This window comes from Dromiciops gliroides, chromosome 5 (genome assembly GCF_019393635.1).
Source record: "Dromiciops gliroides isolate mDroGli1 chromosome 5, mDroGli1.pri, whole genome shotgun sequence".
Classification (NCBI taxonomy): domain Eukaryota; kingdom Metazoa; phylum Chordata; class Mammalia; order Microbiotheria; family Microbiotheriidae; genus Dromiciops; species Dromiciops gliroides.
Window position 1 is genome coordinate 213,065,570 of NC_057865.1, and position 564,630 is coordinate 213,630,199.

General features: G+C 38.4%; 7 protein-coding genes and 3 pseudogenes across 14 annotated transcripts; 3 read left to right on the forward strand and 7 right to left on the reverse strand.

Annotated features, from left to right (window-relative positions):
- Nucleotides 1-8,444: 8,444 nt before the first annotated feature.
- On the reverse strand, nucleotides 8,445-45,081 carry MRPS35 (mitochondrial ribosomal protein S35; the record flags this gene model as incomplete). Its single annotated transcript, XM_043967632.1, has 8 exons — nucleotides 8,445-10,639; nucleotides 21,863-21,932; nucleotides 24,985-25,094; nucleotides 34,798-34,937; nucleotides 36,720-36,780; nucleotides 39,966-40,133; nucleotides 40,631-40,671; nucleotides 44,907-45,081. Coding segments are annotated over 8 exons (1,035 nt in total), but the record flags the coding sequence as incomplete, so codon positions are not given.
- Nucleotides 45,082-59,011: 13,930 nt separating this feature from the next.
- REP15 (RAB15 effector protein) lies at nucleotides 59,012-59,900 on the reverse strand. Its single transcript, XM_043967885.1, has one exon. It carries the CDS (start codon nucleotides 59,880-59,882, stop codon nucleotides 59,172-59,174), a length of 711 nt encoding a protein of 236 aa, XP_043823820.1. The 5' UTR covers nucleotides 59,883-59,900; the 3' UTR covers nucleotides 59,012-59,171.
- Nucleotides 59,901-62,241: 2,341 nt separating this feature from the next.
- PPFIBP1 (PPFIA binding protein 1) lies at nucleotides 62,242-301,506 on the reverse strand. 8 transcript variants are annotated; one of them, XM_043967877.1, is made up of 31 exons: nucleotides 301,294-301,506; nucleotides 224,040-224,133; nucleotides 131,133-131,237; nucleotides 129,188-129,393; nucleotides 110,318-110,404; nucleotides 109,339-109,452; nucleotides 108,334-108,465; nucleotides 101,336-101,428; nucleotides 100,937-101,029; nucleotides 99,032-99,146; nucleotides 97,443-97,475; nucleotides 95,138-95,199; nucleotides 94,126-94,210; nucleotides 88,802-88,950; nucleotides 86,072-86,187; nucleotides 84,573-84,605; nucleotides 81,785-81,845; nucleotides 81,364-81,393; nucleotides 77,936-78,107; nucleotides 76,252-76,284; nucleotides 72,743-72,893; nucleotides 72,225-72,353; nucleotides 70,121-70,271; nucleotides 68,969-69,080; nucleotides 68,738-68,826; nucleotides 67,073-67,195; nucleotides 65,832-65,957; nucleotides 64,800-64,988; nucleotides 63,601-63,780; nucleotides 62,468-62,533; nucleotides 62,242-62,384 (listed from the first exon to the last, which is right to left on the reverse strand). In XM_043967877.1, exons 3-31 carry the CDS (start codon nucleotides 131,194-131,196, stop codon nucleotides 62,298-62,300), a joined length of 3,081 nt encoding a protein of 1,026 aa, XP_043823812.1. In that variant the 5' UTR covers nucleotides 131,197-131,237; nucleotides 224,040-224,133; nucleotides 301,294-301,506; the 3' UTR covers nucleotides 62,242-62,297. The 8 variants fall into 8 exon arrangements, with proteins under 8 accessions (XP_043823812.1, XP_043823814.1, XP_043823813.1 ...); XM_043967879.1 differs by lacking the exon at nucleotides 100,937-101,029; XM_043967878.1 differs by lacking the exon at nucleotides 97,443-97,475.
- Nucleotides 92,232-92,860, forward strand: LOC122727966 (annotated as a pseudogene).
- On the forward strand, nucleotides 199,800-201,237 carry C5H12orf71 (chromosome 5 C12orf71 homolog). The gene is made up of 2 exons (XM_043967633.1): nucleotides 199,800-200,447; nucleotides 200,932-201,237. Exons 1-2 carry the CDS (start codon nucleotides 199,800-199,802, stop codon nucleotides 201,235-201,237), a joined length of 954 nt encoding a protein of 317 aa, XP_043823568.1.
- LOC122728933 lies at nucleotides 277,117-277,363 on the forward strand (annotated as a pseudogene).
- Nucleotides 301,507-306,758: 5,252 nt separating the features above from the next.
- LOC122728934 lies at nucleotides 306,759-307,610 on the reverse strand (annotated as a pseudogene).
- Nucleotides 307,611-371,549: 63,939 nt separating this feature from the next.
- On the reverse strand, nucleotides 371,550-387,100 carry SMCO2 (single-pass membrane protein with coiled-coil domains 2). Its single transcript, XM_043967635.1, has 5 exons — nucleotides 387,084-387,100; nucleotides 384,082-384,231; nucleotides 381,431-381,536; nucleotides 374,884-375,056; nucleotides 371,550-371,748 (listed from the first exon to the last, which is right to left on the reverse strand). Exons 1-5 carry the CDS (start codon nucleotides 387,098-387,100, stop codon nucleotides 371,550-371,552), a joined length of 645 nt encoding a protein of 214 aa, XP_043823570.1.
- Nucleotides 387,101-449,471: 62,371 nt separating this feature from the next.
- Nucleotides 449,472-512,381, reverse strand: RPAP3 (RNA polymerase II associated protein 3). Its single transcript, XM_043969283.1, is given in 18 exon segments — nucleotides 449,472-449,854; nucleotides 455,865-455,965; nucleotides 456,592-456,689; nucleotides 458,399-458,594; nucleotides 459,708-459,946; nucleotides 463,229-463,330; nucleotides 463,423-463,495; nucleotides 473,853-473,972; nucleotides 484,143-484,270; nucleotides 491,645-491,770; nucleotides 492,522-492,592; nucleotides 493,342-493,463; nucleotides 497,750-497,877; nucleotides 499,179-499,301; nucleotides 510,565-510,576; nucleotides 510,578-510,706; nucleotides 512,228-512,287; nucleotides 512,289-512,381. Coding segments are annotated over 18 exon segments (2,007 nt in total). The 3' UTR covers nucleotides 449,472-449,768.
- A 23,842-nt stretch (nucleotides 512,382-536,223) lies between these two features.
- ENDOU (endonuclease, poly(U) specific) lies at nucleotides 536,224-561,942 on the reverse strand. Its single transcript, XM_043968950.1, has 10 exons — nucleotides 561,888-561,942; nucleotides 555,544-555,666; nucleotides 549,285-549,350; nucleotides 548,504-548,638; nucleotides 547,919-548,090; nucleotides 545,592-545,791; nucleotides 541,759-541,872; nucleotides 540,907-541,013; nucleotides 538,077-538,219; nucleotides 536,224-536,344 (listed from the first exon to the last, which is right to left on the reverse strand). Exons 1-10 carry the CDS (start codon nucleotides 561,940-561,942, stop codon nucleotides 536,224-536,226), a joined length of 1,236 nt encoding a protein of 411 aa, XP_043824885.1.
- Nucleotides 561,943-564,630: the final 2,688 nt, after the last annotated feature.

Here is a 564,630-nt window from a genome sequence, read left to right on the forward strand (position 1 = left end):
AATGCAGAGAGATAAGTTGTAGAGATACTTTTTTAAGTTATACTCTAAAGTAATATTCTTTTGGTAAGACAAAAAAAAATCAATGCTTTAAATAGTCTTTCTATAAAAATTAAAATAATTAAAAATCCATGTTTTAGGGGGCAGTTAGGTGGTACAATGGATAAAGCACCAGCCCTGGATCCAGGAGGACCTGAGTTCAAGTCTGACCTCAGACACTTGACACTTACTAGCTGTGTGATCCTGGGCAAGTCACTTAACCCTCATTGCCCTGCAAAAAAATTTTTTTTAAAAATCCATGTTTTACCAATATGCAGGGAAGAGATAGGGAGAAAAATCCATTAGGTCATTAGGTCATCTCAGTCTAGGTACAATTACCCTATTTTACGTGTTTCCCTGCTTTGCTTTTTGCCTGGGTCTAGAGGGTCAGTCCCCCAATCTCCCTCTCTTAAGCCACAGCTGTTGAAATCCTTTAAAGCCAGCTCAAATGCCACCTTCTCCAGGAAGTTTTACTGATTGATCCTCAGTCAGACGTTCCCTAGCACAAATATCCTATAATAGTTTACAGACATCTCTTTTATGCATTCATCACATAACTTTTGTATTATAGTTATTTGTGTATAGATCACATCTCCCTACTGGACTGTAAGCTTCATGAGGGCAGGGAATATATCTTAAACTTTTTGCTTAACCCAGGGTCTAGCCTTCAGTAGGGCATGGATAAATGTTTGTTAAATTGAACTGTTGAGATAAAGCTTTGATTCTGTCATCAAGTCAGCCATCTTTCCAAGCTTTGTATATTTGGCAAATTGGATGAGAATGCTGTCTTTGTTTTCGCCCAGGCCATGGATAAAAATAGTGAACAGGAGTCTCAATATAGATTCCTGTGGCATCCCACTTGAGACTTTTTCAGGTTGACATTAATAGGTTGACCTGTTAATTAACATTATTTAGCTGTGACTTCTGTTAGGAAAAGAAATGTATTTTATTTAATCTATATATTTCTCTTCCTGTTTGACATAATATGGATGCTTAATAAATGTCGAAGTGTTTTATAATTGGTGTAGATCTTCTAATGACTTGAATGATTCCATATCCTACCCTTTTTTGGAAAGTGTTCTGTTAAAAAGATTTGTTTTCACATGTTTCCTGGTCTTTAGGTTTCTTTTCTATTCTCAATTGATTTATCTTAACCAACAAGGAAAAACCAAATAACTGTGCTTTAGAATTTAGAAGTGAGTTTCTGAGTTTTCCATTTGTTTATTCATTATTCAAGAAATATATATATGTACATGTGTGTGACTCATGTGTGTGTGTATGTATATGTGTTGAGGCTTTCCCCACTATTTTAGAATTGTCATATTAGTATGACAATGGGAGGAAAAAGGTGCCACTTCTGGTTATCTAGGCAATACAACATCCAGGGTCCTGTGAGCTAAAAAAGCAAGTTAGGTGCTGTCCCTCGGTTTCTGTCTCCTCTTTGTGACCTTGCTTCACCTCAAAGTAATATTCCTGTTTTCAGCTCTGTGCAGAGTACTGGTTCAGTGCTAATTCCAATGGAGGCATGTGATACTGAGCTGGGGTAATTACCTCAAGAGGCTCCCACAACATTGGCAACATTTGTCTAACTGGAGCTTCCTGTGAATCACCATCAATCACACTGCACCCAATGACCAAGTCCTTAGCAGTCCTCTTCTTTTGGATCTTAGAAGCTAGAGAAGCTGTAGCCAGCATTAGTCCTACTTTGAACTAATTGCATCTACTGGCTGACTATTAAAGGTAAATAAGCTCATCAGCTACAGTTTGAGTTGTACAGACCCAGAGTACTTTTGAACCTGCAAGCAATTTCTTCCCTGGAGATTCAACATACCATGGTACAAGTTGAGGGGGTAGCCCCAGAGGAGGAACTACAAAAGAAAAACAAGAGGGTGGGAACTGTTTTGTTCAGGGTTTGTATTTTTTTATTTGGGGTTCGATTGGGCTGTATATAAACAACATTATCAGATAGATATGAATAAATCTAAGGGACAGATGAGCTTCCACTGAGGCACCTTGGCCAGGAAGAAGCTTGTAAAATGTGACCTTTTATATCCCCACCAAAGGTTAAAGGAGTTTCGAGGATTGTGACCCCATTGTAAATGAAAAATCTAAGTATTAAAGGGCTAACAAAGTTTTAGACATAGTCGGATGCCTCATCCTGACATGGAGGTGACCCTGTGCTTTCAAATGGCAGGCAGAAAGTAACAAGCTGGAAAACCTTCAAGTATGTATCTGCTTCCCAAGGACCAATCTAACTATATATGGAGAGTCTTGTCACTAGAAGGTTGGTGCCAATGAGTTGGCATGAGGAATTAAACCATGCTCGTACTGATGCTTTTGTTTTGGTAAATGAGAACAGAAGACATATTGTAGTTGCAGCAAAATGGAAGGATAGCTTGCCATTTCTCCTCAAAGCTGTAAACCAGAGTTTAAGGAGTTTGTTAATCATGCACTGAAAGGGAAACATAATAGTAGTCATTTCATGGGGATACTTGGCTTTTTTTACACTGCAATTTTCAGTACTGAGCTCAGGAATAAACAAAGTGAAGCCACCACAAACATCTGCATTGTTTTGTTCTCAACATCTGTTACAGATAGATGAAAAAGAATAATTCTTTTTTTTTCTTTTGTGAGGCAATTGGGGTTAAGTGACTTGCCCAGGGTCACACAGCTAGTAAGTGTTGTACAAACAGAAACAATGCATCCAAAATTAGAAGGGAGGCAGAAAGCTGGGAAACAATTTTTGAGGCCAGTACTTCTGATAAAGGCCTCATCTCTAAAATATATAGGGAACTAAATCAAATTTATAAGAACCCAAGTCATTCCCCAATTGAGAAATGGTCAAAGGATATGAACAGACAGTTTTCTGATGAAGAAACCAAAGCTATCTATTCCCATATGAAAAAATGCTCTAAATCTCTAATGATTAGAGAGATGCAAATTAAAACAACTCTGAGGTACCACCTGACACCTATCAGATTGGCTAAAATGACAAAAAAGGAAAATAATAAATGTTGGAGAAGCTGTGGGAAAATTGGAACACTAATTCATTGTTGGTGGAGCTGTGAACTGATCCAACCATTCTGAAGAGCAATTTGGAATTATGCCCAAAGGGTGATAAAACTGTGCATACCCTTTGACCCAGCAATACCACTTTTAGGTCTTTTTCCCAAAGAAATCATGGAAAGGGGAAAGGGACCCACATGTACAAAAATATTTATAGCTGCTCTTTACGTGGTGGCAAGGAATTGGAAGTTGAGGGGGTGCCCATCAATTGGGGAATGGCTGGACAAGTTGTGGTATATGAATACAATGGAATACTATTGTGCTGTAAGAAATGATGAGCAGGAGGAGTTCAGAGAAATCTGGAGGGTCTTACGTGAGCTGATGATGAGTGAGATGAGCAGAACCAGAAGAACATTGTACACAGTATCATCAACATTGAGTGTTGATCTACTGTGATGGACTATATTCTTCTCAGCAATGGTACAGAAGAGTTCCAGGGAATTCATGATAGAAGAGGATCTCCAAATCCAAGAAAAAAAAAAAAAAGAACTGTGGAGTATAGATGCTGAATGAACCATACTATTTCTTTTGTTTTTGGTGCTGTTGGCTTTTTTTCTATTTTGAGGTTTTTCATCATTGCTCTGATTTTTTCTCTTATAACAGGACTAATGCAGAAATAGGATTAATGTTATTATGTGTATATATATGTGTGTGTATAGATATATATATTTATATGTATATAGATATATAGATATAACCTATATCAGATTACCTGCTGTCTAGGGGAGGGGGGAGGGGGGAGGGAGGGGAGGGAGGGAGAAAAATCTGAAATTGTAAAGCTTGTATAAACAAAAGTTGAGAACTATCTTTACATGTAACGGAAAAAATAAAATACCTTATATGTAAATTTTTTAAAATAAATAAATAAATAAATAAATAAATAAATAAATAAATTCTTCCCCTCTCCATAGATCTGAAAAGTAAACTATTCCTTCCTTTTCTAATTTGCCTATGGTATTACCCTTTATGTCTAGATCATGTATCCATTTTTACTTTACTTCAGTGTTTGGTGTAAGATGTTAGTTTCTGCCGAGTTTCTGCCATACATTTTCCAGTTTTACCAGCAGTTTTTGATCAAATAGTGAGTTCTCATCCTGGAGGCTAGAGTCTTTGGGTTTATCAAACAGCAGATTTCTATATTCATTTACTGATGTGTTTTGTGTGCCTAACCTATTCCACTGCTCCACCTTTCTATTCCTGAGCCAGTACCAAATAATTTTGATGGTTACTACTTTATAATATAGTTTTAGATTTGGTACAGCTAGGTCACCTTCCTTTGCATTTTTTTAATTTGCATCAGTTCATTCTAGTCTCCTCAGGTTTTTCTGAATCCATTTCCTTCATCATTTCTTACAGCACAATAGTTTTCCATTACATTCATATACCATAATTCGTTTAGCCATTCCCCAATTGATGGGCTTCCTTTAAGTTTCCAAATCTTTGTTGTTTTTTAAATACTATTTTTTCCAATTACAGGTAAAGACAAATTTTAACATTAATTTTTTAAAAATGTATGCACTGTTGGTGGAGTTGTGAACTGATCCCACTATTCTGGAGAGAAATTTGGAACCATGTCCAAAAGGCTATAAAACTGCACACTCTTTGACCCAGCAATGCCACTCCTAGGTCTATATCCCAAAGAGATCATTACAAAGGGGAAAGGACCTACATGTACAAAATATTTATAGCTGCTCTTTTTGTGTTGGCATAGAATTGGAAATTGAGGGGATGCCCATCAATTTGGGAATGCCTAAACAAGTTATGATATATGAATGTAATGGAATGCTATTATGATGTAAGAAATGATGAGCAGACAGATTTCAGGAAAACCTGGACTCACATGAATTGATGCTGAGTGAAATGAACAGAACCAAGAAAACATTGTACACAAAATCAACTTTGTGTGATGATCAACTGTGATAGACAGCTTCTCAGCAATACAATGATCCAAGATAATGCCAAAAGACTCATGATGGAAAATGCCCACCACATTCAGAAAAAGAACTATGGAATCTGGGGGCGGCTAGGTGGCACACTGGATAAAGCACTGGCCCTGGATTCAGGAGGACCTGAGTTCAAATCTGACCTCAGACACTTGACACTTTCTAGTTGTGTGACCTGGGCAAGTCACTTAACCCTCATTGCCCCACAAGAACTATGGAATCTGAATGCAGACTGAAACATACTATTTTCACTTATGTTGGGTTTTTTAGTTATTGTTTCTTCTTTCTTATGTTTTTTTCCCTTTTGTTCTGATTCTTTTCTCACAACATGATGAATGTGGAAATATGTTTAACATGAATGTAATGTATAATCTATATCAGATTGCTTGTTGGCTTCAAGGAGAGGAAAAGAGGAAGGAAGAAAAATTTGGAACTCAAAATCTTTCAAAAATTAATGTTGTGTGTAAATCAACTGTGATAGACTTGATTCTTTGCAGTAATGCAATGGTCCAAGATAGTTCCAAAGGACTCATGATGGAAAATGTTCTCCAAATCGAGAAGAAAAAAAAAACTGTTGAATCTGAATGCAGATTGAACCATACTATTTCTATTGTTTTTGTTGTTTTTCTTTTTTGAGGTTTTTCCTTTTTGCTCCGATTCTTCTCTCAAAACATGACTAATGCAGGAATATGTTTAATGTGATTGTACATATATAACATATCAGATTACTTGCTGTTTTGGAGAGGGGGGAAGAAGAGGAGGGAGGGAGAAAAATTTGAAACTAGAAATCTTATAAAAACAAATGTTGAAAACTCTCTCTAAATGTAACTGGAAAATAATAAAATATTTATATGGTAAAAAAATTAATGTTGAAAACTATATTTACATGTAATTGGAAAAAAATAAATACTAAGGAGAAAAAATATATTTTTTATTTCCAAAGTTTCTATCTCCCTCTCTCACCTCTCCCTAAGATGGTAAGTAAATTGATATAGGTTAAAAATGTGCAATCATGTAAAACCTATTTCCATATTAGTCATGTTGTGAAGGAAGAAACAAACCAAAAGAACACACACGCACACACACATACACAATAAAGTGAAAGTAGTATCTGCATTCAGACTCAGTTTTTCTCTGGATACGGATAACATTTTTCATCATGAGTCCCTTGGAATTATCTTAGATCACTATATTGCTGAAAATAGCTATTCATAGTTGATCTTATATAATGTTGCTGTTACTGTCTACAATGTTCTCCTGGTTCTTACTTCATTTTCCATCAGTTCATGTCTTTCCAGATTTTTCTGAAATCTACCTGCTCAACATTTCTTATAGTATAATAGTATTACATTACATTCATATATCACAACTTATTCAGCCATTCTCCAAGTGATGGGCATCCCCTCAATTTCCAATTCTTTGTCACTACAAAAAGAGCTGCTATACATATGGATCCTTTGTCTCTTTGATCTCTTTGGGGTATAGATCCAGTAGCAATATCACCAGGTCAGAGTATATACACTTAGAAGAAAGGATCAATAGTTTTTGGGAGCATGATTTCACAGTTCCAACAGTGCATTAGCTTGCCTGTTTTCTCATATCTTCTCCAGCATATCATTTCTTTTTGTCAGCTTAGCCAATTTGATGGGTGTGAGGTGGTACCTCAGAGTTGTGTTAATTTGCATTTCTCTAATTATTATTTAGAGCATTTTTATATAACCATTGATAGCTTTTTATATAACTATTGATAGATTTATTCCTCTGAAAATTACATATTCTTATCCTTTGATCACTTATCAATAGAATGGCTCTTGTTGCAAATTTGACTCATTTCTCTATATATTTTAGAAAAAAGACCTTTACCAGAGAAACTTGCTGCAAAGATTTTTTCCTCTGGTTTCCCACTTTTCTTCTGATTTTTGCAGCATTGGTTTTGTGTAAAAACCTTTTAATTTAGATAATCAAAATTACCTATTTTTCCTCCTGTGAACCTTTCTTTTGACCATGAACTCTTCCCCCATCCATAAATCTTAACAGGTAATTTCTTCCATGTTCCACTAATTTTCATATATCACCTCATTTTTCTAAATCATGTACCCATTTTGAGCTTATCATGTTATGTAGTGTGAGACGCTGGTCTATGCCTGTTTTTTGTCAGACTACTTTCCAGTTTTCCCAATAGGTTTTTCCCCAATAGCTGAAATCTGAGTTTATCAGACACTAATGCTCATTTGCTTTTGCATATTATATACCAAACTTGTTCCATTGATCAACCTATTTCTTAGCCAGTTACAAACTGTTTCAGCAATTATAGCTTTGATATCTGATATTACTAGGACCCCTCCTTCCCATTTTTTTTTTCATTCATTCCCTTCATATTCTTCACCTTTTGTTCCTTCAGATGAATTTTGTTATTTTTTCTGGAAAATGGGGATATTAAGAACACCTACCTCCTAGGGTATAACCCTCACTATTCCTCTGAATTAGTCTACTTCAGGACACTTTAGTGGGGTGGAATTTAACCTGATCTGTGGGTGAGTGAGCAAGTAAAAACTCACCGAACCCACTATCCATCTAGCCAAACCTATACCACGTTTCATATTCTGTCTAGTCATCCAACCAGGACAGCAGGGACATATGGTACCTTGCTACTTGTACTGCCATGAAGCTGTAGGTATACTCACCTCTTCCTATTGCTCTGGGAACAATATTCAAATCACTACTTTGTGACCATATACTGCCAGAGAGTTCCACGCACAATCTCTGATTGCTTTAACTAAAAATCCCTCCCCTGGCTATCACTTCCCTATACTAATTGTACCTCCCTTGTATCTGTCCTGGAAGACAGGATTTATTTCAGTTTTATCTTTGTATCCTCAGTACCTAATGCAATCTCACGACTTAGTAGACATTTAATAAATACTTGTTGATTAAGAAAACACCTGGGGCAGCTAGGTGGCGCAGTGGATAGAGCACCAACCCTGGAATCAGGAATACCTGAGTTCAAATCTGGCCTCAGACACTTAACACTTACTAGCTGTGTGACCCTGGGCAAGTCACTTAACCCCAATTGCCTCACTAAAAAAATTAAAAAAAAAAAAGAAAACACCTATGGAGGTAGCTAGGTGATACAGTGGATAAAGCACTGGCCCTGGATTCAGGAGTAACTGAGTTCAAATCCAGCCTCAGAGGCTTGACACTTACTGGCTGTGTGACCCTGGGCAAGTCACTTAACCCTCATTGCCCCACCAAAAAAAGAAAAAAAAAAGAAAATACCTGTTTATCAACTTTGATAGAGAAAAGGAAATCAAGAACTTCTTTGTCTTCAGGAATTAAAACAGATTATGAATCTCTCCTTATACTCTATTTGGATTTGATTCAGCAAGTATTTATTAAGCACCTAGTATATGCTAAGCACAAAACATGAGGACAAAAATGACAAAGACCCTTAAGGAGACTACATTTCTTATGTGTTTTGATTACCCATGCAATTATGCTAAATGTTCTGGCAATAATTATTAAAGATTTATGTGAAAAATGACTGCATTTCAGTAGCAAAAAAACTCATTGTCTAGCCTAAATGATAAAAAGTCTATTGAGATCGATTCACGACTTTCCTCCCATTATATTAGACTTAAAATTATATTTCTGCCCTTTCAAAGATACGATGATGAATTCTTTTAATCATACATATCTCATGGTGTCTTTTATGCTACTTCTCCTGCCTACTTGAGTCCACAGTGGGTTTTTTTGGTAGTCCTTTGTACTACTTATAATTTTGATTGTTACAATATCATGGAGGTCCACAATCCACAGTTGTAGAACTTCAAGAAAATTTTGCTGGTCATGATACTGGCCTTTGTAGCAGTGAGCAACTTTGGATGAATGAAAACACTATACAATTTTCCAAATTCAATCCAATCTGAACTCAGTTTCAAAGTTATAATATTTAAAGGGCCGAAGTTCTAATATAGCAGTTTCATATTTAAACCTGAATTAACTAATTATTCCTGAAACTATAATTATTAATTACCAGCAAATGCAATCTAGAGAGCCTGCACTTTTGGCCACCTTTTTTTTTTTCCTAGAAAGTTTTATCCATTTATAAATCACAATAATTTTCCAGCATACCTTTGTTCTTTTTTCCCCATACAAAGACAAATTTTTAAAAATTCAAGCAAAATCAACCATTACAGTACCCTGACCTGAAGGTTCTCCCACCAAGAATAACTTTCTTTAGGATATCTTGCATGATTTATAGCTTGAAAAAATTCCCATTAAGCCTCAATTAGTACTGCCTATTAATTCATTATTACATGTGCTTCCAGGCGCACTAATTAAGTGTTTAATTTTCAATACTTTGCTTTTCTATCTTATTTTTGAACCTTTGATTTCTTCTTTTTACCACTTCACAATTTTTCCTTCAAATTTTGAAATGTAATATTTCTTAAATTATTCTTTTTAAAAAACATAACCCAAGCCAAGTAATTATCCTATCTTACAAGTGGTACATAAGTTAATGGAATATAATATAGTGCTGGGTTTTTTTTTCTTCTTTTGGCACAGTGTCATATGACAGGGCCATTATTATATAAACTGCAGCTTGTCAACTTAAATCTTCATTTTATAAGAATCTTATGGTCAATTATTTTGGAAAGCCCTTTGATTTCTGTTCACTTTTCAACTCCTCTGTCAGACGTACTTAAATCCTGAAATCTGGCTTGTGGTCAACAAGTCCCTCATTCTGACTCTTGCTGACTTTTTTTTTTTTTGCATTTGCATTTGCAAGAAACAATTCAAAGATTTAAGAAATACAGACTAACCAACACTATCTTCTTCCTATCAATGGTGTGAGGATTTTAAATTAAATCATGTATCTTTGCACAGTGTATTTGTCTCTCCAGATCCTAGCACAGTGCCTGGCATGGAGCAGGTGCTTAATAAATGCTTTCTGGCTGAATGTATTCCAAATTTGAAATTCAGTTTTTATCATTACTATTTGGCAGAGACAACAGCTTAATCCTAAAAAATAGTCAAAGGCAAACAACATATATCATATTAAGGGACAGGAAATGTAATCTGCAAAGTCTGAAATAATGAAAAAATCAAAGTTAACAGTGATAACAATTTCACTTTTAATTATTACTAATATTAAAAATTAGCTGTTTATATCTTTGAGAGTGTGAAGTGATTCTAACTCCAGAATAAAAGAGTGTCTTTTGATATATTATTTTAAAATTGTATACATCATCACAGGGATCAGACCATCCAATATCTGATAACAAATTATGACTAAGCAAGAGGCCCCTCCCAGAAAATCACAGTCATGTCAAATTCAATAGCTTCTTTACAGCTTCTTTATACTGAGAAAGGTTATTTTCAGTATCACCCTCATTTTTCAGCGCAACAACAGATTTTTTGTAATTCTCAACTTCTTCAGAGCCAAGGAGCTCCTCCTGTGTGACTGCAGCAGTGTTTTCTGAAGCTTTAATCTGGAGAAGAGTCTTCAGGATATTTTTTTCTGAGCGGCTCTTCTCCCATACATACTCTTCCATGTCTTCTTCACTCTTCTTTTTCTCCCACTCTTCGGTTTTCTGGAAGAAAATGGTTTTGAACAAAAATTCAAAATTCTTGAATGCAGATTTAAAAAACTTGAATTGTAAAAATTTACCACGTGGAAATCGGCAAGCCACCTAACCTCTCTCTGAACCTTAGTTTCCTCATCTGTGTTTCTGGAATATTTTTTTAAATCTGTGACTGTCAGGGCGAGCACCTCCTACACCCACACATACTTTCTCTTTCCTATGAACTGATGTGGGCAAAAAATTGTCACCTTGCCACAGGTACTGCATCTAACTTGTTGAGGCTGGTGCTCAAACCATGGATAGACGGTTCACTGTACAGGACTGAACTGAAAACTTGCTAGGACTTGGAAGACATAGCACATCACTGGCACTGTCTTCAACTCCATGCCACATCCTTAAAGTGGGGGCAAGAACAGTAATAATAACAAGGGGCAGCTAGGTGGCGCAGTGGATAGAGCATCGGCCCTGGAGTCAGGAGAACCTGAGTTCAAATCCGGCCTCTTTCTTTTTTTTTTTTGGTGAGGCAATGAGGGTTAAGTGACTTGCCTAGGGTCACACAGCTAGTAAGTGTCAAGTATCTGAGGCCGGATTTGAACTCAGGTCCTCCTGACTCCACAGGGCCAATGCTCTATCCACTGTGCCAACGCCGAGGCCAAGAAGAGCAGAGAGAAAGACTCACCAGCGCTGCAGGTGGAGCTAGGCAGCAAAACTCACAGAAGAATGTGCTGAAATCACCTTTTAACCAAGAATGGTTTGGAAGGTCAGAAGGAGGAAGCTGCTGTGCTGAGGCCCAACCCCACAGTCACCCTGACACAGATCCAGTCTCAGGAAGGCCTCACCAGAGAAGGAGACCCCCCCCCCCCCAGAGCCTCTGAATCAGGTGTAGCACCAGTGTCATCTGGAACTAAGCTCACAGTCTGGTGAGTGGGCTGAGCCCTGGGCAGGGAGGAGACTACAGGGGTCTATGCTGGTGCTGAGGTAGAACTTGGATTTTACACCCCTACTGAGAGCCAGGAGGTAGGCTCGAGTAGAAGTGGTCCAGGTGGGGGAGGGGCAGAGGCTCGTCGAAGCTAACAACCACAACACACAAAGCTGGTTGATTAGCAAGTTGGTCTGGGGTCATCTAGGACCAGGAAACAGGCCAGGCAAGTGGAAGAACCTGATTCTCCTTAAATCATACCACCTGGGACTTCTTAAGCTTGGGATACTGCAGCCTGGAAACAGTGCCTCACTTTAAGGAGCTAAAAGTCTAGTAAAAGAAAGGCAAGATGACCCGACAGAGAAAGGTGAGGACCATAGGAAGTTTCTTCAGTAACAAGGAAGACCAAGGGGCACCCTCAGAGGAAGATGTCAACATCAGGGCCCCTATATCTAAAGCTTCCAAGAAAAATATGAATTGGTCTCAGGCCATAGAGGCGCTCAAAAAGGACTTTGAAGATAAAATTAGAGAGGTAGAGGAAAAAATGGAAAGAGAAATGAGGGTGATGCAGGAAAGACATGAGCAAAAAGTCAACAGCTTGAAAAGTCTATCCACTGTGCCACCTAGCTGCCCCCCTCATTGCCTCTCAAAAATAAAAAAAAAAGTATTAATAGCAACGACACTGATGATGGTTAATAGTTCTAGTAGTTGCCTCCCAAGGTCATCATGGTTAGAAACTTGGGGCAATACAGGGCTGAGAGGGGAAAATAAAGTCATTGGTGTGTACTTTCATAGAAGTTTCCTGCTTGTCTTTCCCACCCCCATTGCAAGAGTGGCTACAAGGGAAAGTTTTAAGGGTCTGCAATTCTTTGGGTGGATTTAGGAGTGCTAGGAATTCAAGGCTGTATATCATCCAGCTCAGTGCTGTAAGTGTGACAACATGGAACAGGAGGCTCTGGTAATGTTGAGAATGTTCTGGGTAAGCATTCATGTGATATCAGATAACCAAGTCAATGCAGCTATATGTGAATGAGAAACTTGGGAGCCTTGACAACGTGTTTGGGACTTGGAATGAAATCTTTACTCATTTTTGTTTTGAGGTAACACTTCTAAGAAGTTGACTTCTTTTTATAGATTATCTTCCTATCACACTGAAATGCAATACACAAATTGCAAATTAGGTGTAGTTTTCCCTGCCAAACTTTAGTTCTTAAAAATGGTTAAGATACTGCCAACAATCTCATACAGCTTTTTTCATGTCTAGGCAAATGCATTTTTTTTTCCTTAATCAAGACACAGAGACAACAAGCACCTCATACAGGTATAGTGTTTCTCACGCATAATGGAAACTAAGTGTTGCACCTGGCCACAACCAGAACACAAAATTTATCCTTATTTTCTGGAGTCGTGTCCTAATTTCAACAAAAAGATCATTGTGAGGTCTTAGACAGCTTTGAGTTTCTAAAGCTTTTCACCTGATAAAAGTTTGGGTTGGTTTTTTTTTTGAGAAAATCCTTTTTTCCTCTTAATCTGTAACATCTTTTCAAACAGATTTTATATAGTTTCTATTTTTATATCATCTAGCTTTCCCCTTGTATTCCTCTTCTTACCTCCCAGAAAACCTCTCTTATAACAAAGAAACTTTTTTTTTAAATAAAGGAAATGGAAAACCCAGGCAAAATAGATCCACACACAACAACATCAAAAAAATCTGATGCTATCTGAAATATTCTATCTTGGACTGTGATCTCTGCAAAGGAGCAGGAAGATGATTTCTCATGTCTCTTTTCTGGGGCCATGCTTGTTCTTTATAATTTTGCAATATTTACTTCTAATTGATTCAAGGTTGTTGTTCTTTACATAACACTGTAGTCACCCATTATATTGTTTTCTTGGCTCTCCTAACTCCACTTTGCATCAGTTCACATGTCTTTCTATACTTCTCTGTATTCATCACATTTGTTGTATATTACAGCATATTAATATGACATTTGATGTATGTACTACAACTTGATTAGTCATTTTCCTATCTATAGATATCTGCTGTGTTTCCATTTCTTTGTACCAAAAAGTCTGCTGTTTATTTTTCTATTGATTTTTTTTAATTACATTTTTTTTTTGTGAGGCAATTGGGGTTAAGTGACTAGCTAGTAAGTGGTAAGTGTCTGAGGCTGGATTTGAACTCAGGTACTCCTGAATCCAGGGCCAGTGCTTTATCCACTGCACCATCTAGCTGCCCCATCTATTGATTTTATCTATCTTATTTATTTATGCTTTCATTTACTTTTTAAATCAATTACCTCCTTGGGGTACATACCTAATAGTGGGATCTCTGAGTCAAAGGGCATGGATATTTTAATCACTTTATTTGCATAATGATAAAGTGCTTTCCAGAATAGCTATACTAGTCAATACTACTGTGAGAAAATGATGGGATTTGGTGGATACTCAAAGGCTCACCTGGAGATTAATCTAAACTGATTGAATTAAGTGAGAGTGATTGACTTTGCTGATTAGCCTACTTCAAGTTAATTAGATTGTAACCACACCTGGCTGGCCCTTAAGGAGGTATTGTTCTCAGAAGAGAAGGACTTTGAACTCAACTGGAGATCACCTTCAAGTCCAGTGAACCAATGGATTTGGATGCCACTTACCAATCAGCTTGAAGCAGTGTGTAAGGACTGCCTCTACTCCAAACCTATAAAAAGCTTCTACACTCAGTCTGAAAGGAGTCCATGGTTGAAGCAGGCTCGTGGCAGAGTGCTTGAGGAAGCACCAGACCAGGCTGGAACTCTAGGCTAGATAGGCCTTTTCTTAACTCGATGTGTTCTTTTTTTTTTTCCTAATACCTAGTATGCTTTAAAAAATGCTTAATGCCCAAAGACCAGTGCTAAAGCTTCTAATTTAAGGTGACCAAACATTTAGTTTTTAAATGACACACTACCAATAATGTATTGGTGTGTTTATCTTTCTACAACTCCTCCAACTGCTGACTATTCCTATTTTTTGTCATTTGGGGCATTTTGTTGGGCATGAGAGGGAACTTTTGGTTTGTATTTCATATTTCGTATTAGTGACATGGACCTTTCTTTCACATGGCTGCTAATAGTTTGCAATTCTTCTTTTGAAAACTTTTTGTTCATATCTGTTGATCACTTCTCTATTGGAGAAAATGACTAAATGAATGACTAAATGAGACTAAAATAAATGGCTTTTAGTCGCACATGTTTCTGTTAGTTTTCTGTATGTTTGATACCAAACCCTTATCACAGATTTCTGATGGATTTTTCTTAATCAAATGCTTCCTTTATTACCTAGACACATTAATTTTGTTTGTGTAAAAGTCTTTCAATTTTGTGCAATCAAAATCTATCTTATCTTTCAGAATTGTCTCTATTATTTGGTTAAGAATTCATCTCCTACCCATGGCTGTAAAAGACATATTGTGGGTTTCTTTTCTAATATTTTTATGTTGTGATCTTAACTTTATGTTATGATTCAGAGTATGTATTAATTTTAAATTTATTGTGGAATGTGGTTTAAAATATTGACGTAGGACCCATTCCTGACAGACTACTTTTCATTTTCTATCAGGTCTTATCAAGCAGAGGCTTTTTTCCTAGATAATCTGTGTTTTCCATTTCATGGGTTACTGAGTTCTATTATTTCTTATCCTTCCTTGTCAGAACTGTCCCAATCATCTATTTTTCTATTTTTTAACTAGCACCAAATGGATTAGATGATTGTGGCTCCAAAATAATTTTGAAGATTGGAAGTCCTATTCCTCCATCACATCTACCCTTTTTTTCCATTATTTCCTTTGACAGCCCAGATCTTGTTTCTCTAAATGAATTCTGTTATTATTTTATCTATATCTGTAAAAGATTCCTTTGGTAACTTGGCTGGTATAGCACTTAATCTCTGTAAATTAACTTTGGTAGCACTGTCAGTCTACAAAATTTCAATGTTTGTTAACAAAATACAAAATAAACACAAAGTACCAAGACAGGGAATGTAGAGAGAGAAGAGAACAAGGCATAAACAGAATGGAATCGTGTGAAACAAATACAGTTGCGGGGCATTACATAGATGATTAACCAGCAAATGAGAGTGAGGAATGGTTAGATGTGTAATAGAAGAGTGAAGAGAGAAGAGTGTCAGTAAAGAGCAAAAAAGAATTGCCTGGGAGGAGAGAATGTCAGCAGAGTCTGATGCTGAAGAAGGATGAAACAAAGATTATGAAATCTGGCCATTAAAAGATCACTGGTGACTTGGGATGGGGCACTTCTAGTGCAGTGAGGAGGTGAAAAGCCTGGGAAGAGAGGAAATGGAATTAGTAATCACAGACAGCTTTTTCCAGGCGTTTGACCGAGAAAGTGAGGAAAAATATAATACAACAGCTTGAGGGAATGGTAAGGCCTGGTGAAAGTTTTTAAGGATGAGAAAAACATGTTTGAAGAAAAAAAGCATGTTTGAAGACAGTATGGAAGGAATCAGTAGGAAAGGAAAGAACTGAAGCTTACAAAGAGGGAGGGGATGATTGAGGGATCAATCTTCTGGAGAAGATGGGAAGGGAAGGAAAGGGAGGAGCACACTGAAGGATTTTGGCTTTGGCAAGAAAAGGAAGACAGAGTAGAGGATGATATTAAGGGGTTTTGAGATGAAGAGAAGCGTCTCAAAAAGGAAGCTCACATAGGCAAAAAGCCTCAATTTTTTCAGTTAAAGTTAAGAGGTGAAATTCTCAGCTAAGAGGATGGGAGGAGGGGCTTGAAGAGAGAAAGTCTGAAATAACTTCTGTGAGGAGGAAATCGAATCAGGAAGGAACAAAAGCATTGCTATTTGTGAAGAGGGTCTAGTTGAAGGCCAAAAAAAAAAAAAAAAAGGGAGCAAGAGGGTAGGGAAGTAGAGGGAGAGGAGGAACAATCTCCAAGCCTGGCTCATGGGTGTGGACACCAAACTGCTTGGGAAGCCATTAAAAAAAAAGACTTAAATGTCAGTGTGCTATGGTTCTTCATGACAAAAAAGACCATACCCCGACCATAAATAATTTGAAAACTACCATTCTAGACACTATGGCTCTCTTACATGGTTTGAAACTAAAATGGAGGTTAATTTTGTGTTAACTAATAGATTCCCACTTTACAAAATAAATGCATTTCACTTCCAAGTATGTTAGAAAGTTTAACCATCTTATCCATGCCTCCAGATGAAAATAAATTGGAATCAGGATTGAACTGCACTTACTCATCATCTATACCAAAAATTGAAGAATACTTTGAAGCAAAAGAATTCCAACATTTTTAGAAAAGTAGCATCCAAATGAAATCTTTGCACTTCTCATCAGGAAAAAAAATAGGCTGTTTGGATTACTAGGGACCCAAGAAACTGAATTTTATCTTACCAACTCATTTTATATTAAATGAAAATGTGGAGAAACTAAAAAAATAAAAATCTAACTACAGTGGATTAAACGTGGAACCAGGACTGAGTTGCACTTATCCATGATATACATCAATGATATGAGAATTTTTCAATTCTCAGAGCACAAGAATTCCAACTAGATAAACTCGATTACTACGGTCCAAATAAATTGAATCATTTTAGTAATTTTGCATTAATGTATCAATGAGAGCTTAGAGAAAGTTTTTGTCGTCCCCCGCAGCCCCCCCCCCCCAATCAAACTAAAGGGAAGGAAATAAGCACTTACTTACATAGCACCTACTATATGCTAGGTACTATGCTAAGTGCTTTTACAAATATTAATTCCTTTACTCTGTACCTAACTTATTATTATTATAATCACTTAAGAGAAAACTAACCCCAGTGCCTACCTCCTGTTCTCTAAGCTCCATTCTCCTCATCACTCTCTCATCCATACCCTACTCCAAACTGCCCACTCCCTCCACTGGATCCCCCAGAAGTCTCATTTCAAAATGAACAAACTTCCCTTCATCCTGACTGCTTTGTCTCACTCTCCTTCCATCTATTAGCTCCACTTAGCTCTGGCTCTTTCCCTTCTGCCCACCCCCCTCGCCACTGTCCCCCTGGCTCTGCTCCACCACCACCACCCCCCCCCCCGCCCCAGGCTGCTTTTACTCTCTCTCTCTCTCTCACAAACACACACAGACAAAAACAAGCACATGTACATGCACACATGCACACACATTCACAGACACACACCCAGCACATTAGTCTTGGAGGGGGAATGCCTACTTCCATTTCCAGATTCCCTTTACCACCATTACTCAGCAGCCTTTCTTCCTCAGTGGTTCACAGTATCCAAAATGTCTATGACTATGGTAGTTGAGATTTACTTTCTTCTTCTCTTCCCCATCTCCTGCTCTGAGCATTCTCCAAAGCCATGACTTACCTCTGTGAGATTCCAGGCTTGGTTATACCGACTGTTCCACTTCCCTCTACATCATCCCTCCTAAACCTTTTCATGGTCCTCACTGTGACCTCCAAGCTGTGCTCCTCACTTGACAGCCACTGTTTCTACTCTGATCTGACTTGTCCCCTTCTCCAGTCTGGATGTGTCTTCTGCTCTCCAATCCTGCGTCCCTTTGTGCTATCACTGCTCACTGCTTGCACTGTGGGAGTCACCAAACTGACGCTCTCTGTCCCTCACACAGCACCCTCCACATCTCAGCTCCCTCTCCTGCTCTGTCCATCTACCATAAAGCTGCTGTCCGTAAGGGCTAAAATTCTAGCTAGACTGTCTAAAAATCTAATGAGTGGTTGCCATAAATTATAAGCTTTAGCAAGAGTTTAGACTTTTAAGTATTTATTAAGGAGCATAAGAATTTGGTGAGGAGACAAAAAGAGGCCAAGGTTCCTTCATCTATCTATCTAAGGGAGCCAGCATCTCTGCTCCAGCCAAGCCAAGGTCCCAGGCGAAAAGAGAGCCCTTGCCCCTTCTTCATCCCAGAAGCCTCCTGCAAAAACAGAAACAGGGCCATCCACACATACACAGCTCCAAGCTAATTGGCTGGTAGCTTTGATCGACAGTACCCACAAGCAAATGTCACTTGGCGTCAGCCACGGCCACGTGGCTTGTCCTCAGGCCAGAGCTCACAAAATGTTCCTCCCAGCAGGAGGCGTTATTCCAGCTCTCACACTACCATGGCTAGAATGTGCTCTCATGCCTTATCAAGTCCCTCTCTTTTATTAAGACACAGTCCAGGGGCAGCTAGATGGCGCAGTAGATAAAGCACAGGCCCTGGATTCAGGAGTACCTGAGTTCAAATCCAGCCTCAGACACTTGACACTTACTAGCTGTGTGACCCTGGGCAAGTCACTTAACCCCAATTGCCTCACAAAAAAAAAAAAAGAAACAGTACAGGTACCATGTTCTGCATAAAATTTTTCCTGATCCCTACTGACTGCTCTTCCTCTCAAACTACCTTATAGTTATAATTTCTTTGAATATATTTCTATTTCTTGACTTTATATTTATGTTGTTTGTATAGATTTTTACACATACTTATTGGCCTCTCCATTTGAGTGCAAGCTCATTGCAAGTAGGGATTATTTCATTCTTTTATCTCATAATCCTAGAGCTTGGGACAGTGCCTGGCACACAACAGGCTCTAATAATTAACTTGTTGATTGACAAGTCAATTGATCCCCTTGATCTATTGTCCTATATCTCCCTTCCCTCCCTCTGCCAAACTAGCAAAAGCTGATTTCACCACCTTTCCTCAGACTCACTCTTTGTAATCTGGCTGAATTTGATTGTGGTAAAAATTATTTGTGGTAAAGATTAATATCGAAAGTTTTAGTTGAATCATTTTGGAGGGGCCACACCTGGCCCACCCTGAGATTATGTATGCTACTGAGAAGGACCTCCCCTTTTGGGGGAGGAAAAGACGGAATGTGACCGGAAGGGAGGCAGGGCATGTTCAAAGAGTTTGCACTCTTTCAGCCTGGCAAGCAGTCTGGTGGTGCTCGGTGTGGCAGCGTCATGTTAGCGGTCTGGGTTTCAGTGTGGCACTGGAAAACTGCATACTGACCCTGGGGTCGGTGAGTCACTTACAGAAAACCCTAAATTCCTTTGAACTAGCTTAATTGCGAACTGTCTGGGAGTGAATAGGTTAAGTTTAGAATATTTCTCTGTATTTCTATTTTCCTATTTCCTTATCTTTGATTTTTATTAGTTTCCCTTTTGTTGTTTAATTAATTCCCAAGTAATAAAACCTGATCCTTTATGAACTAAAGCTCAGAGGCGCCTTTTCTTATTGGCCTGGGAGGAATATATAAAAAGGAAGGTCCAAAGGGGAGATTAAACCTAAAAGAGTCCCTCATATTTCCGGGACCCCAATATTAAGGCAAGTCACCCTAATAACGCTCCATATATCAAATTTTGGCCCTCACAGTTTGAAAAAGTCCTCTCTAAAGTTATCAAACTTGGACAGTCTTCCTTATCAGCTTTTCTGTAGCATCCAACACTGCTAAACTTCGATGCCATGCTACACTGGATCTCAAACTCAACACTTCTTCTTAATCCTTCATTTGCCCCTAACTTCACACTCTAAAAGTCACCAAATCTTATTTTTCCTTCTTCCACAACACCTCTTGCATCCAACAGCTTCTCTCTGCTCCTATAGTTAACATCGTAGTTTATGTCCTCATTACCTCTCACCTAGATTACTTCCACAGCCTCCTAATTGGTCTTGCTGCCTCCAGTCTCTTCCGTACTGCCAGCAACATGATTTTCCTAAGTAGAGATCCAACAATGTCACTCTCCTACTCCCAAAACTCCAGCCAGTCTCTGTTGCTTCTAGGATCAAATATAAACTCTGATGTTTAGCTTTTAAAGTCCTTCACTAATTTGTCCAAACCTATGTTTCCAGACTCATTCATTAAAATCATTTCCCTTCTTGAACTCTGTGAGCCAGTCCAACTGGCCTTCTCTGTGTTCCTCACTCTATTTCCTATCATCTGGCTGTCCCCACACCTGGAAGGCCCTCCTTAATATCTGCTTCAGAAAAACTCTCCCTTCCATAAAGAAAGCTTTTCCTGATACCCTCAACTGCTAATGTAATACCTTTCAAACAACTCTTATTTAAAGATGTAAATAAATGTACTTATAGTTACTCTCCTCAGATTTATTTTCTATATACTTATAGGTATCTTTGTTGTCTCCCCTGTTAAAAGTACTCTCCTTGTAAGGATTGGTTCATTCATTGTATTTGTATCTATACTGCTTAGCACACAGTAGGTGTTTCATAAAGATCTACTGATTAAGTGACTGATAGACAAGAATAAACACCAATGAGTTGAAAAGGACTAGAAGACAGAACTCTCCTTCACAAAATACTAGGTGGTACCATTGAATTTCAGATATAAATTCCACCTTAATAAAAGAAAGGACTGCAATTCATCAAAAATTTAGTTTAACTCTGCATATTTTCATGGCTCATCTGGATTCTCCAGCTCAAAGCTGCTTCACTGATGGAACTTGTTGAGAAAGGATCAAGAGCCAAGTTTTAATACAGTCATTCTTTAATTACATCTACTCACTCCAGCCTTATGTTGCTACTCTGGCACCAAAGTAATTAACCTGCAGATCAAAGGCTCCTCACGTGATCCCAGAATGCAAGCTTATTTGGAGAACCAGAGAAAAAATCTGGTACGTCAACTTTCACTATATTTGTGCATGTCATTTCCTTTGGCACAAATTTATTTTACAGTCTGTTGGCAAAATGGGAAAGACACCAAACCACTTGCCATTGACTGTTTTGAGTTCACTTATGAATTTGCACTTGAGGCTGAGCTCTATTCACCAGGCTATAGGTCCTAAAATGACCTATAAAGCAGGATTACAATCCTGCTTCATGTATAACCATTATTTTTAAGTTTAACAGTTTCAGGCAAGGGTAGCATTTACCTTTGCTGCCATTCTAATCCAGTGGATTTTACACCCAGCATCAAACTCTTACTAGTTGTATGACCTTGGACAAGTCATTTCACCTGTCTGCATGAGTTTCCCCATCTGTAAAATGGGGCTGACAGCTCTCAGGGTTGTTGTGATCATCAAATGAGATATTGGTAGAAAAGCGCTTCGCACAGAGCCTAGCAAAGAGTAGGCGTATGCTTCTTCCCTTCCCTTCCCATATGGTAGAGGGGCTCCCCTTTGTATTTTAACTACCTTAGTTTTAGTACAACAGCTACTAATGACATTCTAGACCATGTTTGTGTTTTAAGTCAAAAAACGCTCAATTTAGTCTTTCTTCAGAAGGCTGTGTGAAAAGTTAACAGCATTTGAACACAAGCTTGCTAAAATGTTAAATATTCAAAAGAGAACAACTTACCCATGATTCATGGTATAAAACTGTCAACAGATACATGGCATAATCATAATTCTGTCTCTGTAAAGGGCACCTTTAAAAGAGTAAGAAGAACACTAATTAAAATCTCTGTAAGCTGAATTTTTACAACCATCTATATAGTAATCTACACTTCTTATTCCTCATCAACATTTCAAAATTCAGTCTTGGGGGCGGCTAGGTGACGCAGTGGATAAAGCACCAGCCCTGGATTCAGGAGTACCTGAGTTCAAATCTGGCCTCAGACACTTGACACTTAGTAGCTGTGTGAGCAAGTCACTTAACCCCCATTGCCCCGCAAAAAAAACCCAAAAAACCAAAAAAAAAAAACCCCTCAAAATTCAGTCCTTTGCTTGGAAACTTTTTACATTGCTTTTTATGTTTTAATCATTGCTGATATATACTTGATCTGATGTCTTATGTATAAAACAAAGTTTATTTTCTTGTGTCATTTTCATTTAATTCAGAGTATCCACTTGCTTCCTTCTTTAATGAAACTGTTTTGCTTAGTAATTGTTTTAAACTTAATGAAGTTTTAAAGAATATCTCCAAATGGAATTCCATAGCATTCATTCTCTCAGTGATGAAATTGCATGACTGCCTCCAGGATTACAGGAGCAAATTGTTGAATTCACTAAATTTCTGTCTACTTATAGTCTCAACATTGAAAAAACTTTTCTCAAATCTAACTTTAAAAAGTTAACTAGAGGGGTGGCTAGGTGGCGCAGTGGATAAAGCGCCGGCCCTGGATTCAGGAGTACCTGAGTTCAAATCCGGCCTCAGACACTTGACACTTACTAGCTGTGTGACCCTGGGCAAGTCGCTTAACCCCCATTGCCCCGCAAAAAACCCCCCAAAAACCCCCCCAAAACCCAAAAAGTTAACTGGAGTACATAATCTTATTTTTTTAGTGTAGATAATCATCAAGCATTAGGTAATCTTTCCTTAAGTTTGAGATGTGTGTATCCTGTTAAATTTTGTATAAAAAAAGGAAAGCAGAAAAAGAAATAAAATATCATTTGGTTTATTTAAAAATAGAAATATGACTTTTTTTTTTAAAACCAGGTCTGTGGTTTCACTGGTGTAGAGCAGTGGTGTTAAACTTAAATAGAAACAGGGACCACCAGACCATACATAAGGATCTCTGCGGGCCGTATATTGACTTTAAAAACCACTTATGTTTATATATTTCTTTTTTTATTAATTAATTTATTTTGTTAAGTATTTTCCAATTACATTTTAATCTGGTTTGGGCCGCACTCAGAGTGTTGTGGGCCAAATGCGGTGTTTGACACTTGTGGTGTGGACAAGTCCTGATGAGGACACTCCTTCCACCAATACTCTGCAATTTACAGTGCCTGAGGCACCAAGAGAATAAGTGATCTGCCCAGGGCCACACAGCAAGGATATGGCAGAGGCAAAACTTGAACCCAGGTCTTTCTAACTCTGAGGCCATCTTACTATACATCACACTACAGCGATATAATTAGTACATAACAAGTTGCCTGAACCAAAGTCTTCCAAGTATATTTACAACCTTTTACTGGAAATAATTGCCATAAAACACATACATATAAACACAGACTATAATTATATTACAATTTATGTGGGAGGGCAACTAGGTGTTGCAGCAGATAAAGCGCAAGGCTCAGTGAGGAAGACCTGAGTTCAAATCCAGCCTTATACATTTCTAGCTTGTGTGGTACTGGGCAAGTCACTTAACCCTGTCTCCTTTAGTTCCTCATCTGTACAATGAGCTGGAGAAGGAAATGGCAAATCACTGCAGTATCTTTGCCCAGAAAACCCCCAATGGAGTCCCAGAGTCAGACATGACTGATTACTGACTGTAATCTTAAACATTTTGATGCTCCCATAATGCTAAGGAGTGATAATGGCTAGAAGAGTTTCAATTACAGGCCTCACAATGGATCTACACATCTCTCATCCAAATGCTAGCCTAGCTGAATTTGGAAAGGCTCATCATTCAAAGGATAATCTCTGACCACAACCACTAACACTGATTCTCTACTAAGTTAGGGCAAGGGCTGGTGTGTGTGAATCAGTGAATGAGTACCCTCAACCCTTCTCTCCCCATATGGAACCTTGAAGTACTGAAGTAATGTTAAGCATAATAAGACAACATTAAGCAAGATCTTAATCACTAAAACTTAAAAGAATTTATTTTCTAAGTTATACAATTTGAATAATAACCACATATTTATTTTCTTCAAGAGGGGAAATAGAAGTGAAATGTCAGGAATCAATCATTGCCAATAAAAATCCACCATGTAACCATTTTTTTTTGTTAGTACTCCCAACGTGAAAGTCAAGGAAATACTTTGATGTCTTTTTCAAGGCTCATTATGTTTTAATGTTCCCTAACAAAGAAAATGAGTCAATAATGAATTCAAATAATTAACTTTAAGTAAGAAAACTTGGCTATTTTATATTTGATGCATAAGATTTGTATTTTTATTTAGTTCAGGTTGAACAAAACCTTTTTTTCTCTAATGCCAAAATACATGAATTTTAAAATTAATCATTAGCAACTTTAGTCTACATATTGAAAATATCCAAATGTTTGGCGACTTACAGGATCAGTTTTCTACTTTACAACTTGTGTGTTTGGCAGAGTGTAGCCATGACCTTCATACTGAATTAAAATCTTCTAGGATCTAACTTTGACCCTACTTCTACCTATCAAAAACTGAAGTTCAATGTGTTAAACCAAAGTAAACATTGATGATATGACCTTTAATTCTGGCCCTGAATCTTAATTATTACTTCCAGAAGATACTTTGATAAAGGAAACTATTACTAAGGTGAAATATTTAAATTATTATATATTTTAAATTATATGATGCTTACTTCTTTTGTCTTTGCAAAAAGTTCACAGATTAAAATGACTAATAAATCCTAATTTCATCTTCATGAAATGACCCACTGATGAATGCATAATAAACAGGTAAACTTAAAATTAACAGCAGTGCTGGCTAAACCTAAATCTGAGGCTGCTGTTAAGATAAAATGACTGCCTCTCTCCACCAGAAATCATTGTGGCACAAAGTTCTACAACCAGCTGATAAGAGTGAGGTTTTTACCTTTACCTGTCAGTAGTGATGGTAAGCAAATCTGTTTTCTTACAGTACCGCTCTCCGACGAGTTTAATCAATTTCTTCTTTGCATGGTCATCTAAAGTCAGGTTGGAAAGTTTAATCTGAAATACCCAAGAGGTAATATATTCAGAAAAATTAGTTTAGATATATTTAACACCAACAACAACCAAGAGCAGGTGATAATACTATTTAGATTTATATTTTTAAGCCAACTAGGATGGAATCATGTCAGACTCTTGTTCTAAAGATAAAATCGTATGTTGGCACATAATAGTAGGCTTATCCTATTACTCATAGCAAGAGGCTAGGGAGCAAAATCATGTCAAATTTCTTTGAGCTTTCTGGCTAGTCTATCCATTGGGCATCTTTCCCAAAAGATCAAGGGTCGAGTTTTCTGGGAAACTGAGAATTTCCTCCAGGAAGTTAATCTACCTAATTCTCATGGGTGGAATAGGATAGGATAGCTAGGAAGACTAGGATATAGCAGTACAAGATAGTTCTGTGAAAACTACACAAATATTCCATTATTCAATGGTCGTAGGATCATAGAGTAAGGGCTGAAAGGGACCCCAGAGGCCAATTAGTCCGATTCCCTCGTTTTACAGGTGAAGAAACTGAGGCTCAAAGAGATTAAGTGACTTGCTCAAGGCCACACAAATAATAAGCATCTGACATAGGACTTAAACCCAGGTCCTCTGAATGTAGATCTACTGATCTTTTCTCTAGAAATGGGGGTTGGGGGGCAGCTAGGTGGCATAGTGGATAAAGCACCAGCCCTGGATTCAGGAGGACCTGAGTTCAAATTCCACCTCAGACGCTTGACACTTACTAGCTGTGTGACCCTGGACAAGTCACTTAACTATCATTGCTCAGCCAAAAAAAAGAAAGAAAGAAAGAGAGAGAGAGAAATGGGGATCGTTTCATTCTTTGCTTTTGTATCCCCAGCACAGTGCCAGACAACTAGAAACACGTTACTATATCCACTATATTCACTGAACAGGAGTAAGTTAGAGCTTGGAAAAGGTTAGAAACAGAACCTAAGGGGGGAAGAAAATTCTTAGTGTAGCAATCTGCAGAATGGGCACCTTCACTATGCTTTATAGAGATGTGGTTGTTCTCTATGAACAGAAAAAAAGGCTTGAAGCTATACAAGGCTTGTTGAAGACATAATGGACAAACTTTTGTAAAGAGAATACTAAATGCAAATGGATTTTCCTTATAAAGATATTTTAAAAAACAAACTAGACTCCTATCTATAGAATGGCTTGAGTGATATCTGTCTGGAAGGAGGGAAAAAAGATTAAGTGACTGCCTTTCTCTATCCTTTCATGAACCATTTTTCATTAATTTTAGTAGATTTTATTTTTAAAAAGAATTGGGAGGCATTTTCTGGTTTCTTAAGAAATACCCAAATAAAATAGGTTTTATTAGAAACACCTTTTAAAATAATAAAGGGGGAAACAAAAAAAGGCAAAATAAAGTTTTTAAAGGCACTTGGTAATAATATTGACCTTTAAACAAATCTGCCAGCCAAGAACAATGAATACATTTGAAGTACTTTATAAACGTAAAACTTATAAAAATATTTAATAACCACCATAATTTGGATGTTTATCTAAGAAATATAAAGAAAATATATATGTATAGCTGCAAATCCTTATTATCACAGTATTATTCATGTCATTCCTTATTCATGTTCACATTAACATTTTAGTGTTTCAGCAAAATTGTATAAAGTTTATACCATAAGCTCATAAATATTTCACAACAGCTTCATGGCACACTTACGCCACCTGCTAGCACAAAAAGGCATTGCAAGTCTTAAATACACTGACACAAGCTCAGGTAGCTCTCTTCTTCATTGTTTTAATGAAACTATCCAAAAAAGTTTTTAAGGTTTCTCTGTTTCAGAGTATAAAAATTGATTTATTAGTATTATAGCAAAGGTAATATGGAACATTTCAAATTCCTTTCAAGTTTGATATGCACAGGTGTTTGTGTTTTCAAAAAAACATTCAGCAAGATGTAGGGGAGGAAAAAAAATATATGTATATGTATAAAATTCACAAAAGCTAACATTTTAAAAGTATTTCTTCTTGTTGATTCTGGGCTACTCCCATAAAACAGAAGATCAAGGGAATGAATAAGAAACAAGCTATTTATTTCCTTCCTCTGTAGTAACAGTTCTAATGTCCCAAGGGCTATTTATAATGGATACCAACAACAGGTTGCTAACAATAACACTGTCCTAACCTGGAGACTGTGAACTTATTTTTTAAAATATTTTGATAATTGTATTTTACTGTAATTGGTTTGCTCTGCAATCTCTTGTATTTAATTGCTGCCCAAGAGGCTCATGATACAAAAAAGGTTAAGAACCTCAGTTCTATGCTAATCCTACTGTCATCACTTATTCATATAAGCCATACCCCTTCCCTCCCCAACCTTTACCTCTAGTTCTCTCATTGCTACTTTTCCCTTCCATGAATAACAAAACTCCCTTCATTTTTGTCCTCCAGGCTCTTTCCATCTTCTCATGCTCATATTCAGTCCATCACTGGCTACACTTTCTCTCACACCCACAAGAGCAACACCCTGGTCCTAGAGGGAGAGTCAGAATTCTCGTGGCTACTTTCAGACATTCCCTTTGCTGTCATCAGTCAGCAACCCGTGATTCTCTGGGAGTTACACCACTGGATGACTCCACAGTCCCTGCCATGACTAATCATATCATGAGAAGGTCCAGCCCTGCTGTTATACTTCAGGCTCATTCTATGGCCTGATCTCCTAGCCCCTCCGCTCTCTTCCAGGTTTTCCAGCTCCGCTTCACGTTTTGTCTTCAGTGTATTCAAATGTAAGCTACTCGAGTAGGGACTGTTTGTTTTCTTGTTTTCATAAGCCCCAGCACTTAGAACAGTACCTAGCACTGAGTAAGTCTTTAGCTAGTTATCCCACAATCCAGATCCTAATATCAATGATCTATTTCCCCTGTCAGTCGGTTTGCTCTCAAGAAATCCAGCACCCCAACTTCTATCTGTCCCTATACTAGACTTTTCTCAACTGCTATGATCTATGTCTTCTTTCCCCCTCAGTACAAAAACACAGGAATGGGGACATCCTTTAGTTCACCATACCCACAAGCAGAAAGTCTTTTTATCAGATTGTATCTGTTCCATTTCTCCCTAACCCTTCCAAACCTAGTCTCTGACCTCACCAGGATCACTAATCCCTCCATCCTTCAGTTCTCCTCTGGGCCATTGAACCTTTTCAATTTCAACTCTATACCATCCTTTACTCTTGAATCCCTTGCCCTGTCTGTTTTTATGCTTTGGCCTTTCTAGACCACAATCCTGGATTATGACATCTGCTTCCTTTGCTCCTACTCTTAGGCTCATGAAAGGAGCCGGAGGAAATCAGGCAACTGTGTTATCTGGGTCCACTACAAATTTATGTTTCAGTCATGTTTGACTCTTCATGACCCTATTTGGGTCCACTAGAGTGGTTTGCCATTTCCTTTTTCAGCTCATTTTTACAGATGAGGAACTAAGGCAAAGGGGGTTAAATGGCTTGCCTGGGGTCATACAGCAAGTATCTGAGGCCAGATTTTAACTCAGTAAGATGTCTTCTGGATTCCAGGCCCAGTGCTCTATCCATTGAACCACCTCATGCACAAATTTGTGTTACCTAAACTCAATAGAGTCTTCACAACAGAAAGACAATCCTTTCACTTCTGCCTAATCATTTCTCTGTCACTCCCCAGAGACTTTTCTAAACTTTTTCTTCTTCTCTAAAGTCCTATATTCTCTCAACCAAGGTCCTCACCTAATTTACAGACAAAATCAAGACCACTTGCCATAAGTTCTACAACTCAAAAACTCTTGCCATGATCCCTCCTCACTCTTCCTTTACTCATTTCTGACAAACTGCTATCAAAGCCAATCCCATTACATGCTCTCTTAACAACTCTATAGCAATTAATCTCTCTCACTAATCTCCAGGTTCTTCCTATCCCCTAGGTCCTCCCTTCCTCCTTACAAAACAGCCCAAGGTGACTAATACTAGAACAAACCCTTGCTCTATCTTATCATTTCCTCAAATTCCATGTCTCTCCTTCCTTTTACAAACTCTTAGAAAAAGAATTCTTCTCACACTCACTTCTTGGTTCTTTGTGATCTGGATTCCATCATCATCACCAAAGCTGTTCTCTTTAAAGTTATCAATGACGTCTTATTTTTTTTTAAAAAACAAGGAATTATTCTTTATTCAAATAAATTATGAAGGATTTTGCATTGGGAAAACAAAAAAGTTTTAGTTTTAATAGCTTGCACTGCAGAAACTAGTTGAAATTCATATTAAAGTTGAAGTATTAGTTCAATGTTCAATATCTGATACCATGATCTTCACTGTAAGGTCTTCCTTAACAAGATCTCAGCTGAAATACTTAGAAGTGCTTGATTTCCTTACCACTACTCCTCTACAGGCTTCTGGTGTAATCCCACTTAACAAGCATCATTGTAATACTTCAGAACCAGCCTCCACCTCTAAAGCCCTGGGGCCTCTTTGTTGCTGGCTACCTCCTTTCTCACCACAAATGCCCCTAGCTCACTCACCTAATAGGATGAATGCATAATCCTTTAGTTGCTTCACTCATCATTCCATTTTCTCAAACTGACAAAATGTTTTTCTGTCTTCTTGACAGAGATGCATACAAACAGCACATCTGCCTTTCTGGATCTGGCTCATCCCATTTGACTGCCATCTCCCCCTCATTCACTAATGTCTTTGCCTGAGCAGCAATTCTGTGATCTTCATACTCAAGGAAAGAAAAGCCTTGGTTCTTTTTTCTTGGTTGCACAAATTAAAATCTTTGTAATTTCCTAATTCCTTCAAGAATCTACTCCTTAGATTTATTCTTAGGAGTAAATCCTAACAAAAAGTCCATTACTGGTGACCGAGATGCAAATACTGATGTTTTCTCAAGCAAATTTCATGAATGTTAGATGGTTTTAACAGCCTCCGGAGCCACTTTGCACAGAAAGCTATAAAAGCAAATACTTTATTTAGATCAGTCAGGGGATCATCAATAAGTGCAGATCCTAAGTACACCACATTTTTTCCAATAATGGAACAAGTTCATCTTCAGTTATGTGCCAACAAAAAGCTGCTGTCCAGAACACCATGAAACTAGAAAAGGTCCCTCCATCCAGTGGTCACCATCAATTGTATAGACTATACTTTCCAAATCTGTCTTCATTTTTACCAGATCTAGTCCTTGGCTGGAATCAGCCATTTTGGTTTCCTGTTGCTCTCTTTCTCCCTATGTGTTTCCACGACTTCACATAAAAAGGTATTTTTGTTCTGAATTATCACTGAGAGATATGAGAGCAGTCTTTAAAGTGTTGAAGTGCTGTCAATGGTTCAACTGGATCACTGTGTGCAACCAAACCTCCAACATAAATTTCAACTAGTTTTTTTATTTCATTTATTCCTTTATTTTTAGCAATTTTCTGTGATAAATCAGCATCAAGTAATGTTTGGAGATGCTCAGAATGAGTTAAGTATCCATAAGCTCTTCAGTATTATTCTCATCAACATGTTTGGTAGCCATGTTTCCAGACATCTTCCCATCGGGATTGCCACTACTAAATCTTGTCTGAAAGGATCAGGTTTTGGGAATTGCATGTTTGCTGCTTCCTATGTCCAGCACAAGTGGAGTTGCTGACATCGACCTCTTTTGGGGGGGGGGGGCAGGGCAATGAGGGTTAAGTGACTTGCCCAGGGTCACACAGCTAGTGTCAAGTGTCTGAGGCCAGATTTGAACTCAGGTCTCCCTGAATCCAGGGTCGGTGCTTTGTCTACTACGCCACCTAGCTGCCCCCAACATCAACCTCTTAAATGCCAAACCTTATGGCCTTTTCCCAATGTTTACCCATCTCAAACTCTTTGCAGCACTTGGCACTGGGGACCACCTCCTGTCCTGCATACTCTCTCATCTCTTGATTCTTCTCCTACCTATCAGATTCTTCCTTTTCAGTCTCCTTTGACAATTGATCATCCATATCATGACCCTTAACCAGGAGTGTTCCCCTGGGATCTTTTTTCAACTGTCTTTAATATCTAATTTGTTCACATCTGAGGGTTTTACTTTTCATCTCTATGCAAATGATTCTCAAACCTCTAGTCTCTCCTAAACTCAAGGAATACATCTCCAGCTGCCTGCTGGATATTTCAAATTGGCTGTTCCAGAAACATTTTAAACTCAACATGTCCAAAATGGAACTCATCTTCCCCAACTATTTTTATTATTATAGTTTATTTAGTAACATGATTATTGCTATCTTGTTGCTTTGAGACTACGTCTCCCCATCTTACCTAGGCTGTAGCTGCCACTCAGGAGTTGATCCCACTTGTTGATTAGCACAAAGGCTTCTAACCTGGGCTTGTCTACCCATCCTTAAGCAGCCAGTTGTGCTCCTGGGAGCTCACCAGACTGATGCTGGATTTAGTGTAGATCTTTAGTGAAGACTGCAGCCCTGCTGCAGTTCAGAACTCAAGCTCAAGTAATCCACCAGCTTCCTCTTCCCCAGGAGCAGAGATTATGATGCACCCCCATGCCCAGTGATAGCTTTTGTTTTAATATCACCCAGAAAATTCCTCCCCATCCAAAAACTCATCCCTTTTTAACAAAGAATATAAAAAAGAAGGGGGAAATTTTTCAGCAAAACAAAACAATATAACAACCATGTCTAGTATTATATACAGGGTCTGTAGAACAATCTAGAATTATACTAGACAAGTTCTTAAACTGAATATGCCCTTTGTCCTAGGAATAGCTTTACTATTCCCACATGGAGGTAAAAGACAAAAATAAAAGCTTTATACATGCAAAATTATTTGTAGCAATACTTTTTGTGGTTGCAAAGAACTGGAAACAAAGTGGGTGGCCACTGACTGGAGAATGGCTGAACATACTGTGGCAGATGAATGAAATGGTCATTTGCTGTGCCAAAAGAAATGACAAAATATGAAAAATTCATAGAGACTTGGAAAAACTTGTATGAACTAAAGAAGAGAGAAGTCAAAACACTAAAACAATTTACCCAATGACCACAATAATATAAAGTAAAAGAAGGCTAGAAAGACATCAGATTTCTTTTGCTTTTATATCACCTTCATTTCAAAATATATTCCTCCCTTCTCCCCAACATAGGAAGCAATCCTTTGTATAAGAGAATCTCTAAAAAGAGGGGGAAAAAAGTGGGTCAGCAAAACCAATCAACTAATCGAATGAATCTAATAATATATATATATATATATATATATATATATATATATATATATATATAATATTCAATACCCATAAATTCCTCCACCTCTGTAAAGAACGGAGGGAAATGTATTTTTTCAACTCTTTTCTCAGGCCAACCTTCTTGGTTATTATGATTACAAAGCTTTCATTTTTTTGTTCTTTCTATTTACACTGATGGAGTCACGTTATGTAGCTATTCAATCAATTAACAAGATTTCTCCATTCTGCCTCCACAATACATCTCACATTGCCCCTTCCTCTCTACTGACATGGACACCACTCTAGTTCAGGCTCTTATCACCTCTCCTTTGGATTACTGCAATAGCCTCCTCAATGGGTTCCCTCCCCCATTTCTCTCCTCTCCAATCCTTTCTCAGCACAGACGACAAATTATTTTCCTAAAGCCCAGGCTGACCATGTCATTCCTGTAGTCAATAAACCTAATAGCTCAAAAAAATAAATAAGCAAAAAATTAAATAAATAAATAAATATGTTTTTTTAAAAGTTAGGGGCACCTAGGCGCAGTGGATAGAGCACCAGCCCTGGATTCAGGAGGATCTGAGTTCAAATCCAACCTCAGACACTTAACACTTAATAATAGCTGGGTGACCCTGGGCAAGTCACTTAACCCCAATTGCCTCACCAAAGGGGAAAAAAAAAGTTATAAAAATAACAAACCTAATGGCTCACAAATGCCTCTGGGACAAGATCCGTTCTTCTGGTTGGTTTGTAAAGCCCTTTACAGCCTGTGCTCAACATACCTTTCCAACTTAATTATGTCTTATTCCCCTTCCCACATGGTCATGGCAAATCAGTCTTCTCTGGGTTCCTTACATAGAGCATACGTCTTCTGTTTCTATGACAGGCTGTTCTCCATGTCCGGAATCTATTCTTTTCTCACCTCAGCCTCTTAGAATCTCTCATTTCCTTCAGAACTCAGCTCAAACATCACCTTCCACATGCAGTCTTTCCTGATCCCTTCAACTACTAGTGTCTTCTACTCCAAAATTAGCAGCCATTTATTTAGTATATGTTGTGCATTTAATAATATATGTAGGGCAGCTTAGTGGCACAATAGACAAAGCAGAGGCCCTGGATTGAGGAGGACCTGAGCTCAAATCCGGCCTCAGACACTTGACACTTACTAGCTGTGTGACCCTGGGCAAGTCACTTAACCCTCATTGCCCCATGCCAAAAATTAAAAAAAAAAATAATATATGTACATGTTATCTCCATCCCCTGCCCTCACCCCCTGACGCCCAAATTCAAGTCCTTGAATGCTCCTGAGTATAGGGACTGTTTCATCTTTTTCTTTGTATTTCTAAGGCCTACTACAATACTCAGAACACAGTGGGTGTTTAATAAATGCTTGCTTACTGATTGATTGCTTACTTCCCTGCATTGGTTCATATGTCTTCCCATGGTTCTTTGAATTCTTCATATTCATCATTTCTTATACCATAGTAATATTCTTTTACCTTCATTTATCACAAACAGCAATTTGTTTACCTAATTGGCATTTCCTTGTTCCCAGTCCTTTGTTACCAGAAATACTGTCGTGAATATTTTGCTGTATATGGAACCTTTCTTTGGAAGTCTGTGACCTCCTTGGAGGTATATGCCTAGCAGGTATGAGTACTTTAGATAATTTTTAAAAAGCTACTTTTCTTATTTTTAAAAAGAATTCCAAACTGCCATCCAGAAAAGTTTATCTAGATTTAAGGAAAGCATCTGACTGCTTTCTTGTAGAAAAGACCCAATGATGTTGGCTAGACAATAGTGAGGTAGATTTGGAACTAGTTCAATTACCAAAAAAGTGGACACTAATGGGTAAATGTCAACTAAGAGAGAAATCTCTATTGAAGTATACCAGTGATCTGCAGGTGGCCCTTACTCTTTTACATATTTACCAATGATCTGTATAAAGGCTGATACAATACACACACACACACACACACACACACAAATTAAAATTGCAGATGACACAAAACTGGGAAGGATAGTTAATACAATGGACAATAGAATCAGAATTCAAAACAATTTTAAAAGGTTAGAATGTTGGGTTGAATATGATAAGAGGAAATTTAATTACAATTAATGTAATCTTATACTTGGGTTCAAAATATTCACTTTACAAGCATAAGATGTGGGAGGTATAGCTAGTCAGAGAAAGATGTGTGGTTTTTGTAGATGGCGAGCTCAATATGAGCCAACCGTGTGACATGGCAGTCATGAAAGCTAATTCAATCTTAGACCACACCAAGAAAAGTCTAGAGCCCAGGAGTAGGTAGGTCCCCATCACACTCTACCCTGGCCAGATGCCACCTTAAGTATAATAGTGCTTAAATGTGACATCTCTAAAATTAGCCATCAGTGAAGTAGTTTGATTAAACAATGTTAATTTATTTAAAAGGTGAGCCTAAGAAATTTTGGGTTCTCATTTCTTAAGATAAATATGGTACAATGCTTCTTACTTTTTCTAAAAGTTCTCTTACCTTTAATGTTACAACTCTTGCTTTCGGATTATGAAGAGATGGTCCTGCTGAAACATAACTAGCTGTCTCAATTTCGATGGGAAAATGCTTCTCACATTTCTCATCACTGTCCAGTGCACTTGGCCAATCTGTGCAGAAATCTGGAAATTTCAAAGTAAGTTTATTTCAAATATGGTTATGTGGAGAATATGGAGTCCCCACCAGATTCCAATGGCCTTCGTTTACCAAAGTACAAAAATAATCATGACTTGGTTTATAAAATAGTTTCACATACATTATCTTATTTGATACTCATATTAAGCTTGTCATCAAATGCATGTAAAATGCTTTGCAAACCTTAAAGTACTATAAAAACGTAAATAATGATGGCAATGAAGTGAGAAAGCCAAAGCAGTCAATATTATCCCCATTTAAAGATGAAAAAAATAAAGCTCAGGAATATTCAGTGACTTACCCAAAATCATACAAGCAAAGCTCTGACTAGAACCCAGATCTCCTGGCTCATATTTCTGTGTTCTTTCAGCTAAAGAACTTCTCTTCCAGAGCTCTCATCCTGTCCATGGCCTTTCCTCACTTTCTCCTCACTCCTATTCTTCCCCTTCCTTTTCTCCCCACCACCCAGTTCATTACAGTCTAATACATAATCAATTCAAGGGCACAACTAATATTTACAAGATTGTGAGGGCATTTAGGGATAAAAATGAATTATAGTGAAATAGCATACAAGTATTATTTTACATTGCTTAGTTAACTTGGCAGAGGTTTAAAGCATAAAGAGTCTCTTCCAGGCACCTCCCTGTAATCATTTCCCTCCTTCTCCAAGTTGAAATTCCAGATACAGGCCAGATCCTCCCTTCAGAAAGGGTGGAACTTTGGAAAGAGTATGTCTATTCTTTTTGGTGCTACTTTCTGGGTATGTTTGGCCTAGGGCCTAAACTACTGATCACAGCCAATGAGAAGTCAGAATCCAATAGTGAAAGCCCATCCCAGATTGAGGTGGGAACAGGAGCACTAGGATTACCTAGCATCTCTGAAGCTTTGTTCTTCGGTCTTTGCTCTCAAGGCTCTTCTAACAGGTGATTCCCTCAGGCCATTCCACTCTGTGATCAATTCAACCTACAATATTTTTTATCATTCTTGAATTCAATTTCTCTAAAAAGCCAGTCACAAATTTGTCCCTGGCTATATATAGCCAGTCTACTTACTAAACCTAGAGGTCCTCTTTCCCTTGGAAGATTCAACATATTTCATTCTTGTTGTTTCACTTAGCCTAAATACTCCTTGACATATATTTCTTCAATTTTTACTATATTAAATTTTATTTAGTAATGCTACTCTCTAAATGTTTTATTTTGCCTTTTTACATATGGATTTTCTATATTAACTAAACTGTAAGTTTCCTTAAGGCAGCAGGGTCTAGAACAGGACACTACAGTATATAGTGTTTATATAATTTAGTGTTTACTAATTAGCATTTACTTAGTGCTTTAAAGTTTGCACAGTTCTTTACAGATTTACATACTCAATTGATCCTCACAACACCCTATGATGTAGGTAGCTATTATTATCCTCATTTTATAGATGAAGAAGCTAAAGTTGAGAGGTTAAGTGACTTGCCCAGGGTCACACAGCTTAGCTAAGTGGCTGAAGCAGGATTTTAATTCAGGTCTTCCTGACTCCAAGTCCCATACTCTATCCATAGTGTCACCTAGAGTTTATCCAATAAATTCACTAAATACAGCTAAAGGACTGGTAAGAAGCATGGGAGAAATAATATCAAATCAAAAGAAAAGGAGAAGTTTAACAAAAATTTTTTAAAAAACAAAAAGGTTTTGCAGTGTGTTACAGTTATATTACAGTTTATATTTTTTGCACTATTTACATAAACATTAATTTGACTGTTTTCTTAAATAATCACTCACCTTTAAGAGCTGCACAGTGCTTTTTGATTGCTACAGGAGTCAAATGTAAGAAATTGGGGATCTGAAATGAATCCACATTCAAGCAAATAAGTTAATAAAATATCTTTAAAAGATTCTTTTAAAGATTTGTGGAAACTAAAGCAAAGCTGTGGGTTGCAACACCATATGGGGTCACAAAAAATCTGGCAATAATAAAAGGGGTTATGTATACCTATTTTATAAACCTATATACCGGGGGTCGAGTAAAAATTTCTCAGGTGAAAAGGGATTGAGTGGAAAAAGTTTAAGAAGCCCTGAACTAAAAAGAATACTACCTCAATGAACTTTCTGATATACAACAACAGCGTTTCTCCTTCAAGTTGCTCTCAATCTTTACTGTTTGGGTTAGGTCATTGAACCAGTTCAGAATCTACCTAAAATTCCCAAGCCAGCCCACATGGTTATGGGAAGAGTCTTTATCAAATGTGTTAAGGGCTAAAATTCTAGCTAAACTGTCTAAACTATTTAATGAGTGGTCGCCAATAAATTATAAGCTTTAGCAAGAGTTAGACTTTTAAGCATTTATTAAGGAGAATAAGAATTTGGTAAAGAGAGAGAAAGGCCTACATTCATCTATCTATTAAAGGGAGAGCACATTTCTAGCCCCACTCTCCACCAGCGTCCTCAGGAAAGAGAACCAGACAGAGCGCTAGTCTCTTCCTTCTTCCTCCCACTAGCCCGCGTCACTTCTTTTTCCAAAGAAAAGACTCCTGGTCTTGCCCTCAAAGACCTTCGCTTCATGGGCGGAACTCTTCTACAGTAAGTCTCCAGCAGGTGGCGTCATTCCAATCGTTACAAATGCTTTGCTAAAATTCAGTTATGCTATATCTACAGCATTCTTATGAGTGACCAGTGTGACAACACTGGCAAAAAATAGTAAGTCCAGTGTAGCCTTTTTTTGCTTTCTTTTGTGGAGAAACTGTTCTATTAGCTCAAACCATCAATAAGCATTCTGAAGCATTTAGAAGACAATGTGTGATACAAAGAGGCCCATCTGTGACCAATGACTGGCTTCTTCACCATGACAGTGCTCTAGCATACAGAGCACTTTCTATGATGCCATTTTTGAACAAAAATACCCACCTTACTCAACACATATTGGCCCATACTGTTTTGTGTTATTTGTAAAATTCAAAGCAACTCTCAAACATCAAAATTTTGTCACCCAAGGATACTGGAAAGAATGCCCTGTGAGGATCATTCCACAAAGAAACATCTGAAAATTGTTTTCAGCCATGGCAGCATCACTTAAAGCATATGGCCTCCCAAAGTGACAATCTGCATGAGAGATATGGCAGATAAATCCTAGCATGTTGTTTTAAAAATAAAAACCTAGTTAAGTTGCAGTCACACTCGTTTCCATTACATTTATCGTTAATCTCCTTATTAATGCATCCACTCTTCAAGCCAATTCCCTATGTATGTCTAGTCATAGGGACTGGGGATAAATGCTAGACCTGTGATTCACTGATATGGAGAACTCCCAGATGAGGCAGTTCCCACAATCAATGCATATCTGCAGCTTCTCTTCAGCTCAAGAGTCTTAGAGCATTTCCTAAAGCAGTAAGAGGTAAAGTGGTTTACCCTGGGTCACATAGTCAATGTGTCAGAGGCAAGATTTGAACTCAGGTCTTCTGGACTCTGAGGTCAGTTTTCTATCTGCTATGCCACGCTCCCCAATGTGCATATACATGAAATAAATCTTATCAAGCTTCCCTGTCATCAGGAGCACTTATAATTTCTTAGCTCTAGTGTAATTTCCTTAGATCCCTTCGAACATATCCTTTAAAAGGTCAATCCAAAATTTTCTTTTTTTTTATTTTAGTGAGGCAATTGGGGTTAAGTGACTTGCCTAATGTCACACAGCTTGTAAGTGTTAAGTGTCTGAGGCCGGATTTGAACTCAGGTCCTCCTGACTCCAGGGCTGGTGCTCAATCTACTGCGCCACCTAGCTGCCCCAATCCAAAATTTTCTACAACTATTACCATTAATTTTTCTCCAAAGCTCATTTCCAGCATTCTCATTCAGCCAACTTTCTTTCTGAGTCAAAAAGAATCTCATTTACCAAAAACTCACATTCACAGGGTTCATTAAGTTTTTTCTCTATAACCCTGTGAGGTATATAGTACAAGTATTATTATCCCTGCTTTATAAAAGAGGGAAATGGCTATGAAACGTTAAATGACTTACTTCAGGTCACACGGCTATGAAGTATCTAAAGTGGGATTTGTAACGATTGGAATGACGCCACCTGCTGGAGACTTACTGTAGTAAAGCTCCGCCATGAAGTGAAGGTCTCTGAGAGCAAGACCATGAGTCTTTTCTTTGGCATCAGGAAGTGACGTTTGCTGGTGGGAGGAAGAAGGGGGCGCCTGGCTCTCTGTCTGGCTTCTTTTCCTGGGGACCCTGGTGGAGAGCGGAGCTAGAAATGTGCTCTCCCTTTAATAGATAGATGAATGTAGGCCTTTCTCTCTCTCTTTACCAAATTCTTATTCTCCTTAATAAGTGCTTAAAAGTCTAACTCTTGCTAAAGCTTATAATTTATTGGCGACCACTCATTAGATATTTTAGACAGACTAGCTAAAATTTTAGCCCTTAACAGATTCAAAATGGTTTAGTGTACCATAACAGACATAACACTAGTTAGTTACAGATACTATTTAAAAGAAGAAATCGTCTCCAGTATAAATCACCTTAGTAGCCCTATTTTCTTTACAAAAATAAAAAATCCCATGGTTCACATATCATTAAATATATAAAGGATCTGCTCACATATTATAGTTTTTTATCAATCAAATTATCAGTGTGGAACCTCACTGTTTCAGGAGGGAAGAAGTTGGGGCTCACTTGGTTCATCAATACTATCTTTCTGGAGGGTGAGAAAAAGGGAACTATCTGGACCTAGAGTAGAATTTTCACATTCTTCTCTCTGAGGAAATGTCTCATTTCTTCATACTTTACCTTCCTAGTCACACAGTGAAAGCAATAGAGATAAGTAGTATGGGTAGCAGCTCCATTTACTGAACTTGGATTCCTATGGCCCTGCCTTCTTGGGATAATTAAGAACATACTACATTTATTACATGGGCACATAGTAAAGTTAAATCTGAGGATATTACACCTTAGCTCAGCTACCAAATGCAAGTGAACATCCCTTTTTTTTCCTTTTTTTTTTTTTTTAACCAATAGAATTGAAGCTCATTTTACCTTTAAAAGTTCCAGATTTCCCTCCTTGGCCATGGGCACTCCTTTTTCTACCGGATAGCCCATCCGAATAGGAAGAGGCACTGCTGAGGGTTTAAATGGTGCTGCAGCCGGGTAAACACTCATCCAGTCCTGGTCAACTGTCATCTTTGTTGTCCTAGGACTTAGAACCTAAAAGAATAAACATAAGTATTTAAACAGGAATTTATTTGTTCATGTTTAATTTTTTTCTTTTAAAAAGGATTTTTTAAAAAAAGCAGTGACAAAATAAAGTGAAATATCTGCAATGGTGAGCAGTGACTTGGGTTTTAGTTTCAGAAATTTCATGGAATAAGAGGTACTACTTATCCCTTTTTAAAACAATATATCAGAATTTATCCATCCCACTGAGGAAGAATATTTCACTAAAGTACCATTCTCACTGTCTCCTCAAACTCTAAGTAGAGGACTTCACCTTCCCTTACTTCCTTCCCTGAAAATTATTCCCCTCCATTCATTAATTCACATTATATAAACATATTTTATAATTGGGTTATTATAGTTTATTTTATTTGAAACAAGGAGGACAATCCTTGAAGTAACTATATATCAAACATATATGTAAACATTTAGATTTCCCAAAATAATTCCTCAAAAATTTCTTGGTCAACATTACTTTTATTACTTACCTGTTTTCTGTTTTTTCCATCTTTCGATGTTTTAATGCTTTCTGTAAAATAAAGAATTTAACTATAAATTCATAAGGCAACTCAAAGTTACTTAACATTTAAAATTAAAGGATAGTAGAGATCAGCAAAGATGGAGAAGAAGGAAGCAATGCAGTCAACTCCTCCCTAAACTGGTACAACAAAGACTTTAGAAAGCGCATCAAGTCAAGACATGACTGTGAAATCCAAGGAAAAATCATGAGTTATTCTTCTGGCTGAGGTCAGCATAGGTCTGAGGGCAGTAGGGACTGGATCTAGCCAGGAAGATGACAGGCAGAGCCTGCCAGCACCAAGACTGAATTGGAACCTACATGCTAGGACCCAGCAGTTCTTGAAAACAGCTGGGTCAAGTCTGATGGGGGCAGGAACAGATCCAATGTGGACTGAAGAGGTGATCTACACCTTTAGATGATAGGTTTGACAGAGGGCAAGGAAAAGGAAAAGAAAGCTGTAGTTATGTGATTTTGACCTCAAATGTCACGGGCATGTCAAATAAATCAAATTACTAATATCAAAAATGGAAAAAAAGGGCTGCTAGGTGGCACCTAATACCCAATACCTAATACCCTCATTGCCCCGCAAAAACAAAAAAAAAGAGAAAAAAACATGAAAAAACAACTGAAAAAAAAAATGAAGACTCAAGGAAATCATTAGAAACTATTTCACCCAACAATATGCCTTTAAAACCAAAACCAAAACTTAATTTTTTTTTTAACAGGGCAATGAGGGTTAAGTGACTTGCCCAGGGTCACATAGCTGGCACCTGTTAGGTGTCTGATGCCAGATTTGAACTCAGATCCTCCTGAATCCAGGACCAGTGCTTTATCTACTGTGCCACCTAGCTGCCCCCACCCCCTCCTTTTTTTTTTTTTTGGTTAACCAAAACTTAAAGGAAATGAGTGAATACTTACAAAAATATAAAATACCCAAGTTAATAGGGAAAAAAAATCAAATCAGAGAATTTAAATAACCCAATCCCAGAAAAAGAAATTGTACAAACCAGAAATGACTCTCCCACCCCCACCCCCACCCCCGGGGGGGAAAACAACCCAGAAACAAAGCAATTTATAAAGGAATTCTGCCAAACATTCAAAGAACAATTAATTCCAGTATTGTTTAAACTGGACAAGCTATGGTAATGGAGAAATAACAGATTTGTGTGGGAAGTACAATATTCTAACTATTTCTCCATGTAAGCTATTTTCTTTTTCTTAAAAAAAAAAAAAAAAAAAAAACAGGGGCGGCTAGGTGGCGCAGTGGATAAAGCACCGGCCCTGGATTCAGGAGTACCTGAGTTCAAATCTGGCCTCAGACACTTGACACTTACTAGCTGTGTGACCCTGGGCAAGTCACTTAACCCCCGTTGCCATTAAAAAAAACAAACAAACATCTTTTGACACCTGATTGGTTTAGGGGACTAAAGGCTCAAGCTGTTCCTGTTACCTCTTGGTCACCTGACTACAAAACAGTCAAAAGGTAACTCTAGGGGCAGCTAGGTGGCGAAGTGGATAGAGCACCAGCCCTGGAGTCAGGAGTACCTGAGTTCAAATCTGGCCTCAGACACTTAACACTTACTAGCTGTGTGACCCTGGGCAAGTCACTTAACCCCAATTGCCTCACTTAAAAAAAAAAAAGGTAACTACTCTTGCTCTGAGGTTTGTCTGGTGAACAATGAGAAACAAAGACACAGGAACCTCAATAAGGTGAATGAACTCAAGGTGTCCTCTTCCTTTTAACTGTTGAATGACCTATGATCTTTAAAAAATTAATTTATTCCAATTCTATCCCTTATTTTATCCCAATATCAAACCCAGATTACCAAAGGACTGGCCTGAGTCTGGTTCAGCCCAAAAGAATTGGCTTAATTTGTAGGACTGGTATAGAATGATCTCACTGAAGTAGATGGGCAGTGCAGAAGTTTATGGTCTGGTGGTGGAACCTCTAGAGATGGTTACAGCTTACTATGAAGTGCCTGGGGGAATGGAGAGTAAACTGTCTTTGACCATTAAACAAGTGTTCTGATAATAACTGCCTTTGACCATTAAACAAGCAGTCTGATAATGATAACTATGATGAGTCTTTTAGGCTCACCAGCTGAGCTGGCCTGTCAGCCTGGTAATTTAAGCCTCCTCCAACTTCTACTCAGAAATCATTGAAAGGGATTTTCAATCCCTTAGAATAGGGATATTCTAATTGGGGGGGGGGAAGAAATAGAAAATAGAAAAGGAATCCTCTTCTATTTCTCAATAAAAAAGGCAAATGCCGAAGGTGAAGTACCCTAGGACCTAATGCCTCTGAACACTAATGGTTATCACCTAAGTTCTCAGTGGGAGACTATGGAAAGAAGACCCGTTCCAACTTTAAGTGAAATGGGGAAAGAACTGCTTGATTTTGAATGGCTTTTCCGGAAATGCATGGCAGCTGAACAAGCAATCCTCAGTCCCATAACAGTAAACAGATGGTCACTATATCGAGTAATGGCATGTGAGACCTCAACACTGAAAGAAAAATGCAAACTAAGGTAGATCCTTAGAATTGTAGAGTTGTCTAATAACTGTGCTAAAGGAGGAAAATGTTTTGTTTTGTTTTGTTCTTATTTGGTAGTCAAGAAAGAAATCTGTTCAGTCATGTCTGACACTTTGTGACCCCATTTGGGTTTTTCTTGACAAAGATACTGGAGGGGCTTGCCATTTCCTTCTCCGGCTCATTTTACAGATGAGGAAACTGAGGCAAACAGGGTTAGGTGACTTAGCCAGAGTCCCACAGTAGTAAGTGTCTGAGGCCATATCTGAACTCAGGAAGATGACTCTTCCTGATTTCAGGCCCAGTACTCTATCCACTGTGCTACCCTACCTGCCCATCTCAGAGACCAAGCATAATTTTGCTACTTGGACTTTGTTGTGAATCTTTGGTGTTAAGTCACTTGAGGAGGTCCTTGAAAGGACAATGTTTAATTCTCCCCAGGAGCCCAGCACACCTCTGGCAGACTGAATTACCCTATTCTCATATTCAATGCACCCTAACCTAGTTCACCTCGGTTTATATAATGAAGGGTTGTCATTTGCAGGGGGTATTAATCTTGTTTTTGCTTGGATCTAGTAAAGCATCCAAGGACCTGGAAAAATGCAAAGTTGCAGAGAAAAGGCAGGTTTCAGGGACACTGGCTTCCTTGTTCCATGAACAAGACACTTTGTCTCTTGCCTATTCACATTTTTCCTCACTGTCCTCCCTGCCTGAAATGTTCTAACTACTGGTCTCCCTTTCTTCCTTCAAGTGCCAACTAAAATCCTAAAATTTTACTAGAGGGCTTCCCCATCTTTTCTTCATTTTGGTGCCTTCCCTCTATTTATTATTTCCTATTTATCTTGTATATAGCTTGATTTGTCCGTATTTGTTTGTATATTGTCTCCCCCATTAAACTGTATATTCCTCGAGGGCCGGGCCAGTCTTTTGCCTTTTTAAAATATTCTCAGCGTTTTAGCACAGTGCCTGGCACATAGTAGGTGCTTAATAAATGACAACAGGGGGCAGCTAGGTGGCACAGTGGATAAAGCACCGGTTTTGGATTCAGGAGTCCCTCAGACACTTGACACTAGATGTGTGATCCTGGGCAAGGCACTTAACCCTCGTTGCCCTGCAAAAATTAATTAATTAATTAATTAACTTAAATTAATAAAATAAATGAATGGACAACAAATGAATGCCTGATTTCAGCTGCATAGAAGCAAGCACTTCAGTTGGTTAAACAAAAGGGGCGGAGGCTCCTTCCAGAAACATTGGACCAAGGGTTTGGAGCAGGAAGGGTTACCAGGGGCTTTCTTTCAAGTCACAGCTGAAAGCCCACTTTTTCCAAGGAAGCCTTCCTTCCACAGTGCTCCTTAATTCTGGCGTACTCCTCCAGCGACGGTCTCCAATTCGGGCTGCGTATACCTCGTTTGTACATCGGCATGTGGCCTCTGCCATTTGACTGTAAGCTTCTGGAAGGCAGGGCCTGTCTTTTGCCTTTCTTTATCTCCCCAGAGCGTTCCGCAGTGCCTGGCACACGGCTGCTGCTAGTCAATGCTCCGGCCCTGGCCACGCGGCGGGGCGCGATCAAACCCTAAGCCCTCAACTGCTCCCGTCCCCTCTGCCCCAAGCTAGCCCAGGGAAGGACTGGGGGTCGGGAGAGTCAAAGTCTAGAAGGGACCGCGGGGGAAGGACACGGGGGCGTGTAGGGGGGTGTCTGTATGGAACTCACGCGTGTTCGGAACAGGCGGGTCGCTGGCCGGAGAAAAAACCGTAGCGAATGTGCGCACAGCCCAGGTCTGGGGCCGCATAGCACGGCAGAGAGGGAACACGGGCGCCGCCATCGTTTCCTTCAAGCGCAGGGGACGGCAAGCCGCAGAGGACATACGTAGTGACAAAGCGAAGGGGGGCGGGGATTACCGCTGTCTGCGTTTCCTGATGCAGTCCCAGACCCGCCTGTGGATAGATATTATAAAAGATTGATTGGGGGCAGCTAGGTGGCGCAGTGGATAAAGCACTAGCCCTGGATTCAGGAGGACCTGAGTTCAAGTTCGACCTCAGACACTTGACACTTACTAGCTGTGTGACCCTGGGCAAGTCACTTAACCCCAATTGCCTCACCCAAAAAAAAAAAAAAAGATTGATTGGGGGCAGCTAGGTGGCACAGTGGATAAAGCACCGGCCCTGGAGTCAGGAGAACCTGAGTTCAAATCTGGCCTCAGACACTTGACACTTACTAGCTCTGTGACCCTGGACAAGTCACTTAACCCCCATTGCCCCACCAAAAAAATTGAAGGGATGGTGGTAATGATGAGATTGTTATCAAACTCTTGACACTCTAAGTGTGAAATCCTCATCCAATAACTAATGAAGAAGTTCACATACACTAGAAAAAAGGAAAAAACTCAGGCCCTGCCCTCAAGGAGCACACATCCTAATGGAAGAGACAACTTGTAAATTACTATACATATCCAAATAATTTGTACACAGAGGTAATCCCAGGGAAGACACTAGCAGTGGGAGAAGAAGGAGGAGGGCCTGGGAAAAGTCTTCTGCAGAAGGGGAAATCTGAACTGACTCTTGAAAGAAGGTAGGAGTTGGGGGTGAGGAGGGAGAGCATTTCAGGCATGGGGTTCAGCTAATAAAAAAAGACTCAAAATCCTGAGATGGAGCATTGTATGTAAGGAATAGCAAATAGACCTGTGGGTTGTAGAGTATGTGGAGAGGAGTAAAGTGTTAAAAGATTGGAGAGGTAGGAAGGGAGGTTATGAAAGATTATGAAAGGCTTCAAATGATAGGGAATTTTATATTTGATCCTGAAGGTAATATGGAGCCACTAGAGTTATAGAATAAAGGGGGGAGTGGGGAGGGGAGACAGTACATAGTCAGTTCTGTGATTTAGGAAAACCACTTTTGTGGCTGCCTGGAATGGGAAAAGATTTGAGGCAAGAATAATGGGAGTTATGAGTTATGAGTTATGAGCCTACATGATGATGGCAGCTGTATGAGTGGAGAAACAGGAACATGTATGAGATGTTGTGAAATTGGAAATTACAAGACTTGGCAAAAAAAAAATGGATATGTAGAGAGTGAGGAGTTGAGGATGACAGTAAGTTGAGGATGAGTGACTGGGAGGATGGATTATTATTGAGGGAATTAATTTTTTATCCTGTATCTTATATTTGATGTTATACTATAGCAATTCTGTTAAATCTGAAGCCTTTTCTCTCAGTTTTGAGTGGAGAAGCTTACATATGCAAAAGTACAAACCTCCCCATCTCTGATGTCAGATACCAAGGATACAATGCTGCTAGTTAAAGAAAAATTTTGTTTTCAATACTCTCCTAAAACACTGTCTCAGTGTCTCCTGCATGCTTTGTGGGATATTCCTGAGAAACTATGACAACCTGACCTTGTCCCATCTTTAACAATTAAGAGGGTCTTATTGAATTCCCCAGTTGCCAGTAAGTCTTCCCATATCAGGGACCTCAGTGTGGAAGGGCTGCCTCTCCTCTGGACCCAGAGGATGCTTACACATGGAGTTTGGCTCTCAGACAGACTTGTGGTGGAGGACTTGGAGGAAGAAGCAGGCCAGGCTGAGCTCTTATCTCTCCTCTAGGGTAGATAGACTTCTTAACTTTCTGAGCCAAGTGTTCTTTCTTTAATAATATTTGGTATGCTTTAATAAATGCTTAATGCCCCAAACCGATGCTAATGCTTCTAATTTATAAGTAACAAATATATTAGAAACCCCAGATAATTTTCCCTAAACTTGGGACAGAAATAAGGTGACCACATATAATTTTACTTGCCACAGTTTATATGCATATACACGTATATGTATGTATGAGTGATTTGCGCAGGGATAATAATTAATGATATCATTAAATGGGAAACTTCAGTCATCTTGCCTTGTAAGATAAGCATAATGACTTCCATCAAAATAGTTATCTGTAAAAGAAAAATTATATGAAGAACTTGACAAGATGCTCCCAACTAAGTCAATATAACATTGATACTCAGAATTCAGAGCAGAGTGGAACACCAGACTCATGGAGCCATAGCTAGTTCTCATGTTTTCCCTCTCAACATGCAGCAGTCTTCAAAAATCATATAAAGGGCTTACCTATAAGTCTAGTTTTGAGGTTCCAGCATAAATGAATGAAGCATTTATTAAGTGCCTACCATGTACAAATCATTGTGCTAAATGTTGGAGATACAAAAATAGACAGTCCCCATTTTCTTTTCTTTTTTTGTTGGCAGGGCAATGAGGGGTAACTGACTTACCCAAGGTCATATAGCTAGTGTCAAGTATCTGAGGCTAGATTTGAACTCAGGTCCTCCTGAATCCAGGGCAGGTACTTTATCTACTGTACCACCTAGCTGCCCCCTACAGTCTCCATTTTCAAGGAGCTCACATTCCCAATGAGGGAGTTGCAAATCAGATGGAAAGATCCCATGGTCCTTGGGGTGTAGTGGCAATGTAGGGGTTAATGCCTCTTCTTTAATGCTATTTCACTTGATAAAATGATATGTTTTCGATGTTGAATCACTTGACAGTGCCAGTCAATAAACATTTGTTAAGTGCCTACTGTGTACCTGGCCAATGGTCTTTGGTGGCAAGAGCTTTCTTTTGTGGGTTTTCAACAGCTATGGCTGTAGCCCCTAGAGGAGTAGTTGCTAATCTGAATCTCCCAAGGGTTTGGTTCCCAAGATGATAGCTAAGGGCACCAGACTGGAAGCATTATTATTCCCAAGGCACTTGGCTCCTATGCTGTTTCCATCAAGATCTGAGGGGAGATAGTGGTCAAGGTTTTGATGTGTAGGGCACGTGGTACCTTGTCTCTCCCTCAGGGTGACTTGTTGTTCCATCTAGACTGATATGCCTGGTTTATGTATGGGGATGGCTGGACTTCTGTCTACATGATGACCATGAGAGCTGGGCTGGAAGCAGAACTATTGGTCTGGGAGGTACTGCCCACTCCCCCCAGGGCTTCTGGACCCATGCTACCGTTGGAGGCAGTTGGTCCATAGCTGCCCTTGGTGGCAATGAGGAGAGTGGGACCCCTTCCACAATGGCCTAGAGGATATTACTATTACCATGCTCTTGGGCTCAGGATCCTGGGCCTTCTCCACCAAAACCTGAGCTGAAATGGTGGCTAAGGTGATGTGGTTGTTTGATTCACCTAGCACATTGTGATAAAATAATGGAATTTGGAAGATGCCCAGGGGTCCCACCTGAATGATCATACTGGTTGGGAAACCAGCTAGGGATGATTGGATATGGGCCTCACCTGGCCTGCCCTAAGTGACATACGCTGCTGATGTCAGCAGGGGAACCACTCTCCATATCCAGCTTGAAGGACCTCCCTTTTGGGAGAGGGAGAGTAAAAGTAGAAAAAGGAACGCTGGCTAAGGGGATCTGATCCTTTTCCTGTCGGTGAGCTTCAGGGGGGAGACTGCTGAGAGGCCACACAGTTGTTTCCTATTGAAACTACGGACCCCAGGTGGTGAGTTAATAAAAATGAATTCAACTCTTTGAATTAGCTGAGCTGGAAGCAAGTGTGGGGATTGTGTCACCTTTGCTAGAGCCGGGGAGATTATCCATTTTCTATTTTCCTCTTTCCCTATTCCTATGTCATTGGCTTAATTCATTTCACCTTTGCTGTGTATTTTATTCCCATTAATAAAACCTGATTTGTTTGTGGAAAAGAGGCTGTTGATCCCTTTTCTTATTGGCCCAGGAGAAATAACTAAAAAAGGCAGTTCGGAGGGGAGGAAACATTGGACCTAGAGGTCCTTCATTATTTTCTGAATCCCAATATTACAGTGAGCCACCCAATTAACTCTCCCTATATTAAATTTGGCCCCCACAACATGCTGCCTCATCTCTTCCCCTAAGGCTTCTCTCTGCTATTACATCATATCACCTTTGGAGCTATGTGGAATGAGTGGCCTCTTGCTTGTGCATCAGTATTCCCCAGCCCTCTTCATCTTGAGCTTGCTTCTCTTCTGGTTTTCACATGGGCAGTTAGCTTTATGAGAAAGTTCCTTCTAACTGTGTGGTTATTTTCAGAGGGGCAGCCTGCTAACCTGAAGCTCCTTTTTGAACCCCTTTTTGGAGATTCCAATTTACACCATCTCTTACCATCCCAAATTGACTTTCTGTTGGCAGCATTTATTTATGTAGAAAGGGCAGCTATTTTGATACCAGGACTAGTTGACACCCCACTCGTCTTGTTAAGTGAAGCTCCCAAGGTGAATTGCATAGACCCTATGCATGTTGGCAGGAATATAGACATCCCAAGTAAAAGATTAGACTGATCTCAAAGAATCGCCACTCAGAAAGGATAAAAAGGGGTCAAAATACAGAATTATCCCAAGCCTAAGTGCTTCTGTTGGTTGTGGATAACACACACAAAAAGCTAACTATGGCCAGAAGAGAAAGCTCTTTGAGGAAAAAGCTGCATAGTACCAATAAATTAGGTTAAAGGCCAGAAGATGGCAGCAGAGGACCAAGAAATACCCTTTCTTCTGTATCCAGGATTTCACTGATCTACTTTTTGATTTTGTAACCAGTACCAGAGAGATATGATTACTGTTTCTTAGTCGAAGTTGAAAAGTGTATTCTTCTTTCATTCCTAACTTTTATCATTATTCTCTCGAGATTCTACAGCTTTTCTTCTTCCATATTGTTGTGCAAGTTAATGAAATGTTTTCTGCTTTGAACTAATGAGTTCTCTGGTTGGTCTGAGAAGAGAGAAACACTGGTCAGAACTTGTGAACTATGGTTTTGAATCTAGACTGACTCAAAGCCTGCCTTGAATCTCATGCAGTTTTGAGTGGGGAGACAGGCTACCTTCACATATGTGAGCAATAATGCCTCTGTTTCCACCTAACATTGCATCTGTGCCTAGGGAAGAACCAGGATCAGGACTGGGCACAAATGCCAGGGGGCTGATAAAAGTTTTCCTACAGACAATAGGGGAGTGCTTAGTTTGAATCGAGGGCTCTTATGACTTGAGTCTCTGATTCTGGATTTTGTGACATCTTAAGAAAGTACTTCAGATGTCTAATGGACTGAACCCCAGGCCTGATACTGCAAAGACTGACTCTGCTTTGGGAACCCAGAGCTAAATGTGACTTGATAACCACTCTCAACTTCCCACAGTTTAGAGAGGTAACACCTTTCCAATGGTACTTTCCATCCTCACAGGGCCCTGAAAGGTTGTAAATCAGCAGGTTCACTTTATAGCTAGCAAATATTCATGTCTGGCTCCCCTATTCCTAGTGACTCAGAATAGCAATCTACAGTTCAAGGGTAATATTTTATATCAAAGTAATGTGGATCTCAGTACTGTGGCTCAGCTCTTGGAAAAAGTTAATTTTTCTCTGAGGTCCATTTCTCTGGGAAGCTACAAAACTGATTCAAAGCAAAGCACCCCTCACAGCTAGCTTCCTGCTCTTGCTGACTCATCACTTCCCCCCCCCCCAAGCCTTAATCATCAGATGTCAAGAGAGACATGTTCTGGATTGACGATTCAGATGGATGGGGTAGAAAAGGGAGGAAACACATTATTTCAATTCAGCTAATATTTGCTTATTTCTTTATTTCTTTTTTTGGTGGGGCAATGAGGGTCAAGTGACTTGCCCAGGGTCACACAACCAGTCAGTGTCAAGTGTCTGAGGCCAAATTTGAACTCAGGTACTCCTGATTCCAGGGCTGGTGCTTTATCCACTGTGCCACCTAGCTGCCCCTATTTGCTTGTTTCTTGAGAGCAACATGGGGCTGCTGCTGGAAAGAACTGGGTATAGGAGTCTCCAATTTAAATCTTGCCCCTGATACTTGCTGTATGATCCCTGGGAAAGACACTTTCCTGCTGAACCTTTTGTTTTCTCATGTGTAAAATTAAGACATCTACTTTGTTGAATTGTCAAGATCAAAGATAATGTGTCAAATACTTTAGAAACCCTTTAAGTTCCTTATCAACTCAACTATTATTCTTCTCTACATCAATCAGTGCTCATACTTTAAAAAAAAACAACAACTGTGATTTCATTGGTATAGGAGCTCCTGGTGAGGGAATTTCTCTATTAATGCAGATGTGCATCTCTTCTTCAACTTTGGAAGTTTTATAGGGTTGTTGGAGGTCATTGAGAAGGTGACTTGCCCAAGATCACAAAATATAAGACTTGAACTCAGGTACTCCAGGCTTCTAGGCAAAAACTCTCTGTTCACCACAACACTATTTCCCCTACTATATGATGTTATCAAAGGACAAAAATAATGACTATATTTGTGAATAAATACATTTATAGTGGCAACAGTGTACTAAAGTGTACTAGGTACTAGGTACCTAAGTTTGTAGATGATAACTACAAAATTTACTGAGAATTTATTCCCCACCCAGTCCCCCCTAACCAGGCAGGTGAATTCCCTGGGGCTAACCAATCTTTTGTCAATCCCAGACTCTTGATTGACTTTTAAACCTTCCCCAAAGCAAAATGAGCCCTGCCTTACTCCCTGGACTTTGTTATTATGTAAAAAGGGTCCACCTACATTAAGCAGTTTCTATAATGTCTATAGTTAAGTAGCATCTATACTTTACTCAGGAGCAGTTTCTATAGTTCTATAGTTAAGTAGTGGCTATACTTCATTCAGGAGCAGCTTCTATAGTTTCTTTTGTTAAAAGTTCATTTCCATTAAGTAATTAGTAGTTTCTGTATGTGACTCTTCACAACCCCCCAGAAGTCTTCTGGTTCCCTTTTGTTCTCTTACCCCATAAAAACCCTGTTCTCGGTTCACATCTTTAGGTATTCCTAGCTTCTGGCTTTGCGATACCACAAGCTATAGTTTCTCTGCCCCTATTAAAGACCTTATTTTCTCCTATATTGATTGTTTCCTTAATTTACAGGTTAACAGAGATATGACTAATCTTTCTGAATTGGTTTATTTGGAGATGAAGAAATTGAATTAAACATTAAAGTTCCTTTCCAGTTTTAGTATTCTATACTTCTAAAAGCATTGTAATATAATAGAAAGAACACTGGACTAGGGGAGTCAGTAGAACCTGATTCTGGACCTGATTCAACCACTTACTGGCTTATGTAGATGATTCATTTCTGGCTTTGGCTTTTTACCACCACCAGGCTCAGAAAAAACACTGCCCCTGTGTCTACATGAACTTGAAGCTTGGTCACACCACCCCTACTATAATCTGGAAAAAATCAAGTCTGGGAAACAAACCACAGTTTGTTTTGACCAACTGACCTTCCAAATGGAGACAACCCTATCTTTCCCTTCTGTTAACTTGTGTTCAGAATCAAAGGAATGCCCATCAATTGGGGAATGGCTAAACAAGCTGTGGTGTATGATGGTGATGGAATATTATTGTGCTATAAGAAATGACAAGCAGGATGATTTCAGAAAGGTCTGGAAAGACTTGTATGAACTGATATATAGTTAAGAGATACTGTTTGATGAGGAACTGTGAAAGACTTAACTATTCTCTTTTCCTTTTTTGCGTGTGTGTGTGTGTGTGTGTGTGTGTGTGTGTGTGTGTGTGTGTGTGTGAGGGAGGCAGGCAATTGGGGTTAAGTGATTTGCCCAGGGTCACACAGCTAGTAAGTGTTAAATGTCTGAGGCTGGATTTGAACTCAGGTCCTCCTGAATCCAGAGCCGGTGCTCCATCCACTGTGCCACCTAGCTGCCCCGACTTAACTATTCTCAACAATACAATTGTTATCGCTAGATGGGTTCTTAAAAACATTCCTCTTTCAAAGGATTACTCGCCCACACAATCCATCAAAATTTAAGTAAAAGTTTTTATTATTTGGCACACAGAGGCATGGCTGGGAGAAGAAGCCTAGGCCTCAACTCCAGGGGAGGTACAGGTTTATGGCATGTTCTTTAATCAAACAGCCATAGACCTATGGTTGGGAGAAGAAGCCTAATGTCAACTCCCTGAACAAAGGAAAAGATCACAATTTTATAGAGGCGAGAAGGGCGTGGGGGTAGAAACCTAAGACTGAAAAGTGACAGCAGTTTGAAAATGACCATGTTAGCTATTTGCATATATGAATAATAAAAATTCCATATTTCTAACTTGAGATTGTCACTACCTGGTCCGAATCACATAGCAAACACGACTGACTCCAAACTAAGATCATGTTGTAAATTCAAGGAGCCCAGCTTTCTGGGTGGCTGCTCTATTATCTGTTTGACCAACCACTATCTGGTTAATTAACTACTTTGCTTCTCCAACGAAAGAGTAATATCTAACTGACCCCGGAAAGCTGATTAACCGTATTTCACCATGTGTTATAGTGCCCCACCCTCAGGCCCACCAGGCTGCTACTACACAGTGATCCAAGACAATCCCAAAGCATTAACGATGAAACATACTATCCACCTCCAAAGAAAGAACAGGTATCGATGGAACACAGATGGAAGTATGCTATTTTTCACTTCATTTTCTTTATTCAAGTTTTCATATACAAAATTACTGATATGGTAATGTTTTACATAATCATACATGTATAACCTATATCTGATTGCTTACCACCTCAGGGAGGGGGAAGGGAAGGAGGAATAAAAATTGGAACCCAACACACACACACACACACACAAATTTGGGGTAGCTAGGTGGCGTAGTGATAGAGCACTGGTCCTGGACTCAGGAGGACCTGAGTTCAAATCCGACCTCAGACATATGACCTGTGTGACCCTGGGCAAATCACTTAACCCCAATTGCCTCACCCCCCAAAAAAATTGGAATCCAAAAATATTAATAAAAATATTTATTACTTTAAAAAACCAAATAATTTTTTAAAATCCTTGTACCTAGACATGTATACTTTTCTCTTCTGCTTTCTGTAAATTTCTGTTCCTGCTTATGTATTCCAATTTTATATATCCCATTACATATTGCTAAATGTTCTTGGCTCACTGATTTGTGTATGATTAGCTGAGCCTGAGCTCTTGAGAGTAATAAAATCACACTTAACAATCTCTGTCACTGAGTGGATGATTGACAGCAGATACTTTGTATCTCAGTAACTGAGTAAAAGTAATCAAAACTAACTTTTACATAAGACTTTAAGGTTTACAAATCTCTGTACACAGATGATCTCATTTGATTCTGACAATGGCAGGTACTACAGGTACTCATTCTATAGATGAGGAAACTGAGGCTTTAAGAGATTAAGTCATTTGCCCCAGAGAATACATTCAGTATTTGGTCAGAGCTGGGATTTGGATCCTGGACCCTCCTTGCCCTGTGCTCCTTTGTCTGTACCCCATTGTAAGACACTTAATGAAATTCTATGAACTGGTCCCTAAGGCCTATTTCAACTCTAAAATGTCATTTTGATTTATGATTATAATAATAACTAATAGGGCATAATAGAATTAGACTTTAAGGTCAGAAATTGATGCCACTTCCTAGATGTGTGACCTTAGACAAGCGGTAACCTCTATGAGGCTTTTTGCTTTTCAAATGTGTATAGTAGGTTAATAATAGTAACTGCCTTTAGGCAAAGAGTTATGAGGATCAAATGAAATGATACTTACAAAAGTGCTTTGTAAACCCTTTCCACTACAGAAAAAGCACTACAAAAAAGTGGGTATTGAGACTTCTAAAATGATAGTCATTTCTGTTTCAAGGCAACTTTTTATGAACTTTGGCCTTTTTATTGAGGCTTTTAGAGGTTAGCAAGAACTGAAGTCCTTCCTATCATCTCAACATACACTTTCCCTTCCTTTTCATTTTCTATAATGCTAATATATTCACAGTAATCACTGATTATCAGAAACTCCTGGCATATTATAATTTTTATATAACTTTCTCTATATCAGCTCCAACAGCTGGGTCTATATCCAGGATAATAGCTTTAGAGAAGTCTCCTGGGTTGATGTGAAACCCAGTACTGAGAAGGAAGTTGGGATGCCTCTTGACTTTTGGCTTTCTGCAGGTGAGTACATTCCATAACACTTTACTCAGTACTTAAATTTTCTTTATTGCTAAATTCACATACAAATCGTCTCCTTAATTTATTACGCTAGGTCAATTCACTTATTTCCTTCCCCTTTAAGACATTCCTGTCACACCCACACTCCAGGGCCCCACATGCTTCCAAACAAGAAAGATGACTATACTCCCAACAATAAATGAACCTCTCACTCATCAGTAGAAACCCTGCTTTCACTTTCTAAAAGTGCAGATTTGGTCATGCCATTCCACTGGCTCCCTATGGATACTCACCTCTAGGATACAAGATGACTCCTTCTGTTTGGCATTTAAAACTCCTCACATGTGGCTGATTATACCCGTTACTCCCCCCAACCACCACCCCATTATCCACTCTATATTCTCCTTTCTGTTACCCATATACAACATTCTATCTCCCCTTTGTGTACCTTTGTACAATCTGTACTCACACCTCTTGGAACCCTTAGCTCCCTTCAAGGTTCAGCTCAAGTAATATCACCTTCAAGAAGGCTTTCCTGATTGCAGGCTGTTAGAGAAGCTCCCCCTGCCTCTGTTTGTATTAATTTTGTATGGATTCTGTACTGTATTTACTATCCATGAACACAGGCTTCTAGATTTGATGCTAGAGTGGACTTTAGAAGTCATCTATAGGGGCAGCTAGGTGGCACAGTAGATAGAGCACCGGCCCTGGATTCAGAAGGACCTGAGTTTAAATCCAGCCTCAGACACTTGACACTTGCTAGCTGTGTGACCCTGGGCAAGTCACTTAACCCCCATTGCCCTGCCAAAAACAAAACAAAAAAACCCACAACATAAATCATCTATTCCAATTCCATTTTAAAGATGGGAAAACTGAGGCTAAATTATTTATTTAAGTACATACTCTTGTGCTGAACCCCTCTCCCCTACCCCCCATCCCCCCACATATAGTAGCAGAGCTGGGATTTGAGTCTAGGTACTCCAACTCCAAATACATTCCACATTCCAATGTACCATGTTCTTTCCCCACAGTAAAATATAAACTCATCAAATTCCGGGAATGTTTTATCTTTGTATTTGCATCCTTAATACACAGCACCTGTTACACAGCAGGCTCTTCAGTAACTAACAGCTTAATCGATTCACTTCAAAGGATAAAAATGATAATGCCTTTATATTACACTGACAGGATTCAAGATAGCTCAATTATAGCACTAAGAATTTGCCACCAGCAAAAAGAAATAAAAATCTTTACAAGAATATCAAGTTATTTACCACATTTAATAGCCAGTTATTTAAAGTTACTTTAGATGGACGCATGAAATTACTTAAATTGTGGCCTTGTAGATAGGGACATTATTTAAGGAAGGATAACTTCAAGTTATTATTACGCTTCATTGAACATATTTTTTTAAATTTCCCCTTTTAGAGTATGAAGATTATAATAAAATGTACATTATATAATATATAAAACCATAAATCATAAAATGGTATTCAGAATAAATATAATTCAAGATTTTTTTTCAAAAAGAGGCAAAAAGATCTGAGGTCTTGTTAGGTTATTTGTTCATTTGAATGAATCAAGGAGCAGTGATCTGGTATTCAGAAGTAAGACAATACTTAAAGCTCTATAAAAACTTTGGATCGGGAAAAGGACCCACATGTACAAAAATATTTATAGCAGCTCTCTTTGTGGTGGCAAAGAATTGGAAATCAAGGGAATGCCCATCAATTGGAGAATGGCTGAACAAGTTGTCATATATGAATGTAATGGAATACTATTGTGCTATAAGAAATAATGAGCAGGCAGATTTCAGAAAAACCTGGAAAAACTTAAGTGGACAGATGCTGAGTGAAGTGAGCAAAACCAGGAACACATTGTGCACAGTAATAGCAACATTGTGTGATGCTCAACAGTGATAGACTTAGCTCTTCTAAGCAATACAATGATCCAACACAATTCCAAAGAACTCATTATAGAAAATATTCTCCACATCCAGAAAAAAGAACTGTGGATTCTGAATGCAAATTGAACCATACTGTTTCTACTTTTTTTGAGGTTTTCCCTTTTGTTCTGATTCTTCTTTTACAATATGACTAATTCAGAAATATATTTAACATGATTGTACATATTGTGACATTTAAAATCTAATGTGCGATCGCCTTGTTTCTACCCCCAGTTTGGGGGGAGAACTACCTAGGTTTTACTTATAAGCTAGAAACATCAGCACCAGTTTTGGGCATTAAGCATTTATTAAAATATGTTATAGCTTAGGGGCAGCTAGGTGGCGCAGTGGATAGAGCACTGGCTAGAGTCAGGAGTACCTAAGTTCAAATCCAGCCTCAGACACTTAACACTTACTAGCTGTGTGACCCTGGGCAAGTCACTTAACCCCCATTGCCTCACTAAAAACAAAACAAAACAAAACAAATGTATATATATAGCTTAGTAAAGATAGAACACATGGAGTTCAGAAAAAGAAGCCTATCTTCCCTATTGTTCAGACTGGACTCCTTCTCTTTCAGCCACCAACTGGAGGAACAAAAAAGACCAGAGCCAAGAAGCTAGCCTCACTTCCTACTTCCTGTCCCCCTCCCCTGGAAGGGAAGGTCCTTCAAGCTCATTGGTTGAGGGTGGTCTCGTGTTGATGTCGGAGTCCACAGGCTCTGAGAACAACACCCCACTCAGGGTCTGCCAGTGTGGTCTTGATTTAATCAATGTTAAGTAGGCTCTCAGTCAGTCTCACCCAATTCAATCAATTCCAAATCAATCTTCAGGTGGGGCCCCTGGGCGTCTGCCAACTCCCATTATTTTCTCACAATATATAACCTATATCAGATTGCTTTCTGTCTTGGGGAGGGGTGAGAGAATGAAGGAAGAAAAATTTGGAACTAAAAATCTTATGAAAACAAATGTTGAAAATTATCCTTACATGTAATTGAAAAATAATAACTTTTATGATTAAAATTTTTTTATAAAAAATAGAAACTTTGGATCTTGGAGTTCATGTTTAATTCTCAAATTTAAAGTTGTCCTGGCTTATTTATCTTTATAAGAGATCTTGCCATCTGTATTAAGATGATTTTAAAAATTCACATCATTTTGCACACTATAGTTCCCTGAAAAGAACCCAGAACATGGGATCACAGGACCTGAGTTCCAATTCTGTATCTGCTGATAACTACCTCTGTGATCTTGAACAAATAAACCAAGTCTCTCTGGGCCTCGTTTTCCTCATTTGTAAAATAAGGAGGCTAGTCTATATCAAAGCGTCTTAAACTGTGGTTCAAATCCCCATTGGGGGTCACATAACTGAATGTTGTGTGTGTGGGGTGTCACAAAAATTTGGCAACAGTAAAAACTTATATAGACCTATTTTATACACCTATATACCCAGGATCACATAAAAACTTCTTGGGCAAAAAGGGATCAGGAGTGGAAAAAGTTTAAGAAGCCCTGGTCTGGATGCCCTCTAAGGTCTCTTTTAGCTCTAGATTTGTAATTTTATGAGTATTATGGCAATCATTATGAAATGGAATGATTAAGTTTGCATAATAGACACGGGCATCAGACAAATCTCCTCAAAAGGGTACACTCCCGCTTCCCCCAGATCCATTCTTTATGCACTGGGTAGATCATGGTATACAGGGGAAGGAAGCAAGCCTTTGCCCAGTTTTGTGTGGGAACCCAAGTTTTAAAATGGTTTGTGTATTTTTCTTAAGCTCAAACCTGCTCCACCTTCCCCACTCCCAACTAAGGAAGACAATACACACACCTAACAGTTTGGGTAAACACAATCCTAACCTTATTTCAAATAACAGACACACCTTCATTGCAAAGCAAACTTTTAAAGTTGTTTTATTGGTTTCCTAAGCAAATGAACAAAAGTTACATGGAATTATGCAGAGGTTTTTTTTTTCCACCTGAAGGTTTCTTTGTGGCTTCATTAAATAACGCTCTTATGCTTGAAAAGAATAAAATCCTTTGCTTTGACATATCTGCTTGGCTTACTTATCCTATCTAAAATTCAGAGAAAATTAATATAAACCTTGCCCATCTTATTCAGTCTATCACTTTTACACAGGTAGTTTTCTAACAGTTCTTTGGTAGACAGACAGTTCTTTGTGTTTAAGATAAAATATTTGACAGCCTTTTCTCCTGACAGGAAGTTCTGAATTTTCTCATTTTTAATACTGTCCAAGAGAACTCCTCTGATGTCTTTAGGCTTTCCTGGAACACCAAAGATGATAAGTAAACCCAGACAGTCCTCACCTATCAAATCACAGAATTCTTCCATCTTCTCAAACCGATTTCCCCCCCTCGAACGCACATCTACTGCCGCTTCCTTGCTGAGCAGGTCACAGGGATTGGATTCGATATGGAGGGCTGTGGACATCTGTAAAGTCTGTACAGCCAGCTGGAATAGGATTTCTTTATGAGGTCCCCAGAAGGTCCAGATCCAATCAGCCCCAAACAACAAGGCCTGATTCTTGGTCATTTTATTGGTAGTAATCTTCTCATCCATTCCATTTTCGTGGCAGAAACTAATAAAATGAATTAAAAAGATCTCATTCAGTGTGTTGGAATCTGGGGACAGTTTGCTTTGAGGATCTTCAAATCCAAGATAGTCCTTCAGTTTCTGAGCAGCATAGACCACAGCTCGACTGAAAATGTCACACACAGCAATGAGATCAGGCTTGTCCTGCTGAGTCACTTCTTGGGATGGTTTTTGGCCCATCTTCTTTGCAACCTCTACGACAACTTCCAAAACGCCCAGAATGAGATGCCGTCAGGATAGATTCCTTTTCACAAAATAAAGTTTTGTGGATGGTAGTGAAGTTGCACCAGTCATTGTACATGGTCATCTCCGTTTTCCAGCCCTGAAGCACTAACTATATAGCCAGGAACAGGTAGATAAATTATGCTTCCTAGTTTGTCAGCTGGGTGTGTTCTGTTTGGACTGACTCAGACTGGTTTCACAAGGCTTGGTAACTAACAACCACACAAAGCATCCAGTCTTCCCTAAAATCCTACACTTCGCTTTTTTTTTTTTTTTAACTTTATATGCTCAATATTTGCTTCCTAAACAGTTTCAAATTTTGAGTTGAATTCAAATTAGCACCTTAATTCCTTTTCCATCCTTCCTTTCATAGTACCTCTTTTTGCTTCCTAGAAATTGCAGGTGATGCCAATGAGTTTATTTTTCATATTTCTACCCCCTCACGCTCTTGACACCCACCATCAGTCCAGGTGCCTACATTCTTTTTATTACAAGCAGTAAAACATCCCAAGTCATAGTCTCACATTTCTATTTTTTGGCATGTATTCTATGTCTCTACAGCTGTCACAAAATAAGTCTTGTAAGCTAAAAAAAAAAAGACTATAAGAATTGGAATACATTGAAATTTCCAATTTACTTTTTTATTTGCTTTTACATAGAAATACCCAGTAGTGCATGTTGTCATAATTTTTTTAAAAACAGTGTCATAAAAAATAGCTAGATTGTACTAAATGAAGATAATTTGGCATTTATATCATTCTCCAGATATTATTATTTAGGATCAAAACAGGAAGTTGGTAATACGCAAAATGCACGGCCATTTGTATTTATATTAAAATGTGAACACAGTACATTAATAACGGTGTCTGGTGCCATTATCAAATTATGAGTGGTAGGGTTAAAGGTAGCATAATAATATTCTAATCATCTCACGTAGTTATAAATAAATAATCTAAAACTACAAGATCTAGGAAGAATCTCCTAGTGAAAATGACAATTTTATGTCTCTGATATTTAAATAAAATTTACAATTTATGTATCCTAATAGTATTTATGAACTCCCTTAAAATTCTGGAGCAGGACTATTTCCCAAGTTGTCCTACAAAATAAAGGAGCAAATGTGTACTCATTAGCATGTCAATATATGTACATACATTAATGGTTCAAAATTTTTCCAAAACTTAACAGCTTAGGTTCCATTTAACATCACAAAACTGGCATCTCAAACTACTTTTCCAGTATAATATAAAACTGATTGGATAGACTTCTATTTTGGAATAAAACTCCAGGGAAGTTGTCTGTTTTAAAAGCTCCATTCATTGGTAGCAGGAAGGGTTTACAAGTAAAATAGACTTGGCCACCTACTGATAATATGTTTACAGAAGGAAAATAAAGAGTGTAATACTATGAAGTTTTCTGTGTTTTTTAAATTTTGAAATTCTTTCTAAATAAACCGTTTGGAATAATAATAATTTTAAAAAAGCTATTCTAGTTGCAGAATAAAAAATATCCCTATAATTCTTTTCAGGTAAAAGAATCCTGGATTTGAAGTCAGAGTCTGAAATAGGGTAATATTCCAACCCAGGGTAGAAAAATAATTCTTGGGGATTTCAGATTTTCTAACTTAACATATAACTAATTTTGTCACAATGGTCAACACTGTCAGCATTTGGTAAGATAAGAAAGTCCCGAGTTCAAAAAGTCTAATCTTTCCAGGAACCAGCTGGTACATAGGCAAATGGCAATCAACACTTGTTTAAAAAACAATAACAACAATCTTTTCATTATCTTCCTATGTTGTAAAATAAAAGTTCTGTTGGTTATGATTTAATATATTTAAGTGTGTATACATGCTTTAGAAAAATGTACAAAAATAAGACAGCAATAGTAAAAAGGCATGTAAGGACAGAACTGTGACATTCAGGCAAACACATTTCATATTTAAGGAATTTTATGTATTGATGAAATCTGTAAGTGATCACTTAATTTTTGTCTAAAAAAGTCACAGTAAATGAAACAGAATACTTTACTTAATAGTTCATTTTTCTTTCAAAGTCTTCTGTTAATGTGAAGAGGAATAATATAGTAACATCATTTAAAAAGCAATACTTTAAATATGACACAGAATTGTACATTAAATAGAGTAAAAACCATTATACTACCACTCAACAGTGTTTCATTGTTCATGGCAACTTCAGAATAGGCACCTGCCCAACCCCCTCCCTTGTCCCTTCGGGGGAAAAAAAAATCACTTCTTAAACAAGTAGAAGTGAGCACAATAGAATGAACAATCTGTAGCCCAGCACACCTCCTGAAGGTGTTTCTGAAACAGGACAGAAAAGAGGACTCCTAATGGGGACCCAGCTGTAACTGTCACACATTGGAGTCTTCATCCGTAATGCTAGCACTAGGAGAACGTGTGGCAAAGTCTTTAAACATGTCATCTTCTTTTAACATGTGCTGGAAAACAAAGAACAAGAGTCACACATATTGTGAATCAAAAGCTGAATCCAGGCTATCCGAAAGGCCTATTAGATACTTACTGTTAAATTGTTGATGCCTTCTGAAAATGCCCCAATTTGCCTTACTGTTCCTTCTGAATCTTCCATCTGCATGAAATAAATCGTCAGAGGCAGATGGATTTCAGAAAAATGCAGCAATTACCAACAATCTAACTAGTAATACCACATATTATACCTACTGAATAAGTATGGCTATGACAATAAACTTGGGTCCAGAGGAGATTGTAGTAATATCAAATGGGGCAAACCCAACCTCCATACACAAGTATTTTCTCCCAGAATTAATCTACAGCGAGCAATCACTTCTTTAAACATCTGCATGCACACATAGAATTAGTATCTTAAGAAGAGCTTTAAATATAGTCAAGTACCCAGCACTTAGCCCAGTGCCAGGCACAAAGTAGGCACTTAATAAACGTTTAACGTTGGCTAACTGTTAACCAGCTCCATATAGGTAGAGCAGGAAGAGGAGGAAATGGACTTAAACAGTATCCACAACGATATAAATGAGATATAAGGAAGAATATATAATAAAAGATTTGTATGAAATGTATCAATAAATAAGAAAAGTCAAGAAGATTAGAATGATGGGCCTCTCGGCTCACTGTTCTATTGTTTTTCTTTGACAAAGGTACCAAAAGATTAACTTTTGGTTGAGTGAACATGATTTCCTTTCAATCTGAAAAGGTCATGGACATACCCTGAATATCTCTGGCTTTTCTTACTATCTATTCATATGATGATGAAGATGAAAGCATTTATGGTTCCTACTATGTTCTAGGCACTATACTAAGCGATTTACAAATATCTTATTTGACCCTCACAACCATCCCCGTTTTCTAGCTGAACTGAGGTACACAGGTTAAGTGATTTCCCCAAGGACACACAGGTGTGTCCTTTAGCAAGATGTGAACTCAGGTCTTCTGACGCTGGGCCCAATGCTCTACCTAGTAGCTGTCATGTTATTCAGATGGAGAGAATAAATGACATTTGTGCTGGGAATCATACTTGTGAATAGTATTACTACGATCTATGATTATAACATTATGTTATCATGTTATTAACATGCTCTAATCAAAACATAAATATCATTATAACTTCTTATCTTAGAACTCACAGGCTGGTTAGTAACAACAATTCACAATCTCATTTACCTGTTCTAGTCGGTCCAAATCGTCGTCATCATAAAGACCAATGTCCAAACCAGAACTATATCCTTTCTTGGCTGCATTTCTTGATGCCTGTCCCAGTTCCATTGGGCATATATATTCCTCCATATCTTCTTGTTTCTTTTTTCTTAGATTCCCAAAATTGCTAAAGGTGAGTTTCTTTGGCTTTAAAAGAAAAATGTGAAACTAGTAAAATCACTTAGGGGCTCACGAGAGCTGATACATTCATTATTTAATTATGAGCGATTTACAGAGAAGAAAATTGATGATTAAATCTGGGCCCAATAAAGGAATGACTGAAGTCCCTAACTTCATGCACCTAAAGTTGTCTTAAATCTCCTGACACTTAGGTCAGATCCCTACTTTGCCCATGTCTGTCTATCTCTTTTTTACTTTGGACGGTGAGGACCAAGATGGGTCTGTCATTAGATCTTTATCTCCATTTAAGCTTAGTAAAATACCTTGTTTGGAAAATAAGAGAAAGAAATGGCCTGAATCGACAAGAATCTGATATCATTTAAGAATCTACCTAAGGTGGCAGACCTCCCTGATATAGTTCTTTAGCCTATATATTTTTTAGCCTTCCTTCAATATAAATGCATTGTTTCATTTTTCAGGTGCCTCTTGAAACCTTACAGTCCATTAGGCAGCTGCTGTTCAATAAGGAAACACCCTCCTTATCTTCTGGATACGGCCACAGAAGAGACTAGAAACCCTCTAATACTTTGTTCTAGGCTATACAGTATCCTCATTAACAATACAGTGTTTATAATTAAAGCTTGCACACTATAATTCTGGTGAAATAACAAAGGTTTAATCGACTAAGATCCCTTACATCAGGGCTTCGTAAACTTTTTCCATTCGCAACCCCTTTTTGCCCAAGTCATTTTAATGTGACCCCAGGTATACAGGTATATAAAATAGGTATAACTAACTTTTTGCTGTTGCCAAATTTTTCACAACCCTCACATTCAGTTATGACCTACAGTTTAAGAAGCTTTGCCTTGGATTGGTAATTCACATATGTCAAACAGTATTCTATGTGTTATTTAGGTCAGTCAGTTACAGACTAACATTCTCTTCTCTGATGAAAGGAGTATGCCCTATGAACAGGATGCCCTAATGTGATTCCAGGTAGAATATTGGTTGCTTACACACACTCAGTGGTGGGAACCTAAACTTACTTTCACTTTGGCGGTGGCTGTTAGAAGCACATAATCTGATGACTCCATCACTTCACGCTTCTGACGTTGAGCCTCAACACCAATCAATAAGTTGAAATGGGTGGCCAGATGTCGTCTCAACAGTGTTTTATTTGATGGAATGTTTAACAACTGAGCCATTGTTTCAACATTAAAACGAGGCTCCAGAACCTGTAAGCAAATTTTTGTCAATGACACTAAAAACCAACATTCAAGGTGCAACATCTGTCTTTACATATCGGTAGATAAGCTTTCAAATACAGCAAAGATTATTACATGGAGAATGGTGGCTAGGTATTATCCAGATCTATATAGGACAGGAAAAGGATGTAAAGTCTATTCAAAATTATGTAAATTAGCTATAAAGAAGTTATCTTTAGAGTAAAAAATTGTTACCCACTAAGATGTAACAATAAGGAAATTTATAACTGAGAACTGTAATCAAATCAAGGCTACCATTCCTTCTGGAAAGGACACTGTTCTACTCACTTTCCCTGTGACTTTTCAGATCAAAACATCATTCCTTGGTCCCATAATACTCCAAGGAGATAAAGGTAAAAGACAGAAAAGTCAGCACAATCTCTGATATGTGGACAGGGCCTGTCAGGGCCATGCAGGGGACAGAGTCAGCTTGTGCAAGGAGAGATGGCAGATTCCCTCTCCTTGGAGGTCTTCACTCAGATGGCACTTGTTAGGTCTGGGATAGTGGGGTATGGATGCCTTCAGTATATGGTGGTTTGGACTAGACTCAGGACCCTTCAAACTCTTGGGATTCTATGATTCTTCCATGAAGATCTCTAAAAATTGAACCTGTCTGAGATGAGTAGTTATATTTTTCCCTAATAGCAGTTGGCATGGACCAAGTGATTTTAAATACTATGAGGATTAATGTTAGCAAACTGATAGCATTCTATTGATTCAAAACACAGGAAATAAATATATGCTATGTCTAACTTTTTAATTGTCTAGTGCTTGTGTTCATCAAATACATTTTAGATTGAAACACAGCTTTACCATGAGTCCACCATGCACACCACTCCCTCTCAAATTTGGTGCATACTCTGCTAAATCTACAGAACGTAGCCATTCCATCACTCGATGATTGGTCCATTGAGAAACTTCCGAGGGAGTGATATTATTCTGTGGGAACAAACAACAGTTGATATTTTTAGTTGTTGACATAAAGGTTCCAGCCTTAATTAACTCTTGCTATTTTGTCAATAATTCCCCACCCTGTCTATACTATCAAATCTCCACATCCAGACACACACCCTCTATGGATTGCAAATATTCTTGCTACTTATAACAAAGACTGAAGTAGTAGTCTTTTAAAGACATAGATAATTTAAATTCTCTTCACTAAAAATTATACATATATTTACATACTTTTTCATATACATGTATATTTCACATTATTTCATTTCTCATATGCACATCCCATATCTGTGTATAAGATTACCATTATTATTAAAACATCACCATTATTATTAAACACATTGCTTTATTGGAAAAGAAATTGCCCAATATTGCCTAAGTCTCCTGACTCCCTAGTTCAGCATTCTAAAAGCAGAAAGTTGTTGTTGTTGGGGGGGGGGGAGGGAGACTCAATTTCCTCATCTGTAAAGTAAGAATGGGTTTAGATAATCTACAAGCTCTCTTCCAGCTTTAAAATCTATGACAGGCTATGATCTGTTCCAAAGAACAGATTTAAAAAAAAAAATATATCATCATGGGGGCAGCTAGGTGGCGCAGTGGATAGAGCACTGGCCCTGGATTCAGGAGTACCTGAGTTCAAATCCGGCCTCAGACACTTGACACTTACTAGCTGTGTGACCCTGGGCAAGTCACTTAACCCCAATTGCCTCACTTAAAAAAAAATATCATCATGGAAAAGAGTAGTATAAAAACATAGATTCAGAGCCAGAAGGCACATCAAAGGTGATCTTACCCAATCTCTTCATTTTATAGATGAGGAAATGGAGGTCCAGAAAAATTAAACCATGTGTGATGTAGGTATTAAGTAAGAAGCATGGTCCTCTAACTTCAAATCCAGTATATATGGAGTTGAGAAAATGAGAAAACTATGTTGTTGTTGTTGTTGTTGTTTCCTTATAAGCTTTGAGAGGGCAAATATATTAGGTTTTTGTAGTTACTTTTTTACAGCTATTTTTTTAATGAGTGCATAGGCATTCAGATATCTGGTAAGTACAAGTAGATTTTTGTTATGTGCTGTCCGCTTTAATAACAAATGTTACCTCATCTGATGGTCGCCTCCGTAGACAGTTGGGTTCAAAGTTATTTATCCTTAGAACCTGGATGGCTCTTTTGATACTAAGATGGTGTAGCACACTAACAACCTTCAAAGACAACAAATCATCCTTGGAGGAGAAAAAAGGAAGAAATACTTAGCACGCTGGATTATAATAAGAATTTTTCCTTTATCAGGAAACAGGCTTTAAAAAGTAAAATTCTCTATAAGTCTCACAAAATGAAGTTGGCCAAGTTAGTGGAGTAACCACAGCTAAATTTCCAAAGTCTCTAAGTACCAACAATCTTTTGACAAAGCATCTATTAACTACTATTGAAGGCAACCACACTATCTTCCCCCCTCCTCCCCAAGAAAAAAAATACTCAGGGAAAGATCAGATGAGAGGCATTTTTTAACTAGAAGAGAAAAGGAAGATTCCAATAGCTATTGCTTTTCCATGAAAATTCCCTAAACTTTCAGCTATTTGCCACCTCCCATTCAATCCACAAGAAAGTAGTTGAAGAATTTGGCCCTAATCTTTCATGTCAGGCTTTGAAACAGTTTTAGAAATACAGTACTAAGTAGGGTAAAGACTTTGGGGATATCAAAATCTCTTCTTCATTAATTAATCAATGAATCGCTGGATCATAACACTTTGCAAATCTTAAAGATGTGTGCAAATGCTAGTGGTGGTGGTGGTGATGATTGGGTAGAGTTCTAAAATGCCACAGAAAAGACTTTATTTCAGGGAAGGTAATTTTGAAGGCAGTGCTAAAATAAGCTCTGGACCCACCCCAAACACCTGCAGTATGTGAAAAAGGAAAAAAAAAAAAGCCATGCTAGGCACACCTTACTGATAACAGGTGATAAGAAGAGGAAAATAAGTTTTTTAACTGCCTCAGGGTTGTTAAATTTTAAAAGGAAAAAAAAAAGGAGGAGGCATGGAACATTGGTAACTATTTTCAATTTCTGTGGTTGTCAGTGAAGGAGATTTTAGCTTTAACTAGATAAGTTTTCTTGAAAGACAGTATCTTGATATAAGGGTATAAAAACACATTTAGCGTGTTACTAGTCAAAGACTTTGTGGCAAGATGTTATAACTTATGCCCTTATTTCTATTTTGCTAAATGCTGTCAGAAAGATGTAAGGCAAGGAAAGGAAGTACATTTGTTATCCTTAGATATCACTCAGACTTGATAAGATGTGATTCTTGAACAGATTATAAGAAGGAAATGGTATATATTATTCAAAAGCAGCAGACTGGAAAAAGAGATCAGTAAAGTAACATTATACATTAAAAACTCCCAGTGAGTAAATTCTTCAACCTAAAATTTTACAAAGAGAATTCTACAGGGTTCAAGGAGAGGTGTGCCACTCTCAGGAACAAAATTCTGAATACAAAAACTTCTAAGAGAGAATTAAAAAGGGGGAAGTTGTCTAAAAAGTCATGGGAGTGAAGAAAACTCATCAACCAATTAAGATTTCTAAAAGATACAAGGAAAATGGAAACAAGGGTAGGTCCCAATATAAATGCAAAAGACTAAGATGATTTTGTGAGAATGTCAGGAATGCTGAAGCCTAGAAAAAACAGAGTCCTATCATGAATGGCATCATAAGTGGGACAAAATGGGTTTTGACAGCTTTGCTGGTGGCAAAAGGAAGAATTACTTACCACAGTCATATAATGTAGCATCCGACCATCTACCCTTCCTTCATCAAACTGGGTCTTATATTGGGGAAGACCAATGTCATCCAACCACCCTAAAACAAACAAACCAATACTATTAGTTCTAACTCACAAAACTATGCGATATTTATTAAGGATTTATATAACAAAATCTATTTTCCTGCAATTCAAGAAACAAAATTAGCAGGAGCTTTTATAAGAATCATAAAATCTTACTGGTAACCCAGTTGAAATCCAGCTTTCCATGATTAGTTTCCTCTTCAGATCCCAGGGCTTGCAGAGCTAGCTGTAGCTTCTTTCGATGAAGCGAATGTTTAATTCCTAGTTCCTAGAAGAATAAACAGACAAATTTACTTCACAGTTCTAGCGGCAAGAATTGGCTGTTTTTGACAAAGAATGAAAATTCATTTTCCCCAAAGTTTTCAAAATCCCAGACCTACACAGAATCAGGAAAGAAACTCAGTCTTGCAGGCTGATTAGAACATGTAGCTCAGTCCTTGAGAATATATTTTGTAAAACCACACCCACCAGAATTAGAGTACTTTGGATGTTCACTTATATATAGGTCTCCTTTACAGAGCAGGGCCTATAGTGCCTGTTATGGGAATTTACCTCATTATTTTATTCAAAATATCAACACTTCCAATCTGTGATTTCATTGGTAAGGGTACTCTCTCTACCTATGCAGATTACAACTAATCTGTGCCTTAGTAGATGGTTTTGTGAGTTATTCTAACAAAAAAAAAAATTCAGCACCTTGTAGCCAACTTTCTGGTCATAGACATTTATGGAAATCGCTAGGTAGGAGAGGATGATCTTCATATAACAATCTTACGCACTGTTGCTGAGCACATAGAAAAAAACCTTTCTTGCTTGGAAGGACCTGCCAAAGTTTGCACTTCACTGGCGAAGCCTTTCAAGAATGCAGGCTCACCACATACCACAAGATATGTCTAATTAATGGAGCCTGAATCTGAAGCATGGATCCCAATTACAAGGTGCTGTTGAGAGATGACTATAGGTAAGGCAGGGTGACTGGGAGTAGGGGTGAGGAAGGGGCTATAATCAGGAGACTAGATTATTATGGTCATGCCATTATTTAACATTTCATGCCCATGCTGGTCTATATCCCCTTTATGGTACCTTAAAAATTTAGTCTTTACTCTCAGAGACATGAGATGAATAAGGAACACTACCCACAGGCTTACTCAGAAAACTTTAGGCTTCCCCCTTTTCTTATCTCTGTTCTAGAACATGAAACTTTTTTTTCCTGGGGCAATTGGGGTTAAGTGACTTGTCCAGGGTCACCTTTTTTTTTTTAAATCAAAGAATAATTTAGCTAAGCAAAATAAAATAAAAAACCTTCACCTTTTCCAGATCTTGCTGAGAAGCCTGCAAGAGAGTTTGCCCAGATGCAATCCAGTGTTTGCCTGAATTCATGTATGAACCTAATCCTTGGTCCAGGAGCCAGTTGCAAACCTGCTCTTTTGTCCATTTGGCAAATGGCATATCCAAGTCACTAAAAGGAAAATGAAAATATTACAAATTTAAAAGATTCAGATTTATATTTTCACAATGAGCAATATCTTTGTTGATCAACTGGAATCCCTTTAGTCAATCCCCTACTGGCCAAGCAAAGAACAAAATGTGATTCATTCTTTGGGAAGGAAGTGGACCAGCAGAATTAAAAGTTGCCTCTCCTCAGGCCACACCATTTACTTAAATCTGAAGCAATATAGGCTAAAAGGAAAGTTTCCATCATGGTTTAGCCAAAGACAAGGTTTAAAAAAGCAATCAAGGGGCAGCTAGGTGGCGCAGTGGATAAAGCACCAGCCCTGGATTCAGGAGTACCTGAGTTCAAATCCGGCCTCAGACACTTGACACTTACTAGCTGTGTGACCCTGGGCAAGTCACTTAATCCCCATTGCCCCACAAAACAAAACAAAACAAAAAAAAGCAATCAAGCAAACAGGTGGTACTTTTTTTTTTTTTTAAGTGAGGCAGTTGGGGTTAAGTGACTTGCCCAGGGTCACACAGCTAGTAAGTGTTAAGTGTCTGAGACCAGATTTGAACTCAGGTACTCCTGACTCCAGGGCCAGTGTTCTATCCACTGTGCCACCTAGCTGCCCCTGGGTGGTACTTTCTTAATCCCTCCCATTTCTTGTTTGAGTTTTACCAAGAGGAACATATCCCTCAGAAGACTGAGATGCTCCTAAATCCAATTGTGATAACTTTAACAAATGTACCAGAAATTAATCAATGAGAAAGAATTAAATTAGAAGAGAATAATACATAATTAAAGGAATACTAAGGGAGAATACTTTAATTTTTGCTTAATATATTTAAGTGTCCAAATAAAATTTCTATTTAAAAAGAAGTTTAGAAATGACCTTCTGGGGGCAACTAGGTGGCACAGTTGATAAAGCACTGGCCTTGGATTCAGGAGGACCTGAGTTCAAATCTAGCCTCAGACACTTGACACTTACTAGCTGTGTGACCCTGGGCAAGTCACTTAACCCTCATTGCCCCGCAAAAACGAAAAAAAAAAAAAGAAATTACCTTCTTTCTATGATACATTTGTACTCCATAAATTCCAGAAGACCTTTATAACACAGAAAGATCCTTTGCTAAGTGGGGGGGGGGGAGAGGGGAATAAAACATGGTAAAGAGTACAGGAGGCAAAGAATACAGGACATTCTAGTCCATTGCCACTGTTAAAAATCCTTGTATTCATGTCTTAGACCAGACATTTGCCAATTCCACCCTTCTTTTTGCAATAAACCAGTTGAGTAGCCTAAGAAAGAGCCTTGAACCATGATGTGAGAATACAAAACTACTCAGCCTTATAATATTCAAAATAATTACTTATTGAGACATTTAAGAAATCCTAAAAATCTTTCAGTCTTCCTGCTTTCACAGGCTGCAGCAGCTAATGTGCTATACTATCCAATGAGACATTCCCATACTTGGACCACTGATTATGGCAGCTTGAGTCCCTGGAATAGATCACAATATCTTTACCTTCTTCACAGTATCTTATTGCCCTGCTCCTAAGACAAATAGGCGAATGATGATGCATACAAGAGTGGACATTTCACTACCCACTTCAATGAACAGGGTCTCCAAAGCTGTTGAAGACAACATTCTATTCACTTACAATATCATCACCACCACCACCACCACTAATATTTATATAGCACTTACTATGGGCCACACACTGGCCTGTTTTATAATTATTATTTTACTTGATTCTCAGAACAACCTGGTGAGTAGGTACTGTCATTATCCCCATTTTACAGATAAGGAAAGTGAAGCACAGAGGTTAAGTGACTCATTCAAAGTCATATAGCTAATAAGTGTGTGAGACCACATTTGAACTTGGGTCTTCCTGACTCAATCTACTGCACCACCTACCTGCTCATGAATAAGAGTGGAAAGCATGATTTCTACCAGTTCATTTTGTTTTTCTTACCTGTTAGATTGTCCTAGATCTCTAGACCAACCCAGACGGGGCCCAGCAGTTGCCCTTGTTCCTCCTCTTTTGAACTCTGGCTCAGACATATCATCTGGATTGAAAGTGGTAGACTGGCTCCTCCTAAGTCTGAAGAATTGACAAAACAGATACAACAATGTAAAATGTCTGAGAACCTTGCAGTTTACAGTTCTAGAGAGGAACATTTTAAATTAATCTGTAACTCGTAGCTTCCTCTCTCCTTTATCTACTTAGAAATTTGGCTACAAATGAGAGTAGATGGGCTGAGTTCTAAGCTACTCTCTCTTTTCCATATACCTCAAAGAGATCTAAAATACTACCTTCCACTGTCCAACCTCAGCTAAATTGTCCATTTATAGCTTTTCTTAGTCAAATTCACAAATATTTGTTGAGTCTCCTCTAAATATAAGATATTTTCCTGGCTATTTGGGAGAAATAAAGACATTTCAGTCCTGGAGCTATTCATGAAGAATCCTAAATTTCCCTCTTTCACTTACTTTCCAAATAACTTCATGATGCCCCTGGATTTCTTTCTGGAGTCTGGAGAAGGTGGAGATATCTGGAAGGGACTGGTGCACTCTCCATCCTTTCCTAAGGAAGATAAGCCAGCCAGAGCTGGGTCCTCTGCAGTTTCCTTTTCTGTTTCAGCTATTCCAAGGGCAAAACAAAAAGGCTCATTGAATTTAAAATTGTGGAAGAAATTCAATCAATGTTACCTTACTTAGTTTAAGGAACATATAACAATCTCCCCTGCTAGTATCTTCATAAGTTACCACACTATTGCTCCCAAAAGATAAACCAAGAATGAGTTCTTATCTAGAGTCAACTATCTGAATGAAAATAATTTAGAAACCTTAGATGAAAAGGGTTAGAGAGGTGTCATGCCTTTTATTGGGAGAGGGGGCAGATTTGGGGACATGTGTTGAACCTAGCTGTAAGCTGTTGATTTCCTTTAGTTGTCAAATCTAATGGTCTTTTCTAGGTCTTTATCATCTCTGTAGCATTTAATAACTGCCAAAAATCATTCATGGTGAAAATTCCCCGACACTGCATTATCTTGATCATCCTTTTCTCTTGGGCTGCCCTGTCATTTTCTCCTTTGTCTCTTCCTCCTGCCATTTAAATGTGGACATTCCCCAAAGTTCAGTTCTGAGTTTCTTTTTCCCTTTCCCTTTCCCTCTCTATTCTCTCCTTTAGTGATCTCATCCTTTTCCATGGCATCAACTACCAACTCTATAGTAAGTCCAAGATCTCTTGTTCCTCCAAGCTCCCATCCCATTTTCAATTTCCTCTTAGTTGTCTGCACTTCAATAACCTTCGATGACCTTCAACAACAAACGTCCCAAACCTAATTCATTCTACCCCCTCCTAATGATATTACTATTACACAAAACCTTGGTGTCACCTTTCATTCTTCTCTCCCATGGCTCTGATGCTTTTATCAGTCACCAAATCAATCTTCTCAATATTAGATATGAAATGTATCAAATTCATCCCTTTCCAGAACACTGTCACAACCACTACCCCAGTGCAGGGCATTTATACTTATTGCCCTGACTACTGCAGTAGTTTCCTAAATTGATCTCCCAAGGCCACCAGCTCTAATTATGCCACTCAAAAGCCCATTCTTCCCTATTGCCTACCAAGTCTGAATTCCTTAACTTGAATTTATGAATACAACCTACACTGTCAAGTTAATCTTCTCACATATATACACTACCGAATGAAACTAATCATCATTCTCCAAACACATACTGAACTTTCTCACCTCCACAATTTTGCTGACACTATGCATATTGCCTGGAATCCCATTTGCTACCATATATTAAGACCTAAGTTCAAATTGTACCTTTTCCAAAAGTTGAATCCTTTTTAAAAGTAGTCAACTCCTCAATTCCTATAGTACTTTTTATTTTTATTATCTCATTTGATCCTCACAAACACCTTGGGAGGTAGGCTCTATTATTATCTCCACTTAATAGAAGAGGAAAGTGAGACAGAGGTTAAGTGACTTGCCCAAGGTTCACACAGGCCTTTCTAATTCCAGGCCCAGAAATCCATACCACCACTGTACCACTGAGCTGCTAAGTCATTTATTTAACCATCTTATTCTCCTCTACCAGACCAAACACCTTATGGGTAGGAACTATATGTTTTTTTCATCTATCACTCTCTTCTACTTACTACTGTGACTCACATATCAATAGCCACTCAATAAATGCATATTGAATGATCCCTGAAAAATATTCTTTTGAAAATTATGCATAAAGTTGTTTTTTGTTTTATCCCAATCTAACACTTCAGGAAAAGCTCAATTCTATTATCTGACTGTTGCAGATTTTTGGAGGGGGTGCAGTTGTATCTATGATTTTTCACTGGTGAACAAATTCAACAAATTCAACAAATTACACACCAGTAACTTATAAACCACTGCTATGGGATGCTTTTCTCCTCAGGAGCCTTCGACTACCTTTTATATCTAAAGAAATCCTATGATTTCTATAGGCTTTAAAATCATACAAATAGTCATTTCATGGCTTGTCCTAAAATCGACAACAAAGCAAAAATTTCTCCTCTTCTAAAGGGTTAACTTGAAAGGTGAACATTCACATGTGCCAGGGGAAAAGCAGCCCATCCTGCTGCTTCTTATGCTTTCATTCCCAATGGTCTTAGGTCTCTAAGTAGAACAAAGTTTCCTCTATGTGAAGATAAGGAGTATGGCTACTTCAGTGTAATACTTTACATTTTTCAAAGGAAGGAGAATATTATCCAGAAAACACATCAATAGCTGCTTGAACAAGATCAGAGAAATTGCAGAGGTTCATTTCCTATTGAAGCAAAGCTGTGATGGCAAGGTTATTATGGATAAGCAGCATATGCCTCTCAGCAAAACCAGAATGTATTCCAAAGAAAAGATAAAAAACCATTTGAAAATAGATGGCAAAAGGGGGTCAGGTTGGTGCCTTCTTGCCTTTCCCCACCTCCACCCCCACCCCTGGCCCCAACACACACACAGCAGTGCTCAGTCTGGCTCCTAAAAATGACAACATGAGAGGTCTCTTGGTTTCTCTTGAGTATTTATGTCCTACTTCTGCCCTGATCTATATACAGAGATAGGGAGGCTTACACATGAAAATGGAAATGTCCAGAGGGGGAAAAACACAAAGAAAGCTTTTTTTAGTTCCTCCTCTAAACCTGCATTAGATTAAGGGGTACAGATTACCTTTGTCCTCCTCAATTACAGTAGTACAATCTCATTTGCATTCTTTATTTTTCTTTCTGTAGTGTCTTGCTACTTGAAAGTCAAGGTAGCTTTTGCGTTCTTCCCTCCCCAATTCTACTTCTTTTTGTGATGAAAGTATTTGCTTTCTGATCTGTTCAGACTCACTGAAGTAAGCTGATTCCTCATCTCACAAACTCTCTTCAAAAATCCATCAAAAGTATTACAATAATTCACCCCCTAAAAGATCTAAGATAAACCTAAAGGTATCAGCTGTGGGGTTTTCCAAAGACTTCTTTCTCTTCAGCTGGAAAGTTCAACATATATGGAAAAGACCACAGAACCAGGGAGGTAGAGTGTTTAATAGTTAATAATTTCTCTTCTCATTAAGGAAGGATGTTTTTGTGTGTGACAGTAATGAATACATAATGGTATCGAAGCTACTAAGTACCCAAGGTGGAGCTAAAGCTGGTAAAGGCTACCTAATGCATGTTCCCATTCTACTTTACCACCTTCTGAGAAGAAGAATGGACTTCTAAGTCATCGCAGGTACACTCACAAGAGGTCTCATTAGTATAGGTTATGATGAAACAGAAGAGAAAGCTTGGAAGCTGTGGGCGAGGGTTAAAATAGAAAACTCCTTTTAGTAAGAGGTGGGAAGAACAAAGAATCTTATTTTCTGATTACTGCCAGCCTACTTTCTAGTAGTTGCACAGGCCAAAATCAGAGGTTAGCTACATTCAAAGGCACGGCACTGGCACAGGCTGGCATGCAGAAGTACTATACCTAACGTAGGTGCACTGGCACTTCGGCTACGATCTTCAGATATCCCAACAATGCGTAAAATCACACGCAGCCCAATGGCAGAGAACACAAGGAATAACAAAACGAAATACAAATCAAAACTCCAACTAACAAAATTCATACCATGGGAAGAAAAGGACAAGAAATGCATGCCCACTCATTCTCTCCCCACCCTCCTGGTAGCATGGATGAAGATTTGGTTAAGACTGTCAACATCGAGTTACTTTATTTACCACCAAAATGGATGTGAAATGGGTCATGATGAAGACAGAAAAAGCCTTAAGGTATGTTTTTCTTCTCTTTTAACTCAAAAGTCTAAATCACAAAGAAGGAAGTAGGTTAAAAGGCTCATGTTGAATTGTCACAGAATCTATCTGTAGCCATTTTCAAAGAGCAGTATAGTTTGTCTTTCAGCATAGATTAGCAGACTAACATTTCATTTGTTTGAACCACTCATTTCTACTTCTGTGTAATTTTTGTTCTAACTGTAAAGATTATATTGTATCTAAATGCTCACTGACATAACTTAAAAGAAAAAAAGTCTTTAAAATTGCAGGGGAGGGGCAGCTAGGTGGCGCAGTGGATAGAGCACTGGCCCTGGCTTCAGGAGTACCTGAGTTCAGGTCCGGCCTCAGACACTTTACACACTTACTAGCTGTGTGACCCTGGGCAAGTCACTTAACCCCAATTGCCTCATCAAAAAAAAAAAATTGCAGGGGAACAGTTAGGCATATACCCCAAGAAAGTCAAGATACACACATGTATATATGTATGCATGCATGTGTGTACGTATGCATGCATGTATGCTATAATTTAATGTATGTGTGTGTTGTTTATTGTTGTTCAGATGTTTTCAGTCGTGTCCAACTCTTCATGATCCCATTTGGGGTTCTCATGGTGACGATGCTGGAGGGGTTTGCCATTTCCTTCTCCAGCTCATTTGACAGATGAGGCAAACAGGGTTAAGTGACTTGCCCAGGGTCACACAGCTAATAAGTGTCTGAGGCCAGATTTGAACTCAGGAAGGTGAGTCTTCCTGACTCTAGGCTTGGCACTCTATCCACTGAGCCACATAGCTGCTCTTTTGTATGCTTCTCATATGTATGTGAGTATCATATATATTGAGAGATCCCTTATACCAAAATATTCATAGTAACTACTTTTTGTAGAAGCAAAGAACTAGGAAAAAAGGGTGTCCATTAATTGAAGAATGATAAAATAAATTGTGGTAAATGAAATATTATTACACCATAAGAAATAATGAATATGAGGAATTCAGAGGAACATCGGAAGACATGCTAAGAGTCAGGAAAACATTATACACAATTACAACAATGTAAACGGGGGAAAATAAACTAAACATTGTTTAATTAGAATGCCCAAGCTTGGCCCTAGAGAAGAGGTGGGAAAATATCCCTCCTTTTATTAAAGAGGTGGGTGTGGAATATGCTCTCATTCACAGTGGATATATTTGTTGACTATACTGAGCCATTTTCTTTGATCTTTGTTTTAAGAGAAGAGTCTCTGGGCAGAGAATGGGTACATTTGGAAAAGGCTGTGATTTAGAAGCAATAGACATCAAGGTATGATGTCAGGTTTGTGTGACCCAAATATCCGTAGATGCAAAGAGGGGATAGGAACAGGTGTGTATTTTGACCCTACATACCCAGGTTTGGTGCACTTGCTGTCCTCTTGTTGTTTTTAATCTTAAAAAAGCCCCGTCCAAAGGAGGATCGGGCCTTTCTTGTGCCAAACGCATTGTCATCTGCTGAAGGGCCAGGTCCTTGGACTTTGGGAGGGAGGCTTCCAAATTTGCTGATTTGCCCAGGAGGTACTGTCTAAAGAAGAAAACAAATTCAAACTCATTAATACGGAATGTCAAATATATTGCTAAGATGTTAAAAAGTTAATTCTGCAAAACAATGAAGGAAATGATATTTGCACTGGATCCCAGAACAGAGGTGAGTTATTCCTTTTCCTAGAATGTCTGGTTAGTATATGCAGGGTTTAAAAATATTTTGGCATAGATTTTTTCCCTTTAATTGAGGAGAGGTGGGATCTGGATCTCTGATTACATTGGTATCCAGTATTCCCGGTGAGGAAATTTATTCAAATAATGCAGATAGACAGTTATTGTTTTGGTTTTTGGTGAGGCAATTGGGGTTATGTGACTTGCCCAGGGTCACACAGCTAGTAAGTGTTAAATGTCTGAGGTCAGATTTGAACTCAGGTCCTCCTGAATGCTCTATCCATTGCACTACCTAGCTGCCCCGGCAGTTATTATTTTAACATGTTTTTAGAGAGTTGCCTTGGAGCACTGAGAAGTTAAGTAATCACTTTTGGCCAGAGATTAGACTTGACCTCAGGTCTTCCTGACTCTATCTGCTGCTCAGAAGGCCTCTTTTGGCACAAATATACCACATTCAGTAATGGTAGAATCCTGGCTGCTATAATAACTCATTATCACAAAAGTCCTTCCTCTCTAAAGCAAAACTAAAATACAGTAAAATCAGTGTAGCACGAATAGTTTCTGAGGCAAGTGTGGCAGTTCTGCACTTCAAAACCAGATAGAATTCCATTTTGTTTATCACAAAGATTTTGATGTGTAGTCTACAGACATATACTCTCAATTCCTATTTGTTGAGAAGAGTTTGGGAATAGGATGCTCTAATTTATATTTCAGCATATGCCACTTATGTATTATTACATTTCAAATCATTAGAATCCAGCAAATTATGCCTAAAATGAAATTATGCTAAACAAATATAATCTTTCTTATGGGATTTAGAAGTTACTACAAACCTCCATAGGTGCCTTAGGATAATCATCCTAGATAACAAGGATAATCTACAATATTATGGAAAAAACATTCTTGTCTGAATATTTTGATTGTTAGCATGTGGAAAAGGCATTTGTATTATCTTGTATGCTATAATGCTTAGCTAGCACAAACATGACTTTTTTTTCCCACACATCTCAACTCTCTTGTCTTTGAAAGATAAAATGTAGATATTGTGTGGAATAATGTGGATTTTGTGGTGACAGAAAGAGGAGGGCCTTGTACTTCCCTTCTCTTGACATTACAAATTCCATTTCAGAATTAACTTCCACTTCAGTGTTATTGGATCTCTAAGTCAACAAACAGTTAGATTATTAAGTCTCTGCCTTTTCTCCAGGAATACAACAAAATGCCCCCAAAGCCAGTGGCTATCTGTAATTCTAATGTTAATATAATTTTCTATAGATTACAGAAACCAATGGAAAATGGCTTGTATTCGGGAGCCTGCTTGCCTCACTAAAGACTTTCCTATTCTGTGGGCTACCTGATGTTTTTCTGTGGATTATAGCTATGAATGCAAAAAAGATAGTTACTGCTTTGTACCTTAAATTGTTAAGTAGTTAGTTTTCTTTCCATGAAAATATTTTATTCTACCATGTTAGGACATGATTAAATGTTTGAATGTACTCCAATTCAGTAAATTATGCTTTTTTTTTTTTTTTTAAGTGAGGCAATTGGGGTTAAGTGACTTGCCCAGGGTCACACAGCTAGTAAGTGTTAAGTGTCTGAGGCCAGATTTGAACTCAGGTACTCCTGACTCCAGGGCTGGTGCTCTATCCACTGTGCCATCTAGCTGCCCCCAGTAAATTATGCTTTAACATCAACATCAAAATCATTCACCTCTGCTTGACAAAGCCACTGAGATTTCTCTTTCCTCTTCCCTGCCATCTGATCTGCAGATTTCCCGCCAACTGAGACAAAGAGGGCAGGCAAGGTAGGCTGGCAGGCAAGCCACCATGAGACAGGAGGTAGCATGTGTCAGGCAAATTAAAGTACCATCAGCATGTTGATCACCAGCTTCCTCAGAGCTTAATGGAATCAGCTCAGGACCATGAACCTAGGAGCCTTGGGAACAGCTATGCTGCCTATCCAGGACCCTCAGCCATCACCATGGTAAGAAAACCAAGATGCTGCCTGGAAACTCCAGGTGCTACAGCCATAGCTACTGAAGACCCATAAAAGAATTCTTTCTATCAAAGTCTTTGGCATTGTCAAATGGTTCAACATTAGAAAGAGAACCCAGGGACCACAGGACTTTTCTATCTGATACAGCTGAAAGCTTCCATATGTGTTGTCTACCCCTTTACAATGTAAGCTCTTTCAGAGTAAGGATTCTTCCTCCTTCTCCTTCTTCTTTTCTTCTCCTCCTTCTCCTTCTTTTCTTCTTCTTCTTCTCCTCCTCCTCCTCCTTCTCCTCCTTCTTCATGAGGCAATGAGGGTTAAGTGACTTGCCCAGGGTCACACAGCTAGTAAGTGTCAAGTGTCTGAGGCCGGATTTGAACTTAGGTCCTCCTGAATCCAGGGCCAGTGCTTTATCCACTGTGCCACCTAGGTTCCCCAAGGACTATTTTTCTATTTGTATCCCCTACACTTAACACAGTGCTTTGCACATAAAAAGCATTTGATAAATACTTCAATCATTTGTTCACTTATTAACTCCCTTTCCCCTCAACACTTCTGCTTCTACTCTGCAAATAGACACCACTCTGCTGTCCCTAAACTTTCCCTATCCAGAGGCTTCTAACCCTTTTCAGCTACTACCTCCCCTCAATGCTGAAAATGACTTGTTTTAGTATCTTCCATTCCCCAAACCAGGAAATAGAGATCTCTAGGAAGACTGCTAGGCCTTACTTTATAACCATATAAAGTTTTTTTTTTTTTTAAATAAAACAACAGTAAACACTACTGGACCAAGGATTAACACCAGGGACAATCTAGAAATGGAGTAACTCATGATGGCTAAATTTAACATGCAAAGGACCCATGGACTTTGGGAATATCTCTACTGAGGATGGTCATACAGGAGCCAATGGTGATGGAGGGGGAGAGTGGGGTTTGTGAAATCTCCACAAGGAAGCCCAGTTATGCTCAATATAAACATGAGGCTAAGAGCATATGTTTGGTTTCCATGATGACATTTAAAATTGTCCAAGTACAAGATCGTTTCTCCCCCTCTCCTATCTCCAACTTTACATTCTGACAAAAGTGTTTAACCTCTTGATTTATCAGTTATACTAATCAAGGCATAAAATCACCTCTGGAGGCTTCTGAAGAGGCTCCTTTTCCTGTATGGAAAGGAAAACAAATAGTTTTAGAAAAAAGAACACAATTTGCAGCATGCATTGTACAGAATACCACTGTTAAAAATGATCTTCTATACCTCCTCGTGCTACCTTTTAACAAAATCCCAGCACCATTTCTAACAAAATGCCTGGAATATATGTTATAATAACTTTTTCTTTAATGGGTTAGAAAGCCTGCTGAAAGTATTGCTTTCAACTTCCCTCCCTTCCAAATAAATGAGTGACTTTCAATATTCACTCTTGCTAAGCTTCTCCTTAACTCAGGTATGAGGTAGAGAAATGGCAACACTAAAGACACCCTTTGTAGCTTTCACTTGTAAAATGGGAAAAATATTCCTGTTTTCAGGATAAGAGAAATTATTCAGGAACCAACCGTATCAGGTTCTTCTTTCTTCAGATTGCCGAGACTGCTGGATTTTTTCAGAGTTGAAGATCTAATAATAACAAAAATAAGAATAAAAGAGATCAATCAAATTAATTTCATACTAATATCTTTTCTCATGTAAGACATCTTGGAAAAAAAACCTTAAAACTCTATGTGGGGGGTCAGCTAGGTGGCGCAGTGGATAAAGCACCGGCCCTGGAGTCAGGAGTACCTAAGTTCAAATCCGGCCTCAGACACTTAACACTTACTAGCTGTGTGACCCTGGGCAAGTCACTTAACCCCAATTGCTTCACACACACACACACACACACACACACACACACACACACACACACACACACAAAATAAAAACAAAAAACAAAAACAGAAACTGGAAATTTACTATGTATTTAATTTATTTAAAACACCTAGCTTTTTAAAAGCATCTTACTAACAGGAACTAGTTGACAAATCCTCTTGCCAAATGTCTCAAATATCATGCACATTTCAGAAATGTCTGGAAAAGACCTTGAAATAACCATTCCAATGTAGATGTAAATGTGGTAAAGCGGCTTTTGAAGGACTGCCCCTTTTGGGGAGGAGACCGTGACGAACAGCCGTGTGCCTGCTGCTGGCGGGAGAGCATGGCCAAGCGTGCGATACTTCCGGGACACCAACTTAAAACTGAGTAGTAGAAGGGAAGTTCTTGTTCGGTCTCCTCCCCAAAGGAGGCGGTCCTTCGAAAGCCGCTTTACCACATAAACAAGTAGTGTACAATTATAATTTCTGTTGATCCTGAATGTATTTGCAGTATAAAAGAATGGATAGGGCATTGGACTTGTAATCAAGAGGACCTAGGGGTGGATTGAGTCTTCTCTGAGAAGAGAGGTAATGGGTTCAAGGTGTAGGAAAAAACAAACAATTGTTCAATATGGCCACTATGTGGATTAATTTTGCTTGACTATGCTTATTTATTACAAGGCACTTTTTCTTTTCCTTGGATCTTTTTCAAATTGGAAGAGGTATTGGGAGAAGAAGGGATTTAGCAACACACACACACACACACACACACACACACAGAAGACCACTGAATGGTTGCATTTTTTTTTAAATGAGAGGATGCATTTTTTAAAAAATGCACAGAAAATAGACAAAAGTTTAAAAAAAGAAGCACTAATTACTGAGTAGGATACTTTTGAAAGTAATGTGGGCAATTTACTGTATAGTTTGTTTTGTTTTGTTTTGTTTTAAAGTAAGCACTAAGAAATAGAAATTCAGTTTCATGTAAAAATCTTTTTGTTTGCTGCTGTATATGTTTCCATAACTCTTTTTTTGTTTTATTTTGTTTTGTTTTGTTTGTTTTTTGCAGGGCATTGAGGATTAAGTGACTTGCCCAGGATCACACAGCTAGTAAGTGTCAAGTGTCTGAGGCCAGATTTGAACTCAGGTCCTCCTGAATCCAGAGCTGGTGCTTTATCTACTGCGCCACCTAGCTGCCCCCTCCATAACTCTTTGTCAATTTTCTTCTGTTCAGGTACACAGTAGCATACTCTGATGACAAGATTACTTCCATTTCTACCTCTTTTATCTTTGCTCACTTAATTCTCCTTCACATTTCCATCATCTGATTAATTGGCTTTCCTCATGAATGCATTTTCCTTTAATACAGTAATAATACCTCCCCGCCCATATTTTGCTTATTCTTTTCTTTTAAAAAAGTTAGAACTCCCATCATTTACTATAAAAACCATTTGATTCTTGAGAACAAAAATAACACCTTCAATGATTTTCATGAGTGATAAGACTGGATTTAGAACCTAAAGACTCGAGTTCATGTCCCAATTCTACTTAATAGTTTGGTCATTTGAAGCAACATCTTTACCTCCTCATATCTATCAAAATGGGGATAAGAGTTTGTATTGCTTGCCTCACACGGTTATTATATCAAATTGCTGTTAGATCTATCTGACCTACTCCAAACTCTCTGCTGACCTCCAATCTTGCATCTTCAACTGCCTCTCAGTAGATATCTCAAACTAAACATGTCCAAAACTGAACTCATTATATTTCCCCCTGAACCCTCCCTACCTCCTACCTTCCCTATTATTGTAGAGGGGGAACACCATCCTCCCAGTCTTTTAGGCTCACAACCTAGGTATTATCTTCATTTCTTCACTATCTCTCCATATCCAACTTGTTACTAAGGCCTGTCAATTTCACCTTTGAAACATCTCTTGAATATACTCCCTTCTTTCTTCTGACACTGCCCCCACCTTGGTATAGGCCCTCATCACCTCACACCTGGACTACTGCAACGAACAGACTGCTGGTGGGACTGTCGGCCTCAAGTCTCTCCCCACCCCAATCCATCCTCCATTCAGCCACCAAAGTGATTTTCCTAAAGAGCTGGTCATATCATGTTATGCCTCCCCATCCCATACAGTAAACTCCAGTGACTCCCTAGTGCATCCAGGAATAAATATTAAATGCTTTAACTTAGCACCATCCTACCTTTCCAGTCTGCTTATACCTATTCCCCACCACATACTCATAGATCCATTAACACTGGCCTCTTTGATGTTCCATAAACAAGACATTCTACCTCTTATTATTAAAAAACAAAAAAACTCTGCTTAGGACTCCCAAATTACTTGGTCAAAAAATATTCATTGTTAAGTCATCAAATTCTTACTTATATTAATGTTAGTCCTATCTAACCTGAGGTGGGGGAGGGAGTGGGAGAAGAGGTGTCTTTTTTTCCCTCTATAAAAAAGCATAATTTTAAGATATTACTTACAACAGATTATCACAAAGTTGCACTTCAGCATCACTGAAAGGCAAAAGAATTTTTTATTATCAGTGAAATCTCTTGACTCAGGTCACGAACTAGATCCCACTGTTTAGGAAATGGATAAAATCTATGCTTTGAGCTTGTGAGAGTTTCCCAATATAAAAAGTAGCTTTAGATAGAGGTCAAAGAAAGGGAGCTACCAGGTAGTATAAACAGACAGACCCTCTGTTGGTATTTTATTCAACAACAGGATAAGCCTACTCATTCTATTTTCAAGTAGGTCTCCACCATCATATCTAGATATTTTGATGGGATTAACAGGAGACTTTAGGTCGCACCAAGAAGGTCTGATGGGGTCAACTACAGAGAAACATCCCCACCAGAATAAACCTGATTTTTGGCAACACCAGAGAGGCAAAAGTTAGCAAGTTACAACCCCAAGGTTAAGCCATTCTTCTCTCCCCCTCCCCCAATCATCTGGCATCCTGTCCCTGTTACTCATCCTCCCAAATAAGAAAAGTCACTAAGCAGTCACACCTGGTAGGCCCCTTTTACAGTCTGTAACATTGTCCTAAGGTTGGGTAAAACCCTATATATGCATTTATCTCCCTTTATTCTGAGAAGCTGATGGCCACCTGCCAAGGGCTGATGCATAATTCAACATTTTATCTTTCCAGTCAAATTGACCAAAGTGGTAGGAATTAATCCCCAGGAAGGATTTTAGGATCTCCAGGCTGAAGAATCTCCCAACATCATTTAACTAGCATTTTTATAGAGAGCTGAAATGCTAATAATCTTTACAGCTTTTTAAAGGAAAATTAATTGCATGATATCATGATAAATCAATTTTCTATTCCTAGTTACAGTGTTAATTACTTTCTAAAATTTACTTTTTAATTACTGACATGGGAGTTGGGAAACTGGTCAACTAGCTACCAGGATGGATACACTTAAGAAGTAGGGGGAGATTAAATTCTATAGCAAGAAAGTCAGTTAGGCGTGGCTACTAACTGAGCTAGGAGACAGAGATATCTCCAGAGGTCAGGACTATCATTTCAAAAGAAAATTTCCCTGCCTCTCAGAAAGCTTTTCCCATCCCCAAAGAGAACTTTCTATTGTCAGGTGGTGGTCATCCCATCTGCTGTCTAGACAGGCTTTTACCTTTCTTCAGTTTGAGGAGAAATGAGTCTCAGAGAATCATGTCTTTGAACCATTTTCTCCCTTCTAGGGAAGTCTTTGACTTCCTTCTTGGTCTCTTTCTCTAGTGCCCAAATAAAAGACTATTTTATTCTAATTGGATTTGTGTGCAAGAGGGTGTAATTCTTTAAAGAGGAATACCTAAGGACCCCTATACCACCTATTTCCCCCATTTAAAAAATCACTTTATTTGGGAACATGCTATAAAATAACTTTGTTTCCCCCATACTTTAAAAATGAAACATAGCCTTTGGTTAACCTAGTCTATCACCATACCCGTAGACTCATATCCTTTAAAGGTAACATACTTCATATCAGCTGAAGTCTCTGATCTGGGTGGAGATTTTGACTTGTCAGATGTTTCTAAATCTTTGGATATTGTTGAAAATGAAGGCATTGAAACTTGCAAGATGCTCATATGGAGCTATAATATAAACATAAAAAAGAAAATTAAAATTAAAAATATAGCGGTCAATATCAATGAAAAAATAAACCAAAACAGTGGTTATTTATTAACATTTATTATATCCCATCTATGGAGAAACTTGCCTCAGTTTGCTTTTGTTGAATTTTACTCTCAACATTTCCTTTCCTTCCCCTTTCCCTCTGATCTGGCCAAATCAGAGGACAAGAGAAAGTTTATAAAAATTAAAAAACAAAAACCAAAACCAACCCATCCTTCTTGTGTTTGAAATTTGTAGAAAACAGATTACAAGGTCTTTTTTATGACTACACAGAAATAGAAAAATATACCAAAATTAGGCATGACCTTTTGAATCTAAACTTGCAGCTTATTATGGGGAACAAAAATAAAGTTTATACTGAACTTCATAATGAAGTTTCTCTGGGTTTTCTAAAGATTTAAAAATTCATAATTAAGAAATTAAAATATTTGCAAGTCTCTGTCTCTCTGTCTCTCTGTCTCTCTCTCGGATATGATAGGCTGTAGGAGTTTTCTTATTCCTTGCACTGACTTTATGCATCTCTTATATGACAGAGATGCTTTTTGTACAGATTAAGTCCTGGAATGGAAAGGGCATTTAATTGCTGTCTTCTCTCAGGTAAACTATATTCAAAGTGATTTATTCTTCTTTAAATCCTTACAAGTTGCCACAAGGAAGGTGATTGGGAAAGTGGGAGCAAAGAATTGACAGATCTAGCTCTAAGTCTTTAAGCACTTAAATGTAATTAGGTTAAAAAAGGCAAATTTTGAGAGGAAACCTGGAAGTTTTTTTCTCTGAAAACTTTGAAAAATAAAGTTACGTAATTAATATAAGAAATTCTGCAAAACATATTCTCCATAATGTAGTGTAGCCAGAGCATGAATGTGCTTAGATATGGGAAGAAAATATTTTTGAAAGCATTAGTGAAATAGAAGAATTTACAGAAACTTTAGACAAATGGTGGGAAAAGGAAAATTAGAACTAATGCTAAAAGGAAACACAAGAAACCTGATTTGAAAGCAAAGGAGCATAACGTCAGTAGTACACTAAAAAAAAAAAAAAAAAGATGAAATTTCAAGGAAAAAGAAATGTGCTAATTTGTAATGGAACTAATCTGAATTCCAGGATATCTGTAAGCTACTGGAGATTCAGAAAACTGAAAAGATCAAAGTGGGGGGTAGTGTGTGTGAAGAGGGATAGAAAAGCTTCTTTTCTAGTAGAAATGTTTGTCTGGGGGACATAGTGCTCCTTCTGGTTTGTGAATGTATAAACATTATTCCCTAATACATCAACAGCTGATTTTTGATAAACAGTACAAAAGTCCTTGAGAAGCTAAAAACAAAAATTGAATAACAACTGAGTGTTGGCTTGATACCCTCATACCTCAACTACAACTTTTAGAAAAAGGAGTTATAGGTAGAAGATGGGAAAATCAGGACACAAGAACTGGGCAATGAGGCAGAAGGAACTTGAGAACCAAGTATGGAAATAAACAGTTGCCCAAAAATAGGCAACAAGAGAGAGCCAGACTGGAGGTGTGAACTATGCTATGTGTGACCCAAGTGAAACAGAGTGCCAGGATCCATGCCTCCCTGGCAATGAGAGCTGGTAACGTCCCTTCTAACTCCTAGCCACTTTTCCCTCTTAGCTGGGCCTGCAAGTTTATCAGTTCCTTATCTGTTGCTGTCAACTTAAATCTCAATTGCCTACTGTAAAACCCTGCTGGCCAAGAGAAAGGTTAAGTGTGTGCATGTGTTTTATTCTGAGCTTACAAATAGAGAGAGGACAAGAGAGAGTGTGCTCCTTATACTAGAGAGATTTCCTGTGGTGGGCTGGGTTTGAAAGGTAAGCTACTCTTTTGAGGGAGAAGGGAGAAAGAATGTCATGACTCCACCAAGGAGGAAGGGACTTTCTTCTGCCCCTTCCCTCCGGACAAGTCAGACTTAGCTTCTGGTAGCCCAGAGGTAGAGAAGAAGGGAGAGCATACAAAAACCCCCTTCTTCTTTCATGGAGGCATAGCTTCCATTCCATCCCCTTTCTACTCAGGGGAATGGCTTGTCTACAAACCAAACCTGCTGATCTCACCAGCACAGAATTTATTTCTGGGAGTATCTGAATGTGAATTCATAGGCCAGAGTTGAAGTTTAACACTTTATCCTAATTGCTTCTCTAGATCTTCTCCTGCTGATCAAATCTTTTGTTTCCCTATAATAAAGGAATGTTTTTGCTCTTTCTCTATTTGTAAGCTTACAAAGAATACACAAATAGCTTAGCCTTCCTGTTGGCCAACAGGATTTTAGAGTTGGTAACTCAGATCTAAATTGAAAGCAACAGATAAGGAACCGATCAACTTATCCATCTACCTAATGAGAAGAGATCTTTCTTCTGCTACTCTCTCACTGTTCATCTCTTGGCAGACAGAAACATTTTGAGTGCTCAGCTCCAGTTCCTTCTTCCTCTTTGCCTGGCCCTAATTTCTTCTCTTTCTCCCAAAGCTCCTTTTTCCAATGTTAGGGGGACTGATGAATTAACCCTTCCCTAAATCTCTTGGCTCCAAAGGTAGGTTATGCTAAATTATATTTTGAAAAACGATACCTCTTCTGGAACACTTGTGTTCAATACATCATGGCTGGGAGATCCTGTAAGTGGAGTAGGAGGTGGACTTTTCTCCAGATCACTGACACTCTGCATTTCCAGCAAGGCCGAAATTGAGCTAGGTAATTCTTCATATTCACCTTCTTTGCCTAGGTAAAGATGAAGCATAAGTTCAGGTCAATACTTAAATGAATGATCTCTAATCAATTCCTGAAGAAGGCTTATAAATAAGGAGATGAAAATAATCATTGTAGACTTAACTCTCCACTGCTGGATCTATGATTTCACTAGTGCTGAGAATTCCTGGTGTGTTACTTCCCTCCAGAGACAGAAATAGGAACTCCTCTGTGACTAATGTCTTAAAGAATTGTCTGGGGGTACCGAAAGGGACCTTAGAAAGAGGAAATGAATCCAGGTCTTCCCAGCTCCTCAGCTAGCCCTCCATCCCCTAAGCTATCCTGCTTCTCGTCAGGTCAGGAGGATGCAAACTGTACCAAAATTCCAAATTCTAGGAGTCTACACTTCCTGCCAATGAATGAAAACTTCATCACAGTTGGAATGAAGCATAGCTCTATGATCTCTGGGTAGAGATGCACTTGGCTCATATCCATGTTCAACTCTTTGTGACCCCATTTGGGGTTTTGTGGGTAAAGATACTGGAGTGATGTGCCATTTCCTTTTTCAGGCCATTTTGCAGATGAGGAAACTGAGGCAAAGTGACTTGCCCAGGGTCACACAGCTAATAAGTGTCTGAGGCCAGATTTGAACTCAAGAATCCAGTGTACTGAAGCACATGCAAATTTGTTCTCAGTTTCCATAGTGATCGCATCCCCTCTACCAATTAGTTCCATCTTGTGAACTCTCCTATAGAATTACACTCATGAAGTTTAAAGGTAGAAGGCATTTTATAAAGGATCTACTCTGCCTCCTATTTATTGAGGATATAGCATTAGGACCAGAGAAGTGAAGCATCTTAATTTGGTGGATTAAGAAGCAAATCCCAGGGGCAGCTAGGTAGCACAGTGGATAGAGCACTGGCCCTGGATTCAGGAAGACCTGAGTTCAAATCCAGCCTCAGACACTTGACACTTACTAGCTGTGTGACCCTGGACAAGTCACTTAACCCCAATTGCCTCACCACAAAAAATAAAAATTAAATTTAAAAAAAGGGGGGGGGGCAGCTAGGTGGCACAGTGGAAAGAGCACCGGCCCTGGAGTCAGGAGTACCTGAGTTCAAATCCAGCCTCAGACACTTAACACTTACTAGCCGTGTGACCCTGGGCAAGTCATTTAACCCCAACTGCCTCACCAAAAAAAAAATTATTAAAAAAAAGAAGCAAATCTCATCCACACACACAGTGAACAAGTTTATACTGTGATGTTTAAAATCTAAATTGTGGTTGCCTTAAATTAGAAGCTTCAGCACCAGTCCTTGGGCATTAAATATTTATTAAAGTATACAGATATTCCCATGGAGTTCAGAAAGTTAAGAAAAAATAGCCAGGTGTGATTACAATCCAATTAACTAGAAGTAGGCTTAATCAGCAGTCAATTACTCTCACTTGATTCAATCAGTCTTGATTAATCTCCAGGTGGGTCTTTGAGTATCTGCTAAATCCCATTATTTCATCACATTCCCCCCTTTGTTTCTTCTAGGAATAGGTGTTCCTTGATGAAACAGTAAAAAATAATTAAGTCTTTGGAAGTCTTTTCTCAGTTATCTTGTCTTCTTGGAGTGGTAAGATGTCATCAGGAGGAAGCTGGATTCTGGTCTGGAAAGCTAGATTCTTCTTCTTTAACTGAATTGCTGGATTTTTGACTAAACCTTAGCATAGCATTGTCACTGATCAAATTTAATACATTCCATTACATTCCTTCCTTTATATGATAAAGGGTTGAGGTAGTTATGCAATCTATAACACTTCTTACCACCATGTGTCTGGATCAAAGCCAAATTTAGTAATGTATTCATGACACCTGAAAATGTTATGGAAAGGTTATCATACCACATCTCATGGTTTTGAGACATCCAGTAATTGTGCTAGGCCACAGGTGGATGGATTCTGACCATGCCATCAGACTTAGTGAAAGAAAAAGAAAACTTTTAGAAGGGAGAGAGGAAGAAACTGGACTGTGTCCAGCAATTGTGGTCTATATAGTTGCCATCATAAGCAAACCATAGACTTACATGTACCTGTCTCTCCTCCTGTTGTACATATATTCTCTACAGGGCCTATATCAAACTCATTGTAAGAGTGGTTAGTCTCTGAGATGATAAGTTTCCATAATTCATAAATCTCATATTAATTTCACCAAAGACAGTATGATGGTAAAAATGCATGTTATGCTGCATAACTAATACTTGTAATATATACAATAATTCCAAACCACAGTATACATAGTCACAATGACATGTAAATGATAAATGAATGTAAATGACTGATAATATTAGACATTATTACATAATCTTCTTTTAGCAAGTAAACACATTATCTTATACATGAATTCTCTCATATGACAGTAACAGATACTTAAAGTGATAAACAATTTATCAAAAAGAAATAAGACTCATTATTCAATATGTCTATTGATAAATCAAGCAATAGGTTTTAAACATAATACATAAACAGACTCATTAAACTCATGGTTCAAAAAACAAACAAAAAAAACAGTTTACCTGCAGAAGGAAAAGCTTGTTAAGGTTAAAGTATTTAAGCAGTCAGAATTTGGGGTATGCCACATTGTTTTATCTATGTTCCATTCCTTCCCAAGACATCGTCATTCCTGTGTCCTCCTCTGAGGGGGACCTTGGTTACCATTATTCTGGTACTGCCTTTTTGTTTATTTCATCACATTATTGAAGGTAAACAAATTGGTGGGGGCTTATAAGATAGAGCTTTAAGAGTGTAAACCCAAAGTGTACCTTAAACCTAGAGATAGTTGGCCCTCAGTAACCCATCCTGTGACTGGGCTAAATAGGCTTTTTTCTTAACTTTCTGAACTCCATGGGAATATCTGTATGCTTTAATAAATATTTAATGCCCAAGGACTGGTGCTAAAGCTTCTAATTTAAGGCAACCACAATTTAGATTTTAAACATCACAGTTTGGCAACCACGAAGGGATAGCCAGGTGTGATTACAATCCAATTAACTTGAAGTAGGCTTAATCAGCAGTCAATTACTCTCACTTGATTCAATCAGTCTTGATTAATCTCCAGGTGGGTCTTTGAGTATCTGCTAAATCCCATTATTTCATCACAATACTAAAGAACACTAGTTCTAATTCAGTCTATACCTAAAGCTTCTTAGCAAATACAACTTAAGTTTTTGTGAAACTTGCATGAATATCGGCCATAGGAGACTAAAATATAAACTGAACAAATACCAATGAAAAGCTCATATTTTCTCCCCATCCTCACTTCAATCTGCATGAACTTTGGGAGAAGCTCAAGGCCAATTTTTCCCTGTGGTCCCCAGGGTGCTGAGGATAAGTTTGTGACCTCCACTGAGACCAGGTGGGAGACAATCGATATCTCCAACGTGATTGTCCTGAGGTACGTTTTGATGGATTCCTTGCCACCTCTTACTCTATCAAGTATCCTGAAAGAGTCAGACACTTCATTTTGGTGGATCCTTTGGACTGACCCCAGTGACATCTTGGTACCCCCAACTTACCACCTTTGTCCTGGGGCATTCCAATCCTTAAACTATCTTAAGGGTGGCTGGACCCTAAGGGACTGGCCTGGTGTAGTGATTCCATCTTGATTTTAAGTGAAAATTTGCTGATTTCTTTGATGATGATAATAGTATATCTACCACTATAATGCCCAGAATCCCAGGTGTGAGACAACATTCAAGGTTATAGTGGAGTCCTTTAGATGGGCCCATGCTGGAACAAATCCACCTAAAGATGTTCCTGTCATCATTATCTATGGAGCCAAAATGAGAAAGTAAAACTTCAGAGCTCGGGCTCTTATAGAAGGTCAATTCACAACCATATCTATGCATACCAACCAAACAGTACTGTGGTGGGAGAGATCTGTGAGTCAGTTGACTGAGTTGCCATCCTCAGAAGAAGGGAAAAAGAGCACGGAAATTCAGCCCTCAGCTCCCTCTCTGCTTTCCTCTCTCCTTACCCTTACCAATTAATATTCCACCTAAGAAGAATCACATAGTCTTCATAGGGTGTGACAGGACAAGGGTCATGAACAGCTAGCTCCTGCTGAACACATTCTGGAGATGAGGCAGTAGTGGCCACTACTTCACCAGATAGTCAAAAGGATATGTAATATATAAAAAGGTTAAGAACCCAAGCCCTGCCCTTGAGAACAGGGGCCATATCTTCTTAACCTATTTTCCCCAGTGTTTGTAATACCCTGGATTGTTGTTTTCTGAATCCAATTATTGGGGAAAAAATGTGGCTAATCTCTACTGTATACAAGTTACAAAAGTAGACCTCATTAATCTGCTCATAATTTTAGGACTATCAATTATACTTTCCTCTGCTGAGGGATCCACTGAAAACTGGGGGGAGGGGTAAACTACATGTCTTCTAGCTTTCTAATTCTATGAGTCTATGATTAAGAGAATATTTACTGAATAGTTAATGTTTAATGAATAGTTTACAATTTTTGAAGCCAAATAAATAATCATTATGAGTAGGGTGCTTAGCTCTAAAGGCAAAGAAAGAACTCATAAACTAAAGCTACAGGATATTGTCAAATGACTTTTATTTGTTTTGTTTTGTTATTGCGGGGCAATGAGGGTTAAGTGACTTCCCCAGGGTCACACAGCTAGTAAGTATCAAGTGTCTGAGGCCAGATTTTGAACTCAGGTCCAAGGCCTGTGCTTTATCTACTGTACCACCCAGTTGCCCCTGTCAACTGACTCTTTTTTTTTTTTTTTTGGTGAGGCTATTGGGGTTAAGTGACTTGCCCAGGGTCGCACAGCTAGTAAGTGTTAAGTGTCTAAGGCCGGATTTGAACTCAAGTACTCCTGACTCCAAGGCCAGTGCTCTATCCACTGTGCCACCTAGCTGCCCCCAAGTCAACTGACTCTTAAAAAAAGATTTCAGTGCTCCCCTCCCCACAAATAAAATAATGAACAGAAGTTATATGGAGACATATTTTGGATCAATTTGAAGAGGAGCTTTCTAAATTCTCCAACAATATAATGAACTGTCTTGATGGGCAGTATACTTTCTGTCACAGGAAGTATTCAACTAGGGACTACATACAGAGATAATAAAAAAAAAAACTGAGGCAAATGCATAGATAAAATAATAATAAATACCTTCAATTAAGCACATTGGACAATACTCTACCTTTTTTTCCTTGAGACAGTATCACCATATCCTGTACTTTCTTGTATCTGCTTAAACATTGTCTAAGATCTTCAATTTTTCGATCCTATGAGAAAATAATATTGGTAACTTTGATACTATGAGAAAGGGCATTTATGGCCCTAATTAAGGACTGAACTTGGACAGTTATTCATACTTTTCAATAAAGGCTTATTAAATTTTTACAAAAGAAGTGTATATGTATATCTGTATATATCTATGTATGTATTGTGTATGAGTTCAGTCAATGAGCAAAAATAACAGCAGAGAATAGAAGAGTAGGAGGAAGAAAAATAGACATGAGAAGAAAAATAGGTCATTTTGTTTCATTGGAATAAAAATTGTGAATATGATGGAGTAAGAGAAAAATAAACAAATTGGGAACTGATAAGATAATTACAACAAGGCCTAAAAAAGGATATGACCAACTCAATACTTACTAGCAAAATGCTAATGTAGCATAATGTCACATTGTATTTTTTTTCACATTGTATTTTTAAAATATTACTTGTGCTCAGACTCTCAGATAACAGGGAGATTTTTATAATTTAATTCTTTCTGCATTCAAAAAAATGGGTGTATCGGATTGGAGATAGAGCCAAGTTTGACTCATAAAAGTTAGTGTATCTGGCACTTTCTTTTCCCATCTTTTTTTTTTTTTTTTTTAGTGAGGCAATTGGGGTTAAGTGACTTGCCCAGGGTCACACAGCTAGTAAGTGTTAAGTGTCTGAGGCCGGATTTGAACTCAGGTACTCCTGACTCCAGGGCTGGTGCTCTATCCACTGCGCCACCTAGCTGCCCCCTTCTCATCCTTTTTCACAGAGCCACAATTGAAACTGTGGAGATGGAGATAGAAGGAATCAGTCATTAGCTCTGACTAGGTTTCCTGTATGTACGTACTGCCATTCATTCGCACAAGAGAATACTATGACTGACTGAAAAGGGAGGCATCTGTAATGGCAACAAATGAATATTTAATTTTGTACATAGCTACCTTTTCTTCATTGGCTGCCATCAGGGACTCCATGGATTTTTTCATTTTCTGTACTTCGATATCTGAAAATAGACAACACCCCAGGAGTCAACCTAGGTACCAATACTGAAAATGGGTGAACTGTTGGCAAATGGGAAACATACAACTTCTTCAGTTTTCAAATTAAAATGTTGTAATATAAGCCTATTAAATGATTCCTTTTACTTAAAAAAAAAACCTGAGCTTAAAATACACAAATACAAAAAAAACAAACAAACACATACACACTATGCTAAACAAAATCTGAAAAAGTCAAAACTGAAGACAATCAGCTTTGCCCCCTCCCACCACTCCTAAAACATGAGAGCTACAAAAATCTACCCAGAAGAATGAAAGCAAACTTAAAAAAAAAAAGTTAAAAACTTGATTTTTTAAACCCCCCCAGAAAGCAAAGTCATTTATACCAGGCAATGGATGAAGGTGATGGATTATGTCCAGAATAAGATAAGAACTAATGATGTTTAGTCATAACCATTACAAATGTTCGAATGACAACAGCTTGGTGCAGTGGTAGTGGTGAGTATTGAGATAAACACACATGCTGAATGGTGACTCCTTGAAAAGGTGAGCTATTATTAATGTTCCATAGGAAGAGATAATAAATACTTTGCTTCATCTATAAACTTCCAGACTATTTAAACAGTTTTTATAGAACAAGGATCTAAGTAAATGGGACAGATGCACCCCATATTTCTACCCAAGTTTATCATAATAATAAAATGACATAGCATTTTAAGGTTTACAAAGTGTTTTTTCTACAACAATCCAATGGTATAGATTTTGGGAAGGGCAAAGGTGTAACCTTTGAATTCATCGGTATAGGGAACTATTAGCATGGAAAATCCTTCCACCAATACAAACTGGCACCTGGTCTGTAACTCAGCTACCTGAGGCACTGAGAGTTTAAAAGACTTGTCCATGGTCACATAGCTGAACCCAAGTCTTCCTAACTCTGTAATCATCCTTTTAGTCACTATATGAGATAGGAAAGGGCAAGTATTATTAGCCCCATTTTATAGGTGAGGAAACATATCCTCTGAGAGTGACTATAGTCACACAGATAGATAGCTGGGCTCTGAATCCTGTTCTCCTGATTCTAACCTAGTTACTTTTGGTTTTTTTGCTGGGCAATGAGGGTTAAGTGACTTGCCCAGGGTCACACAGCTAGTAAGTGTCAGTGTCTGAGGCCAGATTTGAACTCAGGTACTCCTGAATCCAGGGCTGGTGCTTTATCCAGTGCACCACTTAGCTGCCCCCAACCTTGTTACTTTTTCCAGCATATCGTTCTGCCTGAGGCAATCTAATGCAATGAATGAACCAAGGGGCTGGCCACGAAGCCAGGGACACCTAGGTTCAAATCCTGCCTGTGAGCTGTACTAGCTATGTGACCTTTGGTAACTCATATATTCTCTCAAGGCTCTAGTCAGTCTTGCAAGATGAGCCATCCACCTGAATTAGTAAAGGCTCTTCATCTGTGAGTTCCCTATATCAATGACATTCCTGGTCCAGTCTTTATCTAGTCCCTAAACCTAGTCCTATCATTCTGCTTTTATTTGAAGCATCCTTCCTTATACATACAACCCTAATACTGCCAAGGGATTATACTGTTCTTGTGTACTGATGAGGGGATATGAGGTAAGCACTTAAAAGGCTTTCTTTTTCCGATACTAAATTTTTAAGTCAAGTGTAATTTACTATGTTATGGGCAGCAGTACCAGAAAGAGTTCTGGGTTTTGAGTTAGGAGATAGAGCTTAAGAACCAACAACCTCTTTGGACTTCAGTTGCCTTCTCTATAAAATAGGGTTAATAATCTACTATGTAAACCTTAAAGTGTTGTATAAATGAGTTATTCTAAACTTTAGTAGAAAGATGGAATTCTTTACATCTTAATTCTCCAAGCATTAAGGGAGTCCTATGTATGAGGCAGAGGGAATGGTATTCAGATCTCTGTAGTGTGATAAAGCCTGAAGGCAGCATGAAAATGTGAGAGCCTTCCAACAGAAGTACCAATTGAAGACTTTTTTTCCTTTCCACTACTGTGGTGGTGGTTCACTGTGAAAGGCACACTCTTGGTGCTAGAACAAAAGATGAACCTGAATGTACAATTATAATTCTCTATCTTCTGTTTTGTTTAATGCTATGAAGCTTATCGATGAAGCAACTTGACAGGTTTGGAAAAAGCAACATTTTAATACACATGCAAAGTTACATGGATCACACTTCTGAAATGGGTAAATGTTGATGTAAAGATTCCAAAAACCTTACTTTTTTCTTTGAGCTTCTTTTTACAGTTTTCATCTGTGCAGGAAAACCCAGTGGATTGGAAGTTAGCTTAAGTTATAATAGGAAATTATATTTTTAGCCTTTTCTATTTTGTGATCATTACCAGTTTCTAAAGAGTATCAAAAACATGACACTAAATTCAATCAAACTAACTTCCTAAAAGATTCTAGCCCATGGGTCCGTTCTGTTAGCACTTCAGTCCTGCTATAGCCAAAATACCATTTAATGGATCACAGTTAAAAAACTATTGGCTTTGGAAATCAAGACTTCTGGCTCTTCCACTAACTTGTTTCTTCATATATATGATGAAAGGGTTCTATGACAACATCTAAAGTTCTAACATTTCATGACTGCCAAATTTTTAGAACTGGAATGAACACTGCATATATATATATACACACATACACATATACATGTATGTATGTGTATGTATCTCCATCCCGTAGGAACATTCAACTCTATACAAGTCACAATAAAAAATATAGTAAACTGACATTTTACAATAAAAGTTGGAAAATGGGATGGTTTGATTAATTGAATATTCAACTTGATAATTCTCACACACGTGCATTACCAACTTTGGGGGGTGGGGGCAGAGCAATGAGGGTTAAGTGACTTGCCCAGGGTCACACAGCTAGTAAGTGTCAAGTGTCTGAGGCCAGGTTTAAACTCAGGTCCTCCTGAATCCAGGGCCAGTGCTTTATCCACTGCACCACCTAGCTGCCCCCAACTAACTTTCAAAGAACATGTTCCAGTATTCATGTTAGAAGGCATTATTTTGTGTAATAATCTCCTATTGTAAGTCAGACTGGTTCTATCATGATGGACTGTCCTCAATCAGGCAGGAGTACCTCATGGGGTTATCAAGGGTAAGGAAGAACATCTCTCCCTTCTTCCCAAAGAAAAGAGGATTCCACACCTCTTCTCAAGTCTTGTTCTTCATGCCATGCAGAGTGGGGCATGATAATGGTCTTTTACCCTTCAACACTATTTTGTATTATGTATTCACTAATCATAGGAATTTACTAGTTCAATAATTCTGTTAACAAAATACAAACTTTGTCAAATTGAAGTGAACTACTAAGAGAAGCAACTGGCTTTTTTCTCCTAAATTTATAGTTATACTGGGCTATTCTAGAGTCAGTTTATACTATTGTACTGGGAGCCAATTGTGAAATTAAGCATATAAACCTCAGGAATTGGCAAATGCTAAAAATCAGGGTTTGATTATTATTTTGGGGGCTAGGGGTAATCTAATTTTAAAGTGATGGAGAAAACATTAATGCAAATTAAACTTAGAAGTGTGTTGTGGGTATTTTTTTTTTAATGAAGAGCCAGGTTTTTCTTTTTTGTTTTGTTTTGTTTTTTGATAAGAGCCAGTTGTTAAACATTTTCTGGCATTCGCTGGCTTTCTATATCTTGAAGGATTTCACTATAGGACACACACACACACACACACACACACACACACATGGAAAAAGCAATATATGTATGTATGTATGTATGTATGTATGTATGTATGACCCCTGGAGGTCTCTTCTTGCCTCTGTTCTAAAAGTACTCATCCTCACCTCTATCAATCACTTCAATTCCTTCTCCTTTCATTTTGCAAACCAGTTTCTCTTGTAATCTTTTTACTTCAGATTCTTTTTCTTCCAGCTGTTCTTTTAAAGATGTAAGTTCATCCTGAATAGAATACAGAATAACTTGTTAGAAATACTTTTGTCGTTTAAAAATATACACCACACCTATTTTAATATTTTGGTCAAACAAAAACTTTCCAAGAATTTAGAGTCAAACCTCAGAAATCAGCCAAATACATGAAAGATAGGCCAATGAAAGCATGACCAATCGAAGATAATATAGCTACAATTCTATTAAATGATGCCAGAAAGTAGGCTATCAAATGGAAGTAGGAGAAAGTGATAGGTCAGGCTTCTCCAAAGTTTGAATCTTATACTGGATAATGGGCTCATTGCATATATTTTGGCAGCAAAGTTGTAAGAAAAAATAAATGGATTGGATGTTTTAAGTCAAGAAAGCAAAATATAATAGAAAGATGCTAATGCTAACAACTCATCAGAATAAGAAAGCATCCATACTTTTACAGCTCTTTCACACATCAGGCCAGCTTCATCAAACACTTATAACCAAAGCAAATGAAAAAAAGCCAAGGTAACAATGGAAAAATGCACTAATTAATAATAATATGGAACACTGCATATATCTTCAAAAATTTTTTGATGCATTGACCATGTGCTGATTTTTCTTTTATTTTCCCTCTTTAAAAATACTTTTTGTTATATGGAATGACTCTTGGGAAGGGAGAAGATACAGGGATACTTGAAGAAACTTAGGCAATGTAAAAAATGTCAATAAAATGTATTTTTTTTAAAAAAGGTTAAAATAATGGCTAACATTTAGCAAATGGTCAGTTATCAAGCTTAATATCAGTTGCTTCATTTTTTTCATTGTACAGCATTTTAGGGGAAATCTTTTAAGCTCTATTAATTCTAAGACTGTTTTGGGGTTGTTTGTTTTTGGCAGGGCAATGGAGGTTAAGTGACTTGCCCAGGGTCACACAGCTAGTAAATGTCAAGTGTCTGAGGCCGGATTTGAATTCAGGTACTCCTGAATCCAGGGCTGGTGCTTTATCCACTGCACCACCTAGCTTAGCTGCCCCCTTGGGTTTGTTTTTTAAGAGATTTAAACTCAGAGAGTGAAGCCTGTCTAACCCTAAGAAATATAACTTTTATCTTCATCATGTAAAACAGCAATAACAAACAAACCTCTTGATAGGATAATGCTTTTTTTTTAGTACACCAGCAGGTGGATATTTAATGTGATACTCCCCATATAATCAAGATTAAAGAAGATATTTGGAGCCCCTCAAAGAAGGTCCTATTTTAAATTTTTTTAAAAAATTTATTAAAGGCAATAAAAAGAGCAGAGAAAAAAAGTGTTTAAAAGAGAGTGGAAAGTAGTACTATTCTCCCTGTTGTATGAAATAATAATTATGCCAGACCAAGAGCATCTAACTTTCCATCACCCTCACTGCATTTCCCCACTATCCTCTTTCAACAAGATGTACAGATGGTAGAAATAAATACGGTTTACTATGAAGATGAAATTAACTTCTTTGGAAGGTAAAATTTTATTGCTTAAAAAACTAATAAGTAGAAGTCAGGTCTAATCCATGTTTAAGTTAGATTTAACTTTCAAATAAATTTTCCTCTCCCCCTACACTGTTCACTTGTATGTTGTTGCCTTAATTTTTGTTCCAAAAATTTTCTGAAAAAGGTAGGATATGATCATGCTTAAGGATGTTTTAATATATAGTTTATGACTTTAAAAATAATCAGGCTACATGGCACAAAGAAAAATTAATGCACGTTAGAGAGCATGCCAGTCACATGGAGACATAAACACAGTGTAACGGGAAACATAAAGGTCCAACCATCCATCGTCTACTCCACCTTTAATGTCTGGCATTTTTGTTCCAGCCGCTGCTTTTCATACTGCATCTGCCCCACCTTGATTTTCATGCTAGAAAGTTTGGCCATTAAAGACTGGTAACAGAGATAGAGCAGTGAAAGAAAACTAAAGATAGAAAAAAAAAACAAAGCTAAGTAGCTAAGAGTTTACAAGGAGGTTAGATAATCAGAGAAATGACAAGTTAAGATTTCTGTGATAAATCAGATTCTGATTTTCCTTTGGGACCACAGGGGGATCTATAAAGGAGGTTCCCATTTGAGGGAACTCTCTTTTTTCATATATGTTATTCTTCATCACCCATTATTTTTATATTATTGGGAAGAGGTGAAATCTGAATTGACACATTTTAGGACTGTGTACAACAAGTAAGAGCCACTTACTTTGGTAGATTTAAGCTTTTTCTCATATTGAAGTCTCTCACTGTCCATTTCACCAACTCTTAATCTCAAATCATTAATTTCCTGCATTAAGCCCTGTTACAAAAATAAATAAATAAATATACATACATACATATACACACACACACATATATATATATATATATGGGAAAAGCAATAAAGGAAAAGTCATCAATCAAGGAAGGAAGAAAAAACAAGGTCAAAAGTGACAAAATTTTGAACAAGGCAGGAAGAGGACAAAGAACAAAGGCATTTATTAATTCATTTTGTTTTGTCTTGTTAAAAGCAAAAGGATTTGTATTAAAATCTTGACTCTTTGTTATATATGTTTATCACCAGGCACAAACTTAGCAATATAGACTTAGAATTGGAAGGGCCCTTAGAGGTCAACTAGTCCAACTAATCCCTTCATTTAACATAAATAGCCCAAAGAGGTTAAATAATTTGCCCAAGGTCACATTGCTAGTAAATTGGCAGAACTGAGGTTTGAACTTAGATCCTCTGTTTCCAAATGTAGATCCTCTCTTTCCATTGTACCACATTCTTTTTTATTGACAATTATTAAGTTTATCATAAGAAAGAAGGAAGGGAGTAAGTGAAGGATGGAAGAAAGAAGGGAAGGAAGGAAAGAAAGGAGGGAAGGAAGGAAAGTCATTAATCTTGAAGTAGTCGCTAAAAAATTAAGGGGAAGAAATCCCAGGAAAATAAAACAAAAGAGAAATACAAACCAGAATGTAAAGTGACTATGTTACAGTTAAATGAATCTATTATTTGTTAAGCTCACAATTACATTAATGGCTCCTTGATTTCACCCTTGTGCAGATCATAACCTCTCCTTCTGGAAGAGATCCAGAGAATCAGACCATGTTGTATCTACTGTTGATGCTTAATAGCTACAGATTTCTTAAATTTCACAAAAGTAAATTAAACAAAAACTAGTTTCTCCATCTTTTGAATAATATTTGATTTGTAGTCTTTTGAAGTAAGGCAGCATATGTTTCTGGAATACTAGTTACTATTATAAGGTTATTTTCAGTCCTATTTCTTAATCAAATATTGTTCTACAGTACTAGTTATATGAGGGAAAATCTTCCCTCAGTTAAAAAAAGTTAAAGACTTTAATACAACTAAAATTGCTAAAATATAAAAGATGAATACAGGGTAATTATCCCTTTCTTTGTCAGGCATTCCTGAATAACAAATGAATATATTTCCTCCTAGTCTTTCATGATTAATAACAAAATTAATACCTGAGAGGTGCAGCCTTCTGAGGTGGTCTAGCCTGACAAGATGGGGATGTGGTAGATGAGGCACACTCAGCATATGCCCAACATGATGGGAGATAAAAGGCCTGTCAATGGGTTTTCCAATCAATAAAGTAGGTGAGTGCTTAGTTCCTTTGTAAGATTTTGGAGGACCCATATTATCTATCTGGTGTCCTTACCCTCATTTATACGCAGAAACAATGGAATTTGAACATTTCAGACAACCTTATGATCCTCCACCTCCACCATGCTTAACACAGTTTCCAGTGAGTCACTAAGGGATGAGGTCCCTGGGCAATCCTGGGCCCGTGACTCTGCCTTAAATAAGGGAAAAGAGAAAATCAACATTTATGGAGACTCCTGGACTGTTGCTATGGGTCTTGCACAGTGGTTGAGAACTAGACCATCAATGGGGCTCATTTTAGGGGGCCATGTTAGTGCTCCTCAGTGCCCAGACAGTCTTTTGGCAGAATGAAATAATGCTGTGAACAAACTCACCGACACCATTTCTGTGCCTCGTTGCAAGCTTCTTCACTCTGGCCATGGATGCCAAGCACTACTGGGCAAAGGATCATTTTATCCTTTTGTCCCTGATGAAGTGATAGTTGCCACTACCAGTACTGTCACATTCCCCACAGAATTCACAGAGCTCAGGAACAGTGAAAGCTGACACTTTGTCCTCTGACAAACAGCACTGGTAATTTCTCAGGGAACGACAACATTGTGACCACTTGGCTGTAACTACCATAGAGGCACTGATACCTCTCCTTTACAGTCATCTTACTTCTGTTTCTTCTGATCTTGATTCATTCCTTGGAATGAATTTCACCTGTGTAGGAGTAGACTAAATTCCATAACATCACCTTGCATTTAATTTCATTTGGCCTTCAGGCAGCAAGCCTGACTGAGCAATAGAATAGACTTCTATTGTTTGCTGGTTCTGATCTTAGCCCGCACTTCTTGTGAAGTGTGTGTCTGTTCTCATCAATCTACTAAGTGACTTTCCTGCTCAGTCCTCAATACAAATCATAGGCATGAAGAGGTGGATGGTGAGTCCTTAAGTCAAGTCAGGCACTGTGCTAAGCAATGGGGATATAGTTCCTGCCCAAGTGGAGCTCATATTCTAATGGGGTAGACAACATTCAAGCACCTGTGAAAGATAGGAGGGAAATAATATGTAATCTCAGAGGGAAGGCATTAAGTTTTTGTTTTTGTTTTTTTGGTGAAGCAATTAGGGTTAAGTGACTTGCCCAGGGTCATACAGCTAGTAAGTGTCAGGTGTCTGAGGTCGGATTTGAACTCAGGTCCTCCTGAATCCAGGGCCAGTGCTCTATCCACTGTGCCACCTAGCTGCCCCTTAGGCATTAGGTTTTGAGGGCACTTTGGAGAAGGCTTCTTGTAATTGATGAGATTTTAGCTGACACTTGAACAAAGTCAGGAGCCAGAAAAGAAGGGAGAACATTGTAGGCATGGGGGACAGACAGTAAAAAGTCATGGAGATGAGAGAGAGAGCATGCTATGAGAGCAAGCAAGGAAGCCAGTGTTCCTGGACTGTAGAGGACATGGAAGAAGGCAAATGACAAGAAGACTGGAAAGGTAAAAAGCCACTGCAATTGGGAAGGGCCGTAAAAGCTAAAAACAGGATTTCTGAGTTGATTTGGGGGCCACTGGAGTTTACTGAATAAGGGGAAGGATGACATGGCTTCTGGAAGATCATTTTGGCAAATGAGTGGAGGATGGAGTAGAGTGGAAAGACCAACCAGATAAAAATACATTCCTAGTCACTAAGACGCCAGTACAAGTTCAAGAAGAAAAAATTTTGCCTCTATTTTTTTTCCTTAGGAGTTGGAAATACAGATACCTACAGATACCGTGTTCCCCCTTACATCATGTTTATCTTTCCCCCTGTATAGTTTGGACAAATCACTTCCCTGAAACTTTAAGAGGGCTTGGCAGTGGAGGGAGTGGACTCTAATGATACAGAAGTAAAAGTGACCCAGCATACCTGGGTAAAGGAAAAGTGATAGATGGGGAAGGTTTGGGCCTTTCTACACATTCCAGAGGTAAAAATTAAAAGGTGAGCAGTGGGACTCCTAGAGAAACATGGAAATTACTGCAATACAGTCTAGAAAATTCTGAGGTCTGCTTTTGGTAATGTGAAGAATCCCACTTAAATCAATACCAAGAAGGAGGTAAAGTTTTCCCCATCTGATGGAATTCTGGTTCCCAAGTAGGCTACAGATGCCTAGGTGCATCACTCTGTGCCTGGAAGTGGATAACCTGGAGAACTATGCCTGTCAGTACATATCCTTAAGTATTTGTATCCTTGCTGTTGCTATCCATTTTAAAAGACCCCCTCTCTCCCCCAACTGCTCCAAGTTCTATCGTTCTTTCTTTCTTTCTCTCTTCCTGTCTTCCTTCCTTCCTTCCTCTCTCTCTCTTTCTTAGCTAACTAGCTAGCTAGCCTTGTGATTTCATCAGTAAGGAAAGGTGGTATCTCTGCCAATGCATATCTACACGTTTTTGCAACTTAGAGTCGCGGAGAGTTGCCTGACACTAGATAAGTTAGGTGACTTGCCCAGGGTCACACACAGTAATACACCATAAATAAATTGTGAATCCATAATGGAAAGTGCATAATTCTTTGATAAAGTGCATAATTCTGTGATCACACTGTTTGTCTTATATTGTGTCATATAAAGTAATTGTCCTTACATAGTATGAGTGCTTAATGAGTTATAAATATAAATCTTACTCTAAAAATCCTGATAAACATTTTGTAAAAATTCTCCACACATATATATATTAAGCTGCCAAATTTATATTTCTATGTGGAGTTCTATTTTTAGCAACTTCCTTAGAAACAAAAGGGCTCTGACAAAATTACCAGAGGTCAAATAATTTAAGAAAGAAGACATAATATTATATAATATATCCTTAAATGAGTAGTTAATACTTCTATCACAGCCAATATATATATGTTCTAATACATTTAGATTAATTCTGAAAATAGCACCTTAAAATGCAGGTTGTTTCCTTGGAAAGGTAATTCACTTTTCAAAGGAATGCTCCTTGAGGGTAGGGGCTATTTTATTTCTGTCTTTTTGTGTCCCCCCCAACCCCTACTCCAGCACAGAGACTGACTCAAAGTGAAGTGCCTAATAAATGCTTGCTTCAAGATTGATTTCTTGAAAGAAGTTCGCCTGCTGCCTCTCTAAAAAGAAATAGATAAATGGAAGTTAGTGTAAACCTTTCCACTCTTAATATCAAAGAGGATCTAAATCGTTGATGTTTGTGTCACTGTCCGACAGGTGGAGCTACTGACTAATAAGAAGAAAGGAATCCTAGGAAAAACATTGCTAAAAATATTGACAGAATCTAAACTTTCTAAAGAGTTTTTGAAATATTTATGTTCCTATTTCTTCCTTACTCAGAAGCAAAATCTTCTTAGATTAACTGCACAATAAAAACAAAAGAATCTCAGATTATGGGATCATAAAGGTCATCCATCTGCTATGATTTACCCACATGCTTATGGTTAACATGGCAGAACTAGAATTCAAACCTAGATCCTCAAACTTCAGAGCCAGTACTCTTTCCATCTCGCCTCCACCCAAGTGGTTGGTCACAAGGGGCAAACTGTTCTGAGAGTCATAAAATGTCCAAGAACTAATTTTGCTTCTAATGTGGGGGGAAGAAAGTATTGGGGTTTGTTTTATTTATTTATTTATTTATTTATTTTTTTAGTGAGGCAATTAAATGACTTGCCCAGGGTCACACAGCTAATAAGTGTTAAGTGTCTGAGGCCGGATTTGAACTCAGGTCCTCCTGACTCCAGGGCTGGTGCTCTATCTACTGTACCACCTAGCTGCCCCTGGGGTTTATTTTTTTATATTTGATTTTAAATTTGGAAAATTTTTTCATCTTAAATGAGCTCATCTAAAGATAGGTACATGTACTTTGGGATCCTCAAGACATTATAGAAATGTGTTATTAAAGTTTTCAAAATAAGATATGTTATATATTATATGTTATTATATGTTATGTTACATTATGTTATGCTATATCATGTTATGCTATGTTACATTATGATACATCATATCATGTCATATCATAACTTCTCCACTGTTAGGCATGAATATGTTAATAAATGTTCTGAAGTAAGAATTGTGTGATGATTCCTCCTTGAGACATTTCGAAAGAGTTTAGGTTTATTTGGACTCTGTGGACAAGAGCATGCCATATGTGACTAGGGACAGGCTGAGTAAGAGGAGAAGAAAAGAACTGTTAAGGAATTTCAACCAAACGTACAAGCAAATAAGGAGTGTAAATGTTGCAATAGAGTTTTACTGGACCCATGAAAGCCCTTTCAATGCATTTTAGTTTGACTATTTGGTTAGAGTCATATTTTGCACCTCAGGAAATCTAGTGGTAGTCATGCACAGAGATTAAGCTTGGCCTGGGATTGTGGTGCATAATGCAAAAGGTCACCTCTTGATCCCCGTATTGTAACCTCTTCTCCTGGAAGAGAGCTAGTTCCACCTCCACCTTCTCCATCTGTTGGCTCAGTTCTGTTATTAAGTTATGTAACGACTGTGGGGTTGAAGGAAATAAAAGGAGGAAGAAAATAGGAAACCATTTTGAAAGACCAGGAGAAGATAAGAATTTAGAAAGAGGTTGACTCTTTTTTGGAGTTCTGTTTTAGAAAATCAAGCTAACACATTATAGATGACTGGAAAAAAAAAAGAGAGATAATGGGAGATGTAGTGGAATAAAATCTGAACCAACTCAAGAAGCCTTTATGAAACACCTACTAAGGCATTGTACTGGGCACTAGGGATTCAAAGATTCATATTTCCACAGCTAAAGAAGGAATGGAATTTACATTTAAAGACTGTGAAATAATGACATCATGAGGAATTACAAGAGAGCAGCTAAAATGACTAAAGGGTTCTAAGGTAAAATCTCCAGGGGAAAGTTAAATGACATGGAATTACTTAACCTTGGAAAGAGCTGTGGAATGATCTCATAGCTTTCTGATTGATGAAGGAGGTTTTATAGAAAGGATGCTGAGAAGTTGATTTACATCTCCAAGTGGGATGGGGCAATAGTAGTGTAAGGGATTTAGTTGAGATCAGAATTGAAGGGGAGGTGGGGGAGATAAAAGAAACCTAGTTCCCTAACATTGTATAAACCAGTATAAACTAGTTTGTTGTAATTTCCTTCTTCCCTCAAGGTGTCATGTGCACAAATAACTAAAGAGGGTAATTAGAAAGGTGGAGAAGAGAAGCCAAGTCAGAGAGACAAGAGAATTCAAGTACCCTCTTTGGTGGCCGTCCTTCCAGAATGGTTTCATTTTGTTCATAAGATATAAATTGATAATGAAGATTGTCAAAAAAAAAAAGACATGGAACACCTGTCTATCTCAAGTCTTGAGTCAATGACAGAAAAATATCCTGGTGGTGACTATTACCTACTAAAGAGCTGGTGGAATCAACTCTGTTTTTTAATACTTCAGGATAAAATCTTATCTGACTTGTTTAGGTGTGGTTCTACTCAAAGGCTAGAGGCCTCTTAAGAGCTCTGTCAATCTGTGACTCAGCAACTAACACAAGGTATACCTATATAAAAACTTCCATTTGAAATAAAATAAATACACAATGCATCTGAGAGGAGGGAGAATTGATTGGTAATAAATTGTATCGGTACACTCACCTCTGTGTCTCTGAACCTATCTTCGTAGTCTAATCTGTCCTTCTCTACAGAAGTCAATTTTAGCTTTAAGTTAGATACTTCAGCCATGAGGTCCAATTTCTGAGTTTCTAGAGATGTTCTACTCAGAAGTTCCTGATGAAAGAAACATTTTAATAATTAATTACATTTAGTTCTGTGTTGTATATACAAGATTGCTTCAAAATAAAGCATTTTTCTTTTCTTTTTTTTTTTTAGTGAGGCAATTGGGGTTAAGTGACTTGCCCAGGGTCACACAGCTAGTAAGTGTTAAGTGTCTGAGGCCAGATTTGAACTCAGGTACTCCTGACTCCAGGGCTGGTGCTCTATCCACTGCGCCACCTAGCTGCCCCTAGCATTTTTCTAATACATTGTAAAGTTGGGCACCTTTATCAGGACAACTTTTTGAGTAATGATTTAATTTCTAAAATCCAAGCACCCCTTTCTCCTACAAGGGCTTATCTAACCTTAAAAAAACACAGCAAGTGAGGCTCTACCACTGAAGACTAAACTAAAAAATAGACAAGAAAAGATGAGAGGAGCTGGCTGTGAGGTATGCGATTCCCCTCCTTGCTTGTTGCTGAAGATTGACCTAAACCTCTCCCTCCACTTAGTCTTCTAAAGTTCTTTTCTGAAGATGGGCTGCTATTGTTTTAACCTCTGGAAAAGCAGCAAAGATCTGGCAGATGATAATGTATAAGATCATAATGTCAAAATGGATTTTTAAAAATTCCCATATAGGAAAATAATCCGAAAATTTAGGAAACAAAGTATATGCACAAATCAGAATTTTCCAAACAGGATTCTCTTTCTTCACTTGCTCATGGGCTGGCATACAACTACTCCAAATCTTTTACCAAGATTTACCAGGCAAACTGAAGCTCACCAAATAGAATTTGGTGCACCAACGGACCCAACAATACAACAGATTAATCACCTCCCCACAGTGAGCAGAAAATCTTCTGTTAGTGGTTAATTCTCTCTCCATACCTGCTGTAACATTTCTTCCGTAGCATTTAATTTCTCTCTGTGCTCTTCAAGACAAAACTCCAAATCACGAATCTTTTCTCCCTGAGCTTCCACCTGATCTGTTAATACGCTTACCTGAAAATATAAAATACAGGCATAAGAAAAAAAGAATTGTGCATTTCTCTCTACTTCTCAATTCAATTCATAACAATATACATCCATCTCTTAATTTCTCAAAATTAAAAAATATATATCATTTACTCAACATTATGATATGAGCAGTATACATCACCTACACTTACACATTCCCTTTTGTTAATCCCTTTATTCTGAAGAAGTCCAAAGGGTTGCCATTAAAATAGAAGCCATTACCAACCACTTATGTGTAACAATTTCTATATAAGACTTGATAATTCTTTTAGAATTTATGTAAATCATCCTTTGACAAGAGTGAAATGAGCAAATTAGATAAATTCCTGCCACTCAGGAAGAATATGAGAAAGACTTCAAAAGATTTTATGGCATTAAAGACCATAATGTTTTTAGGTGTATGTTTTTTAGAGTATAGTTAAATATTCCTCCTTGAGCATTCAGTTTTACATTCTGTAAGTTCAATGAAGGTACTATGAATTTTAATTTCACACATCAAATAATAGGACTTAAATCTACTTGGATCACAATACCAAGGCATGCACACGCGTGCGTGTGTGTGTGCGCATATATGTGTGTGTGTGTTTGTGTGTAAACAATGTGTGTGTGTAATATATATTCATTCCTTCATTCTGAAGAAGTTCAATGGGTTGCCATTAAAATATGTACTTTATACAAACATACACACAAATGTGCTAAACATGTATGCGTATTTTCTATATACATACATGCAACACACACATATATATGTATACATATATGCTAAATATAAAGACTAGAAACTGCCTTGTCATTAAGTTAAAACGACATCTTTGTGAATATACTAAAAGAAAAGTTTGGAATAAAATACCTGTAGAACCAGAGATTCTTTATCATTTTCTAAACGTGCTAGCCTTTCTTGATATACATCTCCATTTCCAGATATACGTCCATTGGTCTGAAAGAGAAAATGACCAGATAAGACAAAGACCCTTCAAAACTGGCACAATGTGAATTTGGTGTCCTAGCCCTCAAATCAAATGCAACACAGTTGCCTCTGGCATCACCCAAAATACATACAAATGAGTATAAGTTGATTCATAACACCCTTGATCTCAAAATAGATTCTGTTGGCATGAATAAACATGTCAAGTATTTCATTCTTTTTTATTCCCCAACCAGTCTAAACAGCGTCTTCTGAAGCAGAAAAATATGACCAACGGGAACAACAGTTCCTTCCTATTGATCATTACTGACAGGTAATACCATTGTTCTTCTAGATCTTGTTACTCAGCAAGTATTTATTAAGCCCTTAATAGCAGTTCCTGCCATCAGGAAGCTTAGAGTCTATGGGGGAGACAACAAGCAAATAACCATATACCTATTTTCTGTGTGTGTGTGTGTGTGTGTGTGTGTGTGTGTGTGTGTGTGTGTGTGTGTGAATGCGTCTCTCCCCACATATATTTTATATACACACACACACACACACACACACACACACACTAACAGCAAATATGGAGGTAGAACAAGCACTAGATTATTTTCTGTTAAATGTTGGGAAATTTCAAATCTTTATATTATTGCATTCATTGTCATACTGAATTCTATTTGGTGTGCTTAAGCCTTAAGAAAAGATTTGGGGTAGTTGTGTGCTAACCCATGAATGATAGATATAAATGGATGGTAATCTCAATGGGAAAGCACTAACAACAAGGGTGGGATGAGGATGGGGACAACTGGGAAAAGCCTCTTGTAACAGGTGAGATTTAAGCTGTCATCTCTAAAATCCATCAGTTTTTTCTATTGCTACTAGGTCTGGATGTTAGCCATGACATCAATTTCATTTTCATACTCAATCATATGAAATTTTTCCTTAGGAAAAAGATGGGTGGAACCCACAGGCCATCAACTACTCTCTGACAACCCAAATCTCTTCTACCCTCGAGGCTCAACTTAACTCCTTCCTCGATGAAGCCTTCCAATGGATATTTCCCCTTCAGTCTTAGAACTCTTCTTCTTCTGAATTCTAGCAGATAATATTGCCAGTAAGTCATCATTGTCGTTTGCCTAACACAATTTATGCTTTTCATTGTTTACATCTTGTTCACAATGAAATCTTTTCTTGCTTTTTTTTTTTAGTGAGGCAATTGGGGTTAAGTGACTTGCCCAGGGTCACACAGCTAGTAAGTGTTAAATGTCTGAGGCCGGATTTGAACTCAGGTACTCCTGACTCCAGGGCTGTTGCTCTATCCACTGCACCATCTAGCTGCCCCCACAATGAAATCTAAATTGTGTCTAGCACGGAGTTAAAAGAATTGAAGGTGTTCAGAAAATGTGCTAATAAATAATTCACTTGTTATTTTAAAACATTTACCAAGATTTTTGTCTATAACATTAAATGAATTCAGGATATTTCCTTCTAAAATGGAATGTAACACTATTATGTGGGAACTGACCAAGAGTCAGGTGCTAATTTAGTAAATATATGATAAATACTTGGAGATCAAATTAGCAGCACACTCCCATTTAGTTATTACAACTTAATTTTGTCCTTTAAAAAAAACTGTAATGGCCTGAATTAAATTATCTGAATTCTCAGCAGTTTCCTTGAGTGGTTTGAACGAGTATTATCTCTAGGGGCTTCCATGAAAATGAGAAATGCCTCTCTTGGGACTTGCCCTTGGAAAAAGAACCAGAGTATGTAAGACAAGTTTTTAATTTGAGAAAATGCCCAGATTTGTTAAATATAGTTATGTATGATTATCTTTAATTACAAGAATTAATTGCCATCTTAAAAACCTAAATACATGAATCACATTTTCTGAATAGACACACTACACTGTGTGGAGTTTGTTGTTTTGTTTTAATGAGGCATGGAAATCCTATTAAAAACAGAAATCATTTTTCATTCTGACTAAAGTCCATTATTGAAAAAATAAAGTGGTATTAGCAATGCTTTGGGAATCCAAGGGGGCACACCTGATAAACAAAATGAGATGTTATGGAACTACTCCAGAACACTCTGAAAGGAAAAATAGAAGGACTAAAAATGGCCTGAAGAAAAAACAAAATTTAATTTCTTAAGACTAGTCTTACATCGAATTATCTCCCAAGGAAATAGTGATTAGATGTAAGAAAAAACTAATGACTGCTACAGGAAAACATGGAAAACTAGGCTCTACTAGAGGAATAAAGCACTATGTTTTTGATATTTAAAAATACTTACGCTCATAATCTAGAGCTTGATGGGAACTCAGAGGCAATTTAGTCCCTTATTTTACATATGAGGAAACTGAGGCTCAGGAAGATTAAGAAACTTGTTCAGGGTCACATAGTTAATCAAAGGCATTCCAATTTTGTGAGAATGGGTGAAAGTCTCTTTTTTTAATGGGGAGGAAGATTTGGTGGGGGAGAGGAGTAGTGATAATGTTATGAAAAAAAAAGAAAAGAGGGTCATTGAAGTATTTAAAGGAAATGCACCAAAGAAAACAGTCTATCAATAAACATTTATTAAGAACATACTATTTGCTAGGCACTGTGCTAAGCATTGAGGATGCAAATACAAAAAAGATAGTGCCTACCCTCAAGAAGCTTAAAATCTAATGGTGAAGACAACACTAAAAAAAAAAAAAAGCTGAGGAGGTAGCCAGCATTGCAGCATGATGTATAAGTTGAAAGGAGTACAGCTAGGTAGGAAATGAAAAGATGGTTGGCTTGGGCATTCTCATGAAAAGGAGGTTCCAGGAGATCTCTCCTCTGATCTCCAACCAGAGAGGCTTTAGGGGCAGGTGCTACTGATGAGGTGTGAGTTCCAGGGGTAATAATATGAACTGCAGAATGAAAGGGTTCTTGGATTGGGCATGATAGAAAAGTTCAAAGGAGTAGGAAATTAGGAAATGCCTTCCTTCATTTTCTGCCCCCTTTCCTCCAGCAGTGAACTCCTAGCTAGGGAATTCCCTCTATGAATGCAGATCAGCAATGGTTTATCAGCTTACAGTCTTAAGAGTTATATGAGGGTACTAGGAAGTGAAATGATTTGCTAAGTGTCACACAGCCATTATGGGTCAGTTAAGACTTAAACCTGACTTCCTAATTCTAAGGCTAGCTGTCTACCCACTTTACCAGGTTGTTCCTCTCCTCTCTCTCTCCCTTCCCCCTCCATAACCCCCTCCTTCTCTCCCTCCCTCTGCGTCTGTCTCTGTCTCTGTCTCTCTCCCTCCCTCTCTCTCTCTGTGTCTTGCTCTCTCTCCCAAATCCACATCTCTTAGTCTTAAACTTTCTTCTGATTGTGGCCTCTTGCCACATCAAGCAGGGAGGCCTCTGGGGGCAATAAAGCAAGTAAATCTCTGTCTTTAGTCACATTCTGGCTTATTGCCTATTCTCTGCCCCAATGTCTGGAGAGTGCTTTTTCTGTCCCTCATCAGCATTTCCCACTGAGTGTGAGAGTTTAGAAGGGTGTCTTTGCTTTTATTCTATTGTCTCTCTGCATCCCATCTCCTGATGCAGCAGAGATAGGTTATTCAGATTTTCAGGGTTGCTTCCTGAAACACAGAAAATAGAGAGAGGAAGAGAAAAAACTTATCCTGAGAAGAGGTAAGAATTTGGAGTTGGTTACTGCTACAGTTCTATATTCACTTTACAAGTACCACTATGAGTGAGTAAAGTGTCTGTATCCTTTGATCCAGAGATTCTACTATGAGGCTTATACCCCAAGAGTTCATTGAAAAGAAGAAAATCTCTATTTACACTAAAAATATTTATAGCAGAACTTTTTTTTGGTAGCAAAGAACCAGAAACAAAGTAGATGCCCATTGATTGAGGGCTGGCATGTGAATGTAGTGGATTACTACTGTACTATAGGAAACTATGAATGTAATGAATACAGAGACACATGGAAGGACTTGTATGAACTGATGAAAAGTGAAGTAAGCAGAGCCATGAAAACAATCCACACAATGTAAAAGAAAGAACAATCACAAAACAATCAAAAGCGAACACTGTATAAATAAAAAGAACAAGCATGGTCCCAAACGAGAAATGAGAACACACTTCCCCCAACTTCACTGAAGAGGTGGGAGGTCCACTTGTGTGGTACACTGAATTTATTTTCAAACTTTTAATGTATTGTTCAGTTTTTCTAAGGGTTTTTTCTCTTTCTTTAAAGAATTAAAAAAAATATTTCTTACGGCTTTGCAGCTTTATGTACAATCCTTGTTTTCTGTTCTATATATGGAAATGCTCATCTTGTTTCATGTTTTTTAAGAATAAAAAAATTAATTATAAAAATATTTCTTATATGGGATGGCTAGGAGATAGTAGAGGTAATGGAAAAAATTCTAGTGATATAAAAAACAAAAGATATTAACAAGAATTTATTTAAAACTATATAACAAAGAAGTATCCATGAGTAAAATGCTACTAGAACAAATTTTCTAGTGAATTTTGTCTTTCCAAAGATTATAATCTGGAAGTGGGTTTGAGGAGGAAGAGACTCTAGTTCTATCCATGATCCTTTTAGAAATGCAATACAGGGGCAACTAGGTGACACAGTAGATAAAATACTGGGCCTGGATTTAGGAGGACCTGAGTTCAAATCCGGCCTCAAACATTTGACATTTACTGGCTGTGTGACCCCCAGGAAGTCACTTAACTCTTATTACACCACAAAAGAGAAAGAAAGAAAGGAAGGAAGGAAGGAAGGAAGGAAGGAAGGAAGGAAGGAAGGAAGGAAGGAAGGAAGACAATACTGTGGAGGACCAGAGAGAACACTGGATTTGGAGTCAAGTCCTGGCAGTCTCACTTATTGTATGATTGCAATTCACTTTGCTTTGTCCATTAGTTATCTCATCCATAAAAGGAGGTGTTAATACTTATATAACCTAATATACAGGGCTATTGTGAAAATCAAATTAGATCTTTTGCATAAATTATATAACTACATAAAGGTGATCTATCATTTTTTAAAATAACAAACATTTTTATTTAAAGTTTTGAGTTCCAAATTTTATCCCTCCTTCCCTCCCTAAGGTGGTAGGCAATCAGATATAGGTTATACATGTGCAATTATGTAAAACATAACCATATTAGTCATTTTGTATAAGAAAACTTGAAGAAAAGTGAAAAATAGCATGCTTCAGTCTGTGTTCAATTGATATCAGTCCTTTCTTTAGAGGTGGATAATATACTTCATCATTAGTCCTTTGGAATTGTCTTGGAACATTGTATTGCTGAGAATAGTTAAGTCATTCATACTTCTACATCAAACAATATTGCTGTCACCGTTGCACAACATTCTCCTGTTTCTGCTCACCTCACTACAAAACTCTATATAAGTCTTTTCAGGCCTTTCTGAAATCATCCTGCTATAGCACAATAATATTCCATCACCATCATATACCACAGCTTATTTAGCCATTCCCCATTTGATGGGCATTCCTTTGATTTCCAATTCTTAGCCACCACAAAAAGAGCTGCTATAAGTATTTTTGTACAAAGAGGTCTTTTTCTCTTTTTGGGGATGTCTTTGGAATATAAACCTAGTAGTGGTATTGCTCGGTCAAAGGGTATGCACAGTTCTATAGCCCGCTGGGCATAGGTAACCTATCGGGGGTTTTTCCATTCTTAAGCCTAATTCAAATTTCACCTCTTCTAAGAAGTCTTAATACTTTTTCTTCCTCATCAATAACAACCCATCCCTCTAACTTCACATAGCACTTTGAGCCCACTTATCTAATGTACTCATGTGTTTTTTTATGTGTTGTTTTCTAATATACTATGATGTCATATTCCTCACTAGAGTTTCATGAAAACACATTATCTCACATAAAATCTAATGATAAACATTTATTAAGCACCCATTATGTGCCAGGCACTGTGCTAAGCACTGGATTTCTCCCAGAGCCCAGCACACATGCTCTTTATACATTAGGTGCTCAAAATGATTTGATTAATTGATATGATGTTCTCAAAGATTTCTTAAATTTGTGAACATTCATGCTCAATTAGTTTCCAGCCTTTCTTATCATACTTAATTTTACCAAAAGCAGTTTAAAGCAAAATTAACTAACTCATTAATTTAGTAGTCACCATGGAGAGGACATCAGGAACAGTCACTATAGAAGAACTCAGCAGTTTCAGTGATGATATTATTATTTTGCTTTAAAGTAATACATACATTTTAAGATCTAAATATAGTAACCCAGCTCTTTTGACACAAACTGATGATTGTCGTTAGGTTATACCATGAGAAACACCTGTTCTCAGACCAGATGAGTTCACAAGGGAATTGTACCAAATATTTAAAAAACATTTAATTCTAATACTATACAAATTGTTTGAAAAATTAGGTGGAGTCCTGCCAAATTTCTTTTATGACACAAATATGGTGCTGATACATAAACCAGGAAGAGCTAAAACAGAAAGAAAACTACAGACCAATTTCCCTAATGAATATTGATGCAAAAATTTAAATAAAATGCTAGGAAGGAGATTATTGCAATATAGCAGAGGATCATACACTATAACCAGGTGGGATTTATACTAGGAATGCAGGATTGGTTCAATATTAGAAAAATTATTATCATAACAAAACCAACAGAAAAAAATACAGCACCGATTCCTATTAAAAACACTAGAGAGCTTTCCTTTAAATGATAAATAATATTTATCTAAAACTACCAGCAAGCATTATCTATAATGGGTAGGCTAGAAGCCTTCCCAATAAGATCAAGGGTAAAACAAGGATGCCCATTATCACCACTATTATTCAATATTGAACTAGATATGCTAGCTAGAGCAGTAAGAGAAGAAAAAGAAATTGAAGGAACAAAAGTAGACAACGAGGAAACAAAACTATCACTCTTTGCAGATGATAAAATGGTATACTTAAAGAATACTAGAGAATGAACTAAAAACCTGCTTGAAATAATTAACCACTTTAGCAAAGCTGCAAGATATAAAATAAACCCACATAAATAACCAGCATTTCTATATATAACCAACCATCTTTATTAATCCCTTATATCACCTTAATATCTTAATATCCTTTTACCCTCCCCTCCCCAATAAGCCATATTTTGTAACAAAGATTAAATAAGAAAGGAGTTGGGGAGGAGGAGGGGGAGGAAGTAGTTCACTCACATTAACCAGTTCATCAACTCTATCTGACAGCATAGGCAAAAGTCCTCAAAGGAGGGAGCTACATATTCTTAGTTCTTTGTCTGAGGCAAAGTATATTCAGTATCAGTACACAACATTCAATTTTTGCTATTTAACTGGTTTTCTTTCCACTTATATTGTTGTAATTATTGTATATATACACACACACACATATTTGACTCAGCTTACCTCATTCTGCATCAGTTAATATAAATTTCCCATACTTTTCTGTATTCTAAATAAATATTCATTGTTTCTTAGGGCACTCCATTATATGCCATTTCCCAATTCATGGGTATCTATTTTGTTTCCAATTCTTTGCTAGCACAAAAAGCGTTGCTAGGAATGTTTTGGTATACATGGGGCCTCACTCTCTTTGACCTGCTTTGGGTAGGTACCAAGTATGTCATCAGTTAGATTTCTGGACCCCAAATGGTATGGAAATTTGAGTAATTTTCTTAACATAATTGTATTCTAGAATACAACTTTATCAGCAGCATATTAGTAAACTTGTCTTTCTAGCAGCATTGGTTGTAATCTGCCAGTTTGCTAGATGCAAAGTGAATCCTCAACTTTTAAAAAAATATATTTTTTGATATTATGATTTCTCTTTGTGATCTGAAATAGTATTTAATTATGGTTATTAATAGTTTGCAATGCTTCTTTTGAGATCTATTTGATACTCTGACCATTTATCCACTGGGAAATAGTCTTTGACCTTTGTGTTAATTCTTTATATATCTTGGATATAACATCTTAATTACAAGTATTTACTAAGCAAGAATTTACAGTATGCCAGAGAATAAAGCAAAACCATTATCAGAATAATTTGTACAATTTTTTTCTCTAGTTGATACTTTATTGTAGGTGCACTGATTTTGTTAGTGATTTTTTTTTTTTTTTTGGTGAGGCAATTGGGGTTAAGTGACTTGCCCAGGGTTACACAGCTAGTAAGTGTTAACTGTCTGAGGCCAGATTTGAACTCAGGTACTCCTGACTCCAGGGCAGGTGCTCTATCCACTGCGCCACCTAGCTGCCCCTAGTGATCATTTTTTAATGGTGTGACCTTTATTCAGGCTTCTGTCCCAAAAGTCTTAGTTTGACTATTCAGGCTGTATATCCAGCTTTATCTTAATTGTTTTTTATGATATAAGATATGGTTTTTCATTTCACTGTCTGCATGACCCTGAGCAAGTGACTTCTAAGTCTTTTAGGAAACTCTCAGAAGGGAATTCCCCATACCAATGAAATCATAAATCCAGTCCCTAGCCCATATGTTAGCTTAAATCTAATTTCTGCCAAACTGTTGTCCATTTTCCCCATTAGTTGTGGACAGATAGAGAGTTCCTTTTCCAATAATTTATGTTCCTGGGCTTACTGAAGCCTGAGCTAATGAGTTTAATTGTTTCTGATTCTTCCTTAGCTTAGTTTGTTCCATTGACATACCTCTCTGTTTTGTTAACTCTAACCAAATATTAATGCTTAAAATATAATTTGAAGGACAGAAATTCTTTCAGCCTCCCCTTATCACTGTGTTTTTCATTTTTTCCCTTGAAATTCTAGAACTTTTGGCCTTCTAACTATATTTTGTTAATATTTTTGTTTAGCTGCATCAAGCACCCCCTCAGTAGTTTGGTTAGTATAGAAGTAAATCTGAAGATTCATTTAAGTATTACAGTCATTTTTGTTATACTGCTGTAGCCAATTATGAGCAATGAATCTCCCTTCAATTGTCACTTTTAGTTTCTTTAAATAGTGCTTGTTATTTTACAAATGCAATTCTTATATTTAAAAAATCCCCTCTATGCTTATGCTTTGTAGGATTTTTTAGCAAAATAAGTAGAATTTGTGAAGAGTCTGTGAAATCAAATTAGATTATTTTAAATTGTGTGTTCTCACAACTTTTGAGAATAACTTGCATAGCATGGATATATAATTCACCTATAAATGTGTGTGGAACGGAGATTTCTTTTCCTCTGGTAGTTCCTAAATAGAGTTTTACTGGCGCATTCAACAATCTGAATGAATGAAGAGAATAAGATAGCATGAATTTTCTTTATCTGAAGAATAAAACAGTCTGGGATGTGAAGGTTCATTGCATAACATTTCTTCTGCTAGCTAGAGATAACATAGTATACCAGGGCTCTTCACAGTTTGTTTGTATTTTGCCTTTTTTTCATGAGTGACTTTTTTTTTTTTTAAATAGAAGCACACAGGATTGTGGAGAGGAATAGGGAGCATTTTGAAAACTTTTTTTAAAATGACGAGGTGTTTTAGGAAGAAGCATAGACATTTTTCAAGGTTTTTTTGTTTTTTTAAGTGAGGCAATTGGGGGTTAAGTGACTTGCCCAGGGTCACACAGCTAGTAAGTGTTAACTGTCTGAGTCCAGATTTGAACTCAGGTACTCCTGACTCCAGGACCAGTGCTCTATCCACTGCACCACCTAGCTGCCCTCAAGTTTTTGTTTTTTTTTTAATTAAGTGAGATATAATTGATTAGAAATTATTAACATTTTTAAAGTTCCATTTGTTTTCTCATTTAATATTTTACCTTCCTCTTCTTTCCCTCTAACCCTCACCCTTACCCCTTACTTAGCAACTACCATTTTGTGAGAAAATAATGCGGTTTTGGGATTCTCAGAGACCCCCTCACTTGAGGGCCTAACTGCCTGACCTTTTAAAACTGGCCCAGGGAGGGGCAGCTAGGTGGCGCAGTGGATAGAGCACCAGCCCTGGATTCAGGAGGACCTGAGTTCAAATCCAGCCTCAGACACTTAACACTTACTAGCTGTATGACCCTGAGCAAGTCACTTAACCCCAATTGCCTCATCAAAAAACAAACAAACAAACAAAAACAAATGGGCCCAGAGTCAGCCAAGTGGGACCTGGAACTGTGAATGGGAATTAAAACCACACCCACCTGAAAGCCTTGTTCTCACCAGGCCAGAGGCTCTGTTCTCTGGCCTCTAACATCTGCACACACTGCACCGAACCACCCTCAAATTCAGTGAACCAATAGATTTAAATGATGCTAGCCAATTAGCTTTAAGCAGTCTCTCTGCCTTCCCTCTGAGAGCTTACAACCCAGGATCTTGGTGAGAGCAGACACAGCCCCACTACAGTTCCCCATTTTCTCTCTCCTCCCCTAGATCCTAGCTAGGTTTTCCTATCTTTCAGAGCCATGTGCGCTCTCTTTATTAATATGCTTTAGTAAATGCTTAATGCCCCCAAAATAGCCTCTGTGACAAGTGACAAGTAAAAACTAAATGTGTGGTTGCCTTATTCCTGTCCCAAGTGTAGGGAAAATTAGCTAGGGTTTCTAATATAAATTAGAAGCTTTAGCACCAGTTTGGGGGCATTAAGCTTTATTAAAGCATACCAGGTATTAGTAAAAAGAGAACACCTGGGTCAGAAAGTTAGGAAAAGGCCTATCTAACTTAGAGCTCCAGCCTGGTCTGGTTCTTCCTCAAGTCCTCCACCACCAGCTGAGCAATGAACTTCCGAGTAACTGTGTGTGGAAGCTTTTTGTGGGTCCGGAAGAGAGGCAGGCCTTACACACTGCTTCAAGCTCATTGGCTAGCATCAACCAAATCTATTGGTTCACAGGACTTGAGGGTGGTCCCATGTTGAGGTCAGAGTTCACAGCTTCTGAGATCACTTCCTTTTGGGAGTCAGGCAGGTGTGGTTTTAATCAAGTCAACTTTTAGTGAGTTAATCAGCAAAGTCAATCACTCTCAGTCAATCCAATCAGTCCAAATCAATCTGAGGCCTTTGGGTGTTGGCAAAAGCCCATTATTTTCTTACACCTCTAATTTCTAAGTAACAAATATATGATAAACCCCAGCTAATTTTCCCTAGACTTGGGACAGAAATAGGGTGACCACACTTAATTTTACTTGCTACAATTGCTTGGTTAAGGACAACATTTTTAAAGAGCTTACTATATGGTTTTTAAAAAAATCAATTAGTGATGTAATGTTAGATAACCTTAATGATTTTTTAATATTGGCAAGATAAAAAAAAACACATAAAAGAGAACAAAGTGAATTTGGGAGATCTGGAAAGAGGGGAGTAGAAGATGTTAACTGTATATTAATGCAAACTAACTAAGCTAATTAAAAATGAGAAGAAAATAGATGTGGATGCTACATTAAATACATATAATAAACAACTGGCTCCTGCCTGAAGAGAAATTATTGGGAGGAAGTGAATGGTGTGTGCCTGTTTTCTGTGGTTAACTACAGGAAGAGAATGGGTTCTTTTTTTAAAATAATATTTTATTTTTTCTAATTACATGTAAGGAAAAATTTTAATGTTCATTGGAAAATTTTGAGTTACCAATCAGCTTGCTCCTTTCCTTACATTTTTCCCTCCCTAAGATAGTAAGCAGTCTGATATAGGTTAGTTATATGCCACTGTGTAAAACATATTTCCTTATTAGTTATATTGTGAAAGAAGAAATAGAACAAAAGAAAAAAAAACTTAGTAAAAAAAGTGAAAATCGTAAGCTTTGATCTGTATCCAGATTCCATCAGATCTTTCTCTGAATGTGAATAGCAATTTTCGTGGTGAAACCTTTGGAATTGTCTTGGATCACTGTATTGCTGGGAATAGCTAAGATATATTCATAGTTGATCATTGTACAGTGTTGCTGTGTGTACTATATTCTAGTTCTTTTCACTTCACTTTGCATAACAAGTTCATGTCTTTCCAGGTTTTTCTGAAAGCATCCTGTTTATAATTTCTTATAGCACAGTGGTATTCCAGTATATTCATACATTCCATTACAGCTTGTTCAACCATTACCCAATTGATGGACATTTCCTCAATTTCTAATTGTTTGACACCACAGAGAGCTACTATAAATATTTTTGTATAAAAGGTCCTTCCCCGCCCACCCATTTCCCTACCTGGAAAAATAATTTTATGGAAGCTTTAGATAATGTAGCATTTACAGATGAAAGAGACCTTAGAGAACATCTAGTCCAACCTCCTCATTTTACAACTGAAGAATTTAAGGTCTAGAGAAGGGAAATGACTTGCTCAAGGTCACACAGGTAGGGAATTGCAGAGCTGAGGTACAAAGTGATAGTCAGCTGGTGGGTCTGCCTGCCACAAGTCTCTCCCTATGCCAGTTCATTCTCCATAAAGTTATTTTCATAAAGTGAAGGTTGAACCATATCATCACCCCTCCTCAGTCCCAATTCAATAAATTCCATTGCCTCATTACCTCCCTTATCAAAATCCTCTATTTGGTATTCAAAAACCCCTCCCCTATCCAGTCTTCCTAAACCTTCCAAACTCCCCCCCCACACACACTACCACCACCATGTACTCTTCTGCCCACATACTCTTTGATACAATGACATTGGTCTCCTTGCTATCCCTCTGACAACATTTTGTCAGGGCATTTTCTCTAGCTCTCTTTCATGCCTGGGATGCTGTTCCTTCTCCTTTCCACCTCCTGGCTTCCACATTTTCCTTCAAATACAACTAAAACCCCACCTTCTAAAATTCTAGTGCCCTCCCGCTTTTCTCTGTTGATTATTTCCTGCAGTTCCTGTATATAGTTTGCTTATCGTCTCCCCCATAAGATTGTGAGCTCTTTTAAAAGCAGAGACTGTATCTTTCCTACTCTGAGCATAGATGTACCAGGCACATAGAAGGTACTTCATCATGATAAGTCAAGGAAGGAAGCAGTGTGGAACAGCAGGAAAGGCTGTGGCTCTGACCTAGAACCAAATCTCATTTCTGATGCTTTCTAGCTGTTGGACCTTGAACAAGTCTATTAACCACAATGGGTCTCAGATTCTTCATCTGTAAAACAAAGGGGTTGGATTAAATAGCTTTGGAGATACTAACTCTGTGTCTATGAGCTTAAGTAATTCCCTATTATTTACTTATATTAAAAGCACCCAGTAGTTATCTATCCACATAAACATTACACAAAAATCTACTTTAACTTTTATATTAAATACTTTATTAAATGAAAAAGAGCTTAAAAAAATACCAAACACATGAGAAATTCTTTTGTATCTAAAAGAATACTATAAGCCTACAGGCTAGACAGAATCAGTTCAACCTTGAAGTCATTATCTTTTCATGTAAAATGTTCTTAGCTTTATTATTTTCCAGTTAACTTATGAAGTTGCTCGTAATATAAAGTCTCTTAAAGAAACAACAGAAGTTACCCAGAAACCACACATTCCTACTGGGAAAGAGAAAATTAATTTTTTGGGAAGAAACAAGGGTGAACGTAATGGGAGATTTGCCTTAAGGATGGAAACACCCAAGTTAGAAAGTACCAAAAATAAGTGAAATTTTAATTTTGTTTTTTGGGTTTTTGGGGGGAGTGGGTGTGGAGGGCAGCTAGTATATACAGTGTATAAAGTACCGGTCCTGGATTGAGGAGGACCTGAGTTCAAATTTGACCTCAGACACTTGACACTTGCTAGCTGTGTGACCCTGGATAAGTCACTTAACCCTCATTGCCCCACAAACAAAACAAAACAAAACAAAACAAAACTTATTGGGAATTTGTTCTGAGTGTTGAATTTGCTATTCCCTGTCTTCCTGAATATATTGTAGGTTGATTTTTGCATTCTTCCACCATGACTAAAACCTACCATTCTCACTACTAGGATGAGAAATTATAAAAATGCTATAATTTTTTTTCCATTCTGTTTCTTGGAGAGTGTTAACTCCGTTTTCTAAGCACTTAGCTACATTTCCAATCTCATTTTCTTTAGGTTAGGAATTCTAAGTCTGAGCACTCCTTGATGCCCAAGGGATCTGAGAACTTGAAATAAAGCATTATTTCGAGAATTCCATAGGCTTCCCCAGACTGTGAAAGGGGTCCATGACACAAGAAGATTACGGATCTCTCTCTCTTTTTTTTTTTTGCAGGGCAATGAGGGTTAAGTGACTTGCCCAGGGTCACACAGCTAGTTAAGTGTCAAGTGTCTGAGGCTGGATTTGAACTCAGGTCCTCCTGAATCCAGGGCCAGTGCACTATCCACTGTGCCACTTAGCTGCCCCCTATTTTATTTATTAAAAAAAAAATCTGGTTCACCAACTTCTTCAAATGGAATTATTAAGAAAGTTTTTTTATCTTCTTATACCATGAGGAAATGATCCTCCTTTTTCAAAGGCTGAAGGAGGAGGTAGGGAGATTCATCATCACAAACTTAGGATGACAACTTCTACTCTGTAATAACCCCAAACAGCTACATAATCAGTGGCCAACAGAGCATTCATTCTCCTTCTGAAGGCCAGATAAGACTGTTTTTGAAAAGAAGAGAATGTTGCATATTGACTAGAGAAAGGAGATATTGTTGGTTCTGAGAACAACATATAACAAAGACAAGACTAATAGTCTTACTATAGAGTGTATATAGTGGCTACACTGACAGCACGAACCATTCACTGCCCTCAACATTTCTTCCAGTGGCTCCAGTCTATCAATGACTCATAGAGGATTCCTGCATATACAATGATAGGACAAGAGATGCTTTTATGACCTTATAGAGGAAAATTAATTTGAATTCTTAATTTTACACCATTTAAAGCATAGATCCATGAAATAATGGTGCCTTTTAAAATAAAACAAGAACCCAATTCTGTCATTCACAATTACAAAAAGTTTCAAGAATCAAGGGGTAATTTGGGGGAGAGGAAAATGCAAGAGTGAATAAGCAGCAGGCAAGGACAACAGCAACAAAATGACAGCCAAAACTTATTTCTTTTTTTTTACAGGGCAATGGGGATTAAGTGACTTGCCCAGGGTCACACAGCTAGCAAGTGTCAAGTGTCTGAGGCCGGATTTGAACTGAGGTACTCCTGAATCCAGGGCCGGTGCTTTATCCACTGCACCACCTAGTTGCCCCCAAAACTTGTTTCTAAAAGTACATAAGGAGACAAGGGTGAAAGTGAAAATCTGGTAGAGGTAACAGTGAAGAAGAAGAAACCTGGTGATGCCCTGCCTACCAGGTAAGTGCTTCTTTTGTGGGACAACATTACAACCTGTGAGGGTTCATGAAAGGGAAAGGGATCAGGAGGACAGAGAAGACTGTGTTATACACTAGCTCAAATCAAGGGCTAGCAATGAGGAGAAGTGACCTCTGTGCTTTCAGAAGAGAGAAGAGCCTACAGGGTAATGGTAGCAGGTGAAGGGGAAAATATTGGAGGGGAAGAAGGGAGAGAAAAGAGGAAGTGGGAAGGGTTTCTACTTATAAATGCACCTATGGGTGAAGGGAGATGAACACTTTGTTCTGGATGAGATCTGTGGGATTTGGTGCTTGAAAACTTGTCCTGGGATGAGTGAAGTTGGAACCCCCTGGGACAACTGGCACCTGGAGGAGTAGGAGAGTATAGACAGAGAGATTTCCAAGCAAATGTAGAAAAAAATTCATCTCTACCATGGGACAGTGTCCTTTCTGACACTTACAATAATTGGCATTGTTCTGATAGGGAGGCACAATGAAAAAGAGATAAGCCCTGCAAGGCAAGTGCAGAAAGTGCCTAGCAAAGAGAGCCTCGAATGGATACCTCAGAAGCTTTGATTGTATGAAGAATACAGAGAAAAGAGAGACCATATGATGACAGGAATCATGAATCAGAGAATGAGGTCTACTGACAGAAAAAGAAGACCTTTAAAAGAACCAAGGGGTAGTAATTTTTATTATGAATTAAGGAACTGCCATAGAACATGTGCTGGCAGAAAAGTAATTTTTTAACAAGAATTAGGAAAATAGCCAATTTCCAGATCCAATTTGCAAACTAACTATTTCAGATTTCACATTGCATGGTGTCTCTACTTATAGCCTTATAGAATATGCCTTGCATTGCATAGAATATATAAAATATGCCTTGCCTTGCATAGTGGAGAAGGGCTAGCCTTGGAACCAGAAGGATCCGGTTTCAAGTTTTAATACTGTCATATATAAGTTGTGTGCTTCTGAGAAAATCATTTCACTTTTCAGTTTCCCCAGGTAATGCTCCACAAGTTAGAGAAAAGTTGTATCAAGGGAGGAGCTTTCCACATAAGGGAATTGCCCACACTGATGAAATCACAAGTCTGATCCTCCCCTCCCTTACTAATGCCTATTAAGTAATATTTCCATGACTATTGATAGCTCTCTTTTAAAATTATTATATCAAGGGGCAGCTAGGTGGCGCAGTGGATAGAGCACCGGCCTTGGATTCAGGAGTACCTGAGTTCAAATCCAGCCTCAGACACTTAACACTTACTAGCTGTGTGACCCTGGGCAAGTCACTTAACCCCAATTGCCCCGCCCCCCAAAACATTTTAAATTATTATATCAAGATGTTACTACCAATTATTACCAATAAGTACCAATTATTCTTATGACAGTAAATAACAAAAATACCTAAAACATACTTTAAATGTCAATTTACTTGTAAAATAACCCTTTCTAGAATCTATAGTCTTTAGGAAGTTCTTTCATATGCTCAAAACACATACTAGTTTACTAATGGGTCATAAAGAATATTAGCCTCACTTTACTGATGAAAAAAATTGAGGGATAAATTGGATAGAATTTTCCAAAGTCATACAACCAGTAAAAATAGGAATGAGGGAAAATAATCTAAATAAGAGTCTAATTACTCTAGAATTTTATATAATCATTCTAGGTTTCCTTACCTGAATTAAACATGCTTGAATTTGAGATAAAAATATCCTGTAGTAAATTTCTGTGAGGAATCAGACAAGGAAACAATTTGGGGCCCAGAAATGACAGGTGCTTTAATAATAGACTAATGTTAGAATTCAATTTGATATGCTAAGACTCTCGGGTGTGGTGACGTGGGTTTTTTGGTATCAGACAAAACTACAGAATTCTTTGAGCCATACATATTAACTGTTTGATATTCATATTGGGCAAGCTGCTGGCTTATGTTTTTTTATAGAACACAACTGTCATAAGCATGTTGGCAGATTGGGTGATTGACAAGGAGTTTGGTAGTAGATTGATGATGCTTCCAGTAAATTTCAAAAAAAAAAAAGAGTAGCTTATTTAAACTTGTTTCATTCAAAGACTTGAATCCTCAATAAAGAATAAGGATCAAGGTTATATGGCTGCACCATCCACCATCAAAAGTTTGAATTCAATGTTTTCTATTCACTGGTAATGGCAGAAAGGGAATGGAAAATACATTGTAAGACTTAACAGAAGCTAACTGGCATTTAAATCATTACAACACAGAATAAATATAACCCAACAGCAATATATACTATTACTATGGAAATTACAATCATTAGTTTTTTGAACCCTGAAGGTCAAAAGGAAATTCCCGATCCTCTAAGCAGTTTTTCACCATCATCTTAAGGACAGTTAGTCCTGCTAAAGCCCACAATCTTGATGACATCATTGAGTTGGGGGTGAGGAACAGGAGCAAAACTGACTCATGGCCAGGTTGACATATCATTGTAATGTGACTGTATGGATTTCCTGTCCAACGCTGATGTAAATGTGGTCATACACCAGATCCACCATGCCCCTTCCTGATTCAGCTGCACCAGGAAGGCTATGGCTTTCAGTACCTCATCTTATTGATATTTTAAAAATCGTCTTTCAGTAAGTTTTATCATGTCAAAAAAAAAATAAATGCCACATATCTTTTCTATTTTGATTTATGTTTCTCTTGGGTTCTTTCAGACAGTAGCAGGTTCACTAATACATGGCAATGGTGCTTAGAAACCATCAGTAGATGAAACATTTCTAAGCCGGTTTCCTGACCATCACTCTTCTAACACACTGTCTTTTAGCAAATTTTTACTTCTTCACAAGACTTTCACATGCAAAATTCCTTATGTTCTCAAACACTATAGTTATAAAATGGATTCCTACCTCTTTCTTCTCCATGAGTCCTGTGTCTCCCAGCTGGGACTGTGCACCCCCTCCCCCAACGTCTCAGCCCTACCTCCTAAACTGCTACAGGCAAATGAGTGAAAAGTGAGGAAGTCCACAAAGAATTGAGACATTCTGCTGGTATGTTTTGTAAAATGTTGGAAAACATTGACTTAGTTCAACTGCAAGTATAGTAATATTCAGTCTATAACTGTAAATATTCTATGCACTGCTAAATGGAATTTAGAATAAAATTCAAAATAATATATTGATTAAAAAACATGCACTCATTTCATGCTTTAGATTACTTGCTAATGGCCCTAATAAATAATCCTTGAGATAACTAAACAATAAATAATTTAATGAACAATATTTACAAAGCAAAAACAAGCACAAGATAGGATTGTCTTCCCTCAAAGAACTAGTCACTCCTCTCAAGATGTATAAATCACAAGAAAGAAAAAAGCTACTCAACCACTCTGCTACAGTCTGGTCACTGGAATTTTATATATGAGATCTAGTGGCATGGTGGCATTAATGAAACATAGCTATTACAATGATAAAATCTTACTATTATAGATAGCTAAGTGGTGGGAAAACAACTAAGGAAAGTTGCTAAACAAAGCTCTCCATGAAAATTTCAAAATGAAATCATCTAGCTTTCCCATTACTAAAGTCATATAAAATTCCAAATTAAAATACAAGTACCCTACCATTTGACTCTGAAGCCATTCAATCAGAGTTTCTGCTGTTGAGTCAGGGACTTGACATCTCAAACCTTCCTTCTCATCCGTTTCCATCATCTCCAACAAGCCACGAAGATCTTCCACCAGATGTAAGGCTCTCAAGCTTCCCATGAATGGGGAGGTTGGAGATTGACAATCAAAAATCCCATTAGAATATTCCAAGGCCTTAGAACCTAGAAAAAGTGAAATGAAAGTAATGAAGTTTACATAAATCCAGCTGTTTTAAAAGATTTTTTTAAAGTTTTTTTTTTTGGGGGGGGGGAGAATGAGGGTTAAGTGACTTGCCCAGGGTTACACAGCTTGTAAGTGTCAAAGGTCTGAGGCCGGATTTGAACTCAGATCCTCCTGAATCCAGGGCCAGTGCTTTATTCACTGCGCCACCTAGCTGTCCCCAGTAAGCTTCATTTCAATTCCTGGTCAAATTCTAGATCAGACCAATCGATAAAAGAGATGATTGCTGAATGTCTAGATAAGAAAGCTGTAATTACAAAGAACCAACACAACTTTATAAAGAATGAGCCATGCCAAATGGATCCCAAACTAGTAGATGATGAGGATGCTTTGGATACAGTTTACCTAGAGCATTTGCAGAGCTAAAAGCTCCCCACCAGAAAGATTTACCCTGAGTAAATGAATTCTTATATTGTTTCCTGACTACTAGACTTACTAGAGAGTAAGAAAAATGAAGGCCTGGCCTGGGTTGGGTTGGAGATGCCGTGGAATACACATATCCTCTGACCCAGATACACCAGAAGGAAGGAATTTTATGAAGCAAGGACATTTGGCATCCTCTGGGGAGGAAAATATGTACAGTATTGGAATGGTAACATCAATAAATAACTTCTGAGGCAAAACAGCCCCAAAGAAAGATACCACAATTATAGAACAGAGAATCCATAAAGAAGTCCAACTAAACTTGGGGGAAACGAGGTAATGGAGAGAACACTGGCCTTAGAGTATGAAGAACTGAGTATCCCAGCTTCAATGGTAACTAACTCTATAAGCCTAGGGCCAGGGATTGTACCTCTTGGATTCTCAGTTTTTTCATTTGTAAAAGAATAATAATAATGTTCATATCACCTGCTTTACAGGAGTGTAAGAATGCAATTTTGCAAAACTTAAAAGCATAACAGAAATGTGAGTGATCACTACTGTTATATTTGACTTAACATCTCTATCTTCTCTCACTTTCATCTACCGATTCTGGAACTATCCTCTAAAAGAGTAGTTCTCAAAGTATGATCTTGGGAGCCCTGGGAGTTCTTGATCAAAATTATTGTTATAATAATACTAAGACATTTTAATTTTTTTCTCTTATGAGAAAAATATTGATAGATATAGCCCACATTATAAACAAATGTCCTTTGGGTAGGGGAGATCCTCAATCATTTTAAAGAGCATAAAGGGGCCCTGAGACTACAGTTTGAGAACCAATGATCCAGAACTAGTTAGACTAGGTCCAATCCTTCTTCCCAATAACAACCCTTCAAATGTTCAAAGGCAGTTTTCACATCCCTTCTTCCTCCTAATTCTTCTCCTCTACTTCTTCCTCTACCTCTCCTCCCATTTCCTTTAACTGGCTCTCTCAAGCATCTCACCATTGTGATCTCCCTCCTCTATGCACCTCTTCCAATTTAGCAAAATTTCTCTTAAAATTTGGAGCCCACCATTGGACACTCCGTTGCAACGGTCAGTCAATAAATCATAGGCTATAGGAGCAAGAAGGGAACTAATATTTTTCCCACCCCCTTTTTGTATAGACAGGAAAACTGAGATTTAGCAAGGGGAGGTGATGTGTCCAAGATTGGCTACTATGTGGTTGTGGTGAAACTAGTCAAGCCAAATATGATCTCCTCCTTCACAGAAACATTTGAGCAGAGTCTGTATATTAGAAGCCGGAAGCTGTTCTTACCTGCTATGATACCATCCATCTGCTCCAAAGCAGCCGCCAGCATATCGCTGGCATCGCTCATCATTTTCTAGTTTTGCAAATGGAGAGTGAGGTCACAATCTCAATCTGAAACAGAAAATTAACTACACTCAGAAAGGTATAAACTCCTACTTGGCAAATGATGATGTTAATAATCAGCCACCTGTGCTAAGGGGAAAGTCCTGATGTAAATTATTCACTTAATTCATTCAAGAGATATTTGTTAAAGACGACATATCAGGAGGAGATAGAGTTAATACTATTATTACTACTACTTTACTACTAATAGTTTATATTTATATTACTGTAAGGTGAGGAAAGTGCATTACATACATTATCTCATTTGAGCTTTACCCTAGTCTTGTGAGTTAGATACTATTAGTGTTCCATTTTCCAGATAAGGAAACTGAAGCTGGAGAAGTTTAAGATTAAGTGAATTGCCCAGGGTCACACAGAGTCTGGGTCTGCAACAGAATTTTAATCTAGATATTCTTGACTCCAAAGTCCAGTACTCTATCCACTAGGCTATATATATATATATAGCACCTCACTCCAGTTTGTAATTCCTTTCTGTGTGGTCCCACCCTGATTAACATCTAGAACTATTAAGACTTTCTAACATTTTGGGACAAGGATACACTGTCTATAGCCTAACCCAAGGTCCAAATCCAGTGAACTACCTGGGTTTTTACATTTTAAAATGCAATAGCTTAAAATGTAGCTCTAGGGCAGTCTAAAAACAGGCAGCAAACATTTTTTCCTCTATCTGGACTGGGCCATCCCTGTTTTAGGGAATCAGTTCTCAAAAATTTTCATTTGAGGACCCCTTTAAACACTTAAAAATTACTGAGGGGTAGCTAGGTGGTGCAGTGGATAGAGCACCGACCCTTCTTTGCATAATTCCAAACTGATTTCCAGAATAGTTATACTAATTCACAATCCCGACGCTTGTGCATTATTTGCCTGTTTTTCTACGAGCACTACAACTTTGATTATTTTTATCTTTTGCCATCTTTTCCACTTTGTTGAGTGTGAGGAGAAACCTCAGAGTTGTTTTGATTTGCATTTTTATTATTATTAGTGAATTGGAATTGTCTTTCATACAGTTGTTAATAGTTTGTAGTTCTTTTGAGAACTATAAGTTCATAGCTTTTAACCACTTACCCATTGGGAAATGACTCTTTTCTTTTAAAATATGTTATAGTATTATTTTTTACATCCCAGTCACTTCTCAGACTTCTATCCCTACAATTCTGCTCATCAAATCTTCCTTTATAATTAAGAAAAGCAGATAGTGTATACAAAAATCCATGCCTAGAATTTATCACATCTCTACCAAAGGGAGGAGAGTATGTTTCATCATCAGTTTTCTGGAATCAAAATTAATCTGCATTCTGATATACTTTGGTATTTTCATTTGTGTTATTTTAGTTATATAATTTTTATATTCATTCTGTCTTCTTCAACTGCATTACTTCGACAAGTTAACCAAATTTTCTCTTTTCTCTGAATTCTTCATATCACCATTTCCTTCCATTGCATTCATGTACAACAATTTATTCAATCTCTACTTGATGGGTATCCATCCCGCTTCCAGTTTTTTCCTATCACAAAAAGTACTGCTATGAATACTTCATTAATAAATGCTTGTTGGTAAATGGGAGCTTTTCTTTGGTCACCTTGGGATGTATGTGGATGTGAACAGTGTAGTATCTCTTCTCACATAATTGCAAACTGATTTTCAGAATGTTTGGACTAATTCATGTCAGCAACTGTGGAATAGTCTGTCAGCCTTCCCACAGCCTCTGCTACACTTACTAATTCTGTCTTGGATTACCTTTGCCTACTTAATGGCTGTGAGAGAAATCTTTAGAGTTGTTTTAATCTATATTTTTTAATATTTAGTGATTTAAAGCATTTTTCATATAGTTGTTGATAATACCTTTCTTTTTCTAAACACCATTGGAATTTTACCTTTTGGGGGGAAGCCTTCCCCAACTGAGCCTGTTTGATAATGCCAAACCTTTTCTAATTTCTTGCTACCAATGGTATCATTATCCCTACACTGATAACAGATAACAACTTCCACTTTACTTAGAAGACTGAGTTCACCTTCTACAAACTCCCTTATTTCACTTCACAGTGGATCCTTTTTCTTTCCTTGAAGTTAAAAACATCCACACACCCCTTGTTTCCTACCTCCCTCTCTAATGATTCCCTTATCCAATGCTTTCAATGGTTGCCAGAGCTCTGTCCTTTGTTCTCTTCTCCTTTCTCTTTTTGTTTTTGTGTGGCAATGGGGGTTAAGTGACTTGCCCAGGGTCACACAGCTAGGGAGTGTCAAGTGTCTGATGCCAAATTTGAACTCAGGTCTTCCTGAATCCAGGGCCGGTGCTTTATCCACTGCGCCACCTAGCTGCCCCCTTCTCCTTTCTCTTTATTCTCAATGGAAATCCTATAACTTCCGCCCAGCTTCAACTGTCATCTCTAAGAAAATGGCTCTCAAATCTCCACTACTCATCTGTCTTCTGATCTCTAGGCTCCTATCTCCTACTACTTTCAGGACATCGTTATGTAATCAGTACTCTAACCAAACTAAAAAGTTTTCTGGCCCTCAAATATATTCTGCATTCTCACATCTCCTTGCTTTCATTCCCTATACTTAGAACAGCTTTTCTTTGACTGTTGAATTCCTACCATTCCATAAAGTCCGTTTGGTGAAGACATCTCTGATCCCTTGGTTGGTAATGACCTCCCTTCAAGTATCTTACATAGCACTTTGTTTTGTAACCCATACTATTCTTCCTGTTGCATCTTCCCCACTTACTAAGATATAATTTCAATTAATCAGCATTTATTAAGTGCCTGCTATGTGCAAAAAAAAAATAAAATAAAAATAAATGCAATCAAGGAGTTTATAATCTATCTTAACTAAATTTTATATTCTCTAATTGCCTAGCAATTATTGAAGAGCTTTTGTTTATGTAGGTTATATCTATTGATAAATTAATTTTAAAATTATAAACCCATTACATATTAGCATAACATTTTTATGAAAAATAACTATATTTTATAAAACACAAAAATTTAGTAAGAATTGTCTTACATATTTTTGAAAATTCCTTTAATGCCTGTCTTAATAGAAGACAACTAACTGTAATTTCATATCTGCTTTTGCATTCAATCTGTTGTGATGTGTTTTTTGGCTGTGAAATATATGGAGAAAATTTGGCCTCACACAGATATATAGTTAGAAAGGGGAGGAACATTTTAATAGACAATGTCTTGGGATCATTATGAAAATAGTTTGATATCACCAGAGGGCCCAAGGACCCCACTTTGAGAACTGTTATTTTAGAGGATTCTGTCAGGGTCACTGAAAGCACATGAGTTTGTGTATACATGGAATCAAGCAAAACTATTCATCTGTGCTGGGGGAAGGTATTCTGATATGGCTTTTTAAAAAGATATGGTCACTATAATGAGATGGCAAAAAATGCACAAAATATCTTAACTAAGCAGACTTGAATGAAAAGTAAATTCTTCAAACAAAATTTGGAAAAAGTGTTGTATTCACAGATGAGGTAATTTGAGCTTTTCAAATAGAGAAGTCTTGAATAGGGATGTGGGTTGATAGCCTGGCCAGGATATAAAACAAATATTTTCTTCTTCTTTCAGCTGCGCCATTAATTAGTTTTTAACTTTAGATAAGTAAGTTCCCCTCTTTGGATCTCAGTTTGAAAAAGATGTTTGTTACACTGTTGGTGGAGTTGTGAACTGATCCAACCATCCTGGAGCGCAATTTGGAACTATGCCCAAAGAGCTATAAAACTCTGTGTGTGTGTGTATGATCTAGCAATATCATTGCTAGGTCTATATCCCAAAGACATCCCCCCAAAAAGGGGAAAGGATCTATTCGTACAAAAATATTTATAGGAGCTCTTTTTGTGGAATTGGAAATCAAAGGGATATCCATCATTTGGGGAATGGCTAGACAAGCTGTGGTATATGATTATAATGTAATATTATTATGCTATAAGAAATGACAAGCAGGATGACTGCATAAAAATCCTGGAAAGCCTTACATGAACTGATGCATAGTGAAATGAACAGAACCAGGAGAATGTTATACGCAGTAATGGCAATATTGTTTGACAAAGAACTGTGAATGACAGCTATTCTCAGCAATACAATAATCTAAGACAATCCCAAAGGACTAATGACAAAGCATACTATCTATCTCCAGAGAAAGAACTGATAGATTGAATACAGACTGAAGCATGCTATTTTTCACTTTCTTTCATTTTTTTATTTGAGTCTTCTTGTATAAAACGATGATAAAGAGATGTTTTACATAATTATTGTACATGTAACCCAACCTATATCTGATTACTTACCATCTCAGGGAGTGGGGGGAGGTGAGGGAGGGAAGGATAAAATTTGGAACTCAAAACTTTAAATAAACTTGTTTAAAAACTGGGGGAAAAAATGGATAGATCACTGGCCCTGGATTCAGGAGGACCCGAGTTCAAATCCAACCTTAGACACTTGACACATACTAGTTGTGTGACCTTGGGCAAGTCACTTAACCCTCATTGCCTGGCAAAACAAACAAACAAACAGAAACCTGGAAAAAAACTGGGGAAAACCCCCATAAATTTTCTATATAAAAAGGTTTGTTGCTAGGTTTGGGGGGGTTTCCCCTGGAGAAAAAATTAGACTGATTTTGTGACATTTCCATCTCTAAAACTTCATGTCTCTATGAGTCTATGAGAATGACTAAAAGTTTTGGGGTAGTTATTTGTGTCTGTTTCTAAGCAGCTAGATCTCATCTCTCATTTGAGCTTCACAAAAAGGTATGCAGTTGTGGTAAACAGCAACTTCTCTATGCAAATACCACTTCCACTTTATTATATGGAAAAATTAGGGCACAGAGGAGTAAAATCACATGTGTAAAATCACATGGCACATCAGTGGTAAAGTCAAACATAGAGCCTAGCTAAGTGTATTGTTGCTGTTGGATATGGTGCAAAGAGGTAGATTACAATTTTAAATGTCAAGCCTTAGAGTGAAAAACCCCAAACCAGAAGAAACCTTAGAAGAACAAAAGTATAAGATAGTAGAACTATCTCTGAAGTTCCTTCAATCTCTTGATTCTGTCATTAAATAGCAAAAAAATCCCTGTCGTTTTAAGACAAACATATCCTGGAGGTATAGATAAATTTGACAAGTTATTAAACATGACTAGACTCCACCCCTGTCAAACCCAAAACAGAACAGTCAACATCTACACAAAGGAATACTCAAAAAGAATACTATTAAATTACTATTAATTAAAAAGAATACTCAAACTTCACATAAAACTAGAAAAAAGAAATACTTATATATCCCAAGCCCAAACCTTATCAACGAGTTCCTATTTTCTAAATGGGGCAGGAAAAACTTTCCATTTGGAGCAATTGCCTATTTCTTTCCTATTTCTAATCCTAGAGACATTTCAGGTACTGTACGATTGGAGGTGTGGCAAACACTGGCCTAATTATTGCTTGTGCTATTTCTAATTTAATCAAAGGACCTTGGGCCTTTGATTCCACCCTTTTCTCAGGCACTCATTTAGTATCAGTGGAAAAAAACCCAAAGTGCATTTCTATTCTATATGGCTGGTGAGTCTATTATATATTCAGGTGGTTGAAGCTGCTGAGGTAAAGAGTACTGATGCTAATATGCTCGTGGGAGCTATTTTATTTCCAGGGTATTCCTGGGTGTGAAACATGGGATCAAGAAGAGACTTTATTTGGTTTAAGTACACTCACTCAATAATAACAACAGCACCTGGCACTTTTCAAAATGATTCCATAATCAATCATGTCATTTGAACCTTACAATGGCTCCATGAGGTAGGCTGGTCAGGTATTATTTTCCCCATCCTATGGGTTAACAAACTAAGAATCAGAAAACTAACATGACTTGCCCATGTTATACAACTAATTAGTGGTAGAACCAGGACTGGATCCCACGTCTCCTTACCTCTTCTGCCCGGAGAGTTTCAGAAGGCAAGATTTTTCTATTACCTTAAAGGCCATGATATTCCTCTATAGAGGAAGGAGCCTATGAGAGTTTCATAACAAACAGAATTGTTAGGCCTGCCTGGAATAAAAAACAAACTTCTCTGCATGGGGATCTGCCTTGGGTGCTGTACAGAGCCCACATCTTTTACTCAGTATCATCTCAGTCCTATCACAGAGGCTTACTCAAAGGTGCTCAATCAATATTTATAGAATAGAAGAGTAAAAAGCAAATAAAAAAGAAACTCTCTCTACCCTCCAGAAACTTGCCATATTATCAATGTATGGCAATAAATAAATGGGTCATATCCATAAATAATTATATCATCAATGCTATTAACTTCAACAATGATTGCAACTCACAAGGTTTTTTTGCTCTTCAACAGAATATTCACAGCCACACTATAAGGGATATGAAGAATCTGTATAAAGTAGTACCTCTGTCTATTATCTCCAATATAAATCTTTTTATTCCTATCTTTGTTCTGGTAAAGAATAAAGTCATAGAAAGGACCTGTGTTTTGAATACCTCCTTCCTTCACCCTTCCCCAACACAAGCACACACTACTATTATTATACTACTATTTAGCTGGGTCAGGAATATTGAGCAGTAGATTACCCCAGAAATGGGTGAGAAGACAGACCAAAAGGAAGACAGGTTATAAGTTTGATAGCAGCAAGCAAAGAAAATCGGGAAAAGGACCTAGCTTTTTAAAAAAAAAAAAAAAAGGCAAGAAGAGGAAGCAAAACAAGCGATTTTTAGAGGAGACCATAGGTGCTGCACCTAAAGTCCAACCAGACAGGCCCTTATTTTCCTCAAGGAGGAGTGAGACAAAGAGCAACTAGTTACATAAACAGAGAATCAAACAGGTTGGAACTGAGAAGACAAACTTAAAATTAAACTTAACAAAACCAGTCTTTAACTAAGCTGTATATTTCAACTATTTGTATCTGAATAAGCTATAATAAAGTAATCCAGGCACTGTCAATGTCTGTCTAAGAGCATGAGAGGACTCTCTTGAGAAGTAAGGATGCTCTTGAGACAAACGATAGAGATAGAGGGAAAATGCAGGGCAAGGTCTAAGTCCAAAGAAGACCCTTTCTCCCTTAGGGAGCAACAGTAGGAACTACCCATTGCAGGGAGAGCTGCCTTTCTTTTAAGGAATATCTGCTACAGTCGACATAGTCTAAATGCTTTATTAAAAATGCAGCTTAACTGATGATGAGTGAGATGAGCAGAACCAGAAGAACATTGTACACAGTAACATCAACATTGAGTGTTGATCTACTGTGATGGACTATATTCTTCTCACCAATGCAATGGCACAGAAGAGTTCCAGGGAACTCGTGATAGAAGAGGATCTCCAAATCCAGGGGAAAAAAAAAAAAAGAACTGCGGAGTATAGATGCTAAATGAACCATACTATTTCTTTTGTTTTTGATGCTGTTGTTTTTTTTCTATTTTGAGGTTTTCCCTCATTGCTCTGATTTTTTTCTCTTATAACATGACTAATGCAGAAATAGGATTAATGTTATTATGTGTGTGTGTATATAACCTATATCAGATTACCTGCTGTCTAGGGGAGGGAGGGGAGGGGAGGGAGGGAGAAAAATCTGAAATTGTAAAGCTTGTATAAACAAAGGTTGAGAACTATCTTTACATGTAATGGGAAAAAAATACTTTATTAATTTAAATAAATAAATTAATTAATTTTTAAAATGCAGCTTAGCAAGGCCATAAAGAAACAACATAAAAAAAAATAAAGTATAGATGTTACTTTTAAAAAGAGGGTGAATAATGAATGTCAGGCAAAACATGGATTGGAATCAACATTTACACTATATACTATAATTAATTTTAACTTAATAAGCAATCTCAATATGCTAGAAAGGAAGGAAGGAAGGAAGGAAGGAAGGAAGGAAGGAAGGCAGGCAAAAAAACCCTAGAAAATATTTTTTCTCAACTGTGGAAAAGTGATATTTTTATCTGTCAAAAATCAGTACTCATTGTGTTTGCTTAGATTTGCTTATAAGGGATTTTGAACAACAACAAAAACAATCCTAAAATTTAAAGTAGATTGAAAAAAAAAAGAAATTATATCAACTGGGGGCAGCTAGATGGTGCAGTGGATGAAGCACTTGCCCTGGATTCAGGAGGACCTGAGTTCAAATCTGGTCTCAGACACTTGACACTTACTAGCTGTGTGACCCTGGGCAAGTCACTTAACCTTCATTGCCCTGCAAAAAAACAAAATGAAACAAAACAAAAAAACCAAACAACCTGAAAATATATCAACTGAAGGTTTGAATTTCAGATTCTATAAGGAACTTATGTGTATCTGGAAAACTAATATATTCTAAAATAGAACATGGATATTAAAGGATAAAGGATTAAAAGATATCATCAGTTTCTTTTTTTTAAATAAGCAATCGTATTTATTTATTCATTTTTTAGTTTTCAACATTCATTTTTGTTTTTTGTTTTTGGGGTTTTTTTGCTGGGTAATGGGGGTTAAGTGACTTGCCCAGGGTCACACAACTAGTGTCAAGTATCCGAGGCCGGATTTGAACTCAGGTCCTCCTGAATCCAGGGCTGGTGCTTTATCCACTGGATATCATCAGTTTCTAAAGGCAGAACTACACACTGCTAATCTGCAAAAGGATGCTTGAAACCTAATAGAGAAATAAAAAGCAAGACAACATTAGGATACAACTTTATGTCCACTAGTATGGCAAAGATAATTTTTGAAATGATAAATTCTAATGCTGGCAAGGCTTTGGGAAAACAGGTCCTTTGAAAATGTATTATTGGGGGCAGCTAGGTGGTGCAGTGGATAGAGCACCGGCCCTGGATTCAGGAGTACCTGAGTTCAAATATGTCCTCAGACACGTAACACTTACTAGCTGTGTGACCCTGGGCAAGTCACTTAACCCCAATTGCCTCACTAAAAGAACAAAAATAAATAAGGAAGAAAGGACAAGAAGTAGTATTTTAAAAAAGAAAAAGAAAATGTATTATTGGCAGGGTTGCAGCTTGCTGCAAACATTTTAGAGAGAGCAACATGTTGATATGCAATAAGATTCACAAAACACCTTTAGGGTTAGGGTTAGGAGCTGTGATTAGGAACCTTTCTGTTCCTTTGCTTAATAGTGGGAGAGGGATTCCCATCTGTACTAAAACCTCTATTTGTAATGGCAAAAAATTAGGAAAACTCCATATATCTAACAATTGGAGTGAGAGGAATCAGATGTTCAGATCTCATGACTCCCACTGACCCCCCCCCCCTCACCTGGCCCCTATCTCTAAAGATGTTCAACTCGAATAACAGGAAGAGTCACTCAGGTATTTCAGCATTGTTTTGTAGTTGTGTTAATTTTAGAAGGATGACAGGTTTAAAATTTATCTTCGGCTATGTTGAGAAATCAAAGAAATCAAAGGTTTGACCAAATAAAGAATAAAAGAATACCCTATTGTTGGGACCCTAGGGTCAAGGGGATTCTGCTCTGAGAAAGGAAAATGTGTCACAAACCATCTGGTCTCAGCTTCATTATCACATCCTGTGCTTGTTTGCAAAAAAGTATAAAAATTGCTTGACTTATTGCTTTGGTGTGTCACATGTCCTAGTGGCATGGGCACCTTCTTTCGAAAGAATAAATGAGCTCTATGCTTTGGCCTCCTTTCTTCTTGAGTCCTGAGTATTGATTTGGTGGGCACATTCCCCAACCCACTCAGAAGGATGGTTGAATAAATTATGGAATATTAATTTAATGGAACTGAGTTTTTGTTTTGTTTTGTTTTGTTTGAATCTAGACTTCTGGTTTCTTGGGTCTAAAGAATTCCCAGTAAGGAAAATCCCTATCTACCAATGAAGATCAGTAATTTATTTTCTTAAAGACTAGCCCTGAACACATGAGAGATCATAGATCTGAGCAAGATGGGATCTTACACTTGAGAAGTCAAGTCAAGTCAAGAAGCACTTATTAATTATCTGCTATGTGCCCAGAACTGTACAAAGAAAGAAGAAAAAAACAGAAATCCCAGACCTCAAGAGCTCACAGTCCAGCAGCAGTGACAACACGCAAACAACTACGTATAGACAACAGATATACAGGACAAATGAAGGGGATCAGGAAAAGCTTCCTGAAGGAAGACAGGAAAGTCAAGAGATGGTGATGTGGATGAAGTGAATTCCAGACCTGGGTGAAGGGCATTGAAAATGGAGTCTAGATAGAGATGGAGAGTTTTGTGGTAGAACAGGTGGGAGGCCAGCATCACTGAATCACATAATAGGAAGGGGACGGGTGATGAAGAACTTTAAAAGCCAGAGAATTTTATACATGGCCATGGAAATAATAGGGAGTCACTAGAATTTATTTAATTATTAGGAGTCATCTAGTCTGAACTCCCCATCTTACCCCACCCCCATTTTTGAGGATCAAAGAAGTGAAAGGATTTGCCCAAGGTCACAAGTAGCAGAACCAAGATTTGAACTCAGGGCCTTTGACTCTCTTTTCTTTGGATCTCAAGAAATTCTCTTGTCCAGGGTCACACAGAGAGCATTTGTCACAAGAGACTCAAAGACAGATCTTCCACAGAGACCAGTTCTCCGTCTGATATGCCATATTGTCTTGGAACACGATGGTGCTCTAGGGAAGCTAGGTGGCCCAAATGATAAGAGTGCTGGGCCTGGAGTCAGAAAGATTCCTTTTCCTGAGTTCAAATCAGGTCTTAGACACTTAGTAGTTGTGTGACCTTGGGCAAATCACTTCACCCTGTTTGCCTCAGTTTCCTCATCTGGAAAATGAGCTGGAGAAGGAAGTGGCAAACCACTCTAGCATCTTTGCCAAGAACACCCCACAATGGGTCACAAAGAGTCAGACACAACTGGAAAAAAAAAAGACAATCAGTATGAAACAGAAAGAAATATATAACAACCCATATGAAATGACAGATTTAAAGAAAGAACCAGAACTGATTTTTCCTTCTCTTCCCATCCCTCTTTAAATACATGCATATACATATATATACATACACATATACATATATACATATACACATGTTTATATATGAAAAAAAACAGACTACTATTAAAAAATAATCAAAAGAAGGAAGGAAGGAAAATCAAGCCAAAAGTATTAGAATTCCCTGTGGGCCTGGAAAGGGACACACAAAAATGATATCTTGCTTGTTTGCTGTTTGTCAAATCTTTTGGGACTGATTCCTCAAAGGCTAAAAGGGTAGAATTTTGTCCTTTGTTTTGAATGAGTTTTTTGACCTATTGATTTTGATGACAATTTTTAAGTTTACAATAAACCAAATAACTAAGAAAGAAGGTGTCAGTGCAGTGGACACAATTAGTCATCTTAGGGTGTATTTCAGGCATGACCATTTGGAGTCGTCTTGAATTGGAAACAGCTTTCCTAAGGAGAGAAATCCACCCAGGGTGTGGTGGCTCCGGGATTGGCAGGACACCCCCCCTTACTGCCCCCCCACCCCCAGCTGTGAGCTCAGTGAATGACTTACTTTTAGGTCAGGCTGCCTGCCCAGGCTCCCAGTCAGGGAGGGACCAAGGGGGAAAGGGAGGGGGAGAGAACATATCGAATGTTATATATTCAATATTTATAGGAACACATATTATTTTCCACATTTTCCATTTCTCTTTTTAGGTGAGATGCTTCTTCCTAGATTTACCTTCTACTTGAGACACAAACCTAGGGGGGCCAGTAAACAGGAGAGGAAAAGCTTCCAGGAGGAGATGGGATCCCCTCCTCTCTCACTTAATACAACAAACAGGCCAAGTTGGCCTAAATGAAGCATCCTGGCTCTAAAAGCAGGGTGAAACCCTCCCATACATTAGTAACATATTTCTCACAGAGGGCTGAAATGAAATTGTTTCTCAGAATATGTGAGAAACATACAGAAATATGATCTTTAATAAACTAAATAGTTTCATCAAATGTGGAAAGGAATTCCTTTCTAAATATAAAACATCTAAGAAAATGGAAAGAGAAATACTATGGGAGTACTAACACCAGAGGCCCGCTCTGGATACATGCCTAGGGTTGTGCATGGTCTGAAGCTAGAGAAGCAACAGAAGTGGATTGTGTCAGAGGTGGGCTGGGACAGGAAAAAAATATATGGTCGTCATATAGAAGCCAATATAAACACAGTGGGCAGGGGAGGTGAGTAGTAATTATTTTTCCCTAACTTCATTTAGAAAAAGTTTTAACCAGAAACTACCAATCTATAAAAAGGCCTAAGGAATTGTCTCTCTTGAACATCAATCAGTAAGTCCTTATGGGAACAGTCCTTTCTCTACAACTAATAGCTTACATCCACACTTCCCTTTCATTTTGTCCATATCTACCCTGAAAAGGCACTAGCTTGGGAGTCAAAGAGTAAAGGTTCAGATCCCAAATCAGAAAGCTTACTACCTGTGTGACTCTAGGGCAAGTCACTTAACCTCCATGTGCCAAAGTTTCTTCAACTGAGGACACTCAAATGAGGGTGTTAGACTAGATGGCCTCTGAGCTTCCTCCCACTCCTGGCCCTGTGACCCTATGACCTTCATCACTTACCTAGCCAAGCCTACCCTATTGCTCCCCAGGAAATCTAGTTAGAACTGGGAAGGTTAAGAGCTGAAAAAAAATTTCCAAAATTTATTTTAAAATATTTTCTAAAATGCATTTTGTCTATTTCCTATACCTCACATTTGTGTCTTTGTTGTAACTGTCTATAACTTTAGTTCCCAGAAGAACTCTAACATCTTTCATGTTTTACTTTGTTTAGCATAATCTCATGCTCACTCCAGGGGCTCAACAAATATTTACTGACCAACTCAGATGACCCTGTGAAGAGATAGACCATCTGGATAAATACCAAATGAAAGAGGGCAAGGGAGGGAGGTTACAAAAACAACAACAGGAAAGGCCTCTCACTGAGAGTCACTCTGTCCCTGATACAGACAGAGCCTTAATAAGGACACATGCTTAAGACAGACTATCTTGAAACCTATGTATCAGGAAACAGTAATTTCTCTTGTCCACAAAAATACTGGGCCAGAAGAGGAGGATTAATTCAGGAAACAACTAGCAAAGTGAAATGGCAGGAGATGAGAGCTCAAAATGAAAAGGGGTGTGGCGCTAATTCAGACTCATATTTATGGCTGGAAAGACTATCCCTGGTCCACATTAGAATGTTAACTCTTCCAGGGCGGGGATGGGTTTTTGTTTGTTTGTTTGTTTTTTTACTTTCTTTGTATATCCTCAATACTTAGCACTGTGCCTGGTACATATCTCTTAATAAATGCATTTTGATTGACTGATCCCTCATTGGACTTTACTAAGACCATCTACCTACTTCTCTTCAGGAACTTTCCTAAGAATATTGTCATGGGGCGCAGAGCACCCCAGAATTTCTCTGGGGCACACCGAGGAATCTTCTCCTTGAGAAACTAAACCAGAGAACAGATAACGCCTAGAGAGATAAGCTGAACCAAACCGGACTGAGCTAGCTTCGGATTCCTACCCTTCATTCTGGTCTCCCTTACTCTGGAGAGATAAGTTTGGGTGTGGCTTCGGCCTTTGTGTCCTGAAGAGGGATCCGTAGCCACCCCTCACCCAATTCCTTTAGTCACTACCAGTGGGGGATGGTTCTCCACTGCTCACCCAATTCCCCCAGCTACCACCAGTGGGGGATGGTCCTCTCTCACTAAAGGAACTTTTCACGGGCAGATGGTCCACCCCCATCAGTCCTCTATAAAAGTACCTTCCGGTCTCCTGTTCGAGGAGATTTGGTACCTCTGAGCCATGTGCTTTATGCCAAATCTCCCCATGAAAAGTCTAAGGATTTCTTTCATGGTTTCCCTCCCCCCACCCCACCCTTCCCTTGCTCCTAAATAAACTATCACCTTGTTCTAACTAAGTTTTGTGTGCAAGAGGGTGTAATTCTTTAAAGAGGAATTCCCAAGAACCCCAACCCCAACCCGTACCCCAATTTCCACTATATCATCTGGCGCCCGAACGTTGTAGGGACGTGGGATTTTCCTCTTTCCTCTTAGCACATAAAACTGGGGGGTGGGAACCTCCCTTCTGGGTTTCCTTTCTCCCTCTCCCGCCTGACTCAACCTCCCGTTTGAGTCACAGAGAGGTAGAGAGAGGGTCAGCTTTCGCACGCGACAGTGGAGGGCAGCCTGAGTCTCCCTCCCTCGCTGAAAGCTCAAACAGACGTCTGGACCACGCTTGGCACAGAACCTGGAGGTAAGGCCCTACCTTCTGGGTTTCTCTTCTCCCTCTCCCACCGGACTCAACCTCCCGTTTGAGTCACAGAGAGGTAGAGACGGTCGGTGTCTGCAGGATAGCAGAGAGCAGCCTGGGACTCCTAGATGTCCGAACCACGCTCGGACTCTCAGACTACACGTTTCTGGGTAAGAACATTTATGCTTATGTGTCTATCCCTTACCAGCTCTCTGCTCTTGGTTCAGACTATTCTCCTTAGACAGTAGTTATGGGACAGAAAGGGAGTGTTCCGAAAAATTCACCTCTGGGGTGCATCCTAAGAGATTGGACTAGACTGGAACTTAAAAACCTAAGAAAGAGATGTATGATACATTTTTGTAACAATTTATGGCCACATTATCCTCTAGGAAGTGAAGGAAATTGGCCTGTACACGGCACCCTTAATTATAATACCATCTTGCAATTGGACAAGTTTTGCAAGCGTGAAGGGAGATGGACAGAGATTCCATACATATCGGCTTTTATGAGTTTGAGCCAGAAGTCAAAGAGAAAGGATGAGGTCCCCTTGCCGGTTGAGAATCACCACAAGCCCAAGCAATTCGCTAACTCTTTGGGCACCTACTCTGAGACCTCAGCCTCCCCTCCTCCTCAAACTCATTCCCTACCTGTTTCTCGTTCCACTCCTTCTCCGCCTGCTTCCATACCTATGGGTCAACCACAGTCATATCACTCTATGACTGAGACCTCTCCTTGCCCACCGGCTGATCTCAGAACCAATTCCCTGTGCCACACGGGGAGTGGATATCAGTCTCCTTCTATCCTGCTCTACCCCATTTACAATCGGGGGGAACTCCAATATGTTCCCATTTCTCCTGTTTTTTCCATTCAGCCGACCCCATCTGCTTTACCTAATCTGCAGTTACCTACGGCTATCTCCCTTTCCCCATCTCCACCCATGCTGCAGCCAAAGACTGTTTCCCCTCCCCCACCTACTCCACAGCCAAAGGCTGTCACCCCTCCCCCACTGGGCCCTGTGCCCAATCCTCTGTCTCCACCTGAGCTATCTCCCCAACCCAGGTCCTCACCAGCGTCTCCCACTACTTCCCTGCTTCCATTAAGGGAATTTCCCATTGGGAAGGGCACAACAGTAAGGCATGCCCCTTTTTCTATAAGCAGGTTATCTCAGATTAAAGAGAAATTGGGGAGCTACTCAGAGAACCCCACAAAGTTCATAGATGGCTTTAAGTCTGTGACACTGGAGTTTGACCTTTCCTGGACTGATTTGCAAATTATTCTTGCCAGCTGTTGTACCCCTGATGAGAAAAAAAAAGATTTGGGACCTGGCGGTACAAGTTGGGGATGAACACTCGCAGGTTGGAAATTGGGTTGGGGTCCCTGGTTTTACAGCTGTCCCAGTCATAGAACCGAGATGGAACTATGATAACAGGGAAGACAGAGCTCGTAGAAATCACATGGTCACCTGCCTAGTTGAGGGAATGAGAAGGGGGGTTAAGAAACAGGTCAATTATGGAAAGGTGAGGGAGATAACACAGGGGTCTGATGAAAATCCTGCTGTCTTCATGAGCCGCTTAGCAGACTCTCTGAAGAAATATACTAACCTAGACCCCCAAAGAGATGTAGGAATTACTGTCCTCAATATTCATTTTATCAGCCAGTCTGCTCCTGACATTAGGAGAGAGCTCCAGAAGTTAGACTGGAGTCCCCAGATCCCATCCTCACAACTCCTTGACATTGCTTTTAAGATTTTTAATAACAGGGACCTTGCCGTAGCCAAAGAGAGAGAAAAGATGGCTCGTGCCCGCTCCATAGACCAAGCTCATATAATAGCAGCAGCCATCACCACATCTGCTACCAGCAGAACTCTGGCTGGCCGAGATTCTGGCAGCTGCAGTAAACCGGAACACAGAAGTGGGGGACGCCGCACGAAGGTGAGGTCAGCTCTCCTACCTCTTTGTCCCCAGGGCAGCACCCGAGAGATCGGCTTAGCAAAAATCCAGGGCTCTGCAGCTTGCTCTCCTGACCAGCATCGTGTCAGGCCTATGGCCAAGCTGGATATAGGAGGCAAGCCTAGGAATGGTTTTGGGGCGACCTCTGTCTTACTCTCTGGTTCAGGTCCTAGCATACAATCAAGGCACAAAGTGGGGATGGGATAAAAGGACCCTTAATGTAGACAGACACTGCCTATCACAGAATTAGGTTTGAACTCCCTCCTGTAAAGCAGGCCACACCCTGTCCTGCAAAAAGGTCCCACTTGACTCCTGATCTGATAAAGTCCCTTTTCCCTTTTGCTCTGGTCAGTTTTAATTTTTTTTGTTTAAGTCTGTTCCATCTAGGCTCAAGGATTCATGACACTGTGCCTACGTGTTGCCTCTGGACTCTCTGGGCCCCTCACAACTCCGAGCATTCCAGGCCTTCTCCACTTCTCTCCCCTCCCCCTCCCTTGCGCCGTGATTTCTTCGACCCCCGGTCAGCATGAAGCAGTTTCAGAAGAATCTTCGTCCCCTTTCCTTATATATAGAGAAGTGGGGAATGTCATGGGGCGCAGAGCACCCCAGAATTTCTCTGGGGCACACCGAGGAATCTTCTCCTTGAGAAACTAAACCAGAGAACAGATAACGCCTAGAGAGATAAGCTGAACCAAACCGGACTGAGCTAGCTTCGGATTCCTACCCTTCATTCTGGTCTCCCTTACTCTGGAGAGATAAGTTTGGGTGTGGCTTCGGCCTTTGTGTCCTGAAGAGGGATCCGTAGCCACCCCTCACCCAATTCCTTTAGTCACTACCAGTGGGGGATGGTTCTCCACTGCTCACCCAATTCCCCCAGCTACCACCAGTGGGGGATGGTCCTCTCTCACTAAAGGAACTTTTCACGGGCAGATGGTCCACCCCCATCAGTCCTCTATAAAAGTACCTTCCGGTCTCCTGTTCGAGGAGATTTGGTACCTCTGAGCCATGTGCTTTATGCCAAATCTCCCCATGAAAAGTCTAAGGATTTCTTTCATGGTTTCCCTCCCCCCACCCCACCCTTCCCTTGCTCCTAAATAAACTATCACCTTGTTCTAACTAAGTTTTGTGTGCAAGAGGGTGTAATTCTTTAAAGAGGAATTCCCAAGAACCCCAACCCCAACCCGTACCCCATTTTCCCACTATATCAATATGAATACAAGGAAGAAGGCTGGTGGATACTGAATCAGAATAATGGATCAATTGATCAATAAATAAACATTTATTAATCACCTACTATGGGCCAGCCACTGGGGATAAAAAAACTGTCAAAAGAGAATCCCTGGCCTCAAGGAGTTGAAAATTTAGTTGGGGAGACAGCAAGCAAACAAATATGTACAAAGCAGAAAGGCACTAGAATTAAGAGGGGGAGGTGGTTTGGGAAAGGCTTCCTGTAGAAGGTGGGATTTTAGTTTGGAAGCCAGTTAAAGGAAGCTAGAGTTCAAGTGAAGATCAAATGAGATAACATAGCAAAAGAATGTACTTGATTGCTATAATTTGTAAAAAGGATGCATGTAAAGAGAGATTGATCTTCCTTTGTACCAGAAGAGATAGTTAGATGTTAAATAGGAGTTTTAAAAAAAGACAACATGCGAAGGCCAGCATACCACACAGAAAAAGTTTAGAAACTCAGAAATGCGACCAAAATTCCCATTTAATTTCTTATGCCAAGTCGCAATACATGGAAAACTGCAATGGGGAAAGTCACAATGTAGAAGAGATAACTGTATTCTTATTGATTCTTTACTTCATTCCCCACAGCAACTTTTTGATGTCAAGCCCCCAACCTAGAAACTTCTAATTTACTAGAAGATGAGATCAGATAAGAGGAGCTCCTACAACTCTTATTCCTCTACATACTTGACCACTTCCTTCCTGTCTCAGAGGAAAGTATCTCCCCCCCTTCTTTGATCTTCACCCCCGCTTTTGAAATAAATACACTCCCATCTCTTGTCTACTAAGCCACTCACACTATTCATGGATGCCTTCCCAACTACTTTACTCCTTAATGAATCAAGTTTAAGAATCTGTCCCTGGGGATATTTTCTTCTCTATTTATTTTTGCCCTTGGCAATCTCCTTCATTTTTACAATTCTAGTTTTTACCTCTACATAGTTCTTACTTCTAAGTTTCATATTCAAATTCCCAATTGCCTTTCTAAGACATCTCCACTTGGAAATTCCACCAGTACTTCACACTCAGCAGATAAAAAAAAATGAGTTTAAAATTTTCCTCACTAAATCTACTTCTTTTGTCTTTGCTGTTTTGGTCAGCTACATCATTAAATCACATAACATCCAACATCTGAAATCTTGGCATTACATTTTTAATAATAATAATAATAATAACAACAACAACAACAACAATAGCTAACATTTATATGGTACTTTTAGGCATGCAAAGTGCTGTATATGTCTTAACTCATTTGAAACTCACAACACCATTGTGAGGTAGGTGCTGATATTATCCCCATTTTTTTTTTTCCATAAGAAAACTGAATAGCTGACTCACATTTCAAACTCAGGTTTTCCTGACTCCAAGGTCTCTTACAACTGTGCCACCTAGCCTGCTTCCTTTGTCCCTTATCTCTCATTTGCAAGTGATTGTCAATTCAATTCTACTGCCTTGATTTTTCTCGCTTTTATTTCCTTCATTTCTATTACCATTAATATAGATCCTCATTCCACCAGGAAGTGGCAAAACTCTCCTAATAGGTCTTCCCAGTTATATTTCATAATCCCACCTTTCTACCCCCCCCATCCAGCTTTCATATTTTGTTGTTAGATTTATCTTATACATTACTATAATCACGTTACTCCCTTAAAAAAATCTGCAGTAGTTTCCCCTCTTGACTAATGAATAAATTATTTTGCCTGACATTCAAGACATAATCTTACCTTTCCAGCATCATTACTCCATGTATTGTATAGTCCAACCACCCTGGTATTCCAAAGACCTGACTTTTATGATCTCAGAGAATTTATAAATGAAAGGGAACTCAGTAACAATCTACTCCAACCTATATCCAAAAGGAATCTCTACTATAACATAAAAAATGGTCACCTAACCCCTTCTTGAAGACTTCCAAAGAGGGAAATCTAACACTTCCTGAGGCAGGAGATTATACTTTTGGTCATCTCTATTTGTCAGTATGGCCCCAAAGAAGATCTAAGAGAAGACACTTTCTATCACTCCTTTGCAGAGGTGGGAGGTCCATGGGTATAAAAGATTATTTATTTTTTCAGACTGGTTTGATGTACTGATCAGTTTTGTTTTTTCCTCTTTTTAAAATTATTCTGTCAAGTGTAATGGTCTCTATGAGAAAGGGGAGATGAAAGGGTATTGGGAGAAATTTAGGCAATATAACAAAATACATATAATAAGGAAAAATAGAAAAAATCATTTGATCTAATTTCCTGCTTTAAAGATGAAAAAACTGAACCTAAGAGAGGAGAAAGTAGAAGAAGCAGTATTTTAACCTGTATCCAAATACAATGCTTTTTCTGTGCAAGTTCATTATGCTGAACTTTTTTGCTTGAGTTTTACCATAAGGGATAAGAGCAGTGCTTCATTCGGGAGGCAGCAATTACATATATGTATAGAATGTGTGCACAAAGCACAAAGGACAAAGATACCCTGATGGTTATTGGGGGTGTGGGGGGAAGCAGTCTTTTTGCACTAAGCTTAAAACACTCATCCATGAGCCTGAAAGGTCATTAAACATCACGTGCTAATTCCCCAATCTTGTGCTATATGTGAATGCCAAGTTAAAATTATATTGGGTCAGCCCCATAAAAGTACCGATATTATAGTACTCCATGAACTGTCTCTTTGGCCAATCAAATCTCAGAGTCATAGGCAGGTTCTCAGATTGGTGAACTGCATGTTGAGTGGATGCTCAGGAGAAAAATTGTTTGTGGCACCTAAACCATTCGCAAACTTAAGTTAGCTGCCCCTAAAGAGTACTTTTATGGGGAAATTATTTTAGTCCATCTTTCCTTATAGGCAAGCATATCCAGTGATGGATCCCATGCTAGCACATTCAGGAATTTTTTTCATGAACATGATATGCGGAGAAAGACGCATAGGTTGAACATATTGTCTAGAATTGATTCTGATATTGGATTCTTTTTTTTTTTTTTTTTTGCGGGGCAATGGGGGTTAAGTGACTTGCCCAGGGTCACACAGCTAGTAAGTGTCAAGTGTCTGAGGCCGAATTTGAACTCAGGTACTCCTGAATCCAGGGCCAGTGCTTTATCCACGGTGCCACCAAGCTGCCCCGCCCCCCCCCCCCATTCTGATATTGGAAAGTCTGGGTAGGATGGTAGCACAAACATTCCAGACATATTAGCATAAACTTCCAAAGGTGTTGCTTTTGTCATGGAAAGTGAGCTTTGTCAAGAATACAAGGTGATTTCCTAGAACCATTACAAGATAACTTTCTAATTACAGTAGGCTTCTCAAAAGGGGCTAAAAGTAGTTTTAGTTTTGTCACACAGCCTTTTCTAAAGTCATCATCTCCGGCCCAGGTATTGTGATCAACAAATTGCCAGATACAATGATTTGTAGGCAGCTAGTTGCTGGAGTGGTTAGAGCACCCAGACTGGAGTCAGGAATCATCTTCCTGAATTCAAATGTGGCCTCAGACACTTACTAGCTGTATGACCATGGGCACTTCACCCTGTGTGCTTCGATTTCCTTATCTGTAAACTGATCTGGAGAAAGAAATGGCAAACTGCTCCAGTATCTTTGCCAAGAAAACTCCAAATGGAGTCAAAGTTGGATACAACTGTAAAGACCAAACAACAACCACAACAACAACAAACAAAAGCATTTCTATCAATGGACTCACATTTGCCTTAATTTATTTTAAAGATAAAAGTAGGAACATTATCAGAACAGGTATTATCATGCCATAATACCCTTATACAACTATTTGTCTTAAAAGAATAGTCTCTATCACCAAAGATGTTTTAAAGTGAATTGTTGGAGATGGAGCAACAACTGAACTCATCAGATATCTCATCATTCATTGTTCACAGGATCACAGAATTCAGTGCTAAAGAGACTAAAAAAATCATATAGTCCAATCAATCAACAAGCAGTGATTCAGCATGTGCCATGGGCATTGTGAGAAGTGTTACATCCAAACCCTCATTTTATCGAAAAGAGGAAGAGATGGGAAGCAATTTGCCCAACATCTCTTAGCTGAAGAGTCAGCATTTGAACCCCAGTCCTTTGTCTCCAAATCCAGGGATCTCTCCCCTGCAGCACATGGTTTAACAAAAAGAGTCAGTCCATTGAATAATAATGGGGCAACCCTCGTTTCTGTTTAACAGAAACATTTGGAGCTGCACTTAGCTGAGGACACACAGGATAAATAATGGAAGCAATAATTATTCTGGCCCCAACTGCTAAAATGAAATCATCATGCTTAAAACAGAACTAACCTTAAAAGGATACTATCCCCTACTCCTTCTTGATTAAAGAATTACATTGACAGACGGATACCCCCAACGAGGTAAAAACAGAGAGAAATATATAATATATACCAATATATTGATAGTGACACTTTTTATGGTATTAAAGAAGCGGAGACCAAACAGATGTCCACCAATTATGAAATTACTTAAAATGTGGCCTATTAATGTAATGGACTATTATTGTGCAGTAAGGAATTAATTGACTTATTTTTGTTGTTGTTTGTTTTCTTGTGAGGCAATTGGGGTTAAGTGGCTTGCCCAGAGTCACACAGCTAGTAAGTGTTAAGTGTCTGAGACCGGATTTGAATTCAGATCCTCCTGAATCCAGGGCCAGTGCTCTATCCACTGTGCCACCTAGCTGCCCCAGTGCAGTTATTAATTAACACTGAGGAATCCAGAAAACATAGAAGATCTGTATGAAGTGATACAGAATGAAGACAATCTACACAATGATCACCAGTAACAAAACAGAAAGAACAGTTAAGAAAGCCATATGCTGAGTAACTGCAATATCTAACCTTGGTTACACAAGGTAGCCAGTGAAAGAAATCTCTCTCTTCTTGCAGAAGAGGAGAAAATGTTGCTTAGATTGTGAGGTGCAGTCATTGAAACCACTGTTTTCATTTTATTGTTTTTATTTATTATAAGGAAAAGCTCAATTGAAGGGGAGAGAGTAGGTACTACATCCAGAAATAACAAAAGGTAGCAAGAAAACTTAATTAAAAATCAAAGACTATGCTAGCCAACGAGCCCAGGGTGTTCTTATACATTGAGGAGCAGGGGCAACACACATGTGCTGTGGTGAAATGTTAATGTTTGTGGCTCTTTTAAATTGATGCAACAATTTCAAGTTCTGTAATTCCAAGAAAGGTCGTGGCTGCCATCAAAAATTTGTTTTAGTCATGTAAATAAGACCTCATATATTCACCTCAGACAAGCAAAAACTTCCTGGCTGAGAACAATGCAGGTAGTAGATGAATGCAGCTTTTCAGTAACTAAGATGTGTGGTTAAATTTAATTGAATTCCACAATCATTTATTAAGCAACAGCCATGTTCCAGGCACTACTGTTAGGGACGCAGGAAACAAAGATGAAAAACACCATTCCTGAAGGAGTTCAAATCTAATAGAGGGAATAGACCTAGCCATAAGTAACCATCATACAGGTTAAGATGTAATAAGGAAAAGAGTTACAGCTGAAGGAATCGAGCAAAGCTTCTTGCACTGATGTGGCCACTTAAGGAAGCAAACTAACAGGTGGAGACACTGTGTGTTCTGGACCTGTAGAGAGACAAGGGAGGGCAAGATAAGATGAGATAGGAGAACAACTATTAATGCAGATTTGCTGCAATGCAGATTTCAGGAAGGCAAGTGGTGTGGGGAGTTATTTTGGAGGCAAATTGTGGAAGACCTCAAATACCAGATGGAGGATTGTACATTTTATCAATAAACTGACAAGTATTTACCAAGCGCCATCTGGATGCCAGGCATTGGGCTAGGTGCTAGGGACGCAAGCACAAAAGAGTAAGACAGTCTCTGCTCCCAAATACCTTTCAGGGGAGACTCTTTATTTGTACAGGTATGTGCAAAAATATACAAAATACACGTCATTTAGAGGAAGACGGTGTCAGTAGCTGACAGGATTAAAAAAAAATGCTTTATATAGAAGATAGCATTTGACTTGAATCTTGAAGGAAACGAGATTCTAAGAAGCCAAGAGGAGGAAGAAAAGCATCCCAGAAGCGGCGACCAGCCACTGCAAGGGCACAGAGCCAGGAGCTAGAGTGTTGTTTATGACAGAGCACACAAAGGCTAGGTTGGCTGGGCCATGGAATGTGGGTTATAAGCAATAGGGCTAGAAAGGTAGATTTATGTGCTAGGTCAGACAACTTTGCCTATTCCTCGCTCTTGACAAGTAAAGACTGCAGGAAAATTATATATACACACACATAGATGAAAATTAAAATAAAATTTCATAATTAAACTGAATTTTCATGTAGTTAAAAAAATAAACTAGATTGAAAACTAGATTCTGGAGATGTATATACATAGATGTATGTATGTATGTATGTGTATGTATTGTGTATGTCATATACAGGGTGTCCCAAAAATCTTAGTTCAGGGGGCAGCTAAGTGGTGCAGTAGATAGAGCACCGGCCCTGAGGTCAGGAGAACCTGAGTTCAAATCCGGCCTCAGACACTTAACACTTACTAGCTGTGTGACCCTGGGCAAGTCACTTAACTCCAATTGCGTCACCAAAAAAAAAAACAAAAAACTTAGTTCAGTTTTAAGCTTTAGGAACATACTAAAGCTTACATATAAATAATTTTAAGGGGCAGTTAGGTGGTACAGTGGATAGAGCACCAGCCCTGGATTCAGGAGGACCTGAGTTCAAATCCGGCCTCAGACATTTAACACTTACTAGCTGTGTGACCCTGGGCAAATCATTTAACCCCAATTGCATCACCCAATAAACAAACAAACAAACGAATGAATGAATGAATAATTTTATACACACACGTAAACTTTATGTGAGGGAAAAGTAACCACAATGAACTTAATATAGTCATTTATGTTGTGTTTTAAAAAAAAAAATTCGAGTTGCTTTCATTAAATAGATGTGCCCAGAATTAGTGAATAATGTGAATGCAATAATTTCCAAAAATATGAAGTATTTCAATTTTACGTTCTGAGTGAACAGCGCCAATTTTTAAAATTTGAGCAAAAAGAAAAATCCAAAACAGAAAAAGGGGAGGGGGAAGAATATGCTCTCACTTTTCAAAAGTCTATTCCAATCCCATTCAAATACTCTGACCAACTAACCTACCCCCTTTCTTACTCCTCTTATTGATGTAGAACATCAGCACCACTTTCCTTCACCTAACAAAATAAAAAGTCAGAGGTTAGGAAGGCTTTGGGATAGCTCACTGAACTAACACTCAAGTTCAAGCATTAGGAAAGGGTTTAAACTCTTCTTCCATTGCATGACCATGGGGAAATCATTTAACATCTCTGAGTCTCAGTTTCCTCATCTGCTAAATGTGGATAATAATAATACCTATAAGCACCTACATCATCTGGTTGTTGTAACAAAATGCCCATTGTTTTTCTTGTTATTATCATTACCATTTGAGGGATGTTCAGATAGAAGCTGTCTTAGGATAAGATAGATTTCCTGTTATTATTCTTTTATAGTTAATGTTTTATGTATTATTAGACACAGATAAAAAAATTGGTTATTTGTAGTTGAAAAACATTAGGATATTATATAGATAAAAACAAGTCAAAAATAAGAAAAATTATTTTGTATACACTCTCCATTTTCTGTTCTTTGTGGAAATGCTTATATTTGTTGGTGCTTGTCAAGTTCATATCTGTCTATCTATATTTCATTTAAGTATTGGATCATCAGCTCATCACCATCATTAGAGAATCAGTGTGACACAGTGAGGCTGAACCAAATTCAAGTTCTGCCTCTAATACCTAATGTCAGAGTAGCTCTGGACAAGTTACTTAATCTCTTAGTATCCCAAGCAATGAACTCTTTAAAATTAAGCTGCAAAATACACAGATCTACATAAGGGGAGGGACTTTCCTCATTTGGGAGTTCAGGAAAAAAAAAAAATGAAATCACAGGTTAAGATCAAAATAAATAACAAGCAAATAGATACACACATATATGTATCATATTTGTCATATGCATATACATAAAATCACCTAGTATTTACTGCTAGGCAAATTATGACTAGGTTAGTTGTCAAATTTTTAAAATCAGAAGTTTTTTGTATCTATCAGCACAGATGTTTCATTGAATCACTGCTATGTAATGGCCATGCTTAATGTAAGTGTGATTTCAGGGGGAAAAGCATACAATCACTTGTTCATTTAATGGCACACAAAACCTTTCATTCACAGATCAGAGATAAAAAGCTTTGAAATGCTAATGTTTTGGTGTGGATGAGTTTGCAGGCAAAGGATAAATGATCCAAATTAAGATAAAAAACACAAACTCCTATTTAGCATTTTAAAGCCCTTCACAACCAGGCTCCAGCCTCCCTCTCTAGACTTCCACTTTATTTTCCCCTTCATGACAAACTAGTCTAACTTGAAAATCCCCACTGGTAGCATAACCTCTCAGTTTACTTGCCTTTGCTCTCATCCACATATGAAATAATTCTCCTTCCTCACTTCTGGATCTTGAGAAACCTCGGCCCCCTTAAAAGCTCAGTTCAAATGCCACTTACCTGAAGCCCTACCTAATCTCACTTGTGCACCCAGCTCAGTGTTCTTCCCAATTGCTGTGTGGATTTACCTTGCACACACTTAGTATTTCCTTAGATGTGTACGTATGGTCTCTCCTGGTAGAATGTGAGCTGTTTAATAAACGCCTGTTGACTGATTGAGATCACATCTTTTCCATTTTGCACAGCAAAGATTAAAATGCAGGAAGGTACAAGGAGCCTATACTGGGGAGAAAAGGAATTAGGGGTGGGGAAAGGAACGCTAAAAACACGAGTGAAAACTTTTCTGTGTACTTCACAAGTTTGTTGAACATGCTGTCTTCCTTTGTTAAAGAATAAATAGAAGCTATAAGAGTGTACATGTCACATATAACCATGAAGGCTTTACCTAGCTGCCCTCTGTATGTTACTTTCTAACAGACATTTCTTGCAGTTGGAATTCAGTGATCTGAAGGTGTATAAAAAAAATGGAAGTAGGAATGAGGAATCTTGGAGTGGTGTAAAGAGCCCTTGGTTGACTGTCAAAATACCTGATTCAAGTCCTGATCCTGCCCTCTTATTTCTTGTGGCTTGAGGCTTTGGGGTTCAGTCTTTTCATTGGTAAAAGGAGGATAGAAAGGTTTCTTTCAGTTTTGACATGTGATACATATCTGTATGTTGATCTATATATCTTCATAGATATCTATTATATCTATTTATCTATATCTGCAAGTTATATATATATATGTTTCCACAGAGAATGGCTCATAGCAGAGAAGAGCAACATATTATTTTTTTAATTGATGGGCAGCTAGGTGGCACAGTAGATAAAGCACTGGCCGTGGATTCAGGAGGACCTGAGTTCAAGTCCAGCCTCAGACACTTGACACTTACTAGCTGTATGACCCTAGGCAAGTCACTGTCCCCCCCAAATTGGTGCCTTTTGTATCACATTCCTTTCTTGTTTTTTACAATTTAAAGACATTTTATTGATATAGTTTATTTCTTTGCATCACCATGCCTATTACCAGTGTCCCTCTTCCTCCTCTCCCATATAACAAATAGTATTTTTTTTAAAGAGGAAAAAATCCAGCATAACCAAGGAATACATGGGGGGGGGCAGGGCAATGAGGGTTAAGTGACTTGTCCAGGGTCACACAGCTAGTAAGTGTTAAGTGTCTGAGGTCGGATTTGAACTCAGGTCCTCCTGAATTCAGAGCCAGTGCTTTATCCACCACGCCACCTAGATGCCCCAAAGAATACATTTTTTAAAAGTCTGAAAATGTGTGCAATGTGCAAGGCTTGGGGTCCTCTTGCCATTCATTTCTGAATATATCCCTCCTTGCTTCCCCTACTCAGAGAATCTTTCCTTGTAATAAAAATTTTAAAATAAAAAAGGAAGGCAATTGGATATTAATGGATTATAGATATAGATATAGATAACCTTAATGGGCTATTCACTTCTTGATCCTACTACATGCTAAGCACTATGCTGAGTACTGGGGATACTACAATAAAGAATGAAGAAACTCCTATTCACAAGGAGTTTATATTCTAAGGTAGGGCACAGGGACAGTAGGTACATATATGTAGGTATATAGCAGAAATATAAATAAATGCAAGTTATTTGAGCACTTGAAGCTGGGGGGTTGAGGAAAGGCTTCAGTCATGTAGGAAGTTATGATTTGATCTGAGTCTTGTGATAAAAGAGATTCTATGGGGGTTGGGAGGGACATGAGAAAGGAGTGCATCCTGGGCATGGAGGATAGAGATGATAGAGACAGTGTCATGTGTAAATTGTTTTTTCCTTTTAGTAAATTGCTGCCAAGTCCAAAATTTTCAGAAAAGGTAAAGGTTAAGTTAGGAGGGGAAAGTTTAAATGATTGGCTCTAATGGACTTGCAAATTCACTTTTAATAATAATCATATTTATAGCAGCTCTTTTTGTGTGTGGCTAAGAATTGGAAATTGAGGAGATGCCCATCAATTGGGAAATGGCTGAAAAATTTGTGGCATATAAATGTGATATAATATTATTGTGCTATAAGAAATGATAAGCAGGATGGTTTCAGGAAAAAAAAAAACCAACTGCAAAGACTTACATGAACTGGTACAAAATGATGTAAGTAGAACCAGGGGAATATTGTACACAGTAACAGCAATATTCACAGCAAACAACTGTGAATGATTTTAGCTATTCTCAGCAATACAATGATCCAAGACAATCCCAAAGGACTCATAATGAAAAATGCTATCTGCATCCAGAAAAAGAACTGATGGCATCTGTATACATAGTTTTTCTTTTTACTTTTCTTGCACAAAGTGATTAATATGGAAATGTTTTACATGGTTGCACATGTTTGCCATCTCAGGAAGGGGGGAAGAGAGGGATAGAATTTGGAACCCAAAACTTTGAAATAAAATGTCAAAAAGTGTTTTTACATGTAATGTGGGGGGGAATATTTCTTAAAATAACAGTAACTAATTTCTAACTTCAAGATTTTCATGTCATTTAATTTTATGTATTTATATTTTATTTTTACAATATCTATCACCGCATTTGATCTTAGCTATTTGTCACAGTAGCTAAAGTAGGGCTACTACACAAACCATTAAGTACACTAAGTGCTGTATCCTGCAGGACTGGAGCCAGGAAGTAGCTATGTATTTCCCATGCCTAATTCTAGTTTCTGTCTCATAAACTATCCTTGTCACCTTTTCTAACACTTTATATCAGGTAACCCTAAATTTGAGGCATCTCAAATGAATCTATACTATTCCGGACACAGGTCCTTCATGAAGCCTTACAGGTTAACCATAAAACACTAACATGGCCAAACAATATTTGAGCCCCAAAAACAAACATTTTAGAAGTTGGGAATTACTTTAATTTTTTTTTTTTTTGCTAGTATACGCCGTCTTTAATATATATCCTTAGGTCATATTAACCTCTCTTTGTCTCAGTTTCTGCCTTCTACTAAGTGGTAAGATGGAGAAAGCTCATTTATAAAGAACCTTTGTATATCACAGACTAACTCATGTCTCATGTGGTAAAATGATAGATGTTGGTGGGGATATGGGGAAACTGGTACATCGATGCACTATAGCGGTATCTGTGAATGGGTACAATCATTCTTGAAAGTAATGTGGAATTGATTATACTCCAAAAGTTATGTTCTAGGCCAATGCTAGGCCTAGATCAGCTTTCTGTGGTGGCAAAAAAAGCATAAACTGAAAGAATGCCTGTCAACTGAGGAATGGCTGACTAAGCAAAAATTTCTTTGAACTGTGGTCAAGTGAAGGGAGTAGAAACAGAAGAATAATTTCTACTATGACATCAATATTATAAAAACAATTTTGAGGACTTTCATAAACAGAACCAGGAGAACAACAATAACAACATTATAAAGACAAACAATTTTGAAAGCTGTAAGAGCTATGATAAAAACAATTTCCATCTAGGATTCCAGAGCGCCAATGATATGATAAAACATACTATCCAACTCTAAACAGGGAAGTGATAGATTTGGGGCATAGAACAAGGCATCTATTTTTTAATACAGACAATGAGGGAATTTGTTTTGTTTTCGTATTTGGTATAAGGATTTTTTTTCTTTTTCAATAGGATAGAGAATAAGGAGAGAAAAGAAATTTCTGTTATTGTTTTTTTTAATTGAGACAGGACATGATACAGATGTGGAATCTTGTATGCACTTTCAGATGAGGTCACTGTATTGTTAGTTTTTCTTAATTATTTTACTTTGTAACAAGAGACCTAGTGGAATGGGGGTAATCTGGAAAAGTAACATAAAAACAAAACACAATGATTTTTAAAAAATTATTTTATAGGATTTTTTTTAAATATGAAAGAAAAAAGATGAAGATTAAACCAGATGGCTTCTCTACAACCTCCATTGTCACAAAACAAGTACATATCTTAGATGAATAACATGCTTCTTTTGGCTTTATGACCCATATCCTTTATTGCTTCCAATTTCAAAAAAACCCTTCCAATGCAGATGCTTTATAAACTGATGAAGAATGAAATGAGCAGAAGCCAGAGAACAATTATTAAACAACATCATAAAGACAACTTGGAACCCTGTAAGAATTATCATCAATACAGAGGATCACAAGCAATCTGTTTAATTTCCTGGGCCTGGCAAAAGTTCACTTTGAATAATAAAATACAAACAAGGCTACCTTTCTCTAGGACTTAGGAACCAAGAGACTATGTATATGCCTCACTGTCTAATCATTCAGGTTAGAGATTGGCCACTCCCAATATGTACAAGTGGACTAGTTAGCAAAGGATAGTGTTCTATCTGACAGAATCTTTTTAAATTATGGAATTCTGTTCTGTTGATGCTTCAGTTAACTTTTGTTAAAATGCTAGTTAAATCTTTTCCAAAAAATCAATACATGAGCTTTCTCAGAGAGTCTGCTTAGATTAAATGATTACGAAACAATCAAAACCTTCATTTACAGCAGCTTTAAAACAGTCTGTACATGCTACCGAATACTACAAATTCCCCTTTTAATTAATTTTTTTCTAGTTCCTTCTATTTAGGAAACAAAAGTTCCACTGTTATTTGGGGGTCCCTGAAAAAGAATCTTTAAAATGGCCCAACATGCTTTCCCATTTAATGAATAGTTCTGTAAGTTTAAGTTGCTAATGTGATTGGCATCCTGTCCCACATCATTTCTTCCTCCCTTGATTCTTAGAAATTGAAGCTAATTAAGAAATTGTAGGGAATGTCATCAAAATTTCTACACTATTCACTGACATAAGGGAGCCAGGCCTGGAAAGTTCTTAACATTATAGTTTTGGGGATTTTTTTGTTTGTTTGTTTTTGGTTTTTTTTGCGGGGCAATGGGGGTTAAGTGACTTGCCCAGGGTCACACAGCTAGTAAGTGTCAAGTGTCTGAGGCTGGATTTGAACTCAGGTACTCCTGACTCCAGGGCCGGTGCTTTATCCACTGCACCAACCTAGCTGCCCCTAACATTATAGCTTTGAGAGACTTTTGAGAACATCTCAGGGGGGTCTCCTTAGACAAGGTCTAGAGAAGCCAGGGATTTTCCCCAAAGTCATCTAGATTTCATTAATAGCAGAGGAGGATTGAAAGCCCAGAGTGTCTTGATGCTCATGCTCCTCCCAAACACAGGTTATTTTGGTCATGTCATAGTGAATGGTGGATGGTCTCAGACATTTATCACTCACTGAACAAAGCGGTATTCAGTTCAATTCAACTTAAACATTAAATACCTACTAGGTGCAAGTGACAGTGCTGTGTGTACTCTGGGAATGCAAAGATAAAAATGAAAGCATTCCTGTCCCCCAGAAACTTAAATTTGAGAAGACGGGAGGTGGAAAGAATATAGTGTGTATATAAATAAGTGAGAAACCATTAATGATTTGAGGAAGGAGTAGAGGTTCACATGGAAGGCTGCACCTGAGTTGAACTTTGAAAGAAGCTAAGAATTCTGGGAAGTAGAGGGAAAAAATGGAGGGCATTTCAGACTTAGGGATGGCTTGCGGAAAGTACTGAGATAAAAAATTTAAAAAGAAAGAAAAGTATTGAGATAGGAAATGAGATGTTGAGTTTGAAAAATGGCTGGCAGCCCAGTCTGGCTGAAGCATAAGATACACAAAGGGGAATAACATAAAATAAGACTAGGAAGGATAAAGGTTGGGATACAAATCAGACAGAATCCTTGAGAGAGCACTGGCCTTAGAGTAAAAGACCTAACTAAGGCCTGCCAATTGACTATAGGATTCTGGGCAAGTCACTTAACCTTTCAATGATCTAAGTATCTCATGAATCCTGTACATTCCAGAGGAAGTGCCAGCCAACTGGCAATGGGAAAGAGAGTTTCCTTATCTATAAGTTTCCTGTGCCAATAAAATCACAGGTCCAGTTCCTCTCTTTATTCCTAAAATGCTAAGCTGGGGCAGCTAAGTGGCACAGTGGACAAAGTACCAGCCCTGGATTCAGAAGGACCTGAGTTCAAATCCGGCCTCAGACCCATGACACTTACTAGCTGTGTGACTGTGGGCAAGTCACTTAACCCTCATTGCCCCTCAAAAGAAAAAAAAAAAAGAAAATGCCAAGCTGAAGGGTTTGTATTTAATCTTAGAAGCATTTGGGAGCCACAACATACTTTTGAACAGGAAATGGACATGGTCAGACCTGAAACGTAGGAATATTCATTTGATAGCTGTGTCAAAAAAGAACTTGAATGGGAGATAAATTGGAAGTGGGGAAACCAAAATTAGGAGTATATTACAATGACTAAGATGAAAATATATTTTGCAGTGGTAGAAATAGTTAAATGTCTCTCTCTTTTGAAAAATATGATGTTGCTTAAAGTTATAATTTAAATTGTTTTTTTGAAAAAACAAAGCTGAAACTTTCTAGGTAACATGTTAGAAAAGGATTTTGAGTGCCTACTATGTGCAAGACACCATTCTAAGCTCCTAGTAAGGGACATTTCAAAATATAAAGCAAAGCAATAGGATGACTGACAGACCTTTTAAAAGCAATAAATTGGAATCAATTTCATACTTAATTGATCTATATATAAGGTCTAATGCCAGACAGGAATTGGCTGTCCTCCTACCAGGTTTCAGACTTATATAGTCACAATGTTTGGTTATTCTAGACAATTCATAACATCATCCTCAAGTGAACTCAAGTTGAATTTATTAAGCATTTCCCAAGTACAAGGCATGTTCTTGTGTATTTCCTTTAGGAATAGGAAGACAAAAACTTTGTAGGGACTCATGTCTGTCCCGCCCCTCCCCCCCCCCACCTTTTTAAGCCTTCTAGTAAGACAATTTTGGAGGGCTAAGGGAAAGGATACAAAAGCTGTAAGCTCTAGGACCCTATGAATAGCTTTCTAGTTGTAGATACACAATTTCAACAAACATTAAACCCCAACTGAACACAATGCATTGTTATGAAAAGCTCCAGGTTATTTGTAACGAACAGTAAATAATAAATACTTTCACTGAATATCAATATAGTACCTAGCAAGGGTAGTGCTTTGAAGTGATGAGGCCATTGTTGGGGGGAGGGAAAGGAAAAGAGGAATATATGGACACAAATATATAAATATATATTATATAATATTAATATATAAAGTTTGAAAACTCATTAAGATGATTTCACAATACCTGGTTATAATCACCTTATAGGGAGGGGAAATTACACTGGCAATAGTTAATAGCTATCAAATTTTTTTTAAAGCTCTATGCTAATAAAGGAATTGTCTCATAAGATAAGCCAACTCTGTTTTACAAATCCATTTTAATGCTAGTAAACCATTTACTAATCAGGATCTTAGAATTGCAAGAAACCTTAGAAGCCATCAAGTTTTCCTTCTACACTAACCAGGAATTGACCGCTGACAGGTGGTCAACTAATCTCTGCTTAAATATTTTCAATAGGGGAAACTCTGGAACTAATAAGGTAGTATAGCCTATAATTGTTCAGCTTTAATTATTAGAAAGTTTTCTTATACTGGGTCAAAATCTACTTTTCTAGTGGATAAAGCACTGGCCCTGGAATCAGGAGGACCTGAGTTCAAATCCGTCCTTAAACACTTAACACTTACTAGCTGTGTGACCCTAGGCAAGTCACTTAACCCCAATTGCCTCACCCAAAAAAAAAAATCTACTTTTCTGTATAATCTCTGGAAGAACACAATCCACTCATTGATGTGAAAGGATCATCTAGATTTGGAGCTTAAAGGTTTCTTCCTTCTATCTGTAAAATTGATTTCCTAAACACCAAGCTTTATATTTATTCCTACTAAGTTTCATCTTGTTAGTTTCAAGTTAGTTTGCTGCCATGATCATTTAAAATATTGATTTTGTTAGTGAACTTTTTTCAGATTGCCTAGCCCTGTGTTATCTGCAAAATGGATCACAAATCCTTATTGTTTACTGTAGCATTTATGGAATTAAAATATAGGATGTCAGGTATAAAAGGAACATGACAAAAGTGTTACCAAATATCAAACTACTCTATTTATAACTAGCAACAAACACATTGTTCCACAGTCTAAAATATTTCCTGGGATCACAATCAGAGACACAGAAAACAAAACAAAAAACCCACACACAAAGAAAAGGCACTTTCAAGCCAACACCAAGCAGTTATTAAAAAGCACGTTACATAACAGGCCCAGAAAGAACCTAAAAGACAAAGTGTATTTTAAATGGTTGTATTTACTGTATGAGACAGTTTGAAGGCAAGAGTTTAAAAGAAAAAAAGGGCAAAAACTCCCTTCAAACGGCATTAGATCTTGTTTTTGTTTATTTTTGCGGGCAATGAGGGTTAAGTGACTTGCCCAGGGTCACACATCTAGTGTCAAGTATCTGAGCCTGGATTTGAACTCAGGTTCTCCTGAATCCAAGGCCAGTGCTTTATCCACTGCACCACCTAGCTGCCCCCAAACGGCATTAGATCTTAAAGCACTTTTAGCTTATCTTTTATCTGGCAGGTAATACATTCAAATTGTTTTTAGGCCATAAGATTGTTGTTTTATCTGATTTTCATCATGTCATGGACACAACCTATCTAATGTCAATGAATGAGAGTCACCTCAAATTCTTCTAAATGTGTGCATTCTTAATTTACATCAACATCTTTGTCCAATCAATCAATACACTTTTATTGAGTACCTACTATGTGTTCATCACTGGGCTAGGTGTTACATGCAAAGCTAAGCAGTGACCATAACATAGTTTCTAATTTTGGGCCCCAATGTAGGCCAATACAGATGTATCAAGGATTACCTAACTAACCTCTTGAACAAAGAGTTTGCAGCCACAGAATCGAGAACGTGATTGAAGTTTAAAGAGGCCTCAGAAAGACATTTAGTTCCAATCCTTATCCACAAGGTGTTTTGAGAATCTCAAAATACTATATAAATACAAACTATTATTATGATCATGAATCTCATCTCTGGCATCTGCAACAAGTGGTCATTTAGCTCCTGCCAAAGACTTCTAATCATAGGGAATTCACTCCCTCTTGAGGCATCCCATTCCTTTTTCTGGACAGATCTAATTGCTGAAATGTTTTTCCAATGTTGATCCAAAACTTGATCTCATTTAATTTGCACTAGTCTTAGTCTTATAATCAAGTAAAAACAATTCTTTTTTTAATTTAATTTTTAATTTTTCTCAATTACATGTAAAGATATTTTTGAGTTCCAAATTTTTCTCCCACCCTCCCTTCCGCCCCACCTCCTAAGGCTGGCAAACAATTTGATATAGGTTATACATTACTATCAAGTTAAACATATTTCCACATTAAACAGAACAAAAGGAAAAAAATAAACAAGAATAACAAAAGAGCAAGAACAAAGGTGAAAATAGTATGTTTCGACCTGTGTTCTGACTCCATACTTCTTTTTCTGAATGTAGAGAGCATTTTCCACCATAAGTCTTTTAGCATTGTCTTGGATTGTTGTATTACTGAGAAGAGTTTCAAGTCTGTCGCAATTGATCATCACAAAATGTTGATACTGTGTACAATGTTCTCTTGGTTCTGATCATTTCACTTACATTCAATTCATATCTTCCCAGGTTTTTCTGAAATCCATCTGCTTATCATTTCTTACAGCACAATAGTATTCCATTACATTCATATTCCACAACTTGTTTAGTCATTCCCCAATTAATGGACATCCCCTCAATTTCCAATTCTTTGCTACCACAAAAAGAGCATCTATGAATATTTTTGTACATGTGGGTCTCTTCCCTTTTTTATAATCTCTCTGGGATATAGACCTAGTAGTGGTATTGCTGGGTCAAAGTTACAGCCTTTTGGGCATGGTTCCAAATTGCTCTCCAGAAGCAAAAACAATTCTAATTTTTCTCTAGAAAAAAAAAAAAAGAGATTGAATGGATCTGCCTTTATCCATACCTAGGAAAAAGCTGAATGAACTTATGCCAAGCACACTGGGCCTTCTAATTGTTTGTAATTTCAACTGGCTTTCTTTTAACAAATAGCTGATGCAAGAAAAGTCTATGATAAAAATGTAAATGTAGCATGATGTTGGATGATTTATTTTAGAGGCCGTATGGTACTGTTTTTTTTTTTGTTTTGTTTTTGTTGTTGTTGTTGTTGTTGTTGTTGTTGTTGTTGTTGTTTTTTAGTGAGGCAGTTGGGGTTAAGTGACTTGCCCAGGGTCACACAGCTAGTAAGTGTCAAGTGTCTGAGGCCGGATTTGAACTCAGGTCCTCCTGACTCCAGGGCCGGTGCTTTATCCACTGCACCACCTAGCTGCCCCCCGTATGGTACTGTTAAAAAAAAAGTGCTAATTTGACATCAGAGGTCCTAGACTTAAACCCCAGTTTTGCCACATACCTTATGAGATCTTGAGCAAATTATTTAAATATCTCTAGGCCCCATTTTCCTCAACTGAAAAATAAAAGAGTTGGACTGCATGACCTGTAAAGGCATCTTCCAGGTTTAAATATATGATGCCCAGGACTATAGGATGAAGCACCAAAGAACAGAAAATGAGGGGGTAAAGGCCAGTGAGAATACAAGTTAGTGAATGTTAGGACATTTAACTGCCTGCTATTTCCTAAAGCTTATTCGATGATTTTGTCTCTGCCTTTGTTTATCTCTGCTTAGTTATTTTCTCTATTACGTGACTATTACTTGTTCATAGGATCATAGTTTTAGAAGTGGCAAAGGACTTCAGAGGTCATCTAGTCCCTCACCTTACCTTCATTTTTTTTTTTTTTAGTGAGGCAATTGGGGTTAAGTGACTTGCCCAGGGTCACACAGCTAGTAAGTGTGTGTTAAGTGTCTGAGGCCGGATTTGAACTCAGGTACTCCTGACTCCAGGGCCGGTGCTCTATCCACTGTGCCACCTAGCTGCTCCACCTTACCTTCATTTTTACAGAAAAGGAAACTGAGATAGAAAAACACTGGATGCCTCATGCCAAAGCACAATCAACAAACGCTTTTTATGGACCTGCTATGTGTGAGGGACTAGCCATAAGAAAATAAAAACTAAATAGTTCCCACCCCAAAAGAAGACTCTTAGGTGGTATAATGGATACAGTGCCAGACCTGGAGTTAGGAAGACCCGAGTTCCAATTGTGGTAAAATATGAAAGTTTTTAACAGTCGGTTAGGATAAGTGAAAGACGCCAGTTTTTCAAGGACCACCCTTTTGGGGAGGAGATGAACAGTCTGCCTGCTGCGCATGTCAGACTGCCTGCCGGGTACAGTCCGCCTGCTGCGCATGTCAGACTGCCTGCCAGGTACAGTGCGCCTGCTGCGCATGTCAGACTGCCTGCCGGGTTTTTTTGACTTCCGGGGTGGAGAGAACGGGAGTAGCCTTTTTTGCCGGCTTGGCGGGACTCCGGGCGGCGCGGCACAGACGGTCTGACTCACTCCAAAGGTGGCCTAAATCGGTTTGGTGAGTTTTTATAAGGAATATAGACAGCCTAGATTTAAGACGATTTGTACTGTATTTCTGTTTTCCTATCCTTCTAATCAACAACACCTTATATACAATAAAGGCTCTATCTAGAAAACCAGAAGCTTCTTCCATTTACTAGTCTGGGAGATGAATTAAGGGAAGGGTTAAGTAGGGGAGATTTATGATCTAATATCCAATTTTAAATCTCACAGTTTGGCGACCCCGAAGGGACCTTAAGGACCCTCCCACCCTCCCTAGTTTGGCCATAAGCCGGCTAATTCGGTGGATTTTCCAAATACCCCCCCCCCCCCCCCCCCGCGGACTTTCCCTTTGTCTAATCTCCCTTAAAGACTTTAAGCCTCTAAAAGTCTTGCTTTAAACAGAAAAGCCAGCCCAGTTTAAAGGGCAAGATGCTCGAATATTCTACCATCCCTTTGATTTTTCTCATCGGAATGTATTGGGACAGCATAACATCCCGACTTAGAGGAATAGTTTATTCAATGGTCCTTCATAACATTATTGGTTTTTTCCTCATTCAGGCAGCAAAAAGTTTTTTGTATAATAGTATACGTGAGAATCTTTGGGAAAATACGTTTAATATAAGTAGAAATTTTATGCCTGCAATTGAAATACCTTTTAATACCACATCCATAGTTCATACGACTAAGGATTTTATTTTTTTTTGTTGTTTTTTTTTTGTTTTTGTTATTATCATTGTTTTTGTTATTATCATTGTTATGATGTGGGGGAAACTCTCACATATGGAGAGAGACCTCAAAATGGCTGTTTCTACTAGAGATGATCCAAGTTCAGAATCAGATCAGCAGAAACTACTCCCTCTGCAGGAAGCTATAGAACATAGTAAGAAGGGAGTGCCAATTCAAGTCAGAAAATATAGCCCCTTTAGACCAAGTGACTTGAGCGCATGGAAATCAATCATCCCTAGTTTTGAGAAAAATCCAAACACTGTAATTTCACAGTTAAGGACTATATTTAATGCATATCAACCCAGTTGGGCTGATGTTACTTGCCTTTTGGAAACTTTACTGTCCCCAACTGAGATTACAGATATTATCTCAGCAGGAAATGCCCTTGTTGCGAAAGGTAAGGCCGATGTGGAATGGCCTCTAAAGGATCCAGAGTGGAATTATAATGATGATAGGGATTTCCAAAGATTAAAAGATGCTAGAGAAACACTTCTGAAGGGAATGGAATCTTGCTCTAGAAAACCGGAAAACTGGCAGAAATTTTTAAGCCTACCTCAGGAGGCTAATGAAAGACCAAACAGATTTTATGATAGACTTTGTGAGGCCGCTAGACAGTACACCAGATTGGATCCAGTAGATTTAAGAGATTCCTGTATCATTCTCAACACATTTGTTTATAATTCACTGCCAGAAATACGCAGATACTTTCTGAAACAATGTCCAGACTGGAGAAATCTCTCAGTAGATAGAATTAAGGAACTTGCAAATTATGTCTTTGACTCACGTGAGGAAGATCCAGATCACCCTAAACAGAGCATTCTGGCACCAGCGATTCCTAGTCAGCCATGTGGACACCGGAACAAGGACACTAAGGTGTGTTGTTACTGTCGTAAGGAGGGGCATGAATTGAGAGAATGTAGGACTTGGAGAAGAAATTCTAATTCTAATTACAGGCGAAATCAAAATAGAAATAGATCTTTTTGGAGGAATACAGAAAGGCAGTACCAGAATAATGGTAACCAAGACCCCCCTCAGAAGAGGACACAGGAATGATGGTGTCTTGGGGAGGAATGGAACATAGATAATGAAAGCCATATATTCCCAGATCCAGATTTTTTGAATGCACTTGTGCCAGTCCATTCACCTCCCCAGAGTAATGAACCACATGTCACCTTAAAAGTGGGGGAGACTTATTATGATTGTCTGCTAGACACAGGAGCCTCTAAATCAGTATTAGTAAGCAAACCAGATGCTGGGTGTAGACCTGTAGGATTTTTGAATGTAGTGGGAGTCTCAGGAAAGAGCCAGAGAGTGGCAAAATTGAATCCTCGCATGGTATCTATGGGGCCCTTAACAGTGGAACATTCATTTTTACTCATGCCTGATGCCCCTGTAAATTTATTAGGTCGTGATCTCCTTTGCAAGCTTAGAGCAACCATATCTTGTGCTCCAGATGGGGCTGTCTCCTTACAATTGCCAGAGGATACTGTTCATTTATTACCAATTTTACTTACAGAAGCTCAAGGAACAGCAGGGGAGGTATCCAAAATCCCCTCTGACATTCCTGAGTCTTTATGGGCCTCATCCCCTAATGAGGTGGGGCTCCTTAAGTCTGCCATGCCTGTTACCTTTAAAGTTAAGGGGGGACCACCCCCCTCCATTCCACAGTATCCATTGTCTAGGGAAGCAATAGAAGGGATCACCCCTATAATTGAGGCTTTGAAAAGCCAGGGTATTATTATTCCATGTCATCACTCTCCATGCAATACTCCCATTTTGCCAGTTAAAAAACCCAAGCCTGGGCCAGATGGTAAACCTGTTTATCGCTTTGTGCAAGATCTTAGAGCGATTAATAATTATGTTATTCCTAGACATTCTATAGTCGCAAATCCGGCTATGATAATTTCCTCAATTCCCTATGAATCTACATGTTTCACAGTGGTAGACCTTTGCTCTGCCTTTTTCTCCATACCAGTACATGAGGACTTCCAATATTTATTTGCTTTTACCTGGAAAAATAGACAGTGGACCTGGACTAGACTCCCACAGGGATTTGTAGACAGTCCCACATTATTTTCCCAAATTTTACAGCAGGATCTGGCCTCTATTACCTTTAAGGGCTCCACACTAGTACAATATGTAGATGACTTACTTTTGGCCTCTCCTAATGCTGAAATTTGTCAGGAAGATAGCCGTCACTTACTGCTGGAGCTGCACAAGAGAGGACACAAGGTTTCCAAGACAAAGGTACAATGGTGTTTGCCCCAGGTAGAATATTTAGGATTTATTTTGGCTGCTGGAACTCGCTCTGTCTCTTCTAAGAGAGTCCAGGCCATTCAACAACTCTCTGCCCCCACTACTAAGAGGCAGTTGAGAGCCATTCTGGGAGCAGCTGGGTACTGTAGACAATGGATACCCTCTTTTGGTGAAATTACTAAACCCCTCATAGCTCTTACAAAAAGTTCTGTTCCAGACAGTTTACAGTTGGATCCCCAGCATCTCTCAGCCATAAAAGAATTAAAACGGGCCTTGTTATCAGCACCTGCCCTAGGACTGCCAGATTATAGTAAGCCTTTCACTCTCTTTGTGCATGAACAAAGGGGGGTGGCTTCTGGAGTCCTGACTCAGTCACTGGGGCCTAACCAACGTCCTATAGCCTACTATTCAATTCAGCTGGACCCTGTAGCGGCTGGAGCGCCACCTTGCCTTAGAGCAGTGGCGGCCACAGCGCTTTTGGTAGAAAAAGCCTCTGATTTGGTCCTAGGTAACCCTCTAACTGTGCAATGCCCTCACGAAGTGGAGGCTCTCTTACTACGTCACAGGACACAAGCCTTTTCAGATCAAAGGCTGGCTAAGTATGAAATAACCCTGTTAGGTAATGAGAATATCACTTTAAAACGCTGCACAGTTCTTAATCCAGCAACACTACTCCCTAACTTACCATTCTCGGGGGAACCGTTGCATGACTGTGCTTCTTTAGTTGATATGGCTGAAAAACCCCGTGATGATCTTTTTGATACACCTTTAGAAAATCCTGATCTTGTCCTCTATACAGATGGTTCCTCATTTATGAGAGAGGGAACCCGTTTTACTGGAGCTGCTGTAGTTTCTGATTATGACACCCTCTGGGCAGCTTCTCTGCCTTCCCATTTTAGTGCACAGGCTGCTGAACTTGTGGCTCTTACACAGGCCTGTAATATAGCTAAAGATAAGAGTGCCACCATTTTTACTGACTCGAAATATGGCTTTGGCATATGCCACTTTATTGGTATGATTTGGCGTCAACGAGGCTTTCTAACATCCTCGGGCAAGGCTATTGCCAATGGGGACCTTATCAAGGACCTCTTAGATGCCCTAAAACTGCCTTCTTCCCTAGCCGTTGTACATTGCCCTGCCCACACAGGGAATAGTGATCCTGTTTCAAAGGGAAATGCACGAGCCGATTCTGCAGCCAAGCTTGCTGCATTAGAAGCTCCTGAACATGTATTTAACCTTTCACCTTCTGAGGATATTCCTTCCAACCTAACCTATGACGATTCTGAAGTAGAAAAGTGGAAAAAGAAATTTAAGGCGAAACAGATCAATGGCATCTGGGTGTCTCCGGAAGGTAAGCCATTTCTTCCCCGGAAATTCTACCACCAGGTATGCCTCTCTGTTCACAGAAAAGGCCATTTTGGTACACAAGGCATTGTAGACTCTATTAAGAGAACCTGGATAGCACCAGGTGTGACTAATACAGCATCTCGAATCTGCTCGGGCTGCTCCACATGTCAGTCTTATAATCAGTATGCTTTTAAGGTCAAAGCTTATGGAGGGCGTCCTCTAGCATATACACCTTTTGAGCACTTACAAATTGATTATATTACTATGCCAAAAGCAGGACATTATAAATTTTGCCTTGTTATAGTTGATCAGCTCACTCGGTGGGTGGAGGCCTTTCCCAGCCCCCGAGCCACAGCTGCCTTTGTTGCCAAAATTCTTCTTAAAGAGATAGTACCTCGTTTTGGCCCACCAGCCCGCATCGATTCTGACAAAGGCACACATTTCACTGATTCGATTTTATCCCAAATCTACTCTTTCTTGGGAGTGACTCCAAAATTCCACACGCCCTACCATCCACAAAGTTCAGGCCAAGTCGAACGTATGAATAAAGAGCTTAAGAGTATGATTGGCAAATTATGTACTGAAACCCATTTGAAATGGCCTGATGTTCTACCATTGGCATTATTCTATCTACGAAGTAGACCAAGAGGAGAACTTCATATATCTCCTTATGAAATGCTTTTTGGTCACCCTCCTATCCAAGCTAAAACTTTTTCCCCAGTTTATACATCACTGGTGGGAGGTGATACTTCTGTTGCTTCCTATATACAGGAATTACAGACCAGGCTACGTGAACTCCATGAGGCAGGAGCTGTGGTCCAGGCAGGACCATTAGACTTTTCATTGCATAACTTCAACCCAGGAGATAAAATATATGTAAAGAATTTTCAGAGAACCAGTGGAACTCAACCTGCCTGGGAAGGACCTTTTCAGGTATTATTGACAACTCCTACCGCCATTAAAATTGGTGAAAAAGACTCATGGATTCATTGCTCTCATATAAAGCCTGCACCATTCATAGGTGAAGAGATTTCAGATAGACCTGAGGTAGACGCTAAAGAGGTAAAAACCCTAACGATAGCAACTGTTAAAGAGCAAAGAAAGTTCAGAGGAAACAGGAAGTTCCCATTTAAGAATCCCACTGATCAGTTAAATGCTTTGGGACTCAGTCTTCGTAAAGTATCAGGAGACGGAAATTGCCTTTTTAGGGCTTTAGCAGACCAGCTAGAAGGTCACTGTAGAAATCATCTCAGACACAGACAAGAAGCTGCTTCTTATATGATTAACCATAGACAAGAGTTTGAGTCTTTTATAGTAAATGACTCCCCTTTTGAAGAATATGTTGATGAATTAAAGAAATTTGGAAAGTGGGGAGGAAATGATACAATTGTAGCATTTGCTAAGCAGCATCAGCTGAATGTTGTGGTTCATCAATTAAATCAGCCTTTATTGAAAATCAGTGGCACAGACAAAACTGATGCTACAGAACTCCACATTTTCTACCATAAAGAACATTATGACAGCATTAGAAAGATCAATGACAATTCAGAAACCCCTGCCACTTTGGCATGCAGAGAATTGGGGAACCAGTTAAAACAATGTGGCATACCCCAAACTCTAGCAGCTTAAATACCTTATAATTTAACAAGCATTTCCTTCTACAGGCAAAAGCACTGAAGTACATGGCCTAGTTTTCTGGCCTACCTCAACTATTTTTTTTTTTTATTAATTTTTGGGTTTTTTTGTTTTTGTTTTGACTTTTGAAAGGCACTGAAAAGACCTGGAATTGACTGCACCTTTAAGTTCTTTAAGAGCACAAAAGGGTGCTTAGCGAATCTTTTGCTTTTTATTTTTTATTTTTGGTTTTGCTTTGGTTTTTTTTTTTACTTTTGTTTCTTTTGCTTTTCTTTAAAACTAAATTTTGTAAACTAAGTGATTATTCAAAGACATTTTAAGTATATGCTGTGGGTGAGGCTATCGGGCCTCAGAAGCTACCAGAATTCTTCTTTTTTTTTATTTACTCTTTCTTTTTGAGAGAACCATGAGTTCTAATGAGTTTTGTTTTATTTATTTATTTTTCTCCTTTCTCTTGTATGTTGTTCTGTTTAACTAAAAAGTACCAGAAATTGCTTGATACCTCACTGAAAACATTGAATATTGAATCTTGCTAATTGAAGTCTTATTTCTTTTTGATGAATTAATCACCACTTTAAGTATCTGCTACTGTTATACCAGAGAATTCATGTATAAGATGATGTGGTCTACTTGCTAAAAGAAGATTATGTAATAATGTCTAAAAGAAGATTATGTAACAATGTCTAATATAATCAGCTATTTACATTCGTTTATTATTTATATGTCATTATACTCTGGGTATGGTTTGGAATTATTGTATATATCACTAATATATTCTCAGTTATGCAGCATAGCACACATTTTTACCATCATATTGTCTTTGGTGAAATTAATGAGATTTCAGAAATATGGAAACTTATCATTTCAGAGACTAACTTGCTGTGAACTCTGACGCAGGCCCTGGAGAGAATATATGTGCAACAAAAGGAGAGACAGGTATACGTAAGTCCATGGTTTGCTTATGATGGTGACTATGTAGAGCAAAATTACTAGGCACAGTCCAGTATTCATCCTCTCTCCCTCCTAATTTAACCTAATTTAACTGAACTTATTTATCTTTTTATCTCACTCAGTTGAATTCACCTGTGGCCTAGCACAATCACTGGCTGTCTCAGAACCATGAGATATGGTATGATAACCTTTCCATAACATTTTCAGGTGTCATGAACACATACTAAATTTGGCTTTGATCCAGACACATGGTGGTAAAAAGTGTTACACATTGCATAACTACCTCAACCCTCTATTACAAGTCTAACCATATAAAGGAGGGAATGTAATGGAATTTATTAATTTGATCATTGACAATGCTATGCTAAGGTTTTAAAAATACAGCAATTCAAACAGTTAAAGAAGATAATCCAGCTTTCCAGACCAGAGTCCAGAATCCAGTTTTCCAGACCAGAATCCAGTTTCCTCCTGATGACATCTTACCACTTCAAGAAGACAAGAGAACTCAGAGACTTTATATGAACTGTTTTGCTTTATTAGCTTTTACTATCTCCTTTCTGTTATATACTATCTGTAACATGTACTCTCTGCAGAGGCTCTCCCTTTGCAAGACTAATGTCAAAGCGTCGGTTCATGAGGAAAAAAAAAAAATCGCCCCTCTGGACAAAACTTTCCTCTCTTCCTTTTCTGTATTGTTGTTCGCATATTATTAGTCAGCAAAAGTTATTATATTCTTTTTACTGTTCCATCAAGGAAACATTCCGTTTCTTGAGGAAGCAAAGGGGGGAAATGTGGTAAAATATGAAAGTTTTTAACAGTCGGTTAGGATAAGTGAAAGACGCCAGTTTTTCAAGGACCACCCTTTTGGGGAGGAGATGAACAGTCTGCCTGCTGCGCATGTCAGACTGCCTGCCGGGTACAGTCCGCCTGCTGCGCATGTCAGACTGCCTGCCAGGTACAGTGCGCCTGCTGCGCATGTCAGACTGCCTGCCGGGTTTTTTTGACTTCCGGGGTGGAGAGAACGGGAGTAGCCTTTTTTGCCGGCTTGGCGGGACTCCGGGCGGCGCGGCACAGACGGTCTGACTCACTCCAAAGGTGGCCTAAATCGGTTTGGTGAGTTTTTATAAGGAATATAGACAGCCTAGATTTAAGACGATTTGTACTGTATTTCTGTTTTCCTATCCTTCTAATCAACAACACCTTATATACAATAAAGGCTCTATCTAGAAAACCAGAAGCTTCTTCCATTTACTAGTCTGGGAGATGAATTAAGGGAAGGGTTAAGTAGGGGAGATTTATGATCTAATATCCAATTTTAAATCTCACACAATTCAACCTCAGATACTGTGTGACCCTGGGCAAGTCACTTAACTCTGTTTGCCTCAGTTTCCTCATCTATAAAATAGGGATAATAATAGCACCTACCTCCCAGGGTTGTTATGAGAATCAAATGAGATAATAATTAGACCTTAGCACAATGCCTGGAACATAGTAAGCTCTATATGTCAGCTGCTATTTTTATTATTATTGAAAACATGTATAAATATAAATATGAATAAATATATAGAAAATAAACAAAATAATTTTGGGGTAGAAGGATACACTTGCAGCACTGGGGAGCAATGGGATTAGGGGAGGGTCTATGCAAAGTCATAGAAACAGGAGATGAAACATGCATGAGGCACAACTAGTAAGTGAGTGTGCTAGGGCATAGGGTGAGTATGTAAAGGGAAATAACACAGAACACATATGAACAGATAGGATTTTATATGCCAGAGTTTATATTTAATATAAGATGCAAGATGGAACCACTAGAGTTTCTTGATAAGGGGAATGACATAGTCAGACCTGCAAAAGTATAGCAAGAAATGATGAGAGCAAGAAGTAGGACAATGGCTATGTGAGTGGACTGAAGATGATGAAGGTGAGATAGAGGTGGAGTAAAAAAAGACTTGACTAGTTGGAAACAGAGAGCGAGGAAAGGTGAAGTATTGAGGATGACTCAGAAGATGCAAGATCACACCGACAGAAAGCAGCAGATCCCGTACAGGAACTCAGATCCTCCAGAATCAAAACCGACTCTCTTTCTAAGGCATCATGCCCCCAGGCTGCCTCCTGTTTGCTTTCACAATGGTAAGTTTACCCTTCAAAAAATGGAGGGGGGCAGTTAGGTGGTGCAGTGGACAGAGCACCGGCCCTGGATTCAGGAGGACCTGAGTTCAAATCCAGCCTCAGATACTTGACACTTACTAGCTGTGTGATCCTGGGCAAGTCACTTAACCCCAATTGCCTCACTTTAAAAAAAAAAAAAAAAGAAAAACCAAGTTAAGGAGACAAGTAGAATTTAAGGAAAGTTAGACATGAAGGACCTCTGGAGAAAACTGAATGGGGAATAGGAAGAAGTTTATCTTTTTTCTCAGCTGTACATGGCACCTTCAGAAAAATTAACCATGAACATAAAAACCTCAAAAATGCAGAAAAACAGAAATATTAAGCTTACCCTTTGAGAACCATAATGCAATAAAACATACATTCAACAAAGGACTGTGGAAGCATAAATGAAAAATTAATTAGAAACTAAATAACCTAATCATAAAGAATTAGTGGGTGAAAAAAATCTAAGAAACAACCAATAATTTCATTAAAGATAATGACAACAATGAGATAGCATACCAAAATTTGTGGCATGCAGCCAAAGCAATACTTAGGATTCCATATCTCCAAACATTTACAATCAAGAAAAAAGAAAAAGAGCAGATGAATGAATTGGGCATCCAGGTTAAAAAAAAAAAAGTAGAAAAAGAACAAATTAAAAATCCCCAATTAAACACCAAAATAAGAATCTTAAAAAATAAAGGACAGTTTAATGAAGTTGAAAGTTAAAAAATAAAATTAGAAGTTGATTTTATTTTTTTTAAATCAATAAAACAGATAAACCATTGGTTAATTTGATTTTTTTTATAAAAACCAAGGCAATTATTAGGAATTATTTTGCCCAATTATATGCCAATAAAACCAACAATCTAAGTAAAATAGATGGATATTTACAAAAAATAGGAATTGCCCAAATTAATAGAAGAGGAAATAGAATTCTTAAATAACCTTATCTTAAAAAAAGAAATTGAATAAGCCATAATGTGTTCCCTAAGAAAAAATACACAGGACCAGATGGATTTAAAAGTGAATTGTACCAAATATTTAAAAAACAATTAACTGCAATTTTACTTAAATTATTTGTAAAAAAAAAAAAAATCGGTAAAAGGATCTTACCAAATTCTTTTTTACAATACAAATAAACCAAGAAGAACAAAAACAAAGAAAAGTATAAAACAATTTCCCTTATGAATACAGATGAAAAAAATTTCAATTAAATACTAGCAAGGAGATTATAGCAATATACCACAAAGATCATACACTATGACCAGGTGGGATTTATGCCAGGTTTGTAGGGCTGGTTCATTATTAGGAAAATTCTCATGATAATTGATAATATCAATAACAAAAATAATAAAAATCATTTGATTACCTCAGTAAATACAGAAAAGCCGATTGACAAAATACAATGTCTCTTTCTATTAAAAATACACTAGAGGGGGCAGCTAGATGGCGCAGTGGTTAAAGCACGGCCCTGGATTCAGGAGTACCTGAGTTCAAATCCGGCCTCAGACACTTAACACTTACTAGCTGTGTGACCCTGGGCAAGTCACTTAACCCCCATTGCCCCGCAAAAAAAAAAAAAAAAATACACTAGAGGGGGCAGCTAGGTGGCACAGTGGATAGAGCACTGGCCCTGGAGTCAGGAGTACCTGGGTTCAAATCCGGCCTCAGACACTTAACACTTACTAGCTGTGTGACCCTGGGCAAGTCACTTAACCCCATTGCCTCACTAAAAAAAAAAAAAAATACACTAGAGAGCACGGGAATAATTAGAATTTTTCTTAAAATGATAAGTAAGCATTATTTGTAATGGGGATAAGCCAGAAGCTTTTCCAATAGTAATTATACTACTATTCAATATTGCATATACTACTATTCAATATTGCATACACTACTATTCAATATTGCATTAGAAATGCTAGTTCTAGGGGGCAGCTAGGTGGTGCAGTGGATAGAGCACTGGCCCTGGATTCAGGAGTACCTGAGTTTGGATCCAGCCTCAAACACTTGACACTTACTAGCTGTGTGACCCTGGGCAGGTCACTTAACCCCCATTGCCCCGCAAAAAAAAAAAAAAGAAATCCTAGTTCTAGCAATAAGACAAGAAAAAGAAATTCAAGAATTAAGACTGGGAGATGAGGAAACAAAACTATCACTCTTTGCAGATGATGTGATGGTATACTTAGAGAACCCCAGAGAGTCAACTAAAAAACTAGCTGAAATAAATAACAGCAGTAGCAAAGTTGCAGGATATAAAATAAATCAGCATTTCTACCTATTACCAACAAAACCCAGCAGGAACAGATAGAAACAAATTCCATTTAAAATAACTATGGACAGTGCAAAATCCTTGGGAATCTATCTGCCAATACACACCCAGGAACTATATGAACACAATTAAAAAAAGACTTCACACAAATAAAGATAGATCTAAACAACTGAAGAAATATTAGTTGCTCATAGTTTCTGAGTCACATAATAAAAAAGACTAATCTACCTAAATTAATTTACTTAATCAGTGCCATACTGAAATAATTGTTTTATAGAGCTAGAAAAAATATAACAAAACTTATCTGGAAGCAACACAGGTCAAGAATATCAAGGAAATCAATGAAAAAATATTTGAAGGAACAGGGTCTTCTATCAGTACTAGATTTCAAATTATACTACAAAGCAGTAATCATCAAAACAATCTGGTCCTGGCTAAGAAATAGAGTAGTTGACCAGTGGAATTGATTAGGTACACAATATAAAGAAGTAAATGGCCATAATAATTTAGTATTTGATACCGAGGTGGCACAGTGGATAGAGTGCCAGGCATAGAGTAAGGAAGATTATTCCTCTTCCTGAGTTCAAATCTGACCTCAAACTAGCTGTGTGATCCTGGACAAGTCATTAATCTTGTTTGCCTTTGTTTCCTCACCTTTAAAATGAGGGGAATTGGATATGGCAAACCCACTCTGGTATCTTTGGCAAGAAAACCTCAAAAAGGGTCACAATGAGTCAGACACAACTGAAAACAATTGAACCACAATAACAAAACTCAAAGATCTAAGGTCATTATATTTTTTCCCCATTTTGTTTTGTCTTGCTTTTTTCCCCAATACGGCAAATATGGAAATATGTTTTGCATGACTTCACATGGATAATGGGTATCATATTGCTTGTCTTCTCAATGAGTTAGGGAAGGGTTGCAGGGAAGGAGAGAATTTGGAACTCAAAATTTTTAAAAATGAATGCTTAAAAAACTCAAATCATGTAACTAAATAATATATATTACTTAACAATTCTGTTTCCTTGGTTTTGCATTTCATTTAAGATACTATATGATATCATGGGTATGTTGTTTTTAGTAATTTCAACATAAATAGTAATTCATATTTACACAGCAAGTTTGCAAAGCATTTTATTTTACATTTACATTTTGCAATTTTGAGACAAAGGATGTCCTAAAATTCTCAGACAAGTTTTAAGTGATTTTGATCTTTTTGATCTTCACAACACCCCTTTAAGGTGTTATTATCTTCCCCATTTCATAGATATGAAAGTTAGGGCTAAAAGAGGTTAAGTAACTTGGCTAGTGGCACATGGCTTTGTTTGATAGAAAATGCAACCCCAGGTTTTGCTAACTCCAGGATCAATCCACTATGTCATGCTAACTCTCAGTCAGTCAACAAATACCTTCTTTCTACAAAGCCAGGCTAAGCACTAGGGGTGCAAAGAAAGTTAAAAGATAGGCCCCCATCTCAAGAACCAAAACTGGGGGAGAAAACACGCATATTAACTATGAAGAAACAAGATACCTACAGGATAATTGGAAATAATTAACAGAAAGAAGGCATTAGAATGAAAAAGGATCAGGCTTCCTGCAGAAGGTATAATTTTAACTAGGACTTGAAGAAAGTCAGGGAAGCCAGAAGGCAGAGGTGAGAAGGGAAAATAATCCTGGCATGGAGGACAACCAGTGAAAATTCCTGGAGTCAGGAGACTGTCTTGTTGGAGAAACAAAAAGAAGGCCAGCTCAGTGGATAAAAGCACCAGCCCTGAATTCAGGAGGATCTGAGTTCAAATGTGGCCTCAGACACTTGACACTAGCTGTGTGACCCTGGGCAAGTCACTTAACCCTCATGTAAAGTACAAGAAGACTGGAAAGGGAAAAGGAAGGGGGAAGGGTGGAGGTGTGGAGGTTATAAGGGGCTTCTAATGCCAAAAAGGATTTTTTTTATTTGATCCTGGAGGTGATAGGGAACCACTGGAGTTTATTGAGTAGGGGTGAGGGGACATAGAACTGCTAGGAAGTTCACTTTGGAAGCAGAGTAGAACCACTGGAATGTTTTTAATGGGGGTGGGGGTGGGTGGGTAACATATTCTGACCTGTGTCTAGCAAGATCAATTTGACAACTGAGTGGAGGATGAAGTGGAGTTGGGAGAGACTTATGGTAGGGAAACCAACCAACAGGCTATTCGAATAGTCCAGATATGAAGTGATAAGGGCACCAGGCTGGTGGCAGTGTCAGAGAAGAGAAAAAGAAACATGCAAAAGATGTTGCAAAGGTAATATCATCAGGCCTTGGAAAAGGGGTTGACATGAGGTATGGGAGGTTCATGGAGGTAAAAGAGAGGAAGGATGATATCTAGCTTGCAAGCCTGAGTGAATTGGAGGGTGATAGTGCCCTTGACAGTAATAGTAAAGTTTGCAAGACAGGAGGATTTAGGAGGAAAAAAGGGAGGTCAGTTACGCATATGTTGAGTTTAATCTGTCTCTGGTACATCCAGTTCAAGATGTCTAATGGGCAGTTCAAGTGTTCTAACCCTTTGGGGTAATTTTTGTTCGTTTGTTTAATGTCAACTGAAGCTATGACTGATTTATTGTTCCCCTTGACATTTTTGATAGGAAAAAAAGATTTCTCATCCCTGACCTATACATATAATTCAAACAATAACGTGGAGACAGCTTCCACATATTCAGAGGAAGCAGTATGGCAAAATAGAAAGTGTTGAATTTAAGGCAGATGACCTCAAGTTTGAATTCTGACTCTGTTCCTTGAGACCTATGTAACACCCTGTTATGATAATTTAGTTTGTTTTCAGCCTGGGGAGCATTATGATGGACCATTGGGAGCCATTAAAAAATAGTGCACTTAAATTTTTAAAGGACTTGATACCAGGTATCAAAAATTACCTCCTAACTAAAATTGACAGTTCAGTTTATGGAATATTTTTTGAAGCATCTAGAAAGTGGTTATCTCCTGGATCTATCTGGTCCAGTCAATTACTCCCTCTTCAGCTTTGGGGAGTGTATTCAGAATGAAAAAATGATGAGTTCCATCACAATAACTCCAAGTCCCCAGTTAGAATACTTCCTAACATTAGGAGATGGGAATCTCTGCCTGACTCTACATTTATATCTTCCTCTAGCTAACCCATGGCCTCTTTGTGGTTGAGGCAAAAGTCACTTTTTACTGGAAACATTTGGGTAATAAAGCAGCAGATTACAGTATAAGGTCTATGGATAGACAGTCTCTAAGAAGGGAAGTTTGGTAAAGAACTGACATTTTCTTGGGACTTCCCTCCACTTGCGTCTTCTGATTTGAGATGCCTATGAGGTTAATGACTCTTCAAAATCCCACTTCTCTGCCACAGCTCAGTCTTCCCTCTGATCTTTAGGAGTGTGTATAAATGCTATGCTTGCTTCAGCCTCCCCAGACAGATTGCTCCTCCTGGTTCTGAGATAGCTGTTTCCTTTTGTACAAATTCCTTACATTTAAGTGTTGAGCCTGGGTTACAGCACTACCACATAATTGCTCACTAGAGAGTCATGTGCTGCCCAATGAAGGAAATGAAATAGGGAGAAGAAACTTATCAAGTTACTCTCTCATTTTCAAAATTTCAAATTCTATTCCTATTACTGTTCGAATTCAGAAATCCCTCATTCTAATAGGTACAGTTAGTAGTCCTGATTTAGGGAGCTGTACTAGCTGATCTTTAAAGATCTTTCCAGCTCTAGAGATGGATGATCCAATGAATAAATATTTGCGGTATAACATATATAATATGCTGTCTGATAGGTTCTGGGGTATAAACATAAATAAGACAAGATTACCTGCCTTCAAGAAGCTTACAATTGATGACCATTATCACCTATATTATTTAATATTGTACTAGAAATGTTAGCTATAGCAATAAGAAAAAGAAATTAAAGGAATTAGAAGAGACAACGAGGAAACAAAACTATCACTCTTTGCAGATGATGTGATATTATACTTTAAAAAATTCTAGAGAATCAAGTAAAAAAAACTGCTTGAAATTATTAACAACTTTAGCAAAGTTGCAGGATACAAAATAAATCCACATAAATCATCAGCATTTCTATACATGACCAACAAAGTCCAACAGTGATAGAAAGAGAAATTCCATTTAAAATAACTGTAGACAATATAAAATACTTGGGAGGGCACAAAAATGTAACAAAATATGAGACTAGAAGCAGGATGGATAATTTTCCATGCATTTTAAAGGATAGTCTAGAGGATAAATTCTGCAATTAAAAACAACAAGTTTTCTCTAGAGAATTACTCTGAGGTCATCCTCAAGTCCTCATTCTATCCATATACCATCAGTTGTCAAGTATATGCCCCTCTTCTGTGTTCTCACACTGCTACCACCCTTATCACCTCACACCTGGACTATTGCAATAGCCTGTTGGTTGCTCTTAATACCTCAATTCTCTTCGTATTCCAATACATCTTCCACTCAACTGTCAAATTGTTCTTATTGAAGCACCACTCTTAGCATGTTACTCCCCATTCAAAGAATTCCATTGGTTTCCTATTACCTCCAGGATCAAATCCTGTTTGATTTCCAAACTCCTGCATAACCTGGCTTTTTCCTACTTTTCTAGTCTTCTTGCATCTTGCTCCCATCTACACTTTCTGTGATCCATTGACACTGGTCTCCTTGCTGTTTCTCAAACGTAATACTCATGTCCTGACTCCAAGCATTTTCACTGGCTTTCCCCCCATGCAGAGAATTCTTTCTCTTCTATCTGTCTCCTGGTTTCCCTGGTTTCTTTCAAGTCACAGCCAAAGTCTCACCTTCTGTAAGAAGCCTTTGCTGGGGCAGCTAGGTGGTTCAGTGGATAGAACACCAGCCCTGAAGTCAGGAGGACCTGAGTTCAAATCCAGATTCAAAAATATTAACTCAGATTGACTCCCCTTTCACCTCCTCAAAAAGAAGCCTTTCCTCATTTTCCTCAATCTTAGTGCTTCCCTCCGAGGTTGTCCTTGATTTCTTCTATATATATATATTGTCTATACATAGCTTATTCACATGTTGTCTCAGTCCCATTAGACTATGAGCTCCTTGAAAGCAAGGCCCTTTATTGTATTCCCAGCACTTAGCATAATACCTCGTCATGGTAGGTGTTTAATAAATGCTTGTTGAGAATAAACCACTGACCCTTGATTCAGGAGGACCTGAGTTCAAATCCAACTTCAGACAGTCGACACTAGCTGTATAACCCTAGGTATGTCACTTAACCCTCATTGCCCTGCCCCCCCCAATTTTAAAATAATAAACGTTTTTTGACTCATTGACTGAACTGAAGATCAGGAAGACATGACATCATTAATTATGTGAGCTTGGAAAAAGTATTTAGCCTCATTTTTTTTTCATCTGAAAATCACCTTCAGTCCTGAATTCTTTATGGAGTTTTTGAAGAGATGATCCAATTTAAAAACCATCACAATTTGGCTGCAGCCTATCTTTTGTTTTTGTTTTGTTTTTTGCAGGGCAGTGAGGGTTAAGTGACTTGCACAGGGTCACACAGCTGGTGTCAAGTGTCTGAGGCTGGATTTGAACTCAGGTCCTCCTGAATCCAAGGCCAGTGCTTTATCCACTGCACCATCTAGCTGCCCCCAGCAGCCTATCTTTTAAGACTTATTTCATCTTACTTGCCTTCACACACTCTAACTGGGACATTAGAGTATTTTAGGGAACATCAACATGTTGCCCTAGCATGAGGGTAGGAATTGGGATAGAAAGAATGTGACTAAGATATCGAATAAAGGAAGGAGGGAAGCTGATGGATAACTGCTACCAGGTCAGAGATGGTCTGATAAATCTGGGTAGTGAGAACCTGAAAGGAGGAGAGGTGACTACAGATAACTAGAAGGGAAAGAGTCTAAAAATGACAAAGAGGGATCCAGTAGTATTCTGACCCTTTCCAGCCCATAGTAGAAAAAGTGGCCAGGCAAAAAGGAAGGATCCGGGTCTCAGTGAATGTTAGAAGATGTAAAGAGTGAGGAAGGAAAGAGTTTAAGATGAGGCAGGGGGGCAGCTAGGTGGCGCAGTGGATAGAGCACCGGCCCTGGAATCAGGGGTACCTGAGTTCAAATCCGGCTTCAGACACTTAACACTTACTAGCTGTGTGACCCTGGGCAAGTCACTTAACCCCAATTGCCTCACTAAAAAAAAAAAAAAAAAGATGAGGCAGGAAATTCATTAATAATGCGGGCACAGAGGGAAGGGGCAGGCAGATCTGGAGTGGGACATGAGGAGGAGGGTGGGGTAGAGAAGAATGGCTAAAGAAGAATGGAACTAAGCTGGGAGTTTATTCCGCTGAATGTTCTGAATCACTGGTATTGAGAATGGTTGGTATCAGGAAGTAGGAATATGCTAACTATTGTGAAAGTACCAGACCTGTGTGCTGTGAGGCCCCAGGAAGATGAACTAAGAGTAGGTAAAAGAAGAAGTAGAGATGGCCTGTGATGAAGCTGGTGTTGGCTGGGGGTCCTTCTGGAAGGTGAAACTTGAAAGGTAGGTGGAGGTGTCACTACCCCTCAGTCACAAAGGAGCTAGGCCAATGCTTAGAATGACATTCAAGATTCTGGAAAGCAACCCAAGTGATAAAACAGCAGAATAAGAGGTGGGGAATAAATGGATAAGATGTTGAACAAGTCAGATTCGTGATGCAGAAGTAAACAGTCCAAGAAAGCTAAAATCATTTCCCGGGCTAGAAGACAAGCTTCCTTCCAGGATGGGATAAAGAATTTAATAAGACATGCTAGGGATTTGCAAAGTTGCTACACCTTTGCTGTCACTTGAATTTTTGAATCCAAAGTTATCCTCTTGTGCATAAAGTTTTAAATGGGCAAACACAAAATTAAAAGGAGGGATTTTTAAAATTGTCATTATAAATATTCAAAGGCAACATGGTGAAGTGGAGTGAGTCCTGGATGACTCAGATTAAATGCAATTCCAAAGGACAGATCATAATAGGAACCTTCCTGTTCCAGGTAGAGAAACAGTTGGGGGAAGACAGTACAGTTGAGGGAAGACAGAGTGATGACTGTTAGACACCCACTGTTGCATATGTTGACAAAATAATTAACTTTTTTTTTCTTTTTTTCTATTTGAAGGGAGAGTGTTCTTGGTTGGGAGAGTGGGAAGGAGGAAGGCTGTGCTGTTTAAAGAAAAAACACTAATAACACTTTAAAAAAGAAAAAAATGGGGGTAAGAAGAGACGTGGTTTTATAGACCAGCTCTGACACTTACTGTGTGTGGATAATGTCACTTGGGTGCTGTGAGCCTCAATTTCCTTATTTTCACAGGGTTTTTGTAAGGTACAGAGCTTTGTAAACCATAATGCATTATATAAATGTCTATTAATTACTATTAGTAGTGTGGCTCATCTTTTTCATATTCATTGCAAACCAATGTTTTTTTAAAATAAAGAATACATTTTAATGTATTTGTCTCTTGGAGGGTTGGGGGAGAGCTAGGCAGTGGAGGGAGAGAGGTCACCCCTCAGATGATCTTTTTTCCCCCCCTAAAGGCTTGTTCCAAACCTGGCTTAGTAGTCATCACGCTAAAAGTCATTTTCTCCCTTACAAATGTTTATATTTAGTTCATAGGATTTAGTTTCCATGGATAAAGTTACAATGTACATTTCTCCCCCACCTCCAACTCCAGCTGCATGGAAAGCAGCTTACAAATTCTATTCTAGGCTCCCAGGATCCTGGAAGACAATCATGCCGCTTGGCACTGGGGGAATAACCTGGATCATCCGAAGTATAAATGAAATAAAGGCTGATCTAATTTAGGCCTGTCACAGAGGCATCTGGGCACTTGTGAATTTGGTATCATTCTTTTTTTTTTTTTTGTGGTGAGGCAATTGGGGTTAAGTGACTTGCCCAGAGTCACACAGCTAGTAAGTGTCAAGTGTCTGAGGCCGGATTTGAACTCAGGTCCTCCTGAATCCAGGGCCAGTGCTCTATCCACTGAGCTACCTAGCTGCCCCTAATTTGGTATCATTCTTAGGCTATCCTGTGAGGTTTTCCTGTGGTATGACAACTGCTCAAGTCTGACTGCCACAGATCCCAAAGGCTGGCTACTTTAGATGGTGTTAGGTTGAATCTGATATAAGGACCCCCAAGAATGCAGATGAAGGCATTGGGCAAAGGAGTTTATCTCTCTTCTTATCAACCAATTAGCACATATTAGTTGTTCACCTGAGGATGGAGACAGGGAAGGGAGGAGAACAAAGCCAGTATAGATGGCTCCAAGAATGATCTGAGAAAGAACTGTGGGTGGAAGGAATGGAAGGCAAGATGAAGATGAAGGACAAAATGACAGGTCACAGGGCATAAGGAAAGAAAGAGTAGTGAAATGTTGTGGTCAGATAAAGGAATTTCATTGTTTGTGAACAAAGAAACACTTGTAAGTGATGATTAGATGATACCTGAGGATGAGTTTGTTCACTGACAGCAGGGGTTCAGAATCATTGGGATAAAGTGAATAAAAGGGAGTGGGAATATGCCAACCACTGGGTAGAGTGTCCAGGAACAGTAACAGTAGTTGGAGATTGTTGAGGGAGGCAACATGTGTTCTGGATCTTTCCCTGAGATTCAATCCCCTGGCACATGGAAATACTGTCCCTTGAGATCTCAGCACTGAAACACTGAAGTCACAAAGAAAAGCAAAGACAGACTTCAAGGAGCTCACAACCTACCAGGGGAGGCAACATGCAAATAACTATGGACAAATGGAAAATAATCAATAGATGGAAGACACTAGAATTAAGAGGGATTGAGAAGGTAGTTTTTCAGCTGGGACTTGAAGGAAACTAGAAAGCTGAAACGAGGAGGGGAAGGCAAGGCAGGGAGGACAGTAGTGGAAATGCCCAGAGCTGAGAGGAGCAGGCAGAGGTGTGGGACGGCTGGGACCTCTATGGATGGTGGGAAGGTACATCTTGGTTGTCTGGAAGAAGGTTCTACAGAAGCAGGAGATGGAAGAGATTTTGTCAGAAGAGACCAGCCTATTGGGAAAGGATACCCCTGGACTCACTTTGTGATGCAGGAGATGACTCCTGGCATGCGGCCCAGCACTGGAGGTAGCTTGTCTGGAAGAAGCCTGACAACAGGGGCTTCCCTCACATGTACAAACCAACCCTTAGCTGGGGACATCACCAACAGTCTTGCAAATCTTTATACTGGCATTCTAAATTCCAGTGGCTCCCTATTACCTCTAGGATCCAAGTTCCTCATAAGATAGGTACACTAGTCCATTGTTGGTAGAGCTATGAATCAGTACAACCATTTTTTTTGTTTTGCTTGTTTGTTTTTTTAGTGAGGCAATTGGGGTTAAGTGACTTGCCCAGTGTCACACAGCTAGTAAGTGTTAAGTGTCTGAGGCCGGATTTGAACTCAGGTACTCCTGAATCCAGGGCTGGTGCTCTATCTACTGCACCACCTAGCTGCCCCAGTACAACCATTTTAGAAAGCACTTTGGAAGGATGTAAATAAAATGACTAAAATGCTTATTCCTTTTGAACCAGAGATGGGCTTATACTCCAAGGAGACCAGTGATAAGAAGAAAGTCTCCATCGATGCCAAAATATTCATATAGCAGTACTTTTTGTGATAGCAGAGAACTGCAAACAATGTAGATGCCCACTAACTGGGAAACACCTACCAAATTGTTGCACATGAATATGATGCAATATTCCTGTGCCACAAGAAATGACATGATGAATACAGAGAAGCAAAGAAAGAGCTACATGAACATCTTACAGAGTGAAATAGACACAGCCATGAAAACAATATGTACAATGGCCATAGTGACGTAAATAGAAAGAACCATCCCCCACCCCAAAAAAAGCAAATGTTGCAAAATTATTAGCATGGCTCAAAAGAGATATGAGAAGACACTCCCAACTCACCCTTTTGTGGAGGTTGGAAGTGCACAAGTGTCACACAGTTTTAGACTTTTTATACATATATACATATAACAGTACATATATTGATTAGAACCGATTTTAATCTCTTTATTTTGTCTTTAAAAATTACTACTTGTTATATGGGATATTTCTCTGGGAGGAGAAGGGGGAGGAAAGCTATGGGAAACTATGGTGATGTAAAAAAAGATATCAATAAAACCACATTTTAAAAAAGGAAAGTACTTCATAACCTGGTACCTTCCTACCTTTCCAGTCTACTTCTACTTACACCCTTCTATGTCCTCTACAATCCAGCTGCATAGCCCCCATTCTTATGCCTCACACATAATCCTCCATTTTCTGACTCCTTGCTTTTTTTGCACTTTTTTCCCCATCTATTCCTAGTCTCTTCTAGTGTGTTTTATTAGGAATGGGTGTTGTATTTTGTCAAAAGCTTTCTCTGCATGTATTGATATAATCATATGATTTTGGTTAGTTTTCTTATTGATGTGGTTGATTATGTTAATAGTTTTCCTAATGTTGAACCAGCCCTGCATTCCTGGTATAAATCCCACCTGATCATAGTATATTATCCTGGTGATCACTTGCTGTAATCTCCTTGCTAATATCTTATTTAAGATTTTTGCATCAATATTCATTAGGGAAATTGGTCTATAATTTTCTTTCTCTGTTTTGGCTCTGCCTGGTTTTGGTATCACCACCATATTTGTGCCATAAAAGGAATTTGGTAGGACTCCTTTACCTTTTTTTCCCCAATAATTTGTATAATATTGGAATTAATTGTTCTTTAAATGTTTGGTAGAATTCACCATCTGGCCCTGGAAATTTTTTTCTTAGGGAGTACATTAATGGATTGTTCAATTTATTTTTCTACTATGGGTTTATTTAAGGATTTAATTTCCTCTTCAGTTAACCTGGGCAACTTGTATTTTTGTAAATATCCATTTCATTTAGATCGTCAAACTTATTGGCATACAGTTGGGTAAAATAGTTCCTAATTACTGCTTTAATTTCCATTTCATTGGCAGTAAAATCACCTCTTTCATTTTTGATACTGGTAATTTGGTTTTCTTCTTTCTTTTTTTAAATCAAATTAACCAATGGTTTATCTATTTTTTTGTTTTTTTCATAAAACCAACTTTTAGTTTTATTGATTAGTTCTATAGTTTTCTTGCTTTCAATTTTATTAATTTCCCCTTTAATTTTCAGAATTTCTAATTTAGTATTTAATTGGGGATTTTTAATTTGTTCTTTTTCTAGCTTTTTAAGTTGCATGCCCAATTCAATGATCTCCTCTTTCTCTTTTTTATTGATATAAGCATTTAGAGATATAAAATTTCCCCTAAGCACTGCTTTGGCTGCATCCCATCCCATAGATTTTGGTATGTTGTCTCATTATTGTCATTTTCTTGGATGAAGTTATTGTTTCTATGATTTGTTGTTTGACCCACTCATTCTTTTTTTTTTTTTTTTAAAGTGAGGCAATTGGGGTTAAGTGACTTGCCCAGGGTCACACAGCTAGTGAGTGTTAAGTGTCTGAGGCCAGATTTGAACTCAGGTACTCCTGACTCCAGGGCTGGTGCTCTATCCACTGCGCCACCTAGCTGCCCCGACCCACTCATTCTTTAGGATGGAATTATTTAGTTTCCAATTAATTTTCAGTCTACCTTTCCATGGCTCTTTATTACATGTAATTTTTATTGCATCATGTTCTAAGAAGGATCCATTTACTATTTCTGCCTTTCTACATTTGACTATGAGGTTTTCGTGCCCTAATTACATGGTCAATTTTTAAATATGTGCCATGTACCACTGAGAAAAAGGTATATTCCTTTCTATCCCCATTCAATTTTCTCCAGACATCTATCATATCTAACTTTTCTAACATTCTATTCACCACTTTAACTTCTTTCTTATTTATTTTGTGGCTAGATTTATCTAATTCTGAAAGGGGAAGATTCAGATCCCCCACCAGTATAGTTTTGCTGTCTATTTCCTCTTGTAAATCATTTAACTTCTCTTCTAAGAATTTGGATGCTATACCACTTGACACATACATGTTTAGTATTGATATTACTTCATTATCCATAGTACCTTTTAGCAATATGTAGTTTCCTTCCTTATCTCTTTTAATTAGATCTATTTTTGCCCTTGCTTTGTCTGAGATAAGGATTGCTACCTCTGCTTTTTTTTTTTTAAAGTGAGGCAATTGGGGTTAAGTGACTTGCCCAGGGTCACACAGCTAGTAAGTGTTAAGTGTCTAAGGCCGGATTTGAACTCAGATACTCCTGACTCCAGGGCCGGTGCTCTATCCACTGTGCCACCTAGCTGCCCCCCTAATACCCCTGCTTTTTTGATTTCAGCTGAAGCATAATATATTCTGCTCCAACCTTTTACCTTTACTCTGTGTGTATCTCTCTGCTTCAGATGTGTTTCTTGTAAACAGCATATTGTAGGATTCTGGTTTTTAGTCCTCTCTGCTATTCACTTCTGTTTTATGGCAGAGTTCATCCCATTCACATTTACAATTATTATTACTGTCTATTTCCCTCCATTCTATTTAACCCCTTTGTACTCCCCCCACCCTTCACCTTATTCCTCCTCACCAACATTTTGCTTCTTACCTGGCAGGTGAGATTTCAACACATATTCTCTGACTCCAAAACCATTGTTCTTTCTACTATATGATGCTATGGCTCTCTAAAACTTCTAGGATCATACATCTGGCATTTAAAGCCCTTCAGAACCTAGTTCCAACCTACTTTATTATATCCATCACTTTCTATCTTCTAGTCTGTCCATACTGGCCTTCTTCTCTTCCCCACAAAGAACATTCTGTCTTGTCTTAAATGTCTTTGCACAATCTGCCCAACATGCTTGAAATGCACTTCCTACCCATGTCTTCATCTTAGAACCCTAGATTCTTTCAAAGTTCGACTCAGATTCGTATGGGAGGACTTTCCTATTTTCCCCAGCTACTAAGAATCTACCCTAGAAAATTCCCTCATATTGATTTTTTGCATACTTTGAATGACAGATGGTTCCCATTCCACTCATCTTGAGACCCTGAGCAAAAACTACTTAACTTCTCGGTGGTTTGGTAACTTTCTGGGATTATATAAATTTGCAGAGAAGTTGTCTACCCTGTACTACTTCACTTGTGTCTTTGTAGCCCTAGCACCTAGCAAAATTTCCTGGCCTAATAAACACTTGCTGAAGGATTGTCTGAATAACATTCTGGGCTTCAGAATCATCTTTTGTAAAACAGGTCTCTTTCTAACCTAAAATTATATGATTCAACAGTAACCTACTCTTACCACATCCACTGGTCCTTCATTTTGGCCCTGTTTAAGGTCCCTTTCCCTAGTTAATTTTTCGTACTGGAGAAAGACAGAGAGAGACAGAGAGATTGAGAGATTTTAACTATGTCATTAGAAATCAAAACAAACATTTGACACAGGAGGGGCCTTCTCAGAGTGGAAACTCCCTCCAAGATCACAAAGATAAAAACCTAAGACTGAAGATAACTCAGTTAATACTGGTAAGAGAAGGATTTAAACCCAGATCTTTCTAACTGCATGTTCAGAATTATAACCACCAAACTAAGCTTCTACTACTTTCAGTAATATGCTTGCTTATTATATAACTGAAGAAATTAAACATAAATTTTTCACTAAGCATGTTTTATAGTTAGCTTTGGTTCAGTTATTCTATTTAATGAAACTAAGCTGAGAGGTTAGATTATATTTTCAACCAGAAAACATATACATATCTAGTGCCCGCTATAAAGAAAGCCCAATATCAATCCCCAAATTAAAAATAAAAAATAATAATAATAATAATAATAATAGGGGCAGCTAGGTGGCGCAGTGGATAGAGCACCGGCCCTGGAGTCAGGAGGACCTGAGTTTAAATCCAGCCTCAGACACTTAACACTTACTAGCTGTGTGACCCTGGGCAAGTCACTTAACCCCAATTGCCTCACTTAAAAAAAATTCCATTATTTTTAAGTTGGAGAATTTTTAAATATCCTTCAAGAAAAAAAAAAGTAGTTTGGAGATAATAATTGTTAAACCCATTTATCGAAACTGCAAAGGAAGTCAAGACATATCCACTGAGAGATCATTACAAAATAGGATTTATTTTTGTTTAAAGCAGCTAGGGAGTTTTAAAGATCTTTTCTGATCCCATTGTTTTATTTCAACCATAAAAATGTTGTTAGACATTGAGTCTATTTGGTACAGCCATTTCTTTCTTATCTAAAATAACTGACCGCAGGAGAAAAAGAAAAGGGATAATTCAAAAGCTACTTATGTGTTTGGCTTATGTGAGGAACATACTCAACCATGCATCTGCACACACAGCCCAGAACTTGGCTGTCAAGTTGGGTCTGAGACCTTGAATCAGAGATAATCAAAGCAAAGATGAGGAGTAAAATGTACTCCTTGAAATGACAAAAGGCCTTGAAATTAAGTTAAATATGCTACATGGTCCTTTAAAGGCATCATTCCTACTGCAGATTCTCACAAGGCTTTTTTTTTTAAATCATAGGAGTATTTTATTATTTTCCAGTTGCATGTAAAGATAGTTTTCAACATGTGTTTTCATAAGATTTTTTTTGTGTGTGAGGCAATTGGGGTTAAGTGACTTGCCCAGGGTCACACAGCTATTAAATATCAAGTGTCTAAGGTCAGATTTGAACTCAGGTCCTCCTGAATCCGGATCCAGTTCTTTATCCACTGTGCCACCTAGCTGCCCCCATAAGATTTTTTGTTCCAAATTTTTCTCCCTTCCTTCTTTCCCTCCCCCCTCCCCAAGACAGAAAGCAATCTGATATAGGTACAATCTCATTAAACATATTTCTGCATTAGTCATGTTGTGAAAGAAGTATCAGAACACAATGGAGAAACCTCAAAAAGGAAAAAACAAAAGCAAAAACGAAAGTAGAAACAGTATGGTTCAATCTGCATTCAGAATCCACAGGTTTTTGGTTTTTTTCTGAATGTGGAGAACATTTTCTATCATGAGTTCTTTGGAATTGTCTTGGATCATTGCATTGCTGAGAAGAGTTAAGTCTATCACCATTGATCATTACACAATGTTGCCGTTACTGTCTCACAAGGCTTTTCAACTTTTTGTAGTGATGTCTTAAAAACCAAACTATGTTTTTTAATGACTCCTCCTTAAGAAATGGAAACAAAATAGAGGCTCAATAATGGGGGATGACTAAACAAACTGTGAAACATGAAAATAATGGCATATTACTGTGCCATAAGAAATGATGAGTAGGAGGACTTGTGAGGTATCTGGGAAGATTCAAATGAATGGTGTAAAACGATATAAGCAGAAAGAGGAAATGACATAAGCAGAATGAGGAAAATCATATCCACAATGACTATAACAATGTAAATATAAATCAAAACAAAAACCCCTAAAGGATGTATAATTATAGTGACCTCCTCCCCTTCTTTGTAAGATGAAGAATATGGCTACAGAATACTGTTTATATTGTCATACTTGGTGATCTGTTGGTTAGTTTTATTAAAAATGAATTTTTCCCCTCTTTCTCATGTTTCTCCTGAGCTCCAGTCCCATATCACGTGGTTATTTCAAACCACGTGTCCTGTAGGCATCTTGATCTCAACATATCCAAAACTGAACTCATTATCTTTCCTCTCAAACCCTCCTCTCTTCTAATATTTCCAAGGGTAATCCTATCCATCACTCAGGTTCACAACCATAATGTTTTCCTTGACTCCTCACTCTCACTACAGTCTCACTATATGGGGTGCTACATAATGAATCTATTATCAAATCTTGTTTCTACCATCACATTATCTCTTGTATACACTCCCCCTTCTCCCTCCTCACATAGCCACAATTCCAGTACACACACTTATCACCTCTTACCTAGACTATTACAATACCCCTCTAATTGGTTTCCCTAATTCAAGTCTTTTCCTATACCAGTCATCTTCTACTCAACTGCCAAAGTGATTTTACAGACACATAGTTCATCCCCTTCTCTTAACTCAAACTCCTCTGGGGCTCCCTATTACCAGACTCTGATACATTCCTACTTTTCTAGTCTTCTTCTTTCATACTTGTTTCTTAAACGCACTGGACTATCTCCTGATTGCATGCCCTAATACTAGCTATCCCTAGTCCCTAGAATATTTTGCTTCCTTAGCTCCATCTCATCTTCCCTAATAGAATTCAAACTCCTTGATGGTAGACAGAGGTTGTACTTTTGATTTTCTTTGTTTCCCCAGCACTTAGTACACTGCCTGGCACAAAGTAAGAGCTTAATAAATGTTTTTGGATTGACTGAGAAGGGATGGCTTACTGGGGAGGGAATAGGAGGATGAGTGGTATTTGGAAATGAGGGTGATATTAAAAAATAAAAGAGATCAATAGTTTTAATCACCTTTAAATTATTTCTAAAAATCCTAAGAAAACTACACATTTTCTGAATTTCATTTTCCTTATTACGAATTATATAATGGGCAAACTTGGAACCATTTGAATTTAGACAAGAAAATGAAAAGGAATACATAAGACTCATTACTATATTGTACTTTGGAATTAAGGACTTTAAAAATATTCTCTTTTTGACAGTTGCAATTAGTAGTTTCTCCTACCCATTTTTTGCATCACTATCTATTATTTCCAGTTCTGCTACTGGAAAAAATTTTCCTTTTGAACTCGGTTCTTGATTCCAGGTTCTTGATTCTGTTGTAGCCGCTTAGATCCCTCCCAAAATTTCTTTTTGGTGAGATAATTTTTGTACTCATATCCCTAATGCCATAGCACAGTACCCAGCATGTAGATAAATAGTTGTTAATTGATTGTTGATTCTATGGAATTCTGGGGAATGTATAGAACTTAATATGTTTTAAATTTTTTCTATAAATCCCATCAGTTTTGAGATATGGCCCAATTTCACTTTGGTTCAAAACATGCTCTCAGGAGCCATTAATCTAGAATTACTGTTTGAATATGTGTGTGGTAAAGATAAGGGATGGAGAGGGGCTTACTTCCCACCTCCTTTCCATCCCCTCTTATTAAAGTAAATATATGGTCTTCTTAGCACCTTAATATATGCCATATTATTCAGTAGTTTCAGTTGTGTATGACTCTTCATGACCCTATTTGTTTTCTTGGCAAAGATACTGGAGTGGTTTGCCATTTACCTTCCTAGCTCATCTTACAGATGAGGAAACTAAGGCAAACAGGGTTAAATGACTTGTCCAGGGTAACACAGATAATAGGTGCCTGAAGACAGATTTGAACTTGGGGAGATGAGTCTTTCTGACTCTACTGCATCACCTGGTGGCCCTATATGGCATGCATAAGACAATACATAAAACTGACTCAATATAAATCCTTCAGGGTTTTAAGAATTGAAATTTACTGATTCCTTTAAATAGGAAGATTGTCCCTTGAGACTACTACTGCTAGCTTTTAAAAGCACACATATTCAACCATGTCAAACTATATCAACCCCTTGGAGAGATCCAGATACACTTAAGTAGGCTGTCCTTATACAATAATCTCCCTAAAAGACCAAAATTAGCCACTTCCATCCCTATCAAATTGTGTCTTCAGCTTGATAGGAAGAACAACTAACCACCAAATTTTAAAAAGAGTTCATTCTCCTTGCTATAAACACTTTGAGCATGAGTTAAATTAGATTATTGGAAAGCATAAATGCAAAAATTTAAGAATCAGCAGAAAATGAGTTGAAATTCTACTTCTGATATGCATGTACTGAATGAACTTGACTAGCACATCACCTGTATAAGATGGGGGTGATAAAAATGCCCATAGTTATCTACCTTTACAAAGTTGGTCCCAACACCAAATTAAATAATATATGTAAAAATCTTCATAACTCCATAATGAAGACTCATTAACACAGTGACCAATCATTACTTTGGAAGACTGATTGTGATTGACAAGAGCCATAGAAGGAGATGGACATTCTGAGCCATGGTCATTGTGTTGATTTGTTTTACTTTACTTTATTATAATTATTTCTTATAAGGGCTGGCTTCTATTTAGTGGAAAGGATGGGTTAATGAGACAGTTAGATGGTGTAGCGGATAGAGAAGCAGTCCTGGAATCAGGAAGACTCATCTCCTTGAGTTCAAATCCAACCTCAGACAAGTATTAGCTGTATGACCCTGGGCAAGTCACTTAACCCTGTGTACCTCAATTTTCTGTAAAATGAACTGGGGAAGAAAATGGCAAAACCCTCCAGTATCTTTGATAATAAAACCCCAAATAGGGTCACAAAGAGTCAGACATGATAGAAAATGACTCAACAACAAATGTGTCAGTGGACAGTGATAGGCACAAAGAAATAAAGAGTATCAATAAGATATTTTTAAAACATACAAAAGAGAAAGAAAAATAAGTTCAGAGGGGATACAAACTGAGCAATTATTACTACCTTATTATATTTAATATACACTTTTAAAAATCTATGTAATAAGGGGCAGCTAGGTGGCGCAGTGGATAGAGTACCGGCCCTGGAGTCAGGAGTACCTGAGTTCAAATCCGGCCTCAGACACAACACTCACTAGCTGTGTGACCCTGGACAAGTCACTTAACCCCAATTGCCTCACTAAAAAAAAAAAATCTATGTAATAGAAGTTACCAGATTCATATATAATTCCTTTTCTTGTTCTTAGTTATATATTGAAATATTTGTTAATGATTATTAAGGTCAAAATATAAATTAAAATGACAAAAATAAAATATTTTATAAACTTACATTACTACCTGTACATCTATGTTTTTTTTTATTTTTAAGAGATTAGAATTTCTTCCAAAAATAATTTTGGTAAACAGTGATAACACTCTTGAAGGAACCATTGATAGAAACAACATAATTCTGAAAGGAATTAAGTCACATTTCTTATTTTCCCTAAACTTACCTCATTCAGGTTGCAAAGAGGGTCCTCTTATCCTACTATTTTGGATTTGATGAATAAGTCAATGTGCAATTCATATCTATATCATATTCATGATTGTATAGATTTTGAGGAGGGTATGATTTCCCCCATCAACCTTCACTTTGTCAAATCTAACAGTCTTGGTATTTTTTAATTTGTCTTCATAAAGTACTGCTCCCCAAGGGGATACAAAGCTGCCGTTTCCCTCCCCATCTGTAAATGAAATGGCTCTCTTTTCAAAGTAACAAGAAGAGACTGTGGTCACCATACTAGTGAGATCTTTACTGGTCTCAAATGGTATAGGGTTCACTAGTCTGGAAAGGTATAGGGACAGTGAAACAAAAGAACTGATGCTATGTCCCTCTAGCAGTTCCTTATAACTTAACAGTCCAGTGATTTGTTCTCTGCCTCTCAGGCCTGATTTCTGAGTTACTCTTTAGTTCCTTAGGTCAATAGGTTGCCGTGGTAACCAACGGTCTGAGAACTTCCCCCTGTGACAGTTGGACTTTAAGCAAGTGACTCTCAGGATCCAAAATAATTTGTAGCCCCTCACAGTTACTAACTCAAAAACCTATAGCTATTCTCCCTGATGTGGTCTCCCACTAGAGCTTTGTACATCAAAGACATATAAACTGTTTGTTCTTGTAACTAAAGTTAGAAACTATAGCAAGAGGAACAGAGTCAAGATGCCAGGAGAAACATTCTAGGGAGAAGGGCCGCTACATATCACAATGGGTTTAAGGAAGGTAGTAGCCTCCTTTGCCTGGCAGATGAAGAGTACAAACCCCTATGAGTATGGGATGGCATTCATGGGAAGCATGGAAATGGATGATTACTCAAAGAGTAGAAGCAAAGTATTAGCGACTTTCTGCAGTTTCCTCAGATGAGGAAGGTCTGAAAGACCAGACCCAGGCCATGAGGTCTGAGCCCTTTGACACTATGGCATCCCCATCCTCCCAGAGTGATAGTGCCGACACAGAGATTAGCAGCTCTGAGTCCAACTTCAGCCTCTCTGTGGGCTATTTTCCCGCACAGGACACAAACTCCTGTGAGGAAACAGGCCCAGAAAGTGATTTTATCCATTTCCTCCCCCCTATCCAAGGAGCATGGCTAACTGAAAGCACAGGGAGATCTAAAGGAAGATATAGCCAAGTTCACACCAGCCCAGAACAATTTTCCAAGCTTAGCATTACCCTAGCATGGGATATTGATCTGGGCCCTGACCAATCAGACTCAGTATCTGACTGGGGTTTAAACAGAGAAAATAAGTGGGCAGGCATTAAGCGAGAAAAAAAACCACACCGGACTATGGGAAAGCTGGACTATTTTGTTCAAGAGCTGGAAACAGACACTGGGAAAGAAGACACTCTTATTCCTGGGTCACTTCCAACAGAAGACTCCCAGATCACCACGGTTTCCCCTCCAGAAACCACTAAAACCACCACTATGTCCATCCAAGATGACAGTATGTCTCCAGATTCTCCAACTGTTCAATCTCCAGAAGCTAGACATCTGGTCCAACCAGTCATGCCACAGGAGTGCCAGCTCAAGGAAACAAAAGAGGTTAAGTATACATAATACTCTGTGGAAGTTGCACTGGGAAATCACTTTCCAAAGGGCAGAGGTGAGCAAGAGGAGCTACCAAACAAGACGAAGGGGACAGAATGAAGGGTTGCTGTGGGAAAACCCAAAACAGAGCCTTAATCTCCCCAGATGGAGCAAGCTGTCCCTGCTGAAGAGATTGGGGTGGTGGGAAATTACTGACAGAAATAAGGGTGAGGGAAATGATTATTCTTCCAAGTAGAAGAAAGTAAGAATTGAGTAGGAAGACAAAGGGTACTAGAGGGAAAATCTCAAGGAAATAAATATGAACTAGGCAGATTCTTATGGGATTAGATATTAAAATACTAACATGAAAAGGATGGATCAAAGACTATGGAAATTTCCTCCTTTCACAAACATTGTCAGAACACTTTAATGAGGCAAGAGGAAAGTCACTTTCTTCCACACTCCTCTCAGGTGATGTAACTCCTCATTTCCTTGGCAGATGGAGACTTGTCAATACAGTAAGGAAACACCAAACTACAAGAACAAGAGAAGCTCTGAGGAATCTTCCTCACTCTCCACAGGAAAGAGGGAGTACCAGCCTCCTCCTTCCCCAGGTATACAGTCGCTGTCCTGTTTAAACATAGGCCGGCTTCTCCGGTGGTTAAGGGAGCAAGTCATTTCCTCACTCTCAGGGAGGGAGCAGTCCCAAAACAAGACCACTGAGAGCACAAAACTGCTATCCCAGAAAAGACAGCGTTCATGCAGAGTCCAACCCGAGGACACTCCAAAATCTAACTACCAATAGCCACTGGACTTCTGAACTTTGTAATAGCAATTCTCCCAACTTTCCCCAAAGGGTCATCTTTTGCTCCAATAAAATACACCTAAATTAATTTTATTTTTTCATGTTTCCTTACTACTGACTTACATTCCTTTACTATTTACATTTTTTTTTTGGTGAGGCAATTGGGGTTAAGTGACTTGCCCAGGGTCACACAGCTAGTAAGTGTTAAGTGTCTGAGGCTGGATTTGAACTCAGGTCCTCCTGACTCCAGGGCCGGTGCTCTATCCACTGTGCCACCTAGCTGCCCTACTATTTACTTTTTACATTCCTTTACTATTTACTTACTAGGTTACAACTATTGTTTCTGATTAGTTAACTTTATTATTTAAACTACATTTATATAATGCTTTAAGAAATGCTTTCTTCATAAAGTAAATAGGTAACTATATATTACGGTATTACAAAGTAATATAAGTCTTTATAGCTTGGCCTCTTCTCAGGTATTTTTTAACTTAGAATTTGTCTAAACCAAAGGTTTTCTTGCTCCCCCCCTTTTTCTTCCTCTTCTTTCCTAACCCACAAATTGTTCAGTGAGAAACTCCTATGCCAGAAAACAAGCATGACCAGTCTGACCCATTGATGTTTTTTACAACACAAAAGTTTTCCCCAGTATCCTTCCCCTGTTTTTAAACAAAAAGAGGAAAATAAATCAGCAAATCTAATCTATACATTGAAAAAGTGTAAAAATTATCACAATTCAGAAAATACTCTCACTTTCACAAATCTTCTTTTGAACCATTGTTGTTCTTTATAATTTTGCAACCCTCATTTTCAATTTTGGGGAGTAGTTTTTTCCCCCAATTTACATTGTTGCAGTCATTGTGTACATTGTTTTCTTGACTGTATGTATGTCACTCCTTTGGTTCATTTAGATCTTTCCATTCTTCTCTGTATTTTTCATATTTGACATGTGTGTGTTTTTTTCTCTAATGGTATTTTATTTTATCCAATTATATATAAAGATAATTTTGGGGGGGGGCAATGAGGGTTAAGTGACTTGCCCAGGGTCACACAGCTAGTAAGTGTTAAGTGTCTAAGGCCGGATTTGAACTCAGGTCCTCCTGAATCCAGGGCTGGTGTTTTATCCACTGCGCCATCTAGCTGCCCCCATAAAGATAATTTTTAACATTCATTAGAAAAATTTTGAGTTCCAAATTTTTTTCCCCTCAACTTGCCCTCTTCTTGAAACAGCATATGTGCAATCAAGTAAAACATATTTCCATATTAGTCGTTTTGAAAAAGAAGAAATAAATAAAGGAAAAAAACTAGGAAGAACTAGTGAAAATAGTATATTTTGATCTGCATTCAGACTCCATCAGTTCTTTCTCTGGATGTGGATAACATTTTCCATTTTGTGCCCTTTGGAGTCTTGGATTGTACTGCTGAGAAGAACTAAGTCATTCATAGTTGACCATCACATAATGTTGTTGTTACTATGTATACCATGTTCTTCTGGTTCTGGTCATTTCACTTTGTATCAATTCCTTTAACTCCAGGTTTTTCTGAAATCTACCTCCTTGTCATTTTTTATTTATCAGTAGTATTCTATTACATACTACAACTTGTTCAGCCAAACCCCAATTAATGGGCAACTCCTCAATTTCCAATTTTTTTTATCAACACAAAAAGAGATGCTATAAATATTTTTCTGCATATAGATCCTTTTCTTTTTTTATGACCTCTTTAGGATATAGACCTAGTAGTAATATTTCTGGATTGAAGGGTATGCATAGTGTGATTGCCCTTAGGGCATAGTTCCAAATTGCTCTCCAGAATGGTTGCATAAGTTCACAACTCCACCAATATCACATTAATGTTCCATTCTTCCCACATCCTCGCCAACATTTATCATTTCCCTTTTCTGTCCCATTTGATAGGTGTGAAGTGGTACCTCAGAGTTTGTTTTAATTTACATTTCTCTAATCAATAGTGACAGATATATCTTCACATAACTAGTCGTAGTTTTGATTTCTGGGGTTTTTTGTTTTTTGGGTTTTTGCGGGGCAATGGGGGTTAAGTGACTTGCCCAGAGTCACACAGCTAGTAAGTGTCAAGTGTCTGTGGCCGGATTTGAACTCAGGAACTCCTGAATCCAGGGCCGGTGCTTTATCCACTGTGCCACCTAGCCACCCCATAGCTTTGATTTCTTCATCTGAAAACTGTCCATATCCTTTGACCATTTATCGATTGGGAAATGGCTTGTATTCTTATAAATCTGATTCAGTTCTCTAAATATTTGAGAAATGAGGCCTTTATCAGAAACACTTGATGTAAAGATTGTTTCCCAGTTTTCTGCTTTGGTTTTGTTTCTTCGAAATCTTTTTAATTGAATGTAATAAAAATTATCTATTTTATATTTTGCTCTTATTTGGTCATAAATTCTTCCCTTTTCTATATGGCTGACAGCTAAATTATTCCTTGCTCTCCTAATTTGCTTGGTACTTTTTAATGCCTAAATCACATACCCATTTTGACCTTACCTTGGTATATGATGTAAGATGCTGGTATATGTCTAATTTCTGCCATATTATATTCCAATTTTCCAAGCACTTTTTGTGCTTATCCTAGAAGCTGAGCATCTGGGGTTTATCAAACACTAGGTTACTATGGTCATTTACTACTGTGTCTATTCCACTTATCATCATTCTATTTCTTAACCAGTACCAGATAGTTTTGATGGTTGCTGCTTTATAACATAGTTTGATATCTGGTATAACTAGTACCCCTTCCTTCACATTTTTTTTCCATTAATTCCCTCAATATTCTTGATCTTTTATTTTTCCAAATGAATTTTGTTATGATTTTTCTAGTTCTATAAAATAATTCTTGGTAGTTTCATATGGCACTGAATAAGTAAATTAATTTAGGCACAATTGTCATTATAATGGCTCAGACTACCCATAAGCAATTGATATTTTTTTCATTTGTTTAGACCTGACTTTATTTGTATGAAAAGTGTTCTGTAATTGTGTTCATATAGTTTCTGGGTTTATCTTGACAGGTAGACTCCCAAGCATTGTATATTGTCTATAGTTATTTTTTCCCAACTTAATAGTATTTTATTTTTTCCAATCATATATATCTATATTTTTTCAAGATTCATTTTTATAAGATTTTGAGTTCTAAATTTTTTCCTTTCCTCCCTTCCCTAAGACAACAAGCAATCTGATAGAGGTTATACATATATAATCACATTAAACAATCCCATATTAGTCATGCTGTGAAAGAAGAATCAGAAAAGGAGGAAACCATGAGAAAGAAAAAAACAACAACAAAAAAAGTAAAATTAGTATACTGTGATCTACATTCAGATTCCATAGTTCTTTTTACAGAATGTGAAGAACATTTTCCATTTCTTTCTCACCCCTTAAATTATCTCAGGTCCTCCTTTTATTATTGCTTTCAGGTAGCCCAGTGATTCTTAAATTATCTCTCCTTGATCTATTTTCCAAGTCAGTTATTTTTCTTATAAGATATTTTACATTTTCTTCTATTTTTTTCATTCTTTTGATTTCGTTTGAGTGATTATTCATATCGCAAAGAGGCATTAGCTTCCACTTGTCCAATTCTAATTTTTAAAGAATTATTTTCTTCAGTTAGCTTATGTACCTACTTTTCTATTTTGCCCATTCTACTTTATTAGGAATTGTTTTCTTTTTCTAAGCTGTTGACTCTTTTGTCATGATTTCTTGTATCACCCTCATTTCTTTTCCCATTTTTATTCTACCTCTCTTATTTGATTTTTAAATTCCTTTTTCAGCTTTCCATAAGTTCTTTCTGGGCTTGAGTCCAATTCCCATTTTTCTTTGGGGTTTTACCTGTAGGTGTTTTAACATTATCTGTTGGGGGCAGCTAGGTGGCACAATGGATAAAGCACCGGCCTGGGATTCAGAAGGACCTGGGTTTAAATCCGTCCTCAGACACTTGATACTTACTAGCTGTGTGACCCTGGGAAAGTCACTTAACTCTCATTTCCCCACCCCCACCCCCCAAAAAAGACATTGTTGTCTGCTTCTGAGTTTGTATTTCTACAGTCAGATTCTTTTTTGCTCATCTTTTCCAGTCTTTTTCCTTACTTTTAAATTTGAGGTCTGCTTCTGGGGTGGAAGGGGCGCTGTCCCAAATTTCTTGTGCAGGCCGTGGATGTTTGCCTGGTCTTGTACTGAGGACATGGGTTGGGGGTGACAGGTGGCTGGTGCTGCTAGAAGCCACAGGGGTCTGAGGCAAATGGGATATCTCTGAAGTGGGGTCTGTACAGTTTTCCAGGGCTACACTGTAACACATGGGGGGTCCTGGCACTGAAATCTACCTTTTCACTTAGTGCTCTCCTGAGACCCTGGTATTGGTGTTTGCCTTCTTGCCTGACGCAGCACTGGGGCTCAGGGTCTCCCACTGGTTAACTGTGGCTGGGCCTGCTACTGGTTTTCTGGGATACTTCTTGTCCTGGACAGTAGCATGATTTGTTTAGAAATTCCCCAATTCAGGGACATCCACTTTGTTTACAATCTTAATTCATAATACCAGTTTTTTCTCTAATTGAAAGTGAAGATTGGTGAGCTCCCTAAGGGGGGAAAAACTCCAGAACCATGTGGATTTACAAGTTAATTCTACCAAACATTTAAAGAACAGTTAATTCTAACACTATGCAAAATTTTTGAAAAGATAGATAAAGAAGGGGTCCTACCAAATTCCTTCCATTACACAAATATGGTTTTGATACCTAAACCAAGAAGAACAAAAGCAGAGAAAGAAAACTATAGACTAATTTCCCTAATGAATATTAATGTAAAAATTTTAAATAAAATATAGCAGAGAGACTATAGTAATAAATCACAAAGATCATATACTAGAGCTTGGATTTATTCCACAAATTCAGGGCTGCTATAATATTAAGAAAGCCATAATTGACTATATCAATAATAAAAACATCAAAAACCATGGGATTATACCAATAAATGCAGGGGAAAGCTTTTGACAAAATACAATATGCACCTATTAAAAAACAGTAGCATAGGGGCAGCTAGGTGGCGCAGTGGATAGAGCACCGGCCCTGGAGTCAGGAGTACCTGAGTTCAAATCTGGCCTCAGACACATAACACTTACTGGCTGTGTGACCCTGGGCAAGTCACTTAACCCCAATTGCCTCACTAAAAAACAAACAAAAAAAACAAACAAAAAAAAATGAGAAAAAAAACCAAACAGTAGCATAGAATAAATAGAGCTTTTCCTTTAAGGATAAGTAATATCCAAAACTAAGAGCAAATATTATCTATAATGGGGATAATCTAGAAATTTTTCCAGTTAGATCATGGGTGAAGCAAGGATGTCCATCAACACCATTATTATTCAGTATCATACTAGAAATGCTAGCTTTAGAAAGAAGACAAGAAAAAAGAAACTGAAGGAATAAGAATAGGCAACGAGGAAACAAAACATATCACTTTTTGCAGATGGCATATTTAGAGAACTCTAGTGAATCAATAAAAGTGAAGATTAGAAAAGGTGTCAACATTGGAAGGAATCTAGGAATGTGAAATGTAATAGGGATAAATATAAAGTCTAGCAATAAGTTCAAAAAAGACAAAATGGGAAGGAATATCTAGACAGAAGTTTATTTGAAAGAGATCTGAGAGTTTAATAAATTGCAAGCTTAATATTAGTAAACTGTGATATATATATATATATATATATATATATATATATATATAATATCCCCCAAAGCTAATGGAATAAATCATTGACTGCATTACGAACAGCATGGTGTACACAATTAGAAATGCGACAGTCCCTCTGAACTCTGTCCTAGTCCAAGTGCATCTGAAATATGACATTTATTTCTGGGTGTCATTTTTTTTTTAATTTTTTTAAGTGAGGCAATTGGGGTTAAGTGACTTACCCAGGGTCACACAGCTAGTAAGTGTTAAGTATCTGAGGCTGGATTTGAACTCAGGTACTCCTGACTCCAGGGCTGGTGCTCTATCCACTGCGCCACCTAGCTGCCCCTGGGTGTCATTTTTTAAGAAGAAAATTGGTCAACTCAAAAATAATGAAAAACCTCAAAAGCCATATATGGATCCAGCTGGTGACAGCCTAGAGAAGAGGAGATTTGGTGGGGGGGAGGGGACAGAGCTGTAGCAGCGGAATGGAATATAACTGTCTTCAAGTATTTGAAGGGCTTAAGCTGCATGTGGAAGATAAAATAGCCTTATTCTGCTTGGCTGAAAAGGGCAAAAGTAGGAGCAATAGGTAGAAATTGTATGCAGACAAGTCCAAAATAATTTATGGTATTATATTGTATGTATTCCTGCACTCACCTCCCAGGGTTTGGGTTACTATCTGGAATGATCGAGGGGGTACACTTTAGTTCACCCCAGAATTATCCTAGATTAATAGGAAAATGACCAACACCTTGGAGGGGAAAGATTGAAAGCTAGTCTTAGCACCTGCTATATCCCAGGACACTTCTCTATTCCCCAGGTTACTCTCTATGGGAATAGATTCCTCTTAGAAGAATTTTATGAAGAACCATGAAGCCCAGGGTCTGGGTGAGAAGAGATTGAACTTGAAATTCAATAAATTGAAGATTTGCTACATTTGATTTTTATCAGGGCCACAGTGAAATAGTTGGAGAAAGTGAAGAGAGGGTAAAAAAAAAAGGCCAGGGAAAGGTAAGTTGAAATGACAAGGGCTACCAGAAACATTGGCAAGGCCGTAGCTAAGTCCTGGCCCTTCCTGAGGGAGAGACAGGATGAGATGTGCCAGGCAATTCCTCTCCTCATATCACTGATAGTAAGCTTGAGACCCACAGCCATCATTTATGAGAGCAATTATTGTGGAGAAAGAATCCGTTTTCTTTGTGACACAGGCACCGCTGCTGTAGGCACAGAAAGATGAAGACCCTGAAAATAAAGTTGTCATCAAAGCCCTTGGTTACTGTCAAATGGTTCAAAACCAGAATGGATATAATTATCAGTAGAAATGACATTAAAGAACATGCATTACCATTTGCTATGCCTCTGTTCCCTAAGGCCCAAGGGATCTTTTTATCTGACTTGAAGCTGAAACCTCTCATATTTGTTATCTACACCATTAGAATGTGAGTACCTTAAAAACTGAGACCAACTTGCTTTCAATTTAATACGATGCTTGCCACATGGTAAGCACTTACTAAATGCTTTATTCTTTCATTCCTAACTAAAATCATCGTTAAGAAAATTAAAATTTTGAAGCAAAGGATTTTTAAATGTCTCCCCCTTGTATACTTAAGCTAAGCTCAATCAGTTAGACAGGCAAAGTAGTACATCCAAATTGGTAAAACCAGACAGCTTCAAAGATACTGCCAAACTTGAACAGGAGGGCCTAGTATTTGGTTGCATTTCTGACATATTTATCGGCCTTGTATAAACCTGCTCAACAGGAGTCAACCAGTCTTTCAAGATTCAAATAATGATCTTAGCAGAACCAGAATGCTGGCAATTCTCTCAACAATACTCTTGGGGTCCAAGTTCAACAGATTAAAAAACATTAGATAAAACCAAAGGGAGACTGACAGATGGCCTTCAAGGTCCTTGTTGGACTTGACTAAGTCCATTCCTGTGACCTGAGCTCCAGAAGAATCAGAGCTTGGCCAGTTGCTTTTAGAGTCACTTCATGAGGGAGTTAAGTGGAGTAAAGGAGAGAGGACCTGTAATCATAAAAATCCAAGTCTATATTCTGCCTCAGTCACTTTCTGGCTGTGTGACGATGGGACAAGTCATTAAACCTCTCTCATCCTCAGTTACCCTCACCTGTAGAATGGGCTGAAATTGTATCTACCCCACAGGATTGTTGTGAGCATCAAATGAAATAGTATAAAGAAACCACTTTGCAAAAGGTAAAGTACTGATGTGCTTGTTCTCACTGAGAAGCCTCACATTGATACAACATATCAGCTAAACAGGGAGCTGTGTCTCCTATTCATAGCTTCACTCTCAACTGTCAGGCATAGTTCTCTCTCAAATTTTATCTGAGAAACTACACTCTTTGTAAGGGATAACAGAACATAGTCACATGGTCACATTGGTAATGAAAGATGCCTCTTGTCTCTTGGCAGAAATTTCACACACACACATTTTAGGACATGACCAATGTGTTCATTTGTTTTGTTTGACTATATGTATTTGCAGTGTGGTTAGTTACTGAGTATTGTAAAGCACAAAAAAGAATATCATTAAAACATTTTAAAATAGGCAGAAGAAGGTTCAGACACAGCATTGCTATCATGCTAAATGCAATACTTTCTTAAAAATTGTCCTTAACAGATATTCCCGAGTTCATAAACATTCCTATTTTTGACGTTTAATTTCATAATAAAAGAAATTTTAATATTTAAAAAAGAAAAAAATAACATAGCTCATAGTTCAACCTCATATCCTAAGGCCAAAGTTATTTTTCCAGGGACTAGACTCTACAAATCTCAATGAACATAAAATAATCTTATTTTTACAAAAACAAAGTAAGATCCGCATTAGATAAAACTCACTATGGGACCTTAACTGGGAAGTCAAATGCTTTGGATCATTTCCTAAAAGATTTCTTGGCCTAGATCAAGGTATTACAAAAGGCAGTTTCTATTTATTTACATCCCTCTGTCCCAAGAACTTCCTTTGTAAAAACCCTTACAACTCATTTTTCAGGATATACTATATACTATCTTTATAATATGGTGTTTTAATCAAGTTTTCAATCATGGAATTGCAGAATTTTTTCCTTTTCTCTATTCTGAAATAAAAAATAACACTATTATAAAATAAAAAACAAAGTAAAGGGGCAAGCCATGATGCTCAAAATAAAATGCCATGTGTGTTGCTTGAAACAGAATTTAGAAATCTCTTAATATAAATAAATAACAAAAACACAATTTTGATATGAAGTTATAATTAGATAGTTGATTGTAAATTCCTTGAGGGCAAAGATGACTTGAGATTATATTACTTTTAGGGGGGCCATCTTTGTATCCTGACACATATCAGGCACTTCAATTTTTATTGAATTGAATTATATTATTCATCTGTGATTAAAAACAGAACAATTCTTTTATATAAACACATTCATCCTGGCAACTAGTAGATTTCTAGGAAGCTAGCTGGGAAAAAAATGTTACAAAAGAATGCAGTTCTTCAGCATTCCACTGACAAACAGCAAAAGAAGTGTCAAGAAGATAACAGAAACCTTCAAAAGAAAAACTGCTGGGGGGGGGGGGGCGGCACGGGAATCACTGAAAGCAAGAGCAAGTAAAAGTTGTAATGTAATGAACAAAAATTATTTTTATTATTTTGGCCCAGAGGCAAAGGCAACTGCTGATGTTATAAGATTTACCCATCTCAAGAGTATAAAAATGTTATGACAATAGCTTTGAATTCCAGGTCAGCTGTCTGAATGACTTCCATGTATTCTTCCAAATTTCCACCATTTACAAATTCGAAGAAAACACATAAACAACTGGCCTAGCATTCAAAATTGATAACAAGGAGTTTTAATCTCACTGGATTTTAAAACATCAATTTATCTGGAATTGGATAAATAGGCCCTTCCCAAAAGAGGAACTAGATACTTATTCAATAATTTTTAATTCATGGGTTTTTTTTTGGTTTGGGGGTTGGGTTTTTTTGTGGGGCAATGAGGGTTAAGTGACTTGCTCAGGGTCACACATCTGGTGAGTGTCAAGTGTTTGAGGCCGGATTTGAACTCAGGCCCTCCTGAATCCAGGGCTGGTGCTTTAATCATTGTACCACCTAGCTGACCCCCTTCCCCAGTTTTTTTTTTTTAAATAATTTTTAATTCTAACTTGAGATAAGTAGAATAAAGAAATTCCCACCCAAGGGGTAATCAAGCCTTTCAAATTTATCAAAGCAAAGCTCTTAAAACACATTGATTATTGTTTGTTTATTCTATTTTAAAAGACTCAGAGTGTTCTCCTTTTCAGAATATGGGCAGGAGCATAGAGGCTCACCCACTAGAAAAGGGCAAGTAGGCTTTGATAAAATCAGACTTTAGACTTTATCTTTAAAGGCTAATCAGTAGGTAAGAATATAAATCAGGTCAATTCCAACAACAGACCCATCGAGAACCAGTGATTCCACAGATGAAAATCTTAACTAGTCTTTAATTTATGGTAATAGTTTCCAGAGGCCCAAAGACTTGCCTAAGTTACATAGCTAATATCATTCAAAGATAGGACTTGAACCCAGGGTTTTTGTTTTTAAATTCAAGAGCAGTACTTTACACAGCTAATAAATTACTCTGTAATGCCCTATTTAAAGCACTTTAAAATTCATTATCTCATTTTATGTTCATAATTACCAAATGAGGTAAGGTAGTCCAACTATAATTAGCCCACTTTACACTTGAAGAACCTGAGATTCTGAAAGGTTGTGTCATTTAATGTGGCTCCATAGCTATTATGTATGGGACAGGGACTGCACTTGAACCTTTCTGACTTGCATTGTTGTGTTTTTTCCTACAACAGCTGAATGGTCAGCCTTCAATCAATGAATGAAAATTATTTCTATCATGAACTTCATAATTTATTCATTCAAAGAATATATCACAAAATTTAATCTTGTGATGATTTAAAAATCAACTCTCTGCACTTTAAGACAAAAGAATAACAATGAGGGAGAGGGCACAAAAAAGATGATTCCCTAGGAATATTCACAAATTTATCCAAAACTAGTTTGTTATTAAATATATTTATTAGGGGTGATATAATTTTAAGTGATAAGAAATATAGTTTATGGAACATATGCATACACATATATATACACATATCACACATGTATATGTGTGTATATTTTATACATATATATGTGTATAATGTATGTATGTATTTAAATATATTCTACCAATTAACAAGCCCCTGCACTGTGCTAGTCACTGGGGGTACAAATGTAAGTGTTAATTCCCTTGAGTTTATCTTCTAATTGAGCAAGCCATCAAAGAACTCCCTAAGAAAAAAATCCCTGGCCAGATAAGTTCACAAGTGAATTCTAGCAAATATGTAAAGAAAGATTAATTCCAAAACTATGCAAAGTCTTTGGGAAAATAGACAAAGAAGAAGTCCTACCAAATTCCTTTTACAACAGAAATATGCTGATGATACCTAAACAAGGAAGAGCTAGAACAAAGAAAACAATAGACCAATTTCCTTAATGAATATTGATGCCAAAATTTTAAATAAAATACTAGCAAGGAGGTTACAGCAATATATCCCAAGGATCATACACTATCACAAGGGGGAATTTATACCAGGAATGCAGGGCTAGTTCAATATTAGGAAAACTATTAGCATAATTGACCATAACAATAATAAAACCAACAGAAATCATGATTATCTCAATAGCAGCAGAATAAGCTTTGCAAAAATACAGCACCCGTCGCTATTAAAAACATCAGAGAGCATAGGAATAAATGGTGCTTTCCTTAAAATGGTATTATCTGTAATGAGAATAAGCTAGAAGGCTTCCCAATAAGATTATGGGTGAAACAAGGATGCCCATTATCACGACTATTATTCAATATTGTACTAGGAATGTTATCTATGGCAATAGAAGAAAAAGAAATTGAAGGAACAAAAATCGACAATGGCAAACTATCTTCAAAACTATGCAAAACTGTCACTCTTTGCAGATGATACGATAGTATAATTAGAGAATCATAGGGAACCAACTAAAAAACTAGAAAGAATGAACAACTTTAGCAAAATTGTAGAATATAAGTTAAACCCATATAAGTCATCAGCATTTCTTTATATGATCAACAAAGCCCAGCAGCAAGAGATAGAAAGAGAAATTCTATTTAAAATAACTGTAAGCAATATAAATACTTGGGAGTCTACATACTACAAACCCAGGAACTATATGAACACAATTACAAAATACTTTTTATACAAATAAAGTCAAATCTAAACAACTGGAAAAATATCAATTGCTCGTGTAGGCTGAGCCAAAATAATAAAAATGACAATTCTGCCTATACTAATTCACTTATTCAGTGCCATCTCTATCAAAACACCAAAAAAATTATCTTAAAGATAATGCTATCACAGATAATTCTATCTTATAGAGCTGAAAAAATAACAAAATTCATCTGGAAGAACAAAAGGTAAAGGATATCAAGGGAATTAATGGGGGGAAAATGCAAAAGAAGGTAGCCTAGCCAAAACAGATTTTGGACTATATTATAAAGCAGTAACCATCAAAACTATCTGGTACTGGGTAAGAAATAGAGTGGTAGATAAGTAGAATAGATTAGGTACATAAGACACAGTAAATGACCATGGTATGACAACTTAGCATTTGATAAACCCGAAGACTCCAGCTTCTGGGATAAGAACTCACTATTTGACAAAAACTGCTGGGGAAATTAGAAAACAATTTGGCAGAAACTAGGTATAGACCAACATCTTACAACCCTGACTAAGATATGGTCAAAATAGATACATGATTTTGGACATAAAGGGTAATTCCATAAGCAAATTAGGAGAGCAAGGAATAGAGAATGGAAGAATTTATGACTAAATAAGAGATAGCATTACAAAATGTAAAATAAATAATTTTGATTATATTAAATTTAAAAGGCTTTGCACAAACAAAACCAATGCAACCAATATTAGAAGGAAAGCAGAAAGCTGGGAAACAATCTTTATATTGTGTCTCTGATAATGGCCTCATTTCTCAAACATATAGAGAACTGAGTCAAATTTATAAAAATACAAGTCATTCCCCAATTAAAAATAGACAAAGAATATGAACGGGCATTTTTTTCAGAAGAAGAAATCAAAGTTATGTATAATCATATGAAGAAATGCTCTAAATCACTATTGATTAGGGAAATGCACATTAAAAGAACACCAAGGTACCATCTCACACTTATCAGATTGGCTAATATAACAGAAAAGGAAAGTAACAAATGTTGGAAAGGATATAGGAAAACTGGGACACCACTGTTGGTAGAGTTGTGAACTGATCCAACCATTCTGGAGAATAATTTGGAACTATGCCCAAAGGGAAACCAAACCCCCTTTTTTAAATAATAAAAATTTTTATTTAAAGTTTTGAGTTCCAAATTCTATCCCTCATTTCCTCTCTTTCCCTCCTCACTCCCTGAAGTGGTAAGCAATCAGATATAGGTTATACATGTATGCATACTTTTTTTTTTTTTGCGCAGGGCAATGGGGGTTAAGTGACTTGCCCAGGGTCACACAGCTAGTAAGTGTCAAGTGTCTGAGGCCGGATTTGAACTCAGGTATTCCTGAATCCAGGGCCAGTGCTCTATCCACTGTGCCACCTAGCTGCCCCTATGCATACCTTCTGATCCAACAACATGATTACTTGGTCTGTAGCCCAAAGAGATCACAAAGGGCAAAATAACCAACATGTACAAAAATATTTATAGCAGCATTTGGGTTTTTTTTTTTTGTGGTGGCAAAGAATTAGAAATTGAGGGGATGTCCATCAATTGAGGAATGGGTGAACATACAAATGTAGTAGAATACTATTGTGCAATAAGAAATTATGAGCAGGCAGATTTCAGAAAAACCTGGAAAGGCTTACATAAACTGATGCAAAATAAAGTGAGTAGAACCAGAAGAACATTATACATAGTATCAGCAACATTGTGTGATGATCATTTATGGACAACTTAGCTTTCTCCAAGCAATACAATGATTCAAGACAATTCCAAAGGACTCACACTGGAAAATGCTATGCACCTCCAGAGAAAGAATTGATGGAATCTGAATGCAAATTAAAACATACTATTTTTACTTTTTTTTTTGGTTGTTCTCTTTTCTTGGTCTGTTTCTTCTCCCCAACCCCCGGACAGTGAGGGTTAAGTGACTTGCCCAGGGTCACACAGCTAGGTAAGTGACGAGTGTCTGAGGCCAGATTTGAATTCAGGTCCTCCTGAATCCAGGTCCGGTGCTTTATCCACTGTGCGACCTAGCTGCCCCAGTCTGTTTCTTCTTGAAAAAAGTCATTTCCAAATGACTAATATGGAAATATGTTTTACATCATTGCACATATATAACCTATATAAAATTCTTTACCATCTTAGGGAGGAGGCAGTGAGGGAGATAAGGAGATAATTTGGAACTCAATTTTTAAAAAAAAATTAATGCAAAAGTTGTCTTTACATGTAATTGGGGAAAATACTATTTTAATAAGAGTTTACATTCTAATAAGGGACTGCAACATGTTCATAGATGAGTATATATGTAAAATAAAGAATGATGGGGGTGGGGCATTAAAAACTGGAATAATCAGAAAGGGTCTCTTGAAGGAGGTGGCCCTTGAGCTAAGCTTTGACAGGAGAAGGGGATTCCATGAGGAAAAGCTGAAGAGAGAAAGCATTCCTGGCATGGAGTATTGTTTTTGCAAAGGAACAGAAGCAGGGATTAGAAAATCGACCTTAATGACACAGAGCACAGAGCAGAAGCGGGAGGCTAATGTAACATCCCTCTGGAAAAGCTGGCTGGAGCCAGATTGTGAAGGCTTTAAATGATAAACAGAAGAGTTTGTGTTTGATCCTAGAGGTAACAGAGAAACCCTGGAGCTTCTCTTCTAAAATTATTTTCAGATCCTTAACTCCTTTTTTATTTACCTTCTTGTTATACTGCTCCAGGTCTGAAAGGGGCATATGTTAAATATTTGTTCTTTATTCTTCTTTACAATTCAATTGACTTTTCCTTTAAATACTTGATAGAATGCAATTCAGTGCATGTTGTGTGTGTGTGTATGTGTATACGTATGTATGTGTGTGTATACATATATACACCCATATACGCATATATAATGTACATGTATGCTCTATGTCCCTCCATTATAACCTTATATTTCCCCCCAATCCCCACTTTATTAAGGAGAAAAAGAAATTTGATTAAAACATGTAATCTATCATTGAAGTAATCAGTTATACTCCTCCGCTTTGCCTCTCTTTACCAAAACCAGACCCTAGTCTCCTCTCTTTATTTCTTTTTTTTAAATCATCTTTTATAGAGAAATTAAAATTTGTTTTGCTTGTGTCTCTTCCCTCCAATTCTATACTTTCTTTTAAATCTCCCACCCAAGTGGTATACCAAATTCACTTAAACTATCAAATACATGTATTTAAACATCCAATACAGTTAAACTATCCGTCCTAATCCAAGATGAATGATACTTGAGATGATATGAGATGCTTACAATTCCGTTCCAATATCCTTTTCTCTCAAATTCAGTTTAAAGTAAGCTCCTCTATCTTCTTGCTTAGTGGTATTTCTTTTCCCCTTCCTTTTCTTTCTTCTCTTAAAATCAATAAAACAGAACAACAAAAAAAAAACTACATCTAGGTCCAATGCTTTTAATTCCCCCTAAGACTCAGGAAACAGAACATTTTTTTTTCCCTTCCCCCTTGGGCATTTCACTGATGCAGTGTATACAGCACTCAGGAATTCAAATTTGGATTCAGACTTACTAGCTGTATGATTGTGGTAAATGTGCTTAGCCTCTGTTTGTCTCAGTTTCCTCATCTGTAAAATAGAAATGATAACAGCACCAACCTCAAAGGGTTGTGGTATACATATATACATATATGTTATATACATACATGTACATACACGCATGCATGCATATATACATGTATATGTATACATATAAATATAATGCAGTGTTCACAAAATGAGTTATTTGTAAAGTGCTTAGTGTTTTACATATCATGCCAGACACATTGTAGACACTACAGAAATGCTTAGTCCCTTCTCCTTCCCCTATTACAATGTAAGCATTTCATTCAAACCTTTCCACTAACTCAATTGTGTTTACCCTTTTTTAAGTTCCACTTGACTCCTGTGTGTGCATTTTCAAAGTTTCTACTCAGTTCTGGAATAGTGGAAAATCCTCTGTTGTATTTAAAGATTCGTTATTTTCCAACTGTAGGATTTTGCTGTTTTTCAGGATAAATTACTCCTTGGTCTTTGGCCAGTGGTCTGTGGTATACTCCAATGACATTTCTGTTTCTCCCTCATTTGGTCTCCATCCAAATACTCCCCCTCTGGCTCCTGAATTTCTTTGAATGAATAAAGCTTCTTGAAGGCAGGGACTGTGTCTTTTGTCTTTCTTTGTATCCCTGGAGTCTAGCACAAGTCCCTGGCCCATTGAAGGTGCTTAATAAATGTTTGCTGGCTAACTGGATGAAATGAATATACTTTCTTAATACACAAATGTTCACCCCATCCCCTTTCCTGTTTCTTTTGAAAATATGAACCTATTTCACAGTGCTTCCATAGATGAAATCACTAGATCATGTCTCTAATGGGCATATTTTGAAAATAATTGTTGAAAATAATTGTTGAAAATAATTTTTAAAATATGTCCATACGGAGCCATGATCCAGGTGGTTTCATCTATGAAATCCTTTGAAAATCCTCCTTATTGATTAAGATTCCAATAAATTTACCATAAGATGCTCTTGTTAGAGGTATCCAATCCAACAGCTTTGTGGAGGGGAGGGAACAAGACTATGTCAGTTTGAAAATTTCTCTCTCTAAGCTAGAAATAATTGGATTTAGAGTAATAGTAAATTAATTAACAATTGTTTCTAGAAAGTGTGCCTAAAACACAGAGAAAAGTATTAATATTTTTTTCTTCAAGATATCTCACCAAGTCTCAGTGACATGTCAGGTCAAATTTGCTTTTAGTATTAGGACCTGAGGTTTGTCTATGGAAGCCATGGATTTTACTAATGGCTTCTTTCTGGGGTTGTGTCACCTGTGAATTTGGGGGGATCTCACCTGCTTTTTTTCCCTTCTTTCTTGGAGACTACAGTCATTAGGCTAACTCTTTAGTATCTAATGTTGGAGATCTACAGTAGCAGTCTTCTTCATACTTCATCTTTAAAGTCTTTTTAATTAGATTTGCAAAACTCTGAAAAATTTTGGTGTGTAAATCTCTGGCTGGCAAACTGAAAACTGTGTAGGAAATTGTGATCCATAAATCCAAATCCAGATTCTCAGAAACCAGCCTTTTAGCTCGCTATTCACTTCACAATTTCATTTTTTTAAATCTCTATCCCTGGTCTTCAAAGACCAGCAGTGAGGGAAACCCAATCTTTGGTTGCTGCATAATCTTTGGAAATGTTTTTTAAAGTTCTGTTTGGTAGTTTCACTTATATCCATGGGAAACATCAAAGTGAATAATTCTTATTTATTTTTGTAAGTCTCAAGTCAACCAGCTTTTATTGAATACCTATTAAGGTGCCAGTTACAAAGAAAGCCCCCCCCCCCAAAAAAAAAAGTCATTGTTATCATTGAGTTTATAAACTAAAGGGCAAACAACTATATCCAAATGAGATATAAGCATGATAGACTGCCGATAATTTTAGAGGGAAGGCACTGGCATTAAGGAGATTGGGAATGACTTCTTGCAGAAAGTAGAATTTTGAACCTAAAGAAAGCTAGGGAAGCCAGGAGGTGATGATGAAGAGGAAGAACATTGCAAGCATGGGGAACAGCCCTTGAAAATATATAGTCAGGAGATGGAGCATCATTTACAAAGTCCAACAAGGAGGCCAGTGCCACTAGATCACAAGGTACATGCATTATAGTAACTGGAAAGGTAGGAAGGAGTCAAGTTAGGAAGGGTTTTAAAAGTCAAAGTATTTTATATTTGATCCTGGTAGTAATAGGGAGTTACTGGAATTTATTGAATGGAGAGTAGAAGGGCAAACATGGTCAGACCGGAGTCTAGCAAGATCAGTTTGACAGCTGAGTAGGGGATGGCCTAAAAGAGAGAGATTTGAGAGAGAGAGAGAGAGAGAGAGAGAGAGAGAGAGAGAGAGAGAGAGAGAGAGCACAGCCAGGCCATTGCAAAAATCCAGGTGGGAGATACTGAAGGTCTGCACCAAGGTGGTGGCAGTATCAGAGAAGAGAAGGGGATATATACAAAAGATGTTACAAAAGAAGAATCAACAGATCTGGTTAAATGATTGAATATGGCAGTAGGAGAAAATAAGGAGTTGAAAATGATATCTAGGTTTTAAGCCTGTGTGGCTGAATGTTTGTTTGTTTGTTTTGTGGGGCAATGAGGGTTAGGTGATTTGCCCAGGTTGAACTCAGGTCCTCCTGACTCCAGGGCCAGTGCTCTATCCACTGTGTCACCTAGCTGCCCCTTTTTGTTTGTTTGCGTGGTTTTAATTTTTTTATTTAATTTTTTTTTCTGTGGCTGAATGGATAGTGGACATGTTGAGTTTAAGATATATGTGGGACATCCAGTTTGAGATGTCCAGTAGGCAGTTAGAGATATGAGACTGGAGATCAGGAGAATCTGAAGATATAGATCTGAGAATCATCTGAATAGAGATGATAATGAGGAAGGTGTTATTATCTAAATTTTACAGATGAGAAAACTGAGGTTCACAAAGGTTAAGTGAGTTGCCCAGGGTCATAAATTTGGTTTCTAAAATGGGATTCATAGGGGGTCTTCCCCAAACCAAATAGCTCAATTCCATGTTTAAATGAGAGCTAAGTAACATTTAGAACCTAAAAGAATTCTCTAAACAAACAATAATGCCTTTTAGTTCTTAATTTTTTAAATAGAATAACAAATACTCTCTACCAATGGTTCAGTCTAACAATGAACCTTTGAAAGCACTCATTCAAAGGTTCTCTGAATTTAGTCTGTAGAAGGAAGTAGATGTTGTTGTTGTTTGTCCTTCATTCTCTCTCTCTTTTTTTTTTTTTGGTGAGGCAATTGGGGTTAAGTGACTTTCCCAGGGTCACACAGCTAGTAAGTGTTAAGTGTCTGAGGCCGGAATTGAACTCAGGTCCGCCTGAATCCAGGGCCAGTGCTCTATCCACTGCACCACCTAGCTGCCCCGTCCTTCATTCTCAAAGAGGACCATAACATTGGGGTGATGTCATGACTTGCACCGAATTAGATTTCAGTGAGAGAAGGCTTTCACCAGCCTCACTTTCTCCTCTAGAGCCATCTGGGTCCAGTGGCAAAATATGTTAAGGGGAAGACTTGGAATGGCCCTGGATGTTTAAGGCAAGTGGGGTTAAATGACTTGCCCAGGGTCACAGAGGTAAAATATCTGAGTTCACATTTGAACGCAGGTCCTCCCAACTTCATGGCCAGTGCTCTATCCACCGCATCACCTAGGTGTCCCTCAAGAAGGAAGCAGATAGCATCAGATTGAATAATGATCAAGAAATCCAATTGGAAACCCCAGTAAATGACTTCGTCTATCCCAGAATTTCACCTAAAACTGTTGTGATGGGTTTCTAATTAGTTATTCTTCTTTATCTACACTCACTCCAAACCTTCCTCAAAACAGCTTTCAAGGCCATCGAGGTGAAGCAGTGGATAAAGCCCTGGAGTCAGGAGGGCTTGAGTTCAAATCCAGCTTCAGATACTTACTAGCTATGTGACCCTGGGCAGTCATTTAACTCCTATTGCCTCCACAGCAAACAAACAAACATCTATCAAAGCAATTTTCCTAAAATATAATTCTGACCATGACCTGAGCTCTCCTACTTAATAAACTCCAGTGTCTCCCTGTTATTTATAGGAAAAACCAAAATTCACAACTCAGACCAGCTACAAGTTTTATAGTGGCTGTCCTCCATACCTAGAGGACAATGCTCTCCCTCCCAATCTTAGCTTCTTAGAATGTCTAGTTTCCTTCAAGTTTCAACTCATGTATCATCACCTTCTGCATAAAGCCTTTAATATCCCCCCAAAAAACTTCCCTCCTCCCCTCAATTCATATTGTAACTACTTTGAATATGTCCATTTTATTATTCTGTTCCCCAGTAAGTTTCTTGAAATCAGAAACTGTTTGAATTTTGTCACTGTTTGTCATTGCCAGCACAAAGTAGGTGTCTAATAAGTGGTTGTTGATTGCCGATTACCTTGTAACCTCCATGACAGAGATCATGTTTAATTTATTTTTTTAAATCTCTAATTTATAATAAATGTATTCTCCATTGATGAATAGTCTGATATTTTCTATGTGAGGGACCGTGTCATGCTATGATTTATGGGCCATATGAAGGGGCAAAAATAATAGTGCCACATAAATAAGAAGTTCCAGACCAACTATTAACAAAACTAATATGTCTTCCAGTGGCAATGGGGGAGCCCTATCAACCCACATCTTTTTGCATAATCTCTTTTGTATCTAAGGTCAAATTTTCATTCACCGAACTGCTAGTTGGAGTTAATTATACAACCTATGAAACAGTGCATGAAGATAAATAGAAATACTGAACTGGGAGATTTGCCCTCATTGGCACTATTATTTAATGGCTCCAAAATGCTAAATATTTATTTATTCTCCATTGAGAAAGGATGAATACATTATTTTCTCCTTATTTGTGGCTACTTGAAAGGAAGCAAGCAGCCTAGTTCCCTACCTACACCAGTGAAAACCTAAATATAGCAGCAGATCAAATAATTATCAACAAATACAATGAGAAACCACAGTAAATGGCCTTCTAAGTTTCACTTTTAGGCTAGATAAGTAAGATATATTTGCTACAATCTAAGCCTAGTCATTAACTGTTAATTAAAACAAAGGACAGGGGCAGCTAGGTGGCGCAGTGGATAGAGCACCAGCCCTGGAGTCAGGAGTACCTGAGTTCAAGTCCGGCCTCAGACACTTAACACTTACTAGCTGTGTGACCCTGGGCAAGTCACTTAACCCTAATTGCCTCACTAAAAAAAAAACAAACAAAAAAACAAAGGACAATCTGAGTCCATCTGGAAAGGGCCTGAGTGTCCATTCGAGGGCCAAACAGATCAGACCACCATTTCTTAGAGAAAACAAATTTTCTGTTGGTTTCTCCTTTTGTTCAGGATTCCGTGATAATGCATCTCACTGGTATCCCAGGCTTTCCAGACTTTTGATCTACAAATATGCCTAATTTGAATACTCAAGTTACAGTGAAGAAGATTCCATAAGATGGGAAGGAATAGGAAGGGATTAGAAGGGATGCGAAAGGATGGAATGGGATCTTAGATCTGGAAGAGAATTTGGAGATCATCTAATCTAACTCTTTCATTAAAAGATAAAGAAACTAAAGACCAGAGAGGTCGGGTGATATGCCCATGGTCATATAAACCAGTGTGGAAGAGCTAGACCTAGAACCTCCTTTTTACTGCCAGTCCAATGTTTACTCCAACCCACCACAAATGCCTTTCAAACATGATAATATGCACTTGTAACTCTGGTAATTGTGCCCACAGCAAAGGTTTAAGAGGATTATCATCATAATTATATTGGGGGTGGGGGGGAGTCAATCAGGCAACTTGGCTTAAAGCAATAATCTTTAAAAATCTGGAGGACAGGGGAAGAAAATGGTACAAATTGTAAGGTGTCAACTTTTCTCTAAGATTTAGGTATCAGTCTAATTCATTTTTTTAAAAGTGCAGACCTAAGATTTTTATTGATGTAAGGATTCCCTCTACTGATGCTGATAAGCAACTGGTCTGTAATTTATAATGTTAAAGAATCACCAGGGGAAATTAAAGATTAAGTGAGTTGCCCAAGGTCATGGCCAGTATGTTTTAGATGCATAACTTAAAACCTATCTTCCTAACTCCAAGGCCAGCTCCCTAGCTGTGGCTCTTGAATTCCAAATACCATTTTGGAAATAAGTCTGTCAAAATTTAATGTTAATATCCAGGGTGCTTATTAAATATAAGGTCAACAAACATAGTTTTTGAATTTCATTCATACTCAGGGAATCAGCTAAAATGCCAGCACCTAGGAGAAGATTCCTCTGATTCCCAAGAAGACTCCTGTATCATATTGTTTGTCTGCTCAAAAAATCTGTCATATCCTACCTTACATAACAAGTATTGATATCCATTCCTTCTCCTGAGCTGTAAATTCCTTGAGGGAAAGAGTTATGACTTTTTTTTTATTACTGTAGTACTAAAATACTCATTTTGCATAGTAGGCAATCAATAAAGATTTGTTATATGAATAAAAGAATATTTTTTTAAAGTGCTGAAAGGGTCTTTAACATATGTATGGTTAAATTCTTTGAGTACAGGGACTAATTTAATATGCATAGAGTATTCTGTACCTTTGGGAAAATTAATAATTCTTTATTCCTTTCCAGCTAAGAGATTTCCAAAAGAATAGGATTTTAATGACTGTTAAATGACCATAATACAAAATAAGGTTTTAAAACCAAGAAGAAAAGTTGGGGGAGGGGAGAAATAATTTTATAAGTTAAATTTCATTGCCCACCCAAAAAAAAAGTTCATAAATTAAATTGCCAGAGACTTAATGCTATACATAGAAAGATAATGTTATCATTAAGTGTGTATTACAGGATAATCTAAATTAATATTTGTACATCTGAAGGGGAGTTACTCAAGGCCAGAATCAATTTACATCTAGAGTAGAGAATGTAGTTATTACTTATTATATCTTAAGGAAGTAAATGATAGTCATAACAATGCCAGAGAAAAGAAACCAAGAAAGTGACTATAGTTTTTTGTTGTTTGTTTGGGGTTTTGTTTTGTTTTGTTTTTGAGGGGCAATGGGGGTTAAGTGACTTGCCCAGGGTCACACAGCTAGTAAGTGTCAAGTGTCTGAGGCTGGATTTGAACTCAGGTACTCCTGAATCCAGGGCCGGTGCTTTATCCACTGCACCACCTAGCTGCCCCCGAAAGTGACTATAGTTTTAAAAGATTCAAGGAATGAACACTGATTTCAAGATGGAGACTACTTACATTCCAAAAAAGGACTTTAATACTTGATCTTTGCCAGGGCTCTGTGGATCTTGAAGATGATTAATAAATTAATCCATAAACTCTTCACAATGAGCTGAAGAAAGAACACAAAAGAGAAGAATGTTGTAGATTAAAATATAGGGTCATTCATTTACAAGCAAAGACAAAAGAAAACTTGGTCTTCGTGTAATATGAAGAATTCTGGTCCTATAGGTCAACAATGATAATCATCCTGAGTATCTCATATATCTCAATCCAAAGCCCAAAAAGAGGATCTTTCTTAAAATGAGACAACGAAAACACAATTAGATATATCATACCTAAAATGTGATATATCCCATCTCCCATAATAAAATTTCCGATATTTCATTCCATCCCAATAATAAATTTATGCATATTACATTTTTATACCTGCCTTTCCCAAATGCATATACAGGTCGGGCTACAGAGCAAACTGTGACATATGTATCTTTGCTGCCCTTCTTTCTAGTTTTTTTATGTCACTTTTAGGAGCTCTTCCTGAAGGCAGAAATTAATTACTTTTGTCTTTGCATCCTTAGCACTTGGGGGGGGGGGTGGCTAGGTGGCGCAGTGGATAGAGCACTGGCCCTGGATTCATGAGGACCTGAGTTCAAATCCGGCCTCAGACACTTGACACTTACTAGCTGTGTGACCCTGGGCAAGTCACTTAACCCCCATTGCCCCACACACACACACACACAAAAAAAAATGTGCTTACTGTTGATTGATTCCCTTTGAAGGAAGGCAAATCAAAAAGCTTATCAACATTAAGGTATTAGGGACTTAGTATAATCCTTTCTTAGAAGAAGTTACTTTTTTTGTGTGTGGGGGACAATGAGGGTTAAGTGACTTGCCCAGGATCACACAACTACTAAGTGTCAAGTGTCTGAGGCTGGATTTGAACTCAGATCCTCTTAAATCCAGGGCCAGTGCTTTATCCATTGAGCCACCTAGCTGTCCCCAAGAAGTTACCTTTTTAAAAAATGCTGCTGGGGCAGCTGGGTAGTGCAGTGGATAGAGCACCGGCCCTGGAGTCAGGAGTACCTGAGTTCAAATCCGGCCTCAGACCTTAACACTTAATAGCTGTGTGACCCTGGGCAAGTCACTTGGCCCCAATTGCCTCACTAAAAAAAAAAAAAATGCTACTGTACCTTGATGGAAGAATAAGGTATTTATAGGAAGTCTTGTATGAACTGATACATAGTAAAATAAGCAAAATAACATTCCTGATCACTACAATAAGGCAAACAAAAATGCAACTAAAAAGGAAAAGGAACTGATTTAATTTTAATGATCAACCTCAGATGATTAGACACACCTTCCCCTTGATAAAGACATGGGGGACTACAGATTGCAACAGTGGCACATATGCTACCAGTCTCTGTGTCAGTTGCTTTTTGTTTGTTTTTGGTATCTGAAGGACTCTGAACAGTTCACTTGTATAGGATACAAACGTGATCAGAGAACTAAGAAGTAGTTACTGAAGGTAGGGTGATAAGTTGTAAAATAAAGAAGTGGAAAACTTATAGGTTAATAAGTAGGAAAATATAGACAACAGAACTGTTCTATGATTATGACTTTAATAAACATTTTCATTTAAAGTTTTGAGTTCCAAATTTTATCCCACCATCCCCTAACCCCTCCCTGAGGCAGTAAGCAATCAGATATAGGTTATACATGTGCAATTATGTAAAATGTTACCGTATTAGTCATTTTGTACAAGAAAACTTGAATAAAAGAAATGAAGTGAAAAATAGCATGCTTCGGTCTGTGTTCAATCAATATCAGTTCTTTGGAGGTGGATAGTATCCTTTGGGATTGCCTTGGATAATTATATTGTTGAGTCATTCTCAGTTCTTCATCGGATAATATTACTGTCTCTGCGTACAATGTTTTCTTGGTTCTGTTCACTTCACTACACATCAGTTCATAGAAGTCTTTCCAGGCCTTTCTGAAATTGTCCTGCTCGTCATTTCTTATAGCACAGTAATATTCCATCACCATCATATACCACAGCTTGTTTAGCCATTCCCCAATTGATGGGCATTCCTTTGCTTTCCAATTTTTATCCACCACAGAAAGACTTGTTATAAATATTTTTGTACAAATAGGCCCTTTTCTCTTTTGGAGGATGTCTTTGGGATGTAAACCTAGCAGTGGTATTGCTGGATCAAAGAGTATGTAGTTCTCTAGCCCTTTGGGCATAGTTCCAAACTGCTGATTATGAGACAAATTTAAGTTACCGCATCACAGACAGAAGATGAGAACAAGATAGGATGGGGTCATTTGTGGAGAATTTCCAAAGTCTGAACCCAGAAAGATAAGAAGGTATAAGGACAGATTTCAGAATTGTGTTAAACAGAGACTATAATGCTCTAGGTACTGTCATTTGTTGCCAGTCAAACTGTTAACGAATAAGACCCTGTAGTGCTTTCTACTCCCACCTGCTATTGAGAAGAAGAAATAGAAGAAATACTGTGCTCTATTAAGAGTAATGGGGGAGGGGCAGCTAGGAGGTGCAATGGATAAAGCAACGGCCCTGGAGTCAAGAGTACCTGAGTTCAAATCCAGCCTCAGACACTTGACACTTACTATCTGTGTGACTCTGGGCAAGTCACTTAACCCTCATTGCCCCAGAAAAAAATAGAGTAATGGAATACTATTATGCTATGAGAAATGATGAAAGGAATGATTTCAGAGAAACCGAGGAAGACATATGAACTGATGCAGAGTAAAATGAGCAGAACCAGTAGAATAATTTATACTATATTGTAAAAATGAAGAATTTTGAAACTGAACTCTGTTCAGCTCACTGATCAACCATGATTCCAAAGGACCAATGATGAAGTGATAGAGTGAGACACACATTTTTTAACATGGATATTTCCACATGGGATGTATTCTGCTTCACTCTGCATATTTGTTACAACAGTTTTCTTTTTGTTTTTCCCAGGGGATAGGAGGTGGGGGAGGATTATAGAAGAAAAAAAAAGCTTTATAACTGAAAAAAATTAGATGAAATTGGTCTAGACAACCTCTATAATCCTTTTCATTTCTAGCTCCGTGATCTTATATTCTTTGTACTTTATAATGTGACTATAAAAGTAGTGAGTTCCTATAGAATATCACGTTAAAACCTGCCTGTTCTCAGGCTTTCATCAAGGATGTGCTTGATGCCATGTGTAGATTATCATGCAAATTTAACAGTAATGAGAATGTACTGCTAGTTGTTATTTTCAATTGATTTTTAAAGAACTCAACATCTAGAATTCCTAGTATTTGGTATCCTCTCCACTTTCAGATACCTTGATATTTAATCTCCCAATGATTTCAAAATTATGCTGCCTCCAAGACTGATCTTCTCTGAATCTTTGGGAAGACCAGATAGATTAGGAATCCTTGTTTTCTTCAGTTCCACTATCATTTCCTCATACTTTCTTCTATCTGTATTCAATTACCATCAGTTCTTTCTCTGTAGATGGATTACATTTTTTCATAAGTCCTTCAGAGTTGTTTTGGATCATTACATTGCTGAAAATAACTAACTCATTCGCAGCAGATCATCTTACAATATTGCTGTTATTTTGTATACAGTACATTTCACTTTGCACTTTCCAGGTTTTTCTGATAGCATTTAAAAAAATAATAAACTACATTTATATAGTACTTTAAATGGAGATTTCCTTATAAAACACCCACTTCCTCATACTTTCAACAATTTATTACAAAAACTTTTATATATTTTTCCTATGTTTTATCAGCTTGTTTCCCCTTCCAATTTTATCCTTATTTTGAATATATTGTAGCTTAATTAGGCATTTTGCCAGGTTACTCTCCACAAATTCATTTTGTTTTATGAAGTGATACTGTTCATAATGATCTTCCAACTCTTCTATATTTTCCATGAGTGCTTACCAGAACTGTTGCTAGGAATTTTTGTACTTTGGGAAGGTGGTTGATGGAAGCAAAAGGGAGGGGGGTAGAGTTGCCCTGAGGGGCAGAAGTGTTATTGCCAGAAGAGAGGAACCAAGCTCTATGCTGCTTAAGAGGGAGGAAGCATGGTCCAAAATTAGGATGCTACAGTAGCTCCTGTGCCCTAGGAGTAGGGAAGCTGCTTGTCCTTCATTTCCTTTCCTTTTTTTTTTTTTTTTTTTGGTGAGGCAATTGGCGTTAAGTGACTTGCCCAGGGTCATACAGCTAGTAAGTGTCAAGTGGTTTAAGGCAATTGCCGTTAAGTGACTTGCCCAGGGTCACACAGCTAGTGTCTGAAGTGAGATTTGAACTCAGGTCCTCCGAAATTTAGGGCCTGTGCTCTATCTATCGTACCACCCAACTGCTCCAGGAATACGGATAGATAGGGGAGGAGGCACACATATCAGGATCAAGCTGAAGGGGGGTTAGCATCCAAGTAAACTAGATAAATTCTAAATTTTCTGCCCTGGAGCAAAACCCAGATGGCCCCATTCTAGTCACAATCCAGGATTTGCAAAGAAGTTTGTATTTCAAATGGAAATCATCCCGAGCAGCCATAACTTTCTCCTTGGTAATGTTTTAAAGAAGAAAAACATGCCCAATATCTGCATGACTTAATAGGGCAGGATATTAAGTGCTCACTGAGCACAAGATGAGAAAAATACATTTTTGCCTGAACTTGCTCCAGAGCGATCCCCTATATTTAATTTAGGTTAACAGGAGAAATTCGATACCCTCAGTCCTCCCATCAACCCAGTGCTCCAATTATCTGACCCGTCAGCAGCTTAATACATGAAGCATTTATAAACACAGAGAGATCATTATTTTTTGTTTGTTTCTCTATCAGAGGCCTGATTTAAGTCAGTCAAAGATATTCTTTGTTATATAGTTTGGGGAAAAAAAGCAAGTGACTTGAGTTGCTTCCTCTGAAATGGCCCTCATGCTATAAATGCTAGCCCCCAAACAGAAAACCACTGACAAGTCTGCATAATGACATGTTTCATCTAAAAAGGAGAAAACATTTTTGTTGAAAAGGAAACCATTAAGAAGACCAACCCCCCCAAAAAAATTCTTAACAGAAAATCTCATTCTAATTACAAATATCATCATAGATTGCTTTCATTTGTCAAAAACTTCCCTGTACAATAAAGTCTTTGTATTATTTTTATTCATTTAATAAAACACAATTTTTTATCACCCTATCCATGACCTCAAATTTCCAATATCAAGGAAAACCTTCAAGGACAGAATAGAATAGCTACTTCTATACCCCACCTTGAGAAACACATGTTTTAATAATGATTTTGTTCCCCTATTTTTACTTCAGCCTCAAGCATGCTTCTTATTACTCTGAGTTGTATTGACACTATTTCATGAAAAAATAAAACCCTAGAAGTTTTATAGCTTTGAAGTACTATTTAAGCATAATTCTGCATATTAAAGCAGGATACATAAAACATATGCAAAAAACCTCTGAAATTATTCAAAAAGTTGGACAAAAATCACTTCTAAGGTCCTTTTCAACTCTAAGATTCTAGGTTTCAGTGAATCAAAATAAAGGTCAGAGTCTCAGAAACACACACACACACACATATCCACACACAGAGGGATCTTTATCTAAAATAGTAAACATTACAAAATATATTTACAAGACGAGTTTATCAATTGATAAACATCAATTATGAAGGCCTGTTTGGGGTTTGTCAAAGGCTTCCTGATTTAAAGATAGGCAATCTCAGTTAATAAACTTTAAAAAGTGTCTCATTCATCCCTCATTTTGAAGAGGACCAATGATATCGCACGGTCATATTGATTTGCCCAAGTCATCTGTCTCATTCCTTCTTCCAGAGTCATCTAAGTCCAGTGGCTAGACAAAAATCAAGATGACTGGAGATAGCCCATAATGCAAGTGGATAACCTTGGCATCTAAGCGCTCCACAGCACCTGCCTCAGCTGTCTTCAAGGCCATTGTTCTCATTCACTCCTTCTGCTGAAGGAAGTCTTCACATTCTTGAGGTAGATATCCCTCAGCTCCCTAATAGATTTGAGGCCTGTCAGTTACTCTCAACCTGGTTTAGCCTACCCGCTAAGGTTTTTCACCTTGATGTGACTGCTTCATATGCTATTCTTGATGAGAGATGGGTTATAGGTGGACATCAAAGGTGGATGTGCAGCTCTGAAAAAGACTCAATAAAACCTCACATCAGAGGTGCTACTCCTCCCTGAACTCCCCATACATCCAGATAGGTGGCTTAATAGAGTTCTGGGCCTGAAGTCAAGAAAACCTGAGTTCAAATCTACCTCAGACACTTACAAGCTGTGTGACCCTGGGCAAGTCACTTAATAAGTGCCTACTTTGGGCCAGGAACTATGCTAAATACTAGCAACACAAAAGGAGGCAGAAGACAGTCCAGGCTCTCAAGGAGCTCAGATCTAATAAGGGAAACAACAAACAAGTATAAAGGAAGTCAGCAGAAAGGTTAGAGCATAGAAGATGGTAATTAAATTAATGGGAACTGATGAGATCACAAAATGAAGTACTATAGAGGGAGAAGAGAAGGCGGCCCAGGACAGAATGCAGTAGGACATTTTTAGTTTGAGACTGTAACCTGGATGAGAATCTGGCAAAGGAGAATGAGAATAGTCTAATAGGAGGGAAACCAGGAAAGAGTGGTATTCCAAAAACTTAGAAAGAAGAGAGTGATCAACAATACCAAAGACTGAAGAGAGGTCAAGAAGAATAAGGGTTGAGAAAACATAACTTGGCTGAGAACAGTTTTGGTGGAACATTGAGGTCTGAAGCCAGATTGTAAGGAGTTAATAAAGTGAGTGAAAGGAGGTAAACTGGAGGCAGCTATTATAGACAGCCTTTTTAAGGAGTTTGACCACAAAAGATAGGTATGGAAGCATCAAGTGAGGGCTTTTTGAGGGTAAGAGAGACATGGATATTTGGAGGCAGTACGGAAGGAACCAATAGACAGGAAGAGATTGAAGATAAGCGAAGCATAGACATGACAGAAGGGGTAATCTGTTGGGGAAGACTGGATGGAATGGGAAATTCCAGTGCAGGTAGAGAGGTTGGCCTTGGTAAGAAATAAGGCCACCTCTTTAAGTGAGATAGGGGTAAGGAAAGAGCTAGTGACAGAAGGTATCCTAGTGATGATACTAGAAGAGGAAGAGGGAGCTCAAATGACCTCATTTTTTTTTCCATAAAATATAAAGCAAGGTTCTCAGATAAGAGGGTGGGGCAAAGGGGACAAAAGGGAGGTTCGAAAGGGGATGAAAAGGTTTGGAATAACTGCTGTGGAGAGAGGGATAGGGATTTGATAAGGGAGGCATAGAAGGGTTGCCTAGCAGCAGTGAAGGGAGGCTGTGTAGAATAAATTCATAGTGGAACCAATCAACCCAGTGAGTGATTTTTCTCTACCTGGTTCAACAACTTATAGGTAGGAATGAAGGCTGCTGATGGTGAGCGTTATCCAAGGCTGAGATTTGCAGGGCACAATTGGTGATATGAAAAGGGGCCAAGAACTCAACAAAAGAGAACAGTATGATGTGGAGTCCATTCACCAAGAGGTTAGATTGGATAAAGGAACAGAAAGTAGCTAGTGCAGAGGAGGTAACCTGGAAGAAAATTGATGGGATGAAGGACTAGAGGGTGGGAAAAAGAGTAGAGTTTGGTAAGGGAAAGGAGAGGGACAGGTTGGAAGCCAACAGGTTAGGGTCAGAGAAAAGATTTGGGAATTCTTAATCTTCTTAATCTCTTAATCTTTGGGCCTTGCTACTATCTAACCCACAGGTTATTAAACATTTTTTGTATGTCATAAACCCCTTTGGTGTTCTAGTGAAGCCTAAGGGCCACTGCTCAAACTGTTCATTGCTTACCTTCGTCATTTAAGGAAAAACTAAATTTCAGCTAGACGTTAGTGAAAATAAAAATCTTTTTATTTTCCCCATCCAAGATCAGGAAACCCATAAAATCTGTCCATAAACCTGGACCAGAGATTAAAACTCCTGGTCTAGAATTATCCCTTCCTCTTTTTCCACCTAGAGAAACATTTTGCCTAGAGAAAGGGAGAAAGAACATCAAAGATAATATGAAAAAAATGTTCCTCATATCCTGTCAAGAACTGTTTAAGAATGCAGCTTATTAAATAGCTAGCAGTCTTTTGTGAAATTCCCCAGGAAGTGAAGGAAAAAATCATTTAACCCAAATATGATACATCACAGCCCCTTTAGTTTTCCCTGAGAGAATGGAAATAGTTCCAAGTAAGAAAAATAAAATAATAAGTCTACCTAATATTTTAAATAAATTTAGATTTGAAAAACAAAAAATTTTACTTGAATATCTGAATTGTTTTTAAAATTTTAATCTAGATGCTAATAAAGATAATTCTTTTTTTTCTTTTCTTTTTTTTTTTTTTACAGTGGAAAAAACACACACACATTCCTCTAATCTAAAGGGATAACCCTCAATTACCCATTTCCTCAGCCTCAGGGCTGAGTCTTAGTCAACCATTATTTGGTCCTCCACAATCTAACTCCAAAACCTTTTATAAAATGTAGTGCATAAAGCCCTTTCGAAATCAAATATACAGAAATGTTATATATCACTACTTTTTTATTGTTCTAAATTCCAACCTCTCTCACTACTTTCCAGCAAAAACCATCCCATACTATGATACTACCTAGAATGTGCTGGGCTCATTCTAATCATCAAGAGTTTTTGGATGCTGTGTTCCAAAGTGGAAATTTATTTCATTGTAATCTATGATCATCCAATTCCTACCTATCCTTCAAGATTTCCTTCCCTCCTTCCTCTCTCTACCCTCCCTCCCCTTCCCTCCTTCTAACCACATAGGGAATTATACTATTACCTAGGGATGTTCTACCCAAAGAAATATAAATTTTGATCACTGAAATCTCACAAGTTATCTTGGAATTTATGGGCCAGATTTCTTTTTTCTCTTCCCTACTTATTTATTCTATCATTAAGAAAACAAACAAAAAACAACCAACTGTGACAATTAACTTTCTTGCCCCAAGTAGTTTCATTTATGATTTCTTGAAACAGCTTTGGAAACACAGGCTTTGATAAAGCCAATTCGAATTCAAAAGAGCTACTTGACCATATCACTCTGGCTCAAACTGATTGGCCAACAATAGGTCCAGGCCCAAGACTCACTTGGCCAATGTTTGGGTTTTGATAGCTCAGAGTGAGTGTAAATAGCAGTTGTTTGTGTTTTGGCCAGAAACCCTGAAGGTCTTCCTCTCCCAGATTGACTTTTTTTTTTTTTTACTAAGTAAAAGGCCACTTTTTGTCTCATTTCTTACCTAGCCTTTTTACTTTTTACTTTACCTTGGCCAAACTGAAACCAGGGAAAGACCTTAACTTAAAAAGGCCAAGGACTCCCACTGCATCTAGGAGAGTGAAGCTGGTGACTTTGAACAGCCCTGCCTAACTTAAATCCAATTCATTTGCCAGTCAAGACTTCACCTTCCTAATGTTATTGTTCCTCTTCAAGAAAGGACAAACAAAAACATCCTTCAAGATCAAACTCAAATTGTACTTCCATCATGAAAGCTCCCCAACAAAGCCATTCAAAATGGACATTTCTCTCCTCTGAACATCTGTAGCATTTATTGTACATACCACTAATTTAGGAACTTGGTGCAGAGCAAAAAAAACTTTGGACTAGGGAGTCAGAAGACCAAAATGTTAATCTCATCTCTGACAAATTAACTCTGTGACCATGGTGGGGCAAATTCCTTCTGGGACTCAATTGCTTCATCTATAAAATGAATTAGTTGGACTGGATTACCAAGCAAAGACTGTATGTCTACTTGCTGGGGATATTATAAAGAGAATTCTTTGAGCTAAAGATCCTTTCAGGTCTCTTCCAACCATGAAAGTCTGTGATGAATCTTGAAAGTCTTTTCTACCTTTAACATTCAGCTATTTGTGAAATAGCTCTATTACTCTCTCCCATTGATGCAAGGCCTTCCAACTCCATATGAGCTTCTTCCTGAATATAAAGAAGTCTTTGAAAATGAAGCAGACACTTATCCTTTGAGGACCAATGATGTAGATCCACCAGAGGTTATGTCAGTTTGGAAGAAGAGACGAATAGTAGTGGGCTCCCTGTGAAACAATACTGAGTATATCTGTCTCCCTGAAAATAAAAATAGAACTTTCAGAAGAAAGGGACAAATACTTTAAAAAGTACAAAATACCCAGATTAAAAGAACAAGAAATAGAGAATTTAAATAACCCAATTTAAAAATAAATATATATAAAATTGAAAAAGCCATAATGAACACCCAAAGAGGACCAAATGGTTTTACAAGTGAATTCTATGTGACACACAAATAAAAATTCTAATATTACACAAATTGTTTCCCAAAACAGGAAAACAAGGAATCATCAAACTGATTCAAAAATGTTGGGTATATTTCTTACCCAATAGGGAAATAGGAGGGAAAGGAGATAAGAAAAGGGGAGATTGGGGATAAAGAAAAATTGGGACACTAAGGCACAGTTGGTGGAGTCATGAATTCTGAAGAGCATTTTGGAATTATGGCCTAAGGGCTATAAAACTCTTTGACACAGTAATACCACCAGTAGATCTGTATCCCAAAGAGATCAGAGAAAAGGGAAAAGGGCCTATATGTACAAAAATATTTATAGCAGCTCTTATTATTGTGGCTAAGAATTAGAAACTAAAAGGGTACCCATCAATTGGGGAATGGCTGAACAAACCGTGGTATATTACTGTAATGGAGTACTAATGTGCTAGGTGATGCAATGGTTAGCTCCAAGCCTGGAGTCAGGAATCAAATCTGATCTCAGACTTACTAGCTGTGTGGCCCTAGGTAAGTCATTTAACCCTATTTGCTTAAATTTCCTCATCTTTAAAATGAGCTGTTGAGGGAAATGGCAAACTACTCATCTTTGCTAAGAAAACTCCAATTGAGTCATGAAGAGTCAGACACCACTGAAACAACTGAAAAACAAAAACAATAACAACTATTGAAGTTGAGAAAACTGCTATGTACCTAGGATTCTTTTTTTTTTTTTAGTTGGGGCAATGAGGGTCAAGTGACTTGCCCAGGCTCACACAGCTAGTATGCGTCAAGTGTCTGAGGCCATATTTGAACTCAGGTCCTCCTAAATCCAGGACCAGTGCTTTATCCACTGCTCCACCTAGCTGCCCCCATACCTAGGATTCTATACTGACGAAGAATGAAGCAAATTTTACATTTCAAGTGTCATTTTACAAATAGAAAAGCTATACCATGAATTCGGAAGAACTTAGTGCCAGTCACAATAGCTCCAAAGAAACATGAGATGTGCAAATTTAGACACATATACTCTCCCAATGTTCATATAGACTATTTGTGCTCAACCTGTGATAGAGCCTTCCAAGCTCATTGTTGGTCTGATCAGCCGCACCGTACCTTGACTCCAACATAGCGATGTCACATTGTTCCTCTTTAAGCATGAAGGACAATTAACCAGTATATGTATTATCTTATTTGATACAATAAATAGCATTTATATATTTTCTATGTTTTATCATCCCTATTTTTTAAATGATAAAAATTATATTCAGAAAGGTCAAACAGCTAGTTAATGTCGGGATTTGAGCTATGATAACATTTCTGTTCCCCTTTTCTCCACTTTAGATAATGACATATTTCCCAGCTCCTCATCTTTACTCTAATAAGAAACTACTGTTGATTTGAGAGGTGGGGGTGGGGAGAACTATGGAATTCTCCCTAAATCATTCTAAATGTGACTAGTGTGAGGCAGTATAGTTGTTATAACAACCATTTCATCGAGTATAATACCAGATATGGTCCAGGTCTAAAGTTTTCAATAATTTCCACCTCTATCTCAAGAATGCCAAAGCATTTAACAACATATAGCAATGTTAAGTTTCAAATTAGCAAGTCTGAATGTTGAAATTTGGCAAATGAACTTGGCAAAATTTCTATCTAACTATACACTCCCAAGCCATCAGAGAGACAGAAGACATTCTGAAGGACTTTTAAGACATCTGCTTTCCAAGGAAAAACAAAAACACCACCTCCTCTCTGGTTTATGATCTCCCCCCACCACACATATGTCCATACCCTTCAAGACATGTTTAAGAATATTTTCTTAGCAAATAATGGTCTCCAGGAATCTGTATAAAAAGGGACTTTAAACTGCCTATTTATTCATTCCGTGCTCCAATTATCTACAATTTATCCTGTATATATTTTGTTTATACATGTTAGTATTTTGTCTTTCCCATTAGACTTTGAGCTCCTTGAGAGCAGGGACTTTTGTCTTTTGTCTTTTTTTTGTATCCTCTGTGCCTAGCACATACTCAGTACTTAATAAGTGCTTATTGCAGCAGAACCTTCTCTAGTTTTGATCAGAATATTTTATTTATTTATTTTTTAATTTGGGGGGTGGGGTGGGGCAATGAGGGTTAAGTGACTTGCCCAGGGTCACACAGCTAGTAAGTGTCAAGTGTCTGAGGTCACATTTGAACTCAGGGCCAGTGCTTTATCCACTGCACCACCCAGCTGTCTTGATCAGAATATTTTATACATTACTTTCTATGTTTCTATAATTTTTTTCCTTTTTTTTTTTGTGGGGCAATGAGGGTCAAGTGACTTGCCCAGGGTCACACAGCCAGTATCAAGTGTCTGAAGTCAAATTTGAACCCAGGTCCTCCTGAATCCAGGGCTAGTGCTTTATCCACTGTGCTACCTAGCTGCCCCTGCTATAATTTTTTTAATAGAATTTTATTTTCCAAAATATATGTAAAAACAAAATTTTAACATCAATTTTTTTAAAACTTTGTGTTCCAACTTCTCTTCCCCACCCCCTCCATTCACACCCCTCACCCACAAGAACTCAAGTAATTCAAAATAAGTTATACATGAGTAGTCATGGAAAAATTCCCATATTAGCTATAATTTTTAAAGAGAAAAACCTTCAATCACAAATGTGGCTCTCTCCTGCTACTACCCATCTAAAGCTTTCAACTTCAATGAGATCTGCTATAGGTTGAGAAAACTGCTATGTAGCTATACTGTTATGTAGCTATACTGATGACAAATGAAGCAAATTTTACATTTCAAGTGTCATTTTACAAATAGAAAAGCTATACCATGAATTAGGAAGAACTTAGTGCCAGTCATGGATGTTTCTCACAAGCCTTGTTCAAAACAATTCATTTAAGAGGGAGGAATGCAACAGCTGCATGTGATTTAAAAAAAAAAAAAAGTCTTCCCATGACCTGAAAAACATGAAGGAATTAACTAGGCTCCTGTTGACTGAGTGCCTGAGCATTGATGGTAATTGATAATGGTAGTTCTTGAATTACCACCCTCATTTCCCTTCAAACCCTAATGGCTTCATCACTTAAGTCTTCCCGACAGACCCTGATACTTCAACCCCTAAAGAACCATTTAGACTTAGTGTATTAATTGAGTGATAGCTAGAAAAAGGCACACATTAAGAAGTTTGTGTACCTTTAAAATCTCAAATTCTCTCAACACCTTGAAGTGAGGTGGGGGGTGGGGAAAGGGGAATTATTAGCTTTGACATCCTCTTAACAGCCAGATAGTCAAGTTGATGAGTTTACCAGATTTTATTTTATTTTGGAATAGCAGTCACTTATTTAGCACATTTCCATCCAACAGAATTCTTGACTGTTAGAATAACCCTTCAGGGTAGGTAAGACAAGTATTAGTCCCACTTCTCAAATGAGGAAAATGAGACTTAAAGAGGTTACATGACTTCCTCAAACATCTGAAGCTAGGAAGGAGGAGAATTAGAATTTAACCTCATACCTTCTGAATCAAATCTCATGCTTCTTCCATTGCACCACAGCTGTCTTCTTTAAGGTTATTAAAAGTACTATTAGTTAAACAACAATCACCATGATATAATTCTTAGATTTAAGGCTTTCAAACTACCTCCCCTCTCTCTCTCCCTCCGTGTCTCTCTCTCTCTCTCTCTCTCTCTCTCTCTCTCTCTCTCTCTCTCTCTCTCTCTCTCTCTCTCTCACACACACACACACACACACACACACACACACACACCTTGCTTCAAAAAAAAAAACCACCCTAGATGTGATTTTTTTTTTGTGAGGCAATTGGGGTTAAGTGAAGTGTCAAGTGTCTGAGGCTGGATTTGAACTCAGGTCCTCCTGAATCCAGGGCCAGTGCTCTATTCACTACACCACCTAGCTGCCCCCTAGATGTGAAATTGATTAAATAACTAAATCATTTAATACTCCTTTTTGAGGAAATAATTGAGTAACTGTTTTCAATGATGCTTCCAAATAATTATTATCTCTTTAGTGGGAGTAAAGAATTGGAGTTTAGGCATGAAGTCCAGAAGCAAGAATTCCAGACAATGTCATTCCCTTCTTCCCTAGTCATTTTCCTCTCCACCTCTAATTATCCACAGACACAATCATTAGAAGTAGAAACGGCCTTCTCAAAATTCTGGCATGAGTTTGATGACTTCAAAGTAAATGGCTGGAATGTAGTATGGTGAAAGTTCCAGAGGTAAGGAACTAGAACCCAAGAAAGTGCTAAGAAAAATATCAATCAGCAGCTCTGGTCATATTTAACCAATAATATGTGAACGATCTCCAATCCTCACAACCTCCAAAATAGGCATTAGTCATAGGAAATAAAGTAATCTCATCCATCACTCCAGTCTAATGAGACAACAATTCAATGAACTAAAAACAAGGAAGGCTAATTCCTAATCCATAGCATTTGGCATTGGCCACTTTGTAGTGGGGCACAAGGCAACCCACAGGCTTCCCTCTCATTGTCTCCCTCCCTCTCTCCCTGTAGAATCTTGCCTCCTTGGGACAGAAGGGTGCCAGTACACTTAGCTACAATAGTACTCAGCCAGAAAACTGAGGAACAGAGAAAATTGCAGCAAGATGCTATTTGAGTAACTCACCAGGAAAAGGTCCTGGCATACAGGTGAGGCCAATTCTATTTTCTCCAAAAGTCACCTGGGACATAAAGTGAATTCTCCATGATGGGAAGAGTCTGAGACAATAGTTTTTCATCCTAACTCCCAAGAAAACCCCCCCAAAGGGGGAAGGAGCCAAAATGTGAGGAATTGAGGAAAAAAAAAGAAAAAAAATAAGACTGAAATTACCAAAAGTCTCAGGAGGAACAAAACTCAGTTAAAGATTGAGCATAAGCAAATTATTTGCTTATTAATAAAAGAAGGTAATATGGTCTTCAGATCATCAAAATGAGTTTAGGAATCTCTGAATATAAATTTCAAAACATAGGAAAGTGAATCAACATAGGATGGGGCATAGAATCCTGTGGTTTTCTAAGAAGGCATGGAACTACAGTAAGATGTTCCTGATTTAAGAGAGAAGTAAGAATTATGAAAGCAGAAACTGTGGCCTATACAGCAGAAAAAAATTGACAGGATTTTTTAAAAAAATTGAATCCATAATGGCAACCCCCCCACACACACACAGAGTAATCAATGTATTGGGAATGCAAAAACTCAGCAGTAAAAGAGAATCTGGAAGAGAAGCTCAAATAAAATAAAATAATAAAAAATTTTAAAATTTTAAAAAGAAGAAAAGCAAAAAGTATTAATAATAAAAGAAAACATGATCTCTACAAAAGTAGAGATCTCCAAGATCTGCAAGAAAGGATACTCAGACTCAACCTTAGGAATATATAGGTCTCCCAGAATAAATGACAAATCAAAAAATCTGAACAACATAATGCAAGAAATCTCCCCATAATTTCAGAACACAGAAAACAAAGTGCTAAATGAAAAAATCTACAGATGTGGGGGGAGGGGTAATCCTAGGCTACAAACTTCAACACACATGGGAGGGAGGGAAGGAAAGAAGGAAACAAAAAAGGAAGGAAACAAAGGATGGATGGACTGGCTAAGCACCTACTATATGCTAGGCACTTTACAAATATTACCTCATTTGATCCTCACAACAACCTTGGGAGGCAGGTATGATCATTACAATTATTATTGCTACCATTTTAAAGCTCAGGAAATTGAGGCACCCAGAGACTAAGTGACTTACCCAAGGCCACACAGCTGGTAATTATCTAAGACAGGATTTGAACTCAGGCAGGCCCAGGGGGTCTGTCCATGGGGAATAAAACAAATCACCCCCAGAAAAAAAAAAAACAAGGAAAAAATGGGGTTGATTAATAACTTCAGCAAAGTTACAGGCCCTCAAAAAACAATAGCATTTCTACATAATAATATCAAAACTCAAGAAGCAATAATAGAAAAAGAAATCCCATTCTAAATAGCTATAAAATATCTAGTGATTAATATACCAAAACACACAAAAGACTTGTATAGATTAAATTATAAAATTGCTCCTTAAAGAAATAAAGAACTACTTAAATAATTGAAGGACTCTTTGGTGCTCAAGGCTAGTTGTGCCAATGTAATAAAAATGACAATACTACAAATACAAATTTGCTGTTTTAATGCTATATCAATCAAATTAGCAAAGAGATATTTTATAGAACTTCATAAAATGGTAACAAAATTCATTTGGAAAAATAAAAGAACTAGAATATCAAAAGAATCTGGTCACTGTTCTTTGTTCCCAAAGAGGACCAAAATGACATCACTATGTTGGGGTTAAGGTACAGTATTTCCAACTGTGACTTATCAGACCAAAAAGAACTTGAAAGGTTCTTCTACAAGATAGGCACAAATAGCCCGTATGAACATTTGGAGGGGAGTTGTCTCTAAATTTGTGCATCTTATGTTTCTTTTAAGCTACTGCAATTCTACTTTGCTCATAGAGCACAGCGCTTTCTTTGAAGGGTATATGAAAAGAAGTAGGGACAAAGGAGACACTTTCAGACTTCAAAATATATTATAAAGCAGCAATCATCAAAACTAGCTAATGTTGGTTAAAAAATAGATCAATGGAACAGACTAGACAAGGGAAAATCAGAAACCATAGAACTCAATAATCTAATGTTTGATGAAGTAGAAAACATAAGTTACTTAAGAAGAAAACTTATTTGATAAAAATTGCTTGCAAAGCTAGAAAGTAGTCTGACAGAAATTAGGCTTAGATCAATACCTTACACTATATAATACATTCTAAATGGATACACAAAAAAAGATTGTCATTCATTTATCCTACTCTCCAGAACAGCTTGTGGAAATCTTTTCATCCCCTCTCCCTTCCCTCTCAGCAGAGAACCTTGCTTCATATTTTACAGGATCATTCAGGTGCTTCCTGTCACTATCTCATCCCTGACCCATACAAAGAGGCAGCCTTTCTCTTTTTTTTTTTTTTTTTTTTTGCAGGCAATGGGGGTTAAGTGACTTGCCCAGGGTCACACAGCTAGTAGGTGTCAAGGGTCTGAGGCCTGATTTGAACTCAGGTCCTCCTGAATCCAGGACCAGTGCTTTAACCACTGCGCCATCTAGCTGCCCCCAAGCCTTTCTCTTTAATAAGACCAAACCCTCTACCTGCACAAGTGATGGCAGTTCCATTGCAACTCCTCTGGTAGAGTCTGGTAGACTGTCCCCTCTGTCATTCCTAATCTCTCATTTGGTTGAAGCAACCTCTCCCTGACTAGTGGCTCCTTCCCTACTGCCTACAAAAAATAATAAGTCATTCCATGCATCAACTTATGCTCCAATCAGCTACTAAAGATTTTTCCAAAAACACAGCTTCCACCATGTTTCCCCATTACTCAATAAACTCCAGTAGATCCCTATCACCTCCAGGATCAAATACGAAATCCTGTTTGGCATTCAAAACCCTTCTAAACCTAGCCTTCACCCCTCTACTTCCTTATCCCACATAATTCCTTTTCAGCTTTCTTCTTCTTCTTCTTTTTTTTTTTGCGCGGGGCAATGGGGGTTAAGTGACTTGCCCAGGGTCACACAGCTAGTAAGTGTTAAGTGTCTGAGGCTGGATTTGAACTCAGGTACTCCTGAATTCAGGGCCAGCACTTTAACCACTGTGCCATCTAGCTGCCCCTTTCAGCTTTCTTCTTATGCCTAACCCTAACCCTAACCCTTACTCTCAAGCACATACTTTCCAGTCCAGTGACACTAGCCTCCCTGATATTTTCCTTTTTAATCTCTTTTCTTTTCTTTCTTTCTTTCTTTTTTTTTTGCAGGGCAATGAGGGTTAAGTGACTTGCCCAGGGTCACACAACTATCAAATGTCAAGTGTCTGAGGCTGGATTTGAACTCAGGTTCTCCTGAATCCAGGGCCCGTGCTTTATCCACTAGGCCACCTAGCTGCCCCCTCCCTGATATTTCTTGAACAAGATGCTCCATCTTTCCACTCCAGGCATTTTCTGACTGTCCTCCATGCCTGGCATGCTCTTTCTCCTCATCTCCACCTAATGGCTTCCCTAGCTTCTTTCAACTCCCAACTAACATCCCACTTCCTACAGGCAGCTTTTCACAACCCCTCTTAATTCTGGTGCCTTCGTTCTTTTAATTCTTTCTTATTTAACCTGAATATAGCTTGTTTATTCAGACTTGTTTGCTTATTTTCTCCCCCACTTTGATTGTAAGCTCCTTTTACAGATGAGGAACTGAGGCAGGCAGGTTAAGTGTCTTGCCCTGGGTTCACTCAGCTAGTATTTGAGGCTAGATTTGAACTCAGCCCTGACTCCAGACCTGGTGCTCTATCTAGCGCACCACCTAGCTCTCCATAGTCTATGTATAGTCCAGCCAAATTGGCTTTCTTGCTGTTTCTCATACATGACACACCACACCTCCATTTCTTTCCCTTGCACAAATTATTCCCAGCCTTAGAATACACTCCCTTCTCCTCTCCTTTTAGAAATCCCAGCATCTTTCCAAATTCAGCTCAAATATCCCCTCATATATAAAGCCTTTCCTAAGGCCTCCCCATCCCCACTCCCCAGATGCTAGTGGTTCCTTCTCAAAATTAACTCATTTCATCCATATATTTTGTCCTTACATGTTTTTTGTTTTGTTTTGTTTTGTTGGGGCAATGAGGGTTAAGTGACTTGCCCAGGGTCACACAGCTAGTAAATATCAAGTGTCTGAGGCCAAATTTGAACTCAGGTCCTCCTGAATTCAGGGCTGGTGCTTTTTACATGTTCTTTCTAATTAAAAATACATTTCAGGGGCAGCTAGGTGGCGCAGTGGATAGAGCACCGGCCCTGGAGTCAGGAGTACCTGAGTTCAAATCCGGCCTCAGACACTTAACACTTACTAGCTGTGTGACCCTAGGCAAGTCACTTAATCCCAATTGCCTCACTAAAAAAAAAAAGATACATTTCATATATGCTCCCTCCTCTTCACTTACATAGCTCCTACGCTAGTTCAAGTCCTCATCACCTCTCCCCTGCCCTATTATATAGTCTCCTAATTGGTGTCCATGCTTTAAGTTTCTACTCCAACTCCATCCTCCTCACAGCCACCAATATGTTTTTCTCAAAGTACAGGTCTGATTTTGACATCCATTCTTACTCCCCCCAATCAATAAACTCTAAAGGCTTCCTATCATCTCTAAGTTAAAATATAAATTCCTCGGGGCAGCTAGGTGGCGCAGTGGATAGAACACCAGCCATGGAATCAGGAGTACCTGAGTTCAAATCCAGCTTCAGACACTTAACACTTACTAGCTGTGTGACCCTGGGCAAGTCACTTAACCCCAATTGCCTCACCAAAAAAAAAAAAAAAAGAAAAGAAAATATAAATTCCTCTCTATTTGGCATTTAAAATTCTTCACCACAGCAATTCTTCACCACCTTTCCAAGCTCCTTACATATATCATTCCATACTATTTCCTTCTTAAATTCTACAGTTCAGATCTTTTGATCTTCTTGCTGTTCCTTATAACATTCCATCTCCCAACCATATGCCTTTGAACTGGGGATCCCCCACAGTCTGGAAGGTAATCCCTTCTCCCATTTCTCTTTAAATCCCTGCTTTCAAAAACTGTGTTCTAGCACCACATTCCCCACTAAGTCCCCCTACCTGATAGTGCCCACTCTACTAAGATGTATTTTGTGTGACAGACTTTTGGAGACAGGCCATTGCAGGCTTCCTCCACTTTTAAGATTTTAGTGACATTCCTCTCAGGATAATAATATCAGACTTCCCTCTCTCTTGGCAGGACAGAAGTTGATTCTAAAACTTATCTCAGGGACAGTTAAACTTCTGTTTAATTCATTTGAATGCATTAGATAAAGATCTATTCCTGGTGATTCACTATCAGGAAAGAGGAAACAGAGATCAAGGTACCAATCAATGGCTTATGGTATGTAGATTTTTTTTTTTAAGTGCCAGACTTTTTTTTGGTTGCGGGCATTATCCAAATGAGAGAATGTCAATGAGTTTGATTTACTGACATTGGATAAATATCCTGAAGCAGAAAAAAGCTGGATCTTGGAGTTTTGAGGGTGTTTTGTTTTGCTTTATTTTGTTTGTTTGTTTGTTTTGTTTTCTGTTCTGAGACTAAAATGAGTCAGTCAATGGTCATTACTGGGAGGAAGGTAAATGAATAAGAAGAGCCACAGGAAAGTTCACTCCCTCCATTTTCCCCTTTCAAAGTTGGTTTATCTGAAAGAGAGAGGGATAGAGTGGAGACATTGACTAAAGTAGTGTCACACTCCAAGGGCCAGCTAAGGGCGGAGTTGGGAAAGAGTGACTCAGCTCATGTTCCTAAGTGGCCCAGGCAAGAGTACTAGTTGGTTTGCCAGTTATACTAACCACCTCCAGCTTCAGCTGGTAAAACAGGATACGTGTGTGTGTGTGTGTGTGTGTGTATTTATTTGCTCCTCAAGGGCAAGACCTGTTTTGCTTTTATCTTTGTATCCCCAATGCCTAGCATAGTGCTTGGCACAGAAGGGACCTAATAAATGCTTCATTAATTGATCATAGAGGAAGTCCTAAGCAGAGTGCAAATAATAATATAAAAAAAAAAGATCCTTTATAAGGCAAGTTTTAGTTGTTTCAGTTTGTGAATATTGTACTACTTGCATCAAGCCTCAAAATAGCACTGACTTTCCTCAACAAGATTCATGACTACTCAAAAAAGATAAGCCTAAATATCTACAAAGGAAAAAATCAAATAGATGAAAAATATATTTTGTCCAGACTGAGATGCAGTTGGATATGCCACTCACTGAGTGAACCGATCAATACATCTATCTTGTACAAAGTATCACAGATGGAAAGTGACCTGGGTCAACCAACAATTGATGAGTATGAAGACAGTGGGATAGATTGCATTTAGAAAACTGAAAAGGGGGCAGCTAGGTGGCGCAGTGGATAAAGCACCGGCCCTGGATTCAGGAGTACCTGAGTTCAAATCCGGCCTCAGACACTTGACACTTACTAGCTGTGTGGCCCTGGGCGAGTCACTTAACCCCTATTGCCCTGCAAAAAAAAAAAAAAAAAGAAAAGAAAACTGAAAAGCATTTTTCAGAATCATAAGTTGCAATTTGACATATTTTTAAAATCATTCATTTCTGATCTCCTTGCAGATATTTCTCTACTTAGGCAGACCTACGATTTTTAAAAATCTCATTCTTTAAGTCTAGGTTCAGTAAAGTCAACACTCTTAATATTTAATTAGTAGGACTGTAAAATAAAGGATTATCAATTGCAATTTTAAAATTTAAAAAAAATTCCTGCATTTGAAAGTGAATGCTCTAGATAATTTGAAAATTAAATAAATAAAGCTATTTAGAGCTCCTTAACAAATACTTCTGAGGTCTTGTTTTAGAAAGCACGCAAAGGTATAAAAAGCATTTCTACACAATACCTAGCTACAATATCTACCTATCAGGCCAAATTCTCTCCCTTGAAGAAGAATCTGATGCCCATTACAACATATTTTATTTAACCATTAAGCAAAGTCTCAGCCACTAGCATTAGACCCTCCAATTTAGCTGACAATTATAGTGCTTTATCTTCTGAGGGGGAGGAAAAAAACTACTTTAGTTTTTTCCAATCTATGTGTCCTCTGTGGTGACTGTCAATGGTCTCCAATAACATTCATTTTTCATGTAGGGAAATAGCAGGGTTTGTTCTCTTCTGGTGCTCTGTATGTGAATAGAAGTTCCACCATTTAATTTTCATGTCTGGAAGAAGAGTAGCATACAATTTTACCATGAGGTATAACCATAATTAGGTTTTCAAATATGGGAGGTGCTTTGAGGTGCCAATAGTAAGAAAACAAAGAGCTCTGAAACTAGTTCTTTTCCACCAGTGTATTCCTCAAAAATCAGAAAGCAAAGAATTATAGGAATTGCTTATAGTTCAAAATATTTGGCTGATTGTGCCAAAGCTATCTTAAAATAGCATCTACTCTTTTAGCACTGGGAAGAAAATAAACAAGAAAACAACTAGAATGGTTTTCCTAACTTCAAAGTGAATAGGAGCTAAGCTAATAAAGTACTAGTAGCAAATAGTAAATTTATGCACCAGCAAGAGTCTTATAAAAATTTTGTTAAAAAGAAGCATCTGGTTTGATATCTGGAAACCTTTCTTACATTAAGGAAGTTAATGGGCTAAGATTGTTTACCATTATTATAACCCATGATGCTAATAAAACAACTTTGCAATAATATGTCCTCCAATTTGAATCCCTAACATATACTTTTAAGTAACATTTATACATATACATGTACATTTAAGTACTATTCCATTTGTTTTGTGGATAAGAAACGACATGAATTACGAGGTTAACTCAAGTCCCAACATTACCATACGTAAGAAAAGAGGTCATTTCTTCTCCCTCTCTCCTTATGTAAATTTATTTGATTTCTTTTCCTTTTGCCTTCCTTTTATACACACACACACACACACACACACACACACACACACATGATCAGAAAATGATAAAAATAAAAACAAATAGACAAACTAAAAATGAATTTAAAGTTTAAATATATTTTAACTTTTCACTTGAAAATGTAGACATGAGCTCTTCATAAGAAAATAGACTCAAAAGTATAAGGAATCTCAAAGGGCATCTAATCTAACTCCCTCAATTTTCAAAGGAGGAAACCAAGACCCAGGGTCAAACAGATAGTAAGTAGTAGATCTGGAATCTAAATCGAAACATGTTTCTATTTTATTGGTTCAAAGTATGTTGATCTGAATGGCAGAGTTACGGCTAATCTACATTTCATCTGAAAAATGTAGATATTTGTGAGTTTTTGTGAAATGCAAACTCCATGAGTTAACAGTGTAACAGCAGTCAAAATAGATAATCTGATTCAGGACTGCATCAAAAGAGGTAGATTAGCTGAGAGTTCTAAGTACTTGGACCTCTTCAGACTTCATCTGGGAAGCCTAGACTTATAGTTCAACATGGTCTTGGTCTAGACTTGCAACTTGATTGGTTTAGGGAATTTCCATCATAGAAACTCCATCTATTGAGATAAATATCTATATAAGTATATGTGCTTACATACACATGCATGCATATTTGTATGTATATATGTGTATATGTATACACGTATTTGTATATTGGCAACTACTTCATAATTATAATCTTAGAAAGTTGTGTAGGAATACTGAGAGAGAAAATTAATTGCCCATGATCATGGAACTATAGTATGCATCAGAAAATAAAACAGAATCCAGGTCTTCCTGATTCCAAGGTCTCTGTCCAATATTTCATGTGACTCAAGGTTTGCTTGAGTATAAAGTAAAATCAATATAAATGAAACTATGGGAACAAACAGAAAAACAAACTGAAGGAAGAGAACAGTTTTTATCTACCAGATGGATCCATGGGGCTGCCAAAGAAACATTTCATAACAAAGTATTTTATTGCTCAAATTCTGTAAAGGGTGTTTCAATTCAGACAAACTTAGTCCAAAATGTATGCAAAACTACACATGGAGTCTTCTTATGAAATGAGATTATTCCTCAGAAAATTTCAAATTCAACAAAAATAAACCATGTAGATTAATCAATAAAACACATTATAACTTGTTTTGTGCCTTTTGACATTTTTTTTCTTTTGTGAATGGATAGAAAAGTTCTAAAATACATTAACTCTTCAAAGGAAAACAAAATAAGTTCTTTGTGTATATATGACATATAAATTCAAGTCCATTGCCTTTTTTTTTTGCAGGGCAACGAGGGTTAAGTGACTTGCCCAGGGTCACACAGCTAGTAAGTATCAAGTGTCTGAGGCCAGATGTGAACTCAGGTCCTCCTGAATCCAGGGCCAGTGCTTTATCCACTGTGCCACCTTGCTGCCCTCAGTCCGTTGCTTATTAATATCAAATAACTCCAAGATGTTGATAGATGATAATCTTTATTACCTTCAATCTGAAAACTGAAGGTAAGGGAGGAGAAATAAGTCTCATATAAATCAAGTCTGAGTGACTTTTGCAAATGACTTAATCTTGTTTATAGTCATTTTAATCAAGGTAGCTAAAGGTTTATTGATTCTTTTGGTCTTTTAAAAACTGTTTTTAATTCTTGTTAGTCATTTTGAGTTCTAGTTCAAATGCTATCTGCATCTCTTCATTTAATAATGCTTAGACTTCCAGAGCCTGTAGCCTGCTTGCTCATTCATTCATTCATTCATTCATTCATTCATATTTATTAAATTCCTACTATTTACAATACAATTATTAATGCTAGGAAAAAACAGAAGGATTAAATGATTTAACTCAACAAATATGCTTCTACATCCTTCTACAGCACTGTGACAAATACTAGGAAAGATAAAAAGATTAGTTCACATAGGTTCTCTACCCTCAAGAATCCTAAAATGGGTGATAAAATGTATAATATAAATAATATTTTTCAAAAGAATATGAGCACAGGGTGTCCCCAAAAGTCTTATACTATGTTTAGAACTGCACTAAAACTCTCAAAACGTGCTGTATAAAAAGAGAATGTTGTAACATTAGATGAGGAAAGGATCATTTCCAGATGGAAGAAATAAGGCAAAGCTTCATTAAATAGCAGCATTTCACCAGGATCCTGAAGGGGGTCAACAGGAAGGGAGAGAAGAATGAGAGCAGATATGAGAAATAGTGTGTGAACAAAAGCATGGAGATAGGAGATTATGGATGGGATAAGTTCAAAGGGTAACAAGCAGTTTGGCTGAAGCACAGAATACATAAAAGGAAACAGTAAATAGATGAAACAGTAGTTTAGGGCCACATTTTAAAGGGCTTTGAATTTCAAGGAACCATTGAAAGATTTTGAACATGGAGTAACATGACCAGACCTGTTAATTAGGAAGATTAATCTTCCTATATCTTCCTACAGCAGACAGAGCAGAGGTGGAAAGCCTAGGAGACCCGTTAGTAGACTTCAACCTTCGGGGAAGGGGAAAGGGAGAAGTATCTTTAAGAAAAGTTTGTATTGCCAATATAGAGAGAATAAAACAGATTCCTTATTTATTCAGTAGATAATCCAAATCTTAGATTAGCTGGCTCTGAGTTCACAAGAGAAAGGAAAAAAGAGATGTGTTCTCTCCTAGTATTCTTTTGGCATTGACTTGGATCATTGTATTGCTGAGAAGAGTCACAGTTGATCATCACACAACTAACATTCCTTTCTTAAAAGAATCTGGGGGCAGCTAGGTGGCGCAGTGGATAGAGCACCGGCCCTGGAGTCAGGAGTACCTGAATTCAAATCCGGCCTCAGACACATAACACTTACTAGCTGTGTGACCCTGGGCAAGTCACTTAACCCCAATTGCCTCACTAAAAAAAAAAAAAAAAGAATCTGTACATATCGTAATACATGTGATGTAAAATTTTAGAAATAATCAGTTGTAATTTACAAATTTAGAGAATCTCGGATCTTTTATTGCTCCTGCCTAAGAATATTATACTCACTCCAGTATAACAAATATTGCCAAGTAGGGAAACTGTTAATAAAATTTGGGTTCCATACAACATTCAATCTAGTCACTAAGAATTCATGAAATGTTTAGCCAGGGGGCAGCTAGGTGGCACAATGGATAGAGCACCGGCCCTGAATTCAGGAGGACCTGAGTTCAAATCCGGTCTCAGACACTTGACACTGGGCAAGTCACTTAATCCTCATTCCTGCCCCCCCAAATATTTAGCCAGCTACTCTGTGAAGTACATAATAAAAAAGGTATACATACATAAAAGTATACATACATAAAAAAAGTCCCTACCTTGAAGGAGCATACATTCTAATAGGGAAAGACAACATAACTAATTACATACAAGATATACACAGAATAGATGAAAGATAGTCTGAAAGGATAGACATTAACAGCCTGCAGGAAGGCAGCAGGGAGGTAATAGACTGGGAAAAGGCTCTTGCAGACTTGGGACTTGCCTTGAATCTTGAAAGAACCCAGAGAAACCAAGAAGTGAATAAAAGAAGGTATGGCAAAGACAGGAGACAGCATGGAATCAATGCAGTGTCTGAGGAACTGAAAGAGCTAGTGTACCTGGATCACAGACTACATTGGAGGGGAATAAAGTAGAAAAAGACTGGAAAGACAGGAAGAGAACATCTTATGAAGTATCTTCCAAGAAAACCCCAAATGAGGTCACAAAGAGTGCACATCATCATATCTCCAGCACTTAGCACGGTGTCTGGTACATAAGAGGTTTGGAATAAATTTAAAATAAAATAATAATTTGAATACAAGTTTATTGAATGACTGGGGGCTTCAGTAAGGACCCACTTGTGATTAGATAACATAATTTTATTGTGGGTTCAGTCTACATGGTTCCATGATTTCCTCTAGTTCTGTTCAATATGACCAAAAGGTATGTTCCCACTTCTCTCCATTCCTAGACATCAGATATAGTGTTCTACTGCTATATGCCATGGCCATTAATATGGTGCTAAGACATGCATAAATCAAGAGTCCTAGGCAGGTACTCACATACAAAATCCAGTCAATCTTGGAACAACATAAATCCCTAGTAAAATGCTAGAAGTGAAAGCTTGTATGCTACTGTGCAAGTATGGGGTTTAACTCAAAAGAAATAGACTTGTTCAAGAAGACTTATATTGACAAATTCATAATTCATAAATACATAGTATAAAACTTCTGAAATAAGTGGCAACCAGCAATAGGATCAATGAGAAGGAAATGAGTGCTTGCTTTCAAACTCTCTAGCTATTGGCTAGCTAAAACTGTATCACTGTATGTGAAGTGGTAGCCAGGTGGCTTTGTGGCAAATGTGGCACATACATTTTAGATATTTAGACTATAAACTCCTTCAGTAGAAATTTCCTCATATTTGTATTTAATATTATCATTAATATATTTTGATTGATTGATTGATGAACTGATTCAGAAACACCTGGGTTCAAACATGCCACTTGTTAGTTGTGTGGGAAAAACACTATTTCAGCCTCAGTTTCCTCGCCTGTAAAATGAAAATGATAGGACTAACTTTACAGGGTTGATGTGAGATTCAAATAAAATATTTGCAAATCTAAAAGTGCTACATATCAACTACTACTATTACTAGGTACTTTCTTGGGGGGGGGGCGGGCAATAAGGGTTAAGTGACCTGCCCAGGGTCACACAGCTAGTAAGTATCAAGTGTCTGAAGTCGTATTTGAACTCAGGTCCTCCTGAATCCAGGGCCAGTGCTTTATCCACTGAGCCACCTAGCTGCCCCAAGTTAATATACTTTCAATGGGAGTAGTGCTACTTCCTTCTTATCAATAGATCTGGACCACTGTTCTAAGAAAACAATTTTTAGCAACAAAAATAATTCTTACAAAGGATTAGTCCAGGGCAGCTAGGTGGCGCAGTAGATAAAGCACCAGCCCTAGATTCAGGAGTACCTGAGTTCAAATCTGGCCTCAGACACTTGACACTTACTAGCTGTATGACCCTGGACAAGTCATTTAACCCCCATTGCCCCGCAAAAATAAACAAAAAACAAACAAAGGATTAGTCCAAAAAATATAATTTGTTCAAGACAAGTGTTACTTATCTTCTTGGGGCTTCCCAATTGATATATAGTCATACAGACTTGATTTTTCTAAGAGTTACGTCAAAGTACATTTTTCTTTTTCTTTTTAGTTTTGTTGTTTCTAATTTGTTATTTATTTAATTTGGCATTCTTTTTATTTATTTATTTATTTATTTATTTTTTTAGGCAATGGGGGTTAAGTGACTTGCCCAGGGTCACACAGCTAGTAAGTGTCAAGTGTCTGAGGCCGGATTTGAACTCAGGTCCTCCTGAATCCAGGGCTGGTGCTTTAACCACTGCGCCATCTAGCTGCCCCCATTTTTTTTTTAATTTTTGAGTTAAAAATTCTCACTCTTCCTCTTTTCCTTCTTCCTTCCATTAAAAGGAGGCAAGAAATGTGATATCAATTATACATATGAAATCATGCAAAACATTTCCATATTAGCCATGCTGCAAAAAAAGAAAGAAAAATAAATAAAATTTTAAAAAATTATGCTTCAATATGCATTCAGTCTCCATCAATTCTTTCTCTGGAGGTGGATAGCATTTTTCATCATAAGTCCTTTGGAATTGGCTTGGATCATTGTATTGCTGAGAATAGCTAAGCCATTCACATTTGATCATCATACCATATTGCTGTTACTGTATAGATTGTTCTGGTATCAGTTCATATAAGTCTTCTCAGATTTTTCTGAAACCTCATAATTTCTTTTTTTTTTTTAACAGGGCAATGAGGGTTGTGACTTGCCCAGGGTCACACAGCTAGTGCCAAGTGTCTGAGGCTGGATTTGAACTCAGGTCCTCCTGAATCCAAGGCCAGTACTTTATCCACTGCGCCACCTAGCTGCCCCCCATAATTTCTTATAGCACAATAATAATATATCACAATCATGTACCACTACTTGTTCAGTCATTCCCCAACTGAAGGGCATTTCCTTAACTTCTAATTCTTTGCCACCACAAAAAGAGCTGCTACAAATATTTTTGTATATGTCCATTTCAATTTGATCTCTTTGAGATACTGACCTAGTAGTGATATTGCTGGGATAAAGGGTATGTACAGTTTTATAGCCCCTTGGGCATAGTTCCAAATTGCTCTCCAGAATGGTTGGATCAGTTCACAATACCACCAAGAGTGCAGTAATATCCCAATTTTTCCACACATCCTCCAACATTTATCATTTTCCCTTTCTGTCATATTAGCCAATCTGATAGGTATGAGGTAGTACCTTAGTTGTTAAATTGCATTTTTCTTTCAGTCTAGATTTATTATTTCTTCCACTAAAAAGCATTGCTTCTGCCAAGAGAAGGCTAAGAAGGCTTAGCCTTTGCATCAAGAAACTCAAGTATTTTTTGTGTATTTTGTATAAAATAACTAGTAAGCCCACACAAAACAGGAAAATAATAGAACAAGAGATCCACATTCCTGGCAGCATTCCCCAAATTAAGGAATAAAAAAAGAGGAACATTTATAGAATTCCTAAATGTTCTTTCAAATAATGCCAGAAACAAGTAGTTTCACAATTTTATACTTCTTATGACCTATTTAAGGCATAGCCCCTTTCAATGTGAATATATTGGCTGCTAAAGAGGGTAAGGAAAATTGACCAAAAAAAAAAAAAAACTTGAAAAGAAACACTGGATCTCATATAAAATGTTGAGGAGAAACACAGACCATAATCATAACCAGAAAGAGAACCACCTTTCCAATGAAGGTAGGCAATGATGGCTACCAAGCATTGTTGTCCATCAGCTCATCTCCAGGATTTAGGAAAGCAAAGGATCTTAGGATAACAGATTAGAGTGGAATGGGACCTTAGAGGCCATAGACTCCAAACCCCTGATTTTCTTTTTCTTTTCTTTTTTTTTTGTTTGTTTTTGGTGAGGCAATTGGGGTTAAGTGACTTGCCCGGGGTCACACAGCTAGTAATTGTTAAGTGTCTGAGGTCAGATTTGAACTCATGGTCTCCTGAATCCAGGGCCAGTGCACTATCCACTGCACCACCTAGTTGCCCCAAACCCTTAGTTTTATGGGTGAAGAAACTGAGGCAAAGAGAGGCCCAGGTCCCACAGTGTCTGAGGCAGGATTTTAATTCAAATCTTTCTAATTTTAACTCTAGCACCAGAGTTTTATAAAGTATATAACTGGGGAAATTATCAATCCAATAACTATATAGAACTTGAATTTCCCATAAATTAAAGATGAGTTACTTTTTAGGAGATGGCCCTGAGTTGAGGGATTAGAGGCTTTAGAAATAAGGAGAAGAAAGTCAGTGGGGCAGGAGATGACCAGATGAAAACAGAAACAGGAGGGAAAGGTGAGTGCAGAAGTAGGTGGAGAAAGAAGATTCAATTGCTTAGAGAAGACAGAATATAAAAGCAGGGAGGGTGTGAGTCAACTGAGAGAACAAAAAGCTCACTGGGAGAGAAGGTTGATTTGTAGAGCAGCCTGAGCTTATTGCTCTCTAGCACCATCTCAGGAATGCCTTTCCCTCTTCTGTCTTCCTTGGTTTGAGAGAAAGAGAAACAGATAGGGAAAGAGAGACTTTGCATCTGCTTGACTAAGAGAAGAGGTGTGAGAACAGATAAAGACAGATACCCTGCTATTTGAAGAATCTACAGCTTTGGGAGGGGGAAACTCCTCAGAGATTCAGAACAGATCTGAGGAGCTAGGCAATTCTATAGCTTAAGGAAACTACTAATTACTGAAAGAGCATAACAGTCAATGCCATAATATAATGTTGCAAGCTAAAACAACTTGTCACACCTTAAATGGTCCAAGTGAAGTAGAGAGGCAACTTTGCCCAGCAGGAGAGCTGTGAGGAACAGACAGGGAAGTGACAGCAGATAAGGTTTTGCTCAGCAGGTGAGATGTGGAACAGATTATTATTTAAAGAGACTCAAGACTACAAATCTTGCTTTGCAGAGTTGTCCATCTATCCCAGGCAGATGGGTTTCAATACTTGTACCCACTCTATCCCTTGGACATTTTGTGCACTAATGGGAGAGTGTAAACCAGGTTTCTTTGTTTATTTTGATTATTCCTGTTCTTGTCTTCTATTGAGTAGATGTTAAGAAACTGAGAGAATAAGTAAAGGTAAAGAAGAAACAAAAGTATTACTTTGTGCAGATGATATGATGGTGTAATTAAAGAATCCTGAAGATTCAACTAGAAAATTAACTAAAACAATTAAAACTTCAGCAAACTTGTAAGATATAAAATAAATCCATCCAAATCACCAGCATTTCTATGATACCAACAAAAAACCAGCAGGAAGAGAATAAAATTGCTACATAAAATATAAAATATCAATTAAATATACAATATCAATATCAATATAACTACACACCACTGTTTAAAGAAATATAGACCCAAATAAGTGGAAAAACACTAATAATACCCCACTTTGCATAAAACCCCCAGACCTTTAATTATGAGAGCAGGTGGGATGACTGTACCATTCAATAGAGAAAAGGGGAGTACTGGTGCCCCACTAGGTGTTCGATGTGCCCCATTGCTAATTTGGCATGCCTGAGCTATACTTATATAATATGATTTCCTTCATTTTGAAATCTATATAAACAGCTAACACTTTTAGTCCTTTGATATGTCAATCACACCAGTGTACATTGAAGGGGTATACATAAGCATTCAAGGATTAGGTCTGATCATAAGGACACTGGAACTGTGAACAATGTTTAATAGAAACTTGCAGGTACCTGGAAAAGTACCTGTCTTCATGCTCGGCTCTAGGAGACATACAGGTTTTAGAATGAGATACAACTTTTTCCTAGAAATCAAGTTGAACTTTGTTATATGCAAAATGTATCTAATATGGTGGCATACAACAGGCATGTTCAATGAAATTCCCTGATGATGGGAATTTTATCTTCAAAGTTATTTTTGAGTGCCTCTATGGCCTGAGACCAATTCATATTTTTCGTGGAAGCTTTGGATATAGGGGCCCTGACAGTGGCCCCTACATCTTCCTCTGAGGGTGCACCTTGATCTTCCTTTTCACTAAAGAAATTTTCTAGGGTCCTCACCTTTCTCTGTCTGCTCATCTTGCCTTTCTTTTACTTGACTTCTAGCTCCTTAAAGTGGGGCACTGTTTCTAGGCTGCACTGCCCCAAGCTTCAGGAGGTCCCAGGTGGTATGATTTAAGGAGAAGCAGGTTCTTCACTTGCCTGGCCTGTTCCCTGGTCCAAAGATAACCAGTGATGGGAATTTTAGTTGAGCTTCCTAACAAATTATGAAATTATGAACATGTTCTCCTTGCCCCCAAAAAGGCAACCAAAAATGGAGACTAAGTGCCAAAAGCTATGAATGGGTTATGTGAAATCTGAATAGCATGGACATTAAATAAACATTATCAGATCAAAAACTTAGACCCTAAACATTACTTATAATAACCCATAATTCTATAAAACTCATTTCAGAAGAAAATTTATTTATCATAAGCTTAGTAACTTGAATATTTACCTTTTTCAGCAGTCAATGAACCATATAATCTCCATGGGTTCAACACTAGATATTTAGGATGGCAGAAATATTAGGAGAATACAGTTTTCCTTCTATTTTATACTTAGGAATAAAAATTAGGGGGCAGCTAGATGGAGCAGTGGATAGAGCACTGGCCCTGGATTCAGGAGTCCCTGAGTTCAAATCTGGCCTCAGACACTTAACACTTACTAGCTGTGTGACCCTGGGCAAGTCACTTAACCCCAATTGCCCCACCAAAAAAAAAACTAGCCTAACTATCAAGGTTAGTATATGAAAAAAAAGCCACAGTATATTAATATAACAGAATATTATTAAACAGAAAGCAATAATAAAAATGATGGTTTCAGAGAAACTGCCAACGATTTATATGAACTGATACACACCCAGAAGAACAATTTAAACCATAACTATTTTTTTTTGCAGGCAATGGGAGTTAAGTGACTTGCCCAGGGTCACACAGCTAGTGTCAAGGATCTGAGACCAGATTTGAACTCAGGTCCTCCTGAATCCAGGGCCAGTGCTTTATCTACTGCGCCACCTAGATGCCCCCGTAACAATATTTTTTTAAAAACAACTTTGAAAGACTTAAGAACTCTGATCAAGAGAAATGACCAAGCCATGTTGAAAAAGCTATCCTCTTCTTGGCAGAGATTGATTCCAAAGTGCAAAATTTTAGGTCATGGACAATATGGAAACTTGTATTGTTTGACTATTCATATTTGTTACAAGGACTTTTTCTTTTCTTTTTTTCTTTTTCCAATGGGGACAAGAGAGATATGGGATATAAAATAGATTTTTAATTGAAAAAATTAATTTCAAAATCAGAAATAAAAGAATACTTCCTACACAGGGCCTTTCTTGATCTTTTGACTCCACTATATTAGTGTTTCCTTGTATTTGCTTTCAGGTGTTAATGTATCTGCTACAGTTGTTTTTACTACTTAGGTTCTGCAAGTTAGTCAAGTTAGTTAAGTTAATCAAGTTAGTCAGATAATTCAGTAAATATTTATTAACTGTACTAGAGGAAAATGTAAAATCAAGGTAAAGACTCTGTCCCCATGGAAACTAAAAAACCACAGTATTATATCAATAATGCAACCATGGGATCTTAAAGAGAATCAGGGAAAATTCCATGTGTACCAACTGTTTCACATAGCTCTCCCACAAAGACAAAGATAGTAACAGTTTCTTTACAGTAAAATAAAATAAAAAAGAAAGAAGTTAAGGAGATGAAGAATTTAAGGAAGGTTGGATGATTGGCCTTGGGAGAAAACTGAAGGGGAATAGAGAGATATCTCTTTTGCTCAGCTGTACATGATACCTTCACAAAAACTGATCATGTATTAGGGCATAAAAACCTCACAAACAAATGCAGAAAAGCTAATATATTAAATGCACCCTTCTTCAGATCACAATATAATAAAGATTGCATTTAATAAAGGATCATGGGAATGAATGGATCAAAGAACAAATCATAGAAACAATCAATAATAATTTCATTAAAGAGAATGACAATGATGAGACAACATTCCAAAATTTATAGAATGTAGTCAAAGTAGTACTTAGGGGAAAGTTTATATCTCTAAATGTGTACATCAATAAAATAAAGAGTAAATCAATGAATTGGGCATGTAACTAAAAAAAAAACTAGAAAAAATGAATCATAGATTCCCCAATTAAACACCAAAATAGAAATTCTGAAAATCAATGTAGAGATTTTTGAAAGCTAAAAAAACACAGAGAGGGCAGCTAGATGGCGCAGTGAATAAAGCACTGGCCCTGGAGTCAGGAGTACCTGAGTTCAAATCTGGCCTCAGACACTTGACACTTACTAGCTCTGTGATCCTGGGCAAGTCACTTAACCCCCATTGCCCTGCAAACAAAACAAACAAACAAACAAAAAAACCACACAAACCATTGGTTAATTTGATCTTTAAAAAAGAACACCAAATCACTAGTATTAAAAATGAAAACAATCCAGATGAAATTAAAGCAATTATTAGTAACTTTTGCCCAATTATAAGCCAGGAAAACTTGTCAGTTTCTAAGTGGAATATATGAATAATAATAACAGGGGCAGCTAGGTGGCAGTGGATAGAGGACCAGCCCTGGATTCAGGGGGACCTGAGTTCAAATCCGACCTCAGACACTTAACACTTACTAGCTGTGTGACCCTTAACCCCAATTGCCCCACAAAAAAAAAGAAATAATAATAACAAAGATATCAACTGCCCAAATTAATAGAAGAGGAAATAGAATACTTAAATAACCCTATTATTTATTCCTTTTTATAGAGTTAGAAAAAAAAAGTAACAAAATTCATCTGGAAGAACCAAAGGTCAAGAATATCAAAGGAATCAATAGGAAAAAATGTTAAAGATAGACTAGCAGTTCCAGATTTCAAACTATATTACAAAGCAATAACCATAAAATTATCTGGTACTGGCTAAGAAATAGAGTGGTAGATCAGTGCCATAGATTAGGTACACAACACAGAGTAATAAATAACCACAGTAATCTAGTGTTTGATACGTAATCCATTCTGCTTCCATTTTATGGGAGGATTCATCTCATTCACATTAACCATTATGATTACTAACTGTATTTCCCTCCATTCTATTTTCTTCCATGTTTATTCTCTCTCTCTCTCTCTCTCTCTCCAAAAATTCAGAAAACACCTCCACATGACGACAGGAAAAATGAGGTACAAAAGCTAACTGAAGAAAATTATTCCTTAAAAATGAGAATTGGATGGACAGTGCTTCTGATAAAGGCCTCATTTCTAACATATATAGGGAACTAAATCAAATTTATAAGACTCCAAGTCATTCCCCAATTGAGAAATGGTCAAAGGATATGAACAGACAGTTTTCTGATGAAGAAAACAAAGCTATCTATTCCCATATGAAAAAAATGCTCTAAATCACTACTGATTAGAGAGATGCAAATTAAAACAACTCTGAGGTACCACCTGACACCCATCAGATTGGCTAAAATGACAAAAAAGGAAAATAATAAATGTTGGAGAAGCTGTGGAAAAATTGGAACACTAATGCATTGTTGGTGGAGCTCTGAACTGATCCAACCATTCTGGAGAGCAATTTGGAATTATGCCCAAAGGGCTAGGCAGCTAGGTGGCACAGTGAATAGAGCACCGGCCCTAGAGTCAGGAGTACCTGAGTTCAAATCTGGCCTCAGACACTTAATACTTACTAGCGGTGTGACCCTGGGCAAGTCACTTAACCCCAACTGCCTCACTTAAAAAAAAATTTTTAATCCAAAGGGCTATAAAGCTGTGCATCCCAAGGAGATCACAGAAAAGGGAAAAGAACCCACATGTTCAAAAATATTTATAGCTGCTCTTTTTGTGGTGGCAAGGAATTGGAAATTGAGGGGTTGCCCTCAATTGGGGAATGACTGAACAAGTTGTGGTATATGAATGTAATGGAATTCTATTGTGCTATAAGAAATGATGAGCAGAAGGAGTTCAGAGAAACCTGGAAGGACTTGCATGAACTAATAATGAGTGAGATGAGCAGAACCAGAAGAAAATTATACACAGTATCATCAACATTATGTGTTGATCAACTGTGATAGACTGAATTCTTCTCACCAATACAATGGTACAAGAAAGTTCCAGGGGACTCATGATGGAAAAGGCTCTCCAAATCCAGAAAAAAAAAAAAAAGAACTGTGGAATATGGATGCTGATTGAATCATACTATTTCTTTTGTTTTTGGTGCTGTTGTTTTTCTATTTTGAGGTTTTTCCTTATTGCTCTGATTCTTCTCTTATAGCATGACTGATGCAGAAATATGTTTAATGTTGTTATGTGTGTGTATGTGTGTGTGTGTGTATGTATCATACACACACACACACACACACACACCCTATATTGGATTGCCTGCTGTCTTGGGATGGGGGGAAGGAGGGGAAGAAGGGAGAAAAATTTGAAATTGAATATCTTATGGGGGCAGCTAGGTGGCGCAGTGGATAGAGCACCGGCCCTGGAGTCAGGAGTACCTGAGTTCAAATCCGGCCTCAGACACTTAACACTAGCTGTGTGACCCTGGGCAAGTCACTTAACCCCAATTGCTTCACTTAAAAAAAAAAGAGAGAGAATGGGGGGGGGCAGGCAGCTAGATGGCGCAGTACATAAAGCACCAGCCTGGATTCAGGAGGACCTGAGTTCAAATCTAGCCTCAGACACTTGACACTTACTAGCTGTGTGACCCTGGGCAAGTCACTTCATTGCCTCACACACACACACACAAAAAAAAACCAAAAACCAAAAACAAAATATATTGGGGCAGCTAGGTGGTACAGTGGATAAAATGCTGACCCTGGATTCAGAAGTTTATCCACTGTAAGTCACTTAACCCACATTGCACTGAAAAAAAAAAGAGAGAGAGAGAGAGAGAGAGAGAGAGAGAGAGAGAGAGAGAGAGAAGGAGAATTGGGCAAGTGGAAGATAATGATTCAAAACATCAAGATCAATGGAACAAAATCAAAAGAAGAAAAAACAATAGACGAAAATGTGAAATATCTCATTGGGAAAAAAAATGACCTGGAAAATAGATGAAGGAGAAATAATTTAAGAATTATTGGAATACCTTGACATCATACTTCAAAAACTTATCAAGGAAAACTGCCCTGATATCCTAGAATCAGAGGGTGAAATAGAAATTGAAAGAATCAACTGTCCAAACAAGAGGTAGAGAATATTATGAAAAGCAAGATGGAAGACTTTGATTACATTAAATTAAAAGGCTTTTGTACAAACAGAAGCAATGCAGCCAAAATTAGAAGGGAGACAGAAAACTGGGAAATAATTTTTACAGCCAGCATTTCTGATAAAGGTCTCATTTCTAAAATATATTGGGAACTAAATCAAATTTATAAGAATCCGGGGGCGGCTAGATGGCGCAGTGGATAAAACACTGGCCCTGGATTCAGGAGTTCCCGAGTTCAAATCTGGCCTCAGACACTTGACACTTACTAGCTGTGTGACCTTGGGCAAGTCACTTAACCCCCATTGCCCCACAAAAAAAAATTTATAAGAATCCAAGTCATTCCTCAATTGAGAAATGGTCAAAGGATATGAAGAGGCAGTTTTCTGATGAAGAAATCAAAGCTATCTATTGCCATATGAAAAAATGCTCTAAATCACTATTGATCAGAGAAATGCAAATTAAAACAACTTTGGGGTACCACCTCACACCTATAAGATTGGCTAATATGACAAAAAAGGAAAATAATAAATATTGGAGAAGCTGTGGAAAAATTGGAACACTAATACATTGTTGGTGGAGCTCTGAACTGATCCAACCATTCTGGAGAGCAATTTGGAACTATGCCCAAAGGGCTATGGGATTCTTCATACCCTTTGACCCAGCGGTACCACTGCTAGCTCTATATCCCAAAAAGACCATAGAAAACGGAAAAGGACCCACATGTGCAAAAATATTTATAGCAGCTCTCTTTGTGGTGGCAAAGAATTGGAAATTGAGGGAATGCCCATCAATAGGTGAATGGGTAAACAAATTATGGTATATGAATGTAATAGAATACTATTGTGCTGTAAGAAACAATGAACAGGAGGAATTCAGAGAAACCTGGAAGGACTTACATGAACTGATGCTGACTGAGAAGAGCAGAACCAGGAGAACATTGTACACAGTAACAGCAACATTGTGTGATGAACAGTGGGGATAGACTTGGCTCTTCTCTGCAGTGCAATGATACAAAACAGTTTCTTTTTTTTTTTTTTTCAGTGGGGCAATGAGGGTTAAGTGACTTGCCCAGGGTCACACAGCTAGTATGTGTCAAGTGTTTGAGGCCAGATTTGAACTCAGGTACTCCTGAATCCAGGGTCGGTGCTTTATCCACTGCTCCACCTAGCTGGCCCCCAAAACAGTTTCAAAGAACTCATGATAGAAAATATTCTCAACATCCAGAAAAAAGAACTGTGAATTATGAATGCGGATTGAATCATACTGTTTCTACTTTTGGACTGGTTTTTTTGCTTGTTTGAGGTTTTTCCTTTGTGCTCTGATTGTTCTTTCACAAGATGACTAATGTAGAAATATGTTTGATGTGACTGTACATATACAATCTATATTAGACTGCTTTCTGTCTTGGGGAGGAGGGAGGGAAGGGAGGGGGGAAGAAAAGAAAAATTTGGAACTAAAAATCCAGTGTAAACAAATGTTGAAAACTATCCTTATATGTAATATATAGCTGGAAAATAATAAAATAAAATTTTTTTAAAAAGAAAGTCGGTGCAGTTTCAATGGTAAAACTTGCACTAAGACTTTGGGGACACCCCATACAAAACTATCAATAAAAATTCAAATTATCCATGTCCAAAAAAAAAAAAAAAGAATCAAGTGATCACTTCTGGAAAGAGATCCCAAAATGAAAACTCTCAGGAATATCACAGCCAAATTCTGGAACTCATGGGTCAAGGAGATATTAGCAACCAGAAAGAAACAATTCAAGTATCATGGAGCCAGAGTCAGGATTACACAGGATTTAGCATCTTATACATTAATCCGAGGGCTTTGAATATGATATTCAAGAAGGCAAAGAAGTTTGGATTATAAACAAGAATCACCTATCTAGCAAAATGGAACATAATCCTCCGGGGGCGGGGGGAATGGGATTTTCAGTGAAATAGAGGACTTTCAAGCATTCCTGATGAAAAGACAGTGAAAGAGAAAATTCTATTTTAAATACAAGATTCGAGAGCATAAAAAGGTAAACAGAAGGAAAGAGAAAACATAAGGGATTCGATAAGGTTAAACTATTTACACCCCTACATAAGAAGATGATACTTGTGACTCTTAAAAACTGTATCACTATTAAGGCAGTTAGAAGGAAAGTGTGGATATAAATTGACTCTGATGGGATGATATAAAAAAAATTAAGGGATGAGAAAGAGGATTTTGCTGAGAGAAAAGGTAAAATGGGGTAAATGACCTCACATGGAGAGGAGCAAAAGACCTATTACAGTAGAGGAAAAGATGGGGGCAGGAAGTGACATCACTTGAAACTTACTTTCACTGGAATTAGAAACTAAAAGAACAAATTAAAAATCCTCAATTAAACACCAAATTGAACTGACTCAGAGTGAAGTGAACAGTACCAGGAAAACATTGTACACAGTTACAGCAATGCCATACTATGATAAACTGTGAATGACAGCTACTCTCAACAATGCAATGATCTAAGACAATTCCAAAGACTCATGATGAAAAATGCTATTCACCTCCAGAGAAAAGAATTAATGGAGTCTGAATGCAGATCGAAGCACACTATTTTTCACTTTATTTTTTTTTCATGTTTGACTTTTCCTTTAGATCTGTGTCTTCTCTCACAACATGACTAACATGGTAATATATTTTGCATGATTGAACATGTATAACCTATATCAAATTGCTTATTGTCTCAGGGAGGAGGGAGGTGAGCAAGGGAGGGAGAAAATTTGAAAGGATGAAGGGATAGAGATAGTTATCAAAAAAAGAATCACTTTAGATTGGCTTTTAAATTCACAGCTGAGAAGGAAAACTAGATGGAAATAAGGCTAGCTTTAAAATTTACATATACACTTAAAAGCAAAAGCAAGCTACAACTTATTCATGATGAATGAATGAATGGTAAAGCATTTATTAAGGACTTACAACATCCTTTTTTTTTTTTTTTTTTGCTGGGCAATGGGGGTTAAGTGACTTGCCCAGGGTCATACACTAGTGCATGTCAAGTGTCTGAGGCCAGATTTGAACTCAGGTCCTCCTGAATCCAGGGCTGGTACTTTATCCACTGTGCCACCTAGCTGCCCCTCACTTACAACATCCTTGAAAAAAGGCAAGAACATAAGAAAATAAAGCAACACAAGCAAAAGACAAAATTTTCAAGAAATGGATTCCTTTTTAGTCAAAGCATAAGCCATTATGATCCTTAAAAGCATTTTTGGAAATAAAAGAACTTACTTCACATCCTAGAGCAGAGTGTGTTAGGTTAAAAAAAAATCCAGTTTGGCTAGAGTACAAACTGTGGAAAAGGGGAATAATATGAGATAAGCTTAGAAAGGTAGTATGGTAAAAGAGTGAAGAAGGCCTTGAATGTCAGAGGAAAAAACTTTGAGTATTACTCAACAACTAATGTCTGAAGTAATTTGATTTCCAACTTTATCATGAGATGTTTAAGTAGTGAATTAGAAATGGAGATGGGAAAAAACAAAACCCCCCTCTATGGTACAGGAAAATAAGATTTTTTAAAATGGCAGTTCACCATCCTTAGTAAAAAATTAAACTTTCTTAAAACATTTACATTTTAGTGAAATGTCTTTACAGCCACCTCTTCTCCCAAAATATTATTATCTGGCCATTCAATTTGATGTAAAGTCAAGCAAGTACTAAAGCTTAATGTAAAAATAATCCCATAAAACCACAGATAAAAGAAGGATGTTGAGAAAGTAACTTATAGATTGTTTCTAGCTACCCACAGGATGGGGGTTGGGGAGAGGGGGAACATTTTTGTTTTTAACAAAAGCCATAAGGCACAGTTTCTTGTAGACAAAATCTGTAACCTTCTTATCTAGTGGTTTCTGTAAAGTAGGTATCTGATAATTTGAAAAAAAAAAACAACCTTTTGATTGAGTCTAAGATAATAGGTTTGCACAGTTTTTAAGATTACAATAAAATTCAGACAAACTCTAATTAACATAATGATCAAACATAATTTCTGCCTTTCAGTAAAGAGGTGGTGGACTAAGGATATAGGATATAGCTTATACTATCAGAAATGATCATTGGCTGATTTGGTATAATTTTGTTAAATGTTACAATGGAGAGTTCAAGATGAGGGGTTAATAGTTAAGAATGTGATATAATAATAATTTAGATAGGTCATTCAAATTCCAGTGTAAAAAAAAAAAACCCAATATGACAAGTTAAGAGAGCCTGGTGAAGAGAAACAATAGGGTTCATTGTAGCAGCAGGAATTTTGCCCATTCAGGTCACAGCAAGGGATCATCCAAAAATACTACAAAGGCTTTGGAAGATAAGAGAAATTCCATCAAAAGGTCACCAAATGGGATCCTCAGAATATTTACCATGGCATAAACCTGAAAAGTAAAAGCAAGATTTACTAAAAACTAATTCATTTCTCTTCAAGTCATCATCTATTGTGGTTTTTTTTCAGGTCATTTGGGAAATCAAACTTAATTCATTTCCTACAGAAGGGTAAAAGACACCATTAAAATTAACCCATTAGAAAAAGATGAGCCCCAATCATCCGCAGTGAATCCTGTGAAAGCTGCCTTGACTTTCTTCTTCCAGCAATTCACAAAATCAAGCTTCATCCAAGGCTGGCAATGCAGGCAATCAACCAAAGGCTTGCAACTCACATTGCCAGCACACTGTTGTTAACTGAAGTTCTTCAGAGGACTAGCAAAGAATGCAACCCAGCAGGACACAAAACTGTATTCAAACAAAGCACTAGTGAGCACAATATCCCACACAGCTGGACAGAAGTCTACTGTTCAGGACTGCAGGAAAGATCAAACAAAAAAAGTCAGTCAGAGCACAAGTCTCACTTCTCTTCATATCACTGTGGGTCACATGAAGTTAATTCTTTGTCCGCCATTTTTTCCTACATTGGGACAGTCTCCAGATGCTGAATTAAGAGTTAATGCCAATAGTCTTGAACAGATGGGGAAAGGATCATAAGGAATCACAGTTTATACTGAGAAACTCAGAATGACTAAAGCTTTAATACAAAGGAGTATGTTTGAATGCCTCTTCACTCCCCAAACTTCCTTTTAGAAACTGAGGACTTGGGACTGCTTCACTTTTGTCTTTGTTTCCTCAGTGCCTGGTGCATAGTAGGTACCTGATAATGCTTGCTGATTGATATGAATATTTATTCTATCTTGAAGTGAATAAGCAGAACCTGGAAAACAATATTCAGAACTCTAACAATGTAAATGGAAAAAATCCATCACTACACAAAAGAAAATAAAGGTCGCAAAACTATAAAAAGAAGTATAGCCCCAAAGAAGAGATACAAGAAGATGCCTCCCTTCCCTCTTTTGCGGGGGGGGGGGGGGGGGGGGGGGCGGCGCGGGAATCAAAAAGTGTGCAACACTGAATATTGAGTAAGATTCCTTGTCAATACATTGATTAGGTTTTTGTTCTTTTTTTCCTTTTTTAAAAAATTATTTGTTATAGAAAATGTCTTTCTGGTAGGTAGAGGGATACAGGGAAGTAATTTTGAAAATGCAAAAAATAAAAGATATTGATAATTTTAAAATATATATATGTAATATTTTATCAGGATTAATTAACATAATAAGAAATATAATTTCATTGGTTTTTTATAATTTATTCCTTGATTTACATCCCGTGGCTTACATGCCCTGCTTGCAAGAAACTTACAATCAAATGAAGAAAACAGCATGCAACATGCAAACAAAATATATAAAGGACAAATTGGAGATAATCTCAGAGGGGAAAGTGCTAAGATTAAAGACTGGGAGAGACTTCTTGCAGAAGATGGGACTTTATTTGAGACTTGGAGGAAACCAGGAAATTTAGGAGGTAGAGATGAGGAGGGAACTCAGATTCAAGAGATGGAATGTCTTGTTCAAGGAACAGCAAGGAGACCAGTATCACTAATCACAGAGTACCTGGAGGTGAATAAGGCAAAGGGTTGGGAGGGGTCAGGTTATGAAAGGCTTTAAAAGGCAAGGATTTTATATTTGATCCTAGAGGTAATGAGGAGTTACTAGAGTTATTTGAATACAGTAAGACCATTTGATGATGAAGTAAAAGATGGGTTAGAATGGATGAAAACTTGAAGCAGGGAGACCTGCCAAAAGGCTACTGCAATAGTCCAAGCATGAGATGAAGGCCCGAACTGAAAAAGTGGCAGTATCAGAAGGGACATCCATATTTAATAGGAGTGAAGGAGGAGATAGTGCTAGAAGACATTTGAGTGATATGAAATGAAGAACAGGGGAAAAGAGAGAATTCTCTGAGAATGGTCAATTTATTTCAGTGAAATATGAGGCAAGGTTCTCAGTTAAGAAGGTGGAGAGACTATGGGAGGCTTAAGAAGGGATTAAAAGTTCTGGAAAAGCCACCATGGTGAGTGAAGTAGTGAATATTTGGAAATTTCACATCTGAAATGTAACCCATTTAACTATAAGCACTTCCCCCTCCCACCCCAACATTGCTAAAGGATGCTGATGACCAGTGTACCTGCATAGGCATGTCAGAAAAGCACGGAGGAGAAATGTGCACAGACACAAAGATGAAAACATTCTTACCCTTCAATTAAGATGCCACGGAATCATCAAAGATGCACAGAATCACAATGAGTCATCAAATTCCTTCATTTTCCTCTCTCCTCTAAGAGGAAACTCTAACCCATGTGAATACTCACTCCACAGGATTGGCTTTCTCCCTCAATAGCCAAAGACTAATGAGCCAAGCTAATTTCCTTCAAATCTGAATAACCCATGTGTCTCCTCTTCCATCATTTTCCAATGTAGCAAACTGACAGATCATATCACCTCACACTTAGTTGATTATCCAGTCTTCTTAGGTCTTCAGAACACTCACAGATACACAATTTTTATCCAGTGCCTTGTCACCATGGTAGCTAAAAGGCCCATTCAGTCTATGAACAAAAAATACTGACCTATTTCTCATCTCTCTGTTGTATCCATTACGGTAGCAAGTTAGTAACATCTCCCATGAAATTAGTGTGGCTTTATAGGCTCTAGCATCAGTCACGACTTAAGGGAAGAACAGGAACTCAATGACTAAACACAGAACTGTATACTATAGGTTGGATGAGCTTTCATTCCGGCTCCCAGCTGCTCACTCCACTCTCACCTTCGCCCCCCTAATTCAGTCAGATTCTTCTCCATTTTACAGTCAGCTGTATTGAGCCTTTTAACTATTAAACATTACCCTGAAGAAGAGACCCAGGACCTTAAGTACCCTTCTTTACTTTCTGTAAAGACTTTCTCTGGGCCTGAAGGATAAGAAGTGTCTAGGGAGAAGGATAACAAGGATAACTTGAGCAGACATGATTTATATGGCAGTTCTGCATACATTTACTCATGGTATGCACAGCGAGAAATATACCAATCAATTTCTGAGATTCCCTTAATAGGACTTTTCTTTAGGAATGCAGCTTTTAAAATATTTCATATCCTAACATTAAAAACACTGAATTTTAAAGTTTCAATCTCAAATCCACCAGAAGTAATGCCTTCTGGGATCAGAGGATTATAGATTTAGAGCTAGGCCTGACTTCTAAAAAGCCTTCTAGTTCAAACCCCTCATCTTACAGATAAAAACTGAGGCTCAGAGAGGTTAAGGTTAGGCCCAGGGTCACACAAGGAATAAGACAGAACCAGGATTAAACCCAGGTCTTCATTCCAAATCTAGCATTTTTCTTTGTAGAGCACCACAATATGCCTTTCAACCACAGAGATACATCACTACTATCTATGAAGACTGTGACAGACTGAGGTGCCTATCAGCTTAACAGCGTCCCAAGATACCTAGAAATCTAATTTCAACCAAGTCAAATCCTCCTCCAAAATACTACATATATCAACATTTAGTCATTTTAGCCATACCCTCTTAGAATCTCTATTTGCTGAAGTTCAAGGCTGATTCTTTGCAAAAGGAAATGGAGGGGCAGCTAGCTAGGTGGCGCAGTGGATAGAGCACCAGCCCTGGAGTTAGGAAGTACCTGAATTCATATCTAGCCTCAGACACAACACTTACTAGCTGTGTGACCCTGGGCAAGTCACTTAACCCCAACTGCCTCACTTTAAAAACAACAACCAAAAAAAAAAAAAAAAGGAAATGGAGAGTAAATGAGAAGCCAGAGACCATTGAAGTTAGCAGCCTCTTTTTTTCTTTATAGAGGGAGAGGAACTGGTCCTGTGGTTGCACTAAAATAGAGGAACTCCAGGATTAGGAAACGCCCTCTAGCAATGCAGGTCAGCAGCACCTTCTCTGCAATTTAGTTGCCTAGATCATTGAGAGGTTAAGTGACTTACCAAGGTCACCCAGCTATTATATGCCAAAGGCAAGCTGTGAATCCATGTTTTTCTGGATTCAAAACCAGCTCTCTATCCATTACATCACAGCTGACTCTTCATTTGTCAGTACTGACCACTTGCATAGCAGGAACACTCTTTCATTAGAATGTAAGCTCATTGTAGGTATGTTGTACATAGTAGGTGCTTAATAAATACTTGTCAATTGATTGAAGACTAAAAATCTGTTCATAGCTGTGAGACTTTGGGCAAGTTACTTAATCTATTTCAAAACCTTTTTCCTCAGCTAAAAAGTGGGAATGATAATAACTATCTTCACAAAGTTGCTGTGAGATGTATTAATTTATCCATCCAATGTCCAGTTAATGTTTATTGAACGGACATTCAGCATTAGCTGCAAAACAGGAGAAAATCAACTTCCCCGAGGGTAGCTCCAGCCTAGATCCAGAGAAAGAATGATAGGAATTGAATTTCAATCCAAATAGTGACAATGGGATCTGAATTGAAGTTCTTGAGATAAAAATTGAGTTCAAGAACATGGAATGTCATTTCTCTCCCACTGGGTCAGAATTTTCTTCAGCTTTGCTTCTTATTAGTGATATTTAATGATCTCACCTCTCTCTCTCTCTCTCTCTCTCTCTCTCTCTCTCTCTCTCGCCTCATTCATGTTTGACTGGATGCACTGGAGCCTCAGACTGTTCTAATCAAGTGTAACTGCACACATTCCTCCTCCCCACCCCCACTCACACCAGCCCTTGTAGCAGCATTGCCATGTTGTGTTCCTGAAAAGTGCACGAGGGGAAAATTCAATGGTTCACTATCATGAATGTTGCATGGCAGCTTTATAATTACACCTCAGAGCCTGCTCAGAATATTAAGCAGTCTCCCACTATATGGCTATAAAAGGTACAATTTCTATGCAGAAGTCCTATTGTGGAAGACTCAATCGTTTTCTGGAACAGCACATGGTGCACTGGGACACACTTCAAATTTTTGGTTTGTTGATATAAACTTCAAGCCGTCTTTATTTACCCACTGATGTTTTGTTGGGAAATAAGAAGGAAATGGCTGTGAGTGTAGGGGATGGGGCATTAGTTAATTACAGACTTGGGCCAAGAAAGTTGTTGCTAATGATCTTAGTGGCTTCTTTGTCAAACTATAGCCAAGATGTGAAATTAAATCTGTTGTATCTTTTAATTTTATGATGCAAAGAAAGATTAAAAAAAAAAAGGTATGTCCCTAGCTTCTTTGCTGGGATGGAGGTCCATGAGTGTGGAAAATCACGAATTCAATTTTGAAGTATTGATTGGTTTTGCCAAACTGCTTTTTTCCTATTTTTTTTTTTTTAGAAAAATTTACTGTCACTATGGATGACTTGCTGGGCAGGGAAGAAATGTGGGATATATTTGGAAATGAAGGTGGTATGAAAATAACCAATGAAAATGTTTTCAAATTGAGCTAACTCATTAAAATATTAAGGACCTCCTATGTGGCATGTACTGAAAGCCAATGAAATAATACAAGTGAAAGTATGCTGAAAATGATATAGAACTCTACAGAGTAATACATTATTGCTATGATGATATTAAATGATAAGAAACACTTTCACCATTTAAAATAAATGCCTGATATAATGAACTCAAATCCCTTTAGGGATATGGACTCAAATTGTGGTTCCTGAGGTCTGTAAGGAGCAAGAGGTATAATCTTTGTTTCACCAGAGTGAAAATATATATCATATCAACTTGATTTAACTTGATTAATACCATCAGATTAAATACTGTCAGTGTAAACTGAGACTAGCGGAATTTAGAAATAAAAAACTATTTCCCTTATCACTGAAACAGGAAGACCCAAGGTATAATTTCAAATGCCTTAGAGCTCAAAATGTGGCCTAACTTATCTGAAAAGAATAGTAGTAGCTATTCTTGTTATTCAGTCATTTCAGTCATATACAAATTTTCACGACCCCATTTGGAATTTTCTTGGCAAAGATACTGGAGTGGTTTGTCATTTCTTTCTCTAGCTCATTTTGCAGAGGAGGAAACTGAGACAAACAGGGTTAAGTGATTGGCCCAGGGTCATACAGATAGTAAGTGTCTGAGGCAGGATTTGAATTCACTAAATGAATTTTCTTGTCTCCAGGCCTTGCACTCTATGCAAACTAACTATAGGAAAATGCTGAAATGAATCTTGGTAACAGTAGCCATGTTGCCTAAAACCAAGAAAGAGGAATAAAAGGAATCACTTCTAGGAGTTTGAGCCAGATTGTTGTATTTGTAGCATTTATAGAGTTACTAATAATTCAACTGATAAAAAGAAACAGAACTTAAAGCAGAAAATTTAAAACCTCACTGGCACAAGTCTTTTCAAGACTGCTGATGACTGAAGGTAGAAAAAAGAAAGATACGAGAAGTGAACATATGATTAAGATGACAATATCAAAGAACAGGATTTCTGTTCTTTGAGGTTCTTTGAACCAACCCTTAAAATATAGGAATAACAGACTTCTGACCAGGGATGGAGTATCACTAATGAAGCCCAGAGGGGCTGTATTTGTTTGGGTACTTCTGAACTAATCACAAGACATTTAAATTGAGAATATTTTTATCGACTTATGCATTCAATATTTGTTATGTCATCACACAACTGCTTAGTCAGGTCCCATAGAAAAGAGCTGGTTTGACTAGGATGAGTAGCAAAGTAGATTCTCAGGAATTTAGAGAAGAAAATAAATATGAAAAGTGACAGTAATAGCCCTCATAATTTCAAATGTCAATACATAAACACACCGTATGTGGATAAAAAATGTAGGGAATATGGGATCTTAATACAAAGATGTAAATTTGATCTTCCAAGCATCACTTGATAATTGGGATGTGATTCAACGCTAGACTATGGCAATGGAAGGATATGTCTCATTCAAAAATATCAGATTACTACATGTAAGAGAAATACTTAAATAGAATTGTACATCAAGTAAGATTCCAGTGTAGAAATACACAGCACGGAAGGGAGGAAGCATGGTGGCAAGAGAAATACAGGTGATACTGTGCATGTAGTATAAGGATGGGGATCTGGAAAGAGATAGGGACTAAGCCTGTGATTTCTCTAATATAGGAAATCCCTTCTCCCAATGTAGCCAGTAAACTTCTCTGTAACTTGGAGTCTTAGAGAATTCCTGGGAGCACTCTTAATTAATTAGCTATTCACCTTATTAATTAATCCAAAATCCTTCTGCCAGTATGTGTCAGAGATAAGGCCAGTTTTCTATCCCCTATTCCATGCTGCCTTTCAGATTGAAATTGCTGTCTAGTCTCAATGTACAGCACTGTATCATAATGTGGTATATTTAGTCAGAACAAAGAAATGGCTGCATTCCAGAAGTAGATCACAAAGCTCAAATTCTGGTGGTCAGTCTCTCACTGCTAACAGCCAAACAGCTAAGGCACTCTTGACTTGCCTTGCTAATAACTTCATATAAAGAGAAAAGACTGAGAACGGCTGTGCTGGACTTGACTTTGCTTAATCAAAATTATATATTAAACTAGTAAACCAAAATAACAAAAACCTTACCAGAAAATGTCACATTACAGTTCCTGATAGATAAAGAAGGGAATGTCTGGCATTGTATGAAGTATCCCCCAGGTTTAGGGAAAAATAAATTTTAAAGAGTTCAAAGAATAGAAAGGTTAGATCTGATGGCTAAAGGTTCTAGAGAGGTCAGCTCAAGAAAAATAGGATGCTCTAAAGGAAGAAATTCTTGAAACTACTCAAAGGATTCCAATGAGGAAGAAAAGGGAATATTCACTAAAGAAATGGATTTGCAAGGGGCAGGTAGGTGGTGCAGTAGATAAAGCACCAGCCATGGATTCAGGACAAGCTGAGTTCAAATCTGGCCTCAGACACTTGACACTTACTAGCTATGTGACCCTGGGCAAGTCACTTAACCCTCATTGCTCCATAAAATAAATAATTAATTAATTAATTAAAAAAAAAAGAAATGGATTTGCCTATACAAAAAATTAAATAATCAGGTTTTTTAAAAGACAAGTACAGAAAAAGGGAACAAAGCCAAGTAGCCAAGGATAAATACAAAATTATGGTACTCATCTCAAACTACTTACAAATACTGCAAATTAATATAGTCTCAGAGAGTTTGCTAGAGAACTGATAAATTCAGTGACTTACCTAAGATCACAATGTCAGTATGTAGCACGTCGGGAGGCAGCACTTGAACCCATATGTTCCTAGTTTGAGGCTAGCTTTTTATCCCATATCATCAAAATGATTACCAGTTAAGAAAAAGGAGACACCTAACAATGGAGCAGATTAGGAACACAATATATAAATAAACAGAGTAACCTAGTGCTTGATAATCATGAAGACTCCAGCTAATGCAGTAAGAACTTACTATTTGACCAAAATTTCTGGGGAAAAGGAAAAGCAATTTGGCAGAAAATAGGTAGAGAAGAATATCTCACCTAGAGACCAACACCTTCCTCTGTGTACCAAGATCTCAGGTCCAAATGGATACATGACTTAGACATAAATGCAAAACTCTGAAGTACAAGCTCACACCTGTCATGTTGGCAAAACTGACAAACAAAGGAAACTTAACTGTTACAGGGACGATATGAAAATGTTCACATTCGTTCACTCTTTTTTTTTTTTTTTGCAGGGCAATGGGGGTTAAGTGACTTGCCCAAGGTCACACAGCTAGTAAGAGTCAAGTGACTGAGGCCGGATTTGAACTCAGGAACTTCTGAATCCAGGGCCGGTGCTTTATCCACTGCGCCACCTAGCTGCCCTCTTGTTCACTCTTAATTCAGCCATTTCTCAAGCCATTTAGTACCATGCCTCAAAGTCAGTCAACTGTGTAGAGCCATTAACAAAGCAAAACCACTACCCCCAAGAGATCATGTAAAAGAGGAAAAAGGGCTCTATGTACAAAAATATTCATAGCAGCTCTTTTTTTTTTTTTTGGTGAGGCAATTGGGGTTAAGTGACTTGCCCAGGGTCACACAGCTAGCAAGTGTTAAGTGTCTGAAGCCGAATTTGAACTCAGGTCCTTCTGAATCCAGGGCTGGTGCTCTATCCACTGCGTCACCTAGCTGCCCCTAGCAGCTCTTTTTGTGATAGCAAAGAACTGGAAACCAAGGGGGTCTCTATTAATTGAGGAACGACTAAACAAATGATGCTATATGAATGTCACAGAATACTATTGTGCTATAAAAAATAATAAAGAGGGTGGTTTCTAAGAAACCAAGGGAAACTTGTATGAATTAATTCAAATTAAGCAAAACCAGGAGAACAATTTGTAAAATAATAACATTGTTAAACAAACATCTTTGAAACACTCTGGTACTCTAATCAATGAAATAACCAAGCGCAATCCCAGAGGACTCATAATGAAACATACTATACACCTCCTGACAGAGAGGTGACAGACTCAGAACATTGTGGTACATTTATTTTTAGACAAGGCCAATGTGGGAATTAGTTTTGCCTGACTATGCACATTTGTTACAAAGTTGTCTCTTTTTTTTTTCCTTTTGTGGGGAGAGAGGGAGGAAAGTGGGAGAGAAAATTGGTTTTTGTTCACAGGAAAAATAAATGAAATATTTAAAGTTTTAAAAACCAAAATAATGGTACTATTTAATAATAATGTCAGGAATGCCATCCTGAATGAACTGAGGATTGTGATGAAAGCTAAAAACAACAGAAGGGGCTTTCTTGTTTATATTGGAGGCAAGAGGAAGATCAAAGGGCTAGGACTGATCTCTAGGGTTTATGGAATAATAATGGACTATCAAAAAAAAATAATAGCTGAGTTGCTCAATTCACATTTTGCATGCTCTTCCCCAGCAAGGTAAATTTCCTTATTTATTAACCAAATGAGGCCTTGAAAAGAGAACACCTAGATATCCATGGCAGCCAAAGATCCCCAAAGAATATGTAGATGTAATTAAGAAGCTACAGGTCAATGACCTTTGGGAAAACTGTGGTAAACAAAAGAGGTACTAAAAACCCAGAGATAGTAAACATCCTGATCTTCAAAACGGGAAAAAGGTAGGATATATATACCTGGGTGGGTAAGCTTGACTTGGCAAAATATTTTATAAGTCATTATTAAAGGAAGAGTTTATGAGCAATTACAAAGAAAAGCAGTGATCAGTTGAGGCAACATAGTCTTACCAATAATATCTCTCTTTTTTGACAGAGTAATAAGGTAGGTGGATGTAGGGAATGCATGTCTCTCTGGATCTCAGCAAGACAGTGAGCTCAATGAGAATATAGTTAGGCAAATCTCTGTGTTGCGCTCTGCCTCAGGTGAATGAATTACAGCTTGTGGTCATGCTAATAAAAGCTAATTATTGCGTAACCCAGGCAATAGCATTAAAAATGCTTCATAAAACTTATTCTATTCTTACTCTCTCAGCTTTATTTTAAAAAGCTGGGGCCCACCATTTTTTAGATGTCATGATGCTGCCCTACTGGGTGTTCCTCTCGAGAACTAGGAGAATGTTTTTTTAATTCGTTGTACCCCATGAATCCATTTGCTAAGTGAAGTAACATTAATGTTACTTAACTATACCTGCTCGACTACTTGCCAAAATGTTCCTCCTTTGACAAGAAGTTATGAGATAAAGCTACATTTCATTTACTATTATTGGGATTTCTATGGGGCCATTAGGCTAGACCAGAGCTATTTTTTTTTTAATTTGAAATTTGAGAAGGCAGAAGGTAAAGTGAAAGTCAGCTGTTTACTGGGTTCAAGTTGGGCAACTCCAACCAACTACTGTCCCTTGCTTTGATTTTACACAAAATATGAATTATGCAAATTCATTCAATAAACATTAAATAACTATCATGTGAAGACCCTAGATACAGTGCTAGTTGCTAGACTACAAAAGATAAATATGACAAAGATTATACATATCCTTTAGGAGTTTGCAATCTAATTGTGGAGAAAGACAAGACCACAGGATCATAAATATAGAGCTCGGCATGTAAACAAATAGTTATGGTACAAAGCAGCAGATTATATAATTATATATATTTTCCTTTCCTTTTCCTTTTTTTAGGGGGCAGGGGAAGGCATATGGGATTCAGTGACTTACCCAGGGTCACACAGCTACTAAATATCTGAAGCTGTATTTGAACTCAGGTCCTGACTCCAAGGTCAGTGCTCAGCCCACAATACCACCTAGCTCTCCCTTGTCTGTATAATTATAAACAAGGGGAGGAGGGTAGAGTACTTATAAGAAATATGAAGGAAGAGGGTAGAGCATGTGTGTCAGAAAAGTCTTCCTTGAAGGAAGACTCAGAGAATGGGGAGTGGGAATGGAAATAGTGGTGAAACTTGTGCCAGGAAAAGACACATAAAACAGGAACAAAGGTCCAGATACAAATGGATAAGAAAACAAAGTATGAAGAGTAAATCAGGGTTGTGATCCAGTTGGGAGGGGGGTAGGGGGTTTGGCTGACAGTTTCTGATTCCGGCTCAGGTAGTAAGCTTTCCTCCAAGTGGTTACATGTCCTTTGGATCTGGAGCATCAGTTGTGCAGATAGTCACAGATCAGGTGATACAATTTGTTGAACCTAGTTGACAGTTTGTGAAGTACTCAATTCGGCTTGTCAAAAGATGTATCGAGACAGATAGAAAAGAATTCCAGAAGATCACTATGGCAACAAGCAATTGGATTTGCTATAATGGGATTCATTGGGTTTTTTGTTAAATTGATCCATATCCCTATTAATAACATCATTGTTGGTGGCTGAATACTTCTGGAAGACATTTACTGCTTCAAGCTTGATGGACAAGTTTGGGGTTGGGAAGGTGTTGGCTTTGTTCACTTAGCAAAAATTTTGTCTTATGTGGTTTACCTCCCTGGTATTTTCTTTTTCTTTTTTTTTAATTTTTATTTATTTATTTATTTATTTATTTTTAAGTGAGGCAATTGGGGTTAAGTGGCTTGCCCAGGGTCACACAGCTAGTAAGTGTTAAGTGTCCGAGGCTGGATTTGAACTCAGGTACTCCTGACTCCAGGGCCCGTGCTCTATCTACTTCTTCACCTAGCTGCCCCTCCCTGGTATTTTCAATGTCTGAATTAAAATAACTTTTACAAAAAAAAAAAAGAGTAAATCAGAATCGGCATTCACCTGAAAAGTGTCAAGATTAGGAGTCCATATTTTATTTAATGGGCAAGGGGGAGCTACTGAAGATTTTTGAATAGTGATTTGATCAGAGCAGGGCTTTAGAAAATGGTAGAAATGACAGATTGAAGAAGAAATTGAAGACTGTTATTAGTAGTAGCAGCAACAGTAGTAGCAACAGTAATTATATTAATAATAACAACTAACTTTTTTTTTTTTTTGCAGGGCAATGGGGGTTAAGTGACTTGCCCAGGGTCATCCGACTAGTAAGTGTCAAGTGTCTGAGGCTGGATTTGAATTCGGGTCCTCCTAAATCCAGGGCTGGTGCTTTATCCACCTGCGCCACCTAGCTGCCCCCAACAACTAACTTTTTCAAGCCAAAAGCTACTATTACTATGCTCATTTTACAGATGAAGAAAGAGAGAAGCTAAGTGACTTGTCCAGGCAACCCAGAATCTTCCCAAATTCAAGTCTGATTCTCTATACTTTATACTATCTTGTCTCTTCAATGGTACAGACAAAGAAAGGTAATGAGGATAACTAGGAAAGAATGAAAGTGACACATTGCCAAGGTATAGTCAAAAGGATTTGAAAATCAGTTGGATGAAAGAAAAAAAAAATCAGTTGGATGGAAAGGATGAAGGAAATAAGAGAGTCAAAGAGGAATCCAAGTTTCTCAGTCTAAGTAACCAGAAAGAAGATGGTATACTCAATAGAAGTATGTGAATTAAGAGAAGTGATAGATTTAGGGGAGAAAGATGAATTTACTTTTGGGTATGTTGAGTTGGTCCCAAAGCAGATTTCAATGTCCTTTTTCCTCATGCCAGTCCTGAAATTCCTATTTGTAGCCAAACCTAAAAAATTAATTTATAGCTTAAACTTTCTAAAACTTAAAAAAAAAATAAAGTGATCGTAAATCCTGGTTTCTAGAAAAAGTAATTTTTGAAAACAGTTCCAAAATATTTTAGTTACTCATTTAGTATAAAAGTAATAATAACAATAATAATCCTTTATTTGTCAAAGGGTGCTCTGAGATATATTAGCTTGTTCAGCCCTCACAAAAAATAAACAGCAGAAAATTAGATGTAAGATTTTAATCTGGAAAATATTTAGCATCTCTTGCCTTTGAGGGAACACCTCAAAATAGATGCACTATAGATATTCAAAAGCATGAAAGCTTCCGTGTGTTGCAACAAAAATAAACCAAACAATACCTGCAGACTTCTTGTGTGGTTGGTTATACAAGAAAGACCAGCCAAAACTAACCTGCCTTTCATCTAGCTAATAATCTTGCAGATTGACATGGCAGCTTATTTTTTCATTCTTTTCCATGAAGCATTTCAGAAATTGGTTAGTGATGCCATGCTACCTGAATAGTTTTTTAATTGCACAGACATGTAGCAAGTATATAAAGTAATGACAAAAACATCAAATATGTGTAAAGAAATGTGTTTAGGTGACAGCTAGGTGGCACAGTGGATAAAGCACTGGCCCTGGATTCAGGAGGACCTGAGTTCAGGTTCGACCTCAGACACTTGACACTCAGTAGCTGTGTGTCTGTCACTTAACCCTCATTGCCCCGAAAAAAGTGTTTATATGTTTTCTTTCCTAATCATATTCCACTTACCATTTATATGCTTTTGCAAAGAAAAAAATAATTTTATTTGGACTGAAATGGCTGCATAATGGTAGAGATTTATCATGAAATTCCTAAAGTCAGCGGGCAGAACAGTGGACCACATTATCTTGGCAAATAACAAAGCAAAGCACAGAAATGTTTTACAAAGGCAAACTGCTAGGCAATTTAATAGGTAGCTGAAATAAAAGGGAAATTCTCCTGGCTTCCCCAATATGTTACACATGAGAGAGCTGTTTTTATTTATTAATTTACTTTGGCCACAGCTATATGTTATGGGGTGGGAGGATGGAAGGGGTCTAGTGCTAGACTTGGAGTCAGGAATTGGGTTTGAATGAGGTTTGACCCTTATGTACTTATTAGCTATGTTACCCTAGACAAGTCACTCAATCTCTCTCAGCCTCAGTTTCCTTATCTGTAAAATGTGGAGGCAGCATAGCATTCTGAATATAGAACAAAGACCCTGGGTCAGGAAGACCTAGGCTTACGTCCTGCCTCTGACACAAACCAGCTGTGTGACTTTGGAGACTGAAGTACAAAACAGCTGGCAGCCTTCCTAGGTAGAGGGCGGTACCTTAGGGATAGTTAACTACATTGATGAAGTTGCAGGTCTGGGCTGGACCAGAAAAACACGGAGAATCAAGAGATAATCTAAGTCAGGGACTTTGGCAGAAAAAATTTTATACAAATGCCTGTTGTTATTATTATTGTTGTTGTTGTTATTTCAATGCCAATTCAGAGATCTAGAGCTTTTTAAACCAGAAGAGCAACAAACTCTTCCACTTCACATGCCAACTACAAAGACAGCACCATCAAGCAGTTCTACTTTTCCCTTGACTGACAAACCAGGTGGATAATTGTGGAGTCTTTCAGTTGCTAAAAGCTCTTGGTAAACACTCTGCTGGAGCCTCCTTTATAGGCTTCCCCACCCACCTGGCCTACCAACATTGCTCTGGGTTACTGTTTTCAAGCACTGTTGCCTCAGTGCAGAGACACCTCCCTTACCTATGGGAGAAAGAGAGCAGGAACAAGTTCATTTCGAAGCAAAAGAAGGTTGGAGAGGCTTTGAAGTGAAAAATCTACAAGACTGAAAATGAGTCACAATAAAACCTAAGAATACCACTAAAAGCAAACCCAGGGAAAGGAATGAACAAGTTGTCAAACACTAAGACCATGCATCCAGGACTTGCAAAAACATACCAGCTTTCCAAATGTGAAGTAATGGACTCCAGAAGCCCTTATCGAGACTTATTTTGAAAATTCACTCCCTAAAGAGCTATCAGTGGAATGTCTCTGTCTTTGTCTCTGTCTCTGTCTCTGTCTGTCTGACTCACACACACACACACACACACACACACACACTCTTATCTCTACAGAACAAATTGCTTAAGCAGGAAGTTTACTAGTAACACCCTAAAAAATTAGAATTGTTTTTCCAGCTCTGATAAGCTCCTGCCAGCTCATGTTAGTACACAGTGCAACACAAACAACTCTCCTGCAAAGCTAGTTGGGCAGTCATTATCTGACTAATTTCCACATGTCAAGGAGCGAAGATTGTTCTCTGGTAGTGCCCCTTCAGCAGTGCAGATCACAACCACATTGCATCTGGTTAGGTGTTCACAGATGGCCTTGGCCAAAAAATTTCATCGCCTAGTGAGGAGCTTTTCCAAACTCAATTAGGCTGGTCTTTGGACTGTCTGATACTGTCTGTTGTTCAGCCTCTACTTGAAGGCTAAATGGTCTAATGTCTACTGACAGCTAAATGGCCCAGTGGATAGAGTGCTAGGCCTACAGTTAGGAAGTACCTGAGTTAAAATCCTGCCTCAGACTTATTAGCTGTGTGTCCTTAGGCAAGTCACTTAACCTCTACTCCCTTAGTTTCCTCATCTGTAAAACAGAAATAATAATAGCACCTATCTCCTAGGAAGGATGTGAAGATCAAATAAGATAATATTTGTAAAACACTTAATAACTGCTGATACATAGTCAGTGCTATATAAATGCTAGCTGCTACTGTTATTGTTGTCCTCCAAGAAATTGGGGTCACCTACAAACATAAGGAGATACCAGGGATTAAATTCTAAGCCCAAATTCCTTCTTTCTTTCTTTCTTTTGGGTGGGGCAATGGGGATTAAGTGACTTGCCCAGGGTCACACAGCTAAGTAAGTATCAAGTGTCTGAGGCTGGATTTGAACTCAGGTCCTCCTGAATCCAGGACCAGTGCTTTATCCGCTGCACCACCTAGCTGCCCCAAGTCCAACTTCTTTCAAATCAGAGTATCATGGATGGCATTAATACTAAACTTCCGTAGACTAAGCAGTGTCAGGATCTTCAAACATTTACTAAGCACCTAATATGTGTGGAGGCAAAGAGATATGAGACTGCCTCAAGGGGCTTATAGTCTAGTTAGAGAGATAAGACATACACATGAAGAAATAAATTAACATTAGGAGGTTTAAGAAATATACAATATGGGGCAGCTAGGATAGAGTACTGACCCTGGAGTCAGGAGGACCTGAGTTCAAATCCGGCCTCAGTCATTTGACATTTACTAGCTATGTGACCCTGGGCAAGTCACTTAACCCCAATTGCCTCACAAAAAAAAGAAAGAAAGGAAGGAAGAAAGAAATATACATTACAAGAAATATGCATTACCAATGAACAGTTACAAGGTTTAAGAAAAATGTCTTGGGAATTTAAATGAGGGTGTGATCACTGATAGCTAAGTCTGGAAAGGCTTCACAGAATCTCAGAGTTAGAAAGGACCTGAGAAGCCATCTAATCTGTTATTTGTCCGTGTTCTTGAAGAGGATCATGACATCAGGGCGATGATGTCATGACTTGCAGTGAAATGACTTTAAGTGAGGGAGGGCTGTGCAAAGTCACCAACCTCACTCTCTTCTCCAGAGCCATCTAGGGTCAGTGGCAAGACATACATCAGTTTTACATAATTGCACATGTATAACCTATATCTGATTGATTATTCCCTCAGAGGGGAGGAGAGGAGGGAAGGAAGGAGTGATAGAATTTAGAACTCAAAACTTTATATAAAAATGTTTTTTTATTTTTTTAAAAGATGGCAAACAATATATAAATATCCATATATACATGTGAGAACCAGGGGTGTCACCCCCTGCCGAGAAAACATGAGGTGACTTTTCTGAGGTTTCTAAAGTCAAATTGTTGTCCCGGAAGTCATGTCACAATTCATAGACCTAAGTCATGTCAATCGATGGACTTGAATGCTACCAGCCAATTAGCTTGGAGTTGTGTGTGGGGAGCACCCCTCTTCCTGTTTGACAGGGGGCTTCCAGGGTAATTGACTGGAACTCTCTCTCTTTTAGGAAGCATGACTGGCTAGGTGAAGGAGCTCTTTTCTCACTCTCTCTCTCTCTCTCTCTCTCTCTAGCATAGATCTGAGCTGGGGTTTTTCCATTCTTTCAGAGACATGTACTCGCTCTCTCTCTCTCTCTCTCTCTTTACTAACTTCTAATATACTTTAATAAATGCTTAAAAGCCTAAACTGTTGCTGAATTTATAAGTAAACCCTAGCTGGTTTCCCCCCACACTGGGGGGCAGATAAGGACACATACATTAGATTTTACTTGTCTCCCACACACACACACACACACACACACACACACACACACACACACACACACACACACCAGGACAACTGGAGATGGTCCTAAATGTTTGAGGTAATTGGGGTTAAGTGACTTGCCCAGGGTCACACAACTAGTGTCAAGTGTCTGAGGCCAAATTTGAATTTAGGTCCTGACTCCACATTAGCCCAAGTACCTAATGTAACGATTGGAATAACGCCACCTGCTGGAGATTTACTGTAGAAGAATTCCGCCCATGAAGTGAAGGTCTTTGAGGGCAAGACCAGGAGTCTTTTCTTTGGCGTCAGGAAGTGACGCAAGCTAGTGGGAGGAAGAAGTGGGGAGCCTGGCGCTCAGTCTCACTCTCTTTCCTTTGGACTCTGGTGGAGAAGGGAGCTAGAAATGTGCTCTCCCTTTAATAGAAAGGAATCTAGGCCTTTCTCTCTCTCTTTACCAAATTCTTATTCTCCTTAATAAATGCTTAAAAGTCTAACTCTTGCTAAAGCTTATAATTTATTGGCGACCACTCATTAGATATTTTAGACAGTTTAGCTAGAATTTTAGCCCTTAACACTAACAACCACTGATAACATAGTGCTTTACATAAATAGATGCCCCATTAAAGTTTTTAATAAGTATAGTATTGTTTCTATACAGAAAATGTGAACTTTTGTAACTTTAGTTGAACTTTTAGATATCCAAGATATACAAAGATCTAACATAAGTCTCTAAGTCCTGGTACCATTCCCCAGTGGATAAGTAGTCAAAGGATATGAATGAACAATTCTCAAAAGAATTAAAAACAACAATCATATGCAAGGTTGTTCCAAATTACTAGTATCTGTCTATAACTGAGAAGGAGTAGAGAATAAGGAGTTTAGAGTTTAACAGACTAGAGAATTCAGAAGGTACTTGAGAGAACATCAATCAACATCTATATAGAAGATGAAGATTAGGCACTGAAGTGCTGAAGTGAGGAAAGAAAGTGAATATCCTAAAGGTCAGTGGATAATGGCCAACAGGTTCTGTACTGAGTAATAAACGTGGATAGTGTGAACCTCAAAGGAGGAGAGACTGCTGAGGGAGAGCGGTGTGAAGAATCTGGATGTGACAATGAAGAAGGAGGAGTATTCTGAGTGCCCTGCTTTCACCAGAAGTGCAAACAGTACCAGAAAACCTGACCAAGGATGCAGAGTCATCAGAAGAAAGCTTAGTCTCAATTAGTGCCAGAAGACGGAAGGAGTAGTTTAATTTGGGAGAAAGTTTGTTAATTATGGGACAAGTATCAAAGAGGGCACAGTGGAAAGAGAGGATAGATTTGGAGTAGGACATATGAGAAGAGGGCCTAGATGAATGGGAATGAAGTAGGAAGATAGGTATTCAGTACCATTAGAATACGGAGAGTAAAAATGGGGGTAAAAATGTTCTGACTTTTTGGGAAAATAATCCAGGAAAACTACCTGTGAAGAATGGTGATCATTTGAGGAAGATAGGTGATTGGAAGGTTCAAAGTCATCCCCTGAGGTACCTGGTCACAGGCTTTGTTGCTATGTCTTGGGAGGTCTCAGAAAGTCCACCACAGAGCAAGCACTGGCAGAAAGAGGTAGGCTCAGTGACTTCATTATCAACCACTATGTACAAGACACCATGCTAAGTGCTAGGGATACCATGTCATAAGGGTGTATTCCTTGTTCTCCATATCTAGCTGATGAGACAAAACAGATGAAATAATTACACAACAAAGCAAAGTACAGACAATTTGTATTCATTTTTGGTAGAAGACAGCCACATTTTCTCAAACTGAAATTGGGATAGTCCTGGAGGAGATGGTACAAAAGAAAATAGAAAAGATAAGTTGTGGAGACCTGAATATTGAGTTCTAGTAGAAATAGCAAACCAAAGGCTAGATAAACAGGATCAAGTTGGCCACCTTTACTTTCTGGGCTCTCTAAATATATTTTCTTTCTTTGGAAGATTTTTAATTTCTTCCTAGCTCAAATAAAAAAGAATCATAGGCCTTTATGGAAATGGAAAGGGCATGAGTTTAGCATTCATTATTTGACTCAAGGTGTCCTCAAGGGTAGGGAGAGAACATAGCGTGGAAAGGTTTGAAAAACAACTGCCAAGTGGACCATTTTTAAATTTTGCAAAGTCACAGCAATATGAGGAAAGGGAAGCATTTCCAACAGTTTTCAAGGAGTTGACACAAAGAGGAAAAACACTGAGATCCAGGTGACTTCACACAAATCAAACTAGCAGACTCACAGGCTCAATGAAAGTGTTTGCTTTGAATCTTCTTACATTCTCTCCTACTAATGTAGATAAGTACAAGAGTATGTATCTGACTCATCTCATTCATAAGAGAAAGCAGAGCAGGTTCAAGTTTTCATTCAGACAAAACAAAAGCTCTTTTGTGCCATGTGTAGTTAGCCATACTGTGCAGTTATCTCTAGAAAAAGGTATCTGTTGCATGCATGTTATTTTATGTCCTGTCATATGCCTTTGTTCTTACAATTTTAAAGAAGGGACATATAAAGTAGGAGTTCTTTACTTTTTGTGTAATGAACTCTTTTGACAGTCTGGTAAAAAGCCAATGGGGACCCCTTCTCAGAATAATGTTTTTAAATGCAAAAATACAACAGAGATAGGCAGCTAGGTGGCACAGTGGAAACCATGCTGGAACTGGAGTCAGGAAGACCTGAGATCAAATCCAGATTCATATACTTACTAGCTGTGTGACCCTGGGCAAGTCATTTAACCTCTATCTGCTTCAATTTCCTCAACTATAAAATGAGGATAAGGATAACACCTACCTCCCAGGGTTGTTGTGAAAATCAAATAATATTTTGTTTGACCCTTAGTAGATACTTAATAAATGCTTGATCCTTTCCTGTTTCCCCTATATCAAAATATTTTTTAAAGAAGTTTATGGACCCCAGTTTAAGGATCTATAAAGCTATAAAGCTTTAAACTTAGTTTGCTTTAGCCTTAATCTCAATAAAAGTTTAAAAATAAAATTTTTCTCATAGAATAATAAATATACACCTCATATGTATGTTAAGATATAATTGGGCTGTGGGCAGCTAGGTGGCACAGTGGATAAAGCACTGGCCCTGGATTCAGGAGGATCTGAGTTCAAATTCATCCTCAGACACATGATACTTGCTGTGTGACCCTGGGCAAGACACTTAACCCTCATTGCCTGGCGGGGGGGGGGGGGAGATATAATTGGGCAAAGCATATTATACAGAGCAAAATAGATGTTGTAATATTGTAGAAGGAATACTGATAGCCCAAATATTGTACTAGTACTGATACACTGGTAAAAGACCTAAAGGGAATTACAGTATGTTGGCCAGATTCTCTATTTGGAGAAGACATGAACATAAATCACATAGGATAAAAAGTCATGGATATTGTAATGCACAACATTGGAGGGAGAGTCCACAAGAAGGAGATCATAAGTCCATTTAAGAAAGTACTCTATTTCCTTAAATTAAAGGTGATGTTTAAATACCAAACATTCTTCAACACAAAGTAGACCAAAATCAAATGCTTTAAGATCTGTCCCTTACCAGCCCCGACCCCTGATATTATAGCATTTGCTCTCTTCTTTTCTTGATGGCTTTTACATGATTCATATTTTGTATGCAAGAAATTTGCCAAAAGGAATAACCTTTTGATTAGAATGTACACAATTCCATCAACATCATAGACATTTTTTGAGTGAGCAGCTATAGGTAAATCCACAGAAAGCACAGACATAATCTTGCCATTCTACAGTTATTATCCTTGCCAATGAAAACATGCGTGTGCATGTCAAAAATGTGAATCACTCAGTCTCTGGGGGAATGTATAACCAAGGCTCAGAGAAATACACACCCACCTGGGCTACCATGGTGGCCAAATTCAATATTTAAAGTAATAAGGGCTTCTAAATCAAAGCAAATGTTACCCTTTTAGCACAGAATCTTTCCCCTCCCTTAAATGCCATTGCACATTGCCACAGATCACTGCCTAAATATGTACATTTAAAATCACTGTAAGGTCTTTGTTTACTTTTCTTGAAATTCCATCGTCCAATTTCTTTTTTATTGTTTACAAACTAAGAAGAGTCAGGTAAGTTGCTTCTAAAGAGACTTAAAATAAATCTTGGCTGACAATATCAACTCACTAAAAATTTATTGGTGAGTAACAATGCTGGGTAGTGAGTAGAAAAACAGAGTCAGGAAGACCTCAAGCAATAGAAGCAAGGTACCTTGTAGGAGAGAGACAGGAGACAGCCAGTCCAGGGCAAGTTAAACCACTATCACCAGTAGCAGAAGCAGCTGCAGCAGCATCACCTCTTTGACCACTATCTTGACTCTGATCCCAATGGAGATAGCCCAGAACCCTGAATCCCCAAGAATACTAGTGTTCCTAAATGACTAGCCCTGTTTCCAGCAATCATCATTCACAGGAACAACTATTGTGGAGAGGGAGACAGCCATAGCCACCAAATGATGGCCAACTGCGACTTGTGGAATGGAGAAATCAACCTTGCTGAAGCAGAAACCCACCCTGATGAAGAGATACTGAGGTAGCACATGCCAGAAAAATCAAACTGCACCATCACTCTCTCCCCTCGTTCCACAACAGAGATAGTGCAGGATCCTGAGTACAAAAACCTTGGTAATAGCAGTGTCCTCCAGATCACAAGTCCCAATTTCAGCCCAGGCCCCATAGCCATAATAATGGGGAAAAACCACTGTGGAGAAGGGCCCCACCTTCTTCACCACCAACAATACCAACTGATGACCAATTGCCACCAAAAGCCAAGGGTAGGTCAGCTCAAGAGCTCTGGAAGTGGGACACTAATCCTTGCTGCCAAATTCCTTGAAGGTATCAAATGGTTCAACATCAGAAAATCGTACAATTTCAATCAGTGGAACTGACATTCAATATGATGAATGACCATATGCTTTGCAGCTGCATTACATATGACTTGCAAAAGAATTCCTCCGTACATGTTATCACCTCCATTAGAATATGAGCTCCTAGAAAGGAGATACTGTCCTTACTTTTCTATTTGTGTCCCCAAAGCTTAACAGTGTTTTGCAGTTGGGCCCTAATAAATACTTTCATTCCTTCATTTATTCATACTGCTGGTTTGACCCCAAGGACATCATTTAACCTCCCAGTGCCACGGACAACTCTCTAAGACTATAGTTATGGAACATTTGAGAACCTCAAGATCTCTTATGGGTAGGAATAGTTTCTTTCCTACCCTAATTTCCTAAATAGATGAAAAAGTACAGGTCAGACCAAAATTGTGCCAATTATACCTAGTACAAGTGCTAAGGGTATATAAATACAAAAAGTTCTTGTCCACAAACAACTTTACCTTCTACAGAATATGCATGTGGATGTGCATATATACATATGAAAAAAATGATTATTTCTCTCTTGTATTAATAACTAATTGAATCAGAAGCAAGGTTTTCCCTCTTTTCTACTTCCTCATCCAGAAATCAACCAGTGTGGGAAATCCTGCTCAAAAACTAATCCAGGCTAAGATCTGGTTTTTTTCTTTTTTCTTTCTTTGGGTGAGGCAATTGGGGTTAAGTGACTTACCCAGGGTCACACAGCTAGTAAGTGTCAAGTGTCTGAGGTTGGATTTGAACTCAGGTCCGACTGACTCCAGGGCTGGTGCTCTATCCACTGAGCCACCTAGCTGCCCCACCAGGCAATCTAATCAAAGACAGTAAAAAGAATTCTAAGTTTGGGCTAATGGGAGAGCATTCCTGCTCATTGTTTTTACTAAATCAGGTCTGGGAAGATGTTGATTCTCCCCTTTGTCAGACAGGAGATATGGAAATTGATAAATCTCTTTAAACAAGATTTGGGTAATGCAGGTCATATACCCCAAGATGCCCATTGTACTATAGCACAGCTTCTCATTGTAATATGCATTCTCTCATTAATTGTTAACCAGAGTTCATTGCCAGATCATTTATGTTCATATATGAAGATTTTTATGTGGGTATGTGTGTTTATTATATATACATATATATGCAAACTTGAGTAGCAAGGAAGGCACTGGAGCTGAATCTTGCAGAAAGAAAAAGATTTTGAGGAATGTGTGGATTATTAAAGAGGTGGTAAATGAAAATCTAAAAAGGGAAGTAATGATTACAAAGACCCAGGAAGGGAAATAATGAAAAAATGGTAGAAATGAAGGCCAAATAACATTTCTAGATCTCAAAGTATAATATAAAATAGTATCCATCAAAACTATTTGGTACTGGTTAAAAAATAGAAAAAGTAGATCAATTAATAGAGTAGACAAGGAAATAATCAAAAGTAATTGAACCCAATAACTGAACTGATGGCATTTGAATACAGATTGAAGTGTTCAATAAACTCAAAAATATTATCTAGGAAAGAACTGCTTCTTTGATAAGAACTTTTGGGAAAACCATAAAACAGTCTGGCAGATACTAGATTTAAACCAAAATCTCACACCTTATTCCACAAATAAATTCAAAATGGATGAGTGAAAATCTTAAAGATCATACCATTAAAAAATTGCAAGACATGAAGACCATATATCTTTCATAGTTATGAGCGTGGGGAGGGGGTGAATTCTTAACCAAACAAGGGACAGAGAATACAAAAGATAAAATAAATCATTTTAAATTTATGAAATTAAAAGCTTTTGCACAAAAAATATTTGATATTGAACATGTAAAACAGTGAATTGAGAAAACAAATTTCACATCAAAATATCTCTGATAAAGGTTCAATATTAAAGATATATAGAAAAGTAATTGAAATTGCCAATGGTCAAAGAATATGAACAAATAGTTCTCAAAAGAGCAGCAAACCATTAACAAATGAAAAAAATGTTCTAAATCACTCATGATAAAAGAAATGCAAATCAAAACAGTTCTGAAGTTTCATCTCACACTCCATAAATTGGTAATGGTGACAAAAGATGGGAACAGTCAATTTTTGAAGAGTTTTAGAAAGACTGGCAGACTAATATATTATCAGTGGAGTTGTGAAGTATTCCAATCTGCAAAGCAATTCAGAATTGTGCAAAGAAAATAACTAAAATGTCCCTATCTTTTGACCCACCACTGTGAGGCATACACCCCAAGAAGGTCGCTGACAAAAATAAGGATTCATATACACAAAAATATTTATAGCACCACTTTTTTGTGGTGGCAAAGAACTAAAAGAACTGAATTACTAAACAAATTTTGGTACATAAATATGATAGAATATTATTGTTACAAAAAATGATGGGGGCAGCTAGGTGGTACAGTGGATAAAGCACTGGCCCTGGATTCAGGAGTACCTGGGTTCAAATCCGACCTCAGACATTCGACACTTACTAGCTGTGTGACCCTGGGCAAGTCACTTAACCTTCATTGCCCTGGAAAAAAAAATTAAATAAAATAAATGGGACTTGGGAAAAAAAAATGATGAAGACAGAAGTATGGAAAGATTTAAATGACCTGATGCAAAGGAAAGTGACCAGAAGCAGGAAAACAACATAGGTAACTATCTTGACTTTTTTTTTTTTGGTGGGGTAATGGGGATTAAGTGACTTGCCCAAGGTCACACAGCTAGTAAGTGTCAAGTGTCTGAGGCTGGATTTGAACTCAGGTCCTCCTGAATCCAAGGCCAGTGCTTTATCCACTGCGCCACCTAGCTGCCCCCCCCATAGGTAACTATCTACACAGAGAGTGTCAATGTAATGAACAACCACCATAAAACAATGGAAACAATGCTATAAAATGATAATCACCAAATATAGTACCAAAGAAAAGACGCAAAAACACTTCCCCTGTTCCTTTGCCAATGTGGGGGCCCGTGAATGCAGAACCTTGCGTATCATGTCAAACTTGTTCAATTATTTTTTCCCTTCCTCTTTTTGTTTCTTTTGTTGCTCTGAGAAAGACAAGGGCAAGGGATACCAAAGGAAAAAGTATTAGTTAACAAAAGATATTAATGAAAATCTATTTTTAAAATAACTTTAAAATAACAAAAATAGTGCTGGCAAGACTGAAGTGCACTATTTATTACCTTTCTCAAAGAGGTGCAAGTTGGGTGCAATTTGGGGTGAAACAAATTTGTCAATATGCTATAAAAATTAGAAAACTGATCATATCCTTTCACCTACTGATCCCATTACTCAGAAATTTTCCTAAAGGTGTAATTTAAGATGAAAAAGAATCATCTATACAAAATATCTGTAACTGCTTTATTATCAACAGTGAAAAAGTCTAACACATGTCTAATAGTTGGGTAATGGTTGGAAAAATTGTGGCACATAATAACATGCCATCAAAAATGACAGACAAGATATAAACATATGGAAAGACAGGCCGAATGATGAAAAGCAAAGACAGCAGAATGGGAAAAGCAGCATAAATATCATTTGTGACTAGGTATATCTCTGTTATCTGTGTAAGTATGCAAAAAATGACATCAAAAGACCTAAGTTTATTGTTATTAAAGAATGTTTTAACAAATAATTCTGATCCCATGGTTATATTGGTGTTTGTTTTTACTTATTTTCATTTGGTTTTATTGATATTGTTTTAAATTTATAAGAAAAAAATTATTTTCAAAAAAACAACAAAACAAAATCTAGCACAGTCAAGAACATATCATGCTGGACTAATCTCATTGTCTTTTCTGATAGCACTACTAAACTTGCAGATGAGGGAAATGCTTTGCATAGTTTGCTTAAACTTCAGCACGGCTTTTGATACAGTAGCTTATTTATTGTGGCGTGGATAGATTTAGAAAGAGAATAGAGACTGGAACTGGGATTTCACTGGGAGAGGGAACTCCTAGGGGAGAAAACTCCCTCAATTACAGCAGATTACATCCTTTCTGCCACTTACAATTCTCAGAGAGCTATACAGAGCAAGGCTTTTTAAACTTTCTCCACTCTTGATCCCTTTTCACCTGGGAAATTTTTATTCGACCCGGGTATATAAGTATCACATCAAACATTTGCTGCCAATTTTTTCTTGACCCCCACATTCAGTTATGCTTTGGTCTAGAGCACTGAGTGGGGTTAAAGTGATTTCTTCATTCACAAAGACAATATGTTTCAGGGGTGAGACTTGAACCAAATTTTCCTGAGATGCCTGTTCACTATGTGAGAATATGATTAAATGGTTGAATGACTAAACTCAAGGTTAATCGTTCAATGTCAATGGGGCAGGAGGTCTTCAGCATAGGATGCATAGGATCCGTGCTTGGTCTTCTGGTGTTTAACATTCTCATCAGTGACTTGGAGAAAGCCAAAGATGTCAAGCTCACCAAATTTGCAGATGATACAAAGCTGGGAGGTGAACACAATGTCAGAGTGTATTTTCAAAAAGATCCTGACAGATTAAACACTGACCTGAATCTAATAAGATGGAATCCATTAAGGATCAATGCAAAGTCTTACAGTTTGAATTCAAAAAATCAACAGCATAAGTTTAAGATGGAAAAGTCATGTTTGGGCAACAGTTGGTCTGAAAATGATGCAAGGGTTTCCATAGACTGCCAGCTCAATGAGTCAGCAGTCTGATCTGACAGTCAAAATAGCTAGTGTGATCTTAGACTATATTAGAGAAACAAAGCTATCAAGAACAAGGAGGTAATAGTCCCTCCACTTTCAACTATTCATCAGACTTCATCTGGAGTATTGTGTTCAATTCTGAGCATTATGGTTTTAGAAGGGCATTGATAAACTAGACTGTCTAAATGATACCAACCAGGATAGTGAAGGGCTTTGGGTTTGTGTCCTATGAAGATCAAGAACTAAGGAAGGAAAAGAGGACTACCCTGAAGAAGAAAAGACTCAGGGGAAATAGGATAGCTCTCTTCAAGTATGGATTATTAGACTTGCTCCATTTGGACCAAAAGGGCAGAACCGAGAACAATCGTCAGAAGTTGTGAAGAGGCAAATTTAGGGAATGACCAGTGTTGAGAGATGGTGGATTCCTCTCCTTGAAGTCTTCAAGCAGATGCTGAATGACTACTTGTCGGGGTATGTTACAGTGTGGAATCATCTAGTGAATAGGTTGGGGAAAAAAAGAGATGGCCGCTAAATTCCCTTCCAATTGAAATTCTGTGATTTTGTTATCAAGTGGATACTCCAAGAGAATGGAGATAGGTAGCAGATGGAATGTTGAATATAGGAACAGCTAATATCCTAGACATTGCCAGGACATGTGTAAGACAATGACAAGAAATAAGGCTAGAAAGATAAGTTCAAACCAGTCTGTGAAAACATTTAATTGCCAAGCTGAGGGGTTTGTATTTTATCCCAGCTACAGTATGGAACCACCAAAGATTTGGGGGCCTGGGAATGCCACAGTCAGTTCTAAACCTTAGTGTCTTGCTCAACATTAAATGTCTAATATATGGAATTCACAGAGAACAAGAAATGGGGAGTGGCATTTTGTGGGGTGGTATTTTTGTTGGGTAGTTTTGCAAATATTTAATTTAACCCAGCAGTATCATCATCATCATCTGACAAAAATGTAACCCACCAAAATAATGAAAGGAACGATTTTAGAAAAACCTGGGAACGTGTGTATGAAATGATAGCATGAAGGGAGGAGAACCAAGAGAACAATTTATAGGATGACAACAATAAAGATAACTTTGGGGCAGCTAGGTGGCACAGTGAATAGAGCACGGGCCCTGGATTCAGGAGGACCTGAATTCAAATCCAGCCTCAGACACTTGACACTTACTAGCTGTGTGACCCTGGGCAAGTCACTTAACCTTCATTGCCCTGCTCCCAAAAAAGATAACTTTGAATGCAGTGACCAAACAGTTAATAAACATGTATTAAGCACCTACATGTGCCAGGCTAGGGATAAAAAAAAGCAAAAGGGGGCAGCTAGGTGGCGCAGTGGATAGAGCACTGGCCCTGGAATCAGGAGGACCTGAGTTTAAATCTGGCCTCAGACACTTGACAACTTACTAGCTGTGTGATCCTGGGCAAATCACTTAACCCCAATTGCCTCACCAAAAAAAAAAAAAAAAAACAAACCTTAAAAAAAAGCAAAAGACAGGACAGCCTGAAGGAGCCCACAACCTAATAGTGGGGACAATAAACAAACAAATATGTACAATCAAATGATACAGAAGATAATTAGGAAATAATTGAGAGGGAAAGCACTAGAATTCAGAAGGGTTGGGTACAGCTTTCTGAAGAACAGAAGATTTTAAGAGGAAACCATAATTCCAGAGGACCAGTGATGAAGAAGCATTCTATCCACCTTTTGACAGAGAGGTGATGGACCCAGTATAGAAAGAGACATTTTTTGCACATGACCAAAGGAAAAATTTATTTTCTTTGACTATGTGTATTTGTTAAAAAAGGGTTTTCTTTTTCTTTTTTTTTTCTCTTTCTTAATGGAGGGGGGATGGAAAGGAAAGAAAATAGATTTTTTTAATTAAAAAATTTAAAATTTAATTTAAAAAATACAACCAATACTTCTATTTTTAAAAAATACAACCCACTGAGCTTTTAAATTTTTTAAGAATTTAAAGAATTTTTAAGAATTTAAGAATTTTTTAAGTACACTGATCATCCAGGAAAAATGACATAAAGCACTACTAATGTGCAGAACTGTATACACCCAGAGCAAAACTATCAGTTCTCCAACAAGCAGTTTCTATTCCAATGTGATGACTGATTTATTAATGGAACCAGCCAAACTTTAACAAAAATAAAAAGCTGATATGACAACAGATACTTTGTTTCATTCAATTCCCAAAACAACACACAGTCCTGCTAACTGTACCAGCTCCAGCTGTTCAGTCAGGAGAGAACATAAAAGTCATACCTCCCTAAAATACATTCACAATCAGTTTCCCCAACTCAAAATACGTCTATTTGTTTTAGGAACAACGGGATTTGGGGACAAACATCTGGAAAGACCTTCCCGTTATTGCTTCAGGGTTTTCCCTTCCAAATACCTCCTGAATGGTGTGGTTGGACACAAACAGTAATTGAGTAGATGGAGCTCGGTCACTCAGTGCCTCCAACTTTTGAAAGAGGACAAGAGTGAGGCTTTGCTCCAACGCTATCTCTTTCTCTGTTTCTCTAGTTCTCAATACTGCTGGGGCAACAGTTCGCTTTGTCCGCCACCAAACTGAGATCATAAATTTGGTTCAAATCAGCTTTGTTCCTTAGCATGTGTAGCCGTGTATCTGATTAAATATGGACTTGGACGGTTGAGTGGGGAACGCTTTGTATCTTCCGTAGCATCCTCAACAATACCTTTTACATGGTGGATATTTAATAAATATACCAATTTTCATCCAAGTTATATGGTTGAAAAGAACAACAGTCTTGGAATCAGAAACCCTGGGTTCCAGTTCCAACCCTACAACTTACTAACAATAATGTTTGCAAAGCACTTTACAAATATCATAGCATTTGATCCTCACAACAACCCTGGGAAGTCAATTACCTCCATTTTACAGTTGAGGAAACTGAGGCAGACAAAGGTTAAATCGCTTGCCCAAGGTCACACAGCTAGTGTGTAAGGCAGGATTTGAACTCAGGTCCGTCCGACTCCAGTTCCATTGCCCCATTCACCACTGTGCCACCAAGCTGCTTGTGACATTAGGCAAAACATTTCTCTTGAGGCTGTTTCTTCATCCACAGAATGGACATAACAATAATTGCTCTGGGCCGCTCGGTGGCACAGTGGATAGAGTTCCGGGCCTGGAGCCACAAAGACTCATCTTCCTGAGTTCACATCCAGTCTCAGACAACTAGCTGTGTGACCCCAGGCAAGTCATTTAACCTCGTTTGCCTCAGTTTCCTCATCTATAAAATAAACTGGAGAGGAAAATGGCAAACCCCTCCAGAATCTCTGCCAAGAAAACTAAAAAAAAAAAAAAAAAGATCAGGAAGAGAAGGACACAAGAGAAAGGACTAAACAACAACTATTATCTCACAGTGTAGTCATGAGGAATGTAAACTATTGTTATTATTCAATTAAGCGACTCAAAAATCACAGCAGCCATCACCTGGAGGGACCCTAGCTTTAAAATTCCTGAGGTTGAATATAAAAGTAGGCAACCAAAAATAAAACCACCAACCAAGGTCTTAGAAGAGGCAGTAAGTAAGCCAGGGATGCACTGCACGGAATCTTTCCGTTCTGAGGCTACAAACAGTGCCATGGGTGAGATAGTTTCACTTTTACTTCCTATTTCCTGTCCTGCTCTGTACTCCAGCTGAACTGGCAGCTGTGCACGTACGAGGCATTCCTTGTCTCCCCTATCTCCATGCCTTTGTCTGCTCCCCCCACTCCCATCCTGAAATGCAATGTTCTCCCTTCTCAGCCTCCCACAGCACTGGGTATTGGTTTGGTCCATACCCCATATTTATTATCTCTGCACAGGTTGTATCTCCCAGTACAATGTGAGCTTCCTGAGGGCAGGCACTGTTTCTCTTTTTGTATTTATAATATCACTATAATCCTTACAAGGCCTGACCTGTGACAAATGTTTAATGCGGTTTAGTCATGTCCAACTCTTTGTAACCCCATTTGGGCTTTTCTTGGCAGGGATACTAGAGTGGTTTGCCATTTCCTTCTCCAGCTCATTTTACAGATGAGGAAACAGAGGCAAACAGGGTGAAGTGACTTGCCCAGGGTCACACCGCTAGTAAGTGTCTGAGGCCAGATTTGAACTCAGGGAGATGAGTCTTCCCGACTCCAGGCCCAGCACTCTATCCACTGTGCCACCGAGCTGCTTGTTTCATAAATGTTTGTTAATTCATTGATAAAAATCATCTCTAGATGCTTGAGGACTCACCTTAGAGGTACTGTACCTTGGCTATTCCACAAACAAGACATTTCATCATCTGTCTGCTCAGGGCATTTTCTCTGAGTGTCCCCCATGCCTTCTCCCCTCAGGACTGACCCACCTGGATTCCTTTAAATCTCAACTGAAACCCTATCTTCTATGGGAAGATTTGTCCAACCCCTCTTCCTTCTGGCGCTTTCGCTTGGTTAATTATTTCCTCTTTATCCTATAATTAGTTTGCTTTGAATATATTTATTTGCATGTTATCTCCCCATTTGACTGTAAACTCCTTGAAGGTAAAGATTGTCTTTTGCCTCTTTTTTTTAATCCCCAGCTTAGTACAGTCCCTGGCTTATGGGTGTTTAATAAACGTTGATTAATTGGTTGATTGATTGATTTTAATCTATCTGCTTCTCAAACTTTTTTTTTTTGTTGGTTTGGTTTGGTTTGGTTTGGTGAGGCAATTGGGGTCAAGTGACTTGCCCAGGGTCACACAGCTAGTAAGTGTTAAGTGTCTGAGGCCATATTTGAACTCAAGTCCTCCTGAATCCAGGGCTGGTGTTCTATCCACTGAGCCACCTTGCTGCCCCTCTGCTTCTCAAACTAACCCACAGCTCCTACTTCTTCTCTCTGGGCCTAAGCAGAACAAGCCCAACCCTTCTCCTACTGAAAAGTCCTTCAAATGCTTGAAGACAGCTCCTCCTGAGACTTCTTTTTTTCAGGTTAACTATCTCTTATTTCTCCATCTCATTTTACACATCTGTAAATTGAGGCCCAGAGAGGTTAAGTTACTCACACAAAGTCACATAGCTAGAAAGTAACAGAGCCAAAATTTGAACACAGGGCCCTCTGACTTCGAATGCTACACACCACTATCCCAGACTACCTCTTCACTATAATTCAGATACTATCTAAAGAAGAAAGGTAGGAACAGGGCAAGTTATGGAAGGGCTTTAAAAACCAAGAAGAGAGGGGCAGCTAGGTGGTGCAGTGGATCGAACACCAGCCCTGGAGTCAGGAGGACCTGAGTTCAAATCCGACCTCAGACACTTAACACTTACCTGCTGTGTGACCCTGGGCGAGTCACTTAACCCCAATTGCCTCAGTAAAAAAAACCAACCAAACAAAAACAAACAAACAAACAAAAAAACCAAGAAGAGGATTTTACATTTAATCCTGGAGGTAATAAGGAGTCATTGAAGTTTACTGAGTCAGGGAGATACTTGTACTATAAGATCACTTTGGTAGCTGAGGAGAAGATGAACCTGAGTGGGGAGAGTCTTAAGTCAGAGAGACCAACAATTGAACATAAAATGAATAGTGCAATAGGAGGTGATTAGGAGAGCACGGCTGACCTGATGGAACCTGAGCACCTCCCGTGAAACTGGACATGCGTGTTCTAGCACCAAGGGGAGAAACGCGGTGCTCTGGCTCAACACCTAAGGCCTTGTGCTTGGGATGATATAAGCCATGCCTCACCGGTCCTCATGGTCCAATATAGAAAAGATTTTCTTTGGAAAATCTCTTTTACAAAGATGAGGTAGAGAACACTAGAGAAAGCCTGTTCTCCTCCTTTGGGGTCAGGATCGCCCAGGACTGAATCCAACTTGCATGAGTCCATGGCAAGAGCCCCCTGGGCAAAGTGGCATCTTGGGAAAAGCTATTAGAATGCCAAGCCACACAGTCAAAAAAGAGGAAGAGAGAAAGAGGTAGAGACACTAGAGTTTCTTTTTAAGATTTCTGAGTGGGTGGCTCTTCCTAGTTTTCTAACCCATCTTCTTTGGCACAACCCCAATAGTGGGAACTATGAGGACCAATAAAAGATTGCTACATCATCCCAAAGCACAAATCTTTTCATATATCTCTCTCCATATATCTCTCTTCAAGAGATCTGCCTCTCCAGATCAACCCCTTATTAGCTAGTCAGTCAGCTAAATAAAAATAAGTTGCTAACATTTATATAACATTTGCTATGTTCCAGGCACAGTGCTAAGCGCTTTACAATTATTATCTCATTTGATCATCAAAAAAGAATCTGGGAAGTAGGTACTATTATTATCCGCATTTTACAGATGAAGAAACTGAAGCAAACGGAGGTTAAGTGACTTGCCTAGGGTCACACAGCTGGGACTCTTATCCACTCCACTCCCTAGCTGCCTCTGTCTAGCTAGCATTTATTAAGTGCATACTACATGCCAAGCACTGCTAAACACTGGGGATAGGAAAAAAGGCAAAAAATGGTCCCTGCTTTCAAGGAGCTCACAGTCTAATGAGAGAGACAACATCCAAACAAGATACATATAGGATAAATTGGAAGTAATCTCAGAGGAAAGACATTAAGATTAAGGACTACACAGAACTTTAGCTGAGACAAGAAAGAAGCCAGGAAAGCCATGAGGTACAGATGAGGAGATCATCCAAGGCACAGGGGACACCCAGTAAAAGATGCAAGTATGAATTAAAACAAAAAGTGACACCTGTTTGGAGAGGTGCAATGACCTAAGCCAGGAGCTTTAACAGAAGGCATAAATCTGGTTTGGGTGCATCAAGGCAATTTATTGAAAAACAGCTTATGGGTTGTCACATAAATTGGAAGAAATTCAACATAACTGACTTTTTTGCAGATTCATTCTGTGGCATGAAATGTAGGATTACACTTTTCCCTTTACAAAAGTGTCAGTCGTAATTTCAATGCACACATGACCTTCCAGAAAAATTCTCCATCATTTCATTTTCTCTGAGAGAAGAAAGAATGACACTGGAAATGCACTAAGTTCCTTTTTAATTCAGAACCAACTATTACTTCCATTTCTTGTTGTATCAAAATACAAACTCTACCATTTCAAAGGTATCAACTCCTGTTGCCTCAAAAATGAAACTATTCTGATCTTTCCAGAAGGGCATGTCTTTTAACATAAACTCAATCTTAATCATCTTGGGCAGCTGAATTGCTCTGGGTGGTACAAATACAACAGACAATCCAACTCAGTTCTTCCATAAACCAACCAACTAAATAAAATCTCACACTTTCTTATCCAGAAGTCAGTCACTTAACTAGAAAGATGAAGGATTCTTTTAATATAGTTTATAAACATCCTCAACCTCAACACTTATTAACCAGGGGGTTACACTGTATAAAATCTAGATTGCTTTCTTTCTCCATCTACTGGTTCTCTTTAATACAGGACACTCTGATGCCCAAGTCTAAGAACCAGCTTTATTCACAATGAAACCAATAACATTTTTCTACTAGCTGGCATCAAGGGGTCATGCTGCTTATTATGCTCTAAGGAACAATGTCCAATGCAAGGAGAAACTACTCTTGATCATCATTCCATAATAATTTTTTTTTTAAAGAAAAACCTCAAATGCTGACTGCTGATGACTGATTCAGCCTCTGGGTTAAAACGTCTGGCAGACTGCAAATCACAGCTTCTTGGATAATGATGAGAGTTCACAAAAACAAATCTCTTTTTAGAGAGGCAGGAAAACCAAGTCTATATTCTCTGCTTCCAAAAATATATTTTTCCCCTCTATATTTGATCAACCTCCCAGTAAGCTAACATGGATCTAGGCATGGTGTTATTCAAAGGAGACATTTGTTCTGGTCCTACATATTTGAAAATCTTGTTCCCAATAATCACGTAGAGTGTACCCTTCCAATTCACTCTTCATTAGTGAGGTACCATACTCTAGAAATAAGTCAGAAAGAGACTCTGTAAGTCAATGGCTTCTTAAAGCCATTAAACAAACACACACGGATTCTGTAAAAACTCTCTTGATTTAGAACTTGGCAACAGAAAGTTATCCTGTTTTAAAAGATATGGAGTAGAGATGACAGAATTGTTCACGAGGTTTTAGAAAGGTGCTTCCAAATGAAGTATTTAAGCATAGTATGTACTAGCTGATGAAGTCCCCAAGAGGGATATGATTCAACCTCCTGAACTACATTTCTCATATCCTGTCTGGTATAAGACGCTATGCATAGTGGAAATAGAAAAAGGGGGGAAAAACAAAGAAACTTCTTTCTTGAAAAGTCAAATCTCTAAATAACTGACTGAGAAGAGACTTAGAGGCACCCCTTTCTTTTGCTCTTGATAAAATTATTTTCCTCCGCTTCACAACACCTCCCCCAGAATGGGGTGTGGATGATCCGTGGGTGGGAGGGCTGGGAGGTAGGAATATGAGGGGCAAAGCCCGAGAGGACAAGAAGGGCAGAACCTTGCATTTCCAAACCTTCAGGAATTTTCCATGTAGCAAAGAAAAGCAAAGCAAAGGCCAGTGGTTTAAACTACACCCTTCCCACTCTCTCCCCCACCTCCCCAAAGTGAATGTTCCCGTTCAAAAACAGGGAGGAAATTGGAGAAGGAAACCAAGCCTTGGAAGAGGAGGAGCGGCAGCTGCAAAGACCAGCAGCTGAACACACGCTATCCACACCATGCCACTTCCCTCCCTTCTCCCAAAGTGCCACAAAACAAGTTTACCTGGGTGTAAAATCGCCAGCACTGCTGCAAAACTTCTAGTTCACTTCCCCTGAGGGTTCATAAGCTCTGCACTCTGGTTCTCTCCTGGCTTGCAAAACATTAATCCCTTTGCTTCTCCTTCCTGGGCTTTCCCACCCTCTCTCTCTCTCGCACCATGTCAGGAATCCGGGAAGGCTGGGAGCTGGGAGCTGACATCACTCCCTGTTCCAGGTACCTCCCTCCTCCCACTGCCTCCTTCTCTCCTCCCCCCCGTGGGGACTAGCCAAAGAGAGTCAGGGAGCGGGGTGGAGTTGGCCGTTCCTAAGCCCCAGCTGATTGGGCCCATGAAAAGTCACTCAGAGAGAGTCAACTCATTTTGTACATTCCAAGCTGAGCGATAGTTCTGCTGGAAGTTGTGGGTGTTGATGGAAAAAAAAATGTTGGTTTTCCTGCCATCTATAAATGGGGGGTGGGGAATGGTCTTAGGGAAGACCTCTGTCCAAAAGTTTTGAACTTCATTTGGTTTTGTCTCCTAGCACCCAGAGCCAAAATAAAATTAAACTACCTAAATCCCACTTTCAAGCAGCAATTCCCTCTGTGCCATGGGAAAATGTCCTGGTCTTTCTGGATATAGAGAAGGGCTAGCTTTAACTGTCATGCAGACAAAGACAATTTCAGATCATCTCTCCACCTAATATCCTTAAACATCTGGATTTTCCCCAGAGAAGTAATTAAACACAAAAACAAAAAACAAAGCAAAAAAAAAAAAAACCCACCTCATCACAGGAATCCATGCTCTTGTCTAGTGATGTCTGACTAGGTAATCATGTGGCTGCCTTTGCCTTTTAGCAGTAAAAACACAAACACACACACAAACAAACAAACAAAACACATCTCCCATGCAGACACCGGAGGAACCTCAGGGAGAATAACTGCAATGATTTACCTCTTTAAAGACTATTATTAAGACTGTCATTTTAATGCATTAGTGAGGGAGTATCTAACAACTCCAGTCAACAACCCACATGAAAGTAATTGAATTTCTGGAGAACCAATTGAGGTTGGTAGACTATCACTTAAGGAGAGACCAATTTGTGCTTGACAGTTCTCACACTGTATAATTCTCCTGGAGAGCAGAGGTGAGCAGATTAGGGTTAGTCCCAAAAGGGATGTCTTTCCATTTATCTGAAATCTCATTAGCTGGCTTTTAAATACACAATCACCAGTTCTAGACAAAGAGGGGAGGGGATGCTCACTGCCAGAAAAAAAATTTTTTTTAATTTTGTAACTAATGTGTTTACTATAATGTAGTGGGAGTTGAACTAAAGAACTTCCCATCAAGCTGGCCTTTTCCAGCAGAACAAGTGAGAGTGGGGTCAAAAGTGTTTGAGGAGGTATATAAAGTCTACACATGCAGACAACCCTTGACTCTGTCAACTCTCCCTTGGATTTGAGGGAGGGTAGTGGCATGGATTTCTCTCTCCTTTCTTACTGGCAGAAACAATACTAGCCTAGTTGAGCCAGAGCCTGGACCTCAAGTCCCTATCTCCATTTCCCCTAGATCAGCAATCCCCAAAGATGTGTCACAGGTGTTGGGGGGGGGGCCCCGCGCGTCCTTAGATATTCCTCTTTTTTTTTTTTTTTTTTTAGGGAGGCAATTGGGGTTAAGTGACTTGCCCAGGGCCACACAGCTAGTAAGTGTCAAGTGTCTGAGGTCGAATTTGAACTCAGGTCCTCCTGACTCCAGGGCCGGTGCTCTATCCACTGCACTACCTAGCTGCCCCTACTTATTTATTTTGAAGATATAGCAAGAACAGAAGCACGGAGACCAGAGAGTCAGGAAGTCCTTCCTTCAATATGTATCAGCTATGCGTTCCCTCAAAATCTCAAAGGCCAGCCTTCTAACTACTGTGCCATAAAACTGCTTTCTCCCTATAATGTAGGTATTTAATAAAGACTTGCTGGATTAATGTGATGTGAATCTTCAAGTTTGTACAACCATGGGAATAAACCCGCTGATTCTTTACTCGGGTGCATCTGTCAAGAGAAATAAGAAGCATCTGTCTAATACTTTTCATGTGCAACCATAAATCCTAAAAAGTACAGCAATATGATCCACTGTTGGTGGAGTTGTGAACTGATCCAACCATTCTGGAGAGTAATTTGGAACTATGCCCAAAGGGCTATCAAACTGTGCATACCCTTTGATTCAGCAATACCACTAAGTTTATATCCCAGAGACATCCCCAAAAAGAGAAAAAGGCCTGTTTGTACAAAAATATTTATAGCAGCTCTTTTTGTGGTGGCTAAGAATTGGAAATCAAAGGAATGCCCATCAATTGGGGAATGGCTAAACAAGCTGTGGTATATGATGGTGATGGAATATTATTGTGCAGAAATGACAAGGAGGATGATTTCAGAAAGGCCTGGAAAGACTCATATGAACTGATGTATAGTGAAGTGAGCAGAACCAGTAGAAAGTTGTATACAGTGACAACAATATTGTTTGATGAAGAACTGTGAATGACTTGACTATTCTCAACAATACAATGATTCAAGACAATCCCAAAGGACTATTTATGAAACATACTATCTGCCTCCAAAGAAAGAACTGATATTGATGGAACACAGACTAAAGCATGCTATTTTTCACTTTCTTTCTTTTTTTCTTTTATTCCTTTTCTTATACAAAATGGTAATGTTTTACATAATTACACATGCATAACCTATATCTGATTACCACCTCAGGGAGGGAAGAGGGGAGGGAAGGAGAAAGGGATAGAATTTGAAACTCAAAACTTTAAAAATGTTAATTTTAAATACATTAATCATTGCAACAAAGTTGTTCTCTCTTATATGTCCCCTCCTCTATACTCCCATTTTCACCACCCTGGTACAGGCTCTCATTACCATCCTAATGCAATAGTGTTAGCCCAACCAGTCTTTCCCCCTCTTCTTTTCCCACCCCCTCACCAATCCATCAGACATCTACTGCTTAATCTTCATAATGCATAGATTTGATTGTGTTCCTCTTCTGAACTCTTCAAGGGAGGAGGAAAGGATTATAGCCTTGTCTTCCTGCTCAGCCACAAAGATCCTAACTTGCATCCCTTCCACTCTCCATCCACTCCTGCCCATAGTTCTCCTTCATGCTTGCATGAACCATTATAGTTCTCCATCAGCACTTCATGGGAGTTTCCCTAAGGTTGTCCATCATGCCATCCTTTTCCTAGCAACCCATTCAAGGTCAAAGGCAAGTCCACCAAAATCTCAGGAATAGTGGGGAGTCTGCCCAAAGACCAGTAGGCATAACCCTTCCTGCAGTCCTAAGTTCCCATTAAAAGACAAAAACATCTTAACAGTTAGAAATGACATGTGCAACACTCAAAGGATTCACCGGCTGTGAATGTCTGGAATGTTGCACAGGGAATCTATCCTTTTCCAACCCTATGACTCAAGACCTGTTAGTCATTGATGTTTATATCTAGCTGTCTTTCCTTGCTGGCTTTGTGTAGTAGGTGAAAGGACAGCTAGGTGGTGCAGTGGATAGATCACTGGCTCTGAAATTGGAAGGACCTGAGTTCAAATCTGACTGCAGACGCTTACTAGCTGTGTCACCCTGGACAAATCACTTAAGCCCAATTGCCTTAAAACATCTGGGCCTATCTACAGTTGTCCTGATGTATATCTTGCCACTCACTGTACCCAGATGGCTCCAGAGGAGAGAGTGAGGTTACACAGCCTTTTCACCTTTGCACAGCACTCCCTCACTTAAATCTAATTCAGTGCAAGTCATGACATCACCCCGATTTCATGGACAAACAATGAAGAACAAACAACAATAACAACAGTTGGATGAATACTGAACTTAGGGCTCCTAAAAGTCAAAAATTCTAGGGCTGAAGGATGATGTTTCTTCTTTCCCCTCCAGCTGCTGAAAATGTCCTCTCTGCCATCTAAGCAACTTTCTCTTCTTCATCCAAACAGGTTATGAGACCCCACCCATGTGGGTGTTTTTTTTTTTTTTTGCAGGGCAATGAGGGTTAAGTGACTTGCCCAGGGTCACACAGCTAGTAAGTGTCTGGTGTCTGAAGTCATATTTGAACACAGGTCCTCCTGAATCCAGGGCCAGTGCTTTATCCACTGCACCACCTAGCTGCCCCCTATCAATTAATTTTTACAAAAGGATGTTTATTGAGAAGATAGAGCAAACAAAGAAGTTATATTTCCCCTCAACATCTAGGGGGACACACTCTGCTCTATAATACTTCAGTCCCTGGAACAGGGAAGGGAAAACATATTAATATAGCACCTACTATGTGCCAGGCACTATGCTAAGCACTTTTACAAATATTATTTCATTTGCTCCTCACAACAACCCTACAAAGTAGTTGCTGTTAATATCCCCATTTTACCGTTGAAGAAACTGAGGCCAAAGAAAAAAATTTTTTAATGACTTGCCCGGGATCACACAGCTGGTGTCTAAGGCTGGATTTGAATTAGGTCTTCCTGACTCCAGACCCAGAGCTCTTTCGGCTGTAGTTTCTAGCTGCTTCAAATTGAATAGTTGTTTGTCGTTCTTTCTCAAAGAGGACCATGAGATCAGGGTGATGTCATGACTTGTAGTGAATTAAATTTAATCAAGGGAGGGCTATACAAAGTCACCAGCCTCACTCTCTCCTCCAGAACCATCTGGGCTAGTAGCAAGATAGGTATCAGGAAGACTGGTGATGGCCCTGGACATTTTAAGGCAATTGGGGTTAAGTGACTTGCCAAGGGTCACACAGCTAATAAGTGTCTGAGGTAAAATTTGAACTCAGGGTCCTCCCAGCTTCAGGGCCAGTGTTCTATCTAAGGGACCACCTAGCTGCCCCCTCAAGTTGAATAGGCTCCAATTTAAAGCAATGTCTACAGTATATTTTCCATTACCACCTTTCTTCCATATTAACTAGACAAGTGTCCTGCAGGTCATTCCTCAAAGCCTTGCTGCTAAGCTGAATCCCACAAGTCATTCCTTGGAACCTCAATGGTTACAAATTCCAGAATGGCACAGAATGCCACTCTTTTTTTTAAATAAGTAATTGAGAAATATTTAATGAAATAAATAAAAATATACCGGGGGCAGGGGAGGATAAGAGTGTGGCTTGGAACACTGAGAGGCTAGTGTCACATATTCAGTACATGGGACTTGAACCCAGGTTGTCCTGACTTTAAGGTCAGCTATCTACTATACACCATGCTGCATGTCCGAATCACCCTGATTCACATTCTCTGACTTAGATACCCTACAATTCCTTCTTACTCCCAAACCATTTGGATATACAAGAAAAGCACAGTATGGACAACAACCTCAGGGAAGAGCTCCCAGGGAGTTAGAAGCCTCTAACCTATTGTGTTTTGTCCTTGAAAGATGAAGCGGGCCAGGATGACTCTAAGGGGACATCTTGCCCCTTCCAGGACCCCTGTACACTTGATGACTCAGTCCTTCAGTAGATGCCATAGGTGGGTTCATCGCTGTGTCGGTATCGATCCAAATATCGAAGTGGTTGAAGATGAGGGAACTTCTTCTGTGGCGGATGGTAGGGGGATAGTAGGGGGGGTGGTGGGTGTTCAACCTCGAACACTGGCTCCCGCGTGTTGAGCAGGTGGTGATAGACGTGGGTGATGGAGTCATCCCAGCGGCACTGGAAGAAGGCCAAGCCAGTTGGGGTCATGGAGTCCTGGTGCTTCTTATAGAAATCAAATGTGTGGAAGGTTCTCAGAGCAAGACGATAACAGAGAGTGGGGCGGATATCATCAGAAAAGCCAATGGGCTCATGCTGCTTGAAAAGCAGGAAAGCGAAACGGTGAAAACCAGTTCCTCTTGAGGGGAAGGGTGGGAGGTAGTGGCACAGCTCCTGTCCTGCAGACACATCGTTGCCTGGGATGTTGGTCACCAGCCAGTAAATGGATTCGGCATCCTGTTTCTGCGAGTGTCCATCCAAGTTGATGAGCAGCAAAGTCTACAGTGAACGCTTTTCTGCCTCATATGTCACCTCTGGTGGATTAGTGGCCTCAGTCGGGGTAACCTCATTGCCCTGGAACACAGGCATCACCATCTCTTCTCCCGGGTTGTAGGCAACATTCAATGGGACCCAGGGCACAAATGTGGCACCGAGGAACAAGTCGTGGTAGAGGCCATAGTACTCAGCCAGCCGCTGCTTATGGTAAGAGCCAACGGTCTTCTCCCAATCGGTCTTCACCTCTTCCAGAGGGATCAAGGCATTGCGGAGGTGGGGAGCCTTCTCCTTCTTAGCCCGGTTCTCCCGAAGGATCACGTCGATGTCCTCTATGGTCATGGGTCCGGAGGGGCACAGGACTGCCGCGGTGCGGAAGCCGCCAGCACTCTGCGTTCAGTACACCGTGACTCTCCACCAGGGCGCCGCCATCTTCTTTAGTGCCGCAGCGTTAGCGCCGCCGCCAGGATCTAAAAAAGGCCACTCTTGTGGCACAGTGATTGGGGGAAGAGGAATTGAGGTCTCTTCTTCTCCAGAGGCTCACAACATGTCCCTGTCACACAAGAGAGGCAGAAACCAGGCAGAAAAGGGACAGAGGCAGCCTTTCACAGGTTAGTGTCTTTTGCATGTATCTCATTTCTGGCTCAGTAAACAATTAATAATGTGTCTTTTTGCCACAAGGTTAGCAGCCTAAAACCAGTTATGGAAAGTCTGTGCATGCTCCAGATTAGGGAATAGGGCCTTCATTACACAACATCATACCTCCCCAGTCTCCTCTTCCATGTGAGAATGACATCAGTTCTATCTATATGTTCCTCAGATTATAAAGGGTGTGAAATTGTAGTAGCCTATTTAAATTTGAAAAATTCAGGAAGCAGATGAAGATTGAGCTCCAAAGAGGACTGGCTTGTCTGTGCCTTTTCTCTGTCTACTCCCTTAAAAGTGGGAAGTAAGAAACTTGGTTCAAAGCCAAGGAAACAACTATGCTTTGGAGAAGAGCTGTGGAGTAGAGGGTCTAGTGCTTAAGGACCCTACTCTGGAGAGGACCAGCCCCAAAGAAGAGACTCCTGCCACCCCTAGGATATGGAAAACAGTTCTTTCTGTTATGAAAGAGGTGTTGACTACAGCCAAGCAGTGGATTGATCAGATGATAAGCTAAGGTTATCATTAGAGCAGCATCCATCAGTGACCAATGGACTCATTGAGAAGATACCAGCAGACCTATAGTAACCAAGGCATGAGCTGCAGCTCCTCTTTATGCCTTAGCTTCATATGTACATCTCTTGGAAAAAATGTGTGTCTACTCTTCCTCTTGATGCTATGTGTATTCATGGAAGAATGTGCCCTGGGTTTATGGGGAAGATGTCTTGTTGCTACTATTCTTACAGTTTTATTTTAGAAATTGCCTTTCTTTAAGCTATTACGTTCTCTTGATGAGTGGCTACAAGTTAAGGATACAGGTGAAACTATAGCCCTAAGAGTGTAATACCATAGAGAAACTTGAACCTGGGGTGGTCATCCAGCTAAGGTACCATCTATGAGAATGAGTTGGGGAGAATATATCCCAGAGCACTACATTGTGGGGACTCATCCAGGATTTAAAGGACTGATTCCCACTAACCCCAAGTGTTTATTCTCTTTTAGGGAGCCTTATACATTTTCAGGGCTTATCTGAATCTGTTCAATTTCTTTCAGAGCTAGCCTGCTTGCCCAATAATCAGGCAGATCTGGACCTCTATTTGGATGCCTTAGATTTTGCAAGGATCCACTGGAGAAATGTTGTTTTTTTAAAGCATTTGTAGGGTATCACTGGAGAAAATTTTATCCAGACTTTCATCTGGAATTACTCTTTGTGTTATAGGGGGATCTATTGGGGAACTTCATGGACTATCTTATGTGCTAAAAGGAAGCGTGGAAGGAATTTTTTATCCAGGACGCTTTGGTTTCTTACCCAAATATGAGGAAGTGACTTTTAGATGATCCTCAAATCAACAATCCATGTTGGGAGAGCTCTTTTGTGACTGAATCTGTTCTTAAAATAAGAAAGTCTAGCTTTATTTTTCTTTTCTCTTTATCTTTTTTTGTTGTTTCTGTCTTTGTTTCTTTTTTTTTTTTTTTGGTCTTTTCTAATTCTCTTCTGGTCAAGTCAAGTCTTGAAAAGTATCAGGCCAACAATAACATATGAGGACTTTGTAAAATGTTTGTTGAATTTCTATAACTTTGTATTTATGAACAAGTGAAATCTCTTAGGCCCATATGCAATGCATTCCTTACAAAAGAATTTTTCGGGATTATCTGAGAATTGAATGGAATGCTGGGACTCTGAATAACATGCCAATAAGAATTGGCCAATAAGAATTGTTCCTTGTGAATGTTGTGGAGATTGTTTTTATTTTATTTTTATGTTTTTTGTGAGGCAGTTGGGGTTAAGTGACTTGCCCTGGGTCACACAGCTAGTAATTGTTAAGTGTCTGAGGCTGAATTTGAACTCAAATCCTCTTGAATCCAGGGCTGGTGCTCTATCCACTGGGCTACCTTGCTGCCCTGATGTAGAGATTCTTTAATGCAAAGCACTGGGGAAGACACTTAAAAGAAGAATGTCTCAACCCCCCAAGGTCCCCAGAGAACTGTCCAGAATTGGAGATATAGTTTAACATACAGTAGAGCCCATGTCAATTTCCTGGGCATAGCAAATATTTAGCAGAGGGGAGAGTATAGCAGGAATGATTCCTAGAGTGGAACATGAACTCTTTCTCTTAAGCAACATTCTCTTTCTAGAAATGATACAGTAACTCATTAGTTGTTTCTTTAACTGCCAAAGATGATAAGTTATCAGGAGGGGCTGCCCACTTGGTGGCCTATAAGTGAAACTGAGGGAAAACAACTCTCTCTTTTTGGTACTCTTCCAGCATTTCCTTTCCCTTGGATTTCCTGCAAGATGGGGAAAATTTTTCTCTCTCCTTCCTTACCAATGACAGTGGCAGCTAAAAGTCCGTGGTTGTGATAATACTGGGCATGCCCAAGTGAACCTTAGTCCTTGGATAACTTCTGCTTTATATTTTATTCCCTGAGCACAGACCAATAACCAGCATTCTAAAAATGGACATTTCCAACCCTGGCAAGACTCTCATGAGTTTCTGAGTTGTTCTTTAAGCATTTTCCATAGTTAAGGAAATAAACCACTGTTCTATACCTTGTACCTTTATTGTACTTTGAATACCCTTTCTAGAAAAGACCTTGTCACTCAATTTGGGGGAGACTATATATATAAACTATTCCTATGTTTTGTTTTAGAGTTTTCCCTGGAGCTACTTTGGGATGGGGACAAAGAGACAATGGATCAGAGCAAGAGAGAATTGACCTTTCCTTGTTTAGGGATCAGGACCTCCTCTGGATGAACCTAAATCCATAGCTGAAACTACTTTGTGGGAGGGGACTCTAAGCTATGAGTTATGCTTGTGCTACCTGCCTCACAAGGTTGTTGTGAGTAAAGTCCTGTGCAAAACAGAAAATGCTATACTCATTCATTTGCCCTGCTATTGTATAGATTGTTGTGCTACACATAGATGACAAGGTTGACACACATTGCCAGAGGTTGCTTAGTGTTTAGGAGGCTCTGAAGGAGAGTGTGGCAAAGAAGAGGTATTAGGCTGCCTACCAAACTGAGCTGTTGTACTGACTCTATTGTTGCATGCCTGTGAAACCTGGACAGGATACCAGTGCCATGCCAGGAAACTGGATCTCTTCCATTTGAATTGTTGTAGAAAGATTCTGAAGATTGCCTGGCAAGACAAGGTACTGAGGACACTGAGGTCCTTTCTCATGTTGAACCAAGAAGGATTCAGACTCTACATCAGGGAGGGCAACGCTGATGGGTTGGCCCTGTTGTTTGAATGCCAAACACGTTTGCCTAAAAGACCATTTTATGAAGCACACAAGACAAGAGATGACAAAGAAGTCAAAAGAAGTGATACAAGGACACTGAGGTCCTTTCTCATGTTGAACCAAGAAGGATTCAGACTCTACATCAGGGAGGGCAACGCTGATGGGTTGGCCCTGTTGTTTGAATGCCAAACACGTTTGCCTAAAAGACCATTTTATGAAGCACACAAGACAAGAGATGACAAAGAAGTCAAAAGAAGTGATACAAGGACACTCTAAAGGTCTCTCTGGAGAACTTTGGTATCTATTGTGAGACATGGCAGGTACTGGCACAGGACCATCCAGCATGGTGCACCAGCATCAAAGAAGGTCCTGTGCCCTATGAGCAAAAGCAGAATTGCAGTAACTCAAAACAAAACAAAATGTGAGCTATGCAGATTTAGAGATCCAAATGTTCATATGGCTGGGGCAGCTAGGTGGTGCAATGGATAAAGCACAGGGCTTAGATTCAGAAGGACCTGAGTTCAAATTTGGCCTCAGACACTTGACACTTACTAGCTGTGTGACCCTGGGCAAGTCACTTAACCCCAATTGCCTCACCAAAAACAAACAAAAATGTTCATATGGCTTTTTGTGTCTGACCTGTGGAAGAGCCTTCTGAGCTTGTATTGGTCTGATTAGCCAGAGTTGGACACACCCTACATTAACCCTGACAAAGTGATGTCATTTTGGTCCTCTTAATTAAGAAGGACAACAACCAACCAATCAACTGCATAAGCAAAATTCAATTTTTCTATAGTGTCTCATGATTCATTTAAATTGAACTTATACTAATTAACCAACATATTCTTGAAACTGGTATATTAGCTTTACTCCCTTTTTTCAAGGCAGTATCATAAATCACTTTATGTGATCTCCTTTAATCCTTAACTAGACTTCTAATTAGAAAACATCATGTTAGACTCTATTACAGAGGCTACTGTTTAACTAGGACTGCAAAGAATGAGTTTTGGTTCAATATAAATGGTTTGAATTCTTTCTTCAAAAACACTTTCCAGGCAAGTTGAAACAAGTTAATGATAAACTAATCCCCAGGACAAAACATCTTATCTTCCAACTCCTATAAAAATTAAGTTCTGTCAATCCCCTAGTGTCATTTTTCTGAAAAGTTGTTCTACTTCAGTTTGCTGACTATAAAGCATGAGTGCTGGGGCTAGTTGCAAAAACACAGGTGTTAAGGAAGCAAAGAGAAACTATAATGATTAGGGTAAATCTTGGTTGGAAACTATTTTATTTTATTTTTCATTTATGGAATAAAACAAGCATTTCCACAATATAGTATGATAAAAAAGATAATTATACATGAAACTGCAAATCTACTATGTGAAATTTACTATTGCTTTCAAATATATAACAAAATTATTGTGTAAATTTCTTTTTTTTCTTCTCTTCCCTCCCCACCCTAGAAATGGCTATCATTAGACACAAATAGGGATGTGTGTGTGTATGTGTAATTATTCTGTACATACTCTCATTTATTAGTTCTTCCTCTGGATGCAGATAATGTCTTTCTTCATATGTCCTTTATAGTTAATTTAGGTATTTATAATAGAAAATAACTTATTCACTCAAAATAGTTCTTAAAACAAAATTGCTGCTACCATATACAATGTTCTTTTGGTTCTGCTCATTTCACTCTTCATTATTTCCTGCAAGTCTTTCCATGTTTTTCTAAAATCGTTGAGCTCATCATTTCTTATAGCACAGCAGTTTTCCATCATAATCATATAGTACAACTTGTTCAGTCATTCCCCAATTGATGGGCATCCCCTCAATTTCCAATTCTTTGCCACCACAAAGAGAGCAGCTATTAACATTCTAGAACATATAGGCTCTTTTTCCTTTTTCCCTAGTCATCTTTGGAAATAGACCAAGTAGTTAAAGGCTCAGTTTGCCTTTAAGAAAATTTCTGCTTTTCATATACTTGTGCCTCATGGAGGTTTGAAGATGATGCTAGGTTATTAAAAGTGGAATATAACTTTTGGCAAGTCTTACCAAGTTGGAAAGGCTTAGTGCATGGAGTGAGTAATGGTTTATACCTTTCATCTTAGGGGTAGACTAGCTTCCACTTCTTAAAATCCCAGGGTCCTTCAAGATGAAGTCTACCTACCATATCCTACTGGAAATCTTTCTTGATCTCTTTTAATTGTTAGTGCTCTGTTTCCTCCTCAGATTGTCCAGTATAAACTTATCTGTGTATGTGTTATATCAACTAATCCCCATCACCTAAGTAGTAAATTCCTCAAGGGCATGACCTGTTTGTTTATTTTGTCTATGTATCCTGAGCTCTTAGCAGAGTTTGCACTTGGTTTGATAGGCACTTAATAAATCCTTGTGGCATTGGATTGGAGAGGTTTATTCCATGCTGACTTCAAGGTTGCAAGACCATGAATTTTGCACCCACAACCATTCTCAAATACCACTTATTAAGTCACAGAAGAATAGCAATCTGTGTATATGGAGGGTAAATTCACATTAAACATGCCCTTTTGAAAAAAAATACCAACTTGATAATTTGTGAATTTCTGACTCTGAATTAAATGTCATGTAATTGATACACTGCTGTCCTACATCCTTGAAAAAGATATACTGAAAAAGAATTATAACAGTTCATATTTAAAATATTATTTTTATTTACAAAGTACTTTATATAAATGGCCTCCTTCATGTATCACCTCTTATGGGACCAACCCCTCTATTTTTACTCACATTTATAAGTTGAGTACTGCTTTAAAAGTTCTAATATAATCCTTTGGGATTATACTTCTAACACTGCAGCTCCTGAGCCTAGTGTGATTCTCATTAACAATCAGCCAGTTGACTTAATTAATTAGAAAAGACATTTACTGAGATTATATGAGAACAGTTAGTACAAAACATCCCCACCCCAAAAAACCTGGGCTATATGCTCACTAAAATACATATATACATCACACAAATACCTTGCATGGTAATGATGGACTCAAATTTAGAGAACAGAGGTACACACATAGGGAATAAATGTGACAAAGAAATCATTCATGACTCCTGCTCCTGGAAATAGATTTTCCCTTTGTAGAGTCTTCATGCAGCCCTGCTTAGGTACAACTTTCTCCTTGGTGGGCAGCTGAACTGGGCTTTTAGGATCTACTCCTTTCCTGAGTCTACAATTAGAGTGTTTCTCTACCATTAGGGATCCTGTTCCCTGAAGCTGCCTCCTCACTGATGACTGTCTCTCCACATCCATCTGTCCTCTGCTTGGCCATTTCCTATGTGTGCTTTGCTAATGATCCATTCTCTATAATGTATGTAGACTATGAGGGAGTAAGAGAGGAGGGAAATCTCTTCTCATCTCACCACAAGAGTGATTCCCTCTTAGGAAACTGGTTCCCCAAACTGGAATTTTCAATTGCCAACGGATTGGTGAAGTATTGAAATTCCTCCAAGGATTTAAAGCCCCTATAGGTATGGTTACCATGTTTGGTTAGCTAATCACATTACTTCCTTCTTGACACAACCAAAGACACTCTATAAAGGGATTTCAGGTCATAGGCATTAAAGTTTCATCATGTGTGACTACATTCCCTGATTACATTAAGTGAACTGGAGGGAAATCAGATTTCCCCCATTACATTTGGTTTTATCAGCAACCTTGTGAGAAACCCAGGCAAAGTATAATTATCCTCACAACATATAAGGAAATAGACTCTCCACCCAGTTAAGTACATTACTCAAGGTCAAAGAGCCAGTTAGTAACAGAGACAAAACGAAAACTGTATTTGTTGTCATAGAGTTTTTTGTCTCCCGTACTTGCCTGCTGATCCATATCATACATGCAAGACACCATAATTATATAGTACTGAACAGCCTTGAGTGCATTTTTAACAGAATTTTTTTTCCAATTACATGTATAAAGATAGTTTTCAACATTCATTTTAAAGGAGATTTTGAGTTCCACATTTTTCTCCTCTCCCGTCCCCAAGATGACAAGCAATCTGATATAGGTTATACACGTGCATTCATGTTAAACATATTTCCATATTAGTCATGTTGTGAAAGAAGAAACAGAACAAAAGGGAAAAATGAAAAGAAAAAAAAGTTAAAATACTATACTTGAGTCTGCATTCAGACTCCATCAGTTCTTTCCTTGGATATGGAGAGCATTTTCCATCATGAGTCTTTTGGATTTGTCTTGGATCATTGTGGTACTGAGAAGAGTTAAGTCTGTAACAGTAGATCATCACACAATGTTGCTCTTACTATGTACAATGTTCTCTTGGTTCTGCTCACTTCACTCAGCGTCAGTTCATGTAGGTCTTTCCAAGTTTTTTCTGAAATCCACCTGTTCAACCCTTCTTATAGCAAAATAGTATTCCTTTACATTCATATGCCACAACTTATTCAGCCATTCCTAATTGATGGGCATTTCCTGAATTTCCATTTCTTTGCCACCACAAAAAGAGCTGGTATAAGATTTTTGTACATGTAGGTCCTTTTCTCTTTTTTATCCTCTCTTTGGGGTACACGCCTACTGGTGGTATTGCTGGATCAAAGTGTATGTACAACTTGATTGCCCTTTGAGCATAGTTCCAAATTGCTCTCCAGAATATTTGGATCAGTTTACAACTCCACTAACAATGCATTAGTGTTCCAATTTTCCCAAATCTTCTCCAACATTTATCATTTTCCTTTTCTGTCATATTAGTCAATCTGATCGATGTGAGGTGGTATGTTAGTTGTTTTAATTTGCATTTTGAGTACATTAACCTGTTTACTGTATCTCTTCAGTCATGTCAGATTCTTCATGGCCCCATGGACCACACTGTGCATGGGGTTTTCTTGGCAAAGATAAGGGAGTGGTTTGCCATTTCCTTCTCCAGTGGGGTAAGCGATTTGCCCAAGGTCACACAGTTAGTAAGTGTCTGGGGTCAGATTTGAACTCCTGTCTTCCTTCAAGGCCCAGCACTCTGAACCATCTAGCTGCCTCCTGTATTCATATGCAAGAATAATAGAATTACTTCTATTCATGCAATTGCTCGGTATGTCTTTGATAGGTAGACTCCCAAATATTTCATAACTTCTGTAGTTATTTTGAATGTAATTTATCTTTCTATCTCTTTCTGCTGAATTTTGCTGGCAATATACAGAAATGTTGATGATTTTGTGGATTTATTTTACATACTAAAATTATGCTGAAGTTTTATAGATGGTGTTAGTTATATCTATATAGTGGTATCTGTTTTATTCATCAACTGAACAAAAATATGAATATAAATTTGCTTGTCTGTGAATTGCTCATGGTTAAGCTGAGTTAATAAAAATGACAATACCATTTAAATTAATTTACCTATTCAGTGTTGATATGGGTCTGGCCTAACTCAGAGGTTTTCTCCTTGAGAAGTTAAACTGAAGCACAGACACACCTGAGAAGTAGGGGGAGAAGTAGGACAAAGATAGCTCCAAAAGTTAGGACCACGGCACCTCATTCAAACCTCTCCAGCCCCACTGGGAGATAAGCCCTTTGGGCATGGCTGCTACCAGAGCTGTATCTGAGGACAAAGATACCACCACCCCTGATTCAAGCCTTTCCAATCCCACCCCTCATTCAAACTTTCTCCACCCCCAAAGGGAACTTTCTATAGTCAGGTGGTCACTCCCATCCATTTCCTTACGATCCACCTTTTATAAATGCTTTGGTTTCCCTTCCGGTCAAGTAGAAAGGTGACTCAGAGAATCGTGTCTCTAAACCATTTCCTCCCCTTGAGGTGAAGTCTTTGACTTCCCTCTTGGTCACTTTCTCTAAGCATCCACATAAAAGACCATTTTATTCTAATTGGATTGTGTGTGAGAATTGTAATTCTGTAAAGAGGAATACCTAAGTACCCCCACCACCCATTTCCCTGTGACAGTGTCATTATTCTAATTACCAAATCAAGACTATATAAAGTTTCAAAAGTTTTCAAAATTCATTGGAATTTCAACATTCATCTGGAAGAGCAAAAGATCAAGAATATCAAGGGAAATAAGGTGGGAGTTGGGGGGACAGAGTGGGAATAGGGAATTGATTGCAGTTCCAGATTTCAAACCATGACAAAGCAGTACTGGTACTGGTACTGGTTAAAAAATAGAAAAGTTGATCAGTGGAACACATTAGGCATACAACAAAAATTTCTGGGAAAACAATTTGGCAGAAATTCTTTAGATCAACATCTTACACTAAATGTCCTTTAATAAAATTTGCTAGAATATGCAAATCCTCAATCTCCCCGCCATGGTTTGCTATCTTTTATTTCTCTCATGTAGCCACTGGATCATTTAGAAAGCATTTGCTGTAAAGGGTGGAGAAGGTGGACAGGAGAGCCTAAACACCTCCCCTGCTCCCCTGCCCCCCCCCAAATCCTCTGTAAACTGACAAACTAATAAGAGCCTAATGTGTTATACCAGGCTGCCTCCCTTGTGATCATGAGTAGGAGTGGCCAAATAGAATGAAAGGAAAAGTTCTATTCCAGGCATATATAAATGTGAAATAAAGTGCTCTAGTCAAAGTTATAAGACCTAAAGAGAAAATTTTAGTCCTGCCAGAGATTTTCTGTGTGATGATTGGTACCTTACTTGTCCACCCTGTGGTTTAGCTTCTCCATATTTACATTCACAAACATTTATTAATATCAATAATTAACATTTTATATAATGCTATAAAGTTTATAAGGTGCTTTTTTCACAACCCTGAGAGGTATAAATATTATTATTCCCATTTAACAATTAGGAAACTGGTGTTCAGAAAGGATGACTCACTTTCCCATAGGCTCAAAGGCAGGAAGTATCAAGGACTAAATCCAAGTCTAGCATCCCATACCTTGTACTGCAGCCTTCATTAAGCACCTATTATGTTCGGAGAACTTAAGTGCTGGGGGGTGGGGGGTGGGGGGGTGGGAAGAGTAATACAAACTCTAAGATAAAAAGATATCTCTACCCTAGGGCAGCTTACTGTCTTTCTAGAGATATGTCACAACCACAGATATAGGCCAGCAAAGCAGAATTTTAAGGAGGCAAAGACAAAGATAATGAAATGTCAAGGTAAGGCCCCTTTAGGTACAAATGAAATCTGGCCTCAGACAGCTACTAGCTGTGTGACCCTGGGCAAAACACTTAATCCTGTGTAAAGTGTAAGAAGACTGGAAAAGTAGGAGGGGGTTAGATTGAAATGTGTGTGTGTGTGTGTGTGTGTGTGTGTGTGTGTGTGTGACAGACAGACATGATCAGACCCATACCTTAAGAAGATAATTTTAGTGGCTGAATGGAGGATAGACTAAAGTGGGGAGAGACTTGAGGCAGGCAGACCCATCAGCAGTCTGTTGCAGGAGTCCAAGGTGACAGGACTTGCACCAGGGTGGTAACAGTGTCAGAGGAGAGTTTGATGTGTATAGCTGCCCATCAAATAGCAAACCCAGGAAGTCCAGAGGATCAATCCATGCAGGAGAAACAACACACTCTGTAAAGAGCCAGCCCAGAAGCTGAGCAACCTTCCCAGCCAAGACTGGAAATAGTTATTGCTGGTGACCTGCCCAGCCAGTCTTCACAGCAGCCTCACAGTAGAGTAATCTTCCTGGCACAGCCTAGCAACATATCTGTACATCCAACAATTATCATGCCTTTTCAGGAGCCAGCCCACCTTAGCAGTGGAGCAATTTATCCATCACTGGCTCTACTCTGCACAAAGAGCTTCAGGAAAATTTTCCAGAGAAGAAGAACATAAATTCTAAGCAGTTGCATAATTGTCGATTGCCTTGGACACACATATTCTCTTCTATATAACTATCATTGGACTCTAAAGTTCATCATGCCTCATTTCATTTCTCACCCAGATTTGTATATTTGTGGGAAAGCCTGGTAACCACAAAGCTACCCCTGCTTTCCCCAGCTAACCCTTTGGGGCCCTTCCACAAGCATGAATACAAGCAGAAAAATAAACCCCATGTCATGGGCTTAAACTGGGTAACTGATAAGAAGACTCGAGGATTATTATTATTTTAATGGAAATAAGGTAAAAAATGTTCTAAAGCTCTATCTAATCCAGTGGTTAGAGCTGAAAACCCAGAATTTCTCAAATGTGTTCTCTCCTTCACTCTTGTTTTTTCTACCACACAGTAACACTATGGGAATTTATTAGATGTGAACATATGTAATTACCATTACTTATTAATGACATACAATTATATTAATTACAGGGCCCTGCCCCACCTACCTCCCTAAGGATTAGAGATGTTGTGATTAGAGGTGAAAGAAGCAATGGGCTGCTTGAAACTGAGAACTCGAATTGGGCTTGGCTCCATGAAAGGGACTACACAAGAGGCATTTGGACGGGGATTTTTCTTGGCTCTGGAAAGAGAACAAAGCTTTGGCCCAGCCTAATTGCTGCTTCTATCTATACAAGGCCCATCTCACACGGCACCTCCTTTAGGAAAGCATCCCTGATCCCTGCAGGCAGTAATGACCCTTCTTCTTGACTTTCCCAAACATTTTATTTTCCATTTCTATAAGACATTTATCATACATTACTGTATATTATAGTTTTCTGTATTTATCTTATGCTCTTACTGGACTGTACTTTAAAATATATATATATATATATATATATATATATATATATATATATATATATGGTAAGGAATCCAGTCTTTTCTAAGCTTGTAGTACTTCTGATGATCTGTACACAAGAGGTACTTAATAAATGGATGTTGAAGATAATAGTATTTAGAACTGGAAGAGACCTGAGATCATTTGATTTGATGAGACCTAAGATCTTTTGATCTGAGATCATTTAGACTAACTAAATTGAGTCACTCTGCAGGTGTAGAGAAGTGTGCTTGGAGATTTCCCCTCTCATCTACCCCCTCCTCCACTGAGCATCAAGGGTGCTGGTCCTGTGCTCTGACTACCTCCAGTCATGTACTTTGTCCTCTTGTGCAACAAGGGTCTTCTCATTGATTCCCATATGCTGCCTTCTCCTATGCTGTGAGGCAGGGGATGATGGGGAGGTGGGAGGTTGGAGTAATACAAATACTGTATTAAAGAGCTACCCACTCGGTGCACTTTAACACTGGTGGTGACTTCTACTTTGTTTTTTCTCCATCTCTTTTGTTTATGTGGCTTGGCACTCTGAAAATTCTCTCTTGAATTTCTCATTCACAGGAATGGAGAAAAAGCATTTATTAAACACCTAAAATTTATAATTGATAAATGTTATCTGATTTAATCCTCACAAAAATTACAGGTAGCAGGTACTATTATTATCCCTATTTTACAAGTAAGGAAACTGAGGCAAACAGAGGTTAAGCAACTTGCGCAGGACTGTGTAGCTAGTAAGTGTCTGAGTTCAAATTTAAACTCAGGTCTTCCTGACTCCAGCTCCCGCACTCTTATCTACTAAGCTACCTAACTGAATTAAGGGGCAAAAGAAATTTATTCTTCTCCTACTCTACCCTCCACAAACTTTAGTGAATCTACACATGTGGTAACAAGAGCATGTGCTTGGTGGTTGTTGTTATTCTAACCCCATGGACCGCAGCGGGCCAGTCCCTTCTATCCTCTATCTCTTGAAGCCTGTCCAAGTTCATGCTCTTTGCTTCCATGACACTATCCACTTCATTCTCAGCCATCTCCTTTTTCTTTTGTCTTCATTCTTTCCCAATATCAGGGTCTTTTCCAATGAGTTCCATCTTCTCATTATGTGACTGAAGTATTTAAGGTTCAGCTTCAGCATTTGACTTTCCATTCAATAGCCTGAATTAATTTCTTGAAGTATTGACCGATATGATCTCCTTGATGTCCAAGGGACTCAAAAATCTTTCAAAAGTGTCTATTCTGTGGTGCTCAGCTTTCCTTATAGTCCAATTCTAACAATCATGCATTGCTACTAGACTATTTGGACTTTTGGAGGCAAGGTAATACTTCTGCTTTTTAGTATGCTGTCCAGCTTTGACATAGCTTTCCTTTGAAGGAGCAATCATCTTTTAATTTCATGGCTGCAGTCACCCTCTGCAGTGATCTTTGAGTCTAAGAATATAAAATCTGACTCCTTCTATTCTTCTCATCTATTTGCCAGGAACAGATGGGACAAGTTGCCAAGATCTTAGTGGTTGTTTGTTGTTGTTGTTGTTGTTTTAATATTAACCTTCAAGCCAGTTTTCACACTCTCCTCTTTCACCCTCATGGAGAGGCTTCTTAATTCCTTTTCACTTTCTGCCATCAGGGTGGTATAGTATTCATATATGAGATTTATTCTAGCTTTTGATTGATCCAGCCTGGCATTTTGCATGATGTACTCTGTGTATAAGTTAAATAAATAAGGTGACTATACATCCCTGTCATACTTTTTTTCTAATTTTAAACCAATCAGTTGTTCCATGTTTGGTTCCAAAAGTTGCTTCTTGGTCCACATACAGGTTTCTCAGGAGATAAGTAAGATAATCTGGTACTCCCATCTCTTTGAAGATTTGCCACACAATTTGACTGTGATCCATGCAGTCAAAGCCTTTAGTGTAGTCAATGAAGAAGAAGTAAATGTTTTTTCTGGAACTCCCTTGCTTTTTCCGTAATACAGAGAATGTTAGCTATTGGGTCTCTAGTTTCTCTGCCTCTTCAGAAACCAGCCTGCTTTTCTGGTAATTCTTGGTTTGCATCTTTCTGAAGCCTAGCTTGCAGAGTCTTAAGCATAGCTTTGTTGGTGTATGAAATGAGTACCATTGTTCAGTAATTTGAACATTCCTTGGAATTGCCTTTCTTTAGGATTAGGACATGAACTGATCTTTTCCAATCCAATGGCCACTGTTGTGTTTTCCAAATTTGCTAGCAAATTTAGAATAGCATTTCCACTTCATTTTCATAAGGGACGCTATTTAGATCATACCTGCATGGTCTGATGGTTTTCCCTACTTTCTTCAATTTAAGTCTGAATTTTGCAATAAGATCATGAGCTGAGCCATAGTCAACAACTTCACAGTTGTTTTAACTGACTATCTAAAGCTTGTCCACCTTCAGCTGCAAAGTATCTAATCAGTCTTATTTCTGTACTGATAATTTGGTGATATCCATGTGTAGAGTCACCTTCTGAGTTGAAAAAGAGTGTTATGACCACTGAGCTATCTTGTAGTAGTAGTAGGCTTCCACCAGTCGCGGATGACCATGGATTAGTGCCTTGAAGAGCCACAGGCCACAGTGTGGATTGTGCAGTCTGATACGGGAGCCGCAGCTCCTGCCCCAACGAGGACATTGGAAAACTGCGCTCTCTGTTCCCCATCGGTTCCTGCGTCTCATTCGTTTTTCTTCCTCCTGAGCTCGAAGGCCGTCTCAGCTGCCCGTAAGCTACTCCTGAGTACTGAACTCCATCAGGATTAAGTGTTTGGCCATCTCCTCCCAGCTACTGATGTCTATTCCCAGAGCCCTCAAGTCTCGCTTGCATACATCTCTGTAGCGTAGCCGGGGGCATCCAGCAGGTCTTTGGCCTGAGGCTAACTCGCCATAGAGTAGGTCTTTAGGAATAAGCTATCTTGACCAAACTCTATTAGTGTTTTCCTTGCTTCACATTGCACTCCAAGGCCAAACTTACCTGTCATTCCAATTATCTTTTGATTTCCTACTTTAGCATTCCAATGCCCTATGATGAATGTGGAATCTTGTTTTTTTGTTTTGTTTGTTTTATTTCTTGAAGATATTGTAGGTCTTCATGGAACCGATCAAGTTTGGCCTCTTCAGCATCAGTTGTCGGAGCACAGACTTATATGACTGTGATGTTTAACAGTTTGCCTTGGATTTGAACAGATATCATTCAGTCATTTTTGATATTATGACCCAGTGCTGCTTTTCTCACCCTTTTATTGACTGAGAGCTATTCCATTTCTTCTTCCTTTTTTTTTTTTTTTGGTGGGGCAATGGGGGTTAAGTGACTTGCACAGGGTCACACAGCTAGTAAGTGTCAAGTGTCTGAGGCCGGATTTGAACTCAGGTACTTCTGAATCCAGGGCTGGTGCTTTATCCAATGTGCTATCTAGCCGCCCCCCTATTGCATTTCTTCTAAAGGATTCTTGTCCACAGTAGTATATGTAGTGGTCTTTGGAATTAAATTTACCCATTTCTGTCCATTTAAGTTTATGGACACCCAAGATGTCATTGTTTAATCTTTCCATCTCCTATTTGACCACATCTGGTTTATTTTGGTTCCTAGATCTTACATTCCAGGTCCCTTTATGATGTTGATCTTTATCGCATCAGACTTTCCTTTCATCACCAGATGCATCTGCAGCAAAGTTTCCTCTCAGCTTTGGCTTGGCTGTTCCATTAGCACTGGAGCTACTTGTGGTCCTCAACTCTTCCCCAGTAGCAGTACCTGAAGGGCTCATCTTCCAATGTAATTTCTTTTCTTTCCTTTTTTTTTTTTTTTTTTTTTTTGCGGGGCAATGAGGGCAAAGTGACTTGCCCAGGGTCACACAGCTAGTAAGTGTCAAGTTTTTTTTGTCATTTCTTTTATCATTTTAGTATGTCTATGGAGTTTTCTTGGCAAAAATACTGGAGTGATTTGTCATTTTCTTCTCCGGTGGATCACCTTTTTTCAGAACTCTTCACTCTGACCTGTCTGTCTGGGGTAACCCTGCACGGCATAACCCATAGTTTCACAGAGCTATGTAAGCCCCTCTAGCATGAAAAGGCAGTGATATAAGAGGGAGGGGAATCTTACTATGTGCCACTTATGTTGTTCAGTTTTGTCCAAATCTGCATAACCCCACTTGTGGTTTTCTTGGCAAAGATACTAGAGTGGTTTACCATTTCCTTCTCCAGCTCATTTTTTACAGATGAGGAAAGAGAGGAAAACTTGCCTGTGGTTAAACAGCTAGTAAGTGACTATGGTTGGATCTGAACTCTAGAAGACGAGTCTTCCAGACTCCAGGCTCAGCACACTATCTACTATACCACCAAACTGCCCTAAAGTTTGATCACTGCCTTCCTATTTTGAACTCTCAAGTTCCTAATTTGGATTTAGGTTTGTATAACACTACTATTGTCCTGCCCCTGGTTGGAAGTTCCAGTATATTGGTGCAGAATTTGAATGCTATCAGCTAGCTGGAAATCTCAGCTAGTTCAGAAAGACATAACTGCCAGTTCCCTGTTGGTCTGGGATTCCTGCCCCCATTATTCTACTACGGGTTTTAAACTGGGCTGATGGATGGATCTCAAATCTCACTCAGCTCCTGGGGCCAAAGTAGAGTCTCCACTGCTCCTTACACTGGAACTCTACCCCTAAGCAGAGGTTCCTTCTCTGCCTCAGATCTATGACCCAGAACTGGTTAATGAATGACAGTGAGCAATTGGATCCTGTTCCCCTATCTTGCAGAAGCTTGGAGTCTCCTATGGGTCTGGGACCTCTTCTTTCCTTGGTGTACCGTCCTCTTTGAGTTGCTGGTGTGCCCCTAGCCAGACCCTGTCCCCAGTGTTCACAAACACTATGCCAACTCAGACTAGAAAAATTACTCCTTCTTATTTTGTTTGTCTTAGATTCCCTGATCAGGATTCAGTATAGTACTTTTTCTCCCCAAGGGCAATGAGGGTTAAGTGACTTGCCCAGGGTCACACAGCTAGTAAGTGTCAAGTGTTTGAGGTCAGATTTGAACTCAGGTCCTCCTGAATCCAGGGCCAGTGCTTTATCCACTGTGCCACCTAGCTGCCCCCTATAACGCATTTTCTATGAAAGAGTTGTTCTAGAGGAGCTGGATTATCCTTCTCCTTACTACTCCATCATCTTGACTCTACTGCCCCCCCACCCCCACTGAAAGAATACAGTTTGAACAATGACTTTCCCTTTAGTGAGAAAAAAGCCTATTATAAGCAAAGCTCTGAGGACAGTCTTCAATGGGAAAGAAAGTGGCTAAGAATTATTCCCTTGTCCAATGACTGGGTATGTACCGGCCCTACCATTCTAAAAGAACTTAAACTAAAATCCTTTCCCCCTAAACTAAAAGACAGGGGGCAGAGCTAATTCTTTTCTTGCGGAGAAGAGTTAGCACCTCATTTAAAGACTCCCTTTAAAACCAGAAGCCAGAAGCAAAGGATAGCTGAAAAATGCAAGCACACGGAAGCAACGACTGTCAGTGATGAAGGGACTGGTGAAACTGTCCAGAAAGGACAACAGGTAGCATATTCCAGTAACAATTATACTCTACAATAGGTAGGCCTCCATCAGTCACAGACGACCATGGATCAGTGCCTTGAAGAGCCACAGGCCACAGTGTGGCCATGCAGTCTGATACGGGAGCCGCAGCTCCTGAGTGACTTATAACCAGTAACTGCCGCAGCTCGTGTTGTATCTACCCCATGAGGAGTAGCTGGAGTGTCCTCTCCAGGGTGCTGGCCTGGGTGGTTCAATATGGAAAACAAGCTGTTGCCCATGCAGCAGGTTTTCCCTCTCTGAGACATTGGTGGATCCAAAGGAGAGACAGAGCCAATACAGTTTGGCACCAGTGCCACCACAGGAGTTGCCAGAGGGATGTGATGTCCAACATCCAACTGCCTAAGGGACTCTGACTCCTGATTTTTCCTCGGGGTTAACTCCTGAAGCCTTTCCCATATATGGGTATAGCCGCAAGGCAGTGGAGGTTCAAAATCAGGGTTTCCTTCCCCTAGGCGGGTTGCTGCCAAGGCTAACAAGCCTCACCTGCCCGAAGCTACTGGTTTTAAGGTGCCAGTGACTCTCCTTCGCCCCTTCTCCTGTTAGTGGAAACAGTTCCACCATGAGAAGGCCAGGAGTTGGGCTTCAGTTGTCAGAGGTTATTTGAGACTATTTTGTCATGCTGGGGTGGGAGCGAGGATAAGCTCCCACTCTCTATAAAATGCTCCAATAGCGTGCATCTCTAGAATAGGTAGAGCCTGCAAATCTAGCAGAGGATGCATGTGACTCCAGACTGATGGAGAACAGGTCCATCAGGAGCAAAATGGTAACATTCCCAGAAAATTTTAGGGGTTCTGCTACATCAGAGGCCCCTCCACAGTGTGCTTGCCACTTGTGCTTGTATTCTTAGGTGTGTGCCTCCACATTTGGGTCCCTTTGTGTGTGCGCCTCTCTACCTGTGTCCTTTAGGTGTACCCACTTTTTTCACCCATGCTATATGTATTTATGAAAGACTATGCCCTGGGTTATATGAGCAAAATTGCAAATTTTACTCTGCTATTTCATTAAATGCCTTTGTCAATTAGTAAAAATAAAAATACGTAGCCCCTCCACTAGAAGATAAGCTCTTTGAGGGCAGACTACACAGTTTGTTTTTAAACTTTCTTCATATCCCCAGTGCCTGGTACATAGCAAGCATTTACCAAATGCTTGTTGGCTTGTTAACATCATTGGGGTCTTGTGAGCTATGGTTTTGTTTGTTTGTTTTTTTAACAACTATAGACCTAAGGAGTACTGTGGAACTCAGGTAACTTGTCTGGGGAGCATGTGCACTGGGGAGTATCCTCTAGGTGTCATATATCCTTTTTTTTTTTTTTTTGGTGAGGCAATTGGGGTTAAGTGACTTGCCCAGGGTCACACAGATAGTAAGTGTCAAGTGTCTGAGGCTGGTTTTGAACTCAGGTCCCCCTGAATCCAGGGCCAGTGTTCTATCCACTGTGCCACCTAGCTGCCCCTAGGTGCCATATATTCTACTGGGAGAAACAGTGGCCTAGATACTTCTCCCAGTGGCCTGGCATCATGGGAATTTGTCCATACCACTTTGTGGAGGTGGCCCCACCTTTGTTCTCATTTATCTCCTTTTCTCTACAACCATTCTGCTACCACCTCCCCCCCCCCCCCCCCCCCCGGCAGAACTGTAACAAATTCAGGACAACCTAGCCTTTCCAATAATGTGCAAACATTGTTGTGCTTTCTCCCCCACCCTATCAAAAAAAATTTTTTTTTTTTGGTGAGGCAATTGGGTTAAGTGACTCCCCCAAGGTCACACAGCTAGTAAGTGTCAAGTGTCCAAGGGTGGATTTGAACTCAGGTCCTCCTGACTCCAGGGCCAGTGCTCTATTCACTGTGCCACCTAGCTGCCCCATCAAGATTAAGAGAGATAAGCATCCTCCCTACAGCATCTTTTCTGGACAATTCGGGGCATTAAAAGACTAGAAATCAGGGAGGGCTACCATGTGGAGGAAGCACCCCCCCATGTCAGTGTCCTGGAAGGAGGAAGCAAATACTACCTACCCTGAGGTTCTCACCCCTAACTCCAGGCCACCTTCAGTCCATTCTGCCCAGATTGCCTGCAGGAGCCAGCTTCAAGGTGTTCTAGTCTATATCTTTCCAGCTGCCCTGTGAACTGGATACAGCGTGCATAGCATTACCAATGACATTTGTACATAACAGCTATTTCTTGGGCTTTTTATCTCTCCTCATTCCCCATCTCTTCTATCCAGGGCTGAATTTCTCCCAGGTGTCTGAATCTCCAATTATGGCTCTGTTAATTGCTACAATTAACCTCCGCCTCTTTCCATTCTTATTGAGTGCATTCATCAGATTTCAAAATGGTTCAAATTTGAATACAGTACTAAGCAAAAGCTACATGTATTGTTGTTACTTTGGTCCATAAATGATGCTGTGCTGAGTTATCAGGAATAGCCTTCACCAGTAAGAGAGCACTTTAATGAGTTCAAGTCACCAGGGCCAGACAAAGGATATCACAGACTACTGAAATGACTATCAGATATAATTGCAGAGCTGTTGCCAGTGGTGTCTCGAAAACTGTGGAGAATAGGAGATATTCCATAAAATTGGAGAACTAGAGAAAGGCATTTTCAAAAACCACAGGAGAATACCTGCAATTTACAGCAAAATTCTAGAATATAATGTTAAAAGGATAGTTGGTAAATGTCCAAAAATGCAGTGATCACAGAAAAACAATATGACTTCATCCAGAACAGATCATGCCAGTCAAATTTCATTTTCTTTTAACAGATTGATTAAACTTGTGGGTCAGGGGAAGGCTACATAGTTTACCTGAATTTCAGCAGTGTATTTGACAGAATATCTGATAGTATCTTTGTTAAAAAGATGGAATGGCTAGAAGATTATTGTTGTTTTGGTGATTCAGTCATTATCTGACTCTTTGTGACCCCATTTGGGGGTATTGTGGCAAAGATACATTTTACAGATAAGGATAATGAGGCCAACAGGGTGAAATGACTTGCCCAGGGTCACTCAGCTAGTAAGTATCTGAGGCCAGATTTAGACTCAGAAAGACTCCAAGACCAGAACTCTATCCACTGTGCCACCTAGCTTCCCCAAGCTAGAGGATAGTATGTCTAAATGGATTTGGAACAAGTTGAATAGCTAGACCCAAGATGCAACTTGATTTCATGGCAACTTGGACAAAGATCTCCAGTGCACTATATTGTGCTTATGCTGTGCTATGCTGCTGAACATTTTTATCAGTGACTCACATGAAAGTAGGAATGTCTTGCTGAGCAATTGTGTAGATAACATAAAAATAAGAGAGTTAGCTAGCATGTTGCATAACAGAGTCAGGGACCAAAAAAAAAAAAGATCTTGACAACTCAAACATTGGGTTGAATGTAAAATGATGAGATTTAACAGGAATAAAATATTAAAAACTCACATTTTTGGTTTTAAAAATCAATTTCACAAGTAGAGGACTGGAGAGGTATAGCAATCTAGCAGTTCCTCTGAAAAAGAACAGGGGATTTCAGTGGACTACAAGCTCAGTGTGCTAGGTCACTTAATTGTTAGTATTTTTTTTGTGTGAGGCAATTGGGGTTAAGTGACTTGCCCAGGGTCACACAGCTAGTAAGTGTTAAGTGTCTAACTCCAGGGCCGGTGCTCTATCCCCTGCACCACCTAGCTGCCCCTTGCTAGGGCACTTAAGAAAGCTAATACAATCTTAGGGTATATTGAGTGAGGCATAGCATTAAAGACTAGAGGGGGACAGTCCCTCTGTATGCTGTCCTGCTCAGTCCACGTAAGGAAAATTTTGTTCAGTTCTGAGCACCACGTTTTAGAAAGGCTACTGATAAATGAGAATATCTGGAGGAAGGCAAGTAGGATGGTGAAGGGCTTCAGGCTTATGTCATCTGAAAGTCAATTGAAGGAACTAGGGCTATATAGAGTTAGGTGGCACTGTGGCACAGGACATGGAAGAGCTGAGTTCCAATGCAGCCTCAGACACTTACTAGCTGGGCACATTCACTTAACTGTCTGCCTTAGTTTCCTCATCTATAAAACAGGGTTAAAAATAATAATAGCACCTGTTTCCCAGGGTCATTGTGAGGATCAAGTGAGATAATCATTGTAAAGTGCTTAGCAGAGTACGGGGCACATAGTAAGTGTTAAATAAATGTTAACTATTATTATATAGAAGACGGGAAATATGATAGCTGACTTCTGTTATTTTAGGGCTTTCGTGTGGAAGAGGAAATAAGTTTATCTTGTTTAGCCTAAAGAGAGCAGAACTAGGAACAATGGGGAGAAGTTTCAAGGAGGCAAATTGAGGCTGGCTAGGAAGAAAGAGTCCTAACCATCCAGAGGGTCTAAAGGAGGAGTGGGTTGCTTTGGGAGGGTATTGGTTTCTCCCTCAATTAAGGTCTTCAAGCAAAGACTGGATGTCTACCCGTCGGGTTTGTTGTACTGGAGATTTCTTGTTCAGGTACAGGCTGGAATAAATGACTTCTCTTCTGAGATTCTGAATCCCCGTCTCCTTCCAGACTTTCCTACTGCTGTTGAGGGCACCACCATCTCGTCAGGCACCCAGGCCTCCAATCTAGGTGTCAACCGCAACTCTCCACTCTCATCTGTTGCCAAGTCTTGTTGATTCTGCCTTTGTAAGATCCCTGGAATACACCCCACCTATCTCCTCTGACAGGGCCCTCGGTATGTCACGCCTGAATTGTGCCATAGCCCGCTGGCTGGTCTCCCTGCCACAAGTCCATCCACTCCACTCCATCTTCCACACAGCTGTCGAAGTGATCTTTCTAAAGCATTGTAGTGACCGTGTCACCCTATATTCAGTCAACTTCAGTGGTTCCCCAATACATCCAGGATCAAATATAAAATGCTGTTTGGCGTTTAATGCCTTTCATAACCTGAATTCCCCTCCCCGGCCCCCACATATACTTTTCCAGCCTTCTTCCACCTTCTACTACCTCATGTAGTCTTTGATCTAGTGACATTGGCCTCCTTGATGTTCCTTGAACAAGACACTCCATCTTCCAGCTGGGTATTTCAATAACTGATACCCACTCCTGTAATAATCTCCCTCCTCATTTCTGCCTCTTTGCTTCCCTGACTTTCTTCAAGCCCCATCTAAAAGCTCACCCTCTACAGGAAGCTCTTACCAATCCCTCTTTATTGTAGTGCCTTCGGGGCAGCTAGGTGGTGCAATGGACAAAGCACCAGCCCTGGATTTAGAAGGACCTGAGTTCAAATCCAGCCTCAGACACTTAACACTTACTAGCTGTGTGACCCTGGGCAAAGTCACTTAACTCCAATTGCATCGCGCCAGAAGAAGAAGAAGAAGAAGAAGAAGAAGAAGAAGTATTCTAGTCCCTTCCCTCTGTTGATTATTTCCAATTTATCCTGTATATAGCTTGTTTGTACACAGTTTGCATGTTGTCTCCCCATTAAACTGTGAACACCTTCAGGGCAGGGACTCTCTTTTATTGTTCTTTCTATTCCCAGTGCTTTAGCACAGTCTTTGGCAAATAGTAAGCACTTAATAAATGTTTATTGAATGACTAGTTTAAAGTTGGACTAAAGTTTTTGGTCTGAATTTCAAACTTTATATTTTCTTTGGGAGATTCTTCTTTCCTAAAACATAGCTGTGGACGGTCTGCTCTAATGCCTCCAAGGTAAAAGTTCACAGAAGAGGACAGAGCAGAGATTGAAAGACTTCTTAGAAGTAAATTTTAAAAGTAGAAGTAAACTTAAAGGCACAACATTAAAGTATGGGAAGCAGTAGGGAGGACTATATGCCCTGTGGTAGGGCTGTTTGAAGAGCATCAGATGACTGGGAGAAAAAACTAAGATAGTATCAAAAGACAGTCACAATGGGTGGGATCTGTAGGTGGCTGTGTGTAGGTGGAATGTGTGGTTCAAAAATCATTCATTCCATTCCTTTATTCAATAAATATTTACTAATAATTATATGTATTGTTTGCAGAGCATTGTACCCAGTCCTTGCTGAGATGTAAAGACATTAAATAATACAAGATACTTTCCCTTTTGGAGCTGGCAGGTTAATAGAATTAGTTTGTTGTCCCACCAGAAATGAAAGTTCTTTATACATAAAATCCTCGATTGGGAAAAAAAACACCAAGAGTATAAAGGACACTATCATAACCCAGCTCAATGCAGGAGATTTCATCTCAAAGAAAGTGAAATGAGCTTTAAAATGAAATGAGCTGGCATAGTTTTGAGACAGCCTGATACAGCAGTAAATCAATGCTTTACACATGGAGTCAGAAGACTTAATTTTGAATCTCAATTCCTTCACATTCTAGTTGGGTGGCTTTTGCAAGTCATCTCACCTCTCTGAGCCTGAGTTTCCTCATTTATAAAATGGGACTAATGCTACTTGAACTCTTTGTTGAGTTTCTTATGCTCTATCAGCAAGGCTCCAGTGGGCATGACCACATTCCATCGGAAGGGGCCCCTTTGATGCCTCCAAACCAAGGCTCCTAATCAACCTCTTTTCATAAAATGCTCTTTTATTATGTCAGGTGTTAACTCACACAAGAGAAGGCATAAAATGTGTTGAGACATTCAGGGGCTCAGGCATGGGGGAACAGGAATAACAGAGTAGGGGTTCCAGAAAAGGAGGCGCTTAGCTTTTGGAAAATGGCCAAATAGATCATTTAATGCATGCAAGCATGAATGAATGAAAAAGCACCTATTGAGTGCTTATTATATATTAGGAATGGTGCTAAGCATTGGTGATACACATACAAAACCAAAGACATTCCTTGGTCTTAAGAAACATACATTCTAGTAGGGGAGAATCAACACATACAAGGGAGTGGTGACCAAGGAGGAATATTTTGGTTTAGAAAGTTACAGAACTGGTGAGGCAAAAGAGAATGGAGAGACCCACTTTTCCCAGGGGCACTGATGGCATTGACCTGTGTATGGATCCCAACAGCTAAAGCACCAGGGCACCCTGAGGGAGAGATAGGAGGCAGCATGGGCCAGGCAAGTCAAAGTACACCACCATTTTGACTAGTGGAGATATTCTAGGACCATGAATCCAGAAACCTTGGCAATAGCAATGTTTCCAGCCCAGTGCCCACAGCCATCATCTTGGGAAGCAACTCATAAGGAGATACAACCTCTCAATTGCTCCTGCAGGTGCTACAGTCACAGCTTTTGAACTCCAAAAAGAAAAGATCTTGCCACCAAAGTCCTTGGTTCAACATCAGAAAATTACATGATTTTATAAGTGGAAATGATATAAAAGAAGACTCATTAACATCTGCTTTGCCACTAAGGACTATAGGACTTTTCTAGCTTATTTAAAGCTGAAATCTTCCATATGTGTTGCCTCTGCTATTAGAACGTGGGCTCCTTGAGAACAGGAATTATCTTACTTTTCTATTTGTATACCCAGTGCTTAGCATAGTACTTTGTGTATAGTAAATGCTCAATAAATGTTTTTTTTTTTAAATTGTTCCTTCACAGGGATAGTAGGAATAACAGGAGCTACATTTGCGCGGCACATAGGAGGTGCTTAATAACTGTTTATTAATTGGTTGGTGACTGGTAAAGAGAAGAAGTTAAATGAATTTTGGATGGTGTCTGGACCTAGATAGAGTGGGCAATAATCAATTAGGGAAGTGATGCCCAGGTTAAGCCTTCTAGGCCTGAAAAGATCCTGTCTTCTAAGGCTTGATATTTAGATGAAGTTGCATGGTGGCTAATGAGGAGAATTTTGGGACTCAAGAAAATTTTGGTGGAGTCTGAGTCAGATATAGCAGGCAATTTCAGCAACCCTAAAAAATGAAATATTACCACAAAACACACACAAAAACATAAACATGAATCGAGAGAAATCATGGGAAGACTAAGATGAAGACCTACTTGGAATGATCTCTTTTCAGCCCTTTCTCTCCAAACCCAGTTCAGGTGCCACCTTTCATAGGAAGTCTTTCCTGATCCTGAAATGACTACATTTGTTCTGTGTAATCACACTAAAAGCTACAACTAGGATTTATAAAGGAAAAACAGATCAATCCCAAAGAAGGAAGAAGGAAATGAGCATTTATGTAGCACATACAAATATGATCTTTTTTGATCCTTATAAAAAACCCTACAGAGAAGATGTTATTATTATTCTCATTATGTTGAAGTTGAAATTGAGGTTGTGACAAACAGCTAGTAAGTGTCTGAGGACATATTTGAACTCAGTTCTTCCTTACCCCAGGCTTAGTACTCTCCACTGTGCCACCAGGTGCCTCTAGAAGAGATATAAGAAAACACTTCACCCCAATTCTTTGCAGATATAGGAAACCTGCATATATTTTCAGACTTTTCTGAGGTATTGGTCAGTTTTGTTGGTTTTTAAAATCATTTTCTTTTTTATTTTTCTTATCTTTTAAAAATATTCTTTGTAATGCGGGATGATTCTCTGGAAAGAATAAGAAAAATTCTGAAAGAAATTTAGACCATGTAAAGACAAAATACATAAATAAAATTTTGTTTTAGAAAAATAACCACAATGGTGGAGTAAAGGCAAGGGATTCATCTGAGTTCTCCCAAAATCTCCTCCAAGCAATGTTAAAATAATGACTCAAAACTAATTCTGGAGTGGCAGAACCAACAGAAGCACAGGATGAAATAATTTTCCAGCCCCAAGACAACTTAGAAGTTCAGCTGAAAAGGTCTGTCTCAATGGGGTGAAAGTGGAATGTGGTCCAATACAGGAAGCACCAGCACAGGCCACACCAGCCAACCTAGTCTCAGACCTTGGAGGTGACTGAATTAATGGCAACAGCTTTTAGACCTCTCAGCCCACAGATGGCAAAGGGGTCAGACGAAGATTACAAGGAACCCTTGGTGGCCCTAGGAGTAAGACTCTGCTGCATTGCTCATACATGGACTTGGGATGCAGTCCCAAGGCCAGGTGAAGCACTAGCAAGAATGAGCACCCTCATCCCAGTTCCTGGGTGGGAGAGTATATTTCTAGTCATTCACAGACCACAGGCCAAGAGAGCAGTGGCCACACCTCTCCTTAGATCACACCACTTTGAAAAAAACTGGAAAATTATAGACTCTGAGAACTATCTTTGAAAACAGCAGCATAAAAAACCCGAAGCTTAGGACAATTCCCCCTTCAACTCCAGGATAAGAGCTCAACTTTAACATAAAGTTAAAAGTCAATAATAGCCTAGAAAAATTAGCAAACAACAACAACAACAACAAAAGAACCTGACCACTGAAAGTTACTATGATGACAGGAAATATCAAAACATAAATTCAGAAGACAAGAAAATCAAAGCACCTACATGCAAAGCCTCAGAGAAAAGTGTGAATTGGTCTTAGGTGCTGCAAGAGCTCAAAAAACATTTTTTTTTTTTTGGTGAGGCAATTGGGGTTAAGTGATTTGTCCAGGGTCACACAGCCAGTAAGTATTAAGTGTCTGAGGCCAGATTTGAACTCAAGTACTCCTGACTCCAGGGCTGGTGCTCTATCCACTGTGCCACCTAGCTGCCCAAAAAACATTTTTTTAAATCAAATAACATGAAAAATTGGGAAAAGAAATGAGAGTGATTTTTAAAAATCATGAAAAAAGAGCCTACAACTTGGTAAAGAAGGCACAAAAAATTCTAAAGAAAATAACTCCTTAAAAAATAGAATAGGTCAAATGGTAAAAGAGGTACAAAAATCCATTGAAGAGAAGAACTCCTTAAGAAGGAGAATTGGCCAAATAGAAAAGAATGTACAAAAGTTTGCTGAAGAAAATAATTCCTTAAAAATTAGAATTTGTCAAGTGGAAGCTAATGACTACATGAGACATCAAGAAACAATAAAAGAAAATCAAAAGAATGAAAAAATAGAAGAAAATGTGAAATATCTTATTGGAAAAACAACTGACTTGAAAAATAGATCTAGAGATAATGTAATAATTATCAGACTACCTGAAAACCACAAGATTTAGCAGCTTCCACATTAAAGGATCAGAGGGCTTGGAATATCATAATCCAGAGGGTAAAGGAGCTAGGATTACAGCCAAGAATAACCTATCCTGAAAAACTGAGTATAATCCTTTGGGATGGGGAGCGGAAATGAGCATTTAATGAAACAAAGGACTTTCAAACATTCCTGATAAAAAGACCAAAGCTGAATAGAAAATTTGACTTTCAAATACAAGACTCAAGAGAAGCATAAAAAAGGTAAATGGAAAAGAGACACCATAAGGGATTCAGTAAGGTTAAACTCCTTACATCTGTATATGGGAAGATGATATTTGTAACTCCTAAGAACTTTATCACTATTAGTTCAGTTAGGAGTATACATAGACAGAAGGTACAGGTATGAGATGATATAAAAAAAATTAAGGGGTGAGAAAGATGTATGCATTGGGACAAGAGGAAAGAAAGGCAAAATGGGGTAAATTATCTCATATAAAAGAGGCATGAAAAAGATTTTATGGTGGGGGGAGGGGTGGGCAATTCTTGAACCTTACACTCAGTGAAATTGGCTCATAGAGGGAATGACATACATACTCAGTTTGGTATAGAAATCTATTTTACCCTACCAGAAAGTAGAGGGAAAATAAGAGAATGGGGGATGGGGCACTAATAGAAGGGAGGGACAATTGAGAGTGGTGGTAGTCAGAAGTAAAACACTTTTGAAGAAGAAAAGGGTGAAAGGGGAGAGAGAGAGACAGAGACAGAGAGAGAAGGATAAACGGGGGGAGGCAGGATGGAGCAAAATATACAGTTAGTAATCATAACCATAAATGTTAATGGGATGAACCCATCCATAAAATGGAAATGGATAGCAGAGTGGATTAAAAACTAGAATACTACAATATCTTGTTTACAAGAAACACACTTAATTAGAGAGATACACACACAGCAAAGTTAAGGGGCTGAAGTAAAAAAAAAGCAGGGGTAGTAATCATGATCTTAAACAAAGCAAAAGCAAAAATATATCTAATTAAAAGAGATAAGCAGGGAAACTATATTTTGTTAAAAGGTACCATAGATAATGAAGTAATATCAATACTAAGTATATATGGACCAAATGGTATAGCATCAAAATTCTTAAAGGAAAAGTTAAATGAGTTATAGGAGGAAATAAACAGCAAAACCATACTAGAAGGGGACCTCAACTTTCCCCTCTCAGAACTAGATAAATCTAACCAAAAAAATAAAAAATAAAAAGAAGTTAAGAAGATGTGTGGGAAAAAAAAATGTGTAGAATTTTAGTAATGTTAGACATGATAGACCTCTGGAGAAAATGGACTGTGGATTGAAAAGACCATGTAAAGACAAAATACATTTTCTCAGTAGTACATGATGTGTACACAAAAATTGAGCATATATTAGGCCATAAAAAGTCACAACCATATGCAGAAAAGCAAGAAAATAAAATATATCATTTTCAGATCATAATGCAATAAAAATTATAATAAAGAACTATGGAAACTGTCATTTAAAATATTGTGGGACTAGCCTTTTTCTGTCTAAATTATTGGAAAACTAGGCTGGGGTTTTCTAAAATATTGCTACTTATAAACTAATGACTATTGCACCAGTTTTGGCAGTAAGCATTTATTATTAATTAAGATCTCATATATTAATAAAGTATTGATCACGTGTCTGACTGACTTCCCCACTAGTTACAGGCCTGAACAGTTACATACCCAGCACGAAGAGTCCCAGAAAAAGAGCATGTCGCTAGTGGCATCTCCAGTGCAAGAGAGCAAGCTTCTTGTGGTCCAGTCCCCTTCCTCCTTTGATAGAGGCAGCTCTTATACACTGCTCAAAGATAATGGGTTAGAACCATTCAATTCCATTGGTTGACATGACCTGAGGGGTGGTCAAGGTGTGTTTCCTCCCCTAGCTAGTCAGAAAGGTCAATCTGCATTTCTTTTGTTAAGCTGAAGGCCCTTTCCAGCCTGGGGAATGGAAGAGAGCAGCTTCTGGGTTTCTCCCAGAAATTCATTATTGATAATTATTTTCTCACAAAACATAAATTAAAAATTAAATGGAAACCAAATAATCAAATCCTAAAGAATGAGTAGGTCAAAGAACAAATCAGAGAAACAATAATTTCATTTAAGAGTATGCCAACCATGAGACAATATACCAAAATTTATGGGATGAAGACAAAAATTAAGAGAAAACATATCTCTAAATGCTTACATTAATAAAAATAGGAAAAGAACAGAACAATGAATTGGGCATGAAGCTGAAAAAAACTAGAAAAAGAACAAATTTAAAACTCTAATTAAATAAATTGAAAATTCTAAAAATCAAAGGAGAAATTAATAAAATTGAAAATAAGAAAACCTTTGAAATAATACTTAAAACTAGGAGCTGGTATTATGCAAAGAAAAACAATAAAATAGATAAGTCACTGACTCGTCTGATTTTTTAAAAAAGAAAACCAAACAATCAGTATAAAAAATGAAGAGTGCATTCACCACTAATAATAATAAAATTAAAGCAATTATTAGAAACTATTTGTCCAATTATATGCCAATAGCTCTAATAATCTAAGGGAAATGGGTGAATATTTACAAAAATATAAATTTTCCAGAATAACAAAAGAATACATAGAACACTTAACCCTAAATTAGAAAAAAGAAATTGAACAAGCCATCTACAAACTCCCCAAGAAAAAATCCCCAGATGGATTTACAAGTCGATTTTTACCAAACATTTAAAGAACAATTAATTTCAATACTACATAAACTATTTGGAAAAATAGGCACAGAAGGAATCCTACCAAATTCCTTTTATGACACAAATATGGTGTAAAAACAGAAAGAAAACCAGAGACCAATTTTCCTTATGAATTATCAATGCAAAAATTTTAAATAAAATACTAGCAAAGAGATTACAGCAATATATCACAAATCTCATGTACCATGACCAGGTGGGATTTATTCCAGGAATGCAAGACTGATTCAATATTAGGAAAACTATCAACATCATTGGCCATATCAATAACAAAACCAACAAAAATCATATGATTATCTCAATAGATACAGAAAAAAGCTTTTGAGAAAATAAAGGACTCATTCCAATTAAAAATACTGGAAAGCTTAGGAATAAATGGAGGTTTTCTTTAAAATGATAAATAATATTTATCTAAAGCTATCACAAGTATTATCTAGCTAGAAACCTTCCCAGTAAGTTCAGGGGTGAAGCAAGGATGACCATTATCACCACTATTATTCAGTATCTTACTAGAAATGCTAGCTGTAGCTATAAAAGAAGAAAAAAGAAATTGAAGGAATTAGAATAGGTAATGGGGGGGAGGGGGGCAGCTAGATGGTGCAGTGGATAAAGCACTGGCCCTGGATTCAGGAGTACCTGAGTTCAAATCCGGCTTCAGACACTTAACACTTACTAGCTGTGTGACCCTGGGCAAGTCACTTAACCCCCATTGCCCCGAAAAACAAACAAACAAAAAGAATAGGTAATGAGGAAACAGAACTATCACCTTTGTAGATGATATGATGGTATACTTAGAGAATTCTAAAAATCTACTAAAAACTAGTTGAAATAATTAACAAATTTATCAGAGCTTCAGGATATGAAATAAACTCACATAAATCATCCACATTTCTATTTTTTACCAACAAGTCCAGCAGCAAGAGGTAGAAAGAGAAATTCCATTTAAATTAATTGTAGACAATATAAGATACTTGGGAGTCTACCTGCCAAGACAATCCCAGAAAGTACATGAACACAATTGCAAAACACTTTTCACAAAAACAAAGTCAGATCTAAACAACTGGAGAAATATTAATTGCTCATGGGTAGGCCAAACCAACATATAATAAAAATGACAATTCTACCTAAATGCCATATCAATCAAACTACCAAAGAACTATTTTATAGAGCTAGAAAAAAAATCATAACAAGATTCATTTGGAAAAAAAATGCAATGTAAGATTGCCTACCCATACTAAATCTCAAACTTATTTATTACAAAATGGTATTCATCAAAACAATCTGGTGTTGGTTAAGAAATAGAGCAGTGAATCAATGGAATAGATTATGTACACAATACCATAGTAATTTAGTATTTTTTTAAGTGCAATGTCTCTCTCTCTCTCTCTCTCTCTCTCTCTCTCTCTCTTTCTCACACACACACACACACACACACACACACACACACACAAATCCTTTCAAATTCAATCAGTTTAGGTTTAGCTCATGTGTAAGGTCTCCCCCCAAAATAGTTGAAAATCATTGTATGATATAAATTAGTTATTGGACACCTATTTCCTCCACACTGTTAAGGGCTAAAATTCTAGCTAAACTGTCTAAAATATCTAATGAGTGGTCGCCAATAAATTATAAACTTTAGCAAGAGTTAGACTTTTAAGCATTTATTAAGGAGAATAAGAGTTTGGTAAAGAGAGAGAAAAAGGCCTAGATTTCTATCTATTAAAGGGAGAGCACATTTCTAGCTCCCTTCTCCACCAGAGTCCAGAGGAAAAGAGCGCCTCCGTCTCCTCCTTCCTCCTCCCACTAGTCCGCGTCACTTCCTGATACCAAAGACTCCTGGTCTTGCCCTCAAAGACCTTCGCTTCATGGGCAGAACTCTTCTACAGTTAGTATCCAGCAGGTGGCGTTATTCCAATCGTTACAGTCCCCCCTGTTGTTCCTCAAGAAACAAAATGTTTCCTTGACGGAACAGTAAAAAGAATATAATAACTATTGCTAACTAATAATATGTGAACAACAATATAGAAAAGGAAGAGAGGAAAGTTTTGTCCAGAGGGGCGATTTTTTTTTTGTCCTCATGAACTGACGCTTTGACATTAGTCTTGCAAAGGGAGGGCCTCTGCAGAGAATACATGTTACAGATGGTGTATATTATAACAGAAAGAGAAAAAAAACAACAAAAACAACAAATCAAAACTGTTCACTTAAAGTCTCTGAAAGTCTTTTCTCAGATGTCCTCTAGGTGTAGTCGTGGAATGGAAGTCTTTTCAGGGGTTGATGTGTGGATGCTGGTAATCAGCCAGGAAAATTTCCTACAAAATTGAGCTTAACACAACTTTAAAATAGCTTTGTCAATAATCAAATCAAACAATGAAAGTTCTCAAAAACATGTCTAAGGGAATTCAGAATCTTAGTTGTTACACATGAAACATATAATAAAACAAAAATTGAACCATTCTTTAAAATTATAATATTACTATAGTCCCCCCCTTATGGAGGGTAATTGAGAAGACAATTGCTACGATATTAATTATTAAAAATAATTTTTATCTTTGTTTCATCACTTTTTGCATCATCTGCCTAATTATCCTCATGCCACTATGAGAAATTAAAAAATCTAATATAATTGGTAACAGGTGTCAAGGCCAAATTCAACACTGTATTTATCATGACACCTGAGATAATTATGGGGGTTACCATAAAAGAACAGAGAAATGATGGGATATGAGCATTCCCACACTTGAGCAATATGTACTGCCCATACAGTATGCCAGGCTTAAAATAGGTGGATGGAATATATGTCCATGCCACTGAACATATTGGAAGAAACTGAGTCAGACTTAATCAGATGCATGGGATTGAGATGTCCATGGCATCAGGCATATAGGAGGGAGCATAGAAGCCAGGTGTAGAAGTGAGATGGGTGGGATGAATACTTCCAGCCATCTGTACAATATTGTGGGGAAAAATAAAATAAAATATTAAACCAAGAGAATCCAACCTCAACATTAGTCAAAAGCCGTTCCCTCGGCCATACCTTGACTTCATGCATGTCTCCCCTCATGTGACAGTTCAGTGTCTGCTCTTGCATGTATTTCTCTTGTGATTGGATGGCATCTTGGCCAACTGGCATCTGATAACTCAGAATAAAGGCAATTAATGTCTTAAATGATAAATTCCCATAATCCAAGTCTCATATGGATTTAAAAATTGAGGATAATAAATGATTGCAAAAAATGTGAATACATCTTGACTCAGAACACAATATATAATTATGCAACAATTTCAAATAATACCCCTTTTTTTAACTTAGTATACAATTACTTTTTTGAAAAATCTGAACATATTTAAATACAAGTTAAAGCACAACACAATCTCAAAGACAACTTTTACAAATGTTCCCCTCTTTTTTTTTTTTTTTTGGAATATGCTTATCAAAAATAATACTTCTGGAATCAATTTACACTTGCCATGGCAACCAATTTGCCAGGGAAATGCTTTAAAGAATTTGATCAAATAATCAGTTGAGAAAAAATAACAAAAACAAACAACTCAGAATATGGGAGCACGATACTCCTAGAATTAACATTGTATTATGAAATCAAAACCATCTTGCAATGTTTCAAAATTAGATAGACAAATGAATAGAAGAAAATACACATGGAACAATAAAAGACAATGAAATTCAAACTAAGGAAGTCTAAATGAATGTGAACTTAATATTAATAAGAGTATTATAAAATATAAACTTGATCACATGACTATAAAAAGCTTTTACAAATATTCTCCTTGTTTTAAAAACTAAGTATAAAACACAATCTCAAAAGCATTAAAATCTCTATGAAAATAAACCTATACCATTAATTCCAAAATGTATATGTAATAGCATAGAAATCCTATGTAACCTCTGAACTGACATTAATAATCTGAGTGAATTCAGAACACTCTTGATTCCGATATCTAAAATCCCCAATACTCATATCAATACCTTGCTGCTTACTTCTACATTTCTGTAAAATATATACCCTTCCATGGCAAAAGAAGCAGAGTCTTGAACTATGTTGATTGTCATTCTTATTCAGCTTAAGTTTTTCTTCTTTAACCCCTCTATATTGTCTGTCAGTCTTTTCACCATACAAATGCTTTATAAGATTACTAATTAAAGACAAAAGCAGGTTAGCAAAATTATGAACAAAACGAGCATATCTGGAATTTAAAGGGCTTTCTAAGGTTGTCTCAGAAGCACAGCCAGGCTGGGGAAGGGCTGAGCCTGAAGCTGCAAATGTAGTTAGAGAAAGTTGAGCATGCGCATCAGTTCTCTGGACTTCCCAGGCAGGGGAAGCAATGGGCTTGGCCATGGGAGGAGTAGAGGGTGGGGTCTGGAGAGGAGGGGAGGGACCAGAGCAATTTGAATCAGACTTGATTTTGAACTCAGGCCTGGATTCCTCTTCCCCCACTTTGCCTCCAGGTGCTAGGGGATTAAAAGCTTCAAGAGGGTGGGTCATTGCCTCCAGGCATGCAAAATTAGAGCAACAATTACTGTTAGAACTGGGAAAAGCTGCGGGAATCTCTTCAGGTTTCTCTGAAAAAGCATGGTTGGGAGAGTGGGAGATATTTCCTTGTGTGAGTAAGTTGCTGGCTCTTTTAACAAAAATAAAAAGAAAAATAGAAAATCCACAAAAACAAAGCATTAACATGATCTTATCTCCCATTTGTCTGGTTAAACAGACTAAAATAAAAAATAGGGTAATTAGGGAGTTTAAAAGGTCCATTTGAAAAAATTTAAAGGAAAAACACAGCCAGTACACCAGTACTTAGCAGTTAAAGGGAGAGGGAGGGGAAATTTCTTACCCAACCAGAAGATCAGAAGAAGACTAAGGGTTAGCTTTCCTCTTCGTGGTCAGCCATCTGTTAAGGGCTAAAATTCTAGCTAAACTGTCTAAAATATCTAATGAGTGGTCGCCAATAAATTATAAACTTTAGCAAGAGTTAGACTTTTAAGCATTTATTAAGGAGAATAAGAGTTTGGTAAAGAGAGAGAAAAAGGCCTAGATTTCTATCTATTAAAGGGAGAGCACATTTCTAGCTCCCTTCTCCACCAGAGTCCAGAGGAAAAGAGCGCCTCCGTCTCCTCCTTCCTCCTCCCACTAGTCCGCGTCACTTCCTGATACCAAAGACTCCTGGTCTTGCCCTCAAAGACCTTCGCTTCATGGGCAGAACTCTTCTACAGTTAGTATCCAGCAGGTGGCGTTATTCCAATCGTTACAACACCAAAGAAATGGAAAGTTAGGTGGTGTAGTAGACAGAACATTGGCCTTGAAGTTGGGAAGACCTGAGTTCAAATTTGGCCTCAGACACTTTCTAGCTCTGTGACCCTGGGCAAGTCACTTAATCACAATTGCCTTAAATATCCAGGGCCATCTCCAGTCATCCTGATATATATCTTGTCATGGCTCTGAAGGAGAGAATGAGGTTGGTGACCTTGCACAGCCCTCCCTCACTTAAATTCAATTCACTGTTTTTTTGAGTGCTTCTGTGGTTTGAGACCAATTCATTTTTTTCTTGGAAGCTTTGGATGTAGAAGCTTTGACTTTGTTGTCTACTTTGAAGGGTGTATTTTGATTTTCCTTGTCACCAAAGAAACTTTCTAGGGTAAGCATCTTTTCTGTCTGCTCATTTTGCCAGCCTATTTCTTGACTTTTAACTCCTTCTTAAAAAGGGGCACTGCTTCCAGGGCACACTGTCCCAAGCTTCAGGGGGTCCCATGTGGTACAACTTAAGGACAGGCATGTTCTGTAATCTCCTGGCCTGTGCTCTGGTCTGTAAGTAACCACAGGTCTGCTTGCTCTTTAACCCGGGAACAGATTTCTGTTTCACTGTGGTGGCAAGCTCAGGCATGCCTGTGCCCATCCCCCACCTGGGCCACCACTCAAGACTGCTTCCTGGTTCTGAACACGGGCAACATAACAGAGTTCTGCCTCAGTGTCAGGAGAGACCCCAGCAATCCCACCCTGGCCAACTACTCAACCCCCTCACCAGACCATGAGCTGAGTTCCAGAAGTAGCTGCTGCTGCAGCCAATTCAGTCCCCTCTGGCACAGCCTGCTTGGGGCTGGATCTGTGTAGTGTGGCCTAGGGCTGGATCTCTGTTGGTGCTGCCCAAGTCTGGGCTCTACTCTCACCCCAGTACAACAGACCTTTCCTGCCTACCTTCTAAGCCATCTTTGGCTGGAAAATGATCTCACCCTGTCCTTTTGTGTGTTCTGCTCCAGTAATTGTCTTATGGTATTATTTGGAGCTATTTGGAGGAGTCTTGGGGAGAGGACTGGAAATTTACTGCTTTTCTTCTGCCATCTTGGCTCTGCCCCTGGGGTCTCCAATTCACTGCAAGTCATGACATCACCCTGATGTAACTATCCTCTTCGAGAACGAAGGACAAACAACAACAATCAAAGAAATGCTTAACACAAAAGAATCATCAGTGCTCATTGATGGTGACTTAAACATCAGTGATTTTATTGCTATTGTTATATTATCCCAAGAGGTTGATACTTAAAACTTCAGAGTGTTTTGAAGGATGACTACTTTTTCTGTCACTAGTCATCTTCTCCTCAAGATGTATGCCTGTAGCTATTAGGAGGCACTTCCTATAGTGTAATCTGTACCTACTAAAGAACCCATGACCTCTTGAACTCACAAAATTGCTGAAAAGTGTCCATCTCAGGATCATTCCTCTTTTACCTATGCTCAAGAAAGGATCATAAAGCAGAAATATCAGCTAGGGCTTAAAATTTTTTAAAAATACATTTATTTATTTTATTATGAATTTAAGGAATAAAACAAGCATTTCCATAATAAAGTGGGATAGAAAAATAGATTGCCTTGAGAATGCAAATCCACTATGAACAATTTGCCATTCCTTTTCAATATACTACGCAGTTACTATAGTCATTTACTATAGTGTAATTTGTAGCTATTCTAATCCACTGGTCCACCTATTTCTTTTTCTTTTTCTTTTTTTTTTTTGGTGAGGCAATTGGGGTCAAGTGACTTGCCCAGGGTCACACAGCTAGTAAGTGTTAAGTGTCTGAGGCCGGATTTGAACTCAGGTTCTCCTGACTTCAGGGCCGGTGTTCTATCCACCTAGCTGCCCCCACCTCTCCATTTCTTAGCCAGTACCAGATTGTTTTGATAATTACTGTTTTATAATACAGTTTGAGATCTGGTACTGCTAGACCACCTTTCATATTTTTTTCATTGATTCCCATGATATCCTTGAACTTTTATTTTTCCGGATAAAATTTGTTATTATTTTTTCTAGCTCTATAAAATATTTTTGATAGTTTGATTTGCATAGCATTAAAAAAATGAATTAAATTCGGTAGGATTGTCATTTTTATTATATTGGCTCTGCCTACCCATGAGCAATCAATATTTTTCCAATTGTTTAGATCTGACTTTATTTCTGGGAAAATTGTTTCGTAGTTCTGGTCATATAGTTGCTGTGTCTGTCTTGGAAGGTAGACTCCCACGTATTTTATATTGGCCACAGTTATTTTAAATGGAATTTCTCTTTCTGTCTGTTGTTGCTGGCCTTTATTGGTAAAATATAGAAATGCTGATGATTTATGTGGGTTTATCTTGTATCCTGCAACTCTGCTAAAATTGTTAATAATTTCAAGTCGCTTTTTTGTAGATCCTCTACGATTTTTCTCAGTTATAACATCATATCATCTGCAAAGAGTGATAGTTTTGTTTCCTCATCACCTATTCTAATTCCTTTAATTTCTTTTCTTCTCTTATTGCTATAGCTACCTTCCTAGTACAATATTAAATAATAGAGGTAATAATGGGCATCCTTACTTCACCCCTGATTGTATTGGGAAGGCTTTTAGGTTATCCCCATTACAGATAATGCTTGCTGATGGTTTAGATAAATAGTACTTATCATTTTAAGGTAAGGTCCTTTTATTCCTATGGTCTCTAGTGTTTTTACTTAGCAATCTTTTTTTGTTTTGTTGGTAAGGCAATTGGGGTTAAGTGACTTGCCCAGGGTCACACAGCTAGTTAAGTGTTAAGTGTCTGAGGCCGGATTTGAACTCAGGTTCTCCTGACTCCAGGGCCAGTACTCTGTCCACTGCACCACTTAGCTGCCCCTCTCTCTAGTGTTTTTTTGGTTTTTTGTGTTTTTTTTAGTGAGGCAATTGGGGTTAAGTGACTTGCCCAGGGTCATACAGCTAGTAAATGTTAAGTGTCTGAGGCCAGATTTGAACTCAGGTCCTCCTGACTCCAGGGTGGGTGCTCTATCCACTGCGCCACCAAGCTGCCCCCTCTCTAGTGTTTTTAATAGGAATGGGTGCTGTATTTTGTCAAAGGCCTTTTCTGCATCTATTGAGATAATCATATGACTTCTGTTGCTTTTGTTATTGATATAGTCAATTATGCTATGGCTTTCATTTTTTCTATTTAGAATTTAAATTTTTTCCAAATTACATGTAAAAACAAATTTTGACATAATAAAAAAAAAACTTTTGTGTTCCAGCATCTCTCCCTCTCTCCCCACCCCACTCCCCAAGAACTAAAGCAATTCAACATGAGTTGCAGATGAGTAGTCATGCAAAACATCTTGACATTAGCCAGGTTGTAAAAGAAAGCAGACAAAAACAAAACTTCAGATTAAGGAACTATCAAAAAAAAATACACTTCAGTCTGTTTTCAGATACCATCAGTTCTTTCTCTGTAGTGATAGTTTTCCAAATATTGAACCAGCCCTTGCATTCCTAGTATAAATCCCAACTGGTCATAGTGTATGATCCTTTGTGATGTATTGCTGTCATCTATTTGCTAGTATTTTTTAAAATTTTGTATCAATATTCATTAGTGAGATTGGTCTATAATTTTCTTTCTCTGTTTTGGCTCTTTCTGGCTTGAATATCAGCACTATATTTATCTCATAAAAGGAATTTGGTAGAACTCCTTCGATTATTTTTTCAAATAATTTCTATAGTATTGGGATTAATTGTTCTTTAAATGTTTGGTACGATTCACTTGTGAATCCATGTGGTCCTGGGGATTTTTTTCTTAGGAAGTTCTTTGATGGCTTGTTCAATTTCTTTTTCTAAAATTGAGTTACTTAAATATTTTACTTCTTTTTCTGATAATCTGGATAATCTATATTTTTGTAGATATATCCATTTCATTTAGATTGTCAAATTTATTGGCATATATTTGGACAAAAAAGCCTTTTGTTCTTCCAAATAAATTTTGTTATTATTTTTTCTAGCTCAGTAAAAAAATTTTGGTAAGTTAATTGGGGTGTGTGACAGGTAAAATCTAATGTGTAGTCACCTTATTCCTGTCCCAAGTGTAGGGAAAACTAGCTAGGGTTTACCTGTAAATTAGAAGCTTTAGCACCAAGTTTGGCATTAAGTATTTATTAGTGAAAAAAGAGAACACCTGGGTCAGAAAGCCAGGAAAAGACCTATCTAACCTAGCATCCTCAATTTTCACCCACCAACCACAAGTTCAAGCCCTGAACTCTGTGTGTCCAATCCCCTTCCTGCATCCCTGGAAGAGGCAGTCCTTACACCCTGCTTCAAGCTAATTGGTTAGCATCACCCAAATCCATTGGTTCACTGGACTTGAGGGTGGTCTGTGTTGAGTTCAAAGTCCTCAGCTTCTGAAAATGATACCCTCTTGAGGGCTGGGCAGGTGTGGTTTAATTGAATTAGCTTTAAGTGGGTTAATTAGCCAAGTCAATCACTCTCAGTCAATCTAATCAGTCCAAATCAATCTGTGACCTTTGGGAGTTGGCAAAAAGTCCATTATTTCTTACAGATGGCATTGATTTTGTAAATTAATTTTGATAAAATTGTCATTTTTATTATATTGCCCCTGCCTACCCATGAACAATTTATATTTTTCCATTTAATATTTATATATCATATATATAATATATTTATTTAAATCTGCTTTTATTTGTGTACAAAGTTTTTTATGGTTTTGTTCATATAGATCCTGGGTTTGTTTTAGTATATTCCCAAGTATTTTATATTGTCTAGAGTTATTTTAAATTGGGTATCTCTAGCTATCTCTTCTCACTGGATTTTGTTGATGATATAAAGAAATACTGACTATGTGGGTTTACTTTATATCCTGCTTCTTTGCTGAAATTATTAATTATTTCTATTAACTTTTTATTTGAGTCTTTAAGGATTTTACAAGTATATTATCATATCATCTGAAAAAAGAGATAGTTTTATTACTTCATTCCCTGTTCTGATTCTTTCTATTTTATTTTCTTCTCTTATTGTTATTTTATTATTCCCAATAAAATATTGAATAATATTGATGACTGTGGGCATCCTTGTGATCCAATCTCAAGCTCACTTAAGCTAGCATACATAGTAGCTGCCATGGGCCCACATTTTGCCATTTCTCTTAGGGTGGGAAGGTCAGGTTTGAAGATTTCTGACATACTCAGCAAAGAAGAAGAGAGGGTAGAAACATTTCTTCTACAAGTCTTCCTCACTCAGTGATCCATCCTTACTATAGCAGTCACTTTCCTTTGCTGACATTAAAGAGACCAAGTGACAACCCAAAGTTTGCTGGGTCATCATCCCAAAGCTTTTAGCACTAAGCTAGCACAGATGGCCATCTGGAAATGCAGACAGTCTCTGCCTTGCACAGGATGGAGAGCATTACATCTTTATATGCTTATTTGTGTACATATTGTTCTTCTAAGAAAAAAACAAACTCCTTTTGGAGGAGAGAGGAAGCTGGTTATTTTTGCCTTTCTATAACCACTGCCTTGCCCCTGGGTCTACAATGTGGGGTGGTAGCTCAATAAATGCTTGTGGAATGGGATGGAGGTGGTTGTAAGGACCAGAGGAAAAGACTTACTAAAAAATATAACTACAGAACATTGTGAGCAAATAACAAGATTGCTAAATTTAGAAGTTAGAAATTTGGTTCTTGCCATAAAAAATTAACCATGTAGTGATTAAAAATTTATGGAGTGCCTATATCTGTCCCAAATTTTAGAGAAACTTAGCTGGGGTTTCTACTATATTGCAGCTTAGAAATTAGAGGCTATAGTTTTGTGCATTAAGCATTTATTAAAGCATATTAAATATTAATAGAGAGCGCACATGGCTCCAAAAGTTCTGAGGGGAAAGAGATAGTGAGCTTTGTGGCTGCTCCTTTAGAGTTTCAGCCCAAGAGAGTGTGAGCGTGTCTCAGTGGAAGCTTCCTGCAGGTCAGAAGAGAGGAAGCCCTTCCACACTGCTTCAAGCTAATTGGCTAGCATCATTCAAATCTATTGGTTTACTTAGACTTGAGGAAGGTGGTCCATGAGCTAACTTCCTTTAGGAGAGGAGTGTCTCCTAAGCCAAGGGTGAAAAAAGCAAAAGACAGCACCCATCAGAGCCCAAGTGGGCCCAGAGTTTGGTCTGTGATTGAGCTTAAGAAGGGTCCTTCTCTAGTGACTTCCTGGAGCTCTCCCCAACCATCCCTCCAAATTCCTTCAAATAAAGAAGGGTCCTTCTCAGTGGGTCCACTTATTTTTTCTCTTATTTTTGCCTCAGTTCTACAGCCAAGGGATGTGGTAAGGCAGCCAAGGAGGGAAACTTCAGAATTCTCCTCTACATTTCTTTTGAAACTCTCCTGACTCTGAGCTCGCCTTAAGAAAGGTCAGGCAAGGCTATTTGGGTTAGGCCCTGGAGCAGGGCCTTCTGGGACACCCAAAATCCCATTATTTTCTCACAACCACCTTAGAAAAAATTATCCCTGGATCAATGAGTCCTTTGGTTTCTGAATCTTTTCAGAATGGTGGACTAATGGCAAGGAGAATGATGAGCCCTTTCAGATACCTTCCCTTGCCATTTCCCCCTGAACCAGTCACTCACCCCACTACCATCCCTGAATCTGCACAGAGATTACTATCATAATATATGATGAGTTGTATTTGTCCTGTCCTAGTTTAGACTAACATGGATGAGTTCACTTGCCTTCTAAAGCTTAAATTATTTTTAGAATAAAGGAGTTATATGTGTGTAAATAACAGCACATTTGTCAGAAAAGGAAAACAGAGGAACAGCAAAGCTCTAGTCTGAAATGCAGCTTTTGACAAGTGTCTGCTTCCTGCACAGGAGAAGGAGGAAGATGGGTAAGGAATTGTATGCCCTGAAGCTAAGCCAATTTAGACTATAAATAAGTGAATTTTCTGACAGTCTGAATGGTTTTGCAAATTGTGTCTCCCAGTTCTGAAATTTTCCTCCTTGGCTGCCTTACCACATCCCTTGGCTGTGGAACTGAGGCAAAAATAAGGGAAAAAATAAGTGGACCCACTGAGAAGAACCCTTCTTTATTTGAAGGAATTTGGAGGGATGGTGGGGAGAGCTCCAGGAAGTCACTAGAGAAGGACCCTTCTTAAGCTCAATCACAGACCAAACTCTGGGCCCACTTGGGCTCTGCTGGGTATTGTCTTTTGCTTTTTCACCCTTGGCTTAGGAGACTCTCCTCTTCTAAGGCTGTTACAAGGTTTAGTGAATAGAGTGCTGAGCCTGGAGTCAGGAAAACCTGAGTTCAAATCCAGCCTTAGACACTTACTAGCTATATGACCCTAGGTAAAATCATTCAACCACTATTTGCCTCAGTTTCCCAATCTTTAAAATAAGGGTAATATTATAATAAAATAATAATAAAAATAATAAAATAAGTGCACTTATTTTTCAAGGGCACTGTGATGAAAAATATGTGATCATAATTATAAAGTGATTTATAAATTTGTAAAGCACTATATAAGTGCTAATTAGGGTGATTGTAATGATGATGCTTATTTTCACACCTTACAGCTTATTATAACTCTCTCTAGGAATCTTGGGGAAAATGTCTAAAACTAAACCTTGATTTGGCTCAGGTTTCCTCAGCCTGGAGATTAACAGGTTGAATAAGTACAAAGAACAGATTGAAGGTACTCACAGTAGATAGATAGGGGGGCGGAGCCAAGATGGCAGAAGAGAGGCTGTGACTCCCACAAGCTCCAGATAAACCTGTTCACTCACTCCCAAATAATGCTGTAAAAAACAAAAACAAAAACAAAAACCAGAGCAGCCTAATGCACATAAGAACAAAAGAGGGCAATTGTGATCGCCAGCTGATCTGGCTGAACAGCTCAGTGCATGGTCTGGACCCAGCCAGGAACAGACATTGCTTCCTGCATGCCTCAGCATCAGCGGCTTCTTCTGAGGCTCAGATCACGGACTTGGTGAGGGGGTTCGGCGGTAGGCCAGGGTGAAGTAGAGGCAGTCTCTGCTAGAGTTGGGGAAGAGCTCCCTGGTTCTGAACCAGTAGGCTGAATCGAGTGGTGGTGGCCCAGTGGGGGAGGGGCACAGGGACACCAAGCTTCTGACCATAGAGAATCAGAGTTCAATCAGACTTCTGTTTCCGGGTCAAAGAGAAAGTGGCTGTAGTTACTCACAGGCCAGGCAGGCTGAAAAGAAGCCCAATCACCCCCTGGGCCATGCTGTAGCTTGGAACAGTGTGTCCTAGAAGCAGCACTACACTTTAAGAAGAAATTAAAAGCCAAGAAATAGGCAGCCGAGATGAGCAGGCAGAGAAAGCAGCAGATCATCGAAAACTTCTTTGGGGGAAAGATAGGCCAGAATATACCTTCAGAAGAAGAAAATAATAACAAAGTCAAAGCTCCAACATCCAAAGCTTCCAAGAAAAATATGAATTGGTCTCAGGCTATGGAAGCACTCAAAAGGGACTTTGAAGAGAAAGTAAAAGAAATAGAAGGAAGATTTAGAGAGATGGAGGAAAGAATGGAAAGAGAAATGAGAGCAATACAGGAAAGTCATGAGAAAAAAATCAACAGTTTGAAAAGCCAAATGGGAAAGGAAATAGAAAAGCTCTCTCAAGAAAATAATTGCCTAAGAATTAGGATTGAACCAATGGAAGCTAGTGACTTTATGAGAAACCAAGACACAGTAAAGCAAATCCAACTGAATAAAAACATAGAGGGTGATATGAAATATCTGCTTGGAAAAACAACTGACCTGGAAAACAGATCCAGGAGAGATAATTTGAAAATCACTGGACTACCTGAAAACCATGACCAAAATAAGAGTTTAGGCACCATCATCCAAGAGACTGTCAGGGAAAATTGCCCTGATATTCTAGAAGCAGAAGGTAAAATAGAAATTGAAAGAATCCACCGATCACCTCCTGAAAGAGATCCCAAAAGGAAAACCTCCAGGAATATTATAGCCAAATTCCAGAGCTCCCAGGTCAAGGAGAAAATATTGCAAGCAGCTAGAAAAAAGGAATTCAAATACCATGGAGCTACAGTAAGGACAAAACAAGATCTAGCAGTATCTACATTAAAAGACTGTAAGGCATGGGCTATGATATTCTAGAGGGCAAAGGAATTGGGACTACAACCAAGAATCATGTACCCAGCAAAACCGAGTATCATCTTTCAGAGAAAAAAAAAATAGGACTTCAAGGAAAAAGAGGACTTTCAGGCATTTGTGATAAAAAGACCTGAACTGAAAAGAAAATTTGACTTTCAAATACAAGACACTAGAGAAGCATAAAAAGGTAAACAGGAAAAATAAATCATGAGGGATATTAAAAGATTAAACTGTTTACATTCCTACATGGGAAGAAAGTATTTCGAACTCATAAGAACTATCTCAGTATTAAGGAAGCTGAAAGGAATATAATTAGAAGGCACAGGTGTGAATTGAATATGAAGGGATGATATCTGTAAAGCATTTTTTTTGTTTGTTTATCCTTGTTTCTTGTAGAGTAGGCAGGGTGGGGTGGCTTATGTCTGTGGACGGATATGGGCTCAGGGCCTCCTGGGTCCAGGGCTGGTGCTTTGTCCACTGTGTCACCTTACTGACCCATGATGACATCTTCAAAATAAAGTTAAGGGGTAAGAGGAATGCACTGGAAGAAATGGAAAGGGAGAGGGGGATTGGGGAAAAGTAGTTCACATAAAAGATATAAGAAAAAGCTTATGGAGTAGAGGGGAAGATAGGGAAGGAGCAGGAGAGTGAGTGAGCCTAACTCTTATCAAAATTGGCTCAAAGAAGGAATAATTTACACACTCAAGAGGGGATAGTATTATATCTTGCCCTGTGGGAAAGTGAGAAGGGAAGGAGATAAGGCGAGGGGAGAGCAATGGAAGGAAGAGCAGATTGGGGGAGAGGGCAATAAGAAGCAAAACACTCTCAAGGAGGGATAGGGTGAAGGAAGATAGATAATAGAGTAAATATCACAGGGAGGGATTAAGATGGAGGGTAATACAGTTAACAATAGTAACCATGAAAGAAATGATGAGCAGGATGCTATCAGAAGGACATATGAAAAATGCAAACCATCAACAGGGATAGAACTGATGGTATTTGAATACAGACTGAAGTATAATTTTATTTATTAGCTCTTCTTTCTAAAGGTATTTTGTCTATTTTCTTTCACAACCTGACTAATGAGAAGATGTTTTGCATAACTGCACATGTATGACTTATTGAATTGTTGGATTTCATAGGGGGGTGTAATGATTGGAATGACGCCACCTGCTGGAGAGCTCCCCCATGAGCAGAAGGCATCTGAGGGCAAGCTATGCGGCTTTTCTTTGGTGTCAGGAAGTGACATTTGCTTGTGGGAGGAAGAAGGGGGTGAGGCTGGCTCTCTTGTTCTTTTTTGCCAGGACTCTCATGGAAAGTGGAGCAGAAGAACTGTAGCTTCCCGAGATAGATAGCTGAATCTAGGCCTCTTTCTCTCTCTCTCTTCACCAAGTTCTTATTCTCCTTAATAAATGTTTAAAAGTCTAACTCTTACTAAAGCTTATAATTTATTGGCAACCACTCATTAAATATTTTAGACAGACTAGCTAGAATTTTAGCACCTTTACGGGGGGTGGGGGGGGATGAGGAGGGAGGGAAGAAGAAAATTTAGAACACAAACTTTAAAAAAATCAATGTGAAAAGTAATGATGAGCAGGGGGAGTTCGGAAGGACCTGGAAGGACTTACATGAATTGATGCTGACTGAGAGGAGCAGAACCAGGAGAACATTGTACATAGTAAAAGCAGCATTGTGTGATCAACAATGGTGACAGACTTGGCTCTTTTTAGCAATGCAATGGTCCAAAACAATTTCAGAGAACTTCATAATAGAAAATGTTCTCAACATCCAGAAAAAAGAACTATGGTTTAGGAATGCAGATTGAACCATACTGTTTCTACTTTGGGGCTGTTTTTAAAAATTCTTTTTTGAGGTATTTCCCTTGTGCTCTGACTCTTCTATCACACTATGACTAATGAAGAAGTATGTTTAATGTGATTGCACATATATAACCTATATTATATTGCTTTTGGTCCTGGGGAGGAGAAAGGGAAGGGAGGGTAGGAGAAAAATTTGGAACTGAAAATCCTATGAAAACAAATGTTGAAAGCTATCCTTATATGTAACGGGAAAATAATAAAATACTGAACGACAAAAAAAAAAAAAGCTAAAGGTAAAAAAAGAAGAAATAATCATCAAAACCTCTTATTATTGGTTTCAACTAGATTTCGGAGAATCAAAACAATGGAACTCAATAACCAAATGTAAAAAAAAAAAAAGAAAGTAATAGATATCAGCTATATGACAGTTAATTTATTTCTTCCATTGCAAAATAAATGCTTAAAATACAAAAGACTCATAAATACACATTTACAGATATATAAAATATACTCTCCTGGGAAGGAAAGCCTCTCAGTATTGTTGAACAAATTCACTTTCATCACAACCTGCACTGTCTGAGTAGCAACCCCAGATCCCAGCCTCCTGACTAGCCAGGGCATGGCTCACCTTCCTGACGATGGTCATCACTTCCTCCAAAAAGGGTGTCATTGCAGGAAGCACCTCCCTTGGATGACCAGCACCCAATTCAGAGACAATTGGAACTCTTAAAATCATGGGAGAACCGCAAAGACTGGACATTTATATCTTGCAGGCTGTTTCGTGACCTGTGCCAAGGGAAATGCCCCCTCATTTTTTGCAGGGCAATGAGGGTTAAGTGACTTGCCCAGGGTCACAGAGCCAGTAGGTGTCAAGTGTCTTAGGTCAGATTTGAACTCAGATCTTCATGAATCCAGGGCCAGTGCTTTATCCACTGTGCCACCTAGCTGCCCATGCCAAGGGAAATGCGAAACAAGAGGTCAGATCTAACCTCAGGCTTGTCTAGGCATACCCATGTGCTTGTTGCCACATGCATGTAATTGCCATTAGTGGGACAGAATGGGATGGAAAATCCCTTCCCTCCTTTGTTAGAAGTCCAAGAGAGAGCTAATGCTGACTCTGTCCAACAGAAGCTCCTCCCTGAAATATTAGATGACCGTTGGCTCAGTCACTAATCCTCTTTGACACCTACCCCTACACAGGGATCACAGAAGTCACTATGTCCATTAGCAGGGGATCAGAGCACATGTGACCCACCAGAAAGGATCGGGCAGCAGGCCCATCCTCGTACATGGAAATACTCCATGCCATCTAGAGACTATAATAGGTTCAAAACTGGGTCAATCAGATTCATTCATTTGCTAAGCATTTATTTAGCATCTAGGATGTGCCAGATATATAAGATACAACGCCAAACCCCAAATAACACTGCCTTCAGGAAGGACCTGACAAATTAAAATATATACAAAGTAATTTCTGATGGGAGGTTATTAGAAATTGACAGGGTTTTGGAGATGTTTTCTGGTAGGAAGTACCACTTTATGGTGAGCTTTGAAGGAAGGTTGAGATTCTCCAGGGTTGAATTGAGGAGGGGGTGCATTCCAAGTATAAGAAATAACCTGTGCAGAGACATGGAGAACAGATATGGAATGTCATTTATGGGAAACAGCAACTAGTCTAGTTTGGCTGGAAAATCGAGTATGTAAAGAGAGTAATGCAAAACAAGCCTGGAATGTAAGTTAGAGCCAGGTTGTAAGACTTTAAAAGCCAAACAGAAGAGTCTGTATTTTATCCCAGAATCAATAGGGATCCACTGGAGCTTCTTGTACGGGGAAGTTATGTGGTGAGAAGTGAGATTTAGGAATATCAATTTGGCATTTGTGTGGAAGATACACTAAAGAAGGGAGAGACTTGGGCAGGGAGGTCATCACAATAGTCTTGTCATGCAGTGATGAAGGTCTGAGTTAGGGTTTTGACTGTGAGTGGATGTAAAGGGATAGATCTGACATATTGTGGAGGAAGAATCCAAAAAACTTGAGAACTGATTGAATATGAGGAGTGAAAGAAAAGAAAGATGTGGCAAACCTGGATGATTGAAAGCATGATGATGTTACCCAAAAGAAATGGTAACCTTAGGAAAAGGGGAGAATTTTGGAGGAAAGATGATGAGTTCTGTTTTAGACATATTGAGTTTGAAATAACTATGAGCCATCCATTTGGAGATTTTTAATAGGCAATTGGTGATACAGGGCTGAATTTAGAAGAGAGAGATGGACTAGATGGAAAGATGATAGGACTAGAGTTCCCTGGCACCTGATTGGCCCCTGCCTCCTTTGAGGCAGGTTCCTGGTGACCCAAAGTCAGTAAAATGTCCCATCTACATGAAGTAGGGGCTTCTCCAATTTATTGGATTTCTAAAGACCACACAAGTCTTCAAACCCTGCTCTGGTGCTCAGATCCATTTTCATGTGGTGACAAGGGGGGCTGCATCCAGAAAAACAAAGTCCCACTGTGTCTCTGTTGTATATCCTTGGTGTATTAGGGTAAAGTAACCTCCATTTGATAACTATTCCATGACTTACAAATGCCTCATTTCATCTCAACAACCAGAGCTACAGTCATCTCATACCAGGCTGGGAGAGACAGTTGTTAAATGTTCAGTGTGAGCATTTACATCTTGGAAATCAGCAAATGTTATAAAATCAGGCCTTGTTGTACTGTTTTCCTAACTGTTTAGACTTCAGAAAGTGATGGGGAAATGTTAATAATGCAGATTAAACTTAAATATATGTCCCATGTACATGTTTTTCTCAAAAATCTGGTTGTTAAACATTTACCAGCACACCCTTGTTTATCTGGGACCTGAAATAATAGACAATGGCTTCTCCGATGTTTCATCCTATTAAGGAAACTTTTTACAAGAGGTCTTGCGCTGGAATGCTAAAGCCCAGGATTATATAAGGTAACATCTAAGACTGGGAAAGTCCAATTCTGAAAAATTCAAATATGACCTGTGCTCAGATAAGGAAAGAGAAAGGGAGAAGAAGGAAACCAGGAACTAGAGGTCCAAGAACTCCTTCGAATTTTAAAAGTTCTCTTATAAGTTGCTATTTTCTACTTGGGGGAGAGAGGGTAACGAAAGATAAATCCTCCACACCCCCAAACCTCTCTGCCACCATTTAAGATAGAAAACTGATGGAGTCTCCCCGCAAAAAAAAAAAAAAAAAGCCTTAAAGCAAAGATTCTCCCCGCAAAAAAAAAAAAAATGAACCTTAAAGAAAAGTGATGGAGAAAAGGTATGTAAAAAGTGGCCAAGCCTTTTACAGATTAATTTTACAGTTCATAGGGAAAGGATTACTCTTCTGCCAATATTCCAGGCACCTTAGAGACAGGTAAAGTTCCTTGTGTCCTCAGAAAGGTGCTAGAGTGTTTAGCTTCATGAGAGGTGCCCTCATGCCTTGTAATCTCAAGTTTGTTGGGGAAGACCCATAAAATTTATCAGGGTCTTTTTTTCAAATATATAATTTAATTATCAAGGACCAGGTCAATAGGATTGTACTGAGGTGGAAAATCACACGTAGCCTCTGACCTTGTCTGACTCAGACAGACCCTGGCCTTGCTGTATCCCAACTGCAAAGGTAATCTCTGCTTTCTGACCTTATCTGTCTCAGACAGGCTCTGGCCTTGAATCCCAGCTGCAGTGCCAGGCCTCCTTTGTACGATAACTACTGACCTCATCCTTTTGTATTTTGCTTTCCTGTAATGATGACCAAACCACTAGGTGCCACTATGCATCCTTTGTTTGGTGACTACTGATCTCATCCTTATTTGATACTCCTGTATGTATCTTGCTGACTATTCCACTATACCATGCCTACTCTTTCTGTATATAACCAGGTGGGCAACAAGACTAGGGGCCCATTGTTGGAGGTTTGACCCCCACCTTGGGCCCACACATAATAAGCTCTCTCTCTCTTCACCTTGAGTACCTGGCTGAGTATTTTCTGTGTTGATCGTGCCATAGGGGCAGCTAGGTGGCGCAGTGGATAAAACACCAGCCCTGGATTCAGGAGGACCTGAGTTCAAATCCAGTCTCAGACACTTGGCACTTACTAGCTGTGTGACCCTGGGCAAGTCACTTAATCCTCATTGCCCCACCAAAACAAAAAAGAAACCATCTAGTCAATTGTGCCGTAACAGTATGGCTTCCCCCATTGGTACTCAGTAGCAGATATTCATATCATTTATCAGGGCTCAATCAAAGCAGATCCTCAAATACTAGAAATGCTTTATGGTTGTTGGCATGGGGCCCAAAATGTCTTAATATTTCCAACTGAATCTCTCTACATTAGGGTGCTGCCTAAATTCTTAATCATCCCTACTCCACAATCCTTACATGAAAGTTTGATCAAGAGGATTCCTTAAAACCTTTAGGTGGGCAGCTAGGTGGTGCAGTGGATAAAGCACCAGCCCTGGATTCAGGAGGACCTGAGTTCAAATCTGACCTCAGACACTTGATACTTACTAGCTGTGTGACCCTGGGCAAGTCACTTAACCCTCATTGCCCTGCAAAAAAACAAAAAACAAAACAAAACAAAAAACCTTTAGGAACCTGTACCTAAAGTCCTCAAATACTCCCCCAAATTTCCTAGGTGTCTGTATCCTCTCCGCACTTATATGAACTTAGAGCTGCCTCAACTTACACTTAGTAATGATGCCAATCAGTCTCTATATCACTGTCTCCCAATACAAATCACTCCAGGCTAAACTAACACCCAGTCTACACTCTGCTACATACTTCAATCTCTTCTTTCCACATAATCCATTATGGACCCAGGTTCCAGATATACCTAAAGTACTGATTACCAACATCAGAATAACATCCTCCCATTTAATGTTCTCATAGCCTGATTGGTAATTTACTCCTATAGACAACTTCAAGTCTTCTTCTTTTCTTTTTTTTCCTCCTTTTTTCTTTTTTTTGCAGGGCAGTGAGGATTAAGTGACTTGCCCAGAGTTACACAGCTAGTAAGTGTCAAATGTCAGAAGTCGGATATGAACTCAGGTCCTCCTGAATCCAGAACCGGTACCTAGCGCCACCTGGCTACCCCCAGCTTCAAGTCTTCTTAACTTCAGTATATAGCTGCCACTTCAACACTCATCACCAGGTCTTTCTTGTGATGCCAACATTCAATTCTGCAAGAAGTTCATTTTAGATTTTAATATCAATAATAGTTCAAAATTTATATTGTACTTTGTGCTTACAAAGAGGCTTAGCTATACATTTCATTTGATTTTGGCCCTACCTCTTTGAGGTAAGCAGTGCAGGTTTTATGATGTCTGTCACAGGGGGAAATGGGTGGGAGGAGATAGGTATTTCAGATTGCTTCTCAAGGTGTGTCTGTTCTTTAGTTTAGCTTCTCAAGGAAGCTGAACCATCTCCCCTTGAGAGAAGTCTTTGGTTTCTCTCTTGGTCTCTTTTCTCTAGCGCCTAAATAAAAGATTATTTTATTCTAATTGGATTTGTGTGCAAGAGGGTGTAATTCTTTAAAGAGGAATACCTAAGGATCCCCACCCCACCCATTTCTCCTTAAACAGGAGAAAAGCAAAAGGTTTTATAGATGGTAGATGGGGTGATCACCTAAGAGTGGAATGTCCCTTATTGGGGTGGGTTGGAAGAAGCTGGGTGAGGGGTGGTTGTTGTGATTTCTGGAACTATCACTGTCCCCCAGTGCCGACCAAGCAGCTTCTCAAGGTGTGTCTGTCCTTTAGTTTAGCTTCTCAAGGAGAGTTATCCCAGACCCATGTCCTTTAGTTTAGCTGGCCAGTTTAAACTTTAATAGTTCCAAATTCCTTGATATGTCCCAACCCCATAACAATTTCCATTTTACAAATGAGGAAATTTAAGTCTAGGGAAGTTATGTGACTTTCTTAAGGTCACATAATTCTGAAGAATCAGCACCCAAATTCAGATTTTCTGATGTAATGGTTGTTACCATAACTGTTGATCTTTTCAGAGCCCTCAGTCATGAAAATGACCCTTCCTAATTTGCACAAGACTTTTAGAAAGCCACAGGTTGCTTAGTCAAATAGATACTTAGAGTCTACCCTCTTATGTAGAAGCTGAATTCCTATCCCTATAAACCACCTCTGAGACAAACTACTTCAGTGAACTCCAGGAAAGAGCTTCAGTACCTTGCCTAGTCAACCATTTAAAGGTAGGAGTACCAATTATATTACTACAATTCTCAATTTTTTCCTTGGTTAATGGTTAAGGAATTGAGAAGTCTAATAGCAGCCTTCTAAGGCTGAAAGGTTTTACAATCCCATGTCTTCCTACTCCTCAGAACCTTTATTTGATAAAGTATGATAGCCAGCCCTGCTCACTCTTCTCCCAGAGCTCCTTTCTCAGACGTTTTCCCCCTCTCCCTCCTAACCCTCACCCATGACCCTTTGCATTTCCTTTTTTATGTGTTGTTTTCTCCTATGAGTATGTCTTTTCTTTTTTCTTTTTTTTTTTTTTTTGCGGGGGGGGGGGGGGCGGGGATGGTCTGGGAGGGGCAATGAGGGTTAAGTGATTTGCCCAGGGTCACACAGCTAGTAAGTGTCAAGTGTCTGAGGCCAGATTTGAACTCAGGTCCTCCTGAATCCAGGGCTGGTGCTTTATTCACTCTGCCACTAGCTTCCCCTGTCTTTTCTTTTGCTTGTATTGCTTTATATGTAGTAAGTGCTTGTCAATGTGAATTTTAAATGAAAACAGTCAGTACAACAAAATGGAGGTCTTTAATTAGGGCAAGTGAGTTACAGGTTGGGGTGTCACACAGCAAGTGGTAGGGTACTCAAGGAGGGAACTGGGAACAGGGTTTATATAGGGTACTAAGGCAGAGAGAATGACTAGTCTACAGGTGGGAGGGGCTAGGTGTCTCAGAGTCTCACAAAGTAAGTTGTCCCAAAAGAATGTTTGGGAGAGTTTGGGAAATCTACAAAATAATCAAAGGCTGGAAGTAACAATGTCCCATCAGCCCCAGACAATTCATTGGCCTGAGAATGGAGACCAGAGCAGCTTCCACAGCTTCAGCCATTTTCTCTCTCTCTCTTTCAACCCTCACTGCCCTGCAAAAGAAAGAAAGAAAGAAAAATGTTAGCTATAGCAATAAGAGAAGGGGGGCAGCCAGGTGGTGCAGTGGATAAAGCACTGGCCCTGGATTCAGGAGGACCTGAGTTCAAATCCGGCCTCAGACACTTGACAATTACTAGCTATGTGACCCTGGGCAAGTTACTTAACCCCCATTGCCTCGCAAATAATAATAATAATAGAAAAGAAATAACCTGTTTATTTTCCCCACCTACTCCCTTCTCACAAGTGTTTTATTTATAATCACCACCTTCCCCAATAATCCCTCCCCCTTCTTTTATCACCATCCCTTTTTAAACTTCCCTATAGGGTAAGATAGATCTCTGTATCCAACTGAATGTTTGTTGTTCCCTCTTTGAGCCAACTTTGATGAGAGTAAGGTTTAATCTTTGCCCTTGCCCCCCATCTTCCCCTCCATTATAATAATTCTTTTATGCTTCTTTGTGTGTGGGGTGGAGAGGGACAATTCACCCCATTCAATTTATCTCCTCCTTCTTCCATGCAATTTCTTTTTACCCCTTTATTTTGTTTTCTGGGGTGTTGTTCCATCAATGTCACCTTATAACCACACCCTCTGTCTACATAAACTCCTAATTATTCTTATAGTAAAGTTGTTAAGACTTATAAATATTATCATCCCTTCAATATTACCTTGTGACCACATCCTCTTTACATATACTCCTAATTGCTGTAATAATTGCTCTTATAAGAAAGTTATTAAGACTTACAAATGTTATCATATAGAACTAGAAACAGTTTGACCTTATTAAATTTCTTACAGTTTTTGTTTCTTTTTATCTTTTTATGTTTCTCTTGAGTCTTGCATTTGGAGGTCAAATTTTTTATTCAACTCTGGGCTTTTAATCAGAAATACTTGAAAGTCCTCTATTTCGAGAGCTGGAATAGATGGCGGAGAGGAAGCAGCAAGCCGCCTGAGCTCTCCTTCTGTTCCCTCAAAACGAACATTAAATCAAGCCTCTGGACAGATTCTGAAACTACAGAACCTGCAAAGAGACAGAGAGACACAGTCCTCCAACCAGAGATAATTTAGAAGACTTCAGGAAAAGGTCGGTCTGACTCGGGCAAAAGGGAGGCCCAGCGCAGGGCAGCAACCCAGCGCCGAGGGGGTCGGGGCAAGTCAGCAGGAGCTGCGGGCCACAGCCGAACAACTGAGGCTCCCGGAACCTGGCTCAAAAATCTGGTGGCCAAGGACAGTGGAAAACCCTACCTGCACCGGCCGAGAGGGCCACGAACGGCAGGATCAGACGCCGGGGTCTGGCGCCTGGCTGGCCAAGCACAATCAGACAGGAAGTGCAGGGCGGGGGATCTCCACACACCATAAAGGCCTCAGAGTAAAAGCCCGGTCACACAGCACCTATACACCTGCACAAGAAGCCCAAAACAGGGACCCTGGTGCCCCCAGAGCAGACTTCAACTTAAAGAATAAATAAATAAGCTGCAATAATGAGTAAGAAGCAAAAAAGAGCCCTCTCCATTGAGAGCTTCTGTATCAATAGGGAAGAAGCCAACACAAACTCAGATGAGGACAATAGCCTCAAATTGTCTACATCTGAAGCCTCACAAAGGAAGGTGAATTGGTCGCAAGAACAAAAAGCCTTCCTGGAAGAGCTCAAAAAGGATTTTAAAAATCAATTGCAAGAGGTAGAAGAAAAAATGGGGAGAGAAATGAAAGCAAAACAAAAAAACTATGAAAAAAGAATCAGCAGCTTGGAAAAGGAAGCTGAAGAAAACAAAGCCTTAAAAAATTCATTTGGCCAAATGGAAAAAAAGCTGCATAATCTCACTGAAGAAAACAATACCTTAAAAAATTCACTTGGCCAAATGGAAAAAAAGGTGCATAATCTCACTGAAGAAAACAATGCCTTAAAAATTAAAGTGGGACAGTTGGAAGATAAGGAATCCATGAGACACCAAGAATCAGTCAAGCAGAATAAAAAAAATGAAAAAATAGAAGAAAATGTGAAATATCTCATTGGAAAGACAACTGATCTGGAAAACAGATCGAGGAGAGACAATTTGAGAATCATTGGACTGCCTGAAAGCCATGACCAGAAAAAGAATCTAGACACCATATTCCAGGAAATTATTAAGGAGAACTGCCCTGATATCATAGAATCAGAGGATAAAATCATCATTGAAAGAATCCACCGATCACCTCCTGAAAGAGACCCCAAAAGGACAACTCCAAGGAATATTGTAGCCAAATTCCAGAATTATCAGGTGAAGGAGAAAATACTCCAAGCAGCCAGAAAGAAGCAATTTAAATATCATGGAGCCACAGTCAGGATTGCGCAGGACCTGGCAGCTTCAACATTAAAGGACCGCAAGGCTTGGAATATGATATTCCGGAAGACAAAGGAGCTTGGATTGCAGCCGAGAATCTATTACCCAGCAAAAATGTGCATTTTCTTTCAGGGGAAAAGATGGACATTTAATGACATTGGGGACTTTCAATCTTTCCTGGTGAAAAGACCAGAACTGAATAGAAAATTCGATCTCAACATACAAGACTCAAGAGAAGTTTAAAAAGGTAAACAGAGGGGAAAAAAAAAGTTACCCTATTAGGTTAAACTGTTTATATCCCTACACAGGAAGATAATACTCATAACTCTTAAGAACTGTAAATGTATTTGGGCAGAGAGAAGGACTTTATATAGAGGGTATAAATATAAATTGTCTTTGATGTGATGATACAAAAGAATTAAGGGGATAAAAAGGGAGTCTATGGGGAGGAGAGGAAAGGGGAGGTGGAATGGGATGAATTATATCATATGAAGAGGTGGAAAAAAACCTATTACAATAGAGGGAAAGAAAGGAGGGGGGAACATGGTTTCAACCCTATTCTCATTAGATTTGACTCAAAGAGGGAATAACATATACGTTCATTGGGATAAAGAAACTTAACTCATTCTTTAGGGAAACAAAAGGGGAAGGGAAAGGGGGGGACTGATAGAAGGGAGGACAAAAGCAAGGGAGAAAAGGGTAAAGAAAAGGGGGGGTGATAAAAAGGGAGGGCAGATCAGGGGAGGCAGGGGTAAGAAGTAAAACATCGGGGAGGAGGAATAGGGTGAAAGAAGGGGGGAAAAGTACAAAGGGGGTAAATAGAATGGAGGGGAATAGACAGTCAGTAATAATAACTGTGAATGTGAACGGGATGAACTCTGCTATAAAACGGAAGCGAATTGCAGAGTGGATTAAAAACCAGAACCCTACAATATGCTGTTTACAAGAAACACATTTGAAGCAGAGAGATACACACAGAGTAAAGGTAAAAGGCTGGAGCAGAATATATTATGCCTCAGCTAAAGTCAAAAAGGCAGGGGTAGCAATCCTTATCTCAGACAAAGTGCAGGCAAAAATAGATCTCATTAAAAGAGATAAGGAAGGAAATTACATCTTACTTAAAGGTACTATAGATAATGAAGTAATATCAATATTAAATATGTATGCGCCAAGTGGTATAGCATCCAAGTTCTTAGAGGAGAAGTTAAATGAGTTACAAGAGGAATTAGATAGTATTACTATACTAGTGGGGGATCTGAATCTCCCCCTCTCAGAATTAGATAAATCTAGCCAAAAAATAAATAAGAAAGAAGTGAAAGAGGTGAATAGATTACTAGAAAAGTTAGACATGATAGATGTCTGGAGAAAATTGAATGGGGATAGAAAGGAATATACCTTTTTCTCAGCAGTACATGGCACATTTTCAAAAATTGACCATGTATTAGGGCACAAAAACATCATAGTCAAATGTAGAAAGGCAGAAATAGTAAATGCATCCTTCTCAGATCATGATGCAATAAAAATTACATGTAAGAAAGTCCTCTATTTCATCAAATATCCATTTTTTCCCCTTAAAGAATATATTCAACTTTGCTGGGTAGGTGATTATTAGTTGTAAACCTAACTCTTTTGCCTTCTGGTATATTATATTCTAAGCCCCCTGATTCTTTAATGTGTAAGCTGCTAAATCCTGTGTAATTCTGACTGTAGCTCCACAGTATTCGAATTGTTTCTTTTTCGTTGCTTGCAATACTTTTTCTTTGATCTGTGAGCTTTGAAATTTAGCTATAATGTTCCTGGGAGTTTTCATTTTGGGATTTCTTTCAGGAAGTGATTGGTGGATTCTTTCCATTTCTATTTTGCCCTCTGGTTCTAATATTTCAGGGCAGTTTTCTTTGATAATTTCCTGAAAGATATTTTCTAGGCTTTTTTTTTGGTCATGGCTTTCAGGTAGTCCATTATCTCTCCTGGATCTATTTTCTAGGTCAGTTGTTTTTCCAGTGAGAAATTTTACGTTTTCTTCTATTTTTTACTTTTTTTTTTTTTGGTGAGGCAATTGGGGTTAAGTGACTTGCCCAAGGTCACACAGCTAATAAGTGTTAAGTGTCTGAGGCTGGCTTTGAACTCAGGTCCTCCTGACTCCAGGGCCAGTGCTCTATCCACTGCGCCACCTAGCTGCCCCTATTTTTTACTTTTTTGATTTTGTTTTATTATATCTTGGTGTCTCATAGAGTCATTAGTTTCCATTTGTTCAATTTTAATTTTTAAAGAATTATTTTCTTCAGTGACCTTTTGTATTGCATTTTCCATTTGTTTTTTTATTTAAAGTTTTGAGTTCCAAATTCTATCCCTCTTTCATTCCCTCCCTCCTTCCCCTCTCTCCCCCAGGTGGTGAGCAATCAGATATAGGTTATACATGTGCAATTATGTAAATCATTACCATATTAGTAATTTTATATAAAAAGAATCAAGTAAAAAAAAGAAGAAATACAAAATAGCATGCTTCAGTCTGTGTTCATTCAATATCAGTACTTTCTCTGGAGGTGGATAGTATGCTTTCTCATTCATTAGTGCTTTGGTATCATCTTGGATCACTGTATTGCTGAGAGTAGTTGTCATTCACAATTGCTCATGGAACACTATTGCTGTCACTGTGCACAGTGTTCTCCTGGTTCTGCTCAGTTCATATAAATCTTTCTAGGTTTTTCCAAAATCATCTTGTTCGTCATTTCCAACAGAACAATAATATTCCACCACAATCACATACCACAGCTTTTTCAGCCATTCCCCAAGTGATAGGCATTCCTTTGATTTCCAATTCCTAGCCACCACAAAGAGTTGCCATAAATTTTTTTGTACAATTTTTTGCCTTTTCTCTTTTTCATAGTTATTATTGTTAACTGTTTCCCTCCATCCTATTCCCTTCCCCATGATATTTATTCTACTATCTATCTTCTTTCACCCTATCCCTCTTCAAAAGGGATTTGCTTCTGTTTTCCCCCTCCCCCACTCTGCCCTCCCTTCTTTCACACCTCCCTCCTTATCCCCTTCCCCTCCTATTTTCCTGCAGGGTTAGATAGATTACTATACCCAATTCAGTGTGTATGTTACTCCCTCCTGGAGCCAACTCTGATGAGCCAATTCTGAAGAGTGTAAGGCTCATTCACTGCCTGTTTTAGATAGATTACTCCATCCAATTGAGTATGTATGTTAATCCCCCCTTAAACTGATTCTGATGAGATTAAGATCTTTGAGCCAATTCTGATGAGTGTGAGGTTCATTCACTGCCCTGCTCCTCCCCATCCCTCCCCCCACTCCATAAACCCTTTCCTGTTTCTTTCATGTGGAATTTCACCCCATTTTACCACTCCTCTTCTCCCTCCCCCAGTGTAGTCCTCTCACCCCTCAATTTTACCCTAAAGATGTCATCATGGGGCAGCTGGGTGGCACAGTGGATAAAGCAACCAGCCCTGGAATCAGGAAGACCTGAGTTCAAATCTGGCCTCAAGACACTTGACACTTACTAGCTGTGTGACCCTGGGCAAGTCACTTAACCCTCATTGCCCTGCCCCCCCAAAAAAGTTTTGAAAAAAAAATCTGGTTTTTAGGGAGTTATTTTCCTCAGTAAATTTTTGTACTTCATTTTCATGGTTCTCTTGCATTATTTTCATTTCTTTCCCCAATTTTTCTTCTACTTTTCTAATTTGATTTTTAAAGTCTTTTTTAATTCTTTTTGGGCCTGAGACCAATTTGCATTTTTCTTTGAAGGGTTACCTGTTGCCATTTTGTTACTGTCCTCCTCTAAGTTAATGCCTTGATATTTCCTATCAACATAGTAACTGTCAATAGTCAAGCTTTTTTGTTGTTGGTTTTTTGCTCATTTTTGTGCTTTGATATTTTTATTTGATTTGAGCTCTCTTCCTAAACTGTCCCAAGGTTTGTGCTGAGACTCTGGGGCTTATTGGTGGTTTTCATTGGGCTTCAGGGCTTAGCTGCTTGATTTTGCTAGGTTGCTAAAGATAACAAAGTTTTTCTGGTGGCTTACCCTGGAGGAGTGATCTTGTTCTGCCCCAGGGGTGATGCCTTGCTGCTGGGTTACTCTGGTAGCAGGATATCTCTGTTAGCAGGCTCTGGAGGAGTAATTTTGTTTGTAGGGAGGGGGGAAAAGGGGGTGCCTGCTGCTGGGTTGCTATGGTAACCAGTCACTCTGCTAGCAGGCCCTGGAAGGGTAATTTTGTTGTGATCTGCTGAGTCCCTGGAGCTGGTTTGCCCTGGAAACAGTCTCTCTGCTGGGAGGTCACAGGGGTCAGAACTTGCTGTTGATCACTCTTGGGTGGGGCTTCACTACTGGTCAGCAGTGGGGTCAAAGCCTCCCTTGTGGTCTCTGCTAGCTGTGGGGTGCCTGGTGAGGGTCCCTGCTAAGCTGCCCAGACTGCTCACCTGCCCAGGGAGCTGCTGGTTTGCAGGTGGGTGGAGCTTCTCTCAAAGCTCTGCTTCAGACCCCCTGCTGTGAGCCTGGAGGCTGCTGCTGCTGCTGCTGCTGCTGCTGCTGCTGCTGCTGCTGCTGCTGCTGCTGCTCCTGGACCTCACTTCCTTCCCACCCAGGTAAGACAGACCTTTCCTCCCAGGATGGCAGGCTGCTTCCCTGCTCGTGGGACAATCCAGAGGCAGTTTTTTGTCTTCATCACTCGGCCATCTTGGCACAGGAAGTCTCTAAGCTTCTATTATGTGCTTAACTGAAATGTGGCTGAGAAGGCCCCAAATGGAAAGGGTCCAAGGGAGCATTACTCTATTGCTGATGGCCATCTTTTTCAAGGGCATTGTAAGTGCTGCCAATTCTTCTACTTCTACCAGTTAGCTCTGATCAAAAGGGAAAAAAAAAACCCACTTCTAAATCTCTTGAATTTATAGGGTTGCCTCCAAGTCTGGACATGTCCACTTAGAATACTCATTCCCCTAACATAAGGAAAACACACACACTCTCACATGATCAGTGGGGTACAAAAGGATCAGGCTTACCTGGGGAAGATATGTTCTCATGAAAACATGGAGACTGGGGGATATTCACATAGAATAAAAGATAGGAAAATCTACCCCTCCATCACCCCTCATGGGAAGTGGCTTGAAACAGACCAACTACTGAGTCATCAGCAATTCCTGCTTAGCAATCAATGAGGGGACAGTTCTCATCTCAAAACAAATGTCCTTTAGTGATCAATCATACATGGCTGGAAGTAGACCCCAAAGCTCCCATATTGGTCAACCAGAAACCAAGGATAGCATCTTAGCATGCTCCATGGGATTGGCACTATTCACGTAACAATATATTAAGAGTTTTTTGTCATTCATTTTTTTTTCTTTTGAGTCTTACAACAACATTTAAAATCATCTTTCTAGATATTATTAATCTGATTTTACCAATTAAAAAATAGAGGCTATGGGATATTAAGTTACCTTGAACACATTATGGCTATACCACATATAGAATTCAATCCCAGGCCTTCCAGATCCAAGATTTTTTTTAAAGTCTTAAAATTTGAATAACAATTCTTATCCACAACAAGACTGCAAGAGAACATAAAATCAAAATCATTTTGTTACCATTTTGCAAAACCACAAAAGGATTTTTCTGAACCATTGATCTTCAATACATATATTACATTTTAACTAGTTCTGGTCTGAGGACAGCAAAGTACTAAATTATTCTGCCCAAGAAATGCCCCAAAATGCCAATAATACAATAGGAGCCTTTTCATTTTTCCATTTGCAAGTGTTAATACAAGTCGTTTAAACATATTGGTCATTTGTAGAACAAAACATTAATGCAAGTCAAATTCTCTTTGAAAAAAAAATACTGTTCATTCTTTTGTGTTAGTGCAGAAATTTGTCAAAAGAGTGCTGGAGGCCTTAGACCTAACTAACTAGATCTATCAAATTCTGTTAAACATCAATGTAGAAATGTAGAAATACTTGTCATTCAAATTCTAACAATTCACACTCGTTTCAAAGGAGGAATACAAAGTCAGGCCTGTCTTCTGGTAGTTTAGGTCCCAAACTGTAATGAAATGAAACACTTGGAATGTATTTAACAATGAATAAAATGGGGGTTTACTTATCCATATTAGGGGAAAGATGTTTAAAGCATGTAAGAAATAGATGTCCATCCAGAAAAAAATAGCTTTCCACTCCTGTTCATGCTGCTGGTCTATGATCTAAATAAAACCTTGGATTACTGGCCCCTAGCTAGCTAGCTTCCGGGCTATTTTGTATCCAGATGATGAGGAACGTTCATCAGTAGCCCCAGTTTTAGTCCCTTCACTCAATCAAATGTCAAGGACAATTTCAACACGATTTAAGGAAAAACATGGCCTAAGTTTCATGTGAGTCAAGAGTTGTTTGGAACTTAGGATATCGTTTCCATTAGAAAGAGGAAAGGATTTCTCTTTGCTACCAGGAAATTGTTTCTGCTCTTTATTCTTCTTAATTTGAAACCAATTGCCCATCAATTGGGGAATGGCTAAACAAATTATGGTAGATGAATGGTAGCAGAGAGAGGATCTAGAAGAAAGAATGAGGAATAAGGAGTATGCTAACATATCCTCTTGGCCCAATAGGGTTCAATGAGAAGAATGGTCATTATTCCAGAGTACTAAGGCATGAAGTGAATTTGGGAGAAATGACAGTAGAAGGAATGTGAGAGGAAGAGACCTAATTTTTAAAAATTGGTGTTTTGAGGGGGCGGCTAGGTGACGCAATGGATAAAGCACCGGCCCTGGATTTAGGAGTACCTGAGTTCAAATCCGGCCTCAGACACTTGACACTTACTAGCTGTGTGACCCTGGGCAAGTCACTTAACCCCCCATTGCCCCGCAAAAAAAAAATTGGTGTTTTGGGGGCAGCTAGGTGGCACAGTGGATAAAGCACCATAGCCCCGCAAAAAAAAAAAATTGATATTTTTGTTTCTTATTCTGAACTTAAACATAAAAAAAGAATCCCAGGGCAGCTAGGTGGCACAGTGGATAAAGTACCAGCCCTGGATTCAGGAGGACTTGAGTTCAAATCCAGCTTTAAACACTTGATACTTACTAGCTGTGTGACCTTGGACAAGTCACTTAACACTCATTGCCCCGCCAAAAAAAAAAAAATTTTAAAAAGAAAGCAATATGAAGGTGCCTGTGTCAATGGGGTACCCCAGGTGCAGCACTCTTACAGAATTTGGGAAGGAGGGATTGAAGAAGGTAATGGTGACTGCATAGAGATTAAATGGAAAAGGATGCTGGGCAGCATGTTCTAGGGTGCACTCAAAACCTCTAGGAGGCCCTTTCAGAGGGATCTAGGGGTCAAAACTATTATAATAATACTAAGACATCTTCATTTCTAAGGCAGTACATATTGACAGATAAAATCCACATAAACAAATGCTCTTGGTCCTCAGTAATTTTTAAGAATGTAAAGGGATCTTGAGACCAAACAGTTTGAGAATCACTACTCAAGGGGAAGTCCTTCTCTTGCATAATCCTTCATCATTAACTACTTGAGAGAAAAGGGTTAATGGTTGCATAAATGTAGGGAGTGAACATGGTAGTCAGAGGGTGGAATAAACACATTTTCTCTTGCTAAGTTAGAACATGAACACTTTATTTTTATTCTAAAACAGTATCCTATTAAAAACAAATAACAACAATATAACAACAGCAAAAAATGTTAATGGGAAAAAGTTACTAGGCTAATGGCATATGCCATATCTTTAAGTAGGCAACAACTCATCCACTTTCAAAACCAGAAAGGGAGAAATGAGTGCTTTTAGGTCCCACATTGTTTGGCGTCCAAAAATCATAGGGATCATGGTGTCGAAGATAAATGTAGGGTCAATAAGAAGCACATAACATGAAAAAACAAAGATGGTGAAGACATAAAAAATCAGAAAAGTCCGTAGTACACGTTTCCTGTAAAAAAAAATAGAAAATGTCATTGTAAACACAAATAGGCAACGTAACTTAAAAGTATAAACATGATCTGGATATGAAAGTACGTGATCGATCTTTGTAATAGATGCAATAAATTTGTGAAGACCAAATATAGACTCAAACTCCCAACATTTATACTGAAAAACTTATGTAGGCTATTAGAAAGGAATCAAGTGAGGAAAGCAAATATGAGAGGCTGAACAACCCTGCTTCCTGGCCCACCTGGCATAGCTGAATAAATGAATGGATATGGATGAGGGAGTAAGTGAATAAATAAATCCAGCTCTCACTGTCTTTTAAGATCAGAGCTCATGCCTTAGGCCAGACCTCCTTTTGCAAGAGGGCCAATATTAAGGGGAGAGTCTTGAGGATTTCTTCTTTCCAGATATAACAAAGAGAGATATATGTTAGTCACTGTGATAGATGCTATCCAGCATAGAGTCCATGTGAAAAGGGATTTCCTGTGGTTGGTAAGGGTCTTCAGATGCTCCTATCTATGTTGCAAAATCTTCTAGAAGAGAGAAGTCATCACTCAAAGGAGTTTAGCTTGGCTATCCACAAAGGGAACACCAAGTGGATGAAGAATTTCTTCACCAGTATTTCAATATGTGATCCTGTCCAACAGAAAATACATCTGGCATAGACAATACAGATTGTTAAGGGCTAAAATTCTAGCTAGTCTGTCTAAAATATCTAATGAGTGGTCGCCAATAAATTATAAGCTTTAGCAAGAGTTAGACTTTTAAGCATTTATTAAGGAGAATAAGAATTTGGTAAAGAGAGAGAGAAAGGCCTAGATTCCTATCTATTAAAGAGAGAGCACAATTCTAGCTCCCTTCTCCGCCAGAGTCCAGAGGCAAGAGCGCGAGACTGAGCGCCAGTCTCTTCCTTCCTCCTCCCACTAGCCCGCGTCACTTCCTGACTCCTGGTCTTGCCCTCAAAGACCTTCGCTTCATGGGCAGAACTCTTCTACAGTAAGTATCCAGCAGGTGGCGTCATTCCAATCGTTACAAGATGGATGAGTTCAAAAGGAGGAAAAAGAGTGGGATAGATTGCTTTTGGAAATTGACAAGCCCTTTTACTGACCCCAAGCTTCCCATGAAAGCAAAGGCCCATTTAAAAACATTAACCTAGTGTTGCTATATGGCAGCCAGATGTAGAACAACACTGCCCTTGAAGAACTCAAGGTGACTATCACATGGAGAGGAATAGAATAACCTGTGGGGATTGGGTGCAACATACAAACAACAAGGAACTCCAAAAAATAACAGGAGTAAAAGACGTCATCCTTGAATTGGGTAGCTTCATGCACTGGTTAGGAGAGATGGCTGGTACCAGCGCAGCCAGAGGGCTCCCTTTGCAGTGTGGAGAGAAAATGAGGAAGGCTCTGAGCACATTCCCGGCCTCACCCTCCCATCCCTACCTCCTCTTCCCCAACAAACTTTGGAGAGAAAATAGACTAGAGTCACTCAGGATTGGCAAGTGTGCATGAGTTACGACTGTATGTATCACTGCAAGGGATTACCAGATTTATAGGTCCTAGAGTGAGCATTGATTATTGGTACCCATGTTGTATTTCAAAAAGTAAAAATTAAAGTTGTTTAATCTTTTTGGTGATCAATTCAATGAGTTTCATGAATGCAATCAAATTTCTTGGCATTTCCTCCCACTGTTTATCTCTTTCATAGGCAGCATGGACTAGTAGTATCTAAAGAGCCAGCCTCAGAGTCAGGAAGACCTGAATTCAAATCCTGCCTCTGGTCAAACTTCTCATTGCCCCAGGAAACACTCAGAGACTGTGAGTTGCAGAATTGATGCTGATGTGCTTTGGTCAAAAGAAGTTGCTCACTGGGAGTTCTCTATAGTCACAACTTCTATCCATAATGTATCTCTTGGCAGTTATGCTAGATTTTAATGTAAACCAATGAAGAATATCATCAGATTTTTTTTTCACTCATTCACTTAATAAAACAACTCTAGCCAGGCCTGAGAGGTATTCAAATTGTAGTTAGAGATTGAAGGTACCTCTCCAGAAGTGACTTACAATCCTGATTCATTCTCTCATGTCAGTCTGCCTTGTGTAAATGAAAAAAATTATTCAGTACCCCCAAAGTATTTGTCATCATAGATACAATTTTCCCTTTCTGATTTTCCAAAGAACATTGATTTTTTGTAAATATTGACCTGGACAGGTTTTATATTGAAGCCTTGATTTTTTGTATTTCCCTTGATGCAATTTTAGCTTTTTTATTTACCAGTTAAGTACAGTGGTATATGTACATTACATATATATATATGTGTGTGTATATACATATATTGCTTTTCATTTCCAAAATGTCTTAGCTCTTTTTTTTTTTTGAGGGGTAATGAGGGTTATGTGACTTGCCCATGGTCATACAGCCAGTAAGTGTCAAGCGTCTGAGGCCAGATTTGAACTTAGGTCCTCCTGAATCCATGGAGGGTGCTTTATCTACTGTGCTACCTAACTGTCCTTGTCTTAGCTCTTAAATGAAAACTTATATAACCAATGTAACCAAAATTACATCTTGTGAGTACCCAAGAGCACCTATTGATTGATTTTAAAATAATACTTTTATTCATTTTGAAAATGGCTTTTTCCACCCTGAAAAATCAAGATTCTCTTGCATTTTAAATATATTTTTTTCTTTTTCTTTTTTTTTTATCCCTCAATCCTATTATGGAAAGCTTTCTTGGATTGTTCTTTTTCAAGCACAGGGTACTTTAAAAAAACATTTTATTCTTATTTTTACATTCCAGGTGGAAGTTTTACAATCACCTCATTTCTTTAACAGATGGCAGCATTTAATGTCCCATTCAATTCAATTGAGCAGGTACTTTTCTAATGTCTTTTTCGTGGATGGCACAAATACCACCCAATCTCTGCCCTTAAGGATTTATATTCTGAATGTGATGCTCACATCAAAATTGTCACTGTCTTAAATTACTAGAGTAAATATTCATCTTATTTGCCCTCAGTCCACATGGACTACCCTGCCAAGATATGGCAGTCATTAGATAAAGTAGTGTCCAAGTTTGAACTGCTTTTCTGACTTTGTTTTTTGAAAGCAGGATTTCATCTTTATTCATACTTACCAGTTAGTAGAGCGAGATGAAGTATTTGTCTCTAAACATGGCTTTGGAGGAGACGGTGGCTTCATAGCTTTAATAACCCTCATTTTAATCATTTCAGCCTCTGTCTCCTCTTCTTGTCTCAATTGGTATTTCTTCATCTCTCTATTCATCACAGTCATATCCTTGTAAAACTTCTAAAAAGAATAATAAAGAAAATTTGGAAGCACTGGTTGATACAAGATCTTTCTGCCTCTGCTGGTTTTACTTTAGGAGAGAGTTATGTAAAACTTTTATTCCCAAGGTAACCATGGGTCATGTCTCAAAAAACAAAATCTTTTAAATATTAACGATACTCATAATTATATTAATAACTCACATTTGTTTAGCACTGTAAGATTTATAAAGCATCGTTCTCATAACAACCATGTGAAGTAGATAGAGCAAGTATTGTACCCATTTTACAAATTAGGAGATTGAGGCTTAGGGGGAAAATGGCAGGTCCAGGGTCACATAACACTTGAGTATCAGAGTTGAACCACTAGACTCTCACATCCAGTCCTCTTGTATCTTTTAAAGTGAGTTGAGAGAGGAATAGAGATTGGTGGAAAGGAATTAGGATGGGCTGGGAATAGGGAGTGGAGGGCAACATGGAGGTGAATTCATACTTTCCTTCTAATTCCACAAAATGGAAAACTAAACAAAGAGGACTCAAGATTAAACTTTGTACAGTGTTTTTACAATTGCAAACTGCTTAGAATCCTAGCCTGTAAGGGACCTTAATTGTGCCATAGACTACCTTCTTCATTTCACAAATGGGGAAACTGAGGTATAGACAGTAAAGTGACTTGCCCAGCATCAGGCAGGTAGTCAATTGTTTTGTTTTTTTCGATTTGAACCCACATCTACCATGCCACACTGCTTCATTTGACGACCTCAAAACAAGTAGCATCCTCTTTTTTAGAGGTGATGAAACTTAATTTCAGATTATTAACTTGCCTAGAGCTTGCACAGTTAGTAAATGTCTGAACTGTGGTTCAAACACAGATCTCTTAACTAGTGCTTTTTCTTCAATGTGAGGCAAAGTCACAGTATCTAAGAAAGTAATTGAAATGAGCCACATATAGCAAGCTCTAGTCACTAGACCTTCTAAAGTGGGAAGAAGAAAAGAATTGCCCCAGGCTCAATTTTCTGTAAAAACAATTTAAAAATAACATGACAACAAAGTCATTTCTACACAACCTCTTTCATTCTGTTTTAATGAATCTGAGGCAGTGTGGTCCATTGGAAAGAGCATTGGCTCTGAAGTTAAAGCACCTGTGTTCAAATATTACCTTTTTCCTGGGTGACCTTTGGCAAGTTAAAGGAACTTTTCCTTAGCCTCAGTTTCTTCTTCTGTAAAATGAGGGAGTTGGACTTGTCTTTTCCATCTCTAGGTCTATGAATGTTTGAATGTAAAATCTTACCTCTGTTTTGATGATTAGTTTCCTCATTTGCTCCTGAGCTTCATAATAAGCATTTGCCTAGAAAAACCACACACAATCATAATCCTGCATAAGATCAAAGAATTGTTTTACAGTTTATATATAATGAAACTTCACTTGTTCTGACTGTACTAATTTGGGAAGGGAGCCTGGCTGAAATGTATTTTTGTTTAAAAACAACAAACTTTCTTCATCCATAGTTCAAATTAGTGGTGTCACTACTAAGTGAAGATGCAATATTTAAAATACTTCAAAAAAGCATACTACTTTTATGGACTTTGGAAACTCTGTTTATATACTACTACTTTTACTACCACTAGTACTAATTGTAATGGCAATTACAAATGAAGCTTTCTTTTAATTAAAACTGATGCCTTAATGAACCTGCTTAGGTTCATAGGGATTACTTTATGCTCTTGAAGTGATAAAATGATTCTTTTAAAAAATATCCTATTATTCAGAGAAATCATCTTTATAATTAGGTTAAATAAATAGTCCTATGTCTTAACAGAAGAGCCATATACATGGAAACCTAGCTTCCTTTTCCTTCCATAACTGCAATAATCACTCCAGTTATTCATTCAACAAATATTTAAGGAGTGAGGAGGTAAAGCTCTTGACTGTATCCCACTGGCTTTCCCGGAATTGACTTTTTCTTTTGTATGTGAATATAAACTTTTAGACCATTAAGGTCAGTGGCCTAGTACTTTTCAGAGCATTAATGCCAGTGCCAACTACTTGAGAAGTCAAATGATTTTACTTTATATATTTGGTTATGGGGAAGGTGGGGAGGAGGGAAGACTAATCAGTTTCTACTCCTCTTAAAGAAATTTTAAAAGTGTAAGGGCTAGGTAAAAGAGACAGCCAGATATTAATGCATTAAATGAAATGTAAATATAAAAAGGTCTGAGTTTTGTCCTCCCCCTTCTAGGAAGTGTGAAGTTTTCCCATGAATTTGTTGGAATTAGGGAAGCTAATCATTGACTGATTGAAGCTCAGCCACACCTCTGCTGCTCCTTTTAAAAACAAGACTCTCTCTAGGGCAGAGATTCTTAACCTTTTTGAGCATCATTATCCATGAATGAAACTAACAAGTTCATAACCCCCAGGTTAAGAACCCCTTCTCTAGTCAAGTTATTCTGGAGTACTCTATGTGTTTCTCTTAGTAGGAGAATGTTCTTTAGGTTTATATGATTTATATGAATTTTTTCCATATGATTTCTTTTCAGTAAATGCCTTTGCTTTGAGTTGTGTCAATTGGCTAGCTATCCAAGGTAAATGCAACAAGTGGGACCTCATGAGTTATAGTTATGAGAGTGCACATCCAGAGGGGACCTGGAATTCCAGGTGTGAGTCTCAGCTTTGCTTGTAGGGAGTCTGACTGTATGTAGTTTCTCCATGAAGGTACAGCAGGGACTACAAAATTTCCACTTCCTAGAAGTTTACCTGGGAAGGCACATTGGACAAGTGGGAAGAAAAATCTCCTAATCTCTAGGCCAAATAAGTGATTTCTGATGGCATTTCCCTTTGCACCTCTGAAGTACCTAGACTCAGAAACCAGATAGCAAAGAGCAGCGAATGGGGACAGCAGGAGTCCTGCCAGTAAAAGTTAATTGAGACAGAAAGTTCATCAACATCTCCTGGAAAGTGAGGAACACTGCAGGTTCAATGTCATGGTAGGTGTGGCCCAACCTGAGAAGGGAGCATGGTAGCTTCAAAGAGAAACATGTACCCTGGCATCCTTACCCAGTGGACTATGAGTGACTTGAGGCTACCCTGGGTGCCAGGGGAAGTATTGCTCACTAGGCTCACTATATTGTTATTTTCTGGAATGTAGGTTGATGTATTCTTAGGCTTGTAAATAAACTTATTCCTTCCTTAAATTTTGTAAACTTGTGTATTTCTAAGGGGGAAGCTGAAAACTGTACATACCCTAAGGGAGTGTCCCACTGATGCTCACAAATTACTGGGGGTGAGGGTGAGCATGCCTCAGAAGTAGAAACCCCCAAAATATAACTAAGCCCTTCATGCCAGAGGAGATACTCCAGCAAGGTTTAAAGGGCTTGAGGATATGCTTGGCTCATAGTGTTTTGGTTCAGAGATTTTCTAAAAGAATCCATATTTCCTTTGCAGCCTAGAAAACTTTTATTACCTGAACAAAATTCATTTTAATTTCTTTTAAGTGTCTTTTAATTTTCGTGATCTTCTCCTGTGTAAAGAAAATATGAGATTGGGTTTGCATTAAATCAACTGTAGAAAAATAGTTCATTCTTAAGAAAAAAAAAAGACTCTTGTTAAGGTCGCTTGACCAGAAGAACTGTGTTTAAACAAGTAATCACTAATGTTTAAGGCAGATTACTGCTACTGAGTGCAATACTTTGTTAATAACCCATTTTCCCCAAAAGCTCCAGCTGCTGATCAACACTGAACTTTATATCAAATGTATTTCTTTAATGTATATTTTGTGCATACTATAATGTATACATTTTTCCCTAATAGAATGCAAGTTTTTTGAAGACAGATTTTTTTTTTCCAATTTAAAAAATCTGCATCCCTTAGAAGGTACTTAATTTTAAAGTGCTTGTTGTTTGATTGATTGAAATGAAGATTGGCTTTACTATATGTCTGTTACATGCATCACGTTGTGCTAGGCTCTACATGGAAAATACATTCATTCCCTGCCCTTTGATTTCACCAAGTTCATTCTTCTCTAGTACAACTTCTGTGAGGCATGACTCACCATGGAACAATCACATACCATTTGGCTTCCTGATTCCCCTGCATGGTAAGGCTATGTATCTTTATCTATCAATATGATGATAGTCAGAATAAGTCAGGGTTAGGAGGAAAGGCTCTTCACCATTGTCACTAGCTTTGATTTCCATCTCAATACTCCTGTGAATATACATACAACTAGGGGCCTACACAAGTAACTTCACAATTCTATCATCATGCTGAATGTTTCTCTCATTTATTCTCAATGTGCTCTTTCTTGCTAACATGTAATTGATGGCCTTCACTATACCTCCCCCTTCCCTTTTCTTTTCAGCTGATTTAGTTCTCTTTTTTCCATTCTGTTCTTCTCTTTTTTTCCTCTTTTCCAGCACAGTTTGTAGCTTGCATCCTTTTAGTGGCGTAATCCCCTTAGTTACTGTTGTATTTAGGCATTATTATTTATGCTGTTGCATCAAAGGAAAAACTTGAACACAGATCTTCCTGATTTCAAAATCAGTCCACACACACACACACACACACACACACACACACGTATGCCAATTTGTAAGGGCAAATCTCTTAATCTCTCAATGGTATGGTCCAATAATTCTAAAACTTTTTACTCTTAGGATTCCTTTATACTCTTAAAAATTATCAAGGATCCCAAAAGCTTTTGTTTATCTACTAACAAGTACTGTTAGAAATTGAGACTGATTAAGTTTTAGAATATTTATTAATCCATTTGAAATAAAAACACCATATAATCATCATAAGATAAATAAGTTTTATGGAAAATAAAACTAAATAAAAAAATAATTTTAAAAGGAGTGACAAGCCAATTAGTCAAAAAAGTCTGGGCTTTCCTAGGAATACAGATGGCTTGGGATGTATATTAAATAGCACAAAGTCACTACTCACAGAAATTGCTGGTTAATAAAGGAGATGATGTGGGCACACCTACATGGAATCATTAAGTAGAAAGGATCTTCAGAGTCATTTACTCTACTCTTCTCACTTTATAAATTAGGAAACTGAACCCCAGAAAAGATAATGGAATTGTCCAACTCATAAAGGTAGTTGCTCTATAGTTTGTTTTGTTTTTTCCAGTGGCAGAGTGGAGAGGTAGGTGGGTGAGAAAATGGATTTTAATTGCCTACAAAAAGCAACTTCTTGTTAGTCACTTTTATTATAATATTTTAAATGCAGAGATAATTTTGCTTGGCACTGCCCTTTTCCTTCTTTCATATTTCTATATTGAGAGCTACAAAGGATAAAACTATATCAAACCTTTTTTGTATGAGGTTTGTCATCTGCTTCCCAAATTCATCGATGTTCTATTCCTACCTCTTTGATTGATCCATCTCTTTTCCTACCGACTTCTTTTTCTTCTCCTGTCTTCTAAATGTAAACATTGACACAGTTTTTATCCTCTCTTGGCAATCTAAGGAGATCTCCTTGCTTAAACTGATATCTCTATGTAGTAGATGGGCAAATCTGTAAAACCATTCCTAATCTCTCTGAACTGAGGCGCACATTTGCAACCAACTGCTGCTAAACATCTCCACCTAGAGGTCCCAGTAATATCTGCAATTTGTGTCCAAGAACAAACTCATGGCTCTATAACAGATCAGTTCTTTGCCTCAACTTCTTGATTTTTGTTGATGACATCATTCTCCCAGTCACTTACGATACTCAAACCTTTATATAGTCTTTCATCTTTGACTCCTACCAGTTTAGCAGTTGCCCAGTATTTAAAATTCCATCTGTACACTATCTCTTGAATCTGCCCCTTCTTTTCTATTCCCATTGTCACCACCCTAATTCAGGACCTCATTCCTTCTTGCCTGGATTTCTGTCGTGATAATCCACTTATGAAGCACTTTAAGGTTCACAAAGCACTTTACAAATATTATTTAATTGAAATCCCACAACAACCCTGGGAGGTAGGTGCTACTTCCATTTTATTTTATTTTATTTTATTTTATTTTTTTGCAGGGCAATGAGGGTTAAGTGACTTGCCCAGGGTCACACAGCTAGTAAGTGTCAAGTGTCTGAGGCCGGAATTGAACTCAGGTATTCCTGAATCCAGGACCGGTGCTTTACCACTGTGCCATCTAGCTGCCCCTGCTACTTCCATTTTAAAACAGAGGTAGACAAAGGCTAAGTGGGATTAAAAGCACTGACAACTTCCTCTCTGTCCTAGCCACTCGATCCTAGAATTTCCAGCTTTGTTAGGAGATTATTGTCAAGTTTGTGAAATGTCCCTAAAGAAAAAAAAAAGAGTATGTGGTTCTTGGATGGTGAGAGAAGGACGAATACTGTCATTAGAAGGAAAGAAAATCTACTTCATGGTCTTTTGGAAGCCTTCTTACCTGATCGCTTGCCTCCTCCTCCTCCTCTTCAGTGTCAAAGGATTGGCATTGATTTGACTCTAGCTGTTCTACTCGGTTTTCCATTTTAATCACTTCAGTTAATAAACTGCAAAGAAAAAAATGTGATCAATAGAACAATTCTATTATAGAACAAATCCTTCCTAAAGAAGCACATTTAATGGAGCTTTTGTCTAGGAAAATCATTATTTTAGGTACATTTTAAAGGATATGAAGTTTTTGGTTTTTTTAAAAGAACCATTTTATAGTAATGATGTCAAGGAACCAAGAGACTTTTTTACATCTATCATTCAAATGCTTTCAGTATCTTAACAAAAATAGTTCCGTGTTTGAAATTACTTGAGTCTGATCCACTATTATATTTAATAGAATGTCAATTATAAATGGATTTTTCTCAAGATTACAAATCCAGCCATTTTGCAGAAAATCTAAAGGACAGGACGATGATATTTTTTTCTTTCTTTTTTTTGCAGGGCAATGAAGGTTAAGTGACTTGCCCAGGATTACACAGCTAGTAAGTGTCTGAGGCTGGATTTGAACTCAGGTCCTCCTGAATGCAGGGCAGGTGCTTTATCTACTGTGTCACCCAGCTGCCCCGGGAAGATGGCATTTCTAATTAATCTACATAATTAAAATTTTTTTTTAAATTTACATAAACCCTACCTTTAGGAACCCAAACTACTCTTCTTTCGTCTGGAGGCCACTTTACCAAGGAAAAAGTCCAGGAACTGATCAAATATATAAATAAATCTTAAAGAACTCTTGTCTGAATAATCATTAATGTAGTAATTAAATAATTATTGTATTAAGTAAATAAGGTAGTAATAAAATAATTATTAATATACTTATATATTTAAAGCATTTTAAAACATTTTAAAATGCTTATTTTTGTTTTCAATATTTGAGAGTATGAATTTACTGAGCTTCCTTTCTTACTCCTTCTTTGCCAACCAGTAATATTCCTGGATACATATATTAGGTGCATAGTCCTGTGTCAAGGACAAAGCCTGTATGCGGGACAAGTCAAGTCAACAATTCTTTATAAGAACCCCCATGTGCAAGTCACTATGCTAAGAATTAGGGATACAAGGAAAGACAAAAAAAAAAAAAGAATAGTTCTTAACCTCAAGTTGCTTACAGTCTAATTTGGAAGAAAACTTCTTCCTGTCTTGGGAGAGTCCAAGAACTTCTGAGAACTGACCATAAACTCTTGGAATTATAGTCCTAAATAATTAGCATTGTTTTTTTCCCACACTGGGAAAGAGATTATTGTAAGACTGAGCTCTATGACTCTGTAAGAATGGAGGAGTGTGGGGGCAGCTAGGTACCACAGTGGATAAAGCACTGGGCCTGGATTCAGGAGGACCTGAGTTCAAATCTAGCCTCAGACACTCTCATTGCCCCGCAAAAACCCAACAAAACAAAAAGAATGGAGGAGGGTGGAAATGATAGGCACAAAGTTTTAGCTTTGGGGTTTCTAAGGAAATATACTGAGGGTGGATGTTTTGAATAAAAAAAGAATATATTTGAAAAGTTTAATTTCCCCCTTCCAGTTCTCTCTCTTGTGCCTATTTCGGGCAAGTGCTTTCTATTTCCTGAATTGGTGTCATTGAAAAAAACCCACTTATGGATCATAAGTGTTTTGTGATACATGTCTATAACTCCACATAGGGAAGTAGAAGGACAACTAGAGAGCACCAAGCCTGAAGTCAGAATATTTGAGTTTAGATCTGACCTCAGAAACTTACTAGCTGTGTGACCCTGGTCAAGTCACTTAACTCTGTTTGCCCTCAGTTTCTTTATCTGTAAAATGAGTTTGAGAAGGATATGGCAAACTACTCCCATACCTTTGCCAAGAAAACTCCAAATGGGGTCACAAGGACCTAGATATGACTGAATCAAGTGAACTGCAGGGAGGTATAATGGAAGATGTTAATGGCTAGCTGGAAATACACAGAATTTAAATGAGACAGAGATCCTTAGTTAAAAAGACAGGATATTTCATCTTGCCTTGGGGTTTGTGAGCTAAAATTAAGAGAGAATTGTATGGTTTGGCTTTTATGAATAACTTTATAGCAAAAAAAGATGACTGATATGACAATTTCACCCCTAGAATACTGTAGTTGTTGTTGAACCTGAATCAAGTGACTAGTAGGTAAATCAAAGAAGTTCTAACCACCAACTCAAAGGAGTTAGGAGTAGGGGCATGGACAAAGAGGGAAGGTCCTGGGCCACCTACTGGGACAAGGAAAATGTGATCTAGAACGAATGACTCATACCAAGTTAACCAGTAGGAATAGAGAGTCTAGCTCCACCACAAATCTTCGAACTTTTCCAGGTACACCAACCTAGTAGTTATATTAGGGTAAAAGGATTGGAATTTTAAAGCTGAAGGGACTTCAGAGTCTTTCTAAAGAGATTAAATATAAAATAATGCTGAATGAGCTTTTGAGACTTTTAAACTAGGATTTTGAAATACTAATACTATAACTTTAAACTCTTTACTTCCTCAACAGACTTGCAAAGTTTGTTGGTTTTTTAAAAAATTGACTAGTTTAAGACTTAAGGTGTTTTTATTGTCACCAAAACAAGGAATCTTCCCACATACAAACATGTAGAACACATTTACTTACCAGCTTACTGATTCTTTTGCTGCATTTATTTTTTGGACTAGTAAGTAATTTTTTTCCAACCAGTCCTTGTGATCAGTTCCAAGTTCTTTAACTTTAAGAGACATCTTTGCACGCCAAACATTTAGCTTGTTGGCATTATTCTCTTCAGTCCTGCAAGAATATTGCATGATCAACATCATAAACAAATTAGAGGAGCAAGAAAGAAAATGCCTTTTGAGATCATGGATAGGGGAAAGGTTCATGACCAAACAAGGGATACTAAAGGATTGCAGAAGATAAAACAGAAAATTTTTATTACATAAAAATAAAAAGGTTTTGCACAAAATCAATGCAATTAAAATTAGAAAAAAATTAACTTAGAAAATTCTTTTTTCCTATTCTTCAATAGATAAATGATCAAAAGATATGAATGAAAAGATATGAAAGAGATGGTCTCAAAAATGGAATTTAATCAATCAACATACAAAGAAGTGATCCAAAATTCCAAAAATTATAGTAATGGAAATTAAAATATCTCCTCCAATGTTTTACACTTCACAACCATCAAATAGACAAATATGACCCCCCAAAGAGGAAAAGAACAATTGTTGGAGGCACTAAGGGGAAAATAGGCACACAAGTGAACTGTAAGGTGGAGCTTTATAGGTACAGGAACTCTTGAAAGAAAGTGGGAACTACGTCCCCAAAGTCATTACACTGAGTCTTCTTTGATGTAGTGATGCATCTAGGCCTATGCCTCAAAAGAGATTTTTTTTAAAACAGTAGAAACATCTATATATTAAAAATATTTATAGAAGCTCTTTTTTGTAACTAAGAGCTAGCAAATGAAGGAGGAAACATTAATTGGGGAATAGCTGAACAAATTATGGTATATGAATGTATTGGAATAGTATAATTGATGAAAGAGGAGGTTTTCAGAGAAACCTAGGAAGACCTTTATGACCTGATGCAGGGTGAAATGAGCAGTTTCTCATAAGAAAAATTTATACAATGCATTGTGATGTCAAAGAATTTAAAAGGAATTAAGAAGTCTCATTGGTGCATTACTTCAGAAGACTGCTACTGAAGTAAACAGATGTTCAGCCTCGGTAGATGTATAGATTTTGTTTTGCTTGATTATACTTTTTTGTTTGTTTGTTTGCAGGGCAGTGAGAGTTAAGTGACTTGCCCAGGGTCATACAGCTAGTAAGTGTTAAGTGACTGAGGCTGGATTTGAACTCAGGTCCTTCTGAATCCAGGGCCAGTGCTTTATCCACTGCGCCACCTAGCTGCCCCCTTTGATTATACTTTTTAATGTTTTTATTCTTGTCTTCTGCTTTTTACATCATCATGTCCATCTTCCTCTCTCATTGAGCCATTCCACATAGTGAATAGTATTTTTTAAACTGAAAAATAGTAAGCACAACTAATTGATAAGGTTGAAAAAGTCTGAAAAAATATTCATGTGCACCTGCCTCTTCCATGAAGCTGTAGGTTGAGGGGTGCCTTCTGACATCTTCACTGAAGTCTTACTTGATCTTTATAATTTTGTTGGGTTTGCTTTTAATTTGGGGGTGTGTTTTGTTTTAGTTTCTTTCTATTTACATTGTTGTAGTTAGTGAATAATATTTTCTTGGCTTTCCTTAACTTCACTCTACATCAGTTCTTACAGATCTTTCCATACTTCTTTGTATTCATCACAAATATAATTTCTTATAGCACAGTAATATCATATTACATTCATATACCACAATTTGTTTAGCCATTCCCTAATTGATAGGTAGATGCTGTTTCCAATTGTTGGCTATTTTGGTATAAATGGGGACTTTCTTCTTTTTGATGGCTTCCTTGGGGTATGAGTCTAGTAATGGAATCTCTGGTTCAAAAGGTTTGGACATTTATTTGCCTAATTACAAATTGCTTTCCAAAGTGATTGTACCATTTCACAGTTTTACCAACAATGCTATCATCCCAATACCCCTCTAACATTGAATATTACTGTTTTGGTCATTTTTGCCAATTGCCTGGCTGTGAAAGGAAACCTTAGGATTATTTTGATTTGCACTTCTATTTTTATTAGTGATTTGGATCATTCTTCCATGTCGCTATTGATGACACTTTTTTTCCCATTAAGTGAAAGAGCTGTGATTTAAACCCAGGTTTTCTTACTCTTTTTTAAAATTTATTTTTCTTTTCAGTCTTAATAACTTTTTCTTGTCACTGAACTCTGATGATTCTGGAAGAAAGTGAAGCCCATGACTTCGTTCAATTCTGCCTCACTTAAATCTGATTGATGTTAAACCAAAAGACATCACACCCATGCCAATTTACCATTTTTACCTACCTCAAAGTCCTGTGGCAATGGACAAGTGATGAAGCAACAAGTGTGGATACAGTGGGAGCCTGCACACAGGCTACACCGGGCATAAGGTTGTCTTCTCACTGGGCTGAAGCAACAGTGGGATTTGGCAGCCCCATGGTGTCTGAGCAGCTTTTTTTTAAAGGACCACACTGCTTACCTGGCATGAGGAAAGGGCTAGAAAAGGTGCCCTACAAATTGTCTGCTTCACCTAACCTAACCCTGGCCTACAGGTGGGGATCCTACCCTGTGGCTGAAACACAAAAAATGTACAAAAACCTTTGGAAGAATGATTTCACTCACTATTGGCACATGGAATGTGCCATGACATGGACGACATGAAATCCAGTGGACTTGAAAGAAGAGTAGCTCTTGTTGTGAGAGAATTCAGCCATTGTTACATCTAAATAGCTGCCTTGAGTGAAATAAGGCTTAGGCTCAAGGGGAAGAGATGGCTTAGGAACAAAAGAAAGGCCAAAGTTTTTATAGATAGATGAGGTAACCATCTGAAAATGGAAAGTTCCTTTTGGGGTTGGGGAAAGATTCTTGAGAGTCAGGGGATTTTCTTTTTTTGGAATGATAGTCCTGAACACTGGAGTTATCTGTGTCTCCTAGCTCAGGTAGTAGTTATGCCTAACTACTATAGAATTTTATCTCCCTTTACCTCTTAGCTTTGTCCATCCTGATATCTATAGTTGGCTAGTTTGAACTTTAATAATACCTTTACTTATTGATATGTCTGTCCTGTCCTAAGCCTTATGCCATGACCCATATGTACAAATATATTTATATAAAATGCTTTATTGTAATTAATAATTGGGAACAAAATGAATATTCATCAATTGGAGAATGAACAAACTGCAATATATGGAAAAAATCGAATAAGTCTCAATGAAACATTTCAAAACCCATAGAGGAGAGGAGAAGGAAGTTCTGAAGGGCTCAACAGAAACAGGGAAGTATAGGAAAGGTTATGTTAAGGTTCATAAATACTTAAAATAAACTGTACATAATAGAGATTTGTGGTTTCACAAACAAGATTCTTTTTCTGTCCTTTACAGATAGAAATGTTCGTATTTGTTGCTGTTTGTAGAATTCACAATTAAAAAAATTAAAAAGCCAACAAATCTGAGAAGCCCAAACCCTTTGAAAAATTTAATTACCTTACAGGCTCATGGATATTTTCTTTGTATCAAGTTCCCCTCAGACACCAAAACACTTCAAAATGACAAAATCACAGCTGTATAAAATTTTGGTAAAAAGTGAGTAGAATAGTTATTTAGAAAGATAAATGAATATCAAACTTACATTTTGGGGGAAATCACTTCAGTCTGGATCTGAGTAATTCCAATAATTCACTGTTAGGATCAGCTTGCTGACCAAAACAAGGTGATAGCAACCACCAAGTGACAAACCCTAACAGTGTGGGAGTTAATATAGGAACCAGAGGTAGTTTGTCACAATGGACAGGGCGGGGCAGAGCAGCAATGTCTAAATCAGACATACAACTATATCACAATCTGTTGAGGATAAACATCTCTCATCACAAAGGCTTTCCAGAGGGGATGGTAAGCATATGTACTTGAAACCTGCTAGATGCCCTAGGAAATTATGGTGCACTTAGTAACATTCCCTCAATCAGTACAAGTGGAACCATTTATCTTCCCTGCCATACTCATCATTCTAGTTGGAACACTGAGGTCAGTCAGCCCTCTAATATCATCTAAGGAGGTTCTGTCAATTCTGTCGATGAGACAGTTGAATAGTCCTTCCCTACCATTTACCAGCCTCCATCCTGTTTTACCATTCTGCTTCTTTCATTGTTATCCATACCATTGGACCTTACTGTCACACCTTTAGCCCTAGTGTTTCTTCCCATACACTTAGTTCCATCCATCTTAACTCTTCATGTACTCTCTTTTTTTATTAGCTCCTTCACAACTGTGTCCTGGGGAGCCCTTTTTCTATTGTGGGTTTATTCCCCTATACCTTCACTCTCTTTTCTTCCATCTCTTTCCTTTAATTGAGCTCTCACTTTCTCCATCTGCCTACCAAACAAAATCTACATAGTCATTGTGCTGGAGTCATTATTGTATGCAGGTGAAACTTGGACAGTATACCAAAACCATGCCAAGAAACTGTATCTCTTCCTTTTCAATTGCCTTAGGAACATTCTGAAGATCACCTGGCAAAATAAGGTACTAGACAGTGAGGTCCTTTCTTGAGCTAAACTGCTAAGCATTCAAACTCCGCAGCAGAGAGCAGGGAAGCAGAATTGCAGTAGCTCAAAAAATTGTGAAATGTACACATTTAGAAACATTTCCACTCCAAATGTTTATCTGGACTATTTTTGCCTGACTTGTGGTGGAGTATTCCGAGCTTGTATTGGTCTGATAAGTAACAGTGAGACAATAACCATCCAAATGTTCATATGGACTATTTGTGGCTGACCTGTGTGTTCTGAACTTGTATTCGTCTGATCAGCAACAGTACCTTGACTCTAATAAAGCGATGTCATTTTGGTCTTCAAGAAAAAAGGACAATAATTCACTATCTAACCAACCAACTTCATTCCTACCATGGTCCTTTCCAATGGAGTTTTCCCTTTCTGCTACCCTTGCTCAGTGAGAGAATCAATTGATGAATCAGTAAACATTTATGAAATGCCTACATGATAAATAGGAGGCAATTAATAGAGGGAAGGCACTGGCATTAAGAGGAATGTAGGAAGCCTTCTTGTAGATCAGATTTAAATTGGAAATTAAAGGAAGCCAGGGAGGTCACCAGTTGAAGTGGAGGAAGGAAAGCATTCCATGTATGGGGGACAGCTAAAGAGAATTCCAAGAGTCAAGATAAGGAGTATTTTGTTTATGGAAGAGTCAGGAGGATTGAAGAATACATGTCAGAGGGTGATATGTACCAGGGGACTAGGTTATGAAAAGCTTTGTTTTTGTTTTGTTTTTTTGATTTTTGTTTTGTTTATGAAAAGCTTTGAATGCCATAAAACATTTTGTATTTGATCCTGGAGGCAATAGGCAAGTCACGGGAGTTTATTGAGTAGGAGAATGATATGATGAGACATTAGCTTTAGGGAAATCACTTAAGTGACTGAATGGAGGATGTATTGGAATGGGGAGAGACTTGAGGCAGGCAGATCAGCCAGTAGGCTTTTGTATAATCAAAGGGTGAGGCAATAAGGGCCTATACTAGAGAGGTGTAAAACAGGTCAACAGATTGGATTTATATTTGGGGCAGGGGGAGAGGTGTGAGAGATAGTGAAGAATCCAGGAGGCCAACTAGAGTGTGAGCCTGAGAGCTTGGGAGGATGGTGTTACCCTCTATAGTAATAAAGAAGGTAGGACAAGAAGGGTTTAGGGGGAAGGACAATGAGTTCTCTTTTGGAAATTGAGTTTTAAGATCTTTACTGGACATACAGTTTGACATATCTGAAAAAGGCAGTTGGAGATGGGAGGTGAGCAGAGACTTTGGGGAAAGATAGGTGAATTTGTGAATTGCCAGCATAGAGATAGTAGTTAAATCCAAGAGCACTGATGAGATCCCCAAGTGAAGGAGTATAAAGGGAGAAGAGAAGAGGTCCCAAGACTGGACCCTGAGGGACATCTACCAATAGGAAGGAAAACCTGGAAAGAGCAGTGTCTTGAAAACCTAGAGAGAAGATTATCCAGGAGGACACAGTGATCAACAGTATTAATTAAAGGCTGCAGAAAAGTCAAGGAAGATAAGGATTGAGAAAAGACCATTGGATCTGGCAAATCAGAGCTCTTTAGTAACCTTGGAAAGAGAATTTTTGGTGGAATGATAAAGTCAGAAGTCAGATTGTGAGAGATGAAGAAGAGAGTAAAAAGATGGAATCTGGAGGCATATATCTTTTCTAGAATTTTAGCTGCAAAGAACAAAATAGATAATTAGCTGGGATGAGAGAGAATCAAGTAAGGTTGGTTGTTGGTTTTTTTCACAATGTATGGAGCAGTGACAATGATATTTTTTAAAGTATCAATAAAGTGTTAAAAGAAAAAGAAAAAAAGATTGGTATGGTGTGCCAGCTGACTTTAGTTCCCATTCATTATTTTTTTTTAATTTTTTTTTTTTTTAGTAAGGCAATTGGGGTTAAGTGACTTGCCCAGGGTCAAACAGCTAGTGTTAAGTGTCTGAGGCCGGATTTGAACTCAGGTACTCCTGAATCCAGGGCCGGTGCTCTACCCACTGTGCCACCTAGCTGCCCCCCCATTCATTATTTCACCATCATTACTCTACTTTTCTCATGAGTGTGTACCATCTGCTTAGGTCACATTCTCTCTTTACTGTTCTGTTGCCTTCATCTAACACTTACAACATATTTCCATCTTCCTTGAGAATCAATTGGCTTTCACTTTTCTTTTTTTCTACTGACATCATCTTTGCAATCTTCAATATACTGATGATCCAATAGATATTAGACTGTCATCTGTCATCTGATCTCATCCACTTTAGCCACCCAACAGTGTGCTTCCTATCTAAAAATTTTTAAGTTGGAGCTTCCCCTAACTATACAACCTTCATATCTTCTAACTTTCACTGTCATATCTCTCAAATTTGATTTTCACTTTCATCATGAACCCCATCTCAGGATTGTCTCAAACCTGAATGAGGGAAAGTTGGACTAGTGACCCAGGATGGTCTTGGAAAATGCTTAAATATCCTTCACTTTTTTGGATAGAAAGATGATGGAAATGAGGGAAGGAGGGGAGGGGGAGAGAGAGAGATTGAAGAATTGATTTTCTACCTAACTTGGACTCCATCAGCCTTCTCTTAACACCCTAAACTCCTTTGACCTTCTGCCACATCTGCTGTGTCAATTCCCACCCCTCGGTCCCCTCCAGCATTTACATTATTTTTCCATTCCTACTCCTAGTTTAGTGACTACTGCTGCTGAATTACACACCACATCTGAAATTCAAGGTCTGATCACAACAATACTAATCTTTTGTTAACTCTTTATGATATTTCTCATAGCTCTTCTAGTCCTTTTCTACATCCTTCAAGACCCAAATTCAATTTTCCAGCTTCTAGTCTGAACAATAATAGAGTGGTAGTGCTAGAAGCCGGGTTGTAAAAGGTTAAGGAATAAGTTTGTTTTGAAAAAATAGAGGCAGAAAGCATAACTGAGCACTATTGAAATGGCTCTTTCCAAGGTTACCAGTCAGTGATTTCATAACCATTAGAAAAGCTTTTCTCAGTCCTGCACATTTTTAACTACTAGTATTCTATAACTCATATACCACCTCTTTCCTTGAAACTTTCTTCTTTTGGCTTCTTTGCCACCACAAAGTCTTGGTTTTTGTCTTACTTTTCCTTAGCTACCTTATTCAACATATTGGAAAGCACACTGGGTTTGGGATCAGAAAACCTGAGTCTGAATTCCAGTTCTGTTACCCACTATGTGTGTGATTCATGACAAGTCATTTAAACTTTCAAGGTATCACCTGTAAAATGAGAGCATTGGATTAGATCCTATCTAAGGCCTTTTCCAACTCTGAGTACCATGCTCCTGTAGTATCTACTTTATGATCCTATTGGACTATTCCTCTGTGGTTCATTATTCCTAATATATAAGTGCTTCCTCCCTTATATCAGTCATATGTGTCATTGATGTATCTTTTACATCATTCCTCACTTGCAAGTCAGCATTGCTAATATGCTGTAGACTACTTAATAATAAAATATGAGTTTCTCTGTTGTCCTTTAGGTCACTTACAGTTTTCTCCCAAATCATAGTAGTCTTTATGTGTCAGGAATTAAATTGGGTTATACCTCATAGAGCATGCATGGGGTTGGACCTAAAGGGGCTATCCCATCAAGTCAAGGCACTTCAGTCCCTGGCTGCCTCCAGTTGATGATAATGCAGTCCCCTTTTCGCTCTCTTATTCTTGTAATGGTATAATGCATCAAGATAACTGGCCACTGAGACACCACTGAGATACCACTGAGACAGGAAGAGTTAGTTACCCAATAGATTTTATTTTTGGTAGGCTCCTTTGATGGCTTCCTTGAGCAGGTTGTTGGCACTTGATAATGAACAGATATCCTGCCTTGGTGAATTTGAGCCTGGGCCTTGGGCCCATGGCTTGCTTCTTGGTTTTGGTTCCTGCTATAAGTATAGATGATCAAACAGCAATCACAAAATATGTATGTGCAGCCCCGGAGGGAGTCTTATGAATCTGAGAAGTAAGAAAATGTGGATCTTTTGTTAAGAGCTCACTGGCAGGAAGAGGAGTATTTTTTTTTTGCGGGGCAATGGGGGTTAAATGACTTTCCCGGGGTCACACAGCTAGTAAGTGTCAAGTGTCTGAGGCCGGATTTGAACACAGGTACTCCTGAATCCAGGGCTGGTACTTTGTCCACTGCACCACCTAGCTGCCCCAAGAGGAGTATTTTTCAACTACACCTTCTTGAAGAAGATAACCACCAGGACCTAAAGGAAAATGGTTGAATAGCTCAGAGCAAAGTCAAAGGTGAAATGCTGATGCAGCAGGCTTTTAAACTACAGCAAAATTTGATTTTAAAATCCCAATCTCCTGGGAGAAAAACAAAAGTTAGCGTTGTACTTTGTGCTTACAAAGAGAATTATCTATATATTTCACTCATCAGATCCAAAAAGGTAGGAGCAGTGGCTGATGGAGCCAAGCTGTTCAGTCTCTACTCCTCCCTCAACTCCATTCCTTTTTGGCATTGAGCCTCTTCTCCACTCACTTTTGTCCCATCTCTAAAGTTCAAATTCCTCTTATTCAAACTATATGCACATAATCTCTATCTCTCCCCAAATCATCAGTCTTAATTCTTGCCACTAATAATGTTGCTACCACAATGCCCCCCAACCCCCAAGTTCAAAATTCATTTCTGTTCCTCCCAGTTTGGAAAGAAAACAACACTATCCATTCAGGACTATATTCTAAGAAACTTATGTAGCTAAATTCTAAAACTTCTCTACTGTGAGTGAGATTTTCCCCATCCTTTAGTTATAAGAGATTTACCATAGTTATAGGTGATTTAATTAAAATAATAATATATTAACTAAAATTGTCCTTTATTATATTTAGATATTATTTTATTACAATTATGGTCAATAGGTTAAGTCTCTCTTCTGACTAACTTTCCAATGTCAAGCATTAAGTAATATCACAAGATATAGTAGTTAGCAACACTATATTTTAGAAACCATGAGTGACATGCTTTACTCAAGTAGTTCACACAGCTTGCCAGTGGCCTGCTTGAATAATAGGAGGGAGTCATGCAGCATGACTATGACCCACCCTGTTGTCATAATAAGACTGATAAGAGTATTGGAAAATACTGACATTATGGTCACATAGGCAGTTTCCCATATTTCCTAAGAATATGCTTTAATTTTAGAAGTACAACTAAGATTAATACTATGTTATATAAGTGTAACTTTTGGAAGGGTATATAAACCCATGGATTTTGTAACTCTGGGTCTTTCAGGGTCTTTCAGGTCCAACCCCTGGATGACTGGCTTTGTTGGGGGACTAAACCTTTCTCAGTAAACCTATTTGTTTCAGCCTGGAAACTTTGTTGTTTCTGTTCTTCCATTGGACTTAGAAATTTTCCCGACACTACCCATAGAAATTCATCTTCAAAAGGTAGCTATGTTATTCTTTTCTAATTCAATAGTGTACAAAAGTTATTACAATTCCCTTATTTTGCAGAGGAACTGTATGAAAACCTGGCCTAACTAATCAAAGGTCTTTTATGGTAACAGATTGAATCTGGCTGATATGCAAATAGTCAGAAATTCCTGATGAAAATGAAAAGCATAAACCAGGCAGATTTCTCCTGAGATATTTGGGCATTTATGGTCCTTCCTGAGGCATTATTATCTGCAAAGATTCCCAGAGACCTAATGCTTCGCATCCTTTATCTCATTGCTTGGCTTCAAGGAGTGAACTATCAGGCTGATTTGTCTTGTGCAAATGGAATTAAGGGCATCCTGTTGCAAACCAGGAAGCAGAGAGCTAATCAATCTGTACCTAACATATCAAATCATGAATTGTCCAGGGATTGCAGAACACATACCCCCTAACAATTCTGTGGCTCAACTGCTTATTTAAGCTACTCTCCTTCCCCAAGTTTGGGTTGAATTCCTCTATTGAGAGGTTCCCTAGCAATTGCATGATAGTCTTGTGGAGAAGAATAAATGGCTACTTGTCTTTATAACTATGGTTCACTCTGTATCTGTTTTTTGGGAGGGGCAGGTTTCTATTTTTGACAATAGTTTGCTATTATTGCATAGTTCTTTCTTGATCTTTTGGGAGAGCAGACTCTTCATGAGGGTTATTTTTCCTAACATTTAATCCAAATGATATGGGGTTAGGACATATGCAGAAATTCAGTGATTATTAAAATTTAAACTGGCCAAGTAACTATCAGGACAGACACACCTAAGAAGTAAGGGGAGATTAAATTCCATAGCAGGAAAGTCAGTTAGGTTTGGCTACTACCTGAGACAGAGATAACTCCAGAGGTCAGAAATATCACTCCAAAAGAATCCCCCGCCCTTCGACTTTCCCCACCCCACCCCAAAGGAAATTTTCCATAGCAAGGTGGTCACCCCATCCATCCCCCCCTTACCATCCATCCTCTATAAAAGCTTTTGCCTTTCTTCTGTTGGAGGAGCAAGATGTCTCTAAGATATCTCCTCCCCTCTTTATCACTTTCTCTAAGTGCCCAAACAAAGATTATTTTATTCCAATTGGATTGTGTGTGAGAATTGTAATTTCTTAAATAGGAATCTCTAAGGACCCCCACCACCTATTTCCCCCATGACACAAGTAACATGTGAAGGCAGAGTTGAATGAGATGCCTTCCTTATGCTTCTATGATATAAACCAACTCTCTTTACCTGAAGACCCAACTTTGGGACCCTGGGCTCTAATAGATGAGTTTCCATCATATATTCATTCAATATTTATTCATTCATGCAACAAAAACTTATAAAGTGCCTCCTATGTGCCAGGGGCAACTAGGTGATGCAGTAGATAGAGTGCTGGGCTTGAAGTCAGGAAGACTCGTCATCCTGGCCTCAGACACTTACTCTCTGTGTGAAGCTGGGCAAGTCACTTAACCCTGTTTGCCTCAGTTCTTCACCTGTAAAATGAGCTGAAAAAGGACATGCCAAACCACAAGTATCTTTGCCAAGAACATTCCAAATAGGGTCATAAAGAGTCAAACACAATTGAAATGACTGAACAAACAACATTATGTGGCAAGCACTGGGCCAAGCCCTGGGGATATAAAAAGAAGTAAAAAAACAGTCCTTACCTTCAACGAGCTTACAATTTTGCCTTACAAGGAGGCAGGCCACTGTAGCATTTCCTAGCCAGCTCTAAATCCCATTGCTACATGTGTATCCTTGGCTACTTCCTCTCTCTTCCTTTTCCCCACTCCACCCCCTAAGCCAACACCCCCAACATTTAGCATGATGTCTGGCACATAATAAGCACCTAACAAATACTTTTCATCCATTCACCTAGCCATCTATCCATCCATTCATTTGGTCAGTATTTTGATTGTGTGGAATCGTGTGGGGGAAGAAAGCACTGGGTTTTGATCCAGAAGAATCAAATTCCAACTCTGCTATTGGTAGCTAGGTGATTATTGACCAGTCAATTCACCCCTCTATGTCTCAGTAGCCTCCTTTGCAAAATGAGATCTATTAAGTTCATATAGGCATCTTTTGCTGCTAGAGGTTTCCTCTTGTCTTCCTACCACTCCCTAACTGCTGATACAGATCCAATAATTCTCCAATCACCAACAAATTATAAATGTATGGTGGTGGTGACTGAATAAAACACTTTGGATTTATTTTGATACAATAACACCTTTGACATTTGTACCACTCATTTCACAAGATTTCATGCTTTGGTTTTTATTTTTTGAAGAGAAAATTTGGTAATGTATATGAATTCAAATGTACTATATATAGGGGAACTTTTATTATTACTATTAAGTCCCAGAAATCTAGATTACTTTTGGGAGAGGAAGTAAAGAAATCAGAGTCTTCTCTCTATGATAACATAATATGTATTTAATCTAGATTCAATATCTATGTTTTTTTTAAATGCTGAACCTCACATGGAAAGAAAATCTTTTTTTATTTAGGCACTTTATTTTTATCTTTATCTTTTCATAGCTTAGAGATGTGAATGTAATCTGATAAAAATGCAATGAGATAATAAGTCTAGACTGTAGAATTCATTCAGGAGTAAAAGAGTTATGATGTTTTATTCTTGAATAAAAACAACCATCTGAGCTATTTTAAAATCTAGCACAGCGAAGACACATCAGCAAGCTCTAATTGTTATAGCTTCTTTTTTGAGAGTAATGCTTGGGGGCAGCTAAGGTGGTGCAGTGGATAAAGCACTGGCCTTGGATTCAGGAGAGCCTGAGTTCAAATATGGCCTCAGACACTTGACACTTACAAGCTGTGGGACTCTGGGCAAGTCACTTAACCCTCATTGCCCTAAAAAGAGAGAGAGAGAGAGAGAGAGAGAGAGAGAGAGAGAGAAAGAAAGAGAGAGAGAGAGAGAAAGAGATCGAGCAATTCTTGAACTTGAGAATGATAGAGGAAGACACCATTGAGAGAGAATTGGATTAATGGTCAGGAGATTTGAATTTTAGACCTAGTCTTATTATTATATTAGTTCATGGCATGGGCTTCAAAGTCTTTTGACATTTCTGTCTTTTCCATTCTGGAGATAATAACAACTCCATTGCCTGTTAAATTGTTGAATTCAGGGTTTCTTAAACTTTTTCTACTCTACCCCTTTTTGCCCAAGAAATTTTTACACAAACCCAGGAAATTAAGTATATAAAATAAGAATATATAACTGTTGCCAAATTTGTCACAGCCCCCCACATTCAGTTACTTGACACCCCCCCCTTAGTTTCAGAAGCTTTTATTTAATTCACAAGTATTGAAAAAGGGGAAGCTAGGTGGTTCAATGGATTGAGTGGTAGGCCTGGAGTCAGGAAGACTCAACATTGTGAGTTCAAGTTTGGCCTCAGACTACTAGCTGTGTGACCCTGAGCAAGTCACTTAACCTTGTTTGCCTCATTTTCCTCATCTGTAAACTTATCTGGAGAAGGAAATGATAAAGCACTTCAGTATTCTGCCAAGAAAACCCCAATGGGGTCACAAAGAATCAAACATGATTGAACAACAAATTGAATGAGGATACTTAAGATAATATTTGTGAAAGCTCTATGAGTTCCTGAACAGAAATATCCCTCTGCGTTTGGAAAGATCAGATTTTGGGCCCTAAGTCTGATGCTCCACTCATATGTGTAAACCCTTTCTAGAGTCTCCAAAGGAGGTTTGACTAAATGAGAACAGCACTGGGGATCTGCATATTCTGGGCTGGATCTGACTTAGGCCAACCTTCTGGTGGTAATTCACATTTACACACTGTGCCTTGTTTAGATAAGTCCTTATTTCAGATACCACTGGGCTGATATTCCTTGGGGTCACTGGTTCTGGGACAGCTGCAAAAACTGGCTTGGATCCCACTCCTGAACAGCCCAGGAAAGTATTCCACTCATGTTTCTAACCTCACAAGGTCATCATCTTCAATTCCTTCACCTAAAATGAAAGAACAAATGCTGAGACAAAAAACTGAAGTATGTTTTCACAGGGCCGCATGTTGGCCTTAGAAAGAGAGAGAGAGGACCCTTGGGGCCTCTCATCATATTAGACTCTGTGTGTGTGTGTGTGTGTGTGTGTGTGTGTGTGTGTGTATGTGGGTGTGTGTACATGCATATATCTATATCTATCTATCTATCTATCTATCTATCTATCTATCTATCTATCTATCTATCTATCTATCTATATCTCCTCTTATAATGTTATAAGGTGTCTTGACAGTCATGGACCATGAAGTTCTTGAACCAAGAGCATAGACCCACCAAGAGGAAAAGGTGGAAGTCAACAAATGCCCTTTTGAATTCCTCTGCAACCAAGCAAAGGGGATCCCATTCACCACAGTCCCACCTGGCTGCCCCATTCACCAAAGAGTTAGCTGAGTGAAGCCAGGCACAGAATATCCACACATTCTCCAGAGCCTCTCCAAGGTTGTTACTTTACACACCACTGCAATTCCCATCAGAGGTTCTTTGTACACACACCAATTCTTTGTTATAGTTAGATTTTCTATGAGTGTCTCATTTCATTCTAATTTTAATACTGGCCTGAGTCAGGCCTAGCACAGAATGCTAAGTCAAAAAGCTCACTGCTAAAAAAAAAACAAACAAAAAAACCCCTCATTTCTGTGGGGGTGTAGCACTTCTTCTCTGTTTGTTTGGGGTTTTTTTGCAGGGCAATGAGTGTTAAGTGACTTGCCCAGGGTCACACAGCTAGTAAGTGTCAAGTGTCTGAGGCCAGATTTGAACTCAGGTCCTCCTGACTCCAGGGCAGATTCTCTCTACACTGCATGATCCAGCTGCCCCCACCGCATCTTCTCTGGCATAAATGACAGTCATTCATCATCTACTACTGCAGTTGAGAGATTTTATCCTCTTATTCCTTATGAAAAACTTTGAACCCATACTGGACTGTGGGGCTTGATTTTGATTTATTTCTTTGGTTAGGTTCCCTATACCAAGTACTCCCCTCTTTGCCCACTTCACAGATTCTAACTTTGACTTACTCAGTTTGGGTGTCTTATGTCCTTGCAGCCTAGTTAGGACAGAATATGTGAATAGAATTACAGGAAATTTTCTCTATTTCTTGAGGAAGTAGTATTTGAGAGAAAGTTCTCTTCCCTCTAAGATTATTTCCAACTTACACAGTATACTTTAAAAAAATAATAACATTTTTATTTATAGTTTTGAGTTCCAAATTTTATCTCTCTTTTCCTCCCCTCCCTCACCGAGGCAGCTAAGAATCAGATACGGATTATACATGTACAATTATGATTATGTAAAACATTATCATATTTGTCATTTTGAACTAGAAAGCTTGATTGAAAGGAAAAAATGAAAGAAAGTGAAAAATAACATGCTTCAGTCTGTTCCATCAATATCAGTTCTTTCTTGGGAGGAGTATGTTTCATCAATAGTCCTTTGGGATTGTCTTGGAACATTGTATTGTTAAGAATAGTCGTCATTCACAGTTCTTCATCAAACAATATTGTTGTCTCTGTCCACAATGTTCTCTTGGTCTGCTGCCTTTCTGAAATTATCCAGCTTGTCATTTCTTATAATATTCCATTACCATCATATACCAGAGTTTGTTTAGCCATTCCCCAATTGATGGGCATTCCTTTCATTTCCAATTCTTAGCCGCTACAAAAAGCTGCTAGAAATATTTTTGTACAAGTAGTTCTTTTCCTCTTTGGGGGAATGCCTTTGATATATGAACCTAGAAGCAGTATTGCTGGCTCAAAGGGCATACACAGTTCTATAGCCCTTTTGGCATAGTTCCAAATTGCCCTCCAGAATGGTTGGATCTTTCCACAGTTCCATCAACAGTATATCAGCATCCTAGCCTTCCCACATCCCCTCCAACATCTAATATTTTCCTTTTCTTGTTATATTTGCCACTCTGAAAGGTGTGAGGTGATACTTCAGACTTGTTTTAATTTGCATTTCTCTGATCAATAGTGATATAGAGCATTTTTTCATATAATTATAGATAGCTTTGATTTCTTTGTCTGAAAACTGCCTATTCATATCCTTTGACTATTTATCAATTGGGGAATGATACGTATTTTTTTTTGGTGAGGCAATTGGGATTAAGTGACTTGCCCAGGGTCACACAGCTAGTAAGTTGGCAAGTGTCTGAGGCCAGACTTGAACTCAGGTCCTCCTGACTCCAGGGCTGGTACTCTATCCACTGCGCCACCTAGCTGCCCCATGATACGTATTTTTATAAATTTGTATAATGTGTTTTTAAAATTTTATTTGTTTGTTTGTTTATTTAGAATTTCCCCCCCCACTTTACATGTAAAAACAAATTGTAACTTCGATTTTTAAAACTTTGTGTTCCTGTACAAAAATATTTATAGCTGCTCTTTACGTGGTGGCAAGGAATTGGAAGTTGAGGGGGTGCCCATCAATTGGGGAATGGCTGGACAAGTTGTGGTATATGAATACAATGGAATACTATTGTGCTGTAAGAAATGATGAGCAGGAGGAGTTCAGAGAAACCTGGAGGGTCTTACGTGAGCTGATGATGAGTGAGATGAGCAGAACCAGAAGAACATTGTACACAGTATCATCAACATTGAGTGTTGATCTACTGTGATGGACTATATTCTTCTCACCAATGCAATGGCACAGAAGAGTTCCAGGGAACTCGTGATGGAAGAGGATCTCCAAATCCAAGAAAAAAAAAAGAACTGCAGAGTATAGATGCTGAATGAACCATACTATTTCTTTTGTTTTTGATGCTGTTGTTTCTTTCTATTTTGAGGTTTTTCATCATTGCTCTGATTTTTTCTCTTATAACATGACTAATGCAGAAATAGGATTAATGTTATTATGTGTATATATATATAACCTATATCAGATTACCTGCTGTCTAGGGGAGAGGAGAGGGAGGGGAGGGAGGGAGAAAAATCTGAAATTGTAAAGCTTGTATAAACAAAAGTTGAGAACTATCTTTACATGTAACAGAAAAAAATAAAATATTTTATTAATTTAAAAACAAAATAAATAAATAAATATAACAGTCTGGAAAACAAACAAACAAAAAACCCTTTGTGTTCCAAATTCTCATCCTTCCTCCCTATCCCCCCTTAAGAGTTCAAGCAATTCAATATGTTATATGTGTGTAGTCGTGCAAAACATAGCAGACAAAAAACCTTTAGAAAAAACTAACAACAACAACAAAATATACTTCTGGGGGCAGCTAGGTGGCGCAGTGGATAAAGCACCAGCCCTGGATTCAGTAGGACCTGAGTTCATATCCAGCCTCAGACACTTTAGTAGCTGTGTGACCCTGGGCAAATCACTTAACCCCCATTGCCCCCCCCCAAAAAGTAAATAATAACAAAATATACTTCCATCTGTATTTAGGTACCATCAGTTCTTTCTCTGTAGATGGATTACATTTTTTCATAAGTCCTTCAGAGTTGTCTTGGATCATTGCATTGCTGAAAATAACTAAGTCATTCATAGCAGCTCATCTTACAATATTGTTGTTATTTTGTATAGAATACATTTCACTTTGCATCTGCTCATGTAAATCTTTCCAGGTTTTTCTGATAGCATTCTGCTCATCTTTTTTTTTTAATAGTAAACTACATTTATATAGTACTTTAAAGGGAGATTTCCTTACAAAACACCCATGAGGTGGATTATTGCAAAAACAATAATAGAAAACATTTATATAGTACCTTTTACCTGACAAAGAATTTTCTTCACAATAGCCCAGCAAAGTACCATCATCATCATCTTCAACTTCATCATCATCATTCTTGTCTTACTTTGCTCTTGCCTCTGCTTCAAATTTTTTCCCCATTACTATTACTAACTGTGTTTCCCTCCATCCTATTCATTCCCCATGATATTTACTCTATTTTCTATCTTCTTTTACCCTATCCCTCCTCAAAAGTGTTTTGCTTCTGACTCCTCTCTCCCAATCTGCCCTTCCTTTCTTTACCCCTTCCCCCTTAACCCCTTTCCCTCCCACTTCCCTGCAGGGCAAGATATATTACTATACCCACTTGAGTGTGTATGCTATTCCTTCTTTGAGTCAATTCTTATGAGAGTGAGGCTCATTCACTCCCTGCTCCTCCCCCATCTTCCCCTCCACCCCATAGGCTTTTTTCTTGCTTCTTTTATGTGAGATACTTTGTCTCATTCCACTTCTCCCTTTCCCTTTCTCCCAGTACAATTCTCTCACCCCTTAATTTTATTTTAAAGATGTCATCATGGGGCAGCTAGGTGACACAGCAGACAAAGCACTCACACTGGATGCAGGAGGACCCAAGCCCAAATCTGGCCTCAGACATAAGACACTCCCCAACTGTGTGACCCTGGGCATGCCCCGCAACCCTGACTGCCCCATAAAAATATGATAAACAGAAGGCAGAGTCAAGATGGCAGAGGAAAGACATTAAACACACAGAGCTCCTGATACAATCACCCCAAAAATAACAATAAAAGAATCCCTGGAGCAGAAAAACAAGCAAAAATATGGGCTGAGAGTCTTCTCCAGCTATAGATAGATTTCAGGGGGCCGTGTTGGGCCACAAGTAAAGTCTAACCCTGCAATTGGGCCGACACACCAGACACATGCTGGAGGAATTTGTCGCAGAGCCTCTGAATCAGCTGCAACACCAGCGTCTTCTGGAATTGAGCATGTGGTTTGGTTAAATATCTGGTGTGTGGGTACCAGTGGACTGGGGGGAAGAATTCTACTGTCCCACCCCAGTGGGGAATGAGGAAGAAATCCTGAGTGGCAGGAGGCCCAGGTGGGGGAGGGGAGCAGGCTCCTTGAAGCTAAGAACCACACCACAGAAAGCTTTGCTGGTTGATTGTTTAGTAAGTAGGCTTGAAGTTATCTCTGGACCAGAGAACAGGCCAGGCAAGATTAAAAGCTGCCCCTCCCTCAAACCAAAACACCTGGGACCCTCTGAAGCTGGGAACAGGAGCAGAACCAAGAAACAGCCTCCCCCCACCCCCCACCCCCCCCCCGCCCCACCCCCCACCGGGAAGAGTTTAAAATCAAATAAAATCAAGACCAGGCAGGCTGAGAAGAAGCCCAATCACCCCCCCAGGCCACTTTGTAGCTCAAACAGTGTGTCCTGGAAGCAGCACTACACTTTAAGAAGGAAATAAAAGCCAAGAAATAGTAAGCCAGGATGAGTAGGCAAAGAAAGCAGAAGACCACTGAAAACTTCTTTGGGGGAAAGGTAGACCACAATACAGCCTCAGAAGAAGAAGATAATAACAGTCAAAGCTCCAGCATCCAAAGCTTCCAAGAAAAATATGAACTGGTCTCAGGCCATGGAAGTTCTCAAAAGGGACTTTGAAGAGAAAGTAGGAGAGATAGAAGGAATATGGAGAGAGAAAGAGGAAAGAATGGAAAGAGAAATGAGAGCGATGCAGGAGAGGCATGAGAAAAAAGTCAATAGTTTGAAAAGCCAAATGGAAAAGGAGATTAAAAACTGTCTGATGAAAATAACTGCCTAAGAATTAGGATTGAACAAATGGAAGCTAGTGACCTTATGAGAAACCAAGACACAGTAAAGCAAATCCAATTGAATGAAAAAAATAGAGGGCAATGTGAAATATCTCCTTGGAAAAACAGCTGACCTGGAAAATAAATCTAGGAAAGATAATTTGAAAATCATTGGACTACCATGTCCAAAACAAGAACTTAGACACCATCCTCCAAGAGATTGTGAAGGGAAATTGCCCTGATATTCTAGAAGTAGAAGCTAAAATAGAAATTGAAAAAATCTACCTATCGCCTCCTGAAAGAGATCCCAAAAGGAAAACCTCCAGGAATATTATAGCCAAATTCCAGAACTCCCAGGTCAAGGAGAAAATATTGCAAGCAGCTAGAAAAAAGGGAATTCAAATACTGTGGAGCTGCAATAAGGAATAATAATAATAATTAATAAGCAAGATCTAGCAGCTTCTACATTAAAGGACTGAAGGGCATGGAATATGATATTCCAGAGGGCAAAGAAACTGGGACTACAGCCAAAAATCATGTACCCAGCAAAATTAATCATAATCTTTCAGAGGAAAAAATAAAATGGGATTTCAATGAAAAAGAGGTCTTTCAGGCATTTGTGATGAAAAGACCTGAACTGAATAGAAAATTTGACTTTCAAATACAAGACCCTGGAGAAGCATAAAAAGGTAAACAGGAAAAAAACTTCATGAGGGATATTAAAAGATCAAAGTGTTTCCATTCCTACATGGGAAGATAATACTTCGAACTCATAAGAACTATCTCAGTAAGGAATTCACAGAAGACACAGGTCTGAACTGAATATTGTGAGTGAGATTTTCCCCATCCCTTAGTTATAAGAGATTTACTATAGTTTTAAGTTATTTAATTAAAATAATAATCAATATATTAACAAAAAAATTGTGATTCATATAGATTGCATAAGGTTAGAAGGTCAAGTCCTTTTCCCATATTTCTCAATTTTCCTATGACATAGTGTAGTTGATCTTGTGATATCCACATTAGGAAATATCACAGGGTCTGGAGGTGGTCAGCAATCCTGTTCACGCTGCTGTCCAATGGCCTACCTATGATCCACCCTATTGATATCAAAATGCTGATCCGCTGTTATTTCTCAAGAATATGTTCTAATTTTAGAAATGTTCCTCCAAGGGTATATAAACTCGCGTATTTTGTACTTCTGGGTCTTTCAGGCCCAAAGTCTGGTTGACCGGCTTTGTTGAGGGACAGGCCCCTCTCTCAATAAACCTATTTGCTACAGCCTGGAAAGTTTGTTATTTTCATTCTTCCGTCGGACTTAAAATTTTTTCGCGACAATATGAAGGGATGATATCTGTAAAGCATTTATGTTTTGTTCTTTGTGGGGCAGACAGGATGGAGTGTCTTATGTCTGGGGCTGGATTTGGGCTTGGAGCCTCCTGGGTCCAGGGCTGGTGCTTTGTCCACTGTGCCACCTAACTAACCCATGATGACATCTTTAAAATGGGGTTGAGGTGTAGGAGGAATAGACTGGGGGAGGGAGAAGGGGAGAGATGGTCTGGGGAGAAGTAGTTCACATGAAGGAAACAAGAAAAAAGCTTATGGAGGGGAGGGGAAGAGGGGGAAGGAGTTGGGGGGGTGAGTGAATCTTAATATCATCAGAATTGGCTCAAAGAAGGACTATCATACATACTCAAGTAGGTATAGTAATATATTTTTGCCCCGAGAGAGGGGAGGGAGATAAGGGGCAGGGAGAAGGGAAGGAGGGAAGGGCAGATTGGGGGAGAGAACAGTAAAAAGCAAAACACTTTCAAGGAAGGTGAAGATGTTCTGCATTACTGCACAAGTATGACATATTGAATTGCTTGATCTCATAAGGAGGGTTGAGGAGGGAGGAGGAAGAAAAATTTAGAACACAGAATTAGCTCAAAGACCTTAATCTCATCAGAGTGGGCTCATGGAGGGAATAACATTCATACCCATTTGGGAGGAGTAATCTATTTAATCCTACAGGAAAGTAGGAGGGGAAAAGGATAAGGAAGAAAGGGTGAAAAAAGGGAGTGCAGAACAGGGGAGGGGATAGTCAGAAGTAAAACACTTTTGAGGAGGAATAGGTAAGAAGAAGATAGAAAATAGAGTAAATAACATGGGAAGGGAATAGGATGGAGGGAAATAGTTATGATGGTTGATTATAATGGCAAAACGTATGGTACCTACTTTACTGGGCTGTTATGAAGAAAATTCTCTTTCAAGTTTAAGGTATTATATACAGGTTATGATGAACAGGATACTATCAGAAAAACCTGGAAAGACCTACATGAATTGAAGCAGAGTGAAATGTACTGTATACAAAATAACAGCAATAGTGAATGATGATCTGCTGGGAAGCATGTGTTTATTTCCAGCAAGGCAATGATCCAATATAACCCTGAAGGACTTATGAAAATTGCAACCTATCTACAGAGAAAGAACTGATAGTATCTGAAAACAGATGGAAACACATTAAAAAAATTTTTTTTTCCTCTTTGACAATTCCTTAATCTGAAGTTTTGGGGGTTTTTTTGACTGTTTTCTCTCACCACCTAGCTCATGTGGGAATGTTTTCCATGACTACTCATGTATAACATTTTGAATTGCTTGAATTCTTGTGGGTGGGGGGTGGGAATGGAAGGAGGAAGAGAAGTTCAAACAGAAAGTTTTTAAAAATCAATGTTAAAATTTGTTTTTACATATATTTTGGGAAATAAAATTCTATTAAAAGAAAAAGATAAACAAACAATAAATGCTTTGCAGATATCCTCCCTTCATAAACAATTCCCACCTGTGCCCCATGTCCAAATTTATTCCTTTCAACTGCCCTAATACTAAGAAAGTTCTTATGAGTTAGAAGTATCATCTTCCCATGTAGGAATGCAAACAGTTTAACTTTTTTAACATCCCTCATAATTTCTTCTTCCTGTTTACCTTTTTATGCTTCTCCAGGGTCTTCTTTTGGAAGTCAAATTTTCTATTCAGTCCAGGTCTTTTCATCACAAATGCCTGAAAGTCCTCTCTTTCATTGAAGTCCCATTTTTTCTCCTCAAAGATTATATCCAGTTTCGCTGGGTAGGTGATTTTTGGTGGTAATCCCAATTTTTTTGCCCTCCAGAATATCATATTCCATGCCCTCCAATCTTTAATATAGAAGCTGCTAGATCTTGTGTTATTCTGACTGTAGCTCCACAGTACTTGAATTATTTCTTTCTGACTGTTTGTAAAATGTTCTCCTTGACCTGGGGGCTCTGAAATTTGGCTATAATATTCCTGGGAGTTTTCATTTTGGCATCTCTTTCAGGAGGTAATTGGTGGATTCTTTCAATTTCTATTTTATCTTCTGCTTCTAGAATATCAGGACAATCTTCCCTGACAATCTCTTGGAAGATGATGTCTAAACTCTTTTTTCATCATGGTTTTCAAGTAGACTAATAATTGTCAAATTATCTCTCCTGGATCTGTTTTCCAGGTCAGATGTTTTTCCAAGGAGATATTTCACATTACCTTTCATTCATTTGGATTTGCTTTATTGTGTCTTGATTTCTCATAAAGTCATTAGCTTCCATTTGTTCAATCCTAATTCTTAAGCAATTATTTTCTTCAGAGCACTTTTCCATTTGTTTTTTCAAGCTGTTGACTTTTTTCATGACTTTCCTGAATTACTCTCATTTCTCTTTCCATTTTTTCCTCTACCTTTCTTACTTTATCTTCAAAGTCCTTTTTGAGTGCTTCCATGGCTTGAGACCAATTCATATTTTTCTTGGAAGCTTTGGATGTAGGAGCTTTGACCTTGTTATTTTCTTGTGAGGGTGTATTTTGATCTTCCTTGTCACCAAAGAAACTTTCTAGGGTCTGCATCTTTTTCTGTCTGATCATTTTGCTAAGCCTATATCTTGATTTTTAACTCCTCCTTAAAGTGGTGCCCTGCTTTCAGGATGAACTGTCTCAAGCTTCAGGGTTCCCAGGAGAATTGATTTAAAGAGAAGCAGGTTCTTCGCTCCCCTGGTCTGTAAATAGCCTCAGGCTTGCTTGCTCTTTAAGCCAAAAACAGGTATGCTTTGGGCATACCTGCACCCCTCCCCTACCTGGGCCCACTACTAAAGACTGCTTCCTGGTTCCCAGGATGGGCAAGACAATTGGTATAGCACTAAAGAAATAAATTAACTTAGGTAGGAGTGTCATTTTTGTTATATTGGCTCTGCCTACCCATGAGCAATTAATATTTTTCCAATTGTTTAGATTGGACTTCATTTCTGTGAAGTGTTTTGTAGTTCTGGTCATATAGTTGCTGTGTTTGTCTTGGCAGGTAGACTCCCAATTATTTTATATTGGCCACAGTTATTTTAAATGGAATTTCTCTTTCTGTCTGTTGTTGCTGGACTTTATTGGTAATATATAGAAATGCTGATGATTTATGTGGGTTTATTTTGTATCCTGCGACTGATAAAGTTGTTAATAATTTCAAGCAACTTTTTAGTTGATTCTCTAGGATTTTATAAGTATAACATCATATCGTTTGCAAAGAGTGATTGTTTTGTTTCCTCATCAATTCCTCATTTTGTTTTCTTATTGATTTCTTTTTTCTTTTACTTCTCTTATTGTTATAGCTAACATTTCTAATACAATACTAAATAATAGAGGTGATAATGGGCATCCTTGCTTCACCCCTGATTGTATTGGGAAGGTTTTTAGGTTATCCCCATTACAGATAATGGTTGAGATGGTTTTGGATAAAAAGTACTTATCATTTTAAGGTAAGCTGCTTTTATTCCTATGCTCTCTAGTGTTTTTCATAGGAATGAGTGCTGTGTTTTTGTCAAAGGCCTTTTCTGCATCTATTGAGGTAATCATATGATTTCTGTTGCTTTTGTTATTGATATTATGCTGATAGTTTTCCTAATATTGAAGTAGCCTTGCATTTCTGATATAAATCCCACATGTATGATCCTTGTGATCTTTTTTTCTAGTATTTTAAAGTTTTTGCATCAATGTTCATTAACAAGACTGGTCTATAATTTTCTTTCTCTGTTTTGACTCTTCCTGCTTTGGGTATCAGCACCATATTTGTCTCATAAAAGAAAGTTGGTAGGACTCCACTTATTTTTTCAAATAATTTATGTAGTATTCACTTGTGAATCCATCTGATCCTGGGGATTTTTTCTTAGGAAGTTCATTGATAGCTTGTTCAATTTCTTTTCCTAAAATTCAGTTATTTAAATATTTTATTTCTTCTTCTGCTAATCTGGGTAATTTATATTTTTGTAGATATTCATCCATTTCAATTTAGACTGTCAAATTTATTGGCATATAATTGGGCAAAATAGTTCCTAATAATTCTTAATTTCCTCTTCATTGGTGGTGAGTTTACCCCTTTCATTTTTGATACTAGTAATTTGGTTTTCATCTTTTCTTTTTTTTTTTGATCAAGTTAACCAATGGTTTATCTATTTTGTTGGTTTTTTCACAAAAACAACTTCTAGTTTTGTTTATTAATTTAATGGTTTTCTTACTTTGGATTTTATTAATCTCTCCTTTGATTTTCAGGATTTCCAATTTGGTGTTTAGTTGGGGATTTGTAACTTGTTCATTTTCTAGTTTTTTTTGGTTGCACACTCAATTCATTGATCTTCTTTTTCTCTATTTTGATGTAAGCAGTTAGGGATATAAATTTTCCCTGAAGAACTGCTTTGGCTGCATCCAATAAATTTTGATATGTTGTCTCATCATTGTCATTTTCTTTAATAAAATCGTCAATTGTTTCTATGATTTTTTTCTTTGACCCACTTGTTTTTTAGGATCAAATTATTTAATTTCCAATTGTTTTTTAATCTTTTTCAATTTTCCTTTATTGAATGTAATTTTTATTGAATTATGATCTGAAAAGGATGTGTTTACAATTTCTGCTTTTCTGCATCTGGTTGTAAGGTCTTTATGCTCTAATACATGGTCAGTTTTCATGTAGGTCTCATGTACTACTGAGAAGAAGGTATATTCCTTACTATTCCCATTCAATTTTCTCCAGAGATCTATCATATCTAACTTTTCAAGAATTTTATTCAATTTCCTTAACTTTTCTTATTTATTTTTTGGTTCAATTTATGCAGTTCTGAGAATGGAAGGTTAAGGTCCCCAACTAGGAAAAATATATTATCTATTTCCTCCTGTAACTCATTCAACTTCTCCTTCAAAATTTAGATGCTATAACATTTGGTGCATATATGTGTTAAGGCTAAAATTCTAGCTAAACTGTTTAAAATATCTAATGAGTGGTCACCAATAAATTATAAGCTTCAGCAAGAGTTAGGCTTTTAAGCATTTAATAAGAATTCGGTAAAGAGAGAGAGAAAGGCCTACATTCATCTATCTATTAAAGGGAGAACGCATTTCTAGCTCCGCTCTCCACCAGAGTCCACAGGAAAGAGAGAGAGTCAGCGCTCCAGGCTCCCCCTTCTTCCTCCCACCAGCAAACGTCACTTCCTGATGCCAAAGAAAAGATGCATGGTCTTGCCCTCAGAGACGTTCACCTCATGGCAGAGCTTTTTTACAGTAAATCTCCAGCAGGTGGCATCATTCCAATCATTACATATGTTAAGTATTGGTATGACTTCATATTTTATGGTACCTTTCAGGAAGCTATAGTTTCCTTCTTTATCTTTTAACTAGATTTTTGCTTTTGCTTTGTCTGAAATTATGATCGCTACCCCTGCTTTTTTTGCTTCAGCTGAAGCATAATAGATTCTGTTCCAGCCCCTTACTTATACCCTGTGTGTATCTCTCCTTTAAATGTGCTTCTTGTAAACAACTTATTGTAGGACTTTGGTATTGTAGGATTCTGCTATCCATTTCCATTTAATGCGTGAGTTCATCCCACTTCTATTTATACTTATGATGACTGTTTATTTCTCACCTGTTTATCCCCACCCCGACCCTCCACCCTATCCATTCTCACAAGTGTTTTACTTATGATCACTGCCTTCCTCAATATTCCTTCCCTTGTATCAGTTCCCCCTCACCCTTCCATTATCACTGTCCATTTTAAACTTTCTTATAGGTAAAATAGATTTCTATATCCAACTGAATGAGTTTTTTATTTCCTCTTTGAGCCAACTTTAATGAGAGTAAGATTTAATCTTTGCCCATGCCCCACATCTTCCCTTCCATTATGATAGTTCTTTTATGCTTCTTCATGTGGGACAATTCACCCCATTCAATTTCTCCCATCTGTCTTCTTCCATGCAATTTCTTTTTACCCCTTTATTTTGTTTTCTGGGGTGTTGTTCCATCAATGTCACCTTAAACCACACCCTCTGTCTACATATACTTCTAAATCTTCTTATAATAAAGTTGTTAAGACTTACACATATTATTATCCCTTCAAGATTACCTTATGACCACATCCTCTCTCTACATATACTCCTAATTGCTCTAATAATTGCTCATTTATAATAATTATTACTTACAAACATTATCTTATCATATAGAAATATAAATAGTTTAACCTTATTGAATTTCTTTCAGTTGTTTCTTATTTCTTTTTTACCTTTTTATGTTTCTCTCGAGTCTTATATTTGGAGGTCAAATTTTTTATTCAACTCTGGCCTTTTAATCAGAAATGCTTGAAAGTCCTCTATTTCATTAAATATGAATTTTTCCCCCTTAAAGAATATATTCAATTTTGCTGGGTAGGTGATTCTTGGTTGTAAAACTAACTCCTTTGCCTTCTGGTATATTATATTCCAAGTCCTATGATTCTTTAATGTGCAAGCTGCCAAATCCTGTGTAACAGTATTTAAATTGTTTCTTTTTCGCTGCTTGCAATAATTTTTCTTTGATCTGTGACCTTTGAAATTTGGTTATAATGTTCCTGGGAGTTTTCATTTTGGGATCTCTTTCAGGCAATGATTGGTGGATTCTTTCAATTTCTATTTTTCCCTCTGGTTCTAATATTTCAGGGCAGTTTTCTTTGATAATTTCTTGAAAGATATTGTCCAGGATATTTTTTTTGATCATGGCTTTCAGGTAGTCCAATAATTCTTATATTATCTCTTCTGGATCTATTTTCTAGGTTAGTTGTTTTTCCAAAGAGAAATCTCACATTTTCTTCTATTTTTTTTTACTTTTTTTACTTTGTTTTATTGTATCTTTGTCTCATAGAGTCATTAGTTTCCATTTGTTCAATTCAACTTTTTAAAGAATTATTTTCTTCAGTGACCCTTTCTACTTATTTTTCCATTTGGCTAAATCTGTTTTTTAGGGAGTTATTTTCTTCAATACATTTTTGTATTTCATTTTCATAGTTCTCTTGCATTCTTTTTAGTTCTTTCTCCAAATTTTCTTCTACTTATGTAATTTGCTTTACAAAGTCCTTTTAAAGAGCTTCCAGGAATTCTTTTTGGATCTGAGACCAATTTGCATTTTTCTTTGAAGCTTCACCTGTAGCCATTTTTTGGTCCTCTTCTGTTTATGCCTTGATTTTCTCTATCACTGTAGTAACTCTCCAGTCAAGCTTTTGTTGTCTGCTTGTTTTTTTGCTCACTTTTGTACCTTTTTTGTGCCTTGATGTTTTTATTTGAGTTGGGCTCTATTCATGAACTATCTCAAGGTTTGTGTTGAGGTTCTGGATCTTATATGTGGTTTTCATTGGCCTTCAAGGCTTAAAAGTCTTTCTGGTGGCTGGTCCTGGAGGAGTTGGTTTGCCCCAGGGGTGGTGCTGTGTTGCTGGGTTACTCTGTTAACAGCCCCTGAAGGAGTAATTTTGTTTCCAATCTATCCAAGTGTGTGTGTGTGTGTGTGTGTGTGTGTGTGTAGGTCCTGTTGCTGGGTTGCTATGGTAACCAGTCACTCTGCTAGACCCTGGAAGGGTAATTTTGTTGCAATCTTTGATTCCCTGCTGCTGGTTTGCCCTGGATACAGTCTCTCTGCTGGGAGGTCACAGAGGTCAGAACTTGCTATTGACCTGTCTTGGTCAGGGCTTCACTACTGCAGTGGGGTCAGAAGTGGGGTCAAAGCTCCCTGGTAGTCTCTCCTAGCTGTGGGTTGCCTGATGAGAGTCCCTGCTAAGCTGCCCAGACTGCTTACCTGCCTAGGGAGCTGCTGGTTTACAGGTGGGTGGAGCCTCATTGGTGGAAAGCCCAGGCTGAGAGCCCTGCTCAAGTCCCTTGCTATGAGCCCAAAAGCTGCAGCTGCTGTTGGTGCTCCTGGACCTCACTTTCCTCCCACCCATGTAAGACACAATTTTCCTGCCAGGCTGGTAGGCTGCTTCCCTGCCCCTGGGACAATTCAGAGGCAGTTTTGTGTCAATTTGGAGGGGAAATTTGGAAGAGCTGTGATGACATGCTTCCTCACTCAGCCAGCTTGGCACAGGAAGTCTTTGAATAAAAATTCTTACCCACAACCAGACTTCAAGATAAGACAAAACTAAAATCATTTTATCAGGTGGCGCAGTGGATAGAGCACCGGCCCTGGAGTCAGGAGTACCTGAGTTCAAATCCGGCCTCAGACACTTAACACTTACTAGCTGAGTGACCCTGGGCAAGTCACTTAACCCCAATTGCCTCACTAAAAAAAAAAAAGAAAGAAAAAAAATCATCTTATCATTTTGCAAAACCACAAATGTCCTTTTTCTGAACCATTAGTTTTCAATATATGTAATACTGCCCTTTAACTTCTTCTGGTCTGAGGACAGCAAAATACTCAATTAGTCTGCCCAAGAAATGCCCATAAATGCCAGTAATACAATAGCTGCCTTTTCATTTTTCCATTTGCAGGTATTGATACAAGTGTTTTAAACATATTGGTCACCTTTAAAACAAAACATGAGGGGCAGCTAGGTGGCGCAGTGGATAGAGCACCGGCCCTGGAGTCAGGAGTACCTGAGTTCAAATCCAGCCTCAGACACTTAACACTTACCAGCTGTGTGACCCTGGGCAAGTCACTTAACCCCAATTGCCTCACCAAAAAAAAAAAAAAAAGTAAAAAAAACAAAACATGAAAGCCAAATCTTCTTTGAAAAAAAAATTGATGCTGTTCATTCTTTTGTGTTAGTGCAGAAATGTGTCAAAAGAGTGCTGGAGAAATTAAAACAACTTTAAGGTACCACCTGACACCTATCAGATTGGTTAATATGACAAAAAAGGAAAATAATAAATGTTGGAGAAGTTGTGGAAAAATTGGAACACTAATGCATTATTGGTCGAGTTGTGAACTGATTCAACCATTCTGGAGAGCAGTTTGGAACTATGCCCAAAGGGCTATAAAGCTGTGCATACCCCTTGACCCAGCAATACCACTGCTAGGTCTGTATCCCAAAGAGATCATAAAAAAAGGGAAATGACCCATATGTACAAAAATATTCATAGCTGCTCTTTTTGTGGTGGTGAGGAATTGGAAATTGAGGGGTTGCCTATCAATTGGGGAATGGCTGAACAAGTTGTGGTATATGAATGTAATGGAATACTATTGTGCTGTAAGAAATGATGAGCAGGCAGATTTCAGAGAAACCTGGAAGGACTTGCATGAACTGATGATGAGTGAGATGAGTAGAACCAGGCAGAACATTGTACACAATATCAACATTATTATGTGTTTTTCAACTGTGATAGATTTGATTCTTCTTAGCAATACAATGGTCCAAGATAGTTCCAAAGGACTCATGATGGAAAATGCTCTCCAAATCCAGAAAAAAAAAAGAACTGTAGAATCTAGACACAGATTGAACCATATTATTTCTATTGGTTTTTTTTACTGTTGCTGTTTTTCTTTTTTGAGGTTTTTCCTTTTTTCTCTGATTCTCTTATAATATGACTAATGCATAAATATCTTTAATGTGATTTTATATATATATATATATATATATGACCTATATCATATTACTTGCTGTCTTTGGGAGGGGGGAGAGAAAAATTTGAAACTAGAAATCTTATAAAAAATGTTGAAAATTATTTCTAAATGTAACTGGAAAATAATGAAATATTTATAAGAAAAAAAAGAAAAGAGTGCTGGAGGCCTCAGAACTACTAACTACTATTATCAAATTCAGTTAAATGTCAATGTAGAAATACTTGTCATTCAAATTCTAACCTTTCATACTTGTTTCAAAGGAGGAATACCAAGTCAGGCCTATCTCCTAATAGTTTAGGTCCCAAAATGTAATGAAATGAAAAACTTGGAATGCATTTAACAATGAATAAAATGGAGGTTTACTTATCCATATTAGGGAAAAGATGTTTTAAAGCATGTAAGAGATAAAAGTTCATCCAGGATAAAATATTGACTTAGTCGAACACAGCTTTCCACTCCTGTTCATGCTGCTGGTCTATGATCTAAATAAAACCTTGGATTACTGGCCCTTAGCTAGCTCTTTCAGTTCCCACATTGTTTGGTGTCCAAAAATGATAGGGAGCATGTTTTCAAAGATAAATGTAGGGTCAATAAAAAGTATGTAAAATGAAAATCCAGAGATGGCGAAGACATGAAAGAGTAGAAAAGTCCATAGTACATGTTTCCTGCAAAAAAAGAAAATTTCATTGTAAACACAAAGATAATCATGGGCAGAGTGACTGGTTACCATAGCAACCCAGCAGCAGGACACCCCCTCTACCCCCCCCCACACACAAACATGACTGGGATATGAAGTTAGAACTTTTCTCTGAAACCCTTAATTTCTTTGTAATAGATGCAATAAATTTGTGAAGGAAGACCAAATATAGGCTAAAACTCCCAATGTTTATATTGAGAAACATATTTAGGCTATTAGAAAGTAATCATATGGGGCAGCTAGGTGGCGCAGTGGATGGAGCACTGGCCCTGGAGTCAGGAGTACCTGGGTTCAAATCCGGCCTCAGACACTTGACACTTACTAGCTGTGTGACCCTGGGCAAGTCACTTGACCTCAATTGCCTCACTAAAAAAAAAATAGAAAGTAATCATATGAGGAAAGCAAATATGAGAGGCTGAACCACCCTGCTTCTTGGACCTGCCCAGCATTGCTATAGCTTAATAAATGAATGGATATGGATGAGGGAGTAAGTGAATAAATAAATCCAGCTCTCACTGTCTTTTTAGATCAGAGCTCATGCCTTAGGCCAGAACTCCTTTTACAAGAGGACAAGTATTAAGGGGAGAGTCTTGAGGATTTCTTCTTTCCAGATATAACAAAGAGAGATATATGTTAGTCACTGTGGTAGATGCTATCCAGCATAGAGTCCATGTGAAAAGGGATTTCCTGTGGTTGGTAAGGGTCTTCAGATGCTCCTATGTTGCAAAATCTTCTAGAAGAGAGAAGTCATCACTCAAAGGAGTTTAGCTTGGCTATCCACAAAGGGAACACCAAGTGGATGAAGAATTTCTTCACCAGTATTTCAATATGTGATCCTGTCCAACAGAAAATACATGGATGAGTTCAAAAGGAGGAAAAAGAGTGGGATAGATTGCTTTTGGAAATTGACAAGCCCTTTTACTGACCCCAAGCTTCCCATGAAAGCAAAGGCCCATTTAAAAACATTAACCTAGTGTTGCTATATGGCAGCCAGATGTAGAACAACACTGCCCTTGAAGAACTCAAGGTGACTATCACATGGAGAGGAATAGAATAACCTGTGGGGATTGGGTGCAACATACAAACAACAAGGAATTTCAAAAAAGAACAGGAGTAAAAGACGTCATCCTTGAATTGGGTAACTTCATGCACTGGTTAGGAGAGATGGCTGGTACCAGCGCAGCCAGAGGGCTCCCTTTGCAGTGTGGAGAGAAAATGAGGAAGGCTCTGAGCGCATTCCCGGCCTCACCCTCCCATCCCTACCTCCTCTTCCCCAACAAACTTTGGAGAGAAAATAGACTAGAGTCACTCAGGATTGGCAAGTGTGCATGAGTTACGACTGTATGTATCACTGCAAGGGATTACCAGATTTATAGGTCCTAGAGTGAGCATTGATTATTGGGTACCCATGTTGTATTTCAAAAAGTAACAATTAAAGTTGTTTAATCTTTTTGGTGATCAATTCAATGAGTTTCATGAATGCAATCAAATTTCTTGGCATTTCCTCCCACTGTTTATCTCTTTCATAGGCAGCATGGACTAGTAGTATCTAAAAAACCAGCCTCAGAGTCAGGAAGACCTGAATTCAAATCCTGCCTTTGACATATATTACCTATGTGATCTTAGGCAAAAGTCAAACCTCTCATTGCCCCAGGAAACACTTAAGAGACTGTGAGTTGCAGAACTGATGCTTATGTGCTTTGGTCAAAAGAAGTTGTTCACTGGGAGTTCTCTATACTAACAGTCACAACTCGTATCCATAATGTGTCTCTTGGCAGTTAAGCTAGATTTTTTTTTTTTAATGCTAGATTTTAATGTGAACCAATGAAGGATATCATCAGATTTTTTTTCACTCATTCATTTAATAAAAAACAACTCTAGCCAGGCCTAAGAGGTATTTAAATTGTAGTTCGAGATTGAAGGTACCTATTGTGAAGGCCAAAATTTTATATACGGAGCGTTATTAGGGTGACTCACCTTAATATTGGGGTCCCGGAGGGGCAGCTAGGTGGCGCAGTGGATAAAGCACCGGCCTTGGATTCAGGAGGACCCAAGTTCAAAGCCGGCCTCAAACACTTAACACTTACTAGCTGTGTGACCCTGGGCAAGTCACTTAACCCCCTTTGCCTCTCAAAAAAAAAATATTGGGGTCCCGGAAATATGAGGGACTCTTTTAGGTTTAATCTCCCCTTTGGACTTTCCTTTTTATATATTCCTTCCAGGCCAATAAATAAGAAAAGGAGCCTCTGAGCTTTAGTTCATAAAGGATCAGGTTTTATTACTTGGGAATTAATTAAACCACAAAGGTGAAACCAATTAAGGAAATAAGGAAGTAGAAATACAGATAGATAGTCTTAACTCTAAACTTAGCCTATGCAATCCCAGAGCATTCCCAATTAAGCTAGTTCAAAGGAATTTAGGATTTTCCTTAATTAAAACTCACCAAACCCCGGTCAGTCTACAGTTACTCAGCAGTTGCCAGAAACAGAGCAAAACACGTGCCTCCGCCAGGTCCCCGAACGCCACCAGACTGATTGCCAGGCGAAAGAGCGCGAACTTTTGAACACGCCTCTCCTACTGGAAGTTCCCTCCCTTCTGGTCGAATTCAGTTTTTCCTCCCCCAAAAAGGGAAGTCCTTCAAAAGCTGCTCAGTAGCATGCTCAATCTCAGGGTGGGCCAGGTGTGGCCCCTCCCAAATGATTCAGCTAAAACTTTCGATATTAATTTTTACCACACTATCCTGAAGTGACTTACAATCTTTATTCATTCTCTCATATATCAGTCTGCCTTGTGTAAATGAAGAAATGATTCAGTACCACCAAAGTATTTGTCATCATTGAAGCAATTTTTCCTTTCTGATTTTCCAATGAATATTGATTCTTTGTAAATATTGACCTGAGTCGTTTTTGGACAGGCAGGTTTTAAATTGAAGCTTTAATTTTTTTGTATTTCCCTTGATACAATTTTAGTTTTTTTATTTACCAATTAAGTACAGTGGTGTATGAATATTATATATATGTGTATTATATATATATATATATATATATATATATGTATCTTCTCCATTGCTTTTCATTTCCAAAATGTCTTAGCTCTTTTTTTTTTTGAGGGGCAATGAGGGTTAAGTGACTTGCCCAAGGTCATACAGCCAGTAAATGTCAAGTGTCTGAGGCCGGATTTGAACTTAGGTCCTCCTGTATCCATGGAGGGTGCTTTATCTACTGTGCCTCCTTAGCTGCTATAAAGAATTAATTGTTATTTGAGGTTTTTATGCCTCGACGTACTGGCCTAGGGCTCTGCAAACCACACGGTGCTCCACCCACTGGTTGTAGCCATTGCCAGGGCTCTGGCACCTCACATCATCACCACTCCCTGATGCCTACATGGGCCCGGCAAAATTATAATGATTGGAAGCCTGGTGAGGGCAGTCATGTGACTGTCAGAGCGGCCATCCCATTGGCTGGGACTGTGGGGGGTGTTTCTAGGTTTGGGGGAGGAGAATTGGGCATTCTAGGTGGAAGCTGGAAAGCGACAGGCGTTCTGCTGCATATTTTCAGCTGATTCCTGGGCGGTGGTATTTTTTCAGGTATTATAATTTCCCTTTCCCCATTTTATTTCCTTTCCCTTGATCCTACTGATCCTGTTTGTGGTTTTTTTTTTTTTAAGTTCGTTCTTGTTAAAATAAATCTTGTTCTGTTTTGAGGGAGGCTGCGGTCTCCTTCCTTGCCCCAATATTGCAGCGAGCCGCTTAGGTAGCACTCCCCAATTAAAAATTGTTCCCCACACTGCCCTTGTCTTAGCTCTTAAATGAAAATTTATATAACCAATGTGACTAAAATTCCAACTTGTGAGTACCCAAGAGAACCTATTGAATGGTTTTAAAATGATACTTTTATTTATTTTGAATGGCTTTTTCAAGGTCAAAATTCTATTGAATTTTAAATATTTTTTCTTCTTTTTCTTTTTCTTTTTTTTTTTTTTTTGTCCCTCAATCTTTTTATGGAAAGCTTTCTTGGATTGTTCTTTTTCAAGCACGGGGTACTTTTAAAAAACATCTTATTCTTATTTTTACATTCCAGGTGGAAATTTTACAATTCTTTAACAGGTGGCAGCATTTAATGTCCCATTCAATTCAATTGAGCAGGTACTTTTCTATTGTCTCTTTCATGCACACACAGAAAATGGGAAGATTAAATACCATCCAGTCTCTGTCCTTAAGGAATTGATATTCTGAATGTGATGCTCACATCAAAATTGTCAGTCTTAAGTTATTGGAGGAAATATTCATCTTATTTGCCCTCAGTCCACATGGACTACCCTGCCAAGATATGGCAGTCATTAGATAAAGTAGTGTCCAAGTTTGACCTGCTTTTCCTACTTTGGTTTTTGAAAGCAGGATTTCATCTTTATTCATACTTCCCAGTTAGTAGAGCGGGATGAAGTATTTGTTACTAAACACGGCTTTGGAGGAGACGGCGGCTTCATAGCTTTAATAACCTTCATTTTAATCATTTCAGCCTCTGTCTCCTCTTCTTGTCTCAACTGGTATTTCTTCAGCTCTCTAATCATCACAGTCATATCCTTGTAAAAGTTCCAAGAAGAAGAATAAAAAAAACTTGGAAACACTAGTTGATATACTTGGAATCACTGGTTGATACAAGATCTTTCCGCCTCTGCTGGTTTTACTTTAGAGAGAGTTCTGTAAAACTTTTATTCCCAAGGCAACCATGGGTCATGTCTCAAAAAACAGTCTTTTAAATATTGATACTCAAAATTGTATTAATAACTCACACATTTGTTTAGCACTGTAAGATTTACAAAGCATCGTCTTCATAACAACCATATGAAGTAGATAGAGCAAGTATTATTCCCATTGTACAAATGAGGAAACTGAGGCAGGTCCAGGGGTCACACAACACCCGAGTATCAGAGCTGAGCCATAGGACTCCAGACTCTCACATCCAGTCCTCTTGCATCTTTTAAAGTGAGTTGGGGAGGAATAGAGATTGGTGGAAAGGAATGGGGGTGGGCTGGGAATGGGGAGTGAAGGGCAACATGGAGGTGAATTCATGCTTTCCTTCTAATTCCACAAAATGGAAAACTAAACAAAGAGGACTCAGGTTAAACTTTGTACAGTGCTTTTACAATTACAAACCGCTTAGAATCCTAGCCTGTAAGGGACCTTAGCTGTGCCATAGACTACCTTCTTCATTTCACAAATGGGGAAACTGAGGTATAGACAATGAAGTGACTTGCCCAGCATCAGGCAGGTAGTGGATTGGGTGGGGTTTTTTCAATTTGAACCCAGGTCTACAATGCCACACTGCTTTATTTGACAACCTCAAAACAAGTAGTATCCTCTTTTTTAGATGTGTTGAAACTTAATTTCAGATTATTAACTTGCCTAGAACTGCACAGTTAGTAAATGGCTGAACTGTGGTTCAAACACAGATCTCTTGACTAGTGCTTTTTCTACAATATGAGGCAAAGTCACAGTATCTGAGAAAGTAATTGAAATAAACCACATATAGCAAGCTCTAGTCACTAGACCATCTAAAGAGGGAAGCAGAAAAGAATTGCCCCAGGCTCAATTTTCTGTAAAAACAATTTAAAAATAATATGACATAGGGGCAGCTAGGTGGCACAGTGGATAGAGCACTGGCCCTAGATTCAGGAGGACCTGAGTTCAAATCTGGCCTCAGACCCTTGACACAGACTGGCTGTGTGACCCTGGGCAAGTCACTTAACCCCAATTGCCTCACTCCCACCCCCCCCAAAATAAAAAATAACATGACATGGGGCATCTAGGTGGTGAAGTGGATACAGCACTGGCCCTGGATTCAGGAGGACCTGAATTTAAATCTGGCCTCAGACCCTTGACACTTCCTAGCTGTGTGAACCTGGGCAAGTCACTTAATCCCAATTGTCTCACCAAAAAAACAAACAAACAAAAATAACGTGACAACAAAGCCATATCTGCACAACCTCTTTCATTCTGTTTTAATGAAACTGAGGCAGTGTGGTCCACTGGAAAGAGCATTGGCTCTGAAGTTAAAGGACCTGGTTTCAAATATTACCACTTTAACTTAGTATTTGGGTGACCTTTGGCAAGTTAAAGGAACTTTCCCTTGGCCTCCTGTAAAATGACGGGGTTGGACTAGTACTTTCCATCTCTATGTCTGTAAATGTTTGTATGTAAAATTTTACCTCTATTTTGATGATTAGTTTCCTCATTTGCTCCTGAGCTTCATTATAAGCATTTGCCTAGAAAAACACACACAATCATAATCCTGCATAAGATCAAAGAATTGTTTTACAGATTGTATATAATAAAACCTCACTTGTTCTGATTGTACTAATTTGGGCAGGGAGCCTGGCTGAAATGTATTTTTGTTTAAAAATACCAAACTTTCTTCATTGATAGTTCAAATTAGTGGTAAGTGAAGAAGAAATATTTAAAATACTTCAAAAAACATACTACTTTTATGGACTTTGGAAACTTTGTTTATCTACTACTACTACTACTACTACTACTACTACTACTACTACTACTACTACTAATTGAAGTGCCAATTACAAATAAAGCTTTCTTTTCATTAAAACTGATCCCCTCATGGTCTACAGTAGGTAATAACTTAGTTTCATAGGTATTACTTTATGCTCTTGAAAAGATGATTCCTTTTTTTTTTATGTATAAGGTATTTTATTTTTTCCGTTACATGTAAAGATAGTTCTCAACTTTTGTTTATACAAGCTTTATAATTTCAGATTTTTCTCCCTCCCTCCCCTCCCTCCCCCCTCCCCTAGACAGCAGGTAATCTGATATAGGTTATATCTATATATCTCTATACATATACATATAGATATATATATATACACACACATATATATACACATAACATTAATCCTATTTCTGCATTAATCCTGTTACAAAAGAAAAAATCAGAGCAGTGATGCAAAACCTCAAAATAGAAAAAAAAACAACAACAGCACCCAAAACAAAAGAAATAGTATGGTTCAATCAGCATCTATACTCCACAGTTCTTTTTTTTTTTTTCTTGGATTTGGAGATCCTCTTCTATCATGAGTTCCCTGAACTCTTCTGTAGCATTGCATTGGTGAGAAGAATATAGTCCATCACAGTAGGTCAACACTCAATGTTGATGATACTGTGTACAATGTTCTTCTGGTTCTGCTCATCTCACTCATCATCAGCTCACGTAAGACCCTCCAGGTTTCTCTGAACTCCTCCTGCTCATCATTTCTTACAGCACAATAGTATTCCATTGTATTCATATACCACAACTTGTCCAGCCATTCCCCAATTGATGGGCACCCCCTCAACTTCCAATTCCTTGCTACCACGTAAAGAGCAGCTATAAATATTTTTGTACACGTGGGTCCCTTTCCCCCCTCCATGATTTCTTTGGGCAAAAGACCTAAAAGTGGAATTGCTGGGTCAAAAGGTATGCACAGCTTTATTGCCCTTTGGGCATAATTCCAAATTGCTCTCCAGAATGGTTGGATCAGTTCACAGCTCCACCAACAATGCATTAGTGTTCCAATTTTCCCACAGCCTCTCCAACATTTATTATCTTCCTTTTTTGTCATTTTAGCCAATCTGATAGGTGTCAGGTGGTACCTCAGAGTTGTTTTAATTTGCAAGGATGATTCCTTTTTAAAAGTATCCTATTATAAAAAACAACAAAAATATCCTATTATTCAGACAAATCATCCTTATAATTAGTTTAAACAAATAATCCTATGTCTTATCAGAAGAGCCATATACATGGAAACCTAGCTTCCTTTTCCTTCCTTGACTGCAATAACCACTCCTGTAATTCATTCAACAGATATTTAAGGAGTGAGGAGTATAGTTCTTGACTGTATCCCACTGGCTTTCCTGGGGTTAGCTTTCTCTTTTGTATGTGAATATAAACTTTTGGACTACTAGTCAGTGGCCTAGTACTTTTCAGAGCATTAATGCCAGTGTCAACTACTTGAGAAGTCAAATGATTCTATTTTATACATGGGGTTGTGGGGTGGGGGGAGAATTAATCAAAACTTTTGAATAATCAGTTTCTACTCCTCCCCTTAGTTAATGAAATTTTTAAAATATAAGGGGCAGGTAAAAGAGACAACCAGGTATTAATGCCTTAAATGAAATGTAAATGTAACAAGGTCTAAGTTTTGTCCTCCCCCTTCTAGGAAGTGTGAAACTTTCCCATGAACTTGTTGGAATTAGGGCAGCTAGCCACTGACTCATTGAAGCTCAGCCACACCTCTGCTGCTCCTTTAAAAAACAAGACTCAGGGGCAGCTAGGTGGTGCAGTGGATAGAGCACTGGCCCTGGAGTCAGGAATACCTGAGTTCAAATTCGGCCTCAGACACTTGACACTTACTAGCTGTGTGACCCTGGGCAAGTCACTTAACCCCAATTGCCTCACTAAAAAAACCCAAAAACCCAAAAACAAGACTCTACATAAATCAAACTAACAAGTTCATAAACCCCAGATTAAGAACCCATTCTCTAGAGAATGAGTCAAGTTAGGATTTCCCTTCTGGGGTACTCTATGTCTGTCTCTTACTGGGGTAATGTTACCTAGGTTTATTTGGGGTGGAAGTATGTTTTGTAGTTACTATTTTTATGATTTCTTTTTTCATTATGATTTCTTTTCAATAAATGCCTTTGCTTTGAGTTGTGTCAATTGGCTAGCTATCCAAGGTAAATGCAGCAGTGGGACCTCATGAGTTATAGTTATGAAAGTGTACATCCAGAGGGGACCTGGAATTCCAGGTGTGAATCTCAGCTTTGCTTGTAGGGAGTCTGACTGTATGTAGTTTCTCCATGAAGGTACAGTAGGAACTACAAAATTTCCACTTTCCAGAAGTTTACCTGGGAAGGCACATTGGACAAGTGGGAAGAAAATCTCCTAATCTCCAGGCCAAATAAGAGATTTCTGATGACATTTCCCTTTGCACCTCTGAAGGACCTGGATGCAGAAACCAGATAGCAAAGAGCAGTGAGTGGGGACAGAAGGAGTCCTGCCAGTAGAAGTTAATTGAGGGGCAGCTAGGTGGTGCACTGGATAAAGAACAGGCTCTGGAGTCAGGAGTACCTGAGTTCAAATCGGGCTTCAGACACTTAACACTTACTAGCTGTGTGACCCTGGGCAAGTCACTTAACCCCAGTTGCCTCACTTAAAAAAACAAAAACAAAAACAAGCAGAAGTTAATTGAGACAGACCCCTCACCTTAGTGGGAGCAAGCATGACAAGATGTTCATCAACATCTCCTGGAAAGTGAGGAACACTGTAGGTTCAATGTTATGGTAGGCATGGCCCAGCCTGACAAGGGAGCATGGTAGCTTCAAAGAGAAACATGTACCCTGGCATCCTTACCCAGTGGACTATGAGTGACTGAGGCTACCCTGGGTGCCAAGAGAAGTATTGCTCACTATATTGTTATTTTCTGGAATGTAGGTTGATGTATTCTTAGACTTGTAAATAAACTTATTCCTTCTGGGGGGCAACTAGGTGGCACAGTGGATAAAGCACCGACCCTGGATTCAGAAAGACCTGAGTTCAAATGTGGCCTCAAACTCTTGACACTTACTAGCTGTGTGACCCTGGGCAAGTCACTTAACCCTCATTGCCCCACTAAAAACCAAAACAAAACAAAACTTATTCCTTCTTTAAACTTTGTAAATGTGTATTTCTAAGGGGGAAGCTGAAAGCTGTACATTCCCTAAAGGAGTGTCCTGTTGATGCTCACAAATTTGGGGGGGAGGGGAGCGGGGGCCATGCCTCAGAAGTAGAAACCTCCAAAATATAACTAAACCCTTTATTCCTGTGAGAAAATAATGGGGTTTGGGGTCTCCCAGAGGCCCCCACTCAAGGGGCCTAACCCAGAGAGCCTTGCCTGACCTTTCTTGGGACTAGCCCAGAGTCAGGAGAGTTTCAAAGGAAATGTAGGTTGACCTTCCTGACTAAGCAAAGGAAGTTGGCTCATGGACCACCCTCCTCAAGTCCAGTAAAACCAATGGATTTGAATGAGGTTAGCCAATTAGCTTGAAGCAGTATGGAAGCCTCTCCTCCTGACCTCAGTGAGCTTATGCTTGCAGAATCTCTCTCTGGGGTGGAAGGAGCAGCCATGCAATCCATTATCTCTTCCCCCTCTAAACTTTCAGAGCCATGTGTGCTCTCTTTACTCATATTTAATATGCTTTAATAAATGCTTAATGCCCCAAACTGGTGCTATAACCTCTAATTTCTAAGTAGCAATATAGTAGAAACCCCAGCTAAGTTTCCCTCAAACTTGGGACAGATCACCCCCATATAATTTTAAACAACATGTGCCAGAGGAGATACTCCAACATTGGTTAAACAGCTTGAGGATATGCTTGGCTCATAGTGATTCTGGTTCAGATTTTCTAAAAAATTCCACATTTCCTTTGCAGCCTAGAAAACTTTTATTACCCAAAGAAACATCTTGTTCCATTCTTCTGTCTTTTTATGCTCATGATCTTCTCCTGTGTAAAGAAAGTATGAGGTTGAGTTGTAGAGGGGTACTTGTGGGTTTGCATTAAATCAACTGTAGAAAAAATAGCTCATTCTTAGGAGAAAAAAAAAAAGATTATTCTTAAGGTCACTTGAGCAGAAAGAACTGGGCCTAAAGGTAAGCACTACTATTTAGGGCAGATTCCTGCTACTAAGTGCAATACTTTGTTAATAACCTCTGCTGCTGAACAACACTGAACTCTATATCAAATGTATTCCTTTAGTATATATGTTGGGGATACTTTAATGTATACAAAATTTCCCCCTAGTAGAATGCAAGCTTTTTGAAGACATGGATTTTTTTTCCCATTTTTTCAAATCCGCCTCCCTTAAAAGGTACTTAATAAATGCTTGTGATTTGATTGATTGAAATGAAGATCTGCTTTACTATATGTCTGTTACATGTATCACCCTGTGCTAGGCTCTACATGGAAAATACATTCTTTGTCCTTTGATTTCACCAGTTTCATTCTTTTCCAGGACAACTTCTGTGAGGCATGACTCACCATGGAACAATCACATACCATTTGGCTTCCTGATTCCTGTACATGGCAAGGCTATGTGTCTTTATCTATCAATATGATGATAATCAGAATAAGTCAGGGTTAGGAGGAAAGGCTCTTCACCATTGTCACTAGCTTTGATTTCCATCTCAATACTCCCGTGAGTATGCACAGGACTGGGGGTCTACACAGGTGACTTCACCATTCTATCTTCATGCTGAATGTTTCTCTAATTTATTTCTCAATGTGCTCATTCTTGCTAACACGTAATGGATGGCCTTTACTATGCCTCTCCCTTCCCTTTTCTTTTGAGCTCATTTATTTCTCCTTTTTCCATTCTGTTCTTCTTTTTGCCTCTTTTCCAGCACAGTTTGTAGCTTGTATCCTTTTAGTGTTTATTTAGGCATTATTATTTATGCTATTGTATCAGAGGAAGAACTTGAACCCAGATCTTCCTGATTTCAAAATAAATACACACACACACACACACACACACACACACATTGTCATTATGGACAAATCTCTTCATCTCTCAATGCTATGGTCCAATAATTCTAAAACTTTTTAGTTTCAGGATTCCTTTAAATTCTTAAATTATTGAGGTCCCCCAAAAGTTTTTGTTTATATGACACATATCTATTAATATTTACTGTGTTAGAAATTAAGACTGATTAAGTTTTAGAATATTTATCAATCCATTTGAAAATGATTTAAAAACCATAAAACATCATAAGATAAATAACATTTTTATGGAAAATAAAACTAAATTTAAAAATTTTTAAAAAGGAGTGACAAGCCAATTAGTCAAAAGGTCTGGGCTTTCCTAGGAATACAGAAGGCTTGGGGTGTATATTAAATAGTGCACAAAGTCAATACTCACAGAAATTGCTAGTTAAGAGGAGATAATGTGGACATACCTACATGGAATTATTAAGTAGGAAGGATCTTTAGTCATTTACTCTACTCTTCTCATTTTATAAATTAGGAAACTGAAACCCAGAGAGGATAATAAAGTTGTCCAACTAGTAAAGCTAATTGCTCTAGAGTTTTTTTTCCAGAGTCTTGTGGAGAGGTGGGTGGGTGAGAAAATGGATTTCGATTGACTACAAAAATAAAATTTTCATTAAAAAGAACTATTATCTCAGGACAGCTAGGTGGTACAGTGGATAGAGCACTGGCCCTGAAGTCAGGAGGACCTGAGTTCAAATCCGGCCTCAGACACTTAACACTACTAGCTGTGTGACCCTGGGCAAGTCACTTAACCCCAACTGCCTCACCCCCCCCCAAAAAAAACCCCAAACTATTATCTCACCTTCCTTCTCTTGGATAAGGAATTTCTTATTAGTCATTTTTATGAAATTTTTAATGCAGAGATCATTTTGCTTGGCCAGCCCTATTCCTTCATTCATATTTATATACATAGTGCTGCAAGAGACCTCAGAGGCCACATAGTAAAACTATATCATAGCTTTTTTGTATGAAGTTTGTGATCTGCTTCCCAAATTCATCTATTTTCTATTCCTACCTCTTGATTACTCCATCTTTCCTACCTAACTCCTTTTCTTCTCCTGTCTTCTAAATGTAAACATTGCCACAGTTTCTATCCTCCCTCTTTTGACAATCTAAGGCTTAAACTGATATCTCTAATGTAGTTTGATTGGCAAGTCTGCAACTCTATCACTAACCTATCCCTGAAGGGAGGCTCACATTTACAACCAACTGCTGCTAAACATCTCCACCTATAGGTCCCAGTAACATCTGCAATTCGTGTCCCAGAACAAAGTCATAGCTTTATGCAGATCATTTCTTTGCCTCAACTTCTTAATTTTTGTTGATGGTATCGTTCTCCCATTCACTTATGATGCTCAAACCCTTATAGTCTTTCATCTTTGACTCCTACAGTTTAGCAGTTGCCCAGTATTCTAAATTCCATCTGTACACTATCTCTTGAATCTGCCCCCTCTTTCTATTCCCATTGTCACCACCCTAATTCAGAACCTCATTCCTTCTTGCCTGGATTACTGTCATGGTAATCCATTTATGAAGCACTTTAAGGTTGACAAAGCACTTTACAAATATTATTTCATTCAAATCTCACAACAACCCTGGGAGGACAAGGACACAAAGGTAGACAAAGGCTAAGTGGGATTAAAAGCCCTGATAACTTCCTCCCCAGTCCTGACCACTTGATCCTATCATTTTCAGCTTTGTCTGGAAACTTGTCAAGTTTGTGAAATATCCCTAAAGAAAAAAAGAGTATGTGGTTCTTGGATGGTAAGGGAAGGATGAATACTGTCATTAGAAGGAAGTCCTCTTACCTGCTTGCTTGCTGCTCCTCTTCAGTTTCAAAGGATTGGTACTGATTTGAATCTTGCTGTACTATTTCGTTTAACATTTTAATCACTTCATTTAATGAACTACAAAGGAAAAAAAGTGACCACTGGAACAATTCCATTATAGAACAAAGCCTTTCTAAAGAAATACATTCAACGGAGCTTTTGTGTAGAAAAATCATTATTTAGCTACATTTTAAAGGATATTAGGATATTAATTTTTTGGTTTTTCAATGAACCATTTTATAGTAATAATGTCAAGGAACCAAAAATCTTTTTTTATATCTATCATTCATATGCTTTCAACATCTTAAACAAAAAAAGTTGTCTCTTTGAAATTCCATGAATCTGATCCACTATTATATTGAATAGACTATCAATTATAAATTGATTTTTCTCAAGATTACAAATCCAGCTATTTTGCAGAAAGTTTAAAGGACAGGAAGATGATATTCTAATTAATATAACTAATTTTAAAGAAACATTTTTAAAATTTACTTAAACTCTGCCTTTAGGAACACAAACTAAAAAGTGTGCCTAATTCTCCTCTTTGGTCTGGAGGCCACATTACCAAGGAGGAACTAACAGTCTGATCAAATATATAAACTAATCTTAAATTGTTAAGACCAAGTATTTCCAATAGATCTCTCCACATCACATTCACTGATGTATGTAAAAGACCATGCTGTTTGCCAGTATTTTTTCCCTAGCTTGAGTAGACTAGTCTCCTTAGGTACAACATATATAGATTAAAGAGCGGCAGAGTGAGTACTGACTTCAAAATGTTCATAGCATCTTTAGTTTGGGAAGTCTCTTAATGACAAGTATGTTGCCCGCCAGTCCCACTACCAAACAAGTGACAAAAGAACTCTTGCCTGAATAATCATTAATGTAGTAATTAAATAATTATTGTAATAATTAATTAATGGAGTAATAAAATAAGCATTAACATAATTATATTATTAATATGGTTATATATATTTGAAGCATTTAAAAACATTTTAAAGTGCTTATTTTTGTTTTCAATATTTAGTAGTAGGAATTTACTGATCATCTTTTCTTTTCTTTCTTTTTTTTTGGGGGGGGGAGGCAATTGGGGTTAAGTGACTTGCCCAGGGTCACACAGCTAGTAAGTGTTAAGTGTCTGAGGTCAGATTTGAACTCAGGTCCTCCTGACTCCAGGGTCGGTGCTCTATCCCCTGTGCCACCTAGCTGCCCTGTGATCATCTTTTCTTACTCCTTTTCTTTGCCAACCAGTAATATCCCTGGATACCATTCAGTTACATATTCCTGTCAAAGACAAAGCCTGTATGCCAGCCAAGTCAAGTCAACAATCCTTTATAAGAACCTGCTATGTTCCAGTCACTATGCTAAGAACTAGGGATACAAGGAATGACCAAAAAAACAGTTCTTAACCTCAAGTTGCTTACAGTCTACTTTGGAAGAAAACTTTTCTTCCTGCCTTGGGAGAGACAGAGAACTTCTGAGAACTGACTATAAACTCTTGGAATTATAGTCCTAAATAATTAGCATTGCTTTTTTTCACCACACTCAGAAAGGGATTATTGTAGGACTGAGCTCTATGACTCTGCAAGAATGGAGGAGGGTGGAATGATAGGCACAAGTTTTAGTTTACAGTTTCTAAGTGTGAGAAATGGGTAGTTGTCTCCTCTCAATGTGGATATAACAGTCAGTCATACTTCCCTGACCTGTTTGTAGGACAAAGGTCTCAGATCCCCTCCTCCCCCTCAGGTTAGCAAGGTCACATGGTTCAAGGAGCCCTGGTCTCAATTAGGTCCTCTCCAGAGTTCTGTCCATATAAGGAAGTGTAAGGTCCACTCCTGAGTTATGCCCATACAAGGAAGAGGGGTGGGAATATTTCGTTCTGATTAGCTAGTTTTTGCCCGTAGATTGTAACCCCGACCAGTGATGAAAAAGGGGAAGGTCCATTCGCGTTAGGGACTAGGGTATAAAACAGGGCCCTTTCTGGGCACCCACTAGCTGCACACTAGGGTGCCTCCTTCTCATGAGAAGAAAATAAAGCCTTTGTCACCTCGCTGCTGAGTTCCTGAGAATTATTGAGAAGAGGATGGATTTTTCCCTCACACTAAGGAAATATACTGAGGGTGGGTGTTTTGAATAAAGACTAACATTTGTTAGTTTTGCTGTTGAGGTAACTAGAGATTTCCCCTGCTTATCTTTCTACTTAATAAAAGAAATCTGAGGTGGAGGGTGTCACTTTAAGGGAATGAAACTGCTGACTGAGACTATACCTTTAAGAGCTTCAGAAAATATTTGAAAAGCTTAATTCTCTCCTTTGACTTCCCAACCCCCCCATCCCCACCCCCACCCCGCCCCTCCCTTCAATTCTCTCTCAGGCCTATTTCTGGGAAGTACTTTCTATATGATTTGTGTCTATTCCTTAAAGCTTATGGATCATAAGTGTTTTGTGATGTGTGTCAATATATATAATAGGTAAGGGTAAGGACAGCTAGATGGCACCAAGCCTGGAGTTAGGAATATCTGAGTTCAGATCTGACCTCAGAAATTTACTAGCTGTGTGACCCTGGTCAAGTCACTTAACTCTGTTTGCCTCAGTTTCTTTATCTGTAAAATGAGTTTGAGAAGAATATGGCAAACTACTCCAGTAACTTTGCCAAGAAAACTACAAATGGGGTCAGGAGGACCCAGACATGACTGAAACAAGTGAACAACAGGGAGGTATAATGGAGGATGTTAATGGCTAGCTGGAAATACCTAGAATTTAAATGAGACAGAGGTCCTTAGTTAAAAATAGACAGGATTTAATCTTGCCTTGGGGGTTGTGGGTTGAAAGTGAGAGAGAATTGTTTGGTTTGGCATTTATTAATAACCTTATAGCAAAAAAAAAATGATGACTAATATGACAAATTCACCCCTAGAATACTGTAGTGCTTCTTGAAGCTGAATCAGGTGGCTAGTATGTAGGTAAATCAGTAAAGCTCTAGCCACTAACTCAAAGGAGGTAGAGTAGGGGCATGGACCAAGAGGGAAGGTCCTGGGCCACTTACTGAGATAAGGAAAGTGGGATCCAGAATGAATGTCTCCTACCCAGTTAAGCAGTAGGAGTAGGGAGTCAAGTTCTACCACAAACCTTCAAACTTTTCCAGGTAGCAACACCTACTATTTACAATAGGATCAAAGGATTTAACTTTAAAGCTAGAAAGGACTTAAGAGTCTTGCTAAAGAGATTAAATATAGAATAATATTGAATGAGCTTTTAAGACTTTTAAACTAGGGTTTGTTGTTTTTCTTTTAGTGAGGCAATTGGGGTTAAGTGACTTGCCCAGGGTCACACAGCTAGTAAGTGTTAAGTGTCTGAGGCCAGATTTGAACTCAGGTCCTTCTAACTCCAGGGCCAGTGCTCTGTAATGATTGGAATAACGCCACCTGCTGGATACTTACTGTAGAAGAGTTCTGCCCATGAAGCGAAGGTCTTTGAGGGCAAGACCAGGAGTCTTTTCTTTGGCGGGAGGAAGTGACGCAGGTAGTGGGAGGAGGAAGGAAGAGACTGGTGCTGACTCTGGGGCTTTTTCCTCTGGACTCTGGTGGAGAAGGGAGCTAGAAATGTGCTCTCCCTTTAATAGATAGAAATCTAGGCCTTTTTCTCTCTCTTTACCAAATTCTTATTCTCCTTAATAAATGCTTAAAAGTCTAACTCTTGCTAAAGCTTATAATTTATTGGCGACCACTCATTAGATATTTTAGACAGTTTAGCTAGAATTTTAGCCCTTAACAGATGGCTGACCACGAAGAGGAAAGCTGAACCTCACTTCTGATCTTCTGGTTGGGTAAGAAATTTCCCCTCCCTCTCCCTTTAACTGCTAAGTACTGGCGTACTGGCTGTGTTTTCCTTTAAATTTTTTCGAATGGACCTTTTAAACTCCCTAATTACCCTATTTTTTATTTTAGTCTGTTTAACCAGACAAATGGGAGATAAGATAATGTTAATGCTTTGTTTTTGTGGATTTTCTATTTTTCTTTTTATTTTTGTTAAAAGAGCCAGCAACTTACTCACACAAGGAAATATCTCTCCCTCTCCCAACCATGCTTTTTCAGAGAAACCTGAAGAGATTCCCGCAGCTTTTCCCAGTTCTAACAGTAATTGTTGCTTTAATTTTGCATGCCTGGAGGCAATGACCCACCCTCTAGAAGCTTTTAATCCCCTAGCACCTGGAGGCAAAGTGGGGGAAGAGGAATCCAGGCCTGAGTTCAAAATCAAGTCTGATTCAAATTGCGCTGGTCCCTCCCCTCCTCTCCAGACCCCACCCTCTACTCCTCCTATGGCCAAGCCCATAGCTTCCCCTGCCTGGGAAGTCCAGAGATCTGATGCGCATGCTCAACTTTTTCTACCTGCATTTGCAGCTTCAGGCTCAGCCCTTCCCCGGCCTGGCTGTGCTTTTGAGACAATCTTAGAAAACTCTTTAAATTCCAGATATGCTTGTTTTGTTCATAATTTTGCTAACCTGCTTTTGTCTTTAATTAGTAATCTTATAAAGCATTTGTATGGTGAAAAGACTGACAGACAATATAAAGGGGTTAAAGAAGAAAAACTTAAGCTGAATAAGAATGACAACCATCAACATAGTTCAAGACTCTGCTTCTTTTGCCATGGAAGGGTATATATTTTAGAGAAATGTAGAAGCAAGCAGCAAGGTATTGATATGAGTGTTGGGGATTTTAGATATCGGAATCAAAAGTGTTCTGAATTCACTCAGAGTATTAATGTCAGTTCAGAGGTTACATAGGATTTCTATGCTATTATATATACATTTTGAAATTAATGGTATGGGTTTATTTTCATAGAGATTTTCATGCTTTTGAGATTGTGTCTTATACTTAGTTTTTAAAACAAGGAGAATATTTGTAAAAGCTTTTTATAGTCATGTGATCAAGTTTATATTTTATAGTACTCTTATTAATATTAAATTCATATTCATTTAGATTTCCCTAGTTTGAATTTCATTGTCTTTTATTATTCCATGTGTATTTTCTTCTATTCATTCATCTATCTAATTTTGAAACATGGTTTTGATTTCATAATACAATGTTAATTCTAGGAGTATTGTGCTCCCATATTCTGAGTTGTTTGTTTTTGTTATTTTTTTTTCCTCAACTGATTAGTTGATCAAACTCTTTAAAGCATTTCCCTGGCAAATTGGTTGCCATGGCAAGTGTAAATTGATTCTAGAAGTATTATTTTTGATAAGCATATTCCCAAAAAAAAAAAAAAGAGGGGAACATTTGTAAAAGTTTTCTTTTTTCAAAAAAAAAAAAGTTCTTTGAGATTCTGTTGTGCTTTAACTTGTATTTAAGTATGTTCTGATTTTTCACAAAAGTAATTGTATACTAAGTAAAAAAAGGGTATTATTTGAAATTGTTGCATAATTATATATTATATTTTGAGTCAAGATGTATTCACATTTTTTGCAATCATTTATTATCCTCAATTTTAAATCCATATGAGACTTGGATTATGGGAACTTATCATTTAAGACATTAATTGCCTTTATTCTGAGTTATCAGATGCCAGTTGGCCAAGATGCCATCCAATCACAAGAGGAATACATGCAAGAGCAGACACTGAACTGTCACATGAGGGGAGACATGCATGAAGTCAAGGTATGGCCGAGGGAACGGCTTTTGACAAATGTTGAGGTTGGATTCTCTTGGTTTAATATTTTATTCTCTTTTTCCCCACAATATTGTACAGATGGCTGGAAGTATTCATCCCACCCATCTCACTTCTACACCTGGCTTCTATGCTCCCTCCTATATGCCTGATGCCATGGACATCTCAATCCCATGCATCTGATTAAGTCTGACTCAGTTTCTTCCAATATGTTCGGTGGCATGGACATATATTCCATCCACCTATTTTAAGCCTGGCATACTGTATGGGCAGTACATATTGCTCAAGTGTGGGAATGCTCATATCCCATCATTTCTCTGTTCTTTTATGGTAACCCCCATAATTATCTCAGGTGTCATGATAAATACAGTGTTGAATTTGGCCTTGACACCTGTTACCAATTATATTAGATTTTTTAATTTCTCATAATGGCATGAGGATAATTAGGCAGATGATGCAAAAAGTGATGAAACAAAGATAAAAAATTATTTTTAATAATTAATATCGCAGCAATTGTCTTCTCAATTACCCTCCATAAGGGGGGGACTATAGTAATATTATAATTTTAAAGAATGGTTCAATTTTTGTTTTATTATATGTTTCATGTGTAACAACTAAGATTCTGAATTCCCTTAGACATGTTTTTGAGAACTTTCATTGTTTGATTTGATTATTGACAAAGCTATTTTAAAGTTGTGTTAAGCTCAATTTTGTAGGAAGTTTTCCTGGCTGATTACCAGCATCCACACATCAACCCCTGAAAAGACTTCCATTCCACGACTACACCTAGAGGACATCTGAGAAAAGACTTTCAGAGACTTTAAATGAACAGTTTTGATTTGTTGTTTTTGTTGTTTTTTTTCTCTTTCTGTTATAATATACACCATCTGTAACATGTATTCTCTGCAGAGGCCCTCCCTTTGCAAGACTAATGTCAAAGCGTCGGTTCATGAGGACAAAAAATCGCCCCTCTGGACAAAACTTTCCTCTCTTCCTTTTCTATATTGTTGTTCACATATTATTAGTTAGCAATAGTTATTATATTCTTTTTACTGTTCCATCAAGGAAACATTTTGTTTCTTGAGGAACAACAGGGGGGACTGTAACGATTGGAATAACGCCACCTGCTGGATACTTACTGTAGAAGAGTTCTGCCCATGAAGCGAAGGTCTTTGAGGGCAAGACCAGGAGTCTTTTCTTTGGCGGGAGGAAGTGACGCGGACTAGTGGGAGGAGGAAGGAAGAGACTGGCGCTGACTCTGGGGCTTTTTCCTCTGGACTCTGGTGGAGAAGGGAGCTAGAAATGTGCTCTCCCTTTAATAGATAGAAATCTAGGCCTTTTTCTCTCTCTTTACCAAATTCTTATTCTCCTTAATAAATGCTTAAAAGTCTAACTCTTGCTAAAGCTTATAATTTATTGGCGACCACTCATTAGATATTTTAGACAGTTTAGCTAGAATTTTAGCCCTTAACAGCTCTATCCACTGTGCCACCTAGCTGCCCCCTTAACTAGGGTTTTGAAATAATATACTTTAAACTCTTCACCTCAATGGACTTGAAAAATTGTTGTTGTTTTTAATCATTGACTAGTTATAGACTTAAGGTGTTTTTATTGTCACCAAGACGAGGAATCTTTCCACATACAAACATGTAGTTGAACACATTTACTTACTTTCTTATGGATTTTTCTATTGCACTTGTTTTTTGAACAAGTAAGTCCTTTTGTTCAATCCAGTCTTTGTAATAAATTTCAAGTTCTTCAACTTTAAGAGACATCTTTGCACTCCAAATATTTATCTTGTTGTACATATTCTCTTCAGTCCTGCAAGAATATTGCATGATCAATATTAGGAAAAAAAGAGGAAAAATGACTCACATAACTGGATACATCTATCTTTAATCTTTGTATAGGTTTATTTTTCTTTTCATTCTCTGCCATCATAGAACCTGTCCCCCACTCCTGTCACCTAAGTGCATCACCTAGACACTTTGACTACTAGAAAAGAGAATTGATTTTTTATCTTCATTCTTCCTCAAATATTTAATCACCACTATAAAAAGCTCAATTAAGCCACTTCTATTTTTTTCTTGACTTGAATTCTTTTTTAATTTGAGATGGTCTAGAGATCATTTCAGTGACTGCCCTGTTGGTTGAGCTATTAGTTGATAACAACTATTCTGGAAAACAATTTGAAACTATATTGAAATAGTTACTAAAGACTCTAGACCCTTTGGCCCCTTAAGTGTCCAAAGAGGTATAGGACAGAAGTAAATATTCCATATATGTCAAAATATTTACAGCAGCACTTTCTGTGGTAGCCAAAAAAGAAAAATGAAAAAATGTAAATAAAGGGTCCCATAAATTAGGGAAATAGCTTGAGTTATATCTTATAAATATAATGAAATATTATAAGATCAAAAATTATTACTCTCAAGATTTCACAGAAGCTTGAGAAAGATGTATATGATGTCATCAGAGCAGAGAACAAAAGAGAATAATTTACAAAATGAATATATTAATGTATAAGTAAATAAAACTAAAGGATATGTAACAACTAATATTGACTTTAAAGGACAGGTTAGTGAAACATACATACCTCTTCCCTCTGGGAAAGAGATAGAATAAAATATATGTTTTGTTAGACATGGCTGGTTTGTTTTGCTTAACAATATTTCTCTGTTTTGATGGAAGGTACTATTGGGGAAGGTACATTGGGAAGTAACATCAATAAAAATTTTAAAGCCATCAATTAAACTTTTTTCAAAAAAGAGATTCTATTAATGATAATTATGCAAATTTGAACAAAAAATTCTACAAAAAGTTGTAAATTTGTAAAAATTCATAAAAAATGTCTTTAATCAAAATTTTCAAATAAGACTGTCTACTCCTCTCCAAATGTCCTTGCCATATACTCTGAGGGCAAAGGTGGGGAAGGGCTCCTTTCATGGCCCTTAATTCCAAGTCACTTGTAAGATCTTCTTGAGCAGTACCTACAAGTACACGTTTTCAAAATTAAAAGTTCTCCCAGATTTGAAATGCTGTTTTTTCCTAAATTTAGATCTAAACCATAACACTGATTTATTTCCATGAAATTTTTCTACATAATTATGTTCTCACCCCTACAAAAATATGTTCAAATATTTGATAGGTAGATGCTGTTTCCCCAGTTGATGGCTATTTTGGTATACACGGGGACTTTCTTCTTAATGATGGTTTCCTTGATGAGTCCAGTAATGGAATCTCTGGTTCAAAGGGTAGGGACATTTATTTGCCTAATTCCAAATTACTTTCCAAAGTGGTTATACCATTTCACAGTTCTACCAACATGTTATCATCTCCTTCAACATTGAATATTACCATTTTGGTCATTTTTGCCAATTTCCAGGCTGTTAAAGGAAACTTCAGGGTTATTTTGATTTGCACTTCTATTTTTAATAGTGATTTGCATCATTCTTCCATGTCGCTATTGGTGACACTTTTTTTTTCCATTAAGTGAAAGAGCTGTGATTTAAACCTAGGTTTTCTGACTCTTTTTTAATTTATTTATTTTTCTTTTCAGTCTTCTTGACTTTTTCTTGCCACTGGACTCTGATGATTCTGGAAGAAAGTGAGGCTGATGACTGTTCAATTCTGCCTCACTTAAATCTGATTGATTCCCCTTAGACACAAAAACGCTTTAAAATGACAAAATCACAGCAGCATAATATTTTGGTCAAAATTGAGTAGAATAGTTATTTAGAAAGATAAGTGAATATCAAACTTACATTTTGGGGAAATTCACTTCAGTCTGGATCTGAGTAATTCCAATAATTCACTGTTAGGATCAGCTTGCTGACCAAAATAAGGTGATAGCAACCCCCAAGTGACAAACCCTAATAGTCTGGGAGTTAATGTAGGAGTCAGAGGTAGTTTGTCACAATGGACAGGGTGAGGCAGAGCAGTAATGTCTAAACCAGCCATACAGGTATCACATTCTGTTAAACACCCCTTATCACAAAGGCTTTCCAGAGTGGGTGGTAAGCATGTACTTGAAACTTGCTAGATGCCCTAGGAAATTATGTTGCACTTAGCTTACATTCCCTCAGTCAGTACAAGTGGAACCATTTATCTTGTCTGCCACACTCATCTTTCTAACTGGAACACTGAGGTCAGTCATCTAAGAAGGTTCTGTCAATTGTATTGATTTAGACAGATGATTCCCACTTACTTCCCTCCAGCCTGTCTCTCACCATTCTGCTTCCTTCACTGTTATCCAGTGTCCTAGTATTTCTTCCCATACACTCAGTTCTATCCATCTTAGCTCCTCATGACCTAATTTTTTTTTTTAGCCCCTTCACAACTGTGTCCTGTGGAGCTCTTTTCCTGTTGTGGGTTTGTTTCCTTTAACTGAGCTCTCTCTTTCTCCATCTGCCTACCAAACTGAAGATCTACAGAGTCATTGTGCTGACTTCATTATTGTATGCAGGTGAAACTTGGACACTATACCAAAGCCATGCCAAGAAACTGAATTGCTTCCATTTCAATTGCCTTAGGAACATTTTGAAGATCACCTGGCAAAATAAGGTACCAGATAGTGAGGTCCTTTCTTGAGCTAAACTGCTAAGCATTCAAACTCCAAAGCAGAGAGCAGAGAAGCAGAATTGCAGTAGCTCAGAAGAAATGTGAAATGCACAGATTTAGACATTTCCATTCCAAATGTTCATATAGACTATTTATGCCTGACCTGTGTGTTTTGAGCTTGTATTGGTCTGATCAGCAAACAGACTACACTGTACCTTGACTCCAAAAAAGTGATGTCATTTTGGTTCAAGAACAAAGGACAGGGCAGCTAGGTGGCGCAGTGGATAGAGCACCGGCCCTGGATTCAGGAGGACCTGAGTTCAAATCTGGCCTCAGACACTTAACACTTACTAGCTGTGTGACCCTGGGCAAGTCACTTTAACCCCAATTGCCTCACCAAAAAACCGAAATTTAAAAAATTAAAAAAAAATTTTTTAAAAAGAAGGTAATAAATTGTTAAAAAAAAAAACAAAACAACAAAGGACAATAACCAACCAACTTCATTCCTACCATTCTCCTTTCCAATGGAGTCCTCACTTTCTGTTACCCTTGCTCAGTGAGAGAATCAATTGGTGAATCAGTAAACATTTATGAAGTGCCTACTATATGCCAGGCATTTATGAAATGCCACTATGTGCTTGGGATTCAAAATAAGGCAAAAGCAGTCACAGCCCTCAAGGAGCTTACAGAGCAACCTATATACATGATAAATAGGAGGCAATTAATGGAGGGAAGGCATTGGCATCAAGAGGGGTGTGGGAAGGTTTCCTGTAGAATATGAGATTTATATTGGGACTTAAAGGAAGCCAGGAGGTCACTACTTGGAGTGGAAGAAGGAAAGCATGCCAGCTGTGGGACAGCCAAAGAGAATGCCCAGAGCCAAGATAAGAAGTATCTTGCTAGGGGCAGCTAGGTGGCGCAGTGGATAGAGCACTGGCCCTGGATTCAGGAGGACCTGAGTTCAAATCCAGCCTCGGATACTTAATGATTACTAGCTGTGCGACCCTGGGCAAGTCACTTAACCCCAATTGTCTCATCAGACTCCCCCCCCCCCCCAAAAAAAAAGAAACAAAGAAATATCTTGCTTATGGAACAGTCAGGAGGCTAGTGTCATTGGATTGAAGAATACAGGTCAGGGAGTGATATGTAAAAAGAATGGAAATGTAGGAGGGGACTAGGTTATGAAAAGCTTTGAATGCCATAGAACATTTTGTATTTAATCCTGGAGGCAATAGGCAAGTCACGGGAGTTTATTGAGTAGTCATGATGAGACATGAGCATTACGAAAATCACTGAAGTGACTGAATGGAGGATGTATTGGAATGGGGAGAGACTTGAGGCAGGCTTTTACAATAATCAAAGGGTGAGGTGATGAGGGCCTATAACAGAGAGGTCAACAGATTGGATTTATATTTGGGGCAGGGGGTAGATATTCTTAGTGAAGAATCCAGGATGACACCTAAGTTGTCAGCCTGAGAGCCTGGGAGGATGGTGTTGCCCTCTATAGTAATAAAGAAGGTAGGACAAGAAGGGTTTAGGGGGAAGGACAATGAGTTCTCCTTTGGAGATTTGGTTTTAAGATGTCTACTGGACATCCAGTTCGACATATCTGAAAAAGGCAGTTGGAGATTGGGGATTGGAGGTGAGCAGAGAGTTTGGGGAAAGATAGGTGAATTTGTGAATTGCCAGCATAGAGATGGTAGTTAAATCTGAGAGTGCTGATGAGATCCCCAAGTGAAGGAGTATAAAGGGAGAAGGGAAGAGGGTCCATGACTGGACCCCTGAGGGACATCTAACAATAGGAAGGAGAGCCTGGAAAGAGCAGTGTCCTGAAAACCTAGAGAGAAGATTATCCAGGAGGACACAGTGATCAACAGTATTAATTAAAGGCTGTAGAAAAGTCAAGGAAGATAAGGATTGAGAAAAGACCATTGGATCTGGCAAATCAGAGCTCTTTAGTAACCTTGGAAAGAGAATTTTTGGTGGAATGATAAAGTCAGAAGTCAGATTGTGAGAGATGAAGAAGAGAGTAAAAAGATGATGGAATCTGGAGGCACTCATTATAGATGACCTTTTCTAGAACTTTAGCTGCAAAGAACAAAACAGATAATTAGCTGGGATGAGAGAGGATCAAGTAAGGTTGGTTTTTTTGTTGTTTTTTTTCACAATGTATGGAGCAGTGACAGTGATATTTTTTTTAAAGTATCAATAAAGTGTTAAAAGAAAAAGAAAAAAAGACTGGTATGGTGTGCCAGCTGACTTTAGTTCCCATTCATTATTCCACCATCATTACTCTACTTTTCTCATGAGTGTGTACCATCTGCTTAGGTCAGTCGCATTCTTTCTTTACTGCTCTGTTGCCTTCATCTAACACAACATTTCCATCTTCCTTGAGAATCACTTGGCTTTCACTTTTCTTCTTTTCTACTGATGTCATCTTTGCAACCTTCAATATGATGATGGTCCTATAGATATTAGACTGTCATCTGATCTCATCCACTTTAGCTACCCAACAGTGTGCTTCCTATCTAAAAACTTTTGAGCTGGAGCTTCCCCTGACTACAACCTTCATATCTTCTACCTTTCACTGTCATATCTCTCAAATTTGATTTTCACTCTCATCATGATCCCCATCTCAGGATTGTCTCAAACCTGAATGAGGGAAAGTTGGACTAGTGACCCAGGATGGTCTTGGAAAATGCTTAAATATCCTTCACTTTTTTGGATAGAAAGATGATGGAAATGAGGGAAGGAGGGGAGGGGGAGAGAGAGGGAGAGGGAGAGAGAGAGAGAGAGAGAGAGAGAGAGAGAGAGAGAGAGAGAGAGAGAGAGAGAGAGAGAGAGAGAGAGAGAGAGAGAGAGAAATTGAAGAATTGATTTTCTACCTAACCTGGACTCCATCAGCCTTCTCTTAACACCCTAAACTCCTCTGACCTTCTGCCACATCTGCTGTGTCAATTCCCACCCCTCGGTCCCCTCCAGCATTTACAATTTTTTTTCCATTCCTACTCCTAGTTTAGTGACTACTGCTGCTGAATTACACACCATATCTGAAATTCAAGGTCTGATCACAATACTAATCTCTTGTTGACTCCTTATGATATTCCTCATAGCTCTTATAATCCTTTTCTGCATTCTTCAAGACCCAAATTCAATTCTCCAGCTTCTAGTCTGAACAATAATAGAGTGGTAGTGCTAGAAGCCAGGTTGTAAAAGGTTAAGGAATAAGTTTGTTTTGAAAAAATAGAGGCAGAAAGCATAACTGAGCACTATTGAAATGGCTCTTTCCAAGGTTATCAGTAATTTATAACCATTAGAAAAGCTTTTCTCAGTCTTGCACATTTTTAACTACTAGTATTCTATAACTCATATACCACCTCCTTCCTTGAAACTTTCTTCCTTTGGCTTCTTGGCCATCACAAAGTCTTGGTTTTTGTCTTACTTTTCCTTAGCTGCCTTATTCAACATATTGGAAAGCACACTGGGTTTGGGATCAGAAAACCTGAGTCTGAATTCCAGTTCTGTTACCTACTATGTGTGTGATTTATGACAAGTCATTTAAACTCTCAAGGTATCACCTGTAAAATCAGAGTGTTGGACTGCATCCATTCTAAGGCCTTTTCCAACTCTGAGTACCATGATCCTGTAGTGTTTACTTTATGATCCTATTGGACTGAATAGTTCTCTGGTTCATTATTCTTTTTTTTTTTTTTTCTGTGAGGCACTTGGGGTTAAGTGACTTGCCTAGGGTCACACAGCTAGTGTTAAGTGTCTGAGGCCAGATTTGAACTCAAGTCCTCCTGACTCCAGGGCCCCTGCTCTATCCACTGTTCCACCTAGCTACCCCAGTTCATTATTCTTTTTTTTTTTTTTTTTGCAAGGCAATGAGGGTTAAGTGACTTGCCCAGGGTCGCACAGCTAGTAAGTGTCAAGTGTCTGATCTGGATTTGAACTCAGGTCCTCCTGAATCCAAGGCCAGTGCTTTATCCACTGAGCCACCTAGCTGCCCCACCCCCATTATTCTTAATATATAACTGCTTCTTCCTCTTTATCAGTCATATGTGTCATTGATGTATCTTTTACATCATTCCTCACTTGCAAGTCAGCATTGCTAATATGCTGTAGACTACTTAATAGTTTCTCTGTTGTCCTTTAGGTCACTTACAGTTTTCTCCCAAATCATAGTAGTCTCTGTGTCAGGAGTTGAATTGGGTTGCATCTCAAAGAGCATGTATGGGGTTGGACCCGAAGGGGCTATCTCATCAGGCATGCACTTAGGTCCCTGACTGCCTCCAGTTGATGATAATGTAATCAATCCCCTTTTTGGTCCCTTGGTCTTGTGATAGTAGAAAGGGTTCTCTGCATCAAGATAACTGGCCACTGAGACACCACTGAGACAGGAAAAGTTACACAGTAGACTTTATTTTTGGTAGGGCTTTCAAAGGGGAGATAGCTTCCTTGAGCAAGTTGGTGGCACATGACAATGAACACACATCCTGCCTTGGAGAATTTGAGCCTGGGCCTTGGTCCCATGGCTGCCTCTTGTTTTTGGTCCCTTCTATGAGTATAGGTGATCAAACAACAATCACAAAATATGCATGTGCAATCCTGGAAGGAATCTTGTGAATCTGAAAGGTAGGAAGATCCTGGATCCTTTGGTAAGAGCTGACTGGCAGGAAGAGGAGTATTCCTCAACTACATCTTTTTTTTTTTTTGGGGGGGGGCAATGAGGGTTAAGTGACTTGCCCAAGGTCACACAACTAGGAAGTGTCAAGTGTCTGAGGTCGGATTTGAACTCAGATCCTCCTGAATCCAGGGCTGGTGCTTTATCCACTGCACCACCTAGTTGCCCCCAACATAATTTGATTTTTAAGTCCCAGTTTCCTCGGAGAAAACAAGGTTAGGTTACTACGGTTTGCTTAAACCTTTGTCAATGCATGTTTGTGTGTGTCACATCAAACATATGTGTGTATAGGAAATAGTCTGGTTTTTAAAAAATATTGTGGGACTACCTGGGGTTTCTAAAAATATTGCTACTTGTAAATTAAAGGCTTTACACCAGTTTGGGCAGTAAGCATTTATGAAGATCACACATTAATAAAGTATTGACCACGTGTCTACCTGACTTCCCCACTAGTTACAGGTCTTATAGGCCCAAACAGTTACATACCCAGCATGAAGAGTCCTAGGAAGAGGGCAGGGTAAGGAGAGTAAGAGAAGAGTGTTCCCAGGGATTTTATCCTCTTTCTGGTAGAGAAAGGTCACCACAAATTGTTCTAAACTAATTGGTGGGGGCAGCTAGGGGGCACAGTGGATAGAGCACTGGCCCTGGAGTCAGGAGGACCTGAGTTCAAATGTGGCCTCAGACACTTGACACTTACTAGCTGTGTGACCCTGGGCAAGTCACTTAACCCCCATTGCCCTGGGGGGGAGAGGAGAGAAAGTACAGCTAAACTAATTGGTTAGTATCATTCAGCTCCATTGATTGACATGACTTTGGGGGTGGTCCAGGGATCAAATTAAAACCAAGAATTGTGCTTCTCTCCTTAGCTAATCAGAAAGGTCAATCTGCATTCCTTTTGTTAAACTGAAGGCTCATCCTAGGTTGGTTTCCTGGAGAAGCGGGAAGTGATCTAACACTAACAAGTCTGGGTTTCTCCTGGAAATTTATTATTAATTATTTCTCACATGTTCTATACCTGATTTACATTGTACATTACTTTTTTGCTCCTCTCTTTTGGGGGAGATACTAGGCATGAATCAAATCTCAGATAAAGTGATTTTCCCCCAGGGCTTTGGGGTGGGTGCCCTGGGTCTGACAGGAAGGATGGAAGAAACAAGCATTTATTAAGCCCCTTTCTATATGCCGGGTACTGTGCTTACAGCAGTCATTTTTGGTGTTTTATCTTCTTTGCAGGCACAGGATCACTAGGTGACTTGTTGGTATTAAACAATATGGGCTTGAGGGGCAGCTAGATGGCGCAGTGGATAGAGCATCGGCCCTGGAGTCAGGAGTACCTGAGCTCAAATCCGGCCTCAGACACTTAATACTTAACTAGCTGTGTGACCCTGGGCAAGTCACTTAACCCCAATTGCCTCACTAAAAAAAAAGAACAATATGGGCTTTTGTAGTTCTGAGTAGCTTGGGTTTTTTCAAAGCACTATGTAATTTCCCAAATATGCTACAGTTTGATTTCATTTACCTCTAACTCCTTCCCTTGTGCTGGATCCCAAATACTGGGTGTAGCCCACTGTCCTTGGAATAGAAAGGAAGAGTATTTATCAATTACTTACCTTGTGTCAGGCACTGCACTACCTGCCGGTGATAGATACAGAAAAGTAAGAGCCTCCTAGCTTTCAAGCATTCACAATCTAATAAGAGGAAACAATACATAGGGAAGGGTTCACAGATGGCTTGCTGGTCCAGAGATGGAAAGGTCCTTGCCATAGTAGCAGGGATTAATTAAATGCATTTATTAAATGCTTACTATGTGCCAATCATTGTGTTAAGTACTAAGAATATAAAAAGCAGCAAGACAATCTCTTTCCCACAGCAGGTTACATTCAAATAGGGGAGGATAATATGTATAAAATCTTAATATAAACTGCTCTCTCCACCAAATGTTTCCGTATGGGGGATCTGGGTGAGCCAGGGAGGGTACTCAGCTAAAAAGAAGCTTGAATCTGGGTCCAACTGGGTACATTTAGGTAATATGCCCAAATAGGTTAGAGCAATAAAGGTCACAGATATGTACAGTGTCTCAATTCCACTGGCAGGGTCTGATGAGTTCTGGGTTCAGATGCTTGAAACTGTTGTAACTTGAAGCCACTCTGCCCCAGCAGTCCATAGTGTCTGTCTTCCAGCTTTCCTTTGAATAAGGCATACTTTCCCTTTGGTGGCTTAAGTTTTTTTTCAGAGGATGGAAGGGGAGAGGTATTGTTGGTTGGTTTACACTCTCTTAGGAATAAAAAAAGGCGGGGGAAAGCTAGGTGGCACAGTGGATAAATTGCCGGTCCTGGATTCAGGAGTACCTGAGTTCAAATCCAGCTTCAGACACTTGCCACTTACTAGCTGTGTAACCCTGGGCAAGTCACTTAACCCTCACTGCCCTGCCCCCCCACAAAAGCCAACAAGGAATAAAAAAGGGGGTCCTCTCTTCCCCTTCCCCCAAACAAGTCTCTCTGAAGGAAAACTGTCTTAAAAGGCAAAAGTAGCTGCCTCTCTCAAATTTCACTCCTTGACACCATTAATAACACCCAACATTTATATAGTGAAAATATTCATAAATAATAATGGTTAAATAACTGAGAGCAAATCATTTGTAAGGAAATAAATGAACGTAAAAGTGTTTACTAAGCTCTTATTATGTACAAAGCACTTTGTATACCAATATTAGAAAATCTCACCCTTAAGAAGCTTACTTTCAAAGAGGGAAGACTATGTATAGGGGTGTTTTATTATGGGAAGGGGAAAGGAGGCTTCCTTTGGGACAACAGGCAGAGGGGAAGATCCTGGGTAGGTGCCTGGATGGAATGTAGAGCTGGAGTCGTCTAGAGCCAACAAGCAAGCGGCCTGGTTGGCACAAACCAATCAGTTGGGCACTAGAGACAAAGCTTCAAAGATGAGTCAATTAACTGTTCTTTGGATTAAAGACCTGGATTATGGAAGATCCAGGTGTGGAAGTCAAGTTCTCAGATCCTGTATGGAGGATGCTGTACCAGGTAGCATCATCATAGCAAGCCGATGGTAAAATTGGCCTAGGTGGATGGCTGGCTGTGTGTGGGGGGAGATGCTGGATCCAGCTCCTCTGGGCTCACGAGTCAAATTGTTAAATTTTCACTCTAGTTTAAACCCTCCGAAGCCTGCAAATACTACAAATTAGGGATTGTTTTCTTGATTGTCTAGATTTAAGAAAGTGAGAGCCAATTGTTAAATACTTACCAGCACTCCCCTGTCTGTATGGGATGTGTAAGTGAAGCATCTCCCCCACTACCTAAATTCCACTGGTCTGCCCCAGCATGGGGAAATTGTAAGAAATCATCCATCATTCCATTCTTAGGAAGCTGAAGCCAGCACCAGCACCCATACCTCTTTAAAAGGAAAGGTTGGGGGGAGTGCGGCAACCTCATGCTATGGACATGCCCCAGCTAGGTCCATCAGTCCTAGGCATGGGTTGGCTTTTGTAGCTATCATTAGCTAGAACTTTAGCCTGCAAACCACCTCAGGAGAAAGAGGACAGGTGCTAATCTTCCCTAAAGTCAAGTTCAAGCATCATAGCTACCTTTTAAAAAATATTTTGGCCAGAGATCACTATGTCCCTCCCAGCAGGGGGGGTGTCATTCCAATTCTCATAGTGGGGGTAGGAAACTAGTAAAATAGTAGAATCTGATAATCTGAGTTTCAAGAGATAAAATCAATTCATCAAAAAAAGGAATTCATAATTGAATATGAAAAAAGGAAATGATTCTGTCCAATTATGTGACAATAAAACTGATACATGAAATAGATGAGTATGTAAGAAAAATACAAAATATCCAGATTAGCATTATTTAAAGAATGTGAATATTCTGCCTGGTGTTTAGTCAAGAACAAAGTGAACAAGCAGGATGTTAAACTTTAAAGGTTAATGCTCAAGAATACTGGAAACTGCTCAGTTGTCATGCAAAACTTTTAGAATTATTTTGGTCCAAACCATAAAGTTTTAATACATTAACTTTTTTGAGCCTCAATTTCTCATCTAAGGAATGGTGATGATAGTAATTATACAACCTACCTCACAGGACTGTTATGGGGACCAAATGAAATAAATTTAAAGCACCTTGCAAACTTTGAAGCAATATATAAACATTAGCTATTACCATTATTATTAGATAAATGTGAACCTATTATTGCCACCAGCATACAAACCTAAGAGTATTTTAATTTCACTTAAAACTACTTGTAAAGAAAATGTAGAAGGGGATTCATATTTCTACTAGAAGTTGTGTAAGATGAACTCTGAGGTCCCTTCAAAAACAGTTTATGTTGTGGGGGAAAAAATAAAATGACTACAATTAATATTTAAGTAAATTCTTACATGACCTTAGTTGTTAGAAAGTGTACACGCACACACACACACACATATACGTTTATAGATAGGCACACCAGCCCTGTACTTTACTGAGTTCCAGAACCACATTTTCCTAGACAAGCTATGTACCATGATGACCCTTCCCGGACTTATTTCCTCTTCTGTAAAATAAGAACAATGCCAACCACACAGGGTTCCTGTGAGGACCAAAAAAGGTAATATATGTGTTTAGCAAACCTGCAAGTGCTAGATGAATGCTCTTTTCAATTGACTGTCAAACAACTTTACCCAGATATTCCAGTAACACATCAAATAGGCCTCAAACTGAATTTATCATCTTTACCCCTGATTTGCCTTTGTATTAATGGCAGTGTCCATCATTCTAGTTTTCAGTCATCTTCAAGCCAATCTTCTTTCTCATCTTCACATCCAATCTGCTGCCCATGGATTCCATGTTCATGCTTTATTTTCTTTAAAGTTATTACATTTTCTTTTTTAAAAATTAACAAACTGGGGGCAGCTAGATGGTGCAGTGGATAAAGCACCGGCCCTGGATTCAGGAGGACCTGAGTTCAAATCTGGCCTCAGACACTTGACACTTACTAGCTACATGATCCTGGGCAAGTCACTTAACCCTCATCCCCCCCCCCCCAAATGAACAAGCTTTCGTTTTTTCCTCCTTTGCACCTCTTCTTCAATGCAAAACAACAATCCAACACAACAACAAAATTCTCTAACAAATATGCAGGCAAGCAAAATAAATTCCCACCCTGGTGGTATCCAAAAATATATTTTGTTCTCAATCTTAGTCCATCATCTTTCTCTCAGGAGGTATATAGCAAGCTTCTTCATTAATTAGTGATACTTAAATGAAATCCTTTATATATAGCTGTTAAAACACTATTATAACAAAGTCAAATATCATTATCAGCAAACATCATGCTAGGTCTCCTAGGGTCTTATCTCTACATATTCTCCTTGATACTGATTCCAGGCCTGGTGTGAGGGGTGCCATGTCACAAACCTTACAATTTATTATATTCATTCCGTAAACTCTCTCATTCCAGGAACTATTTGTAGATCTAAACTTAATCAAAGTTTGTTCACTCTTCAAAGATATGAACTAATGAGCTAAGTATTAGCTTTGATTTTTTTCAAAATTCCTGGGAATTCCACAGTATTTGTTTTTATTTTTACTGAGTGCCCAAAGTGCAGCAAGGAATCCGCTGCCCTATATGGCTTATAGTCTAAAAAACCAGATATTTACAGATTGTTTTTGTTGCTTATCTGCCATTCATTGGTAGACTTGATGTAAACAAGAGGAGGAAAGACTACAATGAAAATCATTATTTTATCTATAATCCCCCTTTAAGGTCTTTTAATACATTTACTACATTGAGCAGTCTAAGGCAACTCAGATTCTTTATGGGTCTGTATCATATGCTACCAGAAACTCTGGACAAATAACAGTTCAGTTTATTCCTTTTTCATGCTGCCAAAAAATCCATATTTTGATAAAGAACCATTTTAAACCAGTATGAAAATCTTAATGGAGAAAATATAAGGAAGTAAAAGAAATGCTGTGCTTAGGATGTGGACAATTTATTTCAATTTAATATTTCAAGTTATTTCTATAACAAAACACTCATTTGCTTCGTTATTTCTTTTTTATTTTCACAAAAAGATTTATAAATAGCACACTTTTAAGTACATCACACTAGTGCAAGTCATTAGCCTATTCAATTGACCAACATATCTAAAGAATATTCTTTTTTTTATAACTTCGTAGCCTTTAGAAGCAGACCTATATAATACTTTGTCTTCAGTAGGAAAAACAAAATTTTACTTATGAAAACAAAAGGACAATAATTTCATAAAAATAATCAACTATTGTATCTTTTCTTGAGTGCTTCAAGAGAACTGTCCTTCAATCCCGAGTTTTCCATGTGACTAAATAATGCAAATGTAACTAGAAGAAAAGAAAAATTAAATATTATTTTAAATGTTCACCTTCATTCCTTTTTGGGGGGGGCAGAGGGGAGCAGGGCAATGAGGTTTAAGTGACTTGCCCAGGGTCACACAGCTAGTAAGCATTTGAGGTCAGATTTAAACTCAGGTCTTCCTGATTCTAGGGCCAGTGCTTTATCCACTGTGCCACATAGCTGGCCCCTGCTGTCACTGCTTTTTTTGGTTTGTTTTTGTTTTGGGTTTTTTTTTTTAGTGGGGCAATGAGGGTTAAGTGACTTGCTCAGGGTCACACAACTAGTAAGTGTCAAGTGTTTGAGGCCGGATTTGAGCTCAGGTCCTCCTGAATCCAGGGCCAGTGTTTTATCCACTGTGCCACCTAGCTGCCCCCTGCCTTCATTGCTTTTTAACATTTGGCACTTTGATGCATCCTTCATTGATATCCTTCCAATAATGCATATAACAACCCAACAATGCCTTCTCATCCTGTGCAATCTTCATCTAGGCCTTTCCAGATATCCCCTAAAAGGAATTTTTTTTTTCAGAGCATAATTCTAAGATGTAACAGAACATCCTAGCCCAAGACTTGTCAAAAGAGATGACTTCTACCTACTTCTGGCAATTCACAGGCACAAATGATACCACCAGAAGAAACTTAGGAAGCCCTACCAAAGATCATGAAGTCTTAGGTGAGAAACTGAAGATCATTGTGGCACATGCAGAAAAGAAATATTTGGGATGAAGAACAAGGTAAGAAGTTAGTGTCTAAGTATGGGCTTCCAATTTCTGGGCCATGGTTTAAAATACAGAAATGTCAGGCTCTTAGCTAGTAACTTAATGTACCTAACAAGGGCTGGTAAAATGTATTTGCTTAGAATTGCCAATCCAATAAAAAGGGTTTAAAACTGAAAAGGAACTGGAAGGAACAAAACTGGCAGTATATATCCACCAAGCCAGACAGATGCCAGAGAACAGGTATGACAGAAGAATAACAAGTTGCAACACCAGAAATGCAAAGGGGGGGGGGGCGGAATTAAAGAAAGGGGGCAAGTAACAGATCCATGGCTTCAAATATCTAGGCATAAATGTAGTCTGACAACAAACAAGGCAAATGTGGGTTCCTATTTGCAAAGAAAACTAATGTGAATTACAAAATACAACCATATGAAATACTGCTACAAATCATCTGAAAAGAAATGCAAATCAAAACAACTGAGGTCTCCACACCCACCTAGCAAACCGAGAAAGAAAAGCAGCTGACTGCAGGTAGTCAAATACACTATGGATGGTGCTTTGAAGTGGTCCAATGATCCTGGAGAACTTCGAATTCTGCTAAAAAACTATTAATCAATTGATTCAAATATCACTACTATGAATATGTTTCAAAGAGCTCAAAGATAAAAAGGTTTGATATACATAAAAATATTCAGAGCAATAACTCCCTTTGTGGTAGCAAAGAAGTGGAAACAAAGCAAATGCACACTAACTGGAGAATGGCAAAACAAATTACAGTACCTGTATATTATAGAATATACTATGCCATAAAAAATAGGAATATTAAGAACTGAAAGGAACATGGGAAGACTTACACAAACTAGTGTGGAGTAAGCAAAACTAGGAAAACAATGTATGGAATAACTACATAGCAATGTAAATTGAAAAGAACCAATAAAACTGAAAGTAAACATTATATAATGACCAAGCTTAACCCAAAGAGATAAAAACAACTCACTCCCTTCTTTCTACTGCATATACTTTCAGACTTTGTTGTGGTGGTAGTTAGTTTTGCTCAACTATTTCTTCTTTCTTTCTTTTTTATTACTAGGAGTTGCATGCTAGGTTAGGGAAGGGGAAGGGAGATAGAAATCAAAGTGATAAATAAAAGTAAGTGTGTGTGTGTGTGTGTGTGTGTGTGTGTGTGTGTGTGTGTGTGTGTGTGTTAAAAATGGAAGAGTGATTACAGGATGGGTGGGATGATGATGATACCCAACAATAAAATGAAGGCAGAGCTGCTCAATTAGTTTATTTCTGTTTTTTCTACCAAGGAAAATGACCTTTCAACTATAAATGTCAAAAAAAGAGGCAAAAAAGAATTGATGAAAAAAATAAAGAAATTTTTAAAAAACACCTAGCAGCCTATAATATCTAAATCCTTGGGTACTGTGAACAAACTGGCAATGTCAGTGATATCTAAAAGATTGGGGAGAACACAAGAGACACATTCCCTGACTTTTTTTAAAGGGAAGAGTAAAATCTACAAACTATAGAACAGTAAGACTTTACTTCCTAGCAAAATTCTAGAATGTATTATTTAAAGAAAACTCCAAGAAGCCAAAATGTTGGTCATGCCAGATTAACCTTATTTCCTTTTTTTTTTTTTTTTTTGCCAGGGTTACTGATGGAAATGCAATAGATGCAGTTTTACCAAGATTTTGGCAAAGCACTTGATAAAGGGTATCTCATGTTATTTTATTTATTTTTGCGGGGGCAATGAGGGTTAAGTGTCTTGCCCAGGGTCACACAGCGAGGAAGTGAGGCCAGATTTGAACTCAGGTCCTCCTGAATCCAGGGCTGGTGCTTCATCTGCTGCGCCACTTAGCTGCCCCCTCTCATGTTATTTTTATGAAAAAAATGGAGAGAGGTGAGCTAGATGATATTCTGGGGGAGCAGCTAGATGGTGCAGTGGATAGAGCACTGGCCCTGGAGTCAGGAGTACCTGAGTTCAAATCCGGCCTCAGACACTTAATACTTAACTAGCTGTGTGACCCTGGGCAAGTCACTTAACCCCAATTGCCTCACTAAAAAAACTAAACTAAACTTAAAAAAAAAAAAAGATATTCTGGATAGGTTTGAAGCTGGCTGAATGGCTAGACCCAAAGAACAACCACTAATCATTCTTTTTAAACTTAGGGGTAGTCCCAGAGATTTGTACTTGCTTGGTCTTATTCTTTTTTCCACATTTTTAACAGTGATTTAGATCAGGGCTTCTTAAACTTTTCCCCCTTGAAAACCCTTTTTACCCAAGAAATTTTTACGCAACTCCAGGCATACAGGTATGTAAAATAGCTATATAACCTTTTACCATTGCCAAATTTTTCATTACCCCCACATTCAGTTACATGACCCCACAGTTTAAGAAACTGATCTAGATAAGAGTATAGATGGAATGCTTATCAAATTTGCAGATGGTACAAAACTTGGGAAGGACCATTAACACTGGAGATAACAAAGACAGAATCTCAAAAGGTCTTGGCAGGCTAGAACACTGTAATCAATCAAATAAGATGAAATTTAATCAGGATAAAAGTAAAGCGTTACATTTGGTTTCACAAAACCAGTTTCACAAGTACAAGGTGATCAGAGAGGTTTTTGAAAATGATCTGAAGTTTTTGGTGGACTATAAGCTCAATGAGTTCCATTAATAAAGTATGCACCATGTCTAGGGATGTGGTAGTTATGCTGTACTGTTCCCTGATAACACCTTATCTGGAACACTGTATTCAGTTCTGAGTACATTTTAGGAAGGCCATTCCTAAGAAGAGAATCCAGAGGATAGCAACCAGGATGGTAAAGGGTATGGAGTTCAAGCTATACAAGGATCAGTTGGAGGAACCTAAGATGATTAGCCTAGAAAAGGGAATACTCATTGCTCATGAGTGACATGATTATCTTCTAGTATTTGGAGGGTTATCATATGGAAGAGAAATTCTATTTGTTTGGTTGGTCCCTGGAGGTCAGAAATAGGAGCAATGGGCAGAAATTATGAAGAGGTAAATAATTTAAGCTTTCTATTAGAGGTATATAAAAATGGCTGTCCTAGTTGTACTACCCTAGAGGTAGTAGTTTCAAGCAAAGGCTATATGACCACTTGCTGGATATGTTATACAAAGTATTCTCTAACAATTTCACATATAGAGCCATTGAGGTGCTTTCCAACTTTGAAATTCTGTGATTCTTTACAGAACCCTAATTCTCACTTGCCCTTCTCTCACTTAGAAGGAAGTATTTTTTCAAATATCTTTGCTAATCTTGAATAGATAATTACATTTACTTGGCTAAGCAGCTTTAAATGGAGCATTAGATTAATCTGTTTGCAAGAATTTGATACACAATAAGGACAAGTGCAGAATAATAGCAGTAAAAAAAAATTCTGATAAAGAAATGTTAATGATATATAACTTATTTTGAATTGCTTGAGTTCTTGTAGGTGGGGGTGGGGAGGAAGAGAAGTTGGAACACAAAGTTTTTAAAAATTTGTCAAAATTTGTTTTTACATATATTTTGGAAAAAATCATTAATGTTATGTTACAACTCAATTAATTTTTTGCTTAACTCAAAAATTCAGCAAAAAACCTTTTGGTTCCAAACTTCATTGTTGAAAATATTTTTAAGACACACAAATTTTGGGGACAACTAGGTGGCGCAGTGGATAAAGCACCAGCCCTGGATTTCAGGAGGACCTAAGTTCATATCCTACCTCAAACACTTGACACTTCCTAGCTGTGTGACCCTAGGCAAGTCACTTAACTTTCATTGCCCCGCAACAAAATAAAAATGCATTTTTCCCCTTATATAATATATACAGTATAAGGAACATGGTCTGATTATTAAAAATTCTATGGTAGGGGCAGCTAGATGGTGCAGTGGATAGAGCACCAGCCCTGGATTCAGGAGGACCTGAGTTCAAATCCGACCTCAGACACTTAACAATTACTAGCTGTGTGACCCTAGGCAAGTCACTTAACCCCAACTGCCTTACCAAAAAAAAAAGGGGAAAAAAAAAATTCTATGGTGGTCAATCATGACAAAATATACCTGTAGTCCCTGGCACTTGGGAAGTGAGAGAAAAGACCAAATTTGGACTATTCTCAGAACCCTAAAGACAGAGAGTGAGTTTAATTTCAAGCCCCACAATTTTGTTGCCCAAACTTCCCCATAGGGGGGCCACCTGGCATACAAAGCTCTGAGAAGCCAAGGCCCCTGGGACTTAGACCTGAGCAGGGCTTGGAACAGGGACTGAGCTTTATGGGAACCGAGCTAAGCTGGGAATTCATCTTGAGGTGCCCAAGGTGATTCCTACATGACCCTGATTTTAGTTTTGTTTCTTGAAAAGTTATGTATGTTTTCTTTGTTCACACAGCACTGATCTAGTGAGAAATAGACATTCTTGCTCAGAATAACGTTAAGGCATAGTGTTGCAATCTGATTAGTTGACTGATACAATCTGATTGGTTGCTACAGTTACCATATATGGGAGGTTGGTAAAATGTGCTGACTGGTTGTTTCCGTAATGCTGTATGGAACTGTAATACTATAATGTTATTGATTGAGAGGGACCTTTGGTGGGTATAAATAACAATGCTGGACTTTACTTTGGTGCACTCTCTGGCACATTCAGAAGAATGCCCATCTTCACAAAGATAAATAAAGAAGCCTTCTTTATTTGCTGCCTGCTTGGGTTCTTTGAGCTGCGACCTGCTAGCAACACTTGGGCTGCAACACTATTCAAGCTGTTAGCTGCATTTCTAACAGAAGGCTAGGGCTAAAGCTGATCAGGTCTATACAGTAAGTCTGATACCAATATGGTGAGCCCCCAGGAGCTCCCCTAAGGAGAAACCAAATGGCCCAGGTCAGGAAAATTAAGCAGGTTATGGCTTCCATGCCAATCAAGTATTGAAATTAGGGCCATGAATGGCTGCTGCATTTCCAACCTGAGCAAGATAGGAAGATACAGTTTTCTCCCTCACTTTCCCCCACCAAAAAAAATCTGGTGGTACACTAGTGTCATTATAAAAAAAAATCACTGTCCACAGTAATATCAAGTAGATGAAAATGAGGAGACTGACCCAAATGACTACTGAGTGCTAGAAAAGGCCTCAAAGTTCATTTAATTCAATCACCTCATTTTAAAGATGAAGAACTTATCCAAATTTTTACAGGTATTAAATATAAGGTTTATGCTTAAGAAACATGCAGTAATTACCAAGAATGGAATTTTTTTTCACAATACCTACCCTTTTTTTCCGATTCAGACATAAACATTACTGCCATATCAAATCTTTTTAGTTCAGATAATCTTTGTAAAATTTCCAGGATAAGTGATGGTTTTTCTTTGCTGAAATGATACAAAGAGGAAAACAAATCAAAAATAGTATACTTTCAGGCAGCTAGGTGGTACAGTGGATAGAGCACCGGCCCTAGATTCAGGAGGACCTGAGTTCAAATCCAGCCTCAGATACTTGACACTTACCAGCTGTGTGACCCTGGGAAAGTCACTTAACCCCAAATGCCTCACAAAACCCCCCCCAAAAAACAAAACAAAACAACAACAAAAACCCAAAATAGTATACTTTCTTTTAATTTTTCTTCATAATACTGTTTTAATTTCTCAGAGATCAGGACTTCCTTCCATCTGAAAACATTAAATCTTTAATTTCTCCAGAGACAAAGAATCAAATCGAGTAAAATAAGTTGAAAGGGAAATATATTCATCTTTGGGTACTTGGAAATGATAAATTAGCTTACTTATCTGCTCTCTTCTCCCCACCCCTTCCCCAGAGGGGAGAAAATATATTCCTCCCCCCCTTTGACATTTTTCTTTCCAATTTCAATACTTAATATTTCTTAAAATTTCTACAACCATAAAATTCATGAATGTAATAAATAGCAATTAATTTCCTCCATTACAGTAAAAGAGTAAAGCTTGGTAACATATTAAGAAAATTAAGAAACTCAACTTACTCGATGTAAAAATCATGCAGAATTTTCAAAATTTGGTTGAATACATCCGGCTCTAAGGATTTTTGAAACAGCTTAGGGTATAGGGAAGGCTCAATTTGCTTGGAAAAAAAAATAAGAATAGTTATAAAAGTTACTGAGCTAAATATATGTTTATATAAATCATAATCACAAATACCATTTTTCATCAGCTATTTATGAACAGAGAACAAATTTCAAAATGAGAATGACTACTAGATACTAGTAGCCATACTGTATTACAACAGACTTGAGGATACACACTGAATTAAAAGATTTAATGGGGTGTACAAAAAATAAATTATGTTGCAAAAATTTCTAAGTCACAGGGTCCAATGAAGAAAAAGAAACAGAAGTCTCCAAGCTGTAGGGAAATAGGTTTATTGAGGAGGGCCTATCTCACAATAAAGCCGATCTCAGGCAGTTCTAGGACCCGAGAGATCCCGAGAAGAGCCAGAATCTGGTATTTATACCCCATACAAGGATTAAGAGTATTTATACACTACTATCTTTAGACAAACTCCTCCCACAAACACTATCAACACCAGACAATTCAAGTAGTACTTGTAGAAAAGTATACATAAAGTGAAGGAAATAGCAGTCTAAAGTAGCTGATTGTACTGTGGATGTATTCTACTTCCACTGGATGACCTCAAGTTCTGATTGGTCCATTCTAGCTCAGGCGTTACTATTCTTGGTACCTGACCTTAATCTGATTGGATGCCTAACCATAGTGGACTCATTCTACTAGTGGTTTCAGAAGCATTCCACAATATAGCATGTTTATAAGCTCTACTAATATCTATCTTTCTTACTCCATTATTATTTGATTAAGCTACTAAAGAATATCTAAACATGTTGAATGACAATTTGTAGTTTAAATACTGATTATTACCATAGTTAAATCACTTATCTCTAAGGGTTGGGGAAAATCTCACTCACATAATTATAACCTATAAAAAACCAAAATATAATTAATAATCTTTACAGCTTATTCAGGCCTGGAAAAGCAGAGTTCAAAAACGTATCTGCACAGGAGACTTGCCTATCTATAAAAGAGCTCTCATAACATTTAGGCTTATTAAATTTGAAAAGGGCAAAATTTAATAAGTGGATAATTTTCTTCAACCAAATAAAAACCTAACAATTGGAAGAGAATTCCTGGAATAAGATTTTTTTTCATTATTTTGAAGAACTCAACCAGAAAAACAGGTTATAATGTTGATATATTCAATTTACATTAATATCCTGTACAACAGGATAAAGGAAAACAAACTTTGCCTAGACACTCCAGTTTATCCAAAATGGCATGTCCCAAACAGAACTTATTTCTTTCTCTTCAAATTCTCCTCTCTTCCAAATTTCCCTATTATTGTGAGGCCTACCCTTCTTCCCCTCATCTTTTTGTATCCTTGGTGCCTAGGACACTTATTAAGTGGTTGCTGACTGACTACATGGATCCATTTTTATATTATGAGTCCGTGTGATAAGTAAAGAGTTGACTTTTAACCATTTAAAGGATTATGGATACCTTTTGCTTTTAATAACATCACTATAATTTCCAGATATACAACTGAACTTTTCCCTTGTAAAAAAGAAAAACAGCTAAGCAATACCAATCTACACAGCAACCATGTTTGACAAAATATGCAACATTCTGCATCCAAAGTCTACCAAGGACTCCAAGGGAAGGAAAAAAATGCATTTCTTCAAAGGTTCTCCAGGGTTGATTATGACAATTATATGGCGTTCAGCTTTCTTTTAAATAGAACTGCTAACTCATATCACTCACCCTTAGATACTGATATAACATATCTGGAGAATTTTTCAGTTTTCTGAAATCAGATTCCAGCTGAAATGAATTTGCAGGTACTGGTGGAAGAACAGTTGTAATAAATGGAGCAGGTATTTTTTTTACTTCAGTGGAATTTTTCCTACTGAAAGACTGATGTGCAGTTGATGAATCCACTTTTATATTGGCATGAGGTCTGGAAAATATTTAATAATTTATGTAGTGCTTTACACACATGATCTTATTTGAATCAAACAATCCTGAGATTGGTGCTAGAGATACTATCTTTTTTTCATAGAAAAAGAAACTGAAGTTCAGGAAGGTTAAAGGGCTTGCCCATGGTCATTTAGTCCTAGCTGTCAAGCAGGAGTTGATCCTAAGCCTTCTTCAGTTCAACACATGGCTGCCTAAGCTAAAGTTCTTGGCTGGGAAAGTTATTATCTTAAAAACCAAATATATGAAACATACAAAAATATTCTTGCTATAATTGGAGTCTTTTACTATCCTTTGAATGTCTTAATTATCAAATTTAATCAAACTTTATTACCAAATTTTCTTTAAGAGACTAAAAAACTGAATAACTTCTGAACTAAAGTCTATACTACACATTCAAGATACTTTCTTATTCATTTATACTTCTTGCATAGTTGCCCTAAGCTATACTGTCTCAGCAATATCAGTAATAGCCTATAATTAAGTTCTACCATAACTTTTTTTTTTGCGGGGCAAAGGGGGTTAAGTGACTTGCCCAGGGTCACACAGCTAGTAAATGTCAAGTGTCTGAGGTCGGATTTGAACTCAGGTTCTCCTGAATCCAGGGCCAGTGCTTTACCCACTGCACCACCTAGCTGCCCTCTACCATAACTTCTAATCCTCTATAACATCATTCAGCTGGTCACTAGAGAAACAAACTGGAATGATGATGATGATCTGAATTAATGCTTGGACCTCAATGGCATTAAATTCTCTGACCATCAGTCTATTTTCAGTCATTATAATGTTTACTTTCATGTACATAAAAAATAACCACTGCTCCTAAAGACAACACAGAACCAATAAACAATGTTGGACAAGGGTATGCCTGTAAAAATTAATTTTTTTGGTAGCAAACCAGCACTGATAAGTCTTAGTATCCTTTCCTTGTGTTTCCTTAAACAAAATCTCAGACATTATACTTAAACAAAGCAAGACAAAACAAACAAAAACACACTGGTGAAAATTTAAAGTATCATATGATTCTATTCAAGCCAAACTAGGCAGTTTTTCCATAGCAATTATGTCCCCAGCAAATGTGCACATTTGTACTCACTGCAGGACTGGAGTATCTGTGATTTCTTCTATTTTTGATACTTTTGCTTTTGGAGTATCACTTGTGGGCAAAAGCTCATCTTGGCTTGAATTCTTTTTACTTGTAATAGCTGAAGCCTTCATAACATTTGTTGGATTAATACAGTTGGTCTCTAACATGGAAATGGTATTTGTTGCTGGCAAATCAATATTTTGCACAAAATTACCAATTTCTTCAATGACGACTGTCTTCAGTGGTTTCTAAATTGAATGTCAAAAAGTCAGTTCTTTTGATACATACATTTGAACACTGATGGTTTAATATTACCACCAACACCACAAATATTTGGACAAATTCAAGGGACACTATCATCTTTTGGCTAATTTTCTTCAGACTTATACTCAAAGTTTGATGGTTCCTTTTAGAACCAGGGTATTCTCAAACATGGAGTACACTCTTAAAGTCCAGGGTTCTCTGATAAATCTGCATAAGCCTCCTCCACCATAATACTACAAAGAACCACAATAATCTCGATCATTGCAATCCTCCTCAAAGCTCCTACTGGAATAGCAACAACTTCTTATTTAGGGGACGGGGGACAGGACTAGAATCCTTGGACTCAGCCTCTAACTCCTCCAGAACTGAAATTCCAGAAGGGTACTAATAAATGGTGGTCTCCAAGGGAGCTCATGTTAAGACAGCTTTGGCTGAGACAGTGGTAGTGCCCAAATACTGGTGTCTCCTCAACAATGCTGTACTGCTTCTTTCCAGAGCCAGGAACCTACAGTACAGATGGAACAGAGGCTGCAGAGAGCATGAGCCACCTCAAGTTAACCATGAAGGTGTGTCCACCATAGGGGCTGACCCCTCCCCAGACAGGTTCCCAGACACTTCGTACCTAAAAGGCTAAGGTGTTTCTTAGGGTGATAGTGGGGGGTTAGAGACTGCTCATACTTCCTGAGGCCTTGGACTTATGGTCCTAGCTTCCTTGGGTATGACGGAGGTAAAGTACAGAGTAGTGGCTTCTAAAAGAAGTTCACTATTCTGCCTTCACCACCAGCTTCCTCCAGGAAAAAGATAACCTTCTAGAGAAAGAGAAAGATGGGGAGACTAGGAAAGGGAAATGATGAAAGGAGTGAAGAGAAGAAACTAGAGGAAAGATTGAAGAAATGAACATAAGAAATGTAAGGGGAAAAAAGAGACAAACATTTATAGGAAGACAAGTGGTGAAAAAACCAGAGTACTTGGGAACAAGGAATGGGGGGGGGGAAGTGGGGGGAAGAGAAGAAAGGAGGTGACAATATAATGAGTGGGTTAAAAGAAAAAGGAGAAAATGCCAGAGAAGATCCAGGGGAAAGAACCAAGTGGGGTGGCTAAAGGGTGATATGTGTTTAGGAAAACTCCTGGGGCATAGGGTAGGAAAACAGAGTTGGGGGAAGGCGGTGTACAGGGAAACAGGAAGAATGAGGGAAGAGTATCAAAGGAGTAGTGGAAAGAGTGAGAAGAAAATAAGGAGAAAGGGGAGAGGGGAAAGGGGAACTGTGCAGCAGAGTTTTTAGTCAGAAAAGGTACTTAATAAATCTTAACTTCATCCTGAGCACCCAAACCCTTTATGGAACCCAAATGTCCACCTTTCCCCATCACCTATTACCCCAATTCTGGTCTTCGGGCCCCAATGTCCCGCTCTATTCCCCAGCCTTCTTCCCCTTAGATAGGAATCCTGGTACTCCTTCCCCCTCAACTATATCTCTACTCTGCGGCTGAAACCCAGATGTTGCTATCCCTAGATACCTGCACTCTATCTCCCACAGATAATCCCTACACAAAGGAAATTGCCCAAGAGTGGTGTAAGGGTAGAGATGGAAAATGATTCTGGAAAGTGGAACACCTCTCTTCTTGCCAAGTCTGAATCTTCCTCCCTCTCAACTTATAAAAGGCAAGTCCCCTGAAGGAGGGGGCTGGAAATACAGGTGTCTGAAGAGAAAACAAAGGGAAAATTATTCCTTTTTTCCTCAGGAATAAATCCAAACAACCTAACATTGAATATCCTCAGAAACTATAATCTACCATCCCAGCTCTCTCTCATATATTTCCCTCTATATATTCTATGTTCCAGCCAAACTGTACTCTCTGTCCCCCTGAGATTATTCAATGCCACTACCTATGTCTGGAATGTCCTTTTTCCTTTATCTCAGGCTGGTTAAATCCTACCCATCCTTTAAGATAGTTTAAAGACATTTAAAATCCACTTTTTCACCCCCCCCCATAAATGTCCACTGACAGTTTTCTTCATAAATTCTCATAGCTGTGTGAGCTATTTCATTGGATTTTTATCTCATACAATGTGCTGTGATGATTATTGTATAATGGCTCTCACAGAGAAAAAGGCTCTCTTCTTTGAACATCTTTCTGTTGTAGGAGACTACTACCAAAGAGTTAAAAAATCCCAGTTTCATTTTGTAAATATGAATCAATTTTCTAGACTAGGGTTTATTCATCCTTAGTCTAGATAAGCAATATATAATTTATGAGGGGATAAGTAAATTTCTAAAACACTAAGTTGCTGAGCAAAGTAACAATAAACTGACAGGTCCAATTGAAATGTGATGTCAACCAAAGGACAGTGGAAAGGCAGGAGATCTGAATTTCTAGACTTGTCTCTTCCATTTCATTATATGAAAACAGGAAAAAATAACAATTGCCCTATCAATTAATCATTTATCAAACATTTATTAGTAAGTTACTATATTCTGGGCACTGTGCTAGGCTCTGGGGACACAGATACAAAAATAAGGAAGTTCTTGCCCTCAAAGAGCTTATATTCTACTATGGGGAGATAACATAATCACCAATAAACACAGGATCTAGGAATAGAGAGAAGAGAAGACATGTGAAGACTTCATGACATTGTTTTAAGGACTGAATAAGATACATGTGTAAATGCTCTTTATATATTATGAAATGCTAAATAAACACGAGGTATTATGATAATAACTTATGTAATATTCACAGTTTACAAAGTACCTTCCTCAGAGCAACCCTGTATGTCGGGAAAAGCCAGCACTCATTTTGCAAACAAGGAAATGGAAAAGTAGAGCTAAGTGCTGCCTTGCCACTTTCACAGGGTTAATCAATAGAGGAGGTCAGACTTGAACCTAGTTATTCTAACTTCAAGTCTATTTCTCTTTCCATTGAGCTGCTTCTCCAAGGTAATAAAAAGGAAAACATTTAGTTTTATCAGCACTATTAAAATATTTTGCATTAATTTATTAATTTTAATAAAATTAAAGTTTTCAGTACAAAAAAGTCTAAAATTATTTTATTTGGGGAATTTAAATAGCTGCATTATTCTCTTATTCTTATCTCAAAAAGGCTAGCAGGTATAATATTACAACTGCTCAAAGTAGAGATTTCTGTATTTTCCTTTCAAACATTTGTATTAAATTTCTTGAGTTTATAAATCCAAGTAAATTTCCAGTAATTATTGAGATGACACTAATAGTAACAGAGAAATGCAAACTCCTGGAAAAAGTTGTACTTACATTTGATCTAAGTTGAAGTGGTTTATCAATGAATTTTACCAAGTTTTGCCTTTCAGTTGATTTATCAAACACATCAGCCCATAGCCCTTTTTCAATCAGTTCCTTAAAAATGAATGTGAGATGGTTATCTGATATCAAGTGAAATATGTAACAAATTCAATATTTTAAAATGTTGCTATGACAAGAATACATACTTTTTTAATCCTGGAAAGTTCACTTATCGCTTGCTTATTTCCTGGTTCAAGATTTAAAACCATTGTGAAGTCTGAAAAAGGGGGGAAAAACACAATAGGCAAAGTACTTATAGAGTTCAAGAGATTATATATTCAGATACTAATTGCATGTCTTCCTACCAAGGTTACACTTAAATACACCAATAATTCAATTTAGATCAATAAACATTTATAAAAAGCCTACTAGGTACAAAGCACTATGCTAGGAACTAGGGATATAAAGCCAACATTATAAAAGTCCTTGCTCACAAGTAGTTTACATTCTACTGGGGAGATGTCATATGTACACAAATAAACTGAAAAAGGTAATTTGAAGAGGGAGAGAACATTAACAAGTAATAGATGGCCCCTGAGTTAAAAGATGTTAAGAAACAAAGATGAATAATCATATCCCAGCTTTGGGGACAGCTTGTGCAAATGAAGAAGAGGGAGATGAAATGTTGAATTCAGGAACAGCTGGCAGTACAGCTTAGCTAGAGGTAGAAAGAATGAAGGGAAATAATATAGAATAAAGTAAGATATGGAGTGCCACAGAAAACTTTTTAGGAGGGGAGTACTATCCCCCTCCAATGAAAAAACTGATATTGATGGAATTAAAGCATTTTCACTTTCTTTCTTTTTTTCTTTTAATCAAGTTTCCTTTTACAAAATGACAAATATGGTCATGTTTTACATAATCATACATGTATAATCCATATCTGATTGTTTGCCACCTCAGGGAGGGGGAGAGAGAAGAGAGGGAAAGAAAGATAAAAATTGGAACCCAGAACTACAAATAAAAATGTTGATTATTTCTTTTTAAAAAGCCATCCATATAGCTACATCATAGACTGGACAGTTACTGGCATATAATAGGTCCTTCATAAATGTTTATTGCCTATCTCCCAGGACAGTAGGCATTCTTCACCCATTTGGTTTTTCCTGTGTTCATCTGACTGTAGGTCAAAGGAAAAGAGACCTTATAGCATTCTGGTTTTAATGCAATCATGTCTATGCCATTCTCAAAGCAGTATTTAGGAGATCTCACTATGAACACGGAATCTCTCTTTCGTTTGTACTCTGTTGCAAACAACCTCCATGAAAATGGTAAACACTTTTTAGAGGTATCTAAGTCCAAATGAAGCAGTCCTCTTATACCACACTCAGTCCATTCCCAAAGGAAAGCTGAAACTTTCTCTCCATCTTCCTTTCCTGCATAATTCCATCATACTTCGAATCATTCAATATCTCAAATTATCTTTTGCTGTAATTAGGAATGGTCAAAACATTGGTTCAAAATGAGCTGGCTTTAGCTGATCAAAAACAAAAAAATTTGACACTCAGTGGACCACGTTATATAGTTTGGCTTTTGAGAAAGGCCAAAGTGATGTTTTTATAGAAAATTACAGTAATAGCCAGGCAAGTCCAGGAAAATTAGTCCCTTGCATTCATATTCCTGGGATTCCCCACTGTTGAAAGGCATCAAATTCTACTGGGCATTTTCTGACTGCCTACTCTGACACTGTGGTCTAAATATAACAAGTCAGGGAATTCACAGAATCACAGAATTTCAAGTTGGGAGAGATCCAGTCACTGTTTAGTTCAATCCAAACCTGAAAAAGAATTCTCTCCATTACATCTGACATGATATGTCTTGGCTTGAAGACTTTCAATGAGATGGAACCCACAATTTCCTCAGGCAACCCATTCTACTTCGACACAGCTGGACTTGTTACAATAATGTAATAATGTAAAAGTGTCCCTGGTTTTCTTTGATAGGCTGACTACATTAGAATTTAGGAGTATCCTTATTTTCAGATAAGTAAGAATCTCCAACCAGATCTTCTATGGGGATATCCAATATTGTCTGTGGGGTAAATATTACAAAACCATAATAGGAGCACCTACGTGGCACAATGGATAAAGCACCAGCCCTGGATTCAGGAGGACCTGAGTTCAAATCCAGACTCAGACACTGGCACTTACTAGCTGCATGAGCCTGGGCAAGTCACTTAACCCTCATTGCCCTCTCTCCCCCCAAAAAAAACCCAAAACAAAACAAAAAACCATAATAAAAACTTTTGACTTTTTCATTACTATAGAATTTCTCCATCTTTTGCTTCAAGATTAAAATGAAATTTAAACTGTAAATTGCTTGAGTAAGCAACTGTTTTCTAATAAAGTAAACTGCTAATCAGCATCTTTCTCCAAAGAAAATAAACGCATTTGAAATATTAGCTAAAATCCAGAGTGAAGCCTGTTTCTTCAACAAATTCAAATGGAAAGACATATTATTTAAAAAAAATTTGGAATAATTTTCAAAACAAAATGAAACTAAACAGTTGGCCCTGAAGAAAAATTTAAGTAATATACCTTCCTCCCTTTTTTGCAAGTGTTGGGGAGTTTGGGTGAAGAATAGGGCACGTACTTTCAGAGCCACTAATGTTGCTTAGTTTTGCTAAACTGCATTTTTCTTAAGTTTCAAAGTTGACAACACTTTAAAATAAATCTTCATTTATAGATTTAATAAAATGAAACTAACCACTCCCTAGAGATTAAATTTTCCTAGTTTTGATTAGTTATCTTGGGTACCTTAAAAGGTGCTCCTATTTGCTTGCCTGCCTCTCCCCTCTCCCCAATGATGATTAAACTTAGTCAAATCTGCCACTGTGTCTAGATGGAGGGGTGTCAATGTACTCCATTCACCATTCCAGTAGCTTTCAGGACTGAAGTGCCCCTTTATGGCTTTCACTCTCCTATGTGAACTGTCTCCCTAGATGGAATATATAGCTATATCTAGAATATATAGCTCCTTGAGAGGTAGGTATAGACTATCTCTGCTTTTTTATTTGTATCCACGATGCTCTGCACAAAGTGCTTAATGAATGCTCATTCGTTCGTTTGTTCATTCATTCATTCATTCATTCAAACTGGATCCAGAAAGAGTCCTGAAGTAAGAGATGACAAGTATGGAACACTAGATTTAATATTAAAGTGAGCTAATTAATGTAGTAATTTTGCAGCATAGTTACTCCTACCTTTTTTTCCAGGCTTTGTCATAGGGCAGGAGCACGGGGGAAAGATTAGGAAATGAAGACAATGTAAAAGCAAAAGAGTAATATTGTTTTGTTTTTTTTAAATGATCATGATAGGCATCAGACCTTTAACTCTGGCTAGCTTTTATCAAGGTTTATTTATAAAACACCTAACTCCTGAATATTTTTCATAACTCTGCTGTCCATTCAAGGGGTTTGGGGGGGAGATAGAGATCTATATTTTCCCATCCATTCAAAAAAATCTAGGGTAGTTTTTCAGTTTTTTCTCTGATTAAACTCAGCTAATCATTGTTAATGTTTCCTCTGTACCAACTACCCATTAAAGTTCAAGCCCCAGTACCAGCGTTATAACCCTGGATAAATGTCAACCTATGTCCCTCAGTTTCCTCATCAGTAAAATATGGAAATTTGTACTTTATCTCATAGTTACAATTAGGATTTTAAACATCACGAAACAAAGAGTTTCAGAACCACAGAGGACATTAGAGATAACTAGCATATCTTTTTTTATCCCCACCACCTAAGATCAAAATGTTATTCAGGCATGACAAGCACTGTTAGATTTCTTGCTGTCAGCCTAAAGCTATCCTCAAAAGACCTACTCTAAAGCTAGATACTTAGGCCTCTTCTGGCTCCTCTTGATTCATCTATTTGTTGCCCAAGGTTCTACATTTCATACCCAGTCATGGGATCCACCCATGGCTGGTATTGATCTTTGTGGTCAAATCCTCATTAACTGCTTTATCTTTTTTTTTGGGGGGGGGGGGGATGGTCAGGAGGGCAATGGGGGTTAAGTGACTTGCCAAAGGTCACACAGCTAGTAAGTGTCAAGTATCTGAGGTGGATTTGAACTCAGGTCCTCCTGAATCCAGGGCCAGTGCTTTATCCACCATGCCACCTAGCTGCCCCCTGCTTTACCTCTGAATGTAACTCCAGAATTCTGTGGTTCTCCTTGTTGAATTCTTCCTGGCAAATGTCTATTCCAATTTCCCAGGCATTTGGAATTTTACTCCTCCCCTTTTCAAAATTCTACGTATCCTTCAAAGTTCAGCTGAAATACTTAAATCTCCCAGGTGAAACTAATCTCCTTTCTCTTTTTGTTTCTATCACACTGTATCACTTCCTTACACTAATCAACACAGTCTACCATGTATTAAAGAGTTAGTGCTCTAGTAAATTTATAAATATGAGGCCAGTGGCTGTACCTCATCTGTCTTTCACACACAGGGTCAGCAACAACCTATCAAAACCCAATCTAGTGCCACATTGGGGATGGGAAAAAACACCAAAGTGGGGGAATAACAGCCAGGTGATGTACAGAGGGAACTTTGAATGCTCTGAAATCACCACAGCAAAGGCCTGGCAGGAACCCTGCAACACCAGCTAATTGGGCTCTGGTTGGTGACACTAAAGACTAAGTTAATATGCCAGGCAGTATGATGAAATGGATGGAGGTACATATGATTACAGGCTGGCCTTACTTAAAACTGTCACTACGATCGGCTTGATACTGAGAACAGTGAGGAAGGTGGCGCTCCTTTAATACTCTGGTAAAAGAAGGCAAGATACCTCAGAAGAAATCAGAAATATGAATGCTGGAAATGCTTTGGTGCACTAAAGTAAACAAACCACAACTACATGTGTAATAGGCTAAAGAAATGAACACTTGCATTATACTGCAGTATTAATTACAATAAAAACTGAAACAAAGCCCAGCATTCCCCATCCCTGGCATCCCTCCCTCCCTCTGGTTGAAGAAGGTGGACAAAACTCTAAACAGATCTCACCAGTTACAGGCAAGGGTTTCATAGTTCTTTCTGTCAACAACACCATCAACCAAGTCAAACATTTATGTATCACTGTAGAGGAACAATAATAATTTTATCCCTAAACTTAAATTAAATAAACTAGATGAAACCAAGACATTACTAAAATCTGAAGAAAAAAATTAAACGTCTTAGGCTCACTATTTTTCATGGATCGATAGGCAACAAATCTCTATGCTATATAGAGACAGAGCCTCAAAACTGGAACTAGATGGTAATCACAGAATGAACTGTTGTTCACAAATGTCCGAATATAATATTGACCAATAAAAACTTAAGAATATTTTAAAATAGTTGTCACTATTCCAAATACTTGTAGTACCCAAGGTATATGGGACAAAAAGCTTTCAGAGTACAGTGACCTGGTTAGGATCAAAGGCACATATGAGGGGCAGCTAGGTGGCACAGTGGATAGAGCACCGGCCCTGGAGTCAGGAGTACCTGAGTTCAAATCTGGCCTCAGACACTTAATACTTACTAGCTGTGTGACCCTGGGCAAGTCACTTAACCCCAATTGCCTCATTAAAAAAAAAAAAGAAAAAAAAAGGCACATATGAATAGGATGAGGTGTCATCTTTATTGTCCTGTCTATTACTAACAGTTATAATAAAAATACTTTCAATGAGCCTACAAAGGATATATTTATATCCTAATACTTTTATTCAACTATGTGCAACAGTCTATAGAACACTGACTAAAGAGGAAGAACAGGTTAGCAACTTGTCCCAGGGTTGTTTTCTTTCTGAAGAGCATTGAAAAAAAATGAGAAAAATGAGATAGTAATAGTAATAATAATATTACCATAGTAAGTTGTCCCAGGTCTGTTTCTATCTTAACTTAATCAATAACTTTAAGAGGAAGGTAGATACTATTGTTGTTATTATTAATCATTTAACTGATGAGAAATTCCCATATTAAAAATACAAACCTCAAAATATTCTTGGGAATTTAACAATTTACTCCAGTATTCAAGACAAAATTAAAAACATTTTCAATACATGTCATCATAATGAATACTCAAAATTTCCAAATTACATGGAATGAAAAGCTTCCAAATATAGAGATCTAGTAAAAAAAAGAAAAATCATGACAGAACAATAAGAGGCACATATATCACCCCCATTCTGTCTCCCAGTGGGGCTATCCCAAAAATGTTTGCTGGATTTAAAGGTAAGCTTACATCCCAATACTTTTACTCCATTCCAAGAAGCAGTCATTTTATTCAGCTATTCAACAGTCTGTAGAACATTACTTTTTCCCCAAATATTTCTCTCTAAACTTCATCCAAAAAGATAAGCTAACAGTAACTGCCTCATAAGCTCTGTTAAGCTTTGCAAAACACTTCACATACCTGCTTAATCCTCATAACTCCTGCGAAGTACTACAGATATTTACCCCATGTTAAAATAAGAAACTAAAGCTTATAGGTTAGATGACTCGTCTCTAATCACAAAGTTAATAAATATTTAAGAGAAATAGGTAGTTAATATTTAATGAAAAGAATTGGAAACCTTTTTTGTTCTGATTTCAAATATTCACCGAGCACTATGAGACAGCTCCATTTTCCGAGCAGACTTTCTATTTAGAAAGGATACACTTACTGACCTATATGAGTATTTAGCAATTCTATTTCTCACTATAAATTAATTTTCTGGAATAAAACAATCCCACGAGTTTGAATGATGTGAGCCACTTTTCCTTGGGCCTATCTGTCCCTGGATCAGCCTCAAGCATTAAGTTTCCAGAACCCTAGAGCTAATAAAGTTCAAGAACAAGAATTTAATAGAAGCCTTGGGGTTTTCTATACCAACAACCTTTACCTAACACCTTGCCTAGAGCTATTTTCACTGCATAAATAGTTCAACCTTTAGTTAAACGGAAAATCTGGTTAACCAGAATATTTGATTTGTCAATTAGCAAGATTCTCAAATAGTTCAATGAGAAACAGCATGGCATGGTAGAAAAGGCTCAGTCCTAGCTTTGCCACTAACTGGTAACTGAGTGCTTCTGTTTTCTCATCTCTAAGTTAAGGCAGTCAGAAGAGATATTCTTCAAAGTTTCTTCCAGTTTTTAAAAATTCTGATTTGAGATATTAGAACAAAAAGGATGATGAACTCCTGGCCGTTTACCTCCTTCAGGAAGCCTGTGTGGATTCCCATAGTTATAAGTCCCCCTGCCCAAATTATTTTGCATGTATTTACTTATATGTGTACATGGTATTTACCCCAATAGAATTTAAGTTCCTTGAGGGCAAGGACTGTTTCATTTCATATCTCCAGAACCTAGCAAACTGTGTGTTATTATAAAAAGGACTTAACGGTCATTCCCCAATTGATAAATGGTCAAAGAATACAAACAGGCAGTTTTCAGACAAAGAAACCAAAGCTATCTATAATCATTTGAAAAAATGTTCTAGATCACAATTGATCAGAAAAATGGAAATTAAAACAACTCTGAGGTATCACCTCACCCCGATCACAGTGGCAAATATAACAAAAAAGGAAAATACTGGATGTTGGAAGGGATGGGGGAAAACTGGGATGCTAATCCACTGTTGGAGTTGTGAAAAGATCCAAACATTCTGGAGAGCAATTTGGAACTATGTCCAAAGGGCTAAAGAACTGTGACCCAGCAATACCACTACTAGGTTTATATCCCAAAGATATCCCCCAAAAGAGAAAAAGACCTATTTGTACAAAAATATTTATAGCAGCTCTTTTTGTGGTGGCTAAGAATTGGAAATCAAAGGAATGCCCATCAATTGGGGAATGGCTAAACAAGCTGTGGTATATGATGGTGATGGAATATTATTGTGCTACAAGAAATGACAAGCAGGATGATTTCAGAAAGTCCTGGAAAGACGTGTATGAACTGATATATAGTGAAGTGAGCAAAACCAAGAGAACATTGTGCATAAAGACAGCAATACTGTTTGATGAAGAACTATGAATGACAACTATTCTCAATAATACAATGATCCAAGACAATCCCAAAGGACTATTGATGAAACATACTATCCACCTCCAAAGAACTGATACTGATGGAACACTTTCTTTCATTTTTTTTCTTTTATTCAAGTTTTCTTGTGCAGAATGACTGATATGGTAGTGTTTGGCATAATAACACATGTATGGCCCATATCTGATTGTTTACCACCTGGGGGGGGGAGGGTGCAAGGGAGGGAAGAAAAAAAGAAAGGATTTAACAAATGTTTGTTTTATTGAATTTATTTATCTCCCAAAGCATATGCCTCGCTCAAGAGTAATTGTGGCACAATGGATAGAGAGATGGCTTTGGAGACAGGAATGCCTAGTTTCACTTTCCCTGACACATAACAACCTTTCAGGACCTCCAGGTAACCTTCTCAGACTCTAAGTTACAAAGAGATACCCATCTCTTTTCAACCATAAATTCATACTTTCTTCTCTTAGCTCTAAGTATATGGTGACCAAACAATAAAGAGTTATTAAGGAAAAAGTACTATTAGAAATACTATATCTAAAACCAGAAACTTTACAAAGTAACAATAGCTCATTTTTCTAATGTTCTCACAGAGTACTTTACTTCTTCACAATTCTAGCCTTTAAGTTATTTAATGTTATATTTTTCTATTTTCTGATTATACTTGTCTGCTTTTCTCTTTTATATTATACCTATAATTTTGGAGCTTTATATATTAGTATCATTAGTATATATTAATATAGTATTATATTATTACAGATAAAATGAGGATCCATATATTTTTCAAAAAAAAACCACCCCAGCAAATCAACAGATAAGCACTTAAGAAGCCTAATCTGACATTGTAATAAGATCAAGGTGCTTTACAAATACAAAGTTCGATAGATCGATTTATTGAAACCCAAACTGGTTATTGGTGATAAAAATAAAGGCAGGACTAAAGCTCCTATGCACTGGCTGAAGATTAATACCATAAGACAGCAGAGAAGATGAAAAGAACTTTAAGTAACATTTTATATAAATATATATTTTTATAGTTATTATAGCAATTCTACCAACGATCGTTAATCAATGAGCATTTATTAAGTGCCAATTGTGTGCTAGACGCTGGTTATACAAGAACAAAAACGAAACAGTCCTTGTACCTGTAAGGGGCTAAAATTCTAGCTAGTCTGTCTAAAATATATAATGAGTGGTCTCCAATGAATTATAAGCTTTAGCAAGAGTTAGACTTTTAAGCATTTATTAAGGAGAATAAGAATTTGGTGGAGAGAGAAAGGCCTAGATTCATCTATCTAAGGGAGAGTGCATTTTTAGCTCCACTCTCCAGAGTCCTCATGAAAGAGAGAGCGAGCACCAGCCTCGCCTCCTCTTTCTCCCACAAGCAAACTTTACTTCCTGACACCAAAGAAAAACCACATGGCTTGCCCTCAGGCGCCTTTTCCTCATGGCGGAGCTTTCCTACAGTAGTTCTCCAGCAGGTGGCGTCATTCCAATCATTATATAACCAAGGAACTTTATTTAAGGAACACTCTGTTGACCCTAGCTGAACTCTTCCATGTCCTTCTATACCTCTCCAGCCCCTGTATTCTTTGCTCTGTCTCAAACTGGCCTTCTCCATGTTTCTCCGTCTCCCATCTCCGTGTCTCTGCACCGGCCATCTCCTACACCTGGAATGCGCGCTCCTTCCTTACTTCCACCCATGGAGCACCTCTCTTCTTAGAGGATGTACTCACTGTATAAAGCCTTCCCTCATCTCCCAATGTCTCCTAATGTCTTCTCTCTCAAACTATATTGTATTTTATTACTTTGTATATGTTAGAGTTTATTAACTTCAAGTCTATGTTGTATGTATTTTTATATGTACTTTTCATGAGCTCTTTCGTCACCAGGGACTGTTTCATTCTTTGCACTTGTACCCCCTAGCATAGTACTTGGCACACAGGAGATGCTCAACACTTGCTGACTGATTTAAAACCACTCTTGTTATTCAATCTAGGATACCACAATTAGCATAAATCAGTGAGGTTTTATTACAAGCTATCAAAATAAATGACTGAAACTACTATGGAGGTTTTGTCTCTGAGAAGTAGTAAAGCAGTAAGCTATTCTGAGTGGCATTATAGTGCAGAAGAAAGAACAGTGGGCTTACATTAGGAAGACGTGGGTCAGATTACAGTATAGTTTGAGAGAGAAGACATTAGGAGACAGTGGGAGATCACTAGGTCTTTACCAAGCCAACTAATATTTCTAGTTTTCTTCATTTGCAAAATAAGATTAGTAAACCAGTTAATTTTTAAAGTTCTCTCCGGTTCTAAATCCTATGACCCTACTACAAAGTTTTCTGAATAACCCTTAGTGCAAGAGCATTATTCTGTTCTTTCCTGTATGATCCACAGTGCCTTACACATAGCAGCCACTCAATTATCATTACTGAATAAATAAATGAAGATAAAGATGATAGGGTTTTACCCCGATCTGTGGAGAAGACTATATAAATTCTAGTTCCTACAACCTCAGGTCTTATCAGAATGACTGAATACTAGTAAATATTATAAAATCTTACCTTTCTTTGGCTTCATTTAATTTTCCCAGAGCTGTTCTTGCAGTACCTCTTCTGGCAAAAGCCTTTGAATATGAACCATCTAATAGGATAGCTTGTGTACAGTCTTTTTCGGCCTCTTCATATCTAATAAACACAATTTTACAAGTTCCAAATTCAGCTTTAAAAAAAATCTTAGAAGATTACAACGAATAAATGCCATATAAAATTAAATACTCTTCAAGAGTATTCACACTTGTGGTGAAGAAGAACTACTTTTATGACTCTGAAGCCTTAGAGTCAGGTGGAGATTTAACATCGAAGTTAGGAGAAAGGGAGGAAGTGAGTCAAGTCTCAAATGAAAATGAGCATGAAGTATGCTGCCCAGCAAGCAGTATTCCAGCTCCAGGTCTGGGAAGGACCTTAGTATCATTCACTACAATCCCTTCCTTATTCTAGAAATAAGGAAACCAGACACAACAAGGTTAAGTGATTTGTGCAATCCCACATAGTTATTTAGTAATAGCTAAATCCTTGGTCTCCTAACTCCTTTTCCTTAATTGATCTCTTTGACTTCATTAATGATCCTCCTTTAGAGCTTTCACATCAGTATTAGCACATGATTGTTGCTTTAAAAAATGCTTACTGAATGAAAAACGGTTATTCTATGGGAGCTGTTTTCAGGCTATCATCTCTCTCTTTTGCTGATTTTTTCTACTCTATGATTCTCTTTTTTCCTGAATTGATCACTAACCTGTTTTCTCACAAGGAGGAACAAACTCAAGCAATACATAGTGAGTTTCTGCAGCCTCTCCTACCAAGATCTTGTAGCTTCTTTTTTTCCTTCTGTAAATTTCCCTTACATAAAACTCTCTTACATTCCTTCTGCTGTGTGCATTCTAGCAATACACTGGATCCCAGTTTGCATAGGTTAAAACTCATAATTTAAATCTGATAACAGAAAGGAAGGATTTTAAAAGTATATAAATGTAATAGACACTTACAGTAGAACAAAAAAAAGGAAGAGCCCCACAATTTCACCCACCAAGTTCCTCTAAGTCTCTGGGGTGATTAGCATTAGCCATCTGATTACAATAGTGTTTTCTGTTCAGACTAGCAATTCCTAAAAGAAGAGCCCATGAGATGTGCACTACTATGTATGCCTCTGAACTTGAGTTGAAATCTCAATGATCTTTGAGTTTAAGCAGTTATTATGAGTACTTTATTCTCTATACATTGACGTATTCAAATCAGTTTAATAGTATAAATTTGGATGTTCCTTTCAACAATGCAGATCAGACCCCATCCACATCCACCCATCCCGTCCCACTTTCACAGTTCCTGTTCAGAAACCGCAGTGGGTCCATCCAACAAGCTGAGGGACTTGATATCAAGACACTGAAAGGATATCAACACCTAAGCTCTCTATCAGTTGGTTATCTTTTGTCCTTACCACATGAACAGCCCATTTTAGGGGGGCAGGGGGGGAAATCATACATTTCTTTAATGACATCCTTTACTATTTTGTAATTCTTTACTTGCTGTGTGTTGCAAACCACTATAAATCCTTACCTTTGCCTTCTGAGTGTAATTTTCAGCATCTAAAATGTTATACAACTCACAACCGTTCAATACTGGGCAAATATCATTATTAAAAAAAAAAATGGGCCTTTCTTTCAAGGAAAAGTTTGGGATGATTAAAAGAGTTATGCAATTTCCTGGAGTCAACAGAGTCCACTCTGTTCTGATTTAATTTTAGGGCCAAATGCCTGTTATCCATTCACACTGCCTGTTTGTCATAATCTTGACAACAGATATTTTTCATCTACTTGGTTTTTCAAAGTGTACTATTAAAACAAACTCTTCTTGAGGCAGTTATGGATCTTTTCCAGGAGACTCTACAATATTCTAGGATTTGATGCAACCAACATAGTGTCATCTACAAAGAGGTCCATCTGGGAAGACTACACCATCCTTAGGGAATCCTCTTCAGCTTGGATTCTGTGTATTTCCTCTGAGGAATCTGAATAATTCAAATTTGAATGGAGATACTGTGTTGAAGAGAACTTTTGAGGCTACACTGCTCTCCACCAAATCAAATCTTTTTTGAAAAAAATAATCCAACAAACGAGAACAGTGGGATCTTAAATTCTCTATAGTTTTTTTGTCAATTGTATGATGGCAAAGATATGATATATTAAGAACTATCAATCAATAAGCATTTATTAAGCACCAATTATATGTTAGGGCATTCTGTTAAGTGCTGGGGATACAAAAGAAAAAAAGGAAACAGTTCTTTATGTTCAAAGAGCTTACATTTATCACTTCTAAAAGTCTGCCTCTTCCTTACTAGTAATTTCATCATCGAAGCTTGAAATAATATGTACAGCTTATTCTCATTAAAAGGATTACACACATAAGGGGAAAACAAGCACATAGATCGCAGCTGCTTGTTTCCATCACCTTTTTTCCAGTGCTAATAAGTTCTAGCATTAATAAAGTTCATGATTTTTCCATGCCTTTTATATCTTCACAACCCTTCAAATTCTTTGTGAATCAGTCTCTCGATACCCCCATAATTATGAAGCAGATCCAACACTAATCTCCTCTGTGTACCCTTGGTCTAATATAGATACTTTTTCCTATCTTTGTTTTCTTTAGCACATCTGGGGTTTGTAATATTAGAATCCTTGGCTAATGGTCCGTGGTGCTAAATGTTATTTAAAAACAAACAAAAAAATCACAATTTTGCAAATCTTTTCCATTTTTCTTTCCTTTGCTGTTATCCTACCATTTTTAATCTTAAATGGCCCTGGACAACTATGCTTGCCTGGATCACTCACCAAGCTTTCTAAAACTGTTTATACCCATTGCTTTTTGTCTCTGATCATAATCTTAAATTATCCATCTCCATAAAAATTTTTAAAAGACTTCATATTATATACTGATGTTGCCTTTGATGCCATTTCTCTCCACTTGGGACAAGTCAAAGGTGTGCTATGTGCTAATTATAGAGTTTTTTAGCAACTTTGTTCTCCTTGTGAGGTAACTGGTTAACATAGGACAAATTACATATAAAATTATTAAAATAGATATCAAGTCATTTTATCTATTAAGTATTTTTCAAGAATAACCTTAAATTGACCAGAATAGAATTGTTTTAACTGCCTAGCAATTGTCTGATCGCTCAACATTCCTTCTTCCCAAACCATGTTTTCTGATAGATTTTTTTTTACCATCCTCAACGTTTTTCTCATTTTTATTCTTCCATCTAGTTTTGCACTAATTGTGATCTTTGCTTTAACAAACAGGTGGTCTGATCAGGCATAGATAGCTAATTCAGGAATGATTTTTGTATCAGTAATGACTTAATTCCTGTCTATTAATATTTAATAGATTTCATTTTTTGTGTTATTCAGTGTATGCCACGTCCATCCCCTTCTGGTTCTTCTCTAGAATCAAATATTCATAATATGTAGGCATGAGGCATTTATATATTCTCACTATTCTTCTCATCAAGTCTCACCTTTAAATTGAAGTCATCAAGTATTAGAGTATAAGCTGATTTTGAAGATCTTATCACGCTATATAGAATTTTTCTGTCTTTCTAGTCTCTACTACATGTTGATGCTTAAGCTGCAATTATGTTCATGAAGACCCTTTTGCAACTACTTACACAGACACTATGAGGGGACCAAGTGTCCCATGAAACAATATTCTTTGATTCCTGAGTGCATGAGAAAAATCTAAAGGAACCTTTATTTGCCTTCCAAGGAGAACCATACATTAATTTCCTTTCTCTTTTTCAGTCATAGACAAAGCAACATAGAAAGTACTCTTCCTCAGACACTTACTGTGTGTGACCCTGGGCAAATAATTTAATCTAGCTGCTTCAGTTTCCTCATCCATATAATGAGAATAATGACGCACTATTCCCCAGGGAAGTTATGAAGATCAAATAAAATAATAACTGCAAAGTGCTTATCACAGTGCTTTGCACACGTAAATAAGCATCATACTAAATAAAGTAGGAGCAGTGGATAAAGCACCAGGCCCGGAGCCAGGAAGACCTAAGTTTAAATCCAGCCTCACAAACTAACTAGCTGTGTAACCCTGGCCAAGTCAACCTAATCTTGCTTGCCTAAGTTTCCTCATATATAAATGAACTGGAGAAAGAAATGGCAACCACTCCATTTTTGCCAAGAAAACCCCAAGTGGGGTCACGAAGAGTCATAACACAATTGAAACAAGAGAACATCAACAACAAATTATAAACTTAATGCAATATTTCTGTTGTACTGATTCAATATAATCGTGATACTGTACTATTAGTCCTAACATTTCCTGTATATAGCACACAGATATTCTGTACCTTAAAAATTCATTACCAAAACAGTTCAATACAGTTAACAGAGGGTTGGTGCTTCAACTTCAAGTTTCAAAAGAACTTAGGTTCAAGTCTAGCTAGCTATGTGACTAGAGACAATTTATTTAACCCCTCAGTACCCTAACAACTTATTGATCTGTATTGGGAGAAGTTTCCACATTGATGAATTCAGAGTAGGGTCTACTCCTCCTGCCTCACCCCAACCCCCCCAAATTAAGTACACTGCTACAAGTCTTATACTGGGGGCCTGTTCTAGCGATCAATAGTCATTGTATTATTCTGCATGAAGAGACTAAGTTGAAAGGAAAGTTTTATGGAAAGAGAACTATATTTGGAACAAGGAAGGGTAGGAAATGCCACAGTGGCTACTCTTCCCTTTCCCTTCCATTGCTGTTCCTACTAGCCCAAGTACTAGTCTTTGAAGCTTGCTCAACAACTTGTGACAAAGTTCCCAAAGATTTACTTGAATCTGGATGTTCTTCCAAAATGTGGATGAATTTTATTTCAATCCTCTGAAGTAATAACAACAATAGTGCAAACTGTGCTGAAATTACAAGTCAGAAGAGAACTTGTTTCAAATTCCACCTCCAATATATTACAGATGTGTGCCCATAGGCAGGTCACAAACTTCCTCAGCCTCACTTTCCTAATCTGTAAAATAAGAATATATGCTGTACTATCTTACAACTTTACCAAGAGGAATAAATCAGAAAAGCACACTATGAACTTAATATGCTAAATTACTGTCAGCTTGTGTTAACTAAAGGAAGAATCTCTTCTTTATGCACTTGGTTAAATCTAATTGCTTTTCCCATCTTTATTCTCTTTACTACTTTCTAGCTCCTCTATAAGCACATCTGTTAATAGGACGTTGAAGAGTACACATATAATCATCCCTGTAGATTAAGTTAACTATAAAAAATTTAATAGGTTATTTTTCATTTTGCTTCTCTTTGGTGTCCTTTTTAAAAAAAATTATTTATTTATTTAAGTTTCCAACCTTTGTTTAGTTAAGATTTCCAATTTCAAATTTTTCTCCCTCTCTCCCCCCTCCCCTAGACAGCAGGTAGTCTGATATATAACATTAAACATATTTCTGCCTTAGTCATGTTATACAAGAAGAATCAGAGCAAGAAGGAAAAACCTCCAAAAAGAAAAACAACAGCACCAAAAACAAAAGAGATAGGATGGTCCAATCAGCGTCCATATTCCAGTTTCTTTCTTTCTTTTTTTTTTCTGGATTTGGAGAACCTTTTCCTTCATGAGTCCTTTGGAACTTTCTTGTACCATTGGATTGGTGAGAAGAATCAAGTCTATCACAGTTGATCAACAAACAATGTTGATGATACTGTGCACATGGTCTCCCTGGTTCTGCTCAACTCACTCTTCATCAGCTCATGCAAGGAGCCTCCAGGTTCTGTGAACTCCTCCTGCTCATCATTTATTACAGGCACAATAGTATGCCATCACATGTCATATACCACAACGTTGTCCAGGCCATTCCCCAATTGATGGGCATCCCCTCAACGTCCAATTCCTTGCCACCACGTAAAGAGCAGCTATAAATATTTTTGTCCATGTGGGTCCTTTTCCCTTTTCCATGATCTCTTTGGGGAAAAGACCCAAAAGTGGTATTGCTGGATCAAAGGGTATGCACAGCTTTATAGCCCTTTGGGCTTAATTCCAAATTGCTCTCCAGAATGGTTGGATCATCTTTGGTGTCTTTTTTTTTTTTTGCAGGACAATGGGGGTTAAGTGACTTGCCCAGGGTCACACAGCTAGTAAGTGTCAAGTGTCTGAGGCCAGATTTGAACTCAGGTACTCCTGAATCCAGGGCCGGTGCTTTATCCACTGCACCACCTAGCCGCCCCCTTTGGTGTCCTCTTAAAGGCCTTGGGATGGCTCTGCTTAGATGCATTTACCAAACTTTCCTTAAACTGGCTCGATCTTTCATTAATTCTCTGCTTTAGGTAATGTTTAGAGTCATCCATCATTTTAAGATTTTACAACCAAATTTATATTCTAAACCAGTTTTGCCAGCTGCCAACTCTTTTCATGAAGCAAGTAAGAGTTTGATTAAAAGTATCTTCTTGGCTCTTGTTGTGGAATTAATTTTCATCAGTTAAACATCTACATAAAATTAAGTCTATATATCATTTCTCATGTCCATTACCAATTTTTCATCATTATTTTTTAACTAGTCAGAGTTGAGTGGTTTCAACCATAGGCTGTATCTTTTTTCTCATTCTTTCTTATTTGGGATCTTGGCTCTGACAAGTTAGTGGTCTGACTAAACAGAAAGCAGATTCAGGAATGGTAGGTTTTTTCCTGTCTCTTATAACACAATCAGTTTCGTTTTTTGTGATGGTGTATCCAGCCCCTTTCTCAAAGAAAGTGTTCATGTAAAAAGGCACAAGACTTCTGTGTATTATACAAGTCTGGCCACTCATAGTCCTTCTTTCCTGAGCCATATTTTCTGATCTATTTCTCAACATTGTCACCTTTTGCCATCTTTGTATTCAAGTTACTAAGTATCAAAGTGCATTATGATTTAATTTGGAAGGTCTGATCTATGCTATTGAAGGCTTCTTGACTCAGAAGGGATCTAAAGGTGAGGAAGATACCAAAGACCTGGGAAAAATTCTTGGGCATTAATACCTTAAAAAAAAAAGGGCCCAAAACCATAAAAAAAACCCTATCAAATGTATGCCTAACTTTCTCTTTGTGAGATTCATCTCACATCAATCAAGAACATTAGTAGGCAAGAAGCAGAGCTTCCCAATCAGCACTCTAAAATGGACCACATCTTTACTACTTCACACTGGACTGAAAGATGTAGAGAATACAAGATCTCATTATATTAGTCATTTATGGCTTATGAAAAAGATTTGATTTGGTAGAACAAAATGCTACCTTACAGTGTCTCTTCTAACAAAGAATCTATTCATATATCAGAATTATTCAAGATCCAGCATAATTGAAGGATGATTTCCTAAGAATGTTGAGGACTTCTAGGGGTTCTTGTTTGTATAAGACATTGTGCTAGTTACATCAAACTTCAAAATACTATAGAACAATACCACTTTTGGGTCTTTTTCCCAAAGAGACCATGGAAAGGGGAAAAGGACCCACATGTACAAAAATATTTATAGCTGCTCTTTATGTGGTAGCAAGGAACTGGAAGTTGAGGGGATGCCCATCAATTGGGGAATGGCTGGACAAGTTGTGGTATATGAATGTGATGGAATACTATTGTGCTGTAATAAACGATGAGCAGGAGGAGTTCAGAGAAACCTGGAGGGTCTTGTGTGGGTTGATGATGAGTGAGATGAGCAGAAACAGAAGAACATTGTACACAGTATCATCAACATTGTGTGATGATCTACTGTGATGGACTATATTCTTCTCACCAATGCAAGGGCACAGAAGAGTTCCAGGGAACTCATGATGGAACAGGATCTCCAAATCCAAGAAAAAAAAAGAACTGTGGAGTATAGATGCTGAATGAACCATACTATTTCTTTTGTTTTTGGTGCTGTTGTTTTTCTATTTTGAGATTTTTCCTTATCGTTCTGATTTTTCTCTTATAACATGACTAATGCAGAAATATGTTTATTGTTATTTTATATAAATATATAAATATATATAAAAAACTATATCAGATTACCTGCTGTCTAGAGGAGGGAGAAAAAATCTGAAATTGGAAAGCTTATATAAACAAAAGTTGAGAACAATCTTTACATATAACGGGGGAAAAAATAAAATACTTTATTAAAAAAAAATACTATAGAACACGTCTCCTGAAACAGAATCATACCCACTCAAAAGAGTTTGGTTCAGTTGTCTACATAAGAAAAAACAAGTGAAAGAAGAATATATATTGGTTAGATTATGACATGCATATAGAGAGATAAATCCACCGAACACGTCCATCAGTATAATATGGCTGGGACTGACAATAAACATACAAGTCAGACAAGATGGGCAAGTTGAGCCTAGAGTTGGGCCTTAGATGAGAGGAAGAAATGGGGCTGGACTGCCTCCAGGAAACTGCATGGCTCGTTTAATGATCCCAAGCTTCTCCCAGAAAATAATGCCAATCTTTATAATATACCAACATTCTAGAGATGTTACTGTAGGGTGTCAAAACATGGAACACAAGTCTCTGCAGAACTAACATGAGTATCATACAGAGGGCAATGGAGAGGCACATGGTAGATGTGTGAAGGCTGCAAAATATAACCAATGAAGAACTTCAAAGAACAGAAGCAAAAGATCATCATAAGGAAACATAGGACAGGAAACAAAGATGGACTGGTCGCACTGTGAGATGATATGCATACAGTTGGAGAGCTCAACTGGCATCCTCTCAATGTCAGGAGAAAGTGAGGAAGGCCTCTAGCATGTTGATTTGAACTCCTCAGTGGAGAACTTAGGAATATGGACAAGAGTCACACAGGGTGGGTAGGAATGAATGGGTTGCAACCTGGATCATTAGAGGGTTATTTCCAAATGGATGAGATCATAAGTCAATATCTCAGTATTAACATCATATATTGTTACTGTAAATGGAACTAGAGATTGAACACAAACTGGAATAAACATTTTAAAAGTGGGAAACACAGGGGGCAGCTAGGTGGCGCAGTGGATAGAGCACCAGCCCTGGAGTCAGGAGTACCTGAGTTCAAATCTGGCCTCAGACACTTAACACTTACTACCTGTGTGACCCTGAGCAAGTCACTTAACCCCAATTGCCTCACTAAAAAAAAAAGTGGGAAACATAACAATATACAAAGTCTATGTATCATAATCTCCCCATTAGTTTATAAGCTTTCTGATGGAAGAATCATCATTTTTCATTTCTACAAAATCATTTAGTAAATACCACCAGGATCTTTGCTAAACAATGGGGACAAAATGACAAAAATGAAAGTCTCTCCCTGTTAGGAGTTTACAGTCCTCTGGGGAGAAACAGCATGTAGGGAGAGAGACAATGAGAGAGCAATAAAGGTCTCATATAGGAGGCAGAATATAAGCTAAGCTATGAAGGTAGCTAGGAATTCTGAAAGGCAGGTGAGGAGAGAGTATTCCATTAAAGGAGGACAGTTTGTACATAAAACAAAATAGGAAATATTGTGTAAAGGGAAAAACAATTTGACCGATTTGGCAAGAACATAAACTATGTGAGAGGATGTACTGTAAAATTATTCTGGAAAAATAACTTGGAGTCAGCCTGAGAACTTTAAATGTTAAACAGAGGCACTTTTATCCTACACACAAGAGAGAATCACTAAAAATTCCTGAGTCTGGATATGGTCAAATCTGAGTTTTAGTTATATTAAACTTGGCAGTTCTATGGAGTATGAATTAGAAATGGACAAGATTTGAGAGTGTGGAGAGAAGAGGGCCAAGGACAGGGCCTTGGAATATAACCAAGCACAGCAATGATCCAGCAAGAAATAGCAATGTCACAAAAATCTAGAGAGAGAAGAGTATTTAAGAGGATAGTGCAATCAATAGTGGCAAATATTACCAAAAGGTCAAGGATGAAGATGGAGAAATAACTATTGGATTTAGAAAGTAAGCAATTTCATTTGAATGGTGAGGTCTGAAGCCAGAGTGCAAGAGACTGACATGTAGGATGTCAGCAAACAGACAAGTATATTCAGGTTTTTTACCTTTGCATTACTAATACAAAGATTGAAGCAGATAGGATACTTAATATTTTTTTAAACTGCATGTAAATATGACAATATACATTTGTCGCTTTGCACAATGATCTTTATATATAGTATTTCATTTGAGTTTCACATAAAGCTATGAGACATATACATATCACCGAGTAAAAATAGTGAATCATTTTGATATTTTGCCAAAAGAAAAAATATTCAATTTTCATTTGAAAACAGCACAAAATATAGAAAACTTACTTTTGAATCTTTAGATAGGCCATAGCCCTATTAGCTGGAAGAAGAGCATTGGTGCCATCTGCTGCTATACCTCTAGTATAACATTCAATTGCTAGTTCATACTTTCCTTCTTTGAAAAATCCATTTCCCTAAACATAGGAAAGAAAACAGAATAGGTAAGAGTTGACATACACAAGAGTGTCTATGTGTATATATGTGTGTTATACACATAAAGGAATTTATTAAATTTAATAAATTTATTATTGTCTCCAACAAAAAAATGCCATTAAGGTACCTTTTTCTCCATTACTGTTAGAAAAACTTGGGTTTTATAAAATGCCACTTCAGGGGCAGCAAGGTGGCACAGTGAATAAGCACCAGCTCTGGATTCAGGAGGACCTGACTTCAAATCCGGCCTCAGACACTTGACACTTACTAGCTGTGACCCTGGGCAAGTCACTTAACCCTCATTGCCCCACAAAAAAAAACAAAACAAAAATATATAAAATGCCACTTCAATAAAAGAATATTGAAAGAAACATGAGAACCTCAGTTTACTGTATTGAGAGATGTATTTTCTTGTATCAAGTTTTTTTCATTAATCACAATTCTTAGAACCAGTTTTGCTTAAATGCTTAACCAAATCAATTTACTTTCAGTCTTGTGGAAGTTCACTTTTGTGATCTGTCTTGTTTGCCAGTTTCTGTTTCAGAGTTTTTGAATGGTATTCTTTGTTATCTTTTTTCTTAAGAGAACCATATTAACAATTTCAACTAAAATAATATTGCTTATTGATGCCATACAATTAAGAGGATGATGATTCTCCAAGAACTGTTTGTTACTGTCCTTGGGCTATTCAAACATAGCAGTTCCAAGATTAATTCCAATTTCTTCCTGTAATTTTGCCAGAACACTGCTTTATAGCTGATGATATGGCATTGCTGAAAAAAGCATTCATAGATATGACTGGAGTTATGTGTGAATATGTTTTGGTCCAAGAAATTTCTATTAAGAAGGCTTTTAAATCACCATTTTCACTTATCCTATCTTGAAATATAACTGGATTTCATTCTTGGCAACTTTTATTGCCTTCATAAATAGAATGCAGTATTTCCAGTTCCATCTCCCAGTCCTCTCTGGCACTCCTAGCTCTGGCAGCAAGGCAGGTGAGTGGGGGAGGAAGGCAGGATGAAGCCAAGGAGAAGGTCACTATCCAGCAGCCAGAGGCCACTCTCCACCTCACATCTCAGCCCACAAGAACATATATTAATAAAAATACTCCACATATACAAAAGCAAGTAACAAACACACACACTAGTATAAGATTTTCCATTAAGAACATATTTAAGTTGACAAGAGGCAATTCCATGAGTCACACACTTTGATATTCTTTAGTTTTTATGGCCATGTGAATTACTGATTGCAATTTCTTACATTTTCCTCCTTGACAAGTTTATAAATTATTTTCAGGCAGAAACTAGGCATAGACCAACATCTTACACCTTATACTAAAATAAGGTCAAAATGGGTACATGATTTAGACATAAAAGGTGATACCATAGGTAAATTAGGAGAGAAAGGAATAGTTTTGGGGTAGCTAGGTGGCGCAGTGGATAGAGCACCGGTCCTGGATTCAGGAATACCTGAGTTCAAATCCGACCTCAAAAGTCACTTAACCCCAATTGCCTCACTTAAAAAAAAAAAAGAAAAGAAACGAATAGTTTACCTCTCAGATCTTTGGAAAGGAGAACAGTTTATGACCAAACAAGGGATAGAGAATAGTATGAAATGCAAAATAGATGATTTTGTAAAAAGGTTTTGTACAAACAGAAGCAATGCATCCAAAATTAGAAGGGAGACAGAAAACTGGGAAACAATTTTTATAGCCAATACTTCTGATAAAGGCCTCATTTCTAAAATATATCAAGAACGAAATCAAATTTATAAGAATCCAAGTCATTACCCAACTGAGAAATGGTCAAAGGATATGAACAGGCAGTTTTCTGGTGAAGAAATAAAGCTGTCTACTGCCATATGAAAAAATGCTCTAAATCACTACTGATTAGAGATGCAAATTAAAACAACTCTGAGGTACCACCTGACACCTATCAGATTGGCTAATATGACAAAAAAGTAAAGTAATAAATGTCATAGAAGCTGTGGAAAAACTGGAACACTAATGCATTGTTGGTGGAGCTGTGAACTGATCCAACTATTCTGGAGAGCAGTTTGGAACTATGCCCAAAGGGCTATAAAGCTTTGCATACCCTATTAGGACTTTTCCCCAAAGAGATCACATAAAAGGGAAAAGGACCTACACGTACAAAAATATTTATAGCTGCTTTTTTTTGTGGTGGCAAGGAATTGGAAATTGAGGGGATGTCCATCAATTGGGGAATGGCTGAACAAGTTGTGGTATATGAATGTAAAGGAATACTATTGTGCTGTAAGAAATGATAAGCAGGCAGATTTCAGAGAAACCTGGAAGGACTTGATGAATGAGATGAGCAGAACCAGGAGAACATTGTACACAGTATCAACAACATTGTGTGTTGATCAGCTGTGACAGACTCCATTTTTCTCAGCAATACAATGGTCCAAAATAGTTCCAAAGGACTCATGATGGAAAATGCTCTCCAAATCCAGAAAAAAAAAAAAAGAACTGTTGAATCTGGATGCAGACCGAACCATACTATTTCTATTGTTTCTCTTTTTTGAGGTTTTTCCTTTTTGCTCTGATTCTTCTCTCATTATATGATTAATGCAGAAATGTTAAATGTGATTGTAAATATATAACCTATATCAGATTACTTGCTGTCTTGAGGAGGGAGGGGGAAGGAGAAAAATTTGAAACAAGAAATCTTATAAAAACAAATGTTGAGAGGGCAGCTAGATGGCACAGTGGATAAAGCACTGGCCCTGGATTCAGGAGGACCTGAGTTCAAATCCGGCCTCAGACACTTGACACTTACTATCTGTGTGACCCTGGGCAAGTCATTTAACCCCAAGTGCCCCATAAAAAAAATTTTAATTGAATGAAAATTTAAAAATAAAAAAATGTTGAAAACTATCTCTACATGTAACTAGAAAATAATAAAATGTGTATATGGAAAAAAATTATTTTCCCCATGTGCCAAAATTCTGTGCTTTTCTTTTTTTTTTTGTGCTTTTCTATTATCAAAAAGGAATTCCTTCCATAACAAGTTCAATTTATGTTTACATTTGCTATTTTCTAAATATGTACAAGATAGCAATAAATTTTCATCAAAAATTTTAATGTGTGCTACTTTACAATGTTAGTTTTCAGTTCAAATTATCATTTAAAAATATTCCAACTTTAAAAAGAAACACTTATTTTCATGCATATAGTCTCAAAAGTCATAACATTTTCTGTTGTATTCCATAGAAGAATTATTCCAATGTTTACGGAAGTCATTTTGGGCCCTCAAAGGCTAACCTTTCGAAGAGGTTACCATGATGACAAGATTTTGAGTACCATTCTGGCCACAGAATATGTCAATTTTCCAAGCTAGCTAAGTACTAAGTATTATTAAGTAATGAATTCTTTAGCCATGGTAACCCATGAAATAAGAAATGACCCTCAGTCCCTTGTGCTCCTTGTTAATGTCTACAGATACTGTGGTTTAGAACCAAACAGATTTTAGACCATCATAGTCATAAAACAGGGAGAGGTGTTTGCCATTATTATGAAGAATGTCCATTACAGAGTCCAAATGGAAGACTGTCTGAGGCATCAAGCCCCACAACTTTTCCAAGCTTCCTAAATTGTTTTATAATCACTAAAGGTGTCCGTCCTAGCTATCCAGAGAATGAACATTGTCTTTCTCCAGACTATTTTTTATGCAGTTAGTAATAAATAGTCCATAAAGTTGGATCTATCAGTACCTCTTTCTTGGTCAGACAAGCAGATGGCAACAAGTCTGGCCCAAAGGTAAACAAGAGGAAGAGGTTAGGTCAGACTGCTCTTGGGAAACCATATAACACTTTCAACAATGTCAAATTTCTCCTTGGAACAAAGATCCATCTTTTAAACAGTAACATTCTTCTATGTTGCTAGGAATCAGAATACCATAAGCTCTATAGATTAAAAATTGCAACCCAAAGCACAAAAGAGACATTCTTGGTGGGTGTAAATGGGCTATATATTTATATATTACCAACTACCAATGATAAGATGCATGCACAAAGCAGCATATAAAAGGAGATTTGTAACAAGAAAAGGAGACAGACCAGCTCTATAAAAGCAAGGGGCAACACAAGCAGTTTATATGCTCTATTTGTATTTACATAATGTCAGAGACTTAGATCGAGGTGCTCATACTATTGAGTGGACCTCTGTGTAGGACTTATAGGAGGCTACAGCAAGAGAAAGCATGGAGGGCATGAAATCTGTACCAATGGAAGGAATAACCCTCATTGATGAAATCAAAGATGCATTAAATTACTGAAGTATTTTTAGTAGCATTATCAACTATGATATACAGTAATTTTTAGGTATTATGAAGTTTTGTCAAAATACTTTATAGCAAAATATAGGCTAAATTAAAATTTGTCAAATTCCAAAATAAAAGAGTTCATCATTAACTCACTCAACAACTATTTATTAATCTTCAATGCCTGGGCACTGAGCTACATGCCTCAACACATGAAAATTAAACAAAATTAGGTCTCCCAAAAATACACATCAAAGAAGCATTATTAATATTAATAAAAAGCTTAGGAAAAAAATGAAAACTCAAGCATTAGTTTTATCTCCCCATTCCATTCATGTTAGAACAAAAAATTCACTGAATTCATAGTGAGTCCAGCTAAATTTACTGGAAAATGAATTCAACATTGTTTTAAAAGAAATACAGTACGGGGCAGCTAGGTGGCTCAGTGGATAAAGCACTGGCCCTGGATTCAGAAAGGACCTGAGTTCAAATCCAGCCTCAGACACTTGACACTTACTAGCTGTGGACCCTGGGCAAGTCACGTATCCCCAAGTGCCCGGCAAAAAGAAAAAAGCAAAAAAGAAATATAGTACATACTAACCAAAATATTGTCATAATATGCTAATTATGTAGAAAACCACTTTCAATGAATAATTAAGAATGATAATTTTCTTAAGATAAAACTACAACTTTACACCATTTACACTTACAACTTTATACCATTTACAGTATTTAATTACTCTAACCTGTTTCAACTATCAAAAATTCTGAAGTAATCAGGGTTTACGACATCTTATTTTAAGAGTCTAATTTCCTATATGCCCTAAAAATAACAATCTTTGAACCTACTACCATCAGAATTGGCTCAAAGAGGGATAACATGTATGTACTCAAGCGGGTATAGTAATATATTTTTTGCCTTGAGGAAAAGTGGGAGAGGAAGGAGATGGGGGGGAACTTTGGGGGAGGGAGCTGTAAAAAGCAAAAAACTTTTGAGGAAGGTGAAGATGTTCTGCATAACAGCACATGGATGACATATACTGAATTGCTTGATTTCATAGGGAGAATTGAGGAGGGAGGGAGGAAGTAAAATTTAGAAAACAGAATTAGCTCAAAGACCTTAACCTCATCAGAGTGGGCTCAATAATAACACACACACACACACACACACACACACACACACACACACACACACACACACACACACACACACACACTCTCTCTCTCTCTCTCTCTCTCTCTCTCTCTCTCAATCGGGAGGAGTAATCTATTTAACCCTACAGAAAGTAGGTAGGGGGAAGAGGATAAGGAGGGAAGGGTGATGAAGGGAGGGTAGAGCGGGAGAGGGGAACTGGCAGTAGGTAAAAACCACGTTGAGGAGGAATAGGGCACAATAAGATTAGAAAATAGAGTAAATATCATTTGAAAGGAATAAGATGCAGGGAAATAGTTATTATGATTGACTACAATGACAAAAGGTATGGGTACCTACTCTGCTGGGCTATTGTGAAGAAAATTCTTGTCAAGTTTAAGGTACTAGATAAAAGTTATGATGAACAGGATACTAGCAAAGAAACTGGAAAGACCTACATGAACTGAAGCAGAGAGAAATGTATTGTATACAAAATAACAGCATTAGTGTAAGATGATCTGCTGGGAAGCACATGGTTTATTTTTTCAGCAAGGCAATGATCTAATATAACTCTGAAGAACTTAGGAAAATGGCTATCCATCTACATAGAAAGAATGATGGTATCTGAAAACAAACGGAAACACATTTTTTTTTGACAACTCCTTAATCTGAAAGTTTTGTTTTCATCTGTTTTCTCTCACAACATAGCTAATGTAGAGTTGTTTTCCATGACTACTCATGTATAATTTATATTGAATTGCTTGAGCTCTTAGGGTGGGGGTGGGAAGGGAGGGAGGAAGAGAAGTTGGAACACAAAGTTTAAAAAAAAATGATGTCAAAATTTTCTTTTACACGTAATTTAGAAAATAAAATTCTAAACAAAAAAATATATATTTTTTTGTTTCAATTTTGTTATCAGCGGGGTTGGTTTTCACATGAAAGTTTTTATTTCTTAATTTTATTTATTTATTTTTTTTTGTGGGGCAATGAGGGTTAAGTGACTTGCCCAGGGTCACACAGCTAGTGTCAAGTGTCTGAGGCCGGATTTGAACTCAGGTCCTCCTGAATCTAGGGTGGGTGCTTTATTCACTGCACCACCTAGCTGCCCCCAAAATTAATATATATTTTTGCAAAACACTTTTTAATCATAAGTAACTATATGGTACAAAATTGAGGTATAAAGAAATTATCTATTTCTAAGCTGGTCACTTGTTGGGACTATGACATCATTCCCAAGTATATAAAATGCTTTTAGTCCATTTTACTTTAACATCAGTCATCACATTAGAATGACTGATTACATGTGATATCTATTATCCTAGGGATTTCCAAAGTAAAATTCCATAGTAATTTAAAAATAAGAATAATCTTGTACATATATAACCTATATCAGATTTTTATGTCTTGGGGAGGGGAAAGGGAAAGGAAGGAGAAAAATTTGCAACTAAAAATCTTACAAAAACAAATGTTGAAAACTATCTTTACAAATAACTGGAAAATAATAAAATACTTTTGTGATTAAAAAAAGCAAAAAGAATCTGAAAGGCAGTAAGATATAGAATATAGTACTTTGAATTAAAAAAGGCTTGAGTTCAACTTACTAGCTCTGTGATTTTGGATGAATCACACATGTTACTCTCTGTAAATCCCATTTTTCTGATGTGTTAATAAAAGTACCTATTTTAAAGGCTGGCTGTGAGTATCAAACTAGCTAATACAAGTAAAGTGCTTTGTAAATTTTGAGGTTCTATAGAAATGTTAATTATGATGATGATAACTGGGGCAAAATACAGATAATGAGGAACCAAGGAAGAAATTTCTGACAGAATCATTGCATATTACTTTGTCCTTAAAATATTTTGTTAAAACTAAGCAACTTTAATGAATAAGGGCAATTTTGTGAAATTCAATATTTTTGTAATAATTTTTTTTTTTACCAAATCTTTCTCTCGGATGGCCTGTTGCCTACACTGCTGTTCTTTAAATTGTTTTTTTTCTTCTTCAGTTACTTCGATCACTGCCTCATTTTCCTTTAGGTGAGAACCTTCTTTGGATAGCAGTGCCTAGGAGATATAAATTTTTTAAATTAGAAAAACATTAAGTAGAAACCAACATACTTGTATATTTTGCATGAAATACCCACAAAGAATTTGTGAAATATCTCAAAACAATTCCTAAAATACCAAATGTTTAAGTTTAATTTGAAATTTATACCTAATCAAGTAAAAACAAGTGAAGAAATATTTGACATGGCTTTCAAACAAGAAACATCTACTAAAAGTATACCTCTGTCTCAGAGTACAATGTACATGTAAGATTATACTCTCTAAATCTCACAGAATTAATGAGACCAAAAATAAAACAAATTCTCAATTCTATGATCTAGTGATATTGTTCTAATATGAAACCATATTCATCTTATAAAGCTGATTTATTTTCTTATGTTCTCAAAAACAAATAGAAAAGCAGGAAAAAGCCTCACCAACTTTAAAGCACTATATAACTGTGATCTATTATTAATACCAGTAATAGTATATAGTGATATAATTGTTAACTCCAGATCAAAAACCAAATTGAAAAAATTTGGAACTGACCACAGTATTACTTGCTAGTTAATTTAAATAGTAATTCTGAAGCCTTCAATGTTAAAATGTTATTTTGTACTTTATCTAGAAAATGCATATTAAGACAGACAATTCCATCACTACATGAAATTTAAAAAATTTGCTTTTCACAGAGCTAGATATAAACAAAGGACTGACCACCATTTATTTTAATAGTAATATTTAATATGAGCAACTTTATTTTTTTTACCTGATTGATTTTCTTGAGTTCATTTTTTGCTTCAAAGTTATTTGGTTCCAGTTCTAATACTTTTTCATAATCTAAGTGAGACATAGGAACATAAAACTTAAAGAAAGATACATAAAAAAAGGTTTCATTGGGTTGTCAAGTGTTCTCTAAGAAGGCATTAAGAAACCATTAACTGTTGACATCAAGCAAACTGACATGACTCAGCTCTAACTCCAACATCCAACTTGAAAGAAAATCCTAGCACAAAACATAATCCTTTACTAGTAAAATTCACCAAGTATTGGTCAAGTATGGGCAAGTATTGGGCAAGTATGTACTATGTACCATCAGTTGGTAAGCTATTAAATCCTATTATATATCCACTTCAGGCAGAGATTTTGTGATATAATATAAAAAGCCTATACTGTCAGGTCAATAAAATTAGGAATTTTAATGAAAGCTATAAAATTCTTTTACCTTTAATAATAAAATCCTTTATCCTTTAATATTAAGAATCATTTAATCCCTTATACAGCTGACTTCTTTTTTTCAATATTACTGAATAACTTCAGTAATGAGAATAAAATTAAATACACAAATATTATTTTAAAATAACACTTTAGGGGCAGCTAGATGGCACAGTGGATAAAGCACTGGTCCTGGATTCAGGAGTACCTGAGTTCAAATCCAGCCTCAGACACTTGACACTTACTAGCTGTGTGACCCTGGGCAAGTCACTTAACCCCCATTGCCCCGCAAAAAGCAAAAAAACCCAAAAAACCCCCCAAAACATAAAATAACACTTTAAATGCAGTTTGATATTGTCTTAAGATTTTATTACCTTCTTTGGCATCCTCTAACTTCTGGAGTGCAAAACGAGCAGCACCTCTTCTCACATAAGCCTTTGTATAATTCCTATTCAACGCAACTGCCAAATTACAATCAGACTCAGCAACAGCAAATCTGTAATACATGAAACGTCTTTATTATTAAGATGAAATATTAAGAAGGTTTCTTAAACATCGTCCTCTTCTGATGCCTCATTGGAACAAGAAGACAACCCTGAGCTCTTGAAGGTTATGACATCAGAGAAGAAGCTCAAAAAGGTTATTTATATGGTTAGAAAGGCCCTGAGAATGATCCTGTCCATGAATGAATGAGTAAGTTAAAAGCAATTTTTTAAAGTGCTTAGCACTATACTAAGACCTAAGAGTACAAATAAGAAAGGAAAGACAGTCCTTGCCCTCAAAGCAGCAAAACTACACTATTGATTAAGATCACAGTTTGAATTCCACCTCATACACTAAGTATGACCCTGGGAAAATCACCCACCTTTCAGCCTCAGTTTCCTCAGGTATAAAATGAGAATAACAGCACCTATCAATCTCACAGGGGTGTTGTGAGCACCAGCTGATATAACCTACGTCCAGTGCTATATGCATGCTGGCTATTATTATAACTACTATTCTAATGGGGAAACAATACACAGAGGGTAGTGTTGACCAGAGAGGGACATTCTGGTCACTCAAGCTAAAGGGATAATTAGAGTCACAGAAGAACAATGACATTCCATTCAAGAATAATGAATCTCCATTTAAAGAGGGTGCCTAGGCCAGCCATGTCTCAGTCTCCAAACTACATTCCAGACTTTCCAGGACATGCCCCAAGTGAGTCCCTTCAGTTTCAATCCCCTTGCACACCTTTTCAGCTTTGTTTTATATCGTCTTCCCCCATCAGAATGTAAGCTCCTTAAGGGAAGATGTATTCCCAGCACTCAGCACACTATAAATGCTTAATAAATGCTTGACTGACTACAGCAGAATTGATCAAAGCTGCAGAACCAGAAGGCTGTGGGAGGGGATAGAAAGGATACACCTCAGATGGGAAGGAAGCTATGGAAGCTGGAGAGGAAGAAGTGAAGGATGGCTAGAGCTTTCCTGAATATGGAGTAGAAGAGGCAGTGATCAATCAAGAGGGCAGCACCCAGGGCAGAGTTCTCCAGTGTAATGATTGGAATGACGCCACCTACTGGAGACTTGCTGTGGAGAGCTCCACCATGAGGAAAATGCCTCAGAGGCATTGTGGCTTTTCCTTGGCGTCAGGAAATGACGTTTGCTCATGGGTGCTGTCTATCGAGTCTACCAGCCAATCAACTGGAGGAGCCTCCTATGGTCTGGGAGGAGACAGGAAGGAGGAAAGGGAGCCTGCACAGAGAGCGCTGGCCTTTTTTTTGGCTTCCGGACTTGATGGTGGTGGCGGCAGAGGACTTCACAGGAAATTTGAGGAAAGATAGGAATGCCAGGCTGTTAGAATTCTGTTCTCAATCTTTTTCTTTCTATTTTCCAATAAACCCTTAAAAACCTAAACTCGTTTATCAGTGAATTTTAGTCAGTTTCCCCCAGAACTGGGGGAACACATTAGAATCCACATGTTAGAATCTTAAAGTACACACCAGCATGCAGTTGGTGAGGAAATTGTGAAGGAGGGTGCCAGGAGTGCAACTGGCCAAGTCTATATTCTAAGAACCAACCTTGAACTACAGAGGAGAGCACCAGTACACTGCCACAAGACTAATACTTTTTTTGTGGCCATGGCAACTCACATAACAAAGTTAAGTAAAAACTGCCCATAGTTCTGTGTGGTTGCAGAAGGGATGGAAAGGAGACTATTCAAAATGTGAGATACTTAACCAGTGACTGATGGGCAATACTGATGGAAGACCTAAATCATATCAATCTTGATCATCTTGCTACAAAAACAAGAAGATGGAAGTTGCTGCTAAATAGAAGAATGGTTTCCAGTATTCCTTAGAGAAGTAAAGAAAAGAGATGAACCAGTGGATTTTATTGTATGCCTACTGACAAGAAATATTATGTCACGGAATGTTTGGTTATTAGATGTCATGATAATTGCAGACGCATCAAATAACTATTATAAAAAGAGACTAATTATACTTTGACAGGAAAAGACAGTTGATGTAGGTGTCACCCCTGAGTTAGCTGTCAGGCTGTCAGGCCTGATTCCTGGAAAGACAGGCAAATGATGTTTCACAGTTAACTGAAAGATGCAGAGAATAAATGATTCCATTGTCTTTAATGTTTCTTGATTATGAAAAAGCATTTAATTTGGTAGGTCACCTCATACCTCATTCATAGTAAGGTGTTTCCCATTCACAAATCAAAGTAATTTAAAATTTCTTGAAAGACAAAAGAAATAACTCTGTTCAATGACCCTCTGATAATAGATATAGGGTAACGGGGCAGCTAGGTGGCGCAGTGGATAGAGCACTGGCCCTGGAGTCAGGAGGACCTGAGTTCAAATCCAGCCTCAGACACTTAACTCTTACTAGCTGTGGGACTCTAGGCAAGTCACTTAACCCCAATTGCCTCACAAAAAATTATAAATAAATAAATAAATAAATAGCTATAGGTTAAGGCATAAAACAGGGAGATACCCAGTAAAAGTATTCACAACAGAGAAGGTGAGGTCCTTCAGATGCTCTTGTTTGCAGATGATATTATTATAATTGCATAAAGCCTCAAAGTATTTTATAGTCCTTAAAGAGTTATATAATCATTCAAAGTAATTTGGCCTATCCATCCACAAAAGAAAGACCAAGTGGATGAAGAATATCTACTGCCCACATTTCAATAGGTAGGTGGAAAGACACCCTTTAGAGCTTGTTCAACAACATGTATAACTGTTGGACAGATAGTACATGGAATAGATAGTACAGACTGACAAATAGAGTCCAGAGAAAACAGGCTGAGCCACCTGAGAAAATGCAATGCTGCTACGTTACTGACCTTCACTTCTCACAAAAGCAAAACTCTTCTTTTTATATTAACATGTTATTAGTGTTGCTATATGGCAGTGAGACAAGGAATATAACTACCTCTGAAAAACTAAAAATTGTTATCACATAGAAGGCATGGAAGAATCATGGTGAGCACTGAGTAGACTGGATTGATACACACCCCACACCCACACCACAATGAGTAACTTAGAAACAACAAACAGTAAAAGAATTCATCAAGGAATTATACAGGCTGGTCATGTGGCAAAGGATTCCAAAGGTTTGTCATGCCGGGGTGGGAGTGGGGATAAGCTCCCACTCTCTATAAAAATGCTCCAATAGCGTGCGTCTCAAATAGCCTCTGACAACCACAACCGAAGCCCAACTCCTGGCCCTTCTTGTGGCGGAACGGTTTCCACTAACAGGAGAAGGGGCGAAGGAGAATCACTGGCACCTTAAAACCAGTCACTTTGGCCGGGTGAGGCTTGTTAGCCTTGGCAGGCAATCCGCCTAGGGGAAGGAAACCCTGATTTTAAACCTCCGCTGCCTTGCAGCTATACTCATATATGGGAAAGGCTTTGGGAGTTAACCCCGAGGAAAAAATCAGGAGTCAGAGTCCCTTAGGCAGTTGGATGTTGGACATCACATCCCTCTGGCAACTCCTGCAGCGGCACTGGTGCCAAATTGTATCGGCTCTTGCCTCTCCTTTGGATCCACCAATGTCGCGGAGAGGGAAATCCTGCTGCTATGGGCAACAGCTTGTTTTTCTATATTGAACCGCCCAGGCCAGCGCCCTGGAGAGGACACTCCTCATGGGGTAGATACAACACGGGATGCAGCAGTTACTGGTTGGTTATAAGTCACTCAGGAGCTGTGGCTCCCGTATTGGACTGCACAGCCACACTGTGGTCTGTGGCTCTTCAAGGCACTGATCCATGGTCGTCTGTGACTGATGGAGGCCTACATGTGGCAAGAAAGTGAATACTTATACCCTCATGATACCAGAAGAAAGTGAAGAATGCCTCTAGCCACAGTGGGTAGACCCTCTATAGGAAGGAGGAGAGAGCAGAAGAGACTACTATGGTGAACTTATGGGAGGATATAAACAAGAGTCATATGGAATAGTTAGTTGTGGATGGGTGGCTGCTTGCATTGTTTAAGAGAATTACTGAATCAGTGAGACTATAGGTCCAACTGAGTATTAAATGTTGAAATCACAAATAATTCAATACATTCAAAAATCTTCCAGAAGCTTACCCATAAATGGTAAAACAATCAGACTATCTTTGCACTGCTAAACACGGTGGGAGAGATAATAAAGAAATAGTTCCTGCACCCATGAAGGCTATAATCAAATCAGGGAAAAATGGTACATGCATAAATATCCAACACTGGATAGTTACTATTATATGAAACAAAACACTCCATGTGTTAGAATATAAATCTAACTTACTTTTTCATTCTAAAGAATGCTGATGCTCTGTTTGTTGGTAAAACTGGATTATATGGATCTGCAGCCATGCCTTTTGTGTAACAATCAATTGCTTCATCATATTTTCCTTGTTTGAAGTATTTATTTCCCTGAAAAAGCATAATTGTAGTCAATTTTCATGATAATGGAGCACAATTCCATAGCAATGGGGGGTGGTGGCAGCAATAAGGGTTAAGTGACTTGCCCAGGGTCACACAGCTAGTAAGTGTCAAGTGTCTGAGGCCAAATTTGAACTTAGGTTCTCCTGAATCCAGGGCTGGTGTTTTATCCACTGTGCCACCCTAGCTGCCCCTACAATCAATTTTTTTTTGTCATTACATCTACAAAACATCTTTCCTCACATGTCATTTCACCACCAGCCTAGAAGAAATGAAACTAAAAATGCTGCCAGGCAAGTTCAAGTCTTACTACAACTCTTTTCCTTGCCACAAACAAATTGTTTCAAGGGCCTTGGTAGAAAATAGACTAACTCTTCTGACAAGAAGCGCCCCAAAAAACATGATGGACAAGTACCAGACAAGAAGAGAAAGGTATCAAAATAAAAGTTTAACCTGGACAAAGCTACTTTTCCTTTGCTTTGGCCAAGATTTTCTGTGATGTTCACGGGTTTCCCAGTAGATCTGGTAGATCTACTTGGACTTCTACCTAGGATCACAATTCTGAGGATATTTGACCCCCCATCCTAGCATAGAGGTTCTTAACTTTTTTTGTATCACTGATTCCCTATGGGCATCTGGTGAAGCAAAGAGAACTCTGAAAATGTTTTTAAAAGCACAAAAAACACAGGGGATCACAAAGCAAACCAATTATATTAAAATATAGTTGTCAGGGCAGCTAGGGTGGCACAGTGGATAAAGCATAGGCCCTGGATTCAGGAGGACCTGAGTTCAAATCCAGGTTCAGACAGTTGACACTTATTAGCTGTGTGACCCTGGGCAAGTCACTTAACCCTCATTGCTCTCCCCCCATACAGAGAGAGAGAGAGAGAGAGAGAGAGAGAGGAGAGAGAGAGAGTTATCAAAATATTTTTTCAAAAAAAAATTTCATAGACCCCAGATTGAGAAACCTTGTCCTAGTGACATCAATGGCACAAGTTCCTGGCAAAAGAAATCCCAAAACAATGCCATGCTGTAGCCATTCCTAATGGAAGCAATATCACACCTTCATTGAGGGGGGACACTGAAGGTGAGTGTGTAAGTAAGAACCCTGCTGGCTTTGGAGCAAAATACTAAATTCAAACTCTGGCTCTGCCACTTCTTATCTATGTGACTTTGGGCAAAGTCATTTAGCCGGTATTCCTCAGTTGGATAGCACCCACGATTTCTTCCAGCTCTAACCCTATGCTCCTGCTGACCCACTATGGTATCATCTTAATTCTACCATGTGGTACCTTTTCTTTCTCAGCAAGAGCCTTTTGTGAATCTATGCGAATCCCTTCTTCTTCTGAATCGGATTCTGCAGATACTGAATCATGAGTGCTGTCTTCTTTATCAAGCTCTTCAAGTATTGTGTCCTGAAATCATAGAGGATAGGAGACTGTTTAAGAAAAAAATACTCATTACATCGGAATGATGGAATATTCAAACCAAAACATTAGCATGGCAGAGCAAGCACATCAGCAAAATTCCCTGGTATTATTATTCAAGAATAGCTGTAAACCAATAACTACACTCTCAGAAGACTCATGAAATGACAAGCCACAAAGTAAGGGATGCGGCAAAAGTGTTATGGTAACTATAATTGGGCTTCAACAAAAGGGCAAAAATCAATAAAGAGGCAGGATTTGGAGTCAGAAGAGAAATGGGTTCAAATCCTGCTTCCAACATTTACTAGTTGTCAAGATCACTGTTATGAGTAAAATGTGAGAATTGGAGTCACACCCCCTGCTGGGAAAGATATTGCAGGGAAGCTCCGCCATGAGGAGAAAGCATGTGATTTAGAAACCATGTGACTTTAGTGTCCGGAAGTTGCCTGGTATCCAGAAGTTACATCTATAGAACCACCTGTGGGACCTGTCAATCAGAGCTACCCACCAATTAGCTTGGAGCTGTGTGTGTGGATGGCCCTGTTTCCTGTTTCCGGTTTCCGGTTTCTCAGGAGGCTTTGGGAGAAGCCCTGGGAAACATGGGCCTTTCGGGGAGAGACTTCGGCTGGGGAGCAAGAGACAGGCAGGATAGGAAGAGCAAGCAAATTTCATACTGTTCCACGTGTTTCTCTTTACTTACCCCTAATATACTTTAATAAATGCTTAATGCCCAAAGATTGGTGCTATACGTTTTCTAATTTAAGGCGACCACTCATTAGATTTTAGACATCATAGCTAGAATTTTAGCCCCTTACAAAAATGAAATTGACCTCAAATTATAATAGTCAAGGCAGGTATGTAAAGTAGAGATGGGAGGGGGAGTATTCAAGAATCAAAAACTGCTTATTAAAGTTACAACAATTAAAATTGTATAGCTGGAAACTTAAGGATATTATACTGTATCTTGTTTTGTAAGTATTGAGACCTTAAGACAACATTCTGCTTTCTGTTCTTAATATCACCAAATATTTAACCCAAAGTAACACCCTAGAGATATTCTGATTTTGTTACTTCATTTTGTCCATCTTACAGAGTTCTTATAGATGTCAAAATTGAAAACTGCCCTGTAAACTTCTTGTATATAACATAATTTTGAAAAATCTGTATATATAAAAGCCTGTGAATTGTGCTTTAAAAACTCTATATAAATGTCAGCTATTATAATTATCTACATCAAACCAAAAAGTCTTTTACATGCAAAAAAAAAAAAAGAAATGCAATTATAGCTATGAATGTAGGTTCCACCAGTCACGAACGACCATGGATCAGCACCTTGAAGAGCCACAGGTCACAGGTGTGGCTGTGCTATGAATACATTCTACTAAACTGACAATACTCTTCCACAAAACATGCCAGCAAATAAAAATCAGATCAAAAAAGTGTGAAAGCCTTCGAGAGGATTAGCTGACAATATCAAATAACTATGTGAAATTATGCTCCACCTCAAACCAAAAATCCAACCAGACACTGAGCAGTAATGTTCAAGCAACTAAATGAATGCTGATCTTGGATTTCCTACAGATATATGAATCTGATTAGTTTAAAAATAATATCTAGCACTACACAGTATGTCTATTAAGAGGAAAAATAGGAATTACAAAACTGGCAGATCCATGATTCACCTAACCCAGTAATATTGCCATAAGGGCATGAGTCACTTTTAGTAGCCATTTATGAATGCCTCATTCATAAATTTTCCTCAACCTATTTTTTACATTTCACTTTTCTGTTCATACTAGGGGTTAAAGTTTATTACCCATTGTGTAAAGTTGTAGCTTTTTAATTTGTCTTAAGATTTCCTCATCGAACAATTTGGAACTATGGTCCACAGGGCAATCAAACTGTGACCCAGCAATACCACTACTATGTCTATATTCCAAAGAGATCACAAAAACGAAAAAGGACCCCCATGTACAAAAAAATAGCAGCTCTTTTTTGGTGGTGGCAAAAAATTGATAAATTGAGGGGATGACCACCAGCCTAGAAAATGGCTGAACTTGTTGTAGTATATGAATATAATGGAATACTATTGTGCTATAGAAATAATAAGCAGACAGATTTCAGAAAACACGGACTTACATCAACTGGTAGTGAGTGAAGTGAACAGAACCAGGATACATTGTACATAGTAACAGCAATATTGTGCAATGATCAACTATGAGAGACTTGGCTCTACTCAGCAATACAATGACCCAAGACCATTTAAAAAGACTCATGATGGAAAATTCTATCCTATCCAGGGAAAGAACTGTGGCAACTGAATGCAGATTGAAGCATACTATTTTCAGTTTGGGTTTTTTTTTTCATGGTTATGCCCTGTTGTTGTTTCTACTTCCACAACATGACTAATGTGGAAATATGTTTAACACGATTGTAACAAATATAACCTCTATAGATTGCTTGCTAGGGGAGGGAGAAAAATTTGGAATTCAAAATCTTATAAAAAATGGAATGCTGAAAACTATCTTTCCATGTAATTAGAAAAAATAAAATACTATTTACAAAAAAACCCAAAACTTCCTCATTCAAGTTTTTAAAAGGTGCCCCATCATTCTGTTATTTCCAGATTTGTTATATATTGCTCATTTTCACTTTGCCTTTCTAGACTGAATAGTCCAAGCTTTTTCTAATTTTCCCACGAAATCAGCCTGCCAATCCTTATGGTTTATAGAATCACAGAATATGAGAGCTAAAAATGGACTAAAGGCTACCTAGTCCAACTCTCTCATTCACATATGAGGAAAATGAGGTCCTGGGATATGAAGTGACATTCCAAGAGAGAGTTGGGACTAGATAGAACCAAGCTTTCCTGCTTCTCTTCTGCCTCTCAAAATTACTATTTTCATGGACATCTCAGTTTTAGCACATCCTAACTGCTCCTCTCTCACCTTTCCAGATGTCATTATATCCTTTCTGAGATGCAATACTGTACTGTATCCTGGGTGTGGCTGTCTATACATTTATATTTATTTTTCCAGTTTCTCAGTTTTATTGCAATACTGTGGGTAACCACAGGGAGAGAACCAGAATAGTGGTAAGGTATCTCTCTGTCTATACATTTTAAAAAAAAATTTTTTTAGTGAGGCAATTGGGGTTAAGTGACTTGCCCAGGGTCACACAGCTAGTGTTATGTGTCTGAGGCTGGATTTGAACTCAGGTACTCCTGACTCCAGAGCTGGTGCTCTATCCACTACACCACCTAGCTCTCTCCCATCTTACATTTTTAATAGATGTGTCTATATCTTTTACAAGAAAGGTATATATTTTCTAGTTTATCTTGGGGTCCATCAAAACTAAAACAATTATGTTTCTCCTTGATTCACTTATAGACTGCTGGAGCAAGACACCAAAGGTAGAAGCGAAATTCAAGTCATAAATGCCTGCTTTCTGGTGTTGGGCTAAAAGCTGGGGAAACAAAGGTGTTTTGTCCCCCCTTTGGATCAAATATGTGATTTGCTAGAACTCTTTTAACCAATGCTTATCAGTAATTGTTCTGCAACTTTTAGTCCTAAGAGTTGCCTCAGGCATTAAGAAATTAAGTGACCTGCCCAAAGAAAACACATCCAGCATATATGTCAGAGATGGGGCTTGAACCCACATCTTCTTGACTCTGAAGCCAGCTTTCTAGCTGCCTTTCTACACTGCCTTCACAAGATGATAAAGAGCTTAAAATGTTGATCTGAAAAAGAGACTAAAAGAACAATTTCAAGTAAAGTAATGGAACAAATACAGGAAAGGAAGTCAAAAAAATCTGAGTTGTAGTCCTAGCTTTGCTTCTAAATAGTGTGTATGACTTTGAGGAGGTCACTTAACCTCACTTGGTCTCAGTTTCATTATGTGACCTTCCTTCTGCACCATTTTACTCAGCAACCTCCCCTCCTTTGAAATTACACTAGTCTGATAGATTCATGTTGCTGTCATCAATCACCCTCCACCCTTATTCATGCCCTTATCATTGCAGCTTCAATGAGAAACGCATCATTTCCCAGCCTGCCCTATCTTCACCCTCTTGCAAAGCGCGATGTCCTCCATTCACTCTACCTCAGCTGCCCTTGGGTTTGGGTCTAATTCACACCCTGGAATTCACCATCACCTGAACAGTTTCACCTTGAAAATCTTGATCTATGAATTTTACCCCCAGCCTTAAAAAAAAAGACAATTTATATCATAAACTATTCAGAAAGCTTTTTTTTCCAATCTCAATGTTAGTATAGGTATTAGCCAAAATGACGACCCTGGCTCCTCTCCACCCACTTCCCCTTTCCTGGCTCTGAGAATGCTACATCCTCCATTATTCAGTGAGGTTGGCCTCAGGCCTCTACCTGAGGAGTGAATTCCAGTTATTTACTTTGGAAAGGTGTTAAAAGGTACCAGGGAGGGGCAGCTCGGTAGCACAGTGGAATAGATCACTGGCCCTGGAGCCAGGAAAACCTGAGTTCAAAATAGACTTCAGACACTTGACACTAGCTGTGTGACCTTGGGCAAGTCACAACACCAATTGCCTCACCAAAGAAAAAAGGGTAGCAGGGAGACACTTCTCCTTCATTCTCTCTTCTGGTCTAGTCTTCCCTAAGCTGGAGAGTAACTGCTACTTACACTATGTAAAGAACCATCTCTGCCTCGTCCCCTCTGAAGCCCCAGCAGCTAGGCTGCCCCAGGAGTCCCAGCAGCATCTCTACTTGCACAAGGGATTAGGTTTCTCTTTCTTATTATTAGCAAAAGATAAACAAACACAACAAAAACCTTAAAAATCTCTTCTATTGCAACATTCCTCCTAAACTCATTCTTTGTCCTCCTTGGATCTAGCCTCCCTTCTCTTCTTTCACATTCTTGACCCTAAAACTTAGCCAGTTCAATAAGAGACTTTTTTCAGTTTCTATCAACCCTCCACTCTGAGTTATCTGTCTCAGCCTTCTTGGGCCTACTCCCAAATTGTCAAAAGCTTCATAGGGAAGTTTCAAAAAATGGGTCCACTTCAAATTAATGTTATCTAATGTTAATGGAGACATCACTGTTAGATAGCAATACCTTTATTCATCTCCAATGGCCTGCTTATAGCAACTATTTCTAAGTTCCTTTTTTTTCAACCTCCCAACTTTGAGTAGATAACCTTACCTAATTTACTGAGGACTGAGGGTTATCTGCAATAAGCTCTCTCAGATCTTCTTTTTCCTGTATCAAAATTTCTGTCTTCACAAATCTCCTTTTTACCAATCTCAAAGGATGATATGAATTGCTCTTTGCAACAAAGCTAACCCCTTTATCGGTGCCATTAATCTCATTCCCTCCGATCCTCTCTGGAAGGCTTGCCCAATCAATAAACCCTTCACTAATTCATCCTCATCTCTCTCTTAAGGGACTCTTCTCCACTATCTACAAAATATAATCAAGTCTCTCCTAACCATGGGGAAAAACCAAAAACAATCCTCCCCAACTTCCCCGTAACACTACCATCTCCTCAAGCAAATATCCAATCTTTTTATCTTTTCTTATTTAGGAAGGTACAAAGGGTTTAACTCCTTGGAACTAATTCTAGAAAGAAAAGCGTATATTTGCTGCCTTTATTTCCTCACCACCCATTTTATTCCTCAACCCTTAGTAATATGGCCCTTCTCATCAAATCTAATGAAACTGTTCTCCTAAAAGTTACAAATGATCTTTTTAGCTAAAATTTGAGGACCTTTTCCTTACCTTAGTCTTCAATCCTTTCCAAAATTTTCAACACTACTTACCATATCTCTCCTTCTGTATGCTTTTTTCCTACCTTTTTTTTGGTTCTCCAAGACTATTCAACTCAACAAACATTATGTGCCTATTAAGTGCAAAGGATACTGGAGACACTGGAGACAAAAACCAAAATGGTCCCCCAGTTCAAGTCATGGCTACACGACAATGCAACTTGTAAATACAGAAGAATACCTAGATGGGACAATGTCGGTTACCTCGGTGAAGTTTTAGTAGGATGCAATAATATGCTTTACATCAGAGATGCTGAAGAAGAGAAGATGGGGAAATGAAGAAAAGAGCAACTTCTCTGGAGTGGGGAATTTTTGATATATTTACAAAAACAAACAAATAAAAAAAAATACCCCTCCTGAGATTTGAGGGATCTTATGTTATAAAGCTGATTTTTCTAAGTTTGTTGATGGAAGTAAGGCTTTTTTGTCACATGGTTACCAAGAGATACAAGTATACAAATAAGACAATGTAAGGACTGTTATGGCTAAAATTCTAGCTAAACTGTCTAAAATATCTAATGAGTGGTCGCCAATAAATTATAAGCTTTAGCAAGAGTTAGACTTTTAAAGCATTTATTAAGGAGAATAAGAATTTGGTAAAGAGAGAGAAAAAGGCCTAGATTCCTATCTATCTAAAGGGAGAGCACATTTCTAGCTCCCTTCTCCGCCAGAGTCCAGAGGAAAGAGAGTGAGACCGAGCGCCAGTCTCTTCCTTCCTCCTCCCACTAGTCCGCGTCACTTCCTGAAGCCTGGTCTTGCCCTCAAAGACCTTTGCTTCATGGGCAGAACTCTTCTACAGTAAGTATCCAGCAGGTGGCGTCATTCCAATCGTTACAGGACAAAGTATATTTGAAGTAATTTTATGTATAAATGTAGATATAATGTATATGTGTATATTTTTTGTATAAATGTATGCATGTGGGAGACCACTTATAATCTGAGAGATCAGAAAAGTGGTCTCCCACATGCATACATTTATACAAAATTGCATACACCTGAGGAGCCTAAAGGAAGTTAAGGACTGCAGAAGTAGGAAGGAAGACTTTCCAGTCTTTTTCCAAGTTGACCATCTTTCTCCCAACCCACTATATGTGGGGAATTTGGGGGAAAGACTCTGTCTAAAGCCCTCTTCTCTTGACTCTTTATGTTCTCTCCCATAAGAGATTCGATTCACTCCCATGGGTTCAACTATAACCTCTATTCAAATAAACTCCCCAAACTACATATAGAGTACCAATCTCTTTCTTAAACTTTAGTCCCACATCTCAAACTGCCTGTTAGACATCTCAACTTGGGTGACCTACCAAGATCTCCATATATTCAAAATTAAACTTGGCATCTTCCAAATCTGATTCTTCTCCCCACTTCCCTACTTCTGCTGTCCACTCTAGTCAATATTCTAATCACCCAGGCTCATTAGTCATGTATTACTGTACCTTCTGGGTCACCTTCTAATCAACTGTCAAATCCTAACAGTCTCTATGAATCTCTCCCTAATCACCCTAATTCAGGCTCTTATCACCTCCTAAAGTAGTCTACCTACCGCCAGGTTCCCATTCTCCAACCCATCCTTCAAATTAATTTCCGAATGGACAGGTCAAATGATTTCAAACCCCTGCCCAAAACTCTCAGTGGCTCCCTATGGACTATACATTATGACAGGCCTTCCACAACCAACCTTTGATTTCACACAACTCTATCCTACCCTCCTAACATTATCTCACATATTCTCACTTAACATATTCTCCATTCTGGTCAAACTAGACTACTAACTGTAACTTCTACCTGCTCTCTGTGCCATCTCTGACTTCTATGAGTTTATAAAGGCCATGCATGTCCATCTCTATCTTCAGAAGTTTTTCTCTTCCTTCGGGGTTTAGATTAGGTGAGGTCCACCTACTTCTCTCCTCCACCAAAGCTTCCTGAATCCCTCCTCCAAGTGAAAGTGAAAAAGCCTTCTCCTTAAATTTCCCTAGAACACTTTATCTGCATGTCAACTTTTATTATGCTTAACCATGTATATAGTATATCCTCTGCCCTCACCCCTGTAAACTCCTTGGAGGCAAGAATTATGTTTTTGGCTTTTTTAAATCTCTGACAGTGTCTGGAATATAGTAGGTACTTAATAAAGGTCTGACGAATAAATCTGTAGAAGGGAGGTATCAGATTAGAAAATCTCTCAAGTATTTTGTAATACTAACATTTTTCTACACAGCATAGTTGTTTATTGGGAAGTAACCTAATAAGACAGCAAGAAGGAACAGTGCCTTTTGAGAAAGGGTGCTGTACAGAGAATGAGCTGGGGAAAGACTCTAAAAAGCAAAGGAGAGAATCACAAGCAAGAAGCTAGCTTGAACAAGTACTCACAGTGAAACAGACTGTAGGTATTACTGATAAGATAAGATAAAGTTACATCAAATGTATAGGAAAATAAAAAAGAAGTCTGAAAGCCTCTCTAGGGATGGGAAGATAGGAGCTTGGTAAGTTACTTCCAGGTAGGGAGGGGTTTCTTAACAGAAACTATTTCATATCACAGTACTTTCTCTATTGAATAGATCAAACAAATGTATTCATTAAGGAAGGCAAACAACAGTCTATTTCATAAATAAGAGGAAGGTAAAGGTCAAATAACACCCTAAACTGTGGTTGGTGTATAGAAGGCCAGAAACCCATACTGTTTTATTCTCAGGCAAGCCTACTTGGAAATAAACAATAGTATTCTTTTTTTAGTAATCTAATACATAGGACAGAATAAGACAACAGCAGTGAAACTACTGCTCAAGGAGCACGATTCCTCAGAAACAATAACTGTTAAAACGACTAGGTTCCTCACAACTTAAGCACTGTTGAAACTCCAAAACATTTTTTCATTTTCTATTCCTCAACAAGCAGGCAATTACTATGTGCCAGCTGCTAGACATATGAAAACAAGTCAAAATTGTCCCTGCTCTCACAGAGTCTGCCTTTTATTTGGGGAATGCAACATCTTTACAGATAAATATAGGATATATAAAACACACGCACAAATACAGTGATAGGGGCAGGAGGGAAGATGGGACTAACAATTGGGGAATTTAGGCATGGCCCCTTGAAGGAGTGGCATTGGAGTTTTCCCCATGAAGGGAGGTAGGGGGTTCCAAGCAATGAAGAGGACATTCCAGACAACGGGGGTTAAGGGGCAGCAGCAAAGGCACAGAGAGGGGAGACAGAGCACTATATATGGGAGAACAGCAAACAGACCAGTTTTGGCTGGAGCACATAGTAATATAAAAAGAGTAATGGGTAATTAGTCTGGAAAGATAAACTTAGGCCAGACAGTTAAAGGGTGTTAAGGGCTAAAATTCGAGCTAAACTGTCTAAATAGCTAATGAGTGGTCGCCAATAAATTATAAGCTTTAGCAAGAGTTAGACTTTTAAGCATTTATTAAGGAGAATAAGAATTTGGTAAAGAGAAAAGAAAGGCCTAGATTCCTATCCATTAAAGGGAGAGTGCATTCCTAGCTCCACTCTCCACCCAGCATCCTCAGGAAAGAGCCCAGAGTGAGCGCCAGTCCTCTTCCTTCCTCCTCCTACTAGCCCGCATAACTTCCTGACGTCAAAGAAAGACTCCTGGTCTTGCCCTCAAAGACTTAGCTCATGGGTGGAACTCTTCTACAGTAAGTCTCCAGCAGGTGGCGTCATTCCAATCGTTACAAGGGCTTTAAATGTCAACAAGAGAAATTTACATTTTATCTTAAAGGCAAGAGGAACAACTAATGTTTCTGGAGTAGGAGTGACAGGATTATGTTTCAGGATTATCAATTTGGGAGGCTATATGGAAGATGGACTGGAAAGGAAAAAACACTAAATGAAGGAGGTGACTGTGATGCAAACCAAATAAAGAGGGCAGACAGATGGGAAAGTACTAAGGAGTATCAACAAGACTTCAGCAGCTGATTTGATATAAGGGGTATGTAGACTCAAGAATAACTTACGTTACAAACCTGGTTTTTAAACTCTTGAGTTATAACTAGAAGAATAGGACAGCTAGGTGGCACAGTGGACAGAGTGCCAGGCGTAGAGTCAGGAATTCAAATCTGGTCTCAGACACTACCATGTGACCCCAGGCAAGTCACTTAACCCTGTTTGGCTTAGTTTCCTCATCTGTAAAATTAGCTGGAGAAGGAAATGGCAAACTACTCCAGTATCTTTGCCAAGAAACCCCAAATAGGGTCATGGAGTCAGACATGACATGACTGAAAATAACTGAACAACTGGAAAGAATGGTAGTGTCCTCAATAAAATTAGTTAGTTAGGAGGAGGGATAAGTTTTAGGAGAAAAAGAATGACTTTTGCCTCAACGACCAGTTTTTAAGGCCTAAGATATTCAAAATGTAGACAAAGCAGTGTGCTTAAAAAAAATGGGGGGGGGGGGGCAATTGAGGTTAAGTAACTTGCCCAGGGTCACACAGCTAGGAAGTGTCAAGTGTTTGAGGTAGGATTTGAACTCAGGCCCTCCTGACTCCAGGGCCGGGCGCCACCTAGCTGCCCTAGCAGTGTGCTTTTGATATAGCACCTATCAGTGTTGCTTAAAGGCTTTATTCATTCATTCATTTGGGTGAATCTGTCACATGACAGAGGTAAGATGAAGTCACTTTATGTGGCCATTTTATGTGGCCACTGTAATTAGGCTAAATACAATAATAAACAGTTCTAGGGAAACTGAAAAAATTGAAAACCTTAGGGGAAAAAAATCCTAACAAATACCACATACAGAAGATCCCTTTGTTATGACTACTAGTCTTAAAAGGGTATTATCATAGCTGACTTGAAAAGTAATTTATAGAAATTGAAAGAAGGGAAGAAATAACAGCAGAACCTCAATTAAGCAGTATACCCTTGCAACAGGTTACTCAGCGAGAAAAACAGAACATCTTTTTATTTCAATATTAGTTGAAATCTTTCCTAAAATGAGGCCCCAATCCCTCAATCCTCCTTGTATATGTAAAATGCACAAGAAATTAGGGGGCAGCTAGGTGGTGGCAGTGGATAAAGCACCAGCCCTGGAGTCAGGAGACCTGAGTTCAAATCCGGCCTCAGACACTTAACACTTACTAGCTGTGTGACCCAGGGCAAGTCACTTAACCCCAATTGCCTCACTAAAAAAAAATGCACAAGAAATTGAGGAGAATGTATACTAACCACAGAGTATATACTGACTTGATTTTTTAAAATAAATCCCTAATATTGGCTTGATTTGCTATCATTTGCCTTTTTCTTAAAAGTGAATCACAGAAGGAAAATCTGATTGAGGGTTCGAGTTTAGGTTTTATTATACCATCAAATTAATCTATAACAGGTAAAGAAAAATTACATAGAAACTCTTACATCTCTTTTATCTGATCAAAGACTGCTGATAGTCACCAGCAAATTTGTATTTGTGTATCAATGAGCAAATGACTAAAGTAACTTACCACATCAAGTTTTTCCCCATGCTTCATAATCATAAGATTTTATCCTGTTTTTTTTGTTTTCTTCTGTGGTTTTTTTAGAAGGCATTTTCGCTTTACTTTTCTTCTTTTTCTTAAAATTTTTATTTCGCACAGGAAATAAGTTCTAGGTAGAGAAACATTTTTAAGTGCTGTATTATTTTGCTTTTAACTATCAAATCAATATCTGAAAGATATTATCACTGACAGTATGGCATTCTCAAGAAAAAAGTGCTTATTAGTCATCAACTGAATGTACCTATCATTTGTAATGATTATTTATGCTCAAAATTAACTGATTATCTATCCTTTAATTAGCTTCTATTTAAATATTTCAAATATTCATTATTTCAATGTGGATAATAATGCTGCACACAGCTGCCCTCAATATCTGATTTGCTGTGGCAGAGAAATTAATCACACTGGGGGCCTAATCTGTTGATAAGCATCTTCAAATTTAACTAGGCTGGTCCTCAAGACATATAGGCCCATGCTGGGCTACTACTTGAAGCCTTTTCAGTTTATTAGGACATGCCAGAGCTTGTATTTTCTCTGGCTTATAATCCCTCTAGAGCCAAGGGTGGTGGAGAAATTATTATAAAAAACTAAAGCAAGTTTAGTTTTGGCTAAGCATTTATCTTCAGGAAGTGTCAATTTCAAAAGACATTGTTATCACAATAAATTGGTGTTAACCTGATAGTCATATTTATAATCAATTTGAAATCCACAGATCAATATATCAAACTCTGCACTGTGACTTGTATGGGTTCAGCATCAGTACAAAGGTCTCCAAGTAATAATACAATCTGTTTTCAAATTTTATATTCTCTCTCATAGGGAAATCTTTTCCTCAACCTAAAAACATTTAAATGTATTTCCTTAATTAAGAAAGGTGAACAATATTTTGAAAGACTTAGAATTCTGATTATTTCAATTCCAGAAGACCAATAATGAATGAAAACATGCTACCTACCTCCTGTCAGAAAAGTGGACTCAAAATGCAGAGTATTTTTGGGCACAGGGAATGTTGGAATTTGTTTTACTTTATTATATTTATCTATTTAACAGGATTTTGTTTTCCTTTGGGCAGAAGAGGGGGATAGGAAAGTCTCAAAAAGGGGGGGGGGGGAGGAGAGAGAAAAAAGAGGGCTACTGAAACCATTTTTTAAAAGACTGAAAGCCAGAAAGAATGACAAACAGGACAGCCTGGAAAGTTATATGTTGAATTTCTTATATTTTTTTTAAGGAAAGCAAAACTGTATGTAATAGAGATACAGTTTCATGTCCCTACTGTGTCTGGAAAATGTCCATTTAATTTGATATCCAAATTCAGAATTTTTTTTTGAGAAAAAAGAGGTAAACATTTAATAAAACTGAATTTTTCTAATAAAAATATCTACACCACAAGGCTCAAATTATTTAATTTTGTGCTTATGGATTAATTTAATTATTGTAATTCTAATTATTCCTAAACATAATTGTTAAAAAACGAATATAAATTTTTAAAAAGATTTCTAAAATAGACAAAAATTTAAATTGCAAAGCATTCACTTCAATTTTGCAGCTCTAAAAGTACATTTTAACACGTTGTTTGGGTTTTATTTTTAAAATAAATTGTGCTGGATATAATTTAAAACTGTCAATTTACCTCTCCTGAAACACCATTTTGATTTCTCAATTCCAAATCCATTTGTTTAATGTCTTTTTCCCCAGCTTTCTAAATCCCTCACGAATTCTGTAGTTCCCTCAGCATTATGCTTCATCTGTAATTGTAACTCAATTGCTTTGCTTGCTGAAGTCATTAGGTCTGCAAAGTTTTAGAAACATTCAATCTCTAATAAGAATTTTTTTAAAATATATTGTTTATTTTCCTGAAAGTAAAATATTCTTATAGGAAAAAAAAATTAATTATTCTTCCAACTACTTCAGATATGTTCAAGGCATAAAGATAGAGAAAGAAATAAAACAAAACTCACTAAACAGCATATATTCAATGGGTTTCGCAACTCTGGGTACCAAATAAATTATTTTAATAGGGAAAAATCAGACTGTGTAGCCAGTTCATCTATGAGGGGAAAAAAATGCTTAAGAGCTGCACACAGGAAGAAGCAGCACCATCTCTATCTCATATCACGTCCTTAGTTGCCTATGATAGTCTTAAACCCTACCAATTCACGTAAGATACTAGAAAGGTTATCTACTCATTTTTAAAACATTTTAAAGTTTATAAGTGGACCTTTGTTTACAGTGGGTTTTTATTATTTCCATTTAGCATGTTTACAAAAAGTAGGAACACTTCCTTTTAAAGAGCCATGATTTCTTCAGTGTGGATATTCCCTATGCCAACTCAGATCATCATAACTTCTTTCAGCCTTAAAAGGCACTCTTCATTGACTGAGTGGCCAAAAAGTTCATCACCTTGAGGCAGCTAGGTGGTGCAGTGGATAGAGTACTGGCCCTGTAGTCAGGAGTACCTGAGTTCAAATCCGGCCTCAGACACTTAACACTTCCTAGCTGTTGTGACCTGGGCAAGTCACTTAACCCCAATTGCCTCACTAAACAAAACAAAACAAAACAAACAAAATTTCATCAGCTGGTGGCCAACCTTCTAGAGGCCACATTGGTGCTAGTGGCCAGTATGCGGGCCTGGTTAGAGCTTACCCAGTGTCACCTCCATGGCACATTGAGGCCTCAAAAGAGAATTTTAGGATTCCAAAAGCAAAGATGAATTCCAAAAAAATCTAAACCATCCACTTAGCAAATGCCACAAAGGAAAGTGAATATAAAGGGGGAAAAAATTCCGTGTAAAAAATGTAGCAGAAAGAGACTGGCTTTAGAATGGAAGGATCTGAGCTCAAATCTAGGCTCTGACAGACCTTGGACAAGTCACTTCCCCTTCCTAGGCTCCAGTTTCTTCATCTGTACAATGAGGGAACTGCCTTCTGAGGTCTCTTCCAAATATAGATTCAGGATACTATGACCCAGAGTGAAGTCAAACCGTAATTTTTCTGCTTTCTGAGTACGTGTCATATCTCATTGAAAGCCACAAAATTAAGACATGATGGAAAAACTATGAAATTACAGTTTGGAATTTACAAATACTCCAACAATAATCAGATTAATTAGTATCCCAATGGAATGTGAAAAATATTTCCAACAATATTTTTTCCACCACAAGGGTATATACTTCCTTAAAAGTCAATGAAGTGGGGCAGCTAAGTGGCACAGTTGATAGAGCACCGGCCCTGGATTCAGGAGGACCTGAGTTCAATCCGGCCTCAGACACTTGACAATTACTAGCTGTGTGACCCTGGGCAAGTCACTTAACCCCAACTGCTTCACCAAATAAATAAATAATAAAAAGTCAATGAAGTTTGGTTCTGAAACTAAACTCACAAAACAGATAAACTGGGGCACTCACTAAAAAAATTCTTCACTATTACAAAATTTCCATTGATAAGGCAGCCTCCTTGTATAACTGCATCTCTTTATAGATTAGCTAGTTGACCCAGAAGAAAGAAAATTAAAACTAAGGCACTTGTACTGCTAGGAACATAAAGAGGAATCATCTCTGAAATTAATTCAATTTACACTCAACTTTTCAGGAACATGTATTAGAAAATATTGTGCATAAAATCATTCATAACCCTGCTCACTTTAGGTAACTTTATAATTTCCCTAATAGAGACAAAATTGTCTACAGTGCCTGTAAATTATATTAACATAAATACAATAAACTCTTAATTGTACAAAGTAATGGAGAAAATTGTTGTTAACCGTAACTACAAAAACAATTTAGGAAGTGTTCAATGAGGGAACTACTTTGCTGCATGTTACTTGAAGTTTATACAGGGGGGCAGAAAAGGGGAAAATTTGTTGAGAAAAATATGTTGAAAAAAATATAAAATCAGTAAGTGTAAATTTCATGACAACTTTCAAATATGAACCACTTCAACTTTAAATAATTTATTCACGTTATATTTGTTTTTTTAAAAAAGCTTGCTAGCTCTAAATGCTAGGATCCCATGATCAAACAATACTACACAGGTAAAGAACTCATTGAAATAGTGCCTAGTTTGAAGGTCTTCCTAACTCAATTCACATTCTTTTCCCCAATAAATTATTACAAGAAAACACTTAAATATTTGTATTGAGATTTGAAGCTTTATTGCTGTGGCCTCAAGCCATCTTCAGTAAAGGCTCAGTTATAGTTCCTGCCTAAAGGAAGGCATTCTATGCCTTTAACAATACGTAAGGGATGGGCATAGGAGCAAGTCATTAATTAAGTACTTAAGTTTGTGTATTTTACAGAGAAGAAAAAATGACTATTCAGTGAGGGTCTGGGTTGTCCAATGGCTAGCAATTACATGACTTTAATATTTGCAATGCTTTACATGTAATTTAACTTTATCTTCATATCCCTAAGAGAGAGGTGGTGTTATGGAGGAAGCAGAATAAGCCTGAGTTTAGCGATTTGCCCAGGGTCACAAAGGAGGCCAACAACATTTAAGTGCCGATGTGCCAGGTGTAGTGCTAAATGCTCGGGAGCGGGGGCAACCAGTGAAAATGCCCGGAGTTTCTTGGTGCTAGAAGTCTGGGGCAGGATTTGAACTCAGGTCTTCAAGTCTCTAGGTCCGGAGCTCTAGCCACACTACGGCCTCCTAGCAGCATAGTAAACAGGTACGGAGTCGTAGGGACAGGGACTAGTATGCACCAAGGTTCTCCGACTCCAAAGTCTGTAAGTACACTACAGAGAGGTGAGGCAAAATGCAGGGTGGTCAGGAGAGCCCCTTGACCTAGTCCCCCGTGATCTGCTCCAGTTACCCCACAACACTCGGGGAAAGGGAGGAAGGTGACAGTTCTGGAAAGTTCTGGTAATCCGCAGCTCTTCCACCGCCCCATTTCAACGGCTCACGCCGTGATTTCACGCGTGGGGACGAAGCATCGTGGGACGCTCCGCCCCCGGCAGAAGGCTCCGCTACCTGGGAAACCCCATGGCCACCGCCGCCACCCCACCGCCGTCAACAAACGCGCTCTTCCCCTCCTCCCCTCTCGGCCGCCCTCACCCGGGGCCTGCCGCCGCTCCTCGTCTCGGTGCCAAAGTTGCCAGCCTCCGCCTACCCCGTCCCAAAGACGCTACCGCCGACTCCCCAACTCGCACCACAACCACCACAGCTCAAGCACCCTTCCCACAATTCCTGGCGTGCCCCGCCTCCTCGTGCCCGGGGTACGACGGGAGAGAAGATCCAGGCCCCGCCCCCCCTTGCGCAGGGGCTTTGGAGGCTGGAGCCGGCGTCTGAGAAGGGAGACCCCTGGTGTTCAGTAACCTGCTCTTCAGCCTACTCTGGGCCTCGGCTTGTGACGCAGTGGGGAGAGTGTAGGGCTGCTGATGAGAAAGACCTAGTTCGAATCCTGCTCAGATACTACTGGATGTGACGCCTGAGTCAATTACTGGACGCGTGACGGAAGCAAGCAGCTTCCTTCCAACTCTCAAAAACTAAGTTGCCACAAGTCAGCTGCATGGATGGAAATCGCAGGAACACTCTCTACACCCTAAGCATGTTTGTTTGCATGTTGTCTCCCCATTTGAACGGTAATCATGTGTTTGCCTTTGTATCCACCAGCACTTTAGCCTGCCGTGTAGTGGTATCTTAATAAATGCTTAGTGACTGCAGAGGTCCTTCCAGTACACAGCTGCTGTTGGTCTCATCAAAAGAAAGCCTTTGCGTGGTACAGTGGATAGAGCACAGCCCTGGAGTCAGGAGGACCTGAGTTCAAATCTGATCTCAGACACTTACCACTTACTAGCTGTGCGACCCTGGGCACGTCACTTAACCCCAATTGCCTCACCAAAAAAAAAAAAAGCCTTTGCCTGTAATTATCCTTTTTCTCAGGGGTGGGTGGATGGAAGGGAAGGAGAGAGGGCTAGAGCTAGGATAGGAAGAAGAAGAAGAAGAAGAAGAAGAAGAAGAAGAAGAAGAAGAAGAAGAAGAAGAAGAAGAGAAGAAGAGAAGAAGAAGAAGAAGAAGAGAGTTCTAAACTCACAGAAGGAGAACAAATACGGCCAAATATCTATTTAAAAGAAAAACAAACTGTGCATAATATAACTGTGGTTTAATGTACAGTCTTTTTCTGTTTTGCTCTGTATTTGGAAATGTGTACTGTTTGATATTTGTTGATTCAGAAAAAAGACTTTAATTAAAACAAAAACAATCCCTTTCCCTACCTTTTCACAGGCAGATTTAAAAAATTCAAACTTAATTTTTACAATTTACATTTATTTTCAATTTCTCCCTGTCTACTAGTTCATTCCCTACTCCTACAAATATGCCCATGGCTCCCTTATCTTCTAAAAATCTTCATTTGACCCTTTAATCCCTGCTATCATATCCTTTTATCATACCCATATTTCATGCCCTTTTTGGCTAAACTTGAAAAGGCTGTCTACAATAGGTTTCTCTCTTCTCTCTCTCCTTAACCCCTTACTTCCAACTACTTCCAACCTCACACACTGTGTTTATTTGTTTCAAGTCTATTTCTTGTAAACAATAATTGTTGATTTCTGATCCATTCTGCTAATGTCTTCCATTTTTGTGTGAGTTCATCCCTTTAACATTCCATAGTCATGATTGCTGTTTCCCTCTCTCCTATTCTCTTGTACTTATCCTTTTTTTCTTGCACCTTTTAAAAATTTTAATAGAAATTTTTTTTTCAAGTTTTGAGTTCCAAATTCCATCCCTTCCCACTTCCTGAGGCTGTAAGCATTCAGATATAGGTTATACATATACAATTATGTAAAACATTACCATATTAGTCATATAAGAAAACTCAAATAAAAAGAAAAAAATGAAAGAAAGTGAAAAATAGCATGCTATTTTGTCTGTGTTAAATCAGTATTAGTTCTTTCTTTGGAGGTGGATAGTATGCCTTCATCATTAGTCCTTTGGGATTGTCTCAGATTATTGTATTTGAACCTTCTTTAAGAGCTTGTTTTGCTTAATGCCTCCCTTAATCTACCCTCCCTCTTATTTCTTCCATTTTCCTTTCACTCCTTTCCTTCCTGTTTGCTGTTGGATAAGATGTATTTCTGTACCCATTTGTATGTTTGAGATGAAAATGAGGCTTATGTCATAAACTTCTTTCTTTTATGTGAGATAATTTCAACCATTCTTCCTCTCCCTCCCCCCTCCTTCCAAGTGCATTTCTATCTCCCCAATTCCCATTCCATTCTTCTTTTGAGATTATCAAACACAAGAGAATCACACTCAAGCCCTCTTTTTTTTTTGTGTGGGGCAATGGGGGTTAAGTGACTTGCCCAGGGGTCACACAGCTAGTAATTGTCAAGTGTCTGAAGTCATATTTGAACACAGGTCCTCCTGATCCCAGGCCCGTGCTTTATCCACTGTGCAACCTAGCTGCCCCCTCAAGCCCTCTTTTTTGTTTTTTTAGTGAGGCATTGGGGTTAAGTGACTTGCCCAGGGTCACACAGCTAGTAAGTGTTAAGTGTCTGAGGCCGGATTTGAACCCAGGTACTCCTGACTCCAGGGCTGGTGCTCTATCCACTGCGCCACCTAGCTGCCCCTCAAGCCCTCTTTTTAAGTAGACTCCCTATATGACCCTGGTGATGAGAAAGTTCTGAGAAGTCTATGTATCATTTTTCCATTAAAAATGTAAATATTTACCTTTTATGCTTTTCTTGAATCCTCTGTATGTACACTTTCTTTCTGGCTCTGATCTTTTCTTCAGGAATGCCCCCTATAGGATTAAACTCATCTACCCAGCAAAACTTAACGTTTAATCCTATAGGGGGAATTCTTCCAGCTTACTCCTTGGACTTTATTTTATGGCTGGTCTCTGAACATTTCTGGGAGGGATGTCTGTTCTAAGCTTCTGTTCTCTTACATCCAGCTACTTTCACAGCTCTCACCTGTGTTCTGTAGTTTTCAATTGCTCCCAAAGTGGTGTGATCTGGTGGCAGATTTTATTGCTCCTCTGGTGTGAATTCTGTAAATTCCTGACTCAGGTTTGGTTCTTTTGGTTTTTTAGTAGACTGTTTCTTGACTCAGCCATTAATTAGCCCACTGAGAAGCTCTACATTTCAGAGAGATTCAACTGCCACCTCCCTTTGGTTTGGGATGTTGTCCTCTGCTCTGGGAATTAAAGCCACAGAGATACGGTGTACTTCCTGAAACTTGTTCTGTGTTCAGCCAAGGCTCACAATCATTCCTCTCCACCTTGCATTCATGAGCTGGCACTGGGTAGTAAGTGACAACTGCCAAATGGAACCCATTCCTACACATAATGCTTACTCGGGGATCCCCTAGGATCTCTTTCTTGTCTTATCCCTAAGTTCCTGGATGTTGCAGTGTTCTCCCCCAAACTCTTGACTTAGACTACTTCTCTAGAATCCAGACCTCTTTTTCTCCCTAAGCTACCCTGAGCTGGAAAAGTGATTCACTGTGACTTCTTATCTTTTCTAATCAGAATTCTGTCTGGTGAGTAGAGTTCTGTCTATGTGAGTAGAGTTAGATTCTAATGTTTCCTTTGGGTCATATTGAGTCTACATATCCCCTCCCCACCTTGGCCCCACCCATTTCTGGTGCATTTCCTAAATCTGTTTAGGGTAGATTTGTAAATAGGAACATGGCTTCACCAGGTCCTACCACCCCACCATCTTATGCATGCATGACACACTTTTAAGTTTAATCTGCATTAACATTTTTCATCATTTTCTTTAGTCTAGACAATGAACAAAACAATATATAATAATGAAAGTACCCTGTGTGTATTGAGAGCCTTCTCTCACCTGTAGCATGGAGGTGTTGTGTGGCTGGAAGAGAGGCACAATTGACATCTCTAGCTTCTTCTCCCTCCACTTTTCTTCAAAAACTTTCATTCCTGCCAGGAAGGGAAGTAGGAAGTTGAGAGTGGAGGTTATTCTGCTCTTCTCAGAGAGAGGAGGTACCACACTATCTGCTCCCTTCGATATTGTTAGTCTAAGGGGTACGATCAGGTTTAGTCTAACTTCTGATCAATGTTTCTCATCATTGTGGTGGGAAGGGGACCCTAAAACCTAAAGCTTTAAGGGGAAAGGCTTGAACCCTTTCCTACCTAATACTGCTTCCACGATGAACACATATAGCAAATAGCCAAGAAACCCATTTAGCCAAATTGTTGCAAAATAGAAATCAAAGAAGGTATATTTAGAAGACTATCTGCCAGACAATGTAGAGTAAAGAAGTTCTCCCATTGAGAGTGAGGTAACAACTCAGTGGAGAGAATCCCAAATGTTACCCAAAGGAGAACTCCCAGAAGTCTCTAGTTAACAAGCTGTGGATAAGGGATGTGATAGTTGCAGAAGTAGGGCTGGTCTCATTCATCTTTCTCATTCATCTTCTGTCTTGAAACTGGAAACTAGGAGAGGCCAAGGTGACTCAAATAAGGCTGGACTTCTGCTCACCCCAACTCTACCCGGTCCCTCACTCAGGGCAGAGCTTTCATCTCCACCAATAAGGAGAAAGTTCCATGCCAATAGGCTTTGGGACAAGGTAATATCAACCCCCTGATTTGTAGCATTTGTCAATTTCCCAGGTATAATGCTCACACTGAAAATTTACAAATTGGCGCCTCAGCCTATAGAAGTTGACTCTAGCAACACCCCCCCCTTGCACTTAATGCATTATATAAAAGAGATCCAAAAGGACCTTAAAAGACTAGGAAACTAGGTCAAATCAACAATATCAAAATTAGTAGGGATACAGATAAAGTTCTAAATTTGTTGTCAAAAAATCAACTTTATAATATGAGATAAGGGTGGTATGAGTAGACAACAGTTCCTGTGAGAATGTCTAGGGGTTTTAGGGAACTTAACATAAGCCATTACTGGGTCATGGTAGTTAAGAAAAGCTAATACAGCTACATTAAGGAGACCAGCGTATCTAGATAGAGACTGCATGGCAAAGCAGACAGGAATCTGGCCTGAGAAGTGGGGAGACTGGGGTTCAATTCCTAACTCTGACACATACTGGCTTTGTGTGACCCCTGGTAAAGTCACTTAACTCTCAATACCCCCTACAACTCCCTGACACTATAAGTTACAGAATAGTTGTCAATCTGCATTGCATTAGTAAAAGGAGTTTTCCAGGCAGTTCCCTACACCATTTTTTAAAGACCCAGAATAAAAAGTGTTAACAGTTGGGCTATGCTCTCCTTTGATCAGGTCATGTGTGGAGGGCTATGTTTTGGGAACCACTTTTTAGGAAAAATTAGGTTGAGCTGGAGGGACTCTAGAAGAGAACAACCTGGGAGCAGCTAGGTGGCACAGTGGATAAAGCACTGGCCCTGGATTCAGGAGGACCTGAGTTCAAATCTGCCTCAGACACTTGACACTAGCTGTGTGACCCTGGGCAAGTCACTTAACCCTCATTGTCTCCCCCCCCCGCCCCCCCAGAAAGAGAGAAAACAACCAGAGTCTTGGAGAACATATTGTTAAGAGGGCTTGTTGAATGAACTAGAGTTGTTTTAGGCTAGAGAAGTTAAGACTTAGAGGACAAAACAAAACAAAACAAAAGACTTAGAGGAGGGTTGAGAATATAGAAAGTACAGCAATTTGGTTAAGGGAAAGAAGGGCAAAGGTCACCACCAGCTTCACCAGCTCCACTCTACACCTGTTCATCAATCTCCCAAGGTGATCTGCATGGACTCTGGCTAGCAGCCAGGAGCATGGACGTGGGGGGAGGGGCAGGGAGCAGAGTGAAAGGAGAAACCTCCTCACCAGAGACCCCTTTGCTGTCAGAATAAAGTGCAGGTGCATAGGCTAGTCTGAAGAAGTATAAGAGAAATGACCAAAATTCATATAAGCATTTCAGGCAGAGCGAGCACAAGCCTTAGTAGAGAGGTTCTGTTCAAATACAGACTTAAATGCTTATGGATTTCCCCAGCCAGTAAGTAGGTAGCTGGATTCAGCTGTAGTCTGTGAATCACAAGTTGCAATAGCCTTGGAACGCTAAAGCTCAGAGCTGAAATATCAGCCAATACAGATGCTATTCTCAAGAATCATCGGCAGGTGGCAGAAAAGGTCAGTTCAACAAGAAGACCAGAGAAGCAGAAGACACCTCCCCCCATCCCCCACCCCGAATCCCAACTCAGAGATAAAAGCCTTTTGTATGCTGGAGACATAACCAGAGAACTTTAGCATCTCTGCAGGGGAGAAAATGGCAATATCTCCAGATTCACTCTCTGCTAATATCTCCTGAGAGTTTTCAATGGCTGTCCCCTATGCCCAGAATGCTCTCCTTCCTCATCTCTACCTCTTGGCTTTCCTTCAAATCCCAGTTAAAATGTCACCTTCTTCAGGGATCATTTCCCAATCCCTCTTCATTCTAGTATCTTCTCTGTTGATTACATCCTATTTATCTTGTATTTCCCAATCCCTCTTCATTCTAGTATCTTCTCTGTTAATTATATTCTATTTATCTTGTACAAAGCTATGTAGTCATTTGCATGTTGTTTCCCTTATTAGACTGTAAGCTTGGGGCAGCTAGGTGGCACAGTGGATAAAGCACTGGCTATGGATTCAGGAGGACCTGAGTTCAAATCCGACCTCAAACACTTGACACTTACTAGCCGTGTGACCCTGGGCAAGTCACTTAACCCTAATTGCCCTGCCCTCCCCCCCCCCAAAAATTAAAAAATTAGACTGTAAGCTCCTCAATGGCAAGGAAGGTGTTTTGCTTTTTTTTTGTACCTCCCCCCTTGCACTTAACATAGTGCCTGGCACATAGCAGGCACTTAATAAATGCTTATTAACTTATAGGCTATGCCCCTAATTGAGTATCCTCTCAGGCTTTGTCCTAGACCCTCTCCTCTTTTCCCTTTATACAATTTCCATTGGTGATTTCATCTGTTTCTATGGACTCAATTATCATTTCCCTCCAAATGATTTTCAAATCTTTTTATCCAGGATTCTTTCCTGACCTTCAGTCTCCAATGTCCAACTGCCTATTGAACATATTGAGCTCCATGTCCCATAGACATTTTAAACTCAGCATGTCCAAAACTGAATGCATTATCTTTTCTCCAAAATCTTACATTCTTCTGAACTTCTCTCTCTTTTTTTTTTTTTGCAGGGCAATGAGGGTTAAGTGCCTTGCCCTGGGTCACACAGCTAGTGTCAAGTGTCTAAGGCTGGATTTGAACTCAGCTCCTCCTGAATCCAGGTCCGGTGCTTTATCCACTGCGCCACCAAGCTGCCCCCCCCCAACTTCTCTTTTGCTTCTGAGATAACCACCATCCTAGTCACCCAGGTGAACAATCTCAGTGTCATCCTCCACTCACTTACACCCTATATCTTATCTTTTGCCAAATACTTTTGATTCTATCTTAGTAATTTGTCTTGTAAACACCTCCTTCTCTCATCTGACACTCCCACTACCCTGATGCAAGCCCTTATCACCTCATCCCTGGACTATTGTAATAGCCTTCCACTTAGCCTCTGTCTCAAGTCTCTTCTTACTTCAGTCCATTCTCCACTTAGCTATCAAAGTGATCTTCCTAAAAGTCAGGCCTGGCCATGTCACTCCCCTAGGAAACAAACTCCAGTGGCTCCCTATTGCTTCCAAGATCAAATATAAAATCCACTGTTTGACCTCACCTCTGTGGCTACTGGACTTAAATGTTCAAGGGGTATTAAGCTTAAATGATTGCTCTCTTTATACTTTGCTCTGTGAACCCTCAACCATAAATATCAATCTGGAAGAATTAATTTTTAATTTATTGGGATAAATTCCAAAAATCTATATTTATTTCCTTACTAGGCTTTTGTCCTCTCAGTTCCAGGCTCATTTGCATTCAAGTAAGCAGATTTAACACAGGCAGTGTTTGCAGCATGGTGTGTCTGGGGGCCATGGCTGTGGTTTAGAGGTGGAGAGGAGTGCTGAGGTTGCCTCTCCCCTCTCCCCCACCCCCCACAGAGCTCAAAAAATAATAGGAAGAAGGACCTGAGGCCCAGGGCACCATTCTCCATACAACCCATGACTAGAGTTGATTATAATAATAAGCTGCTAAAGAGAAAATGAAACAAAATAAAAATAAAAATGTGTAAGCCAAGGAGAAAGAACCCAAGATAGAGAAGATCTGGGCTCATATTCACAGAAAGATACTGAAGTAAAAAAACAACAACAACAACAACTTCTCCTACCCCAAAGAAAAATGTCAGAAGGTCATGTGCCCAGAAAGAATTCTTGGAAGACCTTAAAAAGGACTTTAAAAACCAAATAAGAGAGATTAAGGAAAAATCAGGAAAAATAAGAGCTATCCAAGAAAACCAAGAAAATTATGAAAAGAAAGCCAACCAGGGCAGCTAGGCGGCGCAGTGGATAGAGCATTGGCCCTGGATTCAGGAGTACCTGAGTTCAAATCCAGCCTCAGACACTTAACACTTACTAGCTGTGTGACCCTGGGCAAGTCACTTAACCCCAATTGCCTCACAAAAAAAAAAAGAAAGCCAACCAACTGGAAAAAGAAACCCAGAATTTTAAGGAAGAACACAACTCCTTGAAAATTATAATAGAACAAGGGAAAGCTAATGGCATTATAAGACTCCAAGAAGTAATAAAACAAAATCAAAAGAATGAAAAAATAGAAGAGAATATGAAACTTCTTGTTAAAAAAAACAACTGATCTGGAGAAGATCGAGAAGAGACAATATAAAACTTATTGGACTACCTGAAAGTTATGATAAAAAAGAATCCTGATACAATATTAAAATAAATAATTAAACAAAATTGCCCTGAAGTTCTAGAACAAGAGGATAAAGTAGAAATAGAAAAAAAATCCAGCAATTGCCACTTGAAAGAGATCCCAGGATGAAACCCTACAAGAATATCATAATTCCAAACTTTCAAAGCTCCCAGGTTAAGGAGAAAATATTATGAGCAACAAGAAAAAACCAAATCAAATACTGTGGATCCACAATCAGAATTACACCAGACCTAGTAGCCACTAAACTAAAAGACTAGGTTTTTTTAACCTACATTTTTGAACACTGTATTTTGAAGAAGAAAAGAGCTGGAGTTGTGGCCAAAAATAACTTACCCAGTAAAGTTTAGTATAATCCTGAATGAAGAAAAAAAAAAGAAACACTGAACAAATTGAAAGACTTTCAGTATTTGTCACAAAAAGACCAGAACTTAATGGAAAATTCAACATATAAAATCCAGGAGAAATATAAAGGTAAACATTAAAGACCAATTATAAGAGACTGAATAAGGTCAAATTGTTCACTTCTTATATGTAAAAATGTTATCAGTATTCTTAAGACTGTCATCAGTTACTTGGGTAGTTTAAAGAAAAGGTTGGGGCTGAGCTGAGTATGATGGGGTGAGAGTAAAAGACAAATTGCATAGGAAAAGGTAAAAAGGAGCAATTATCTCTACAAACGAAGTGTGAAAGGAAGAACTGATACAGAGGAAGCAGGTTGGGGTGGATGGCTGGTTGTGCTGGAACATTACTCTCATCAGATCTGGTTAAAAAGAGAACAACATATACATTTAGAAGAGTATAAAAGTCTTCTAAATTTTATAAAGAAATAAGAGGACAAGGGGACAGATAAGGTGGGAATTTTTAGAAAGCTGTGTAGAATAACATTTAGGACAGTGGGGGAGGAGAAACGGAAAGTACTCTTAGAGGGAAAGATAGAATAAAGAATAGGAGGGTAAGAGGAGAGGGATAAGGAAAAGATTCTTTAAAAGTATGGATTGAGCTCTGGAACTCATGACATGATAGATCCAGAATACATCCAAAGAATGCCATAGGACCAATTTCTGGAGCTGCAAACCCACAGAAGAATGTGCTGAAATCATCTTCCAACCAAGGACAGCTTGGAAGGTCATAAGAGGGAGCTGCTGTGCTGAAACAGGAGTAGAGCTCAACCCCCACAGTCACCATAACACAGATCCAGTCCCAGGAAGGCCTCACCAGAGAAAGAGACCCCCCAGAGCCTCTGAATCATCTGCAGCACCAGTGTTGTCTGGAACTAAGCTCACGATCTGGAGAGAGGGCTAAGCCCTTGGCAGGAGGTGGGAGATTACAGGGGTCTATGCTGGTGCTGAATCAGAACTTGGGTTTTTCACCTCTGCTGGGAACCAGGAGGCAGGCTTGAGTAGCAGTGGCCCAAACTGGGGAGGGGCACAGGCTCGTTGGACCTGACAACTGTAACGATTGGAATAATGCCACCTGCTGGATACTTACTGTAGAAGAGTTCTGCCCATGAAGCGAAGGTCTTTGAGGGCAAGACCAGGAGTCTTTTCTTTGGCATCAGGAAGTGACGCGGACGAGTGGGAGGAAGAAGGAAGAGAGTAGCGCTCGGGCTGAGACTTTTCCCTTTGGACTCTGGTGGAGAGCGGAGCTAGAAATGTGCTCTCCCTTTAATAGATAGGAATCTAGGCCTTTCTCTCTCTTTACCAAATTCTTATTCTCCTTAATAAATGCTTAAAAGTCTAACTCTTGCTAAAGCTTATAATTTATTGGCGACCACTCATTAAATATTTTAGACAGACTAGCTAGAATTTTAGCCCTTAACAGATGGCTGACCACGAAGAGGAAAGCTAAACCTCAGTCTTCTTCTGATCTTCTGGTTGGGTAAGACATTTTCTCTACCCTCTCCCTTTAACTGCTAAGTACTGGCGTACTGGCTGTGTTTTCCTTTAAATTTTTTCAAATGGACCTTTTAAACTCCCTAATTACCCTATTTTTGATTTTAGTCTGTTTAACCAGACAAATGGGAGATAAGATCATGTTAATGCTTTGTTTTTGTGGATTTTCTATTTTTCTTTTTATTTTTGTTAGAAGAGCCAGCAATGTACTCCCACAAAGAAATATCTCCCCCTCTCCCAACCATGCTTTTTCAGAGAAACCTGAAGAGATTCCTGCAGCTTTTCCCAGTTCTAACACTAATTGTTGCTCTAATTTTGCATGCCTGGAGGCAATGACCCACCCTCTAGAAGCTTTTAATCCCCTAGCACCTGGAGGCAAAGTGGGGGAAGAGGAATCCAGGCCTGAGTTCAAAATCAAGTCTGATTCAAATTGCCCTGGTCCCTCCCCTCCTCTCCAGACCCCACCCTCTACTCCTCCCATGGCCAAGCCCATTGCTTCCCCTGCCAGGGAAGTCCAGAGATCTGATGCGCATGCTCAACTTTCTCTAACTACATTTGCAGCTTCAGGCTCAGCCCTTCCCCAGCCTGGATGTGCTTCTGAGACAACCTTAGAAAGCCCTTTAAATTCCACATATGCCCGTTTTGTTCATAATTTTGCTAACCTGCTTTTGTCTTTAATTAGTAATCTTATAAAGCATTTGTATGGTGAAAAGACTGACAGACAATATAGAGGGGTTGAAGAAGAAAAACTTAAGCTGAATAAGAATGACAATCACCATAGTTCAAGACTCCGCTTCTTTTGCCATGGAAGGGTATATATTGTACAGAAATGTAGAAGTAAGCAGCAAGGTATTGATATGAGTATTGGGGATTTTAGATACCGAAATCAGAAGTGTTCTGAATTCACTCAGAGTATTAATGTCAGTTCAGAGGTTACATAGGATTTCTATGCTATTACATCTACATTTTGAAATTAATGGTATGAGTTTATTTTCATAGAGATTTTCATGCTTTTGAGATTGTGTCTTATACTTAGTTTCTAAAACAAGGAGAATATTTGTAAAAGCTTTTTATAGTCATGTGATCAAGTTTATATTTTATAATACTCTTATTGATATTAAGTTCATATTCATTTAGATTTCCTTAGTTTGAATTTCATTGTCTTTTATTATTCCATGTGTATTTTCTTCTATTCATTCATCTATCTAATTTTGAAACATGGTTTTGATTTCATAATACAATGTTAATTCTAGGAGTATTGTGCTCCCATATTCTGAGTTATTTGTTTTTGTTATTTTTCTCAACTGATTATTTGATCAAACTCTTTAAAACATTTCCCTAGCAAATTGTTTGCCATGGCAAGTGTAAATTGATTCTAGAAGTATTATTTTTGATAAGCATATTCAAAAAAAAAAAAGAGGGGAACATTTGTAAACGTTGTCTTTGAGATTGTGTTGTGCTTTAACTTGTATTTAAATATGTTCAGATTTTTCAAAAAAGTAATTGTATACTAAGTTAAAAAAAAGGGGTATTATTTGAAATTGTTGCATAATTATATATTATATTCTGAGTCAAGATGTATTCACATTTTTTGCAATCATTTATTATCCTCAATTTTAAATCCATATGAGACTTGGATTATGGGAACTTATCATTTAAGACATTAATTGCCTTTATTCTGAGTTATCAGATGCCAGTTGGCCAAGATGCCATCCAATCACAAGAGGAATACATGCAAGAGCAGACACTGAACTGTCACATGAGGGGAGACATGCATGAAGTCAAGGTATGGCCGAGGGAACGACTTTTGACAAATGTTGAGGTTGGATTCTCTTGGTTTAATATTTTATTCTCTTTTTCCCCACAATATTGTACAGATGGCTGGAAGTATTCATCCCACCCATCTCACTTCTACACCTGGCTTCTATGCTCCCTCCTATATGCCTGATGCCATGGACATCTCAAATCCCATGCATCTGATTAAGTCTGACTCAGTTTCCTCCAATATGTTCGGTGGCATGGACATATATTCCATCCACCTATTTTAAACCTGGCATACTGCATGGGCAGTATATATTGCTCAAGTGTGGGAATGCTCATATCCCATCATTTCTCTGTTCTTTTATGGTAACCCCCATAATTATCTCAGGTGTCATGATAAATACAGTGTTGAATTTGGCCTTGACACTTGTTACCAATTATATTAGATTTTTAAATTTCTCATAATGGCATGAGGATAATTAGGCAGATGATGCAAAAAGTGATAAAACAAAGATAAAAATTATTTTTATTAATTAATATTGCAGCAATTGTCTTCTCAATTACCCTCCATAAGGGGGGACTATAGTAATATTATAATTTTAAAGAATGTTTCAATTTTTGTTTTATTATATGTTTCATGTGTAACAACTAAGATTCTGAATTCCCTTAGACATGTTTTTGAGAACTTTCATTGTTTGATTTGATTATTGACAAAGCTATTTTAAAGTTGTGTTAAGCTCAATTTTGTAGGAAATTTTCCTGGCTGATTACCAGCATCCACACATCAACCCCTGAAAAGACTTCCATTCCACGACTACACCTAGAGGACATCTAAGAAAAGACTTTTAGAGACTTTAAATGAACAGTTTTGATTTGTTGTTTTTGTTGTTTTTTTTCTCTTTCTGTTATAATATATACCATCTGTAACATGTATTCTCTGCAGAGGCCCTCCCTTTGCAAGACTAATGTCAAAGCGTCGGTTCATAAGGACAAAAAAAAAAAAAATCGCCCCTCTGGACAAAACTTTCCTCTCTTCCTTTTCTATATTGTTGTTCACATATTATTAGTTAGCAATAGTTATTATATTCTTTTTATCTGTTCCGTTAAGGAAACATTTGTGTCTTGAGGAACAACAGGGGGGGGACTGTTACGATTGGAATATTGCCACCTGTGCGATACTTACTGTAGAAGAGTTCTGCCCATGAAGCGAAGGTCTTGAGGGCAAGACCAGGAGTCTTTCCCTTTGGCATCAGGAAGTGACGCGGACGAGTGGGTGGAAGAAGGAAGAGGGGGAGTAGCGCTTGGGCTGAGACTTTTCCCTTTGGACTCTGGTGGAGAGCGGAGCGAGAATGTCGCTCTCCTTTAATAGATAGGAAATCTAGCCTTTCTCTCTCTTTACCAAATCCCTTATTCTCCTTATAAATGCTTAAAAGTCCTACCTCTTGCTAAAGCTTATAATTTATTGGCGACCACTCATTAACTATTTTAGACAGGACTAGCTAGAATTTTTAGCCCTTAACACAACCACAACACACAAAACTGGCTGATTAGCAAGTTGGTCTGGGGTCATCTACAGACCAGGGAACAGGCCAGGTGAGTGAAGAACCTGATTCTCCTTAAATCATACCACCTGGGACTTCTTAAGCTTGGGATACTGCAGCCTGGAAACAGTGCCCGATTTTAAGGAGTTAAAAGTCAAGTAAAAGAAAGGCAAGATGAGCAGACAGAGAAAGGTGAGGACCATAGAAAGTTTCTTTAGTGACAAGGAAGTTCGAGGTGCACCTCAGAGAAAGATGTCAACATCAGGGCTCCTATATTTAAAGCTTCCAAGAAAAAAATATGAATTGGTCTCAGGGCATAGAGGTGCTCAAAAAGGACTTTGAGATAAAGTTAGAGAGGTAGAGGAAAAAATGAAAGAGAAATTAGGGTGATGCAGAAAAGACATGAGAAAAAAAGTCAATAGCTTAAAAAGCCAAATTGCCCAAATGGAAAACGAGGTACAAAAGCTCTCTGACAAAAATAATTGCCTAAGAATTAGAATTGAACAAATGGAAGCTAGTGACTTTATGAGAAACCAAGACACAATAAAGCAAATCCAAATGAATAAAAAAATAGAGGGCAATGTAAAATATCTTCTTGGAAAACTGCTGACCTAGAAAATAGGTCAGGGAGAGAGAATTTGAAAATTATCGAACTCCTGAAAACCATGATCTTCTAAAGAAATTGTCAGGGAAATTGCCCTGATATTCTAGAAGCAGAAGGTAAAATAGAAATTGAAAGAACCACCAATCACCTCCTGAAAGAAATCCCAAAAGGAAAACTCCTAGGAATATTGTAGCCAAATTCCAGAGCTCTCAGGTCAAGGAGAAAATATTGCAAGCTGCCAAAAAGAAAGAATTCAAGTACTGTGGAGCCCCAGTCAGGATAGTACAAGATCTAGCAGCTTCTACATTAAAGGACCAGAGGGCATGGAATATGATATTCCAGAGGGCATGGAATTGGATTACAACCAAGAATCACCTACCCAGCAAACCTGATCATAATATTTCAGAAGAAAAATTGGGACTTCAATGAAAAAGAGGACTTTCAGGTATTTGTGATGAAAAGGCTTGAACTGAATGGGAAATCTGACTTTCAAATACAAGACCCTAGAGAACCATAAAAAACTGGAGTTGGGGAACATACCTGGGGTCATGCAGTAGGTGACTGGGTTTTGGCTGGGATCCTCCTGGGTCCAGGGTGGATGCTTTGTCCACTGTGTCACCCTAGCTGCCCCCATGATGACATCTTTAGGGTTAAATTGAAGGGTGAGGGGAATGCACTGGGGAGGAAGGGGAAGGGCAGAGGTAGCATGGGGTGAATCCACATGAAAGAAACAGGAAAGGGCTTATGGAGTGGGAGAAGAGATGGGGGAGGAGCAGGGTAGTAAATGAATTTTACACTCATCAGAATAGACTCCTTACCTACTTGTTTTTTGTTTTGTTTTGTTTTTTAATTACCCACCAGCCACCCTTCTAAATCAGAGTCAACAAAAAGCACTCAGGTAAAGGCTGAAAACATCTTGGAGCACCTAGAAAAATGGACTGGTCCACTGCAGGCAGCTCTGTCCAGTCTTCTCTTGATTCAAGTCCAAGCCATTTTTTGAGGATCTCCTAAAAATTCTGTTACATTGGTGACAGCCCTCTTTAACAGTGAAGAAAAGTTGAAGTATTAGGCATTAGAAATGCTAGTTGGGAAACAGGGAAGTTGGCAGTATTAAGCTTTTTAAAGTAATTCCAGTTTCCAACTATGAAGCAAATCAAATTACTCTCCCAGATACCAAAAGAACTTGCAGAGGTGATTGTTAAACTATTGTCTGATGCAGAATAAGGAATGTAGGATGAAAGAGATGTCAAAGATGAGATGTAGATGAGTCCTTTTGGATTCTTCAGTCTCTCCGACTCCTCTGGCTTCCAGGGTCACAGGGGGGGCGGAGGGGGAATAATGTGATTCTGACCTCTCTTCAGGGCCATGAAAAGAGAAAGACTCTGAGAAGAAGCCAACATGTGATCATGTTCCTATTCCAGCTTGCTACAATTATTCTTGTTCTTCTTTCTACAGTCTCTAGAAAGAGAGTATGTTGTGGATGCTAGATAAATCTACTGATACATATTGGATCGGTATAATGGGGAGCAAAGAACAGGCCTCTCGGGCCCTACTAGAGTACAGCCAATAGAATACTGCAGTTGTTCCCTAAGCACTTTGGGGGTAAACATGTGGCTCAGCACTGAGGGAATTTGCTGCTTTGGTATGATACAACAAACCTTTAATGGTCCTTGGTCCACCTCCGTCCCCCCAAGCCGGGTGGCATTTGCAGGAAAGCAGCATGCTACCATTGCTTTAAAAAGAAAGCTAATGTACAGATCACTCTCTTTCTTCCTGTTTCTTGAAACATACCAAAGTGGCTCTCCTTCCCTGAGGGGCTTGTGCCCTTCCCCCTGTGGCAGAGTGCTGACATATGACAATAATAACAGGGATTCAGCTAAATGAACGGAGCCTTGAGCCCCTGGCTGCCTTTTCGGCATTGTATTTCCCAAATGAATCCCAAGATGGACCTGTCCAGCCTTGGAGTTAGCCTCATAAGTTCAAGAAGCTGGGAATATCTGGGTCTCTCAGTTGGAGCTGAATTGCAGCAAATTTTTGCATGGGAGAGAATGACCAAAGGCAGAAGGATGAGCTCAATCCCTGGTTTGACTTGTGGAATGACACTCATGTCATTGTTTGGATAATGCAGGTCAAAGGTGAAATATAAAATCCCTATTCAGCAGTCCCACCAATTGCTTCATATACTAAAGTTTAAGCCTTAACTTCCCAGTCGAATATAATAGTAGTTAAACTGCTAATTTAAGTCTTTATGTCCATTAAAGCTTGTGGGTTGGGCAACTAGGTGGCGCAGTGCATAGAGCACCAGGCTCTGGATTCAGGAGGGACCTGAGTTCAAATCTGCCCTCAGACACTTTATACTAGCTGTGTGACCCTGGGCAAGTCACTTAACCCCAATTGCCACACACACACACACACACACACACACACACACACACGCACACAAATTAGGGCGGCTAGGTAGTGCAGTGGATAAAGCACTGGCCCTGGATTCCAGGAGGACCTGAGATCAAATCTGGCCTCAGACACTTGACACTTAATAACTGTGTGACCCTGGGCAAGTCACTTAACCCTCATTGCCCTGCCCCCCCCAAAAAAAAATTTAAAAAAAGAACTAGAGACTGGCTCTTTAGGGGCCAGATTTCCTCACTGATTGACCTGGTTAAAAAAAAAAAAATTGGATCTAGAGCTAAGAGGGGCAGTTTAGTAGGAGAAAGAAAGGGTGAAAAAAAGAAAGAAAGAAAAAAAAAAGATAGGGGGCAGCTAAGTGGCGCAGTGGATAAAGCACTGGCCCTGGATTCAGGAGTACCTGAGTTCAAATCCGGTCTCAGAACACTTGACACTTACTAGCTGTGTGACCACTGGGCAAGTCAACCCCCATTGCCCCACAAAAAAAGAAAGGGTGAATGCCTCAGCCCCACTGGGCTCAGTAGTAATTGTTATTGCTATACTATAAAGCTATAGCAATACCTCTGCTTCTATAAGCATCAGACTCTCCCAGATACCATCTAATAGCGCAGGGGTTGATCAGCGGATGTCCCGATCAATGTAGAATCCCTCAACCAACTTGATGAGATTATAGGGTGTAGACCCATGTCAGAATCCTAGTTCCTATTCTTACCTCCCTCCCTGTCCCTCTCGATAACTTTATAATAGTATAGATTTTTTTCAATAGCACATTATCTGGACATGAAAATATACTGTTGCACAGCTGGAAGATCAATACCATGCCAGGGTGGGCCGGGAGAGCTGAACTCTGCCAACCCTTCATGATACTATAGAGGTTCACTCTACTGTAGAGGTGTAGAGGTACTGGATAGTACAGATCTGAAGTGAATGGGACATAGACAAATGCTTTTTACCAAAGCAGAGTAATTTCCAAAAACTGTTATTTGTGATAACCAGCATGAATGATCAAAAGGGTAAAAGCATTTCAGGATATGCACACAATCATTCAATCAATCAAGAAGTATTTCTTTATTTTTTCCAGGGCAATGGGGGTTAAATGACTTGCCCAGGGTCACACAGCTAGTAAGTGTCAAGTGTCTGAGGTCAGATTTGAACTCAGGTCCTCCTGAATCCAGGGCCAGTGCTTTATCCACTGCGCCACCTAGCCGCCCCAATCAACAAGTATTTATTAAGTGATTACTACGTGCCAGGGCCTGGCCCAGGCATATGCAAAGGCCATTGCAACAGTAAAAACCATAGGAGGAAATGTGGACCTATTAAGAAATACTACTAAGCACATGTGTCAAATACCATCATGACTGAAGTGACTTAAGGGAGCTGTTGAACAGAAAGATAATGGAAGATATTGTTCATGTCTGGTTGGGACACGTAACTGGGAACCTGAATGACATATTGCCCAATTTAAAGGTAACAAAAAAAACCAAACAAACCAGAGAATTCAGAAAACAAAAGTATATCAGAAATTTGAGATTCTTTTAATCTATTATTGAAAACAAAGGTTACAAGTTTCAGACAATACAAAGAGTCAAAGCTGAGCAAAAAACAAAAACAAAAACCCAAACCCAAACATCCCCAAATTAACAACAAAAACAAAAATAATTTGACATCAATCAAACAAAAACTTTTACTACAGAGGCTTGAGAAGTAAAGAAATTATAGGTAAGAGGGGACCCCCCCACCAAAGAAGCAGGATATGGACGATTTCTACTTATCTCTATGGTTACAAGAAATGCAATACAATGAAAATATACATTGGATCAAACAAGAAACAGAAAGCAGTGCATTGTTAGTATAATGAATGACAGAAGAATTACGTCAAAACTAGAAGGCAATTAGGGGCAGATAAGCTACACAATCATTGGCTCAAACATTTCACAGTGGCACATGGATTAAGAGCAAAACACTTTCTTAGCTTCCTCTCAGGCATAAGCCTGATCTCATCTTTCTTAACAGAGGGCATGATGTTTCTACTAACAAAGATGAAAACAACATTCAAAAATACAGGTCATGTCCTTTAAACAAAAGCATTCACCAGCTTGTCTCACAAGAAAAAAACAACCCTGTAACAATAGGGAAACAATATATTATCTGAGGAACAAAAAGGGCATGCTAAGAGGTCCCAGGAGTATAAAGAGCAACTTATTATTCATTTGGCAATTATTGAACATGTCACAAAAAGTATTGTGACATTTAAACTGCCTTTATTGATGATCACAAGTCCTTGATTTCCTTGTACTTTTGTGGCTTGTGAGTGTATTGTGCATTTACAAAAATAGACTCAAGTATTGCATGAATGATAGAGAGTATTTGGTGTTTACATGGAAAACTTCTCTAAACCTACAATCACTGACACAATTCTAATAATGGAGTGATATCAAATATGGTATTTTTCCGGGAGATTGTTTAAGTCCATTATGGTTCTGTCCAGCCTTGAATCCATTGGATCTGTCCTAAGTAGAACTAAAAATCTTATACTCAATGTCAGTGCGATGATATCAAGCTATATGACACTGCCAAAGAAAATATGTTAAACAGGTCTTTCAGTATGTGTAATCCTTCTCCAATGACATATCGGACATGACACTTGGTTGACCTCAATAAGTGTAAAATTACTTGTATTTTTATCATCTCATTCTCATTTTTTAAATGAAGATCAGAGAAAGTCCTGGAACAAGTTGGTATTCTGCTATTTTTCTTTTCTATTTAGTGTATGTACAGATTCTTTCACAGTGGCACAAATAACCACTATTTGAAGTTGAATAAAAGTATTAGGAGGTAGGGTCATCCTTTGTAGGTTCTGGGAAACATCCTTGGTATAACTCTTAGAGCAGACAGGACAACAGGGATCATATGCATCTCATTCTGTTTCTGCATGGTTTTAATCTCCTCTGCTGGGTTTTCATAGTGTGAAAACTTTTTGTCCCAAGGAGTTTGGAGGTTATGAAATGTGGTATAACTAAAGCTATCAAAATCTCGTTCTGTGGGCAGCTAGGTGGCGCAGTGGATAAAGTGCTGGCCCTGGATTCAGGAGGACCTGAGTTCAAATCCAGCGGACACTTGACACTTACTAGCTGTGTGACCCTGGGGCAAGTCACTTAACCCTCATTGCCCCACAAACAAAGCAAACAAAAATCTTGTCCTTAATTGTTTACAGATCAATGTTATGCCTAGGCAAGTGTGGTAATAGTTTTGTCTGTGATAATGATCTAGTTCTAATATGGTTTATTTGTTAAAGTCTCCAGTATATTTGAGGTCAGTATTGGGGTCTAGTATATATGCATACATATTATTATTGTTGTTCCACAACATATTGGTGTAAAAAAACCCTCCACAGTTATCTTGATATTCCACTAGTAGATTTTATCCACTAGTCTGCACTGCAGAAATGCTAGGGGACATCGCTCTGAATGTTCTTCTATTGTGATGGTGGTTCCCCACCCACACCTTAAATCTTTCCTCTTTTTCCTTTTTGGGCTTTTTCAGGGCTTCGGAACCTTCATTCATATAGCCATTTTCCTGATGAAAACTACAGTTCAAACGGGTCGATGTATAATGCCTCCCCAGTTCAGCCTATGACAGTGCCACAGTTGTCCCTCATGTTCTTTCCTTGCCCAGAACTCTAATTCGTAGAAGACACCACATAGGCTGTAGCAATGTACTTCTTCCCATTTCCATAGGTGGTCTTGTCCCAGGTATAGGTCTGGATGGCCAGGGGGTACCCACCTAGGCTCAAATGGCACCTATTGGGAGAAAACACACAGTCACAGATATCTCTCATTCTCTCTATCCCTCTGACTCTAGGCTACAGTGTAGCTAAGCCAATAGAAAACAAGAATCTTTCCTATTTGAAAAAGCATTATCTAAGAAAACAATGTAATACTTTTCTTTGATTACAGCTTCTGGTGCCTTAAATCCTGAAGGCTGGGAAAGCACTTTATAAATCTTAAAACATAATATATTGGTAGGGTGATGATGATGGTGGTGACAATTGTTGTTATTATTATTTCTACTTTCAGTCTGTCCTGCAGTTTCAATCCATGAACTGTCTCTAGGAGAAGGGGATAGAGGTGGAGAACTGTAGAATTTTAGTGCCGAAGGCCTAAAAGTTAAATAATTTGCCTAGAATAACAAAGTTCCTTAGAGTCATAGGATTTTAGAACCAGGGGGTATTTTAAAGGTTATCTAATGCGATCCCTTCATTATACAGATAAAGAAACTGAGGCCCAGAGAAATAAAGTACTGGTGATCCTCAAGATATTGGGTAACTAGGGGCAGCTAGGTGGCGCAGTGGATAAAGCACCGGCCCTGGAGTTAGAAGTACCTGAGTTCAAATCCGGCCTCAGACACATAACACTTACTAGCTGTGTGACCCTGGGCAAGTCACTTAACCCCAATTGCCTCACTTAAAAAAAAAAAAGATATTGGGTAACTAAATGGCAAGCATCAGGCCTTGAGTCAGGAAGACCTGAGTTCAAATGTCGCCTCACACCCTTACTAGCTGTGTGACCCTGGGCAAGTCACTTAATCCTTTTTTGTCTCAGTTTCCTTATCTGTAAAATGAGCTGGAGAAGGAAATGGAAAACCATACCAGTTTCCCTGCCGAGAAAACCCCAAATAGGGTCATGAAGAGTGGGACAAGACTGAAACGACTGAACAACAACGATATTCAAGAGGTCTAGTATGTCTCCTTGTGTTAAGACTTCTAGTTCATCCTATTTATTATCCATATCATATATGTGTTTTACAACATACTTTGTTACACTGAGGAGAGATGAAGGAAGCTTTTTATCTTTTTTAAATGAAGTATATTTGAACTTTTGAGGGAATTAACTTAATGAATTCTAGAGGTTGGGAGCATCTGGGTCTCTCAGTTGGAGCTAACTGGCAGGAGTTTCTGATGGGCTAAACCCTAAAAGACTTGTGGGTAGGGGTGTGCTGGTAATTATTTAACAATCAGGTTTCCAAGGAGAAATGTTTTAAATTTAATATGGATTATTAGTATTTTCTCCATTTTCTTAAGTTTAAATAATCAACAAAGCAATAACTCTAGCCCTAATTTGAAGCATCTGCTGATTTCTGAGGCATAAATGCTTGCACTGAAAATTTAACAATTGTGCCATGGGGCACATGATGGCTGTTTTTAAGTTATCTGAAAGACTATCATGTGGAAGGGAGACTGTCCTAAGTGTTAGGACCACTTTTCAGGTGTTCTGTAAAGGGGAGTCTTGTTCAGGTACAAGTTAGACTAGATGACATTGGAGGTTCCTCTCATCCCTAAACTTCATTGATTCTGTGAACTAGCTTAATTCAAGGTCACACAGGTCAGAGACAGCAGAGCTAGAATTCAATCCTAGGTCCTCTGAGATTCAAAGAAAGTTATGCACATACCTCGTTCCATAGCCAGTTTGTGGACTAGAACCTAGGCCTCCTGCCTCAGTCTGCTCTAATATTCCTACCTAGCTCTGTACTTACACTCCGCCAGGCCTGCTGATGAAGCACAAGGAATAAAGAGCAAACTCAAACTCAGGACTACTGCCGATGAAAGCTGACCCCACTTCTTTGTAGTAACCATCCCAGTTGAATTGCATTCCTAGCACATCAGGATAAGAGTCCCACTGCAGAAAGAAGAGGAAGAAGGGAATGAGCCTTGGGGAAGGAAAGAGTTAGCCAACCTGAGCTCTATGAAGTAGGGGAAGGGTACGGCAGGGATGTAACATTTATTTTTTTTAAATAAGTAATAGTATTTATTTATTTTTTAAGTTTTCAACATTCATTCTTGTAAGATTTTGAATTTCACGTTGTTCTCCTTTCCTCTCTTCCCTCCCCGTGTCCCAAGACAGCAAGCAATCTGATATTATTTTTGTAAAATCATGTTAAAACATTTTCACATTAGTCATGTTGTGAAAGAAGAATCAGAACAAAAGGGAAAAACCATAAGAAAGAAAGAAAAAAAAATAACAAATGAAGTGAAAATAGTATGTTTCCATCTGTATTTGGACCCCACAGTTCTTTTTCTGGATGTGGAGAACATTTTCCAACGTGAGTCTTTTCAAATTGTCTTGGATCGTTGTATTGCTAAGAAGAGCTGAGTCTATCACAGTTGGTCAAAGGATATCACTTTTAAAGGAAATACCTCAAGTCAAGTCAGCTAAGATTTAATGAGCACCCATTATGTGCCAATACTGAGTGAAGTAATCCATATAAGTACCATGGTTCATAGGGAAATATTAATATTCCTGAGATTTGGTAATGGCCAATTAAGGTCAGCTCCTACCTCTTATACAATCTGTTAAGTAAGAGCCAAGAGTAGAGTTACATAGCAAGACTCATGTGAAACAATTTCAGTACATAGGAGAAGGGGCACCTGGCATCTTACTTTCAAGCCCACACTCGGAAAATGAAGACAATTTGCTGTCTTCCAAATATATCCTGGCACAATATTTTTAAAAATGCCCTTTGACAATGCATCAGTCAATTTGGGTAGGCTGAAGCTTCTAGCCATTTTCATAACTGCGGCGGGGGGGGGGGGGAGAGGGGAGGAGGAGGAGTCAGTGATGGTAGAGAGAATAAAGCAGAGGGATAATTACAATCCATCTTTTTTTCCTGTCTAAGATAGAAAATGTTTCTCTAAATGACTGAAAATTGTGGTATATGAATACAAAGGAATATTATTGTGCTGAAAGAAATGATAAATATGATGGATTCAGAGAACCTTCAGAAGACTTATATGAGCAGGGAAACAATTTGTACAGTAAACACAATAATATAAAGGAACAATTTTGAAAGCTCTGACCAATGCAATCCCCAATCATGACTTTGGAAGACTGATGATAAAGCATGATTCCCACCTCTTGGCAGAGGGAGGTGATGAAATAGAGGTGCAGAATTTTCATACACAGCAGTTCTGTGAATTTGCTTTGCCTAACCATACTTATTTGTTACAAGGGAAAACTTCTTATTAGGGGTAAGGGGTGAATTAGCAGGTAGTGATAGAGATGCAAAATAAAAAAAGAAAAAAGCAACAACATTTAAAAAATAGAAGAAAACAAAAAGTTCAGAAAGAGATGCAAGCAAATAGGACATTTAAAAATACTATCTTGTTAAATTTAATATTCACCTTTCTAAAAAAGCAACTATATGAAATAGAAATTCATGATTTCATATACAATCTTCTTTGCATGTTGAAATTTTTGTATTTGTGGGTGATTAAGTGCATAATAAAAAAAAACTTTTTAAAAGAAACAGTCCCCTTAAGCAGACTTCTAGTACTTTCTTCCCTGTGGCCTATGTTTCAGTCAAACTGGCTTCTTTTCTAGTCCAAAAACATGCCCTAATTTTCTGCTTTGTGCTTTTGCTCAAACTGTCCCCTGTCTGGAATGTTCTCCCTGCTGACTTCACTTGCTGAATTCTTATCCATCCTTTCAAACCCAACCCAAAAAACACTTTCTCTTACCCCCATCCCATCAGAGATATCTTTCCCCTCAGGGATCAAATGGTGCTTTTTATGACACCTGGTAATACACATGCCAGGCAATATTTTACACTATAGTTTTGCCTTGTATATATATATATTTTGCATGTCATGTCCCCCATTAGATTGTAAGCTCCTTGAAGGCAGGGACTGCCTTTTGCCTCTTTCTGTATCCCTCTTGTTTAGCACTGTGCCTGTGGTAGGTGCTAAATAAATGTTTATTGATTGATAATTATCAGCCTACTGTAGTATAGGCTTGAGGAATAGAGTCCTATTTCACTGATGGAGCAGCTTCTCTAGCTCCTAGCCTAGGATTCTGCAAACATTAGGTGTTTAAGAACTGTAACCATTTGTTGAATAATTTCCAGTTTCCCCTTGCAGTTCTTGTGCTTTTGTTCTTTTTTTTTTTCTGAGGCAATTGGGGTTAAGTGACTTGCCCAGGGTCACACAGCTAGTAAGTGTTAAGTGTCTGAGGCCGCATTTGAACTCAGGTCCTCCTGAATCCAAGGGCCGGTGCTCTATCCACTGCACCACCTAGCTGCCCCGCTTTTGTTCTTTTGAAGTGAAACAAAAAGAAAGACAGTACCCTGTGCCTCTCTTCCTTCTCCCACTTCCCCCAGGGCAGAGTACTCTCAAGCCAAGCCTCCTCTCTGGTAGATGAGATTGTGAGAGCAGCCAGGCCTACCATATCCAATATTGAACTGCTGATGGAGAGATGAACAATGATACTTTCAGCATCTCTATATTGGAGGTGGGGGGAATAAGAGAGGGAATGGGGATACCCAATAAGGCTTTTTTTTTTCATTTTTAAGAACAGTCTTAGGGACTCACCGGCCCATCGTAGTTGTGGCTATAATAGTCGACTAGACCCTCCTTCTCTTGCAGGTAGAAGCGGATCCAGTTATGGAATCCTGTCACTTTCCCCTTTTTCACTTCACCTAAAACAACCAAAAATTTTGGGGTTGATCATTCACCATCTGTGATACCTCTGAGATTGCCGCCTGCTTTCAAGAATCTTTGACTTTGTGGGGGTGATCATGCCCAGATCCCTGCATCTAAGGTGAGTTTTCGACCATTCCAAACATATAGGAGTCTCTTCACACCTTTTCTGAACTTTCTTTCCCAGAATCTTCCACTCCTTACATTCAGGAAAATCCTTCCTTTGCTTTCATCTACAATGGCTTCAAGTTTTTTCATTAGTCCCTCTCCTGTAATAGGCTTATTCCAGTTCTCCAAAGGTAAGGAGCTATGATTGTGTCATAAGGCTCAGATCTACAGAAATCAGTCTGGAGAAAACAGGGGGAGGAGATAATCATAGGCTCTTGTGCCACCTTTATGAAGTAGAAAGCAAAGATACCAACATGACCGGAATGTTACGCAGAAACAAATCTTTCCATCAGGGTCACCCATTAGAAATAGTGTTTGGAAATTCCAGTGTTCAGAGTCCTCACCTCACTGGATTCTTCCAGGGGAGAGACTGTGCCTCAAAATAGCACCCTAGTCTTCTCTAGCTTGGACTGTTTGGGGAAGAAAACAATAAGGAGCAGGAAAACTCTTTCCTGCCCATTAGCATAGTTTCTAGTCCTTTGGTCTGTCTGGGTTGGGTCCCCTAGACCCTTGACTTAGAGAAATAAGTAGTTTCCCATCCATCTTCCCTTCAACTGTCAAACAGAGAGGTCTTACCTGAGAAAACATGTTCAAAGCCACTGGAGTCACCCTCATCATTGCCCCGAGAATACAGCCCAAACCACATGTTCTTCAGGTCACTGACAAATTCCTGCTCTGAGCTGTATCTGTCTGGGGAAATGGACACAGACAACTCAGAATCTAGGAATTGACATGAGCCAGATCTTAGTTGTTAGAGGAGAGGCTCTTAGGTTCAAACCATTAAAATGCTAATGGGATTCAATGAAACAACAAATATTAATTGAAGGTATACTATACAGACAATATAGTTTCAGGTATATAGAGGATAGGAAAGACAAATCAAAAATGATTCCTGCACTCAAGGAATTTATAATCTAATGGCAGAGAGAAGATTAATACACATAATAGTTAGGAAACAATATACTATATTGTTCTAAACAATTATACCATCGGAGGGGATGTGGGAAAATCAGGACCCTAATGTGCTGTTGGTAGAGTTGTGAACTAATCCAACCATTCTGGAGAGCAATTTGGAATTATGTCCAAAAGGCTATAAAACTGTGTATACCCTTTGACTCAGTAATAGCACTACTAGGTCTGTATCCCAGAGAGACAAAATAAATAAATAAAAGGGAAAGGACCTATATGTGCAAAAATATTTGTGGTGGCAAAGAATTAGAAACTGAGAGGATGTCCATTGATTGGGAAATGACTGAACAAGTTGTGGTATGTGATTATGATGAAATATTACTGTTCTATAAGAAATGATGAGCAGGATATTTTCAGAAAAACCTGAAAAGACTTACATGAATTCATGCAAAGTGAAGTGAGCAGAACCAGGAGAACATTGCACACAGTAACTGCAATGAACAACTGTAAATGACTTAGCAATACAATGAAAGAAGACAATTCCAAAGGACTCAGGAAGAAAAATGCTATCCACCCTCAGAGAAAAACTAACAGAATCTGAATGCAGATTAAAACATGCTTTTTAACTTTTTTCTTGGGTTTTGTGTGTGTGTGGGTTCTTTAATAACATGACTAATATGGAAATATGTTTTGCATTACTGCACATATATAACCCATATCAATTTGATTGTCTTCTCAATGATGGAAGAGGGGATGAAGGGAGAGAATTTGGAACTCAAATTTTTTAAAAAATGAATGTTTAAAAATTTTACATGTAATTCAAAAAATATTTTTAATAAATGAACAATTATACTATATGGACTAGCATAATGGGAAGGCTTCATAAAGGAGGTGAGACTTGGGATGGGCTTTGAAGAATATAGTAGGATCTGTCCTGGGGCAGAATGAGAGGCTTAGGAAACATTCCAAGTCAGAAAAAGCCCAAACAATGTCAGGAAAGAGCATGTGTAGAGTTATATACAGGACTGTTCCCTTCCCTTAATGGAAATCTGGTTTCACTGTGTTTGAAAATAGCACAATTTAAAAGTCAAGAGGCTTACAGAAAACATATTCTACCTGAGTGGAGACCAACATGTTGCCAGAAAGATTCCTACTACAGGAAGTGAGTGTTAACCTCAGCGTGATTGCCCCAGAGGCAATTCATACCATCCATACGTAAACAAATTGAGAATCCCAGGCTGTGCTTGGCCAGAAACCTGATAAAATAAACAGGATTAAGGGAACTCCAGGATTCCAGTGTAGCAGAGAGATTCAATATTCAGCAAGAATATGGAATAATAAACATAGGATCATAGAATTTAGAGCTGGAAGGGACCTTAGAAGCCAATGAGTCTAATCCCCTCATTTTACAGATGAAGAAACTGAGGCATGGAGAAATTAAGTGATTTGCTTATGGATATATAGCTAGTAAATGTCTGAGGTGAGATTTTAAAGTTCTTAATGCCCAGCACTATCCACAAATCCATGCTGCCTCATCATAGTGATTAAGATAGGCAGTGTCCCATGGTGGATAGAGAGAGGGTCAAAAGACCTGGATTCAAGTTTTACCTCTGACATATAGTAGCTATGTTACCCTGGGCACAGCTTCAGGCAACTTTTGCAGACTGTACAGACAAATTGCTAATAGGAATCAGTAAAAAGAGAGTTGCTCTATCGAGTTCCCTTCACAGATGAAATCATGAATCCAGACCAAAAAATAATAACTGACATTTACACAGCATTTTAAGATCTACAAAGTGCTTTCTTTGCAACAACCTCATAAGATAGGTAGTACAAATATTAGTATTCCCATTTTTACAGATGAGCAAACAGACTCAGAAAAATAAAGTACAAGGCCCAAGACCCTGAGGCAGTTAGTGGGTGGGGCAGTGCTTTACCTGGAATCAGAAAAACCCAAGTTCAAATCAGGCCTCAGGCTCTTACTAATTATATGACTTTAGGCAAGTCGCTGAGCCTATATTTGCCTCAGTTTCCTCAACTGCCAAATGGGCATAATCTCAGCATTTACCTCACAGGGTCATTGTGAGAATCAAATGAAATGTTTGTAAAGTGCTTAGCAAAGGACCCAGCACCTAGTAGTGCAATAGACATGCTTATTCTCTTCCCTTCCCCCATACCATGCAGTCAACATGTGACTGAACTGGGTCAACTGTAGGTCTCCTGACTCCAAATCTGGTGTTTGTTCCATTAAACTATGCTGGAAGGAAAGGATATTGTGTGATGGACCTAAAAAATGGAATCCTTTGAAGTGGACGGAAAAGAGGGTGTCCATCGTCCTGATAGCAACCACTCATGACACTGGGCCTGGCTACTACCTTACCATAACTGTTAAGAAGGCAACTCACAGAGGCAGGAGTTTCAGGATAAGTAATCTCTAATGAGGTTGTTATTTTGAGACAAAGAGAGACAGGAAAGAACAGGGAAATGGAAATGAACCTCTGATTTAGAGAAAGAAGATAGTCTACCAAGCCAAGAAGTTGTGCCAACCAAAAATACCTTTGGCTTGATTAGGCTTAGTTTGTATCAGGAACCTGTACTGTTGTAAGAGTTTCCTTCCTGTGTCTTTGTTGCTTTTTGAAACCCTTCCCACCCCCTTAGTTTCTCAGTAAAAGCATTTGTGAATTAGAACATCTCTTGTGGAAGGGTTCCCTGGTTGGTTAGTAAGGGAGGGTGAAGTCAAGGACAGGCTGGTTGAGTGTGGTGTTAGCAGCCAACTTTCCAAGTCAGCTAAAGGATTCCCCACAAAAGGGTAAGTTAGGACTCACCTGGGATTTACCTAGAAGGGAAGGAGGGTAAGTGGGAAGAAATCCTACATCTTTTTCTTCATTAGATTTTTTGGAATTTAGTTGAACACTCGCCTGCCATACCAACCCTCTCCCCATCATTTTGACCTTCCAAACTATTCTCATTTGATAAGGCTATAGAAATTTGTTGGCAGAATTGGAGAGGAAGACTTCAGGAGCTAGCTACAGCAGCCAGTGGCTCAACTGCTTTGGAGTTTTGTCACATAGTAAGAGTGAGAAGGTGGGCATGATATATCCTGTGCGGGTGGGATTGTGTTTGGGAAGCAGTGGAAAATAAGATTTGATAGATCACTAAATCAGATAGATGGATGGATGGATGGAAAGATGGGTAAGTACCTTTTAAGCATTTGCTATGTCGTGGAAATACATATACAAGCACACCCCAAAAAGACAATCTCTACGCTCAATTAGCTTACATTCTAATGGACAAGGAATATACTGATTATTGACAATTTTGAAAACCAGATGATTTCTCAACTCTATAGGACCCAGTCATCTTTCCATTCACCATGTTTCCTTTAGCACCCTTCCCTAGAGTCCACATGCTCTGAGGATCCCTATGCCCTCTCATAAGTCTTCTCCATTGCCTCTCCATGTACTCTCTCCCTTCTACCAAAGTGCTGGGGGCTCACTCACTCTTTTGATGGAGAAAGCCATAGAGTTCCTTCATGACTGCTGTCTTCATTATCTCTTGAAGGAAGGTGTCCTGTTCCCCAAGCTGCTGGGAAGTAAAATGTTCCCCTTGACCTGTCACCCTCTGGTAGTTATTGAGTAGGCTGATGAATGCAGCATAGGTTGGTTTGGAGAAGAGTTCTTCATTTACATAGGTGTAAAGCCTGGGTGACATCAAGAGAAATCAGGATTAGGTCCCATAGCAGAAGAAAAAGTACAATCCCATAACAGAGCAAGAAGGGGCTTGGTGTTAGGACCTATCTCTTACAGACGCACATGTAAGACCCATGCCCTGGGTCGTACTTTGTCCCTTACCCTCCACTCCCCTACTCAGATTTTCTTCCTTAAATAATATAAAAAGAACTCAGAAAATAATGAATTCAGAACTATGGTATGAGGCTAAATATGATTACTGCTTTTTTATGCATATGCATAAAATATGTATGTGTATATATGTGTGTATATACATATATATGTATGTATAAAAGCATAGAATGTGTGTATATATAAATATACATGTACACATATAGTATGTTATATATATATTCACATATACATATATATCATAACACCTTCTCCTATATACATAGGGGAGGGTATTACAGTCCTTATCCAGAGTTCCACAAATGTGACTTCCTCTCAGTTCAGTGATTCAACAGGCAGTGCACACCAACTCTGGACTTTCTCCAGCTTTTAAAATTATTATTATTAATAATAATAACTTGGGGCAGCTAGGTGGCATAGTGGATAAAGCACCAGCCCTGGATTCAGGAGGACCTGAGTTCAAATCCAGCCTCAGACACTTAACACTTACTAGCTGTGTGACCTTGGGCAAGTCACTTAACCCTCATTGCCCAACAAAAACAAAACAAAACAAAAAAACAATAATAATAACTCTCTCAAGCCACTCATTCTCATGTAAGATTTAATTCATTTGTTCATCTCAACTGTTTTTTTTCTTCTTGAACCAACTAACAAACTTCCAAACACTCAACACAAACACTAGGCTTTGGGCCATGTTCCTTCCTTCACCACACCCAGGCTGGTTTCCATCTACTTAGAAACCAACACTACCCCTAAGACAACTTCCTGTAACTTTTAAATAGGCCTGGGAAAGAACCCCAGGGAATCACTGGACACTGCCTACTCTCACAGACACAGAGAAGTTCTGCCTTTATCCTTTTGCCTACAGTATCTGCAATGTCTGACAAGTGTCAGGCTGCCACAAACCCTACCACAATGTGTAATAATACCATATTCTGTCCTGAAAAGGAAGTGGATTGGCATAAATCATTATTCACTGGAAGCCTACTGCTCCCCACTGTGGTGTGCTTGCCCTAAGAAACTGCGCTGACTACCAGATCTTACTTCTCGGAATGCCACTCCTGCCTCCCATCTTGCTTTTTGCATTCAGCAATCTGATGAAGTAGAGCTTGACCTGACATAGCCATGGTTTCCAATTGGGACAGTTACGTTCCCACCCACATCATTACCCCCACTGATTCAACAATAGCGACTGACAAGCCAGAACTTTGAGGACAGCCATGACTGAGCAAGTGCAATTACTTTCCCACCAAGCCTAGATAGAGCTCCTGCTTTAGTCCATTAAGGGGGAAAGGCAGCTGCCAAGAAGGGTAAGGACTGGCTCGCCCTAGGAAGGGGAGAGAAGAAATGGGAGGAGAATCTAAGAGTTTCCCAGGGGCTTGTGGGCACCCCTCTCTCCCCACCCCCAGTCTCAGGTCATTCTGTCTTTTACCTTGCCAGTAGGAAGACAATCCTACATCTCTCTAGGGGCTTCCTTCCAACCGCCTCAGTGATCTTTTATTATGCTTCACCACCGGAGTCAATAAGAAGAGTTCTCCAATTACAATCTGTCTAAATACCGTCTCTCCTGCTGTAAGATCATCTTGCTTTCCTGAACCTTTCCTCTATATTCCTTACAACTTTCCTTAGGTCATAGTAATGTAACATTTTTTTTGTTTTGTTTTGTTTTGTTTTGGTGAGGCAATTGGGGTTAAGTGACTTGCCCAGGGTCACACAGCTAGTAAGTGTTAAGTGTCTGAGGTCGGATTTGAACTCAGGTACTCCTGAATCCAGGACCGGTGCTCTATCCACTGTGCCATCTAGCTGCCCCAGTAATGTAACATTAAATGTCTCTCCCTTCTAATTCACTGTTACTCTTCTGTTTCTCAGTTGAAAGACATGGAAATTCTAGAACTGAGTTAGGTTCAAAATAAGTAGGAATGGGAAACAAACAGAAAAAAAAAATCTGGAGAAGGAAGAAGACTCACGGCTCAGGGCAGCGATCCACCCGGTCATTTGTCTCGGAGGGGGAGATACGGTTCTGGCTGTTGAGAATGATATCTTCCTTCCGAGCTTTGTTGGTGTCTGCCTTGTAGATCTTCTCTGAGATAGTCAGGAGTTCCTCCTTGGTGATTGCATCGCTGCTTCGGGAGAAACCATCTAGGAGGAAAGAAGAGTGGATTGTGGAAGAGCTAAAGGGAGAGATTCAGACAGAGCAGGAAGACCTCTCTGCTCACTCTCTCTGGGGTATCAACAAAAAGGGGAAAAGGAAGAGGCAGGAAGTCATCCATATGTAGGATGACTACACCATTAGTTTCCCTGGAGGATGGGTATATGCAAGAAGTTGTGTAGGATCATGTCTATTTCCTTCTCTGGCATTCATTTATTTTTAGATAGAGTATGATTGGAAGTCAGCACTGGCCCTGGATTCAGGAGAACCTGAGTTCAAATCCGGCCTCAGACACTTGACACTTACTAACTGTGAGACCCTGGGCAAGTCACTTAACCCTCATTGCCCTGCAAACCAAAACAAACAAAAACAAAAAAATAAGAAGTCATCATGGAGGGCTCACCATGGGCACACAAACTCTCATAATCTTCACAGCAGTTCCCAAACTTCTGGCACTTTGAATTGCAGTGACATGGGTGGTGTTTGTCAAAGGCTTCATGACAACGGCCGTGGCAAGAATTAGGTGCCAAGTACAGATCTAAAATGAGGAGGAGGCAAGGGTTAGTTGTATACAGGTCCTCATAACAAAAAACAAGCTGATCTTTGGGGTTAACTCTCCCATAAATCAAACTAGAAGTAATTTTATCTTCTTTCTCACAACCTAAGACAGACCAGAAAGAAGAGGGTATGGAGAATTGTTTCTTATTTAAAATCTCCAGGAAAAACATCAGTCTAATTTTGTTCATACCCCTCACAGTCAGGAAGTCATCCCTGATGTCTAACTTCATTTCTCCTGCTGCTCTTTGCCTTTGCTCCTACCCTTGCAATAATACCTTAAGAATGAATGCTTCATTGACTCTCCATGAAACTTCCTGGAATCTGACCCTAGAATTCTTATTCTGGCTCTGTCCCAGTTGCCTAAGGCTTGTTCTGTTTCTAATCCCTGAAGACCAGGACCCCTTGACACTGGGATCAGGGGCATATATATCTTTGGAGATCCAACCCAGCACATTCTGGCTTCGGCCAGATTTGATACTGCCATTGCTAATAATACAGCTTCGCTCATCATTCTCTCACTTCCCCTTTGTTTCCTCCCTCTTCTCTTCCTGTAGCTGTCTACATCCTTAGTACTAAGGTTCAGAAATTTGGGATTTCTAAAATTTCAGGGAAGTAAAGAAACTTACTGCTGCCTGGGGCTGCCTCTTCTTCCCTTTCTGTCTCTGTCTTCATTTCTTTGGGCTCTTCTTGACCTAAAGGACATAAAAGCAAAATGACAAACCATTCCCTTGAGTGTTACCCTTCCCAGCCTCATCAAGAATGTCCAGTTCAGTTACATATAGGAGCCATGCACTGTGGTGTGGTTACCAAATATCAGAGAATAAACAGACAAAAGAAGAACAGAGGCAGAAGTAGGAACCATGAGAAGATGGATTATTGAAGTTAAGCAGGAAGGTGTCATACACAGAAGCTTCCACTAGAATACAAAATAGCTTACTTCCTGCAAAACTTTGAAATGAAATACTGAACACAAACAAATAGTAACTTACAGGATGGTTATTCATTTTACAAATGGACTATTTTAATTGGAAAAGGAATCACACCACAAAAATTCTTCATAAAAGCTTTCAAATTGCAAAAATTAAATTTACATACAACTCTAGAGTCTATTACATAAAGCAAGACAACCTGGTAGAAATATTTACTTGTGAACCTAAGGAGAATCAAATGCTGATACCCTCACATCAAATACTTTAAAATTAAAAAATAAATAACCAGGGGGCAGCTGGGTGGCACAGTGGATAAAGCACTGGCCCCGGATTAAAGAGGACCTGAGTTCAAATCCAACCTTAGACACTTGACACTTACTAGCTGTGTGATCCTGGGCAAGTCACTTAACCCTCATTGCCCCACAAACCCCCCCCCCCAAACGAACAAACAAAAAATAAAAATAAATAAATAACCAAACTAAATGTAAGAAACCAAATAATACCTGGTACATCTACTTCTCAAACTACAGGTATCTGACCTTCATACAGCTTATGTGTTGCAAAGTAAGAGGTGTATTAATAAATGCTTAACAACTAGCTTTCCAGAGAAAAATGTATGTATGATACACTTTTAAGTTTAATCTGACTTATTAATATTTTATTCATTATGTTCTTAAGTATAGAAAATCAACAAAACAATAAATCAAGTCCTAATTTGTAGCATTTGTGGATTTCTAAGTTGTAAATGCTCAGACTGAAAATTTAACAATTGGCTCTCACAAAACAGAGCTGACTCCAGCACACCACTGACAAATTTATCAAGAGAACTCTTGCTCATTTTGATGAACCTTTGATCAACTTGATGGGAGTTGAAGCCCTGGATCTTTGTCAGAAAAGGGACCCTCCCAGGGAGCTAGACATGACCTAGGGCTTTGATGAGAGGACACAGGGAATTCCCAATTGGTCTTCATTGACTGAGGCTACCTCCTAATGCTTGTTTACTGAGAGTCGGGAGACATACTCTTCTTAGAAGTACCTCCCAGTCTGTGGTCAGTAAGAGTTAGCTGTGAATCAGTAAGGGCCTGAGATATACAGGCAACAGAAATACATAAAACCAAAAGCTACAGCTCGACAGAATGGTCAAAGGATATGAATAATGGTTCTCAAAAAAATTGTTAACTATAAATAGCCATCTGAATTTTTTCAAATCATTAATAATAAGAGAAAAGCAAAGCAAAAAACTTTAAGGTTTGACCTCCATAACAAATTGGCAAAGATGTTAAATGGCATGAATAATTAATTTTAAAGGGGTTATAGATGGAGTGCCCACATTAACACATTCCCACTGGAATCACACTGGAAAGCAATTATGTGAAGAACTCTTCCTTTTGACTTAGAGATTCCATGATGAGGCATCTACCTCCAAGGAGACCATGGACAGGACCCTGTTACCCCAATTTAGGGAAACTAGACACAGCTAAACTTTGTTTGTAGATTTTCCTGAAGTAATCCAGGTGAGGGCAACCTTGGGATAAGATTCTAGTTTCTTGTAAATTCAGAGTGTCTTGGTTGGGGATTGGGCTGGGAAAGTGAGGCTAGACCACAGGGCATACATACATATAATAACAACAACAATGATGACGATGTTTAACATTAAATATGTTTATCATGGGCCAGGCACTGTACTAAGCATTTTATGATTATTATCTCGTTTAATCATAACAACCACTCTGGTAGGTAGGGGCTATTATTATCCTCATTTTACAGATGAAGAAACTGAGGCAAATGTGTGAGTATGTGTACATACTTGGTCTTTTACCTATTGGTTCACTGTCTTTTCGAACTGCTCCCTACCCCCAATACACAGAGTTATAGCCTGAGAGAGCCAGATGTAAATAGCAGTGGCAATGATACTACTACTATTACTAATAGTTGTAGTAGTAGTAGTAGAAGTAGTAGCAGCAGCAGCAGCATCTCATTTCATCCTCACCAACAATCCTTCAAAGTAGATGCTATTATTATATCTATTTTATAGATAAGGAAACTGAGGCACAAGAGAAGTGACTTTCCCAGTGTCACACAGCTAATAAGTGTCTGAAGACAGATTTTAAACTTAGGTCTTCTGACTTCAGGCCCAACGCTCTAGCCACTTCACCAAACTAACAGCCTCAGTGATGACTGATATAAAAATAAGCTGTTAAACTAACTGCAAAAATTTGCCCATATCTGGTGATCTCCTTCATGAAGTGCAGACAAATTCCTTAACTGAATTGGAAGAAGCCTTTGTTGTTGGCTGGCTAAAAATTGGCCCCATCCCTGGTGGCGTATAAATAACTCTAGCCCTGGAGTGAGTCTGAGACTTTAACAGAGTCTGACCAAGGAGTAAGTAACCTTTCAGACTAGATCCCTTTCCCTGTTCCAGAGGGTAATAGGGAGCCCTGGGGAGGCATTTCCTCTCCCCTTTGCGTCCAGAAGCCAAAGCATCTTGGAGCACCACATCCAGCAGGGAGCATAGATACTCCATGGAGACACAGACAGGGAGACAGCATTCCAGAAGCTCCAAGGAGAGTGATGGCAAAGAAGAGAGCCAGCTAAGGACTCAAGAGAGTCAAATTCCAGAAGGGAGGAGACCCTGGGAACCCAGCTGAGTAAACTGTTCAGCAGAAACTCTGTGCCCAGGGTGGGGAGCTTCATGAGGACTTACCAAGGAGAGAAAGGAAGAGATGTGTAATCTTGGCCACGTGTTTGGGGGAATGTTTTGTAGCTACTATTAAGATGTTATTTTAGTAAATGATTGGGTTTTCTAGCTGCCTGCTAAGGGGAAATTCATCAGTGGAAGAGTTTATGAACTATACCAGTAAGAATGGATACCCTCAGGGTACCTTGAACCTAAAGTAGCAGTTATTCCTCAAGGAGCTCAACCTGAGAGTGTAGGTTGGGGGTAGTTGCCCTGCCTTTGTGAACTTGTGCCATATCAAGAGTATATGAAAAAAAAGTTTTATATTTAATTCAACAATGTTTTTAAGCACCTGTAATGTGCAGGGTCACTGTTTCAGGCACTAGAGGCACAAAGATAGATACACACAGATCCTACCATCAAGGAATTAAGAATACAATAATGGGGGGGGGACATGTTATACGAGTTATACAAGTCTACAAAGAGACTGGCAAAGCCCAGTGCTTCTGAGCATGCCCAGTATGAAGGACTGATACAGTCCATACTTTGGACTTGGGCACACAAACAGATATCCTCTGACTGGTTCCAACTCTCTTTCCTAACTACATGGCAAAAAGATGGACTTTTGATTGGCTGCTGAGACAGAACTAGGTTTGGTTCAAAATGTACTAATTGGCTAAAACAAGCCTTTCATGCCTGGCTGCTGTTCTGATGAAAGAGATATGCTGGAAAGACACATGACCTGTGAATAAAGGCCTCTATTCTTTGCTTTTATCTTCTCTGCTTTTAGGTGAAGAAGTATTGCAATAGCTGCAACCTTGTGAGCTTTGAAAGCAGAGGGCTAGGATCTGGAGTGCATGCCAGATTTTGTAGTCAGCTATAAGGAGTGAAGTTCTGAATGACTTGTTTGACCCTGCACAGACCAAAAGCAATTGGGGAGGAGACAGTCGTCATCCATCCATCCATCCATTCATCCATTGGCTATACACCACTTTTAGAATTGAACTTGGTAAAACAAAAGTTCATAGCTCCAAAAAAAAAAATTAAAAGTTCATAGCAGCTACATTAAGCTTGACCCCACCTCTCTCCAGGTGGTATAAAGGAGAGTGGTCCCTCAGGTGTTAGGGTAAGAGGGATGTCTTTACTTCTGTTTCTGCTATATATCCTCAGTAGACATCCTTTTGTAAAAGCTAATTGCTAGGGGGCAGCTAGGTGGCGCAGTGGATAGAGCACTGGTCCTGGATTCAGGAGTACCTGAGCTCAAATCCAGCCTCAGACACTAGACACTTACTAGCTGTGTGACCTTGGGCAAGTCACTTAACCCTCATTGCCCAACGGGGGGAAAAAATGCTAATTGCTAGGAAGCAGCTAGGTGGTGCAGTGGATAGAGCACTGGCCTTGAATTCAGGAGGACCTGAGTTCAAATCCGGCCTCAAACACTTAACACTTACTATCTGCGTGACCCTAGGCAAGTCACTTAACCCCAATTGCCTCACCAAAAAAAAAAAGCTAATTGCTGTTCATTTTTTAACTCAAACTGGGGCCTCTAATTTTGTGTAATTGATATCAGAGAAAAGATATAGGAATGGGAGCTGGAGCCAAAGGCATTAGAGATTTACCCCATCCCCAACCTCTGAGGGGTACTGGTAGAACCGTGAAGGAAGACACAGCTAACCTTACTCTGGGGAATCAAACTTGCCTTTGAGAGTAGGAATTGGGATAAGGGATAATAGGACCTAGAGGTCCTATGTAACTATAACATAAAGGAGATTATGATAAGGGCAAAGCAGAAGTCCATGAGGTGGAGTCCTAGGAGAAAGTCCTGGGAGAAATTTGAGAAGGCAAAGATCCCTTTTTAAACTGGTCAAGGGATAGGGCATCTAAGTTGGGACTTCATCAAAGACCAAAGCTTTAAAGTACAGATAGGGGATAAATGTATATCCCAGAAATGATATCTGGTGTGGGCAAAAGCAGAGATGAAGGCAGAATGAAAACAGGGAATGGAGAGTAGTCCAGTTTGACCAGGTACCTATGCCACATGAAGAAGAGCAGTAAGAGATAAGGCCAGAAAAAGATTGGAGACAGATTGTGGAATTGTCATCATAAAAATAATAATGTATTTTACAAACATTTTCTCATTTGAGCCTCATAGCAATATCATGAAGTAGGTATTACAGATGAGGAAACTTGAAGCTAAGGTGAACTTTGTTTGTGATCACTCAGTTATCCAAGTCAATGCCAGGCCTTCCTGACTCTAAGTCCAACACTCTGCTAGAGCAGCTAGGTGGCAAAATGATGAGAGTTCTACCTGGTGTCAGGAAAACCTGAGTTCAGATATGGCCTCATATACATAACTAGCTGTGTGACCACAGGCAACCCCTCCCAGGGTTGCTGTGAGGATCAAATGAGATCATATTTGTAAAGCACTTAGCATAGTACGTGGCACATAGTAAGTGCTAAATAAATATTAGTTATTATTATTCAATGGCAAGATGATACAGAATGGTTGAATGTTTTTTGAGTGGAGAAGTGACATGATTAGAGAAATGAAAAGGAATATTACACAGAGAACAGGGTGCGAAAGATAGTTTGGAGAGGGCATAGATTGGAGGCAAGAAGATTAGTAAGAGGGCTAGACAAAAAAAACAAAACCCAAAATAACGTATCACATCATTAAATTGTATCTTCTCTAGGTTCACAATTAAGTAACTCTGCAGGCACACCTCACTTTATGCAATAGACATTCTTGAAAAATTATGTATAGCTATAATTTAGCCACGTTTTGGACTAAAAGGGCTTTTATGGGTTGCCCCAGCAAGCCACCCACTACATGTGACCTTATTTCTATGAGAAAACATGTCCCAATTGCTTACCAACTGACCTACCACTGAATTTTTGGAATAAAACGCAAAGGTACTGTCTGTACTTTAAAATATCAGTCTGATGGAAGATGGGAGGGGCAAATGAGAATATGTCCTCATTTCATTTTCTGTACAGTAAATCAAAGAAGGGACACTTGACACAAAGGGGTGGAATTTGAGCTCTTGGCTCAGGGCCAGAATAGAGGGAAATGATTCTTATTTTTATGTATCTGGGTTAGACAGAAAGCCTCCTCCCAATATCCTCATGTATCCATTCCTGACTGCCCATGTTCTGACTCAGTGCCTGCTCCCTCCACCCAGAAAACTGTGCTGAGCCACTAGCAGCCTAAGCTGGAATGAGTTCTTCTAGATAGGGAGGATAGATAGGTGCTCCTGGGCATCCTGCAGAGAGACTCACTTGTACACAGTTTCTCATAGTCCTCACAGCAGTCCTTGTGCCGCTCACACTGGTGGTTACACTGACAGTCAGCTGCCTTGTTCAATCTCTCTCCACAGCGGTGTGCACATGACTCCATTGTCCCTATTGGCAATGAGATACAAGGTCAGGCTTGTGATGTCATCATTCTCACTGGACCCCAACTCCATGCAAGCAGGCTCTGGGGACTCCCAGAAAGGTTCAGAGACAACAGAGAAAGTGGCCCAACAGAAAAGAGAGTTCATATGTCCCTGCTCAGAGGATACTTTCCCCTCTGATCCTCCTAGCCATTTCAAGGCTTCATGAGATCAGTTCCACCATAATCACTTCTCTTCTATCCCCTTTGTACCATTCATGATATTTCATCCCACCATGTCCCCTTCATCCTTGATCCTTTCTCTTTTGCCCCTTCTATTCCTTCCACAACCCCCATCCCATCTCTTCTGGATGGGAAATATAATCCCCATCCCATTCCTCCCTTCCATGTTTCCCATCCCACTCTGATTTAGGATCTATATTAGGGTTGGGACGAGGGTTAATGCTTAAATAGAGTTAGTGGATTATGTTTAGGGTGTGAGTATGGGATAAGTCTTATGGGTTAGAGCCAGGGTTAAGGTTAAAGTTCAAGTCTGAGCTAGGGTTCACTGCTATAGTTTGAATTGGGATTGTGTGCAAATGCACTGGATTTGGAATTAGAAGGTATGAATTTAGCTCTTATTTCCAATAGTATCTATTAGTAAGACCTTCTCTGAGATATGTTTTCTTCATTTAAAAATGAGGATGATCATTTTTATACTACCTATTTCACAGAGATGTTGTGAGTGAAGGAGGAATCATGTCCTCCTTGGAAAGTACATCTCCCACAGACCTCTGCAGAGCATAGCAAGTGGTGATGCTTGCATTCAACCACAGTTGGCACTAAGGTAGCATTATCATTTGTATTGTTTCTCACTAGCCTGTGTGGGATATAGTCAGAAAGAAGAAAGTGCCTTCTCTACTTATACTGTTAAAGCACTATAAAAATATATGTTATAATTAGTTCTAGTTATAGGGTTAGTGTAATTCTAATTGTTGTTGTTGTTTAGCCAATTAGTTGTGTCCAACCCTTTATGACCCAATTTGGGATTTTCTCGGTAAAGATATTGGAGTGGTTTGCCGGTTCCTTCCCCAGATCATTTTACATATGAGGAAACTGAGGCAAACAGGGTGAAGTGACTTGCCTGGGGTCACAAAGCTGGTGTCTGATACTAGATTTGAACTCACATCCTCATGACTATAGAACCAACATTTTATCTACTATACCATCTAGCTGCCCCTGTAATTCGAATTAATCTAGAATTAAAGTTAGTATATAATTCCATATTCACTTCAAGGTCTGGATTTACCACAGACCACTTCCCTAAATCTGAGCAGCTATTATGCAGATGTATGGTGTATACACACATACATATATGTGGATATATAAACATGTATATTATACATATACACACCCTGTGTGGCACACATGTAAATATGTGTAGACATGTAGTCGTATATGCATTCATCCATGCATATACCTCCCCCGAAGAAGTGTCCTACAAGAAGTAATGTATAGACTCACATAAATCCATGGCCATACCTGGAAAAGGAACTTGTCAGGATCTATTAAGGAAGGTGTTTCACCACTGTCACCTTCATATAAAAGAGTTAGCATGTAGCATAGAGTTGGGGCTTATAGGGAAAGTGTGAATGTCAGAGTGAGGTTCATAATTAGGGTTAAGATTATCAGTACAGGGGCACCTAGGTGGCGCAGTGGATAGAGCACCAGCCCTGGAGTCAGGAGGACCTGAGTTCAAATCCGGACCCAGACACTTAACACTAGCTGTGTGACCCTGGGCAAGTCACTTAACCCCAATTGCCTCACAAAAAAAAAAAAAGAAGATTATCAGTACAGTTAGGATAAAGATTTAGGCTTCTTGGGGTTTTTTGTTTTGTGCTTTGTTATTGTTAGAGTTAGGACTATAGGTTAAAGTTGATGTCAGAGTTACTGTTTGTATGGAGATGACTGAATTAGACATGAATTTTGTCTAACTCATGATTTGGGTTAGAATTTGATCTGATATAAAAGCGATGATTAGAATTGGGGTTTGAGTTAAATTTTTAAATATGGTCAAGACTGGGAAAGTTTAGAATCCCCTTAATCAGTGATGTGAACAGAATAGAGTATATTATAACAGGATTAGACAGCCAGTTTATAGTCAGTAAATAGTGTTAATATGAGATTTGAATTATGTTTAAGGTTAGTGTATCTTAGATATTGGAGCTAGGTTTGGGGTTAAGGTTCCACTGTGGGCTGCCACCTCCTGGGGGAGCTTCAGCATCATTGCAAGGGGTCCATGAATCTATATGAGCTCTTAGCATTGTCCTTTTGGTCTCTATTTAGCCCCAAGAAAACATGCAGCATTAATGCAACTACTGTTGTGAAAGTCAATGCTTAAAAAGATCGGAGATCGCTAGCCTTACATTAGACTCAGCATTGGAGGTTATTGATGAGCCTAGAAACTGAAATAAAATAAAATAAAGTCTGTTTTGTGTTTGGATTAGGAGTTACTTAATGGCAAGATTTGCATTAGGAGTTCGCTTTTGTCTCTAGTTTAAAACTGGTTTAAAGTAGGGATTACAGTTCAAATTCAAGATAGGTTAAAACATGTCTAATGTTTTAGTGGCACATGGATATGCTGTGCAATCTGTGAGGTGTAAAACAACCAGATTGGCTATAGGCTGTGAATTCATTACTTGGGGACCTCATTTAAAATCCTAAATCCAGGGGTTTCCCTTTGTATTCTTCAGTTCCATCTCTTGAACATACTTATCTATCTGGAAGACACACACACACACACACACACACACACACACACACACAACACCCAACATCCAACGACTTTTCGTTCTCTATCCAGGGGTGTCCTAGAGCCCGCATCTTGCTTATCCACTCTAGAGAGCTGATTGTTAAATGTTTAGTATGAGCATTTACAGCTCAGAAATTAGCAACCACTACAAAATCAGGGCTACTTACTGTTTTGTTGATTCCCTAGACTTAAGAAGGGGGTGGAGAAAATGTTATTCATGCAGATTAAACTTAAAAGAGTTTTGAGTACATTTTTTTTCCTTCAGAAAATTACTTGTCAAATTTACTAGCATACTATCATCTACATCCCAGAATCATTATGCTCAGGATTCTGAGAATCTCTTTCACACTTTGTAAAGAAATGTAAGGATTTTAGGGAAGACAGAACTGATGAAAGATCTGTAAGATCAGTCCTTGTGATGTGAGTGACTCTTCCCTAGAAGATGATTTGGATCCAAGGTTATTTCTCCCTTAGAAGTTTCAGGTCTGGAAGATACCCACAGATCTGTAAAAATCAGTAATCTGGGGGCAGCTAGGTGGCACAGTGGATAAAGCACTGGCCCTGGATTCAGGAGTACCTGAGTTCAAATCCAGCCTCAGACACTTGACACTTACTAGCTGTGTAACCTTGGACAAGTCACTTAACCCCCATTGCCCCACAAAAACAACAACAAAAAAAACAAAAATAAAAACAAAAACCCCCATAAAATCAGTAATCTTCTGTGGTCCAAATCCAGAAATATTAAGGAGGAAATATCTAAGAATTGGTAGTAGCCAATCAGTTCAGCACCAGGCCCATGAAGATGCATAACCAGAACCCAAGGAAGAGAAAAGGGGGGAAAATTGGGAGTCCAAGATAAAACAGTTCAATGGAGAAATACAATTCCAGATACCAGAGCCAGTTTGAGAAGAATTTGAAACTGAGGTTAGCTAAGTGGCACAACGAATAAAGTCACAAAGAGTCATGAAGAGCTGAGTTTGTATCCTGCCTCAGACACTTACTAGTTGTGTGAGTCTGGACAAAACCACTTAACCTCTCTCTGCCTCAGTTTTTCCATCTGTAAAATGGCTACCTCACAGTATTGTTGAGAGATTACACAAGTAAAGCATTTAGCAAACCTTAAAGTACAACATAAATGCTAGCTATTCTATTGGTATGTTTTAGGAAAGCCCCCATTGGACCAAATGGAATTGTTTTCCATCACTAGAAACGTGATTGTGTTTTGTGCCTAGGAGGATCCTCTGTAGCAACTGGTTCTTCACATTTTTATTAATGACCTTGGTCTCTAAACTAATCCACACTTTGGCACTGGAAGAAGAAAATGAGGTTGAGGGACTCTCCCCACCTACCATCCTGGCACATACAAGGTTGTTACAGTATTATATGCACTAGTCACTCTAATTCACTCTAATTCTTCCACCCAGCATCTACCTCATTCTGTTTCTGTTTATGTCAGACTTACTAGTTGAGATACATGAATCACTGCCCTACCTTCCTCTTTCCTCTTTCCAGCTGGTCATCCACTCTCTTAGTGTGTATATATGTGTCTGTTTTTCTATCTTCCTCTTGGTCTCCATTTTTCCTCCCTCTACTCTCTGATGAAACATTTAATCTCTCTGTTGTCTTTCTGATTTCCTACAATAAGTCCATCTTCTGAAGCCTCCTTCTGAAAGGACTATCAACAATACCTACCAGAGGGAACTTACCTCTAAAGGCCTAAACTGGAATGACTCATAGTGTCTTTCTAGCTCTAGCATTCAGCTCCTGGGTCAGAATACAGATGTTTTGGGTTACTATTTCCATGGAGACAACCTCCTGTAGGATCAGTTTCCAAGACCTTAGCTTTCTATCCAAATTCCCTCAAAAGTGATTCCCCAGAATCTACCTCAAAACCCACAGGTTGGCAGTGTAGACATTGCCAGGATAATGCAGACTTCCCCCTACCCCCCATAGGTCTGACACTTTGGTACAGTGAATAGTATAAACAGGATGGAGTCTCTTTTTCCACTGATGTGGGAAATCCTTGAGACGCATGTATAAATCTCACAATAGAAGCACACAGATCCATTCATCTCCCAAAGAAGGAGCATCTCAGGCATTGCCTCTAGAGCTCTGCTTCTTTACTTCTTCTACAGGAGACTGACCAAGATCCAGGGGCTGAAGAGAGAAAAACTTGCTGTCTTCTTCCTCTATGCAGGAAGGTCCCATCCAACCTTCAACCTCTTCTCCTTATACTCCATAGGATAAGGCCTCTTAGCCAAGGATTCTCAGCATACTTTCCATTATTCCACACCCAATAGAACATGGAGGCAGGGGATAGGGATGAACATTTCTGTATCTTAGAGCTTTATTCAGGCTTGACAGCTGCTTGGTTCCCAGTCTCAGTAGAGGGGAGGGAGAACCCCATCCTGTGTTAGGATGGTCAGGGTTCTGCCTTGCCCTCCTCTAAGGCCTCCTCATCCACATCCTGGTTGGACATAGCCTTCTTCCTTAAAGAGGAAGTTGCTGGGGCAGCTAGATGGCGTAGTGGTTAAAGCACTGGCCCTGGATTCAGGAGTACCTGAGTTCAAATCCGGCCTCAGACACTTGACACTTACTAGCTGTGTGACCACGGGCAAGTCACTTAACCCCCATTGCCTAAAAAAAAAAAAAAAAAAGAGGAAGTTGCTGCCCTCTGATACATTAGGGGGCAATTGGAAAAGGTCAGCAATAGTTAGTTGTTCTCTCTATAGGAGAGAAGAGCACCCCAAGTTTGGAAGGAGATCCTCCTCAGTATTCTGCCTGTGATCCTTCTATTAACATTCATTGCTATCTACCAGGCAGTCAACCTCATGTAGTTTGGGAGATTCGGAAAGTGCCCAGGGTTATTCAACCTTTTTCTCAGGCACCCACTCCCCTCTGACACTGGGCTCAAGGTAGTCTCTTCTAACTATTTGAAAACCCATTTGTACAGTGTCAGCCATGGGTAGAGTTTCCCCACCTCTTTAGCTTTACTTGAGAGACACTCCCCATGCATGTCTTCCTGAGAAAAACCTGAAGACATTTTCAGGCTCCCTGTTCCATAATCCACGTAAAAGTCCATATGGGATAATTACCAAGATCAACCAAACATCTCAAATATAGGAGCACCACACTGCCCATTAACTCATAATAACACAAGATATGCCATTCTGGGTCACTAAAAATCCAGTGGGACCAAGGAATGTTTTTTGCAATAGCACAACTCTCCTGTTAACTCCATTCAAACAGGTACTCAAGTACATTTACACCCACACGAGGGTCTAAGAAGATAACCAGAGGGAGGATTCTAGGTTTAGGGCAGAACTATCTCTTCCCTTCCCCTCAATAGTTTTCCAACCTCCCCAGTGCTTTTCTTCTTCCAGCTTCTTCTTCTACTACCTATGTCTATTACATTCTCCCCTTTCCCCAAGTACTTACCAGCCCAGGCTATCCTGCAGATCAGGGCCAAGAACAAGAGGTCCCTGGTACCCATGGTATAAAACGAGAGGGGGCTGACTGCTAGGCTTTCACGTGTTCCCGGAGAAATTCCACAAATTCTAAATGAGCCAATCTCCTGGATGGAGCCTTTTAAAGGCTCAGGGCTTGTAGAGCTGGTGCTTCCAGATCTTTTCAGGGAGGAAAAAAAAAAAGGGGAGGGAAACCCTAGTGTGCAGGAGGCAGAGATGAAGGTGGGGCCCTGCAGCTGTTTGAAGCCAGAAGGAAGGAGCCTAGGCAGGCAGGTAATTCCAGCTGTTTGTGGCTTCCCTCTGTATAGAAAATAGGTCATCCACAAACAGGACTGGGGTTTACTCCCAGAGAAAAGAGGTGCCTGAACTCAAGACTGGGAAAGGGAGCATCACTGACTAGGTTAAGGTGTGAGAGAAATGGACAGCCCTGAGCTGCTTCTTGATATCATCAAACATCCTTTACCTTGTACTTTGACTTCAGATTGGGTTGGAAATTGCAACTACTTTTCTCCAGATTTGGCCAGACTAAGCTGGAGTTAGAGGTATTGTGGAGAAAAGAGGGCATGTGTCAAGTCAACTAGTCAACAACCATTTATTAATCACCTACTATATGCCAGACACTGTACTAGGTACTGAGGATACAAAGAAAGGTAAAAACAGGAGAAATGGATCAGGGCTCTATTGATCAGCATCCAATTAAACCTGTACAAAGTCAACAAGAGATATCAGAAATATATCTGCTCTTTGAGTCAACAGCTCAGGTACTTCCCACATGCCCGGTTTAAGGGACAGGAATTCCAATAACAATATCTTTGGCTAAGTCATTGTGTAGGTGGGACTGTGGCCACTCATTTGAACTTTTCACACATTGCTTCATGATCTTTCTAGTCATGTCACATTGTTATTTATTCTTGTTTTGTATTTAACTCCTCTCCCAAACTGATTGTGAACTCCTGGCATAGTGCTGCATATAAGGTGTCTGAATTCACAGGCGCATTTTGTTCAATTGAGTGTTTATGCATATTTATGTGAACATGGGAAGAAGGGAAGTAGCCAGCAGGGCACCATAAAATAATGCTGTCTTGGGCTTTTTTTTAATAAACCAAATCTTTTTTAGTCAGTGTCTTGGGTTTCTCCCTTCACACCATTCTCTTGACCCTGTCCAGAATGACCTTAACTTTAGACCTATTGATCTAAAACTCAGACAATGGTTTTCATGCTTAGATTTCTGAATCTCTTAGCATGTGGCTTTCCGGTTTGGATGTTTGCAATGATTCTGCTGATGTCTGAGAAAAGGTACTGGATTTCAATTAGCTCACCCCTATTTCCAAGTTTGCTGACTTTATGACTTGTAAACCACTTAATAATATGGGTCCCCTTTCATGCCTTCCTGACTCCCAATCTTCTGAACCTGGGAACAAAACATATAGTGTTTCATGTGTGTGTGTGTTTGTATATGTATGTAAAAACAGAGTATATTTTAATACAATTAGCTGTGTTAGCTAAATTATTTGTGCTAGGCTGTACTTTATAAAATTATTGCTACTTACAAATTAATGGCTATTGTACCTGTTTTGGCTGTAAGGTATTATTAATTAATATTACATGTTATTAAAGTATTGACCGCGTGTCTCCCTGACTTCCCCACTAGCCACAGGCTTAGAGGCCTAAACAATTATATACCCCTAAGAAACAGCCTTCTGAGACAAGAGGGCAAGCAGTAAGAGAGACAGAGAGAAAGAGAGAGAGAGAGAGAGAGAGAGAGAGAGAGAGAGAGAGAGAGAGAGAGAGAGAGAGAGAGAGAGGAGTAAAAAAAGGTTTACCCTAGTGTAGACAAGAGTTTTATCCCCCTTAGATAGAGGCAGGTCACCATACACTTATCTAAGCAAATTGGTTATAGCATCATTAGGTTCCATTGATTGAAATGAATTGAGGGGTGGTCTTAGAGAGGGTAAACAAAAGAATCAATCTGCATTCCTTTTGCTCACCTGAACTCATCCCAGGCAGGGCTTTCTGGGGTGAGGGGCAGAGAGCAGCTAAAACTAATGTCTGGGTTTCTCCTAGAAATCCATTATTAATAATTATTTTCTCATATTATTTACTATATTTATATAATATATAATATACATATGTTGAATCAATCTTCCACTCATATCTGTTCCAAATAGTTCACAGGATCACAGATTTAGAACTAGAAGAGAACTTAGTTGAGCTGGGATTTGACCCTCTGGCCTTTAATTTCCAAATTAGTGGCCTTTCCACTCTACCACCTAACCTTTGAAGAAAAGGGAAGAAGTGAATGTGATTAGTGGTAGTGAGTAATTGTTCCAGTATAGAGCCTTATCACCCCTTCCTTCTGGCCCACGAAGTCCACGATGCTATGCTAAAAGAGTGCTTGAAGCTAAACTCCCTTTTTCCCATCCTCTGCTCTCATAGAACAGGTCAGGTAATCAGTTTCTATCTGCTATATTCATGCCCCTCTGTACTGATACTTGTCTCACTGTTCCCACGCAATAAGTCTTAAAGCAAGGCCATCATTTAGTGTCTAGTGTCCTCAGCAAGAGATAGAGAAACACCAGATAGGCTGGCATGCCACAAAAATAGAGACAAGCTGATGAGGGCAGACAGATAAAGATAACCTGGAAACAGGTCATTATAAGAACCACTCACTTGCATGCAGGTGGCATCTTGACATCCTGAGTGCTATCCTACCT

Excerpts from the sequence above, each read along its gene's own strand:
- C5H12orf71 (XM_043967633.1), top strand. The coding sequence starts at position 199,800 with ATGAGGTCTGAGCCCTTTGACACTATGGCATCCCCATCCTCCCAGAGT. Across the intron at positions 200,448-200,931 it reads AGCTCAAGGAAACAAAAGAG|ATGGAGACTTGTCAATACAG; the intron begins GTTAAGTATACA and ends TTTCCTTGGCAG.
- REP15 (XM_043967885.1), bottom strand. The coding sequence starts at position 59,882 with ATGGGCCAAAAACCATCCCAAGAAGTGACTCAGCAGGACAAGCCTGAT.
- ENDOU (XM_043968950.1), bottom strand. The coding sequence starts at position 561,942 with ATGGGTACCAGGGACCTCTTGTTCTTGGCCCTGATCTGCAGGATAGCC. Across the intron at positions 538,220-540,906 it reads GCCACAACTACGATGGGCCG|TGGGACTCTTATCCTGATGT; the intron begins GTGAGTCCCTAA and ends TTCTTTCTGCAG. Across the intron at positions 536,345-538,076 it reads ATCAGCAGGCCTGGCGGAGT|GTGCCATTTGAGCCTAGGTG; the intron begins GTAAGTACAGAG and ends TTCTCCCAATAG.
- SMCO2 (XM_043967635.1), bottom strand. Across the intron at positions 381,537-384,081 it reads GCAAAAGAATCAGTAAGCTG|TTTATTAACTGAAGTGATTA; the intron begins GTAAGTAAATGT and ends TTTTCTTTGCAG. Across the intron at positions 375,057-381,430 it reads AGGAGGAGGCAAGCGATCAG|AAGTTTTACAAGGATATGAC; the intron begins GTAAGAAGGCTT and ends TATTCTTTTTAG.
- PPFIBP1 (XM_043967877.1), bottom strand. The coding sequence starts at position 131,196 with ATGATGAGCGATGCCAGCGATATGCTGGCGGCTGCTTTGGAGCAGATG. Across the intron at positions 88,951-94,125 it reads ACTGTCTCAAGGAAAAAAAG|GCAAAGAAGGTGAATATGAA; the intron begins GTAGAGTATTGT and ends ATCTTTACCTAG. Across the intron at positions 78,108-81,363 it reads CTCTTCAGAAGCCTCCAGAG|ACAGTACCTCCTGGGCAAAT; the intron begins GTGATTTTATGC and ends TTTCTTCTTTAG.